General features: G+C 48.4%; 3 protein-coding genes, 5 long non-coding RNA genes and 1 other non-coding gene across 13 annotated transcripts; 6 read left to right on the top strand and 3 right to left on the bottom strand.

The window, feature by feature from the left end:
• Positions 1–6,231: 6,231 nt before the first annotated feature.
• Apcdd1 (APC down-regulated 1) lies at positions 6,232–39,570 on the top strand. The gene is made up of 5 exons (XM_078030441.1): positions 6,232–6,487; positions 19,255–19,438; positions 23,554–24,085; positions 36,731–37,052; positions 38,521–39,570. Exons 1-5 carry the CDS (start codon positions 6,430–6,432, stop codon positions 38,967–38,969), a joined length of 1,545 nt encoding a protein of 514 aa, XP_077886567.1. The 5' UTR covers positions 6,232–6,429; the 3' UTR covers positions 38,970–39,570.
• LOC144369964 (uncharacterized) lies at positions 24,155–31,955 on the top strand. The gene is made up of 2 exons (XR_013429831.1): positions 24,155–25,960; positions 26,117–31,955. It is a non-coding gene; the product is annotated as an uncharacterized LOC144369964 (long non-coding RNA).
• A 14,308-nt stretch (positions 39,571–53,878) lies between the features above and the next one.
• Positions 53,879–59,550, top strand: LOC144369963 (uncharacterized). Its single transcript, XR_013429830.1, has 3 exons — positions 53,879–54,379; positions 55,888–57,191; positions 57,767–59,550. It is a non-coding gene; the product is annotated as an uncharacterized LOC144369963 (long non-coding RNA).
• A 4,139-nt stretch (positions 59,551–63,689) lies between these two features.
• LOC120884606 (uncharacterized) lies at positions 63,690–66,453 on the bottom strand. The gene is made up of 2 exons (XR_013429829.1): positions 65,052–66,453; positions 63,690–64,407 (listed from the first exon to the last, which is right to left on the bottom strand). It is a non-coding gene; the product is annotated as an uncharacterized LOC120884606 (long non-coding RNA).
• Positions 66,454–66,464: 11 nt separating this feature from the next.
• Napg (NSF attachment protein gamma) lies at positions 66,465–87,126 on the top strand. Its single transcript, XM_005334866.5, has 12 exons — positions 66,465–66,625; positions 68,076–68,143; positions 70,127–70,211; positions 70,913–70,930; positions 71,653–71,683; positions 73,926–74,035; positions 74,157–74,223; positions 74,482–74,552; positions 81,420–81,498; positions 83,156–83,235; positions 83,779–83,908; positions 84,850–87,126. The coding sequence occupies exons 1-12, from the start codon at positions 66,570–66,572 to the stop codon at positions 84,991–84,993; spliced, it is 939 nt and encodes a 312-aa protein (XP_005334923.1). The 5' UTR covers positions 66,465–66,569; the 3' UTR covers positions 84,994–87,126.
• A 23,535-nt stretch (positions 87,127–110,661) lies between these two features.
• Piezo2 (piezo type mechanosensitive ion channel component 2) lies at positions 110,662–448,570 on the bottom strand. 4 transcript variants are annotated; one of them, XM_078030440.1, is made up of 55 exons: positions 447,542–448,570; positions 381,141–381,236; positions 323,302–323,427; positions 279,441–279,483; positions 253,241–253,403; positions 243,532–243,736; positions 242,016–242,229; positions 217,869–218,031; positions 214,259–214,378; positions 210,859–210,897; positions 209,842–209,980; positions 209,146–209,294; positions 207,633–207,863; positions 203,442–203,565; positions 202,040–202,302; positions 200,802–200,950; positions 199,187–199,360; positions 196,382–196,423; positions 189,852–190,069; positions 187,444–187,604; positions 184,147–184,323; positions 183,739–183,864; positions 182,082–182,282; positions 181,155–181,359; positions 180,967–181,068; positions 179,879–180,044; positions 175,842–176,085; positions 174,489–174,585; positions 172,860–173,019; positions 169,466–169,555; positions 167,692–167,813; positions 166,622–166,693; positions 162,553–162,659; positions 161,148–161,246; positions 157,167–157,281; positions 152,163–152,222; positions 148,179–148,345; positions 147,000–147,166; positions 141,702–141,869; positions 138,958–139,395; positions 138,084–138,342; positions 135,938–136,120; positions 134,300–134,549; positions 133,298–133,430; positions 132,101–132,248; positions 131,798–132,012; positions 126,094–126,252; positions 125,712–125,859; positions 120,749–120,937; positions 120,378–120,470; positions 118,517–118,689; positions 117,007–117,135; positions 115,513–115,592; positions 112,742–112,925; positions 110,662–112,091 (listed from the first exon to the last, which is right to left on the bottom strand). In XM_078030440.1, the coding sequence occupies exons 1-55, from the start codon at positions 447,603–447,605 to the stop codon at positions 111,839–111,841; spliced, it is 8,562 nt and encodes a 2,853-aa protein (XP_077886566.1). In that variant the 5' UTR covers positions 447,606–448,570; the 3' UTR covers positions 110,662–111,838. The 4 variants fall into 4 exon arrangements, with proteins under 4 accessions (XP_077886566.1, XP_077886563.1, XP_077886564.1 ...); XM_078030437.1 differs by lacking the exon at positions 161,148–161,246; XM_078030438.1 differs by lacking the exons at positions 161,148–161,246; positions 196,382–196,423.
• LOC144369962 (uncharacterized) lies at positions 112,920–117,914 on the top strand. Of its 2 annotated transcripts, none has more exons than XR_013429828.1 (2): positions 112,920–116,344; positions 117,126–117,914. It is a non-coding gene; the product is annotated as an uncharacterized LOC144369962 (long non-coding RNA). The 2 variants fall into 2 exon arrangements; XR_013429827.1 differs by having other exon boundaries at positions 112,920–116,349.
• Positions 257,986–262,464, top strand: LOC144370208 (uncharacterized). The gene is made up of 3 exons (XR_013430103.1): positions 257,986–258,208; positions 258,912–259,117; positions 261,926–262,464. It is a non-coding gene; the product is annotated as an uncharacterized LOC144370208 (long non-coding RNA).
• Trnai-gau (transfer RNA isoleucine (anticodon GAU)) lies at positions 428,053–428,127 on the bottom strand. Its single transcript has one exon. It is a non-coding gene; the product is annotated as a tRNA-Ile (tRNA).
• Positions 448,571–576,716: the final 128,146 nt, after the last annotated feature.

Below are 576,716 nucleotides of genomic sequence, written 5' to 3'. Positions count from 1 at the left end.
TCACCTGGAGAATCAGTCCATGCCAGGAATAGGTCACGGCATTGCCCTTATTCCGACCATATGAAAATCACCATCCAGATACACGTACGCCTCTGACTTTATTTGGAAATCAATATTTCCTCATGTGTTTGGTATGTTGAAAGTGATATGAAACTACAGTTGCATGTGGCAAGTCTGTGGTGCCATGTCGAGGAAGCATACAGTGCTCTTAACTGTACATGATGTGAACAGCTTGGAGGGCACTAGCTTGCTCAGATCCACACCAACATGTGTCAGACCCAGAAAGTCAAGGTCGTACGCTTTGTCTGACATGGGGAAGCCAGTCCAAAATATGGGGAAAAGGGGTGGGAAATTCCATCAAAATGGAAGAGTCATTGGTGGAGTAGGGGAAGGGGCTAGGGTGGAGGGAGGAGGACGGGACAGGGAAGACAGTGGACTGACCCTGATCCAACTCCCCTGTGCACACGTGCGAATGGACCACAGTGAGTCCCAGCATCACGCCTGCCCACCAGACACTAATTTTTAAAATTATATAAGCAAATAGCAGAAATATCAATAGAGGGAGGGAAACTGGGGAGAAGGTGGGGGAGGGAAATATGGGGGACTGAACCAGAAGAAATCATATTCCATGTTCTATGACTACGTCAAAGTGAGTGCTAATGTTCTACAAAACTAAAGAGGGGCTGGGGTTGTGGCTCAGAGGTATAGTGTATGCCTGGCATGCGTGAAGCACTGGGTTTGACCCTCAGTACCACAAAAAATTAAAAAAAATAAGATATTGTGTCCACCTATAACTAAAAAAATAAATATTTAAAAAGAACCAATAAATAAAAAAAAACACAAGAGAATACCTTACCTTCATCACCACGGGAGTACAGTGCATCCTCCTCAGGGTAAGCACCTGTTGATAAAATCTAAATAAGGTGAAGGCAACTCATGGATATTAGGTTATGTCATAATTCATACTGAATTGTGTAGTGAACCCATGATAGCCAATAAAATAATCTTCAAAGACGATGAAAAGCAAGCAAATAACAAGATCAATATTGAGGGTGACCTTACCATGAAGTATTCGGATGGCAGGTTGTCACTTAGATGGTCAGCTGAAGTGAGACCTTTAGTTCCATGTTGTCCCACCATTCGGAGAGTTAAAGGGATGAAATCAATGTGCACGTCTGACATGTGACCAGTTATAACAGGACTAACCTATTACTGACTCATCTTACACAGGGCTCCTCAAAACTTTTTCATTATTGCCCCCAAAGAGACTTTTAAAACACTTTTTTCTCATTATCTTCCTCCCACTAGACTGTAGGTACCTCGGATTCATTTTTCATCAGCACTGTGTTCCTTTGGAGGGCCACAAATCATGGTCATACCTAAGCTTTTTCACACACACCCAGCCATAGAAAAAGTTCCTGCCCCCTGGGGAGCAGCTTCTCCATTGTTGAGGATACATGGTCTGATCTAACTCGTTCTTGTCAGCGAGTTACTTTTTTAGGGTGAACTTGTGTAGTGCTGAACTGTACCTATGCATCTGACTGGGCCCAGCCAGGGTGAGTGCCCTGCCCAAGGTCACACAGCCAAGTTGCTCCTGCCTAGCACTCTGGCTCCTCAGCAGCCGGGCTTGGCTGACTCTATGTCACACACATTGTTGTTTCTCGTGGTGCTGTGGCTGGGGATGCATCCAGGGCCTCGCTGGGCAAGCACTCCACCATGAAGCACATCCCAGCCCCAGCCAGGTCTGAGCATTGCAGCACCTCTGCTCTCCAACGCCAGAGTTCTGTCTTCCTGCGGGAGCCTGTGCACAGTGGCTTAGGGTGGGGCTGGCTTGGAAGGACTCTTTCCTGATGCTCTGGTCTTAGAAGCACCCTTTTGGACCGACTTGAGAAGGGTCCGGGGAGGGGACAGAACTTCCAGCTTCCTTTCTGTTCTCAAAGAGTCACAAACTCCAGTTGAACCTTCAAGCCACTAGTCAGGGCCACCAGCCCCCCCCCCCCAGAAAGCACCCCGGGGGGTCTCAGATCAAATGCTGGGGCCACATCTCCTCTCCTGTGCTGGGTCCTCAGCCTGAGTCTGCTTCCTAAGTAGTCATGGCAGAGGTGTCTGACGGCAGCTGTCACCCTCCTGCACACCGTCTGTGCCCTGCATGGTCACAGGGTGTGTCTGGTGTTGAGCAGCCTCTCTATCCCTGTGGACGGATGGTCAGTGGTGGAGGAAGAACAGCAGGCCCATGAGCACCTCGTTGCTGCTCTCCCGCAGGGAGACTGAAGGGAACTGAAGAGGAGCGTGACGTGCGGCGTTTCGTTTCTTAGGCCCTGAAGGTTGTGCTGTTCAGATGCATCTATTTAATTTAAAGTCTGTTGCACTTAGTGTGTTTAAAAAGTACCACTCTTAGTGTGACCCATTCTCAGGCTTCTGCAGAGGGATGTCCTTATCTCTGCCTCTGAGGAAGATGTGTAGGATTTTTAAAAATGTGTATGTCTTCACCGTGGACCAAAGTCCTGCTGCAGGCAAAGCTGAAGGCCCATCTGGCTCCGGTATGCGGTGGGGTGGAGCAAGGAGTGGGGCAAAGAGGCAACAGATCCCACCTCCAGGTGTCCCAGCTTGTGGGGATTTAACCTATGTCATAGGCCGGCACCGACGTCCAGCATGTCCTGAGCACAGTCCTGTGCCTGCTGACATTCCCAGCCTGAGGCTGCAGAGCCCCTCTCACAGGTTCATCATGAGCACATTTTGGTATTCACATTTATTACTCTGGCCCTTCTTAAACGTACCATTTTCTTCAAGAAAAGAAAAAGCCTCGCACCTCTGAAATTCCAAACGGTTTGCATGATGTTAACTTTTGCAAAGCCTGTGTTAGAAAAGCAAGTGTGGCACAGGGAACCTTGGTCTTCAAACCTCCCAAGGTAACAATGATAATGAGCTTGCTGTGGCTCCACTGATCCATGCTCCCTAAAGATTGTGACATCCTGCTGTGAAAATCAAGCCCAACTGATGGATCCAACCATTCCCTGAAAAGCACATCCAAAAACATTGGCTCCTGGTCACAGTTCCTACGGGAAAAAGCGGTCAGTTCTGACAGAGAACAGGTCATGGCTCAGGGGCCAATCAGCAGTGGCCCGAGGAAAAGACCATGAGGTGATTATGCTGCTGACAGAGCAAATCATGAGAGTTCCCTCCTTTACGCTTTTTCTTCTCCACAACACGACCATTGCATACAGTTCTCTGGGTATCTCACTTGCTTGGGGATGCTGCCAAAGGGTCCTTCCCAGTGGCCCGTCAGGGATTCTCCATTATCACCAGGACAGGACACCCAGGCTCCTGCTCTAGGCTGGTGCCCTCTCCGCTGGTCTGGGGACTTTCTATGCTCGGGGCTCTACATTTTGAGCTGATTTAACAACAGCTTTATCACTTCCCAGCAAGGTCCTCTTCCTGATCCTATGACTCTGAGCATAGACTCACAAATAATCACTCTCAAACAAATCTGTACTATCTATCTATCTATCTATATATCTATTTATATATATCTATATCTATATCTATATATATTTTCAATCTTCTTCTTCAGAAGTGGGTACATTCTAGCAAAAGCAAAAAGGAATATAGTAGCCTGGCCCAGTGGTGCAGCCTGGCCCAGTGGTGCAGTTCAGCTCCTGGGAGGCTGAGGCAGGAGTGTCACTTGAGCCCAGGAGTTCAAGGTCAGCATGGGCAACATAGGTCCCATCTGAAAAGGAAACAAGCAGAAGCCGTACAGAAGGTGAGCCTATGGGGAAGAACTCCTCAGCAGGCAGCAGTCGTCCACAGGACACCCCTGGATGGGCCATGTGCAGAGTCCAGTGTTTATACCTAAGACATCAGGAGGGGAGCGTTCACCGCAAATGGATTCCAAACTGCTGGTCTCATTCCGGCGGTTTACACCACACTGGTGGAACCAGTTGGGAAAACAGAACATTGAAACAACTTGAATGTCAAGAAGGGGCCAAATTACAGCTGGCCCTTGGTTTTATCCTTTCTTATTTATATAACAAAATCAAATAGCTACTGAAGTGAATGTATTAACTACTTGTTCTACTAATGTGTAATGACCTTGACCTTTTTCAGTCACTATCAACAAAGCTGCTTATAGGAAAACACCTGCTCCTCATAGCCTCTTCTGTTGTTTGCTTGATCCAAATATTCCCTGGGACTGAAAGGCATTAAGTGAGAGACAGAACTGCAAAACCTCAACATGACCGAGGGTCCTAGTGTGTGTTCCTTTTTTGGTACGGGCTGGTGTGTGTTCTTGGTGCCAAGGCCCATGTTTTGCCTAAGCAGGCAATGAGTGCTACGTCATTTCCAACTGCCCAACATCTGTGAAGAAGTCAAGTTCTTCATTTAAAATGAAAATCTGACCATCTCTTGAGAGACATTCAAATCCTACATATCACCGTGGCCGCCCACACCAGGCATCCAGGATGAGCATACCCTAACCCTAACCCTAACCCTAACCCTAACCAGAAAGAACAACAGGTTCAGAAAGAGGGAGCCAGGCAAGATTCACTGGAAACACACCCGTGGCTCCAGGGCATCATTCCCAGGGTCTTCTTGAGCCCACACAGGGATGCTGATGTTCATGGTCAACAAACAGTGGTGACACTGACTCTCAGGACACTCTGTAAGCGAGCAGGCGGTATGTGTGGTATGTGTTATAATTCCCCATGTTAATGATGGAAAGAGGAATGATGGTAATACTTACCATCACACCAAAAAAACTCGTGACGAGGTGGGGTGGGGGCGCTGGGAAAGTGGAAACTGTCAAGTGCATCCTCTTGTATTTTACTATCATAATGAAGTCAAGATCCAACTAGTTTTGAAAGTCTAATGCCTAAGGAGTTGAATTATTGCTTTGTTCAAAGGGGCAGAAAACTGTCAGGCATTCATGTAACTTTAGGGAAAACCCTAGCAGGGCTGAGTCAAACAATGCTCTCTACACCCATCTCATGCCTGCTCTTTGTCCCAGGAGAAGAGGTGGACTGACCTTAGCTTAGGAGCCCGTTAAGCTGGCTGGGAGAAGTGAAGGTCTCCTCTGCAGAGGGCTCTCCCAGGTGAAGTAGGGGCTCTGTACCAGCTCTCCAGGGAATTCAGACTTCTGCCTTGAAGTCTCAAAGGCCAAAGGAAAATCACCCTAAAGGAAAAACACCCCTTCCTCAGACCACAGGACACAAATAAGATCATCCTGTTTGTGGTTATTAGATTTGTGGTGGGAGAGGATCCGGGAAGGAGAATAAGGGAGAGTTTCTCTCAGATTTCTCCTGTGTTTCAACAAGTCTTCTGCCTCCTGTGAGGGGGTGGAAAAGATAAAGGGCTCCTGCTGCCGACATCTTGTTCCTCACAGGTCAGGGCCTGCTACAGGGTTCTGTGCTCCCCAGAGTAGCCCAAGTGCTCACTAGCGTTGGGGGCTTGCAGTGAAGGCTGCACAGGCTGCAGAGCAGTTCTGCAGATCCCAACTCCTCTCTAATCTCTCCTCTCTCTCTCTGGCACGTGTGTGTGCAAGAGCACACTCAAGGCCCAGTCTTAGCAGGCCCACTTTGCCCAGCTCCCACTGCAAACCTGCAGCCTGGTGGGCCCTGGACAAAAGTATGGAGATGCTTTCCAAGTGTGAATCCATACCCATGCGGTGGGCCGAGGGTAAAGGGCCTACTTCCTCACTCGCAGAAGGGATGTAGTCCCAAGGCTGTAAGCCCCTCGTGGGAGTGGTTGGGAGGAAGCGCAAATGGAGCGGACAGCTGGGCAGGGGGGAAAGGACGAGGGAAGGAGGGGAGGTGGAGGGAGAGGGGCAGGTAAAGACGGGGCGGGGGAGGAAGGGGCTCAGGAGGGAAAGGATGGGGCAGAAGGAGGAAAGGGAGGAGGAGGAAAAGGAGAAGGAAAGCTAGGGGCGCGTTCAGCCAGAAGGTCCCAAGGGGCCCAGGGAGCAGGGGAGGAGGAGGGGAAGAAGTGGGGAGAGACTGGAAGGAAGAAGGGCGGCGGGAGGAGCCGGCCCGGCGGAGGCGTGGCCAGAGCCCGCCCTCGCCCCGCCCCGCCCCCGCCCCCGAGGCCCCGCCCCGGCCCCGCCCCGCCGTAGCCGCCCTGACGGTGGCGCTGGGGAAATATGAAGAGGCGCGGCGGCGGCGGCCACTGCAGCTCGGGGCGGCGCGTGCGGCGGCCGGGGCGGGACGCGGGGCCGGGCGCGCGGAGGCCGGGGCGGGACGCGGGGAGGCCGCGGCGCGGACGCGGGCCGGGCGCCCACCGGGGCCCGCGGGGCATGGGGCGCCGAGCCCTCGCCTGAGGCCGAGGCCGGCCTGGCGGCCGAGCTAGCCCTGCACGCCCCGCGCCAGCCGGCACCGCGGAGGGGAGCGCAGAGCGCCCGGGGACGGACGCGCCGCGGGCTGAGGCCACGGAGCGCTGGAGATGTCCTGTCCGCGCCGCCTGCTGCTCAGCTACCTGTTCCCGGCCCTCCTGCTGCACGGTGAGTACCGCGGGGAGCCAGCTGCGCCGCGCGGTCTGCACTGCCCCTCGCGGGCCGGGGACAGCTCTGCTCCGCTGCGGCCCCAGGGTCCCTGCCCCGTGCCGGGGCTCCAGAGCTGTGTTGCTGCCTAAGTGTTCTTTCTGGAAAGGCGCAAACGTCGCCCACACCGACGCTTTTATCTCCAGAATCTATTGCTTCGCATCCGAAGGAATACTTTTATCCACTCTCTCGGCTTTTCGGACTGGAGACTGTCACGAAATCGCAGGCTTCGCGATCCTGTTTCCAAAGTGTCAGCGCGCAGGGGCTCTTAGTGCGGTCCAAGCCCTTACTGAAAAGAGAAACCATGATCGCTTAAGGGCAGTACACCTCGCGGTGTCCGTGTGCGGTCCAGGACCTGTGTTTGTGGTCTGCGTGCACTCTGGGCCCTCTCTGGGAAGGTGGGGTGCGGTGGCCTCCGCTGGCCCTCTGGGTGCAGTTCAAGGGCTTCTGGTAGCTAGGATTTAACCTGAAACACAGTTTACTAAGGTTCCAGGGACCTGATGCCCTGCTTCTCTCACTGGATGTGTTCTGTTTGTGCTTCCCGTGCCACATTTTCTCGGGAGTGTCAACCTTTGAATAGAGATCCAGAAATTGCCCTGAGCAATATAACAAATGCATTGGTGTGAAGAAGGTAGGTTTTGTGCAGGTCATTGTTGATATTCATAGTGGCCATTGCAGAACACAGTGTGCCAGAAAGTGTCCTAAGCAACTGTCCCTAACAGCCAGACACCTGACATCTCAAGAGTGACTTCAGGACTGTCCTTACCCTGAACCCACCACAGTCACCCCAGAACTTGCAGCTGCCTCTGGCTTTACAATGCCTTGGAGTCAGCACTGAAAAACTGGGCTGTCGACCCCGGAGGATCAAGGAAAGGGAAGAGAGTTAGTTTAACCCACAAGCTGCTGTGTCTTTCTTTCTTTGTAGTCTTGCCACCAGTGGGAGGCTCCTGTAGCTCCCAGGCCCAGCTAACATGTCTGGTTGGGCCAGACCTGCTGATTGCCAAGGTGTGCTCTGAGCCCCAGCCATCCCCACGCTCTCAGAGTCAGGGTGGAAGCTGGCAGTTCAGAGCAGAAGAGAGAAGGTGTAATTACAGGGTTGGGCTCCTAGGCCCATCTGCTTAGAATTACAGAGCAGTTTTAATCTTTGGCTGAAACATGAAACAAATCAGAGCCAATGAGCAGATCAAACAGCAGCTGCCACACACACAAGAAAAAAAGAGAGACGAATCAGACAAAATTGGCCCCTTTGAAAGACTTGTAGTATCTGTGGAGAAGAAGGTCATGCAAATGAAAATTCAATTCAAATAAGAGAAATTACTTCAAAATTTGGCATGTGCAGAATTCTTTGCAGACAAGCATTGCCTTTTGAACTGCAGAAGAGATCTCAGAGGTGCAGCTCTGTTTCCTCTAAAGAGTTCCTCCCTCCTTGGAAAGGTGGGGATTGTCTATACACTCCTCCCCCTAGGCAACCTGGGATGCAGTAGCTGGCAGACATCAAGAGCCCAAGCATGTCCATATGTCCTCTGGTCTAGGATAGCCCCAATTCTCTTGACTTTGAGATGTGGTGGTTCCTTGGAGTCTGGGTCAGCCTGCCTTGGTGGTGCTGGGAGGGGTCATAGTGGAGCGGGGCAACTGGAAGACGCAGTCTGTGGAGTCTGTGTGTATGCCGAGGGGAAGAATTTAAGATAAAAAAAGGAGGTTTGCAAGTTTAATTGGATGATATGGGTTAACCTGCCAAAAGCATCTACAATTTCAAAATAAATTTGCAGTGACAAAGTTCTCCAGGAGCTTTGGAGATCAATGCAAGAAGTAAACAGAGGGGATAGTAGTTCAATTTATAAATCCTCAGAAAGGTTTATCTTAATTGGCTAGGATGATGTCAAGCACCAGGAAAAAAAAAAATGGATATAGCCTCCTCCCAATTTTTGCTTGATGGAAGTAGTTTTAACAGAAAAAGGGTATTGATCCACCTGACCCCAGGAATGTTTTCGTGGAGCATGTCTTCCTGCTCAACAGAGGGTTTCACAGGCATTTGAGACTTCTGTAGAAGCAAGCTCAATCATTTGTGTCAGTAGACATGTGTCTGTGTGAGGGAAGTCCTGAAATCTTCTTAGAGTGACTTAATGACATTTTCCTGATAAGTAGGCATTTGATTTCTGGAACCATGTGATACCATTTTTCTCTTTATGATAATAACTTTGTTGATGGAAGCAAGTGTTCAATGTTTCTAAATGTACTTGTGACAAACTTTAATACATTTATCTTCACACACACACACAGAGGGTTGCACTGACAAGTCAGGTCAATGAGATGGGAAAGCACACAGAGCCAGGTGAGGACACAGGTGATATCGTCATGTGTGGCATCCAGCCTTTGTTCAGGTTCTTGGCCACATCATTTCAATTCATTGCAAGTCATAAATCACCCCTAAGTTCTGTTGGTGAGTAAATTAGTCTCTGGCAGGACTTGAGCCTAGTGTTTATTTTTGTTCTTTTTTAAAACTGTAAATGTCGGGCAAGACCCAGGTTCAAAATGTGTTGGCATCGAAGTACACACGTCACCTTTGCTCTCCTCATCTTCGGACTCTGAAAACAATTGCATTTCTTAATCCAAATAAAACCCGTTGAGTGTCATGAAAGCATGCAGCTGGGAAATATCCATTATCACTGTTTTCTTTGCTTAGAGGAAAGCTGCGGACGTTCAGATGTCCAGTTCTAAAAGTCAGTCAGCCCCAGAAAGGCAGATTAGCAGGAGGCATCCAGAGTGAGTGAGTAAGTGGTGTTTGAACGCCCAGTGAGGCGCCTCCTCTTGGTTTGGGGGGACCTGACACTGGGCCAGATGTGGAGCATGTCTTGCAGTGCATGACTTTGAAAGGGGACACTGACCTTTGGGGAGGTGGAGACTTCTCCAACAATTCCCCTTCACTCGGGCTTATGCTGTCCAGACTTAAAGACTGAGTGGGTGACCATCAGAATGAGAGGAAACTTTTAAATGGCACAAAATAGAAATCTTTGAAACTCCAGTTTATTGAAGATAGTTTTTGTACCAAGAAAGCCTTCCCCATACCCTTTGCCATCTTTTTCATTAAAAGAAAAGGAAATCTCGGAAAGGAGCCTGACTCATTTGTGCACAAAGGGCTGAAGGCCTCGGGCCCTGCTTCAGACACGGCTCAGGTGGCTCGGGAGCTTACAGTCACTTGCCCTCTTGTCCCCCTCAGAAGAGAAGAGGTCTAGAGAGGTGGGAGCAGTGGCCGTAGTTACCTGCTGTTGAGGGGTGTCTCATGACAACTTGATGCAGTGGGTCAAAGTGAAGAGTAGAGCAGTCTGCTGGCGATAGCCTGGGCACAGGGTGCCCGGTGCCGGCCACAGGGCGGGTCTGCAGCAGGCTTCATGCCTGCAGCCGAGGGCCTTACCAGGGACCCTGGGGAGGCCGTGTTGCCAGGGCTCCTGTGCGTCCCTCCCAGTCAAGACGTCTGTGGACTGCTCATGTCAAGACGTCTGTGGACTGCTCATGTCAAGACGTCTGTGGACTGCTCATTGGGCCCTTGGTTCACTTCGAGTAGATCCTTCTGGAAAGGGAGTGAGAGACAGGTTCTAGGTCAAGGGGCATGGGGTGTCCCACCAGTGTCACGAAGGGCGCTTTGATCATTCCGCTGGCCCCTCGTTCCACACTCACTTGTGAAGACCTGCTAGGTGACACGTGCCAGTGTCACCACTGCCAGGGTGGAAACTGGGAGGGGTGTCCTCTCCCCAAGGACTCCTGCACACACCCAGGGTTAGGAAGAAATGCCCACTGCAGAGCCCCAGCGCCAGAGGACAGCCCCCCTGGGCCACTCTACAAGCTAAAGATCCCACACACGCCTCACCACACACACACGCACACTACGCCACACATGCATACACCACACACATCTCATACACACACCCATACACCACACACACGCACATCCTAAGCCACATACACACACATACCCTATACACACACCCATACACCACACATACACACACCCTACGCCACACACACACACCCCCCATACAACACACGTACACCCGACACCACATACACACACACAACCTATGCCACACAAACACACCCTGTGCCACACACACACACACACCCTACACCACACACACTCAAAGCCACACACACACAAACACACTCTATGCCACACACACATCCATATACCACACACACACACTCTATGCCACACACACACATCTATATACCACACACACACTCTATGCCACACACACACATCCATATACCACACACACATACTCTATGCCACACACACACACACACACACCTTATACCACACACACACCCATATATTACACACCCTCATACACTACCCATACACTTATAACACACACACACACCCCACACCCCATACACCACCCACACACATATACCACACTTACACATACACCATTCACACATGCCATGCACCACCCCCCCACATACACCACACACATACATACACCACACACACACACACACCCCATACACCCCCCCACACAGACTCCCTGTACACACACTCAGCTTTGCAGTCTCTGGTTCGACCCCAGTGCCTAGCCCAGGGACCTTGGCATTGAAAATGATGTCACTGGAAAGTAACTCATCCACTAAAGTTAAATGGAGCCAGGCTTGAAGCTTTGACTTTATTATTTCTCCTAAAAGGAGACCACATTTAGTATGAAGGTATACAGTTGGTAAAAGCAGTTCTCTTAGCTTTTTATTGCAGAAAAAAAATGGAAATGAATATAAGACCTTGGTAAGCACCCACCATGCTCGAGTTGCAGCAGAACCAGCGTGTCTGCATCCACGTCCATTGTGTCCCAGGGGACAGCCCTGGAGCTTGCCCGCCAGGACCCACCTCAAAGCACAGCTTCACGGGGAGGGTGCCTGTTAAATGGCCGGCAAGTTCACGGCCACATAACTACCTGCGCTTCATCTCATCAGCTGCCCTCTACACGTCGGCCAGTTCTGACTTGAGGTGCGCCCGTCACTGCATGGCCCAGGTTTGCAGGCAGACCAGTGAAGGAGGGAACCTGCAGAGCGAATGGGAAGAGAGTCGTTCAACCTCTGCCCATGCAGACACCCGGCACCCATCTGTCATCCTAGCTACCTGCCGTCCCAGGCAGGAGGGAGCAGGCTCCAGGCCAGCCTCCACAACGTAGCCAGACCCTGTCTCAAAGTAAAAACTACAGTGGGCTGGGGTGTAGCCCAGTGGTAGAACACCCCTGGGGGCCATCTCCAGTGTCCCCCAGCAAACACTTTAACCCACAGACAGCCATCAGTATTTGGACTAATGTGATCTTTTGTTCTGTTAAGATGGTTTTTTCTAAAGTATGAGAGTACATACAGAGAGCCCCTCCTGACCTAGATCCAGTTCAGCCCACGTGTGCTTAAGAATTGTTGCTCCCTCCCAAAAAGGTTTAGGTTCTGTACATGTGAAGTCTCCCCGCCAGTCCCGACAGCAGGGGAGTGTCGGGGCCACCTGAAGAGGAGCTGTGCACCCACCTCTAATCCTGAGTACAGAGGTCCTGGACTATACTGCACCTGCAACGCAAGTGGACTTCACCTCTGCTCCCATAGGAAAGGTGCAGCTCTGGGAATGGGCGTCACCCGATGGGGTGAGTGACACCCACCTGTTTGTTGTAATCCTACCCTTCTGCCCTTTTTGACTAGAATGTTCCATGGATTAGCTCCCCACAGGGGAGAATCTGTGGAATTTTCATTTCCTGTCAAGGGTGGTCCTTGCCTAACAGAGACCCCAGCACACAGTAGGCACCTGCAGTGTTGAAGGAAGGCAGGTTGGACTTCTGAAGACGGCAGGCACTGCCCCTCCCGCCCCCACTTTCTTGGAAGGTCCTGCCTGATCTCTCCGTGCCTGGTCTGCTCTCTGAGTGCACCTAGCACCACGTGGTGACTGCAGCAGAACTACCTTCCTCCCCTGAACACTCTGTGTGCGGGATTTGGTGAATTCAAAGGGCCTAAACTGCTTGGTCACTTTTACTTTGGGGCAGTGCTGGGGATTGGACCCCAGGCCTCACTTAGGCCTGTATTCTACTCTGAGCTACAGCCAGCCCCACGTGGACTTCCACTTAGGCAGGCAGCCCTGCGTGGACTGGGGCCAGCCTTCTGCTGCCTTTCATTTAGGAAAATCTGTTTCCTATTTGATGTTGTGGGAATTTTCGTTCTCTGAACAGGAGACAACCGAGACTGTGAGGGTCAACAAGGTCTTTGCATTGTCCTTGGGGAATACCATCGTGGGGTGGCACCTTCCGGGGGAGTAAATCCCCAGTGCACACACATGGGTAGCCTGCGGAGCTCCTGGATTTCGTGGAATGTTCTGGAAGTGGTAATCTTTAAAACTGTGCCCTGGAGCCGGAAGGACTTAATTCGTTTTTAACAGGTGAAGTTTCCTTCCAGAATCTACTTACTTCTCCCATATTCTCCTTTTTAGTTTATATAGAAAATAGAAAGGCACATAGCAGTTGGCCCACCCAGGCCACCTTGAAGACTGACCTCTGACCACTGCTTTCTGACTGACAGTTGATCCTTTGAGGTGCTATTTTCCTAAATTCACCCCCAGGAGAATCTGAGTTGATGGACACACGGTGCTTATCTGCTCAAGTGGCCAGGATATCTAGAATTCTCTTTTAACCAGGAGGTGGATGGTCTTCCTGTGTCGTGAGTGAGGCTGGGGGGCCTCTGTGGCCCAAACAGGGCTGCAACATGCTTGTTGTGATGAACTGTCCCACCTCAGTGTCCTCTGGCCCTGCAGAAGCCGATCGTCAGAAGAGCCAACGGCAGCTGCATGCGACGTACAGCGGTCCACATTTCAAGAGCCAGATATGTGATTGACAACAGTACACACGTAATCCAATTAAGGGGAGGGTTTTTAATTACTGTAGGTGATAAGCACATTTACTACTAGGAATGACAGGTGTCCCAGGCAGGGACGGTCATCATTGTCAGCTGCGGTTGTTTTGTTCTGCCTTGCAAATCACCAGGATGATGGATGTGTGCCACTTAAGATTTGTTAACGTAGGAAGCAGAAGGACTTTCAAAAGTCCCTTTTCAAGAGTAGTGCTGAACCTGCCTGCCTGCTCCCTCCCCTCCTCGGGCCCTCCCTCTTCTTTCAGTTTCCAGAAAATGGTCAGCGCCCTTCAAGACCACATAAAGGGTGGAATGCCATTTGCTGAAAGTCGTCGCATTTCTCATGTACTTGTGCACAAAAGATACCAGACTGAGCCGGTGCAGTAGGCTCCTCGTGGTCTTCCTGCTTCTGATCTGCTTGTCCCTAATCCCTCCAAAAAAAAAAAAAAAAGTAGTCTTTCCAAAACGTCAGTGGCATTCTCCTCCTGCCCTTACAGTGATGAAAGCTGTGGGGTGCCTCTTCAGCTTCCCAGAGGAGCCTCCCTCTGCACGTACGTCCTGCTTGACCATGGCTGCCTGTCCTCTGCCCGCGGGCATCTCTGTCCTTGAGCCTGGTTCTCCCCACGGGCACAGCAGCACCCTCCTGTTGGAGATGGTGTCCTCTGCCCGGACAGCCCTTCCTTCATCCGGGCAGAGACGCCCTCCATAACCCACAGGGAGTTGCAGGGCCTGCTTCCTTCACAAGCCCCTCTGGGGCCTGGACCCTCACCCAGCCCAACCTCCAGGCTATAATGTCCGCAGCTGCCTGCCGTGTGGGGAGCAGTACCCTGACCCGCTGGCCTCCTAACTGTGGGAGTGAACGCTGGGCTTACACCTCCAGGGGATGCGGGAACACAGGCCCCTGGTGGACCAGAAGTCTCAGGTGGTGTCCCTGGAGGGGGCACCAGGGCTGCTCTCAGAGGAAGCCTCGGGTGTCAGGATGCTGCTGTGACGCTTGCTCCTCTGCTCCTGCACGCGTCCTGCCCCATGGTCTCCTGCACTTCCCGTCTCATGACCTCTCCTCACTAGCCTTCCTGCCTTGTGCTCTCTTCTCGCACACTCTGCCTGTCTCCACGTGATCTCCTCTGGCACTCTTTCGCTGTGACACTGTGACGCTGGGACGCAGGATGCAGTGCAGCCTAGGGGCCTCGCCAGAGCTGAGCAGAGGCTGTGGCCACCCGCTGTTCCTCCAAAGCTGGGATCAATCAACCTCATTTTGAAAAACAAGTTACCAAGCCTCAGGTGTTTTGTCAGAGCAGTAGAAAACAGACCAGTGTGAACACCAGCCCGTCCTTCTTCCCCACACTGAATACTGCCCTAGAGTGTGAGCCTGTCACAGCGTCCTTGGTGAGCTGTGACAGCTGTGGGTGTCTCCCTACCTGGCTGCTCACTGAGGCTCCCACTGTACTGACTGCCTCAGGGGCCCCTCAGCCTGGCCCACTCTCAGTTGCTTGGGTATTGGTTGGCAGAAACCCGAACCAGTTCTCCAATGATGGGCAGATTGGGCTTTGTTTCCTCAACCACTGGTTGAAAGGAGGCTGCCTTCCCTGTGTGACTCCAGCCTCAGGAACAACCTGTATATATGCTCACTGCCTCTCTTCTGCCTCTAGGGTCCCCCTTTTCCTCCCGGGACCCCTCCTTCGTCATCTCTACCCTTTTCAACATCTATGTCAGAGAGACTTTGAGAACCTCAAGGTCCAAGAGCTTGCCTTTATTATTCTCTGTGCCTGTAGTCCCTAAAATAGACACAGTAAGAGTTGATGGGCATTCGTTCAGCCAGCAGAACGGACAGGCTCCAGGTCTGGCGCTCGGGGTCCCGCCCCTTCCGCTCCAGGGCCACGGGTGCTTGGTGAAGGCACCTGAGAGCTAGCTGCTCGTCTGTCTTCCCAGCTCAGAGTAAGGCTGACCCTGGGCAACTTTCACCATTATTTTAACTGTCTTCTAGTTAGCAGGGACCTTTTGAGGTTGGCCTAAGAGCCTTGTCACTAACATTGATGGAAATGACACCGCTGTGCTCAGGAGAATCCGGCTCTGGCAGGTGGGTGACATCCCTGCTCATGAGAGACTCGGATACCGACGCCTTGAGGGTTCAGGTGTTGGCAGCTGTTGTGCTGACAGGGGATGGCCAGAGGCAGGACGCCCTTGTTTCCTGCTGAGTTCTTTATGGTGGGATTACAGTGGCCAGGAGGGCGGCCTGTCTTTGCCTGTGGGAACTGGACCCAGACACGCCTTTGGGCACTGGCACTTCCTTCCCATGTGCCTTTGGGCTCCATACCTCTAGTCTGATGGCAGATAGGCTGGTTCTGAGAATCAGGAGCACACCACTGAGTCTGTGTGCGTAGTGTCCCCCCTCACCCGTGGCTCCTGCTCCCCGCCCCGACCACCAGGCCCGTAGTAGAGCATGGTGCCTGTCAGACATCAGTGAAGCCACATTCCATCACGGCCAGAGCGGCTGCCAGGCATGTGCTCTCCTATGGCTCCTTCAGGGACTTAGAATTGAGGGTGCCCAGGAGAGCCAGGCCGTGCTTACACCACTGCCCAGACGCCAAGGGCAAGCAGTGGCCATGGAGCTGCGTGAGAAATCCCCACGTCTCCCTGAATAGATCAAAGGAATGTCAGAGCCACCCCCGGCTGCTGCAGTGACTCACTGCTTCCCAGAACTACTGTTAAAGCCTCGTGTCATCGTTTAAATGCAATTGTTTTTGTCTCTGGTAACAAAATACTGATGCGTCTTAACCATCATTGAAATCGCGGGTTCAGTGAAACCCTCCCTGTGGCAGGTCCAGTTCCCCCGCCCCCCAGCGGCCCCTCCACTGCACCTGTCTTGTTATCTCCATGGAAAACACGTGCAGGTGGCGGAGTTTACCACCACATTTAGAACACAGCCTGGCTGTGGTCACTGATGGCACCTTTACTGAGTGCTTGGGTCCTGTTTCACGTACACCCTTCTCCGACTCCCAGTGCCTTGTGCGTTTAGCTAAAACCTATGTGAAACTCCTCACAGTGTAATCGATCTCACGTGGACCCTCCAACAGCAGGCCGTGTTGCCTTTTGTTCCTTGATTGCTGAACAGGGACATTCAGAAAAGCTTTACTGTCATCAAGAGAATCGCAGCCACGGGACTCGGGGAGGTCCTGTGAGCAGCGTATCTCCGCATCAGATTGAAACCAAATAAGAGGACAATGTGGGGTGGACAGATGGGGGTTGAAGACCAGACAGTGAAGAGCACTCAGTCAGAGGACGCTGTCACTGGTGCCCATGATAGGAGGGCCAGTCGTTCACCAGACTCATCCCTTGCTGACTGCCCCAGAGCCAGAGCTGACCACTGAAGGGCACCGTCATCAGACCTGGGGGAGCTGGTCAAAATGCACATGCTTTGTAAACAGCCTGGCTCTCAAAACAGAAGGAGAAAAATGGCTGGGAAAGTCAACCTGTCTCTTCCCATGGCCTGGGGAGGGATGGTGAGGGCTGCGGGGACACACCAGGAGTGCCCCTCCAGTAGGAGGACCCTCCAACATAGTAACGAGGTCACCAGACAGAGATCTCCCGTTTCTGTAGTTTCCCTCATTCCAGCTCAAGCCAGAGGCAGTGGACTGGGCCAGACAGAGCCAGAGGGGAGACTGCATTAACCTGAGCTACTTAACCCTAACCCTAACAGCATAAACCTAACCCTAACACCTTAACCCTAAAACAAATACCCTAACCCTAACTGCCTAATCCTAATACCCTGACCCTGAAACCCTAACCCTAACCCTAACTCTAACACTAACAACCTAACCCTATCCCCCTAACCCTAACCTAAACACCCCAACCCTAATACAAATACCCTAATCCTAAAAAAAATACCCTAACCCTAACTACATATTCCTAACCCCCTAACCCTAACCATAACCCTAACACCCTAACTCTAATCCTGATTCTAATACCCTAACCCTAACCCCCTAACCCTAACCCCAACCCAGTCATCTGTGTCCAGAATCCCTGGTCACGGTTTACCTGGTGGAGATGCCAGGAGGTGCCATGCCTCCTTGCCATGGGCTCAGGTGAGGTGCCAAAGCAACTGGAATCCTGCTCCTTCCCAAACCAGCACTCACCTGCAGGAAAACCCAGGTCACATGTAGGGACGCTGCTGTCTCGCAGCCGGGACTGTCCACCAAACAGTAGCTCCATCTTTGAGTTTTTCGACCACTTGATAGCAGATACCTGGATATGACAGAAATCTAGAAATTACAGATATCTGGATGTCACCTTCCTGCAGGCCTGTGTGTGTCCTGGTAGATGTTCTTCATGTGGCTGTAAGTCACTGTACTCTGGGTCTCACTTGTGATTTCAGATGGCCCTCGTGAGCCATGGTCTCCATGAGGTCATTCAGGGGTTGGATGAAATCGAAGGATCGCCTCCTCAGGAGCAGTGATCTGATGGGTCGTTTGACTTTATGTAGATTCTGTTGTATTTTCACACATTTGTCTAACTCGTGTCTCTTTCTGTTGACATGGGGTCAAATACATGGCAGGCCCTCCCTGAGACCCATCAATTTGTTGGTCCCTTCAGGAGAGAATCTCAGGGGGACTGGGCTCTCAGCGATGCCCCATTTGTCCCCATTGCTTTCCCCTGGACGTCAGCTGGGGGTGGCTTTGCATGGGTAGATGGTGGCCAACCTAAAATACCGTTGTGAAGATGAACTTATTCCTAGTCGTGCTTTACTCTCCAGAAACAAAATCGTGATCTTCTCGTGATTATCTTGATTACAAAGACTGTGTGGACTGTTCAGTTTTTCTGAGACTGGGTTCTTGTGGAGCTCCGTCTTGGAGGCTGATAGCCCAGTTGGCACAGGACTGGCTCTCCTCTGGGCCCCGTGGCTGTGTCACAGGGCAGTCGGCATGCTGGCAGGAGCACTGGTGAGAGGCGGAGGTCCCATGGCAAGTCAGGAAGTATGAGAGGCTGGGGAGTGGCCAGGCACGTTCTTTTATGACAGCCCCCTTGCGACCGCCATCCAGGGTCCCACTGACTGCACTCATCTCCTGAGGGCAGCACCCGGTGGCCTAAATGCCTGTCCTGGGCCCCGTCTCCTGAAGCTCCCTCCACCTCTCAGCAACACCCCACTGGAAGCCAAGCTTTTGACTCGCAAGCCCTTGGGGACACACTGCACTCAGATCAGAGCAAGGACCTCCAACCAGAGGTGGAGAGAGCTAGAAAATGCACGTGCTGGTGTGAGCAGATGGGGCCACCAAGGGAAGAGATTCCCTGCTGGAAGCTCCAGAGCTGTTCCCCGGCCCCTGGTCCTTCCATCTCCCAGGCTACGTTTCTACCGAGACTGGTGTCCTAGCTCTCTCCTTCCTCATCCACAGGTGGCCTGGCACGTGTCCACCCTTCCCAATGACCCCTTTCTCACGTTTTCCTTCAACCCCATCTCCTCCCCTGGTGGGCTCTGGGACATGTCCATGGCTGTCCTCCACAGCTGTGGTCACTCCCTTGCCTATACCACACAGGTGCTCCCACAGGTGCCTGCCCTTAGTCACCGTTCATAGATGCACGGATTCGAACTCCTGTTTTGCTGGTACCTAGCCAGGTGACCTCAAGCAAAAGCAAGCCCTTGTCCCCATGGACCTCAGTTTTGCCACCTGGGAAGTGGCTCTCAGGGACACTTCCCCTTGGAGGCTGGATCCTGTGGGAGCCAGCAGAGTGGCACACGACAGAGGAAGCCTGCAGCTGCCACTCTCAGCCACTGCCCGCTGCAGGAGGTTGTCCCACACAGTCTTCGAATGCTCCGGGCCCTTCCCTAACTGCCCACCTTTCTTTTCCAGGGCTGGGAGAGGGTTCTGCCCTCCTTCATCCTGATGGCAGAGCCCATCCTCGGACCTTAGAGAAAAGTGCCTGGAGGGCTTTCAAGGAGTCCCAGTGCCATCACATGCTCAGACACCTCCACAATGGCGCGCGGATCACTGTGCAGATGCCACCGACCATCGAGGGCCACTGGGTCTCCACAGGGTGAGAGCTCAAGGGTTGCAGGGGGGGCTGGGGAGGGACCAGAAGACCCTCTGGGCGGTTTCTCTGGTTCTTGGACTCTGTATAGCCTACAGTGTTGTGTGAGTCCTAATGAAGGACCAGGTTAGAAATGATGGTTGGTTAAGAAACAGAGTTAAGTGCTGTAGAAATCCTACGCTGGAGCAGAGATTATATTGTGCTACTTGAACCACAGCCACGAGTGAATAGATCCTTGTTTACTGAACTCCGCAGGACCACTGTACATAAAAAGAATCCATTAGCAAGTGAAATTAAGCGTCTGTGTGTCACCAACCCTGAACATGCCTGGCAAGCTCCTGTGGCCTCTAGGTTCTAGCCATATCCTGGTAACTCAATCTGTGGCTTCAGGGCTCACTAGAGAGCGAGGTGAGAGCTACCTCGGCCAGCCAGCGCGTGATTCTGAGATTCGTTTCCATGCCGTGAGGCTGAGATTTACCCCAGTTTGAGCTCCAGCTTATCTTCGATTAGAGCTTTTAAAAACAGTCTAGAGGCAGATCTGTGATTTTTTTTTTCTGCCCACTAAATTGTTGAGCATTAACTAGACAAACCCTGGGATAGGATCGCTTCTCCCAGTGCTCTGTTCCTGGGGTCGGATAAGTAGCCTCCAGGTCCCGTGGGGAAGGATCAAGTGCATGTCAGAGAAGAGGGAAAAGAAATGTTATACGATGATGAAGATTCAGAATTTTTTTTTCTAAAAATGGGAGTCTCTTAAAGTAAAGGCGTTATAAATTATTTGCATAAGATTCTTAATGCAAGATCGTAACTTTAAAATGGCCATTTATTAGGTGCCTACCATGTGCCAAGCACTATGTTATACTTTCTGTATAAAGCAGTGCACCAAACAGACTTGGTCCCTATCTTCAGGGATTTTACAAATATATGTAAATCTATACGAAGAAGTCCCGTGGCTGAGGGGCACGGAGTATGACAGGTGGCAGGAAAACACCAGGGCTCCCACTTCAGGATCAGGGTGGGGGCCAGAAAGTCCAGCAGAGGTGAGCTGCCTGCAGAGGCTGTGGGAGGGGCTTCAGTCTGGAGGAACTAGCAAAGTCTAGGCTGGAGGCAGAGTGGGCAAGAGGACCCTGCAGCCAGCTGGGTGGAGTGAGCAGGAGAGCACCTGGAGGAGGGTGGAGCCAGCTCCAAAGGCACCTTGCACAGCAGGTCCCTTTTGGGGCATTGGTCTGTTTGAGAAGGGGACTTACTCTGTTGCCCAGGCTGACTGCTGCTACTGGGCTCAAGCCATCCCTCTGCCTGGAATGACAGGAGCGCCCCACGTGCCCCCGTGCAGGTTTCTCACTGGAGAGAACTGGGAAGTTTTCAGCTTCGCCTTTCCTAAAGAGCACTGCAGCTGCTGAGTGGCAACCACACAGGAGCAACAGGGATCGGGGGTGATACTAAAAGACTGTCACTCACTTCTGAGTGGAGAGGGCAGAGGCTCTGGTGAGCAGAGTGACAGGCAATGGAGAATGGGCGGGCCTAGGATGCAGTGAGGAGGAGGGCCTAGGATGCATTGGGCAGGAGGGCCTGGGATGCAGTAGGGAGGAGGGCCTGGGATGCATTGGGCAGGAGGGCCTGGGATGCAGTGGGCAGGAGGGCCTGGGATGCAGTGGGGAGGAGAGCCTGGGATGCAGTGGGGAGGAGGGCCTGGGATGCATTGGGCAGGAGGGTCTGGGATGCAGTGAGCAGGAGGGCCTGGGATGCATTGGGCAGGAGGGCCTGGGATACAGTGGGCAGGAGGGCCTGGGATGCATTGGGCAGGAGGGCCTGGGATGCAGTGGGTAGGAGGGCCTGGGATGCAGTAGGCAGGAGGGCCTGGGATGCAGTGGACAGTAGGGCCTGGGATGCCATGGGGAGGAGGGCCTGGGATGCAGTGGGGAGGAGGGCCTGGGATGCAATGGGGAGGAGGGTCTGGGATGCAGTAGGCAGGAGGGCCTGGGATGCAGTGGACAGTAGGGCCTGGGATGCTGTGGGGAGGAGGCCCTGGGATGCAGTGAGGAGGAGGGTCTGGGATGCAGTGGGCAGGAGGACCTGGGATGCCATGGGGAGGAGGGCCTGGGATGCCATGGGGAGGAGGCCCTGGGATGCAGTGGGCAGGAGGCCCTGGGATGCAGTGGGCAGGAGGGCCTGGGATGCAGTGGAGAGGAGGGTCTGGGATGCCATGGGGAGGAGGGCCTGGGATGCCGTGGGGAGGAAGGCCTGGGTTGCAGAGGGCTGGAGGGACCAGGATGCAGTGGAGAGGAGGACCTGGGATGCATTAGGGAGGAGGGCCCAGGATGCAGTGGACGAAAGCAGTGCTGACAAGACAAATCATCAAGAGGCTCTCCTCAGCCTCCGTGACCTGGGTGCTGCTCACTCTCTCCTCTCTCCTTGGAGGAGAGAGCTGGAGTGTCTCCTCACCCCTGTGGCTTCAGTGACTGGTGCCTGCAGGACCCCTGTGTCTTACATCCATAGGATCTCATTTGACACTAGGTGACAACTTTCTGTTGCCACGGGTACCCCCTGATGTAGCTTTCTCTCTCTCAGGTCTCAGCTGAAGAACTAGCATGTTAGCGGTTCTGAGAAGGCCTGAGTGGCTTGAGGTACCCGTGTTGTGTCAGCTCAGCCCAGAATCTCTGTTCAAGTTGTAGACAGGAGCAGGGACTGAAGGCCAGCTCTGGGAGCTGAGAATCAGGACCAGAAGCCGGGATCTCACAGAAGTTCATGGACAGGCCTGGCCAGTGATTTAAGGAGTTCCTCCTGTTATTTGGCTTTTCATCACTGTGACAAATGCCTGAGAAGACAGCTCTAAGGAGGAAAAATTTATTTTGGCTCATGGTTTCAGAGTTTCAATCCATAGTCTGCTGGCTCCCTTGCTCTGGGCCTGAGGTAGGCAGAGCATCTCCTACCTCAGGGCATGGCCAAAGGGCACTGCTCTGCTCATGGCAGCTGGGAAGAGAAGACAGAAAGGGCTCAGGGGCAAGAAATCCCCTCCCAGGGCCTACCTAGTATCTACTCCCTTCAAGCAGGCCCCACCTCCTCCTGTTTCCACCACCTCCTGAGAGAATCCACTCAAATTATTAACCCATCCAGTGGATCAACCCACCGTTGGGGTCAGAGCCCTCATGATCCAATCACCAGAAGCCACTGTGCACCGCTGCATTAGGGCCCAAGCAGCTTCAACACACCAGTCTCTGGGGGAGGCATTGCATACCCTGGTTCTACACCTCTGCTGCCCTGGGCTGTGCAGCCATGACACTTGGTGGCAGCTGGAGCAGTGCAGAGGCCCAGAGCTGAAACCTCAGACACCTTTGCTGTGGTTGCCAGACTGAGTGTCCTGGTGAGGACCCCAGCCTTTATCTAACGCCCCAGCAAAGGGCACTTCCTCCCTGTCAGCCCACACAAGCCAAAGGGACCCTTGTTCCTGGTGCTGTATTAGCTTCCTTTCCACTTAGTGGCCTCTTCCCCCACCCCCACCCCCCGCTAGAGGGAAATCCCTTTTGAATGGGTGGGAGGGAGGGTGAATTTGTCTGCAATCAGGGACTAGGTTCCCTTTCAAGACAGTGTACATCTTGCCTCTGCCTGCACTAGACACAGTCCCTTAAATGACATTCTGTGAAGTCACCCACTTTTGATCCAGAAAAGGGAATTCCTTTGCTAGGCCTGCTCCGCACTCTTCTTCCTTATCCAGGAGGAAATGTCTCTGTGAATAGGCCCACAGCCAGGACTGAGGAGCCTGGGCTCCCCCGGCCTGTTCCCCAGTGAATACAGACTGGTGCAGTGCTCAGAGCAGTCCCTGGGGCCCTGCTGCCTGGATTCATGCAGTAGCTGGCCACATGTCCTGGCCTGTACCTCCATTTCCCCAGCTGTAAAATGAGGTGATAATCATATGTAACCCCTGGCTGGTGTAAGGATTCAAAGAATTGGACCTGCAGGCTGGCCATGTAGATAACATGTTGTGTGTGCTGCTGCTGGCATGCATCTCTCCCCCTGCCCTGGGCTCCCCACCTCTCCTCCCCTGTCCCTGCCCTGGGCTCCCCACCTCTCCTCCCTTGTCCCTCCCCCTGCCCTGGGCTCACCACCTCTCCTCTTCTCTCCTCCAGCTGCGAGGTGCGGTCGGGGCCAGAGTTCCTCACGAGGTCCTACAGGTTCTACCACAACAACACCTTTCAGGCCTACCAGTTTTACTATGGCAGCAACCGGTGCACAAATCCCACCTATACCCTCATCATCCGCGGCAAGATCCGCCTGCGCCAGGCCTCCTGGATCATCCGCGGAGGCACGGAGGCCGACTACCAGCTGCACAACGTCCAGGTCATCTGCCACACGGACGCGGTGGCCGAGCAGCTCAGCCAGCTGGTGAACCGCACGTGTCCAGGCTTCCTGGCCACCGGGGGCCCCTGGGTGCAGGACGTGGCCTACGACTTGTGGCGGGAGGAGAACGGCTGTGAGTGCACCAGGGCTGTGAACTTCGCCATGCACGAGCTGCAGCTCATCCGCGTGGAGAAGCAGTACCTGCACCAGAACCTGGACCACCTGGTACAGGAGCTCTTCCTTGGGGACATCCACACAGATGCCACCCAGCGGGTGTTCTACCGGCCCTCCAGTTATCAGCCGCCCCTGCAGAATGCCAAGGTAACCCGGCTGGCCGCAGCCCTGCACCTCCTCCTACTAAGCCAAGCAGGTGGCCCTTGGTAAGGGCATTTCACAGGTGCAAAGGGACCTGTGACAGGGAGCGTTCTTCTCAGGGGAGGGACAGACCAAGATGGGACTGCAGGAGAAGAGAGGAGGGCTGGTGGGTGGGAGAGGACAGCCAGGCAGGAGACCTGGGGCTGCCACCCGCTGGCTTTCTGTGACCTGGGGCCTAGGTATGCCTGTTTGAAGTGGTTGGCGGCGTGGGTGACGGTCCTAGAAATTTTCTGGCACTAATGTCCGACAGCGCTCTTCTGTGACTCCCAGAGCAAAGCACAAAGGAGAGGACATCACAGCCACGCTTGGCACAGAGACCAGATGACAGCCGCCAGCCCAGCTCTGGTGGAGGGGGAGGGGCCACAGGAGGAAACAGTGAAAATGACATTTTAGGCGTCACAGAGACCTTCCTGTTACTGCTTTGGGTGTGCACAGTGGCCTTGGGGGTGGATGCTGTTAGGGCCCTCCTGGGCATAGCAGGCAGCCGAAGATGGGGATCAGGTCCCCATGATCTCCCACTTGTGAGTTTCGGTGCTAAGACTTGAGCCCAGACCTCTTTCCTGCAGACGGCCACCTCTTTCCACCTCACCATGTGAAGTGGGAAGTCACTGTGATCCCAAGGGAGGACCGAGCCGGGAGGGCAGGAAACAAGGACCACGGGTGGCTCTCTCTCTTCCCCAGTGACACCGCAGTAATTCTGTGGGATTCACAGGCTCAGAACGGTGGTCAGCATGCAGCTGTCTGTGTCCACGGCCCTAGGAGTGCATGTGCGTGGCAGCAGGAGCAGGTTGAGCAGTCTTGCTGCAGTTCCTGATGTGTCTCCCGGCGGTCCCCCAGGGCTTTGGTGGAGTACTCTAGAGCAGTAGCTGCCACCGCAGACCAGCTGACGTCTGGGATGGCTTATTCACCTGTGACAGTCGTCTTCCTTAGAGGTCTTGTGAGCTTGCGTGTGGCTGGCTGGGGCATCACAGAGGACCTCCTCTACCACATGATGCCCTCTAGTGCCCTTTTCTCTTTTAACCTGTTATCGTGAGTTTGTGTAATGAAAGCGGCCTTGCTTACAATTGTCGCCCCATGGCGGAGGTGCTTCCACTGGGTGCTTCTCAGGGTGTGGCCTGTGTGCAAGTCCCTGCCCTCCCGGGACTTGTGGTGCACCTGCAGGACTCACGGTGCCACCGGGCTTGTCCTGACACAAGAGCCAGTTCTGCTCCCTCTGACCTTAGGATTCCGGGGCACTGCAGAGGTGCCGTGAGAGGGCCCCTCATGCTCCGCTCCCTCATGGCAGGTGTGGGAGTTCCCGGGAGTGCTCAGGGAGGTCTCACAGGGAGGAGCCCAGAGCTCTGCCCCTGTGGCCTGCCATCTCCAGCAAGGGCCTGGCGAGGAGGACCAGGGTAGTGCCTGGGCACGGTGGCCCTGGGCCAGGCGTTGCTGGGCCACCTGGGAAACCATGCAGCTTGTGCTTCAGGCACATTCTGGGACTTTGCGGTTGAAGGTGTGATCTGGAGTCCCCCAGCCACACAGCGCCTCTCCTGGTGTCTCAGCAAGTGGCTGCAGCAGGGCAAGAGGACTCTCATGCCCTCAGCTGGGCTTCTCTGGGTACAGTGCAGCCAGCCCCTGAGAGCTCGGGCGGTAATAGGGACACTGTCAGGGATGAAAGTGGCCCCCAGGTCACCCAGGAGCCCCACCTTGGCCAGCAGCATGCCCCTCCCACTGGCTCCCCCAAGCCCTGTTGAAGACCTGCCAATGGGCAGAGCCCTCTTCGCGCCTGCTTCCTCTCCAGCGGAGTCTCTGGAGCAGCCAGACAGCCAGGACTCGGGAGAGGTGAGGCTGGGGCTGAGTAAGAGGCTGACTTGCCCTGGGGGAGGCGGGGGGTGCCCCATGCCTGACCTCAGGTGCTGCTTGCCCCCGCCCGGGTTCAGGTGGCCCTCCTCTGCAGCATGTCCCCTGTGGGCTCTTTGGTCCCTTGGCTCTCTGTAGAACTGAAGTGTGCAGGAGTGACCCACCGGCCCCGCTTGCCAGGCCTCGGCCCTTCACTTCCTGGAGGTACGGGTGAGTCCTTAGGGAGGTCCTGCAGGTCAGGTCCACATCCCTGATCCCAGAAGCTCCAGGGGAATCCTCCTGGCCACTCCCCGGGTCCAGCTTGGGAGGACCCTTCTCTGTGGCCAGTGTCCCTCACGAAGGGGAGCTAGCGTGCCACCACACTCTGGAGGGCCTCGGAACTGGCATGGCAGTTGTGATGCTGATCTTTATAGAATCTTTATCAACAAAAATGTTGAAGAATGTTCTGTTTTATTTTGTTTGTGATCCTGGGGCCTTGAGCTACGCCCCACAGCCCTAGAGCTGGTAGTTTGGGGTTTTTAAGCCATCGTCTGGATAAATGGCCAAGAAAGTGGACTTTGGCAATGAGAGCTGTCCCTGCCCCAGTCCTCAGCCTCAGTCGACTGGCACTGGTACTGTCTGACCTCTTACAACCCTGCTTTGTCTTTGCTACAAGGTGGTAGGAATATCAGATCCAGTGGGGTTACCCTGTGGGGTACTGTCTGGCCTCTGTCCCCCCGTGTCCATCCGTGGCTGCTGCCGGGGCGTGGATGGTGGTTGACAGGGACATCAAAGTGTCTGCCTGGCCCGACAGGAAAGCACTTCCTTCTGTCTTCTCCCTTCCCCTCTGCGGGGGCTGTTGTGGGGACATTTACCCGGATTCCTAAGAAATGGACTCCGAAGCCTCAGGCCTGATTCCCTGACTCCAGAAATATGAAGGGTGGAAAGAACTTGGGGAACTAGATGTTATCTAGGACGTACTAAGTGACCCAGTAGATAAAGAAAGCTGCAGACTAGCCCTGTGGATGCCACTTGATCAGACCAATGAGAGGAGAGGACAGGAGTCAGGCACAGGAACCGTGACCACCAAGAGGGGGCCAGGAGATGGGGACGGCTGGGCCCGCGTTATTTTCTCACCTTTGCGGTTTGTGCCGTGATCTCCTGTTACCCAAACACCATCACCGCGCAAAACTAAAATTACAGAAAACAAAAAGCACAGCTGGGACTCCGAGGAAGGCAGAGGTCACGCAAGCGCTGGCGGCCTGGCGGGGAAGAGGGCCTGGCCCTGGACTAGCACGGCTGCCCGGCCAGCATGGCCAAGGCCGGTCGGCGTGGCTCTGGGACCTGAAAGGGCCTTTCTTCTCCTGTTGACCCTTGCTGTGTACCTCTTGGCCCGCGGCGTGCTGCGGAGTCCTCAGGAAGTTCTCAGATCCTTCCCAGGAAAGCCACGAGGAAGAGCAGATGGACCTGGCCGTCGGGGTCTGTTTGAGCGCTGGGCCTGGCGAAGGCCCTGTGGGCACTGCTGCAGCAGGTTGTGGGGTTCTGTGGCGCCTGGCCCAGGATAGGAGGAGCCAGGGAGCGTCTCCAAAGACCCACAGCCTGCCAGGAGGGGCCGGAGCTTCCTCCTTGGAACTCTGTGCCTCCCCTAATGGCTGGTCCACAGAGACCTGGCTGAAAATTAGTTTAAATACTAAATTGAGTTCGAAACCACTAGTCTCAGCCCCTGTGGAAACACCAGGTAAAAATAGAAATGTCCAGCCGGCTTGTTTTTCTAAGCCTGATGCAGCTTTGCTGTGAGACTCTGAGTCTTTTGGCAAATAAATTATGTTTGCAGAGATTCAGGTGCAGAGGGTGCTCTCAGGAGGCAACTGGCCACTCTTCATTAAGAAAAACCACGGGGGCCTAAAATAACGCCACGGAAGACGCTGTGCTTGAATAGAGTCAGTGCCCGGCAGCCCCTGCCCCTGCAGAGCCTTCAAGCCCTGCAGTGGGTGGGCGGGTGCAGGTCCATTCCTGCAGCGATAGAATCCAACAGTAATTAACAGCAAATGATTGCCAGGATCTGCAGAAACGCCAGAGCCTCAGGATCAGACTTGTAAGCAAATGAAATTGGTCTTTCTCCAAACCCCTGCACTGGCCCAACGACGGGGTTGTAAATCAAGGGGGCTGTCTGAAAACCAGACGGCTTCCCCTATCCGTGTATCTTAAATATTCTCCCCCTGCAGACTTGCAGCCGCGGGGCTGGGCAGTGGGAGGAGAGCTCTCGGAGGCCGGGCCCCGCCCGAGAAGCTGCAGCACTACACTCCCTGAACCGTCCGCCTGGCTGTCCATCAGCATGGGTTTGCAAGGCCTTTCTCCTGTGGCAGAGCACAGTTGGCCCTGTGACCATCAGTCACCCCTGTGGGCATCAGTTCCAGGACACCACCCAGCACACACCAAACCCGCGGGTGCTCAAATCCCTTAGGTAAAGTGGAGTAGCGTTTGCATGGACCCTACGCAGTCCTCCGTATGCCCTTGATCGTCTCGAGATGACAGGTCCTGTGGTGTGACTGCTAGGTAAAAGTCCTTGTACTGTACGGTTTAGGAAATCATGACAAGAAAAAGGTCTCCATGTTCAGAAGAGGTAGATTTTTGGCAATATTTTGATCCACAGTTGATTGAATCCTCAGATGTAAAACCCACAGATCCAGAGGGATGATTGTGTATGATAAATACCAGTGAACCATGCGACTTCCTGATGTTGGGGACATCAGAGGGACTTTGGGCAGGGGCTCTCTTTGGGTGTGTGCCTGCTGTGCTCCTGGTGGGGGGTGTCCGTGGGGAAGGGGAGGGTCCAGGGTCTTGTAGAAGCTCCCTGGTGCCTTCTCTTCCTGCCTGTGGGGAAGGAAAGGGGTTGCCAAGGGGACAGGAGACTGAAGAGGGGCTAGGGGACCTGAAGGCCATGGGGTCGCACCTGAAGTAACCTTGGGGGCCAGTCCTCTTGCAGGTGAGTCGTGGAGGATGTGCTCCTGGAAGCAGTGCTCAGCTAGCAGCCTGCTGTGTGGGAGGAGAGGGCAGCCGGGTCAGCAGCCCTGACCACAGGGTTGCTCGGGGTTGCAGTGCCTGTGGCGGCTGCGGGGACTTCCAGCTGCGTGGTCATTGCAGATACAGATCATCGTATCCCTTGACTCCTCCGGAGTTTTTGGCAGGCAGACAGGCAGGCAGGGTGGCTCTATGTGAGGAGTTGGACGACCAGGAAAGATTTGTTGTCAGGGACAATGCCAGGGGTAAACATTTCATCCCTTAAAAGGCAAGAACATTGAGAGGACAGGGTGAAACCCCAAGCAGCAGGAAATCGGCCGTTTATAAAGCGTGTTAACTCCTGACTCCTCGGGTGTGAGCTGAGCCAGTGGGGACCGAGGGGGAGGAAGGGGCTAAGCCGGGGGTCCTTGGGATTCGCAGCTCCCTTAACTCTTAAAATTAATTGACTTTGATTATTTAAGTGAATTAAAATACCTAAGGGTAGAAGAAAGAATCAAGTGAAAATGAATACAGATTTTCTTGAGTGATCCATCTGAAAGTCAGGCTCCCGGTGACCAGCTTCTTCCTGTCCTTGTCTCCTCGCTGTCGAGTCCCGCGGGTCTGAGCAGCAAGGGGAGGCCAGATGGGCTTTTGTGGGATTGTCCACGTTTCCTAAAACAGGAAAGGCCTTGTGAGCCCACTTTCTAGATGGCAAGCTTCTCAGAAGACCCATTTCTAGAAGTATCGTGTTGCTCCTGGGGACCCCTGAAGTGTCCCTTCTGAATTCCAGCTTGCAGAGAGTGTTCAGGTGACTTTGGTTCCTCTCCACGTTCAGCAGGCGAGTCGATACACGGTGTCGAAAGTGCTTCTCTGCTGCTATAACAAAATACCTGAGACGGGTGCTTTGTAAGCACAGTGGTTTAGCTAGCTCCTGGTTCTGGAGATCGGGAAGTCCAAAAGCGAGGTGCTGGCACCTGGTGTGGCTCTGTTGCTCAGTCCTAATGTGGCAGGGGCATCACCCGGCCAGACAGAGCACGTGTGCCCGCTGAGGCTCTCTTCATCCTAAGGCCCTGCCTCATGACTCACCTGACCCTACTGACCGCCCAAAGACCCACCTTGACATAGCATGAACATGATTTTGAGGGGACGCATCCAGACTCCGGCCCAAAGGCGACAATCTGACTTCACCCTCCTCTCCTTGTCCTCCTGGCCCAGGCCCCTTCCTAGATGCCTCTAAGAGGCTGTGGGTTGCTTTGCAGGGTCCCCATGACTCTCTCTGAGTTCCCTAGAGCATAGGCCTGCCTCCTAGGGGGTGACCTGCTCCCTGCGTCAGTGCCAGCCCCCTGCAGGAGGTGCCGAGCAGTGCCCAGGCTGGAGGGTTGGCAACCACACAGAGTCCCATCTCCCGGCTCTGGAGGCTGAGCAGGGTGGCAGCGTGGCTGGGTGCTGGTGGGCCTCTACAGGGTGCAGGTGCCTTCTGCAGCCCCTCATTCTGAAGGCACCAGCTCTACGGGTGTGGCTCCACCTTGTGCCCTAGTCACCTCCCGAGGCGGCCCCATTCCACCCATCCTCACTCTGGAGGCCTTTCCTCCTCCTGGGGACCAGGGTTTTAATTTTGAGGGCACTAATGTTTATGGCCCGTGGACAGCCAACCCAGCAGCCTGCACTGAAAGTCACAGTCACAGGGACACGACCCTCTTGGCCCAGCTCTTACCTCCCTCTCCTTCTGAAAGCAGAACCGTCCTGATCCCTTCCGGTGCATGAGGTAGCCCAGGTCCAGGGGTCCTAGAACTCCAGATCTGGAAAATGCCCTCCATGGGGGTCAGCTCCTATGGGAATGAGTGCCGCCCCACAGCTCTCTCTCCACCAGTCAGGCAGGGAGCCCTCCCTGTGTCCAGGTCTGTGTGGCCATCGTTCTGCCCACATCCCAGGAGATATGAGAGAGAACTCCAGTACAGTGGAGAAGACCCTAGAAGGAGGCATGCAAAGGGTCACCAACAGCAGAAAGGCCACCCAACATGACAAACTGCAGCTGCAGGCAGAGCCCTAGATACGGGCCTTCAGCCCCTGCGGCTTCTTTCTGAGAAACAAGAAGGTGTTTTTACCCATGGAGCAAAACCCTGGGAGAGGAAGTTCCCATCACCTGTCCCCCCTTCCCCTGGAACACAGCTTTTAGTCCAGAGATGCTGCTTCTCCAGTTGTGTGCAGCCTGCTTCTGTGGTCCATCTGCTCACCACAGGATCCTCTCGAGCCAGTTCCTCCATTCTGGGGAGATGACGGAGACGAGTGGACCCAGGAGCAGAGGTTGTTGATGGAGAATAGGTGTTGGCAGGAAACTGGAGAGAGCCAGGAGAATCCCCACCCGTCCTCGCCCTGGAGGCCTTTCCAGGGCTGGAGCCTTGGGAGGGACTTCTGTTCTTTGAAGGACCACAGCCTGAGAGGCAGCACAGGGCAGGAGGTGGGACTCAGCCACTTCCAAGACCCAATGGGCATCCCGAGGCTTTTGGCTTATCTGATCCCTTCTTTTCCCTGTGCCTTGTTGCCTTGGCTGGAAGATGTCCCCTGGTCTCTGTGGGAGCCTGGGACTCTTAAAGACAGCATGCATTGGAGCCCCCTGGATCCAGGGTCCTCACTGCAAAGTGCATTCATGTGACCAGGGAGTAGGCAGGATCAGGCCAGCAGAAGAGGCAGACTCCACCCTGCCTGACAACAGCCCTCACCTAGAGGGTGGAAGGTATGGGTTTTGGTTTTAGAATAAGCTTGATTTCTCCTTTTAGAGATTTCTTACGTAGGGATCTTTTTCCTTTTCTCTCCCCGCTTCAAATGAAACTCCCCCGCCTTTTCTGCAATACTGGGCATCAAACCCAGGACCTGAGCATGCTAGGCCAGTGCCCTACCACTGAGCTTCACCCACAGCCACTGCATCAAAGCTTTTTATAGCAGGCGAAAGAATAGCAACTAGGAAGCCCATTCTGACCCTCTGCTTTTAATCTTCAAATACTCTGCGTAGAGAAGCTCTGCCTTTAAATGGCCCTGTCTAGCATCCAGGGGAATGGGATCCTGTAGATGCCAGCTCAGTGAACCTGGGAAAAGACACTTCCCACTGAGAATGGTGTCACAGCATGGATCAAAACCAGAGAGTCATTTCATGAAGCAGATGACATTTCACAGGCAGAGCCGTTCGATCGACACTCTGCAGGCTGTTCTGTTTCCACCTGCCAATCACCAGAGGCTGCTGTTTAAGGAAGGCACGGTACGAAGACACAGGTGTCCGCCTCACGTCTGCTTTCCGGGGATTGTCCTGCAGGTCTCTTTAATTTTTATTTAAGCCAGCGATCAGCCGTACCTGGGCCCTGGCTGACAGCACCCACCAACAGGCCCAAGGAGCCCATCGTCTCTGACATCTTTGGCCCCCCATGGTACCCAAAGGGTCATTCAGAAACTAGCTGTCAGCCAAACCCTCCCCAAGACCAAGAAGCTTAAAAATAAGCCGTGGACTTGACCTTCTTCAAAGAGGATGCACAAGTGGCCAAGAGGCCCACAAGAAGCTGCTCTGCTTCTCGGGGCACCAGGGAAGCAGAATTAGAACCAGCCCGGGGCACAAGTCGCCCCTCAGGGTGGCTCTTAGCACACAACGAGAGTTTCCTCAAAAACACAGCCCTGTGACCGGAGGCCAACTGTGCTGCTTCTGGGGGCAAACGCAAGAAGGTCGAAGGCCAGAAGGCCAGCACTCAGTGCTCAGGGGCCCGGCCTTCTGGCCGCATCTGCAGCCAATGGCTGGAGCTGAGTGGCTGCTGGTCAGCAGACAAAGGGACAACAAGACTTGTCCCCCCTCCCTCCCCTCTCTCCCTCTCCCCCCTCCTCCTCTCTCTCTCCCCTCCCTCCCTTCTCCCTCTCCCCACCTCTCCCCCCTCCTTTTCTCTCTCTCCCCTCCCTCCCTTCTCCCTCTCCCCACCTCTCCCCCCTCCTTTTCTCTCTCTCCCCTCCCTCCCTTCTCCCTCTCCCCACCTCTCCCCCCTCCTTTTCTCTCTCTCCCCTCCCTCCCTTCTCCCTCTCCCCACCTCTCTCCCCTCCTTTTCTCTCTCTCCCCTTCCTCTCCTCTTTCTCTCCCTCCCAGCCTTCCTCCCCCTCTCCCCCTTTCTCTCCTTGTCTCCCTCTCCCCCCCCTCTCCCTCTCTCCTTCTCTCTCCCTAACCCTCCCTCCCTTTCCCCACCTCTCCCTCTCTCTCTCCCCTCTCCCTCTCCCCTCTCTCTAACCTTCCCTCTCTCTTCCCTCCCTTTCCCCCTTCTCTCCCTCCCCCTCCCCTCTCTCTCTCTCCCCTTTCTCTCCCTCTCCCCTCTCTCTTCCCACCTCTCCCTCCCGCTTCTCCCCTTCTCCCTCCCTCTCTCCCTCCCTCACCCCCACTCTATACCTCAGTGGAACATTATTCAGCCTTAAAAAGGAAGGAAATTGTGACACAGGCAATAACCTGGATGAACTTGGAGGATATTGTGCTAATGAAACAAGCCAGTCCCCACCCCCCCACCCCCCCAAAAAAATCTGTGTGTCTGTGTGATCGCATTCATAAGAGATACCCAGAGTAGTCAGATTCAGAGAGATGAGTGGGTAGGGCTGTGGGCTGGGCACAGGCAGTGTTCAGTGGACCAGAGCTTCAACTGGGGAAGGTGCAGAGCTCTAGAGAGGGAGGTGGCCAGGGCTGCCCATCAGTGTGAGCACACTCAGTGCCACTGATTAGGCATTTTTTTACTACAGTGAAACAAAAGGAGCAAAAGGAATTTAGGGAGACCAGCACATACCAGCCAGGTCCTAGTCCCTGTGCACTACCCTGAACTCCCAGACCCAACTGGTGGAAGCCAGGGCTGGTGGCTTTTCTCTGCCACCAACAGAAGCACCATCCATGACCAGCATCCTCTTGAGATGACCGCTGGCCAGCCAGGTTCTCATCTGGAGCTCAGGACCCCTGCCTGTTGCTCTTAAAGCAGAGATCTTCTGAAGCACCAAGTACAGCACTCAGGCGTGGTGCTGTTCTGGACAGCCTGGGTCACAGCTGTGTCCACCACCCCTCTCCTGGACCTTCTCCTGACAGAACCAGAGGCCTTAACCTCACCACTAGCAGCATTGTTTGCAGAGCTAAGATCCCTTCTTCCCTGTCCAGGCGGCCTTCTGAGTCTTCCCTCAGTTGACACTGGTATTTGACGGGAAAACCAAATCTTTCCATGGATTGAGATGCTCATCTTCCAGAATGGCCAGAAACGAAGTAGGCACAGTTGATGTTTTAAACTTCTGAATCACAGATGGAAGACCTAGTTGTGGGGAGTGGCTGGGGTGGTCGGGTGAAGGACAAAGCCGAGGCAGCCCCTGAGGACTGCAGGGACAGAGGCTAGCACGCATTCCTGCTGGCTGTGAGCTCAGAAGGGAGGGCCTGTGGCCCTTGTGGGGGACTTAAACTCAGGGGCCCCGCCCTTCTTGCTCCCACCGAACGTGGCTCCTCTTTCCAGAATGTGGCAGCCCCCACGGGTGATACCTGGCCAGATGCTGGTCCCTGTACACCCTAAATGTCTCTGTGAACAGAACCAGGAGAGGATCCCCCCTGTCCTGTGAGATCTTAGTGAGCTGAGTACAAGTTCTGGGCTGGGTTTCTCTGGCCAGTGAGGGCCTGGGAGCCAGGACAACAGGCAGTTGGTGAGGACTTTGCAGGCCACCGAGATGTCCCTGCCCTGATGGAAGTGCAGGACCCCCGCTGGGCAAGACAGGCATTTCGTTAACCTTCCGTTCTGGACTTTAAATGTCAGAACCTGTCTTTGAAGGTGAACATTTCAGAACTTGCAGCCAATAGTAATTGACTAGGGGAATGCGTAAGGGCAGAGCTCCTCCCTGGCGCTGCTCTCTTAACTCAGTGTCTTTATTCACCTTACGGGCATCTGAAAGTGGCCCAGAATGGGGAGCAGGCCGCTTACCTGGGCTTCACCCCCAAGCAGGTGTCCTGTGTGAGAACCACCTTGGCCTGAAAGTCCTTCTTTCTGGCAGTTATGCAAGTGACCATAATGCACGAAGGAGGAGGTTTAACAAGTGAGAGGCTCTCCCGTGGCCATAGCCATGAAGCCATGGCTGGCCCCTGGCCTGAACGGCCCTGGTGGGCCATACCTGGGGTCTCCCTGTGTCTCACCGTGGCCTGCTGAGGGCAGCTCCCTGCTGAGCTCGGGCTGCACAGCAGTGTGAGTTCTCCCTTGTGTCCTCAGAACCCTCGAGGAGGCCACAGCAACAAAGCACCCAGGCCCAGGGTGCAGCAAGGACTTTGCCTGTGAATATGGTCATCATGGGCCACAGTGCATTAGCAAGGAACACTCCCAACCTGCAGCTCAGCTCACCTGAGGAATGCGGAGTCCCCACTCCTGAGCCCAGAGAGCTGCTGGGTGGGAATGTAGAGGGGACAGCTGGGAACCCCTACCTTGCCCACCCTCTCCAGAACAGCAGCGTCCCCAGTCGTGAGCCACCTTGCTGACTGGGTCTCTGACTCAGGGAGTCAAACGCTGGGCTCAAGCGGACACCTGCTTGGGCTGGAAGATGGGGCTGGGGAGCCAAGGTGCCCGGGAACGGGAGCGGCCTGGTCCCCTGCCCACGGCAGCCCTGATCAGAGGGCAGCATGACTCCAGAGGTCAGTGTTCTGTGAGCCCCGTGGCCCTGGGACTACCCTGTGGGTGCCGCTCCATGTCCAGGGAAGTCAGGCCCTGGCTCGGAGGTGCCCTGGGACTTGGGCCATACCCGCTCTCCTGATGTCCACGCCCTCTTGACGGTTTGAAGGGTGTAGGGATTCCTTACATCCATGATGTGATGTGCAGCCCTGTCCACTCCCAGCCCGGGCTCCCTTCATCTTGCTGACTGGAAACCGCCCAGCAGACCCCACACCTACCCGTCCTCCCCAGGCCTGATGGCCACCATCCACTCCTGCCTCTGAGTTTCACGGCTCCAGGCTCGTCCTTTCCCTTGGCTCGTGTCCTCAAGTCCATCCGTGTGCTAGCAGGTGTCAGCGATATTCAGTGTGAACAGAGGCCCGATTGGTTTCTGTCCGTTTGTGGACGGGGCATTGGTGCACACCTTTTGTTCCTGTGAATGATGCTGTGAACACAGGTATACCAGTTTGCGTCCAGGGTGCCTCGAGCATCCGAGTCCTTGTCCAGGGCCCCTCAGCATCTGAGTCTGCGTTCAAGGCCCCGCAGGCATCTGAATCCTCATCCAGGGCCTCTCAGCCTCCGATTCTGTGTCCAGGGCTCCTCGGGCGTTTGAGTCTGCATCCCAGGAGCCTCGAGGGTACCAGTCCGCATCCAGGGCCCTTCAACATCCGAGTCTGCGTCCAGGGTCCCTTGGGTGTACTAGTCCGCGTCCAGGGCGCTGTTCTCACTTAGTAGCTGTTGGCCAATCTGAGTGGCCGCCTCACTGTTCTGAAGGACTCTGTGCTGTTTCCACCGACAGGACGCAAGGGTTCCAGTTGCCGCGCACCCGCCAGCACTTATGGGTTGTGGATTGGTGATTGTGGCCATCCTTTGTGGTCTGGAAACCTGCTAGGAGCCTAAAGAGAGCCCCTGTCACAGCTGGGCCATTAGGCAGGTCTGCCCACTGGGCGTTGGTACACACCCTCGTCCAGCACACCCGCACCTCTCCTCGGGCACCGCAGCCCGGCTCCAGGTGCCCCTGGGGAGTTCGCGTGATAAGTGACGGGGGGACCCAGCGTGGGGGCTCAGTGGTCTCTGAGACCCGTTGGTTTCTTGCCCACAGAACCATGACCACGCCTGCATCGCCTGTCGGATCATCTACCGGTCGGACGAGCACCACCCTCCCATCCTGCCCCCCAAGGCCGAGCTGACCATCGGACTGCACGGGGAGTGGGTGAGCCAGCGCTGCGAGGTGCGCCCCGAGGTCCTCTTCCTCACCCGCCACTTCATCTTCCACGACAACAACCACACCTGGGAGGGACACTACTACCACTACTCGGACCCCGTGTGCAAGCACCCCACCTTCACCATCTACGCCCGGGGCCGCTACAGCCGCGGCGTGCTCTCCTCCAGGGTCCTGGGCGGCACCGAGTTCGTGTTCAAAGGTAGGCGGCTGCCCGCGCTGTCACCAGGCTTCAGTGGGGCCTCTTGTGCCGGGGATGCTGGGGACAAATCAGAAGGCCACCTTCAAACACCCCGAGCCCCTCCTGCTCGCAGCAGGGCCGGCTGCGGGGTCTGGTCCTGCGGGCTCCAGGGTGGCAGAGGTGCCACCAGGTTGGCAGTTGTGGGTGTGGCCCAAGAGGCTGTCACTGCCAGTGAGACTCAATCTGCGTTTTCTTTTTGCCACCACCTTATGGCCATCCTGAGCTGTCCCCCTGAGAGCCTTGTGCTTGCTTCTATGCTGAGTGGGCAACAAGGAGTGACTGTTAGTGACCCTCGGCTGCTCCAAGTTGTCACCTCCCAGCTAAGCTGGCCCTGCGTGTGAAAGATCATCCTGGGGAAGGTGGGGGGGATGAGCACTGGGGAGTTCAGGCCGGGTACTGTCACCCAACAAGGAGGTCTCAGGATTTAAGTTTGAACCCCTTTGAATATCCAGTGTCAGCTCTGCCTTGTAGTTAAGAGGCACGGCCACCTGGGAGGGCCTCCCTGTGGGTTCTAGAGCTGTTGGCTAACATGCTCTGCCCACCCGGGCCCTGCTAGAGAGAAAGGTTCGCTCCCCCAGCACAGGAGGCGGTGGGCCGGCTGAGAGAAAGCACCCCTCCCCACAGTCCCCTCAGCCCCTGGGTCCCCAACAGGAGCTAGTCCCCTGGGGTAGCCGGCAGAGCCTCGCCACTGGCCAGGGTTTCTGAGCCTGGCCTTCCTGCTCACTCACTTTAGATGCCCGACTTAGGGGCCTGCTGTTAGTTCATGAGATGCTGCGGCTAATACAGACATCTGACGCTTTTAGACATCACAACACTTTTTCATCAAAACAAAATTCCAGCTTTTATTGAATATTCTTGCCTCCCAAACAGACAGCTCAGAAGTCTCCCACACAGGCTGATGCTAAACCCAGAAGCCTGCTCCGCCGCAGACTGGGCTTTGCATTTGCGCCTGAGGGTGGTCTGTTTCCTGGCCACCCCTGCCGGGTGCAGTCACCCTTCAGGATCCACAGGGAGTTGGCTCCAGGACCCCCAAGATTCCCAGATCCGAAGTTGCTCAAGCCCCCCATGTACGGCTGTGTAGCAGCTGTGTGACCTGCAGTCCCCGCATCCTTAATCAGGAGCCTCCCTAGGAGGCTGGTCTTGCCTAAGACAGTGTCAGTGCTGGTCCTTTGGGGAATAGGGAAGAGTCTGCTTTCAGTCAGACCCGGCTCCCCCGCCCCGTCTTGGGACGTGGAAGCCTGGGTGGCCTGGGTGGTTGTCTTCCTGTGACTCCCACTCAGATGACATGGGGACTCTTCCCCCCTGAGAGTGCTTGAGGGAGCTGAGGCTTGGTTGGGATGGAGCGTCCCCAGCATTTGCTGGGTGAGCGCCTACTCCCCCCGCCATGTATTGTCCTTTGGAGTTACACACTCTCCTCTCTCCTCCACAGTGAATCACATGAAGGTCACCCCCATGGATGCCGCCACAGCCTCGCTCCTCAACGTCTTCAACGGGAACGAGTGTGGGGCCGAGGGGTCCTGGCAGGTGGGCATCCAGCAGGACGTGACGCACACCAACGGCTGCGTGGCCCTGGGCATCAAGCTACCTCACACGGAGTACGAGATCTTCAAGATGGAGCAGGATGCCCGGGGGCGCTACCTGCTCTTCAACGGCCAGAGGCCCAGCGACGGGTCCAGTCCTGACAGGCCGGAGAAGAGGGCCACCTCCTACCAGATGCCCCTGGTGCAGTGTGCCTCCTCCTCGCCCCGAGCAGAGGACTCGCCCGAGGACAGTCGCGGCCACCCTTACGGCCGGGCACCGGGAGCTGCAGCCTGGCCGCTGCTGCTTGCCACTCTCGCCACCCTTTGGACTCTTCTGCAGTGGAACGTCCTCAGATAGAAGTTTTTAGAAGGTTTTATTTTTCTAAGCCAGGATTTCTTATCATTTACAGATTTTCTTTTCAAAAAAGGAAAGACATTGATTCTTCTGATGCACTTGAAAGCCTGAGGCCGTGCCCTCTGCCCTCCCTCCCTCCAGCCCTGTGTGGTGACCAGCTGGCTTGAAGTCTCTGCTTTGAACTCCAGCCAGCCAGCTCCCGATTGCCCTCGGGCTCTGCAGACGGCCTGGCTTCAGGCTGGCACGTTGGGAGAGCAGTGGGCAGAGAGAGAGGTCCTCTGGCCCTTGCCCTCCTCCGTGTGGTTGTGTCTCTGAGTTGAGCTTAGAAGAAGCAGCTGTCCAGTTCCCACTCCTGCCCTTTACCACGGCTGCCCCCAGCCTCCTTGAGACAGTTTTTCTCTCTGCATTTTCTGGGCTGGAGAGCTGGTCTGGGACCGCCCTGGAGACCCCGGGTGTTAACGAAGAGGGTGTGGATGTGTACACAGGAGAGCTGCGAGGTTTAGCGAGACGGCTTATACAGCGTTTGTGCAAAAAAGGAGAGTCCACGTGTGTGGGAATGTTGAGTGGGAAAATGTCTGTGATTAAAATTTCTAAGTAATTTAAACCATTTGTACATCAGCATTTTCACTCTGAGAGAGGAGACTTGTCCCATGCTGGTGCCGGTGGCAAGCCGCTTCTTCGTCACCCTCGCCGTGGACGGGGCGGTCGGGATGTGACAGAAGCAGACCTGTGGCTGGACAGACAGGAACAGTGGGTGCAGGGTGCGGGTGCTGTGTTAATTGCCACATGAGCCACAGAGACAGTACCTATTTGTTGCACAGTTTCCTCCTCGTGGGGGACCCCAATCCCGGGCCCATTGCTGGGTGGAGCAGAGGGAGCCCCACTCTGGCATCTCTGCCATCTTTAAAGACAAACTCAGAGAGGCCAAGCTCGGCGCTGCAGCGGCTGGCTCTTCAGAGGGTGCAGCAGGAGTTGCCCGTGCCAGGTGCTGGGTGCCCCTGGGTGTGCAGCCAGGAGCGCGTGCATCCTCCGATCACCGGACAGCCAGCGTGGCTCGTGTTCCTTCCTGCCTTTGCCTGGGCTCTGTCCTGACTGTGAGTTTCAGGGCCACTCATTCTGAGTCTGCTTCCCTCACAGTCGTCAGGAGAGTGGGTGTTCAAGGCTGCCCAGCCCTTGGAGTTATTGCAAATGGTGCTACCTAAACACCAAGTGCTCTTGCACTTAGAGACCAGCACGGGCAGGTGTGAGTGACAGGAAGCTCCGTGGAACTAGGAGCAGATGCCGAGACCCCGGTCCCGGCTTTGGGAGTCGCCCTCATATTTAGAGTGGACTTTGTAAGACGCCGCGGTGTCTGGTGTGTTGTGAGGTACAGAGATGGTATACGGCACCAGAGTGCTTTATATTTAGATTATATTTTAGTTCGTGGTGCATACCCGAGGGGATACATCAAAATGAAAATACTAACTTAATGTCTGCCAAGTTTAATAAATAATGAAGCCAAAACTACTCCCCAAAATGCATTTTATCTGTGGACCTTTTTAATTAATACCGATGCTGTCATTCAGGAATAATAAAACTTCATGGGAGACTGTGCACCCAGCACTTACCCAGTGACAGACGCGTAGCCACTCGGCCCACCGCCGTCACCTACCTTAGCTGTCTGTCCTTAAAAGCCTGCCCCCATACCTACATACCCCCAGGTGCATGAGTGTGTGACAGTCCCAGGTGACGTGGAGTCCCAGGGTCACATCACATGCTGAGGCAGTGTAGGTCAGTGGAGAAGGACCAACATGACTTACCACAAATGCTGACCCCCAGGCTGACACCTGCCACCACACCCCCTCATAAGTTGGGTCTCGCGTGGGTCACGTCACACCAGCACCCGTGGGCATCTCTCACACTAAGCTCCTCCGCACACCCCACAGTGAGCTTCCCAGAACCTTGAAGACATGGGTCCTCTAGACGAGGGCCAGCAACACTGCCTGGAAACCAAGACAGGACCTGAGGAAAGGGATGCCTGCTCCTGGAACATTCTATCTACTCCACACTCTCAGGAGCTGGAGAGTCTCTTGTACTCAGTGGCTGGGAGTTCTCTGTGAGGTTTGGAGAGAGGATAAGAAAGGGAGGCTCTAGCAGACCTGCTGCAACTGGGTGTCTTGACTCGTTGCTGCAGTAGAACACCTGAGTCCGGATATTTTATAAAGAATAGAGGTTTGCTTTGACTCACAGTTCTGGACACCAGGAAGTCCAAGGTCAGGTGGCTTCTCTGGCAAGGGCCCCTACACATGGTGGAAAGCGGAAGGGCCACCTGCTGTGTGTGGGAGAGGCAAGACACGAGGCGGAGCTGGCCCTGTGACAGCCACTCCCATGCTGTCTAGCCCAGGCCCTCCTCCCAAGAGGACAGCATCAATGTGTTCCTGAGGGCTCCCCATGGCCCAGACCCCTCCCAACCCAGCCGATGAGGACTGGGGTCAGACAGCTGTTCTTCGGCAACAGTAAGGTTTGGAGGGAGTCAAGACTTCACCCTCTCCAATCCTCAGTGACCCTGGGCTCCCAGGACGGGCTCCAAGTCCCGGGACCCAGCACAGGCCCCCTACACTGGTGTCCCAGAGCAGCCACTCACATCCTGCCCAGCCTCTGTGACTTCACGTGGCTATCGCAGCAGTCCCCTCGGCGCTCTTGTCCTGTGGCCATGGAGGTGACATGGCATCACCCTACACTAAGGACCCCACTAGACCAGGGACAGTCCAGCATGTCCAGGATAGGGCCTCACACCCCTGATGGAGGGGCTTGAGAGGAAGACCGTGGTTTCCAGTGAGGAGAAGCCCAGCTGGTAATCAGAGGGCCACGCTCTGCTCCACGCCTCTGCAGTACACCCCGAAAACCAGCGGAGCTTCACACCTTGCCGTGTCTGGTTCTGAGACGGCCACCCAACCCCATAAGAGGCCAGGGGCGTGGCAATGGGGTACAGAACCCCACAGTGCCCCTAGTTAGTAAGCAGGACCTCGTCCCCAGAGGAACACGCACCAGAGCCTGGGTGGGTGATGAGTAGGGGCGGTGGGGACAGAGGGGGGACAGAGGGAGCCCAGAGGCCTGCCACCCACACAGGTGTCGCCGGCCCCTTGAGACAGCTGAGCTGCCCTGCACCCAAACCTCCTCACACGGAGGCACCTGCAGAAGAGCAAATGAGGGCATTTGGAGGGTGTTTCCCCTGGTTCCCAGACAGGGGTGCGAGCCTGCTTTTCTTCTGCAAGGGAATCACGTGTGTCACAGAGCCAACTCCTCAAGTCCCTGGGATGACCTGGTATTCCTGGTTTACAGGGCAGACAGTCACCAAGGCAAACTTGGGCCCCTGTTTGGTCACAGTCCCCTTTATCCTTCCCCTGGTGTCTCAATTGGCAGATGCAACACTATCTCGATTTAAAAGACAAAAACAGGAAAGTTATGAGGGCAGTATGGCCTCTGGCTTCCATATTGGCTGAGATGTGAACACAGTGACACACTTGTGCTGTTCCACCCTGCCCAGGAGACCTCACTGAGACCAAGTGGCAGGCCTAACCTTCACCCAGAGCACGGTTATGTCTAAGGCCATCGGCTGGGCGGTGGCTCCGCTGAATCTCACCACAGCGTGACCAGCCCACTCTGTGGCCAGAGCCCCTGAACACCCACTGTGTGGGTGTCCCTGAGCACAGAGAGCCGCAGGGGGCCCCAGGCCTCCAGGCTGTGCTGACCCCCCAGGAGCTCAGTCTTCATCTCCCCGTGCTGGAGGGCAGTGAGCGCTCTGTCCATTGCTAATGAATAAGGAATTATGTGATCCTTGTTATGTCCCAGTGAGTCACTTCCTCTCAAGTGACATTAATAGCAGGGGAGTCCCTCGGGGTGGAAAGCATGCTCTCTGAGGATTCTGGGCCTCTGAGCCCAAGTCTTGTTTCCATAGCTCAGACAGATGCCAGGACACCAAGTCTGGACCCTTCAGAGGACCAAGATGATCACAACCAGGTGTCTCCAAAGACATCTCCCGTCACCCTGTCCTCCTGTCTCCTGAGCACCATGCTCAGGCTCCCCCAGAGGAGCAGTCGGGTCATGCTGGTACCCTGGCATCCACGGGTGGCCACTGAGAAATGAAACAGAGCCGTGTGAAGTCTCAGGCCCAGCATCACAGATATGAAAGAAAACAGTTAAATACTCCCAGGGGCTTGATTGACAGCTCCTGAGAAGAGCACTTCTGAGAGTCCCTGAAGGGAGCCTGCTGTCCCCAGGGCTCCTACTGTGAGTGGGAAAGGCATTGCTGTGGGTGGGGTAAGGCAGGGCAGCAAACCGCAGCCAGGTGGCTCCCTCCACGTAAGTCCAGGGAGGAAGGCTCTGGACACCACGGCCGGCCACTTCAGCCAGCCTTGGAGCTGGCCGGAGCTGGCTGGAAGGGCCGACTGCAAAGAGAGCTCCCTGGACCAAAGAGACTTTGATGAGTGCCTCTTCCTTTCTTTGCCCCAGAATTTGAACCCGGCTTTCTCTGCAACAGCAGGAACAACCGCTTCCTGAAAGCCCATCACTTGTGTGACTTTGTAAGCCGTTCCTGGTGCAGGTTGCTTCATTAGTCTTCACAGCTGCCTGGCGTGGAGTTTGAGATTGTGAATTCCTACTGAAATACCTGGCTACAGTCTGCACCGTGCTTGCTCTGTCGAACCTCTTCATTTTATCTTAAAGGCTTCGCTACTGAGCCCTGCTGACCATGGAGACCCAGGGAAGCGCACAAACTTGGGTCTGGTCCCTGACTGGGGGAGGGAGAAGGGAGGAACTGGCCTTTAACTCTCAGGGTGGGACTCACCAGACCTCGCTCCCTCGATCCAGACTGAGGTAAGCCAAGGGCACCTGCTCTCCTCCAGAAGCCCCCCAGCAGAACCATGGAAGCCCTCTTTGCAACAGTGGACAATTTCAACCCCCAGATTCCCAGGGGGCTTGAGTGACCCTCAGTGTCACGGCCTTCCCAAGAGTGATCTTTCTCAGCCCCAGGTCTCCCGGGCAGTGAGTGCAGGCACCTTGGGGATAGTGTCCTGCACAAAGGCTTCCATTTTAAGAGCAAAGGTTTGGAGACCTAAGGTCCAACAGGGGAGCCTCCATGTGGTCAAGGACCCTCCTTGGAAGCCTGAGGCACGGAGGGGTCCTCTACCGGAGAGTGTTGACTGGGGTGTCTACACCCTCAGGCCACCAGTGTCCTTTAGAGGTTTGTCGAGCCTCTGCTTGTAGCTCAGGGCTTATCGCCCCGTGGGATCAAACCTGGCTTGCCCAGTCCCCCTCCCTCACTCCCTCACTAGGGCTCTCCATCACCTCCCCCGGTGGCTGGACCCATGTCGGATGTTCAGCCATCACTCCACTGTGAGGTGACCTGTGAGCCGGGCCACAGTCTGATCCCGTCAGGTACACAGGCTTCTCCACAACTGGAGGATGAGGCGCTCAGGGGTGAGGCCGAGCTCTGTTTTGCTCTGTCCTTTGATAACGGCCGTCCCCATAGGGGTGGGGTAACGGCTCGTTGTGGCTCTGCCTTGCATCCCCCTGGTGTTAGACGCAGAGCCTCTTTTTGTATTCTTGCTGACCATTCGCACGTCTTCTTGGGAAAACTGTCTATTCAAACACTACCCATTTTGTTAATTGAGTGATTTGCTTTCCTGATTTTGAGTTCCTTATGTATTTTTAATATTAATCTTTTATCAGATACGTGGTTGGTAACCATTTTTTCCCCTTAGGTGGGTTTCCTCTTCGCAGTAGGAATAAATTTAACTAAGCATGTGAATGACTTATACACTAAAAACTCTGCCCAAGGCAGTCCACAGATCTAATACAATCCGTATCAAAGTCCAAATGAAACGCTTCACAGAAATAGGAAAAATAAACCTGAAATTAATATTAAATTAAATGAAGGACCCCGAATACTCAAACAATCCCTGCAAAGAAGATCAAGGCTTGCGGCATCGCTCTGCTTGATCTTGAGAAATATTCCAAAGCTACAATGGTCAGAACAAGGTGGTCCTGGCGTCCAGACAGACACAGAGACCCATGGGACAGACAGCCCAGAAGTAGACCTGGGCATGAGTGGTGAATCGACCTGCTGCAAGCACCCAGAACCACCCTGGGCAAGGAGAGTCCCATCCACAGAGAGTGCTGGGGAAACTGGACATGCACAGGCCACAGGGTAAAGCGAGACCCACCTCAGACTCCCACCCAAGGGCACGCAGACAGGCCAAGGACTCAAATATACGACCTGCAGCCAAGATTCACAAGAGCAACCCGACGCTCCCTGGCCGGTCAGGAGGATGACGCCATGGATGGGACAGCAGAAGCACAGGTGACAACCACAGAAACAGACAGGACAGCAGCAGATTGAGCAGCCGCAGGGCACAGGATGCACAGTCCAGGGAGCAAAGTCCAACACGGGCGGGCGGGGGGGGGGGGGGGAGGGGGGACGGCAGTAGGGTTACGCAAGGAAGCCCCTCAAGAGCCACAAACCAAATAACTCTGTTTCACAAAATGGAAGGCTTGACAGGCGTTCCCTGCGTGACGCCCACCACCTCCGCCTGACAGCTGGCTGTCAGCTTTACCATGGAAACGGCTCATGACGTCACCCGTGGGATTTGTAACCATTTCAAAGGTAGACTTCGTGAAAGATTCGGTCACAGATAAGAAATGGCTCTGATTTCCAAATACGATCCCCCCAGGGCCTAGAGCACAGGTCCCTGGTGGGCCAAGTGTCCGCACAGAACCTCCCTCGAGGCCCTCCAGCCCACCGCCAAATTCAGAGCAGCTTGCCGCTCTGCTTCCTTGTGAGCGCGAAACCAAAAGGCAGGAAACACCCAGGGGCACCAATAACACTTCAGAATCTCCTGCCAACTTGAGGCCGGGTGGACGGGACTGCAGAGCCGGTTCCTTAATACTTTGAAAAATTCCATTGAAATGAGAGATAACAAACTTGAAAGGCAAGAACTTTTTGCATCAATAAATAAAACATCAAAGCGATGACTGAGCCCGAGATCCAAAGAAGCCATGTACATTTTTTTCAGCATAATACAGCAGCGACTATGAAGTCCAGGGCACAGCCCTAGCTTAAAAGCACAGCGAGAGTCTGCCTTTCCGGAGTGGCCCTCCTTTGGGACACTGGGACCCCAAGGCACTGAGCTGTGCCCAGTTTCTCACTTGCACTTTGTCTCTGGTCCTTTTTCCAGACCATAGAGAGCTGATAAGTTGGCTTTTCAGCTTCAGTGCACTTGAAAAAGGCCAGGGTCTTAGAGAAAATGGTAGTGATAAAAGCAATGAGAAACTAAATCGGAAGTCTGGAAGCCCTAGACAATGCGTCAATTTAAGAGCAGAGCATGACGCCTGTCATCAGCCGACCTCCTCGTGGTGTCTGAGAGCCCGAGCGGCACAGACCCTGCCCTGGTGCTGCCTTCTCCTCCTGCTCCTTCCTCGCAGCAGGCTGGGCAGAGTTGCCATCTCCTCCACCTTGCCCCAGATGCCCCGTCTGGCTGCTCTTGCACCTGGAGAAAGAGCGTGAGCTTGGAGCCAGACAGAGTGGTGAGGACTCCTGCCTGCCCACTGCCTGCCTGGCCGCTTTGTGCAAGCCCTCAGCTCAGTGACCTCGCTCAGAGAATGAGAATCAGAATCAAGGGGGACAGGAGCCTTCCCAATAGGCTGGTTCCACCGGCTCCCTAGATTAATGGGCTCCCCTATTTCCCTGAGGAAATGCACTAGCGAAAGCTCCTGGAAGCTCTGATGAGGGGGTTCCCCTGGATGCAGACGCTGGCCCTGCAGTGTTGTGGCACCTGGGAGGGTGTTAGCAAAAAGAGACCTGGGTGTTCACACTAACAGAAAACAAGACAAAGAGGAATAGTACATACTCATAAAGCTCCATCTACACTGAAGATGTTACCACCTTTAACATGTGCTCATGGGAAAACAGAGCTTCAAGATGCACAGCAGGGCACAGTGGTGTGGCTTGTAATCCCAGCTGCCCGGGAGGTGAGGCAGGAGGATCCCGAGTTCAAAGCCAGCCTCAGCAACTTGGTGAGGCCCTAAGCAGCTCAGTGAGACCCTGTCTCTAAATAAAACACAAAAAGGGCTGGGGATGTGGTTCAGTGGTTGAGTGCCCCTGAGTTCAATCCCCGGTACCAAATATATTTATTTATTTATTTATTTATTTATTGCATTTTATATGTATATACATATATATATATATATATTTGCATAATATATATAAACATAATGCAAATTTTGAGAGAACTAAAGCTAAAGGGAGAAATAGGCAGTTCTACAACAGTAAGCAAATATTTCAATACCCCAGCCCTTTTTGTGTTAAGACATTCGTGCTGAGTTGCCCAGGCTGGTCTTGAACATGTGACCCTCCTGCCTCAGCCTACCGTGATTACAGATGTGCACCTCACACCTAGCTTGAATGTGTCCTTGAAGGCAGAGAAGTTTCTAACTTGGAGGAAGTTAGGTTTTCTGGTTTTTCTTTGGTTGCTGGTACTTTTGTTAATGTGAATGAGGAACCATTTGCAGACCCAAGTTCATGAAGATTCACCCCGTAATCCTGTCTAGCATTTTTCTAGGTTTCACTCTTGTGTTTATGTCTTTGATGTATTTTAAGTTGATATTTAATGTGGTGTGAGGTTGAAGTCCAACATCCTCCTTTGACACCCAGGCCATGGTTATCTCAATGCTATTTGTTGAAGACACTGCTCTCTTCCCACTGAATGGTCTTGACTTGATGATAACACATGATCTGTTTCTGCAGTCTTGATTATATTCCATGATCTACACAAATATAATCTCACCTGCACCTTTTTCTATGGCGTATCCTTAGTACCACATTGTTGTGGTTCCTCTAGGCTTCTAGTTAAGTTTTGGAACTGGTAATAGAGTGTTGTCCAACTTTGTCTTCTTACAGTACTATTGTGGCTATCTGGGCTCCCTGCAATTCCATGTGAGATCCATGATTGGCTTTTCCATTTCTGCAAAAAGAAAAAAGGCTATTGGGATATTTGATAGATAATACATTGAATCTGTAAATTGACTTTGGGATTATTGTCATCTTAACAACATTAAATCTTTTAGTCTGAATACAAGATGCCTTTTGTTTATTTTCACCTTCTTTGATTTCTTTAACAATATGTTACCGCTTTTGTGTACCAGTCTTGCACCTTCTTGATGAAGGTTATTCTAAGGCACTTGGTTCTTTTAAAGGCTATTGTAAGTGCCACTTTTTCTTAATTCCCTTACAGCTTATCCACTGCTGGGTTTGCTGATCTGTATGTCTCTGGTCCTGCATCTTGCTGGGTTCATACATTAACTAACAATTTTTATAGGATTCGTTAGTATCTTCTATGTTTGAGATCTTGCCACTTGTGAACACACACAGGTTTCATTTCTTCCCACATAATTTGAATGCCTCATCTTTATTTTTCTCCCTTAATTGCCCTGGACAAAACACCCAGTAAGGTGTCCGACTCCTTGAAATCCAGGAACAAGAAACCTTCATCTAGATGTTAGAGAGAAAGCTTGCCGCACACTTCGCTCTTGGGTGTGAGGTTAGTATGGGGATTTTCAGAATTGCTGTTTGTCATTGGAGGAACTCCCTCCATTTCTGGTTTAGTGAGGTTTTCTTTTTTCCTTTAGTCAGGAAATGGTATTTGGTTTTGTTCAATGCTTCTTTATTAGTTGGTCATTTGGTTGTTTCTTTTCATTGTTGAATGTGGTTATATTGCCGCACCCTTGTAATTCCACTTGGGCATGGTGTATAATCTCTTTCATATGCTGTAAGATTCAGTCTGCTAGTACTTTTTTTCTTGAGGATTTTTGCACCTGTATTTGAAGGAACACTGGGTATGCAGTTTTCTTTTCTTGTAACGTCATTGACTGACTTTGGCATCAGGGTAGAAGGAGTGAAGAGTTCCCTCCTCTTCTGGGTTTTAAGGGAGGTCTGGTCTGGACTCTCTCAGTGTTTGGTAGAGTTCACTGATGCTGTGATTGGGTCCTGGCTGACTCGGCTGGTTTGGGGTTATGACTGGACCTCTTCACTTTCTGTTTAATCAGTTGAGATTCTGTTTCTTCTTGAGTCAGTTGTGGTGGGATTTTATTTTATTTTTAGGAATGTGTTCATTTTACCTAATCTATCTGTTGGGATAGTAACGTACCATATCTTATCTCCATGAGGTTTGAGCTTGGATCTTCTCTCTGTTGATTTATTTTTGAGCAGCCACCTGTGCTTAGGTCACTGTATCTGTCCTCCTGTCCTCTATTTCATCTATCCATGTACTCATCTCTTGTGTTTCTTTATTTCCATTTCTTCTGCCAACTTTGGACATAGCTTGCCCTTCATTTTCCAGTTCCTAGATGTGTCGGGTTAGGTTATTGATTTGGGACCATCCTTTTTTATTGTTATTGTTTTGATATTTTTTTTTGGTACCAGGGATGAACCCAGGGGTGCTCAACCACTGAGCCACATCTTCAGTCCTTTTTTAAATATTTTATTAGAGACAGGGTCTCACTGAGTTGCTTAGGGCATCTCTAAGTTACTGAGACTGGTTTTGACCCAGCAATCCTTCTAGCTCAGCCTCCTGAGCCACTAGGATTACAGGCGTGCACCATGGCACCTGGCCTGTCCTTCTCTTTAAATGCAGCCTTTAACTATGAATTTCCCTCTGAGCACTGCTTTGGCTGCATATCATGTTTTATTGTTTTCATTTGTCTCAACAAATTTTCCTTTTTCCCTTTGAAATTTCTTCTTTGCTACACTGATGTTTAAGAGTGTGTTGTCTAATTTCCACATATTTGTGAGTTTCCCAGTTTTCATTCTGTTAGTGATTTCTAACTTGATTCATTATTGTCAGAGAAGATACTTTGTGTTGTCTGACTTCAGTCTTTGTTGTGTCCTAACATGTGACAGTCCTAAAGACTGTGGCAGTACCCTTGAGAAGAACGTACATCCTGCTGCTCTTGAGGGGTCTCCATAGGTGCCTCTTGGGTCCCGCTGGGTTATAGTGCTTCTCAAGTTCTCTCCTTACTGAACTTTTGCATGGTTTTTCTGCTGTTACTGAAAGTAGGGCATTGAAATATGCACTTATTGTTGTAGAACTGTCTGTTCCTCCCTTCAATTCTCTCAATATTTATGCGATATTTTGAAGTTCTGATGTTCCATAGGCACATTTTAAGGACAATAACATCTTCTGTGTGGATTGAGCTGCATCAGTATATAATGCTCCTCTGTCTCCTGATTTACATGAGTATGAACACCTAGCTCTCTTTTTGTTAAAAATTCCTTGAAATATCTTTTTCCGTCCTTCTTTTTTGAACCTGTTTGTGTCTTTAAAAGCAAGTCTTCTGTAGACAGTAAAATAATTAGCACATTTCTTCATCCATTATGCCAGCTTCTGATTTTAAATTGGAAAGTTTGATTCATTTACATTTAAAGCAATTACCAACAATTAAGGCCTTTCTTCTGATATTTAACATTCATTTCTGATATGTTATGTTTTTATTCCTCAAATTCTTCATTGCTACATTTTTTGTGTTTATAATTTTTTTTTCTAGTGTACCTTTTTATCTGTTTTTCAGTTGTTTCCTTAGTCGTTGTCCTGGGGGTCTACAATGAGCATGTTAGATCTGTTAACAGTTTAGTTTTAATTAATAGCCACACAGCTTCTGAAACTCTGCTTCAATTCTACATTTGCTTCCCCTCTATGCTATCATCATAAAAGTCACATCTTTCACCCCTGGGTGTCTAGTGACAGCTTTATAACGATGTCTTACGTATTTACATTTTAAATTACACAGGAAGGCGAGACCTCAGAGTGGAGACAGTGATGACGGTGACCTTTGTCGTGTTCCTCTTTTCCTCCTGTGGCCTCCAGCTGCTGTGGAAGGGTCTCTGCTGCAGCTCGAGGGCCACACTAGCATTTCAAGGGCAGATGGGTCTCCTGGTGGTGACTCCTCAGCCTGCTTTATTCTTGATTTCTCCTTCATGGGGAAGGATTTTCCTGGTCTATGATTTTGGGTTGACAGTTCTTCCTTTCAGCATGGAAAGTTGCTGACGGCCTCCTGAGGGTCTTCTGCTATGTGCCAGGTCAATGCTCCCTTGCTGTGTGTCACTTCTCTCCTGTGCATCTCTGTGGCTGTCTCTGAGTTTTCTCCTGGAGGACGCCACGGCGCCTGCGGACGGTGCAGATCCGCGGTGCTCAACACGTGTGGGAACGCGGGTGGTCTTTGGCACTCCACCTGTCCATTCCTTCTCTCCCCCTTCAGGGACTCCCGCCATGGCACAGAGGTCTGCTCCGCGTCCCACACAGGTTCCCGTAGGTTGATTTATTTACTCCCTCTTCTTTCGACTTCTCAGATGGGATAATTTTAAATGAAATAACTCCCAGACCACTGATTCTTCTGCCTGTTCAAATCTGCTGTTGAAGTAATCTAGTGAATTTTAAATAGTATTTACTGTACCTTCAGCTTCAGAATTTCTGTTGGTTCCTTTTGGTCATTTCCTTTCTCTTTGTAGCTAGTCTGTGCTGCGAGACGTCATTCTCCTGGTTTCGTTTAGGTCTTTGTTGTTGTTGTTGTTTGTTTCAGCTCTTTGAGCATATTTAAGACAGTTGATCCAGGTCTTTGTCTGGTAAGTCCAATGCCTGGACTTCCTTAGGGACAATTCCTTTACAATGTCCCCCACCCCCAACAGACCTACTTATTTCTTTGCATACCTCATAACTTTTATGCTAAAGGGGCATTTTGAATATTATAAGTATCCTTACAGTCGTTAAGTTCTTCACTCGATTCCTGAGATCTGAGAAGAAGTAAATATGGCAAGTTTTTCCTGCCTTCATCATTGCTTTAATGGAGGGAGGTGGCTGGGGATCCCATGCTGCACTGTGTGACCAAGCTTCAGCCTGAACTTGCCTGGAACTGTTTGCCACTCCTGCTTTGCGCTTCCTAGAACGTCCCCCACTGGTCCCCAAGAGATCCCGGGAGCCCACTGACCCCCTGCTGAAAGCCCATGTTCTGGTCACACCTCTAAATCGAATGTTCTTTACGTATTTTCCTGGTCACTGAAGCAGGGTCTAGTCTGTGAAACCTTGATTGTCTTGAAACGAAATCCGTTCATTCCTCGATCGTGTCTTAAGTGGGGAATCTTCTTTTCTTGTAACAAGTTTCAGGATCTTTACAATATTGTTCTTGAACAACACACTAGGAACTGAGGCTGTTATGTCCCAGACGGCCCAGGTACAGCTGATGGCAAGGGAACGAGGCTCTTAATAGTTAGCAGATCGTTCCTGGTGCCTTTGGGTGACCTGTGTCTTCACAACCAGACCCTATGATAAAGTAGGTCCACTCACGTGCAAGATTGCACTGCACTGCCTGCAAAACACCCCTCCACCAAAGAATGAGAACGGTGTTTCGGCTGCTCTCATGGACTCGGCAAAGCCCCAACATCCTTCTTCATGTCAACAGTCATGCTAAGACGCGGCGTGTACCGGTGAGTCTGGCCTAGCTAGTGTGACCTAAGTCGTCATTCTAAAGTTCTCATATCTGTCTGGTACTCGCCAGTTGTTACAGGACTGACATTACGTAGGTCACTCAGTGTGACTGTGCCCTGCCACTGCCCAAGAAGCAAATAAGCCGCATCAGGACCTCATGTGCACAGGACCCTGGCTCTCCGCCCAGCTTTGCTCTCCATCCAGCCCCTCTCCCACCACGGCAGTGCTCCGGGGCCTCTGTGGCTGGCAGAGGATGTCCAGTGTCACTGGAACACTTCTAGGGACTCTGCAAGTACCTTGCTCCATGTGGGGACACTGCCGTTCTTAAGAGAGTGTCTCGTGCTGGGCAGAGTCAGTCTGTTTCCCCAGCTCTCGTTCTGTCCCAGTCATTCACATGCTCCCTTCGCATGGCAAGCTTCTGAAGAAGTGCTGCTGCTAATGCTGTTCTTCTAGGGGCAAGCTCTCGGCACCGCCTCGTCCCACCTGGGTGGGGTGAACCGCTCGCTGCTCCGTGCTGGCTCTCTCGGCCAAGCCCCAGCTTGATAAACTGACGCTTCTCTGAAATGCTGAGTAAAATATGCATACATGGACCAGCGAAAACCATCTCAGTACTAGTCCTTGCCTGCTGGTTAGTGGACTTTCAGTGTCCCCAAGGTTCATGGGGCAAAGCCTTGGTCCCCAGTATGGAGCTGTGGGGGGAGGGGGAAGCTTCCATGGTGGGGCCTGCAGGTAGGTGTTCCAGTCATTGGGGGTGGGCTCTCCAAGGAGAAGTGGGACCCTGGCCTCCCTCTGTCTGCTTCCCAGCCACCAGGGGAGCAGGCTGGTTCTCTGGTTCTGCCACACTCTTTTGTCGTGACCTGCCGCCACAGGCCCCAAGCCGCAGCTCCAGCTGACAATGAGCTAAAACCTCTAAAACCGTGAGCCCAAATCCACCTTTCCCTGTATAAGTGGATAAACTCAGGTATCTGTTGCAGCAGTGGAAAGCTGGCTAACTCCTTCCCCTCTCCTGGATCAGTGCTGGGGGAGTCAATAAGTGATCCTTTTAAGTCTCAACAATCTCTTTTGGTATTGGAATCCTTAAAGACCGAGAGGCTAAAGTTGTCCCCTGTGTGTTACATAGTGTTAAAAAGGTAAGGCTTCAACCAACCCTCGGTGGAAGAACTTGAGAAGATTCAAAGTTTTTCATAGAGAAATAATTTACATTTGTGTCTATCTGCAAGCTATTCAAAGGCCATGCCTGCTCCACCCCTGGGTGCCTGGCATGGATGGAATGCCTCTCCCTGGATCCACAAAACTGCATGAGGTGCCTGTTCAAATACTTCACCTTTGGCAGGTTCAGTGCTTATCAAAGCTCACAGAAGAGATCTAAGTGCCAGGACAGAACCAGCTCAGCTGCAGGGCAAGATGCAGGGCAGGTCCAGGGAGTCCTTGGAGCCAGGGCCACCGGGTTTCACTCCTGCCAAGGACGAAAGAGCCCTAGCAGCCAGACATCCATAAAGGGGGACATCACCTGGGCTGATAGTGCTTCTACGTAGAGGGAGGGGCAGCTGTTGAGATTTAATTTTGCTTATCTTAGTGCTCATTGCACGCGCTTTTGGACGGGTGCTCTCCCTTCTTGGCTTTGATCTTACTGCATTAGTTTGGAGTGTGTGGTTAAATTACTTGAGTTTTTTTTTAATTTGCAATCAGCTTTTCTTTATTTACTTATTCATACGACACTTTGTTCCAGAAATGATTCAAGACAGCTGATGGAAACACCTACCTCTCAACAAGACCAAACAGAATATAAAAATAGCTGAGTACATCCGGACGGCCAGCATGTGGGGCTCTGAAACTAGGCACAATCTCCATGTGGCCTTGGGAGGCCCGGGATATGCTGTCAAATATGAAACCCAGCAAAAGGTGAGTCGTGTTTAATGCTAGGCTTTCTAGAAGCTGAATGGTAGCATGACTGAAAATATCATGTGATTTAAACAAATTAATTGCTCAGGAAAAAAAAAAAGAGCAAATATTCCTGATAGCAGAGAGATTTCTCCAGGGAGAATCCACTTGTCTATCCCCAGGCCCCGTTTCTGGCCGGGAGTACGGATGACCTTCACCAGCTACCTACTGACCCCTACAGGTTTCTTTGGAAGATGGAGCAGGATACCTGGGTCACATACTGTGGCTCTGCCCCACATTCAGCCCAAGCTCGGTGGCTTGCAGTTAAATGCACAACCCCAGGCACATCTGAGATGAGTCTTTGCCAGTCCCAGGATCTCTAGAAGATAAGACTCTCTGTGATTTGCACATGGGACGCATGTGGTTTTTTATGTGGGATGACTGTTCAGCCCAGGGTGCCTCTCAGGGCTTTGGACTTTCATCCTTCAGTTAAACCTAATTAAGAAAACCAACTGAAGCAACTTCCCATAAAAGTGAGATATTATTATGTGCTAATGAAAGGCAGACTGAAGCCGGTGAGTCTCCTGGGCAACAGTCATTCACCGGAGGCCTCATGCCCATCAAAGGCTTTTAATGACCCTCTCCAGAATTCATGTGATCCCAGGAAGCTGTTATTAGGTGTCAGTAAATGCCCCCAGGGTGCCGTCTGCAAGCAGCATGTCCCCCTGAACAGAGTCTGGACGGTCTCTGTTAGGCCTACTCAGGTTTAATGCTCTAAATTGCTGTATTTCTTTATAGCAATGTCAATTATTGTGTCATCTCCACATGAAAGGGAACTGGTTTTTAAAACGTAGGCAAGGATGTTCTCAGCTGGACTTCTATGGGGAGAGTGGGAGGGGAGCCACAGGCCTTGACCTTGCTGTCCTCTCCCCGAGGGGTCTGCTGCAGCGCCTCTGGGGTCTCCCTCTGCCCTGGGGCTAAGTTGCCCTCTCGCAGAGTGGAGAGCCCCCTCTTCCGGGTTCTTCCTGCCTGGCCACTCTGCCCAACCAGGACCGTGGACCAGACAGGGGGGCTTAGGCCAGGAAGACCTCGCCCTGTGGGTGACATTGGAACACTGGGCTGCCCAGGGTGACAGCTTTGCAGCTGAGAACCCTGTGCTGCACCTCCAAGCTCACCCTCTTCCTTGGGCCCCCCATGGACTTCTCACTGAGAGAGTTCTGAGTCCTTCACCCAGGCCAGTGTCACCTCTGGAATCATCCCCTGCTGTCCCCAAGAGGGGTGTGTGTGTGTGTGTGTGTGCATGGCCTGTTTGTGTCTGTGTGCATGTGAGTGCATGGGCTTGTCTGGGGTCACCTGCAGGAGCGGTCACACCCCACCAAGGCCGGCCCTGGTCCCCTCCGCACCGTCCTCTCCCCGTCCCTGGAGTTGGTTACAATACAAGCATCAACCCAAACACACTCTTTAATCCTGACGAGTCTCCCGTCCTCTGTTCCCTCCTCAAATAAGAATGCCTTCTCTGTTGTCCCCAGATAATCACAATAGCCCACACAAATACTTTCGAAAATGGATCCCCGGAAAGAACGGACTCCAATGTGAAAGTACGCCTTGGCTAAATCCATCTTTTCTGTTTGTTTCTGTGTTACTAATCTTCAGCCGTTGCCACTTTTTCAACATTGGAGATGCCAAAGTGACCTTGGCAAAGACGCCCTTGTCCAGTGGACAACCTGAGCGTCCAGCTTGGAAGGCTCTGTGCTGGTTGCTCAGAGACTCACGTCTGCTCCAGGGCAGGTGGCGTCTGAGCCAGGTCCTCTCCAGGGCTCATTATCAACCGAGAAGCCTCCCTCAGACCCTGCCTGGCCCGCCTGGCCCCAGCGCTGGGGACCCTGCTCCTGCCCCTCCCTCCCTCCCTCGGGCACCCACAATGCAGCCCTAGGTGGGTCGGCCCCATGGGCAGCAGCTCTCATGCTGGTCATTTTAGAAAGTGTTATTCACTGTGCGTCTCTCCTGTTAAAAAGCAACTCCCTCCAGAGACCCCTGTGGATCCCGCCCCTGGCACGTGAAGGCTTTTGGCTGAGAGATCTGGACGAGCAGGTGAACACAGCTGGCCCTCTGTGCCCCCAGCCTGAGAGCCCAGTTTCATCAAGATTCTGTGGACAGAATCCAGGATTCCAGAATATGACAAAATCTGACCAGTGCACAAACAGAGCGCATCAGTAAAAATCAGCCGAACTTCAGCTTCAAAGACCACACTGTGCGTCAGCTCAGAACATTCCGTTTTGTGAAAACGTGTAAGCTGCTATCCGAATATGAATGTCGGTTTAATTTTTGATCTAAAACTACTATTGTCAGAAGCAAGGTTCTTTGTAAATTCTCCTCTGTGCCACAAGAAGGAAACAGAATCAATCCAATATTTCCTAAGAATTGGAAAGGGAATCCTTGCCTCCGGAGAGGAGGGAAGCCCACTGGGGAAACTCCAAACGAGGGTCCCAGCAGCACGTGCCTCGAGCCAGGAAGCTGTGGGTCTCGGCGCCATGAGCATCAAACAGCAAAGAGACTTGGCCAAGCCGCAGAAGACGGTCGTCTTAGAAGCCTACAGGGAGTATCAGAGACATACTCTCGTCCACACTGGAAGCCGGAATGGCTGATGCTCTTCTAAATTACAGCTCCAGCTTTGGACTCCAAAGCCAAAATCGTAAAATTGAAGTCACAAGTGCCACAGCTCGGCACCTGCTCAGGCTGGAGGAGACAGGTGTGCCACTCCCACGTCCTTCACACAGCACCGGGGCTGCGCGTCACCAGGATCCATGCTAATCCCCACAGGTGGGGAGTGAGGGTGAGCCATTGTCAAGGCACAGCCTCTTCTAGAACCTTCCTCAAGCACCACGTCCTCATACTGGGCCTACGTGGCCCCGTGACACACCTGGCACCCGCCAGGTGCTGCCTTGCCATTCCTGTCCTGAGAACGAAGCAGGGTGGGTGGCAGGAACCCGACCAAGGGCAACAAGACCCTCTGGAGAGGAGGCCCATGGGGAGAAGGGAAGTGAGCTGCGGCCTGCACACACTGGGCAGGGCTGTGGCTATGGGAACACTGTGTCTGGTGTCCAAAGGAGAAGTTGAGGACCTGGGGGGGCCGCTGGCACTGAGAGACCGGCAGGGAGACAAGAGAACGCAGAGGAGCAGAGGGCGCCAGGGAAGCCCGGTTCCTGAGTGGGAGTCTGGGGTGTGTCACCATGGCCCTCTGGGAACCCCCAGGGCCAAGTGTCCTCAGGGACAGAGCCAATAGGAAGCACTGGCACAGCGGTCAGGAGCCTGGACCAGCCCTGCTGGGCACTTGTGAGTCCTAGCTGATGTCTCCCCTCTCCCTACCTTTTGTTTTTAGCTTTTCCTTTTATCTTCTTCCTCCAACAGCTCCAGAGGATCAACAGGGGAAGGTAGTCGCCCAGTCCTCTGATTCTGGCTGCTGCTGAGAGTCCCAGGTAGGACCCTGTGGCAGACAGAGGTGTACAAGTGCTCCGGAGAACCCCACCTGCCCTCCAGGCTGCCCCTGTCTGTGGCTACCACTGGTGCTGTGTCCCCACCCCCAGGCCCTGCACCTCCCTGGCACTGCCCTGAACCATCATCCAGGCCAGGCAGGGCAGCGGGCAGGGGCAGGATCCCAGCCAGGTCTCAGCCCTGTGCAACTGGAACGTGGTCTTCTCTCCATGAGGAACGATGGAACCGGAGGGGTATAGCCACACAGGGCCATTTGTGCCTTCAGAAGCTTGTGCCACGGTGGGGCCCATGGATGGATAGAGGCTAGGAGGTCAGAGTAGTTGGCCATCGAGCCAGGAAGGACAAGGTGTGGGGGGCAGTGGACCCACACAGGGGAGACCCAGGAGTCAGCACACTCTCTTTCTTGGGATTCTGAGTTCTGCAAGTCCACTACACTGGGGAGACTATTTCCTGAGGTTACTGTGATTCAAGAAGCCCAAGAGCATCATCAATAGGAGTGTCCCTGAAATACCTATATCCAAAAGGTAAGGCTACCTGGGGCCGTGAGATGGGGTGTGAGGTTCTGGGGCCATGGGGCTCCGGTGGCCTGGCAAGCCGGCCCTCCCACACAGCCTGGCGTCAAGGGCTGCATCTGAGCTCTCCCAGGCCCTGAACTTCACGAGCCCCATGTGGCTGCCTGGGGAGGTTTGCAGGGGAGAAAGCCAAGCCCAGCAGGTGCTGCCCTGTCTGCTCTGTCAGGTCCCTGGAGTGCCCAGAAGCACGTTGTCCCTGAGAGCACACGGGTTTAGTGGCCCTGAGGGCAGCGGCCAACTTAGAGGCTCTCCTGCACCTGACTTGCAGGGACTGGGAAGGATTTGTGATTCTGGAGCCCCTGGACAGCCAGAGGGTCAGCTGTGAGGGTTTCAATGTCCTCCCTGAGCTTAGGGGAGGTTCTGTGCCCACGTTTCTAACAATCTGTCTTGTGGGAAAACAGTAAACACTGCAGTGACAATGACAGCTTCAACTCCGAGCCTCGCCAGTGGCAGCCCGGGGACAGGTGCCTTGGAGGTGTTGTGTGCAAAACTGACACAGACCCTCGTGATGGCCTTTAGTGTGTGCAGGCGGCGGTGTCGCACAGCAGGCCACACCCAGTGGCTTTGGCAGCTGTTTGTCACCATATCTCATGACAGTGAGGAGGGGATTTCAGAGAGCAGGGCCAGAGCCCCACCAGCTTGTCCCGGCCAGGTGGGAGCAGCTGGGAGCTGGGCGTCCTTCTCCCCGCACACCTTCCAGCTCTGGGCTGAGGCTCCCTGCCGCCACCTCATCCTCGGGGAGAGGAGCTGGGCAGGCTCAGGCGTGTGCTCTGTTTCCAGATGGAAAGTAGGAGCACTGTGTCCCGAAGCTGGGACCCGAGAATGGCCCAGCATCACTTCCTCCAGTTTCTGTTGGTGAAACAGCCCCAGAGTCCACCCAGGTCCCAAAGGAACAGATGTGGGCCCACCTCCCAGCCGGAGGAGTGTTGGAGGTGGGGCTGTGACTATGATAAAAGACCCACCGACCAACTTATCAGAAGGAAAGTTCCTGCATGAACACAGGAGTGGTGTGAATATGCCTGCTGTACACCAGAGACGTGAAAAAACATGCTCTGTGTGGGTGATGAGAATTGTGACATATTCCGCTGTCACACAAAGCAAATTAGAATAAAAAAAAATTCTGCAGAGTACCCAATTCAACTGAAAGGAGGAGGGGGGGGAAGAGGAGGAGGGGGGGAAGAGGAGGAGGAGGAGGGGAGGAGGAGGAGGGGGAGGAGGAGGGGGAGGAGGAGGGGGAGGAGGAGGGGGAGGAGAGGGAGGAGGAGGAGGGGGAGGAGAAGGAGGGGAGGAGGAGGGGGAGGAGAGGGAGGAGGAGGAGGGGGAGGAGAAGGAGGGGAGGAGGAGGGGGAGGAGGAGGAGGGGAGGAGGAGGAGGAGGAGAGGGAGGAGGAGGAGGAGGGGAGAGAGGAGGAGGAGGAGGGGAGAGAGGAGGAGGAGGAGGGGAGGAGGAGGAGGGGGAGGAGGAGGGGGAGAGGGAGGAGAGGGAGGAGGGGGAGGGGGAGAGGGAGGAGGAGGAGGAGGGGAGAGAGGAGGAGGAGGAGGGGAGAGAGGAGGAGGAGGAGGGGAGAGAGGAGGAGGAGGAGGGGAGGAGGAGGAGGGGGAGGAGGAGGGGGAGGAGGAGGAGGAGAGGGAGGAGAGGGAGGAGGAGGGGGAGGAGGAGGAGGAGAGGGAGGAGAGGGAGGAGGGGGAGGGGGAGAGGGAGGAGGAGGAGGAGGGGAGAGAGGAGGAGGAAGAGGGGAGACAGGAGGAGGAGGAGGGGAGAGAGGAGGAGGAGGAGGGGAGGAGGAGGAGGGGGAGGAGGAGGGAGAGGAGGAGGAGGAGGAGAGGGAGGTGGGGGAGGAGGAGGAGAGGGAGGAGGGGGAGGAGGAGGAGGAGAGGAAGGAGGGGGAGGGGGAGGAGGGGAGGAGGAGGGGAGGAGGAGGAGGGGAAGGAGGGGGAGGGGGAGGAGGGGAGGAGGAGGGGAGGAGGAGGAGGGGAAGGAGGGGGGAGGAGGGGGAGGAGGGGGAGGGGGAGGGGTATGAGGGGGGAGGAGGAGGGGGAGGAGGGGTAGGAAGGGGGAGGAGGAGGGGGAGGAGGGGTAGGAAGGGGGAGGAGGAGGGGGAGGAGGGGGAGGAGAGGGTTACTTGTGGCTCACAGTTCCCGAGGTTTCCGTATATGGCCCATTGGCCTGTTTCTTTGGCAAAGCAGCGAATCAAGGTGGGAGCCCATCACTGCATCCTGGCCAGAAAGCAAAAGGAGTGGCCGAGGAAGGGGCTGGAGTCCCGCTGACCCTTCAAGGCACACCCCAGTGGCTTCTCTTCCTCCCGGGAGGCCCAGCCTCCACCGCCTCCCAATAGTGCCATGGCTGGGGCCATTCCAAATCCAGACTGTAGCCGCCGCCATGTTTACTCTACCACATTATTACTCTTCCTTCCTGGAGGAAGAAACTGAAGCTCAAAGAACCCAAATAATACGAATATTGCAACCAACACAGCTGAGGTTTGAAAGTATGACTAATCCTAAACCTTTTTCCCCTCCGGGATACAGCCTGGCTCCCAGGACAAGGCTTGTTAGGGGCACAGTTCTCTCCTGACGGGCCCAGGACAGGGCATGCATGGCAGGCCATATTACTCCCTTCTGTGAGCCCTGCTCCAATCAACACACAGACGTGGACTCTAATAAAACTTCTCTTTAGTTCAAGACAGAAAAATGGAGAAATGCAAGTGAATCTAATCATAAATTCAAACGCAAACTCACTACCTGGCTCAGGGTACGTTGACTGCTTTCCCCAGAGGACACAAATATGTTTACAGTATGAAATAAGCTGGGGTCCAATGGGAGCCCTTCGTTATTATTAGATTTCCTCTGGAGAAGGATGTATAAATAAATACACAACCTGCTATTTTAGTATTTTGTTTTTCAGGGAAGAGAACCCCTTTGCAAAAACACATTTAAAAGAAAAAACTTCTCCGTTTCAAGCACTTGTTTATTTTCTTATTTGCCAGGCTAAAACTATCTTCTTTCATCTCTGATTTCGTTGCGGGCTGGGAGAAGAGGGTATTTTTTTTTTCTTATCTTCAAATCTGGACGTTTTCCTTTCTTTTGTGACAATGTTAAGTCGTCCTGGGCTGCCATTCCAAATATGCCCTCCTCCAGCCCTAACTGCGGGTCAAGAGCGCCCCCCAGTGGGCCTGTTGGGAGGCACAGCCGAGGGAGATGGAGTGTGTGAGGGCTGCCCTGGTCATCTGCCCTCAACTGAGGCCCCTTAGTAACTATAGTCACTCAACCTTCTGAAACTAGCACACAGCCCCCAGACTCTGGTGCCCTTCTCAGTCTCTCCTGCACACAGGTGTCTCTATTTGCTCAGCTACCCGAGGGTCCAGAAGAAAAGGACTCCTTGGTGACATTTGCAACCCTGGTGTCTGGTGGCTTTGCAAATTCCAAGTCTGATTAAACACTGCGCAGACCAAGCCTGCCTGTCCAGCTTCCTCATTAATGTGTGTTAATTCTCATTACGCATGTGGAGGGAAGTTGCGAGAAATGTGTTCTGGAAGATTTCCCCCAGGGAATCCATGGGCTGCCTGCTTTGAGGCCAATCTTGACAAAGGAAGTGGCGTTGGTTCATGTGCCAAGTGGCCCAGAGCTCCCTCTGTCCCCTGTGGCCTCATTGGTTCTCAGCCATCTCCTGGAATGGGCCAGGGTGCTCTTGGCCTCACCCTCTTCCTTCAGATCTTTGCTGGGTGTGGGCAGGGTGAGGACAGGGTGCATGGTGGCACCCCCTGTCCTGCTCTCCCCTCCGCCCCTGCACTCTGTACCGCACCCCACCTGTTCCCTGCTCGTGCCCCCACCTCATGCCTCCATCAGCAGGAGGGAGACTCCAGGGGTGCTGGGATCGGCTGTGTGTTCCCAACTTACCCCAGGGCCTGGAGGGCCCTGCACAGAGAGGCTGCTGTGTCTCGGTGAACAGTGTCAACACAGTCACAGTTCTTTGCTCCTGGCAGCTTCAAAGTGTGTGGTTCTTGAGGAATTTTTAATTTGGAAGATAGATGTTATTTTTAAAATGTCACTAATGAACCTAAGCATGAGTAATAGTTCCTGTTGTGTGAATTTCAACTTTGCATAATTCACATTCGCATAAAAGGTAACCACATGAATATAATCTTGAAAGAAGAGGGAATGGTTACAATTAAGGCTGAAGTCCTTTTCACAGGCATATCTATGGGACCTATTTTTACAAAGAGAACATGTGCCACATAGAACTAGGGCTGCTTTTGGTTTTGTTTTTTTAACTTTTTTTTTTTTTTTTTTGGCAGTGGGGATTTAACCCAGGCACTCTCTACCACTGAGCTAAATTCCCAGCCCTTTTTATTTTGAAAGAGCATCTCCCTAAGTTGCTGATGCTGGCCTCAAACTCAAACCCAGTCCTGGGGTGCTGTCCTCAGTCTCTTGGCGGCTTTCCTCGGTTATAGCTAATAAGCGCCCAACTGCATCTTCAATTGTCATGAAAATTTCAAACTATTGTGTTGTAATAGCTGATTTTTTTTCCTTTGGAAGCATTTTGAAAATTTGTAGTTGATCAACACAACTAAATAGAAATGTTACCTAAGTTGCTGTTAATCTACTGTAAAGAGATTGCTCTTAGTCCGTCACAGAGGGCCACATATTGAGTCCTGATTTCTGATTGCAAGTCCTCACCTTCACTGCACTGGCTGAGTGATGTTGGCAAGCTACTTGGCTTCTCTGAGCCTCAGTCTCCTCATTTGTGAAATGGGATAACAGTGTAGGGCTTTCTGACCATAGAAATGAACAGGGAAGCATTCCCCTGGTGAGCAATTCCCCTCACCCCATTTCCTACCCTTAGAATGCCCTGCAGTCTCTCTTAGGATCTAGTAATAGAGCTAATGTACATGCCATGTCTAGCTGGTATGGCAGTGTCCTGCCCTGAGATGCCTCTGTGCTAGAGCCTCATCAGCCTCCACCTTGAAGGCAGGCACATAGCTCCTGGGAATAGAGGAACTTGCTTGCCAGATAACCACAGTGTTTCACTAAACATTGTGCTCCTGGAGCCGCCCTGCCTCACAGTAACTTCAGATAGTGGACCTTCTTGAGAGCTCACAAAGCTCCTGAGTTGCCTATTGTAACTGTGAAATATAACTGCAGAACAAGCACCCTTACTGATACTCTAAACAATAATGTGGTGTGGTACTAATGACCTAATGTGACCTATTGGTAAAAATAAACATGGCCACTTGGACAAAGGGCTGCTCTGCCACCTTCCCTGCCTCTGCACCTTGTCTCTGTGTCGCCCTTTATTATTATTATTTCTTTACATAAGAAAGCACTAACCAGAGTTTCTGGCTCATGGTGTCTGTGTCCTGGGGCCTGCACCCTCAGGTGCCTGGAGGGTGGAGAAGCCCTGAGGTGGGCTCAGGCTGCCCTGGAAGTTATCCTGGGCTCCTGCTAGGCAGGCCCATGCTGAGGGAAGGGGCTGGGCATGTGTGGTGGGCCCAGCTGGTCTTTCTCACACACTCACTCTCTTGCCTTGTTTTTTGAATGCACTTGAAAATAAAAAGAAGTTATCAACAATGTTTCTTGACAGGTTGAAACAGAAGAGGCTGAAGGAAGCATGGAGAATGTCCTCATTGCCTCAAACTGGGGAGGTGGCCTCCAGGAAGTCCCGCCAGGCTTGGGGCCTCTTGTCTCTTCTTCCCTGCTGGATTCTCAGGTCGACATGGCTGGCTCTGCCTGGGTCCACCCTTGCCAGCTGCTGAGAATGAATGGTGAAGAGGGTGCAGGTCGTTCCTCCACGGCTCCCATGGGGGGTGCAGAGGCTGGCTGCTGACAGGCCTGGCCCAAAATGAAGATCCTCTGTGGAAAAGGCCAGACACGGCTTCTCCCACTGCTGGTCACTGTGCTGATCTGCTCAAGGCCTTGCCCTAGACACCTGCTAAGGAGGCATTCAGGCATGCCTGTGCTAGAGCTGCAGCCAGCCAGGAGACCGGGACCACTGAAACACAAATGAGCTCACTGGAGAAGCTGCCAGGTCCTCCAGGAGCCAGGCAGAGGGTGAAGACCCGCAGGGCAGTGAGTGTCAGCACGTGGGAAGCTGGGTTTGAACAAGACCCCAGGCAGCCGAGAGAGAGGCTGCTAGGAAGGTGCTCCAGGACAAAGGGCATGCTTGAGAAATAGCAGGGCCAGTACGGCCAGGGCAGGAGGGGACAGGGCCAAGGCAAGGACAGGGCGGGGCCCATGGGAGGCCTGAGGCAGCTGGGTCTGGGGGCTAGCCTCTGGCTTTTACTCTCATATGACAACTTGAGACTCACTGGAGCCACAAGTGAGTGATCCGGTGTGTTCGGAAAGGGTCAGCTAGTTGCAAAGTTGGAAGACCTGTGAGGATGAGGTGACTCAGGTGACAGGGCAGGGGACTCAGCCCCCGGAGACTTGGGAAGACAGACTCAGCAGGAGGGGTGAAAGGAAGCTGGGGAGGATGGCATGCTGACACCCAAGTGGATGAAACAGGGCAGCAGGCTTGAACAGGGTGTGTCTGAGGTTTCAAACTTCCATGGATCCAAACAATGGCAGCAATGAGTAGGGAGTAAGGAAGGGTCACCAGGGCTGGGAAACAGACTGCACAGGCATCACAGGACGTACCTATGTGAGTATCAAAATCACCATTGATGAGGAATGGTGCCATCTGTATCGCTAGCTGTTCATGAGGAGCAGACCATGCCCTCTCTGTGTTACCCTGTGATGTAGAGAACAACAATTTTCAGGCTGTGCCTAGACCTTTGTGGCTTTGTTTTGTAAAGCCACAGTTTGCCATAAGCTGCTCCATTTTGAGTTTAAGTGCTGAGGTGGAAGGACTCCACACCCTGTCTGAACAAGTAAACAATATCCATATGCCGGGCATAGTCCTAACACAACAACTAATAAATTAATTAATCATGCTAATAAGATGACCACCTGTGGACTTATCAAATCAATCATAAATACAGGGAAGCGTAGGCACAGCACACTCAAATCAGGAAAACCAGACCCACAAGCTTGTCAAAGACACTGGAACACCAAATGATGCACCCCTTCACTCAAGACCCACAAAAGAAGACAGCACACAGCGGCACCCTAACCCTGTCATCCAGTCACTCCTGGTCAAGAGCCTTGCCCAGGAAAATCGCCACAGCAATAAACTTCCAAATCTCTCCTGGGGCTTCAGGAGAAGGTGGTTTCTCCCGCCCATGATCAAGCTAACACCTCCACCAGACACCGAACCTGCAGTCGGGACCCTTGCCTAGAGCACATCCTGGGCTTTCTGCATCCTGAAGTTGTCCATTGGCTGGTTCCTGGTCTTATGGGACACCTACATAGCTGCTCTGGGTCTTCTAACCCCATGCGGTTGCCCTAACCCTTTCTTAGCCTTTCTGTAATCTAGTACACGATTGTGTAAAGTGTTGCGTGTTACAAATATTGGAAACTGAGATTGGAATAAAAGAACCCGATTGGTGGCTTATGACCACCAGGTGACCCATGCCTATTGAGTGAACTGCCACTGGTGAGAGGCGTGGCCGTGAAGGCCGTGAATCTGTTGTTAGGTGACATCTGCACGTGGACAGACACCAATGTGTTTGGTCTGTTAACGACAAACTTGCTCACGACATTATCATTTCTCCAGACCACTGCAAGTGACCCTGACCCTCTCAATTTGAAACACCTGAAGTGAGGGACAGTAGCCAGGGTCACAGCCTGTTCTGCTACTGGCTGACACAGAATTGGCGCTCATGGGCAAACGGGCCACTGAACAAATGCTATTCTAGCTGGGCTACCCACTGCAGTTGGGGAAAACCGCAAGGCCTCCAGCTCTGTAGGGGACCCCAGCATTTTCACCGCACTAGAAGTCAGGCTCCCTGAGGCCCGGAGTGTGTCGGTCGCACCCCGGGTTTTCCGGGGCGTCGAGCAGCGCCCGACACGCCACAGGAGCTCGCTGAACACCCGCGAGTGCGCTCAGGCCCGCCCTGCTGCTGTGCGCCTGCGCGCAACGCCCTTCTGTGGCGGCGGGTTTGAGCTCCGCGGCCGCCGTAGTGCTGGCTGCGCACTGTCCCGGCTGCCCTCGCGGCTCCTCCAGCTCCGGAAGCTGCGGCGTCGCTGTGGGCGTAGGGGATTCGCGCAGTGGAGATGGCGGCTCAGAAGATAAACGAGGGGCTGGAGCACCTGGCCAAGGCGGAGAAGTAGTGAGTGGCCCTCCGTGGGGCCCCGCCGTTCCCGCCCAGCCCGCGGCTCCCGCCCAGGGCGCGGCTAGCGGAGACGCCGCCGGCCAGCGCCGCCCGGGCTCCCGCGGGGACTCCGCGGGGTGGGAGGACGCGGCCTTCCCGGTCGGGAGGGAGGGTCCATCCGTCCGTCCGTCCCAGTGACAGGGGCACGTCTGTCCGCCCGGGTGACAGGAGTTCCTGGGTGGCAGGGGTCCCCGTCTGTCTGGGTGGGAGGAGGCCTTGTGGGTCCATCCGGGTGGCAGGGAGACCTGTCCGTCTGTCGGGGAGAGAGGGCCGTGTCGGTCTGTCCGAGTGGCATTGGGCCCTGTCGGTGTGTCTGGGTGGCAGAGAGCTGTCATCGGTATGTGTGTTTCTGGGTGTGCAGTGGCGTCCCTGGTCTGCACCTCTCGCCTCTCCCCAACGATGACAGCAGACAGTATCCTTGGGATACTGCCACTCAGCGAGAGCTATTGCTCTGACAATCCCTTAGGGTGGGGGCCGGGCTGTGGGTTAACCTTGGGCTGCCCTAGTGAACCCTGTAGTCGCTGGCATGGGCACGCTGCTCGGGGATCCAGAACTGTGCTCCCTGGTCCTTTCCTAAGCTTGTTCCGTCACCTGGTCCTCAAATCCTTTGGGCCCCTTATGCACCCCCTACACTTTGGTTTATCTAGCAACCACCGATAATGAAGGGTCTGCCTTGTGCTCGTGCTAGGTGCTTCACATACATAATTTCACAGTCTGAGATTTCCACAACTTTCCAGATAGAGATTCTTGTTTTGCAGAAGAGGAAACACCTACAGAAAAGCCTCCTAGTGACTTGCCCCAGGGCTGCACAGGTGAAAGAGGCAGAGCCAGTTTTTAAACTGGAAAATTCAAGCATTGCTTCAGGGCAGTGTGTGGGGATGGGGAGTCTGTAGGTGCAGAGGTGGTGGGTCACAGTAGTATCGAATGGCAGTGGGAACCGACCACAAAGTGTAATGAGAGTGGTGTATGTGGAGAGGATCATGATAAAGCTGTTAGCTGTGCTTGGGGAACAGGGAGAGATTTATTCTGCCTGGGGAAACTCCAGGAGGTTTCATAGAGATGGTTTCTGAGCAAGCCTTGGAAAGTAAGAAAGTCTTTAGAAAGCCTTGTGATAATGATTGTGTGCACAGGATGTACTGTGTCCACATGCGTTAAGAAACCCTTCTGTATTTGGGTGTTCTATAGACATTTCAAATACAGGCTCACCATTTTTGCCACAGTGGGAGGTAGAGAGGTGAGGTCTGTTTGTTGTGGTAAATTTGGATGGAGGTGAGCAAGATGGAGGGTTTGTACCTGATGGCCTCCCTTTATTGTTCTTTTCAGTGGTGCGCAAGGTTGTTGTAAGCAGAGTTCTATCTTACAAGTACAGTTGTAAACTTCTGTTTAATGTGTTTTTCTTTCATTCTAGCCTGAAAACTGGTTTTTTAAAATGGAAGCCAGACTATGACAGTGCTGCTTCTGAATATGGAAAAGCAGGTATTGGTGCCTGTCATCCCGTGGCTGCAATGTCCAGTCACCTTGTTTCAGCATATTCTTACTTAGTGCTTCCTATAAGGCTTTAGTAGTTAAAACAAAACAAAACAAAACAAACAACAACAAAAAAAAACCCACACCAAAACAGACCAACTTAACAAGCCATAGTATTTTTTTCTGTTCATGTGTGTTGAGTGCTGAGTTAGGGTCCCAGGCCTGTTCTTCAGGCCTGTTCTTCATGACAGCAGAGGTGGGTAGGGTTGGTGGTACCAGCTGCAGTTTTTTAGCCTTCTTTATATATTCAACTTCAGTTATTTGTATACAGTATTGTGTCCATAGTTTTGCCATGTTTTGCCATATTCCTCTATTATGCTTCCTATTATTGAATAAAGAATTTTCTTTTTAAAGTTTTTTTTTTCTTCTTTTTTTTTTGTAACTTAGCCTCATTGGAAGCGGTCTGCAAGTCGAATTTTTTCCTGTTATGTTTTTTTAATGAGCCTCACTTTGAGATACACTTAATATATTCATGAAGTGTTAAGCTACATACAGACACTAAGATATAAAAAGTCTGAAATATGCAACAGGAATTTGCTAGAAGTTTAGTGATTTTAGTTATGGAATGGTAGGCTGGCTTTCAGCATCTCTGTTACTTTACATATAAATAAAATTTTAAAGTTCCTCAAACACATTTTCATTGCATCTTAGTGATAGCCTGATCACATCTGTGAGCCTGGCATAGAGACCATCTAGGTCAAGTGCTTGTGGGCAAGCTTTGGTTTATCACCAAAGAAGAGAAATCAGATACAAGGAAACTAGCAAGTATACCCTAGAGTTTATTTTTTGTGTAAAATAAAAGCCACCAAATGAGTGTTCAGCTCTTTGCTTTATTCAAAGCTCCAGCTTCATATGAAGTTCATGGACACCTAATGCAGGAGGCTTCTGAAATTGAGGCCAGCCTTCTCTTTGAGGGAGTCTAACAGATTTATTTTTTATGCCCCACACTCTGCTTTCAGAAATAAATCTCAGTCAGATTTTCATGTTCATGTTATGTATTTTGCATAACCCCTTTAACATGAAGGGGTTATGCAAAATATATTTAATCAGTAAAATTTTTAAAATGGAAAATGAGGGATGGGAGTAGTTTCAGGATCTAGTTTTCAGAATTTTATTAAAAAATTTCAAGAGTATTTTTAAGAAATAACAATAAATAACACTTTTCTTAAATCTGTATGCTTTTACTTTGCGAGCAACTCTTGATAAGTTTTTCAACATTTGCTAAATTGCATTTTAGGAACTCTCCTAATTCTTTTGCACTGATGAGTACACTTTTAAAACAGTTGTCAGCATACTTCAGCTCTTTGATCAGTGAGCTGTCTTTTTGAAAGAGACCTAAACACGTATAAAAGATCTTTTAAAACAAACAACAACAACAACAACAAAATATATATATTACATGTATGTTAATATACATGTATATATTACATTAATTAATAGGTCAACATGTAATTATGTATTATACACACACATATTTAGATATTTATTTAAAAATTGTGCCAAAAGGGAAGGTTTATTATAAAACTAATGTGTTTATTAGTATTCCATTTAGATGACTGATTGAGCTATAATGAAAGAGTGTTTTTCTCATGAAGTCTGAGGCTGAAGTAAGGTGCTGTCCTCACAACTGAAGAACAGGCTGTTGTTACCTGGCACCGCTGGGAGCACTGCTGTAGCACTTGATAACATTGTCAGTAGTCAACAAGTTAAAGAAAATGTTTAGAAAATTCTTCTAAAATGTTTATAATTAGAAAAGTTGTAAGGAAATTGCTTTACAATAAAGTATTTACAGGTTTATGAAACTTCCTAAGTATTTGAAATCAGAATATTTAATGATATTTATAAAATGCAGATATTAGTAATAATTTGAGTTTTTTTTTTTTAAATAATGGAAGTAGAAAGTCTTTTTTTTTCTCTCTCTCTCTGTTTCAGCTGTTGCTTTTAAAAATGCCAAACAGTTTGAGCAAGCAAAAGATGCCTGCCTGAGGGAAGCTGTTGCCCATGAAAATAACAGGGCGTATCTTTTTCAGCCTTTAAAAAGGAATTAAACGACTTCGGTGATTTTGACAGAAACTTATTTCCTGTTATAAAATTGCCTCATGTGAAGTAAAATACTTTTAAATTAGGAATTGATGAAAAATTCTGCATTTTTATTCCTCGAAGGAGCATTGTGGTAACGTTTCATTGTAAGATACACTTTTCAGGGATCTTCATTGGAAACTGGTTTTGCTTGATGGCTTTCCTTGTGACAGGGGAGGGAACTCTGTAGGCATGTGCTGATGAGTGAAGCATCTATTATAAAGAAATATCATTGAAAATGCGTAAACTCTTTATACAAATATTTTAAATGCATTTATGGTAAGAGTTGTAAAGTAGTTTAAAACAATAACTGTTCCTAAGGTATTTTTAAATCTACCAATTAAAACATGTTTGTTTTACTTGCAAATTAGAGTCATAATAATTTTGCATTTTGGTAAAATTCTAGGTTAACATATGATAGAAATAGTTTAAAATCTATGGGGTGTTCTGTCAGTGTTTTTGTGAATCATGTAATTTTAGGAGACAGCAGCAGTCATTGTCTTGTTTGTTCTTACCTGTTTGTAGGATTTGTCTTTTGGAGCCAACTGGCAGTGATTTGGTTAACTTTTATATAGGAGGTCCTTGAAACTATTGATTGCCTCTTTTTTCCTTAATTTTGACATTGTTACATCCATTCAGTCTTTTTCATGCTGCCAAGTAAGTAAATTTTCCACATTCTTGTATATTTGCTAATTTTGTTTTAAATGTTGCTATTTTATATAATAGACCAGCAAAGTTTTGCCATGTTATATTGTAAATAGTGATTTATTTTGAATTAATTTAACTAATTTAAATTTTAATAATTAATGCCTTTGCTTCAGTGTTTGACTTGATCTAAAAATGAAGTCACCCCTAACTAAAGGTGTTGAAATGAAATTCAGCATTATATCTTCAAGTTTGTTTTGTTAGCCTATGAAAAAACAAGTGAATTAGGATCCTTTTCCCCTTTCCTGACAGGTTATAGTACCAATGGAAGGCATTGGTTATGTGTGTGTGTGTGTGTGTGTGTGTATTCCTGCTTTTGTGGAGAGTATTTAATGTTTTTTTTTTTAAACTTAGGTTTAAGTTTGATTAAGTTTAACATTTAGCCTCTGATTCAAGCCTTACTTAATTTTGCATCTACAAAATAAAATTTCTGCAACTCAAATGTAAGGCATTATTGCCCCCTGAAAATTAAAAAAAAAAAAAAAAAAGAAGAAGAAGAAGAAAATGATGGTGCAGTGTATGTAACTGTAACCCCCACCTCGAGTGATAGGTCATGCCTCCACCAGGGCCAGCTTCCCTGGAGTCACTTCCCCACCAGCTGTACCTCCCTGCAGAGCTTCTCCTTGCCCTCCTTACACCAAGGTCTCATCAGAGAAACTGTGTTCTCTTTGCAGAGCTTATGAGCAAGCTGGCATGATGCTGAAGGTCAGTAATGTGTCAAACTGTTGTGTGGGTGAAGTGAATCATTCAGAGGGTGTTAAAGTGGAACTTATGTGGAGGTAGAGAAGGTTTCTTACTATAAAGCACAGATGCCAAGTTAAGATTTCCTGTCCAGGATAGCACTAACTGGACCCACAGGGCATGCTTGTGTATCATAAGGTAGGCAGTGTGAAATGCAAGCTGGATGGTCAGGTCCTGAGCTCTGAATTGCTCAGAAAGCAGCAGTGCGGGAAGTCTGCCTACATTGGAGAACTTAAGGACATCTTAATGTAGTAAAAATTTACAAGTATTTGTTTTCTGATTTCTCCTGGGCTATAGAAAGAAGAGATATTTGCTTATTTTATAAATGTCAGTTGGCAACAGAGAGAGCCACAGACTCAGCAGTTGCTGCTTTCACTGATTCTTTTGGGATGAAATATTTTGACCAATGTACATATTTTTGCTGCTTAAAAGCAGGTTAGGAATTAATATCCTGTTGTGGTTGGGCAGGAAGTGTGACTCTCAAGGTATGCCAGGTAGCAAGTGAGGTGAAATGTTTTTCTTTCCAGTTTTATGTGTTTTCAAATATGGTAGAGTTATTTTGAATTATTTAATGTTCTTAAAACTTTGTTTTAAAAACTTACACTTTAATAAAGCTTTTGTTTTCTCTGACGTTTATAGTGTTAACTTACTTATTTTTTTCAGTGAATGCTTGCTGATTCTAGAACATTAGAAACATTGTAAAGAATAAAGAATGTTAATAAAAACTGTTAACATGATTAGTTTAAAGTTTTTTCTACTCTTTGGCCCAGAAACTCCAGTTCTGTGCATCTATTATAAAGAAATATCAAATATTTAGGCCCAAGAATTTTATTGAAAAAATTGGTAATTACGTAGGTTTTTAATAATAGGAAAGTGTTTAAATTATGCTGCTTCCTCATCATAAATTGTTCTTTGGCCATAGAAATAAAGCTTTTCTTACTAAACATGCAACTAGTTGCTATTTGGTGATGGAACTCAGGTTATTAGACTTAGCAACTAGAATTTCTCTTACAGCCACAGCAGCCAGGGACCTGTTGTGACCTCCCATTTGTTTCCCCAAGAACGAGGAAGCTCCCAGGTGGTGGTCTGCAATGTGGGTGCACTGTGCCTGCTGTTAGGGTGTCTTGTCCTGGTGCAGCAGTGGTGGAGCACTGTGTTCTCACAGCACAGCTGTGCTGAGCTGCCCTCTGTGTCCACGCTGTTCAAGCATTGTTTCTGATGTTCAGGTGTCCTTTTAATTCGAGGACTGGAAAGGTGCTACTTTGAAGAAAAGGTTAATGGGTAGGACAACAGATGAGTGAAGATGCTCTCTGGCAGGGTCTTGTGCTTGAATTAAATGTCTTTGGACATCACTGGGCAGCATTAGGAGGCCTGACGTACAGAGTCCACAGTTGATCCTATGGGCTGTCATATCCACCAGTGTGTTGTGTACCTTTTCACTTATCCTCCAGCAAGGCTAAGAGAGTGACAGTTTGTGGACAGAGGCCCTCTGGTTCCGTCATTTTGTTATTGTTAGATTTCATATCCTGCTGCTCTATAGTGGGCAGTAAAGTTGCTAAGTCACATGAGCCACTGAAAACTGGCTACTCGTGGTGAATGGACACAGGGGAATAACTGAAATGGATGTGGTAGCCTGGGCCTCGGGGCAGGAGGAGGGGGCTTGTTCCTCTAACAGGGACAGCTGCTGCCCAGCCCTGGCTTTTTATTGCCATGTGGGACAGCAAACATGCCATTGCCATAGCCTTTAATATTTTTTAAGGAAGCCATAAAAACAAAATTTTTATGAACATATCTGATTTTAAAATACTTCATGGTTCAAATAAAACACACTTGGAAATGAACTATCAGTTTGTGATCTTTGGCATAGGGCTTACTTATAGAGTTACTCAGTAAAAGTTTAAAGAATTGTGATGTCTGGAAAAGAATAGAGAGCAAGTTTTTTTTGTTTCTTCAGTTTGTATAGTTCTTCTGAAAGTCTGTGATGTTTTGATGAACTGAATGTAGAACTTAACTGGTACTTTTCGGCTTGGTTAACTGAAGCTTCATGGGATATAACCACATAAAGACCCTCCATTTCCAATATGCTTATTGTATGTTTTTGAGTCATTTACTCTCATGAAATAGGGATAAGATAACTGAATTTGATGGTTAACTCTGAGTTCCTTCAATGGCTGTTTTCTGACTGTGCTGCGTGCTTTGCCCACAGGAGATGCAGAAGCTTCCAGAGGCAGTCCATCTGATTGAGAAGGCCAGCATGATGTACCTGGAGAACGGCACACCAGACACCGCAGCCATGGCCCTGGAGCGAGCTGGCAAGTGAGTGTGCAGAGCCCTCGTGGGAAACACTGCTCTGCAGAGACTCTTCTGTTTTACTAAAGTCCATTGGAAAACAAATTCTATTTTTCTCATATAAGTCAAATTCTTTTGTCTCACTTAGGCTTATAGAAAATGTAGATCCAGAAAAGGCTGTACAGTTATATCAGCAGACAGCTAACGTGTTTGAAGTAAGTTTGACTTTTATTTTTCATTAATTAGAATGCTTAGATTTATAACATAGGAAAACGAAAATGAACTGGCTGCCATTTAAAGCTTTTCCAAGCCTACAACCAAACTCTGTTCCCTTTCTCTGTTGGAGAGTAGTGAAGTAGACTACCCACTTTGGTACCCTCAGTCCAGTGCTGGTACTTTAGGAAATTGTTATTGAGGGGTAAATTTGTACATCAAAGCCGCCAATCTCCCTTGTCTTTGATATCTGCCTTCAGAATGAGGAGCGCCTCCGGCAGGCTGTTGAACTTTTGGGAAAAGCCTCAAGACTGCTAGTACGAGGACGCAGGTACATCTTTGAAAACTATTCCGTGTCTCTTTGTGCTTTGAATCCACACTTGGGACTGTGCATGATTTAGGGCAAAGACACACCAGACTTCCAAGTAGAAAATCTGACATCTAAGTTATCGTAGGCCCTTTGAATTCAGTCTTAAAAGACCTGTGTTGCTGAAGTGTAATGCCAGGTTTGTCATTCACCGTGCTCTGCATAGCTATGGGGTGGCTCTTGGTCTATTATTTGGTTGTATTTTATGTTTTTCTCTTGAGAAAAAATATGTATATTCCATAAATGACAAAAGTTCCTTAAATGCTAACCCACAAAAGTAGTTTCTTGATTGTCAGGTTGTGTCATTATTTCCTAAACGTAAGACCTGGGGCACAGACCCCTGGAGATGAACAAGGTGTCGGGACAGTTTCCTATCATGTACAAATAATTTCTATGGAGTTTACATTTTGTTTTGTTTTGTTTTATTTGGATCTCACTGTTTTTTTTTTTTTTGTTTGTTTGTTTTTTGTTTTTTGGAATTGCAAGAAGATAAAAACACTATCAGGCTGGGGTTGTGGCTCAGTGGTAGACTACTTGCCTAGCATGGGTGAGGCACTGAGTTCAAGTCTCAGCAGTACATTTAAACAAATAAATTAATTAAATAATTGTCTATTGACCATTAAAAAAAAAGTGTTTTTAATTAAAAAAATAATATCCAGCAAAGCTAGATACTTTTTTTTTTTTTTTTTTTTTTAGGAGTAGTAAGAATTACCTGATGGGAAAGTTGAAGTCATCTGTGTTTTATTATAAGTTGTGAATAATTTTTTTTAGATATACATGAAAATATATGGCTTTATATGACAGTTCCATGAACTTTTAGTGAAGTTGATCAACTTTTTTGATTAAGAACTTACATAAATGCACAGTATTTCTCTTGCCTCTTTTGCTAAGTAGTTATAAGACCACAGAAATGCTATTTTTGTGCCAAGAAATAAATAATCCCTAGTGAAAAATGTGGCTTTTGTAGTTAAATGTGTGAGATGCTCCCGATCGTTTGCTAGAATCTGGACACTGTGGCCACAGACTATTTTGAGGTAATCTATTTAATTAATCACATAGACTGTGATAGACTATGATAAGCTCATGCTTATAGATGACACAGATCCATGTGGTCTCCCTGGCATTTTCTGTTTGCTTGACATATTGCCCAGACTTAGCATGGCAGAGCTGTGCTCACTGAGTCTGTGGGCCAGCGGTCTGGATCCCTGGGGGGTCTGTGCTATGACTTCCACCAGGCTGGAGGCAGGTGTGGCCTTTACCTCATTTGAGGCTCAGGTCCTTCCATGCTCACTGGTTGTTGGCAGGATTCCTTCCCCTGCATCATGTTCCCTGTTCTCTAGTCACCTGTTGACCAGGGACTACTCTGGACTCAAGTCCACCTTCAGTGCCTTGGTTTGTCCCCCATAGACAGTTTGCATTGTGTAGTTTGCTGCTGATCCTTCCTTCAGGCAGGGCCGAGGCCCTCTAGGGCTCACCCAGCAAGCTCAGACCTGCAGACAGACCACTCGCTCTGTTAGCCAGTCAGTCTCACATAACAGGACTGAGGCCCCCTCATATTCAGAGGCCATGTGCACACCCAAGAGGGATCACTCAGGGAATATGTATGAGGAGCAAGAGTCCTGGGGGCCATCATAGTTCACCCCCACCCACGCTAACTTATAAACAAGCCTATTTCCAAAAAGTCATCAATTCAAAATGCGTTTCTCTAGCATTGTGTTATAAGGTACTGGTAGCCAGGTTGTAGCTCACAGAAATTTGGGGTGACTCATATCATGTAGAGCAGTAATGCCAGCATCCAAGCCACTATGTGTATATGCAGTTGTGTTTTTTTCAGTGCATTGTGGTTACACAGAATAGTGGGGTTCATCTTGATATATTCATAGATGTATATAACATAGTTTTCTCCATTTCAGCCTCTTCCCTTCTCCCACATACCCTTCCTCTACTCTGTTGATCTTCCTTCTATTTATTTACTTATTTTTTAATTGATGCTTATAGTTATATATAAAGTTGGAATGCATCGTGGTACATTCATACATGTACCTGATATACTTTGGTCAGTTTCAGTCCCCAGTTTTCTGTCCCTTCCTCTTTTCTCCTTGCTCCCCTGCTCCTACTCTACTGATTCATTCTGTTTTCATGAGAACCCCTTTTATAAATTCCTATAGTGCAAGAATTAAAACCAAGAATCAATAAATGGGATGGATTCAAACTCAAAAGCTTCTTCTCAGCAAAAGGAACAATCAGTGAGGTGAATAGAGTGTCTCAGAATGGGAGCAAATCTTTATCACAAGTATATCAGACAGAGCACTAATCTCTAGGATATATAAAGTACTCAAAAACCTTAACACCAAAAAAAAAAAAAAAAGACCCAATCAATAAATGGGCTAAGGAACTGAACAGACACTTCTCAGAAGAGGATATACAATCAATCAACAAACATATGAAAATTGTTCAACATCTCTAGCAATTAGAGAGATGCAGATCGAAACTTCTCCAAGATTTCATTTCATACCAGTCAGAATGGCAGCTATTAAGAATACAAACAATAAGTGTTGGTGAGAACATGGGGGGAAAGGTACACTCATACACTGCTGGTGGGACTGCAAATTGGTGCAACCAATATGGAAAGCAGAAGGGAGATTCCTTGGAAAACTGGGAATGGAACTACCATGTGACCCAGCTATCCCACTCCTTGGCTTATACCCAAAGGGCTTAACAACAGCATACTACAGGGACACAGCCACATCAATGTTTATAGAGCACAATTCATAATAGCTAAACTGAGGAACCAACCCAGAATCCCTTCAGTAGATGAATAGATAAAGAAACTTTGGCATATATACACAATTGAATATTACTCAGCATTAAAAGAGAATAAAATCATGGCATTTGCAGGTAAATGGATGGAGTTGGAGAAGATATATTTTTTTTAATTTATTTTTTAGTTCTCGGCGGACACAACATATTTGTTGGTATGTGGTGCTGAGGATGGAACCCGGGCCGCACGCATGCCAGGCGAGCGCGCTACTGCTTGAGCCACATTCCCAGCCCTGTTCCTAGTATTTAAATGACTGTCTGTACTGCTTCCCAAAGTGACGTACTGGTTTGTAGTCCCATCAACAGTCTGCCAGTGTACCTTTTCCTGCCACATCCTCACCAGCAGTATTGTTATTTGTGTTCTTGGGGTTGCCATTCTAACTGGAGTAAGATGAAATCTCATTGTAGGCTTGGTTTGCATCTCTCTGATTGCTAAGGGTGTTAAAACATTTTTAAATATATTTGTTGGCTAATTGCATTTTAATCTTTTGAGAAATGTTTTCTTTTGGATCTTTTTCCCATTGATTGATTCTTAAGATATTTTGGTGTTTTGTTTTTTAAGTTATTTATATATTCTGATCACTAATCTCCTGTGGTAAGAGTAGCTAGCAAAGACTTTCTGCCATTCTGTGGGTCCTCTTTTCACAGCCTTGTTTCCTTTGCTGTGCTGAAGCTTTCTAATTTAATGCTGTCCCACCTAGTGGTGTTTGGTTTTATTTCTTGAACTTAAGGAGTCTTATTAAGGAAGTTGGTGCATGTGTCAGGATTGTTGCCCCTGTAGTTTCTCTGAGCAGTTTCACTGTGTGTGGTGTAATTCCTAGATCTCTGACTCACTTTGGGCTGATTTTTGTACGGGGTGAGGACAGGGACTGTTTTCTTCTTCTATGTATGGGTAGCCAGCTTTCACAGCACCATTTGTCAGAAAGGCTATTTTTTTCTTCAACATATGTTTCTGATGTGTTTGTCAAGGATCAGATGACTGTGGATCTGTCTGTGCGTCTTCTCTTCCCACTGGTTTTCACATCTGTCTTTATGCCACCCTGTGCTGTTCTTGTTACTGTGCTCTATGGTACACTTGGAGACCAGGTGTTATGACTGATTCCTCTAGCCTCACTCTTGTTGCTCAGATTGCTCAGCTGTTCTGGGTCTTTTATTCTTCCAGTTCTGTGAAGAATGTCACTGTTAATATGGTCATTTTGATGATATTGATTTACTGTCAAGCCATAAATAAACATGGTAGGTCTTTTCATCTTCTAAGATCGTCTTTAATTTCTTTCTTCAGCAGTGTTCTGTAATTTTCATTGTATGGATCTTGCACCTCCAGATTTTATTCTAAAGTTGAGTTGTTTTTGTGGGGTGTGTTGTTTGTTTCTGTTTTTTTTTTTTTAGGTTATTGAAGATGGGAGGTTTTTTTGTTTTTTCTTTATGTCTCTGCAGATTCATCAGTGGAGAGCAGGAAAGTTATTGATTTATATATGTTGATCTTGTATCCTGCTACTTTGCCGAATATGTTTTAGCTCTGCAAGTCTCCTGGTGGAGTTTTTGGGGTCTCCCAACTATAGAGTCAGGTCATCAGCAAATAGATATCGTTTGACTTCTTTTTCCTAAATAGTATCCCTTTAATTTCCTTTTGTTTGATGTTCTGGGTAGAGTTTTGAGATCTATACTGAGTAGAAGTGGTGAGAGTGGACATCTTTGTCCTGATTTTAAAGGAAATGCTTTCAGTTTTTGTCTTTTCAGAATGACGCTGGCTTTGGGTTTTTCATGTACAACCTTTGTAACATTGAGGTAAATTCCTTCTGCTCCTAGTTTCTCCAGAGTTTTTAACATGAGTGAATTCTGGATTTTGTCAGTGGCTCTTTCTGCATCTATTGAGATGGTCATATGATTCTTGTTCTTGGTCCTATTTAAGTGATGAATTACATTTATTGATTTGCATGAACCAGCATTATTAATTAAATAATTACATTTATTGATATGTTGAACCAGCCATGTGTGCTTCTCTGGGGTGAAACCCACTTGATCAAGGTGTTTTTTTCTAATTATTTTATTAAGGATTTTTCCATCTCTGTTCATCATGGATTTGGGTCTGTAGTTTTCTTTCTTGCTGTGTCTTTGTGTGGTTTTGGTATCAGGCTGATGCTGGCTTTATAGAATTGAGTTTAGAAATGTCTCTTCCTTTTCTAGTTTATGGAATTGTTTGAGGAGGATTCATACTAGTTCTTTGCAGATCTGGTAGATTCTGCTGAGGTTCTGTCTGGCCTCCTGTGCTTTTCTCTGTTTGGAGGCCTTTTATCACTGCTGTCATCTCATTGCTTGGTACTGGTCTGTTTGTTTTTCTGTATCTTGGTTTGGTTTGGGTAAGGTTATATGGAATTTGTCAGTATCTTCTAGTTTGCCTATTTGGTAAGATATAAATTTTCAAAGTATCTCCTAATGATTTCAGAAATGCATCTCTGGTGATCTCCTTTTTTAATCTCTAATTTTGTTGATTTGGGTCTTCTCTTTCATTCTTTTAGTGAGTTTGGCTAGTTATTTATCAGTCTTGTTTCTTTTCTTTTAATATTTATTTTTTAGTTGCAGTTGGACACAATACCTTTATTGTATCTATTCATTTTTATATGGTGCTGAGGATTGAACCCAGGGCCTCACACATGCTAGGTAAGGGCTCTACCACTGAGCCACAACCCCAACCCAATCTCCCAATCTTGTTTATCTTTTCAAAGATCTTTTGTATTTTTAAAATACTCTTATTTCATTAATTTTAGCTCTGATCTTAATTTTTTCCTGTCTTCTACTGATTTTGGAATTAGTTTGTTCCAGTTCTTCTAGGGCCTTGAGATATAGTATTAGATTGTTTATTTGGGAGCTTTCTGTGTTTTTAATGAAGCCACTTTCTATGAGTAACATCTTAATAGTGTCCCAGAGGTTTTGGTATATTGGATCATTATTCTTGTTTGATTCTAGGGCTTTTTAAATATTTCTTCTCTAATTTCTTCAATGATCCATTCATCATTTGAAAGAATATTGTTTAATCTCCGTTTGTTTATGTGATTTCTATAAATTTTCTTACTGTTGATTTCTAATTTCAATCTATTATCTAATAAAATGTATGGAAAATACTGATTTTTTTTTTATTTGCTAAGACTTTTATGCAACTATTTTTTAAAGATGATAAACATGCAGAGAAACAGAGCACATAGTGCAACTTTTTCCATGTGGCATTACTTTACTCTGGGTCACAGCACCTCTTCTCCTTCTGTGTTCTAACAGTGCAACTTCTTGTGCTGTTTGGTTACTGGGTTGTGTCAGCTCCCAAGGCCACGTCGCTGGGCCATGTCCAGACTGTTGGTGGGTTTGAGAGAAATAGGAAGACGGCAGGTGGCGCCAGACATGAGTGAGGTGCTAGTCAGGGAGGCCTGAGATTCAGAGTGTGAAGGAACTTCACAGGGAGATGGGCAGCCAGTCGGGGTGTTATGGAGTTAATGCTGGGGAGTGAGAAAGGGGTGGGAAGATGTTTCAACCAATCCCCTTCCTCTTATCTTTCTACTCTGACCTTGGTGGGATGAAGAAAAGAGAATGGGTGAGGGTAGATAGAAAAGACGAGTGTTGAAGGTGAAAGGTGCAGGGTTTGGCTCACGGGGGCCCGTGGCGTAGCAGGGAGGCCTGGGAGGGAGGAGGGTGCACCCAGGGAAAGGAGTCAGGTGCAGAAGTCGGGGTTTGTCTCATACTGTTCTCGGAGCAGTTGGTGGGATTTGTCAGACACTGATGATGGTCCCTGCCACACTGAGCTGACTCAGTTCCTTTGCCTGGGGTATCAGCTTGATGCCTAGGAGGGGAGAGCAGGCCCTGAGGCCAGGTGAGCAGAGCTGCTGCGAACAGCCTACGGAGCACTTGGTGAAACACCTGTCTTTGTTGTTTCTCTACAGTCTGTGACATCAGATACATCTCGGGTGACCTCTGCTACAGATCACTCAACCCTGCCTTGACATTTCTTCGTTTTGTCTTCAGGTTCGATGAGGCGGCACTGTCTATTCAGAAAGAAAAAAATATTTATAAGGAAATTGAGAATTACCCAACTTGTTATAAGGTATTCTTGAAATGGCTTGTTTTGGGCTTTACATTAGTTAATTTTCCATATTGGTATAAATAAGAATAAGCAAGGGTTCTGTGGATATTTGTGTTTCTGTAAAATAATATTTCATGGGCTATTTCTCTGACCTGTCTTGCTGATTACAACTAAAACTGCCAAATAAAATACAGAAAGCCACCACCCATGGACCCTGAAAGTGAAGAAGAGCAGGTGGAGGGAGTAGCAAGCAGTGTAGGGTTTCTGTTGCCTGTTGGAGTGTTTCCCTGAGAATCCCCGTCACATGGAAGGGCTCAGGCTGCAGCAGCAGAAAGCTCAAGGGAAACCCCTTCCTTCTGGTCAGAGGAGCTGGGAGAGAGGCTCTGCTGTTTCCCTCTTCCCACTGGGCCTGGCTTAAGGTTGAACTCTGGTTATAGAGCTAAGCTGGGATGGTTCAGAGGAGCCAAGAGAGAGCACGGGAAGGGACTCCCCGTACACGCAGCCCACCTTGTCTCAGCTCTGCCTGTGCAGGCAGACCAGAGCAGTGGTGCCCAGTCTAGAACTGCAGGACAGCTTCAGCACTGTCCAGGTCTCCCCTACCCGTGAAGAGCTCATTTGTGGGACAGTCCAGAAGCAGCTGAAGGACAGCAAAGGATCAGAGCTATGACTGGAACTGCTGCCCACCAAAGCCAGTCCCATTAGTAGTCTGAGCTTGAGATGACTGATTGCCTGCTAAAAACATCCGCATTCCTGAGAAATCTGTCAGTCTATGCAGTGTGACCTTCTCAAGCACCCAGGGTACAGTCCAGAATTACTCATCATATAAAACCAGGAAAAAGAGCAGCTTTAAGAAAAGAGAGCTGCACCAACCCTAGCGTGACCCAGCTGGTGGAATTCCCACATACACACTTGGTTACACCTGCTCCACGAAGAAAGGGTGAACATAGTGGGAAGGAATGGAAAAGAGGACCTGTTATTTTTTATTGAAAAAATTTAATATCATAGAAAACTATAGAAATGAAGTAAGTGGGAATTTTAGGATTAAATGAAATACTAGGTGAGCTTAATCTTATAATGGAGATGACAAAAGAAAGACTCATCAGTTTGAAGATAGAACAGTAAAAGAGTGGAGATGGTGAAGACCTGAAAGCACTCTACGGAGAGCTGTTCCCACTCCTGTCAGCCGCGTCCTGGTCTCACCACTCCTTCTGTTGTTGATTCATGTCATTGTTCCTGTTACTTCAAGTTTCCATTCATACTCTTTACAGGTATCTTGTTAAGAATTTCAGAGGGTACTTATAGAGCTATGGGTCCTTCCTCTTCTTTTTGATTCCCTTTTTAAGATCATAGAGATATTTGAAAGACACTCTGTTTCAAGCATGTGCTGATTATGTTCTCAGATTTTATGGTCCCCAGACCTGGGAGCAGGTTGGGAATGGCAGCAGCATCTCAGGCTGGTCTTGGGCCTGCTCAGCACAATCCCTGGGTGGTTTATGCATACATCAGTGTTGGAGAGTTACTGTTGTAGGGTGTCTTTTCTCAGATGTCCTGTAGAAGCTACTGCAAAATTTATACATCTGTATATAAACCCAAACTCTTAAATTCCAAGTGTTTTAAATGCTTCCAGGAAATTAATGAAGTAGTTGTCAATTTGGTCCATGGTTTTCTTTCATTTTAGAAAACAATTGCTCAAGTCTTGGTTCACCTACACAGAAACGACTATGTGGCTGCAGAGAGGTGTGTCAGGGAGAGCTACAGGTAAGGCACAGGCTCACTCCTCTTACCTACAGTGCTGCTATTTCTGTTCCTTAAGCCAGGCTTGCTGCTTGGCCATGAATAGTTTTTTATAAATGGAATAGGAGCACTCAATTTTGGTTTTTAAAGATTTTAGTTTTTCAAGGTGTTTTCTTGCCTGTCGTCCCCCCACACGTCCCCTGTGGGTCTGCATGGAGTGAATGACTTGTCATTTTGTTCTATTCAACTTCAAAGAAATAAGGGACACAACAACAACAACAACAAAAAAAAAAGAAGAAGAAGAAAGGAAAGTGCTCAGATTGTGTGTTGTAAGGTTAGAAGGAGATTCTTGTGCTGGTATCTGCTCAGTAGTAAGGTCTGGGCTCACTGGTTCCTTGAGCAGGCTGTGCCTGTGCCCTGCAGGGTGTGAGCAGCATACTTGTTCCCACCTAGCGGGCACCAGTAGCCTCGCTCACCCTGGTGACAGTCCCGGTGGCTGCAGACTACGGGCTTGTGCTGGTGCGCAGTGCGCCCAGGGAAACTGACGTGTGCCCTGTCTTGCTCTAGCATACCTGGCTTCAGCGGCAGCGAGGACTGTGCCGCCCTAGAGCAGCTGCTGGAGGGCTACGATCAGCAGGACCAGGACCAGGTGTCGGAGGTCTGCAGCTCTCCGCTCTTCAAGTACATGGACAATGACGTGAGTGCCCTGGCCGGCCTGCCCCTGCGCTCCTGGGGGCACCTTGGGAGGCAGCGGTCTCCTGCCTCATCGCACTCAGAGGAGCTGGCCCATGCCATTGCATTTCCCCATAGGTCTGGGGGGTCTGGAGGTCAGCTGCCTGGGTTACGGCCGTTTAATACCCATCTAACCATGTTAACCACATGCACACTTTGTAACCCAGCCTCGCTTCTCACCTTGTCCTTCCATCTGCTGTCCTCTGTCGGTTTCCCAATGTAATAAGCTGCTTTTAGGTGCCCTGTCAGAAGAGGCCCATCATGAAATGGCTCTTGCAGCCCATGAACATCTTTGAGGCCAGCTGTGTGAAGCAGGTTGTTAGTGGGCCATCTCTAAGCCTCAGGGATCTCAGCTATCAAACAGCTGTGAAGAATGCTCCAGTCACTATGGGGACAGCCTCACGTGACGCCTTTCACACACGAGCTGAGGCTATCTGTGGCTTGTTCTTGTTTCCCTTCTTCAGTAGGTTTGTGAGCGCCCATTTATTTGATCTGATAACTTTGGAATTCAATCATTTAAAGACCTTTAATTTTTTAAAAAAATGATACATGTGGAGAAGCCAGTTTTTTCTAGGTAAATTCTTACGTGTGCTTTCATACATTTATAATATTTAACACAGTTTGCCCCCAGCTCACACTCTGATTTATTCAGGCGAGCTGTAATTCATAGGTACTAGGAGGAGTACCTAACTCTGCATGTCCACATTATCTCAGATTTCCAAGTATGACAGGGAGCTGATATTTTTGCAGCTGTCGCATGTTGGTCATGAAACATCTGATGGCAGCATCGTGTACTTTCTATCTCATGGTGTTCTTGGTGTTCTGGAGGGGAGTTAACTGTTGTTGAGACAGCGTATGTCGGGATTCTGGTTCTCCAGCTCTAAGATCATGCTTTGCCATTAACAGTACGCTAAGCTGGGCCTGAGCTTGGTAGTTCCAGGAGGGGGGATCAAGAAGAAAGCGCCAGCAACTCCACAGGCCAAGCCTGACGGCGTCAGCACGGCAGCTGCCGAGGAGGAGGAGGATGAGTATTCAGGAGGACTCTGCTAGCCCTGCATCTGCAGAAGGAGCGGGGAGGAGGAGGAGGATCCCTGGCACGCATGTTCATGGACCTGGGGCTGGCTTGGGGGCACCTGCACTCCAGTGAAGTCAGGATTTTGAATGCTAACAAAGGTGGAATTTTAGTTACCATTTTCCTGAATCAGCTAATTCCCCTGTGAAGCATTGTAAGAGCAAGAATTAGCTGAAACTATACTGTCACACATTAATACAGTTGATTTCAAAATTTTCAAGCTAAATTCTAGACAAATTATCCTAAACCAAAGGAGAAATAGGCATATTATTCTTTCTTGGGTTCTTATAATTTATTGTTAGAACATTTTCTTTGCATTTTATTTAATATTGCTGCTAAAAGTGATGTTTACTGGTAGAAATGATTATTTTGAAACTTCTTTTGTTTTGTTTTGCAGAAGAAATTTTTCTCCCATGATATTAGATATCTTTAATTGTTAAATCTTTTAAGAGACAGGGTTGATACCGAAATGATTTTGAGGCTCACAATATTATTTAGCCCAGTAAAAGATGCATTTAAGCTTTTAAATGTGATTTTACCAAATTCTAAAGGTAGCCTGTTAAAATGATACTGTAAATGTCTCTAGTTCTTTATGAAGTGTGGGTGTTTCTTCCATCAAAAAAGAAAAAAACAATACAGTGTGATTGTCTGTAACCCTACCTGAGTCTTAACCAGGAGCAGCCAGTGGAGACCTTTCTGTGCATTAAGTCAGAGGCCCTGTTTCCATCAGTCTGCACCCATGGCTGCTTCTCTGAAGGGATGATCTCTTGCTCATTTAGAGGTGCCACTCGACCAGCCCTTCCTGACGTGGGAAATGCTGTGTACTGCAAAAATGTGGCTGAGAGAGAAGAGTTGTTCCTGAGTGACACATATTTAAAGCCCAGGGCTGCTGATATTTTCATATTTCATAGTGTTTTACTAAAATATTATTTTTGAAGCATTCCTTTTGCACCCCGGGTGGCTTAGACCCATCTCATAATCTGTTAATTGGAAAGAGGCTAGGAGGAGGAAGAGCAGCAGCAGCAGGGCACACTCCGCAAGCCATGTGCCCAGAGCAGGTTCCTTTCACTCACACCCTGTCCCGGAGGGCACCCCTTGTTTGCTGTAGTGTGCTTAGTGTGGACTTCCCGAAGCACTAGGAGGAGTATCGGAGTGACTGGCCACAGTTCTGGGGAGAGCTCATCTGGAAGAGCACCCTTGGGCAGGTGTGCTCGAGTGGGTACAGGTCAATGTACCCTCTGTTTTGTGGGGCTGACACAGAACACCCATGAATTTCATGCTCATTTTCATTAAGTATTGAGAGTATGAGCAATCAAAATGAAGTTGTGCTAGGCATTTTTATTTAAAGAGAAATCAATGTTTCCAAGGTCCCATTATTGCTGTGTGTACTCTAAAGATGCAGTCAGAAACTTCTGGAGTCCTATATTAATGCTCATTTGAGTGAGTTAGCTGTGTTAGACAGATTGGTGGTACTCAAAGATATTTTAGACCGTCTATCTCCAGACCATATTACTCATTATCCCCTTGCAGGGGGAAATTAATTTGACTTTTCCCTCATACTGAGAACTTGAAGAGAAAGAGGAATGAGTCAGTGGATCCTGTGGCTGCATGCAGCTGGGCTTGGATCAGCATGCAGGGCTTGAGACAGACAGCCCCGGCTGCCCTTAGGAACAGGTGTGCAGGACAGAGAGAGTCTTTGGATGCCAGGGCTGTTCTTCCTGGAATCCAGGGAAGAGCATTGGTTCACTTTTTCTTTCCACCTGCATAAAGCCCTTCATCCTGAAGTGGTCACAAGTGGAAAATTTGGTGTTTACAGTAAACATAATTTCCCCGGCTTCAGCATCCTTGCTCCACCAAATGAGAGTCTGCATGAGATGCTCAGAACCCAGTGTTCAATTTCTGTTAATGCAGTGAGTGAAGTCGGTCTGCAGGATATAGTTAATATATTGAATTTATTTATACATATGCAGAGTATGGTATTTGTGAATGGAATCTGTGCTTTATTCCTATTTTTTCCAGCTCTTTGACGAGTAAAATATTAAATGTGTTATAGAAATACAGATTATTGCTTCTATAGGAAGATAATTATGAAAATAAAATCTGAAACTGTATGTTTATATGCGATTATTTTTTTGTCTGATCATTTTCTTTTCTCTGCGGACACATTCTCTTAATTATTTGAAATAAGTCAGCTATGTTTTATAAGAATAATACTTTCTTTATCTTAAATTATATATTCTGTTCTTTAAGAGTCGGGCATCTTTTGGAAGTTACTTTAAACTATTTGACTTTTTAAAAATGCCATTCAGTTACTGTGACACTCCTGTGTAATCTGCTACCTGGTGAGCTAGAAGACTAATTAACGCATCTTCCAGAAGATGGTTTTCCATAGGGTTAAATGAGGTAAGACCTTGTGATTTAGGAGACTGAGGAAGCTGATGGGATGAGATTGTTTTGCAGTCACGTGTGACTAGCACCACAGTGATCACCATTAGATTCACTTTAAGTAGTTAAATGTGTTGACACTTACTGTGTACATGGAAGGGAAGTGCATCATGGGAGTGGGTGTCTAGGTGCAGGAGGAGTTGGAGTGAGTCGGTGACCAGACAGTGACTCCTAGACAAGGCAGTTGTGTTTCTCTTGGGACCTTGGAGGAGGTGGAAGATGCCACACTGGAAGGGACAAAGAAAAGCCACCCCCGCCCCCCATTGTCTTCATAGGAGTAACAGCCTGTCACTACTTTAATATGATGGGTCCAGCTGAAGTACACGCAGTGCCTTGGGAGAACACAGCACTGAGCAGACATCACTTTTATCAAGGAGCGTGAAGCTCCCTTTGGGTGTGTAGTTTTATCGCCAGGTGACCTTCCTGCACAGAATACCTACATGATTTTTAATTAATATTCAGGAATATTAAATCTCCTTACATAACTGTTTCTGTGTGCAGCTGGTGAATTAAATCCCCACAGAGCTTGAGACTTAAACGTTTTAGATCACTTTTACAGATTCTATATATTTGATTCCCCTCAACTTTCAAGGAACCTTATTTGGGCACTCAAAACTTAACACTCAGAATTCTCCTAAGCATATAACTAACAAAGCTAACAAGTCCAACTTGGACATAGAGTACTCAAATATTGTGGATTCAAACTCTCAGTCACCATCAGGTAGAATAAAAACGGGTTAGTATGTCAAATTCTGTTAAGTGTCTGAATAAACAGACCAGTTTATCAAAATCCTATGAAGTCATTGCTAAAACTAAATTATCACTAAAGTTGACCTCCTTTGTTGATACGAAATGCTTATTTCTTTATCTGTTACCAGTAGGCCATTGAATTCAGCCTCCTCAGGGGACAGGTTCTCTGTGTTGGGCCCAGAGAGTTGAGGATGTGGCCTGGGACTGAAGGTGTGCAGTGGTTCTGTCTGGTGCCCACCTGCAGGTGAGTGCTGGCCTTCTTGCTTTGGTGCTGTGCTGTGTCAGGGGGACATGAGACCCCACCAGGAGTGTGGAGTCTAGGCACAGAGCAGTGGACTGTGACCTTCTGAAGATCCCTCCTGGGGAGAGTCTTCTGTTTGTTGGGTATCCCCTTCTAGCACTTTGTAGTCAGAGTTTGGTGGAAGGAGTCTTCACCTAGAATGAGGTTGAAGTCACCGTCTTTCCCTGCTTGACTGGAAGTGTCCTTGTTACTCCGTTGGTTTTGGCATCTTTTCGTACTTTGTGGGTTTGGGGCCAGACTCCGTAGTCCTATTGATACTCATAATTCAGCAGGCATTACGTGGTCCCGACCAACGTGCAGGGCAGATGGGGGTCTGGGTTGCAGGTCCGGGGAGGGTTTGTAAACTTGGCCAACAGCAGGGCCGTGGTAGGCTGCAGTCATTGCCTCCAGATCTCTGCTTTAAAACCATAGGTCCTTGGGGCTGGGGTTGAACGGTAGCGCTCTCGCCTAGTGCGTGCAAGGCCCTGGGTTCCATGCTCAGCACCACATAAAAATGAATAAATAAAACAAAGGTGTTGTGTCCAACTACAGCTAAGAAATAAATATCAAAAAAAAAAACCCTCAAAAACACAAGTTCATGTTCACTCTTGCTATGTGCCTGTCCCAGGTCAGCTGAGACTCTTCGTGTGACCTCCAATGCCAGGGCAGGATGGGGGCGGTGTGGATCCCATGGCAGGGACTGGAATCTGAGAGGCCTCACACCAGCAGCTGGCTACATGCTTCATGTACTCACCCATCTGTCTTATGGGACCAGACCACCAGTCAGCAGGGACTGTACAGTCCACTGTGTCTGCAGGCACAGAGGTCAGGGGCTGCGGTGGTGAGCGCCCCTTGTCCTCATAGGATTTGCCCTGTTAGTGTGTTCGGGTGTTCACGTGTGTGCCACCCTTGGCTGGCCCTCCACTGTCTCTGTCTCCAGGTTGATGAGCAAATCTAGGTAGTCATTGTCTGCAGAGTTTCAGTGTTAAGGCCCCTGCAGGGGGTGCTGCCTGCACTGGCCTTGCGTTTTCCCTGGGCCAACCTGGGGTCCAGCTTTCAGCCTGATGCTTGAACAGGAGTGAGTGGCCAGGTGCTGAGGGCAGGAGGTGGGTGGCCAGGTGCTGAGAGCAAGAAGTGCTCAGGTGGGGGTGTGGCTGTCGCCCGGGCGGCTGTACGGCCTGCGTGTACCTGCATGGGCACCAGAGCTTCTGTGAAGAGTAGAAGCAGTGTCCCTGTCATCGTTATGATTTCTTCCTCCCTCTCCTTTTTAATGTCTCATATTTAAGGCTTTTTCCTGTCATGTCTCAGCGTTGTTCTGGATCCCAGCCCAGGTAGTCAAGGCCCCTGGTCTGGCCCACAAGGGCGCGGAGCTTCAGCTGCCTGGGGAGTGGGCGTCCTAAGGGGAGGGTTTCAGTGCAGTGTAGCCGTGCAGGTGGCCCCAGGATTGGGACACCATCTGCCTGTTACTCACTAAAGGAGTTTCCATTGCCTTTGAGGATTCAGACCTGGAGTGAGACACCTTTTATCGTAAGTGTTTGAGAATGCAATTTGTTTTTAGTTGACACATGATTGTTCATACACAGCACGGTGTGACTGTCACTCAGACACACATTGTTCCTGTCTCCACTGGTGGATTTTTGTTTTCTGCTTCTGTTGTAGTTGTAGATGGATAGGAAACATTTTTTTGTTTATTTTTATGTGGTGCTGAGGCTCTAGCCCAGGGCCTCGCGCAGTGCGTGCCCCAGCCCAGCGCTCCTCTGTGGGACATGAGCAGCTATTCCTCTTGCCCGGCTGTGCGCACACCCTGGTGTGACGTCCCCATCCTCCTCCTATGGTCAGCTTGTCTCACTGCCCTTTAATAAGTGCACCTAGCCCTGCCATGGAACCCAGAGGAGCAATGCTACAGAGCTGGGGTCCGGGAGACCACCTGCAGGGACGCCCTGGGCCCCTGGCCTCCTCTGACAGCAGCACCGCCTGAGGGCTACTGTGAGCCCTGGTCACAGAGAAGGGCACCTGTGGGAGAGGCAGGAGGCAGTGGGCTCTCCCTGAGTACTACTCAGGGGATGGGGACAGTAGGCTCTGGGGAGGAAGACCATGAATTGCCCCAGTTGGGCCAGCTGTCTTGAGGACTTCAGCATCTCAAACCACAGTAGTTGCCCTTTTACCTCGGCCCTCACCAGGCCTCAGCTGGGCGCCAGGAGCACGCCTGCCTGTCCCAGGCCCACGGGCAACTCACACTTCTGAGGGTTCGGAGGCAGAGCCCGCCCGCACTTTGCTCTCTCTGGGGGGTGCTCGACTGCGGTTTATGTGAGTTCTTTTTCTAGATTCTGGCCATTGGTCATGTCATTAAGGCAGGTGCCCAGGTCTAATGACCCACACTGAGTGGCTAGGAGGGACAGGGGCCTCTTGCTTGGGTGATACCAAAGGACCAGGCAGAGAGCACATGCAAGCTCCAGAGAGAGCTGCGAGGGATAGAGGTGAGTGACACAGGACATCCAGGGACAGAAGGTCCTGAGCAGAGTGAGGAGTGGAAGGGGCCAGGTCAGGACTGTCCCCAGCCCTGTTGCAGGCTCTCCTGGGGCCAGGCAGGCTGGGCCCTTGAGGGACAGTGCGCGGGCAGGGATGGTCTGGTTGGACCTCCTAGTGCCCTCCCGTGTCTGAGGCCTCCCCAGCTCCTGGGCCTGGAGCAGGACTGAGCCCCCTCCTACCAGAAGGCGTGTAGGAGTGGACAGACCTGTGTCCTTTATCTCTGCCTTCCCATTCTTTGGCAGAAGGCATTGTTGGAGAACCGGCTTCTCCAGGACTCAAGGGCCAGAACTTTCCCGCCACCAGGTGGCGCCAAAGGGTCAGTACAGAGCCCTTGGCGGTAGTGGCTGCCCCTGAGCAGGTGCTGTGTTGCTTCCCAGGAGAGACTTAGGGCCGACTGTTGGAGGGTGGATGTGATTTACACACCCACTCAGGTGAGCGCGTGGCAATGTCAGAGTCACAGGTGTGCATGTGCACACACACACACCTCTGCACACACCACTGAGGGCAAACACATGGGTATATTTCCTGCTTTTGCTGCCCGATCTCAGGCTCTGCACTGGTCAGTGCTTCTGGAGTCATTCAGCATCCTGGCCCTTGCCCAGGAAATGCCTATAGTGACCCTCAAGAACTGATGGGCCCAAGATGTCCTCAAATATGCAGAGCAGGGGTAGTGTCCCTTACTGGGGACCACAGGTAGATGTGAGCACACCGTGCACCTCTCCCGTTCCCTCTGCCTTATCTTCTAAATGTGGCAGTATCAATGTGGACTGAGATCTGTGCTACCTACAGGACAGCCAGCAGCCACTGAAGTCCACTAAAGTCACATAAAAATAAAACATTCGCTTTATTTGGTCACATTAGTCACATTGCAGTGCTCACTAGCCCCTTGTGGCTACTGGCCACCATACTGGCCACAGAGCATTTGGATTGCTACACCAGGCTGTGGTTTGGAAGCGACCTGAGTGGCCCCGACAGTCATATGTGGAGACTGACCCCTGCTGAGGTTAGGAGGTGGACACTGGGGCCACCCGGGTTCGCAGGTGGCCTTGGGAGGAGGTTGGGGTGAGATCGGGGTTCAGCTGCAGCCCATGAGCCACGGTGGTGTCCTAAGAGGGAGAGACCAGGATGCTCACAGGGTGCCACTCACAGCCTCAGGACTGCGCAAGAAGCTGCTGCCCAGGCAGCCCTGCCCTCGTGCCTCCGAGCCGCGAACAAGACGGCCTTCCTCAGAGCCCCAGCCTCTGTGCGGCGTCACAGAGGTGTGGGACTGATGGTGGGACTGACCAGGACACCCTGCATCCCACCTCGTCTCTCCTGACCCCATGGACTGGCTGGCCTCGGCCAGGGCTCCCCCTCAGGGTCCCCTGGGGCACAGGGGAGGGAGGATAATGTGGCAGTCAAGGACAAGCTTAACTGGGCAAAAGCCCAGAGGCCTCCCCAGGGCTGTAGTGCCCACGGGGCCTCCCTGCGTGGCTTGGCCTTCCCACGTCACGTCAGCCATGTTCAACAGGCATGTCCCCAGAGCCGTCTTTCCAGGGGACCCAGCCGGAGGTTTGAGGCCAGTGTAACCTAAGCTCAGAGGTCCCCAGGCCACTTTCCCTCACTGTGTCCAATGCGAAGTCCGGCCGGAGTGACCGCCGGGGAGAGGGGTGAGCTGAGGTCGGCATGCAGAACAGCCAGGTCCTCCCCGATGTCCTCCTGGTCATGGCAGCCATGAGAGGACACTGTGGATTCTGTCTTCCAAGATCAGAGGAAGCATCCTTAAGTGTCCCCCACCCCAACACTGAGAGCCTTATGGGACTAAACAGCTCCCACAAGAAGCCCCAAACGCACAGGTGGCATACAGCTCTGGGCTTGGTCTCCCTGGTATCCTTGGAAGGCAGGGTGACTTCTTTTTCCTAGCAGACCTGGGGCTGCCCTTGGGGGTCTCCTGAGGCTGGTCAGGGAGGAAGGACGCTACCTGTTCCTGGGAGGACCTGGCCTGGAGACCAGGGTGGAAATCCAGCCGCAGGGCGGGAGCATGGCCAGGTCGGGAGGGGCCTTCTGCTGCCTCTGGCCATCACTCTGGGGTTCTCCTGGACATCCTGGGATGGTGACCAGGATGTCAATTCCCCTGATCATGACGTTCCTTTGGGTAATTTGGAAAATACAGATGCATTATGATCTTTAAGCCTGAGGCTATGCAGCCCCCAGGTGCCGGTCAGCAGGGCGGTATGGACCACACCAGCACGAGCTAGATGTCTTCCTTTCCTTCTAGAAAGTTCCTCAGGGCAAATCTGAGTTTGGCATCAGAAACAAGCTGACGGGGCTGCGAGTCACGGGCGCTCAGAGGCCTTGACTCACAGGTACAGAGGCCTGGGAGGGCGCAGGTCACCTGCAGAGCCCCTCCCAGGCCTGTGACCAAGCCTGGTTCTCCTAGCCCCTCCTGGCTCCGTCTTCCTCCTGCCTCCACCTTCTGCCTCCCTTGGCCCTCCGCTGCTTCTTACCTCTTCTTCTTTTTTTTTTTGGAAAAAAGAAAGTATATTTAGAATTAGACAGCTGGACTCTGTTTAGATGATCCCAATTCTGTTGGCAACGTTCGCCGTCTTCTGATCTTTCCTTTCCCCCTTCCTTCAGTCTTCCCTCCATTGTTCCCCTTCATCCCTTTTCTGCCTCCTCTATTTCTCCTCATGCTTGTCAGATGACACTCTGGTCCGTGGGAGAAAACTACCAAATGAAAAAACAACCAACCGAAGCAAAATTGGTATTTCTGTACAGCCTCCCACTAATGCTGGTCATCTTTGTGCTTGATCCCTGGGGACAGGGGGGCCCCAGGTACTTTGGGATGCAGCTCTGTCTTCTAGAATAAAGACGAGTGGTGACCTTACGCCAGCCTTCTGGGCCGGGCACCCTGTGACGTGGGGAGAGGTCCCTGCACGACTGACAGCCCTAGCTGGGGGCCAAGGTGGAGAAACGCACAGAGAGCTTCGTCACGGTTGTCTCCTCCTCTTTCACTCCGTGTCACCACATTCAGAGTGCCACCAGTCCACAGAGCTACCCTGCTCCTGTCTGGATCTCGACTGTCCCCAAAGGCCCACATTTTACAGGCGTGGTCCTCAGGGTGGTGCCACTAGGAGATGGTGGGCCCTTTAAGAGGCAGAGCCTTGTGTCAGGTCTTTGGGGGTGTTGAGGTGTGGCCTTAGGGGACTGGGTGCCGGACTTTTCCCTTTCTTGGATTTCCTGGCCACGGTGATGGGACAGGTCTGCCACACAGTTCTGCCCTATGTACCCTGCTGCCAGAGACCCTGGGCAACAGCGCCAACTAATTGTGGACCAGAGCCTTCCAGTTGGAGGGCAGGAGTGACTTTTGTCCCCGTCGATGGTCACCTGGGGCATTTGTTACAGTGATGGCAGCTGACTCCATCGGCCTAGAGTTATCCCAGGGTCACCACCTCCTCCTACAGTGACCCCACGGCCCAGGGCTCCCCCACAGCCGAGTGCCTGGTGCCTTCCACTCATCCGTCCTCATTCATCCTGGAGATGTTGGGGAACCCAGAAGAACTCGAGGAGCCTCAGGTTCCAAGGACATAAGCTGCCTGGTCAGAGAGGCCCCAGGACCCACGCACACCAGACTGAGGCAGAGTGGGCGTTTTGGGGGTAGTGGAGCAGCAGGCTGGGGTCTCCCGGAGAGGAGACCTGAGCTGCTGGAGCACCGGCCTTCCCTGGGGGCCTCCCGTGCAGGTCAGGGACCACTGACCACCTCAAACTACGGCACAGCTCTTTGTGCCCCTGTGCCCCAGCAGACTGTGACACTGGGGACAGCACCATCTCACCACTCGGCTCCCACCCTGTGCCTGGCACACAGCAGGCACTCAGTGTGCGCTGGGAAACGGGCGGATGAGGAGCAAGCGGCAGTGGCCATGGCTTTCACCAGGGGCTTCTGTGGGGCAGGTGGACAGCAGGCCCCAGGGCAGTGGCTGAGCCCTTAGGTCATCTCCGCCTATGACATTAAGCAGCACGTTCCTGATCACTGCACCTGCTGCCCTGGGGCAGCTGTGGGCAGGCAGCGTCCTGCTGGGAGCGTGACAGGGTACCGCAGCACCCTGTCCTAGGCAGCACCCTTCCTACGCAGCACCCTTCCTACGCAGCAACCTGTCCTATGCAGCTCCCCATCCTGGGCAGCACCCCATCCTACATAGCTCCCCGTCCTATGCAGCACCCTGTCCTATGCAGCACCCTAGACGTGTCTTCCCCGGGAGCCTCCTCGCCCTCGCCCCAGGCTGGGCAGAGTCTTGATGAGAGGAAATGGAAGCGCAGCGTCTGCACACTCAGGCCATGAGCCTGTGCCAAGGGTCCCACTGGGATTGTCCTTAGGAAGCAGGGTCTCCTGGGGCCTCGGGGAGCAGAGGTCACCCCGTTAATGCAAATAGCGGGTCCGGGGCAGGGAGGCTGGGCCTGCTGCTGCAGGGCCTGGCTGTCGGGGAGCCAGTGAGGGGTCGACCTCTGGCTCAGGAGGTTGAGGGGACGTCCCCTGGAGGCGTGCTCCATCTTCCACAGGGCTCAGGCACGGCCTGCTCCCCTCCTGTCTGCCTCCGGAGACTCAGGTCTTTCCCGCTGTGTCTGTCTGAGACTCCTCTTTGCTTGTCACTTGTCACCTGTCCCTAGTATCCTGGTGTAGGGTACCACGGCGTCTGTCTGCTCTCTGCTTGGCGGTCACCTGCCTGGGCTGCTTGAGATAGTCTTCTTCCTGAGTCCTTCATCCGCGATTTGGTATCCACCTAGGAAGTCACCTGAGCTTCCTTCAAGTCCTTCCAAATGCTTCTGACCTGGGTGTCACTGCCAGGAGGTCCTTAGTGTCCTTTGCTCACACACTTTCCAACTCCTGTACATGAAGGAATTTTACTTGTGCCCTGTTGACCACGGCAAGTGTTCTGCTGCGAGTCCTCAGGCTCCGGCCGCTTCCTCGCGAGTGTGGGGTATGGCTGACCACCCTGACCTCAACCCTGTCTCCAGCACAGCCATCCTGCCCTCCGGTCAGCCCTCCGTCTTGGACTGGGCTTGCTCTGCTGTGCCAGGGCCGAGTGGCCCTGCGCAGATCATTTGCATGCTGACCCCGTGACTCGCCTTCTCCGCTGTCCTCACAGCGTCCTCCTCCTGGCTGGGGACCCTTCTCCTTCTGAAGTCCCTAGGGCGAGGGCTTGCAGGGTGCCTTTCCTTGTCCTGAACTTGCCTGAGTTTGTCCCCTGGCTGGTGCCTCTGGGACGTGTCCCCCTTTTCTTCCTCTTCGTCCCTTGCCCTATGTTTTCCCCAGTGAGCTGCGGTTTCCTGCAGAGGGTGGGAGCTCACTGGCCTCTCCCCAGACAGAGGGCGATTCTAGGAGAACAGGAGGCCCTGCCTCTCCTGGCTTCTCTCCTGGTCCTAGGAACAGGGTGAAGTGAAGCCCATGGCCACCACACAGAAGCAGAGGTCTGCTCTGTGCTGTGTGTTGGCACAGGGTGGCTGCCCAGTGGTTCCCACGTAGCAGAAGGAGAGTCCAGGAGCCGCGAGACCGCTTGCGCCTCCACCCAGGAGCCAGGAGCCAGGGCTGTGGGCATCGGGGTCCAGGGAGTGGGGCTGCTGGGAACACCCCGACCGGGGAGGCTGGCCAGCTTCATGGGAGCCCAGCCTCCCCCACCCCGGGAGAGACTGTAGTAGAGCAAGAAGCTCTAGCTGGATGGGCCAGAAAAGGAGAGCTTTCATCCCTGACAGAGTGACCATGTTGTTTTTTCCTTTTTGGGATGAGGCTAAAGAAATCGAAATTACGGTTTAGGTTGTGAACAAAGTCTCCAAATGGCTGTGTCAAGTAAAGGGACAAAACCCCTCTCTCTGGCATGCTGGGCCTAGCTCAGGGGCCACGTTTGCTTCTGGGTTGGTCCCGGGCTGCCCTGGTGAAGGAAGGCTGTCTCAGGAAGCGTGTGACATGAGAGCGCCTCTGGGTGACACAGCAGGGCACGTGAGAGCACCTCTGGGTGGCATAGCTGGGGCTCCTGCAGCAGATCCTGGTAAGAAGAGGCTGTCGGGGACGAGGGTGACGGAGAGCTTGTCCTCCCTGCACCAGGCAAGGGAAGGCTCACGGGCCCCCTAGGCTGAGCCTCTGGGCTCTGCAGCCCCCCACCGCCCATCAGCAGGGACACCGCACCCACCACCAAGGGCAGGTGCCAGTGAGGGTGGTGGTTCCGGGGTCAGCAGGGGAGCAGAGCCAGCCCTGGGCACAGGGAGCCTGGGCAGGAGGGCGGCAGGGCAGCTGTGCCTGGCCGTCAGGCAGCCTCAGCTCCTTTGACGCCTTTCTCGGGGCCGACAGGCCGCGTGGGTTACCTCAGTGTCCTCACTCAGGCAGCTCACTGAGGATCGTGGGCACGCGTAGGGAGGACGGCACGGTGATGTCCCAGAGGAGGGTTTGGCTGAGCAGTAGGGGCCTGTGGCCCAGCCGAGTGCAGGCACCCCAAAGACCCTGCAGGAGCAAAGGCCAGCTCCGCACCCAGGGCTCCCCATGCTCCGGCCTCCCCACTGCCCAGCCTCTCCCTGCAGAAGCTGCCGCGGAGGCCAGACCCCGCATTTCCCCTCAAGACTGGGCTTTTGAGTGCTTGAGTTTCCATCTTCAGTTGCAGACTCACGGTGCATAGGAATGGAATCGAGTCTATTTATGGAGCTGTATCCGGAACCCTGTTAGTTCCTCATTAGCTCTGGCAGCTTTCAAGACAGAGGACTTGGAATGTTCCTGTGTACAAAATGAGATTCCCTGCAAACGGAGACAGGGTTTCCCCTCTGCACGGCTCTGTCCCCTTGCTCCTCAGGGAGGACCCCGGCATGTGAACAGAAAGGGCCGGCTGAGCTTCCTGCCTGGCGCTGTCCCCAGGGGAGGCGGGTCTTCCACTGCCAGGTAGGACTGAACTGCACGGGTGATCCTCTGGACTTTCCTGAGGTTGGGAAAACCTTTTTTTCTTTCTCGATCACCAAGAGGTTCTTGACCCTATAGGAAAGCTGGACAGTTTAAAACGTCTCTGCATCTGTTGAAATTCCCATAAAACGATAAATCATAAAAATATATTTTCCTTGTTTCAGCATTTTATTGATGCTTTATGGTTTTCCAGAATGTCACTGAAGACATGTTCCATGTTTCCACAACAGCTCAGCCAGGGACAAAGGACAGGATTCTTCTTTTTTTTTTTTTTTTTTTTTTTTTTTTGGTACTGGGGATCATTCCCAGGGGTGCTCAACCACTGAGCCACATCTCCAGCCCTTTCTTGTAATTTGTATTTTGAGAGAGGGTCTTGCGCTAAGCAGTTGAGGCTGGCCTCAAACTTGCAGTCCTGCAGCCTCTGTCTCTAAGCCGCTGTGTTTGTAGACGAGCACTGAGCACCACTGCACCTGGAGTGGGATCAGGTTCTTGTTGGACGACTTTCCCTAACACCTGGAGATCCCTCTGGCTTCTCTGGGTTCCGTAGTTCTCTGTACTGAATCCTTCCCCCCCTGGCTCCTTAGGTGATTCTACTTTAAGTTTGGCTTCCAGAAGTTTCCCTGTCACACGCCCAGCACAGTCTTACTTGGTGGTCAGCCCATTTCAGACCTTCAGCCTCCTGGACCTAGAAGTTAGCATTTGTCATCAGCTCTGGTGATCACTGAGCCATTCTGTCCTTGAGTGCTGTGTCCCCTTGTCCTCCGGGACTTCTGGGACTGTGTTGACCGCTGGACTTTGTGCCACAGGCTTCTGGGTGTCTCTGTTTCTCCAACCCTGTTGTCCCCCCCACCCCATTGATAGTTTCTATTTATCTGCCTCCAGTTCACTCATTTAAAATTCTGCCTTTATTTGGTTCTGTTGGCCTGCTGTGCTTACAAAAGGAGTCATTTGTAAACCCGTCATGTAAGAATGAGCGCCTGCGATTGTGAATTGATAGGGCGGCCAGCGCCCGCCTCCCTCTGACCTCACTCCAGGTCTGAAGCGGGTGTCGCACTTCATTTGTGAGTGGACTCTGCTGGCCTCCTCCCGCTGCGGGTTCGCCCCGTGTTGTGGGATCTACGTGTCGTCCTTTCTCCCTGTGGTCTCCCAGCCGGTGTCTTCTGTGTGACAGGACACTGCCAACGTCGGCAGGTACGGCTTCCTGCCCTGCCCAGGTTCTGCTGGTTTTCTGGCAGGTCCTCGAGCGTCCTCCAGGCAGACCTGCTGTGGTGACAGTGCCCACCTTTCACACCAGGCTTCCTTGCCTCTGGCTGCTCTGGGTCACCGCCTTCCTGCGTCCTGCAGGGCAGGGGTCCCTGGGGTGTCCAGCTGTGCTATCCAGGACCTGCCCTCGCCCTCGCTGGATTGTCTCCCCAGTTCTGCCAGTTTTGTTAGAGAACCTTTGTCCTCTGAAGGGACTTCCTTTCTGCTCCTGTTTAGAAGACAGCTTTACGAGTCACGAGCAGCGCTGAGTTTTATTGGAGCCTCTCTTCTGCAAACGGCTCTCTGCTCTTACATGAAGTGGGATGGTCCTGGAGTTCCTGGGGGACACCTTTCTGGTCACAGCACACTGTCCCTTTAAGACATACAGGCACTCCGTTTGATGTTCTGTTGCAATCTCTCCATTGATTATAAATAAAATTTCATGATCTTCTTGAGCTGGTTTTGTTCTTTGAAAACAGTTTGGACCATATTAGCCTCATTGTGTGGATTACAGAGCTGACCTTTGTTTTGTATCAGGAATTGTTTGGTGTAAGCAGATCAGGTCTCCGGCCTTGGAAGGGCTCAGTGGTAAAGCTTCACGAAACTGATTTGTTTTCTATTTTGGGGGGAGGGGTTTTGATTATCAGATAAATTTGACTATCTAATAAATGGTGTTATGGTTTAGATAGGAGGTGAGTGTTCAGAGCCAAAATGATTCGATTATGAGAGAACTAACCTAATCGGTGGATTAATCCACTCACATGGATTGACTGGGTGGTGACTGTAGGCAGGTGGGCTGTGGCTGGAGGGGGCGGTGGCGGGGGAACACCTTTGGGGCTTATATTCTCCCTGGTGAATGGAGCTCTCTCTGCTTCCTGGTTCCACATTGTGAGCTGCTTTCCTCCCCCACCCTTCCACCATGGTGCTCTGCCTCACCTGGGCCCTTAGCTATGGAGTCCGCTGACCACGGACTTCACCTGTCCAGATCAACTCTGCTTGTCAGGTCATTGGGTCACAGTGATAAAAAGGCTGACTTGAACAAATGGCCAATGCTCTATTCTGGTTCTACTCTCCAATTTCTTCTTGAGTTGGATATAATGACTTTGATATTCACACAGACATTTTAGGATCTTTTAAAATTTGGTGTAAGATTACACATGTATTGGACATATACTAATTGACAATATTTCTTTATGATTGCTTTTAATTTATGCTTTTCCTTTTTTAAAAAAAAAAACGTTTTTGAGCAGTTAGAGGAGCTCTGTTTTTTATTTTATTATCTTCAAGAATAATCTTGAACTGGGCACGGTGGCACACACCTGTCATCCCAGTGGCTCAGGAGGCTGTGGCAGGAGGATCACAAGTTCAAAGTCAGTCTTAGAAACTTAGTGAGGCCCTAAGCAACTCAGTGAGAACCTGTCTCTTAATAAAGGAATTTAAAAAAACACTTGGCTGGGGATGTGGCTTAGTGGTTATACACCCCTGGGCTCAATCCCAGTTCCAAAAAGTAAGACATAGAAAAAAAGAATAAACTTGACATTAGTGTTACCCTTTGGAGGTTTTGCGCTTCGTGTATTTCTCCTTTGATTATTATTTCTTGCTTTACTGATTCTCTGTTCTACTTCTCTCTCATTTGTATTCTGTCTTGAATTGAGTGCTCAACTTATTGACCTTCAGCCCGAGGGTGAGGACATGCACTTAGGGCCACAGCTGTTCTGACCTTCTACAGACGTGGCTACCGGATGGACCCGGTGTTAGGAGGGGGCTGCAGAGGGGAGCAGGCCTCAATGAGGTCCTAAGGGCTCTGCCTTCAGCAATGGGGTGGGGTCCTCGAGGGAGCTCAAGGGAGCCTGGGGCCCTCTCATGAGAGGCTGAAGGGGAGGCTGACTGCCCAGCTTGGGCAGAAGGCTCTGTCCAGGAGCTGGCTCTGAAGGTGCCTGAGCTCTGGCTTCCAGTTTCCAGAAGGCAGAAGCCGATTTCTGTTGTTTATAAGGTATCCACTCCAGGGGACTTTATTACAGCTGCTCAAACTGACCAAGACATAGATGAGCAGTTCCATTTTTGATGAGTTTAGAATTTTTGCATGCCACTTTTTTAAACTCATGAATTATTTAGGAATTTATATTTTATTACCATAAGTTAAAAATTATTTTTGGTTAGTCATTTGTAATTTAGTTTGATATTGGTTAAAGAACTTGTTAGTCAGGATTGGTTAGAACATGCTTCAATAATAAGCAACCCCCACGTGTCTGCAGTTAAAACAACATTGGCGTCTTACAGGCTCTCACAGGCTGGTGGGGACTGCTAGGGTTGTTGCTTAGAGACCAGGCTGATGGAGCAGTCATCAAATGTTGCCAGAGCCAGGTCAGGGCAAGGGTGGGAGGGTCCCCTGGAACAGGAAGTGCTGCAGGCCAGAACTAGTTTCTGGAGAACTAACCTAATTGGTGGATTAATCCACCGATTAATCCAACGATTGTGGGCCAGGTTGTCACAGTCATACGCAAGGTGCGGTGGAGTGGGAGATGCTCCTACTGTGTGCCTGAAGCAGGGAGGCAGCTTGGGCGAGCTCGTAGGATGACATCAGTTCTAGCTGCCTTTCCCTATGCTGGGGATGGATCAGGGTGTGCATGGGCCAACCCAGCGCTCTACAGCGGGCAGCAGAGCGCAGCCATTCCTGGCCAGTTTCTGCAGTCGTCCCTGTATCTTTGTAGAGTTTATACACTTTCTATCTGCAGGGGGTTGAAATCTATGAATAACCTGCCAGCAGCTCTGACTGGGCTGCTGAGTCTCTCCTGCTTTCCCTGGACTGGCACTGGCTGTGACCTTCCCTCAGGGCCACGCTCTGCTCCCTTGGCCTTCGCCCTGCAGTGGGTGTGGGAAGCAAGTGCTGGGCTCCAGTTTGTGAGGACACAGGCCTGCTCTCTGTCGGAGTGGTCCTGGCCTTGATGGGAGAGTGTGTGAGCTCCCACACTGGCTGTCCTTACTCACCAACAGGACCTGACACTGGTGGTCACCGCATGTGACCATCCGGTCCTTTATGTCCCTGGACGACTGCAGTCATGTCCTTCCTATACTCCGGCGCAGGAGGACGAACCACACCTGCCCTTCCCAAGCCCCACCTCCAGACCTGGATTCCCTCCTGACCATGCTGTCTTCAGAAAAATACAGGCCAACCAAACCGCCAGCAAGACACTGTCCCCCAGCTCTTGGTGGACTTCTGTGGTGCAAATTCTTGTACTGGAAGTTCCCTGTGAAGCTCTCCTTCCCTCAGAGGACGGGCAGCCACTTCTCTCCTCCGCAGAGTGCCTGAGGTCCTGCACCTGCTGGGAGAGAGCCCCCCGGGCCCAGCAGGAAGCAGCTGCTAGTGCAGCAGAAATGCCTGCTCCCTCCCTGGAGATGACCCCAGGTGGCTCTCGGGAGGCTCTGAGAGTCCCCTTTCTTCCTTGGAGTCCTGTGGCTACATTCCCCCTGGTGCCTCTGCGGAGCCACCTAGCTCCAGTGCTCTCTGCCCTGGGCTCTGGCTGGGGCAGGGATGTGGTTAGGCTCCTGGGCAACTGCTGTCCCCAAGGGCCTCTCTTGAGCTTAGCTGGACCCTATCTGCACACAGGCCCTAGAAGGCTTTCCTCCATGTCCCTGCCTCCTGCAAACCCCAGGTCCTCTGAGTGCAGTAGGGGACAGAACCTGCTTGCTCTGACCTGCTCTGACCTGCTCTGACCTGCAGTGGCCTCCAAGAGGTGGGGGGCTGAGGAGCTGCCCCCTGCGGGCTCACTGGGTGCTTGAGGTAGCAGGACCCACAGTTTAACACTGCTGCTGTGGGTCTCCCACCGCATCTCGAGTGTTGTGGGGAGGCCAGGGCCTCCCTGCACATGTGCTGGCGGCCTCCGCAGGGAGGTCAGGCTCCGGGCAGCCCCTGGGCGGGGAGGAGAATGTGCTGGCCGCAGCAGGCCAGCCCTGGCCAAGAAACACAGAGGGAGCTGCCCAGGGCTGGCCACAGCTCCAGGTGCCTGTTTTGTGTGCCGCCTTCCTATGTGGGGATGGAACGCACATACAAAATTGCTGTGATCCAGATGGTACCAAATGCCAGGAGATGACTGAATAGCGAAAGAGCCAGTAGACAAAGGCCACTTGTATTTAGTGAGATTTTTATGTGTCTATTTTCCAGTCTTGGAAATGTATGCATTAATGATTTGGTTTTATTTGGCTTTGGAAAAAGACTTCTTGGTCTCTAACTCTTGAGTCTTCTCTAAAAGGCCAGCAGAACTGTCAGAGTGCACAGGGCTTGGCTTGGTGGGCTCCAGGCTGGTCTCCCCACAGCACCTTCTGCCTTCCACCTGCCCCTCCCCTCACGTCTTCCCTCCTCCCCTCCTCTCCCTTCTTCCCTCCTTCCTCTCCCCCTCCTCCCCTCCCCTCTTCCCTCCTTCCCCTCCTCCTCTTCCCTTCCCCCTCTTTCCTCCTCTCCCACCCCTCTTCCCTTCTCCCTCTCTCCCTCTTCCTTCCTCCTCCCCATCTTCCCCACTCCTCCCTCTCCCTTCCTCCACCCTTTCCCTCTGCCCCTCCCCTCCTCCTTCCCCCCTTCCCTCCTCTTCCTCCTCCCCTCTCCTTCCTCCCCTTCCCTCTTCCTCTTCCCCTCCCCTCTTCCCTCCTCTTCCTCCCTCCCCTCCCCCTCCCCTCCTCTCCCCCTCCCCTCCCTCCCTCCCCTCCCCCTCCCTCCCCTTCCCTCCCCCTCCCCTCCCCCTCTAGCTTGGCTCCCCTGCTGTGCCTCTTGCAGGCCTTCCTTCCCTCCAGGGAGACTAGCAGTTTTTCTTTACAAGGTCCTGGTTTTAGGCAGTGGCAGGATGTTGCAGGAGGCAGCGGAGACTCAGCACCCTGAGCCCATGCCAGGCATGTGACTGGCTGCCCCTGGGGGTGCGGAGTCTGCACCCTTAGCCTCCTTCAGTATCATTCATTATCCAGGCCAACCAGACTCTCCCACATGGGAGCTGGGCTCTGTCCACAGGGTGCCCTTCCTCCGATGTCAAACATCAATGCCCGTCTCTATAAATTTGACCTCCTTGAGCAGAGGCTGATGCAAAGGAAACGGGCAGGTGTCTTCGGTGTCTGGAACTTGAGTTACTCAATGCCATCCACATCCTTGCCTAGGAAGAAGGGGAAGGTCCACTTGGCTGGAAGGAGGCCAGGACCAACATTTATTGAGCCTGGCGCCTTAGGTGAGGAGGGAGGGACAGCCCTTGAGCCTTACGTGGGGAGGGAGGGAGAGTCCCTGAGCCTTAGGTGGGGAGGGAGGGCCCCATAAGCCTTAGGTGGGGAGGGGCTGCGGCATGTGCCAGCCCCTTTCTCTTTTAACGTCCTGTGCATGAGTCATAGTTATTGTTGAATTAAAAAAAAAAAAAGAAAGAAAGAATATGCTTGATCCCACCACTAGGGGGCGGCCCTGGCATGGACGCTCTGGCCTCCAGTGGTGCTCAGGCCTCTGTGGGACCCAGACATAAGGTGCACCAGGGGCCTGTCAAGGCCAGGTGAATCACCCGCCAGCATCTCTGTTTCATCATCTAGGATAGAATTGGGGGGGAAATTAAAGAAATGCCCAAATGCTGTGAGGCTCTCTGGTGGCTGCATATGTGAAGTGCTTAACATAATGATTATTATTTACATGTTTTGACAAAAAAAAGACTGGAGTGTGGTGGAGCTTTCTACCCGCTCTCTGTATTTAGCTGTGCAATATCACCCCATCCCAATAAGTGTAAGTGCAGGTTATAATTTCAGGGCCTACGTTGTGTTCAAACGCTCTCTCAGCGCAGTTTTTCAAGGTTTCTCTCTCTCTCTCTCTCTTTTTTTTTTTTTTTTTTTGTACTAGGAATTGATCCCAGTGGTGCTGGACCATAAGCCACATCCCAGAACTTTTTATTGTTTCTTTAGAGACAGGGTCTCTCTAAGTTGCTTAGGGCCTTACTAAATTGCCGAGGCTGGCCTTGATGGAGCCCAGCCTCCCAGGTTGCTGGGATCGCAATGTGCGCTCCTGCACCCCGGTATGGCTCCTAGACATGGCAGACAACTCTGAAGCCAGCATGCTCAGGGGTTTGCACTTCATTCTGTTCATCTCCTCTGGAGTGCTTCTCGAGTGGACAGTCTGGACCTAAGAGGGGGCACCGCCCTGATGGCACTGGCAGGGGTGCCACGCTGCTTTCCCGAGGGCGTATGGGCGTAGGCCACAGGCAGGACGAGACATCACCGCTCTCTTCTTGGCCACTCCAGAAATCCCAGTCTGATAGGAACGCACCATCTCACCAGTGTTTCCATTTGCATTTCCCCTTTGCCAGTGTCTTCAATTAAATATTGGCCAAAGATCTCACAAGCACTTCAATTAATAAGCCAGGTGCCGTGGTGCGTTTGTAGCCAAGGAAGTGAGGAATCCCCCCCGCCCCACCGCCAGGCCTTCCAACAACAGCTCGGAGCCCACCCCTCACAGTGTTAGGGAAGGCTTGAGGGCCAGCTGTCAGGAGCCCTGATGCAGCACAGTCCTGGGAGAGCCTGGCCTGTCTGCCACTCCCTCTGGCCTCCCTGGGCCACCCCAGACCTCTGTGCTTCCATGGATTCCCTGACTGCAGACTGGCATTCTCAAGAGGGACCTAAAGCACATCAGACACCCACCCAGTCTTGTGGAAGCTGAGCACGGAAGGGCCGAGCTTTGGTGGACTTGTGCCTCCCTCCGTGACCAAATCTCCATTTCCTCCCATCTGCAGCACCTTCTGAAGGGCACAAGTGTCCGGCCTGCTGGTCCTAAGTCCCTCTCACAGGTCATCCAGCTGTTCTCTCTCTGGATGACCTGGGCAGGCCATGCTCTGGCCCTGAATGCCCCATCCCCTGCCCTGGGAGAGGGCCTATCCTTGCCATGATGGCCACGACCCCCTTGGGCTGCCAGACATCCCGTGGGGACTGTGCTCAGCCCCTCCCGCCTCCCTCTGTCTGGAGAGTAGGAAGGGCAGGACGCCTGGGGCAGCCGTGGCCTGGCCTCACGGGTTGGCTGGTGCTGGAACTTCCAGCTGGTCTCTGATGGAAACGGTCCACAGGCTCCAGGTGGACTCAGGCCATGGTGCAAAGGGACCTGGGGCCTCCATCCATTGCAGTGAGCTGCAGGTCATGCTATGGCGTAGTGCCAGCCATCGTGGAGGCCAGGAGTGACCGCTCGGGTACCTCCACTTCACTGGAGGAACAACGCCTGAACCACACCCACCGTGACCCTCGAGCTCTCTGACTTGGGAAAACCCCAAAGGAGCCATCTAATCCCTGGAGAGGTCCCAAAGGGCTTTGTCCTTTCACAGGACCAATGCTAGTACCTAACAAGCAGCACGTTGTGGTTGTAGACTGCAGACTGGACGGAAGCCGCAGGAGCTTTAAGGGTGGGAGGGGGAAAGGCCTCGAAATCAAACAGTCCAAGTGGGAAGGTTTGGGGGGACCAGAAGAGGCAGGTCCAGGGTCCCCGATGGGACCATCCAGGTCCCAGCTCAAGCTGGCCACGTGGTCACATTGTCCTCTCCCTGGAGGGCAGGGCTCTAACTCCAAAGAGCAGAGCTCGTTCATTTCACTTTATAGCTTTTATTTGGAGTAACAGATCCCTGTAGAAATCACGACACGTATTGTTCAGGTACCTGCATTTCTCAAGGAAATCAGACTCCCAACTTGACCAACTCCCTCTGGTTGCAAACCTGAAGTCGACACGCAAATATAAATGCAAAAGGAGGTGTGGTGTACGAGGATAGACAGGGACGAGGCGAGCTCTTCGCAGTGTGTCTTGTTCACATGAGAGTGACCTGTGTGCTAGTCAGATTTCACTGCTGTGGCCAAACGCCTGACACAACAAGGAGGAGGAAAAGGTTGTCTGGCTCACAGTTTCAGAGGTTCATCCATGGTCAGTCCATTGCTCTGACCTGCGGTGAGGCAGAACATTGTGGTGGAAGGGTGTGGCTAAGGAACACAGTTCACCTCATGGTAGCCAGGACACAGAGACAGAGAGAGAGTCTGGAGGAGACAGTCATGGCCAGGAGAGGCCTTCTCACCAAGCACCACGGATCAGGGGCACTCAGGGTTAGGGAACAGCCTGCCCACATCATACGAAGAGAGGCCAGCTGTGGACAGAGAGAGGGACAGGGGTAGGGGAGAGGGGAGGAGAGGAGAACCAGGGACAAGATAGAGTCCCCAAAGGCACACACACAGTGAGCTACTTCCTCTAGCCCTGCCCTACCTGCCTGTGGTCTCTACCACCTTCTAGTCCATTCAGATTGTTAATCCAGCAAATGGATTAATCTATCAAATGAATCATGAGGTCAGAGACCTCACAATTCAATCATTTCTAAAAGTCCTGCCTCTGGACACTCTTTCACTGAAGACCAAGCCTCCGACATGTGAGCTCTTGGGGACATCCTAGATCCAAAGTGTAACCTGGGAAATATCTTCGTCAGGGTTTTAGGTACCCCCTGGTGTGGGCTTGAGGTGACTGGACTTGGGGATCTGGTTCTGTGGTGTGTGGTCCTGAGGCTGGGCACGGGGCTGTGACTGTTGGCTCTGCTGCATGGGGCATCGTGCCAAACCACCAGTCCCCCTGAAGGGCAGACGGGAGGAACGCCTGCCCCTGGGATTTTCTCTGAGCAGTGACGGAGGACTCCACAGACAGCGCCTCGCAGGGCCTGCTCCCATGCCAGCTTCCACAATGGCATCTGCGAGAGTGCAGTAACAGAAGCTGGATTCCACCAGAATCAGGAACAGAGACACTACCGTTCTAGAAGGTAATGGACCCCTTTACTCCTTACCTTTCGGCTACTCCAGGCTGGTGGCCAGCCATCTCAGTGACCTGGCAAAGCGCCCCTCCTGGCATAGTTCAGAGCCAAGTGGTCCAAGCCACAGAGGGACCCTGGGCTTGGCTTCTCCAGTGGGTGGAACACGTGGTGGGGGGTGGTCCTTCCTTGGCAGCTGGCGCTCCGCAGCCCTGGTACTGGCAGTGCAGGTAAGGAGGGCAGGCTGGGGGCAGAGGGGCAGCTCTCTTCTTGATTGCGTCAGAAAAGCCTTTGGAATCCCAAGCCAACTCTGACTGCATGGGGACCTTTTCTATATTCTATTCTACGTGTAAGCATTAGTCTGTGCACGTGAGCTGATTGGTGGATCATCATTCTTGTGAGATTATAAGTAGGGACAACCAGGCCATTCAGCACAAAAGCCAGATTCTGGGGTGAGGTGTGAAATCCTGAACTTCTGCAGAGGATCTTTCCTATCCTGAGGTGTGCCTGGGTTGGCACTGCCCACCTGAGGTCCCTCCCTTCATGCATATTCAGAATACGCTGAGCCTCTGCAGTCACCAGACTCTCTGACCTCAGAGCCCAGCCACAGTGGGCTGCCTCGTCCAGGGTTAAGTCCCCCTGGGCAGGGGATGGCTGGGAGTGAATTGCTGATGTGGGATCTGGATGCCCACAGCATAGCTTGGGACTGCAGAAGGGCAGCACCGCTGCCAGGCTCCTGCCACTGGGCAGTGTACAGCTACTATATCTCCCTGTCTTGGTCCTGCGGATGGAGGAGGCAGACCTGATTATAGAATGAAATCATACAACGTCTCGATGGAGAGCCAAATGTGGGAAGGCTAACCTCCCCTCCCAGCGGCAGCCTCTCTTCGGGAGCCTAACTAACCACGGACCCTATCTCTCGGGTTGTAGATCCTTTCTCTAGGAGTCTCTCTCTTGAAATGTGAACACCCTGTGACAGGCTTTCAAGGCAGACAGGGGCCTGTAGAGGGTCCTTTCTTTTATGCTTTGAAAGTGTCTGGGATCTGCAGGAATGTAGCTCATCACTCAATTGCTAGGCCAATCACCAGCTGTCTAAACTGTAACCTCCTAGGCTCGATTCTTAGAAACACAGCTCACACGAGGCAAACCTAAGTCATCTTGAGTTCCTACTGCCTGTGGTGAAGGCCACTTCGCCACGAAGCATTGTCTTTGTTCGGCGCCTGTGAACTACTTCTCCTAAATTCCCTGTGCAAGGTCCTTGGTCCTGTAGGCCAAGAATTCACACCCACCAGCATTGTGACGGTTAAGAAACGATGTCGAATTTACTGTAAAAGCCCCATGTGACCTCAGCTTGGGGCCAGGACTTCTAGCACTAGCTCATCTGGGTCTGCCGGTGTAGATAACCTGAGTCTCCAACCCTCCAGCGGTGCTTGGTCTCTTGCTGAGCACGATTTCCAGAACACGGCCTTCCTCTCTGACCAGGGTGGCTCCTGGGTCCACTGCCCAGAACGTCCTCATGTGGCTCCTCATCCCTGAGCGCACCTTCTGGAACCCAATCTAGGGCAGCAGGTTGCTGTGGTCAGGGGGCCTCTATGTGGCTGGGTGGGGGCCTTTAATCCTGAGGGTGCTGCTGAAAGCTCAAGGGTCTGGGGGTGGAGGAGGGTGAGGGACCCATTGGCTGGGCTTCCCAGCGGGGCTCTGGCTGCTTCTCATCTCTGTGGTGCCCACCCCAGCGAGTGGCCCTGGAGGGAGGGCTCCCTGCTCAGCAAGGCTGCTCTCAACATTTGCCCTCTGGGCAGGGCACAGCTCACAGGCAGAGGGCTTGAGGCCCCACTCCTTCTCCAGCAATGCAAACAGAAAAAGGAAAAAGAAGAGTAACGCATCGCCTCTGACGCACCGGAGGCTCCTTCTTGAACTAGGGAAATGGTTTCCCCCAGGAATATTTTAATTCAGGCAGCCTTGACCTTTAGTTGTCTTCTCCCGAGAATTTTCCATGTCTACTGTTTTTTGAATGTGTTACATCTACTTTCCAGAAATTCCTTGTTGACTTTTTTTTTTCCTTTTGGTAATTGGGGTTTAACTCTGGGGTACTTAATCACTGGGCCACACCCCAGCCCTTGTTTATATTTTTCTTAGAGACAGGGTCTCACTAAGTTGCTTAGGGCCTTGCTAAGTTGCTGAGGCTGGCTTTGAACTGGCGATCCTCCTGCCTCAGCCTCCTGAGTTGCTGGGATGACAGGCATGTGCCACCGTACCGGGCCACTTGTTGACTTTCCTAAAAGAAAAAACCCACAAGCAGATACGAGAACCTGATTCCTCCAGTTGTCGGGAAATGAGAATGTGACCGACTTCCACTGAGTGGGTTGCATTTAATATCACAATGATCGAAGCCGTGTACCTCCACTGGGAAGAAGCTGCCGGCACTCACAGCATGACAGAGAGATGTCAATCCTCTAGAAAATGGTGGGCAGCACATGAAATCTGCTATTATTTTAAAGCTTCACATCCAATTTCATAGTTTCCTCTGTGCAAATTACTGCTAGCACGTGTTCCTGTTTCATGTACACAGAACACAGGCATGAAAAACCAAACCAAACTTAGGAGAAGCAGTTTCTTATCTCAGTTTTTTTTTTTTAACTCTTTGTATATTCTATTGAAAATAACCACTATTTCATGCAAAAAAAAAAAAAAAAGACAAATAAAAAGTATCTTTAGATGACTTTGCAAGATGTGCTTTATTTTAAGTCAGCCCTGAACCCAAACTACACAGGATCGTGGTTTTGGACACATTCTAACCATTCAATGGTTTTTCTCAGAAACTGTGTTTTAGTATGGAATGCAGACTACACTCAGTCATAGCTTTTCATGCTACATTGTTACTCTGTGGAGAGGATGTATCACCAAGGATGATAATTTAAGAAAAGCCATTTTAATTTCCCCAAGCTTAATATACATATTTCTTTCATAATTATGAACTTAAAAAAACCCGTCTCAGATGTAAAAATGTGAACTGGAATATGTAAACTCTTTGATATGCCTGAAAAACAGGAAGGAAAAAGTCACATACTGGAAAACGGCTGCTCGAATTACTGAAATGGGAGAAGCGTGCTGGGGGCGGAGGAACCGTGGTGACCTCAGGCGTGGCGGAGTCAGAAGTCAGGGTGCTGCCCACCCACTGGGCTGGCCTGCTGGGCGGTGGGGCAGAGACCCTCGGGCTCGCGCATGCCACACTGCGGAGGGCTCTGCTGGACTCGGCAGAGCAGGTGCCCGTGGTTTGTTTTGCTGCTTTGTTTCCTGAGACGTCACTGGTGTTCCACGGGAAGATTTCTTTTCAGTCTTCAGTTAGATAAGGCAGTAAGAGTATGGCTAATGGGATCTTTTTGCTTAGAATGGGGCTTACCCTTCCGCGTCCTTGGGGCCCTGAGTTCCCCTCCCTGCTCCCCGGGAACGAGGCTGGGCCTTCTGCCTCCTGTTTCTCCTGCCCAGCTGCAGTGCTGAGGCTTGCCCAGTCCCCTTGCAGCTGCTGCCCAGCCACACGAGCCCAAGGGGCACGCAGCACCCTGCAGTGCAGGTACAGCCTGGGCACAGTACAGGCACTGGCCTTTCTCTGGGGGGAGGGACCTGGGAGATTCTTCACATGGTCCATCAGAACGCAAGACGTTGCTGACCACAGCCAAATCGCAGCCCTGACCTCAGAGAGGGGACTGCAGACGACCTCTTTAGCAGCGTCTCGCTGGCAAGGTGGCCCGGCGGCAGGAGGAAGTCAGCCCCTTGGGCCGCCCGACAGAAGAGAAGCCACTTCCTAGAACGAGAAACACTTAGCTCTTAGGAGAGTATTGTGCTTTTTTTAAAATCCAAAGGTTCACATTACCCGCAGTCTGGGTCCCACGGTCTCAGTTTGTTTTTTCCCTTGTCCACTTGATCATCGTTTCTGGAGAGCGGTACAGGAATATTAATTTGGCATAGAGGTCTTCTTCTAGTTCCAGTTCCCCTGTCTCTCGGACTAAAAAAATATCCGTACACAACTTCAAGATTCGATCCACATTCGGAAGCTCTTCAAACATGATGGAGTGGGAGATCCCACTGAAGAACTCCCGGACAAATTTCCCAATCACGAGGACGACCGAGGCATACAGTCCCATGATCCTGAAAAAGAAAAGCAACCCCGTGAGGAGCAGCCACGTCAGCAGGTAGCGGTGGTCAGCAGACACGTGACAAGATGTAGTTGGTGGAACATGATAAAGTTGGTAGAAATGCAGTTGGGCTTTATGTCCTTTTTTGAAACTAGCTCCTTTCACTTTACCATTTCCATCTCAGAGATCCTGTTTGTTTAAGGTCTAGGTGGGAAATGATCTCCTGTGAGGCTCATTGGGAAATGGCACACATTTTGCTGTCTTGCAGGGGATGAGCCTTGGGATTTAACCATGAGAAAATAACAAGATGGCTCAAATCTGTTTAAAACTGGGATGTTTTACCAAAAGCTGGAGGCAACCAAAGCAGAAAAGTGGGAACCCTATGCACGATCCCAGATTCAAATGCTAAACGGCATTAAAGTGTGCCACAATAGGAAGGTACAGAGAAAGGGTGCCACATGCCACGGCCACGGGAGTCACACCAGGCACTCTGATCTCTGGGCCTCAGGTTCCCTCCATTTTAAATGAAGGGCCAGCTTGTCCATCTTCTAATACAGCAGCCCTGAAGCTGGGAGTTCTCAGAAGAGAACTAACTCCTAGCCCTGGACCCCATGGGCTAGGAGTTAGGCTCTTCTGATGGCTCTTTGGGAAAGGGACCCTTACCCGTAGCCAGCCAGGAAGCCCAGGCTGGGGGGACTGACTTTGTCATTGAAGACCACCAACTCCAGGGCTTGCGACTCCTGATCATAGATTCTATTTCCTGTCAGGTTGAGAACCCACCACTCGCTGTTGGAGTTAGTTGAATTGTCTCTGGACAGAATGATGGTGATGTTCATGAAATTGCTTTCTGGAAGGGAAGGAAAACAAAATAAAGTCAATGTGAGAGTTTTAAGATTTGATGCACTAACAGTTCTCAGATGGCAAAACTGGGGCACTCTGGGCAGCCTGTGGCTCCAGGATGGGGACCTAGGGACACTTGACAATGTGAGCAGAAAGGAGCAGGTTCTCTTTCTCAGCTAGAGAGGCCAGTCATGGCTCTGTGTGTGGCGGCCTGAGCACAGGGAGATGGGGGACCCACTGCCTAAGCAGGGTGCTGACCACCCCAAATGGCTGAGTGGACACTTAGAAACCTAGATACCAGCTGTGGCTGGAACTGGTGACTCATTCACATCACCAGCATGCACTGACTGCCCCAGGAAGTTAGGGCTGCAAAACTGCATATAGAATTGTTCTTCATCTTATGGGTAAAGACAATGTGCAGGCACAATTTATGATCCTGGGGCAACCACTTTAGGTCCAGCATTGCTAGGTCTGTCTGCTGGGGAGACTGCTGCTGGTTAGTACGATCCGTGGGCACTTCCTCCAATAGATGACTTTGGGCTGAGTTTTGCTCAGTAAGACCTCACTGGGTCGAGAGAGGTGGGGAGAAAGGACGAATGGCAACAGCTCTGCAGAGTTCTGAAGCCCTAACACATGGTCAGTGACTGCTTCTGCTGGGCAGAGGGTGGATGCGAAAGAGCCGTAAAAGACAGGGCCAGCAAGGAGCTGGGAGCCATACTGCACAGATCTCCTTAAAAGGATCCCACCGCTGCCCAGCACAAAGGCGGCTCCACTGAGGGACAGGGTGGTGAGCTGTGCACTCTGTGAGGGTGGGAACTGCAACTGCAAGATTTCACAGAGAGTTTCCAGATCACAGGAGCCCAGGACACATGTGGCAGACAATGTTGGCTGGCTGGCTGGCTGAGTGTGGATGGGTGGATAGGTGGATGAGCAGATAGATAGATGGATAGATGGGAAAATGGATGGATAGATGGGTGGATGGATGGGTGGATGGACAGGTGGATGGAGGAATGGACAGATGGATAGATGGATGGATGGATGGATGGATGGGAGGATGGCTACCTGGACAGAAGGTAAATGGATGATGGATGGATGGATAGATGGATAGACAGATGGACAGATGGGTGGATGGATGGATGGTTGGGTGGGTAGATGGGTGAATGGATGGATGGATGCTTGGGTGGATGGATGGATGAATGAATGGACAGATGGATGAAGGAAGAAGAGTTAGCAATGGCAGGACACTAGAAGAGCCAATGTCCTTATCAAAGAAGATGGTGAACCACTCAGAACACTCAGGAACAGTTGAGAGACAGATACTGGGGAAACAGATTCCAGGTCTGGGTCTAGTTCTACCACATGCTGGCTGCATGGCTTCTCTGATCCTCTGTTTCCTCACGTGTAACTGGTGATGACGGTAGACCTATGCTAAGTATACCTGTGCTGACCTCACTCACAGGCAGAGAAGCCAGCGTCAGGGGTGGAAAGGTAAATAAGGGTGGGGGGCTCAATCATGCAGAAGGGCAGAAAGGGAGGTGGGCCAGGACCTGGGCACAGGAAGGGGCCTGGAAAAACAGAGAGGATACATGTTTCTTGAGCCCAGGGTCCGGGGCAGGGGGCGAGGAGGAGCCTTGCGAAATACAAGGCACACCCCAGGACCTGGAGGAAGCTTTGGGTGCACCCTTGTGGCCTAGATCCACCCTGGAAGTCAGTGGGGGGATCTGCTGCAGAGAGACACGCATACACCTGGAGGCAGAGTCCAGCCTCGGGCTGTTCGCTGGGCCTCAATGCTGCCTCACCTGGGCCCTCCATGTGGAATTCTAACTGCTCACTTCAGCTTTGCCTTCTGGCTAACTACTAGCAGCATGAGCCTGGCCTCAGCACCCAGCACCCCGCCTGGTGCACAGTGAATGACACAGTGGTGACAGTGAACATGTGCACTGTCCACATCTACCAGGTTGATCTGCTGTAGGTAATTAAATCAAGCAAGTCTTCATTATTAAAATGCAGGCAGTCATTCACCATTCAGCACCAGGAGACATCCTGAGAAATCCACTGCAGCAATCATCCAGTGGCCCTAACCAACCTGGACGTGCAACCTGCCACACACCTGGGCTACGTGCACACTGTCAGAAACGTGTCTGCAGTGATTGACGGGTCACGTGGTGCGTGAAGGTCGCCTAATGATAGGTTACACTGGACCCCAGGCCCTAGAGTGCTCCTGGTGCTCACTAGCCATGGGTCAGTGGGGGACTCTTTACTATCCCTGATGGGAGGGGCTGACCTACGTAACGGTGTCCGAGGGAGGCTTATAAAAGATCTGGGCGCTACAGGAAAAGAATGTGCAGGCTGGCCAGTAACTCACTAAACATGGACGTAAGCCAAAGAGGATTTGTATTGGCGACAAGGGAAATGAAGGGTGTGGCTTCTAGGTGCACAAATGATTCCCTGGCCAGCCAGAGTGGACAAGGTTCTGTGGTTCTTACCACACAGGGAAGGACTGTTGGAAAGTAGCTTCATGAAGGCTCAACAGGCAACTGTTAAAGCTAAATAAGAGTCAAATGCAAAGTTCTGGAGCCACCTCTCATTCTTACCAGACAAAAGCTGCTTTATAGGTTTTGAGTTCGAATCACTGGGTGCTTTCACGTAGTATGGGTAGATCCTTTCTATGGTCCTGGGCATCAAGAAAAGGAAAAAAGGTACAACTGAGTTTTAGCTGCTCCACCCCCCTGTAGTTAATTGGCACATATAATTGATTTTTGCTGTTTTTGACCTTGTGTCGACAAACAACAATGAAGTCTTTATGCACTCATATTATGCATCGGCATCAGGATTTATGGGTTTCCATCGTCCCTGGAGCTGAGAGCATCCACCAGGTCCCCTGGACGCTCCTGGGAACTCAGAGCCCAAGACACTTGGAGGCTGGAAAGCGGCTGCCGGCACTTTCCCAGGTCTGCGGCTCCATTCTGAAGCCAGGAGCTCTCCTTCCTGCCATCGTCTTCCAAAGCTAACCTACGATCTTGACCTTGAGTGCTCCTCTGATTTTGAGTTTTAGGATGAGTGAGGGGCGAGGAGACAGTGGTGACTAGCCCCCTCTGCTGCGCCTGCCTCTCTGGGGCTGTGACCCAGGGCATGCAGAGTCCCAGGTCCCACGGGAGACGATGGGAGAGGGCCTGGCGACCTCAGGGGCCCTCAGTGCAGTGGCTGAGGAAGGGAGTCATCGGGGACACTGCCAAGGCCTGCGTTCTGCTGGCCCTTACGCTCGTGGGCAGACACCTGGGGTAGTTCAGCTGCAGACCAAGCTCTTCTCTCTGCCCATTCTCTCTCAGCAGGTGCCTGGCTGAAACGGACTTCTCGCGTCGGGGGAGCAGCTTCATTGACCCCTGGCCTTCTCCGCCCCACCTCCCACCCCATCCAGGCAGCCAGGTGAGGTCAGTGCTCCCTGGGCCTGGTGAGCAGAGAGGGAGGGACAGAGACGCTCAGCCACTTGGAGGTAGCTCCCTGTCGGGGAATCTGGAGGCTGTGTGGACACACAGTGGGCACCCTAGAGCGGGCGGCCACCGAGGCCTGGTCAGCTCAGTGCAGTCCTGGCCCCGCCCCCACGTGGGGCTCCCAAAGGCAGTATCCCTGGAGGTGATGGCAGGACCACGGGCTCATGTCATGTCTGGACAGGTGGACCCCAGAGAGCCTGCTGGAGCTCCCACACCCCCAGATACCCCAGAACCAGCACAAGGCCCAGTAGCTGAGGGAGAGACCCACCCATGGTGATGCTCCGGCCTGGCAGACAGACACTGCGGCTCTGTGGAAGGCTAGCAGGGCAGGGACAGCACTGGCCACGGGCAGGCAGTATCCCTGGAGCCTGCTCCACAAGGCCCTCACATGATGCTCACGACCCTAGGGCACATGGAAAGAACCCAGGGCTGGGATTCAGGCCCTTTAAACTGTCAAAATGGGGCCTCCCAAGAGAAACTGCCTGGTATTCCCAGAGCAGAGAGCCGCCGTCCCGTGTGCATGAGCTTGTCGCAGGATGTTCTGTGTGGCCACGTGCCCCTGATAGAGCTCTCCACCCACAGGGCAGAGACACTTACACTGGGGTTTTTGAGCTCTCTGGGTCGTTGCTAGCGATCATGTTGGCTATGTTCTTCCGTGTGCTGTTCTGAAGAGGAAAAGAGAGCTTATCTGTTGCTATTTCTGCTTTTGCCCCCAGACTCATGTTTCTGTGGAAGAAGAAGAAAAAGAAAGCCCAGTGCCCGTGATTACTCAGAAGTCTGGAGGAGAGACCTAAACACACACTTGATTCTCAGGTTTAGGCAGCTCATCAAGCTTTTGCTAGGTCCCCATCTGTCACCCCAACCCCTCTGTCCACCTCACCTCTGTCCAGCTTGTAGACAGCCCAGTTCATGAGACCTGGGACAGCCAGAATCACAGGAAGGAGGCACAGTCACTGTCTAGAGAGGGACCCTCCTGACACACAGGACTGAGTCTCAAGAAATGTCCTACGTGTTAGATCCACGTTTTACAAAATTCTTCAGTCAGAAGTTTATTTGTAAATTTTCTTTGGTACAAGGAATCGAACCCAGAAAAACTTAACCACTGAGCCACACCTCTAGCCCTTTTTTAAATTTAGAGTCAGGGCCTTGCTAAGTTGCTAAGGCTGGCTTTGAACTTGTGATCCTCTTGCCTCCCAAGCCGCTGGGAGGGAAGGCATGAGCCACTGTGCCCAGCCAGAAGTTTATTTTTAAATTTTTTTTTTTGTTGTTATTTTTCATAGCTCTTCAAAGACCAGCAATTAAAGTTTTGGTAATTACTACAGAATCGGAGGTGAGAAATCGGGGACACTTTAAAGGAGAAAATAAGACTAAAGAAGGAGTGCTGTAAATCCTGCACAGCCACCTTCGTAACTTCTTTCCTGCAAAGTCACTTTGGATTCTAGAAGGCCCTCTGCTTTGTCTGTCAGCATTGTGGTGTCACGGACCCAAATAAACCTGTGACTGTCCTGCATGGGTCTGACTCCAGTCTGCGCTGGACATACCCCTCTAGGTAGCCTGTGGCCTGCTCCAGGGTCTCCAAATCTGTATCCCCAAAGCACCGGATGCAGAACCAGCATGTAAGTCGTGGCTTGTGTGCATGGTGCAAGGGCAGGAGCGGCTGCAGAGGCTGGCTGCCTGCTGCTCCATCTTGGAGACAAGACCTGCCAGGATCTGCCCAGTGCTAGGGGAAACAGGGTTGCCCGCGCTGCCAGGGGCTGTGGCTTCTCCACTGCTAAGACCAAGGGTGGCTCTGTGGCAATCTAACAGTTCACTGGGTGCCCCTTGGTGGCAGTGTGACAGTTCACCGGGGCTGTCTCAGCTTGGAGGCCATCACTCTCTTTCTTGCTCCTTCCTCCTGCCTCTGGCTCACAGAACTCACTGACAGTCTGTCTTGGCAAACTGACGTCAGGGAGAGAACAAGCAAAACCAAAGGGAAGCACAGACATTCTTGAACGGTCAGTGGCACAGAAGGACACAGAGCCAGGCGCCCGTCCACCTCTAGCTCCTCTCCTGCCCAGCCCACCCGAGTCCAGACAGAAGGGAGGATGCATGGAAACACAGTAACTACCTCTGGATACTCCATGAAAACACAACAGAGAAGCTACTACTGAGATCCTTGAGTTCGCTTATCATTTTCTGCTTACTGGGAGGGCTGATGGTCCACAAAGAATTTGAGTTTCCTTCCAGTTCTGCTACTGTTATGTCTTCTTTTTCATAATTTTCCAGAAATTGCATAGCACCCTGTACACCACAAAGGCACAAGCACAAAGAGGTCACGTGCACCATGCTGTGTGAGAAACCGGTCGCTCTTCCTTCTAGCTGCCTCGCGGAAGGGACCCTGCCTGGGAAAGGGACATTCACAAAAGCCCAGGCCAGGGAGTCCTGATGCTCTGGGTCTGCTGACCTCAGGGGTGGGTGGCTCTCAGGCACGTGGCCCAGGCCCAGGGTGGTGTCCCGGCCACAACACAGCTCTGGGATCTTCCCAATTAAACAGGAAATGAAAACCAGATAATTCAGCATTTCTCTCCACTAAGAAAGGAATTCCTCAGTGACGGGGGAGTGCTCCTCTCATGAGGGACAAGATCTCCCCAGGACATCCTGGCCTTGACCTGAGAGCTGCTTGTTGCTTAAGATCATCTTTTTTGGTACTGGGAACTGAACCAGTACCAAAGGCTCGGGGCACTTAACCAACACCCCAGCCCTTTATTCCTGTGTTTTATTTAGAGAAAGGATCACGCTGAGTTGCTGAGGCTGGCTTTGAACTTGGGATCCTCCTGCCTCAGCCTCCTGAGTAGTTGGGATCACAGGTGTGTGCCACCACGCCTGGCTCAAGGTCATTTTTGATAGTGTGCTTGACTAGTGACCATTCTGAACAAGAATAAAGCATCTGTTGGCCTAACCACTTTCTTAATTAAACACACGATCTGTAAAACCAAGTGTGTTGATGGGAATCATGTTGTCGGTATTATTAATAGTGAGGAATACAGAGAAAAGAATGACATCAGTCACAGCTCTGTCCTCAGAACGGGGTCATTGTTTTATGTGGTAGGGGATATATTTCTTATCCTTTTTTGGTTTAGAAAGATAAGAGTCTATATCTTGTTTTAATTTTTGTTTAAACTTGAGAAATCATCATGCCTTTTATAGTCTCTGTGATGATTATTATTTTGTGTTTTTTTTTGGGGGGGGGATACTGCAGATTTGACCACTGAGCCACCTCCCCAGTCCTATTTTGTATTTTATTTAGAGACAGGGTCTCACTGAGTTGCTTAGCACCCCGCTGTTGCTGAGGCTGGCTTTGAACTTACAATCCTCCTGCCTCAGCCTCCCAAGCCACTGGGATTACAGAGATTATTGTTTTATTACAAAGGAAATTGGCTGAAAAATCTTAAGACTACGAAACATATGAATAAAGTAAGAGTGGGAGTCCCCTCTTGCAGCATGGCCACTGGAGTGGACCCAGGTTCACTTAGTACATCTGCCGTAACTTCCTCCATGAGCCTCTGCGTACACAGCTCTCAAATTGCTTCCAGTTTCAATTAACGCAGATGATGCATTCTTAAGCAAGCACCTATGTAAACTCCCCGTGCTCTGAATTACTTTCTTAGGAGAGATTCCCAGGGTAGACCTACTGGTCAAAAGATCAATATACAACACAATTTAAAATGTCAATTTTTTTTAAAAAATGAATCAATTTCTGTGGAGCTTGAATTAACATGTTCTGAATTCAACTTGTGTTTAGGACCACTCATGTCCAATAGCCTAGACACAACTCCCTGGATTCTCAAAGTAGCCAGTGGCCAGGAATCAGCTGTTTATGACAGGGAACCCTGGAAAAGCCGTCCTCTCCCCCACTGTGGGCGGTGGCCAGGTGCAGGGCAGCCCAGGACGAGGGCCTTGGCAGAACCCGCACATGCACATTTACTTACGGTGTCCCTAGAGAAAGTTCTCATAAATTTATTAAACTTCGTCTGGTCCATGACCTTCAGCTGGCTCTGTTGGGCGCTCATGGTAAAGATGGGCTGGAAAACAAAGATGAGAGTTTGCAGTCCTGCCCAGCCCCGCCTGCGTCCTGGGCACAGACTCAGCCATGACGGCCCCAGGGACTGGCTGCAGAGAGCACTTCGCCACCTGATTATTCCCCTGCTCACAACCCCAGCAGAGCTATCCTTTCAGACTGCTGCTCCTTATTTTGTATATGTCACAGTGCTGGGGACATTTGGACTGACAAAACGTCACTAGACATCCCCTCTATGTCCTCCTGAAAGATGGCTCCAGTGGTTGGTGAGACCCAGGTTACCTGATACCCGCCCAGGGTAATTGTGACCGACACATCCAGGGGCTGGTTGATGACCCCAGCGACAGACTTGATCAGAGACATGAAGAGCAGAGGGAACCACACAATGCAGATGAGCAGGACGATGATCATGCCGCCCATGCCGTACTTGACCACCTTCTTCTTCTTCTGGCCCCGGGGCTGCGGGTATCTCTGCAACACAAGAGTTCAGAGGTTGGGCAGATGGCCTGGACCAGGGCGGGAGCTGGGGACTGTGGAGTCAGCCCTGGCTCGTCTCTGCTTCCTGGGGTGGGAACCTTGCAGAGATCACGGCGCCTTGATACTCAGGTAGATTGAGATTCCCACTTAGATCAACTAATTCTTTTTTTCTCTTTGGATGTTTTTTTATCTATGGCCTGTGTTGCACACAGTGATGGGATTTGACGTTTCATATTGGTTCAGGCACATGACGTAACAAGATTATTTGGCCAATACGCCTAACTCTTTTGTTGCAAATGTTAAATCAACACGTAGATATGGAGGTAAAAGTAGTGATGGAAAAGAACCTGCCCTGAGCTCTCTACCTGCTCCCACGTTGGGGCCACTCAGGGCCAACCGTGACCCTTCAAAGGCAGCCATATGATGAATCTAGGGACCAGTAGGTCACAATCCAGTCCCCAGTAGGAGCTCCTAAGAGGTGGGACCTTTGGAGTGACCTGGGTGCTGCCTCCCTGTGTGGACTCACCCCCTTGGGAGCGAGGGCTGTCTTAGGGTTAGCTTCCCTAAGAGCCCTTCCGGCTGGGTCTCTGGCGCATTCCCTGACTTGGGCCTCGTGATGCCCTGCTCGCTCTTGGGACTCTGCCAGCAAGGCCATCACCAGATGTAGCCCTCAAACCCGGTCCAGAATCCTGAGCCCCACACCTCTTCCCTTTACAACCACCCAGTCTGTGGTACTGTGTTATTAGCCACAGAAAACAGACCAAGACAGGTGACACACGACATGGGGTCACCTCACCCTTCACCTGGCCAAGTGACTTACCCTGGGCTCACATTCCCTTGGGAGGAATCCACCACTCCCACAGGTCAAGGGAAGAGGATCCCCTCCCATGGGGAGCACTGTGCTCTGGGCTGCAATCCGGAGGGGCTGGGCACCCGCACAGGACCCTGCTGCAGTGCTGGGTGCTCGGTGACCCTGGGGGAAGCAAGCTCCTGGACTCCTGAGAGCAGGAGGGGGTGCAGGACCACCACTCAGCACACGTGAGGGAGCGTCCTAAAGGATCCTGTGCCAGAGCAGCCGTGGGAGCTCAGAGGGTGGCAGTGGGCAGTGATTCTGCCGACCATAGTTTCCTATTCTTTCCTATTTCTAACTTATAATTTTGAAAGCAAAGCTAGAAGTTAATATGTGAAAGTTGAAAGTTGGAAACATAGTACACATATGTGGCACAGGTATGTGCACGTAATAAGCAGATTTCTCAGGGAGGCAAGTTAGGATAAGCAACCACCGGTCCCAGTCCATCAGCTCTGTCTTCCTGTCCTGAAGAGTTTTGTGAGTTAAAGGAGATTTAGCTTTTATTTGCCAGGGACAGTTTAGGTCTCTCCTGCCTGAGTGGGACCATGTCATCTCTGCTGAAGGCCAATGTTCCAAGACCCCGCCCTGCTCCTGCCCCTCCACCTGCTGGCCCCTCCCGCTGTTCCTGCATGGCCAGGGCAGAGACCCTCCGATCTGTGTTGGGTCCTGTGGCTGCTTTCCACAGGGATGGCCCTCCCTGTCCTGCGTGGCTCAGCTCTTGACCGTGTTTCCGCCTTTCCTGTTTCATTACATTTCTGATTGGCCTCCTGCAGAGTCTTGGGAGGTGCCGGGTGGGACTCACTAGGCAAATAGAGCAGGGCATGGCTGCCTTGTGCGTGCTCAGGCCAGCCTTTGGCCTTCAGGAAGCTGCTCTTGCTTCAGGGTGTGTTGTGCTAATCTTATCACAGAGCTCATATAAAACTAAAGAGGCAATCAACTCAGTGTGGTGAGGACTGAGTGGGTCCAGTTGTGGTCCAGACTGGGGGGCAGTTAGGGAAGACCCCTGAGAAAGAGGGGTCTAATCTGGCACCTGCAGCCTGAGAGGGGGGAGGGCTGCTGCAGACAGCCAGGGAGCAGGCCAAGGCCTCATCTGGGAACCCAGAGAGGAGAAGCGCCAACCCCAGGCCCCTGGACCAGCGGAGGACGGGAGACAAGCCCAGGCAAGAGCAGAAAGAAACAGGCGCAGACACTCCCTGGCACCTGGCACCCCAGGCCACTGCAGGAGCTCACACCTGTGGCGATGCCTTCCCTTCCCCAGGTCCCATCATGACGCCCTGGAGGAGCTCCACCTTGGTCACAGAGTGTCATACACCAGTCTGTGGCCTGGGCTGCATGTGCTGCCTCTGTGGACCGTCAAAGCCTGACTGTGGGGCTGGCCTGGCCTGGCCTCCCTGCATCACCATGCCCAGCAGAGGTCCAGGCACACAGCATCTAGCTAGCAATTCACTTTTTGGTTGATTACACCCAAAAGAAAAAAAGATACATTTCAGTCGTCCTGTGTGCAGGCCCTTGGCCTTGGCTGGTCCTGTCAGTTAACCATACCCTGGACCCTAGGTTGCCTTCGAGCCTGTGTGGCAGCAGGATGCCATGGCAGTGAGGGTGGGGACATCCTGAGCCTGGCCCAGCAGGCTCTGCACCTCCCTCACTGCCCTGGACAGGAGCCAGCGTGAGGGCCATGGGCTCCCCCGGGGGTGTAGCCAACCTGGGAAGTTGTGTTTGAGAAACCCGTGCCCGTGCAGGACAGATTCTGTGGTCCTTGTTCCCTGGACAGCACAGCACAGCATAGCTCTGGTGAGCACTGAGGGTGGGCTAGGTGCTGCGTGTGACCTGGAGATGACTTGGGCGCACAGGGAGAGGCCTGTAGGCTACATGCAAATCCTGAGCCACTGCAGATGAAGAGCTGGACACATGGAGCTCGGATCCCAGATCCTGGAACCAGTCCCTGCAGACACCACCCGGGGACCTCCATACCATCAGAGAGAAAGGTCCTGTGTCGAGAGCCAGACCCTGACTCCAAGCACGTGTGTGAGACCACTAAGTGACCTCCAGCCCCCGCTGGGTCACTGGGTGAATGACCCCAGGCAGATGTCCAGTGAGCCCAGCCAAAATGCTGAGCTGCAGAAGGACAATGGTTGCCGTGTCTGAACCACCAAGAGCTGAGGGAGTTGGTTGGCAGTGAGGAACAAGGACCACAGAATCTGTCCTGCACGGGCACGGGTTTCTCAAACACAACTTCACATCCATCTGCTGAATGACCACCCAGAGCTGAAGTCCTACAGCTCAGACGTGAAATGACCCTGAGGGCCTTCGACTCCAGCGTGGTGGTGCTCAGGGAGGGGTTGAAATGGCTGAGAGACAGGACTTGTGGGGAGACGCAGGTCCTAGACTGTGCCTTGAAGGGACCGTGGGGCCCAGGTCTCTTCTCTTTTACTTTCCAGACACCTCCAGGAGCAGGCCTCCTCTGCCACATGCTCCTGCCATGATAAACTGTGCTGCCAAAGGCCCAAAGCAACCGACAGGGCAGTGGTCCTGGACTGACACCTCCCAAACTGTGAGTGGAGACGAACCTTTCCTATGTGTAAGGATTCATCTCAGGCACTGGGTTACAGCCATGGAAACCTGACGGGTACACAAAGATCTGCTTTCCTCTCTTATTTTCCCATTTGGGAACCATGTAATTCTCCTCCTCCCATGTCCTGGTTCCAGACCCCAAGTCACCTGGAATTGACCCTCCACGTCCTTCTGGTATGACTTGGATGTGGTGTGTCCTCACAAAGCCTTGTGGTGAGGCTTGGTCTCCAGCCTAACAGCACTGAGAGCTAGTGGGGCGTTTATGAGGACCTGGGCACACCAGGGGCCTGCCCTCTCCGGGGGTCAATGTTTTTCTTATGGGAATGGGTTAGTTATTATTGGGGTCCAACCCCTCTTTCCTTTCTTCCACACATGCCTGCCTGCCTTTCTGATTTTCTGCCATGAACAGAGCAGTGTGAAGCTCTCACCAAAAGCCAAGCAGATGCCAGCACCCTCCTGTCCTTCAGAACTATGAACCAAAGCCAACCTCTTTGCTTTATAAAATTACCCAGTCTCAGCTGTTGTGTTTCAGCATTAGGAAAAAGACCAAGGCACTTTGTCATCTCAATTCTTATGCTCCTTGAAAATAAGAACAAGCTGATATGATTTTAAGCACAGAGCCATTCCCTTCAATTCCTCCCCCCTGTAAACCCAGGGGCCACACAGCACTGTCAGTGGAGCCGAAGTCCCCAGAGGAAGCTGCAGCCTGCACTGGAAACCTTTACCTTGGAGGAGACCTTTCCTAAGAGGATATTTTTGAGATCAGACAGACCGACGTTTCCTCCCCTGGCTAACATCAGTGGGTGTTTCCATTGCTATCATGCAAGCACTTCTTTTTCATTTCCTGAACTTTTGAAAAATTCAAAAATAATAGTAATTTTATCTATACTTAAAACTTTAATACTCAATTTAGCAGAATAAGCCAATATTTGCACTTCTGATATTCAACCTTTTCCCTTTTCAGAAAGAAGTTAAATTGTCCTTCCTTCCAAAGAGTGGATGGAAGGTGGGCGTGAGCCCCCGACGTGTGCCCCACCCTTCCCTGCCTGTGCTCCCTCTGCTCCATAGGAGCATTCAGGAGTGACTGGTCCTACAGCCGTCCAGCGCCTCTTCTTTTAAAAACAGACCTGCAAAGTCCTGTGGCCATCGAGGACATCTGGGTGCTATCCCTGACAAGTGGCCCACCCGACTGCGGTGGCAGGGACCAGATGAGCAGGCCCACCTCCCTTGGCTCACCACACCCCCCAGGCCCCAGCTGGTCTTGTAGGCCACCCCTCTGAGGGACGAGGACAGCCAGGCCACCTCTCTGAGGGATGAGGACAGCCATGGTGCCCACATGGCCCTCACCTTCTCCGACTCTCGCCAGCACTTGAGGATGAAGATATGGGCGTAGATGTCCTCCACGCAGATCCAGCTGGACAGGCTCAGCGTGGTGTCTGTCCACACCCAGTCCATCACTGCCCTCAGCTCGGTCAGGAAGGGGACGAGGCGGAACCTGCCAGAAGCTCCTGTTAGAGACCACGTGGGGCCCGCATCCCCCAGTCCACGCAGAGGCTCCTGAGCCTACAACTCTCCTGGGACCCTTGGGAGAGACCCGAGGTGGAGTGCAGTCCTCCCCATGCAGCAGGCCGAGGGCCAGTCGGCACTCCACCCCCGTCCCAGCTGGGACGCTCGGGGTCTTGCACTGCAGCCCTGGCCCCCCAACAACCAGACCACGTGGTGCTCTCACCCCTGGAACAGGAACAGGTTGACGTAGTTGTAGCTCTTGGTGAGGAAGTTCCCCAGCACGCGCGTTGGGTAGCCACAGCGGATCTGGTAGGCAGACAGCCCGAAGTAAACGCACTTCACAAAGTACCACAGCTGGGCCACCAGGTTCTGGCTGAACTTCCTGGAAGGTGAACACGGGGAAGGTGAAGGGAGGAAATAATTTTCTGATACAAAAGACACTCGTTCAGAATGAAAACAAATCAAAAACCAAGAACCTAGCTGGGCGCCCTACCTCTTGCCTATAATTCCAACCGCTCAGGAGGCTGAGGCAGGAGGATGGCAAGTTCAAAGTCAACCTCAGCAACCAAGGGAGGTCCTAAGCAACGTAGCGAGACACTGTCTCAAAATAAAACATAAAAAGGGCCGGGGATGTGGCTCAGTGGTTCAGTGAACCCCGGGGTTCAATCCCTGGTAACAAATAAACAAACAAGGACCTGATTTCTCTGTCAGTTAAAGGCAGCTTTAAGCAATTCTTCATACACAGCAGAGCACTTCAAAGGCAAAAGGTAGGGTAAGAAAACCTAATAGCTTACAAGGTTTCCAGGGAAGGACCCTCGCACCCGCATTGCTCAGTTGTTTAGGTCACAATTAAACTAAATCACTACCAAGTGAGTCTACTAAGGACGTTTCCTTACAATGGGAACCACGCAGCTGGCAGGGGCCAAATTGGAGCTCAGGAAAGAAAAAAAATGTATATTTTTAAAGAACTCCAGGTTTTAAGAAGACCTATAATTTGGAAAATGTAGGAGAAGGATTCTGAGAAGTGAGCCTCATTTTTTTATTTTTTAACCCCACCTCCCTGACACGGTCATGGGTGCACGGGCAGGCCTCCTGGACCGTGGTTCTGGCTGGGCAGAGATGGGGGCCTGCACCTGAGCCCTGGCCAGCCGCATCCACAGGACCTCAGGGTGGGGTCTCCAGGACATTTGGTTGGTGGTTGTCCCTGATGGGCCTCGTGGGCCACTTGTTGCAATCAGGACAAGCTGGGGAGAGGCTTTGCTTCCTGTCAAAAGTGGAAGCCAGCTACTGCTCAGCCCTCTTCCTCTGGGTTTCCCCGCAGAGAGCTGAACGCCACGTGTCCCAGAACTCCCTGAATCCCCTCCACAGTCCTGACTTCCCGAGATGCTGTTAGGGGGTGTGAGGGTGATAAACATGGAACCAGCATCCTCCAAGGCACTGAGTGGACACGGAGGGTGTCTCTTCTCCTCGATGACCTCGGGAGGGGCTTGTAGATGGGACGCATCTGTCCTGACGGCCTCCAGCTGGGCCGCGGGGAGCCTATTTCTTAGTTTAATAAACCCCCGTGAGGGTTGGGGATGGAGTTCAGTGGGAGAGCCTGTGTGCAGCATGTGCGCCGACCTGGGTTCAAGCCCCAGCCTCCCAAACAGTAAGCCAATAGGGAGGAGGGTGAGGACGACGGTGATGACAGAAAGGCAAACAGCCAACGCATCTGCACCTGCTGGTGAGGGAGCCCTGACCAGCTGCTGATTCTCTCTGAGTCTAGTTTCTTCATGTTTAACAAGAAAAATATGCCTTCCTTCCTCTTTGGAAGGAAGGTGGTGGTGAGATTCAAAGGGCTCCCGTCGGGTCCCGTCTTGGTTTCCACGCACAAGCGTGATCCTCCCACGCCACACGCCAAAAGAAACTTAGAGTGTAAACTCAGACTTGGAAGAGCTTCTTTCTTCTGACAGCTTTGTTAGGATATAAGTGGCACAGACGGAAGGATGGGGCTCACTGGGTATCCACATCTGTACAATCGCACGAGGCCCCTCGGCAGCCAGCAGAGGGTTTCCGCGGCACCCAGTGCCCTCACCTCTGAAGCCTTCCGGGCCTTCTGTGCGCCTTCTTCTCTCCTTTCTTCACCCACACGCGGCCACCCCTGCTCTGCGCCCTCTCCCTGCTGGTGGGCTGGAATTCTCTGAACGTGGTGTCCAGGCACACATGGCAACGTCCCTTCTGCCCGGCCTCTTCCTTCAGCAGGATCACTCCGAGAGCCCGCCAGGCTGTCAGGCTGTGTCCTCCCACTCTGCACGCCAGGTGGCTTTCCCTCCCACTGCCCACTGGGCCTCTGGCCTCCTCCCTGATGTTGGTGATCTTGGAAGCTGCTGTGGACACTGGCGTGCGAGTCTGTGTGGACCTAGGTCTGCACTCCACATGGGGGACTGCCAGGTCACAGTGTGGGTGGGTAGGGGACCTCAGAGAGCTCCGAGCCATCTGCAGAGTGGCTGGGTACGCCCATCCTCCCCCAGGTATCTGCTCAGTGGCAACGTGTGGAGGAAGAAAAAACGCATTTTGGATGTTGAAACCGAATACTGGTGGAGTGCAAAATGTCCAGAAACGGTATTAGCGACGGGTGGCAGTGAAGACAGAGGCTCACAGGTCCTGGGACACCCTATGTTAAATATCAGAAACTGAAGACAGACGGGCAGTTCTTCCAGGAGTGGCCACAGGGTGAGGCTCCAGGGTAGCATTCCAGCAGGCCTTGCAAGGTGCTTGGGACCCGTGGCGTAGTGTCCCCTGGGATGTGGGCCAGCATCTACCATGGAAGAAGTAGGTGTGTCTTTCTTACACTCCCCGATAGAGGGTCAATTGTTTTATCTTTTTATTAAATTAATTTTTAAAGAGTTTTGAGATAGTCTCACTTAGTTGCTTAGGCTTCATTAAGTTGCTGAGGCCGGCCTTGAACTTGCGATCCTCCTGCCTCAGCCTTCGGAGCCACTGGGATCATAGGCATGTGCCACCACACCCATGCCCATCAGTTGGTTTATTTTATCTTTTTAAATTTCCCAAGTGTAGTGAACCAAGACTTTCAGAAAATGTAACAAGCAAAAACTTGAGCCAGACAGAGAAAATAAGATCTCATTCTTAAATCGGATTCAATAGAGAACAATGTACTCTGTCTAAGGACTTGCCCTCTGAGTTTCTAACTCTTCCTCTCAATGCCTGAATGTATTTCCTCACATGTCACCGCCTGGCTCTTGCACAGATGGTGGTCACCTACAGACACACCAGAGCCGCTGCAGGACCTTTACCAGAGGCTGGGAGCGGAGAGATGGAGGGCGATGCTTGGCCACAAGTTGTCAAGATATAACCAGAAGGGACAGATGACAAAGCCTGCAGGTGCAGAGGGAGGCAGGGAGGGGCCCCGGAGACACAGTGCTGCTGCTCCATCAGTCATAGGGAGGAGAGGAGGGGCCAGCGGCACAGAGCAGGGGCGGGAGGAAGACAGCGCAGGGGCACCCTGCACACAGTTCAGGGGACAGGATTTAGGAGGCCGATAGTCCACTTTTCATGACCAAGTGTGGTTTAACATCTGTTCGACGATGCAGGAGTAACTGTTTTATGGGTCTACATCACCCCTGTATTTTGCGGGTATTCCAGCTGTATCTGGTTGGAAAGGGTGGCTTCTCGTGCTCTCTTCAAAGCCTGGTGGAGCGAGTGGCAGATAGAACCATGGTCCCCAGAGGCCTGTGCATCCTGATGCCTGAGCCTGTGTTATCCTGCCCAGCCAGGAGGACCACGCCGAGGAGATGAAGACACGGTGCTGGAGCAGCCAAGGGGGAAGCCACATTAAGCCGTGTCCCTGGAGGGGAAGTGGCAGGGAGGTGGCAGGAGCCAGTCTCTGGCCATGGTCTGCTTTTAGGGTTGTGGAATAATTGTACCTTTCCAAGATGCAGAATGCAGAGAGGCTGGGTGGCTCCAAACACTCTGGGAAGGGAGGACAGGGCATCCTATGGGGCAGGGGGCCATGGTGGACAATGCACAGCCACAGCCCCAGAGGCTGGGGTGGGGCCTGGGGTCTCCAGGAGCTGAAGGGCACCGGGAGGCACTCCTCCTGTGAGATCTGTAGAGGAGGGAGGCTGAGTGAGCTACTGAGCTTCTTTCTTCTGTAGAACTAAGAGTTCCTGGAGGCTTGGAAGACCCTGCCTGTGTGACGGTTTTAAACACCAGCAGATCGTCCAAGCTCATCATGGGCCACCTTGGGTGTTGGATGTGGCTTACTTCTCTGACCTCAGAGTCAGAGGTGACCATGTGTTTGTAGAGAAAAATCTACTCATTTTAAAGACAAGCAGTTGGAGTCACAGCCTTGTCACAACGGTTCTCCTCGCTGCACAAAGTCGACTGCCAGCTTCAATCTGCATCACCCTCATGACCAAGCTGCGTGGCCCCTGCTCCATGGGGTACACTGGAGATGTCAGGGCTACGAGGTGTCTTCTGGGTAATAATGCTCTGTTTGTGCAGTTCTACCTGAGGCTCAGGAAGAGCTGTCCTCATTCCTTTGAAAACATTTGCCCAGCCACCATTCACTGTTACAAAGCAGCAGATCTCACACGGCACTGAACACCACAGGCCAGAGCCTGTGGTCTTCCACCTTGCAGCCACCAAGTCCCCCTGCTGGAGCAACGTGGGGACCTCAGCAGCAGCTGCACAGGTTAACTGGAAGCCACAGGGGTGAAGCCATTTCCCGTTGCTTCTATTCCCACTTCCAAAAGCATCATTAGCCAGCCTGGGTGACACGCTGAGGACCCTGAGATGCAGTCACAGTGGTACTGTCCCCTGAGGCCTGCTCCACGGTGCCCTGTGGCTGACGCTGCAAGCCTTCTGGGAGAGCATTCCTTAGAGGCTGGCCATGCCCCTGGGGTGGACATGGCTCCTTGGGCCCCAGGCGGGGGGGCGCCTGCTGGCTTTCATCTGTGAGGCCAGGGTGCTCCTGGGGAAGAGCAGCCTGTTACATGGACCCTTCCCGTGGCGCTCTGTGGGCTGAGCCCTCCAGGACCTGGCAGCTGACATTCTGCTTGGAGCACTCTGCGTAGCTCTCCTGGATGGCCTGAGCCCCCCCTTGGCTCGTGCATTAAGTGCCACCTTTGTCACAAGTACTGACCCTGGTGGAAGGTGGCAGGGACACCTAGACGGCAGTCTGAGAGCAGGACAGGGTCGAGGCAGAGGGAAGAAGGGCACAGCAGAACTGAGGTGCGGGGCCCAGCACAATGGGCTGAAGGCCAGTGTAGGGATGGGCAGTGGCTATCTCAGGCGTCTCCGAAGCCCCTTCCCTTTGCACCAGGCTGCTTGGCACCTCCCTCACCCGACCCCCACCTCATTCTCACCCACGGCCATAGCTGGGCTAGGCAGCAGGGTCTTGGGGCAGTGCCCCTCCCACTTCCCACCCAGTGCCAAGACTCTGCCAGGTGTTTTCCATGCCTCAGGCTATTTCACTCTCCACTGTGGGGTGGGCAGGCACCATCGGCCTCCCAGGGCCAGCGTGCTCTTCAACCAGCTCAACAGCCTCCACTCCTTCCCTCACGCCTCTGATGACCACATCTCCTGCCCTCTGACCTCCTGAGGAGTGCTCCGAGACCATGCTCCAGTTCCCCTCGGCTTCAGGGTGCACAGCCAAACCAGCGCAAGGACCCCACCTGCCCGATGGCTGAGGCCGACATTTACTCTGAGCAACCTGCTTCTGTGGATGTGGATAAAGTATAGTCAAAATATTGTGGAGCTTCCCATTCCCACTGGGGGCTTGCACCACAATTAGCAGACTCCAAACTATGACTTTCACACCCCTGGTGCTACCCTGCCCTCCTCTGCCTGTAGCTGGTGGGCCAGCGCATGGGCCGTGGTGACCTTGTCGCGGAGGATGGGCCACCTGGCCAGCTTCCAAATCTCACCTCTCGGTCACGACAGGGAGGATGAAGAACATCCAGAAGTGAATTCCAAACACAAGAATGACCTGGAAAACGACCTTGCCCAGCACCGTCTTCCGGAGGTAGAGGGCTCGGTCCACCACCATCGTTCCAAACTGAATGAGGACCATCACCAAAAATGGCCCGGGGACCTGGTCTTCCGAGAGTGAAGAGGTGATGTCCGCAGCAGCCGAGTGTTTCTGGGGAAAGACAACAGGTGGCATTTCACAGGATGGAAAGTCACAGCTCACAGTTGGTGGCACACAGAATCCTTTGCCCCCAACCTACCCCAAAGGCCCAGAAACCAAAGACGATGATGATGAAGTCCACGGTGTCGGCCAGGAACATGAGCACATACACGTCGGTCACTGCGCTGTAGTCCGGGTGGATGAGGTCGTAGAAGAACTGCCGGATGGGCACATAGATCTGCAGCGTCCTGCACAACAGAGACCCCACCCCACTGTTCCAGGAGGCCCGGAAGGGACAGGGAGCAGAGACCACCATCATCCCACTCCTCTGCGCTCCCTCTTCTAGCTGGTCCCCTCTGCTACCTGGGCTGGCGGCATCCTGCCCACACAGGAGCAGTGAGCTCTCTGCCAGGCGTGGGCAGCTCTCTCTGCGTGGCCCACGACCTTCTCCTGTTTGGAGCATGTGAGAGGCATGAAGCCCAGGAAAGTGGGGATGGGTTTGTGGCTGTCCACTGACTTGGATGTGCTGCGTGATGCTCTGAAAATTGGTGCAACAGTCAGACCTGGCGCCAGGGTGGGGCTTGCTGCCGGAACACAGGGGGCACGCCGACGGTGGTGCCAGGCCTGCCACCTCTGCACGTTAGGAGCCCCTTCAGTGCAGGGCCCTGTGCCTGCCCTGGCTCCCAGGCACTGCCCAGGCCTCTCCACCTGGCTGGTGCCCTTGCTCTGGCTGGTCTCCCGAGTTCTGCCCTGGGTGCACTGTGCCCTGGCTCTGCCTTCAGTGCGAGGTCACACGCAGGTGCAGCTGGCGTCCTGCTCTTGCTCTTGGGGCCTGTGTTCAGCTGGCCCCTTGCTCGCTTCCAGCCATGGCTGCTTGTGAACACCAACCCCTGCACCCACAGTGGGCAGGAGGGACCTGTGCAGTCTAGAGGACCAGCTGTTCGACACCAACGGTGTTGACCAAGCCACCTCCCCGCAGTGTGTCTCTGCTGCCCCTCCAGCCCTAAGATCACACCCCTCTCTGCACGGCTGGGTGGTATGATTGCGGGCTGCGAGTGGGCACCATGAGCCCTTGAAGTCACCCACTTATTCTTTCTAGATAGAAAAAGCGTGGTACCAGTGCCATGCATGGAAAGGAGCCACTCTCACTGAAAAGACTGCTCGAGCGCGGCCACAGTCATCCATCCCGTGGGAGAGGTTCCTCCTCAGCTCCTGGGCTTCCTGAGTTGCAGGAAGAGAGCACACTGCTCCTGCACTCAAGCCAAGCACGTGCACCCCGCTGTTTTTGGGTACTCACTTTTTGATGGTGAACGCTTTGGCTTTGACGAGCTGCTCCTGAAGCTTCTCCATGTAGAGTTCCCTTTTGCTTTTTTGCTTAATACTCAAAACACTGCTGCCCTTTTGGCTGCTGTTCCGGGTGCTGGTGCTGCCTAGAGATAACAAAGAATGAAAGAAACCACCAATGGAGTGTGAAGAACCGGCTTTGTCTACAGGAGTGTCACAGAAGGCCCCGGAGCCCATGTGCAGGAGGGGTGGCTCCAGCTGTCCTGAGGAAGGGATATGCACAGTTGCCTCATGAACACAACTGGGCAGGTAGGAGCCTGCCCTCTTACCCCTGCTTCCATGCTAAAGAAGATCCATGGGCTTTTATACCTAGTGGTGGCTCTTCCTAGGGAGGCTGTTTAATCTCCGTCCCAGGAGGAAACACATTGGACGGACAGTGGTTATTGTGCCAACTAGAGTCCCAGGTTGTGTTTTTTTTCCAGATGGAAACCCTAACTCATACCCTTTTTCAAATCCTAATTTCTCCAAATGTAAAACAAATATGACCCATCTGCCAGGTGGCTCAGGCTCTGCAGATCATCACACCGAGCTGCAGACATGAGCCCCGGGCACAGAGGCCTGGCTCCCCCAGGAGTGTGTTGCTAAAAGTCCCCATTGAGAGAACACAAATACAACTTCACAACAGGCTGTGGTTCCTGGCTCCCTCCTGGCACCTGGACATGCTCAGAGGCATCTGTATGTACGAGGCACAAACGATCGGGTGCCTGACACGTCCTGGGTATCAGGCAGAGTGCTGGCCCCTGGTCAGTGCTATTTGAAGTCCTTGTTCCTGGGAGGAGTCAGATGCTCTGGGCAATGAGGTCACACGGCTGCGGAGGGGGGGACTTGACCTTGGGCCTGTCTGATTTCAGAGTCCTCTTTTCATATGATGAGGTAGATAGCACCTGAAAAACCCCCACCTAGACCAGAGGAGGATGGGGGATCTCTGCAGCCCCGGCCGCCTCGCAACAGATACCTCTTTTGGACCTATCGGAAGAGAAGCTGGACCCCGGGGAGATCTGGGGGCTGCTGCCGCAGCGTTTCCTCCGGATGGTGGTGGGCTGCTCGGGGAAGGTCACGTGCACGGACTCCACAGAGGCGGCCAGGTTGATGGACTTGAGAGAGTCGGAGGAGTCCCTCCTGCCGTGGCTGAAGGAGGGCTCGTCATCCGACTCCTCCTGGTCGCCACCGTCCACGATGTCGTCTTCGTCCCACAGGCCATGGCACTGAGGAAGCAGGAAAGTGACAACTGAGGTCTCAGCTGCAGGAGGGACGCTGGCTCCCTGTCCTGCAGCACCTGTGCCTCGCGACCAGAAAACCAAGGAGGGTCCAAGAAAGCTCACCAGCTGGACCTGCGGGAGTCCCGGGAGCGGGGCGGCTGTGTGTCCACCACAGGTCTGGCTCGGACACTGAGGGTGGCCAGGGAAGCTTGGCAGGTGAGCAGGTCGAAATGGCAGTCACTCGACTTTCCCCGTGAGCAAAAGGCTCCCCAGAACCCGCCTGTGCTCACAGCAGCATCTGAAGCATCACACACACACACACACACACACACACACACACACACCCCGTCACTGTCACCAGCTCAGCCCCACCAGCCTTTGTTCACCAAACGTCTGCACCTGGAGAAGGTCGCCACCCTCTCCATGAATCTGCCTGGTGGGAGGAGATGCCTGGTTCCCAGGGATGAGTGAAAGCAAAGCTGCTAAGATTCTGCTCAAACCACCTGGTTCAGCCTGGGGCTGTGGTGCAGGCCTGTAATTGCAGCAGCTCGGGAGACTGAGGCAGGACGATTACAAGTTCTAAAGCCAGCCTCAGCAACTTAGTGTGGCACTAAGCATCTTATTTTCTAATAAAAAATAAAAAGGGCTGGGGACGTAGCTCCGTGGTCAAGCACCCCTGGGTACAGCCCCTGGTCCTGGGGGTGATCAGCAATGGCGACCTCATGTGCAGTCTGGCTTCTGCTTCCAGGCAGATTCATGGACTGCAGAGCAGGAGCGAGGAGTGCAGCAGGAGCTGGGGAGCCAGGCTGAGCAGGTGCTGCTAGGGCAGGCCCAGCAGGTGTGCACCTGCCTGTGGGGCGTACCAGGAGCCAGAGCTTCCTCAGCACCTGATCACATGGCCAGTGCTGCTCCTGGTCCCTCCTCCCAGGTCAAGTGGCCGCTCACCAAGGGGAACGTTCTATGACAAGAAACCACCCAACAAAAGCAACACTGCTACAAGGTGGTGGCAGGAGGTGGCCAAGACTGCCCCGGACCAGACCCAGGCCTTCCAACGTCCAGCTGGAATGAGGGGTGACATTTACGGTACGGTATGGGCTTTAAGACACAGCACACTACTCAAGCCAGGCCCACGGCGGGACCAGTTGCGACATGTCCCACCCAGGGTAGGCGTGTGGGGAGAACGTCTCCCAGAGTCATTACAACTTCCCTCACCAACGTCACAGGCTTGGGAAGAAACATCCACGGGTGGACACAACTGCAGCTCGTTCTTACAGAGGAGGACACACGGGCACATCCCCCATGACTGGGCTGCCACTGCCCTGATGCCCAGGTCCCCGGGAACACCGAGGGGCCGCTGTGAGCAGGCTGAGCCCAGCCGAGGACCGGACGCCTACCTTCAGAATGGAGCGATGGAAGAAGAGAGCCAGGAGCTGGATGAGGTCGTACAGAACGTAGCCCTCCTTCTTCTCCACGCCGATGATGTTGGGGGGGTGGTAGGGCTTGTCCTTGTACAGCTCCACGTTCTTGTTCCAGGGGAAGAAGCCGAACTGGAAGAAGTACTTGACTACGATGGCCACCTGCAGGGGGGGAGAGGGCTCAGGACGTTGACCCTTTCAGGGACGGGCATACACAGAGGAAGGGCACCCACATGGTTCCAGTGGCAGGGGTGTGCACGGTCACATGGAGTGTGACCAGGTCAGCCTCACGGCCACTGAGGCTCCCCATCCTGGATTCAGCAAGGCCACCTGATGGCCCACACTGCTGCCCAAACCATTCTTCACCTCCTCCGTGTCTGAGGATCTGGCTCTTACACTGAGTTAGATATTTACAGAATTATTCAGATATTAAAATCTGGTACTTAGGAACTAGTTGAATAGAAACATCTATATCTTTGCATGTTATGCATTGCTTTGGTTTCTAATCCACATGACACAGTTTTTTTTATTAATGATTATTTAAAAACTTTCTGAGTCTGGCTTATTTTGCAACTTTGGTGTATGGTTCTCACCCTCCTTGTGTGTCTGTCACTGAAAAGCAGGACACAACGATTGATCTCTACTTGTCTGTGCCTCCATATGCCTAGCACGGGTCTCAGTGCTCGACACTGGTTCAGACAGTGGAGTGAACGGGAGTCGGCTTCATTTCCCATTCATGTCACTCCTCAGCGTGACAGAAAACAGATAATCCCACTCCACAAGTAGCTCCTAGGGTGAGACCGGGGTCTGACAGACACCCTCAGGGTGGAACGGTCAGAGGTGACCCCTCCCTGAGAAGCCTGGTGAGTGTGGAGAATGAAGCAAGGCTGTGGCACACAGTCAAGGAGTTAGGTCAGCATTGTTAAGGAATTAGGACTTGGGTTATCAATGCTCTAAACTGCATACTTGTGAGACGTTGTTAGGGTTAGATAGGAGGTGTCCCCCAAGAGTTCACGGGTGAGACAAGGCAAGTCTGTCAGGAGGTAAAATGATCAGATGACGAGAGCTGTGACCTGCACAGTGGTTTACTGCCCCCATGGATTAACTGGATGGTGACCGCAGGCAGGTGCAGTGTGGCTAGAGGAGGTGGGTCTCTGGGGACGTGCCTTTGGGGCTCATGTTTTGCATCCCTGGGGAGCAGAGCTCTCTCTTCCTCCTCTCTCCTGTCCTGAGTTGCTCTTCCCACCACTCCCTCCTCCATGAAGCTCTGTGTCACCTCAGGCCCAGAGCCATGCAGCCGGCCAGCCAGGACCTGAACCTCTGAAACCTTGAACCCAAAGGTACTTTTCCTCCTCTACATTGTTCTTGCCAGTTTTTTTTTTTTTTTTTTGGTCACAGCAAGGAAAAGCTGACTAAAATAGATGTCTTACCATATGACCTTGTTTTAATTTGATGGCTGATTACTTGTTAACCTACAAGGTGTCCAAGCTCTGCCCACACTTGAAGAAGCAGTTCTGGGGCTACTGGAAGTGAGAGTCAGGGAGGAAAACCCACCTTCTTCACAAACCCAAGAACACGAGGACGTGGGGCGCGAGGCGGTCTGACATCTTCCTTGTGGCCTCTGTATTTATAGGATGGGGCAGGACGGGAATTGGACAACTGATGGGGCAGACGGCCTCTTGTCCCTCACGCAGAAGGCGAGCATGCTGGCAGCTCACCCTCTCGGCCCCCCGACTGCCGTGTGTTCAGAGGTTTCTGAGGGGTGTGTGGGGATTGGCTTTGGGTATGAAAATGGCAGCGGCACATGCTGCATCCAGCCAGAGCCACTCTGCCTCGCTGCTCAGCGGTGGTCAGTGTCCCTGGGCAGGAGCCGGCAGCAGGCCCTCAGCTTGGTTCTGCTGTGTGTGTGGTTAATGCCACAGGTCTGGAGCCAGCTCCAAGAGCCTCCCTGGCTCTCTCCAGCGGGTACGGTAGCCCCACTGCCCAGTCTTGCCCTCCCTGTTTCCTCGTCTGCTAAGGGGAGGGACACCAGCACCTTCCTTGTGTGAGGAGTGGAAAGACACGCAGCCCTGCCAGTGCTAGGTAACTGTCAGACCATCGTTGTGACCAGTCTACACTGACCTACCTCGGTGTAGACAATGGCCATCATCCAGAACCGTCGGCTGGGCCTGGGCACCGACAGCATGGCCCAGAGGAAGATCAGAATGGGCAGCAAGAGGGTGATCATGGAGGCAGAGACCATGTGGTTGAGGATGATCACGAAGTAGCACACCATTTCTGAGCGGGCCACCAGAGTGTTGTACATGGCGTAGAAGAGCAGCAGGAACCGGGGCTGGCCCACGTAGAACCTCTCGGACTCTTCCAGCTCATCGTCATGGAACATCCTGTTAAAACAAACCACGTGCTCACATCTGTCTCCAGTTTCTCCAAAACACTTAAGTTCATTGAACAGGATCCTTCCTGCAGCGCCCCCCACCCAGCTTCCTGGGGCCTATAGTTTGTTTGGAGAAAACCTAACATAGGTTGAGTAGCCTGTATTTAAAAAGCTCAGGATTGGAAATGTTTGGATTTTGAGGGTTTTTTTTGTCAAATTTTTGGAATATCTACATACAAAATGAGATATTATAAAGTTGGAACCCAATTCTAAATATGAAATTTACTTCTGTGTCATATAATGTCTTATCCATATAGCCTGCAGGTAATTTTGTACAATATTTTAAATAATTTCTGTGCATGAAACAAAGTTTCATGGCATGAAATCAAGCACTTCCCACGTCATGTCAGTGCTCAGAAGTTCTAGATTTCAGAGCATGCTGGATTGATGAGGGATGCTCAGCCTGTAGTAGGCTTTCCACAGCGGGGAACGTCTCTGGGAGGTGTTTGTGGAGGACAAGGTGCAGGGGTCCTGGCATGTGCACTGGCTCTCGGGGTCTAGGAGAGCTTTCCTCCGCACCCAGCCAAGCAGGTGTGGAGCTGGCCTGGGCCTGGGCTGCCCTTACTTGTTCAGCAGCAGCTCGCTGGCCGTCAGCTCATGGGTCAGGGGCGGCAGGATGCTGGACTCCAGCTTGTCGGTGCGGCTGTCATCAGGGCTGACCATCATGTGGTTCTTGCCCCCAGAGTCATCCTGTGAGCCGAAAGACAGGTGCTCGAAGCTCACAGCTTTGCTGTAGGAGGGCGGGGCCTCCACGTCACCCTCATCAGTGGAGAACTGTGGACATTCCTCCTCCTCGGGAGTGAGGCTGGCCTCCTCGGGGCCCAGATCATACTCAGCTTCCTCCTCCTCTTCTTCTTCCTCCTCCTGGGTGTCCCCAGGCTGGAGCTCGAGCTCGGGCTCGGGCACAGGGCCTACCACCTCCTCCTCTGCCTCGGCCTCCACTTCCTCTATGGTTTCCGTGGTCCCCTGGCGTGAGTATAGCATGGTGCACTGCGTGGGCTCACTGTCAGGAGACAGGGGATGGGCGCAGAACCCTGCCTGAGCACCCCACCCCCCCCAGGATCTCTCCACGTGCTCAAGACACCTCAGAACGCCCAAGCAAAAGCATCAAGGCATGTGAGCAGCTCAGACCCCGCCTCCCTGATTCCCCCTGCTCACTTCCCCAGGACCCTGGCACCTGATCCGCTGCACAGGGGTCTCTGGATGCCAAGGAGGATGTGGGCACACATGTCGTTCAGAAGCAGAAGCACGTCATACGGCCCTCGAGGAGCAAAACCCACCTACGCACAGGTTCAGAAACAGCATGGAGACTCAGAGGCACAAGCTCTGGTGCAGACTTCCAAATCAAGACGGCTCGGCACACCTACCGTCAGCGTCTTTGAAGACGAGCAGAAGAGTGTGTGGGGAGGAGAAGCCATGCCGGTTTTGTTGGGGGGGTTTGGACCAAGATGTGTTCTACTCAGTCCTACGAAAGGGACCCACCCAGATCCAAGGGCGATGACTTGATAAATATTGGCTCAACTAAAAAAAGTCACCCTTCTCTGATATTGGCTTTTCCTCCTCGTTTCCCGCTCCTGGGCCTTTCCCTTATCAGTGCGTAGCTCATTCGACTACACTTCCACCAGCCTGCAGCCCACAGCCCTTTCTCACTGAGCTTCTGTTCTGACGTCTGCCATTTTCTCTTGCCACAGTGAGCTCTCTCCCAGCCGTCTGCTGTGCCCAGGGCGTGCTCCTGCTCTCCCTCCAGCACCCCAGCTTCCTTCTCCTACCAGCTCCTCCTCTCCTCTCCTTTTCAGAAGCTGCTCTAGTCATAGAGTCAGTCCCTCCTTTTGCTGCCCTGCACTTTCCTCTCAGATCCTTCTCCCCTAACTCCCCGTAGGGGTGTGCAGGGAGGTTAGAAATGGAAGGAGAGCAGCCACACGTACCATGTGAGTGGCACGCCTTCCATGACTGCCTTCCCCAACAAGGGCAGCTGCCAGAGGGGCCACACTTGTCTGGATATTTGGATGTGCTCCTTGCTGCTCTAGAGACGTACCCTAACTGACCGCCATGCGAGGGCAGGCTGCTTCCTCCAACGCTGAGGAGCTCAAATGCAAAGACTATCTGTTTAGACGTGTCCACGAGTGACGAATGGTCCTGGCACAGCCCTTCCTGGCATCCTGTGACCCAAGAACCCCAAAGTCTGCTCAGGTGCTCAGGCCCCCAGGGCTCTGGCCCTAAAGGACCGCATCAGGTAGAAGGTTCCTGGACTGTCAGGCCCACCAGGATTTTTGCTAAGACTTACCTCAGTTAGATACAGCCTCCTAGGAAGGCCATGACATTGACCCCTCACCCAGGTCTCACTTGCAGTGTGACTGTAAGCCAGTGGAAGCACAGTGGTCTGGGGTCATGTCTGGGCCCGAGGGACTGAGGGCACTCCAGGACTCAAGGGACCAGAAGGCCTGCAGAACTTGCATCTGCAGAGACGTCCCAAGCAGGAAGGCATTGCTGTCAACGCCAGGCCCTGTTCCCTGCTGCACCGTGTCAAGATACAGGGCTGCAGCAAAAGGTGGTGCCTCTCTGATTTGCCCCGCAAGCTGCCAGGGTGAAGTTCATTTTGAACTGGGTTATGTTCATCTCAGGATAAACAAACAGTGGCTGATCTCCCTGCCGACCATTTAAGGCATTTCAAAGAAGGAGTTCTGGGTGCATGCAGATAATTTCATTCCTCAGTGATTATTGTTTTAAGGGCAGGACTTAGTGATGAAACAAGCCAGGAGTAATTTTTTCCAAATAAAACAAATTATAATCTACAAAGGTGATATATTTTACAGCATAATCACATTCTTTCCCAAAGCCAATGGTAAGATGTATTCTGACTTTTATGATAATTATGCAAATAAAACAGATTTATTCTGTATCAACTTAAAATGACCATAGATCCCAGAGTTTTCATATTTTTTCCTGCTGTATGCATTTTTTTTAATCATGAGAAAAATGTTTTCTTCCTACTCCATGAGGATCATATATAAAAGCTCTAAATAGAATGTAGGGAATATGATTATGTCTTTGGAAATGGAAAGTGTGAAATGCTTAAAAAATGCAAGATAATGTGGGCAATCAGGAACGTTAAGAAATTCCTAACAGACAAAAATTAGGGAGCAGTGAGCATCATGGAAAGCTGTCCTGGGACCAGGCTGCCCCTGAGGGCTGGGGCCATGCTCTGTCAGACATGCAAGTTCTTAAAAGAAAGACAAGGTGCATCCGAGGACTCGGGGCCACGCACGGGGGAGGTGACAGACCGGGAGGAAGCATGCACGAGGTGAGCACCTGGATGCTAAACTGCCACTGTCAGCTGACGAGGAGGACATGTCCAAGCTGAGCATTTTACGGAGCCTAGGCCGAGCGCGCTCGCTCGTTTTAGGAACAGCGTCTGGTCCGTCTAAATCATCAAGGGTGGACTGCCTTGAGAACAGCATGGTGGCTTCAGTGTAGCAGCTAGCAGCGCAAACAGTCACAGAAACACAGAGTTAACACGCCAGTGTGCTCCAGGTCCACCCGGCTCACTGGCCCACACACGGCCATGCAGTGACCACACGGACACCAGCACCAACCACCCAGGCAGGGAGGACCTGTCTGGCAGACACGAAACACAGGAGACCCCAGTTAAAAACACATTGGTGGCGAGGAAGTCCCAGGAGCACTCTCTGGAGGGACAGGGAAACGGAACAAAGACAAGTCCCAACAGTTCTTTCAAAGAGCATAATTTACATAATGAAAACTTGGCAATGGAGTTGTTCTTAAAATCAAAGAAAATATATTTTATTTGGAATCGTTATCCTGAGTTCTTTGAGAGGATTGATTAATCTAATTGCATGAGTAGAAATAACTGCTCATACAATTTGCATAGAAGATTTTAATTTTTTTTAAAAAATACAGTCTCCAAAATCAGAGAGAGAAGCTCAGGAACGACATAACCAACTGAATTTTCCACCCTGTTTTCTGAGTGACATTCAGTTCAGCCAAACTAAACGCCTTGGGTGTAAGAGATGTTGGCTTTATATCCACCTGGACACCAACCAACATCAAAATAAAATCAAACGCTACAAAGAAACCAACAAAGGAGTTCCAGCAACACCAGGTCCATTTTGTCTGTTAATGATTCGTTTTGCCTAGTTTTTATTCTGGATCATGCCTGGGCCTGGGTGGAGGCCACTGCTACACTCATCCCTGGTGCCCAATGGGACAGCACTGGGCAGGGCAAAGCAGGGCCTCCACCTGCAGGCACACAGCAAGCTCCTGGGGGGTTTCAGATGATGCTTCCCCCTGCATAGTGGGGGACGCTTGTCAGAATGTTATTAACGTGACTTGCAGGGGTTTAAGGTAATGCTTTAGCTCTGGGAAGGTGGGCGGTACCCCATCTGACAAGTCAGCTGTTCAGAGTCGAGCTTGTGGTTTTACATGTGGATTGGAAGAAAACCATGAGGTTCCAGCCAAGGAAATGTGAACTCCTCAGTGAGGCTTCACGCTGGCCACCTACTGTGTGCTCACATTGAAAACAGGACATCAGAGCAGGAGCCTTGGAGGTGGAAAGGCCACATTGACAGGGCGAGGCCAGGGCCTGAGCACCAGTCTCCACAGGAGGACCCCTCCTGGGGGGGTCACCGGCTGCCCAGCAGAGCCTCCTGGGGATTTGGAGTGGAGTGGACCAGTTACTGTTTGCAAGTTTCAAGGCTGCTGAGGTAGAGACTGGGAGTGTGGCTCAGACAGTGCGACAGGGCAAGTCTGCTGATGCCGGAAAATGGCCTTTCTCTCCTTCCCTTTCTTTAGGCTGAAAATCAAAGTCAAAGTACATTAAAAACTAATGGGGACGGTTGTGGTTTTCTAGCAGATTCTGTATCAATCAACCATTTCAGAACCTGGGAAATATTCTGATACCGTTTGTTAAACAGCAATCAATGAATTTAAATATCTCCTGACTCACTGTATCTGATCATCTGTATAGTTTTATATTTGTGATCTTGGGTGTACTTGATTTAATTATAATCAGACTTTCTTTTTCTTATTTTTTTTCCTCCCATGTTTTTTGATTTGTGATATTTAATGACTTAATTGGGCATATTGCATATTGTTATGCATAGGAATGACGGATGATTATTTTATGGAAGATTTATTTTCAATTTGCTTTCTAGTATTCTTTTTGGTTTCTTTGATTCAGAATTTGGTTGTGAAGCAGTAATTCTCCAGCTAGGCCCATGTATGAGATTTAGGAAGCCTATGAAGCCCTTAAATATCTTATGGAAAAAAAATCTGTATTTGTGGGAATTCTCCCCTTCTGAAGATCATGTGGCTCACGAAGTCCCCAAAACAGTTCATGCTGCTAGTCATGGTAATGATGTGATGATGGGCACAGAGAGCTACTCCATGCATCTCCCCCTCATGGCTGAACTTAGAGGTGGGGGTGAATAGTCTTACGGAACAAGGCAAGAGGGGAGGCCAAGGAATAAAAAGGCAGATGAGTCCACACTGTAAGTCACACCAGAGGAAAGCATGTTTTCTTGAAGAAATGATGCAAGGTGTAATACTCAGATCACAGAACTGCATGCATACAGTTACCTTCTTCACTAAGTGGGAAGAAGTAATTCCAGGTGGGCATGAACATGACTTTCAGTTAAGTTAATCACAGCTTTCTGTGACTTTTTTTTGTTTTGAAATTCCAAAAATGAAAATAAAGTTTTCAATGTTTCAAATACAATACCAAACCCAATCCACATTTCCCACGTGCAGAGGGGCACTGTACAAAGCGGAGGGTGGTAGCATTTATAAGTGCTGAGAAATAATGAATGAAAAAATGAATGAATGAAAGTAATATCATTTGGAAAATGCACATCTAGAGAATCTCAGTATTTCCTTCATAATTATCCTAACTATTTGAGATGTCATTGGTTATGAGTAGGTTTTCTAAAATGTGTGGGCTTGGGGACTTGGGGATCCTGGTTTACCTTCTTTGGGTGCTGTCACCAGGAAGGGAGCATGAGCCAGTGGCCAGCTTGCCAGGCACAGACCTCACCTCCCCACCCCCCTGACACCTGCACCTGTGGCCTATTCTTACTACTGTTCCAGAGCTGGGATCAAACCCGGGGCCTTCAGCATGCTTAGCACACACTCTTCCCTGGTGGCACCCCGGCCAATCTTCTTGTTCATAGAAGAGCTACCATGAGATAAACTGGAACCCATGAGTGCCCAGGAAAATGGGGTAAAGACAGGTTTTACATTTTGGCTTAAAATGAATGAAAGAGAGAACAATCCATTTAATGACATCCATCTAAAGACATAAAGAGACTTCTTGCTATAAGAACAAATTAAGGTTGGCAGCTTCCAAATAGAACAGTTATTTTGGTCTGCAAAAAAATAACAATAAACTACAAAATAATGACTTTGGTCTTAGCAAAGCCCATCTTCCGATGTCTTTTCTAAGACTAAATCCCCCCTTTAGTCTTAGCTCCAGAAGGCACAGGCCCTGCTTGTCCCTCCTCGCCAATGGCAGCGCTGAACAATGTTCTCCCCAGGTGACTCTGGCATTACTAATGGGTCCAGAAACGAGTGGTGGGAAATGTGCATGTGCTCGGGAAGGAAGAGCACCAAGACAGTCTGGATCCTGGGACACATTTCTCTTAACTATTTTTTTTTCCTAGGAATTAAAAAATTCCTAGACAGGATCTCAATTAGGAAACAGTTTGACCTTGAAACCTTGAGAGGTTTCTGTCCTTAACGTTGCTTCTTCTCACAAGAACACTTAATAGCTGAAATATCTGTGACTTTGCAACATATAAAGAATCAAAGATTATTCCCAAATTAAAGGAGAAATACAATCTCATTTGTTTATCCCTGGAAGGACTTCAAAAGAAACAGTATCTATTTTGAGAGGACAGGAAGGGATTATATGTATGCAGTTTTATCAGTAAAATATTATATTTAAATCAATATATGCATGAATATATAGTTTTAACATTAAAATGAGATCTCAGCATAATACTATTCTACACTTGAGTTTTTAACACACACACACATACACACACACACACACACACACACACACACACACACATATATATCTTTCCATTCCAATACATATATCTGGATCAATAGATAATTATTCTGTAGCAGACTAGGCTGGTGTAGAGGCTCAAAAACAGTAAATTAGCCAAAGTTCAAAACAGCACATCAAGTTAAAAAAACAACAAAAATAGTTTAGCCACTTCTGCCCACTTAGGTGGCAATTTTAATTTCCGGATCCCATTTGAGTTTGGTATTGATCAACCATCTCACTCCCTGCACCTACTTATCTGGAAACCCAGTCAGTGTTTGCAAAGGACCAGGGCTTCTCCCTGCCTCAAGCCTCACCATGGTGCAGTGTGGCCAGCCCAGTCCAGAACTGGATGCCAAAGGCAGAGGGCAGGCTTCCTGCTGTTCCACATCAGCAGAGCAGGAAGCTGTGGCCTTGCCTTAGGCTTGGTTGATCCACTTAGGAGATGACCCTTTCTTTATGGTTGTGTCCCAGAACTGAGCCCAGCCTAGAAGAGGTGCTATGGCATGTGTAAGGAGAATAATTAATCCACACATGTCCTCAGTGGTTCTGTTCCTGACCTAGGAAATGACCACAAGATGGACTCGCTGGGCTAGTGAATCACCTAGGTGATGCTGTTTTTCCTCCTAGGACAGAGACTCCTGCTGGGACTCAGGGGCCAGTGTGGCACACTCCTCAGCAGCAACCCAACACTGGGTGCAGAGTCCCCAGGCTCCTAGAGGAGTCACACACTGGCCTGGGATGCAGGGAGAAGCAAGCAGACAGCACAGCGCTGCAGCTCAGAGCTGGGCTCGGGGCTGAACCACACGGCTTGGATCCTGGGACTGCTTTATCATTAAGTTTCCAGCTACATGGCTGAGTGAGTCTCTCAGCCTGCCCTTAACTGAACCTTGTAAAATAGAGATGACATCAGCACGCATCTTGCAGGATCTGAAAAGATAACATGAGGCCACCCAGGAGCAGTGTCCAGTGCTGGCCCGTGGCGGACATGTACTGCACAGCCACTGTTGGACCTGGATCACCTGCCAATCCTGCTGTGGAACAATGCAAGCACTCCTAGCACTCAGGGATGGTGGAAGCTACCAGGATCATTTCTGGAATTTTTATTCTAAGCCCTAAAGTAACAACTGTGAAAGGAAATATCCAGGATAGCAACAGAAGGTAGAAAACCCCAGTATAGAAGACACTCTTGTGGAATGGTCATTCTGAGAGGCAGCAGAGATGCAGTCCCTGGCATAAACCATAATTTGGGGACTGGGAAGGACCAATCTTGCTCACCTCTGGCTTGGAAATACCATTCCTATAAAACACACGAGTGTTTCTTATCCTTTGTGATTGATATCTGTTTTTATCTGGTGTGGTCAGATGAGGACAGTTCTTCTGACATAGCTCTGTGGATGGAGATCACCAGCAGGGATTGGGATACCATGTGAATTTTTTTATTAACTTCCACCTCATTCATTCATTCATTTCTCATATTTGATGACATCTACCTCATCACATTGGCCAAAAGTGAATGCATTGTTCAGAAAGTGAAATACCTGGAGATACTGTCATGGGAATCTAAGCTATCCATCCTGTGGGCTGTCTGGGCTCCCGGGGCTGCTCCAGGCCGCTCATCCAGTGTGTCCAGTCCCGACTCCCTGGACAGGTTCATGATGTGGTTCTGATAGTACATGTGGATGCTCTCCCGCGTCGGGACGTTGCCCTGCAGACAGGGGACAGGCCTCAGTTCTTACGGAAGCACCTGCCCATGAGCCACCTGCCATTTCTCAGCACAGACGACTCTCAGAACACAGGTCAACCTGGAATATGGACTAACGTGATGTAGGCAGGTTGGGATTGATGTCACCTCATGTAGGGTCACTCATGCCACTCAGTAGTACTAGGAATTCTAAACAAGAAATCCCTATAATATATACATAGCTTTGCTAAATCTTATTAACTCTTCCAGAAATGGACATACCTACATGACTACTGTATATTTTATTTCTCTGTACAATATGATAGTTTTTCTAGAAGAAGTTTTGGATCAAACTTTCCATACTAAAACTATAATTCTTTATAGGACACTGCAAAGTCTATAGGCATGTCTATAGGTGAGGGAATCCAGCCCAGTCCAGAGCTGGATGCCAGAGGCAGAGGGCAGGCTCCCTGCTGTTCCACACCAGCAGAGCAGGAAGCTGTGGCCGTGCCTTAGGCTGGATCCACTTAGGATCCATTTTTGAAGGTGCATGTGGTGTTTGACTATTTTAATCCTGAGCAGGGAATAGATTTAAATACAGAAAAGCAAGAATTTATGTAATGACTACCTGGAAAGAAAGGATTTTGTCTTACCTTATTTAGAGTTTTAGATACAGATTGAGAATCACTAGTCTGAAATCTGAAATGCTCAAAAATTAGAAGCTCTGAGTGCAGACATGTTGCCACAGGAGGCAAACTCTATACCTGACCTCAGGTGTTCTGCAATTAAAATGTGTGTGCACTCACAAAGATATGGCACGGAATGAGCTTCAGGTGTGTATGGAATATAAACGCCTTTCATGAGTAGACTTGGGTCCCCGTGCACACGGCATGTCATTGTGTATACACCAACGTTCCCAAATCCAGAAAAACTGGGCATCTGAAACATTCCTGGTTCCCAGCACTTAGAATCGGGCGACATAACCTGTGTGTTGAATTTGAAAGCCCTTTCAGTGTGGAAGAAGCAGAGGGATTACCTTCTTGATCTCCCTGGTCAGCATGCACCTCTCGATCCTCAGGACGGTGGATATGTCAATGTGCTCCCTAGAGATGGAGTTGAGCCAGGTGGTGAAGCTGTCCACCGTTGCCAGGAACAGCACCCAGGTGAACTTCAAGATGTTGAATATCCTTTTGATGATATTATCTGGAGGAAGAAACACAAGATTGCAAGGGAACAGAACCCCATGGCTACCATGCTGTCCTGTGGCACAGTGGGGTTTAACTGGAGCCAGGCCTGGTGTCTGCCCTGCACCCTGGGAAGCAGTGGGACCCCTGATCTTCAATGTGACATGGAGGAGGCCCACAGCCAGGAGGCCACGTGGGGCCTTACACACGTAGGGGCCAAAACAAGGCCAAAGGAGGGTGGAATTTGTAATGTTTGACCAAATATCAGTCAAAATGGGTTCAACTGCAGTTTTCCCTCAAAAAACAAGGAGATTGTTCTAGGATCCTGTGGACAACAGATTGTACAGTGTTCAAGTCAAAAGGGTGCAGCGTTTGCAAAGGGCCTGCACACATCCTCCTGTATGCTCTCAGTCATCTGTAGATGACATGATATCTGATGCAATGCAATTGCCAGGTAAGCAGTTGTCATACTGGGTTTTTTAGGAATAAGGACAAGGAAAAATGTCTGTACATGTTCAGTGTGGATGCAGTTGTTTCCTGAATCTTTCTGATCTGCAGTTGTTCGTGAGAAAAGGAACCCTCATTTATGGAGGGCCCACCCTAACAGGTTTACTAAGGTAGAGACTGCATTCAAAGATGACTCTGTCATTGGCACAGGACTGATAGTCTGTCCAGCTGACCAGGGCTTTGGAGGGCCTTCTGGTTTTCTCCTGTTCTTCACCATTGATTCTTCTCACTGCACGTGCCTTGCAGTTAGACCACAGCAGAACTGTCACTAGACAGCTCAGTGCACAGAGTGAGTCTGTGCCATACCTGGGTCTCCATCATGCTCACACTGCATTGTGCTAACTATGGCTTCTGCAAAGGTGTCACTCATCCCCTGTCAGCAGAAGCCCTGAGGTTCCCCATGTCCTTGTGTCTTTGTCCTTGTCCAGGAACGGGGAGCTGGAGAGCTGCAATGTGGGAGCTGAGCTGACTCCCCTGAGCTCAGGTCGTGGACAGCTGCCCAGGTCCACAGAGGGTTAAGCCTGAGCTCCCTGACATCATGGAAGGCGGAGGAGGTAGCACAGTGGCGACCTCGCCTTTTGGAATATTCATCAGCCTCAGAGAAGAAGGAAATCCTGTCACTGAGACAACATGAGTGAACACTGAGGACGTTATGTCAAACAAAATAAGACAGATGCAGAAAAGCATATGCTGCAGGACCCACACGTGGAACCCACCGAAGCAGAGAGCAACCGGGTGGGCAGGTGCAGGGAAGGAGTGTGTGCAGCTGCAGGTGGAAGCAACGTGGAAGGTCACTGGCTCAGAGGGACCAGGGACTGTACAGCCCTGAGGTGCACCACGAGGATCAGCTAAGGGTGCCGTATTGTATGCTGGGAATCTGCTATGCAGCCCTCTTGAGGTGCCCTTTCCACACACACAGGGTCACTACGGGAGGTGTGGCAGGCTGATTTGCTGGAACATTCACTACCTCACCATGTACATGGAAACTGCATGTTGTGCACCATGAACATACATTCTGACAAGAGAAGAAGAGTGAGCGCGGCCTGCTACCATGTGACCTGCCTGCCCTGCTCACTCAGGTAGACCAGGTCTCCTCAGCCGGTGGCTGCAGGGTTGCTGAGCCCGACCTACTGCGGGCAGGTCTGACATCCATGACCCATTCTTGCTCTCCACTAACCCCTCTCTGCTCCGAAGGCCACAATGTGAGTCAGAGTTGGATTTGTAAAGAAAAAGTACAGCCACTTCTAAAGCAGGTGGCCTAGGAGGAAAGCAGAACTTCTCTCAAAGATTTGCTCTTTTCAAAAGGAGAAGCATCACAGGCAACTTAGCTGTGAACTTCCTGGCTTCTGGACAAAGTCCAGATGGGCCAGCTGGAGACAAAGAAGAGCTCAATAGTTTTATCCAGCAAAAGATGGGGTTTTGGAGGTGCCGGCTGGACCCCAGGAGGGTAGTTGGTGGTCTGGGAAAGAAGTTGGGAGAAAGATCTGGAGAGAAGGTCCTGGGCTGCCCATGTCAGCCAAGCCCCGGAGCAACAGCAGGGCAGAATTGTGATGTCTCACGGTCCCTGTGAAGGTGTTTCCTGCCACCTCTGCCTCCCCTGAACCTCTGCAACCATGTCCCACATCACAATCTGACACAGATAGCGAGGGCCTGCTTGGCTGAGCCAAGATGCACAGGTGGAGAACAGTGGCCACAGAGGCTGAAGGCAGCGACTGCACCACAGAAGGCGTTGCAGCCGAGGGACATCAACCCCTGGGCTATTCTCTCCACTTCCTGTCCTCCCAGGGACTGTCTCCAGCCAGCATGTCACCCACACCAGTGTGGACAGAGCCTCGGGCTGCTCAGTGTAGATTTGAGAGGGAAGGGCCCCTGGAGGTTGAAGGACCCACAAGTGAGCAGCTCCTTATGTTTCTGATGACTTATTTTTTGTCCTAACCACAATTATTTCCTTAGAAGTGGTGAAGAGGAACTGTACTGCTTCACTCTTCTCCCAGTGTGGACCTGATGTTAGAAGTAAGATGGCAGCACTTCAGAGGTGAACAATGCACGCTGGGACGCCCCGTCACTGACGCAGAGTTAGGGTTTAAATTTTACCTGAATTTAACCACCGAGGTGGTAGGGCAGAGGCATTCAGAGCGCAGACTCCGGACCCAGACTCCTTGCTATTGAGCCCTAGCCCTTTGTGGTCGTATAGGCCTGGAGAAGTTAGTGCATCTCACTCTACCTCAGTTTCCTTATCTGTTAAGTGGCAACGAGAGTTTTTGAGGGGGTTGAACCAGTTGATATGGCTACAGGTCTTGGGAAAGGGCCTGGAAAACAAGATAGGTATCTAATGGGTCAGTTACTATTAGCAAACAAAGCTTTCAGGAAAACAGAATATCCGGTTTCATGGATCCAGTTATCTGGAAAAGGAGGGTGTCGGGGGAGGACCATGAAGGTGTGAGGGTGCTGCCTACAAGTCTCACTTAGTGCCAACTGGAGTCTCAGATGGAGTCTGGGAAGCTCAGGGTGGGGCTGTGTGCAAACCTGGAGAAGCTGTTGGGGAACTGTTTTGGTTCTCCTGTTTGCTTCTCACCCTTCCTGGAGAAAACGTCTCCAAATCACGTGCTTGGTAAAACCCAAGCAGATGAGGGTCCTGTCCCTTGGTGCTGTGGCATCTCTAGCAAGTGGCTCCATGGGACCTGGTTTCCCCTTTTACTGTAGGGCCACAGGACCCCAGCTTCTAGAGCACTTTCCACTCCCACATCTGCTCACCTGTCGCTTAATTCCTTCCTTCAGTGCTTCTACAAACAATAAAGAACTGTATATTTCAAAATAGCTAAAAGAATTTTGAATGTTCCCAACACAAAGAAAAGACAAATGTTTGCAGCGATGGATGTGTTACCACCCAAATTCCATCAGCACACAAGGTAGACATGTAGCTAGCTATCACCCTGCACCCATGAAAATGCACAGTTATTATATATCAACTAAAAAGTAAATGTAAAAGATTATGCAAGACAATAAAGACTGATTGCCAGTTCTATTCCTGCCATTAATCTGATGGCTTCCAGGGGACACTGGGATGTGTTCACTAAAACCCTCTCCTGGGCACTTGCACAGAGGACTTTTCAAACAGACACTAACCCAGCATTCCACCCGGCAGCACAAAGGCCAGGGGTGCTTCTGGAGCCGCTGCAGTGGAGATGAGATAAGAGGGACGCTGGTTATTTAGCCGCGGTCCCGAGACAGAGCTGGTGCATTACTTTTCAGGAGCCTTCCATATGTGACTCCTGGGCAGCTCTCATTTCCACACTCCCCAGGGCGCACGCCTGTCTTTAGCCTGTTACCTGGTCCATCAGACTTCTTTTTGACCGGTTCGTCCTCTCGGTCTTCCCATTCCACCGCACCTGTCGAGGTGTGCCACAAAGATGAGTTAGGTGCCTTCGGTAACAAAATGCCAACGCTACTTTTCTAGATTAACAGGAAATGTATAATTCAAGGTAGGGCATTCTGACTATTTTAAGAGTTCCTGGGGAAACATAAGAATTCAATGTTCAAGTTTTTTTAAAAAATCATTTTCTTATTGGTGCAGTAGAGTTACGCATGGCAGTGGGTCTTGGTGTGGCACGTCCCAGCATGGACAACCTGATGGACCTCACCCAGCCCCCTTCGTTCTCCCTCGCTCCCGGCTGCCCTTCCTCTGCTCTGTTCATGGTCTCCCCTCTATTTTCAGGATTCCTTCCCGCCCCCTTTTCCCTCCTTTCTCTCTGGCTTCCACAGAGAGAAACTGCATAGCTCTTGACTTTCTGAGTCTGGTTTACTTCACTCACCCTGATGCTCCAGGGTTCAGATGTTCTTCACTGCGGAGTTAGAATTACATGTACTGGTCAACTCTGGCTGGCTGATATTATTAGAAGACAGCTTATGAGTTGTGCCTGGTCTTTGTATCTTTAATAGTTTGAAAGGTCTGCATAGAGTAATATTTTGTGCATGTAACAATTATGTTAAATTCAAATGTTAATGGGACAGAGCTCAGCCCCTTGGTGTACTTCCTACGGCCACTTTCACTCCACCTGGTAGAGTTGAGCAGCAGCTGAAACCACAGACTGCAAAACCTAAAACATGTACTATCTGCTCCTTCACAGAAAAAGTTTGCCAACTCCAGATGTACACTATGAAATCTTAATTTTTGATTCTTTGGAATGATGTGAACACATTTTGGTTTGCAGTATCTGAATAAGACACCACAAGGTTTCAGTTTGTTTCTTATCCTATAATTTAAGGTTAAAATTGTCAGATCTAACAAGTAAAAATACAGGACACTCAGTTAACTTGAACGTTTGACTTTCAGATGAACAAGAAAAGCTTTTAATATAGGCATATTTCATAAAAATTTGTGCAAATTATACTTAAACTAAACATCATTTATTCCTTAATTAGAAAATTCAAATTTAACTGGGTTTCTTGTGCCTTATCTGGAAGCCCTAAGAGAGCAAATTTGAAAAGATGATATGACTTCTGTTAACCTTTTCAAACTTGCTGTCTGGTCAATCTTATGATCCCACCTCATTTTCTACAGCTGCTTATTTCCTGCTTGGCCAGCAAAGCCAACCTGCTCTTTAGTCTTCAGACAGGACCTTGGGCCTTTGGCCAGGGTGCCACTCTGTGCATGCTGCATCTCTGACTCGCTGGTGCACAAGCGATCCTGTCTCCTCCTGCTCCCCACTGTTTTGTCTGTGCTTATGGTTTCAGTGGGGTTTGCAGTTCCTGGGCCATCAGGATTCCTTTTCCTGCATTTGTCTTTGGGCTGGTTAAGACAGAGGGCGCTAGAGCCCAGGGCCTGGGATGGCCTCTAGACTCACTACTTCCTGAATGGCTGTGTGACCTCAGGCACATTACTTCCCTCTCTGGGACCGTCCCTGCCCATGTGCAAGACAGGCTAACTAAAAGGCCCCTGGGCTGTGGCAAGGAGTCCACAGCCACTGTGAGGAAGCACTGAATAGCACCTGCCCCTCAGGACACACTGTGCTTCCCATGTCCAGAGGGATGTGGAGGGAATGTCACCTTGATCTAGAAAGTGCCCAGTAGAACTTCCTTTGGGGTGTGCGTGTCTTTAGGTCATTGCTGTCTTTGGTTTGCAGGTAAGCAGCACAGCGCCTGCACTTGAAATCATCTTTATGATATGCAGTGCTGAGCCAACGGCAAGATGACCAGGGACACATTCTTGGAACTGGCCAAAAAGTGTCGGAAGAACAAGTGCTTGGGAATAAGAAGGGTAGTGAGGGCAGTTTGCCTCGTTAAATAGTGAAGCTAACTGCATAGCTGCTAGACTCAGAAGCACGTGGCTCAGTGCTTCAGCAGGAGAGTGCAGCAGAACACGGAGCCCCAGTCACACCCGAGGACAAGCAGAGCTCAGTACCCACCCGAGTGGAACTTAACTCCAATAACGAGAAGAGCCACTTCATAAGTAGGGGCAACATAATTATGCATCCATGTGAGAGCTTAAAAATAATTTCTATCTCCTGGAATAACTAAAAATTTAAGATATAAATAAACTGAGTAGGAAATACAGAAAAACATGTGCTTAATTTTGAGGTGAATAGTAGGCACATCAATGTCCTTAAAATTACAATGAGAAATTGAGACACATGACATCAAAAGTTAAAACTGGTTCAGCTACAGCATACTATCACCAAGTCAGACTGTGAGTAATGAGCAAGAAGAACACGTGTGACACACGAGAGAGGACAGTGTGCCTAGCAGTGACACCAGCTGAGAGGAAGGATCCAGCCTCCCAGCAGAGCTATGGGGAATAGCACCGTGTTCACAGCTCAGATCACCTAGAAGACAGGAGACAAGAATGCCCAGGCCCGGCAGCCAGGAAGTTCACTAAACTCAGATGAAAACGAAAGCCATTTCCATTTCTCAGAAAGATGAAGCTGTGGCAAGAGGAAGCCCTTGTACCAGACTTGTAGGAATCCCGGTGCTGAGCCCTCCTGGAAGATGTCTGTTACAATGAAGAGCCACGTCCCTCAGCCCGGTGTCCCCGCTTCTGAGAACTGACTCCTATTGTGTGGGAAACGCACATTCTATCTTTGCTAAATATTTAAAGACACTCACATGTGACTATAGGTCATTTTTTTTGCAAGGACACCTATTACAGCATTGAGCATTATGGCAAAAATCTGGATGCAACCCTACGTCCATTAAGAATGATGCAATTGAATAAATGATGCATATCTGTACTATAGAATCTCTGACAGCCATTAAGAAAAGATGATACAGGTTCATAAATACCTAATTGGAGAAAAGTTCTGGGGATGCTATTAACAACAGTACAGGAGAGACTGGTGGAGCATCAGCTCAGTTTTGAAAAGCCCATAAAGGAGACTTTTGCATGTAACAAAGGGGTAGAAGCAAAGCCAGGGGGTAAGGAGTTGCCCCTTCAGTGCTAGATCCCAAGGGTGGGGCCTGGGCCAATTGTGGCCTGCCTCCCCGCCACTGATTGCTTGGAGTGTATATTGCTTTTGTCTTTTGAAACTAAGTAAAATAACATTAAAGTTGCCAGGACATATCAGGGGGAAGAAAGGTCAAAAAGTAGAGAGGTTTTGCAACTAAAGTTACATTAGAAAATTATACCCCATTTGATTCAAATGTATGATATGTCAAGATCATTGTATTGTCATGAGCAACTAATAAAAAAAAGCAAATATGTTTCTTCTTATTTTTGACTACCTTTTTAATTTTACAAGAAATTTGTAGATACATTTTCTTTGTAAATAATCAAAACAAAACACTTAATCTTGACCATACACTGAGTCTCCACTCTCCCAGAAGTGACCACTGCCACTAGGTACTGAGTGTCCTTCCCAATCTCCCTCTTGCTTGCAGACACCGGCACATTACATGTATCCATTAAAATACCAGGGCGTTGTTTCCTTTGTTTGGTGAATGGTTTCATTACGTGCATGTAGTTTTGCAAAGAGTCTTTTTTCACTTAATAATATGCTGGGGACTGTTCTCCATGCTGATTCAAAGCCATTTGTGTCATTTTAAAATCACTGAACAGTATGATATCGTCTATTGATAACACAAATTCATTCAATTCTTTTTTTAGTTATACATGGACACAGTATATTTATTTTGTTTATTTATTTTTATGTGGTGCTGAGGATGGAACCCAGGGTCTCATACATGCGAGGTGAGCGCTCTAAGGCTGAGCCACAACCCCAGCCCTCAATGTTTCTTTGTATGAACATTTAGAATGTTTCTAAGTTTTTGTTATTAACCCATAGGTTGGATGGATATTCTCAGACGTGAATTTGTGCACATGTACAGACATTCCTTCATCTAAGCCACACACCCACTGGTGCGACTGAGCTGTAGTACAACGTGGACCTTTGAAAATAATAGATTCTGATGTGTGGCCCTTCCAGCACCACTCCAAGCTGGTGCGAGTACATCCCTTCCCACCAACCCCAGAGCTGTGACATGTTTTGTCTCTTGCTGATCAAACAGGTAAAAATAATTTATAAAGCCAGTATGTCTACATATTTAGTTTGTGTTTCTCATATTACTAGTGAGACTTGGCACCTGGGGGGCATTTTTGTTTTCTGGTCTATGAATTATTTTTCATAGCATTTTGTTTATTGGGTTGAACTTTTCTTTTATGCTTTTTAGGCATTCTTAACACATCCCAAACACTAGTCTTCCGTGTGATACGTGTGTGTGTGTGTGTGTGTGTGTGTGTGAGATGAAACTATGATCCTGAGCATGCAGCTTGCACTTCAACTTGGCTTTGGTGTTTCATGATGCTTTTTCTCCTTAGAAATGTGTTTAGGTCCTATGTCTTGGCATAATGTTGAACTGAATGTTGGCAATAAGTTATCTTTCTCTTTTTCCTTACTAACTATTTTTTTCCATATTGTTATTTGTGTATTAGATAATGTTGTCTATTTTTTTTATTCCTGAGTATTATTTAAATATATACCCCACACCTTTATTTTCTGAATCAAATTGCTGAAGGTTCAGTCTTTCTTATTGACTTTTTCCAAGAGCGGCTTTAACTTAACTCTCAGGCCTCCTCTTTTGTTTCTTTTTTGGTTACTTAGTATCACCTAAAATTAGTTTCTTGCCTTCTGTTTTCTTAGGATTGACCTTGCTCTGTCTCCCCTCCCATCTTATGGTATTTGTCTTAACCTGTCACTGTACCCAGCCGTGAGTGCTAAGGGACAAATGAGAGCCTCCTGGAGCTCAGGGGTGTCCTCCCTGCCATCTGCCCCTGCAGGGCCATCTGTTTCAGGGCCCAGGGCCAGGGCGCTGGCCCCAGCTGCTGCCCCTTCCACACTCACCCTCCCCAGAGCCTTTCCGTCTTCGCTTCTGCTCTTCTCTTGCAGACTTTTTCTTCTCTTTCCGCCTCTGGCGAAGGGCTGTTTTAGGGTCAGTAATCCAGGCTTGATAGACAAACTGAAGGGAGAAAGTTCAATTATTTCCTGCCCTTTTAATAATTCGAAATGGGAAGACCAAGGACCTACATAAAGCTTCCTAACTCGGGGAGATCAGCACTATGTTCTAATAGACCTTCACCTCCTTCTAAGTTGCTTAGGGAACTTGCGATAAGTTGATTGGGGCCTTGATAAATTGCTCAGGCTGGCTTGGAACTTGCAATCCTCTTGCCTCAGCTCCCCGAGGGTCTGGGATGACAGGTGTGTGAGATCCGCATGACCTCATCCCTCAGCAGATGACTTTTTAAAAGTAAGACCACCAGACAACCAGACTCCTCTGCCTATGCTGAGCTGGTGGGGGCTGTTCCCATCATCTTGAGATGTAACAGGAAAGCAGATGTTATGGGCACATATTTCATTTGGTGTCACAGAGAATCATGAGATAGACTTTGGGTATGTACAAACAATCATTTCTCCAAGTCCCAATTACCACAGCCATTTGTGACCCTAAATTTCTGAGTCTTCACTACACATAGTAGGAGCATCTGGAAGCCTCACTAAGTGATTCTCCCATCACTTGGAAACTTCTGAGTCGAAAACCAGTGCTTCTCTGTGATCTTACATTGGAGAAATGGTCTTGCCCATTCCAGGCTCCCCCTGGGCATGACAGCTCTTTCCAGCAACTTGAGAAAGGGCCTTGCAAATGGATTAGTATTTTTAGAGGAAAATAAATGATAGCAAGGTCAAACAGTTATTTCAGAATAGCATGGAAGAAAACCTGTGGGACTTTTGGTTGTCTTTTGTCATTTGCATTCAAGAGCTGAAAAAAGTGACATTAACATATTATCCGAGAATCAGGAAAGAGCAATTTTGAACAGCCTCCCACTAAGTCCCCAGAGTCATGCAGAAGAAATGAAAAGAACAACCTGACACACCAAGTCAGCCATCTAGAAACCAGGAAGCCAGGCAGGCATGCTTGACATGCAGCACAAACACGGGTCTCAGGGAAGCTGGGTTTTCCATGGTGATGATTAAGTCAAACAGTTTTGTGGGAGCTCTTATAAACCCAGATAGTTTCATTTTATTCTAGATTATTTTCAGGTTTCTGGAGTCTTTGAAAAACACAGCATAAATAAATCACTGGTATTGTGTTGTCAGGAGAAAATAAAGAGGGACTCAACTTTTCCATATGAGCAGGAAAGGGCCACAGGCTGAGAAAGAACACTTCCTGTTTTCTCAGAGATAGAAATCTAAGTTGGGCAATTAACACAGATGCAAAATATGTATCATTTCTGGGTGACAAAACCCAGGAGGTAGAAAATATTTCCTATTTTTTGGTCAAAAACATATTTAATAAGATGAGAAGATGAAATGGAATTTGAAGGAGGTCAAGGTAAAGGGATTTGCAGTCGGAGGTTCACTGGGTGTGTTGAGTGAGAATTCTGTCAAGGCTGGCTTTCAGGTTTAGTACCAAAAGAAGCAAACTTGCCTCAGCACAACACAGGATGTTTTTAAAAGAATCTGACCTACTAAACATTAAGAAATTTTCAGGTATAAGAGCAATATATAGTGACATTTCCTTTAAAGAAAAAAGTGTTATGACAATATTGTTTTAGATAATGAAAGAATCCCCCAAAGAGAAAATAAATAGGTAACTAGGATTTGTGAGTGTGGCAGGGCCACCAGTTGGAGGAACTCTTTACTCTGTAGAAAAATAAAGAGTTGGGAGGGGAAGATAGGATGAGGGAGGCCAAGGGCAGCGCTGGGCCTCACCCTGTCCCTGCAGCAGGGGCTCTGGCGGAGCTCCGCTGGGGTCCTGCAGTCATGCAAGACATGCCCAGGGTGAGAAGTCAGATTTTGCCAACCGTGTGTGTGTGTGTGTGTGTGTGTGTGTGTGTGTGTGTGTGTGTGTGTGTATTTATTTATTTATTTATTTTGTACTGGGGATTGAGCCCAGGGGCACTCTACCACTGAGCTACACACCTGTATCCCTAGCCCTTTTTTCTTTTTTCTTTTGAGAGAAGGTCTTGCTAAGTTGCTGAACTTGCAATCCTCTTGCCTCAGCCTCCTGAGACGCTGGGACCACAGGCCTGCACCACAATGCCTGGCTCAGGTAAGTCATCTTAATGTGGATGTTGTGACAGTTCCAGAAAGGTCTTGTCAGTTTTGCCTTGGTCTGACTAGTTCAGACAAATGTTGCCAAGAGAGGAAACATTCCAACCCCTCTGGGTGAAGAGATGGAAGGTTCTTCTTGGACTTCCTGATTGTTACTTTGTAGCTGTAAGTGTTTGTCATCAACTGGGCTGGTCTGTCTGGGACTCAGGCACTAACCACACCAACCATCTCTAGAAAACTCCATGGAAACACGCATAAAAGACCTTCAGGCTCAGTGAAAGGCCACCACTGCTGTATGTCCCTGACATTGGCATAAATTTTATCTCATATGACTTTATCTTAAATTCATCATCTATATTGGGGGTAATGGGATTCTTACTACTGAACATTTATTATGCAAAAATGTCTGTGTTCTTTAAAACAGGGAGAGCCTGGTTGCAGTGGATTCCCTTCCCCATGTCTGTGCTTTAATTCAGGTTTATCCAGTACCTTTTTCATTCTGTCTGTAAGAGGATGATTATTTATTTCTGATACCAGATTGAATTCAGGAGTGCTCTACCACTGAGGCACATCCCCAACCCTTTTTATTTTTTACTTTGATACAGGGCCTCACTAAGTTGCTTAGGGCCTTGGTAAGTTGCTGAGACTGGCTTGGAACTTGCAATCCTCTTGCCTCAGCCTCCCGAGCCTCTGGGATGACAGGTGTGCATGACCTCACCCCTCAGAAGATGACTCTTTAAAAATAAGACAGGGGATGTCACATTATAATCTTTCATCTAAATAAATTTTAAATGTGAATCGTGAGACTCAGGATTGCCCTACCTCGGGGAAGCCCTAGGGAAGCAGAGCAGGGGCTGCTGGTGGCCAACTCTGCCTGCTGCACATGCAGAGTGGGAGGGGCTTGCAGGGCTGGACTCCGCAGCTTAGGGGCAGCTGAGTGAATGTGGGCTTCAGGTCCCACAGGACCTGTTGAGCCAGGAGATGCATGTAAGCAAGATCCCAGGTAAAATGCAAGATGCACGGTCATGGTCACTATCCTAACCATGTGCTTCACACCCGAGGAGTATTTAGACCTAAAAGGTTTAGGTCCTGTCCTTGATTGAGTTTGAGAGGAAGAATGTTCTAGAAAATACCTGCATTGTCATTTGCTAGTTGTGGTTTCCAATAGTGCAGGGACTTCAGCACATGCAGCTGAGTCACTCTGTGGTGTGTTAGAACTTTAAACAGTGTACCTAAACCACAGATCCCACAAGGGCGAGAAACTACGGGACCATGTGGGACTGAGCAGCTGGGACAGGTGCACCAAGAGTAGAAACCAGACCACAGACTCCGTCTAAGAAGACGGAGACGAAAAGGAGGCAGAAAAGGCGATGGAGGCGAGTGAGTCTTTTATCAGCTTGTGCAGAATTTTACCAGCTTTCTGAGAAACATCATCACAGGTTTGACTCATTGTAACAGATGCATGCAACCAGATGTGACCCTTATAAAAACCAGATGTGACTTACGCAGAACCATGAGGAGGGCAGAACGTACATGTGTCTGCATTTTCCCTTTCTATTTTTCAATAGTCTCAGCTTAAAAATAAGAAATCAAACAACAAGAAATCTGGCTTCTAAGCACTCTTTTTGGAAAAGTTGTCCGAGTGTTTTACATCTGTACAATTCCTTCCTTGTACGATCTATAGAACAGAGAGAATGCAGACAGGGGGTGTGTTTGACTAAAGTTCTACTGAGCAGAGAGTCACACACTACATGTCAGTAAAACATGAAATACCTTTGCAGCTCTGATTAAATACTGAAGAATAGTTTTGGGAAGTTTAATGACAGACTTGGGCAAGGCTAAAATGGCTGACGCAAACTTCCCAATAGCTCTCTACAAAGAAGGACAAAGTAAGAGTCGTTAGTAGGGAAAACAAAACTAGTGGTTAATATTATGAAGGCGAGAAGAACTAGTAGTTAAAATACGAAGGTGAAAAAAAACTGGTAGTTAATATATGAAGGCGAACAAGTTTGTCTCTACCATTAAGATCAACGAGGTTACAATGTGCCAACCGTGGAAACTAGAATAAAATGTGCTCTGCTGGTAAGTGAGGAATAAAGAAAGCCATCCATCACTGCACATAATTCATCAGACAAGGTGAAGATGTCTCATGTCCCCTCCTGCACTGCTTGATGGGTGACAGCTAGAATGCAAGTCATTAGAAGGAAATAAGCAGTCAAGTCGTTAGTACTTGGTGAGCCAGCTGCACACACACACACACACACACACACACACACACACACACAAACTCAGTCACCAAAAAGCCCACACAGGGCAACAGAGCCAGAGAGACAGCATCCAACCAGGGTGTCTCCATGAATAACTTAGTTCCGCAGTGTCATCGGGAAGACAGGGTGGATTGTGCCTGTCAGCTTGAGGAGGCCTGGCCAGCCAGCTGACAATGACCTCATCGTAGGGCCCTCATGCATGCAGCATGGAGACGGATCTGGGTGCCTTGCACTGTCAGAAACGGGAAATGATGGTGTCATTGAGTGGTTCACTGGTACATGCGATGCACACGGGATTTCATCCTGAGTCGACTGCAGGGACACAGCCTCATCTTTAACAAGACTTGATGACACATTCACCCCTAGCTTTCGGGCTGCTGAGTGCCTGCTGGGAACCAGGGAGTGGGTCTGAACCAGAGATGGTTAAGCTGAAGACAGGACTGTGCCAGAGGTTGTGGCTGTCCTTACAGGGCACCCCCCAATCTTGAGCAGTACAGACAAAACAGATCTGAAATCTGAAGCAGCATTTACATGATCCTTTGATTCAAAACAGAGCCAGCACTCTACTTTCATAATCAACTATTTCATACTTTGAAGTATAACTCCATTCAAGCAATCCAAAGCAAAGCCAAAGAAATCTTCATCTCTTGCAACAACCACAAAAATAAAGTTCACCCAGTGAAGCTTTATTTTTGTGTAAAGCATGAGGGGATGCATTGACGGAGGGGATGACGGCCTGACAGAACCTGCTCTCCTCGGGCAGCCACTGTGGCTTTGCCCAGAAGCATGAAGAGGAGATGCTCAGAGCTCCGGCAGGAGCTCAGCAGAAGTTCAGGCCTGCGATGGAGCCTGTTAATCGGAAAAACTCTCCAAATGGCAGGGGACACGACCCCTCCCAGCCCCAGACTTACCTGGAATGCTGATTTGCGAGGTGGCCCCTCATCTTCCTTCTTCAACTCCTCCTCTTCCTCTTCTTCACTATCCGTTTCAAACAAGTAATAATCTCCACTCCTGACCACTAAGCAAAATAAAATAGTCACTTATTTCCTGAATGAAACACGAGACTGCTGGGGGCTTACTAATAAAATGCCCCTAAAAATATACAGATGGCCCATAGAAGGACCGCAGCAAGAGACGTTGGCAGAGGAGAAACTGAGATGAAGAGAACCAACTTCAGGCTAACGCTGCTACGTGATGTTGGCAGGGTGGGGTCCACGGAGCCTGAGGCCTTGTCTACACCACCCAGAGACCCGGCCTCTACAGGGCTGATCCGGTGTTTTCTCCCCTCTTGATTGTAAAATTTATACCGTTAACTCAGATCAACTCTGCAGCAACCGATTCTGTTACTGAAATAACTGAGAATACTGTTTTGCAATTCAGCAATATCGGTGGTTCAGACAAGGCCGGAGGGAAGTGGAGGGTCTGGCCCGGGCTGTTCCAGGGAGGCCAGAGGGGACGGCTCAGCACCCAGACCAGCGCAGCCAGCCTTCCGCTTCACTTCACACCGTGCAGACCTGGCTTCTCCACATGGACACACGAGACACAACATACATGACGAGACATTTCAAACAGTTAAACAACATACATGGCCGTGGGGGTGATGGGGGGGCAACACCGAGAACAGAAGGAAACACGAGGACAATGACAGTGATAGCAGTGACACTGCTTGGGCTGCTTCTAACATAGCAGCCCAGTCCACACGGGTCATGCCGCCAGCCTCTGGTCCACAGGCAGCTCCCGGGACGTAATGAGGCTCAGGAGAGTGCTAGGGACCAGAAGGCACAGGCACAGATAGTAACGGAGCGCCCCTGCCTTGTCTTTTACTTTCCCTGCAAAATCACAACACCTGGGTTAAGAGTTGGGAGCAGAGAAAATGTCCAGAGATTTTAAGAAATTCAATTCTTCTATCATTTTGATAAGTTTTGAGTTTATCAGAGAAAAGAGACCCAGCATATACATTTTGGATGCTACACGAACTGTACCATCATTGCAGGGAAACATATCTGCTGGGGTTTGCAGATGCAGGGTCTCTTTTCCGTAACATCTTGATGTCTGAGTTGACTTTTGGACTTAGGCATTGTAGTAATGGAAAACCTTGGCTTGTTTTCAAATCAGTTGCTTGGATATCACTCAACATGGTCAAAACTCAAGTAATTTTGCCCATGATTTCAGACGAATCTGAAGCCTCCATTCATGAAGACGTAGAATGAACAAATTGGGCCTTATATCCTTGAACAGAAGCACTGATTTGTTGATTTTATTTTGAAGAAAAAAACCAGGCCCAGAGTACTGGGTCCAGGCCTGAGGGAATAAATGCAATACAACATAAGGTAAGAAAAAGCAAGAACAAACCAAAGTTACAGCATTACGTTGGACAGTGAGGAGGACCGTGAAGAAATGCATCTACAGAAGCCCAGAGTCACAGGGACTCTGCATCGCACGGTCATGTGGGAAAACACAGTCTCACAAGAAGGAGCATTTCACCCTCATTACAAGTTCCGAAATCAACAGTGTTCAATCATACCTCCTGCAACTGTCATGCACACTGGTGAGCCCAACGGTTATTATCTCAAGCACTATATTTTAATTTTATAATTAGAAAATAATTTGTTATGTGAGTGAGTAGAATTAGCACATTAAAAACAAAGAAATGCTTTTGAGGACTTTTAAAACTGTAATTAAATGGAAGTTAGGAAAATAACAAGAGGAGTCTTTCTCCAGTGGTGCCTCCTAGTAATGGAAGGAAAGCTCTCAGGTGGACCAGAGTTCAGATGAAGATCCAGCTCCACACTGTCCCCGCAGGCTCTGTGGATGTTGAATATATTGCTGAGCTAGTGTGAAACCAGCTTTTTAAATCCTGCCATTGTATCCTCAGACACTTGGCCCTCATGGTGAGGTATTCATCGATGAAGCGAGGCTCAGTATTCACTCAGGCAGTGCTGAGACGGGCTGCACACGCAGCACCCACGGGAAGGTATCATTGAACAGCAATAATGCAGCCCATGTGTGCACATGGTATGGACATGGGAGAAGTGGCACCTTCGACCACACCAAGGCCTGCTGCCAATGTCACACAAACAGCAAGGCCATATTACATGTCACGGATTCACATGTGGCATTCTACTGCACACATTCTTATCCTTGACATTGCTAAGACAGCTCTCTTAGAAAGCCCAATCACTTGACAGATCAAAATAAGGCCTTTAATAAAATTCTTCCAGATTTAACAATAAGTTCTGAAACGTATCCAAGACTACAAAATAAACTACCCATGCTCTTCCTTGCATGCCTCTCAGGCTTGGAAAGAAAAACAGATCTCATAGAAAAAACTTAACACTGCTGTCGGAATGTGATTCCAAACCAAGAGCGACTCACGGTCCTGCGTTATTGCACCATCAGGTAGTGTAACCAGGCACACTTAGTGAATACCAGTGTTCAGGAATGTTGCATAATGAGGGTGAAATGGGTCAGAAAAGCCTAACTTCAGTAACCTTCACAGGAAGCTCTTCATATCATTCACAACTGGTAAGATGATCATCAAAGACCACATCCAGTTCCTCTGGAAGGGCGACACTGAGGTGGGAAAAGGAAAGACACCCACAGTGACTGCAGTGGGAACTGGTCCCAGTGGGGTCTGACATTCACGTGACACAATATGACATGGACAGGTCTCTGCACTGGCAAAGGCCCTTTGAGGACAGAGAGGTCGCACGGTTGACTTGTGACTTGACAGGAGTAGGCAACTGCACATAGCATCGCTTGGTCCTCGGCAGGGCTCACGTGCCAAAGGACAATCCACCGAGAGTCACACTGGACTTTTGCTTGAACATTTCTCTTTGGATTTGAGCAGACAAATTGAATAAAACTCTTTATAAATCAATTTTTTTTTGGTCCAAAATGCTAAATTCAATATTGGGGATAAAATTCAATTGCATCCAGAAATACTGAGCCAATTTCATGAAACTAGTTTTCCGAGTTTTGGAGAATTTCCTCTGGAGTGAGAGAGGCCAACATCAGATCATCATGATGCTAAGCAATAGGTCGGGGAAGGTTCTGGTTTAGTTAGTTTTGTAATGATTCTGAAGATGCCCCTCCTGGGTCCCGCCCTGCTCTGTGAGGCATTTTGAGCTTGGGGATATTCCTTGTCTGACAGTTTTGGAGATGTGTCTCCATAAGCTATAACCAGGAAAGGCATCCCGACTCATTTTCAGAATACTAATCATTCCATATTCTAACATACCAAAGGAGGGCCAGATGCATGACAATGACATTGGCCAATGGTGACAGTTTCCTTGATAAGCAGAACAAAGACAACCCATAGGTCTCATGGCTGCTTCTTCACTGTCATGGTCAACAGGGAGGTGCGGAATGCTCTGCCTGGCCACCAAGCTCTGATTTTCTGATGTCTGCTGTCAGCTGGTCACTGGGGCCAGCTGGCTGTCCACTGGGCTACACTTTGGGCATGGGAGACCACAGAGCAGTTTCAGAGCCATTTTGAGATGGGGAAGGAGGCAGAGTGAGAAAGTCCTGCCTCAGCTTCGTGTTTAACGTGTTGCCACAGCCTTACTGCAGAGGAAATCAAAGCTTGGGAGAGGGGAGGGGAGGGCCCTGGCATCCATGCTGAGCACCTTACAAAGAGGGTCCCAGAGCCTTGGGGCCCAAGTCAGGATCCAAGGAGGAGCCTAAACTCACTTTAACCAGGGGTTTTAGCCAGAAAGCAAATATTGGCAGAGCTGCAGCCCCAGAGCTGGCCTGTTGGCCACCCGCTCAGCTTTCTGCAGAGACGCGGACACTGAGCTGGCTCCAGAGGAGCTCTCGCAGGGCCCCAGGCCCATGGACACGGCAGCTTTCCTGCCTGACCCCCTATGAAGTCACAAGGGCAAACCGTGCAAGGGACACACAGGTCATGGGGAGCCTGAATTCTGGTCAAGGATATAAGGGTGAGACTTGGTGAGACTGAAAGAGGATCGAGAAACCTACTGGAAGCATGATCGACCCAAGGCCGCCACCACTGCTTTTTTTTGCCCTTGGCTTTCTGTTTGTCTGCTTCTCCTAAAATGAAATATGTCCAGATATTAATTCTTAGAAAGTGAGCAAGCACATTTGAAAACCACGCTTTAACAATGCAATGTCAAACCTAGACAGACTGCCCAAGCCCATCAGAGTCAGGAAAAGGAACCACACTGAACCCGACAAGGAAACGTGCTAACAGGCCCCTCTGCACTGGCTTCTTCTAACCCGGTGCCACGTTTCCACATCTCCCTAGTAACTGAGTGCCTAGCAAGGAATTTTAAAAGGAGAAGGGATTATCTGTTAAAATGCACTGAGTTTTTCATTAAATCAACAGAAAAGAAGCCTCGCTGAACTTTTACAGAAACATTTAGAGGCAAATAGTTTCTAAAAACAGATAAATTACAATAAACAAACACTTTTCTTGTGATTAATTTAATGTGTTGATCAGAAAATATAAATTTACTGGTGATGAATAGACACTAGGTACTGGAAAGATTTCAATATGTGTTATTTCTCTATTCCTTTCAAATAGCAAAGCATGCAAGCCCCTCTAAACAGACCTTTAAAACTTTAACTGGCTACAATAATTCTATGATTAGATATAACAAATATATATTTCACACTGTTTTACTGAAATACATAATAACTGATATTTTAACTATCAATATTCAGATGCCAAATAAAATCATAGGCAGGCATGTTTAATACTCATATAAAACTTATAGAAATGAAAGGTAGCATATTTAACTATCTTCCCTACAGGCACAAATTAAGCAAAATCACACCAATTTCCTTCACGGGCAGATGTCTGTGAGACAGCGTTAGGCTTAGTGTTTATTTGAGACATCTTGCCCAAGAATGAAGTCATTCATTCATTAAATGAGTGTTTTAGGAAATAAATAAATGTACCCACTCACAAAGGGAGGGTAAGACTTGCTGACGCAGGTAGAGCAGCAGCAGAGCCAGCGTACAGCCCCACCCGAACCAAGCTACTGCCCAGCACCTCAGAAGGGAGTGGGAGGACCCCGTGAACGTACTTTCATCGTCCTCTTCCGGGGGGTTCTGGACGTCCTGGCCTTCCCCAGCCTCCTGCGTCAAGCTCAGCATCCTCTCCTTACCCTTTTTGTACTTCTGCTGTCTGGCCTTGATGCGGTCCATCCTAGGAAATAAACCAGAGTTGGCGATGCCAGGGCCACCTTTGGGGACTGTGGACTCCACTGCCAGGCGTACTTCTAAAATCATGGATGGCAGGGCCAATTCACTTTGAAATCCTCAATGGTGAAACAATTGCTTCTCAGATGAAGCATCTCCCTGCTCTTTATATAATCTCCACGCTACTCTGCCCTCCACAGTGGCTCGACTTGAGAACCGGATCAGTGATTGCTGTGCTGGGTTTGGCCTGCAGGCCACAGTATGCGTTCACACCTGGTGTCACAGCCAGTCTGAACAAAATGCACTCTAAGGTGTAAGTCCTTTATACCCCTAAATTTGGCATTCTTCTTCTTCTTCTACATTTTTTTTTTTTGTACCAGGGATTGAACCCAGGGGTGCTTAACCAGTGAGCCACATCCCTGTCCCCCCTTTTTATTTTATGTTCTATTTAGAGACAGGGTTTTGCTGAGTTGCTTAGGGCCTTGTTGAGGCTGGCCTTGGATTTGTGATCCTCGTGTCATAGACTCCTGAGTCACTGGGATGACAGGTACGCACCACTGCGCCTGGCCAACTTTTGCATTCTTAAACAGAAAAATTCAGCAGTAATCACAACTCAGGCCTCCTGGGACATGAGAAGCACATCCTAATGTGGGTCCAAATTGTCATTCCTCTGGATCCGTGTTGGTGGGCCAGAAACAATGCTAACACAGTTGTGACACGGTGCACTGGTATTAGGTGTTTACGTATAACTTACATCTTTGTGCAAATGTCCAGGACATGGACCCATCTAGTTAATACCAGGAAGCACTTCTGCTGAGGGTGGAGAAAGCTTGGAAATGAAGTCAGAAGGGAATGAAGCTGCTCCTGAAAACTCGGGAAACTTTACTGGGGACTGAGAGAGATCTCCATTTTCTTGGCAAAGTGTCAGCCCTTGGGGACCTCAGGCTCTTGAAAAGTCTACTCATGCCATCTTTAACTCCACTGCCATCAGCTTTCACACCTTACCCCTGACGCTATAAGGTCCATTCCCTGCTAAGAATTACGCTCAGCAAATTCTTTTCAATAATTCCCAAATCTCCCGAGAGGAGCCAGTCTATGCCATGACCCAGCCACAATGGCACAGTGGGAAGGCTCTGGACTGGACATGGGCCGAGATGAACTGCACTCCTCAGGCTGCCTGTGCCCCGTGGGGCTCTCAGTCTTTCAGAACCAGAGCTTCTTTCTGGATTACATGATTTCAAGATGCTTCCAGAGCTGACCCCACGTTTATCCCCTTGACCTGAGATGCAAGGAGCCTTTTCTGTCTCATTCATGAACTACTTTAGTCTCTACAAAAATCCAGGAAGGTGGGCCTGTGAGATGTAGCTTAGGGGCAGGAACCTGAGGCTCAGAGACCTGCAGAGCTTCTCCAGGTCCTCCGGGAAGCACCTGAGCTAGGAACTGCTCGTGTCTTTCTCAGGATGGCCCCTGCCACCATTCTGGAACTCTCTTCTTTAGGCTAGGAGGCTCTCGCGACTGCTCTGACTCAGTAAACACACGGGAAGTTGCGAACTGTCACACACACAGACTTTCCAAGGCTCTGAGGCCTCCAAGGGCTGAGAGCTAAATATGGTCCCACAGATCAGAAGAAGGAAGAGAAGGAGAGTGAAAGCCTCTTACTGTCTCTTCAGCTGGTCCATGGACCTCTTCTCCTCCTCGATCCTTGCCTTTACAGCCTTGACAATCGTGGCCTGGAAAAGTTCGGCTCCCCTAAGGGAAAATTGGAAACACGGAGCCGCTTAGTAGCTGGCCTTCCCTTGAGAACCATCATGGATGGGCAGGAAACGTGGCTTCCCTGTGCTGGTGACACTGAAGCTTCCTGGTGGCAGTGGGAGTCACCAACCCCTCTGGAGCAGCCTCCCAGGGGAGGAAGTGGGCTGCATGCCCTCACAAGGTGCCACTCTCCCGTGTTTCCTACTGGGCCTTGGCAGAGTTGGCCACGAGGAAAGGGTTTGCAAAGATGGCGGGGTTTCCACTCAGCCAGCAGGAAAGCCCAGGGGTGCAAGTGGAGCAGAGGTCCTCTCCACCATGGGGCCTCCAGCCTCTGGCTGCTCATCCTCTTCCTCCTCTCCTCTGCCCCCCTTCTTCCTCCCTTCTCCAGCCAGCTGAAGTGTCCCTATAAATCTCGGCCTCTCAACATCCTCAACTCTGACTGCTGTCACCTGCTTGGGAAACCCAAGTCCAGGGACTGTGTTGGGCGGGGGGCAGCCCTCAGCTGCTGAACACAGCCCACCCGAGGGCACACTTCTCTGGGCCCCTGCTCCCTGGAAATCCCTCCTCTTCTCTACAGCACTGTTTTTCAGCTCAATTCCGAATTCTGCCAAGTGGTCTTCACTGCTAGTGATGACATCGCTTCCTAGAGAGACCATCCTCAGGTGGCATTATGTAGCTCAGCGCCCGGCCACCCCTCCTTTCCCATGTGCCGCCTTCCTGCCTGTGGCCCGCCCTGTGCTCTGGCTCTTCCTGCCTCTGCCTCAGTTCCCACTCCTCCCCCTGCACTCTGGCCTTCCCCACCACTGCTGGTCACCAGCAGGCAAGTGACATCGAGGCTCGCTAGTCCTGAAAAATGAAAAAGAATCCTAGTCACCCCACGCCTCGCTGTGCACACTCAGGCCGTCCCTCCCCGTGGCTGAACTTCCCTCTGGAGCCTCCTGGGGCTGCCACCTGCACTGTCCCCTCCAGCTCCTGCTCTCTCCAGGCTGCAGCACGGGGTGGGAGCTGTCATAGCAGGCCCTGCATGCCACCACCCTGCCGAAGGGCTCTCCTGCTCCCCCAGCTGCCTGCCACCACGTGGCTGTTGGTTCAGGGTCTGTGTCCTTCCCCATCCACACTGAAGCCCCGCGTGCTAGAGGCCTTGGTGTTGGGAGTGGGGCCTTTGGGAGGGGACAGGTCGTGATCAGCATGAAAGCTCCGGTGAAGAGGCCCAGGTGGCCTCCAGCTCTTCCCTCCCCCATGGAGGACACAGTGAGGAGGGGCTGTCCACGCAGAACAGGCCTTCCCCGGCTTCGAATCTGCTGGCACCTCCGTCCTGGACATCCCAGCCTCTGGAACTATGAGAAACAGGCTCCTGTTGTTTGTGAGCCACCTTGGATTGGAACTTGTGTCATGGTGGCCTGGGCTGCGACAAAGCCAGGCACATGTGGGCAGCGGCTGGGTCACCTGTCTTTGTCCTTTCTAGCCTGTAAGCTCTGTGAGAGTTGGGGCCCACCTCCTGTCCTCATAACAGGGCAGGCAGTGAACCAAAGAAGGCTTGTGGGAGTGAATGAACATGCGTGTGTTCTCTGGAAACTGCCTTGGGAGTTCAACGTCCATCAATCAGAGCAGGACTTCCTGTGTGAGCACAGGTATGCTCTGAACAAAGCCATCACTCCTACTGCACCCAGGGGACATGCTGTCCAAATAATTGTGACAACAATTGGAAAAAGACATTGGCTTTCTATAATGTCTGGGACTTCTAAGGACCATATATTTTGGGGAGGGTGATAAAGAAAAAAAGTATTTGCCTGCAAAATTACCAGCTGCTCTGTACAAATGAGGTCACCTCTGACTGAGACACTGTCCTCTGCTACAGAAATGATGTCCAGCATATTAGAAAACAATTGTGCTGGTCAACTGCAGGACTTGTACTGTTCCCCTAGGTGGTGCGGGACACAGGCTACTGGGAGAAAGTGCGGCTTCCTAGATTTCTTTTCCTACAAGGAAGACAGTCAGGTGGCAAAGGCCAGGGTTGCTGCATGTGTATGGACTTTTGAAATCAATGTTTTATTTCTCCTGGAAGGGAAAGGAAACAAGGCTCCAGGGAAATGGGTAGCATAGACACAGACGCACGAGCTTAAGCCATATGCGAATGGTAAATGAGGGTGATGTCACATTCCACAGCCTGATGTCTGCTGGATGGTGAGCACCAAGGATCCCGTGGGATCTGGGGAGGGTCAGCACCTGTGAGATGAGCCCAGCATTGGGGTCACACAGGAGCACTGACCCTCCTGCCAGGATGGCTTGCAGGCCCTTCCTAGTGCTCCGCCCAGTCTGCTTCCCGAGCCTGTAGATCAGGGGCAACACTTGCAAGAGAAGAAATGGTGGCATGCAAATCCTGCCAGCAGCCCAGAGAAGAAAATCAGTGGGCAGGAAGAGACCAGAGGGAAGGAGGGGGCCGGAAGGACACCTCAGAGGACTCAGAACAAGCGAGGCTACTGGCTACACTATTCCCTTGCAGTTGTGGAGGGAATCCACTCTTCTCTACGATGGCTGTTAATTTCCCTTCCCACCAACAGGGCACTGGGTCCCTTCTCGCCCACCCTCCCTGGCATTTACGTTTTGAGGAGAGCTATTCTGAGTGGCTGGGGTGACCCACACTGGGGTTCTGATCGACATTTCCCTGATGACACTCTTGCTGAGAGGCGCCTCATGCACTCCCTGGCCACTTGTATCTTCTTTCTTTCTCTGTTTTAAGGTGCTGGGACCCCCCCCATCCCCACCCAGGGCCCGTGCACAACAGGCACATGCTCACCACTGAGATGTACTCTCAGCCCCCATTTGCATATTTTCTTTTAAAAAAATGCCTATTTAGATCAGTTGTCTATTTTGTGAGTTTTTTTGTTGTTGTTAAGCTTGTTGACTTCCTTCTCCACTAACGATCTGCTACATCATAGATGATAGTCATGGTTTTCTCTGTTTTCGAGAGTTTCTTCTTAAAGAAGAGGTAGGGAGGGGAAAGACAGAGGCTCAGAACCAGCACTGGCCCTGCCCCAGGGAGGGTGTGTGGCAGGCTTCAGTCAGCCCAGGCCCCTCTGAGCTTCTGCAGGGCCCAACTCCTGGGAAGTGTCACTCTCATCAGACTCCGAGTTTCTACACCATGTGGGTCTTAACAGCCTGGGCTAGATTTTCCTTGCTTTCCTGGAGAGGATGTCTCAGTTTCTGTGGTTTCTCCGAGCAGGCTCAGACAGAAAGCAGGTGGGTGCTACTCAGCACACTTTCTAGGAGAGCAGCCACGTGCTTCCGTGGCCGGACCCACCTGGAAGCCAGGATCTGGGAAGCTTTGATGTCGGCCACGACGTGCAGGAAGTAGTAGCTCATGAACACGCGTCTCTGCAGCAGGAGGAAGGCAAAGCAGATGCTGTCCCAGATGATCCCGGCCTCCCCGCTGGGCAGTCTGCAGGAGGCGTCATCCTCGGCTGTGTGACAAGAGGAAAACCCGCTGGAGCCGACTTCCCTCCCACAGTCACCCTGTGGCCTGCCTGAGTGCAGGGATCACAGAGGCCCAAGAGCAGGGTTCTCATGTGCTACTTACAGATGACCCATTACAAATGACGCGCACACTTCAAATCTAGCATCAGCGTGAAATCATTGGGCTATGACACAGGGTCTCTTGACCTTCGGCAGAGAGGCCTCTGTGCCTGTCTCTCCCTTAGGGACCCCCAACGAGGGCCATGGGGTACTCCCCGTGTGCAGTGACAGATGAAACGCTCTGTTCAACAAAACACAGCTGTCCTACCGCAGGCTCTGTGGGGTGACACCATGCCAAGGGACACGGATGGTCTTTAGAGGAGGTGGAGTGAGCAGCCCCCTGGATCCTCAGTCAAAGGCCATCCCTCGTGGTACTCAACTGCAAAGTGCAGCCTGAGCCACCAGCCACGGTGCGGGAGGCTTGGATACAAGCGGCCCCCATCCTGGCCCACAGAAGACCCCCATGTTGTCATGGTCTGAGCTTGATCAATATAGATTATAAATTATAGAGTATAGGTTATGGAATATTAATAAGTAGGATAATAGGAATATGTGATAAGTATTATAGAATAAATAATGTTAAGCTGTTTCTAAGATGCTACAGATTGTTTTTCTGTACTTCATATGCCCACAAATGTGCTTGAATCCAGGATGCTGTCTGTTTTGCTCTGCTGACTGCTTTCTTAGCCCTGGCATCCTGTTGCTTGCCTGCACCTATGTTTTTGAGGATGTGGTTTTTCCCCTTATAAACCCCACAGAACTCGGATACTGGTCCTAGCAAAGACAATTCGGGTCCTGCAGGGAGCAGTCCCAGCTGACTAAATAGAAGACCTTCTAATTTGGACAAAATTCAGACGGAGAGTGTTTCCTGAGTGATTAGCCCACAACCATGTGACACAGCCCTGCCTGGGCTCTGTTGCAAGGGGCAGGGTGGTGGGGACAGCATGTCCCTTAGTCCGTGTGCAGGTCTAGTTCCAGAAATCCCAGGGACCTCCCAATGGTTTGCATTTACAGATCCCTGAACTTCTTGAGGAGAGAAAGTTCTGGAAGTCTCATCACCTTGAGACCCCTGAGTCTAACCAGAGCAACTCCAGTTTTGGGTGGGCCCTAGAGTCCTTCCCTATCATAGGTAGCTCAGAGGAGTCCAGGGAGTCACAATAGCACTGCACCCAATCTCCAGACCTGCTGGGTGGGCAGTGTCTAGGAAGTGACCCAAGGTGCCTGGAGCGAAGGCACCTCATGCCATGGCCCTCAGGTCCACAGCGCGCTCCCTTTCCATTGCTTCCACCCGAGGCACCATCGACCTCCACCTTGGACTCTTCTCTTTGTGTGCTTGGGCCCAGTTTCTAAGTCAGAGCAGTCCTGCTCCACGTCCCTCCTTTCTGACGTCCACTACACATGGGCCTCTTGTACTTACGCATGGTGTAGCCCTTGACGGTGCAGGCCAGGCTGAAGGCCTGGATCAACCAGCAACTCTTCTTCACCAACGTTCCAATGTATCCACACGCGCCTATCTGAAAAACAGACAGAGGCAGGGTCTGAAACTGCACCCTGAAAACAAGCTGGGGTCTCGTGACCCCAACAGGTGCAAGAACTCACAAGGGCCTGGTGCCAGAGATCAAGATGGCGCACGTGGGACCCAGTCTCAGACACCACGGGACCCTGCACTGGCAGCTCCTGGAGCCCTGGAAGTCCCCGGGCAAATCAGACCCACGCACACAGCCAGGGTCTTCGGAGCAGCGCTGCTGCATGTGGAAGCACCTCTTGTTGAGAGGAGACCTGGGCTATGGGGGGAATAAGCCAAGCCCTATTATTGTGAATGGGTGCACTCTGGGCCCCTGTTTTGATTCTGTGTTCCCAGGAGCCATCCCAGACACAGCTGCAGGAACAGGCCATCCACCCTCACCCACAGGAGCTGCAGCCAAGGACCCCACCAGGTGGACAGGAGAGCGAGCCGGTGCTGTTCCTCGGTCCGTCCACATGGTTTAGCCAGGCCCTAATCAGAGGCTGCCCTAGGCTGCACTCTCTCCCAGGTCTCTCCATTTCTGGCACGCGGGATTTCTTGCATCCTGCCTCCATTCCACCTTATTCCCCACGCCACACAGAGAATTATGCTCATTTCATTTCACTTTACACCTCTACAGTTCTTTGCGAGTAAGAGAGTTGTATTTTTGTGAATATGATATGACTGAAAAACTTCAACAAACTGGGCATGGTGGTGCACTCCTGTAATTGCAGGGACTCAGGAGGCTGAGGCAGGAGGATTGCAAGTTTGAGGTCAGCCTCTGCAACTTAGTGGGACCCTAACTTAGTGAGAACCTGCCTCAAAATAAAAGAAAAGGAGAAGAGAAAGAGCAGGGAATGGAACTCAGAGGTAGAGCCAACCCTGGGTTTAATCCCTAGTACCGCAAACACCAAAACCAATTCACAGCTTCCCGTGGAGCCACCAAAGGCCCCTTCAAGCACATACTGTGAGTGATAAGATGGTTCCTCAGAAGGGATGGCACTTAAGTTAATAAAACACATTCTAGAATTTTTCCAGTGAATACAACCCTTTCATCATATGACCTTGAAACCGTGGAAAAGAGCAAAATGTGTTCTGCTGAATTTGGCAACGCACAGTCATAATGGTCCTGGGGATCCTGAATTGGCAGCATCTTGTTTGGGGCTTTTGAGAGCTGTAGGAGAGGCTCGGGGCTCCTGATAACCACCGAGTGCTGATCCACTCTCACGTGGAAGCCGCATCTGTGCTGTGTTGGGAGGCACTTACCGACAGTATATTCTTCATGGTGATCACAAAAACGTTGTAGGCTATCAGCCAGTCCCAGTAGCGCAGGATGCTCTTGATGGGTTTCAGTAGCAAATCGCCCCCGAAGAGCAGGAAGTAGAAACAGGCCACCAGGTAACCCATACAAAATATGCTGATCCTGGTTGTCCCAGTAATGAAGATGATTGTCAGCACGAACCAGAAGAGGTAGCTGAAGATGATGACCTTGGACATGTCCAAGTAGGATCTGGAAAGAACCAAAGGACACGGGGCAACAGGAGAGCAGACGGGCACAGAGCGGGGAGTTTCTGTTTGAAGAAGGGAAAGAACTCAGCCCCATGGGTTGCCCACGAGAGCCGTTTCAGAGCCCGCCAGCGGCTCTGGCTCCACCTTTCCTTCTCGTGGGGGCACTCTCCCGCAATCAGCGCCACCATAACTGCACCTGCTACCACCATCATCGTGTGGATCACGTTTCTCACACACAGCCATGTTCTCGGCCTACCACTTGGTGTTCAAAATGCCACTGTTTTTCCATGGAAGGGATGGATCATGGTATGGCAACAGAAATTGTAACGCAGATACCAAATCAATTCTAAAACTTAGCGTTTCTTGCTAGAATATCTTGGCTGGCAAGAAACAAATGAACATGCATTCCTTTTCCTGAGCTAGAAATTAGCAGAAGAAACAAACCCATAAACATACGAAGATTTTACTAGAAATGAAAAGGTCTCCATAGAGATGGGGACTAGTTCTGATACAGACACTGCCAGATGGGACCCTGGGCTTTTTAGCACTCTGCCTTTGGACGTCCCGGGCTGAGTCAGGGTTCCTTTTGGGGGGCCTATCCCTCCACAATGGCCTTCTTGATGGAAGGGGAGAATAGCCTCTGCCAGAGTCATAGCTGACAGGAACACTCCCTGCAGGCCGAGGCCACCCATGATTGTTTGGTCACAGCTTTTGGTCTTGGGTGGTTTTGCTGTGGATGCGTCTCTACCCAGATTTGGGGAGAAGCAAAGCAAAACGAGTTCTGGATTAGTTCTTTGATTAACGGGTTGTTATTTTGCAGGGTGTCAATAAACCATCTCTTAATAAAACATGAACTGTACTTGACCTGTCCAGTGTTATTAGGGAAGGAGCATTTTTTTCAGATGTGTGAACTTTTAGCCTTTATGTTTTGCAGAGTAAAACACTTAAAATGTTTTTGTGAATTTTTTTTTAATCTAAAATATATTTCACCCCCCTTGACTTTCTAAGCAAAGGAGAGCAGATAATAAGCCAGTGTTTCTCAGTGAGCCAGGACCTCTGGGGTGGAGTCAGTGACACACAGAGCTCCCAGTCCCTACTGAAGCCCATATGGGGGACTTCCCTGGACCTGGGATGGAGCACCCTGAGTGCACGTGGGGGCTGTGCGGGGCCTTCACAGGTGCATCCCTGGCCAGGAGCCTCCCAGTGTCACAGTGCGGAGCTGGTGGAGAAAATGTGGGAAACACCAGCAGATGAGGATCCTCCAGGTCCTAGAGAGAACTGATTTGAGTCCTGGTGACAGGTGGCAGGGTCCAGAGGGCGTTCCCTGTCAGAGCACAGAGAGAGGAAGTGTGGAGCCACTCAAACCTGAGGGCGGGCTGGAGGAGGGCTGCACCCCTTACATCCGCACCTGCTCAGGGCTTCCCACAAGGCCACCTGCTATGGGGCCCCTTATGTCACTACCACGGGACGTGACTGTTCACTTCCCACCATAGGGGTGTGTGCCTGTCACTTTCTGCTATTCCTAACTGATAAACAGATCTAAAAACTTGAAACAATCTAATTTTCAAAATAAGATTCAGCCTTAAAAACCAGTGATGGGTAGAGGCTTCTGCCTGGGTTGGTCTTTAGGGGAGCTCTGCTGCTGCGCTGAAGAACTTACTCCCTTTGCGCTGGGGGGGAGGGTGTGTGCTGGGGCCACCTTTCTCTCACATCAAGAGAAGAGGCGAGACTGGGAACCCTGCCTGAGACCAGTGTTCATACGGCACGTCACTCAGAAAGGCCATCTTCAAGCCAATTTGCTTGTTGGGTATTTACTCAGTGCGCACTGAGCTTCTGACAGAGCCAGAGCACACTTGGTGCAGGGCTGGGCTGATGGGCCAGATCCTTGTGCTCTGGTCCCTGGGCCTCAGCTCTACCTGGCGGTCTTCTCATCTGCAAATGGGGTGATATCACCTGCACACAGGTGGCCTTTGGGTGGCAATGGCTCCACACACAGAAAGCACCTGGAACAGAGCCTGGCTCTTTGAAAGCACAGGATAACTCTTAAAGTGACCCTATCCCTCGTAGTGCCAAAGCCATAGGGCGGGATGGGCACACGAGTGAACAGGTGAGAAGGGGACTCACCCCTCAGAAGGGGGCAGAGTGGGTGGGGTAACAGCACCAGGTTAGAGGGCGGTCGCGCTGTTTAAACAGGACTCTCCTGGCTGTGACTGCAGGAGCCCCTCCCGGTCCCCTCACCACGGAAGGAGCCAGCTGCCACCCTGTGAGACTCCAAGGCCAGGCAGTTGGTCCACAGCCTCTCACCAGCTGTGCTGGCTCCTGGGTGGCTCTGAGCCCTCAAGGGTGGAAAGAGCTGCGTGTGGAGGCTGAGCCGGCGTGCCTCCAAGAAGGGGAGGCCAGGCAGGGCCAAAGGGACCAGGGAGAAGCAAAGCCAGCAACACAGCCTGGGAGACAACCAGCTCTCAACACCAGGCCCAGGTGTCCCTGATGGGGAAGATGGTGGAGGTCAGCAAAGGTGCTGTGGAGCAGAGGACGGGGATGGGAGGGAGGAGGGCACAGTGGGGGGCACTGGACGGAGGACTTTGTGCATCCATGAGCATGTGTAAGTGGGCCCTACCATCACGGTGGCCAAGGCGGGCCCCACTGTCACATGTGACTAAAATGCACTAGTTAAATAAGTCACACCCACCTTACAAGAGGCTCTAACGGGAGCCCAGGCCGAGACACAGGAGAGCGAGAGGAGAGCAGCAGCACAGGCGGCTCCAGACCCTCACTCCTCAGGGCCCAGAACACACAGGAGGTGAGGGACCCGAGGGACAGGGGCGGGGGAGGGCGGAGGGTGAGGAGGGGTGTGGACAGGGAGGAGGGATAGAGGATGAGCAGACAGAACAGGGACGAGGAGGAGGGACAGGGATGAGGAAGGGGGCAAGATGATGGCAATGAGGAAGGGGAGCGAAGACGAGGAGGAGGGACGAAGGATACAGGAGGTACGAAAATGGAGAGGAGGGAGGGACAGGTGAGGATGAGTGATGGGCCACAGGGAGGAGGGAGGGAGATGAAGGGGGACCAGGGATGAGAGGGGACCGGGGATGGGAGGGGATGGGGGATGAGGGGGGATTGGGAGGGGATGGAGGATGAGGGGGGATGGAGGATGAGGAGGGGATAAAGGTGAGGGGGGATGGAGAGAGGAGATGAGGAGGATGGAGGATGAGGAAAATGTGGGATGAGGGGGGATGGGGAATGAGGAGGGATGGAGGATGAGGAGGAGGGATGAGAAATGAGGGGACATGGAGGAGGAGATGGGGAAGGAGGAGGAGATGGGGAATGAGGAAGGGATGGAAGATGAGGAGGGGGATGGGAGATGAGGAGGGGATGGGGGATGGAGGGGGATGGGGATGAGGAGGAGGGGTGGGGATGAGGGGGCATGGAGAGCGGGAGGTGATGGGGATGAGGAGAGGGATGAGGAGGAGGGGTGGGGATGAGGAAGAGGGATGGGATGAGAAGGGGTGGCAGAGGATGCTGGGGAGTTGGGGTGAAGGTCTGAAGGTGAGGAGGTTTTTCTGGAGAGCTGCTACAGGGTATGATTGACATGAGTCGGCTTCGTATGATGAGGAGGAAAGCGGAGGCCACAGAAGGAGGCCAACACTGATGGTAGCCTCAGTATGGAGGCTCCCATTCATAGCTTTGGGGTCTGTAGTTCAGCAGATCTCCTCCCCAGCCCAGCAGAGGGAGGAGGGGAGAGTGGGCCACGCGAGGTGCCCAGGACGGAGCTGCTGGGTGGCACTCAGCCTCACCTGCAGTGGATGAAGTCTGGCACGGGGTTGTGCTGGCTGAAGGAGGCCGCATCCAGGTTCATGCAGATCTCCACGTTGTCCCCGGCCATGATCCGCACGGCAGCTTTATTCTCATCCTCAAAGATCTGCCGCTGCAGGGAGGCGCACAGGAGCAGCATGAAGTCGTCTGCAGGACAAGGGCGACACTGGCACCTGCTCTCTTCTGGGCTCCCTCGGGCAGCACAGTCACCCCCGAGTGAGCCGGGCCCCAAAGCGTTCCGTAAAAGCCATCCTGGACCCCAAGGCCAGGCCAAGGGCATCTGCAGCATGGGGAGCTGTGAGAGGGCGGTCTGGGTTTCGCCTGCACGGCGGGCAGTGAGGGTGCTGGGCTAGGGAGCGTCCTTCCTGGCCTGGGTCTCCACCTGTGTCCAGGAAGCTGGAGCTGTTGCCCTGCTGACCTCCTCACCTGTTGTGGGTGCAGACATCCTGTTCTATTTGACCTTGTCCTCTCTCTGCATTTGTAACCCAAGGCCATTCCCAGCCAGGCACCAGAGAGAGGGGGAGGGCAGAGAGCGTGTGGGCAGAGGGGATGTGAGCCTGGCAGGCTGCAGCCCTGCTGAGCCCCTCATTTTAAACCTGAGTATGTGGGGGCAGCTGCCACTCCAGAGCCACTCCCTGCCATCCCGGGTGGCGCAGCGTCTCTAGCCCTGGGCTCACCAGCCCATGAGATGGCCCTGACAAGGTACCCAGTGACCCCAAGTCTGGGAGGTAGGTATCCTCCTCACTGTCACAGCCCTGCTCTATTTGGGTCTGTCTGTAGTGGCAGCTGGGAACCCTTCCCGGCCCCAGGCTCCCTCCCTGAACTGTCTTGTGAAAGGCGGGCGTGCAGGTGTGTGAGGGTGTCTCGGGGTGAGAGGACTCCAGTGAACACAGAATCTCCAATGTTGACTTGTTAATTCTGCAAATGCAACAGAGCGAGGAAGAGCCATTCCTGACTGGTGATAGGGTTATAAGGTCCAGCGGAAGACCAGCGGTCCTGGGCACCCTGTGAGGACTGAGGAGCCCATGTAAACCCAGCTGCTGATGTCTCAGGGCCCTGAGACACTCACAGACGAGAAACACTGGGTTCGGCCGCACGATGAAATCCGGGAAGTACAGCCACTTGATGATGTTGTCGTTGAAGTCGGCGCCCTTGAACCTCCATGGGTAATCTGCAGGGAGGGCCACAGGCAGAATCAGTCTCTTGCACTGGTCTACCAAGTGCCCTTGGGCGAAGCCGCCTGGGGAGTGCCCTCACCTCGGCAGGGGGCAGGCGGGATGCCAATGCAGATGAAGTACTGGAAGGTGATGATGCAGGCCAGGAAGCAGCAGTACTTGGGCCAGACCTCCGCGATGGCCTTTCTTCTGCGTCGGTACAGGACAGCAATGAGCCAGCAGGCGTGAATCATGGCATAGAAATCCATTCGCTGGCCGATCACGTTCACTGACATTAGGAAACAGGTCTGCGTAAGGGTGACAAGAGGTGAAAACACATGGGGTTTGCAGGGAAGGGGAGCACATCAGGAACCACACCTGCGTGGGTCCCCGCATCTTGCTCTTTTGAAAGCCTTTTAGCCTGAAGGCAGATCCACAGGTTACCTCCAAAGGAGCACCTGACTGAGTCACTGTCATGAGACCCACTTCAAACTGGAGAGGACGCAGGCAGACAGTGGTAATGACTTCATGATACAGCACCCCTGCAAATTCACCCTATTAAATAAAGGGCAGGAACTACCAGCACAACTTCAGGTTAAAACAGCTCCCTGGAGCTGCAGGTTATACTCTGAATGCTCGAAAGCAAAGATGGTTGAGAATATTTTACTCTTTACAAGTAACTAATGTGAGGACTAGACTGTGACTTAATGATGAGGCCCTTGCCCAGAACATACAGGTCCTGGGTTCCAACCCCAGCACAAAGCTGGCGGGAGAACTAATAAGACAACGGATGTTCATGCACCCAGATGGCTCTTGAGATCCCAAGAGGCCAAGTGCCTGGCTGCAGAGTAAGGGGCATTGGTCCCCAGACTTGGGAAATGCCACTGCATCAATAGAGCACTCTCTGTGGACCTGAGGAGTCAGTCTGCATGGGCCGGAGTGTGGAATAGCTCCAGTGGCCAACGGGCCTGAGATGGCTATTTATATGTTTGTGTAAAGAGAAATAAAACACATTGGCAAGAAAACTCACCTCCAGGCCAAACTTGTAGAAGAAGTAGTTTATGAAATATTTGGCACAGTTAATAAGTCCATCATCCAGATGCATTCTTGTGATGTCATGAAAGATAGTTTTGGACACAGGGGCAGTAAGGTTGTTTCGACCCCGATAGTACTCCTGATGGCGGTAAATGGTAACTTCGAAGGCCAGAATGGCCAACATCAGGAGGTTATTCTACAAAGAATAAGCAAGAACGTACAGCTGTTTGCCAAGGGCTTTATGAGTTTCAGCTTGAGCCATTCCTATAATGTCACTGCTCTTGATTCGTAATGTCTAAAGCACAGTGTTTTACAAAACCCCACCTTTATGACTCCTACTGCACTCAAGGCTCATTCTGTCGTCTTATTTACTATGGTGTTGTCTCCACTGTGGAAATGGGGCTAATCTCCATGGCAACAGGACTCAGAATCTCTGGACACGAGGCAGTGGCTGTGCTCCTAATCCTGGAGAAGTGCTCCACACCGGGGGTACCTGGCCCCGGGGGGTTGCTGGCAACCAGAGGGGCCAACAGTGCAGACACATCCTGGGAAACACATTGCGCCAGCCACAGGGGACACCTTTACCACCTCTGACGTCTGACTGGAGTGGGCAGTGAATTGAGAAGCATGCTCACAACGGAGCAGTAGTGTGAAAACAGCAGGAGTGGTGAGAAGAGCCCACGTGGGTCCCCACACTGCTCTAACCACCCTTTTCAAGTATCGATTTGTCTTATCCTTTTCACAGCCACTGGGGGCTGAGACCATTCCCAAAGGTATCTACTGTATTAGGAAAACTAGCAGCTACTCACAGAAGACAAAGGTCTAGGGCCTTTGAGGTCCAGACATGGAGCAGAAAGGTCTTACTTCTAAGGGCTCTGTCCACGCAGTACAGACAGGGCTGCTTAGATTATCCACCAAGGTCAAATGTGAAGCATGGAAGGTATAATGTTTTCATCTCTTTGCAACTAAAGTTCTTTTTTTGCAAAGGTAATGCTTTATTCTTTCTAAATGTAGTAAATGGTCTTTATTAAAAATCACAGGGAAACACCTGGGAATGGTGGCACATGCCTATAATCCCAGTGGCTTGGGAGACTGAAGCAGGAGGATCAAAAGTTCAAAGTCAGCCTCAGCAACTGAGTGAGACCCAGTCTCAAAATAAAAAGGTCTAGGGATATGGCACAGAGGTTAAGCACCCTAGGTTCAATTCCTGGTAAATAATAATAATTATAAGGAGAAACATAATTTAGACAGCAAAAGTTTCTTGTAAAATAACATCTCCTTCTCAGAAATTATCACTATTGACAATTTGATATATTGTATCCCATATTTTTCTTTGCACAGTGTTTTAAGACTTGCTTTTTTAAAATTGGACAACGTATTTTGGACGTTTCAGTTCTGAGAACCCAGTGACCTTGCTCTTGGAATGTGACAAGGCACTTGGTGAATGTATGCGGCACACTGTATTCAGTCAAGCTCAGACTGCTGGCCAGCTTCTCTTTGGTGCAATAATGATCTGTCACAGGAATTTGTTGCAAGCATGATTCCAAATGCCACATGAGAAGAGGAGGTTCTATCTAATGGAATACTAACGGTCTCGAGGGGAAGGATTCCAAACTGTGCTGAGCTCTAAGTAGGAACAAAAGTGCCCTTACCCTCAGGTAGACAAGCAAGGGAGAAGACTTCCTCAGGCCAACCCACTCAGTGGGGTCAATAGGCGCACTGTAGAGGAGGGACTTGTTCAGGTCCTGCAGGGGTATGTTGGTTTGGTTTTCATTGGGCTGAAAAAAATGAAAATGGAGTGAAAAATGGCTCTCCAGATTGGGTGAGTTCAGGTGTCCTCCTTCAGCTTGGACCAAAGGGACAGGGGTGGGATAGGGAGGGAAAGGCCCAGTGTGAGGGGGAGGTCCCCGCTGGAGGGAGGCAGAGGTCCAGCACAGAGGGCAGGACAGACAGGGCCTGGATGGGGTGACTCACAGGCTGGACAGAATGAGCGTGTGGCAGCTGGCCCTCCAACTGCCTTGCTTCCCTGAAGGGCAGTGGGACCCCTCCCCCTGGCTCACCAAGGAGCAGTTAACAGAGAAGCTCTCGGGCTTGATGGTTTGCAGCTGGTACAGCATCTTGCAGACGATGATCACACAGGTCCAGACGGTGCAGATGCTGGAAGCCACACGGCGGAGCTTGGCATAAGGCAGAGCGAAAGCCCAAGAAATCAAAAACACATAGTTGAACAGAGACACCTGCAGACATGGAATCAGAAATGGAGACAGGAACACACAACATGACGTGACATCCACAAGCACAATGACCCGACCTCTGACCTGCAAGGGGGGTTGAGGTCTGAGCACGTGCAAGGCATTGCCTCTGTGCTGGGCACTAGGGGAGTGAGCCCAGGGCCCAAGGACACTGTGTCTTCTGTGGAAGACAGACGAGGAACAAGGTGATGCCAGTGTAGGGCAATGATGGCTGAGCTGAAGATGTGAACAGGCTCTTGCCTGAGGCCCAGGAGGCATCCTGGCTCCAGAGTAGAGATGTGGGAATGGCTGAGCCAGGCTGGAAAGCTGAGGAGGAGTGGAGGAGCATGGTGGGGCAGGTAGCCACAGACAACCGGGAGCTGGGAGTCAGCAGTGTGAGAGGCAGGGAGTGTGGGGAGGATGAGGGGCCGCCATGAGCCAAGGGTTGGGGATCCTTTCAGAACTGTGTAATGGCACGTGGCCCATCCTGCAGGAAACAGCCACACCACTCCCTGGAGGGCATCACTCTGGGGAATCTGAAGCTCATCCGGCATCTTACTTAGAGAAATGTAAGTGAGGGATGGAGGGCACATGATGGGCATTAGACAAGAGGCCAGAGACCAGCTCTCCTGCTGCTGCGGTCACCCAGGAGGAAAAGGGCCATGGATTCATGATGGAAATAGAGTTAACTGGGTTTGATGGTTGGTGGCATGGTGGTGGTGGGCTGGGGGGCTTCAGAGAAGGGAGTGTGAAAGAAGACTCCTGGGTTCTTCACGGGAGCCCACATGATGACAGGAAGTGCTAAAAGGGGGTCAGTGTTGGGGAGGACATGAGTTCCACGTGAACACGCGGACCTTGGGACGCCAGCGAGTTTACCCCTCAGAGCATCGTCCCCACTTTTAGCAACTCTCCGTGAACAGAACAGGAGCATCACCATCTTATTCAGCCACGGGCCACACGCATCTATGCTGGACGTCATTCAAATAACGTGTGGGATGTTTCATGTCATTAGGTGAAAACGGCAGCATGCATACTGCTGGTAAAGTGAATGTGCACAAAGTGCTGAGCTCTATGAGCTGGGGAGGGCAGTCTACCTAGTTGGCTGACAAAACCATAAAGTGACACGTGAAGACTACATCACGGTGTTGACGATTCTGCATGTTGTCCCCAGCTATTCTTGCACTTAACTATTTCCACTGTCTAAGGCCAGGGGCCTCTCTGTGTACTCAGAGCAAAAATACTGGACTAGGAAGGGCTGCCTTTCAGAATTCATTGAGGAGGAAAGAAATTGTCCTGTGGAAGTGCTCTGTAAACCATGAAGTGCTCATAACATACTAAATACGACATCTTATCAAAGTATTTTGATTAGCTAACTGACCGCCCCTCCCTTAGTGGTCAGCAAGGGCCCTGTCAATTTGGATGTTAAAAAGCAAATCCTATTAGAGATATCTACTGAAGATAGACACAGGGCCCCCCAGGCACAGGAGAGTGTGGCTCACACAACACTGGGAAATGAAGTCTCTTTGCTATTTCTTTGAATATGCACTGAAGGCATTGAGGATAAAACAGGACAAATGATTTACACAGAACTTTTGATATTCTGATGATGGGTAAAGGGAAGAAGGGATCTTAACAAATCCTACCCAGGTTCAAGGTTATGCTTCCCATGGAGCTTCCTGCCCTGGAGAAGCACAGGAAGCAGTGGGAAGTCCATATGGAGCTGGGGCAGTGCAGCTTGCTGAGGCCGCGCCAGGCTGGCTGGGCGATACAGGAGCACAGGCAGAGGCAGCTAACCCAGGTGGGGAGACGGCCCCGGAGGAGTCGGGCCCCCACTGGGAAGCGTAAGCAGGTGTGGGCAGAGGGGTCCCAGGTACAGGGCCCCCCAGGTGCAGGAGAGTGTGGCTGGCACAATCCAGAAGAACCAAGTGGCTCTCTGCCAGGGAAGTGAGACCCGAAGCCTTCCAGCAGGTGCCCTGGGGTACCCGGAAGGACAATGTTGAAGTCACCTGGTCATGTCCCCCCGAGGGCAGGGGACATGACCAGGTGACTGCAAGGATGGGAGTGAGCCGTGCCAAGGTCTGGCACAGAGCACTGCCAGGGTGCTAGTCACACTCTGGGAAGACCAGCTGGCTGCAGGATGGGAGGCCCACGGGATGCAGAAGAGGGAGGGGCAAGCAGAAATCGGCTGGAGTTCCTGAAGGAGGAATGAGGTTCAGGGTGAACTCGGTTTCAGGGACATTCACAGAAGAGGCTTTGGGGGCACAAAAAGCAAGCCGCATCCAACTGCCCTGTGGGCCTGAGAGTCTGGAGTCCAGGGAGAGTGCTGAGCTGAGACAGGGACTGGAGGGGCATGGTCCGCAGCTGGCAGCTGGCCCAGGAGCACACAGGAAGTTGTGGGTCAGACCCCGCAGCTCAGATCAAGTGTCACCCTTAGTGACCTGCACATGACCACCGGTGTTGTGGTCATCCTCTTTCCCTGCGGTTTAGCTTTTCAAGGATTATAGGTGGAGGTCCCTGACTTAATTTTTAGAGGACAAATTGAATTCTAACCAACTCAAAAATACTCCAGGGAAATTAGAAGTATGCAAAAAGTATTTGTTAAATAAATGCAAGGAGAGCCAGTTTGTCCACCGTCAATAGGAAATGACTGTCGGTGGAACAGTGACTCTTTTTTATGGACACCAAACGGAGGGCAGGAGAAGTGTGCAGTTGGAAAGTGCAACTCGTCTCCAAAAATGCAACAACCAACAAGGTGCGCTCTATGAAGGATTTTACTTCAGAACCAATAACATGAGCCAAAATGTTATCGTTTTCCTCAGAGAGAACTGAGGGAAGCAGAGTCCCACATGCAGAAGAGCAGCCCACTCTCACACTTGGCAACAAAAAAACAGGCGAAAACAAGCAGCCCTGGGACTATGACCAGTCAACTGGAAACTAAGCCCTGGCCCTTCTCTCTGTGGCTTCCCCCTCCTCATGGCCACTGAGTGGATTGCTCTGCATGTCAAAGGCATCCTTTCAGAGCCAGATCCCTAATGTAGTGGACACCAGTTAAAAACATGGCAGACAGCTGGACAAGGAGTGACCCCTGTGACTGTTTGATGTGACGCCCCAGCAACGTTCACTTACCTCTTTCACAGAAACCCAGATGATGTAGGAGGACACGATCTTGATGATGTGCAGCTCCAGGATCCACCACGTGAACACCTGCAGCTTGTGAAAGTGCTCCAGGGACTTCAGGAAGAGCACCGTGAGGCGGTCGATCACCAGGTGCCACTTGTTCCGCAGGTCTGCAGGACAGAGCAAGGCGGCCTTTGTCATTAATCAAGGGTATCTGTGACCTCCAGATGAGGACAAGGAGCTGTGAAGTCACCACAGGGGATGAGTTCTAAGAACAGCCAAGTGTGGAGCAAGGGTGGTCCACGAGCCCCCAGGCATGTTGACCACACAGATATCCTAACCTAGGATTCTAGGGACGATGCTGCCTTATCCACCTTCTAACTAAGTGGGTGTAGAGAAGAATTTTGACCTTATTTACTCTCTCTGTGTGTCTCTCTTGGGTACTGGGGATTGAACCCAGCCTCAACCACAGAGCCACATCCCCAGCCCTTTTTATATTTCCTTTAGACACAGGGTCTCGATTAGTTGCACAGGGCCTCACTAAGTTGCTGAGGCTGTCCTTGAACTCATGACCCTCCTGCCTTAGCCTCCGGAGTCGCTGAGACTGCAATCATTCACCACCGTGCCTGGCAGCCTTATTTACTCTTAAGGTTAAGATGTAAGCTGAGGATTTGAGGTGACCTGAGCTACCTGTAAGTTACGATTTTGTTTTGTCAAAATGGTGCTCCCATAAGCAACTTATAAATGAGCGGATAAAACTGTCCATTCTCCCTGGAAGAACAGGTCAGAGGTCTGCCTCAGCAGGACCAGCCGCTCCTCACCAGAAGGAACAGCAAACCCAGGATCAGGACCAGCCACTCCACAGTTTGGCGGTAATCCTGTGCTGTGATCAGCCAGATCAGTCATTGCGTTCTTGCCAGCTGTGCACAACCCAGGGGTCCCGCTGCTGTCTAGAGGACTGTACTGAAAGCCACCACAGGACTATCTTGTACTGTCACATTTATGTCACACATTACATTGTCATGTTTGTACCAAGGCCACTGTCTAGGCAGAGGATGGGCCCTCACCTGGCACAGGGAGTTGGGACGGTGTCTGTCCTGGGACAGTTAAGTGAGGTTTCATCCCTGTGGAACATGCTTAACGTACAGGGTAACTCAGATGGTGGTCAGTAGGAAGGACTGAGTAGTGAGTGGACATGATCTGGAGGAGTGGACAGCATGAGGGCATGGAGGCACAAAGCAAGTTCGACTTTTGGTGAGATCCATCAGTAAAGCTCAATCCCAGCTTGGAGCTTGGGTCCTCAGGCCTGCTCTGGAGGAGCTGGGATTTCCCTCTGCACTAAGGCTGTGTGTGGCTCAGGACATGGCTCAAGAAAGGACTGAGCTTCTCTGGTCCTCACTGTGGGTCTCCTGTGCTGAGTGGGGAAGGGGACCAGCTTTGGGGGGGCACTTACTTTTGAGAGGGATCTTCTTTCTCATGCTGCTTATTTATTTATGATGATACCAGGGATTGAGCCCAGGGGTGCTGCACTTCTGGGCTACATTCCCAGCTCTTCGTATTTTTTATTTAGAGCTAGTCTTGCCAGGTTGCTGAGGCTGGCCTTGAACTTGCAACCTCCTGCCTCAGTCTCCTGACTTGCTGATATTACAGGTGTGCGCCACAATGCCTGTTCCTTGTTCTAGTTTTAAATTTTCTACTTTTGTAAAGCAGAGTTGACCAGCAAAGACAAAAGCAATATTCTACTGTCCTGTCCCAGCACAGCATACCACCCCCAGAACTCAGTGCTCTGGGGTCCCCCGCGCTCTCTGGGCACTGCTGCACAGGCCGAACTCTCAACCTTGGATGTTTCTGTGGGAAAACATTTTCTGAGCCCATGGCCATTCGCTTCTCACCATCCCCTGTTAAAACAGCGTTTCAAGTCTAGGACAAAAAGCGGGGAAAGAGGGAGGACTCCAGAGTAATGAAGGTGGCGGACACACCTCTGGGGGTGGGCTTGTGAGTGGGTGTTTCTCACCTTCTCTGTTCCTCATGTCTTGAGCATGTCAGCAGAACTAGAAACACATTCTTAATGGGAATCCTCGGAATGATTCCCCTGGGGACGCGTCTGCAATGGCGATGTCCAGGACTCCAGAGGCCCTGAACAGGGAGCTGTTCTGTCTGAGGCTTTCTGCCTGAGCCGTAGCAGACACCCCGCTCCTGCCCTCAACAGAAGCTCTGCTTGTGGCTCAGGCGACCACAGCTGGCCCTTAGCATTCTTCAATTCAGAGAGATTCAAAAGAAATGACTGGAGCAGGATATTACCATGATAGCATACCCCCCAAAATGAAATCTTCAACTTTCAATCCCCAGAGCAGGTCACACTGAGCTGTGGGGTCAGTGCTCGTCCCCTGGTCCGAGCAGCTGCTGGTAGTGGTTACCTGACATCTCTTCCTCCTCCTCCGACTCCTCCTCTTCGTCTTCTCCCTCCTCGGGCTCCTCGCTGCCCTCCCCAAGCTCGCCCTTCTCAGCCTTTCCAGGGCTGCCCTCTGTCTTCTCATCTACGAGTTCGGCCAGTTTCTTCCCCTCGGGCCTCTCCAGGCTGGCGGTCAGGTGCATCATGGCAAGGTCTGGGAGGCTTCCCTCGGGGTGGGCCAACCTGTGGGCAGAGAGCAGCTGCGTCAGGAGAGGAAGGCGTGCAGGGCCGGTGTGAGTGAGGGGCAAGTCAAAGAGAGGCCCACGGGAGAGTCGGTGCATGAGCAGAGGCCTGGCAATGTGGTGCCTGTATCTTGCCACTGGTTGGCCTAGGTTAGCCTTTCTTATTCAGTTCTGGTGGTTGGTCAGGAATGAGAGCTATCGACACCTAAACTTGACATTGTTCCCAGAGGAGCAAATGGTCAGAGTTTAGGACGGAGAGGCATGAAATGTGTCGTGGGAGCAAGCATTTCATGGCCTCACAGGGGGACTTACTCATTTTGGTGGATTGGTAATTTTTTCTTGATGCTGCTCAAAGTAATTGAAATAGAAAGGAAAAAAAGGAGATGAGAACAGAGGAGTTATAAGGAAGTCAGAGATCACACGTCATGCCACATTTCACCCGCATTGCATTCCTGAGCGCTGGGCAGCTGCGGCCTGAGGCCAGGTGCATTCAGGCTGTGTGGGCAGCGAGCTCTCGCTAGGGACCTGGGCTTGCCAACTGACCCGAGAGTGGTCAGCTCTGTAAAGGAGGGTCCGTGTAGACCACTAAGGCAGAGTGTACCCTGCTCTCTGAGCAACTCAACCGACCATCTTGCAGGAACCACATCAGTGACAGGTTAGGTTAGTTTTCTCCACCTCTTACAGGACGTGTGCTCAGTGCACCTTGGCAGGGATGAGCCCACTCCACCAGCGTCTGAAGCCACGTGCTTCAGATGCTTTCAGGAGTTCTGGGGTCTGCATTGCTCAGGCTGAAGGTTGCAGACATAAGCTGTGCATGGGCAGCTGGCAGGGAGGAAGGCAGGGAGCTTCCAGCCACCTGGGCACTGTGGCTGATTCCACAGTGGACACACCTGCCTTGTGTTCTGTGTTCTCAACACAGAGTCTCTCTGTTGCCCAGGATGTCCCTGAACTCCTGGATTCCAGTGTGCCTCCTACCTCAGCTTCCTGAGTAGCTGGACTACAGGTCTGTGCCATGGTGCCTGACCTCCTGCTCTTTTTTAAAAAGCATAATGTGTATTAATATTCAAATGGATGCCTTAAAGAGCCCACTCCCTTGTGGACAATACAGTCCATCCTAGGGAAAAGCCTAGTGGAAATCATAGTGATCTTCATTTGCAATAATTAATGCATGAATTTCAGCCTGATCATAAGAGAACAGACAATTTAAAAAGCTTTACCCACATAATTGTACACTCTGAAAAAAAATTATTTAGCCTTTCTGAAATTCAGTAAATTTTCTATAAAAATGAGTCGATTCAGCTGGGTAAAGTCTTAAGCTGTTTCAAGCCACAGTTTCATATTTGAAAGCATGCCTGTCATTTAGGGGAGCCACTTGTAACGAGTTGGCATTGTTCTTAGTCTTTCAAGACAGTCATCACTCAAAAGCATCCCTTTCCCAGTGGGGTCAAGTGGTTCATGACAATATGCCGGAAGCAAGTGGATCACCAATGCCCAAGGAGCCTGGCACAGGGCTCCACTCTGGGAGCAGGAACTCTGCCCACATGTCGCTCCCGAATCTTCTTAAGCCACTAACTGATCCCTTCATCTTCTTGAAAGTCCACTACTCTTGGAATTGCAACTCCATTTCTTTGACACTAGGGTAGCACTTGGAACCTCTGGGTGCACACTGCTGCCCCAGCTTGACAGTTCTGTGTTTTGAACGTGCTTGGGTGTGGAAGCAGTAGCCCCAAGGAGAGTGCCCATGTCCCTATGTACAGCTCTCTTCTGCATTGGGAAGACACCTCTTACTATAACAAGGAACTTGATGTTGGTTAGTGGGGACATGTGCCCCCATTGAGTGTGTCAGATGCCTGCCACCATTGCAAGCTGATGAGCAGATGCCTTTCTAACCCTGGAGTGAGTCCCCAGCCACCAGGCCATCCTACAGCTGCTTCTATGGCTCTTTAAATCAAATGCTTTGTATTTCCTCCACACAAAGAGTTCATTCTATCTCAATTAGCAACGTGCCCAGACTGCCACATCACAGGCAGTCAACACTGAGTACGGACGGCTGAGCGACGGAGTCGAGGGAGACACTGGGCTGAGCCTATAGGGAGCAGCCCTTGGAGACACCATCATCTACGAGACTTGCTTCTGGAAACTGGTGGTAATTTGCATAAGGTCTGGGACTGGACAGAACTGGGGACAGAGGAGACCTGGGGCCAACCTGACACCGAGCCCCACTCCCCAGGCAGCCTAGCCTCTGGATTTACAATGGCTGGCAGAACAAAGCAGAGGGGACCCATGTGCCAGCTACCATTTGGAGCCATCTGAGCAATCAGATGACTTATGAGTCAGATGACACTGCAAAACTACTTAGCCTGTTTCTCCAGTCTCAGTCTTCAGGTCCGTAAAGTGGAAATGACTGTGTCTGCTTCATAGAACTTTTGGAAAATTAAAGCAGTTTCCATAAGTGCTGAACACACTGCTTACATATACAGGAAGGATTTTAAAGCAAGGAACCATCTTCTACAGGCAGATTTCATACATTAGGTTTCACAACCATGTCATAAGTCTGTCCTGATGAAAAGGCAGAATTCAAAGTGCACCTGGCTGAGCCTCATCAACCAGGACAGGGAAGATGCACCCGTGGACGGCAGTTCTGTCGTCGGCACGTTCCGTCACAGAACTCGGGTATGCCAAAAAGGCCATTCAGAAGAAAACCAGCTAGGATTTCTTCCTGGGAACCTGTCTCCAAGCATTCCCTGGCCTTGTGCACTCTGCTCTGTGTACAACTTCGCTGTGCGTGCAGTGAGGGCTTCGGAGCCAAGGGCTGGGCTGCAGACACCCACCTCAGAGGCTCAGTCAGCTGCAGTTTGCTGGAGCCAAAAGTCATCCTCATGCTTCTGAAAAGACTGGGTGCCACAAATCAGTCGTTTTGTTCCTCTAGCAAATAAAAAAAAAAAGATCTCGACTTTTTCAAAAACTATAGTAAAAGGCACACTCTCACGAAGACACATTCGCTGGAACTTCATGCCACAGAACTTACAACACTTGCGATTTTTTTTACTGATCATCTTGTGCAAATTATTTGATGATCAGATGAAGGATTTTTCCTTTGGGACTCCAAAGAGACACAGTGAAAGCTCATGGGATTCTGAAGAAGCTCTGTTCTCTACCTCCTTAAATCAAATGCTTTGTGTTTCTTCCACACAAAGAGTTCATTCTATCTCCTTAGAGTTTCTTTATTTTTACAGATATTTTATTTCCTTGCTTTATTATGATTCAGGTTGAGCTCTCAATACTTGTGGTTCTCTATTTTTGTGTCAGGAAAGCCAAGGGACCTGTCAGTCTGTCCATGCACGCGTTCCTGTCCATCCTCAGGGCATGCTTCCTTATCTGCGCCTACATCGTTTCATCCTAAGTGTGTGCTGGGAACTCTCTCTGGGAAGCTAGAGATGCAGTCCTGCACCCTGAGCTCCCCTGCAAAGCAGACTCCTTGTGCTTGGTGCACAGTGGGACTCTTTCAATGCTGGGCAAGACATTTATACCCTGGAGACATGCTCTCTTTGAAACAGAAGAAACAAATTATGTAACACAGAGTGATGAAGACATTTAATTATTGACTTGACTTGGAAACAACTACATATTAAGCCAGTCTCCACTAAGAAAAATGGAAATTCTGCCATCATAAAATCTCCATATTTAAACTCTCATTCATTTTTTCAATAGTTCTACTTTGGAACATGTGAAGTGCAAATTGTAATTACCCATTCCATTAGATGATTAGAGAAAAGGAGATATCTTGTGTTAGGTGCAGGACAGGCTGAATAAGCTGTCTGCAGGGCATGCCAAACAAAGTTAGCTGCAGGATGACCTGGCCACTCAAACCCTCTGTCTGGTTCTTTATCACCTGTTTGCTTCAAGCCCAAACGCCCAAGCCCCCCCGCTCAAGGCTGAACACTCAAACTCCTCCCCCCACCCCGCTCAAGGCTGAACTCTTAACCCCCCTTGTGCCAACAAAGCAGCTTGCAGACCCAGAGACCCCATTAAAATTTGGCTATAAAAACTCCCTCTTGTGGGGCCCCTCTCTCTTGCACTCTCTCTCTCTCTCTCTCTCTCTCTCTCTCTCTCTCTCTCTCTCTTGCTCTTGTTCTTGTTCTCTCCCTCTCCATCTCTCCTCTCCTCTTTTCATTCCTCTTTCTCCTGTCTCTCTCTTTCTTCTCTTTTGCATTGCTGCAATAAAGCTCTCTTGGTTGCTCCGAGTGTTGTGGTCACTTTCCTTTCATCTTGCAAATTCATTATGTTTATAATGCCTGTAACATTTAAAATAGAATATATTGTTTGGCATAAAGTATTTTCTAGAACTCACAATCACTTTTAGAAGATTGTATTCACATAAAAGCAATTGATTTATGAATTTAATACCACATATCAAACATATATGGTAGTGTTTCCTCCAAAAAAAATATCAACTAAGCAAGACTGGATATGATAGTCTCAACCTCTGTAAACATCAGTGCAATGGACCTTAATCCTGTTAAAATATTCTATTTCACACTGTTTACTAAATCAATTGGAATTTCCCTACAATTAAAAAAAAAAGCTGCTTTATTATAACCTCATCACTATGAACTGCTGTTCTCAACACCCTCTCCTACCTCACATCTTGTAAGGTGACCTGTAGATTTTAATCAACCTATGGAGAATTGTAGGTAAACCTCCTCTTTAAATTCAGAATTAACATTAATAAGCAAACTTTTCTCTATGTAAAACAAACAATCTTGAGCATAAAGAAATCAATTTTGAGGGAAAGACAGCTCATTCACGATCCTCTCCTGGGGAGGAGCTGTGGAAGGTGAGCACCCTGGGCACACACCACAGAAGCACCTGGTGCCCCATGGGAACAGGCTTCTCAGATCCTGTTCCTCTGGGGTCTGGCACTACCTGCCTGGGTGGCTCTGAACCTTCACACCTCTGAGGGCCATAGTAAGCGCCCTGGCCTTGGGATGTGGACTGCAGGCCGGAGTGACTAGTGTGGTCAAAGCCACACCAGCTGCTGCCCAGGGAGACCTCAGAGCAGTTCCGGGTCTTCCCTCACGCAGCCAACGCCCATTGCCCAAGGCAAACACCAAGTGCTTTATGAGAACCAGGGAGAGGCAGGGAGGTGGCCCTTTGTGTGGAAGGGCGGGCTGGGCAAGTTGCTGGAGAGGTCTAACTGGAGCCTGCGCCTCCTCCTGCAGTCAGCTAAACCCCTCGGTTGACTCAGAGGCTTCTGGCATCCACCAGCTCCCTTCCCTCCTCGCTCTGCAGGGACCTCTCCTTTTACACTGCCTTCTGGACGTGTCACCTCCGATACCTTGTTCTTTGGTTGTCTGCCCAGGAGAAAAGTGAATGGAAAATGAACAAGTGTTTGGAGAGTTGTCGTGTGTTAACTGGGCTTCTTTTAAAATGCATGTTTCCATCAAGGACACAACTGGTATTATGAGAGGGAACAATTCAAGTCACCTATTAACAATGGCAGAATGGTTGGAGTCAGCCAGACCCACAGGCCTTCCCTGTGCTGGGTGGCACTGTGAGGACAGAGCACTCTTTGGCTTGTGTGCACTGCCTGCTTGACCTCCCCAGGGATGGGGCATCTCAAATGGGGCTGAGTCCCAGGGCCATCTCTGCACTGCTGCCGGATGTGGACACACTGTGAAATCCTCGTCAAGACTGATCTTGATCTTTTAAAGTAGAGGTTTGTTTTAAAAATTGATATTTTAAAAATCATGTGTTGTTTCTGAATATTTGCATTTCTTTCAGGAAACATCTAGGGAGCATCAGCTGATGGGTAAGGGCCTAGAGTCCAGGGCACGGGGTATTGTTGCTGAGTGGTCAGGGCGCCGTGCAGGGGCAGGGGAGCTCGTGCCTTTAGCCAGGGAGGTAGGGCAAGCAGGCGGTGGAGGACTGGAGCCAGTCAGGAGAGCAGCAGTGACCTCACAGGAAGGGCATGGGTCTGGCAGCAGGTTTGGCATCGACAGGAGGGTGTGTGGAGGAGCCGTTCTTCAGCTGCGCTCTCGACCGTGTGGCCAGGAGAGAGAAAAACTCAGCCTTGAACGCGGTCTACCAAGAGCAAACCTGGGTTGAGCCAGGATGAGACACTGAGCGCCAGCTGAAGACCCCGAGGACCCCCACGTGCTGGGAGTCACCCTTGGGGAGGAGCGCCACACGCTGGCGCGAGCGTACCTGGCAGCCCCTCCACCACCTGACCACAGCACTTCTCATTTACAAAGCGGTGAAGAGTTCAACACAGCAAGAAAGTCTGAAAGACAGAAAACACAGGAGTACCCACCTATTGATGATGAGATACACGCGCCCATTGACTTTGGCGTGACTGTGGCGAGAGGCAGAAGCACAGGATGCAGAAGGAGAGAGAGAGAAAGAGAGAGAGAGACATTAGGCAGAGCAGCATGAGGGCTCTCCTGGCCTCCTGGCCACAGTGCCATCGCCTGCAAGGGTTGGCGTCAGGAAGGACAGTATGAGCAGCAAGAGTGGCAGCAGCACTGCCAGACACACAGGAGTAGTGCTGAGGACACAGTGGCCCTGGCCACTCCACCGCCCGCCTCATACACCCGGGAGGACCATCCCTCAGACTTCTCAAGACAGCTGGTCAAAGGAAAGATGAAAGATGAAAATTTGCTCCTTTCCCAGAGTTAAAAGAGTCCTATTAGGTAACCACAGTCAACGTATTTTCTCTAAGATCTTCTAAAATTTAGGTTCAAAAAAGACATTGCTTTGTTTCTATGTGCAAGACAATATTTTCCAACATGAATCATGGATATGTTGCAGTGACACAAGAGTAATGGGTCTCTAAGGAACTTTACTAAACTGTTACCGGTTACACATTATGTAATCAGCATATCATGGCTTCGATATAACATCATATTATTGTCGATAGACAAGTGAAAAGACATTCCAGAGGTTCCTCAGTTAGAGTTGATAATAGTTTCTTCTTGTGTACATCATAAAACCGTTTTCAGAAAGCTAACTTTGTAAAGTCTGTGAGGCTAAAGAAAACAAATTCAGCTTTGTACACACACACACACACACACACACACAGGTGGAGATGGTTAGTTGGATTTTTGATAGAAACAACACTGTTGTGATCAATTTCATGACTGCCAGGGGTTGGTTATTCACAACTTGTGGGCCATGTTTTTTTTTTTTTTTTTGGTAAAGCATCCAGAGAGGTGAGAGTATAGAACAAGGCTTGAATCCTGACTCTACAAACAATTCTGTTTCTCTACCACTTTAATTTTAATTAAAATTGTTCAGGATTTGGGGACAGAAATACTTTAAGGTAAAAATTATTAGTGAGAAAAATACTGCAATATAAAAGAGTTGCTAAAATATTATATATATATAATATTCAAAATTAACTTTTGGGGGCTTTTCTATTGAACTCTGCATGAAACCCCCAAACACCACCTGGAGTGAGTTCCTTAATTTCCCTAAGGCCCTTTTCCCACAGCCCTGAGAGTGAAATCCCATGAGCTGCAGTTTCAGGGCTGTGTTTATACACCCTCTTCTCGTTCGCCCAGTTTTCTTGTACAATTCACTGGTGAGGGGACACTCAGGGTGAGGCCAAGCCATGAGGATGGGAAGTAGGATGGGGTGATGGTCCTTGAGGTCTGCTGTCCCTCTTGTCCTGTGAGAAGGGCAGGAGCTGGGAGGCTGAGGCCAAGGACACAAGGGGCAGTGGCCCCCAAAGCTGCGTAGTGGAGCCCAGTGCACACAGGGACAGGAAGCTCAGTGCAGCACTCAGTTCTCACTTGCGACCTGAATGAGCAAGAACACGGAGGAGCCACGTTGTCCTCTGCAAAGCCATGCTCCTGAAATCTTGCTGAAAATCTGGAAGAAGGTGGCCCATGTCTCCATGTGACCAGGCAACAGAAGACCAAGGCACATGGCAATGGTAAGGCAAGAAGAGCCCTGCAGTCTGGGGGGCTTTGATGAGAAGCAAGCGCTCATGAGAGGGATGTAAAGCATTTAGAGGAAAAAAAATCTAAGCAGGTGACCAGCAAAGACCGACGATGACATCTCTTCCACAATCATGCAAATCTGCCAAAAAGGTTTTCTTAATTATTGGAAGTGATTTTTGAAAACAAGTGGCCTTACAATTACATAAAGCCAGTACATAGCTGGAGTTGAATATCTAATGCTGGTTTCACCCATAGTTATCACATCTATGTCAAAAAATTGTCCCGCTATCATTTCTCTAATTATTGACAGCTGTTAGTCTTTTACACGAGTACTCTTTACAAATTTTAAAACTTAGTGTGATTTTTTCCTGTCAGCAAGACTACCTATGGGGTCCCCAAACTTCTAATAACACTTTATTTTTCCTAGTGTCTTATTATCACTAAAGGAAGTAAGTACACAGCACACAGGGATTCTGAGCCCCTGACCCTGCTCATGAGGTGGGAGATGGTGCAGGGCACATTGGCAGGCGAGACCTCTTGGCCTTCCTGGTTGGTAGTGACTGACATGCTGGCGGTCATCTGGAACACCCTCAGAATGAAACTAAGTAAATCTTAGTTCAAACTAAGCAAATTAGGAAAGCAAATCTACTGATCATAAGGGTTATATCATATTTTCATCATTTCATTCCAGTTCCTGTTAGAAAGTGTTGGAAGGTTAGAATTTCCTGAGAATAGAATGAAATCCTACTTCATTTGCTCCTGGGGTTGGTATACTCTTTTTTTTTTTTTGAACCAGGAATTGAATCCAAGGGCACTTAACCACCAAGCCACATCCTCATCCTCAGCCTCCTGAGCGGCCGTGATAACGGACCTGCGCCAGGGCCGGCTCTGTGTACTCCCACTCAGACAGAACCTTTCTCCCTTCGAGCTCGGCAAGTGTTTTCTAGGGAACTGAATCATGGGCCACACTGGAGCCCCCGAGGAAAAACACCATTAGCGTCCATCAGATGGATGCTTGTCATTTTCCTGTGGCGGGATGGTGGCTTCCACAGACCTTGGTAAGTGTGCCCCGACGACCATTGTAAAGCGCTGACCATCGCTGGAAGGGAGAGCTGCAGCCCCGGTGGGTCCCGGGGCTGCCGAGGGACGAGGGCAGCATCTCCCTGGCGGCTCACCTGTAGATGGTGTTGTCCTCCTTCCTGGGGATGGACTTGAGGTCTGTGAGTTCTAGGAAGCGGTCGTGGAAGTAGTGGAGGTGCAGAATGCACACCAGCAGGAAGGAGGTGGGGATGAAGATGCGCGTGAACAGTTCTGCCACAGTGAACTGCTTCAGGCCCAGATCCTCTAGCCTGGAAGGGACAGGGCAAGAGCAGGAACCTTCTTAGCAGCGAGGACACCGTCTTCTCCTCAGCCACACTAGTCTGTCTCTCTCACCACTGGCCTCACCCCTCTCCCACACAGTCCACCAGTCCCACCCGCCAGGCTTCACCATGGTCCACACAACCTGGACGGGGCCATCTTCCTTAGTTCAGCCTCAGTCCCTCCTGAATGGATCCTTTGGTACCTCTGGACACCTGAAGTATCTCCAGCACTCAGCTTTGAGTCTCCTCTCTACCTGTACCTTCCCCTGGTGATTCACCTAGTCCCTGGGTTTGTACACCAGCTGCACGCCCAGGATCAAGTGTCCACCGTGGCATGGCCTTCTCCTGGGTCCTCTCCTACCCAATCTCTACGGCAGCATGTCTGCTCATGGGTATTTCACATTGGAGGTTTTCAAAACTGTTCTTTGTCTTCCTCTTCTTTGTGTGAAGCCGTTCTCCACCTCCCTGACCCCCATTCATGGTCTTCCGTGGACCAGTAAGTGGCCTAACAGTGGACCCTGCATGAAATCCACAAGTCGGAAGTCTTTGATTCTCTCCTTCACGTCACAGCCTTGGCGTCTGCTTCAGCCTCCTCTGTACTTCCCAAATCTGCCTTTTTTGCTATCTGTCTTTGCTACCTTAGATTCCAGGAGGACCATGGTCACTTCTCCCAGGACCACGGCTACTGCCTGTGAACTGTCTTATTTCTATTTGCATTGCACTTTCTGTCAGTCAAGGATCTTTCAAGACTTAAAAAAAAAAATTCCAATAAGAGGAAGATAGCAGCCACCTGCCCTGAGCCACCAGCTCCTCCCCTCCCATTCCTCCTGGCTCCTGCAGGGACCTTCCTTCCCCTCTCTGAAGGCCCCAGGCCAGCCCTCTTCCCCCTCAGGGCCTTTGCCAGGAGTGCTCGGCCCCCAGACCCAGCTCAGTCCTCCTGAGAAGGTGGCTCTGATCAGCATCAGGGTCAGACGGACACAGTGAGGCAGGCGGGGCCTCTCCACTGCGGCTCCTCTCCACTCAGGGTCCCCTCCCTGGGCCTGCTGTCCCCTTCACACACTCATCATCCCCCACCTTTCACCAGCTGGGGAGGAGCTCACACCCACTGCAAGGTTTTCATTTGTCCTGCTAGAATAGATGCTGCCCGGGTGAGAGGGCCCTTCTGGCTCCCTGCTGCATCTCCAGGCCCAGGGCCCCTGGCAGAGGGGGCCCTGGAGGAGCCTTGGTGAACACACCCTGAGCATGCCCGTCTAGCCCCGTGGGGAGCCTTTCCTTTCAGAGCTCCTCCTTGCCACTTAGGACACAGTGACGGCATCACGTTTTTGCCAAAATCTTCCCTAAAGTTTTTTTTTTTTTTTGAACAATATGCATTCAAATCACCGCCCTCTCCCGGTCACTTCCACATCCCACTGTCACCCAGATCACTTACTTTTCTTTTTTCAATCCGGTCATGTTTTGCCACAGGCCTGGGAAGTTTTCAAATTGATATGTGTATATAAAGATAAGCACCAGCATAGTGTAAATAACCACGGACATCCAAAAATATTTTAGAATTTTCCTCCACCATTCATAGTGCACCTGGGAATCAGATATGGAAAAGCAAAGGAGATGAAGAGCAGTTAGAGGAAAACCCACAAAAGTATTTGGTTTCTTTAGGACAAATGATCATAGACAAAAAAAGGGTCTGAAAATACAGTTCCTTCATTTTTAGTTCTTTCACATTTTGTTTCTTATTTCAGTTGGTGGATCCGGGGGAGAAGCTCCGAGCCCTGTTCTACTGGCCCTGCGGCCTTCGGGTAAGTGTCTGGACCCAGCTGGGCTTTGTCTCCTCCTCTGAAGTCTGCGTCCTGTGGGGTGGTTATGGAGATGGAGTGGACAAGAGGCCTGTGATTCCCAGCAGCCTGTCATATGTCTCGGAGGCACTAGGGAAAGGCAACTGCTGCTCAGAGGTCTGCTCAGAGTACACATGTCACAGCCCCAGGGAGAAGCTGGCTCTCTCGTCTAAGCTGTGGGTAGTCTTAAAGACATCTGTAGTGTATTGTCAAAGTATTTAAAAGTTCATTAGTTCAGGCGAGACATTTTTATCTCCATGTGTGACACATTCTTGATTATTGTTTGGTTTATTTGCTATGGGCCTGAAAGAATACTATACCGTTACCCCCGTTCTCTCACTGGGTTCCCTTCTAACCCCAGTTAAAGCTAGGTTTGTGGAGAGGCAAGCTCATCACAGTGTGATCCTTTATAAATGTTAATGAAACACAGAAGCCTGTGAGGGAGTATGCACATGTACGCACATCTACACACCCACACACCTGTGGTTTTCTTAAACCAAAGCCTGAGATGCAAGCAAACTAGGAAATCCTCCGTTATTTAAAATTGTCTAGACATTGTTCTTAAATTTCTAAATAATCAGGTTTTTTATATCAAGAATTTTTGAAAAAGTTATAAACATTTTTTTCTGACATTTTAAGAATCTAAAAATTTTAAAAAGAAAACCAGTCGATAATTGTGCTTCCCCACTTCAGGAATCTCGGGATGCGGTGTTTGATTTCAGCCAGGACTTGTGTGATCTGTTTGTGGGCTTATAGCAAGCAAGAGCTCTACAAGGAGGCTCATCTCTTCCGGGGATGGGTATGGGAACGGAGGTCAAGCAAGCCATCCACCCACCTGGTACAAGGCCACACAGAACAGGAACAGCACCATGTAGATGATTTTGTACATGACGATTTTGCCCTCGAAGCTGACGAAGAAGAACATGCCACCACACACGTAGATCCAGTACTTGATGAACATGGCCACCACCAGGTTGCCCAGCACCTTCATGATGTCTTGGTCCTCATCCTCGTCCTCCTGCTCCTCCTCCTGTGCTTCCTCCTCCTCCTCCTTCTCTTTGGGCTCTCCTTCCACCTGTATGTCTTGAAGGTCCTCGTCTGAACGGCAGAACACGACATCATTATCCTTCACTGGTTATCTGACCAGCACCTCACTTTGGCCGTGTGACATTCATGGGACATAGGAGCATGCAATTTATGAGTTACTATATGATTTAGACTGTTCTGTTATTTAATCATTTAAATAACCTAAAATTTAAGAGTTGAAGCCAAATATGATCGATTTAAATTAGATTTACAGAACGATTATAGTTTCAGTCTAAAGCAATTTTATGTATTGGAATTAAGAACACTTCATCTTGCTTTAAAATACTGTAAGATACAGGATTCATATCTGGGTTAGCAAGGATACCTACATTTGAGTAATTTATTCAAACAACCAGTAACTCAGAGTGCAATCAGACCCATGGTTGATCTCAAATGAACCATTTACCAAAATCAACTGGTTGATCATTGTGCTCATCACACATTGGAACTCATATAGCAAGATTTGAGCCTGGTAGACAGACTTATTGCTGGAAAACACCTCGATGATTAGGGCTAATTATATAAACATGGCAGCTGGCCTGTTTCCTGGCGGTGCCTGGGTTAAGGTGCAGCCCAGCTGCTGTGAATGCTAACAGCTGGGGTTGGTCCAGAGCTCTGAGGGCAAGTCCTTCCCAGTTACCTACACAGCAGGCCCCAAACCACAGGGATACTAAAAGAAGCTGTGCTCTTCCCCCCACCCCTCACTCCCTCCTTTTCATTTACTTGGTAGGGTATTATTTTCAGAAAAGAATTTAGACAATGCCAGTTCGTTTCTAGGTTCCATTTTCATTAAAGATGAGTGAGTCCTTGGAGAAACCATGCAATTTGGGGGACCCTTAGTTTCTTCTGTGGGGAATCACTTTGGGGAGATCCAAATGAACAGTTTTTAAAAGGCCTCTGTGAACTCTTTGAAAGTTACACATTATAATGTTGTATTTATTGATTCAAGTTCAAATCTGGCTTCCATTAATCAGGGTTTGTTTTGGTAATGGCTTTATTGAGATGTAATTCACATACCATGCAATTCAGCCTTTTAAAGTGTATCACTCAAGGACTGGGTGTAGCTCAGTGTGTAATTTCCGACACATTTGGGGCTCTTTATAACGCTGAGCTCAAGAAGTTGCGGTCACACCCTGTCCACACAAATTTACCTTTCTCTTCATTTTCCTGACTTCCAATTTTGACTTCAGACAGGAGAGCTTCCTTTTCCTGAAGAGCTTTCTGCTCTGTGAGGTGCTGCCTCAGCAGGAGCCAAAAGGTGATAGTGAACAGAATCTGGGACCAGGGAAAAAGCACAACAAGAGTTAAGCACAAATCTGCAGCCTAAACACACTTCTGCAAATACACCGTTTTCCGCACTGTCCCAGTGGGAGCATGACAAATAACCACCATGGGTGAGATGGTCAAGGTGCCCTTGGGTTTGACAGAGCTGCTGCTGCTCTGCAGTGGGGACTCTTAGGCAGGTGTCCAGGGCCAGCAGAATTCTTCAGCACTGTGTGGCCCTGGGAGGAGAAGAGCCAACGAAGGCATGGCCACCTGGCAGGACAGCAGCGCCAGCACCTGGGTCCCTCCCGGGGCTTGTCCTGGAGTGTCTGCCTGACTGTAAGGATGCTGCCAAGTGAGGGGAGGGTCACTTCTCCTGTGACACCCCTTTGACCCCCACAGTGATCCTTAAGAATGCTGCAGATGGGAAAAGAAAGTTCACCCCGGAAAACACGCCCCTGATTACTACCACTCCCTCTGGTGCTGAAGCAAGAGGGGACCCCTGCGCCCACACTACCTATCAGCATTTTCCTGAGCACTGAGGGAAAAGGTGACCCGTGCCTCACTCTTAGGAAATCTGGAACTTGGTTCCTGGTAGGGTTTGTTTTGGTAATGGCTTTATTGAGATGTAATTCACAAACCACACAATTCACCCACTTAAAGTGTATCACTCAAGGACTGGGGTGTGGCTCAGTGTGTAATTCAGTGGGTTTTGGTGCAGTCATAAGGTTGTGACTCTGTTACCACTGTCGTAATTGATTTAATATATATATATATAAAATCAATAATATAATAATAATTATTATTATTTTTTGACACTGGGGATCAAACCCAGTGCCTCACTCATGCTACACAAGCACTCACCACTGAGCCATCCCTCCAGCCTGAAAACTGTTCAATCTCCTCAAAAAGAAGCACCCGAAGAGGGACCTCCTCTTCTTCCTGTGACTCTAGTCAACCAGGGATTTCCTTTTTGCTGTATGGATTGGCCCAGCCTGGACATTTTAAGTCAAGGCCTTGTGTAGCCACCTCTCAGCAGTGTAGGTGTACTCCTGTTGTGGCTCGCACGGCCCTGCGTTCCTCCTCCTTACTCCACACTGCTCCATGCACAGGCGCACACTCTGCACGCATACGTGTGGGCTGACAGGCACGTGGGCACTTTGTTTCATAGCTGCGATGGCGAATGCTGCCTGACCACTCAGGCCTGGGTTTCTGTGCACCTGTGTCTTCCATTCCCCCGGGTGAGGGCCTTGCTGGTCTCATGGTGATTCTGTGTTTGACTTTTTAAGGAACAATGACTGCTGAACGTTTTCCAGGTGCTGCACCAACTTACATTCCCACCAGCAGCGCACACATCCCAACGACCTCAGTCACACCTGTTGTCTTTTATTATGGCCTTCCTGGTGGCTGGGAGTGATAGCTCTCATCGTAAGCTTTTTTGTTTGTTTGTTTGTTTTTTACATAAGAAGGCTTTATTTGCAGGGGAACAGGAATTTAACCAAAGGGCCCAGATCCCATGTCATCAACAGCCTCCTCAGACTCCTCCTCGTCTCTCCTCTCCTTTGCTGCAGCAGGAGCTGCTGAGCCAGGGGCGGCACGAACAGCCGCAGCCACACCACTCTGCGGGTACACGGCAGGTTTGCCAGTACCAGGCTAGGACAGTGTTTTTCCATGCAGCTCACTGATGACCTTGCTGAGCAGGCCATCATCCACCTTGAGGCCCATGCTGTCCAGGATCTTCTGATGTCCTTGGTGCAAGGGGAGGAGGTGCCCCTGAGGGTGGCCAGCGGATAGGAGTGACAAAGTGCATGTCAGCGGTGGTGGACTGGCCTCCCGTGTGCAGCCTCGGTGTGGCAGGGAGCCTCATCGTAAGCTTTTAATAAATATTTGCCAAAGAAATTAAAGAATTAAAAAGGCAAATGAACAAGTCATAGCTTTGTGAATATAATAGAACCCCTAAATCACACACAATTTTTTTTTTTTTGGATGCTGGGGATGGATTTTCACTTAGGGTAACTGCCCATTTCACTCTCCGTGGGGCGTTCACATGAACAGGCAGCAGGAAGTCCTGCTGAGCATGACCAGGACCCTAGGAAGTCAAGAGCCAGACCACCTGCGATTCTGAAAACCTGGCATGAAAATCCTGGAGGGCGCCAGGAGTTGACCACGGCAATAAACAGAAAGGAATCTGCTTCTGTCACCTGTGTTCAGAGAGGTCAGCAGCAATGAGGCCAGGTGGGGCACCTGTCTGGGGAAAGCATCCTGGAGGCCAGGCTTTAGAAGTGGGGTCAATGCCATCTGGGGGCCAGGAAGAGACAGGCTCCAGGATGCTGCAGACCATGCCATCTGTCTGGGAGCCTGCAGAGCTTCTAGGATGGAGGCCTGATCCTTCCTTTCTCTCCTTACCCAACCCTGACTCACCAGCACTCTGTAAAGTGTGCTTAGAAAAGTATTTGGAAGACATCATTATGTTGGAGGGTCAATGAGCCTGTGTCATTAATGTCTTTGACAAAAATCTTGCTCTTTTCCCCCCCTTTTTTTTTTTAAAAACCCCCAGTTGCATTAAAATATAAATACAGATCCTAGCTTCCAGGAATTAGTGTTTTTTAAAAAATTATTAACAAATTTAATCACCAAATAACATTTCCCTTCAAAGAATTGTTAATTCTAATTAGCCAGGAGGGAGCTCAGCTAGGGAGTTGGTGCTGTCTGTTGTCTTTGAGAGTCCGAATCAGGTTGTGATGAATTCACACAGTCAGTGAAGGGAACGTCTGGCCCACACACAGGAGATGTTGTCTTGCCTCTCCTGCGGGCTTGCACCTGTTAGGAAATTTTTCTTTTACACAATAGCCTTTTGTCAAAAACTGTCACAGGATCAATCTCTGCCCAGTCCAGTCAGCCCCTGTCTACAGCCAGCTGGGATTGGATAGGGGGTGTCTGGTGACCTTCACGTGGTTGCTCCCCCAGAAGGTGAAGTTCATGGGCGTTACCTCAGCCCTCTCCAGAGACACAGATTTTCCTCATCTTGTGGAGAGCAACCTTCAAGGCTCATGGAATGTCCAGACCTGATTGATTTTACTACCTCAAGATACAGGCATCAACCAGAGATGTGTATGGCACCTGAGAGAACGATCAAGGCTTGCGTCGGTGAAAAATGTCCCTTTATTGAGGCAGCTCTGCATATTTATAGAGCCGGGGGTGGTCTGACAGTTGGCATGAGGTGCTTTTTGATTGGTGGGTAAGGATCAGGTGAGCTAGCAGGGCTAGTCTGATTGGTGGGTAAGGATCAGGTGAGCCAGTAGGGCTAGTCTGATTGGTGGGTAAGATCAGGTGAGCCAGCAGGGCTAGTCTGATTGGTGGGTAAGGATCATGTGAGCCAGCAGGGCTCATCATTGGACGGCTCTTCTTGGGAGATGAGGAAGTTAGTCTTTGCAGCCAGGGCGACTCCCAACAGCACCTACCATTTTGTTAACAAAAAAAGATTATAAATGGGGTCTCCCAACCTTCTGAAATAAAAACTATTGAGACAGCCAGTGAAAATAAATGAGCCAGGAAGAGATTATGAATGTTCTGACCACAGGTGAAGGCAAATCAGTAGAGGAAAAAAAAGCAAGTGTCATATTTAATTTTGCTACTAAGAATGTGTTTTAGCACAGGATTGGAGTAAACACATTGTTAATAATAAATGCTTAACTAAAATAGCAATGTGCTAATCAGTCAATTTTACAAATTAATAATCAATCCAAGAAAATCCTCTAGCCCCTTGAGATATTTTATATTGTATTTTTCTGTTTCACATTGTATGTTCCTATTTTCATATCTAATTACTATCATATGCTAAAAATAGCTTATACTCTAATTTTTCTCTGAGTAGAAAGTGCTAATATTAATAAGCTAACAGCATGGTGTACTACATGCTAAATTACAGCAGCCTCTAAGCAATGTAAACTATTTCTCACAGGTTCGTGTCTGTTAATTTCTGCAAAGGAGTGAATATCTGGAGCCTAGTGTTATAAGGTTTGCTCATGTGATGATTGTGATCAGCACGGTTCTGTTTTCTTGATTTTCCATTCACTTACCTTTGATGCAAGCTCTCCTGGCTCTTTCTTTTCTAGAAACCCCGGGACCTTTTTGATTTCTGGAAGTTCAAAGCTCCATATGTACTGCAGCACCAACAGCAGGTTCGCGTAGACAACCATGAAGGGTGAGCTGATCATGGCGTACTTCCTCCTGTTGCGGATCATCCACAGGGCGCAGGACCAGATGAGCAGCACGAAGGTCAGCCAGCTGTGGTAGGTGATGCTCCAGGCCTGGGGAGAAGGGAGGTACCACGTGAGCGCAGTAGAGCACATAGCGGACTGAGGGGGAGAGGCCCGCCTAGGCTCAGGCTCAGAGTGGAGGCCAGGGAGAGGTGCTGCGAGGGTCCTGCCCCAGAACCTCCAAGGCAGAGTCAGAGGCCCTGCATGGTGCCAGCGTGCTCCCTCTGCCACCAACCAACCTCTTCATTTTCACCCTATTTTGCAGAGTCACAAACAACTGTAATGAGCTATCTAAAACTGTTAGTAAAAATGCATGATTAAAATTAAATTAAAATTTATTAAAATCACGTTAGTAAGTGACAACTACAATGGTCTGAATTATTTTCCTGAAAATATTATTCTTATGCAAGAGCGTTCGCCAAAGATCAGGTGACAGCTGCCGTGTTTGTACTCTATGCACACTGAGTGAATTTGTATTCAGTAGTGTGTTTGAAGCTTCACACTCACACACACACACACACACACACACACACACACACACACACACACCGTGCCAAGCAGATAGAATGTTGCCATTTTTGTATGATACAGGAAAATTATCTTTAAGATAGGAGGGTCACAAGTTTGAGGCCAGCTTCAGTAATTTGGTGAGACTCTAAACAACTTAGTAAGACCCTGTCTCAAAATAAGAAATAAAAAGTGCTGTGGATGTGGCTCAGAGGTAAAGAGCCCTGCCATTAAATCACCAGTACCAAAAAAAAAAAAAAAAAAAAAGAAAAGAAATAAAAAGAAAGGAAGGAAAGAAAGGAAGAGTCTTGGCCTTTCAATGCCCAGGCAGTTCACTCCGGGTTTCCATAGTTAGGAAGAAGAACCCTGTTGTGCTGTTTACCATGCTGAGTTCCAGGGCAGTTGGGCTGTTCGGCCTCTGCTTTATAATTCCTTAGTCAACACGTGACTCATCTCATGGGCTCCTTGGGCCTCTGCCTCCACCTGTGATCTGGAAGTCACAGAAGCCAGGCTCTTTCACCCAGCAACACTGTGCTGCACTCAGACAGAACAGGCGCTAAGGACCCTGGCACCTGGAGGAGGCTCTTGAGGCCCTGGGAGTGGGGGGACCTGCAGCCCAGGCGGAGTGGAGCCTTCCCTGGGCCAAGGAAAGACTTACCTCCAGCTAGAGAGGGTATTCATATTAAGGAAGGGCTGAGAGAGTTGAAAAGGACACAGTTTTGCAGTCTACAGTATAAAAATCCCGTGAAAAATGAACGCGGCCGACACTGTCAACCCGGCACTGGGAAGACTGAGCCCAGCCTCTGGCGGTGCCACTCACACGCACCATCATGGCGATGAGGGCGCAGATGTAGCTCTGCTTCATGATGAACTGGAACACGGAGACCATGGCGTGGACCTTGACACTCCTCTTCTCCTCCTGGCTCCTTTCCTCCTCAAATTCTTCTTTCTCATCCTCTTCTTCCTCTTTCTTCTCTAGATGAACAAACGCGTTACGTAACTCTCGATGCCAACGCCCGACATCTCTTGTGAGTGTCCCCAGGGATGGCACTCCTGTGGCACGTACGGCCTTTAAGGGAGACTCGAGGGGTCGTTCCCAACTAACATTCCGTCAGCCCTGCTTGGCCAGGGCCAAGGCACCCAGCACCCAGCACTCGGAGGGAAGACCATCTCCACAAGTAGCCAGTAGCTACACAGCAGGACTTGGACACAGCCCCCCAGGGGAGCCTCCAGCAAGATGGCAGCCCCTCACTGCAGGCTCAGGAGCAACCCAGGTGCAGGAACCAGCCCCTCACCCCGGACCCTGACCCAGACAGGGGTCCGACTGCAACACTAAATGTGCTACATCATGAAGCAAATGTCCTTCCTCTTTGTTTAAGTTAACTGGGCTGCACATAAATAGGCTACCGCAGGGGACTTCTGTCAGCAAGAAGAGGAGGCACAGACCCTTGAAAACTCAGGGACCACCTGCACGCCCGTGCACAACCCTGAATGAGACATGCGCCCTGTGTGGCTGGTTTACCTGTCGAGTCCTCAGAGGGCTCCCACCGGTACTGGGGGGTGGAGTACAGGTCGGTCTTGGCGGGGCCATTCTCTAAGGGCAGGCTGGGGTGGATGGTGTGGTAGTCCACAGGGTTGCCGTTCACCGTCACAAGCAGGCCCTGCGGGGAGCATGGGGAAGGACACCTGTGACCACAGGGTGGGTTGCAGTGTAGACCTACTTCCTCCCACCCATCCTCCATGCACAACCCCCAGTGACAAGCTGACTGAAAGCCGGGTGCCACGGTCAATGACACGTATTTTAGCAGGAGGAGTCAGGTACCATCTCTCCAAACCTGATCTCAGAGTGACCAGGTGAAATGCACACCTGATCTCGTGGCACGCCTGTGAACCGTGCGATGCACGCCTTGTTCTCAGGATAGACTGCAACTGTCCAGGGGGCCTTCCTGGTCTGGGCTGACCTCTTCAGGTTCAGCTCTTGCCACTGCCCACCTCCCAGCCACCCCTGGTTGTGTGGTCCTTCATGCCTTCCCTGCCCAGCCCAGAGAGTGGGTCCTACCCACTCTCCACACAGCTCTGCACAGGGCAACTGCAAAAGTCCTTCTGCACCCAGGTGAGATGCTCCCTTCTGGGCTCTCTGCCCAACTGCAAGGCTGAAATTCACTAAGTGCCAACACTGGGATTTTCCCCATCTGTCCCTGTGGCATTAAAAGTTCTGAGATAAACATATAAATACATGTATGTGTATCTCTGAACATGTAAGTCTTCCTTTTTAAAATTATTTAATAATTAGTAGAGCTACAGAACAAAATCCTTAAAACACAACCCCAAAAGCAAGGCTTTAAAAAAGTCTAAATATATTTTGTATTAATATATTCAATCTCATGAGTCAACATTTCACAGCAACAAATCAGATATAATTTCTGCAAGAAAAAAATTAAAAGCATACGGAGGTTTCATGAAAGGAGGTCATTTCATTTGTCACTTTTAAATCACTCACACACACACACAAAAAGGGTAATTCTAAAGAGGTACTAACATCAGATGGTTTGTAGTCGTCTTGGGTCATGGATAAAAGCTGCAAAAAGCAAAGCAGGACAGCACGTTAGCAGGTGAGCAGAAGCTGACCGCGTCCACAAGGCCCCACACCCGCTCTCCAGCCCGCTGAGTGCTAGTGTGCGTGGAAACTGCCATGTGAGTACAAAGGGCCACTGCCCGAGCTGGACACTGCTCATCATGACCATTTTGCAGCATCTGAAGTTTGCTTAGGACCCTGACCACAAACAGCCAACTGTGAATGTGCATGCACTTTCAAGTGTTTCAAGTGTTCTGTTCTAATAGAATACACTGCTTAGGTTAAGCTCTGGAACCCCCTGGGACATCTGCAGAATCCTGAAACTATTTGCTTTCCAAGAAACGCAAGTTTCTTACTACAATAAATTAGATAGATGTCCACTGAGATTTGAGATTACTTGGGGTTTATAAATTGTCAACAAGGAAATCATCGTGATATGACTGATCTTTTAACTGCACTAGTGCTGGGTGACTGGGGCTTCCCCAAACAACATATAGCACGGCGATGAGGTGGTTAGGTTTTGGAGTCAAGACTCCTCTACAGTCTTGGAAAGCTCGAGGGTAGGGGGACATTATGTGGCGTCTGCCACCATCTCACACTAGAAATTCAAACTGAGGCATGTAAAAAAAAATGTTTATTTATCAATTCAATAAAAATTGAAAAGCCCATTATATTTTATGAAAATTGCTCAAATAGCTTTTAGACACTATTTTTATTCTAGAAGCCCATATACTGAAAAGACTGTCACTGTTCTGTACTTTGACACATCTCTTCCACGTCTGGTTCACAGAGGGCCGCTGGGTTTCTGCCTGTGCTTCTGCTTTTGTTCTTGTGTGCTGTGTTGCTTGGATTAGAATATCAAGGAAAGCTGGCCTCACAGAGCAGGTGGGTGGAAGAGCAAGGAGCATTTAATAGTCTCTGCAGATAATGAGGAGGAGTCCTCTCCCAAGCAACGAGACTCAGCCAGTGGTAGTTTCCTGAGGTCCTCACAGCATGGGCCTGGAATTACAGTGGAGTATCCTTCCCTCTGCTGTGAGGGCCCGCGGCAACGGCTGCACCAGAATGGCTTCCTGCCCCTGCCTGGTGCTGCCAGCCACAGGGACACCAGCTCCACCAAGTACTGACCCGGTTGAGTGACATTTGAAGAGCACATTAAATATTTAAATAACATTGAGATACTGTGTAACATTTCAAAAACACGTGTGTTCAAAAGCCATTTCAAAAAGGACTCTTACAAAAAGTCCTTAAATGTAGCGTTTTCAAAGTCTCATTGGTAGATACAAGTTTTCCAAAATTTGATTTTTTTTTTACTCAAATGTTGAAGTTTTACAATTGGCAATAAGCTCTGCCAGTTATTTGCCTTGAAGTGTCCCGCCTGCTTCATTTACTTGCAAAGTAGTTATCTGCCAAATATCTGGGTCTGACCAAGCAGGTCTATCCATCACTGCCCCGTGGAGCGGGAGGTGTGCTCTGGGGACAGCTGTCACAGTGCGTCGGCTGGCCTGTGCTTTCCCTCTGTCAGTTATTAGATGGTTTGTGGCACATCATGCAGAAGGCCTATTTTGTCACAGAGAAAGACGTGTGCTTCAAGCTGGAAACTGAACAAAATTATCATGGTCCTTCGTTACCTGACAAAGGTGCATACCCCAGAAGCACACGGTGAGGCCTTTGCTTGCTGTGTGAGTGTGTGAAGGGTTAATCTCACAAACTAGCTGCCCTGTTCGGGGTGTCGCTCCTGCCTGTTCATGATGTCACTGAGCACAGCAGACATCCCCAGCACAATGGTGTGACCTAGCACCCAGGAGCGTTCTGATAGTCTGTGCAGACAGTGAGGAGGACTCCCCTCGGGTGCAAGCCCAGATTCAGCCAGTGGTAGTTTCCTGAGGGTCACAGAAAATGCGCAGCTAAAATGTGGTGTGAAAGACAAAATGTGGGAAGGATGCTGGTTCTGCAGGACCGGGTGCTGCCTGGTGGCCACAAGCCGAGGGGCGCCAGGCCCAGGACTCCACGGGCGTCCCCTGGGGGACAAGCCCGCACACTGAGGCTGCACCAACTGACTTGGTCTTACAAGAGTGCTGGTGCACACTGCGTGAGCAGTGCCAGGCCATGACCCACAGCCTTGTCTCGGGGACAGAGTGTCGGTCATCACAGTCTCTCAGGGTCACAGTGCTATCTGTGGACCGTCAGTGCCGGGGACATGATGATGTGCCATGTGGCTGGAACTCACTCCTCTGGCTCATCAAGGACACTCAAGCACATGGTTGGCCTTGGGGCCTGATGGATGGCCGCCGTGTGGGCGGGTCTGTGCAGGCCCTGGCTGTGCCCTGGCAGGGCAGTCTCACCCCTGCTTTTGTATCCCCAGGCAAAGCTCCTCATTGTAGCCAGAACTGGCGTTCCATGCCCTTGAGGACTCCTCCCAGGGCTCAGCGTCCCCAGAGGCTGGGTCCTCACGCTGGAAGTGGGGACCGTCCTCTGTCTCTGTCCATTGTTTAGTGGGATGGACAAGATAATCTGGCACAACCAGAGAATAGCGTCCCTGAAAACCCCCAGATGTTTTATGCCTGCCCCACAGTGCGGTCAGTCCTCCCGGCTCCTCCTGTCCTCCCGGCCTCTCAGCACAGGACAGGCACGCTGACAGCAGGCCCAGGGTCTTAGGGAAACCCACCTGCCACCATATACCAGAGCCCCTCCTCTTCTGGCATGCTAGGAAGCAAAATGCTGACCCCATCAAGAATGATAAAGGACCTGTCTCCACAGCACTGCAAACGGGTGTCAGAGCAAGCCGACAGGGCACTGATGGAGTTCAAATGGCCAGTCAACGAGCAAAGGCGTCTGAATTACGTAGCCGTCTGTCACGGGCGTTCTGGGGGCTACCCCTGTGACCCACTTTTCCTTGTCCATACACACAGCTGCCTCAAAGAAGGGAGAGGTGTTCACCACACATGCAGGGAGCTTTGGGTCTTCTCCGGGAGGTTCTTGAGTGACAACTGTGGCCGGCTACTCCGGGGAGGGAAATTATTTGCAAAGACGTATTCCAACACTGAAACTTTCAATCTCCAATGCCACAGTGTCCTTCCTTACTTTTTGTTTTTTGTTTTCTTACTTTTTGTTTTTTAATCTCATAAACTAGGAGCATTAAAAATTAGGAGCATTCTTTCTTTGTAGAATTGAAGCAGTCAGAGATGTGGTGCTTTCATGGGGTCTAACCGGACCCAGGTGTGGAGTGCTGGTCCCTGTCTGAATTCAGCTCTGCCTCCAAGTCCTCTGACTCAGGCTGTTTCTAGGAGCAACCTGAGCTGACATCTGCTATGTGAGGTTCTCATTCAGCAACAGAATGCACACAGGAGACAAGGCCCAAGCTCACCTTCCTCTCGTCGGTTGGGTACTGGGCTGCGTACCACAGGTTCCGCTTCCTCTCCGCAGTTCTCTGGTTGGAGCTGCAAACCAGGGATCTGTCCTCCTCCTTGGTCTTCTCGTCCTGCACCTGAAACAGTCACAGAGACAGATCTGCCTCTGTTATGGTGTGGATGTGAGGTGTCCCCAAAAGCTCACGGGATGAGACATGCAAGAAGGTTCAGAGGAGAACCGATTGGGGTGCTAGAGCATTAAACCCAACCAGTGAATTAATCCCTTGATAGGGATTAACGGGGTGGTAGCTGAAGCAGTGGGGTGTGGCTGAAGGTGGGAACTGGGGCGTGGCTTTGGGGTATCTATTTGTGTCTGGCAAGTGGAGTCTCTGCTTCCTGATCATCATGTGAGCTGCTTCCCTCTGCTGCACTCTCCTGCCACGATGATGTCCTGTTTAACCTTGAGTCCTGAGGAGTGGAGCCTGCTGCCTATGGACTGAGACCTCTGAAACTGTGAGCCCCCAAATAAATTTTTTGTCCCCTAAAATTGTTCTGGTCAAATCTTTTAGTAGCAACAGCAAAAAAGCTTAGACAGAAGCAGATCTGGGTAGCCTGCTTTGTATCTTTGCCCCACGTGATTATTTTTCAAAGTTAGTGTATACTCTATAGGATTTGATCAACACACTCTTAAAAATCACAAAAATGCTCTCCGGTACTCGACAAGAATGTCAAAGTGAAATGGTCCCTGATTCCCACGAAGCCGCACGTCCCACGACATTTCCCGGCGTAAGCACTGATGGCTTCCCAGTGTGGACCTGCATTGCACTAGAAATAGCCGTGCTCCGGGGCCGAGCCTTCACGAGAGGGCAGGGCTGCTGCCAGCACAGGAACCTGTCCCTAAGATGGTGTTGACAAAGGCAGGTCCTGCTGACGCTCACAGGTGGCGTCAAGCAGGAGCATACCTAGTGCCACAGGAGCACACCTGTGGCCCTGCCTGATGAGGCGCCCGCTGGCCCTGTTAATGGTGGTGCACAGGACGGAGTCAGTGTGAGCAGACAGCCGGTGCTTTGGTATGTTTTCCCAACAAAGGCGTCCCCACAGAGGGGACATTAGCACATCACCAACCCTGGAGTGGGGAGTGTGGACATAGCCTTACTGCCCGACATGGGGTTCCAGTGCGCCAGGCAGAGCAATTGAGTGGAGCATCCCCGCTCCCCGGCCTGGAAGAGCTTTGTGCAGGCAGTGCCTGGCTTGGGCAATTCTGCTGCACAGCTCAGGGGCTTCCCAAGGGGGCTGAGACGGGCACCAGCAGGGATGGGGCTGTACCATGTGTTGCGTGCCTTAGGCTAACAGTGGGTACCCAACCACCACTGGTTTCATTGTGTGACAGTGTCCAACAGATATTCAGCACTACATACAACGGGCTTGTAACAGGTGATTTTGCCCAGCTCCAGGCTAACCTGCGGGTTCTGGCATGTCTAGATTGGCTGGGTCCTGTAGGGTGCTCACAGGTGGCAGGCACCTAACAGCTTCTCTGACTCCATGGCATGTCAGTTTGTGAGGCCTCCTGGGGGCAACCCTGTGGCAAGTGCAGGGGCACTGGACACATGACTCCCAAGGTCTGCTTCTCTCCCACCCCCAAACACATCTGACGGGCCTTTACCTGGGCACGCACTTCTGGTGGCTGGCATTTTCCACAAGGTATGCCAGGTCATCTGGAACTCTGATATTGTCAGAGCCTGCGCTTGGACACTGCCCAGTGAGAAAGGCCTTCCTTGGCCACTGCGTGTACTGACCACCTGGAATGTGGACGCTAGCTTAAGCCCTCTACTCTGTACCCTCCAGGCACGGAGGCTTGGTCACTGCCATTGCCTGTGCACGGCGGCGGGCTTCTCTCCCAGCACTCTCTGCCCCTCGTTCCCAACAGCCCAGAGTAGCAACAGCAGAACAAGAGCAGACCTTCGCCCTGTACTGCGTCCTCCAGAGACTGCAGGACCACAGGGAAAGCTGCCGGCGCTGGAGCTCAGAATCACTCCAACACCTTCATTTCCGTAATGTGCAAGGAGTTCCCGTGGGTCATGTGAGTGCCCATCCTGCATCTGGACTTCTTCTGTACGTGTTCTTGGTTCTGGACATACACACGTACATATCCACATGCTTGTGCGATAAATGAACACAAAATTTTCATGGGTTTTACTGGCACAAATTTTAGAAGAGAATTGAAAAAACTGCAACAAGAGTGACCTCACTCCCTCTGACCCTGCGAGAGTTTTCTCACTGTGTGTGTCGGTCATCAGTCCCTAAAGGTAGAGTGATCTGTGAGAAGCTTGCTGACAGGATGGTCCGTGTGACCCTGCCCATGGCTCCCCCACAACCCTGTACCTGTCCAAAAGTGGAGAAGAGGCACCACACAGGAGGGCAGACAGATCACTGCATCCACAGACATGCAGCTCGCCCTGTGCCACCGACCCTCTCTGATACAGATACCCTTCCCTTCTGGACAGCTGGAAGAACGCAGGGTCCCTGTGAGTATAGGCCTGGCCCTCGTGGCCCTTGCGTGCTAGGCTCTGGCTCTAGGTGGAATGCAGAGGGAAGTATTTGTTGACTGACAGATGGAATGCATGTGCGGACCTTCCAGTCTGGGTGTGAAGACAGGGGTCAGGAAAGCAGAAACCTGCTTGGGCCTCAGGACAGAAAAGATCCAGAAGGCCAGACGGGAGGGGGACCTGGGCTCAGCCAGGTTGGCTCAGCAGTTGTGGCTTGATGGGCGCCCCCTGCAGGTGGTGAGGAGAAGGCACGACACCCTCACCTCCAGGGCCTGTCTCCTGCAGGAGCCAATAGGCTGGCTGCCTCACATGAGCCTCTCACAGCCCTTTAGGGAAAGAGAGGAGGACAGAAACCTTTTATTGCTGAAAAAAAAAAAAAAAGAGAGAAGCCATGCAAGCTGCAGTCCTCCCCTTGAAATCCCACAGGATATAAGCTAGTTCTCAATCATGCAGAAAGGTAGGGTCCTGTGCACCTGACTGCAGGACAGGCATGGGCCCCCCAACTAGACCACCTCCACAGCACCCTCAGAGGACAAGAGCTCTTGAGAAGAAGGGAGCCCCAACCACTGTGAGCGCGGGGCATGCGGTCTTGAAGACCTCAGCGTGGCCGAGAGCACTGGCTGGGACTGGACTTGCACCGTCAGTGTGTGATCTCAGCCTCATTTTCCTCAGCTGTGAAATGGCACAATGCTTACTTTCCAGAGCAGGTGGTGGGCCCAGCTAGCACTGCCTGATGCTAGTACCTGCTCGGTGACAATGAGCACCCTCACCCAGGTGTAGCAGCACTGTGCTCTCAGCAAAGGAAGCTAGTCTCCACTCTGGTAGTATTCTTGTTCGCTTACCACTCTTTGCAGAATTGATCACTATAACTAACACACTGGCGCCATGCTGGGATATGTTACTGATCAGTCGGGGACAGCAGGAATGGACATGTTGGGATACAATACTGATCAGTCAGAGACAGCAGGAATGGCCGTGTTGGGATACAGTACTGATCTGTTGGGGATAGCAGGAATGAGCCGTTCAGCCTGCGGGCTCCAGGTCCCTAAGTGGACAAGAGCAGGAAACCTTTGGTCCTTACGAGGGGTTCTTGCAACCAGATGCGGATCAGCGTGGCCAGCGTGTAGTACATCACCAACAGCAGGATGGGGTTGGCGTGGTGGTACCAGGATAGCTCTGGGTTTACTACGATCTTCCAGGTACTGGAACAGTCCGTCTGGATTACTGATTTGATACCAAACAACCTGTTTAAAAACAAAAACAGTCACTTGAAAGCTGCAGAAAACTGTGTGTCCTTGACACAGGTCAACTCCTGCCGGTCTGGGTGCAGGACTGCACTGTTGCCCAGTAAGGTGTAGACGTGTCTGATGGGAGCTCATCATGAACCTCCTGAAATCCTGCCCGTGTATGCACAGACTGGATGCCAGCATCAGCTGGATGACCTTCACGTTGGTTCGAAAATCTGGCTATTACTGACCCTCACACGTCTTTTAGAATTTCACCTATTAATGGTTGACCAGCCCTATTAAAACTTGGCACTGTTGAAAGGCCAAGTGTGTGGTAAGAGGTTACTAAGTCCGACCACATGAGCAGATGACTTGTTTCTGGCTGGATTCAGCATTAGCTAGTCAGCTAGTGTTGATGTTATGAAGCAAATATTGAAACTGGATGTGGTCCTACAGTTCAGCAGTGAAAGTCAAATGTTACGTAGTAGAATTTCTGTAAGATGTATTTCTGTCCAATTTCATTTATGGGTTATTTGAATTTTTTCAAAGCTTGTAATTAATCATTTTCTTTGAAAGATGACTTTATGTGGCTTATTAAATTTTGAAATAGTTGATTTATTTATTTTTGCAGTACTGGAGATAGAACCCAAGAGGCTTTACCACTGGGCTACATCCTCAGCCCTTTGTATTTCTATTTAGATAAAGGGTCTCACTAAATTTTCCCGGCTGGCCTTGAACTTGTTATCCTCCTGTATCAGCCTCCTGAGTTGCTGGGATTACCTTGAACTTGTTATCCTCCTGCATCAGCCTCCTGAGTTGCTGGGATTACAGGTGTGCACCACCATGCCCAGCTTCAAATGGTTTATTTTTTAATGCTGATTTCTACTATGTAATCAAAATGTCTCTGGTTATATGATGAGAAAATGTGTAAAATATAATTTCTTTAGAAATTAATTTTGATGTACAGTTTTTCTAAGAGATGTTATTAAAAGCATAAACTTTTACAAGATAAATGTGTTTCTATTGTTTACATTTGTTATAATTAAACCTCCTTTAATTTTTACCTTGCATTCTGCGTTCAGTTACAAGACCTTCAAAGACTGCCTTTCAGCTTTAAAACTTCTCAGCACTCTCTGTTCCCTGTCGCAATGTGAGTGCAGCACTGCTTTGTTGGGCACACATTTTAAAGCGAGATAAACAGAAATTTAACTTTCTTCAATTTTATCAGAAAAAAATTAATTGCACTAGTACTTGGTTTTATTGTAGGTCTCTTTTCTGACATCCAGGAAGATTTTATGTAGGTAGCATTTGAAAGAAAGAAATGCATTGAAATGTTACCCCAAACTCCACAGTAAGTACATGTTAATCAAAAGCAAAATAAAATACATGTTGAAAAAGGAAAATTCCTGAGTCCACATAGAAGAGTGGAACGTCCCCAAATATTTTCCAACCCTATGTTTGTGTAAATTTCTGTATAAAGTACTCAGGAAGGAAAGATCTTACAATTCTTCCTGATGAGCTGGTTACCCCTTTTGAGCTAATTTAAGTGGAAGATTTTAGCTACCAAATCCCCACACCTGGCACATCAACGAGAAATGACCTCATTTAATCTCGACGAGAAATGACCTCATTTAATCTCGACTTTAAAATACCTGTTTTGCCCCATTAGAAATTTAACAGCAACTTTCCAAAGCTTCGGGTAAATGAATTCATGCGTCACATCAACATCTCACACCTGAGCAATGAGCAATGCTCTTGTAACTTCCTGTCCCTTTCCACACACACCCTGCAGAATGAGACTCATATCTGTGCTACCAGGTATGGACCTCAGCTGCAGCAGGAGCTACAGATGGCAGCTGTTGACTCCTGCAAGGAATCTGTTTCCAAGCAGAGAATGTGAACACTGTAAGGCCAGGGAATTCTCTTTCCTTCTTAAAAGACACTGGATATTGTAGAAAGGATTCCTATGGCAGATGGGAAATCTGTACTCGAGGGGTCACATCCTTGTGGCTCTGCAATTCTGGCACCTTCTGCAGTATCTAACTTTGATTAAATTTTCTAAGCCAGGATTGCATCTGGATGCTGACAGTGCAAAGAAAGTGGTTCCCCAGCACCTGTCCTGGGGACAGGCGGGCCCCCGCACTGCAAGGATGCGGAGTCAGCTCCTCCGACAGGTGTCAGGAAGCCTCCCCTGTGGGGTTGGGGACAGGCAATGGGAAAAGCAGCCTGAAAGAATATGGATGGGGGGGGCAGTTGGTCCAAAAAGGTTAGATGAGGAGATGAGAAAGAAATTTGAAAGCCTTGGAGAGATTTTTCCAGGTAATGGGGCTGGGCTGGGGAGAGAGTGGGGAACTGAACTTGGTGAGATCAAAGTCTGTGTTACTGTTAAAGTGTCACTGAATGTCGTCAGCTCCATTCTATCTGAAAATACTCACATGGCTGCGAGGGTCTTCACAGCATCCTGGGCTAGCATTTAAACTGACTGAACGGAAGCACAGTCAGCCTCTCATATCTCTGCTTTCTGTATCCACGAATTCAACCGAACACACATCAAAAACGTTTGGAAAAATATTTTGTTTGCATTGCACACATGCTGACATTTTTACTTGTCATTATTCCCTAAACAATATAGTGTAGCCATTATCTGTACAGCATTCACTTTGTGTTAGACACTACTAGTAGTCCAGAGATGGCATAGCCATTTAAAATAAGGAACAAGCACCCATGGTTTGGGGTACCCATGGTGGGGGCGGGGCGGGTCCTGGAAACAACTCCACATAGCACTAAGGGATGACTTTGTCTTTAAAGTTTGTCCATCATGAAAAGCACTTAAAAACAATGATCTCAAATCTCTCTATAAGCGTCTCTTTGCCTGAGAAAAGATGGCAAAGCTACAGGATAGTGAATTCCCAACTGCTTATTTGGAAACAAAGCTTTTCTGCTCCTCTGGGAGATCTCTTACTTATCTCTCTTCCAAGCCTGGCTGTGTTGACTGTGTTTATGGGCACGTGTGTTAAGTGACTTGCCTGTTGGTGAAATCTAACAGGATCGAGGATGGAGGGTGTAAGAATTTGGACTTTTTTGAGAAGATGTTATGCTAACTACTGAAGATTCGGCCAACCCTACTGTTCCCCACAGTGGCTGAAGGCAGCTCCTGGGACACTCATTTCCTGGGGGAGACGGATGGGAGCCGTGGGGCAGGCCCACTTTGGTGGACCGCCTGCCTTTCTCTGCTGTCTCCCGATAGGTTGGGATTCCTTTCCACGGAAGGGGCTGCACTTCTCTTCTGGAAAAGCTCCAAGCCAAGCACATTCTCCCAGTCTCTGGTTTCTGTCCAGTCCTAGGGTGACCTTGCCAGAGTTCCCTCATGAGGCCCTGTGTGTGTGTGTGTGCTGGCTTCCTGTTCCTAAGCCTCCTCCTCCACGGCCTGGAGAGTCACCCCAAGTCCCAGTGAGTGCTCCCAAGGCCTTTGGCACTCAGGTGTCATCTTTTCCCAGATGTAAATCCGAGCTACACTGAACTATCCAGGTTTACCATACAATCCTTTTTCATTCTTTAAAGTATATTTTGGGTCATGTATGGTACATGTTTATCTTTGTTCTCTGCTGGCTGCATACAAGAATCTTGAATTCTATTTTCTGAATGAATCAACAACAACAAAAAAGTATATAGTTAAACATAATACTCTTTCTTCCTTTTTTTGTGGGGGTGGGGATGGATCCAGCACTCTCTCAGTGATGCAGGGCCTTCAAGGAGTCTGCGCCCCACAAAGTGCTGGCTTTCCCCTTTCCTCTGCCTCTGAGCACACATGGCGTCTGGCATCCCGTGGTGACTGAACTACGGGACATTTGTGCTACTCACACAGTTGGCAGATTTACAAAGCCTGCACCTGTGCTCAGGTTCCTCCCCGACTCCGTCTGCTGGGCTCTAGAAACACAGGAACCCAGACCTATGCAAGCAACATGTAATACCGAAACGGACACCACACGGTAAAAATAAGTTTAACTGTGGCAAAATGCATGTAAATTAAAACTGACCACTGTAACCAAGTATACTTTTAAGTATCTGACGTATGTATCCAGATCTCTCTCTTCATATATGTCACATAAATTGTCTAGAGAAAAACAAGTATATACCTAGATCAACCACACACAAAGTTTCAAGGCATATTTTAAATATTGTTTAACGTTTAGAATACTTTTATATTTATGGAAAAGTTGAAAATATAATCACAAAATCCCCTGTGCTCAGTGTCCCCTACTGTTGTCATCTTACTTTAGTATGGCACATTTGACAGAACAAACACACCAATCACAATACGTCATTTTTAACCACAGTCCATACTTGATTCAGATTTCCTTAGGTCTTATTTAATCCCCTTAGTTCATCTCAGAATTCCATTCCAAGGAACTGCACTGTTTAATCACCATGCACAGCGCTTATTTGTTGGCTGATTGACTTTTACCACTATGGATGCCTGGGTATGGACTTTACACCTTGGGCTTTTCTCCAATACTGCTTTATTATTTGGTCGTTCAGACTGTTCCAGCTATGACATTGGGAGCTCTCTCTGTTTGCTACTATGCTCATGTGAGAAGCCCCATCGTTTTGCTATTTTCTGGCTCTAGGAAACGTTCCAGGCTCATTCTGTAGATTCCCTGAACAAGCCCTAGGGTCGGCCTCCTTCCAATGGGTACCAGTGGAAGATGGTATTTAGAAACCAAGAGCTGGGCTGTCAGGGTGCTCAGTGTTGCTGGGGCCCACTGTTGCTTCTAAGTCCTCTGCTGAATGTGCAAGGCAGTACCTGTGCATATACACATATCTGAACATTTTCTGTGTCTCCTCCTGTAGTTGATGTTAAGAGATCATGGGATCATACTTAGGACTACAACTCCATCACCATCACGTTGTTCTAGCCTTCCCCTTTCTTATCTGTAGCCTTCCTCTGACATAGTGAGGAATCTGCCACCCCCATTGGCCACCTGCTTAATTATTTGTTCAATTTCACATACATAGATAGTGCTTTTATAATTGTCACCCTGTACATCATGGGGAATTTTTTTTTTTTTTTTTACCAACTAAAGCCCAGAGCTTATATATAGCACTTTTTATTATTAGATTTGCAACCACCAGTCATTTCCAAAGCTACCTAAGTGCACGCTTTTCTCCCTACCCACTTCAGTGAGACTGTATCACACTCTTGTGGTACAACCAGATTCCTTCATCACAGTCTACATTACATCCTGGGGTCTCAACGTCCCGATTGGTTGTTTAATTTGCAAATAGAAAGGGTTATTCTTTTTGCTATAAAGCTCAATAAGATTGGATTAGTATCACACGTCCACCACTACAAGAACATACAGAATAATTTCACCTCCCTAAAAAATGTCCTGCACCTTGCATGTTCAACCATCTGTCACCCTCCCCCAAGCTTCCAGCAACCTCTGTTTACCTTCCCTGCAGTCCTGCCTCCTGCAGCATGTCCTACAAATGCAGTCACACAATATGCAGTCTCTCTAGACTGGCTTTTGCATGTAGCTATCTGCATTTAGGGTAAACTTTCCTAACCTCTCTCTGATCTATGCAGATGTACCCATCATTGTGTAAGCACCAAGAAGAACGTATGAAGGACAGCTGTCATTGGTCTCAGCTATCTCTGTGGACAGAAATTGAATCAAGAATAGAAATAACTGAAAAAAGGAAATTTTCAGTTTTGTTTTCTTTTTTCCCCTCCTAATGACTTAGACTTTTTTTTTAATGAGCATGCATTATCCTTGAAATTTTAAGAATTATTTTACAAAATATATCATTTTCTGCCCGCATTGTTTTCCTTCTTTGTTCATATCCTTGAATGTGCCCTAGGTCTTAATTTCTACTGTAGATACAAAGATATTTTTTATGAAAAGCTTTCATGAAACATACAGAACAGACCTAGCATTTCTTTTTGTCATGCATTTGGCCTGTGTTTTATTTTATTTATTATTAAGGGGGTACCAGCAATTGAACCTAGGAGCACTTAACCACTGAGCAACACCCCCAGTCAAATTTTATTTTTTAAATTTCAGACGGGGTCTTGCTAAGTTGCTTAGGTTCTCACTAAGTTGCTGAGGCTGGCTTTGACCCCCCAAGCTGTTGGGATTCATTCATTCATTCATTCATTCTTTTTTTAATGAACACCAGCCCTAGTTTCTCTGCTGAGGCCAACATTTGCTTCTTTTCCTCTCTTTCTCTGCTATTCCTCCACTTCCCCCTTTCATCTCACTCCTTCCTGAAGCTCACTGGCATTTGGCAGCCAATAGGCAATATTCAAGGCTCACAAAGACAGCTCCTTGGAAGAACTGCCCTAAGAACTGACAGCATGTGACTGCTCCAGCTCTGTGGAAGGGCAGGAGAGCTGGCATCGCCTGCAACCATTTCCACCATGGATCTTCTAGCAGTTAGGGATAAAATGAACTCTGGCCCTGGACAAGACTACCATCACCTGCCCCTGTCTTCTTGCTTCCCTTCGAAAGCTCCGATCCTACTTACACTTAGGAAACTAGCTAAGCTTAACATGCTTCTTGATGTATATCATCAGTTGAAAAAGAGAAAAACCTTTAACTTCTATTTTACTATTTTTTCTTTGACAGTGTCCAATGGACAATGAATGTCTAGTAAAAACCTACCAATGTAAAACATCATGAAACAGTAAATCACATGGATGGAAGTTGCTTCCAGATTACTATTTATTTATTTTTTTTTAGTAGTAGATGGACAGAATGCTTTTATTTGTTTATTTTTATGTGGTGCTAAGGATCGAACCCAGGGCCTCACACATGCTAGGCAAGGGCTCTGCCACTGAGCTGCAGCCTCAGCCCCCAGATTACATTTTTAACAGAGATTTTATAATCAAAACACAGAATGGAAGAATCAGACATTGCTCCCCCTGTCAAGTGTGGGGTTGACCAAGGCTGGCAGACACTCTGACCAACATGGCAAGTTCAGTTACTGCAAAGCCAGCAGTGCAGGTAGGCACAAATGCCACCTCACTTCTAAATGCAGTAGTGCAAAGCAGGATGCGGAAAGGTCATTGATAGATTGATGCCTCTGTCTTCCTAAAGTAGTAATGATAATGGGAATCTCCTCACACCTTCCCAATTAGAGTCACTGGAGTTGGGATGCCACTTAATAAACTGCACAGTGATGACAGAATTCTTCAAAATGAGAAGCCAAGCTGCTGCCTGTTTGAATTCCTACTCCTACAGAACGGTTAGAGGTGTGGGTGTGTCCCACCTGTCAATCAGGGAGTGAGCATCCCCTGGCACTGCTTCTAAATGACCTTGCAAACACCAGACCAGAGAGTAAAGCCGACCTCAGGGGCCAGGTGGACGGAGAACCACGGTGAAGTGCCCAGGGAGAATCCTAGGCCGCAGCACGGTGAACTGCACATGCTGGTTCCTCTCACCAGCAAACCCACGCCCATGTTGCCACCACAGAGGTGACATACAGGTCATGCACCCAGAGAAACCCCTGGGGTCTGCACATCTGCAGAACCACCACACTCTTGCATTTCCTGCCCTTGCTGTCTAAGGCCCAGAGTGCCCCATCCCAGGAGTGCCCACAGGCCTGTCCTCAGTGTCCACTCGAGCCGCCTCAGGCTGTGTGCTCATGGAAGCTGCATTAAGGACCCAGAGGCAGGAGTGCACGGCAGCTCGAGTTTGGAGGCCACTAAAGAGTATCACTCGTCTATCTGGCCTTCAGTGGTCCAGCCCCACCTCCTGCCCTCCTGCTTCCCCCATGTCAGGCTCTGATCAGTGTCCCCAAGACCTTGCTCAGAGCCACCACCACAGCTCCCTGCTCTCCCTCCCGCAGCCTCACTCCTGCTCCCTGTCACTGCCCTCCATGCCACTTCCCACAGCACATCTTGTCCCCGTGGGTCTCCCCTCTACCTCTGCTCCCCGGGTAGACCCAGAGGAGGGCACGCCCTGGCGCTGTGTGGCGGCTCCAACTGTCATCTCAGCTCCTCCTCCACACACCTGTCTCCTGCCCGCGGTGTTGATAAAATGCGTCCCCATCTCCCAGGGCCCTTCAGTGCTCCCTGAGAAGCCTGGGCCTAGCAAAGCTGGTGGTAAGCACACTGCTGGCCACAGAGGTGAAAACACCCGCCTCAGCCCCGGGCATCTCTCTTCAGAACTGCGGGGAGGGAGAGTGCCGGAAGGGAAGGGCCACCATGTGCAGAAAGTTCCCGGGAGAAGCAAGGCAGGCATTTTATTTATTTTATTGAGGTCACACAAGTTACTCTCTGAGACCAAGAGGTAGTGCCATTACTGTGCTGATTTGGGAGATAAGGATATTCATGCCCAGGGAGGCTGAGTCCTTTGCCCAGGGTCCAGAGCTCCTAGTCAGAGGCTGAACAGTGTTTAAACACAGACCACATCAGCCTGAGGGAGGTGGGAGGGGAAGGCAAGAACTGAGAAAGTAGATACTACCACTATTCAATGGTTGGAACAAACAGGAAGGGATTCCCTGGGGGACTTACAACTCAGAAATCCATCAGCCTTTACCGACTAGGGCTCCCAATGCCCAGGGTGAGTGTGGTGAGGGGCTGGAGGACAGGACGAGAAGTGGACGTCGCAGTCTGAGAATATGAAGAAGGGAGCCCTGACGGGTGTTTGTCATCAGATGTAAATAAAGCAGATCTTCCTACGGAGACAGAACCTTCCAGATGTCTGTTCTCTATTTTTCTAGCATTCTTTATACCTTCATTTCAATAGCATATGTGCACAACACTCTGCTGGCAATGTGCCCATGAGCACTCGCAGGCTCCCGGTGCAACTCCTTGCCAAGTTCTTATGGGGCCGCTGACGTTCCCAGCAGTTCTCATTCACATGTGGGTCCCCCGGGCCAAATCCCAGCAAACGCTCCATCACCAAGACCCCACCCGTGCCAACTTTGATATTCACTTCCTTTGTGGGAAACCTCTGCTTGCTCTGATCGCGTAATGTCAGCTCAGGGGCTGACATAACACGAGTTCTAGAAAGACATTGTCATCTGTGCTCCGAGCTTCTTCCCATGGGGATAGAAGACATCTTTGATGCCGCGAGCAGATGGGGACAGCTGCCCTGGCTCCTGGAGGTGCTAACAAGATCCCACAGGGTGGATCCCAGAGGATGGATCCCACAAGATCCCAGACAACATGCTCTCCAGAACCACTTCCGTCCTCTCCAAACTAGAGTTCTGAGCGATGCTAACTCTTCCTCTGTCACTGGTGGTTTTAGCACGAAATCTTCATAGACAGTGGTGAGGAAAGCTACTCCTGAGCTGTCGGCACCCCACCCTAGCCACAGGCTGGCTCGTCTCAAGGCCTGCAGGCCTATTTCAAATCATAAATGTTTCTGAGCTGAGAAGGATCCTGGCCATCACTGCACTCCATCTCCACCTAACCCCTCCCCAAGTCACATTCGACCTTAAAGAAATGGGAACTGGAGGCCTGGTCACACGAGAACTGTTGATTGTCAACCCATTTTAAATTCCACCTCTTTGTTGCTAATCGTTAGATTAAGGTGATGAGCTACATGATATCACATTAATAAAGTAATATCACCAAACAGGCACAGGATAGCTGCCCAAGAAGCTGTGGGTAATAACTCCCAACCCCAGTGCTGCTAGGCCTATGAAGTGCAACATCAGTACGGCTTGTGCAGGCCACAGCTTAGCACCGGCAAGCAAGAGTGTACAAACGTCCTCCCTAAGACCAAGTACAACCACCCTCTCCTAAGAGTGAACCAAAGAGACCCATAAGATTCAGCACCAGCTGGGGGTAGGGAGGGTGGGCAGAGCTGAAGTCTTCCTGTGATTCGCCAAGAGAAGCAGAGCTCTTGACCTTGGCAGTGTGGGGAGGGGAAGGCTGGGCCTCCTGCTGCCCTTTCAGCCAGGCACACTGTCACCGGCTCTGCGGCTCTGCGGGCGTGAGCACTGCTACCCACGCATGGCCTGCAGGTTAGTTTCTTATGTTAAACAAAGAAGTGAGTTGTGCAGAGTGACTCAAAGGCTCCCCTTGCCTAGAAGGAGGTGACATGGGAGGCTGGCGTGCACTCGTGGACAGACCCAGACCAACGTGCAGCTGAGGTCTGGGGAGGTGGGACATCAGCAGCCCTCAATAGCCTAAGGGGAGAGTCTGGGATTCAGTGACCCTGGACAGAAGGCCCTGCTAGGGGAGGTTATGGTTTGATATTAAGCTGCCCCAGAAGCTCCTGTGTTGGAAGCCTCCCCGACTGAGCAGAGGTGGGCTTAGAGAGGACTGGGCCACCAGGGCTCTGACCTCCTTAGTGGACTGACCCACTGATGGATTCGTAGCTCATTGGGCGTTGGGAAGCAGTGGTAACCCCGGGAGTTTGGGCTGATGGAAGGCGTGGGTCACTGGGGGCATGTCATTGAGGGTCTGTTTTGTCCCCAGCCTCCCTCTCTCTCTCTCTGACTTCCTCCCTGTCGCTCTGTTTCCTGGCTGCCATGAGGTAGCAGCTCTGCTCCTCCACATGCTCCCTGCCATGATTCTCCGCCTCACCACAAGCCCAGAAACCACGGAGCAAAGCGACCTTGGACTGAAATCTCTGCAACTGTGAGCCCAAATCAATCTCTCCTCCTTGAAGTTGATTTTTGTCAGGTATTTTGTCACAGTGTGGAAAGTTGATAGGGAAAACAGAATTTCCTAAGGATTCTTTCCAAATAGCCTCCCTCATCATTTGGATTCAGTTGTCTTCAGTGGCTGCCGTGTCTTGGAATTACTGGGAGGAGGGGCCAGGGGTAAGAAGCAGGGAGGACTGTCCACTACCAGCACCAGGAGGAGGCCTTTCTAAGGGAGCTTGGGGACCACTGGGAGAGGGTGTCAAAACCTCTTCCAATCCAAAATGCTAGAGTACCATCAAAAAGCCTAAAATCTAAGTGCCGGTGGGTGCCACAGCATCAATTTCTGTCTGTGAATGAAATCAAGGGCTCACTGTGGGAAAGGAGGGAGCGGTCAGACCTCCACGGAAGCCAGCTGGGTTTCCAGTGTCCCGGGACACTTCCTCAACGTCCCGTCCGACAAGCGCTTCTGGGAGAGCAAGACTGAAGCTACCCTTGAGGGCTCTTCCCAGCAAGAGAGCTGCTGTCTCTCAAGGCACCCCACCCTGCGAGCCCAAGTCTGCCTTTTCTGTAAGAGCGGGGCTACCTGGGCGGCCCGTGTCCCCCTCCCCACCTCTCTGCATGACATCACATGGAAAACACAGCCAAAGTTTAGCTAGTCCTTTTCATTAGTTTCTTACTTAGCCCTTAAACACAGTTCCTGCCAGACCCGTGGACACTGGACGTGTGAGAAAACAGTAAGCTGACACATTTCACACCACATTGCTTTTTCAGGCTTGGAACACTTTTGCAAAAAGTCCCCTGGGCTCTGCATTATGGCTTTGAAGTTTGGGGGGCACACACATGTCTTAACTATTTGCCAGTTTTCTGTAATTGGGCTTTATGCTGCGTCGGCTGCATGTGCTCTACCACGGAACTATACCCCAGTGACAGCAGAGTACTCAACCAGCGAGATTCACCCCGGAGTACCAGGGCAGCTGTAATAGACTTGTAATACTCAAACACAATTCACCATGAACAGATTAGAAAACAATGGTGTTCTCAATATTCATTTCAAAAGTATGTGACAAAAAAATCTATAATCTGAGAATTTTTATCAACCTGATTGAGATTATCTGAAAAACCTACTACAATCTGAGAGGGAGAACAAGACAAGGATCCTCATCTTGACCCCTTCAACTCAACATGGAATACGATCCTGCAGCAAGTTTGATAAGACCAGAAAAAGAAAGAAAAGGTACCCTGTTTGAAAAGGTACCCTGTCTTTATTTGTATGTTATGGGGTCTATGCAGAAAACCTATTGGAATCTAAGGAAAAATCTTATAGAACCAACACAACTGTTCAGCAAGGTGCCAGGATACAAGATAAATGTACAAAATAGTTGTATTTCATGTACTAGCAATAACTTGTCAGAAAATGAGATAAAAATTACCATTCATAACGGCATTAACACTATGAACTACTCAATGAACAACTAAGACAGGAATGTGAAAGGTCTGTGCTCTAAGAATTAAAAACAAAACAAATAAACAAAAACACTGCTGAAAGAAATGTGGGAGAATATCAAAATTTGGAGAGCTGTACCATGCTCGTGTACCAGAAGACTTAATGCCATCCTAGTATTTCTACAGAATCAATGCAATCTCAATCATCCCAATCAAAACCTCAGCAGGCTTTATTATAAAACTGACCAAGTGATCTAAATTGTATATGAAACATAAAAGACTTACAATAGTCTAAATGACTATGAATTTTAAAAAATGACATATTAAATAAATTTTGACATCAAGATTGTGATACAAAATGAACAGTCCCTATTTAAACTCAACCATACATAAATGGACACCTTATTTATAAGAAAGTATAGAGTCAATAACAGTGATAAAGAACAGCCTGTTCTAAAAGTGACTCCAGAACAACTGGACAAATTCATAAATAAAGAAAGTCCAGAAAAAAAAAATCCCATACACCTGTAGTCAGTGATTCAGGAGGCTGAGGCAGGAGGATTGCAAGTTTGAGGCCAGCCTCAGCAACATAGTGAGACCCTATCTTAAAATAAAAAATAAAAAGGGCTGAGGGTATGGCTCAGTGGTGAAGCACCCTTAGGTTCCATCTTTAGTACAAAAAAAAAAATTCCCAAGTAAAATACAAATACCATCCCCCACCAAAACTATAAAATTTCTAGGAAACATATGGAAAATAATTTGAGATTGGCATTTGACAAAGATTCCTAAACTACTACACCAAAGCATGATTCAGAAAACAAATAGAGTAGACCTCATCAAAACTAAAAACTTTGCTCTAGAGCAGATACAATTAGCAGACTCATATTTCACAGAATGGGGAAATATTGGCACAACTGTATATCCAACAAACGACAGCATCCTGGTTATCTAAACAACTCTCAAAATAGTACCCAGGAAACAAAACAAGAAAAAAGTAGGTAGAATATTTTAACAGACTTCACTTGGAAATAGAAATATAAAATCAGCTCATGAAGATTCTCAGCCTCATTAATCATCAGGAAATGCAAATTGAGATCACAGTGAATTGGCAGGACCTTCCTATTAGAACGCCCAGAATTAAAGGACCAACCAGACCATGTGAAAGTGAGATCAGAGAAGGAAACGCTCCCACCCCAACTTGAGCAATCTCAGTCATCTCCTGCCACGCCCCCCAAAGCACCTGCTGTGTGATTCTAGAACATTCAAAGGAGTCTGGTCACAGAAAGCAGGTCAGTGGTAGCCCTGGTGTGGATGCAGTGGCAGGAAGGACAGGGGCATGGTTATGTCGGAGCAGGAGCAAATATTTGCACAGAATGGTATGTTCATCATGTGGATTGGGGTGATAGCTTCATGGGACTATTTGGGTCAAAACTTATCAAATTGTGCACTTAAATATGTGTAGCGGATTGCATATCAGTTAGACCTCATAAAGCTGTTAGGGAAAGCAGGATGCTAATGACTGGGAAGTTTATGAAGACATTTCCCAAAGTCTCAGAACAGAAACCCTCCTTTCTCCAGGAAAAAGGTAGAGCAGGACAGTTCCTGTGTTCAAAGCCGATCCCTCACCCCTGAGCCACCGCGGCTTGGAACTCACATGCAGCCACAGCAGTTTCTTCCTTGCAACATTCTGAACTTGAGCCATCCACAGAGGGTTGGGCCAAGGGACTCCAGTGTATTTATTCTTACAACACTTCACAGCGCAGCCAATTGGCTCATCTACAATAGAACTGGAGAACTAATGAGGTGCTGCTGTGATCAATTAAAATCCAGAACACAGACAAGGATCCAAACTCCAACAAACAAGCCGATCACGCTCTCCAGTGAAAAGTTGATGGCTAGTAGTCATTTGTCCTAAAAGGCCCTTTCTCCAATGATCTACGTAGATTTAGTTGTTCATACTCTGTTATCTTAACTTGAGATGTAGTCAATGGTACTACCACAAGAAATTCTATCATTGCTAATCTACTATTCGTGTTGAATGTTGAAAGAACCTCAGCGTACCACCCAGACACTGTTTGTGGTACGTCCATTAACATCTATCATTTGGAGCAAATTTAGAAAAAAATGTACTGTGAACGGTGATGAATCTTTCATCCCCTTCACATTTTGAAAGCTTGTCTTCTTAGCAAACATTCACTGGAGCCTGTAGCAAGCTAGACACGGCAACATGCTGAGGAAACACAAAGATAAATTAGATGCAGTTCTGGACCTCAAGACCCCAGGAGACTCCTCTAGCAGTGGTAGGTGCCAGATGCCCTTCAAAAAGATTAGCTCAGTCCACATGCACTAGGCCTGCCTGTAAGTTGCCTCCTGACGCCATTGCTGTAAGGCCCTTCATCCGGGCTCCAATTACTGACCTCTGCACCTTATGTTGGAAAATGCAAAGGTCCATTCCTTCAAGTCACTTGGAACCAGGTGGGATGAGGAGGGATTCTGAACATTCTAGAAAGGCAGTGGAAGCAGATTAGCACAGGACACACTATGTCAGGAAAGCAGTTATGCTCCATGTAGCCAGCAAAGGCACAAGGTGACGAACAAGACTTGGGTTTAGACCTTGTTTCCATCATTCAGTAAACATGCTGCTTGACCTTCATAAGTTTCAGTTTTGCCTTTGAAGAATGGGCTTGAAAAGCACCATGCGGCACCTCCCTCATAGAATTTGGAGAATTTAATAAGAAGTAAAATGTGCCAGAAAAGTGCCTCAGGTAAAGTAACTGACCTAGAAACCAAAGTAACTTATAATTCAAGTAACAAGCATCTAAAATCATATTCCCTGAAACCAAAACTCATGTTTGAATTAGAGTTTAAGAAAGTGATAAGACTATTCTCACATGTTGTAATTCAAGCACTAATCAAATGCTGAAAACCTAATTAATTATTAGGACAACTTATTTAATCAGTTTAAAATTTATTTGACAAGCACCTCTTTGCAGTTCTTATTATTTGCAGACACTGTTTTACAAATATTAACCCTTTAATGTTGATGATAAACTTATGGAAAAGGTATTGTTACTATCCTTATCCTCATTTATGTGTGTGCATTCAAAATACATACAACTTCAACTTAATTTTGTTTAAGGAATATGTTTTGCCTCATAGGAAGAATACCAAGGACAGAAATTAAGTAGTGCTAATCTTTTCCAGAAGCCAGACAAATTTTGTACATCAGTAGTACAACAACAGTATTGAGACTTTTCAGAGAAAATGAGGTTAGAGTTATTGTGTTGGTTCAGAGTTTACTAAACTACTAGCTGCCACATAAATTGGGAATCAGCCCATAATATATTATTTACTAGCCTTCACATCTAAACATTTATTAAATTAAAAAAATCATATGTATATATTTTACATATGCACAAAAAAGAAAAAAAATGGTAGAAGAAAAATGGAGCTAATATTTCTTGACTGCCTTCTAACGACCAGGCACTGGTCTGACCCTTGAGCACTGAAGATGCACCTCCCACACACTGTAGCAGGCCCAGAGCCCATGTTCAAGAACAGCCTCCAAACTAAGAAACGTTGCCTATGGTCTCAATAATAAGACCAGGCTTCTGAACTGTTAGCTGCAGGGCAGGCTGAACAAATGTTAGCAGGAGGGTGGGCTGGACACTCAACCCCCACCCATCTGGTGTAACGGAAACCCACATCTGGCCCTTGCCTGGTCTGCCTGAAGGTAGAAGATGACATCCTTAGCAACTACTATATAATCCAATCACTGTATGCCTATAAGGCAGCTTGCAGACCCAGAGACTCCATTAGATTTTGGCTATAAAAAACTCTCTCCTGCCGGATCTCTCTCTCTCTTTCTCTTTTTCTCTTTCTCCCTCTCTTTTTTCTCTTCCTTCCCTGTCAATCAGACACTGCCTCAATAAAGATCTCTTGGTTGCTCCAAGTGTTGTGGTCACTTTTCTTTCATGAACAACATACTGCATGTGAACTGAAATCTCTAATTTCTTTAAAATTAAGAGCTACTTATTACTTAATTCTATTTATTTTAAGCCCTGGAGAATGTCATGTACCAAAGGTCACATAATAACCAGGTCAATTCTTCTGTGAGTTTCTCTCCTTCCAACCAAGGTCTTGCCTCAGCCCAAACTGCTGAATGCATAGTTTAATTTCTTAACGTCATTCAACGTGGGACCTTTTTTCCTGTGGTGTGACACCATCCCTCCCTCAGGGACCTTAAAAGAAGACCTTTTGCTACTTCCTGTTGCCATTTCCTGAGCTGCTTTCCTCCACACAAAGTTCTGTGTCACCGAGGGTCCAGAGCCATAAAACCAGTCTAATGTGAACTGAACCTCTGAAACCTGCTGGGAACCTATGGGGACACCACGTGTCCACAGGGTAGAGACCATTGCTGAACTAAACTCAGCCAAAGGACAGCACACCTTGCTCTACACACACATTAATGACACTCAAACATCAACTAAATTTTAATACAAAAATCAGAAAAGACAAAACCCCAAACTTAGAACTAGACCCAAGTAGGAATGACTAGGTGTGAGCCCTCGGGTCCCCCTCATGGACTACAGCAAAAACAGAAAGAATTAGCACAAGGGCTGGGATACCACACCTGCCAGGGGTCTCAATCTAGATTTCTCTAGGACATGTTGGCAAGAGAAGGCTGTGACCCCAAAAGGCCAACACTTAAGAGTGGCAGAGGAATTCCTCCCAACTGATGCATCAAACCCAACACAGGGATATAAGAAACTTGAAAAAACAAGGTAACATGACACCTCCTAAAGTTCATAATTGACCAGCAAATGGCCCCAAACATACTGAAGCGAATGAAATGCAAATAAAGAATGCAAAAGAATGATTATAAAAGTGATCAATGAATTCCAAGAGAACACAGAAAAACAACTGAATGAATTACGGAAGTCAGTACATGATATGAATGATAAATTTTAAAAAGAGATAGAAAAAGAACCAGACAGAAATCTTGGAACTGAAAGACACCATAAATCAAATAAAAAGTTCAGTTGAAAGTCTTTCTAATAGAGCAGACCAAGATGAAGACAGAGTCTCAGAGCTGGAAGATACATTGGCTGGCCTTGAACATCCAAACAGAGCTACAGAAAATAAGTAATCATGATCAGAATACACAAGAACCCCGAGACATTTATTTATTTATTTTTTTAAGAGAGAGTGAGAGAGGAGAGAGAGAGAGAGAGAGAGAGAGAATTTTTAATATTTATTTTTAGTTCTCGGCGGACACAAAATCTTTGTTGGTATGTGGTGCTGAGGATCGAACCCGGGCCGCACGCATGCCAGGCGAGCACGCTACCACTTGAGCCACATCCCCAGCCCCGAAGAACCCCGAGGCATTTAGAGACCAAATTTGTTAATCATTGGAATTAAAAAGGGTAATAGAATGAATAGCCATTTCAGGGAAATAATAAAAGAAAAATTTCCACACCCTGAGAATGAGATGGACATCTAGATTCAGGAGGCATTCAGAACCCCAAATAGATGAGATCATTAAAGAACTTCTCCATGACACATCAAATGCCTGACATACTTAACAATGACAGAATTTTAAAAGCCTCAAGAGAAAAACATCAGGCCACATCTAGAGTCAAGCCAAGCAGATTCAGTTCCAATTCCTCACTACAATCTCTAAAAGCCAGGAGGGGTTATAATAATGTGTTCCAAGTCCTGAAAGAAAATAACTGTTAACTAAGAGTGCTATATTCAGCACAGCTACCTTTCAAAATATAATATGAAATAAAAACCTTCCAAAATACTCAGAAACTAAAAAAATTCATGACTACTAAGCCAGCACTACAGATCTTAAAGCAATACACACAAAAGAAGTAAAAAACAAACCCCAAAGCTCACAAATGAACAAGTCTAATTTGAAGAGTAGCTCAGCAAATGAGGAATAGGAGCAAATTATACATGACAAATAAATAAAAATGGCAGGAATTAATAAACATCTTTATAATAACATTGAAGGTAAATAGTCTCAACTCCCCAATTAAAAGACATAAGCTGGCAGAATAGATTAAAAAACCAAATCCAACTCTATGTTGTTTTCAGGAGACTTACCATTTGGGAAAAGACAGCCATAGGCTGAAAGTGCAAGAATAAAAACTGACATAGTATGTAAACGGAGGCCCCAAACAAGCAGGGGTAGCTACTCTCATATGTGACAAGCAGATTTCATATCAAAATGAATCAGATGAAACAAAGAAGGAGAAAAGTGTTGGGGAGTGCTATTGGCCAAATTATATTGTTACATTGTGCACATGTACAAATATATAACAGCAAATCCCAGGATTACTTACAACTACAATACACCAATTAAAAATGTGGAAAAATAGAAGTTAACACACACACACACACACACACACACACACACACACAAAACCACATTTTTACTTTCCCTGGCAGGTTGAAGATTTACTACAGACCCTGCTGGTGCTATGGGCTCTAATAAACTCCTTTGTCTGAAGGTCGATTCTACTCTGTGCCTGTTTGGAGTCCCTGTCTCTCTCCCTTTCTGAATACAATAGGGAAAAAACTATTCGTTAACTTTCTACACAAATAAATAAATTTAAAACCATCACTTTTATGAGGCCAAAGCTAAATATTTGCCAATACTGCCATGTTGGGGCCATGGCTATCTATACTTCAGCCTTGTTTAAATCCTAGCTGAACTTGACATTCAGTTATGGTGGACATGGTCCACAGTGTGGCAGTGGGAGTCAGTGGGTGTCCACAAATGGACCCTGGTCTTTGTGGACTGCAGTCTTCCATACTTTTTAAACTGTGGACCATCAGCAGTTCAGGAAAAAATAGATTTTACATTGTTTTCATCTCAAGGAGCTAAACTACAAGAGTTCTAGGAAATGGAGACAGAAAACAACCTCGAACAGGTAATCCTGGGAGCCCTTTGTGCACGCAGCTTGCTAAATCCTGAGAGGACCAAGCCCAACAGGCCTTCACAGCCCTGAGCACCAGGACCTCCTGAAGTGGACACACATGTGAACTATGAACTGGGGCAGCAAGTGTGCAGAGGGCAATTTCTACAAGGTAACTCCTGTTCTTCACAGAAGGAACAGGGAAGGTTCCAGAAGGAAGTGCCTGGGCTTGGTTTTGAGGGAAACGTAGAGGCCAGAGAGATGTGTGAGCAGAAGAGGACACTTCCTGTGAAGGAAGGAACAGCTTTATGTGCTCAGGGATCTACAGGTGATGGGTGATAAGGCTAGAATCAACTGTCAGAACTGCAGAATCAAGGGTGGATAGTAAACATCCCAGCTGAATGCAACAGGGGAAATGATACCTTTTTGTTAGCAACCCACGCTGCGGCTGCCAAGCACCTCAGCAGCCTACGTTGCTCTGTTCAACACAGCACGTCCACTCCCGGCCAGGCGTGGTTTCCATTCCTAGTTTATAAGTCAGCAAACTGAGGCATGGAGTATGGTAAATAAGGGTTTGGCAGGTGTGCTCCACCTGGGCAGCAAACAGGGCAAGGGGTGAGATTCCCAAGCTCCAGAGAATGTGCTCTGGAGCAAAAGATGATCCTCTTGATAGCAGACCCACAGACGGGAGGGGTGGGAACATGAGGTTAAAGGAATTCTTCTATAAAGTGGGCCCACTGTGCTGGCCCCCACATGCTTTCTTTTCCAAGAAGCAATCTACCTACAGCCTATCTGGCTTAAGTGGACAGGCTCTGACTCATTTCTTAGCAAACTACCTGTTATCTGCCAGAGAAATGCAGGCCCAAAATAATGTTGGTAAGAGGAACCCTGAAGGGGAGACTTTTGTGACCCCCTTCCACAGACCAGATCTTGGAACTCAGGGAGATAAGGATAATTTCTCCTAACAATAAAATCTGCAAGAATTTAAGGTTGATAATCCAATCAGAACCTGTCAGCATGAGCCAAAGGGACCTAGAATTGGCATGGCAGTGGGGACTTGAAAGTCCGTCATTCTGCTGTCAGTCAAAGGTCAAGAGGTAGACCTGGAAACTTCTCTGGGATCCCCAATAAAACCACAGTGTCAGGAGAGGCCCACTGTCCCTCTCGTCTCTTTAATAAACTCATTCCTGTTACTCTGAGTGACATGTCTAAAATCTTTCTGGCTTGATAGCAAGAATCAGGGTTAGAGGGGGCCTTCATGCTGCCCCAGCTTCCTGGAAAGTCCCAGCCCTGTAACCCTCTCGGCATCCTCTTATGACAGGAAGTCATTTGACTCCTGATGGCAGTGAGCTCTCTCTTAGCCCTGGACCCTGTAGAATGAGCCACACAGTCTGATCCACCAAGGGCCACTCTAGGTCCTACTGAGAACAAGAGGTGGTCTCCCTGAGAAGCGGAGGGAGGCCTTTCCGCTGAGAGGCCTCAGCCGGTGGAGGCAGGAAGTCTGATTTCCAACACTGAGATCCAGGCTGACCTTCTGGAAGGTGAGGAGGGGAGGACCAGTCCCTCTTCTGGATCACTATCCCCTGCAAAGGACCTCTGTGGTCAGAAGCCCCAGTTTCTTCTGAACCTAAGGCCGGGTGTCACAGCTGGGTAGGACGCCCCACTGCACTGGGGGATCTTGGATCCACACCATGGCACGTCTGCCCCCAAGTGATCACAGTCGTGCATATGTCCAGGTGGACGCAGGGGTCTGGGTGTCTGAGTTCTGTGTCTGTGTCAATCCATCAAGGTATCTTTCAGCTCCTTTTCCCCACCTTTCAGGTGAGTGAATTGGTAGGAGCCTCTAGGCTAGTTAGTCACTTGTCATTCAGAATCTTTTCAAAATGAAAACCAGAGTTTGCTCACCAACTTGTCACCTACCAACTTTATAAATTAAGTCATGTTATGCATGAACCACTTCCAGGGCCACCTAGTCACAAAGGGGAAGGTGGGTGTTAACTTGGGTTAATTTACATGCTTTAGCATTAAAATGACAGGTTTACAGGCCCCCTTCCTGCCCCTCCTCCCCTACAGCCCCCAGGCCTCCACGTGCAATTCTGGCCAAAGAGTATCCAATTTATTCTTTCTGTGGAGTTTCTGCTTACTAAACCCCAGGCCCCTCAGTGAGAGGGGCACTCTGTAACAGTGTCCACTTGATGCTTTCAGTCAGCCCTTGCTGCTCTGCCACTGCAACTTATTTTTTAAATGGACCTGCTTCTTTCTCTTCCTCTCTCCCTGTTCCTCCCTAATCTCTCCCCTGTTCTAAAGGCGGCTGTGTCCAGGAGCTGGGTGTGCGTACTGCACCTCTCTGGTTACAAGGCTGTGACCAGTTCCCAGGAAGATGACTTGTATCTATTTGTTTCTCCTAGTCTTCAGCTTGTCTTCTTCCAACTCAGACATGGGGGCTATTGCCCTAGTAAAAATCTATTGTTTTAAAGATGCTAATTACCAAGATTTAAAAGAATCAAATGCAACATCCAGGTCAATGGGATGGTGAGGTATCTAACAGTTTACATACTGCATCATGTAGCTCAAAGTTTCCATATCCTGGTAAGCAATCTAATGTCTAAGGACTTACTCTAGAGGTGATAGTAATTAATCTCTTAAATTGTTAAAGGGATCATCTAAAACTATATTCAGTAAATCACAACCTGGAGTTTGTAACAATTCAAGTGAAAAACAAATGTGGCCAATTATTACACTATAAGAGTTGTTGTTATCCACCCACAGCATGGCAATCTGCGGTTCTGGCCCAAGCCTGGCCCCTGCCGGTTTTGGTAAAGGTTATAAAGCTAAAAATGGCTGGAAAAATCTAAAGAAAAGTTTCATTTCATGAAATGTGCAAAGAACATGACATTCAAATTTCAGTGCTTATAAGCAAAGTTTTAATGGAACACGGACCTGCTAGTTGTTTCTTTTTTTTTTTTTTTGGCACTGGGGATTGAACTCAGGGCATGTGACCACTGAGCAACATCCCCAGCCCTATTTTATATTTTATTTAGAGACAGGGTCTCACTGAGTTGCTTAGTGCCTCACTGAGTTGCTTAGTGCCTCGCTGAGTTGCTGAGGCTGGCTTTGAACTTGCAATCTATGTGCCTCAGCCTCCTGAGCGCCCAGCAGCACCATGTCTGGCACCTGCTTGTTCTTTTAAACCTCTTGTCTGTCTTTCCTTCCTTTTCCTTCTCCCCTCCCTTCCCCTCCTTCATTTGGTGCTATTCACAGTGGCTAATTAAAACCAAACGAACAAACAATGGAAATGTTTTTTGGATGAAAACCAGGGCAGGGCCTCTAACTACTCCCCTGAGAGGTGCCAGCCCCACACCTCCAACTGCTCTCTAGGAGGACAAGATCCAGGGAATAGCACTAGACACTCCAGAGGATTCAGACATGGAGTGTCTCCCTCCCGCCCTCCCTCCCTCCCTCTCTTTCTTTCTTGGTTTAAACCAGAGACACTCTACCACTGAACTATGTCCCTGACCCTTTTTATTTTTTTATTTTGAGACAAGTCTCATCAGGTTGCTTAGAGCCTTGCTAAGTTGCTGAGGCTGGCCTTGAACTTGTGATCCTCCTGCTACAGTGTCCTGGTAGCTGGGATAGCAGGCATGTGCCGACACCCATCTCTGTTACATCTTGTCTGGGCTGCTTTCCTACTATGACCACCTCCTGAAAGCCTAAAATACAAACTCACCCTTTCCAGCAGAAGTTTGCCAGACCTACTAGAGCTTTTACAAGGTGGTCGTAGTTCCTGTTCTCAGCCACTAGGTGGAAGAAGAGCTCCTTAACTAGCAGGAAGAATGAAACCCAAACTGGCTGCTATCCAGAGGATACTTAGGCTCCCAGTTAAGTCATCCCCAAAGTCAGCCCTTTCAACAGTGCAGAACTGTTTTTCAACATGTATACAATAAACCAGAAACTAAAGAAGCTCAAGGATCCATTAGTACAGAACTAAATTCTGTACTGAAATCAGACATTTATTTATTCCTGCCTGCCAAAAATAAATATCACATACCTGCCTCATGAAGAGACTCTGCAAGGGCCCTCTGTGGCCTGCTCCTATCACCTGGGGGACTGTGACATAATCGATTGTGCGACCTGGATTTAGAGCTAGCTGTGCCTGTGTCCTGGGCACTAACTTTAATTTTAACTGAGTTTAAGTGATTTTAGGATTTGATTGATGCCTGTTAGCAGCACTGTTCAGGTACAGCATCAGGACCCTCCATCCCTAAGTGCCCACCAGCTCCCACAGCAATGGCATGCACTCTGTGCTCATAATACCGTCACTGCCATCACACACCTGAAACGTGGGCAGTAACTCCCAGCTTGTCCTCTAACACCCACCCAAGGTCCACCCCCAGCCCACAATGCCTTGAGGCTTGATGTCCTAGGATATGAGAGATGAGCATCCCTCCTGTCTGTGGGGTCTTTATCTCTCCTCTCCTCTCCTCCTGCTCTCTCCACACACCTTTCTGTGCCGAGGCTGACTTTTGAAGACACCAGACCACTCCCCTGGGGCACCCACAGGCTGGGTTCTCTGACTGGTTTTTATGGTGGAGCCACTGGAACTGTTTCCCTCCTTTGCATGCCTGTGCTGTCGCGTGGGGTCTGAAGGCTGGGGCCGCGGGTGCTGGGGACCCACGTTCTGCACCACCCTGGAGATGGGAGAGCCATGGCTCTCTTGTCTTTAGTAATGTTGGTCTTTATCAACTGGCAGCCAAAGTGCTGACTGTGTTCATCAATTGTGATTTTTTCCTTTGCAATTAGCAAGCAAGCAGCAATGTCACCCTGAGTCATTGTGCGAGCACCTGCCATCCCAGCACTGTATTGTCCAATAAAATTAAAGCGCCTGACTGTTTCTGCACCCCATCAAATCTCTGCTTGACACACCAGTCGGCCTCATTCGGAAGAACCCTTAGAAATTCACAGAGCCCAACCACCATCACAGGGTGGACAGGGTGCTCTCTCCCATAGGTTCCCAGCAGTGCCTCTCACCTTGCATAGTAGTCATTGGGTGGAACGGCTTCTTGAAAGAACTGGAACTGATATAAATAAAGTCCAATCAGGTGCCCAGCAGTGAAAATCGCCAGCAGGACACAGAGGCAGCTGAACAGCAACGGGTCGAACGTCCGGCACCAGGACCACCAGGTGCACAGACCCAGAAATACAAAGAAATAGACAGCCGAGGTCAAAGACGGCAGCATCATACCTGGGGAGAGGAAGACGGTCAGGAACAGCAGGGCTGGAGAGCACAGTGGGGCAGCAAACCCTCTTTCCCTTCCCCTGCCCTTAGCCAGGGACCCGATTTAGAGAGGTTACTCATGCTTAATTAACATAACCAGAAGAGGTGCTCTATTTACCATGAAGAGATCACCCTCAAGGGGTAGTTTTTAAAAGCAGGGAAAGACCAGAGGATGGAGAAGACCTCCCTGCAGCATTTCAGGCCAGTGAGCATCTTCTTCACACCAACAGAATTAACCTGCATATTTACTTGCTTGCTTCTCTGTTCCCATTGTTTCCAAATGTTGGGGGCACTCATGTCTGTCCATCCAACTTTCCCAACACCATTTTATTTGCTTTATTGTTAAGTTAACTAAGATCTGACCTCTGGTGGCAGCTCACGTCTCACTAAAACTTGGTCCAGCCACCAGGATTTGGAGTTTCTTGTCCGTAAGGGGGGCGGGGAAGACCAGGCAGCTGTGTTCAACACAATTTATTGGGCATTGTGAAAGGAGTGCTCACTAAGGTGCTGGATTTGATTTTTTTTTTTGAGAAACTCTACTTTCTTTTTCTATCTTTTTTTTTCCCTACTAAAACTTAAGTACTCCATTTTCGACGTTCCCTCTGGAAAGTGTGGGTGCAGGCACTGTGGCAAGCTCCCTGGGCTGGTGGGTGGGATGGGAGGAGGGAGAAGACGGAGATAACATCATCATGGAATAAGCCCGCTACGGCCAAAATTGAAAGGAAGTGAGTCTCTTCTGGAAGATTACCATCTAGCTTCCGAAGAAAAATAGTGTATCCTGAGAGTTAAATTAAGATTTCAAATGACTCCGTCCAGAGACATGCGAGGAGGCACAAGGGTGGCTGCCGGGGTCCCCTCAGATGGTCAGGGCAGCAGATCACCCTCAGAGCAAGAGGAATGGTGTTATTCTGACCTCCACCCAGAAAATGAGGTCACTCAGATATGGAAAAGGGTATTAACAGGGCTATTAACGGGTGTATTGTCGGGACCCCTCACAAGGTCAGGACCAGAACCACAGAGAACACAACTTTCTCCTGTGGCCCGTCCGCATGCTGGGTTCCCAGGCCTGACAGTTATTAGTGTCGACTGGCTCCTGCGACACCTGCCTCCACCCGCAATGCACCGCCTCCTCCCGCAATGCACCGCCTCCTCCCGCAATGCACCGCCTCCTCCCGCAATGCACCGCCTCCTCCCGCAATGCACCGCCTCCTCCCGCAACGCACCGCCTCCTCCACAGCGCCCTGGGCAGCGCAGTCAGGACTCACTCACCGGAGGACCCCAGCAGCACGGTGACTACGACCTTGCCGGCGGTGGTTATCATGTTGCCGATGAACTCCTTGAGTTTGGAGGCCACAGAGGCCACCCTGCGGAACATCTTCAGCTTGGCGCTTTCCTCCAGCTCGCCCTCCGCGCCGTCCCCGTCTGCGTCCGCGTCCATCAGGGCATCTTCTGAGTCCGCCTTTTCCCCAGCAGCCTAAAGAAATGACACAGAAGCTGTTGCAGGCCAGGCCAGATGCCGAGAGGCTCCTGCTGCAAGGGGCAGTGAGTGAGGTCATTTCCCAAGTCGGCAACACCGCGCGCGTCACCCGGTGGCCCAGGCATGGTGGTGACCCATGCCACTGTGGCCTTTCCTGAGGAGGTGAGCGGAAAGATCGCCAGCAGGACCCAGGGGCAGCTGAACAGCAATGATGCTCCATCAGGTCCCCAGACAGGCTCTGCCAATGCTGCTCACTGGGTGTGCCCTCGGGGTGCTCCAGGGTTGAGCAGGCCACCTACCCTTCACACCAGAGGTGGCCCCCCAGGGCTCAGGGCGTCCCTTCACTTTCTGAAGTCCACGTCCGTTGGCTATTTCGGGACTTCCGGGGCGTGGGCTCGGGCTACTTGGCTAAGTGCACAGTTGCCCCTCTCTTGAGACCAACTCCCGGATCTACCCTGGACAATTGAGCCCCTCAGGAAACACTCCCTCCAGAACACACAGGTGCTCTTTCCACTGGGGATGCAAACCCGGTTTGCTTGTCTTATTTTAAAAGATAAAATAGGTTTTTTTTTCCTCATCCATACAAGACTCATACACACAGCCATCACCCTGAGACCAGAGGACTCTGAGATCATGAGACTATTTGCATTTGTCTCTAGGTCGACAGACTTCACAGCTTTGGCTGGGCCAGGCGCTCTGAGCTAGTCAGCTCCAGGTCAGCCGTGAAAAGCAGAGCCTGGCCTTTCCAGTCCCAGGGTCATGGTCCTGTGTCCTGATGATGCTGGTGAGGGGGCCGTCTGTCTGCCTGAGCTCACTGGGGTCGGGGAGGTAGGATAGGACTGCTGCCAAGCTGGAGGAAGTTGAGGCCTCAAGGACACAGAGATGGAGGCCAGGGAAGAGAGACAGCCCCTCTCTACACCCACACGTACACATGCACATGCACATGCACACGCATGTGCATCCACCCACCCATAGCAGGGCTGTGTGGGCCCCTCGAGCCCCTGGGCATGGAGGACCCTGCTCTGCCATCACAGCGTGAGGCCAGTCCTAGGGCTGTGCAGCCACACCCTCAGCTGAGTGCAGATCGGACATGGGAAACAGTCATGTCTGTGCTAGATGCACGCAGACACTTCCCTGTCGTCATTCCCTAAACGACGAAGCACCACAGATCTTTACATGGCATTTGTATATACTTTTTGAGGCAAAAAGAATGTCTCATGCTTCCAACGTTTTTATCCACACAATGCCCGGTGTGTCCGAATCACTCTAGTAAAAGACACAGCAGGGACTGTGTGGCCACGTAAATGATGAGCAATCTAAATATCTCCAGTAAGGAATCAAATAGGGAAGGACTGACGGAAAGGGTGGCTCCATTAGATCTGAGATCAGGGAGACTCTCTTAGAGGAGGTGACATGTCACGAGGTCAAGTCCCAGGAAAGAGCACTCTGGGCAGAGGGAAGAGCTGGCCCGAGGCTCTGGGATGTGCTCAGAGGGAAGGCAGGTGGTCTGGCCATGCCCTCTTCTGCACCCTTAAAGGACTGCCATCAGGTGTTCAGCCTTCCGGTTCTCAGAGGATGAACTTGTCCTCTACTTTACTGAGGGAAGATTACCAAACTGCCTCAAGCCCATCAAAAAGCTTTCCTGAGGCCTGTCTGCAAGCCATGCAGTCTGCCTTCCTCCTGTAGCAATGCAAGCTGCAAGTGCTCCAGCAAACTTGACTGGATTTCACCTGCTCGGGACAGCAGGAAGAGGAATGGCTCAGCCACTCCTCCTGTGTCCCGCTTCACAACACACTCCATTTCTCTCTGATGACCCCCATCAACAAACAAACATGTTTCACTATCTAATCTTAGAGGAGAACCAGCCTTTGCCTCCCAAAGGGAATCTCTTCAAAAAGTTTAAGACCCTATTCCAGTTCCCCATGCAATTCTGATGTGCATGCACTTGAGCTGCTGGGGAATAAGCAGAGGGGAGACAGAGCTGGCAGCCCATGGCTGTGGTCAGGGGAGGAGGGAAGGGTGTGTCTGTGGCACAGGTGTTAGAGGTCCAGTCGGCAGGAGTAGCAGTGACTCTGCCATGGGGGTCAGAGAGACGGGCGGGGGGACAAAGGTTGTTCCTATGCTTGTCTTTATTGGTGGCAGAGGATGGGGAAGCAGGCTGGAGGCTTGGAGGCAACACCCCAGATCCCTCCAGGTGCTCTGATGGCAGAGTCCAGCAGGCATTCAGAGCAGCAGCTGGCAGCATTTGGGGCAGCAGGCACTGCAGAGGCCTGTTTGGGACTCCCTGGAGGGTGAGTGGGTCTTATGTGGGGCTCTGATAGTCCCTGAGGACAGAGATGGTCACCTCTCTGCTGCTGCCCGCCTGCAGCCCCTCCCTTGGCCTCAGCATCAAGGCAGGGACCCCTGGGGAACAGAACCCAGTGGTTCTCCTTGCTTGCCCACACGCCGTGGCTGGTATCCTTGATTAGCTGCAGGCCCAGCCTCAGGCCCCTTCCTGTCGGCCTACTCCAGCTCCTGGAGGACAGGAAGACCAGGGTCCTCCTCCAGCACAGCCCTTGAGGCCACCTCAGTTCACCCTGGCACAGGCGGGCATCCGCGGCCTACCCTCCTTACTCTCAGTGAGTGGGCACGAAAACCATCCATCCAGGAAGGAGCTCGGCCCATGCCTTTACACTGCACTGAAGGAGGGGATGGCCGTGAGGCCTGCCTGGGACACAGAAATGCACCGGTGACGATCGTGACAGATGACTTACTATTCAATTATGCAATGGCTGCGGATGTAGATTAAATCAAATGGCAATGTGCTCCGGCAGCCTTTCCGAGCTTGTACAAACGGCTCCCCTGACCTCACCAGGAAGGACAGCTGCTGGCTGTCATAAACACACTGCTGCACGTGAGGCCCTGCAGCATTTTACACCAGAACCCCTGGGGCCCTCGGCTGGTAATGCTTTCTGAGTAAGGGAGGTGGGGTGGGCTGCAAACCCACTGGCCGGGCTGGCAGGGCTGGCTCCTGAGAGGCAGGCTTGTCCCCTTGGTCATCTGCTGCAGCCTAGGCAGGGCCAGCAGGGCAGGGCTCCCTCTGGATTGTTTACCAACAGGCAGAGTCCAGCTTGCACCTGGCCTGGGAGCTGAGAGAGCTGCAGTTGTAAACAGCCCCCCAGCCCCTGGTTCCGGGGTGTCTGGGCGAAGACAAAGTGAGCCCTCCAGGGCATAACAAGCCACTGAAACGTCCCACGGAATCACTGTCCATGTTAAAACCTAAGGCGCATTCAAAGACATTTTAGTCCTTTACCTCCCTCTTTAAAAGATGCTGATTCCCACAGGAAATCCTGACACCTACAAGGAGGGACCCAGGGAGCTGAGGCCAAGTGAAGTGAACCAGGCTGGGAAGACAGACCCGCTTCCACGCCCACGGGGCCTGAACCTGCAAGAGCAGGGCCAAGGCAGAGCTGGGCTTCGGGGTGGGGGTGGGTGGCAAGGGGCCAGGGTCAGGTGCAGGGACGGCTCTGTTGACCTCCCGCAGGGTCTGCTGACCAGGTGAAGAGCAGGTGCTCTCCCAGATCGGTGAAAGGGATTTTAAATGCTCACAACACAGAGAAATAGCAGGCATTCGAGGAAATCAATGTGCTGAGGACCCTGAGTTGGTCATTCTACGTGTCTACAGGAACCCAAACAGCACAGTGCACCATGAATACGCAACTAGTGTCTGTCCATTCAAATACAGCAAAGAACTGAGGTGATTGTGAACGGTAGCAGCCTCAGAATCACCCATGCCCTGAATTCACCCTCAGAATTTCTGATTTAGTAAGTCCAAGGTTGAACCTGGCAGCCTGACCTCCTGGTGGTCCCCAGATGATCCTCAGGGTTTATTCCAACCCAGACTGAAGGCGTGGTCCCACAGGCAGCTTCTGTCTTCTCTGTGTGGAGCTGATTAGAAGCCCTGGGACTGGGCTGTGGTGGGTGGGCAGCCTCCTGGGGTGAGAGGTGTCTAGTTCTTGTCTTGGTGCACAGAACATGGTACCCCACAGAGCTGTAGCCTCCACACGTGGAGCCCCTACATGTGGTAGGCACTGGCGCTGGGGTGTGGCTTCAGCACTGGGTCCCACTGGGGTGGCGCAATGCCAAGGTATTCTGCTGGAGTCACATCTCTGCAGACCCCTTTCTTTGGAAAAGATATTGAGGACATTTCTCTTTGGAAACTTGTTGGGGTCCAGTCAAGCTCAGACCTCAGACCAGAGCTTTTGGGCAATGGAATCTTGTTCCTATTATTTTTGGTGAGGAAATCAGTTTTTAAAACACTTCCACAGGAATTTATTGAAGTCACACCCAGGAGTCTGAAGTCCGAGGCAAAGGGAGTGTGTTTCTGCAGTGTCACTAGTTTTTCATGCAGTGTGCCTTGTGACATGTTGACAACTGATCTTACAGAGAGCCTGAGGCAGGGAGCAAACATGCTGTAAGGGACAAGCTTTGTCTCCAGCATCCCCTAGAGGTGAGAAGGCAAAGGAGGAAGTGGACTGGTGTGGGCTATCCCGAATGTCACCAAGCCTAATGTGAGGGCTTAGGAAGACTGGCTTCAGGAAGATTGTTCTCCAAAATCACAATAGCAATTTAAAGCGCTCCCAGGGAGCGTGTGGATGTGTGGGTTCCCACCGCCCGGAGGGCAATGGGCTTAACAACAGGCTGGGGGCCAGGAACCAGGCAGGACAGCACAGGGGACCTGGCAGTGCCAGCACAAATGGCCTCTCCCTGGGCTTGTTCTGGCCCTGTGCGGGAACGTCTAAAAACTCCCCAGTTAGGTGGCCAAGTAAGAAGGCACCTGTCCTTAGGAGTCATCTGAACATCATGTGAGAAGCAAATGAACAGCAAAGGAGACCAGCCAAGTGACAGTGACCATTCACGTTAAAGGGGTTTTGCTTTGAGATTTAAAAAGAAAATCACCTAATAGAAAAGCATAAAACCAAAGCAGCATTCACACATGCACACACATGCACACACAATGCACACATGCACACACGCACATGCATGCAAACATGCACATACACACACACACATTCGCCCATAATGTGCAGACACACAAAAATGCACACAGACATACACATGCACACATGCACCCACATGAACACACAATGCGCACACATGGACATGAGCACACACTACATATAATGCACACACATGCACACACATACAGACAGTGCACACACATGCACAGACTCATACACACTGTACACACAATGCACACACATGCACACATAATACATACACATGCACACATGAATATGAGCACACACATGCACACTCATGGTGTGCTAGCCCTGTGCTACCATTTCTTTCCTAGGAAACAGCTAAATTTGACTCTTCTAGACAACATGCCTGGTACTTGCTCTAGGAGTGGGGAGCACAAGACTGGCTGGTGCTCCAAAGCTTCCTGAAAGACACAGGACCCATGGGATTACTTGTGATGGATCAAGATGCAAAGAAAACCAACCTCTCTAAGTCTCTGTTATGAAGGTGTCAAAGGGGGCTGGGGATGTGGCTCCGTGGTGGAGTCTTTGCCTGGACCCTCAAGCCCCAGCAACGCAATACAAACAAACAAAAAGTCCCAAGACAACAATGACAAACTGAGGTGAAAGGTTGAGCAGAGCAGGGATCAGCAGCAGCCTGACTGCCTTCCCCATCCATCCCGCCATCCAGCACCTGCTCCCGAGCCCGGCTCTGCTCCAGGCCCAGTGCTGGGTCCAAGGGGAAGACAAAGAATTCTTCATGGCACATCCATTGCTCAGGGATGCCAGTATATTAGCTTTATAAAATGCAAATGTCAGGTCCTTAGCCCACCTGACTGCAGGAATTTTGGATGCCCTGTTCCAATCATTCCTAAGATGGATGGGATTATTAACTGATAAGGAAGAAAAATATTATTGGTAAGCAAAGCAAAGCAAAAAGGAGAAAAGAAAAAAACAAACAAAGACCACATGATCCCCCCCCAAAACAACAACAAAACACCAAAACCAAAAACTAACTGCTGTTAGATATTTAGACCAACTGGTGCACAGTAGGACCTCAGAGAAAAGGAACGGAGTAAGTTAAAAGTATCCTTATGTAACAAGCACCTCTTCTTCAGGCCCAGTGAGGACAGACTGGCCCGGGGGTGGTTTGGTGGCTTCACTCTGGCTCCATGGAGACTTCTGGGGTTGGGGACACTCACCCCTGCAGCCGTGCTGCCCGAGGCTTGCCCTCCTGTGCTGCCTTTGGTTTTCTGCATGGACTGCCCTGTGCACCCATGACATTCAGTCAGTGCCCAAAGAGTGCACAGGCACCACCAGGCTCGTGGTCCTCAGGATCCTGCCATATCCTGGGCTACAACAGAGGTCCAGACAGGCAGAGCCTTGCCCTCCTGGAGCCTGTGGCCACTGAGGGAAACCAGAAATGAGTAACAGAGCAACTCAGGCGAGCACTACAGGCTGTGATCACGAACACGCAGGACCTACCCAGGAAGCCCACTTTGGAAGGTGGCTGGGGCAGGCCTCATGGGGGAGGGAAGAGGGGGAGGAAGGGTCCTGTCTGCATGGTCGGGGAGGGAGAGGGCAAGACATGGGCAGGCCCTGCAAAGCCATGTTGGGATCAGGAGCCTGCGTTTTATTCTGGTTTAGTGGAAATCCAAAGAAATATCTTCTCCATGATTTCATCCTCAGCTTTATAGGAACAGCTGCTGTGTGTCGTCTCCACGGATGGGGTGAGAACAGAAGCTGCAGCGGGACCCCCATCTGGAGGTTCTTCTGGGTCTAGTTGAGAGCTGGTGGCTGCTGGCGGCAACTATGGCAGTGGGGACCCTGAGTGCAGACAGCACTTGGAGGTGGAGACAAAGGATTTGCTGATGTGATGGACAAGGGGCCCGGGGAAGCCAGGGTTATATCAGGTGTCTGGCTCTGGTGACTGGGTAGACAGGGCTCATGTTAACCTTGATGGGGTCATTGGTGGGCAGAATGTTAACACCTTAAGAGAGCAAATCCACAGAGACCCATGAGTCTTCCTCGGGGATTAGTTGCTACTTTAATGGATGCTGCACTTGAGAAGAATTCTCCCTGGCACCAGGAGATGGACTTAGCCATTTCTCCATCGAGATAAATGAAAGAAGCAGCAATGCCAGCAAACACTAGTCTTTTGGTATCCTCAAAACCCAAACATTCTGGAGAGCAAAAGCCAAGATTTATAAGCAGCAGGAAGTACGTTGGGCCCTTCAAAAATAAAATAAATTCAGCTGCAGATTTTGGCTGTGTGATCCTGTTCCTTTCAGACTGAAGCCCAGATTGCCAAAGTAAGAAATCTTTCCTTGTAGACTGAACTTGGAGGCTTCACCCACCACCCTCTTCCTCCTGGGATCCCTGCGGATGGAAGATGCTAAGAGAATGGACCTTAATATGTTAAATCAACCAAGAAGGGAAACAACCTGACCATCACGTTTAGCATTTTCAAAGCCTGGAATGAGATACTTAGAGAATTTATATCATTATCTTTAAATTACAGAGTTCACGATTTGTAAGGCTTAGAAACTTATACGAATTTCAGATGGCACAGAGCTCCCACTAGTCTAAACACGAAAAGGAAGTGTCCTGGAGAAAGAGGCATGATTTTAGAACTGGTGCCCGTGATCACACTTTCCCAGCTGTCAGACCCTGACCATCAGACACAGGCTCTTTTCATGAGAACCTCCGCCGTCTGTTCACGTTTATCTGTCACGAGTGGCGAGAAGGGGTTCTCTGGGAGAGAAACACAAACACACTATCCAACATAAGTGTCTAGAATTCTGAGAGGACCCTGGCTTTGAAATTGCTCCCCCTCAAGCTGGAGAAGGGCGTGGAAGGGAGGAAGAAGCAACTTATGAGCAGGCACCCAGGCATCGCGTGGATTTTATGTTTACTTTGTACTCACGACTGCTATGTGATGCATCACTACTAATTCCTTGGGGGTTTTGTTTTGTTTTGTTTTGTTTGGTGCAGGGGATTTATCCCTAGGCCTCGTGCATGCTAAGCGCATGCTCACCTCTGAGCTGCGTCTCTGACCTATTAACTCAATCTAGTGAAGAGTGTGGACAGTCTTCCCAACCACACAGCGTTCGCTTCCATCTCTGACTTCAAAGTCCACCCAGTTGTCAGTAGTTATCCTCTACCTCCGTCCACAATAAGAGGATAATTGAAAAACAGTCTCACCTTATAAATAATAATGATGTAAATGTCATGAGCTTACAAAACTTGAGCTAATTAATGGGTTTCCATCCACAACACATGGGACAAATTTTGGTAATGATTATTTAAGCAGTATCTTTTCAAAACTCTAAATATCATAAAATAAAACTAGGATATGAATTAGAATATGAAAGCAGATACTCAAAATTTAAATTCCCTGTCGTAAAACTGTGAGGTGAACAAGAAGAAAAATAATGTCCACAGTTTTATCTGTTTTCAGGGCTGTAGCCTCGAATGCAAAACGCTGCTAGCAGCAGCTCGGCTGACACTGTTTCCTGCACCCTGTGCCCTTCTTGCCTTTGAAGGGGGAACGGGACGCGCGGTGTGAAGGCACATCTCCCACCGCAGGGCGCTGGGGCGACAGCTGCATTCTGGTCGGCCTCCTTTGAGGCACAGAGGTGACCATTCTCAACATTAGTAAGTCCAGCTTTACAAGTTCAACTGAAAACATTTGGTAGCTGTATCTTGGGTCAAATGTCCAAATCAAATATATTTGAGTGACTTTTAAATTCGTAAATCTCGTCTTTCCGTTACTAAATGAATGACTTTTGACATTGATGCCACCTGAACCTGCAGAGCCGAGGCAGTCATCAGGAGCGCCTGCTGGAGCAGGTCAGGGGACAGCACGAGAGGTGGCTGACAGACTCCTGCACACCTCCTGGTCCGGGAGCAACCCCCCAGCCCTGGGCACTAGCTGAGCACTTACAGTTCATTCTTTATCTCTACCTTATCTTTTTTTTCAATTCCCATGCTTCTCTAAACTTATCTTTTCTCCCCTCCAGAATGTTTTAAAATAATTTGACCAACATGCTGCGTCAACATAACTGTCTTGGAGGGTAAGGTGCGAAGTTTCCCCTCAAGGAGGAGTGAATCTTTTCCTCCCGAAACTACCCGTGTTACTGCTTCTCCAGACACCAAGACCTTCAGACCCAGCAGCTCATAACATGTGGACCCAATGCAGCTCCATGAGGTTACCATCTGCCTTAGCGTCAGATGGCAGCTGGGGGTCTCGAGCTGGCCTTACCCATTGAGCTCCTCAGCAAGGGTGAGCACTCACATCCCCACCTGTCTCCATGTGGCTCAGCTATGGAAGACAGGTGTGCCCAGCGGGCCACCCAGGTGGCTTTGTGAGGGACTGTAAGGGCTTTGTCACGTGCTCTGTCAGTCACTGGGCTCTGCACAGGGAGTTATCACAGTGCCACGACTATCAAGGGGCAAGGCCCTGGGGCCCAGGAAGGAAGACACACATAGTCAGATTTACCAGTTCTTCATTTTCAAACTCCAGGTTATATTGTGCTGCTTCTTCTGTCACTGGTTTCTGTACGATGTTTCTGCAGACGAGCCAGATAGTCAGGCTGGCGATGAACATCCCGATGTCAGGCACGAACACGCGGATCCCATTGCCAGCGTCGGCTCCCTTCAAGCTAGGGAGGGAAGAAAGGGAGGAAGTTTAGTCGTTTCCTTATTTGTATGGTTGACCATCTTACAATACATCCCAGTACTCTCAATGATTCAAGATAAAACATGCTGTTTCTGCCTAGGAGGTATCAGAAGGCTTTTCATTGATCTCAGGATCTTATACAAATCTAAGGTTCAGGGGTAGTCCAGCATTTTACAGGAGTTTCAGAAATACTTTGGAGAACTCTAAGCAATGATCACTTCTAAAACATGCTAATGAACATATTTTAGTAAATAAACCACATATCCGGTCCAAATGCAGCTGTCTGCAATTTGGCTAAAGCAGTTAAAAACTGAAGATATATTGGCAGCTAGAAGGTATTTTATTATAAATGTAGGTGAAAGCTAGACGAGAAAGCAGAGGAAATGTCAACACTCTTTTCAGGTCTGGGACCTCTTCATTATTTTGCATACTGGGTTGATCTGTCTCCCATTCAGTTCCACAGAAATTGATCCACCCAGTTTCTTCTCTGATGTTAGGAGGAGAAATGCTGAACCGAGAATTGGAAGACTGGGGTTGTGGCCAGTGGACACTGAGTGTCTGTCTGCCTTCCTTGCGCCGTCCAGTGAAATAAGTCACCAGCTCATGCCTTTAAGAGAGGTGAATGCTTACGTATGCAAAGCGAATATGGAAAGTCACAGCAAAATATGACATGCATTTCCACCGACACCAAGGCGTTGAGAAGAGCAGTATTACTGACCTTCAGATCACTTTCAGACTTGGCATCTGCTGTTATGAGATCTGGAAACAAATGTGGAGCAGTGGGCTGCACCAGGCAGAGGGCAAGGAGGGGCCTCCACTGGACGGGGAGGAGGGCTCCAAGGGAAGGAAATCCAGACGCTGCCTGTGACCCGAGGCTTCTGTGACCCTAGGCATGTCCTGGCACAGAGGCCCAACAGGCACCACCTCCACCCAACTATGCTGGCAGAGCTCCCCGTGCTGTGAGCATGGGTCCCCAGAACTCACAGCCACGGCCCGCGACAGGCCAGCCAGCTCCCTGCAGCTGTGCTCCTCCATCACCCACAGGGCTGCCACTGTCCTGAGCCACTGGGCACCCAGCACTGACAGGCCTGCAGGGCTAGCAGCACAGTGCTCACTGCTAAACGTGGAGAGTGGTTGCTGACATTTCCTCTGTTCACCCATGAAATAGGAAATAAACCCTGGCAAGGAAAAGCCAGTGAAGTAGCTGGTGATATGAGGGGAAGTCCTGCAGCCTTGGTCTGCAGAGTGAGCTCACAGCAGGGAAGACACAGGCCGGGCTGAGGTCTGTGCCAGTGACGGAGCTTCTGGGGGTGAGAGGAGCGCAACCTCCCAGAGACTCAAGTCTCTGGAGAAGTGTTTACCAGAGGTAAGACTTGTCCAGGGACAGGAAGGAAGAGCCAGGGACATTCATCAGGTTGGGTGTATACATACGCAGTGGGCGGGGCTTGGTCCCAGGACCCATCCTCCGACACCTGGGTCCCTCTCACAATGGCACAGGTTCCGTGTGACCTGTGTGCATCCTCCTGTGTGCCGTATGTTATCTCCAGACTGCTTATGTCACCTGATCCAGTGTCAACGTCACATGCACCCCTGCCGTCCTGTGTCGTCAGGGCATGATACCATGACAACAAGACTTGCACATGCTCAGAACATTCGCAGCTGTTTCCCAGGAGTTTACCGTCTGTGAGTGGTGGATCTGCAGATGCAGAACCTAGATAGCAGCTGACTGTGCATATCCCTATTCACCCTGTGACTGTGCACAGCATCCTTTGATGTTGTGTGTGTTGTACACTGTGATGACCCTCATCGAGAATACCATTATCATCGTTCACATCTTGGTAAAGAATGTTGATACTTTTTGGAACATGAGCCCTTCTTGTGTACCCAGAGCTTTGCACACAAATCAGCCACCGCCACACTCAGCTGGGTGGAGTTGTCCCCTCTCCGCACCTGAAGCGGCCCAGGCTCTAAGAGTCCCACAGACGGAGGACACAACTGCCCTGCCTGCAGGCTAGTGAGGCCTTCTCCTCTAGACCAGCTGCTCCCCACCTCCAGGCTGCCCACGTGCCTTGCTCAGAGGGAACAAAACCAAGTGCATCCTTGTTGTTTTGGAAGGGGTTTCACTGGTGTTTCCCCAGCATTTTTGCATCCAGGGGGGTTGTCTTGCACCAGTATGCTCAGGGTCAGAGTCCTCGCCCCACAGACTGCAGGACACAACAGTCCAGATCTAACTCAACGAAGGGCTTTCTGGTCTAGCGTCTCCTAGAAATCAATCTTCAGGACAGTCCAGCTGGCTGCTTGAATAAAAGAGGGGCTCTGCACAGTCTCGCAAAGCTCCATTTCTACAGATGGCTCCAAGCGCTTCATAAATAAACACCATGTATCAGTTTTTTTTTTAATAGCAAATTCCTTTCATTTGAGACAAGAGTTAAGAGGATCCAATTCAGAAAGCTTCATCCAAACTGAATTCATAATAATGAAATCTGATGATGGATTATGTCATAGGAAGAATGCAGACATTCATTATGCACCTTTAAAGTCGGCCTAAGGTGATCTCGCAGAGCAAATGAATTGCAGTCATTAGAATGAGATGGAAAGGGGGGGGGTCAAGGAAAGAGACTAGAGAACACAGGCCAGGCTCTGGCTGACCCTGTGGGGCTGAAGTGAGAGGCCCCTGGTGCTGCTCCCCTGGGTTTTTGGCATAGACTTTCATACCTTTCATGGAAAACAAGTTGACCAGACTTCGAAAAAGGCACCTGCCAAGCCAAGGTTGGTAGGGGGTTCTGAGAGAAAGGTCCCAGGGCTCCAGCTGTGGCCTTGGCAGCTTCCCGCACCACATCTCAGCTGCAGACGCCTAGCCTGGCCTTCCCCTCCCCGCCTGCCGATTGCATTGAGCTCCCGATTTATAGGCAATGGCTTTAAATAACTGTCTCTGCTTTGTGCTTCTTGATCCCCAAAGAGACATTTCACAGCGCACAAATGTTAAGGAGTAAATGAAGTTAGTTGCAAAAGCAACCATTCCACCCGCTGTGCCAGAGTTCAGCTCCCAGGCCCAGGGCTGGCTCGGATTCCCATTTGGAATGGAGTCTGTCAGCTGCGGAGGCGCAAAACTATGAACTGGGCTTGCTGAGTTCACCAAGCAGGGCGTCGGTAACACTGCCTCGCAGAAGAGTGTAACGAAAGTGATGCAGACTACACAGGCCATAGTCTAAGTGATGTGTCATCCAGAGGCCACATCAACAAAGTTTCCTTCTCTGTTGTTTAGACCAAGATTTAATAAAGCACCTTCTTCAGAATGTTAGTCCTCAGAAGTGCTGAGCATTAAAACAAAACCAAAAAAATCTTTGGTCAAATAGGTGTTAGAAACTCACAGTGCATGCGATCATACTAAAAGGCTTGAGCATCCCTGGGTCTAGCAATTCAGTTGGATTTATTTACACTTCTGTTTCCCAAACTTATTTGACCAAGATGTTTGTGTAAAGGACAGGTCATCTGCTGAATCCACTGGCCTCTCCTTTCCACACCTTCTCCACGCCCTGGTACCGATTTTGTGACCATGACAAAATTCACCAAGGGACAGCCATGATGGCCCTCTTTGCTCTGAACGCCTCTCAGAAATATTCTCTTCTTGCTTATCAAAAACAACGAGACAAAGGCAGCGGCCCAACACTTCTCTGCCTTGATGAGTTCAATTGTTTGAGGTTCTGCCTGTGAGAACGTGCAGCACGTGCCTTCCTGAGCCCAGCTTGTCTCATTCAGAGTAGTGTTCTCCAGTTCCATCCATGGGGTCACACAGGTTAGGATTTGCATCTTTTCCAAGACTGAATAGTATTCCGTTGTGCCTGGACACACCGTCACCTTCTCTTCCCTCCACTGAGGGACTGGGTTGACTCCCTGTCCTGCTGGGCTGAACAGAGCCACAGGGCATGGCCTTTTCCTTGCTTACTTTATCCCAGTCTACAGAAGGTATTTCACTCATTTCTCCCTCAACTAGCACAATTCCTGTAGATCTTTGTTCGAAATCCCCAACTATTTTATGCATAGCCAAGGAGCCGACTCCATCATAACCTTCAGGAAAGCGGAGCACATTCTGGAGCAGCTTCCTCCCAAAGGAAAGACAGCATCGGCCACTCTGCTCCCTGTGACAGCAGGCTCTGGGGAGGTGGGGTCACTAGGACAACACTACCAACAGCCAGACATCTCCCCCTTCCTCCACCCTGGCCATCCACACATCCCGGATGGTGCCTCTGGCTTGCATTGAAAAGCTTGAGAAAAATGAATTTCAATTAATTTTGCTGAAAAGAAAATAAGCTCCCCAGTGAGTAGCTGCAGGAGAGGGCTGCAAGTACGCTCTTCATAAACGCTGAGTCTGCAGACGGCAGGGAGTTTTCTGGATCACTACTAGAAGGTAACAAAGAAATCAGCATGGACTTTGGACTAGAAGTCCCCCCTCCCCTGACGGAGCCCCATGGTTCAGTCTTTGCTTCTGGCCTTGACCTCTGAGGAAGCAGTTTTTCCTTGCACAGGCTCTCAGCCTGGCCTCTGCACTCTTGCACAAGGCTCACAGGCAGCGCTGTGTCCCCTTCAGTGCCACATGCCACACTCATGATTCAGACCTTCCTCTCTACTCGGTGAGCTGGTGTTGCTGGCCTTCTCTGCTGGAGGCAACGTTTCCTGGTTGTATTTGCATCTTGTAGAGACTTGTAGAGACTGTCAAACCGCCTCCTACCACCCTTCAGGGACAACTGCTGACTAATTACCATGAGATAGCCGCCCAGTGGTGATCGGGTAAGGCCACCATTATTGACTGTGTTGGGCTGCAAGGGGACACTTCCCCTTGCCTCCAATTAATCAATTACTTATCTAATCACAATCAATGTGGATCCCTGAATCCCTGTTTTGTGGGGTTGTGTTTCGAACTCATTGCTGTTTATTCTGATGCTCGAGTTGCCCTCTAATAACGAGAGCCCCTTGAGGCGACTTCCGTCACCACGGAGCACACTCGACCCCTTCAGCAAATTTTCAGGCCCTTCTCAGATCCCAGCCCTTGTCCTCTCTGGGCCCTGTTTCTCAAAGAATCCCTGCTTTCCCAGAGCCGAGTGAGGTGCTCGGGGCTGGCACTGAGGTCCAGGCACCTGCAGTGGGCACTGCTACCAGGCCACCACTGTCTGCAGGGCTTATGGCTGCAGACAAGGGGACGCACCTGTACGTGTCTCCATAGATGCAAATGCACATTTACAGCTGTTCCCACATCTTTCTGTGTCTGTGTGTTTTAAAGACCTCATGTATTCATTCTGACACTTCAGCTTCAGTTTAATGTCTTGGGAGTCTTTCTCGCCTCTGCCTTCCATGTTCATGAGTCTCTGTTCTGGTAGTGGGAAACCTGGCTCCTGTGATCTTTCATGTATTTAGTGATATCAGTTATCTGTTTAATGCAGCAAATTTTCAAACCACCACAGCTGCCTCATCCACCATCCTTTCCCACCTGCAGGAGCCATTCTCACACCCGAACCCTTCAGTGATACCTTCCTGCAGCACCACCTCAGCAACCAGCTTCCATGGGGCCGCGCACGCTGCACCCACACTTGATGGGAAAGGAAGAAAAGTGGAAAGACAGGAGAGAAGGGAAGGGTCTTTATGAATTTCTGCAAGAGGAAGCCTGAACAGAGAAGACGGGAGAGATGAGAACACATGCAGGTATGCACAGGAGCTATCATCCATGATGTACGAGGGTCCCCAAGTCCTATCAGCTCTCCCTCACTGACCTGTTTACTGAGTGCAGAACCACTGAGCAGAGTGTTCAAAGAGAAGGAGAACAGCAGTAGATTAATCTGCACCAGTCAACAGAAGTAGGAGGGTTGTGATGAAATTAGATGGAAACATTTTTGGTTTTGATGATGAAACTATTTTAAGGCTTTGGACCAAAGATTTGATCCTCTAAAGTATAAAATGTGACAATAACATCTTTGCAGATTTGAAGACTTATATGCACCTTTTTTTTTTTTTTTTTGAGATGGCAGTTAAAGATATACAGAATGGTCATCTGTGTTTTAGAGGAAACTTCTAAGCTCTGGGTGGGTGCTGTAGGATCCTGGCCCAGCCTGGTTCTGAGCTAGAAGTGGGCAGAGTCTCCTTGGAGGGACGTCAGAGCAGTGAGCAGCAGGGCTGTCTCAGGTCTCTGTAGGTCTCAGCACACCAGGACTCAGTGACCACCAACCCAGAGGTGTGGGCAGGCTCCTTCCTCCTCAGTCCCTCCACTGCATGCCAGCCCTGCCCTGAGACCTGGCCTGGGGTGAAGGCTTGCCCACTGCCCCACAGAAGTGGTAGCCATCCCCAGGAAGAGCTTTCTGAGGTCTCATCTCAACTCAGGGTGGCCAGGGAGTCTCCCTCATCCCCGGAGACTTCACTCCCAGCACTGCCCACAGGGGGCAGCCCAGTGCTGGATTACATTCTTAGCCACTCTGATCCCCCTGATCCACTTGGAGTCCCACCAAGCTCTTAATGTGAGTCTTGAACTGGCTGCAAACACTCGTGAAGGACTGCAGAAGCGGGTAGTGAACTCTGCTGAACTACAGCCCACACTGTGGACGTGGGAGAATTACTCCATTTTGGCGGAGGACACAGTGTCCAAGAGGAGGTGGCCTGCTGGATCCAAAGCATGAGGATTAGGAATCTAACCCACAGCACAGGTTTCTGAGATGGAGCAGCTTCAATGTGCCCATGAGGCTCAGTCTACAAATGTCCTGAAACAACAGCATCGTCACCTTTGTGGGGAAGGGTATGTTGCAGGAGGCTTCAATAGGAATAGACTTCATTTGCCTTCTTTCTTACAGCGCCCCCTGCTGGGCATTACCCTCCCAGCCCATGAATCGGTCATGACCAATTCACTACAAAATAAATTGAGGGTGCCCCAATCAGCATTTCATTTTTTTCTAAAATTTAGTAGAAAAAAAGTGGAAAAAAATGTCAGTGTGTAGCACATGATAAGAGAAATGTTTTTTTGAAATTTTGTGACTAAGTTTGTGCCGTACTGGATCATGACATAAAAGATATTTCTTAGTGTAGTCATAGTAAAATAAACCATTCTCTGGCAAAACTCTTCTGTTTAAAGCAGGTAGGGAATTTGTGTAGGGCCAAGATGCAGATACTACAAATCCTGTGCCCGACCTCCTGGAGCCAAGTGTACCTCCAGGTCTGCACATCCCCCATGTCAGGATGGCACATGCTGCAGACCTGACATAATACCAGGAGGCAGCACACGGGCAGCGGCCCTATCACACACTCCTTTGGAGTTATGCTGCACACTGGCCGACGTGGCCTCCTCCTGCTACTGGGTGACTCAGGTCAGGTCGGGTTTGCCATGGACAGCAAGGCTAAATGTTGGGTTTTCAGAGCATTTCCATCTGGAGGCAGCAGAAGAGGGCTCTCAGTGCCTGCACTGAATCCCTTATATCAATCAACGGGTGATAAGCCGTAAGGAAAGATCACAAGGCTTCCAGAAATAAAATGTTAAAAGAATCACCAAATTTTTACTGTCTAAAGATGAAAAAGGTTGCATACATTCTTTGCTGGAGAGATTGTAAGGGACACAGCATCTCTGGGCCTTGTCATGCAACATAACATAGAAAAACTAAAGATGAAACCACCTCAGGACCCCGCAACGTCACATGGGTGCACGTCCAAAGGAAGCAGAATCGGATGCCAGGAGGTGTCTGCACTCTACGTTCTTACAGCACCTTCCAAAGTGGCCGAGCCAGGACATCAGCCCAGCTCTCACCACGGTGGAGGATGAAGGAAACTTCATGGGCAGAAACATGGAACTGCATGCCGGCATCAAAAAGAAAGAAATCCTATTATTGGCAGAAGCAGTGTGGGTGAGCCTGAAGGACACTAAGTTAAGTGACATGGACCAGTATAGAAAGACAAATCCTGCGTGACCTCACGCCTGTGGAATCCCAATGCCCATCTCCTGGGGTGAGCAGGACAGTGGCTGCAGGGGTAGGGCCGCTGGTGGCATCAGGGTTCAGGCAGACAGGAGCACTCTGCTGCTCCGTTCATGGTGCAGTGGCCACAGCTCAGCACTGAGCAGGGTGACCACAGCCACAGAACTCTTGGTTTTCAAAATAGCCAGATAGAGAGGGTGTTTTGATATAAAGAAGTAATGAATGTTTGCAGTATGGATCACCAGAGTTGATGACTACATAACCCAAACAGGAATCAACACAGCACAGCTGATTTCTGTAATTATGTGTCAAAAAGGAAAGGGACTGGGGAGCAGCTCAGGGGTACAGAGCTTGTCTGATATGTGCAAGGCCCTGTTTTCAATCCCCAGCACTGCAAAAACCAAAAATTAAAAAAAAAACATAAATAAGTAAAAGGTGCACTCTATATTAAGCAAATCCAAGAAACAAAAAATATAAAATTGTGAAGCATAAATTATAGTGTGAGGCTTCACACCACAAATTGAATGGCTGAAAATATCATTAAATGTACTTTCCCATGCAGGTGAAACGTGGTTTGGGTTTAAGGGAGTCTTCAGCAAGCATTTAGAGGAAAGCAAGACTGATTGACTGGCAGATGGGCTGGAAGTGGAACAGCCTGTGAAGAGACCTCTGGATTGAGGGGCAAATGTGTGACGTCCACTCTGAGACCTGTGCACAAACGTTCACGGCAGCTTCCTTCAGTCACCCAACAGAGGGCAGCCCCACCATCCACCACTGACCACAGGTGACTGTCAAGGACACGATGTGATACTGCTGCAATCCAAGGGAATTAGGCATGGCCGCATGTGGCTCCGTGGACACCTCTAAATGGCCCTGCTATTTGAGAGAGGCCAGGCACAGAGGGGCACTGAAGCCACAGTTCCATCATGGGCAATCTGAAAACGCCAAAGCCACAGTGGTGGCTGCTAGTGGTGGGGAGGGAGGAGACTTGGGGGTGAAAAACATTCTGTGCGTCCTGATTGTGGTGGTGGTCACGTGACCATGTGTTTGTCTAACCTGAACTCCAAGTGGCCCTTTAGTAGATGTAAATTCAACCAGACAGAGAAAGAGAGAGAGAGAGGAGAGGAGAGGAGGAGAGGGGTGGGGAGGAGGAGGGAGAGGAAAAAGAGAAGGAGAGGAAAGAGGAGGGCGGGAGAAGACAGACACCGAGACACCGAGGTGAGGTGGGATGCCTCTGAGCTAAGGCAGCACAAGATGGATAAAGACACAGCCAGGCACAGTGCCGTCCTACCAGCTCGGGAGGTTGGAGGATTGCAAATGTAAAGCCAGGCTCAAGAACTTAGCAACTTAGCAAGACCCTGTCTCTAGATAAAATATAAAAAGGCTGGGGATGTGGCTCCGTGGTGAAGAACTCCTGGGTTCAATCCCTGGCATCAAAACAAAATTTAAAAATAATAATAAAAAAATAAAGTCACAGGAGCAGCCAGGAGGAAGAGAGAGAGAAGCCCCAAATCTGAAATATAAATGAAGAAGCAACAGCAGCCCCAACCTAACAAGTGTCGGATACCAAATGGAACATGGTGAACCAGCTGCATCTGCAGCTACATAACTGCTGAAAGTAACGGGATGCGGGGCCCATGGCGGGGTGGCTTCACGACCTCTCTGCATGCAGAAATCCTGCCCGTGGGTCCCCTCCCGCCTTCGCTGAGCATTTCAACAGAAGCTGCTTTGCTGGCTGCTTCTCCCCGGGGATTTCCCTACCAGAAAATTTTATGGCAAGGATAAAATTAACAATGCGAGGTCCACAGGAAACTGTTTCTTTTTGCAAATCTTTTTGCTTGAAATTCTGGGAAATTATGTTTTAATAGTTCAAGACCTATTATGAAATCTCTGATTTATGGGATTAGGGCTAGGTCATCGAGAGCCTTTCTCCTAAACAAAGATTTGTTAATTTCATAAGTAAAAAAAATCAAGATCCCCAGCGTGAGTCGGAGCTCCTGTGATCTGTGCTGGCACCTGCGCACAGTGTGGGTTTCCATCCTATTTGCAGGACACAGGCCCTGCCTCAGCCTGGCCAGACGCAGGGATGCTCAGGCGGTCAGCCAGGCCCCTCCTGTCCTCACTCCTGTCACTGTCCCTGCAGTGCCCTCCCTTGGCTCATCTAACACTAGCTCTCTGGGTTCACTGAGATGACCGTAGCTCCTGCAGCCTCCTGCCTCAGGTCCCCTGTTCAGTCCAGACCCGGGGCCTCTGGGCGTGGCTCCTGACAGCTTACACTCACGCGTGCACATGGACATAGGCGTGTCTGAGAACAGGGGGGCAGTTCAGATGAGACCGTGGTTATGCTTCCTGTCCCTCTTCAAGCCAATCTCAATGCTGGCTTGAGAGCCTTATTTAACAAATACCTCGTAATCGAATTGTATGGGAAATCATCACTTATCACAGCTGATCAACTTGGTGGGGCTGAGTGCCAGCAGTGACTGTTTCCACCGCAGTGAATTCCTCATTTTAGCATGCAACCCGACAGGCACTTCCATTCAACATTCTCCAGGTGTCTGCTGAGGGCCAGGCACTATTCTGCCCCCGCCCCCCGCCTCTTGATACACAGACGTGTTAAGGTTCTTTGGCTTTGGATCTCATAGTCCCTCCTCTCTTTCCCAAGAAGACAATCTCTAGGAGAAACAAGCTTGGCCACACTTCTATGAGGCCACTGCTTTCTGAGATACCTCTGTTGGCTATCCATGGTCCTCAGAGAACATGCACCCTCACGGTGCTTACGTGCCCTGGGCTGCAGGCTCTTCCTGGATTCCTTGGTAGAGAAAGGCAAGGACCATGTGGGGCCGCTCAGCAATCACCCAGAACCAGAGGCCTGCACAGGTGTTAGGGGTGCCTCTGCTGGTGGGATGCAGGTGTCGCCACCTCCACGCTGATGTGGGACTGGTCACGAGGGTGCCTACCGCAGAGGAGCAGGGTACAAGCAGGAATGGGTACCCTTCCCTCTGATCCACAGGTTTATATCTGCCCTTGGCAGCAAATGGAATTGGTTTTGTTGGTAGTGTTATTGTTTTTCTTTCCCTAAAAGTTAACACAGGGTACAATGTATGGGTGACTCAGAAAACATTCTAGCATTCCTAAGAGCCACAAATCCCAGCAGGAATGGGTGGGCCAAACAGAGCAGCTTCAATGCTGTCTGCCACTGCATGGAAGTTAACACCCATTTTCTGGAAAGCACTGGTGGCCACCCAACAACCTGGGTCAGAGCCCAAGCATTCCGTTTCAGATTTCCAAGGGTGAGGGTTTCCTATGCCCCCTGGGCTGCGGTCCACATCCATTAGTGTTCTAATGCAAAAACACCAGCAAATGCACTTAAATTGCACCCAGTGCAATATGGGATTCGATTATCTATGTGGATTTCTAAATAAACACATTTAACTGGTTAGAACAGAGTGCAGGGAAGTTTCCAAACCCAAACATTTCTCATGACAACCAAGTGAAAACAATTTCCTCTCTGTTTAGGGTAAGCAGGTCAATAGCAGGCCTCAGGAGGAAGCCACTGGAAGCCCAGTCTGAGGCGTCTCAGATTCTGTCCTGTTCATGTTACTTGCTCCTGAATAACAAGTCAGGGGAAAGATTATTTACTGCTGGGGTGGACACAGTGGTGCAGGGTCACTGCCCTTGGCAGCGTCTGCTGGCACTGCCTGTCTCCAGCTCCTCCAACGGGAGCAGGTAGCTGCTGGTTGTTCTGTCATCATCTACTGTGACCGGTAGAGCTGGGGATGTGGTGTGCTGTCCAGTGTCATCTGCTTCTCTGTCATGGCCTGCCACACAACCTTGGCAGGACAAGATGTCTGAACATCTCAGAATAAGGCAACCCACCCAGAATTCACTGAGGCAACAGAATGAAGAAAGGTTGAGCATCCCTAATCTGAAAACCCCAAGTCTTAAATGCTCCGAAATCTGAAATCCTTTGAGCACCAACAGGCAGATACAAGTAGAAAATTCTACACCGTGAAACATGGCTCCATGCATAAAATCATTTAAAATGTTGTATAAAATTAGTTTCAGGTTTTGTGTCTACAGAGCATAAATGAATGGTATGTTTAGATTGTGTCCTGGCTCCATGATACTTCATTATATATGTGCAAATATTCCAAAATTGGACCATTCTGAAAGCTGAAATATGGTCCCAAGAATTTTGGATTATGGATCCTCATCCTGTACTAATCCCCAAATCCTAAAATCCCTGGAGAAAAAAAAACAAAAATGCTGAACACCACTGTAGATGTGACTGCTGCTATTTTTCTATTAAACTAATGTCCATGGCTTTTTAAGTTTCTCATGCAAGGTGAGCGCTCTACCACTGACCTACATTCCCAAGTGCACACAGATGACTTCTGAAATCACCCCCTCAGGCTGAAGGGCAAGTACACTCTGCACCACCAGCCAATTGTAACTCTTTCACATGATCCTTCTGACATGGGAGTGACAGCCCTTTCATGTGGTGGGTTAGCTGCTCCTTCCTCTTCCATAGGAGTGATTACTTAGCCTTAATAAAACAATTTGCTATGGAAGATAGTGAGGCTGATTGAAACTCTGAGAATCATTCTTAGTGACACTGTTAAAAACATCATTTTGTTGTCAAATTCTGGCTTACAAACTATGAAATGGAGTGCGATGAATGTTTATTTTCTACCTTTTCTGCAGAAGGCCCTGGACTCAGAGCAGGGCCTGGATAGAGCACACGGCCATATACGGATGCTTATGACAGATACAAGTTGTACTTAAGAAAAAAAAAAGTATACCGTAAAAATACAGTTTTAGTAACAATAATTTACACACAGAAAATCAGGACAGGAAGGTTCCAGAAAGGCTTCAAGGGTGAGGTGACACGGCAGGCATCCACCAGATGGAGAGAGGTTGCGGCAATGAAGCGTGAATCAAAGGCTCAGGGGAAAGGGGCTGAAAGGTGGGCGGTGAGTCAGACCCCCCAATATGAGGAAGCTTGACGTGTGCCAAAGGAATAGTGGGGATCACAGGTGGGGAGGTCCTGGGTGTTATGTTGGAGACCTCTAATTAATTCAGAAGGCAGGGGAAAGTTTGCAACAGACCTGCACCTGACCTCTGAGAGTCCTTGGGGGTCTGCAGGATTAGCAGAGGGGAGGGGCACTGGCTTCTGCCAAAGGAGTCACTGAACCCCATGAATCAACATTTACATATTACCTGCAGGAATGGCACAGGATCACAATTTCATTACTTCAAATAGTTTGTGTGAATGTCAGAAGGGTGTGTGTGTGTGTGTGTGTGTGTGTATATAGAGGTAGAATGGGGCAGGGGAGCAACTGTTTGCACTTTGCTTATCCCAGGATCCAATGAAAAACTCAGTGCCTATAAGGTCCCCATAGGAGAAGCTGCCACTTTATCTGAGCAAAAATGTCTTCGTTCCTAGCTGTGTCATTGGCTGAGCTATCGAAAGGGCATTTTATGGTAATTTGAGCTATGACAGACGTAATTTCAGACTTGTAGGTTGGATGCGGAAGAAATAAGAGATAAGAACCCTTTGAGCTTGTGAGTATTAGCCCATAAACGCAATCCTTCCAAACACCCTGGGGCAGAGCTTGGACATCCATGCTCCTCTTCTACCTCACCAGCATGGTGTCCTGTCTCCCATTGGTCACCCATACCCAGGCATGTGGTCTTTCATTCATATGTCAGGCAGTCCTTCTGCTCATGTCACTGGTGAGTTTAAAGTGCTCATGCGACACCTCTGATCTGTAGGAACAAGGTGTCCAGCTGAGGTTCAGCTTTGACCTCAAAAAGGCACAGTTCTCTGCACAGCCAATCACTGCTACTTATTAACTTAGAGGCTACTTACATTAGTCATAATGACCCAATGAGACGAGGACAAAGACAGCAGATCAGAAGATATCTTCTCCAACCGTGTTTTGAAAGAGAAGATTTAGTGAAGGATGACATACTTTTGTCTAGAAGAAAACCATCCTTTCACCAACTACTTATTAAGTGATGTCACTACTTAAATAAGTGAAGGTGAAGCTCATTGCTTTCTAAGTCGGAAGCCAAAGTCCTGGGTTAAGTTCTCAACAGGCTAAAAGTGTAAATTGTCTACTTCTGATACACAAATACACACATTCTATGTTAAATGTGTGTGCCTTTATTAATTCTGTGGATTTTGATCTGTATTTCAAGTGTACACATAATATTTTGGCAGAGCCAAGTGAACAGCAAATTCGATCAAATGCATGAGAATATTTAATGAAAGTGATTATATAAAAATATGACATATTATCACATGCATGCAAATTAGTGAGGGGGATCTAGCTGCCTCCTGATTGTGTGGGAGCTATGGGCACTTAAGTGCTTGAGCAAGAGAGAGCGAGACCTTGTTCTCTCGTGGTGTGGACTGGCCATCTCACAACAGTCGGGTAGACAGAGTCTGGAGGATTCTGGTCAAGTTGCAGGTGTGTCCTGGCAATCAGGACATCATTGGACTGAAGAGAAAGCCACTCATCTGGTCTTTGTCACATCAAGTCCTCTCTCAGGGAGCTAAGGTGACTTCTGACCATGGCATCCTAGCAGGACATTTGCATCTCCATTCTGGATGGTGGGCTCCCAACAGGCGAGGCTGAGCATGATCACAGAGGTCACAGTCCCGTGGGGAAGAAAGCTTCTGCTGCTTCCTCCACCTGGGCATGTTCTTCTGCCTGAAGGCTCTTCATTTCCGCCTAAAATCCTTTTAACTGATTGCTCTTGTCAACCATTTGCAAGGAATCATTGTTCCCTCAACCTGCGCTAATACAATATCACATTGATACTTAGCAAACACTTGCCTCTTTCCTTCCTTCCTTTCCGTACTAAAGATTGGAACTAGGGGTGCTCTACCTCTGAGCTATGTCTCCAGCCGTTTTTATTTTTTATTTTGAGACAGGGTCCTGCTAAGTTGCTGAGGCTGGCCTGGAACTTGAGACCCACCTGCCTCAGCCTCCAGAGTCTCTGCAATTCCACACTGCACTTAGGTTTTTTTTTTTCCCCTCCCAGTGCTGAGGATTGATCCCTGGGCTTGGCACATGCCAGGCAAGTCCTCTACCACTGAGCTAAGTTCCCAGTCCTTGACTCTTTATTTAATAATGAGTTTTTGAAAATAAGATGAAAGTAAGAGAAAGAACATGTTTGTTAAAAACAGACAAGCCCCCTTTAAAGTGGAACTGAACTAGTGATTCCCATGGAAACTCAGCAATGTCCAGGGATGCTCGCGGGACAAAGAGTCGGTCCCATCCATATGTCAAGGCAGAGGACCCCTCCTGTGGCTTGTTTTATAGGAAGAGAACAGCCACAGAATCACCACAGACTCTCCAGCCCAGGAGCCCTCTCTGAGTCTCCGGGCTTGACTTAGCCTTCTAAGGAGCAGATTCTGCACTGTGAGCATCTGGGAAAAACTGTGATGCCTGTGTGTGTGTGTGTGTGTGTGTGTGTGTGTGTGTGTGTGTGTGCAGCACCAGCTCCCCCTCCCCACCACACACACTCAGCAGGAGACGCTGAGCAAAGACAGTAGAGTTATTTCTGACAACCGATACTCATTCTGACCCAAAGCAAGAAAACAGCCTGGATCATGGGTTCCCATTCAAATCTCCCGCCCACCTCTTCTGAGCTTTGTGGCCACCAGGCACAGATGCCCTGTGCATGGCTTCTATGTCCACAAGTGCGGTGGTGCTAGCAGGGGGGTTTAAGGAGGAGAAAGAATACACAATAGAGTCCCAAGTGCTTGGTCACATGTTGTCATCACTACTAGTGTTGACAAGCTTAGTGTTAAATGGTGGCAAAACAAATTCATTTGTAACACAATTTCATCTAAGTAAATTCATCAAATACAAAGTCAGATCTGGACTTTGAACAGATACCGATTAAAACATTCACATTTCAGGTCTCCTGTTTAATTTCTCTGTGCCTCAGTACAGCCACATGCAAAAGAAGGGGAGACCCTCTCAGGGTCTCTGGACTCTCCAGCTGTAGGAAGCTAAGGCCCAGGCTCCAATCAGTGCCCATCTGCTTCCAGAGAATTCAGGGGAGGCAGCATTGGACATTTGGAGATTTCATCACTTGAGCAAGAAGTGCATTGATATTTCCATCTTAAGCGTGGCTCTTGAACTGGGACTCATGGACAGTGTTGATTCTGCACCCTGAACCTGCACGCAGAGTCCTCTGCCTGTGTGCAGCAGAGCTCGGTTCTGGAGGGCAGGTCTGACTCTCTTCATCAGCTTCTCTAGGCACCTGCCATATTGTTTCTCATTACCCCTAGAAATCAGACACCAAGGGTTTCTAAAAGTTCATAAAAAGTGATAAGTGGTGGTTCAAATAATATAGACACTAATAGTGTTATTTTGTCCCCTCATAGAATTAAGTCCATGGAGAGATAAAACTGAAATCCAAACTGCTGGGTTTCCTATGAGTTAGGATAATTTAGCACAAACACCCCAGTCCCTGTTCTCCAAAGTACAGAAGCTGAGAGTGGGGTGGGGTGTGGGTGGGGAGTCTGGGGAGTGCTGCAGAAGTATTGAAGGAGGCCAGGGAGGAGAGGAGCCCCACCCCCCCCGAGGGTGTTGCTATGGGTTGTTACTGCAGAGCTCCTGGGAAGTTTTGGCAGAACCCCATGGAACACGCCTTGGGTTGTCCAGGGCGTGCCCAAGTCCACCCAATTCTCTGGCTCACTGGGAGCAACAGGGCTCTAATCTCAAGCCCTTCCAGGCCAACCTGCATGTGGACGAAGCAGGGCCCTGAGAGGCTGGAGAAAACCCTGGGGACACCCTCTCTCTTGCCACGTGAGGTCTCCTCCTCATGCTCCTGCCGTGTTGTGACACAGCCAGGGGCCCCTCACCAGATGTCTGGACTTTCTAGTCACCAGAGCTGTGAACCAAATAAAACTCTTCCGCATACATTACCTAGCATTCAGTATTCTGTTATGACAACAGAAAACAGACTCAGATGCGTGTCTTCAATCTCTCCTGCTGCTACCAAGGTTAGAGTGAAACTTGGTGGCATTGCCTTTAAGGGTACTTCCTGGGCAGGCACTTCCCATGCATCCCCTGAAGTGAAGCATCCTCCGACGACTTTCCCTCCAACCCTCCCCAACTGTGAGCGGACTTCACTCCACCTCCCTGTGCTCACACGTCACTGACCAGCGCCGCCTCTCTGCCTTCCACTTCTGTCATACATGTATAAAGGGACCTGGCACAACAAACACTGTCAAGCCATTAAGTGGCAGCACGTAACTCGCGGTACCGTATTCTGTGTTGACATAGAGCTCTCTTGGGTAAGACCAAGACCATGGCTGCTCACTACCCAGCACCCAGCAAGTCTCTGGTCCTCTGGCCAACAAATGTTGGTCAAGGTGAAGTGTGACAGACACCAGCACAGTGGACTGCTGGTGAGCAAGGGTGGGGTCCCATCACCTGGGCTCATGTTTCGCCTTTGACACTTTAACTAGCTGCATGACCTTCAGTACGATGCTTAGCCTCCTGGAGTTTACTCTTTGGTAATGTGGGAAAGATCTCCTGTGTGGGCTGCGTTACTACCCTCCTGGTCACTCTCCTTTCCTGGGGCTACGTTACACCCCCTGGGATGTTCCTCATTGGCCCCTTTGAGGGGAGCAGCCTTCCACGCCCACAGACCCTGGACTGGGCTGTGCAAGCCCCTTGGGAGGCTCACAGCAGGAATGGCACATGTCACGCCGACAAACACTAAGTGCCATCGCTTGGCTTGGCACAACAAAGGCAGGAGCCAAAGAAGAGTCCAGCAGCCGGGGTCCCAGGATGAAGACGACACTTGAAGAAGAGCCACCATTGATCCATAGCCTCTGTGATACGAGCAGGAAATGAGCCTGCGTCCTGCAAGTCACTGAGATATGGGTCGCCCAGTATCACCCAGCAGGACCTGACCAGAACGCTGTGCAGAGTCAGCGAGTCCTGTGGGGAGGCCACTCAACAGAGAGGTCAGTACAGGAAGCTGAGCTCCTTTCCCTGTTATGTTCATCCACACCCCCATAACCAGCCCCAGAGTGGGTAGGAGTAGAGGTTTAAGCTGTTCCACTAGATGAACAAATTAATATGTTGGACACACATTTAAACATTAAAATATAGAAACATTTTTTTCTTCTAGTTGTTTCTCGGTTGTAAACTATGTTGGCAAATTTTATGTTACAGTCTTGAAATAGGTTGCTAAACTGTCCAAGCATATTGATTTACCTCCTGTCTGAAAGAACCTAGACGTTCATCTTCCAGAAGCCACCACGAGACAGGATTGGCCTGTAACGGAGGAAGCTGAGTCCTGCCCGGGTGTAGGGCACTGCCGTTCCACGCGACCTCGGTGAGGGCATGCGCTGGACTCCCACCTCTGCACACTTCTCAGAGAGGCAAGAGGACGCCGTGTCTGTCTTGGTACAAACAAGTGCTCAGAGCATTCACTGGACTCCTCAACTCAGGCCTCCATCCAGAACCTTCAGAAACAAACGGCAGTGGCGCGGGGGAACAAGCTTCACTTTTTTCACGGAGACTGATTTTATTGTTCCCCCTCGTTTCTTGGGGTAAGCTATCACAGAGAACAGCACGTGAAAACCTTGGGATTCGCTTTTGGGTTATTTCTCAACATTTTTATCTGACATTACCTAAAGAAATAACATCCATCTCTCTAACCCAGTTGGTGAGTTATGAAGCTAGAGAACAAAAATATTAAAATTTGGCCTTAAGTTTTCCAAGGAATCTATTCATTCTCTAAAGGGAAGGATAATAAATAGTAACTAAAATTTATTGAGAAGGGCAAATTCCATGAGACTGGGGGGGTGAGCCAACAGAGCACAACACACTAATATCTACGTGAAATGTCATTTATCAACAGCGAGCGCCTCTCATCCACCAGCGGCTGGGCCAGCACTGGAGGCTGCCAGGAGGCCACCTTGCTCTCCTGCTGAGACACGGGGAGCTCTGTGAGGTATGTGCTGGCCACAAACACATCAGTTGCTCGACTCTGAAGGCAGAGGAGATTCTGGGAAGTCAGAAGAGAGAATGCAGGCTAGTGGCCAGGGGCCTAGAGCAGGTTCTGAGGGGAGCTGGGGTGGGCCCAAAAGACAGAAGGCTCCTGAAGGAATGGAAAACCCATGAACCAGGTGCAGTCCTCAGCTCCGCTTCCCAATATCAAAGCATGGGAGGCCGTCTGTGGGACGGAGGGAAGGTTTGCCAGCTCATAGTCACGCAGGTTCAAGGTCAGAGGCCAGGTGGCCCTCTTTGTTTGGCCTCTTGCGAGGGCCTGCCTGTGGGCAGCGTCGATCACAGTGGACGGCAATGGGGGGAGTGCGTGCAGGGCTCACATCGCAAGAAGGAAGCCAGAGAGAGACAGGGGCCTGGCTCGGGCGTCGGTTATAACTGGACTGTGCAGAATGACCTTGACCCTTCTCTTAGGACCTCACAGCCCCACAAAGTTCCACTGTCTCTCAACGTGGCCACCCTGGGGACCAAGCCTCCTGCACCTGGACCTTTGGGAGCCGTTCAGACCACTGCACTGGATAAGGATGGGCATGCCCAGCTGCCTGGCCACCCTGCAGCAGTCAGAGCCTCTCTCGGCCCTCCGTCTCATCGTTTAACTGTACCTGAGTGGATGGGAGGCCAGGGGCCTCCCCTCGGTTCACGGATGTGGTTCCTCCCAAGTGCAGTTCTGGATCTGATCCGGTTGTGATAAGGGGAGTGAGTGGCCATCACTGGGCTCCGGTGTGGACTTGGCAGCCTAAAGGACCTGGAGAGGGTCCCTCCTTGTTGACAGAGTTCAGCAGGAGGCCTGACGAGACAGAATGGAGCTGCACCTGCCTTCTGTTCCTCTCAGGAGCGAGCAGCCCCATCTGCGGCTGTGACCCTTCCCTCCGCCAGGCTGCTGTGAGCTGCTGGTGAAAAGGACCAGCCCTTTTCTTTCTTGGCTTTGGCGGAAACCCACTGCTTCCTAAGCTCCTGCCACTCAGGTGCTGGGTGTCAACATCATGAGCCACTCGTCCCCTCCACCCACCCATAATGGCCAGTATGTGGGGCACCTGGGCAGTGGTCAGTTTCATGCTAACAGCCTGAGGACTTCGCGGACCCCAGGAAAAAGTTTCCATAAAGTATGTGCAGTATCGAGCAGAGGTGTGAGGAGGGGACGAGAGGAGGTGACAAGCAGGGCTGGTGGCCCAGGAGCAAGCGGTTGTGAAGGTCACCAGACGGTGTCACTCAGAGGGGGTGTCTCCACAGGTGAGACACAGCAGACCCAACAGCACGCTGTGGAAGCCTGGGGTCTCCCAGATAGACGAAGCAAGGCTTCTGAATTATGTCTGCACCGGGAAAAAGTCCTGGAGTCCGTGTGCTTTGTTCAACAGGCTATCTGCAGCATGATTCGTGATTTAAAATGTTCTTTGACAGGGCAAGATATTTCATTCCACAATTCAAGTAGATCATCAAATAAAATCACATATAATCAGGTGAATAATGTAATTTGAAGGGCTGTACTGATGACATACATTTATTGAGAATAATTTCTTTGCTTCTTTAGTAGAAAATGGGCACAAGATCAGTAAGAGATTGTTATTTTTGACCCAGGCAGAAACAGGATCTCTTACCAAGCAGGAACTCTAATTTCTGCTGGCAGGTTATGTGCTTGGGACTAATTACTTGCTGAAATACGCAGCCTTGGAAAGAAAAACCCATGTTCAGACCTGGCTCAGAGTTTATGGTGGTAGACATTACCATTACTAGCGCTTTCTAACATTTCTGCTTTTCGTCCCTCTCTGGGCCCTTGGCAGAGGGGCACCTGTCAACTGTGCATGGCAGTCAAGTGCTACTCCCAGGTAGAGGCATTTACAACCCTGGTGCGCCTGGCCAGGCTCCCTTCGCAGGCCCAGGCCAACTCAGAAGCGTCATATTGAAACAAGGGGGTCCCAGGGACAGAAGCTGACCATGGACCCCATGTGGACATGCTGCTGGTCTCGCTTCCACATTTGCAGGAGCGAGAAAGAAGCATCTGCTGCATTGAGTCACTGAAAATTGGGGCCATTTTGGTTTCAAAGCCACCTCAGCTAGCAACTCCTTGGTAGGACAGCAGAGGAAAAGTGAATTTACAAAGCCCCGCCCACCGGGCCCACCTCGGCACTGGCCGAGATGACTGTGATCTGGAAACGTGCACCATCCAAGCTCAGGAAGTCTGCCAGGGAAAGGGAGCTTTCTGAAAGAGGCCCCAATATGCTAGGCACCGCGTAGGCCTCCAGTTGAAACCAAGCGCTCCTGCCCTGTGGCTGAGGGTGCTGCAGGGCCGGGGTGGGGGACCTGCTGGACAGAACACAGACCCAGGTCCTGACACTGACTTCCAGGGCACAGTACGCTTCCCCAGTGAAGTCCTACTGCAGAGTCCTGGTGCCCCACAGTGGGAGAAGCCACTGTGTGCAGGGTGGAGGTGACTTCAGATAGGGGCGGTGCCTCAGGTGGCAGTGGGTTTCCAGAGAGGAAATGGCTGCACACAGCTCCCAGGACGATCCAGCACCTCCCCTGCAGGGCTATGCAAGAGGTGGGCAGGCAGGTGGCACCCTGTGCTCCACCCAGGATGCCCATGTTCCTGCTCCTGGTGAAGCTCTAGCCAACTCAGTCACGTCTTTCCCTCTCCATGTCCTCACTCAGGTACGCTGTGACAAGCAGGCAGGGGGGAAGACTTCAAAGGACACAGTGAGGAAGGCTCAATACCTCTTATGTCTGCTCTGAAGAACCAGGTGCTCTTTAAAGGTAGAATTGGAATGTTCTCTAAGACCAAGACCAGCTGACCCGAGCAGTGAAGAGCAGAGCCCTAGCTGACAGCCCAGCTGGCACATGCTTTGCTGCTGCAAATGGACAAGCCCCCAAAGACCAGTGTCTGCTCTGTATTTTGAGACACTTGATGCAAAGAAGAGAACTCTGTCTGCTCTTAAGTGACAAAACGCAGGAGGACATAGTAGACCACATTTAACACTCAGGATGACACCGAGTACCCTCAATGGAGCTGTCGTGTGAGCACTGCACAAGATGACAGAGACCACCGTTCAACAACAGACTCCTGGACTATGCCCCTTAGCAATTTAGTTTACGCAGCTATTGGGGAGCATTCACATTTTAGGGAAGCACTCTAAGATGGAGATTGTACTCTCTGGCTTTGTGCAAAGTAGTCCTAAAATGAGAAGAGTCAGTAACTGGTGACTTGAGGCTGTGTCCCCAGAGCTACAGGAAAAGTAAAACACAAAACGAAAAAAGACCTCAGTTCAAGAACTCTACGCGGTGTGTGTAGAAAGCTTAGCCTTTGTAACCAGGATGTGCACACAGGTCAACACGAGGGACGGTGCCCATGTAGGAAGCCCTACTTGTTCTTCCGAATCTTTGTGCCTGTGAGACCATAGTCCATGGTGAGCATCAACAGATGATGGCCAGCACCCAAGCCCTGCGGTTGCCCGTTTGTGTTCATCCAGTTTTCTTGGATGAATACAAACCCCATGGCCGCTTTCTGCACCAACACAACGTTGGTAGGTTGCAGAGACTCAAGTGGCCTGCAGGGCTGGAAAGCTATCCTCTGTTCCCTATGGCAGAACTTTGGCGACTCCTCGTCTGTGGGTTATTGTAAGGATGAAAATGATTCAGCACTGTGCTTGGCACATGGGAGCTCTTTTAATAAGACTGATATGCTGAAAATCAAATGTGGTTTCAATGGTCGAATCCTGTGGATCCTGAACCATTTTACAAGAAGCTCTTGTTCAAAGTGCTTCGTTTAGGAGAAAGCCAAGAGTCTCCACCTGCTCTTGATGGAAAAATGGCCACAGACAAATGTAGCTTGAAAGGGCTCTGGGGCACTACTAGTCATCCATCAGGCTGGCAAAGCTCCTGAGTCCACAGCATGCTCTGCCACTCCTGGGCACTGCTGCTGGGAGTCACAGGCACAGTGGCACAGGCCTGTGATCCCAGCTACTGGGAAGGCTCAGACAGGAGGACCGCAGGTTTGAGGCCAGCCTCAGCAACTTAGCAAGGCCTGTCTCAAAATGTTATATGCTTAAATGTAACAAAATCCAAAGGAGCTATATGAACTAGACCACTGGTCAAGTACATCAGTGCTGTTTCCTGAGGAGACAGCCCTCGTCAGTGGAATGCTTCAAGCAAGCCATTCCTGGTGCAGGGTCTCACAGTACACGAACCTGCAATCCATTGACTTATGAGGAGATGTCACATGAGCTGTTTAAATTTCTTGGATATAAAACGGGATGTTGCAAAGTTAAATGCTCCCTGAAACAAGAGGGAGAAAGAAATGAGTAAGAAGCCTCATCTATTGCAGAGTCGGGACTGGTGGGAAGAAAGACCTGGGGTCTCCTGGGTCTCTCTGCATCACCTGTACCCACATGGTTCGTGTCCCTGAGACTATTAGCAAAGTGGATGCTGAATCAGATCCCGGATTTGCAGGAGGGTGGCTGGACCACTCTCCCCGCTGCATGAGCTCACAGAGCATGGCCACCTGCAGGCTAGAGAAGGCAGACCACCCGCATACCCTGAGGTGGGACTCACCACTAGTGCAAGTCACAAGGAGGGGACTGCCTGTGACACGCCTTCCTCACACTGGAGGCTGCCCTGCACCTGCTGTGAGCTCACATCAAAAGCTGATACCGTGACCACCAGGGAAGGGAGGCCAGAGCCCAGGGGGAGATGGTGCTGATGTTCCCTAACAGACTTCGTGACATACTATGGCCTGGAGCCATGTCAAGGTCACATATTCAAAATGACACTAACCACGAGGAACAGTCTGTTGAAACTAAACGGAATTACATATAAAATTTCAGATACGGTCACACAAAGAGAAGAAAACAATTTCAAACTACGGTGGTTCTCTGCCTTCTGTTGGCACATTCTGAACAGGACGCCCATTGGGCCAGCGGCCAGCTTTCAAAACCTCCTCCAGCCACCTTGGCGTTAGTGGGGACATTAGTATGATTTTGAAAAGATATAAAACGAAACGAGGGAATTTTATTAAGAGTGAAGATTTTTCAGTGGCAAAGAGTGAAAAAGGTAGCTTCAGAGAGGTTGAAAATTCTGCAAGGCCACGTTTGCACTGGGAACACTGTGTGAGCTCAGGATTTAGTCTTCTTCAAAAATATATTTCCCAGCTCCATCTGTCGGCAAGGCCCAGAAAGGACGGCTCCCAGTCGTGACGTCCATCCCTGGTGTCTAGAGAGTGGTTTCAAAATACCACCCCCCAGCAGGGAAGGCTGGGCTCCAGGAGGGGCCCTGATCACAGGTCCACAGCGGAGGGTGGAGGAGACGGGAAGAGCCAGCTGTGCCAGGACCCAGGACCTCGAGGACCAGGAGGACCAGGAGGACCAGAGGGTCTGTGCCAAAGGGCAGGAAGTCACGAGTCCCTTCCCAGGCTGCAAGTGGAACCCTCAAAAGTCCCACAACAGAGAGGTTAGACACCCGCCCCCCACAAAGGGCAGCACAGAGGTCGAGTCCTGGCACCAGATTCTACAAGACAATGGGCCAGGCTCCTCCAAGCTTATGACTTAAAGAAAAGCAAGACAAAGGGATTGGTGGGGGCAGGGGACCGCTGATCAAATAAGGAGGCTTAAAGGAGGTCCTAATGAGGAGGGACGTGTGGCTTCTGGTGGCCTGCAGATTCAAACCAAGGAAAAGGACATTTTCAACATGATGGGGAAATGTAAATATCAACTGGGTCTTTTTCGCCTGTTTCTAGTGCTGGGGATGAGCTGGCCTCGGGTCTGCAGGGCAAGCTTCTGCCACTGGGCTGCTTCAGTGCTGTGGCCAGGGACTGGGCTGAAGTTGTACTAGGGCTGGTTGTACTGCTGCGGATGACAGTGGGCTAGGGCTCAGGGAGAAAATGCCTGTTGTTCTCACCTACAGAGGAAAGGGTGGCGTGAGGTTCGACGCTAGGTGTGGATGTACGACCTCCACTGTCTCTCTCTATTTCTGTGTGTGTTTGAAATTCCTCATCACATGACGAAGAATCGAGAGAGAGAGATTTCACACTGGAATGAAGCTGGACCTGTTTTCCCCTCATCAATTTTTTTTTTTTTCGGTACCAGAAATCAAATCCAAGGGCATTCAGCCACTGAACCACATCCCCAGCCCTTTCTTATTTTTTGAGACAAGAGACTCGCTCAGTTGCCTCAGCCTCCCAGGTCACTGGGATTGCAGGTGTGTGTCACCACGCCCGGTACAACCCCCTGGGATCTGGTCATGCAGAGTCAACCTCTGTTGACACCCTGAACTAGTGACAAGAGCTGGAGGGAGACCAGGTCATGATGGTGCCGGTGAGAGAGGGAGCGTGTAGGGACATGAGTAAATCCTGGAATCACTTACTCAGGGGCAAAGGACTGCTGTCAGAGGTGACTGACTCTTCTGTTGCCCGTACAGAGACGACGCAGTTTTTACTATTTTATTTTGACCACTCTGTGAACTTGAACATCCCCAAAAAAGAACATTTTCAATACAGTGAAAACAACTAGTGAATATATACTTTTAGAGTAAAATAAAATTACAACTACTTTTCTCTCTTTTAATAGCTGCATCCCATTGAAAGCTCAGTGTTAAGACCCTAAATCCCAAAGGGAAGTGCTGCCTGCCACCTGCCACTCGACCCCCAGGAGGGGGTTTGGGACCTGTCCCGGCCCCACCTCCACATCTTTGATGTTATAATGACTCCATATTCTTTCTTTTGGGGACTCTGGTGTAGGAACACTTGTAGCTGCACAAGGTGTGACTCAGCATTGAACTTGGAGCTGACAGGAACTGCTTTCATAACTAGGAGAAGAGCAAGGCTTGCTGTCAGCCACTCCCAGTTAACCTTGATTTCCACTCTGCGTGCTGGGGTGGTTTATAGAGCAAAGCTCTGACTGTGCAAAGGCACTGAGGCTCCCAGAGGCAAGGCAATGTTGTGCCAAACAGTGGCGGCAACACAACTGACTTATATTCAAAAGACCTCTTGGAATAAAACAGGACAAGACAAGCAGCAGGAGGTGGAGACGTGCTGACCCGGCTTACCTTTCAAAGCCGATCTGCCGAAACGTCTTTTCCCACGTTGAGCCTGCAACAGAGGAAACAAGGTCAGTGCCCTGCTCACTGGCTCTGTCCTGCTGTGGCACGCTCTTGCTGGGCGCTTGCTTTGGCACCTACATGGAATGACCTGGTTTCACTCCACAACCCAACTCTGCCGATGGCCTTAGTATATTTTTGTTTCCCTCAATTTATTTAGTGTTTGATTGACAATATTGACCATATTATAGGCAACAGTGTGATGTATCCACATATATATATGCATCATGTAAAGATCAAATCAGAATAATGAGCATATTCATCACGGAAATATTTCTCACTTTTTTTTTTTTGCGGTAAGAACTTTCAAAGCCCTCACTTTCGGCTATTTTGAAATTTACCGTAAGTTAATGTTAGTTAGAATCAGCCCACTGTGCAAAATGACATCAGAATTTATTTCTTCTATCAAACTATGATTCTGTGCCCTTGACAGCTCTCTCTCCATCCCGCCCTCCCCTCCGCCCTCCCAGTTGCTTCTTCTTCCAAGAGATCAGATTTTCTAGATTCCACAAATGGAGAAGACACAGAAATGGACAAAGGAGAAAGATCAAACACAGTCATCCGCCAAACACCCAAGGATGCCCAGCTCAGGTCGGGTGAGTAAGCCTCTCTTGCGAAAACCCCAGTGCACTGTGCACCAAGCACTCCAACCCTCGGCCTGCCATCCGTGGTGCATATTCCCCTCCAGGTGACACCCTCAAGTCCAACCCACGCACCACACCTTCCTCTTACCAGGGCTGCACCCGGGGACCGGCATTTTCATTCTTTAAATTTTAAACTGTTTTTAATGGTCAAAAATGTAAAAACGCTATCCAGATCATGTGAGGAGTAATAAATCCAAATCACAAGAGCAAAGAACACCTGGGTATAAACAATTGCCACAATTTTTCCATTCCTCCATAAGTGACAGGCACATAATAATTTTCCAGGTAGTCGATAGACAGAGAAGCACTAATTTTTTATCAAAGAACATTTTAATAAAAATGTTTCATGTTCACATGTTAAGGATTTGGGCTAATTCGAGGGCTTTACATTTTCCTGAGGCCTAGCCAGTGGCAAAACTATTTTGATTTCAGCAACTATTATTCTAACAGATTGTGCATGTTACCCTAAATTCATAAGTTGTGCGCGTTGATTGATCATCAGAGCAAATCATCACTGCCTTTCTGTGGACGATAATTCTGCTAGCAGGAAGTGGAAGATTCCGGCTTAAGCCTTCAGAGGTAGCTAAGAAGTGACCCTGCTTCTTTTCTGAAATCAGAAACACTGGGCAAGTGTTTGGGTGCCTCTCTTAACTCTACCTCAAGTGCTCCATCTTCTGGTAGCCACGCAGACACCCTCAGACATGGGCTCCTGGGAAAGCAGGAGCTTATACAGGGGGGGTGGCCCCAGGCAGCCTGAAGTAGCCCCAGGAAAGATGCAAGCAGTCACAGCGAGCTGGAGTTTTACCCCAGGGTTTGGGTCCCTATGAGTTGGTCACGTTGGAGTGTTTCAAATCACCTTTCTAATAAAAGGACAAAATTTCATATATGCATTACACACACACACACACCAAATTTAAAGCAGAGTTGGCTTATTTTCTTGGATGATGTCATTCTTCCAGCTGAATTCCAATATGTTTTTCTGAGTAGGAATTAAAGACACAGACTTTGAACTCACCAGCCCAGGAATTTTTTTTTTTTTTTTTTGGCCTCTGGCCCAGAGAAGCAGGTCCCCTATGAACATCTTGTGTCTGGTGAGCTTTATGCTAAGCCATCAAAAGTCCCTATTTCAAGGATTCTTGCTCCTAAAATCCTAGCCATCAAGACAGATAACTTGTCAGGCAAAAGCCACGTTGTATTCAAGGCCGCTGGGCTCTCTCTGCTCCAAAGTAAGGAGCAGGAGAGGAGAGTCTCCCATCAGGGCAGAACCAGATGCTGACCTCAGGCCAGGCGAAGCCCGGGGAGGCTGCGGGGAGGGATGGGATGAGGGAGGAAGTCTAGATGCCACGTCTTTAGACCCTAGCTTCTGCAGGGAAACAGGCACCTTTTAAACTGCTCTGTGTTTCCATTGCTTTCCTGGATCTTCTCATATTCTCCAATTCCATTTAAATTTTAAGAAAACTCTTTTCTTAGCAGATTCAATGTATTATCAATATGAAATTCAAAAATAAATGATCCTGCTACACTGTTATATATTTGCTATTTGATGTTTTGAACATGGAGCCTTGATTAAGAAATAGGCCTTACGTTCCTGGGGCGGATAAATGGGAATTGTTCAGACAGGAAGCACACGGTCTTGGTGCAAGGCTTAGAGGCAACTTGGTGAAGCCCCTCAGCCAGGCCCAGTGTAGATGGGAGAGCGACCCCTGCGGGCACCCGAGCCTCTTGCACAGCGACAGGCTGCTTTCTGCACACACCTTCCTAGCTTCCCCAGGTGCCAGGGGCATATTAAAACCTGCCTTCAGCCCTTAAACCCACAGTGCCCCAGAGCTGTAGACTTTTATGTCCTGGGTCAGCGCCGCCTCACGATGAAATGAGAGACAGGCTGTAAATGGAACAGACGTATCCAGATCCTTTGGCACCAAGAGTATTTTTGGCAGCTCATTACGGACTTGCTGGGGAATTCTTTAAAGCCATTAACTGTGCTCCACGTGGTAAGGTAATACCACTCTCCTTTGCCAAAGCAGCCCGACTCTCGGAGGAAAAGCGGAGAAAACAAAAGTGGCTGGCAGACTGCCTGGACCGGACACTCGAAGAGAGATTTACCACGCCCTGCACCCGCACGCGCTTCCCGCTTCAAGCAGCACCGCTTCCCGTGGTCAACTGCCATCTGAACCCTAAATGGAAAACCTCTGGAACAAAGAAAGACTGGGAAGCTCGGGCTCACTCTCATCACAGCATATGGCTACAATTGCTCTGTTTCATTATTAATGATCGCTAATTACTGAGCCCGACTGGCAGGTGAGACCCTGCACACGCCTGCATGTTGAGGATCGAGGCGTATCCAGGGCTGGGCGGTCCCTGGTTTCAGGCAGGCCCCACCGTTGGGAAGAGCCTGCTGTCCCTGCAGAGGGGTGAGGGGTCTGTGGTGAGGAGCAGGATGCATGGAGGGAGACTCCTGCGGTGCTCAGAGATGCTTCCTCCTCCTGTCCTGGGCGAAGAGCTGGAAACCACGAGCTAGGAGTCTTCGCTTCCCAAACCGGCTGCACAAGGCAGGAGGAAGAAGACACTGTGCAGCACCAGTCCCCACCCTCAGAACTGACGGGGGTCCATCTCCAGACCGAGTGCCACTCAGCTGGCCGAGCAGGTTTTAGTGCCTGGTCTCACATGTCCTGGGCACCAACACCTTTAACACCCACAACTCCCACAGGGGCTGACCCGCCAGCACACGCGGCCTTATCTCCCTGAAAGGATCTATCGGCAATGCCCCCCTCTAAGTGTGAACAAAGCTCTGTCGTTCTTTTCTCTCTCCTCCTTTCTCTCTATCATCTATCAATCTATCATCTATCAATCTATCTATCATCTTTCACATATGTGTCTATTATCTGTCATCTATTATTTACCTATTTCTCTATCATCTGTCATCCTTCATCTGTCTACATGTCTATCATCTGTTATTGATAATCTATCATCAATTATCTACCTACCTACCCCACCTACCTATCATCTATCCACTGAAGAAGTCAGCCAGCGTTGCTAACCCTGGTTCGAAATCAGGGCTCTGGTGTGAGAATCTCAGAAAGCACTGAATGTGGACCATGAAAGTCAGAGCAATGCCTTGAGATCCACATGTTGGATGCTGGTAGTGGTAGCATTCTTGGTAACTTGTAGCCACTTTGAAAGTCAAGAGAATGGACATTTCCCCCAAAGCAGCATAACGATGAAAACAGGTATGCTTATTAGTCCCCTACAGACTGCTAACTTCATATATATTAGCTAATTTAACCTTCTCAAATACTCTGTGGAATCCATACCATCATTCCACCTCCTTTTCAAGTGAGCAAACAGGGCCGGTAGGTGAGGAACTGCAGGGCCCCTTTCCTTGACCCCCTTGCTTACTCTCCTGCCATATGCTGGCTGCTGCCTTCTTCCTCCTGCTTTGTCTGGGGGGTGTCCTCTGCAGTTCATGTGTGGGAAATTTAATCCCTCAATTCACGTGCTGATGCCTTTTGGAGGGGGCTTTGGGGATAAAGAGGATTGAATGAGGACATCGTGGTGGGCCTCCATGATGAAAGAGAAGGAGACCAAAGCTAGCACGCCTGCTCTGTCTCACCACTCTGCTCTGCCCTCAGCCAACATTCCAGTGCAACAAGAAAGCCCTCACCAGCTGCCAGCACCATGCTCCTGGACATCCGGGCTTCTAGAGCCAAGGGCGAAATGAACCTTGATTCTTTGTAAATTACCCAACCTGTGACATTCCATTATAGCAACAGAAAACAGACTAAGACACCTTCCTTCTTCATTTTCCTATCATTTGTCTTCCACCCCCATCTGGTTATAATATGGAATTAAAAAAAATTATTCCCCAAAGTGTTGTATGTCTGCTTATTAATTTTAGAGGTATGTGAGAGCCATGGTTGATGCTACCTGTCATCAATCCCTTTTTCATATCAGCTTTCATCTAGTTTTTAAACTTCAGTCAGCTTTGTTTAACATGCTATATGCACAGCAGGAGTGCAATCAGCACAAATAAATGTACCCAGATGAAAGGTCGTGTGTGCAGTGACACCTTTGCAGAGGGTTGATTATTTTTTATTTCTTTTGATTTTTCTGCAGTGGTGGTTTAAGCCAAAGGGCTCTGCTTGTTACTCAGATGTGAATTCTAGCAAGAGTTCTGTGGCTGGCCTCCTGTGGTTCCCTAGACAAGCTTCCCTTGTGTCTCTCCACTTCCTGAACATAACACTGAGAGACTTTCAGCAAGTTCTTTTCAGTCTGCAGTCTTAGTTTTTCCAAAGTGTTATCAGTGGGAAAGCAAATTCTCTGTCTTCGTGTTCTGAATTGGCCATGTGCCTCATTCTCCTGTTTCCTCCCTGACTGGGGCATGAGGCACGCTGTCAATCAGTGCACTGCTCAGCTTCAACCACAGAAGAGAAATCATCTGCTTTTTCCTGGAGGAAAAACGTCATGGTAAACTGGGGTCAAGTGAGGCATAGATTTGCATCTAATTGGACAGTCACCACCAGGTGTGTCTTGATCACTACAGACACTGGAACTTGGACATGTGCTGCTACTTTCTCAAAACAGTCTGCAGAAGAGGACTAATGATCCACAAAAGTGGTGGGGCATGCCGGCATATTCCTATAAAAGTGCAATACTTTCATATGACACAGGGGCTACCTGGCAGCTAAACATGTAGCCTGGCACAGGAATTGGTGACGGAACTCTCAAATATCAGGAAATCACACCGCGTGTAAATTTTCTGCCAGAAACTTTGTTGACATCATTTTTAATTCTTAAAAGGGAAAGATTTTCATATGCAATGAAAGGAGCCAACATTTTACCAGGCCATGCACATTGGATATAACATGGAATTGTGAGAAAAATAGATCGTTTCGCTCAGTTTACCACTTCACTAGGCAAATGTTCAGATGACCTTGTGTTGAACTTTAGCTCAAATCTACTGAACTCCAGCAATGGCTGTTCTCATGGGTGACGTGAGCCAAGTCATGCCACTTTCTTAGCCAATGAGCAATCTCAGCATCGTGGGCTAAATGCTGAGCTATACAAAATTTTCATATTTCCCAGGTGAGATTTTTCATTAATGGATTAAAAGTAAGAGTAAAAGATAGAGATAGGCAAAAATCCTAATGTCTCTTAATTAATAGTTCTCACATCAAACACAGATTATTTTTAAAAGCATCATTTCTTTCCTTCTTTCCTTCCTCTTTTTCTCCCTCCCTCCTTCCCTTCCTCCTTTCCTTCCTTCCTTTCTGACAGGGATTGAACCCAGGGGCACTTAACCACTGAGTTGCATTCCCAGATCTTTCTTATTTTTTGAGTCATGATCTTATTAAGTTGCTTAGGGCCTCTCTAAGTTGCTGAGGCTGGCTTTGAACTTGCAATCCTCCTGCCTCAGGCTCCTGAGCTGCTGGTCTTACAGATATGTGCCACTGTGCCCGGCTAAAAGCATCATTTTCATTCCCACTATATTCTTACTTTGTAATGTCCTTCTCCTCTGTCTGGTCACTAACATCTACATGAACTCTCTGTAGTGGGGGCATGTGGTCCTAAATCACCACAAAACAGGAAAATAACAGAAATAGTTTTGCACAGATGTCCACATACCAAGACATTCACATTTTTATGCACATAAAAACAGGAATCATGTCCGGTTTGAGTCCTGCTTTGATTACTCAATAATACACAAAGTAACTCTTAGGATGTAGAGAGTGACCTTAATGTATATCCCTACAGTATTTCAAAATTTAACCAAATAAAACTGCTAATTAATAAATAAGACATATTTACAAAAGAACTGACGGACACCTGTGGTGCATATATTTGAGTTGTCCAATATGGCTTTAGGGTAAGTCAACAGAAGCAGAATTATTGTGTCATCACGTATGGATATATGAAATTTTTATTGATAGTATCAAATTCTATCCCCCAAATTCATTCAATACCTGCACTTGATTGAGTTGAGCTCTGTGAGTCCTTTTTTGTCTTTTACAAACCTTTTACTTTAACTTTTATCATAATTAACCACGGAGCCAGGTCTGGTGGCAGGTCTAGCAAGCCTACTCAGAGCCACTGGCCCACGCCCTGCCACCTGCCCATCACATTTGTCTTTCTCCTACAGCTTGCTAAAATGCTGGAAGAATTGGGGTTACTGTCTGCACCAAAGACACTTGTCCTTTGGGCTTACAGTTTCAAGCCCTGATTATTTCATTTTCCTGAAGCGAACTGAAGAATGTCTATGCTAGGAATTAATTCCCATCTCTTAGATTTTCAGTTCACTTGTTGCCCCAACAGGTGGGAATGGAGATGTATTTCTTGGATCCTCATGAGGCCTTGCATGTCCACTTACTTGAGTCCAGAGGTTCTGAGTGAGGGTCATGCTGTCACCCCAGTTGGCCAGTCAGCCTGACAAGGTCCTCGCTCCTCTCTCTGCCCTGGGTGGAGACTGGGACACTCTAGTCACAAACATGTACCCTTCAGCTCCCCATCTCTGCACGGAAGATGCTGCAGCCCCTCACCATTTTTTCTTTTGAAAAAAACCTTTGATTGACTCTTTGACAAAACTTAAACCTTAATCAATTCCCTCATTACATCATTGATTTTTTACAATAGACTGAATCTGACCGGCAGGTTGTGATGTGTCAGACACCCCCTAAAGTAGCTGCATACACACTGGAGAACCAACATGGGACACACAGAGCAAAGCTGGTTCCAAGGGCCTGGGTGGAACTTCCTGGAGCCGCTCAAGCTCACTGGCCCGTGAGAGGCTCACGGCAGTGTTCTGTGCACGCGGCTCCCGGGGCAGCGAGCGGCCCTCCAGCCTCACAGGGGCAGCAGCTGCACTGCATTCTTTGCCCACCGTGACTCCCTGACTCAGAACCCCTTGACTCAAGTAAGTGGACATGCACTGGGTCACCGGGAGAGCTGTGCCTTGTCCACAGGTGCCTCGCTCTGAGGGGGCCAGAATCCCTAGGGACAGGAATCAGAAAGGCCCCTGTGGGGGCCAGGGAAGCAGTCAGGGTGGAGCCCTTGCTCAGCAGGCCTGAGCCAGGTTCCATCCCAGCCCTGCAAACACCTAGATCAGTGAACGTTCCAGTGGGGTTGTGGGAAAGACAGCCTAAGAGCAGGCTGGGAACTAAGCCGTGTCACAAACGGGGACAGGAAGGCCAGGCTTCTCTGTTAAAAGGCCAGGCCAAGCTAAGATGGGGAGGGACAAGGAGCAGGGGAAGTTGAGAGGGATAGCTAGAAGCATTCGGGACCAAGGACAGTGTGGCCCTGGGCTAAGACACATGGGAATCCTTATAGCTACGGGAAAGAGAGCAGCTGAGCAGAGGACGAGGACAGGGCCAGGAGGACACTGCAGGATGCCTCAGTTGCAGAGGGACAGGGCCACTCTAAGCACGAGTGGAGGAGTGGCCCTGGCCAGGCAGGGTACTCTGAGGAGGAGGATCATGGTGGCACTGTGCAATGCATATGGGTGGCAGGGGTTGGTGGGGTAGGTCTAAGTTGTTCCTGCAAAGTGAGGAGGCACAGGTGCGTGGGGCGGCGTGCTGGCTGACTGCCGTGTGGGTGGACGTGATCACACATGCTCCACAGGTGCATCATGCTACTCAGAGAACTAGGGACAGGTAGGCACCAAGACCCACAAGACAAGCCATCTGTTCTAGGCAGTGCAGAAAATGCTTGAGCATGTGGCCATGTCCATTGTTATCAAGAATACATCTTTATTGTGCAAATCTGTAACAATGGGCTGCCCCTGAACTGGCCTTGCCATCTGCTCCAAAACCTGCTTTAAAAAATGCTCCTCGGACATGCATGTGTTTGCCTCGGCCTCCTTCTCCTAACGGGAATGCCTTCTGCATTTCCAGAAACTCTGGGTCTGGTCAGTCCCCAGCCAGAGGCATAAGAGCTTCCTGGGTTTGGTGAGCATTGCCTTTGTCCAGGTTGTGGCTTTGGGTGGACTCTGGACCTGTGTCCTGCTGCTGCACTGTCTACAGTGGCTCTGGGGTCGAGTGGGATGTCTGAGGCGCTCACAGAGCTCCCACTTGCTCCAACTCATGTGGACTTCACGAAATGACTTGAGGTAAGGATGTAGCATGTCACAGGCAACTTGCTTCACAAGTGCAAGTCACTAAGGAGTGTGAATCAGTCACCTCGGATGTGCTCTTGGGAATATGGGCAGGTCTCATTCTGACAGGTCCTGCACAGCCATGACCATGGCCCAACCTGGAGGAAAGGCCTGGGCCTGGGCGGAATCTGCAGCAAGGGCCTCAGGAGCTGGCCATCTCCAGCCACAAGATCTCCGTGAGTTGGCATCCTATCCACACGCACTTATCTCTGGGTCAATGCATTGGCTTTTATCACTCCTCTCATGGGTTCATGATGGCCTAAAACATGAGTGGCTTGCATCTGGGATGCTCACCTCCCTCTCCTTCAGGGTGTCACTATTCTCTCAAAACCACACGTGAAGTCCCAGGAATTCCAGAAGGGCAGACAGCAAGGATTCAGCTTTTGCAGCAAAACAAATTTGGCTTTGAACCTCCATCCTACCACTTGCCATGAGTCCGCTGCCATGGTCAGTCAAGGCAGCTCTGGAGGTGGGTCGAGACCTTTTTTGCATGACTACAAGAGGAGCAGGTAAGCAGAGCATGTGTGCAGGGCTGGCACGAGGCAGGTGGTGGATGACGGCAGCCACGGCTCCCGGAGGGTCTTGGGTGGTGGGCGAGGGATGATGCCGAGACGTGAGCAGCACGCAGAAGCCTCAGGATGCCCATTGTGCAAACCCAACGCAGCTCCCTCGCCATCCCTTGGCCCTGCACACCCACACACACATGCACACGCACACACGCTTAGCTGAGAAATACATCTACATGTATAGCAGAGGACTTGGCATCCATTCTGATCTGACTTTGCCACATCATTATGTTTTTGTGGTTCCAGTTGATCCACATCGTATTCCAGACCTTTCCTTTCTGTATGGATTTGCCAAAACTCTCCTAAAATTTTCTTGGGAAATGCACAGAAAGTCTAGCCAGGTCCAATGCATAAAAATCTTCATTCAGCTGGGCATGAGGGCACACGTCTGTAATCCTAGTGACATGGGAGGCTGAGGCAGGGGGATCACAAGTTCGAGGCGAGCCTCAGCAGATTAGTGAGACCTAAATAAAAATAAAAGGGGCTTGGGATGTGGCTCAGGGGTAAGTTACACCTGGGTTCCGTCTCCAGTTCCAAAAATACAATTAAATAAAAAACAAAACAATCGAAGCCCACTTCGTTTCCTTCATTAAGTCCTTCATGAAGGGCTTACCAACCTTATGAAAGTATTCAGATGGGTGCTTATGAGGTCATCCTTAAGCTTACACAGGCGAACATGAGCCAGTGTGGGAGGTCCCGGCTTCTGTAGAAGCCAAAGACCTTCCATGCTGGTCTTGAAGCTGTCATCTTTGTGCCCTGGACGGTAGGATGTAAGGGCAGGCACCCGGGAGGGGAGGGGAGTGGAGGGACTTCCTGGGGCACAGCCCACTTCAGAGCTGCCTGTGTGAAGGACACCCATGCTCTCTGCTGTACTTAAGGCCCCAGGGACAAAGGGGAGTGATGTGTTTGTCACCTGGGTCACACATCCAGGAGGAAGGCAAGCCGCAGGTTTCCTGGATGTCCTTCCTCTGTTTCCCCTCTTCTCTCTAGGGACCGGCAGCCACTTTTGCAAGTACGGTATTGTTATTTGTTCTGCCTTTCGATCCTATCCAAAGTCAAGATCTCTCTTTCTTTCCTTCCTTCTTTTTCTTTTCTGTACTTTTTTTTAGCAAATACCCCTTTGAAAACTTGAGCCACTGAACAACAACAACAACAACAAAAAGCATCGGCAAGGCTGACTCACACAGAGACTCCAGTGGGGTCAGCCACACGGGGGCATTTCCAGGTCCATTTGGAGGAGAGGGGGCCCACAGAGCAGAACACACTGGGGAGCGCTCCTGGGCTCCCACCGCAGGCCACTGGAGAGGCGCTGGTGCCCCACAGCTCCGTGACAGCCAGGCTTTTGCTTCAGAATTGTGCTTTTTACTGATAAATATTGTGAACATTACATCCACACATAAGAATGTCTGACTAACCTCTTGGCACACAGCAGGGTCTCTGAGTTTTAAATCTGAACCGGTTGACAAGCCATCAATATGCCTCAAAAACGCAGCACATATCCAACTTTTAGAAAGTCTGTGTCTGTATAGAGTCTTTCAGATCCGAGGCGTGAGGAAGGGGAGGCTGCCCGGGGCTGAAGGCAGCACTCTGGACTCTGTGCTCTCCAGCAGAGAGCTCACAGCCAGACCCACCCCGTCTGCCCCTCGGGCCCTCTGGGGCTGGTAACCACAGCAGGCTCTGCTGGCTTTATTTACACTCTGTGTGCTTTAGGAGATATAAAAACTGGATTTTTAGGGGGATAAGTGCTTATGAAGAAGGCAGGAGAGCAAAGCCCAAGAACTTTGAGGTGGATTAAGGTATGGCGTCTGGGGAAGACCCAGGGTCCACCCTCACAGGAGCACCACACACCGGCGCTGCGGCCACAACTGCATTCCAGATGCGACCCTGCACAGGAGCCTGAGAGGCGGCTCACCCTCAGGCCCTCAGGAAGGAGAGGCAAATCCTCAGGCTCTGGGACTAACAACCTCCCAGGTCTCCACATTGGAGAAAGGGAAAGGGCAACCCAGAGAGAAAAGTCAAAGGAAGACTTGTGGATCCGATTCAGGGGCGCAGCACAGTGTGAGAGAGCGTCAGCGGGCCCCAGCCCTGTCCCCGTGTCCACAGGCAGCCAGGCCCTCTGGAAAATGATCCGTCGACACACCACGGTTCCTTCCCCAGCGGCCGCTCGGTTCCACCCAGAGCTACTCAGTGCCCTTTTGAAAGAGGGAGCCAGAGTTTCATTTCATTTTTATGATCCTGACTTCTCAAGGCTATAAATAAAACAAATGAAAAAGGTCTGTTGTAAATGAGTAAATGTCATAAATACGAATGAAATGGTTTCGCCTGAACGCCCTCGCATCCCAAGTGCACACAGGTCCAGGAGATTCTTCTGGATCCCGCATTATAATGGCCCAAGTTCTCTGTGTTGATTAGCAACCTAAGGAGATGGGTGGCCGCCCTCCTTAAAGCACTCTCTCTCCCTCAGCTCACTGCCAGCCTGTCTCTCCCAGGTGTGACCCTCTGCACACTAACGCCTGGAACTGCCCAGGACACTCTGGGAGGAACGGTGCGGGGGGGATGCAAGTCTACTCTTGGAGCACCTCAAACCTAAACGTCCCTGTCTTCTGGGTGCAAAAGCCCTTCGCCTTTGTCCCCGTCTGTCTAATGGTTTCATCGGATGCATTAGCGGGAAGAGGAGGAAAGCCTCTTGGTTTGTCTTTATGCTGACTCAGAGAGATTTATGGTCCTTTGCTGAAGCCCTGGCCAGCTGCAGGCTCCCAGCTGCTGTGGAAAAGGTGGCCAGGCCTCAGACTCTGTGCGCTGAGCATGAGCCACAGCTGTGATACAAATCAGTCACAGTCGCTTGTTTATGCAACGACTGGGATATCCCAGCCCACTGCCCTTCTGAAAGTGCTGGACACAGTGTGAGCCAACCGTGGGTGCTCGCAGATAACACTGGGACGCCGGGGCCTGTGAGCATGGTGTGTTCGGAGTGTGTGTGCAGTAGGTGTGTCTGCACGTGTGCTTGCATGTGTGTGGCGTGTGTGTGGTGGGTTAGGCCCAAGGGCCATAGCAAAGAGCCCCTGATCCTGAGCGCCCAGAGGGCTGACTCCCCCCTCCTCACCTGCTCCAGGAGGATACTCTCCCGCCCCCGGGTCTGATGACCCATCTCCAGCTGTTCCCAGTCACTTGTTTCTGTAAGTCCAGCTCCTTAACTTCCTTCTTTACTGTTTATGTTTCACTTACGAAGTAGTTTACAGGGCTGGGGATGTGGCTCAGTGCATGGCATTTCCCTAGCGTGTATGAGGCCCCAGCACTGCACACAAACAAACAAATAAATAAATCGAGGGCGGTCAGCCAAAATTTTTTAAAAATGTAAGGTTTGGGGATGTGGCTCAGAGGTGAAGCATGTGCAAGGCCCTGGGTTCAGCCCACTTTAAAATAAGTATCTCAGTGCCAATTAAATAAACAAGTGATAACATAAGTAGACATTTACCACGTGGCAGGCACTAACCTAAGGCTTTATAAATATTAACATATTTTATTTAATCATCATGTCTGTTCTATAAGAATAGTAGGGACTAGTATGACGGCCATTTTATAGATGCGGGAACTAAAACCACAGAGAGGTTAACTAACTTGCCTGGGACACACAGCATTCCAAGGCAGACCATCTGGTTCTAACGTCTGCCCGCTGACCACACCATGGGACAGTGTTGCTCCCCTTTTCAGGAATGTCGATTTTTGATTCTGAGAGTACCATGGGAGGATTCCTGGTTTTCTTCCTTGGCACAGGATGCCTGGGGACTTCAGGAAATGTCCCCTCATGCCACACAGACTTGTGAATACAAATGTGTGCTTTCCTGGGGGGAAGCCTGACCTGTGTCCCTTGCCATGCATGGGGTGGGGCTTGGGGGGACAGTGTGGTCACTGCTTTCAAATCTCCATGCTGCTGTCCAGAGGGCACCGTAGCCTGGAGGTGACGAGGCAGGTCTGATTCCTTTTAAAGAACAGCTCCCTGAGGAACAGGATCCACGACACACGTTCCGTGACCCGAGAAAGGCCCGGTGCTGGGAACAGGCCGGCGGCAGCAGCCTTGGTCCTGTGCTGGGCAGCCCACCGCCTGGGCCGCCCTCCCAGCCCGCAGGGACGTGGAAGGAAGCTCCAGGTCCCGGAACTCTCATTCTACCTGTGACTTCTGAGGAAAGATCTGCCAGGGGCTGATGATGGGAAGCAACTGATTTAAAATGGGGTCCTTAAATCTCCCCCTGCACCCCCAGGGAGACACCTGGGAAGGCTGTGGAGAGGGACTCAGAGCAGAGAAGCAGTGCTCTGTGAGCCACGGTGGGGCCAGCCCGCGGCTCCCCAGCAGTTTCTAGAGCTCGGGATGCTGCCTCTTAGGGCCTGAGCCCTCTCCTTGGGGCCTCGCCTCGCTTTCTACTGGAACAGTTTTGGCCTCAGAGTTCTGAAACGGCAAGGTCTGGATTCTTTTTTTTTTTTTTTCCTTCTGTAATGCAAACTTTACAGCTCATAAACCCTCATTGGATTTATAAAGGTGCAGCTTGCTTTGGAATGTCTCCTGGAGTCTGGACTCGCCCAGATTGCTTTTTAACACACTCCTCAAAAAATTAAGAAAAGAAAAGGAAAAGGAAAAGGAAGGCTCAGAAAACCAGAGGAGAGGCCTTTCTGATCAGCCAGGCTGCGGCCAGCCTGTGCAACCCAGATGACGATCTTGCTCATCCCTGTCCCTTCACTTCTGGTGACCTGTTGGTCCGCTAATTCCCCTGGAAGGTTAAAAGGCCTGGAGCAAACTTGTAAAAGCTCTGTCAAGACTAAAAGCCTGCGGCTAGAGTTTTTGAGCCCAAGTGCCAGAAACAGAGGTTATCACCGTGGGGCAGGCCATCCAAAATACTCAGCCCCGTGGAATACATCACTGCTAGAGGTGAGAAGAAAACAAATAATGGCGGGTGCAGCGCACGCCTGAAATCCCAGCCACTCAGGAGGCTGAGACAGGAGGATGGCACGTTCAAGGCCAGCCTGGATAATTTAGCGAGGCCCTGTCTCAAAATATAATTAACAAGAGCTGGGGGATGTGGCTCAGTGCTGCTGGGTTCAATGAAAGGAAGGAAGGAAGGAGGGAGGGAAGGGAGGGAGGAAGAGGGAAAATAAAAATCCCGCAAGCTGTGTTTTCCCAAGTTCCGCTCTGAAGACCAAATTGAGAGGCTGTACACATGAGAGCCAAGGAGCATTCCCACCTTGGTGCATCTGGCCTGGCAAGACCCCACGAGGAAAGCAGGGCTCCCTAGTTTCGTGCCGTGGAGTGAGCTGCCATTCAGTTCCCAGCTTCCTCCTTCCTCCCATGCCCTCTCCCTGAAAGCCCTAGTGGTCTGGAAAGTTCCTAAACTCATGTAGAATTTTTTTCTTCCCATCTGCTCTGTTTTCTCCATAATGCCGACTCTGGACAGACAACCCAGCTCACTGCCATCGAGAGAAATGAATATTTAGTTTATGAAGAGTAAATTATTTACTAGGAAATCACATGTGAGGACCAGGAGATGGCTCACACATTAAACACAGCCCCTTAAAATGCCCTCCCGGAGCCAGGAGCCGGTCTGTGCATGAAGGCAAGGTCGCCTCCCGTCTGCCGAGTGCTTCACAGGCCAGAAGCGTCCTTGCACAGCGAGCTGGGGAGGCCCGAAGGATGGTTTCTGACTGTGAGCCTTGCATCTCAGGGAGGCATCCTGCCTGCATGGAGACAGCTCTGTGGAGTGGCCTGTGCCGGCAGGGATCTTCACAAGTGCCGAGCCCTCGTGGCTGGTGGTGAGCTTCGCACAGAGAGGACGTGGCCCGAGAAGGTCCCACTGTGGTGAGGGCTTTGCAGGTTACTGAGAGCCCCCCTGTGTTCTTCTCCCTAGGTACAGGGCCACCTTACCATAATGCTGTCCCTATGCTCCCTGCAACAGGCAAGTTGAAAACAGACGTGCAGTCAAGAGTCACACTGGGTTTCCATAAGCTTAGATTTTTTCCTTCATTCCTCTCATTTCTCTAGTGTTCCAACTTTTAAATTCTGAGAACTTCTTTCCAGGTCCTTAATCCTGCAGAGCTACCTGTCGATTCTTCTAGGCACTTTATACACTCTAGATGGCCCCTCATTCCTCCTCTACCCAGACATCTAGCCAGGTTCTGCCCACATTCTCAAAGGCTCTGCCCTGGCTTGCACTTACCCAGGAAAATGGTCAATGAAGCCGCGCTAACGTCGTCCTTTAACATCTGCTTTGATCCCGTGGGTCGAGACACAAATTGTGGGTTTTAGGGAGCAGAACAGAGAGGAGAGGAATGGCCTTCAGCCAGCAGCTGTGCAGGTAACAAAGTAATTCATGTCTTGCTTCTAATAACCAAACCATCTGCCATCTCACATGGCATGGAGAGGTTGCATGTAAATGGGCTGCACCAAAACGGGAGCAAAGAATCAATGGAAAAACAAAAAGGGCATTAAGTTTTGGATCAGAAGATGTGTCATTAAGTCTCCATTTAGCCCACAGACTGTGAGGTGGCTGTGCGCAGCCTTCTCGTCTGTGTGATGGGCTTGCTGGTCCAGACTGCTTCTGGCGGGTCTCAGCACAAACTGAAAGAGCAGCGAGAAGGGAGATTTGCAAAGAGCAAAGAGCTACAGACATAACACGAAAAAAGTTAATATATGGGCATCTAATAGGTATGAACAGGAGAAATATCTGACCACAAGCAAACACCTATTTTAAGCACCAACTTCTGCCAAAAACCCAAGGCTAGACAGAGGAAGGAAAGACTCGGAAGCCCTGCAGTCTCCTCAAGACGTCTCCCCAGGAAGTCAGCAAAGATTTCGTATTTTTAGCTCTTAGTTTTAATTAGCCTTGAACCCTTCTAGAAAAATGCTAAAAATTGACTACTTAGACTTCACCCGTCATCTATCAAGCATATTGTTCTAATGGTGACGATAAACATGTTGATTCTTCATGACCAGAAAAAAAAGCATATCCAATGAATTTATGAAGTCACTTATTTTGAACCACGAAGATGATTTTTTCAAAAACAAATTTCCCAGACATGAAAGTGATGAGTAGTAGTGGTCAGTCACATTTCAAAGCTGAATTCTGAGCACGTTCTGCGAGAAGACTCTGCAGACTGGGAGGTGTCCTGGGCCTTCTGTTATAGGTCGCCCCAAGGACAGATCCTGGGCCACCATCTGGTTCACGGACATGTGTGCATCCTGTCAAAGGCTGAGCTGGGCAGGCAGCGAGGACGGCAGAGGAACCCATAGCACGTGCTATTAGGGGACATGTGTGCCACAGATCGACACAGGGGAGCCGAGCAGGGATGTGTGTGGCATGGGGATCCACACAAGGGAGCCTGCGGGGATGTGTGTGCCACAGGGGTCCACGCAGGGGAGCTGAGCAGGGACGTGTGTGCCACAGGGGTCCACAGAGGGGAGCTGTGAAGTGGGTACTTCAGCAAGGGTGGTGCCAGATGTGTCCTAGCTGTCACCAGGGACAGTCAGCTGCCCCATGGGAAACACACCCCAAGGGGCCGGCCAGCCCTTCCTAGTCCAGAGGCGGCCACGCTTTGGCTTTCTTCATCTGTGACTGACATGGGGTCTGCTGTTTATTAACATCAGTGTGCCCTGTGCCCGGGTGACGTTCGGCATGGATCTGAGTGCACGGAAGAGTCTGGCAGGGACAGGCAATGGGAGGCCAGCGAGCTCTTGCCCTGACGGGCTGCTCGCTGTTGGCTGGGTAAGCTGTTCTGAAATGGTGCTGGTCCAGCCCCCGGACTCACAGCACAGGTGCAGACGTGGACACAGACATACCTGATCCTGCCCACAGAGTCCCTGCGTGTCCTCTGTGAGCGTTTCATGCGGCTGTACCCCAAGTTCCTTAGCAGACAAGGGCCGGGGCCTGCTGGATGCTGCGTGTCTAAAGGAATTCAGACGGACCTGTGCTTGCATTGCTGCCCAGGAGAAAGGCTACAGAGAGGACACACAGGGCTTGAGTTCGCCTCTAAATATCCAGGACTGCAGGTATTGGCATCAAATCAGTATTGACATCAGAGTCACCATTATAGGTCAGGAGCCATTTTACCTAGAGGTTCCAAAGTTTGGGTTCTGAGGCAAAACTGCTTAACTTAACCGCTAACCCAAGCCTGCTAAACGGTCAGCCCCCCGCAGTTTTGACTCCTAAGGAGCTTACGAGGTTCCTCCTGCGGGCGATAAAGCTGCTCTGTGAGTGCCACAGGTGCTCTCCTCCGAGGGACAGCCTTGTTGGAATACCTCCTGTTACAGACAATAAATCTCTGGCGTGGGATTCCGGTGTGTGGCGTGGTCCTTGGACTTTGCGTGGACTCTGAGTGTGTCCTTTCAGTAGGTGCTTACTAAAAAGATCCTAGTCGCTGTACATGACCAAAGTTACCTGGATCCATTTACAGCATTCACAACTGATCTAGAAACGTCAATTGTCTCACAATTAAAATACCAAAATGCAGTTATGACCAAGGAGGTACCTTAAACAATGATCCCATCTGAAAATTTTTTTTAAATACAAAAATGTTCGGTACAATGTTTTTTTTTTAAACATTTAAATTCATCAATGACTTAAAAACAAAGTAGGAAAATCTGGGAAGTCAAAAAATAAGCGTATTCCAGAAGTGTCTGCCCTGATCTAACAAAGCTAGACAACCATCCCGAACCCTGTGAGGTGATTATTGCCCTGGCCCCCACCGGAGGCAGGATGCCCTATGCAGACAGCGGAATAAAACTGGGACCCTGAACGGCTCCTTCCCATCCTGCAAATTTCAACTGTGGGGCTGCAGATGTGGTCCTGGGGCAGAGTGCTTGCTGAGCCGGCAAGAGACCCTGGATTTGATCCTTAGGGTCACTAAATAAGTAAACAAATCAATACATTTTAACTTGAAGGAATCTCACACAGAAGGAAACGGCAAGGTCCCTCATCCACCTGTACCAAGAAGGGAGAGGAAAACGTCTTTCTCAGGAATTTGCATCCAGACAAGTTGCCTGAATTCTCCAACCCAACACAGCCTGGAAAGCTTCCAGCTGCGAGTCTGTTTTAGGATGGTATTAGGCTGGCAGTGCCCCCAGGTCTCTGATAGAAGCAAAAGCTTCTTGTTCACTCAGAAAAGAACACCCCGGCACACAGAGCCTCACGGTTCCTTTACGGCAAACATCCCAGGAATAAAAGGTGGAGGTGCAAATACGAAACACCCCCAACCCAAAGTTACCCGACTAAGACCACAAGGCACTCCTCAGAGCTGAGGGACTAGGAGACAGGGGGGACAATAAATTTAGATAAACAAAAGCGAAGACTGAAAACGTAAACAGAGAGAAAGAGACTCAAATGACAAACAAAAGCGTTTTTAAAAGAACCAAAGGAAAACATTTTTGAAGGAGATGAAAATATAAATATTTAAAACAAACACTCGGCAGATGCGGCAATCGTCTATTTGGACAGATAGAGAAGGGGATTAGGGAGGGAAAGCTCAAAAGAAGTCACCCCACATACAACAGAAAGGACAGAGTTCCAGATCAGGAGGAAAAACAACAACAAAGACACTGTATTCAAAGAGACAGTGTGCCTACACTTTCCCAGATTTGACTAAAGATGACAGTTCCTATGAGACAGTCCAATAAATCACAAGGATGAATAAAAAGGAATTTACAGTGAAAGTAAAGAACACTGCAAAGAAAATGAGCCTGGCCTGGTGACCCACACCCGTGATGCCACCTACTTGGGAGGCTGAGACAGGAGGACCTCAAGTTTGAGGTCAACCTAGGCAATTTAGTAAGAACCGGACTCAAAGTAAAAAATGAAAGGGCTGGGGATGTAGTGCAGTGGTAGAGCACCCCTGGGTTTCATCCTCAGAACTGCAAAAAATAAATCTTAAAATCAATCTAAGAGAAAAAGGAGATTTCCTGAAAAACAAAACAGAACAATTGAGCCCAAAGACAACATTAAAAGCAAGATTAGGTGAATATTGTTCATCTTCAGATCTTTAGGAGATTCCACTTCCAACCAAGATGGCGCTCTGGATCCCATATTTACCCGCCTGTCTAAGACAGACAAAAACAGAAAATCCATCAAAGACTAATGTATGGAATGAAGACTTTTCAAAACACTGGATTTCAGGCAACAAAGGACAGTGGTCCCCAAAAGAAAAAAAAATGTGAAGCCAACCCAAGAGCTGCTCCCAGATTCCTGTCAGGAGGGGGCCCAGGTGCAGTGCAGGGAGGGGAGGGGAGAGGGGCAGAGCCCAGGTGCTACCCAAGTACAGGACACGGGGTGCAGAGTCCAGGGAGACCAAGGGAGCTCAGTGCACAGGGGGGAGCTGGGAGAGAAGAGAGGGGGAGACTTGCCGAAGGCCCCAGCACCGTGCTCTCACCGACAAGCGCAGAGACCATCTGAACCTCAGGAGGAAGCCCTCTGAAGAGAGTGGAGGGACCAGAAGTACTGCCTCCCACCAGACACGCTGAGGGTCCTGCCTCGGCTGTGGGAAGACGTGCTGCTCTGGTTTTCAAAACCACACCCCAAAGAGGAAGGCTCTTCTTTCCAGAACAGAGCTCAAGGTTCCATATAGGAATACAAAGAATGCCCAGTGCACAACAAGGTAGAATTCACAAGGCAGGCATCCGACTAAAAGTGACAAGATATAATGAATATGTAACAGGGAATCCCACCATTATCTACAACTATAGGGCACCAATAAACATGAAAAAAAATGAAGAAGAAGAGGGAGAAAGACCAGATCAACACTCTCCCCATCTCTTGTCATGTGGCAAGAGGGCCATCACCAGATGTGAGCCCTGAACCTCCAGAACCATGGGCTAAAATAAATCTCTTTGCCTTCTTAAAAAAAATGACCAGATATATAAAGAAGTAGAATACCACTATCCAAAATGAGTAAAAAAAAAAAAAAAGCAAATACAATCATCCCAGAGGTGCAACGGATGTTCCAATTAGCAAACGACAAACTCCAGAGTCATTATATTTCTTTTTTTTCTTCTTCTTCTTGTTTTTTTTTTTTTTTGTATCTGGGAATGAACCCAGGTGCGCTGTACCACTGAGCCACATCCCCAGCCCTTTTATATTTTATTTTCAAATAGGATCTTGCTAAGTTGCTTACAGCCTCACTATATTTCTGAGGCTGGCTTTGAACTCACGCTCCTCCTGCCTCAGCCTCCTGAGGTGCTGGGATTGCAGGTGTGAGCCACCATGCCCAGCTTCATAATTCCATTTCATATGTTTGAAGATATAAAAAAGATATGCACAGAAGATATAAAAACACAACTATAATGACTAAGATGAAAAATAAGCTGACTTGTTATTAGCAGCAGGTCAGAGTTTGCAGAAGAAAAACCTAGCGTATGTGAGGACATAGCACCAGAGACTAACCAAAGCAACACAGAGAGAAAAAGCGATCATTAAAAATGCAAGGAACACCCTAGGTGTGAGGAGCCTAAGCTGGCACAGTGGGCATGTAACTGGACCCTGAAATAATGGCCAAGCACATTCTCAATCCCATGAAAGTATAAACACAAGAGAATCTCAAGGCACTCTGGGAAGGAGAAAGACGATAAAAGTCAGTGGATGGCACACGGTATTTAAATGCTCCAAATCATGAAGAACAGAAATCTTAAAAGCAACTAGATTAAAAATCCATGTTACCTAGAGAGAAGAGGGCAGGAAAGGCTTCAGATAGTCTGAGCGAGATGATCAGATGACAAATCGAGAAGACAGTCAAACGCTGTTTTTAAGATACTGAGAGAGAAATAATAAAAACCTGCCACTTTCAATTCTGCATCCTGCAAAAACATCTTCCAGAAATGAAAGGGATACTCCCTAGGGAGGCTAACGTCCATCCCCATCTTTCGGCAACAAAGCAGGGTGTGCTGGGCTTCCCTTTCTCCCCTCCCTGGTGTTGGCAAGTTGCTGAGCTTCACAGTAAGTGAAGTGGGTTAGTATCCCAGGAGGCAGACCCTGGTCAGTAAAAGGAGAACAGAACAAACCCAATGTTTTGCATAATGGAAAAAAGAGTTTTAGCTAAAAACCCAGGAATTGGGATGAAAATGATCCTTAAAAATACTTATTCCTACAGAAGGTTTGTTATTTCTTGATTAGAACAAGTGCTTGAAGACTTGGTGTGTGTAGGTAGGAGGCAATTTGGGACAGACAAGAAGTGCTCTCTGGAGTGCTCGGGGGTACCGTGCACAGACTGAAGGTCCCAAAGGGGGAAAATTTCAAGAAGTAGCTATAAAAGCATGGTTGATTCTTTTGCTAAACCACCACATCATTTCTTAATAACAATCATCAATCCATAATGTTCTCTTTTGACTAATGCCTTTAGAGAACTTATCTACATTATTTTTTATAACATGTGCATTACAGAAATACCAAATATGCAAATAAACGACATGCTTCCCTTGGACACATGTGGATGCACTCTGTCCCTTCCTGAGGTACGTGTGAGGGTGTCCTGCTTGCTTATAAAGTCAGCCTTGTGTAAAGAGGGTGCTTCTGTGGAATCATCTACCTGCTCCAGGAGACAGAGGAAGTGTGTCCGTGCCGGTGCACAGCCAGAAGTCCTTAAAAGAAGGTGGGGTATGAGGACTCGGAGTGTTCCCACAGAGATGCCCCTTTAGGGGTTAGTAGAAATGGTTGTTATATTTATTCTGAGATAAAATTTCCCAGGAAGTAATTGGAGAAATTTGGAATTTTTTAATTGGCATTTGATTAAGAGATAGGAAGCATATTTCTCGTCTCCTGCTGGTTGGCAGCAGACTCAGTCAGCCCTGGGGCAGGATGTGAGTGACGTGCACGTCACAGAGGAGTGCCACAGCCCCACAACAAGCTCCCCTGAGCAACCTCCAAGACCCAGAGCAAGTGCACCTGGTGGAAAGAAGAGGCTAGCGCTAAACTAGTCCTGCTGCTTCTCCTGCTCTTTTCTAGGGACCTTCCCAGGTGTGTTCTCTAATCCAGGGGTGACAGAGGAGCTCTGAGAACCCCAGTTCCCACACTCCCGAGTCCAGGAGCAGAGGTGGAGAAGCAGCCAACCATTTTGGCCTCCATGCAGCAGCTTGGCACCAAGAGCTTTTATTCCATCTGGATTGAAAAATATGACCTCAGGAAAGTGTGGACTGGGCTGCGACACCAGCCACAGCTGGCAGGAGAAGACTGCATTCCTGCTGCGCGTCACGGCCAAGGTAAGCAGAGCACCCCGGAGCAGGAGGGGCTGCTTCTCCCAGAGTCTCAGGAGGCCTATCTCCAAGGACAGGACCGGAGGGGACTGGGTCAGCTGACTGTAGGCTCCACAGAGCCTCCAAAGTGACTGTCACTGATAAGGACGCAGGCAGCCGGGAGGAGGCTTCCTCTGGACCAGAGTGCTCTCCAGCGGCGCCCTCAAGAGACAGCCAGGTATTCTCCAGATTCCCCGGGAACCCTGAGGAGGAGGGGGAGACAGGACTGATGGCTTTCTATTGAATCTCAGAAAGAAAAGGAAAAACAAACTCTGCGTCCCACAATTCATCAGCCAGGGGATGAACCCAATTTAAGTTGCTAGGAGACTCTCACCACGTTGGCCTCACCCCAGTTATTTAAACGAGGAGTTACAGTGTCACCCCAGCCTGGCGCCTAGCAAGATGAAGTCACTTTTTTTTTTCTGTTGCAAATTAGTGAGGTTCCTATAGTGAGAGTGGAGAGTACACCAGTCACCTTGTCACTTAAGGAGTGTCCGCATCTACTGTGTTCTGGCCACCATGCTCAAAGTGGAAAGCTAGGGAGAGAGACACTTCTTTGAAGCAGTTCACATCTCGGAGGAAGGGACAGCAGAAAGCAGCACACATCTGAACCGTCGTATGGAACACAGGGAGGAACAGAAGGGAACTCACCCTGGCAACAGCTAACTCAGGACCTCTTTCCCTTTGGGCGGGGATCCCTAACTGAGTGAATATCACTTCCGTCTTGGCTGTCTTTTCTGGTGGGCAGTTAGCTGTATCTTAATGGGCAACTAGATACAACCACATCAGAATCTTGATGACATCTTTCTGAACCACAGAGACGCGGAGGCAATGGCCTAGTGGACATTCCTGTAGGGGGGACAGGGGGCCCTACATAGGGGCCACAGTCACTTCCATGTCAGGATTCCAAGCATGAATCCTGGACAGGCATCCCCCCGCCCTTTCTTCCTATCAAATCTGAGCTTCCTCATGTGGATCTTGGATGTTTTATTTCTTTGCGGTGCTGGGGATGGAACCCAGGGCCTCCTACTGGGCAAGTGCTTTACTACCGTGCCACATCCTGGTTGGCACGTGGCTCTGTACAGCGCCGTGGTATCTCCGCCCAGTGGGTGGGCCACTCTCTCCTTTCCTTCACATGGAATTGGTTAATTAAACTTCCTAATTTTACACCCCAGGCCCTCCGCTAATCTTCCTCTGCAGTCTCAGCCCAGGTGGTCACCCTCACACACACACATACACCCCTGCACAGGCATGCACACATGAGTTCACACTGCTGTCAGAATGATCTTTCTAAAACATGATTTGCTCCTGTTCCTACCTCTGCTTAAAAGCCTCAGTTGCCACACTCCACCTGCAGGCTAAATCCTAAACTTCTCTAAGTGATACCCAGCACTGCTGGTGTCCTGCTTCCCCCCTCCCCATAGCACCCTGGACCCCGCTGCAGAGCACTGCAATCATCCTTTGGGGACCCCTTCACTTACCTCTTATTTATCCCACATCCTCATCTCAGGGCACTGTGGTATCCACTCTTATCTGAGACCAGGACTCACAGACCAGGACTCTCACTCCTCTGATCCTGGAGGCTCACTGCCTCCCTCCCTCCTCCCTCACTCCTTCCTTCCTCCTCCACCCCTCCTTCCTTTCTCCTTTCTTTCCAAGACACGTACAGTGGTGATCCCATGTTTTGCATTTGTATTTTCCTAATGATTAATGATGCTATGCATCTTTTCATATGGACTGACCATCTGTATATCTTCTTTTGCAAACTATTTAACATTTTTGCCCATTTTTTTAAAAAAAATTGAGACATATCTGTTCTTAGCATTGAATTTTAGGAGCTCTTCATGTATTCTGGACACAATTCCCTTTTCAGACATGTGGCTGGTGAGTATTTTCTTCCCATTTGTGGCCTTTGTATGAACTTGACAGGGCATTTTGAAGAGCAGAAGTTCTTAACTATTTTTTTTTTTTTTGGCAGCAGGGACTAAACCCAAGAGTGCTTAAATGCGGAGCGACATTCCAAGCCCCTTTTTAAAAAAATGTATTTTGAGACAGGCTTGAGTTGCTTAGGGCCTCACTGAGTTGCTAAGGCTGTTTTTGAACTTGTGCTCCACCTGCCTCAGCCTCCTGAGCCATTGGAATGACAGGCATGTGCCACCACGCCTGGCCAGACATTCTTGATTTTGATGAAGTCCAATTTGTTGTTTCCTCCTATGGGCATGCATTTGATGTATTTAAGGAACCTTTGCCTTTGCCAGACCCAAGATCATAAGGATTTCATTCTACATTTTTGTAGGAGTTTTATGGCTTTAACCTTTCTATGTAGGCCCATGGCCCATTTTGAGCTACATTTTTTATATAGTAGGAAGTAGAAATTGAAGTTCTTTTTTTTAAAAAAAAATATGGATGCTTAATTGTTCCTGTATCATTTGTGGAAAACTCTTTTCTTTCTCTACAAAATTGCACTTACATCTGTGTTGAAAATCCACCGACTCTGTATGTGGGAGTGTTTCTGAGCCCTCTTGTCTTTCACCAGTCCCATTAACTGGAGTCCTGTAGCCCTGTAATGCTCTGGTCACCTCCTATTCACTTGCTGGAGAGGGAGGGGTCCCCTCTCCTACACGCTGCAAGGTACTGGACACACACACACAGCACTGGGCAGGTCTGATAGGTGGCAGTTCATTACCCGAATACACTCTTGGCTTCCTGGCCCCTCACTCCTCAGCATCTACAGGGAAACCTGAGGTCTGAAGAGCGAGCTCTGTGCCCGAGTGACTGTACCGCAGATCCACTGCCCTGGGGACAGTGGTGGCTGACACAAGCCACAGAAGGGCTCAGGAACAGCCGAGGCTCAGAGGACTCAAAACAACACTGTATTATTCAGCGAGGTGATACCCGGGTGCTGTCTGTATGAAAAGGAAAGACTTATTTAGCTCACAGTCTTGGGGGATCAAGGTCCAAGACTGGGCAGCCCACCGAGTGGCCCTCTGGTGAGGGCAGAGAATGGAAGGAAGCACATCACAATGGGAACACAGGTAGGACCAAATGGTCCTACAGTGTCCCCAGGAGCAGAGAGAAACGTGATCAGGACCCGGCTTGCTCTTTGGATACCAAAAGCCAGGGCTTGTATGAGAGCTATCAAAGAGGTCCCCTTGAGCCCCTTCATGTCCCTGGTGACGGAAGCACCTCTCACTTGTCCCCAGTTGCCAACAGCATGACTCTGGAAACCAGGCTTTTAATCCAATAGTCGCTGAGGGCCCCCAACGTGTAGGTACCACAGCAGACACCAAATCGTCCATGGGAGCAGAGCCCTCAAGTGCGGCGGCCATGACCTCTGTTTCTCTTGTCGGATCGGCTCCCGATAACGTCTCCCTTTCTCTCTCCTGGAGAGCACAAACTTCATTAGACTGAATATATTTTCTAGGTCCATTAAAATGAAAAGAAAGGAGAGAAGACGGGACGGGAAGGGAAGAGGAGGTGAGGGAGGGCCAAGGGATGCTGGAGGCTTCCTGACCTGAAGAACTTGGAGGACACATTCTTCCTTCCATTGCATTTGAAGTGGTGTTGGAACATGCAGGTTTAATAGCGCTAAGTTACACCCAGAGCAGTGCAAGGATCGACACCCACAGACCACAGGCAGAGAGCAGGCTCTGTGGGAGGAAGGACGATGGCCCCAGCACGTGGCCCAGTCTTTCTCTGAGCCTCGGTGGAAGTCATTTAGTTTTGCCTGGTGGCTCTTCTCTTGCTAAACACCATGTAGTGTCATGGTCTAGATGTGAGGCATCCCCCAAAAGCTCCTGTGTGAGACACTGCAAGAAGGGTCACAGGTGAACTGACTGGGTGGTGAGAGATCTAGCCTAACAGGGCACTAGGCCATCTGGATGGACTAACGGGGTGGTCACTGTAGGCAGGTGGGGTGAGAAAGAACACACGTCTCCAGGAGGGAGTGCCTGCATTTGAGTGTTTTCCTTCAGCCTGCTTGACCCTGAGCTCTCCAACCAACCTCCCAGAGGGCATGCGCCCAAAGAGAAGCAGGCTGTGCTCCGACAGGAGCAGTGAGGGCGGAAGATCTCTGGGAGGGCAGGGCAACGAGGGATGAGGATCTCTGCTCTGGTTTTCATGTGTGCACTCTTGGTGTCTTCGTGGTCTCCCCATGTCAAGTTCCACTCTGGCTGGCCTGAGCATGTCCTTTCTTCCTTGCTGGATTCATTTTTCTTTGTAGTCACTACCACTATGATATTATAAAGTTACTTGTTTATGCTTTTTCAATGCCACAGAATATTCGCTCTTTGAGAGCAAGGATCTGTGTTGCTGTTTTAAAGCTGCCATTCCCCAGCATGGGGAATGGTGTGCACCACGCCATCAGTGAAAAGCAGGTAACTGTCAAGAGACGACTGGATAGGCCCGAGTGACGCCTCCACGGCCGTTTGACATCTCTAGGGAGGAAGGGCTTCTCTCTGCTTGAATTTGGTTTTCATCATCACATCATGGAATTCATAGATGAGGCTTTGACCGACTTGGCTACCTGAGAATGAGTTTTCTTCTGATGAGTCTTATCGTGATTCAGTACTATGACTCTCAAACCAGTCTCAACAACCTAACAATAATAATAATGCTCTTAAGTTGCACATTACATAATCAACCCACAAAACCAGTGGCCTTTTATACGCTAACAACTATCTGTCACAGAAATTGAGAAAAGAATTGCATTTAAAATAGCATCAAAAATAAAATAGTTAGGAGTAAATTTAATTGAGTAGGGAAAAGATCTGTACACTGAAAGCTACAAAAAATTGATGAAGTAAAATGAAGAACAATGTATTCCAACAAAAAAAAAATTGGAAGATATACCGTATTCATGGATTCGAAGAATTACTTTTCTTAAAATGTCATATTACCCAAAACAATCTTCAGATTCAGAGAAATCTCTATCAAAATTCCCCTGCCATTTTCACAAAAATGGATAAAGTAATCCTAAAATTCATATGGAGCCACTAAAGATCCCTAAGAACTAAAAATATCTTGAGTTAAAGGAACAATGCTGGAGATATCACACTACACAATTTCAAAACCACGGGGTATTATAAAGCTCCTGAAACCCACCCAGCATGGTACTGCATGAGAGCAGACATCACCACCAAAGGGTCAGAGTTGACTTCAGATAAAGATGGAAAGCAGGCCGCAGGGCAAGGGTGACCTCTTCCTTAAATGATGCCGAGAAAACTAGAAATCCCCATGCAGAAGAACGAAACTGGACCCTTATCTCATCACTTACAAAAATCAACTTACAATGGCTAAAACACTTGAATGTAAGTACTGAGACTGTAAAGCTGCTAGAAGTAAACAGAGGAAGAAAAGCTCAGTCCATTGGTCTAGCCCGTGACTTCCTGGATAAGACTCAAGAAACACTGAGCATCCCAAGCAAAAACAGACCACGAGGATTGCATCAAAGTAAAAGGCTTTCACACAGCAAGGGGGTGCATCGAGGAAGGGCAGGCACGGATGGGGAGGGAGCGCTGCACACATCTGAGAAGCGCTAGTATCCCAAACACATACGGAGCTCAACTCCACAGCAAGAAGATAAGTAGCTGATTTAAAACTGGGCAAAGAAATTAGACAGATATTTCCCAGAAGTGATAGAAGTGGCCAACAGACTTAGAAAAAAATGCTTCACATCTTAAATCATCAGGGGAATGCAAATTAAAACCACAATGAGATGATACTTAACTGACTAAATGGCTATTATCTCAATGATGAGTGAGTCAGTGCTGGAGAGGACAGGGAGAAAAGGGAACCCTGGTATCCGCTGTGCGGGAATGCAAGTTAGTACAACCATTTCAGAAAATAGTATGCAAGATCCCCCCCAAAACGAAACAGAACTTCTACAGGGCTCAGCAAATCCACTGCTGACGGAAGTGTGGTCTGCATTCTGTGGAATACTGCCCAGCCTTAAAGAAGACACTGTGTCACCTGAGACAAACAGGTGGGTCTGTAGGACACTGTGTAAGTGACATAAGCCAGACCCACACAGATACTAGGTGATCTTGTTTTCATGTGGAATTTTAAACAGTTGATCCCACAGAAACAGGTTTTGAGGTCACAATGATCTAAAGGAAGACTCTTCAATAATAACTTAATTTTGAGTTACTTATTTAGATTGAGAGAAATGTCACAGGTTCAAATTCATTAACATATCAAAAGATCACACATAGAAGGAAATCCATGACAGAGGAAGCTGTCATAGGATGTCATCAGTACATCCAACCAGACATAGAGGATTAATTCTTCATACTGACCACGAGACTCTGCCTCTCCCTTCTCAGCTTCTGGACACCACCTGGGCCACTCACCACCTGCTGGGAAGCATCCAATCAGCTGCCACCCACCCTTCACTTCGTGAGTTACTGAGTTGCCCTGAGTTACTGTGAGTTGCCCAAGGCCAAAGGGAAGAAGGTTCTCAGCTACACAGAAATCTCTGATTTATATTTCATCTCGACTACAGAAAGCATCTTCATTTCTTTAAATCAAAATATTAATTTGCTGCACCTTGAATGGAGTCAACTAAATGACAAAATTTTAATTTCATCACAAAGTATATTTTATATTAGTAATTTTTTGTTGCACTCTAGATACTTAGAATGATAAAGAAATAAAGAGAATGCTCTCATGTCAAATACAGTTTCCTAAACAACCTAATATGGCCATATTTCTAGTTTCAGGGAATCAAGCTTATTTTGTATATTTTTAAGATCCCTAAAATCATAAAACTGAAGTAAATCAGACTTTAAAAAAATAATTTGATATATACTAGTTGTGCATATAATTGTACAGTATAATAACTGTACAGTATAATAATTTAGTACATGTATATAATTGTACAGTATAATAATATAGCACATGTATATAATGAGTAATGATCAAATCCAGTAAGTCAAGCTTTGGATCCCTCTCAGGATACTAGTGACCATAAGGCTTGAGCTTGCTCTGACAGCCAGACGCAGACTTCTGTGTCCTCAATTTCTACAAACTTTTAAAGAAGCATTTACAGTCAGACTCTACACGGAAGGAGCAGTTCTCTAAACGTTGTTGTTTTTGTACTCTTGTCTTCCTTCAAACTCTAAAAGGTATTTAAATATGAAGGGTGCCACTTTCAACCCTAAAAAGCATCATTTATAGATGTAGTCCATAGTAACCCTTGAAGTGACATCGAAAATCAATAGAGTAGCAGCCTTTATGCTCCAGTGGCCATGGAGATTTTTTTCCCCCCCTAAATTTACGGTAAGCATCTATTTTTACTTGATTGATCTTTATGAATCAACTGTATGTTTGGGGTTTTCTTTCCTGTCTTGGCTACTCAGAAGAGAAAAAGTCCCCCAACCCTCACTTAAAATGTATGTCCTAGATTTTTCCAAAAATATTAGAAGCCCTGGGAAGATGTCCTGGTGCAACCCTTGCACCCAGGACTCTCAGTCACCTTGGAAAAGCTATATAATGGCTGTGTCTCTATTCTCTTAATCCTGGAATAAAGAAGATGGGATCCATCATCTGGAATGTTCCATTTGGTGGAAGAGTCCATTATTCTGAGGACACAGAGATGTCAAAATGAGCCAGCTTATATATAATAAAACCTCAGGAGAGACCCACGAGAGTGCTGCCATCAGCTGTCATCTGCATCAGCAAGGGTAAAGGCAATGTGAACTTCTGTGTCTACACACAGGAAAAAGAGTTCAGTGGAGACACACTGTTTCCTGAGTGTCAGAGGCCAGTCTCCTCCAAGCTTAAATGTAAAGTCGGTATTGCCAGGCAGCTGTTATGTCTAAGAAGAGAAATATTTAAACACCAAAGAAATGGACACAAGGGTTTTCCCTATGGATCCATTAAAGAAAACATCTCACAACTAAACATGAGCATGGAAGAACCCTGGTTTTCCCTGGAGGGGGTGTGTAAATTCAGGTGAATGGCTGCATTGTTTAGGCTATTTATAAAGACTTTCAGAAAACTTACCTGATTATCAAAATGTGCACTTTTTTGTTGTTTCTTATAAGAATCTAGACCTAAAGACTACAATCGACTTATTTAGCAAGACAGCAAACTCTTTACATTATAGGATTATCCTAATCCCCCAAATTGCAATGGAATTGTAATTATTTCCAGATGCTCTCTAAACAATGCAGGAAGCTGTCAGCCACAGGCTAAGGTGCTGTGGGTAAGAGGCAGGATCACTGCATGAGCTGTCTCCCTCTGCCAGCCTGCAGCCCCTCTCTGGAAATCACACCCTTCCAGACCTTTATACTGACATTGAGAAAGTCCTTCCCCAACTTTCTCAATTTCCCCCCAGCATCCTTTGGACAAATCAGAGCCGCTGTGTTCAGGAGCTTCACGCTGGCTCTGTCTAGGATTGGGTCTCAGGTCACTTTTCACCAAGTCTTTGCAGTTATGATAGTTTCTCTGTCAATATTTCCATCACTTATGGTGATTTTTGCAGAGCCAGACTTTTTTTTTTTTTTTTTGCTTTATTTAGCTGTGCCACGTTTCCCCTTTCTGCTACTTTTCCTTTTACCAAGTACACATTTGTCCACAAGCTCTAAGTAGTCAGCCTGAGATACCACCTCACTTCTTCTTGGATTTGTAACTTCATCCCCATGAGTCATCTGTCATCCAACCTCTTTACGTGGAAGGCCATGGTTGCCAAGCCCTGTGCAGCTGTTGCATTTAAGAGTCAGGCTGGCAATATACGGAGTTGCTCTCCCCTGGGTGCACATTGATAGCTACTGGCTGTAGCAACAGTAAAGCTCCATTCAATCAGGAAACACGTACACCCTTATCAGTTTACGAACTCTCAAAGATTAGAATTGGCTGTGCGGCTATAAACATTCTCAGAAACATTCTTCCAGTTAAGATTGAATACAAGTGTCCTTAGAAAGAATCAGTTTATCATGACATATGAGATAGCTCTAAAGAGTAGTAATTATTCTCTGGACTAAAAGCAACATTTGTGTATTCTTGCTAGGTCTAATTTTAGGAGCTCACCTATACACATTGCATTTAAAGGCAAGACATTGATCAGGGGCAGAGCATTTGGAAACTGCAGAACACAGCGTCCCATATCCATGCACTATGCTAGATAGCAATACGGAAAATCATAATTTCTTATTGCCTTTATCTTCTGTTTCTCCCCAGTACCGGCAACACAGTGATTCCCCCTTATTCACAGTCTCATTTTCCATCATTTTAGTTACCTACAGTCACCTGCCACCTGAAATACTAAATGGCAGATTCCAGAAATAACCAATTTATAATGTCAAATTATATACTGTTTTGAGTAATGGAATCTGCCACCATCCTAAACTGACCCTCCCAGGTCAGGGGTCATCCCTTGTCCTCACAGTATTCACTACCCACCAGTGGTTGCTTAGTAGCTGTCTTAGTCACCAGGGTGACTGTCATGGTATCACAGTGCTTGTGTCCAAAGAACCCTTATTGGACTTAATGATGGGCCCCAAATGCAAGAGTAGTGTTGTTGGCCATTTTATTATAGACTACTATTATGCTTGTTATATTTTTATTAGTTTTTTGCTAATCTCCTATTGCACCAACTGTATAAATTAAACTTTATCATGGGTATGTATTATAGGGAGAAAAAGCCTAGAAAATATCGAGTTTAGCACCAACCAAGTTTCTAAGCATCCACGGAAGGTCTCAGAACATATCCCTGCCAATGAGGCAGTTACTGTATGTTTTTATACTCACGTAGGCAGAATGAGTGATTAAAAATATACCCATAAATTGAAGGCAATCTGGGTCTGGAAATACATGGTGTAACGTTACCTTACCAGAGCTATCGGTTTTTGGTTTGTTGTTGAGATGCACGCATAGTTCATGGCTTACTCTGAACCAAGGGTGACTGAGCTCGCCAGCAGGTCCCAATCTGGATGTTCTCATCTGCATCTGGAGTGCCCCAGTGCCTCTATTTGCTGCTCAAATTTCCAGGCTTATGCAGAATTTTCTCAAAGTAGAACCTCAAGTTTCGCAATAAAAGGAAATGTAAGGGCGACTGTATAAAGCAAGCAAAGTGGGAGGCAAAGGAGATGTTTTTGAGAGAGAGGCTCTACAAGGAGCCCAGGACACCAGCACACTGCCAGACCTCAGAGAAGGCTGCTGCGTGAACGAGCAGAGCTCACTCTACTGGCATCAAAGGAAGAAGGATTTCATCAATGATGGTGGGAAAAACTAATCAACAGGTGTTTTTTTTTTTAAATGTACTCTTGAAAGTCTCTATGCAAATGAACTCCAGATGAATTAAAAGTTGTGGATATTTTAAGTTATAAAAACCAGTAAGAAGTAGGGTATGATATGAATCAACTCTGAAGGTTTATGGCCTTGAAGCAACAAAAGAACTACAGATTACAACAGGAATAATGGGGAAAACCCTATGTAATGGAAGTAAACAGAAAAATAATTCTTAAATCAGCTTCATGAATATACATACAGAGGGTAATATGAGCAATCACATGAGCAAATCTTCCACAAAATAAAGACAAAATATTAAATGTATGAAAAGTTGTTTGCCTTCGGTAATCATCATTTTTAAAAGCACTGCTGAACTATTTTAAATCTACTGAATTAGCAAAAGTGCTTTACTCATATCGCTGATGAGGTTTCCATGAATATGGTGCACTTTTATCTCTTCCTTTTGTTGAAGTGAAATTCACATATCACACATGCTATGGCCTGGCTCTGGAATGTTCCTGAGTGCTCATGTGCTGAAGGCTTGGTCCCCAGTGCAGCAGTGTCCAGGGCTTTTGGAAAGTGATTGGGTCACCAGGGCTCTGAGCTCATCAGTAGGTCAACCCATCACAGCTGAATGCATTCCTGGGAGGCCATGGAAACTGTGGGAGGTGGGACCTACCTGGAGTGGGTAGGTCACTGGAGCTGCGCCCTTGGGAATCACCTTCCTCTTTTCTCTTTCTGTACCTCTGCTTGAGAGCATCTCTGCTCTACTGTGTCCTCTCTGCCATTCTGCCTCACTGAAAGACCAAAGCAAGGAAGCCATAAGATGAAATAAATCTTTCCTCCTTCACGTTGCTTCTCTCAGGCATTTTGTCTCTGTGATGAACAGCTGGCTAACACAGTACAACTATTCACATGAAAGTGAACGAGTCAGTGGCTTCTGGGGTGTTCATGATGCTGTGGAACCTAGATCCTCTATCTAGGTCCTCTATCTAGATCCACATCGTTTTCATCACTGTAGAAAAACACCACACACCTGTTAAGTAGTCACCCCCACTCCTCTCACCCCACACCCCTGGCAATAATGATCTGCTTTCCGCCTCTATGGATTGACCCATTCTGGATATTCCGTCTAAACGGAGTCAGCCAGTGTGTGGACTTCTGTATCTGTCCTCCTCACTCAGCATGATGGTTTTCAAGTTCAACCATATTGCCGCGTTTGTCACTAGTTCATTTCTTCTTATGAATGAATGATATTCGGTGTATGTACATGCTAAATTTTGTTTATTCGCTCACTTCATGGTGGATATTTGGGTTGTTTCTATCTTTGGCTATTTTGTGTAATGTTGCTACAAATGCTTGTGAGCAAGTGTCTGTCTGAACCCGTTTCCCACTCTTTGGGGGAACAGTTGGGAGTGGAGCTGGCATATCACATGGTGGTTCCCTATTTGACGTGCTGACAGCAGGCTGACAACTTATACTTGTTGCAGAGTGGGTGGCCTAGGTCCTCCACATTGTCACCAACACTTATTGTTTGTTTTTAAATTCAGCCATCCTAGTTAGTTGTTAGTCCTTAGGTCCCTGAGGACTAGCAGGTGGAGCATTCTTTACATATGTTTAGGCCACTTGTGTTCAGAGCCTGCCGCAGTCTGGCTGGGCACAATTCAGGAGCCACTTGTCAAAAGAAACTAACTTTATTTTTAGAACTACAAACGCCAAACAAAACAGCTCCTCAGGAAAAAACCCTCAGAGCCCAACTGCCACCACTGGCTTCCACAAACCTCTCACCCCCACACCAGCCTCTCCACCTCCCACAATCCTCCTGCTCTTGAGACCGATTGGCTGGGTTGTGTGGGCGGAGCCAAAGAAGTCCCCCAATGAGCAGCTCCGTGGAGGAGCCAATCAGCTAGATGTTGCTGGGGCCGCTGTGAGCCAATCATCAGCTGGCAGTCTGAAGGGCAGGGAAACAGCCCAATGAACATCACCGCAGAGGAGCCAATCAGCTAGATGTTGCTGGGGCCGCTGTGAGCCAATCATCAGCCGGCAGCTGGAAGTTTGCTGGCAGCTGGAAGTTTGCTGGGGCCCCTTTGGCTGTGGCTCTCAACAAGAGCCTATGTTTTCTATATATGAATCCGCATATTAACTCCTAATATCTACAACGGTTTCATAGGTAAGTGTGAAGAGTAGCTGAACTGCCTTCTAGGACTCTATGACAACACTCAGCCCACGGATGCATCCATCATGCCCCTGACAGGTCCTTCCACCATGACCTTGAGATGTCCTCCCACTGTTCCCCTGAGATATCCTTCCACCTTGCCCCTCAGATGTCCTCCCACCAACCCCCTCAGATTCCCTTGCACTGTTCCCGAGATGTCCTTCCGTCAGGCCCCTGTGATGTCCGCCCACCATGCCCCTGAGATGTCCTCCCACTGTGCCCCTGAGATGTCCTTCCATTGTGCCCAAGATGTCCTCCCACGATGCCCCTGAGATGTCCTTCACCAGGCCATACGGTGGAGGCATACAGTTACAGTTCCGTTGCCTCCCTCTCGCCCTGATCTTGCGTCCAGCCCACACCACACAGACTTGCCTTATTGCTATTATTGTAAATAATTGACACCAGAAATGCTGTATCAGGAAACCAAGGTTAAGCCCATTGTTGTTTAAGCAAACAGAATCAATCCTGAATCATTTTAGATTTCCTGCTCTGGGATCGATTATCTGTGGGCCTGGGGGCAGGGGCCGATGAGCATAAGCAGCCCTAATGTGACTGTTGCCCACTTGGCCGCTCCTTCCCGTCTCTGATGTTATTCATGAGAGCCCTGCTATAGCTCCCCCACCCCAGGTCTCTGTTCTTCCCCTTCCCTCCTTGTTACATCTAACTCCAGCTTTCTCTTACACTTTCTCTCCTGATCCCCAGACTGTGTGAGGAGAAGCAGAGAACCAGCCCCTCTGAGCTCTCCTCCCATCCACTTGCCCCTGACCTGTGCACACAGCTGTGCAGGGCTACGCCGGGCATCCTGAAAGCTACCACCCAATTTGCTCTTCCTTTTGTGTTTTTAATCTAATAACAACTTAACTCTTCTTCTGCTGCTCATCCTCTTTACCTGCAAGTGGGTAAAATATCAAGGATGTTGCAAGGCTATCATACAGAATTGAGATATTGTAAATAAAATATGCCTGGTACATAATGGGCCATTATACAGTGGAGCTGTTACTGATTTAGAACAAAACTTAGAACCAAAAAGATGCTTAGCACACCCACACACACATGCAACAGAGAGGCACACATGCTTACAGATGCTTATAGACATACATAAGCACACACATATGCTCGTAGGTATACATGCACACAGACACACACACACACACACTGCAGCACAGGCACACACCTGCACACACACACAAAGCTGGCTGAGGTGAGGGAAAGCAAAGGAGACAGGTAGCTGGAATGTTGTGCCTGTGCCAGCAGCTCTGGAACTGTCCCCTCCTCAGGGCAGAGGCACAGTGAGCATGGCTGTGGAGGGAGGCCCTGCACCAGCCAGCACCATCAGAACCCCGAGTCAGAGCTTCTCCCCTTCAGAGCAAGACCAACAGGATCTCATGGAAACAGGCCTGGTGTGTTAGATGAGAAAGATCTGTGTGGATCAACACTGGGATGGTTAGGGCCAGCAAGAAGGGCAGTTCCAGAACAAGGACAGTCAACTTCCTTTTTAACACACCTGAGAAGAGGCTTGTGTGTGACGACATTGACAGACAGCTGTGCAGAGAAAGGCCAAACCACACCTCACAGCTGCGGAAGCAGCCTTGGGTTCCAGGACCTCAGGGGTTAACGCCTGAGGAGGTGGATCTCTACTCACCAGAAATTGTCCAGCTTGTCACTGTCGTCAATGGGCATCAGTCTCCAATTTTCTCAGGATTTGTAATGCAGGTCCAGCCAGCTGCGGACCCGATTGTGGACAGAGGCTATGGCTGGACCCCCATGAAGGGAGGAGGTGGGAGTGGGCTCAAGGAGGGCTGGGTACAGGCATTCAGCTCCTCAGCCACACAGTATGGAATGTCCCTGCTGCTCATGCTTAGTGGCAAGATATTCTTAAAGGCAATGTCATGACGGTAAATCGTAGCAAAGGCTTCCAACCATGAACACTTCAGCGAGAGTGAGCACGTCAGATCAACTACGCTTTCACCCAGCACGACTCCAAAATGTGCATATCCTAATCTTGCTTCTTCCTCTAAACTTAAGTGACCAAAGTGCAACTTCTCCATAACCCCATGAGGCCACAGACTGGGATGGAGAGAAGATCGACTACGGGGTACAGCAGAACTCTGGCTGTGCCACCCTGTGGTCTCATGAGAGCTGCCACCTGCTTCTAGGACTCGATTTCTCCAACAGTCGGGTGCCAGTGAAAGTCGTTACTCCGTAAGACAAATAGACAGGCTCAAGCGAGTTCTAGGGATACGGTGTTGGGAAATGACCGTCAGGTTCTTCCCTGTCCAGTGCTCCACCCTCTGCCTCTTTTCCCAAATTCTACAGAAGAGAGAGGGTCAGAGCAGGGAGCCATGCCTGTATCACACATTGCTCCGGGTTGGAAGGTACCGGGTGCATGATGGGTTTTCAGGTGGACGAGAGCATGAGGACAGGGCCATGAGGGACTCGAAGTCCAGGCACAGAGCAGGCGCACTGGGAGTTCCCGAGGGTGGGAGGCAGAACTTCCTGGAAGGAGGACCTGGGGACACAGGTCCTGACACCACCTCCCAACTGGGGCCATGCAGCCCCATTCTGGAGACTCCAACCCCGTGGCGCCCAGGGTACAACCCAGACATGACAGAATTAGTGAGACACTGAGACAAAATTGCCATTGACAAAGTTTGGGTACCATGGAAGCGCCTTAATTTTCTGATTTAATTGACATAACAGGGCATTATTTGGTTCTGTTCCTAGGACCTCATGGACCTGTGGGATCTTGGATGAGGAGTACAGCTTCTCTGGCGATAGCAACAGCAGCCTGTACTTACTGGGCACCTAGGGACGGTTCCCAGGGACCGGACAGTACCCATTCCCCCCTTCATATCAGCCTGAGATGGCAACCTTGTCTTCACTTCACAGTGGAGGAAACAGGAGTGGCTAGCCCGAGCACCTATAATGCTGTTTACTCATGTGTAAGTAGTATTTAAAAATCCTCATGGAAATACTTCCCATCATAAATGATATCCTACTTGGAAAATGCTGTACGAAGTGAATGTTCCCATGTGAATGTCACTCCAAGACATCCCCATGCCTTGGACTACGGGTTTCTCATCTCAGGAGGCACTCCCCTCCATGAGGCACACCCCCCCTCTGCCTCTTACCTGTCCGTGTCTGGCTTTTGGCTGTAAAAACTGCTTGCATTCATTATTCCAAGAACACCAGCTCTACCAAATGTTGTGAGGCACAAGAGCTCTCCTTCAGCGCTGATTCCAAGCCCCGTCTGCAGATCTGCCTTCGACTGGAGTGCCCCCCGCCCCTGCCTGATGGCAGAGCACCAGACATGAGGGTCCCTGGGGGGTGGGAGGAGAAGCAGCACTTTCGGCTAATTCCTCTTATGCATGTGATTGGAAGGCACCTGTGGCCCACCTCCTCCCAGACCACCTCAGTTAACACAAGGTGGCACTGTGCTGTCCTGACCTTGCCCAGATGGCCCGAGGCAGAACCACAACTCGGTACAGAGTTTTGTTTTTGTTGTTATTTTTTAAAATTGTCTTATTGAGGGGCAGTAACTGTTTTCAGGAAGCTCACTCCTGGAGAGCAAAAGCCTGTCCATGGTGCCTGAATCAGGAAGGAGTGACACAGAGGGCAGAGCCAAGGGGCACGCAGTGTGCTCACAGAGGTTTTATTCAGTCACAAGAAAAATGAGATTATGCCATGGGCAGGAAAATGGCTGGAGCTCGAGACCATCATGTTAAGAGCTAAGCCAGACTCAAAAGGGCCAGGGTCACATGTCGCCCCTCATATGTGGGAGACACAGAGGAAAAGGGGAAAGGAAGGTGGGAGGGGGCGGGGATGTCGTGGAATCAAAAGGACATCAGTGGGATAAAGGCACGGGGGTGGGGCAGATACCAGAGAGTGACACTGGCCAAGTTACACTGTCATACTGTGAGTATGAACCAACCGGAAACACCACGTCCCACCATTAGGTGCACCAATAACATAAGGAAAATGAAAAAAATCAAACGGGAATCCTGCCAGGTCAGCGCTCAGATGGCAGCTCAGATGGCAGCTCAGACGCGCTCTGGCTTCTGCTCCTCGGGCCCCTGAGACTGCTTCTCCCCTCCTACACCCCACATCAAGGCCGTGCGCACGCCGAGCTCTGCATGTGTACACAACAGGATTCCTGGGAGGAGGGATTGCAGATGGCACAGCCCACGGGCACGGCGGGGCTGGCAGCCCAGCCTCCGCAGGAGTAAAATGACTCCCGTCGCGGTGGAGGAGCCTGGGGGGAGAAGCTGTCCCTCGCCTCTCAGCTGCTGCCCACACGGCCCTGCCCACCCTGAGACTGGTTGATAATGTGAAATGAGGCAGAGCAGGGCATCCTTGATAAAGACGAGTAGAGGCATCTGCAGTGAGGAGAAAAGGAGGAATTGGAAAAGGAATATCACGATTTCTGGGTCTTACAGTTAGTAAATGTCCTATAAACAGCGATTAAAAGTAGCTGTTATCATCAGAAGTTTCCCTAAGATAGCTCTGAACCCCAACGTTTCTTTCCATCAATAGCGTTCTTCAGCAAAGCCCAGGCACCCAGACTGACCTGGAAATCTCTCTAACACGGCCACACATCCACCCCAGTCAGACAAACTACTCCTATGTAATCTGTAATGACATAATTGAAACCAGGTTTACATTTATTTAAGTAGCCTCGCTGTGATGGAATGAAAATATTTTAGTTAGCGGCACAACACGTCTGAGCAGAATTTACAGCGGTCTCCCCTGCCCCGTGGATTCCTCACTTGCCTATAAGAACTCCATTTTGAAAACGAACGAGAGAGGGAGAGAGAGAGAGAGAGGGCTGGTGTTGAGTTTCAGTTCTGCACAATGACACCTTTAACAACCTGCCAGCCAGTCAAAACCTAAATAGAGCATCTGAAAAAGTCTTTACTACTGCCAGTTAATACTCAGAGGCTCTGGGGACAGGAACGTCCAGTGACTCAATATTTGTAAATGCTACTGTTGTCCCTCCAACACATGTCGGACGCTCCTGGGAGAGGCGGGGGCTTTGGCCATGAGGAGGGCGAGGGTCTGAGGTTTAAATAGGAAAGTAGTCACTAAGAAAACAAAATAAAACATAAAAATGAGCACCCGGTGGCCTGGCCCAACTGCCCGCTCTGAACACCCTGGATCATACACAACCCCAGGAGGACCCACAACACCAGGAAGACCCACAACACCAGGAAGACCCACAACACCCGGAGGACCCACAACACCAGGAGGCCCCACAACATCAGGAAGACCCACAACACCCGGAGGACCCACAACACCAGGAGGACCCACAACATCAGGAAGACCCACAACACCAGGAGGACCCACAACACCAGGTGGACCCACAACACCAGGAGGACCCACAACACCAGGAAGACCCACAACACCAGGAGGACCCACAACACCAGGTGGACCCACAACACCCGGAGGACCCACAACACCAGGAGGACCCACAACATCAGGAAGACCCACAACACCAGGAGGACCCACAACACTAGGAGGACCCACAACATCAGGAAGACCCACAACACCAGGAGGTCCCACAACACCAGGAGGACCCACAACACCTGGAGGACCCACAACACCAGGAGGACCCACAACATCAGGAAGACCCACAACACCAGGAGGACCCACAACACCAGGTGGACTCACAACACCAGGTGGGCCCACAACACCAGGTGGACTCACAACACCAGGAGGACCCACAACACCCGGAGGACCCACAACACCAGGACCAGGGCAGCTGCGCTCTTCTTCATTTAGATTTGTTCCTTTGTGTCTGCAGACACCAGCAAAGCTGAACAGCAACCCGGGGCACCAGAAGAACAGTGTGTGTGACATCAGTGTGTGTTCACAACCAGGAGGGTCGGATGTCACTGCAGCTGCTGGAGAGACAACGCACGCAGAGCGCCTTAGAGGGAAGTCAGCGGGTGGAAGGCCGCGGTTTCCACTGCCCGCCTGGCGGTGAGCAGGAGTTGACACAACTTGGTCATTACAGACGCTCCGGGCTGAAAACCCAGTCTGTGTGAATCTTGGCCACCACACGGGTTGGCAAAGCTCTGGAGCTGGTTTGTCCTTCTCTCTTATCCTTTTTCAAGAATGTGTTAATGTTAATGCTGCACATGAAACGGAACACACAGCGCACCGCGGCGGGCCAGCACGAGCACCCACGCTGCTGGTTCAGAGGAACCCGTGATGGCCATGAACTCACCTTCACGGGCTCCGGCTCCCTTTGAGCCCAGCCTGACCTCGCCTGCCTATTGATCATCATCAGAAACACTGGCACTTGGAATGGGAACTTGGGCACTGATGGAAACGGGCTTGGGCGGGAATTTAACTTTGTAGGAACAGAGCTTGCCGTCACAACGCCCATTCCGCTGGCTTTGGTGAGCCAGGAGCGTTTTCACTGGGGATAAGAAGAGAAAGAAAGGGAGGCGACGTTAGGTTGTGACATGTGAGGTACACTGCAGGAAGAACGAGAGCGGCACTGCCGGAGCCACGGGCATTATGGCGCACTGAGAAGACACGGCACTCAGGAAGGGTGTGCAGGAGCACCTGAGGCCCCACGCTCGGGCTGGCAGGGGTCTGGGCACAGGCCTGCCAGAGGCCAGCCCTTCCTACCCTGCCCCACCTGAGACTCTGACACCTGAGGTCCCATCTGAGCATCTATGTGTTCTGATCCTTGTTCAGAAGGAGGACAAAACAGAAGAGATGGCTGTATGTCTGCGTGAGCCTGTCTCTACCTTAGGGAAGAGAACACAGAGAGTACTGCTACAAACCAGAGAAGGGGGCTTGTTCTAACACTCCATTCTGCAATTTTACTTTGTTCTTTGCAGAATTGTGGTAAACCCTTACTGTAGACAAAAATGTCTAGACTCCCTGAGGCAGTAGAGATGGTGAGTTACACTTGCTAGGCTGGACACTCTCCAGTGATCCTTCCACATCACTCAGCAATCTGAACTTATGCAGAAAGGAGAGAGAGATATTAATCAACTCAGTTTTTAAACTCTTATAAGTTGATAAGCAAAGTATTCTGTGCTAAAATACCTCTGGTGATGAAGAACTCATTATTCTTGAAAAACTCTTTTGTTTGGATAACACTGTGGTTATAAAGTATGCCCTTAGTGTCCCAGAGTAGCTCACTGTGAAATGTGCTAATGATATTTGATTACGAAGCACTATAAAATATTGTTGCTAAATTTCTATGTTAAGAGTGAAGCTAGCAAATATAATCAATGCTTTTTATCACTATAATCTAGCTCAAATGCCATGACTTAAACTCTGTTTTATCAAGACCTCAGTGATAGAATGATATTTGGCTTTTATCCAACATTAAACCACATGTTAACAAGTGAATATTACTCAATCATAAAAAAGGAAGTGTGTACTGATACATGCTATTTCATGGATGAGCCTTGAAAAGGTTATGCTAAAGAAAAGAAGCCAGACACAAAGGCCATAGATTGTATTCATTTAGACAGAATGTCCAGCCTAGGTAATAAAGACAGAGAGGAGATGAGCGGTAGCCTGGGGTGGCTGGGAAGGAAATGGAGAGAGACTACTCCTGGATCTGGGTTTTGAGTGTGTGAATACTACATCCAAACCTAGCGCTGTGGGCAGTTGTCGTCTTGAATAGACCAAACCCCACTGAATTCTATCTTTAAACGGGTGAATTTTACGGCATGCGAATTACACGGCAATTTTAAGAACAAGGGCCAGACCTGCAGTTATAGGACTGAAATAAAAAGTCACCGTGGGAGGCGCTGCCACCCGAGGGACTCCGGACTCAGCACAACAGCCAAAATGCACACCACCGCAGCTCTGCGTCCGCCTAACACCCACGCGGCGAGGAATGAACACAGGTCCTAGTAGAGGGTCCCGGGCTGTGTTTACCTTAATGCTCCCCGACCCGTGAGAAGTTTCCACCTTTTTATTTTACAGGGAGGGTGTGTCGACTGCATCTCAGCTGTACTTGTACTTATGAAAGTTCAGGGAATTTCAAAGCCACAAACGGGTCCTTCAGGGAGAAGCTGGCACGGTGAGCTGCTATTGCGGTCTACTTCCAGCTCCCTGCGGCTCCCTGCGGCTCCTGGGGGCCTAACTGGAAACCCATGACTCTGCTCAGGCACCTGGGAGGCTCCTGTTCCTCTCCGGTGACAGTCCCCCGTCCTGTAAGAACCAAAGCCTGGTTTGGGGAAAACACTCTCAGAACAAAGCACAAACACGCTGACTTTTTTCAGATGACAAGTTCAAAATGTTACAGGTGTAGAACATCTTACTTCCCTGTGAATGCCCCTGAGAACGCCGGTATCAGGCCACATTTCCCCCCCAAAAGAGAAAAGAGGCCTTAGGTGATGGTTCCGAACACGATGGATGTCACCGTCACATAACCTACGTGCTGTATTCAACCTCGAGTTCTTGTTTGGTGGCCAGGGATTGTGCCTATCTCTTCCTACTGTCGACTCCAAGGACTGCGCGTGAATCTTGATTTTTTAGGTTACGCTCCATGATGAGGCCTCACACCCCGGGAGGAACCCAGAGACTCATTAACTCCGCCTCCTCGGGATCCCACCCTCTACTGCAGGGCTTCTTAGACGTGCTCACACTGCACTGGGCTGCAAAGTGACCAAAGCGCACTCAGAACCTCACAATAAAACTACTGTGCCGACGTCCCCGTGGGCAGTGACGCACAGGGTCACCAACCACCCACACCGCAGAGGGAAGGGGCCCTGGGACACTCACAGTTGTATCCAGGCGTGATGTGGTGCTGGGCTTCCAAGCTGGCCAGGGTGATGTGGAAGATGATGTGCAGCAGCAGGAAGGACAGGCTCAGGAAGCACAGCGACTTCAGCAGCCGCCCCGTGTGTCCTGGGGGTGAAAGCAGAGGCTGTGAGGGACTGAGACCAACACCGCTCTGCTTCTCCAAGGGGTCCAGAGAACGTGTCCCAGTACCACCCGGGGGGAGGCTGGCCCACCAGTGCAGGCATGCAATGATCCCGACCTTAATTATTAGTCAATAGCCAAAATCCACCCTGCATAACATCACACAGTCAACCTCATGTGCATTAAAAACTCAATGTAATAGAAAAATGTCTTCTTACGCATTCTATGACATGTTATATGGCATTTTTTTTTTTTAGAGAGAGAGAGAGAATTTTAACATTTATTTTTTAGTTTTCGGCGGGCACAACATCTTTGTTTGTATGTGGCGCTGAGGATCGAACCCAGGCCGCACGCATGCCAGGCGAGCGCACTACGGCTTGAGCCACATCCCCAGCCCCAATATATGGCATTTTTATAGTGGAACCGCAAAAAGGTTCTGGCCCAGAAAATTGTACAAAAAAATTTCTGTCAGACTTGAAGGAGAAGGTAATCTGTATTTTATAAAAGTAGTTGTAGAGAATAGAAAAAGAAAGAAGATAGTCTGAAACATTTTGTAGTTAGGGTAAGTTTAATTTCAATAAAATAAGGCTGGAAGAGAAAACTATGAATCAATTTTACTTGTGAACATAGACCTAAACTATTAAAAAGATTTATTAAGTAGCTGAAATAGCACAGTAAAAAAAAAGAATATATCATAATCAACTAGACTTTATTGCCGAAAACCCAGGGTGGTTTGACATTAATGGATCTGTAAGGGGATTCACATAGCAGTGGGCTGATGTCACAACTTTCTTCATGGACACAAAAGAAACACTTCTGAAAATTCAAAATGAATTCATGGTTAAAAAGTTGAGAATAGGAACAGAAAGAAGCTTTCTTAAAGGACTGAGCCCATGGCTAAAGCAAGCATGCTCTTTCTGATACAAGTTTAGGCGGGGTCTCGCTAATGTCAGAGATAAGGACACTCAACAATGTCACCACCAATTATCATACCGCTGGGTGTTCCAATAATACCGTAAAACTAAGACAAAGACTGAAGAATCTTATTAGCCAGAAACATTCACAGATAATATGATCAAGGAAAATAATTTTCAGAGGATATCATTATCAATATAGAGCATTGAACTGAATCCACAGACCAACTATTAGAACAAATGTAAGAATTCAGGAAATGACTGAGATACAAGACCATCTTGCAAAAACCAGCATCCCTCCCCACAGTGCAGTAACCAGATAGACACCGAGGCACAACTTGGTTGGCAATCAGAACTCTGCCACGGTCTGGTCAGGTGTCAGGCTGGGCCGCTGCGCACAGTTATCCAATCAAACACTCGTCAGGGGGCTGCTTGGAGTTTTCTGGTGTCACCACAGTCCATGGCCCACTGATTTTAACAAAGGGAGATCGTCTGCCACCTTCCGGGCAGGCCTGGCTCAATCTGCTGGAAGGTCTGAAACCAGGGAGGGGAGTGAGAGAAGGCAACCGAGGGCAGGAGAGGAGCTCAGCTCGCCCCCTGGAGATTGGTCTGTCTGGGATCTTCCCTTCCTGACGGCCTGCCCTGTCTGCTGTGGACCTTCTTGGCCAGTCCACAGTCAGTCCTGCAAACCCCGACATAAAAGTCCTCAACCAAAAAGCTATGCAAAGAAGCATTCAAGTCACATCTGCATGTATTTCCTATTGTACTGCAACTCTCTCTGAAACTTGATTAATAAAAATACACACAGTTTAAAGACTTTTATGGATAAAAGAGAATCAATGAAGAAATATGTTAATTATGAATGGGATGATTTATGGCAAAGATGTCAATTTTCCCCAACTTTGGTCTACAAATTCAATACAATTTCAAACAGCATGCAATAAGAAACTTCTATGTCTTCACCGAATACATTTCAAAATACCTAGAAGGGATGTTCTGAGGATAGCAACAAACATTTAAAAATACATTTAGGATTAAAGCTCTACGAGTCGCTATGCTAATTTTGAAATATTAAGAAATAAGGTCAAAAGTGGGCAAAGCTGGTGCATGCAAACAGACATTAAGGTATGTTATAAACCTATGAATTGAAACAAAATAAAGGAATAAAACAGAAAAATAGTCAAGTGCAATATCATACATGGCTAAAGTAAAACCCAACTTATTTAAATTAACTTGGCAAATGTCAAAGTTGACCCTACAAATTAAGAGAAAAAGGATAGGAATGACATCAGTGATGTGACGGGGTCAGAGGCCCCAGCTCTCACCTCCCCACAGAAGCACCAATTTTGGCAACCACCATGGATGAGAGTACTTTTGTGGGAGCCCCAGAGACTAGTTGAGTTACACCATCTCAATGGGAAAAAAAAGTCCCAGAGTGAGCGCCCTGAAGAAGGCAAACTGAAAGGAGCGGTTTCCTTTATCCACAGAATCTCTCCCCAGAGTGGCTCAGCGTGGCGCTGGGGGGCCTGATTGCACTGCAGTTTCTACTCCTGGGCCAAGTGAGAATGATGACATGAGCACCCAATTTCCCAGTCTTGCATATGCTGCCCAGGAGGCCCACTGTCTTATCCCACCCAGAACACAGAAGGAAGGGAGAAGCATGGATGGGTTGCCAGGAGACAGTAAAGAGCAGGAAGAAGAGCGTGCGTGATTCTCAAGAGCATCACAACCCTGGAGCCCGCTGACAGATTCCACCAAGAGACCCATCACTGACCCTTGCAGGATGAGTCACCCAAAGACCTCCACAGCCCACTGCTGCAACCACACCTTGGATCCCTCCTCCTGCGGACAACGTCTCACACATCCTTGTGCATGGGCTTGCTGAGCTCTTGCAGAGAGTATAGAGACTGCAGCAGTAAACACAGACCCTAGTAACTGGCTGGGCTTTACAGGTTAGCACTTTGTTAGGGACCTACCCTAGAAAAAATAAGAGGTTGTCTCTCAGCACCAAGCATGGCTTTACTGATATGGGAGGCACAGGAACCCAAGAAAAGAAGTGACAAGAGGGGAGCAGCAGGTCTACCCACAGAAAAAAATTGAGAGAACCCTCTACCCTCACGGAATCTCAAATCAGGCTTACTGGTGAAGCGTTTTCTCTTCTGAAGAGAAAAGACTGGAGAAGGGCAAGTGCCAAAAAGGCTGAAAGGAGCACAAAGAATCAAGTAAACATGACACCACCAAAAGAAAAAACCGAAGCCCATCTACGTGAGAAAGCCCATATACAGGCTGAGCCCATATACATGAAAAGCCACAAATCTCCTGGCAAAGATTCAAAATAATCACCTTGCAATTCAGTGAGCTATAAGAAAATACAATCAGCTTAGATGAAATCAGGAAAGCTGTACATGAGACGTTCAGTAAAAAAAGGTAGGACCAGAAAAAAGGAATCGAGCAGAAGAGTATAAAGCCTGAAGTGAAAAATTCAATAGAAAGCGTCAACAGCAGACTGGGCCAACCAGAAGAGTCAGAGAGCTTGCAGATGGATTATTTGATATTATCCAGTAGAGGAAGGAACAAAACTTAAAAACAATGAAAAGGAGGTGAAAATAGGTTGTGGCAGTCATGGGACACCAGCAAGTGACCATTAGACACATTATAATGTCCAGAAAGGAACAGAATGAGAAAGGGGCAGAAGGTTAACCCCAAGGAACAATGGCAGAAAAGCCACCTCATCTGAAGAGTCCGATAGACATCAGGGCCCAAGAGGCCTAAAGAACTCCAACGAGTAAGGAGGTCTTCACAGAGACACACTATAATCAAAGTTTCAAAGGCCAAAAACAAAAACAAAAATTTAAATGAGCAAAAGAAAAAAAAAGTCATCACCTACCAGAGCCTCTCCAGATGACTGTGAGTGCTTCTCAGCAGGCCTGAGAGAGTGGGAGATGTATTCAAAATGCTATGAAAAGACTTTCAGCCCAACCAGGCCACCCATGGACGCTGTCCTTCAGAAATGACAGGCAGGTGCTGGAGGGCCTCGGCACCACCGGACCAGCCTTATGAGAAATGCTGAAGGGAGGACATGAAATGAAAAGACACCGAAGAGCCACGTGAAGGGCTCTGAAGACATGAAGCTCACCGATTAAGGCAAGAATATGGTCAAAGTCAGAATATTCTTAAGGCTGCAATGGTGCCATGTTGATTACGTGGAACTCCAATGTAAAAGTTGAAATATGAAATCATTAAAAACTATCATCACAATAATTTATTTGTAGTTATGAATTTTAAAAATGTGAATTGTGACATCAATAACATGAAATATGAGAGAATCAAAGTGTAGTTTTTACGTGTGACTGAAATAAAGTCGCTATCAAATTACGTAGATTATTATAACTAGAAGCTGTTTCATGTAAGTTTCATGGTAATCATTAAACCCAACCTTACAAGATGCACAAAAGGTAAAATGAATCAAAGCCCACCACTATAAAAAAAATCACATCACGAAGGGAGAGAATAAGAGAAGAAGAAAGAGCAAAGAGACTAGAGAGAGAGGAGAATGAACAAAATGCCAATTGTTGGTCCTGACCTATCAATATTTTTTTAATGTAAATGAATTAAATTATCCTGTTAAAAGATTGAGGATGATGAAATAAATTTAATAACAAGATCCAACTGTATGTGTACCAAAAAATTCAGCTTTCAGGACACATACAGGCTGAAAATGAAGTTGAAAAGGGTAACTGAAGGAGAGCAGGGAGGGCTATTCTCTTACCAAAGTGAACTAAGTCAGAAAGCTCTCACAAGAGACAAAGATGGTCATTTTATGAAGCTGAAGCATTCAATTCATAGGAAGAATAGAATAATTTTGCACATACACGCACATGACCTCAGAGCACCCAGGTATGCCTGTTAGCGGAGATGGATGGAGAGGTAGATGGCAGTATAATCACAGTAGGGTCCTGCACAGTCCAGTTCACCATGGCCACACCTTACAGACAGAAAAGCCAACAGCATGGGTCTGAGCAGCTCGGCGGGCGCTCCACTGACCCCAGGCACACACAGAATGTTCTCCAGGACAGATGGCAGGCGAGGCCACAAAGTGAGTCTGATCCAATCTCCTCACCCTGAACTCACGTCTTTCTGACCACAGTGGATGGAACTGGAAACCAACGACGGGAAGAAAATGGAACAATCCAAAACAGGGCGAAATTTAGCAGCACATGTGTGAAAATCACGGAATCAGAGAAGAAACCAAAAGAGAAATAAAAATACCTGGAGACTAGTGAAAATTAGTACACCATGAGCACAGTACGTCCAGGGGTACAGGATCCAGAGTGTCCCCAAGGTCCCTGTGTGGGTGGCACGGCCCAGGTTGGTGGAGCTACTGGGAGGGGGTGGGTGGAGGATGTGGGCCACGGTGGTGCATCTTGTCCTTGGCCCCGTCCCCCAGACCTCTCTCTCTCTGCTTCCTGGCTGCCACGAGGTGAGCAGAAAGAAACCCTTAACAATTTCCTAGCAGACCACATTCCACAGCACACCAAAGGGGACACCTGCCACGGTCCCGTAGGTTTATTCTTGGTTGCAGGGAGGGCTCAACACACAGAAATCTGTAAATGTAAAATACCCCATTACCAAAATGAAGGACAAAAAAAATCATACAATCATGTCAATAGATACAGAAAAGTTGTTTGACAAAAATCAACATCATTTTAAGCTTAAAAACTCTCAACAGATGAGGTACAGAAGGAATGCACCCCAATACAATAAAGACCATGTCTTACAAACCCACAGGGAATATCCTACCCAGTGGCTAAGAGCTGGAAGATTTCCTCTCAGATCAGGAAAAGGCCAAGAATGGACACTCTTGCCACTGCTGTTCAAAGAGTTCCGAAATCCTTGCAAGAGGGAAAAATAAAAGGCACCCAAATTGGAGAAGTGTTAAATTGTTCCTATTGAAGTTAATTATTTTAATACATAGAAAATCCTAAAGACTCCACACAAAAAAAACAACTGTTAGAATTAATTTAAAAATTCAGCAAAGTTGCAAGATACAAAATCAACATGCAAATATCAGTTGTGTTTCTATAAACTGATAATGAACTATCTGTAAAATAAAAAAAAAAACCCTCACATTTACAATAGCACTTAAAAGAAAGGAATACTCAGGCACAGATTTAACCAAGGAGGTGAAAGGTCTGTGCCCTGAAAACTGGAAAACACCAATGAAAGGGGTGAAAAGAGAGGCAAGCAGGTGGGAACACACCCCATGCCCACGGACTGGAACTAATGTTGTTAAAATGTTCATACCACTCAAAACTGCTATGGTCCCAAAACAATCCCCCTCTCAAAATACCGATGTGGTTTATTCACAGAAATGGAACAAAAAATTGTTCAAAAATTTGTTTGGAACCACAAAAGATCCCAGATATCTAAGAACTATTGAGCGAGAATCACCAAGTTGGAGGCATCACACTTCCTGATTCCAAATGTATTATAAATTTACAGCAATTAAAATAGAAGGTACGAAGACCCACGGGACAGAAGAAAGAGCCCAGAAGTCAACCCACACATACATGGTCAATAAACCCTTCCTGAGGGCTCCGAGAAGACCCAGTAGGGAAAGGAGACATCCTTAACAAGCGGTATTGGAAAAACTGGATACCCGCCGTCAAACAGTGAAAATGGCCCCCTGTCTCCCACCTTGTAAAAAATACCAACTCAAAGTAGAATGAATGCCTGAAACTGCAAACATCTAGAAGAAAAGCTAGGCAAAAGGTTCCTTTACATTAGTATTGGCAATGATTTTTTTAAAAAAAATGTGGTACAGAAAACAAAGCAAAAAATAACTGGGATTACATTATGGAAAAGTTTTTGCACACCAAAATGAGAAGGTCACCTATGGAATGGGAGGATACACTTGCATGCTATCAGTCTGCTAAAGGGTTAACATCCAAAATATATGAACCTGACCTGACTTTCCTATGTATATATATATGAGTATCCCACAAGGAATCTCACTGTCCTGCACATCTACAAGACTGGGTCCTAATTAGAATAACATATACCCTAGGTCAGTATAAATATGTCAAAATAGTCTCTACTGTCATGTAGAACCAAAAAGAACAAATAAAAACACAAAATATATGATGAACCATAAAACTAAATAATAAAAAACAAAAAAAAACCATAATAAGAAATGGGCAGAGGATCTGGGCAAGGGTTCTTTTCTCCAAAGAACATATAAAAAGAGCCATCAGGTATTTGGCGAGCTGCTCAGTATCACCAGTCATTGGGGAAATGCAAATCCAAACCTCAACTGAGCTATCACTTCTGCCATGGTCTGAATGTCTCCACCTAGAATTCCTGAGTGACAACTTAATTGCCATCGTGATGGTCTGAAGAGGGAGGACCTCGGGAAGGGCTTCAGTGGTGACAGAAGAGCCCCCTGGATGGGATTAGGGCTCTCACCAAGGGCTTTGGGGGTGAGGGGTTGTGCCCTTGTCCCTTCTGCCATGTGAGGAGACAGAGCTGTGCCCCTCTGCAGGAGGCCAGCACAGGCACCACACCGTGATGGAGCAGAGACAGGGCCTGTACCAGACACCAGCGCTGCCAGGCCTCCTCCTGGGATGTCTCAGACTCCAGAACTGCGAGAAACGGACTTCTCTTCCTTACACGTTCTGTGGTCTGTTAGTGCAGCACAGGCGGACGAAGGCAGCCTCAGGACAACAGCCTCACCATGGCTACTGCTGAACATCAGGTAGTCAGTGTTGGTGAGGACTTGGGGAAAAGGAAACGCACACTATGTGCGGAAATGTAATTTGGTTTAGCCATTGCGGAGGATTGTGTGAAGGTTTATAACAAATTAAAATAGTTCTATGCTATATGGTCCAGCAATCCCACTTCTGCATGCATGTCCAAAAGAATTAAATTGGGATCTCCGAGACTTATCTGCATGCCCATGCTAACTGCAGCAGGATGAAAAACACCAAGATATGGAAACAATTTAAATGCCCATTGAGGTATGTGAATGGATGTAAAAATTCGTGGTATAAACTAACAATACAATGGAACAGCATCTGCCATTTGCTTTGATGTAGATGGGCCTGTAGAGTAATACGTTGAGCAAAACAAGCCAGAGGCAGGAGGACAAGGGCTGCCTGACCTGACTTGTACATGGAATCTAAAGTCCCACTCGTTGACACAGAGAGTGGCCAGGTGGCTGCCAGGGGCTGGGGTTTTGGGGAAGTGTTAATGTTAGATGATGGTTGAAGGGTAAAGTCACACATGATAAAGGAGTTTTGGAGAAGTTCTGCTCAATCAAGGATGAATTTTATGCTAAGTATTATTGTCAAAACCAAAACTCACTAATAATAGAAAGGGGTGGAGGAGCCTCATGTCTGAGTTTGGTGGTGCTGATGGTTCTGCAGCTCCTTGAGATGTGTACATCAGGCAGCCACAGGTAAATGGTGCATGAATACAGTGGTTCTTAATATAATATAGTGGTTCTTAGCCAGATAAAAACTGGCTATAATAGAGAAAAAAAGTAATGCTAGTTCCTTGCCATACACAAAGGTGATCTTCAGACAAATAAAGACCTAAGCATGAACAATAAAATTCTAGAGCCAATAAATGAACACATGAAGTAATAACTTCATGACTTTGGAGCAGGGTTTGTTTTCTAAAATAATGCTAAAAAACCAAGCTATAGGAAAAAGAAAAGATAGTTTTAACTGCATTATGTTGGAAATTTCACAAATGCCAACATAAATAAAATGGACAGACAAATGATTAAGACATCTGAAATGTATATTAGATTCACAGAACAGATAAAGAATCCCTGTATATCCACATTGGGCAAAACATTTAAATAAGCATCTTGCCAGAGAAGATCAGAGTAGGGAATCCGCTAATAGGGAGAAGCTAAAAGCCACTGTAACACAAATGAGCTAAGATATAAATGATCAGACATCTCATACCCACTTGATCAGGAAACGTTATAAAATGCCATAGCCCTGAGTTTCTGTGAGGGAACCTCACCCAGGTGTTAGTTTGAATTAGTTCAGGCTTTCTAGAAGTCATTACTTAAGAATACCTGACCCTCTGACCCAGCACACTACTCAACAACCTGTAATCCCAGCTCTGTGGGAGGCTGAGGCAGGAGGATTGCCATTTTGAGGGTAAAGTCACACACACCCACACCCACCTGCCCCCCACCCCATTCATCTGCTGTAGTTTTTATTGCTTTTACTAGAAAGAAGTAAGTATGAACACACAGAAAGACATTTTCTCAAGATCAGTGAAGTAATGTCTCATTGTGTGCTATAAACAAGGAGGTTTTACTTGTCTAAACCCTTAGAATAACATTTCTCAAAGGCAAAGGAACACACACACACACACACACACACACACACAGCCACACACACGTACACATACTAATCAAGGTGAAATTCACACAGCAAATTGGGTGGCACCCATGTATTCACCAATATACTCCCAGTGTTGAGCCACTGCTGCCTCTGCCAATTTCCAAAGCTCCTTATCCTAAGGCACCTGGTGTGAAGTTACTCTCCATCCCCCACCCAGCCCCAGCAGCCACACACCAGCTCTCCAACTCCATGGAGGTCCCACACACCTGTAGCCACACAGCAAAGGGCCTTTTTTGAGTGGCTTCTTAGATAGAACATACTGCTTTCAAGCCATGCATCTGCAGACTGCATCAATACTGCATGGTCTTTATGGCTGAGTATTATTCTACTGCACGTATGGAAATTTGCTCATCCACCCATCTACAGATGGACATTGGGCTTCGTACCTACACTGCTGTTCCAAACACACACATACACATGCTTGCTGGAGTGCCAGCCAACAATTATTTTATGTAGATATCTAGGATGGAATTGCTGCTTCATATGCAATTATGTACTTGGCTTTTAGAGGAACTGCCAAATTGTTTTCCACAGCAGATGTGCTCTTATACATTTTTTGGGCAGCCATGTACAAGGGTTCCAATTTCTCAACATCTCTGTCAACATTTGTTATTTTCTATTTATTATCATTTTTGCTATAGCTATCCTAATGGGTATCAAGAGAAAAATCTGTTGTAGCTTTGATTTGCATTTCCCTAATGATTAATAATGTGCTTATTGTCCATTTTCATATTTTCTTCTAGAAAGAAATTGTCTTATTGATCTGTTTCTATCTCCATGACAATGGCACACAATTTTGAATACCGTAGTTTTGAAGTGAGTTTTAAAATGAGGAAGAATGTGTCTTACAACTCTGGTGTTCCAAAATACCAATTTTGCTATTTGAAATCCCTTATAATTCCATATCAACTGAAGGATCAGTTTTTTTAATTTATGCAAAAGGTCTATTTGCATTTTAACAGTGGTTATACTGTGTCTGTAGATTATTTCAAGTGGAAGTGACATCTTAACAATACTAAGCCTTCCAATCCATAAGCACAGGGTTTCTTTCCATGTACTTAGAACCTCAGTTACATTCAACATTTTCAACACACAAGTCCTTCACCACTTGGGTCCAATTTATTCACAGATATTTCTTTATTTGATTACTATAGATTATTCATTATCAGTGTACAGAAACACAACCGATTTTGTGTGTTGACTTTTACTGAGACGTTGCTGAATTTATTATTTCTAGAAGTATTTGTGTGAATTTTTTGGGGAATTTTCTATATATAAGTACACACCATCTGCAAACAAGGGTATGTTTGTTTTTGTTTTTTTGTTTTTTCGGTTTTTTGATTTTTTCCTAGTTTGATGGTCTTTCATTTTTTTCTGGCCTAATTTTCCTGGCCAGAAATTCTGATACAACACTGAACAGAAACGAAAAAAGTAGCCATATTAGATTGCTAACACTGCCATAATAAAATATCACAAGCTGGGGGCCTTAACTAACAGATCTTCATTTTCCCACATTTCTGGAGGCTATAGGTCTAAGGTCAGAGTGGCACAAGTGGGTTCAGGTTTAAAGGGACCTCTTCTTGGCTTGCAGGTGACACTTCTTGCTGCCTCTTCACATATTCTCTCTTCTGCACCCATCCCCAGCATCTCCGTGTGTCCCAATGTCCTCTGACAAGGAGATCTGCTAGCCTTCATTAGGAACCATCCTAATCACCTTCTTTTATTTTAATTATCTCTTTGAAGTATCTCCAAGCATAATTATCTCTTTGAGATACTCCAGCATCTCAGAATGTGATTTACATTATGAGATGCTGGCGTAAGGGCTTCAACATATATATTTTGGGGATGCTGTGGTTTGAATCTTGAATGTATCACCAGGTCCTGTTTTAAAAACTTGATCCTCATGGTTGTTGCCCTGCTGGAAGTTGGTGGAACTGTAAAGAGGTTGGGCCTAGGGTAGGCGGTCTTTAGGTGATTAGATGCATGCTCTTGTGGCAGATAATGGGACCCAAGACCCTTCTTCTCCCTTGAGTTTCCTCCTGGCCATGAGGTGAGCAGTTTTATTCAGCCAAAGCCTCCAACCATCATGTGCTGGCTTGTCACAAGCCACAAAGAACAGAGCCAACTGATCATGGGCTATAACCTTCAAAATTATGAATGAACCTTATCTTTTTACGAGTTGACTATCTGGGGTATTTGTTTTAGCAACAGGAAGCTGATTAACGTGGGGAACATAATTCAGCCCATAACATAACGGTGCCCTCTAGATTCTCAAAATTCATGTACCTCTTAAGTGAAAAATAATTTAGACCTTTCCCAAAGCCAAAAAGTTTGGACCATTCAAGCATCAAATCCAAGTCCAACGTCTTATCTAAATACAATCTGAATCAAATGTGAGTTGTTAAAAATCAAATCAGATGTGTTGTTAAAATGGATGCCTTTAAGTTTTCACAGAGATTACCTTGAGTACTGGATAGGAGGGGGACTAGTGAGAGCAGAAGCACAGAGCTGACCGCTTGCAACTCTGCCTTAGCCTTCACTTCCTGCTTTCACTGAGCCTAGCAAGAAAAGAAAAATGAAAGCTTGGGGGTTCTATCAGGCCTGTTCTGAGTGCAGATCCACTTCTGGGAAAGTAAGTGACCAGGACACTTTTCAGTGCCATAATTTCTCAAAGAAATCTTCTCTTCAGTTTTCCCTCCTAGGATTTTAAGATGCCATTGTTTATCTCAGTTGTGATTTTTCTTTTGCTCTGAGCAGTTGTGAGTTGTTCATTTGATTTATGAGTTAGATGTCACAAAGTCAATAAATGTGCATCAATCTTCCAGGCTGCCGCCAGATGCGGCAATAAAGACAAATGCTGTTCTTTGTGAATCAAGTCCTCTCTGCTCTGGAACCAAAGTGGGAATGAGGGGTGTTGTCTTTAAGACCTCTGTGTGAATGAGCACGAAGAAAAGACAAACACCAATGTCGAATATTTGCATGCTGTTTTAAAATGTCTTGATGATTTGTTTCTTGATTCATTATTCTCTTGATTGCTGCAAATGTTGGACAGTCTGAAGAGTTCTTAAAATTTTGATCCTGACTGTTTTTGCTTGATTTTTAGATGTTCTCTGAGAGGGTCAGCACTTGGAGGAGTGTATGTATTAAGCCACTTGCACTGATGTCCATTTTCAATTGCCAAACATTTCTTATTCTCAGCTCTTTTTTCCCTTATCCTGTGTACCTGGGCCTGAGGTGAGGTAGACACCCTGTGGGAAAGGCATGGCAGAGGAAAGCCACTGCATTCATGGCAGTCATAGGAGGGAGAGAGAAAAAGGGGGCGGGGGGAGTACACATTGTGTGGGGGTATTGTATTGTGTGCTATGTATTTTAATTTCTTTTTTTTAAGAGAGAGAGAGAGAATTTTTAATATTTATTTTTCGGTGGATACAACATCTTTGTTTGTATGTGGTGCTGAGGATCAAACCCAGGCCGCACGCATGCCAGACGAGCGCACTACCACTTGAGCCAATGTATTTTAATTTCAAAGTACATATATACCTGCCTGTGATGAGCCACAGTCTCAGGGGTGTGGCGATGACCCCAATGCTCCTTTATATGCCTCTGGGGTGAGGCTCTGGGCCCTGAAGAACGTGAAGCTGGAGGCAGGGGCTCCTCTGTATAATTCTTCATGCATGACCCTCAGCTGATGTTGGACAGAACCAACAGTGGGGGAAAGACAAAGGCCATGCCATTTGGGGTGCCAGATAGTGGAGTGTAGCAGAATGAAACCCTTCTCCAAGTCGAAGTTCTTGTTTTGCTAAGGGAATCTCAGGAGAGCCCTGTGCAGGAGCCACTGGGAGCTAATTGCTAGAAAAATGCCGCCCCCCAACCCCAGCCACACTCCAGGGACTAAGTTTTATTTCTCTCATTCCTTACCATTTGTAGGTCCCTTGGTGCAAAATTTGGTGAACTGGCTTAATAAATAACAAGAGATCTGAGGACTCCTTGTTGGCCTGATGTAAAGCGTTCTTGCCGACAGCATTGAGGGCAGCTCACAGAGACCACCTGTCGTCATCTGTGTGGTTTTCTTTAGTGGACATTTAGTGGGGTCTCCCTAGTACAAGGCATTGTTTGAGAAGTGTCTCGAGAGGTAAGGCCAGGTGCCCATGCTCAGGGAGCGTGCGGGCTGCTCACTTTAGGAAATGCCCAAAGCGGTTATCTGGAACACCCTGAACAGGCCTCTGCTGACCGAACTGCGTCGTGTCAGCTGCAGTGAGAGATGTCAGGGGACACGTGGGCAGTGTGCACCATGGGTGTTAGGATAACTGAGGTTCTCGAGACGGACCCTTAACTTCAGAGCTCCTTCAGAAGAGCTCCCCCGTTCTGGTTTTGACAATTCCATCAACAGAGCAGATTTTTCACGTGTCTCCTTGGAATATTCTGCATTCTCTCCCTTTCACTCTGTCTAAGCCAACTCCCTATATGAACCTTCAACCACACTTCTCATATTCCAAATCATCCACAAAAATGAAGAAGGCTTTTTATTCCCACATGGCTGCTCCCGGAGAGGAGTGAGTTGCTGGGCCATCCTTAGAGGACCGACGTGGAGGCAGCTAGTCTGAGCAGCTGGTGAAATCCCAGCATCAGAGGAGGAGCAGGGCTGGGTCTCCAGTCTGGAAACTTCCAGGCTGTACCTGGTAAGTACCCACCAGTTCCTCTCTTTCTGTTCCTGTCTGAAGTCTCAGGATTTCCACCCAGAGGGAATGAAGGAGCGCGGGGTGGGCTCCAGCTGCCGGCTCTCCCCGATGTCACTCTCCACAGTCAGACGCGCAGTGAGCCAATGTGGCCACTGCTCAGCTCCTCCCACAGGTAGAGGGCTGGGAATCAACAGGGGACCAGGCAGGAAGTGTCTGTAATGAAGCGATGACCCTAGCCAGGGAGTTTCTGCAACAAAGTTTTCTGCAGAGGGTCCCATGCCCCTGCCCTAACCTTCTTTGGCCGTTGTAGAAAAAAACATGGAAACCATCAGTTGTTTAGGGTCAGAGTTGCAGAAATCACAACATTGTTTGCTAAAAAAAATAAAACAAAAGCGATGAGAGGGAGCCTGCTGACCCTCTTCCCGCGGCCCTGTGGCTTGTTCATAGAGTTGGCACGAAGCCCTAACTCAGGGTTCCACGTACACATGAGAGCGCTTCTCCGGCCTCTGGTGGCCCACACCTCACAGCCTGGAACCCCAGTGCATTGCTCAGCTGCCTTGAGGCAGCCGGCTTGCAAGGCCAAGGCAGGGGCACTTGATAGGGGCGTGCCCACGTTTCTCCCCACTTGCCCACCCGGGAGCTCACAGAGAGCCTGGAGAGCTCTGGCCACGGCGGGGGAGCAGGCGGCCATTGTCTCACGTCCAGAGGGCAGAAGTAGGACGGGTCCATCCTGCCAGGACGCTCCACCTCCACCTCCACACTGGATGTCTACACCAGCCTGCTCCCCACCAGCCCGCCCCCGGGGTCCGTGAGAGAAGTGTGAGGAAAGCCATTTTACTAGGGTGCATGAGAGAGGATTATCCAGGTCGGTCTGTTTCCATAGCTTGGTTTTTTGGTGCTAGGGGAAATTTTAGATGCACTGGCACAGGGCTCGGTGTATAGTTGTACCTTAATGTCTTTTTCTTTCTCCATTAACAAAACATTACCACAAAACAGCTGCCTCATGGTGTCTAGAATCAAGCACATCTGTACTAGTTGAGTTTGATTTTCGACCTGACTTTCTTCTGGCAGCGAGGGCCTGAGTGAGCCCTGTGACTGGCTGTGAAGCGCCCTGTGGGTGCGCCCATGTACCCTCCTGTGCACAGCCCCGTGCGGATGAGTCGGCACCGGTGCCTTTGTTGGGTCGCCATGAACAGAGAATGGCTCTCAGATCTAGTGGGGCCAGCGGAAGGCCTGGTGGGAACTTTCTTGAATTTCGAAAGCACAGCCTCTTTGCTTGTTTGTATCTATAAAACTTTGCTTTCAAGCTTCCTTCTTCCACTAGAAAGGGATCAGCAACAGCAGCCTCAGGGTCAAATCTGCCTTTACCCTGGATTGTGTCCTTCCCCACCCTGCTGTGGTGCTGGGGTGGAGCGCAGGGTGCTCACAGTTGACCCACACCCCAGCCATTCTCATTTTTTGAGACAGGTCTCCCCAGATTGCCCAGGCTGGACTCCAGCTTGTGATCCTCTCAAACTATCCTTCCAGGTAGCTGGGACTAGATGTGTGTGCCACCATGTCTGGCTCCACTGATGCTTTTGTCTGACCTGACAGCTAATTTAAATGGTTGAAAAATGTCAAGAGAAAAATATAGTTTCATGGCATAATGAAAACTACCTGAAGGATAAATATATGTGCTTAATTTTTTTTTTATAGGATCACAGCTGTTTGTTAGATTTCTGTCATTACACAATACCCGAGGTAATTATAAAATAGAGAAAAAAGGTTCATTATGGTTCCTGGATCTTTGGGGAACACTACGTACAACATAGTAGCAGTTATGAATGGAGCTGGAAAAGGCAGCTCTGAGTAAAGATGATAGAGACACAAATCCCTGCTTCTGCCACGTGGAAAAGGTGCAGACACAACACACAGTAAACTGCAGCCACCGACGTGAAGGGAGGGTCACAGGGACACTCAGTGAACTACAGCTACCCTGGCGAAGGGAGGATAACAGCAATTGTGATGTTTACTGTCCCACAGCAGTGGCAGCTTTATCGGGGCCAAAGTAGACGTACAGCAGAATGCGTTCACATTTTCCCCTGCGGCAGGTGACTGGCTGCTTCACAGAGCCCTGCAGGCAGGAGTAGCCATTCCTGCAGATGTGTGGCTAGCAGGAAGTATGGACTTCTAGCCCCCTAGCAGCTGCTAAGAAACCACAGCCCTTGTCCTATGAATAGAGTCTGCCAGGAGCCACAGGGTACTGCTGAGCCTCCAACTGCATGGTGGAAGCTGTCCCCACCTTTAGGACATGTATGCACGGTCCAGGGACAACCTATGTCTCTGAGAAGATGATGTGGTGGTTCTGTGGTGCACCAGGCTGCTACCCACCCCTAACCCCCTCCACAACCACCTCACTATTCCTCAGGTTCTGCAGGTAATTGACTGATAATTGCTCACAACTGTGTTCCTCCCACTTGATTGTCTTGTTTTTTTATTTTTAGTTGCAGATGGACACGATATCTTTACTTATTTATTTTCATGTGGTGCTGAGGATCAAACCCAGTGCCTCACATGTGTGAGGCAAGTGCTTCGCCACTGAGCTACACCCCCTCCCCTACCCCGTGATTGTCTTTAGTGTAGAAATTTGCCTTGCCTAAGTCACACCCCTGCCTGGGGACAGCTCACCTCCAAAGTCCAGGGTGCAGTGTGGTACGTTTCAGAGCTCAGCCCACCTGCCTCAGCTTTAGACAACTCCAAAGGGTTGTTTGGATGCCGAGACTCCCCGGACTCAGTTGAGGGTGCACTGTCACCCCACAGCGTCACCGTCAGTGTATCCTTGGCTCCCTCCTCCTTTCGTTTGTCTTCCCCCCACTTGGGTTCTGTTCAACATCTTCTGAGGCTCAGGCATGAAGAACTACCCAGAGGACTCCCTGCGTCCAGCTTCACCTTCTTCAGCGTCCAGAGCTTCTCCCCAGGGCTGTGTCAAGGCGCTCTGGGGCCATCACCGCACACCTGAGACTTGTCAGAGGCAGGTGCGTGTAGTAACTGCTTGGGTGCCTGTGGCTGTCACATCTTCATCAAGCTTGTCCACAGGTATACGCTTGATGTCAGGAGATGACAGCTTCATGGTTCCAGGGCTGGGACTCCTTGTGCTCTCCTGTTCTTCCCTCAGGGAACACGTCCCAGGTTCCTATGACTAACTGCCTCATGACCACTGTGTTTATTCTCGCTAACCCTGGGCTTTCCTTTCGTGCCTGGGAAGCCAGGCCAGGCAGCTGTTAGCTAGCTAGGCCTTCTGTTTGTCATCTGTGCTCAGGAGCAACAGTGGGGTGACTCATCTGCAGAGGGAGTCTGCACTCAAGGCATTGATCATCTAGACTTCTCCCTCCATGAGATTTTAGGAAATGAGTCGTTTTTTTTCTCCATTGCTATAATAATATCTAAGAAATTGGCGAGAAGACAATTCAACCTCTCCTTTTTGATTCTACATGCCTCTGGCCTTGCATCCAGGCTGCTGTGGGAAGGGCAGCCACGTCCACAAATCCCTCCATCCCACCACCTTCAAGTTCATGTCTTCCTTTCTTTTTTTCCCTCCCTTCTTTCTCTCTTCCTTGTCTGCCTGCCTTCCTTCTTTCCCCCTTCCTTTGCACTTTAACATTAATGTGTACCCCTTTAAGTCTAATTTATTACTTGACTTTTGAGTTCTTAGAATAAAAATCCTTCTGTAATAATCTAAAAACTAATCTTAAAATATCTTTCTTTTAATTACATTTCCTATGATTTTTCTTTTTTTAAATGAGGACCTTTACTCTTTAGAAGATAAATATACCTTTGAAGATTTAATAAGTTTCCTTGAAAACGATAATTCCCCAAATTTAGCCAAAACACTCATTTGAGAGGAAAATCAATACGTGTAACTTCTATAAGGTTATATTTGGCTTACATAAATGCTTTCAAACACATGTCTGGGGTAAAACATAGGCTAAGTAGAGCAAAACACACAGACGTTCAGTGTGCAATTTCATGAGTGCACCTGGGAAGCCACCCTGAGGACCAAGACATGGAGCACAGACGTGACTTAGAATGTCTACCATGCTGCTTTTTACCAACTCCCAGTCCCCTAACAGAGACTTAAGAATTACAATGCACTCTGGAGAGCATCAGAGTTAAGCTTCAGAAAGTCTAAGATGAAGAGAAAAACATGTCAAAGGTGCTCAAGAAACGCATCTGAAGTGGAAACAGGGTCAAGAAGCACGACTGACCTCGTCAAGAACTATGAACGCTAGAAGACACTGGAACAGCAGGGCAGAGAGCTGACGGCAGGAGCTCAAAAGACCTCAACCGAAAACCCTATCCCTTCAAATCATCCTTCAAAGAAGGTAAACAAGGCAACAAAAACCAAATACAATGCGGCCACAGAGCCACCCTATGAGGAAGAAGTTCTTCAAAAGGGAAAACCACTCTGTTGGGCAGCTCCAACTACAGGGAGGGATGTGGAGCTCAGAGAGGACAAGAGTGGATACACAAATGAATGCAGAACCCCCAGCCTTTCTTAAGTCCCACTGGCTTCCTGCTGCCTGGGGTGGGCATGTTGCTTCCTCACTGACAGGTGCTCTGTGTGTTTGACAAAGAGGAAATACAGTTAGGCCCAGTGGCACATCCCTCAAGTCCCAGTGACCCTGGAGGCTGAGGCAAGAGGATGGCAAGTTAGAAGCCAGCCTCGGAAATTTGGTCTCAATTATAAAACAAAAAGGGCTGGAGATAGAGCTCCATGGTTAAGCAGTTACCCGCCACATCCACTCAGAAGAAACAGGCCATACAGGATGAGACTCTTTGTCTAGATGTGCTCAGGACCAGAAGTAAAATACATTTCAGAGTTTTCAGATTTGGGTATATTTGCACCAACTTGATAGTTGAGCAAACCTCATCTGAAAATCCACCCGAATCCATAACTTGGTGAACATCACATCAGAGTAGGGACGCTGGACCTGTATATGTAAATCTATGGATACACAAAAACCTGGAGCTCCTTTTGCCAAGTTTTCTCACTGATCACTTGGTGGGCAGTAACTCCTTGAATTTGAAAAGTCTCCTTAAAAAAGGAAACTGTTTGTTAGCCAAGCTGGCAAGATTTTTGCCTTCAGAGTCTGCAATCTGCATCCCAGCAATAGCAGTGACCTTCTGCCACTCACCCAAGGTGCTCTCCTCTGTGCTGAAGAGGCCAAACTCACCACAGCCCCAATTTCTGCCCAACCAGGAAAGAGCGAAGCAAACCCCAAACACGTGCCCTTTGCTTGCTTCAACTTAACAGCTATGACTCAGCTGGGGGGCAGCCTCACTTCCTGGCCATCTGCCCATTTCATGGCCCAGTGACACTTTCCCAAGTCCTGACAAGCAAGCCAGGTACGTCATCTTTGGCTCTTCACCAGGTCCTACTCTTTAGTGAACTGGCCTCTGCAACACATTTGGCTTTTGGCCCTGGGTAACAGATGCCTCTGGACCTCTAGCCTTGATCATCTAGATTCTAAATGGCCTGGGATTCCATTCTTGCACATCTCTCAATAACTTCGTCATCCATTGTACCACCTGCTGACCGTATCCTGTATGCCAGAATTACGTGGGGCACTATGGTGACAAAGGTCACAACCCACGGTCCCCACACTGGAGGGACTCACAGTTCAGCATGAGGGACAGCTACTTGGTAAGATAGGTGTTTTACTGGCTCCGTGACAATGTGTATTGTTCTATGGCAGTAAGAATGACTAAATATTTTAGAGTCTTTCTGCCATCTGTAATAATCTTCCAACTGATTAATTCAGTAGGGAACTGGGCACATAACCTTTTCATACAATGAGGCTTTGCTAAGTTCTTATATTATTCCTTGCACCATGTTAAAGAATGAATTCTGCCACTTAATCACTAAGGTGGTTTTGTCCAAGTCCTCCAGAGTCTCTGGGACTCACTCTCTCACTACATATAACTGCAGAATGTTTCACAGTAGAAATCATGGTTCTTGACATGTAGCTGCTGTTTAACTGGGCAGTGTAACCCAAGGGTTCTTATGAAACAACTTTTGGCTGATTGCTGAGGCTCTGAAGAGCTCAGGGCATTGGCAACCTTGTTAATTACAGCTGCTCGTGGTTTTTCAAATGCAAGATGTCCTGACGTCGGCCCCAGAAGCTCTGATTTCATTGCTCTGGGTGGGCTGGGGCACAAGTGTGTTGTACAAAGCTCTCTGGGCAGCTACGTGGTGAGCCAGGGCTGAGGACCACTGTGGTGGAGGGGCCCCACATCTGTATAAGAGCAGCAATGTCTTTCCTCTCATCGAAGAGTCAAATAGGTCTTTATTTTACTCTTTAAATAGAATAATAAAATATATAGGGCATCCTAAAAATAAGTATGTTACAGGATGAATTGTGTCCCCTGAAATGTTCATATGCCGAAGTCCTAATGCCCAGGACTTCAGAAGAGGACTCCATTTGGAGACTGAGACTTTGAAGAGGTAATTAATCTAACTAGAGGTCCTGTGTGTATGTGTCACTGGAGTCCTTAAAGGAAGAAGCGATTAGGAAGGATCTGACCAGAGGGCAGGCTATGTGAAGACCCAGGGAGAAGATGGCCATGTACAAGGCAAGGAGAGGTCACAGGAGAAACCAGCTCTGCAGACACCTGGACCTCAGACCCTCAGCCTCCAAAACTGTGAGAACAGAAATGCCTATTGTCTAAGCCACCCAGCTCACGGTCTTTAGTGCCAGCACCCAAGCAAATGAACACAGATAAAAACACTGTGTGAAAGGAGTTTGAAGGAACTTCTGAATTCCAGGCTATTCTTTATCAACAGACTCTTAATCAAAGGCACGTTCAAAAGTTCTGGAGTAGCTTCAGTTCCTATGGACTGCATGCCTACTGGGTACTGGCACTCTCTGGATGCTATGCCTAGTCCCTGTCCTTGAGTCACACATAAACCAGAGGGCAAGAGGACTGTAGAGCAGAATCACACTATGCTTTGGTTTCCAAAGCTGTAGAGTCAAGCCATTCGAAATGCTGCCTGCCTATTCCACAGGATCCCTGCAAGATGACCTCATGCATGCAGAATGGTCTGGGAAGTGCAGGGCACTGACCTATTCTGCCCTTTGAGGTAACTGCCCTGAGGATGGGGCCCACATCTGTTCTGTGTATCTCAGAGAAGCGCTTGGCCTTAAGAGGAAACTCAAATGTTTATTAAAAGAATTCTCCTAATGTATTATCACCTTCCTAGTGAACCAACAAACGGCTGAAATGTTAGGATCATTTTTTAATGCACCAAAGTGTATGCTCCTTCAACATCTGTTCACTGCAGATTTACAATGTACAAGGCACCCAGCTATGCAGTGTGAGGACACAGATGGGGCAGGGCCCCAGGTTGTCATGCTTGGTCCTTTAGGCATAGCAAGGGGAGCCTCCTGTATTGCAGTGGTGTGAGGGCTGGGGCCTTTCAAGTCACTTCTGTTTCTTTTTGATCTTCCAATTTTCAGGTTAAATCTTTTATTTCTTCATTCACCTGTTAGACCAGGATTTGTTTCCACTGGATCTTTATTTCCCACTTTCCCTAATTTTAAGAAAAGTTTCTGATTTCATTATGTTTCAGAGAAGTCAAATGCAATGGAAATAAGGTTATAAATATCAGAACCAAATCAGTCTGTCCTTGTAACTAAAATCCACGGCATCTCAGTCTGGCTGCTTTGTCTCACATCATCAGGAAGAACTAACTGCAGGCCAATTCTTTTCCCTTCATAGCATATTTAAACTTAGATGCACCAACCTGTTTCCTTTCCATAGCTAATAAAATCCTTGTTACTGCATTTTACTTTCACATTCTCCTACATCATAGGATCCAATTCCTATTTTAAATCAGATACCATACTTTGCAGCAATCACTCAGACATTCATTTCCCAGCACTCGGACACTGCACCTTGATGAGTCTCGCAGTCTGGAGAGGCGGCTCCAAGCCTTAGGGGAACAGTGCAGCAGAATGAGCCTGTAGCTGCCCTGCACTTCTAGCTCCCAAGGAAAGTTGATATTTTCCACAATCCTTGCTGTATTGGGGTTTTACCAAAAAAGGAAAACATGATCCATTACCAACGCTCTTTATTGTTCTTCTCTTTGCAAAGAGAAACAATTGAGCTGGCAAGCTGTCCCCTGTCCTTGAAGGTAAAATACTCTCAAGGGCACAGGAACCTGTGTGATTGTTCCTGCGGGCTTCCGGAACTTGTTATCAGCATCCTCTGTGAGCTCCCGAAGAGCTCCTTTATGATATCCGGGCATCGGCCAAAGCACTGATGCACTGTGTCTACCGTGCAGGGTGTCTTTCCCTCAGTGCACACTTTCATGAACTAGAGGAAAGGATTTAAAATAAGAAACAGGAACAGTCTGTGGGTGCCAAGCCCACGGGGCTCCTGCAGCAGTTCTGTCCTCGCTGACCCCTGTCTAATCGCCACAAAGACTGTGAGAAGCCCAGGATGGTTCTCAAGATTCTAACAACTGCTAATTAATAGTGGAATAGAGGGAAAACCTGTGTGGGCAACTTAAGCACAAATATTTGATCTCCCTTGTGACTTAAGTTGATTTTTTAACACATTTATTATATAAGAATATGTGAATGAAACATCTTTAATCCTGAAAAAAGGCAGGCACAAACCCCTGGAATATGTGATTTGCATTGGCAATGACTATCAAGGCATGCTTTTAAGACATTAAGCTATTCATATATTCTAAAATTTTCAGATTAAACCTTTTCCTCTTCATTTGTGTAACTCCCAGAACCTCTGAGTACGTTACCTTACATGGAAGGAAGGATGATGAAGATGGGAGATGGGGACATGGTCTGGATTATGCGGGTGGGCTGCTAAAATCTCAGGGTACTTAGGAAAGAAAGAGGGGAGGAGGACAGAAGTGGCATTGAGATGAAGGAGACTATCTGCCACTGGCCTTGAAGGTGGGAGGTGCAGGAGCCCAGCAGACCAAGAGCTTCCTCAAGCTGCAAATGATGCACCAGTGGGTTCCACCAGGCTGCAGTGAGGAAGAGCTGGAGGGACTCTAGCTCACACCCCAACTGATGGAGCATCATCCTAAGCCACTAACTCTGTGATGGTTTGTTCTAGTAGAACAGGAAATGCACACAATAAGGATTTACCAGCTCCCGATCTTGATCTTGGTCTTGATCTTATCATTCTGTGATGTTTAGTCACTAATTCAAGGTCACTGACAAATCAGAAAAATATGCATTTTTAAATAATTTGGGAGGTTGCGAGTAGAACAGATCCCCCACCAATCCTCCAGTGGCATCCCCCAGTGGTCAGCAAATGCCATCAGTACTGCCAGTGGGAGGGAAGGACACACATCCTTACTTGCTCTTCTGAGAAGCTGTAGTCCTACTTGGAAGAACCAGAGGCAAAGGATATGCGACCTCTGATTTATAAGGAAGCTGACAGTCTCCCTGGGGTCTGATGTGGGACCTTATCAGAAGCCGACTGACCCTTCTAAGTGGTGCTCTGGGAAACTCAAACTCGCAGACACGTCAGAGTGAGCTGGGGTGGTGCCGGAGAGAGGCCGTTCCAGTTCTCAAATGTGTCACTCCTCCTTCAACAGAGATCACTCAAAAGCAAGGTTCCCGGATCCTTTATAGAAACAATACAAATCAGCTCATGTGACTTGAGGGACACTGCAAGCAGGCTCAAGACAACAAGAGGAAGGAAAAGATGGAGCTCATTGGGTCACTGAGACCCAATGGATGCAGCCCACTGAGCACTGAGGCCCTGAGCACCATTGCTTGCCACAGGGGTCGGGCTGAGGGACAGGGACCAGGGCCCCACTCCAGAGATCACAGGCTGAGTAGGTGTCCGGACTGGCCCTGCCTGTGTCCTCCTCCTCTGAGCATCACCAGACCTTCCCAGTTTCACGAGAAAGCCAGAGAATATGCTCTGGCAACGAAGGAGGTGATTTAGTTCTGATTTTTTTTAGCATGATCACATTAGCATAATCCCCTTTGCCCTATAAAATAGCATTTCACTAGTTTGGGGGATTAGGAAAAGGAAGAATAAAAGATTCTACCTGAAAATCATATAACATGTGAATAACTCTGTTTTGGGAGCAGGGTGGATGAGGCCAAGTCAAAGGAGGGGCTGCCCCATCGTGTTCCTTGGGTGGTTCGCACCAGGGGCGGGGGGTGTGGCGACACAATTCTTATGTCCCTCAGCAAGAATGGGACAGATTCTCATAGCCCTGGTATTTATAGTCAAGCTCTGTTTATTTGTGTAGCATTCTATGGGAGACTCAAATTTCTTGTGGAAAAAACAAAACAAAACGCAGACACACAAAACTTGAAGGCTGACAGCTTCAATCAGAATTGATCCCATGTGTACGTGTTTGACTTTAGATTTTAAATGTTGAAAATGGAAAATGTCTAGCTATTTTTGTAACGCTTCTTTGTTTCAATCACAATCTCTATAGTCAGAAGTCAAGTGTACTTCAGTAAGAAATAGCATGGGGCAATTCTGGCTGTAGTACCTCCATCCCCAAAACCCTGGCCACAGTCAAGTTTTTCCAGAAACCCCCACCATATTTGTAACATATAAGCTGCTCTTCTTGTCAGAAAGATTTTTACAAAGAATATCAGCAGGATTTCTGCAAGCCTCCTCTTCTTGTAAAGACTAGGTTTTCATACAAAAGGTGTGACAGAGTCTATCTCAAGCTTGTTGCTGTACAAAAGATACTACCCCTGTTTACTTGGTAAACACTTGTAACCTCTGTCTAGCCTAAGAATATGGGACGAAGAGTAACTGTTAAGTTTCCACCCACTTGTGTGTAACCAACTACCCCAATAAGTACAAATCTAAAGAAATTTCCAGCCTTGGGGTCCAGAGATTTTTAGGCATTAGCCCCTCTAGACTGCCATGGCTTAGATCAACCTACTTCCTGAAAATTCCTCAGTGTCCAGCCTCCTCTGTCCCCTTCATGGGGACAGCTTCGCCTCTCCTATCATCCTCCCAGACATTTTCCTCTTTCCCCATCATTCTTGTGGACCCAGCAACAACTCAATCTTCTTTTTATTAACCTTTGTTCATGCAAATGCCATCAGTAGTGCGAGTGGTGGGCGGATGAGCCCTTGCTTGCTCTTCTGGAAGTTGTAATCCCCCATGGAAAGAAACAGAGGCAGAGAGTGGCTCAAGTGGAGAGCCCGAAGGGTGGTGTACGCAGGCAGCCGCAGGAGACGGGCGGAACGGGGAGGAGGAGGAGGAGGCAAGGGCGAAGCCAGGCACAGACGGGTTGAAGCAGCAAAGCCGCTGTGAGGATGCAGGAGAGACCCGGTGCCCAGGCCGACTGGAGGGTAATGAGAAGATCAGGAAGCAAACTAGGCCAGAGCAGACTATCCGGTCACCCAGAGAAAGGGAAGTGTGGGGAAACCCAGGACAGTGTGGGGCCGGGAGGGTGTGGGGCCAGCTCTTGACACACAGGAGCCCACCGAACGAAGGAGCCAATAGGCATGTGCGACTGGCTTCTCACCTGGGCAAGGGGCAGTCAAGCTGAAGGGACCCGAGGCTGTGACTGGGAAGCGAGATGAGGGAAAGCAAAGCCAGGGTGTGCAAGAGCAGACACAGGTGCTGGGGAGTCGTGCTCAGGGTGAGAGCAGCACCAGAGGACCAGAGGACGGGTCGCTTCCCTGGAGCACCTCCTGTGGCTCCTGTCCACATGCAGGTGGGCTGCACGTCCCGCCCAGCGCTTCCCGGTGCTGTCAGAGGAAGCAGCTGACCCCTCTTCTGTGCTCCCTGCGGCCTCATTGCTGCTGTCTGGTGTGGACGCCTTTTCCTGCTGGTGTTGGAACGTGGGGTGGCAGAGAGTCGTGCTATGTTGGACAAACGTCCCCTACCGGCCCACGCGGAAGGCTTGGTCCCCAGTTTCTGGCTACGAGGACGGAGTGGAGCCCTATGGGGTGGGGTGCAGTGGGAGCTCTTAGCTCATCAGGGTGTGGCCCCCAGGGGATTGTGGGGTCCCAGCCCCTTCCTCTCTCTGGCTTCCTGGGGGCTGTCAGTGAGCAGTTTCCTCCACACCTGCTCCCACCATGATGAGCTGCCTCCAACAGGCCCAAAGCACAGAGCAGACCCACACCTGTAGAGGGGGGGCGAGGACTGGCACCTCCAAAGCTGTGAGCCCAGAGAGACCTGTCCTCTTCCAGTCGAGTGTCACTGCGTTTTGTCTCAGTGATCAAAGCCAGCGTACACCACCGACAAGGTAAAAGAAAGCTCAGGGTAGGCCAGGAGGTGTCTGGGATGGAAGCACCCAGTGTACCAGGCAGGGAGTCCATCCCAGGAGGGTGGCCGATGGCCTTCAGTCATCTGAAAGGCTTTCCAGGCCAGGGAGGGAGACTCAACCTGGAGATTGTTTTTAAAGGACGTAACTGGGCAAGTTACTGAATCACCAAAAGATGTGGTTTTGTCCCCTCAGTCAAAACTTCTAAATGCCAAAATTGAATGGGTTGCAGTGTGTTCTTGGGCTCCTGGAAGTGTTTAAGTGGAATGTGAATGATCTCCTGGTGGAGACAACTGCGAGAAACTGAAGCGTAGGGAGCTCAAGGAATGAGCTCTAATGTCCCCTCCAATTTTCAAAATCTGATATTTTTAACACTCTGAAGAAACGCAAACGATCCTCCCCATGACGTATTTTATGACAAGTAATAAGCACAATCATTACGGAAGGCTGAATGCTTTCCCACGGACAGGTGTGCTATCACTCATCACAGCATCCTGTGAGGTGCTGTCCATCTGTCACCCAGGGTGGAGAGCTTGCTACCACACTCCACTCATTGTCCTGTGCGGGTCTGTCCAGTTGTACTGCAGAATGGCTGTGGAGCTGGGAGGAGAGCACCATGCTACAGACGGGCACGCTCCTCCTCAGGGCCTTGCCTGGCGGTCTTTCCATCCTCAGGCGGAGGTCCCCTCCTCTGAGCTCAGGTATCGTCACACCTGCTCAGGCACGGCCTTGGCTTCCCACGGCTGGGTCCTAACAGCCTATAAGCTCTGTGTGTCAAGACAACAGGAACTTGTGGCCGCTGCTCCCGAGGCTCTGGGTCAGCACTGCCGGCCTCTGCAGGCCGCTCCCTGAGGGCTTTGCTCTGCTTCCTGCTCTCTTGGCTTGGGGGTGGCTGGGGCCCTCAGAGGCCCTCAGCTTACAGAGGGTGGCTCCCTCTTTGCCTCAGCGATCATGGTCCACACAGGCGTGTGCATCGCTGTTCTGTCCTCGTTTGAAGACGCGGTCTGATTGGACTAAGGGCCCACCTCCTGCTGAAGGACTTTACCCTAACCTCATCACATCTGCAAAGATCCTGTCAAATCAGGGCACATTCTAAGGTACCAGGATTGAGGACTGCAGTGTATCTTGCTGAGGGACACAGTTCAACCCACAGCAGGGATCCCAAACATCACGTGTCTAACATAAATCTTTCCATTCAATCTCTAAACACTAGCTCATGTATTTTCTTCACTTCCATAAATGTCACTGTAGCCCATTTGACAATGTGGAGGGATCCTTCATCTTTCCTGTGTCCTCCATAGCCCACCTCCAATCTATCAGCGAAGTCTGGGGGTCCATGTCCTCGGTGCACACTGCATCCCTCCCTCTCCGTCTTCACTGGGACTTCCTGTGACAACAGATGCCAGTCTCCAGCATGGCACCGGACCATGGGAGACAGCAGCCCTCACACCATCTCCATGTCCCAGCTGTCCTTCCTTACCAGGAACTCTGCTTACCAACGCAGAGAGGGCTTCCAAAGACATGAATGTCCTCACGGAACCCCCTGTGTAAACCGAGAACCAAAAACGAAATTAAAATTCCCTTCCAAGTTCTCCAAGGCCAGCACTTCCAGCCTGACCTCACGCCTCTCCTCCCTTTCCAACTCGCCTACCATCTCATCCTGCTCCCCAGTGTCCCTTCAGATGGCTGGGACAGGTGACCCTTTCCCACTTCCTGAGGGCTTCTGTACTTCCTGTATGGTAGACCTGCTCCCCAGTTCTCAGCATGGCTGACTGTCCTTCCTCTTCTGTGTTTCAGCCTGAAGGACTCCTTCTCAGAGAGGCCTTCTGGGCTCACCCCCCCAGGAAGCCTGTTGTGATTTCTCAGGGCTGGACACGTGAGAGAGCTGTGAATGCTGACCTCTGAAAGGCTCTGAGCGGCTGGGACTGTTTGTTACACGGCACAGATGACTCTCACACTGACCTCACTGTGTGTGTTTTCTTCACGGCACTTGCTACGATCTGCAATGGAACGATTTCCTTCCTTGCTGCCTTGTCTACTAGAGCTTCCAGGGAGTAATTCCACGCAGCCAGGAGGCATCCCAGGACTGGACCTCCTGACCCTGACCCTGGGCCTCGCATTTACACAGAGCACTTCCGCCAAAAACGGACAAATCTCTCTGGGGCTGGTTTTATCATTTTTCATTTGAACCAGTAAGTATTTCCTTTTCTAAAAAAATGCCTTTTGTGAAACACATTAGAAACATCAATTCCCTAATTTTGAAAGTTTGGGATTTAGAGAGAACGGTTTAAAGAGAACAAAGCAAGACAAAACACAACTGTTTCCTCTGCAGGAAAAGGCGATGTGGCAGAGACCACTTTTTAAAAAGATGTGGTTGTGGCTTTTAATTACGTTTTATGCAGTCCTGCCGTTTTCAGCACTTGACCTTGGCCTCCTCTGCCTGAAGGGCTCCATTAACATCCCAGAGTCGCAGCTCTGAGGTTCCGATGCTTTTGCCGCTCCTCAGTCTTCACCAGATGACTTCTGCAGCAACGTTCTGCTTGGCTTAAGGAAAACTGGCACTTGGGGTACAATTATTTCCCATCACTAGATCAAGTCAAAAATGCAAAATAAGTCCCTTCTGATTTGCACATGTGCAGAATGGTCATTTTCCTGTCCCCACTCAGAACTGATGAATCCCTGTATCTTTCTAGAAAAAAAAAAAAAAAAAAAAACTCTTGAACTCTTTGGATTGTGGACAAGAACGTGGTGAGGAACCGTTGTCTAAACTGCCTGGGAACCGCAGAGCAGAGTTTTGAGAATATTAAAATCACAAGTCTCCAGCCGCTGGCTGACCGCTAAATAGAAGTCAGCCTGGGGGGGGGGCGGGGCAAAGGGACACCTGGCGTTTCCCAAAGAGAGCTCTTTTCTCTTCAAAGCACTTCTCCAGCCTCATCGTAAACCCTGTCTGGAACGTGAGGCCTGGCAGGCAGCTCTCAGAAAGCTGGAGACTCTCTTCCCGAGGAAGCTGACCCCATGACTCTGTCTCCTGTCTTACACCTCTGCCCCTGCCCCTGGGAGTCACCCTCTCACCAGCACAGGGCCACGTCCCTCCTCTACAGTGTTAGGCACAGGCATAGAGGACAGGGCCAGTCCTCCTCTGACACCAGTCACCTGACCAGGCCATCTGACCAGCACAGGGCCACGTCCCTCCTCTACAGTGCAGGGCGCAGGCACAAAGGACAGGGCCAGTCCTCTGGGAAGAACTCCCAGCTGGCTTCTCGGGGGTGCTGTATGTGACACTCTGTCTTCCTGCCTCCTCGTCCCCTCCACTCTGGAAAAAACACTTTCTAGTCCTTTCTGGGAAAGTGCGGTGCAGCCTGGTGCCCAGTGACCTGAGTGGCCTCCCCTTCCCATGCTCACCATGCTCCTGTGCATGCTCCTCCTCGTGACATCCGTCGGTGTCGTCGGTGTGTGTTGGCACTGCAGGCTGAGCTCCCAGCAGGCCCTGAGGCTCAGCCTGGCGGCTCTCAGGCTCCACCAGAATGGAACCTGATGGGGCTCCGGAAGGCCCCTCCCTGGTCCCCCTCACAGCACACTGCTGTGCATAAATGTGAGCCCTCCCGCTTGCCATCCAGGTCTCCAGGGCACCTTCTGTCCAGTGTGTGCACACGAACCGTAAGACACCAGGGTCATCCTAGACCCTGGGGACTACTGCTGAAAACCAGGGAGAGCACCCAGCCCTGGCACACTCCACCCTTCTAACTCTCCACAGGAGGGTCCTGGTACTGGCATTTCTTTTAATTCTTTTAAAAATTGTATGTATATATGTATGTATGTATGTACGTATGTATTTGGAGAGTACCAGCGATTGAACCCAGGGATGCTTAATCACTGAGCTACACTCCGAGTTCTTATATTTTATTTAGAGACAGGGTCTCAATGAGTTGCTCAGGGCCTCGCTAATTACCAGAGGCTGGCTTTGTGCTAGCGATCCTCCTGCCTCAGCTTCCTGAGCTGTTGGGATTATAGGTATGCACCACCATGCCTGGCTAATTTTTTAAAATTTTTGGTTTTAATTGTACATATTTATGGAGCACCAGGTCATAGTTCCATACTTGTTATACATTGTGTCATGAAGAAATAAATTTAGCTTCATTTATCATTTCTTTGTGATAAGAATATTTACCACAAATAGCTCTCTTTTAACTATTTTGAAATATTCTATAGAATATTGTAAACTATAGTCACACTACTGTACAATAGAACACCAGAAACTTTTTCTGTCTAAATTTGTAGGCATTGACCAATTTTTCCATGTGTTTGTCAGCTTTCTGCTATTTAACAAAATGCCTGAGAAAAATTAACTTATAAAAAGAAAAGATTTATTTGTGCTCACAGTTTTGTAGGTTCCAGTTCAAAAGTGGGCAGACCCATCACCTTGGGGCTCTGGTGGGAGTGCCAAATGGAGGTCCCACAATCCCTTTAGACACAGCTCTGCCCAAGAATGTCTTCTAAACCAAAACATGAAATGTTTTGTTTGCTCAAATCACTCTCATCGTCTAAGCATAGATGAGCAAACAAAAGCAGGTGGCAATGGGGTGTGAACAGACCTCCAAGTACAGGTAAAACTTGGAGAAGGGAAAGAGAGGAGAGAATGAAGGAACAGAGAACTCAATGGTGAACCACAAGCTCTGGGCTCTGAGCTCCAGTCTAGATATGACTGGGCTCTGTCAAATCAATGTGTCCATCAAGAAGTGCATCAATCAGCCCCCAGTGCTGCAGGGACTGCCTGGTCAGAGCCAGCAGTGCACCCTGGGAGCTTCGGGAGCAAGGTACAAGAGGTTAAAGGAAAAAAAAATCAAATTGACAATGAAACAGGAAATAGAATCATTTAAAATTTAATTTTTGAGATGATTCAGACTTTGCATGAGAGCCATACCTAACAGTCATCTGGAATGATCCTCAACTTCAGGTTTTATTTGTAGGATTTTCTTTTCTTTCTTTTTTTTTTTTTTAAACTGGAGAAAATTTAATTTAAAAAACTTTCTTAGGTAATGGGTTGATGGACAAATGGGAGTGCGGTGGGGTTTCAGTTCCATTCGGGGTCTTCTTTCACAATTATACTGTACAAATAGATGTAAAAATCATTAACGTTAACTGAAAATAGCCATTCTCTGTAACTGCAGGACTCGCAGTGATCTTGATGCATCATTGAGAGCTGCAGTTCAATGCTGGAATTTCAGTTTATGGCTGGCTAAATGGCTTTTACATTTGAGAGTTTGAGTTTTATTATTTAAGAGTAGAGTAGACTTAAATATAATCATTAAATATACTCGAGACAGTTTTTACTAGAGTGGACATTTTTGAAAAATTCTTGAAAATCTGTATCTGAGAATGATCCTACAGGACAGAAAGAAGTACTAATTTGGTTGCTCCTGCGTAACAAGCTGCATGTCCCCAGAATCAGATGAGCATAGCTCAGGACACCAGCAGTTATGTGTACCCACACAAGCTGACAGTCCCTTATCCAAAGGGCTTGGACACTTGTGATTTTTGAATATTTGCATGTAGGTAATGAGGTATCATGGTTACGGACACAAGTCTAATCCCAAATTCATTGATGTTTTATATCTACCTTGCACACACAGCATGATGGTAATTTTATACAATTTTAAAAATAGTTTTGTGCATGAAACAGCTTCATGGTATGGGATTTCCCATTTGTGGGACTCAGTGTGCAAAATGTTTCCCCATTTGGCCCATCTCAGACTTCCGACTAAATCTAGATGCTTGTGTCCATGTCTATGGGTAGTGGCGAGACACACTGCAAGTTCTAGAAGTTGTCATTCATACTCTGCTCCAGAAGAAATGATAGTCAGAAATGTAGGCATTCTGTACAGGGCCACATCACCCGGTGGACCCAGGCTTCTAGCACCATGTGCCTTCTGGTGACTGTCCTGGAAATCTCAATTACTGCCTGGGATTAAGGACTGGATACATCAAAACTCTGCAGTTTTAGGGAAGTACATTTCCCCACTTGCTCTGACCAGCTCTGCATAACACACAGATACCCAGAGCTGGCCATGGAGCTGAGCCACATCCATTTTGTTCTTCCTTGTGCTTGGGATTCTATCAGAATACCTCCCCCTCGTCAGCAAATATTCATCAAGTGCCCTTGTGCCAAAGAACATGTTTGATGTCATGGAAACAGACTAGAGGGATGTGTTAGAAGGACAGCACCCACGATTTTACCTTGCCTCTAAGGCTTCACAGGTGCAACCTGCACCCCAAGTCACTTAAGCGAGAACCGAGAGAATGTAAGTTAGCCGTAAAATTTCAGTTAACTTGTAATAGCATCAAATGACCTGGAAATTGCATTAATTTTTCACAGTCACAGTTAAAATTTGTTGTAGGCCTTCCTCATATTTAAAAGTGTGTCTGGACTTGGCTCACCTGACAGCCCCCTTTGGAGCACTCCCTGCCAACTCACACACAGGAATCCAACAGGCGCTGGCTTCCCTGCCACGCGAACTGCTCCAGCCCCACTTCACAGTTCAGTCGGTGCACAGCACACCAGGGTGACACCCGAGGCCACGGCTCAGTCCCTCCCAAGCACTCCCTGCCACATTCCACATCAGATCCACCCAAAATCTTACTGGATTTTCCTCCAAAATGGATTTTGAAAGTACGCCCTTTCCTCAGTCCTGGCCCCCACTCTGCTGCTCCCAGCCCCTGCCCCACCTCCCCCGCCACTCCGGCCTCCAAGGAATCATTTCAACAAGCGAGTCAGACCCCCATTCCCCTGCGTACAGACCATTGGCCATGCCCCGTTACACCCAGAGCCAAGGCTGAAATCCATTAAAGAAATGATATCCTGGAGTGTGTGGCAACATGGTGGCCCTGGAGGAAGGACACAGGGCCTGCCATGCACCTTTCTGTGCCTCCCGTCTAGGCCCTGGCTGGCAGGGTGGGTCTCTCCCTTCTTCAGAGAGGCCTTGCTGGCCCCTGGAAGGTAGACCCTACCTCACGGCATCCTTCTCCATGCCATCCCAGGCACTCTCCTCGTCACCTGTGTCCCCGCTAGGCCACCACCTCTGTGGGTTTCTCTGAGCCAGGCTACTTCACTTGGAGACTTTCTTATCTATTCTGAAACTCGTGGCATGACTCATCCCTTCGAGGGACGTGAGGAGGCCCTTCTCTACGTGTGACGTTCAGTTTCAGTGCTTCTCATGCTGTGGTCTTTCTGCAGAATGTGGAATCACGGACCACCTCCTGCATTCCAGCCACGGAGCCAACCCCTGCCGCCATCGGGGCCTACACACTGAAGTAAGCCGGGCAGACACTGAGCACTCTGGCCAAGTCCACGGGATCCTGGGAATGGACAGCACCACCGCGTCCACTCCTCAGGAGGAGACCTTCTAATCTCAAAAACGCCACAATGAGGGGAGAGCATCCAGGAACGTTCGGAGAGCGGCGCTGGCTCGTATCATCAGACTCCACCAGTCTGCGTTAGCTGTGGGCCACACGTCACAGACTGTCTGACGGGTCTGGTGCTCCCGATCCTGCCCACTCCGGCTTGCCAGGCTCAGTCCTGGGTCGGTTACTGGGAGGACTGGTGGCGGTCAGCAAGCTCGGCATCCACTTGCCCTGTTTGATTTCTGTCCCGGCATCTAAAGACAAAATTCGTCAGCTGATCTGTGCTGAGTGAAGCAGAGGAAGCGGGAGTGTCCTTGGGTAGCTGTGGTGAGGACGTGGCTCCCCGGGCACAGGCCATACCGACCTCTTTTGGATTCCTGGCGAGACCCAGTCCAGGCTCTGGCTTGCTCCGATGACTTCCCGAGTGGGAGGGAAAGTCTATAAAAGCTGGCTCTTAGAAAGCAAGGATTCACATAGTAATCACTTTTTTATTGACTTGGTTTAGCTCCAGTCACTCTGCAAAACACGTTTGTACTTCAGCAAGATTCCAGAAGCAATCTCAAGTGCACTGCACGGTGATGAATTCTTGCTTCTGTGACTTTTTTCCATCGGCCCCTCAGGACCTGGTGCAAGCTTGCATTGTCTCCAACGAAACGAACTCCATACACCATGACTTGAAAACCAGACTCTACTCTTAATTCTGACATTTCATATCACAAAAACACAATTGGTGAGTACTTGATGGAATGTTTTTGTTTGGGCCCAGTAATTTTTTTAAAAAAAAATAGCTGAATTTTACAATGCTGGAACCTAGACCATTGTGATATTTTTTTAACGATCTTTACAGAGGTGATATTTGAATTGTGCCATTTTTATGTTTTTCGATTTATCCAGGAGACACGGTCACGATATTTAACCACCGTCTAACACAGTGACTCAACTCTTCCAGCTGGACCATAAGCAGGCCTCGGGAGCTTCCAGAGGAGCCAGGGCAGCCCTTTAGCTACTGCACCTAAGTGGGCTCTAGGTCCTGGAGTGGGGAGAGCTGGACATCTGGTGAGGAGTGTGGGTGCTGCCTTGGGCGATGGCTAGTCGTCAGTGTCTGGCAACCCTGCTGCTGCACAGGTGACCGTGGCCCAAGCCCTCCCCCTCACCATCTCACCATCACATTTCCAAGACAGAAGATTCCCTCCTCTTTGACCCTCTCCCTCTCACTGCCCCCCAACACACAGGTGCCTGCCCACCTCCCTACAGCTGACCCCAGTGTGATGGGAAAGACAGAAATAAGGTCAGGAGCTGGCATTGCTGCCATACGCCAAAGTGTGTGTGTGGCAAACTTGACATCAATTATCTTCTTTAATTTGAGCAAGAAACGTAGGAAGTGGACGCCTCTGTGGATGGCAGAAAGTGAAGCCCCAGAGGAGCACAGCAGAATGCCTCATGTCCACTGCTGATCCGCAGTTCCCACAGGACAGAGGGTCGTGTTTGCAACAAATGAAGCCCACTGGTCTCTTAACTGGGCGGCAGAGGATTCTGCAGAGGGCTCAGTGACCTCAGCTCAGCCACGGGCCCTCATTGCTGTCCTGCAGACAGAGCTAGTGGCATCTCCCATCTCTCCCACCTCACCTGGGAGTGAAGACACGCAGGATTCCAGCTGCCCTCTCACACTGTGGAGCCGCTCTTGGACTGTCCTTCCTCGGGCATGATATTAGCCACTCTGCTGGCTCATGGCTGGAGAGTGGGAATGCCCATGACCCTGGTCTTCAGGGCACAGGTGTCAACAGGCCCTTCTGGAATGACTTTGAAATAGAAAGGATGGGTTTGTGTGCATTCAAAAAGCCAGTGTGTCCTAAGTGCTAAGACAAATGTCTTCCAGTTTTAAAATGTTAGAAGTTACAGAAGCAGAAAAGTAGCCCTGGACGTGAGTGTGTGTGCGTGTGTGAATGTGTACACACAAGCATACTCTTCCAAACTCCTCCTCCTAAATGCTTTGGAAGTTGGCTATATGAGAGCTCTTTAAGGAACCCACTCTTAGCCCAGGGTGGCTGAGAATGGAGATGTGGGTGGTTCACAGGGAGACAGGGCAATGGCTGAGGCCCCACAGCACTGGTCCAGGTCCAGGAGAACACGGAGTAGGTGTGGCTGGCTCCACCTACCATTCTTGGCAGTCAAGCACACCTTGAGGGACACTGCACCCCGCTATTTCCTTTCAACTGGTTGCGGGTAACCAGTGGAGGGAAAGTCGCGGCTAGGACCGTGGGACCCTCTCTGAGCCCCACCTTGTGCATCCCTAAATCTCTTTTCCACCCAGCAGGGGCACCGCCCTTACCTTCAGTCACACACGAGGAAGGTGAGGCTTACAGGCACAAAGCGACTCCCCAAAACCCCAGGGCTCCCCGGTGGAGGAGGCAGGATTGAGTCCAAGTTCACTAATTCCCCAGTCCAGGTGCCAGGCCACCAGGACTTAGGGCAGGACTCTGGCTAATGGCACAGGGCCTCTCCCCCCGTGGCAGGAAGGCCTCCCCATCCATCCACCCAGAGGACACGGATGGTGCATGGCTCCCCTCTGACCTGCGTCTGCATGTGCGTGCGGTTGCTGTCAAAGTCAGCCTAACGTTGACTTAGTGGAAGAGACACTTGGCCATGGTTACGACAGCATGGCCTCCAAGGCGTGCCGAAGGAGCGCTTTCCATCAAACCAGGGCTCCTGGGAACTGTTTCTGATGTCTAAAATGTCAAATAACTGTGTTTCACCGAAAAAAAACATCCAGCCTCAAGACGAACGTGTGCGGGAGTCAGACACGCAGAGCACGTGCTGGGAGCGAGACGCTCTCTGTCCCGTGAACCAGCCAGACCGGGAGCGTAGACACGGATGTGCAGTCGCTCTCGGAGGAAGTCAAAATTTGATTTAAAGTTGGCATGCAACCTAGCAGGCTCGGGGTGCTCAGCATAATTAGGTACAGAGTCACTGGCTGCCCAGAAAGCACACAAGCTGGCCAAGACGCGAGCTTTCCCGACTCTTACCAAAAACCTGATCTGCAGGCTTCACGGGGCGGGTTATAACTCAACACTTGAAAACTTAAACAAGCTGACACTGTGCCCAGTTGAAGCTGACGGGAGAAAAACTACTCGTAATTTTATTTGGACATTTTTAAAAAATCTGAAAGCTGTTACCAAGGTTGTTTTTTTAGAGACCCATTTTCCCCCAGTGCTGTGTGTGCAAATTCCCCAGGGATCCTGGTACTGGTTCCTGTCTTTATTCACTTTCCAGTAAGTTCATATTCCCCTCTTCCTGAAACACCGAAGTCAAAACTTTTACTTTACTCCGTTCTGACTGAAAGAGCAGCAACGTGATTTTCTCTATTGTAAGCCAGGGCAGGTGAGGCGGGATGTGGGGCGCACACCTATAATCCTAGCCACTTGGGAGGCCAAGGCAGGAGGATCGCAAGTTCAAGAGTCAATCCCTGGATTCAATCCTCAGTACAAAGAAACAAAACAAAAATTGGCTGAGGAGGAGTGAAGGCCATTTATTAAATGCACCATTTTTAGGATTATTTCCACTTAGTATTACTTTCACTGCTGGCTTATTAGTGGAACTAAAACAAAATTATAGACTTCTTTGTGCTTCAAAAAAAATTATCCCTTTATTGAATGTTGAGCACATTTTAAAATTATGCATCCTGTGTTCACCACACTGCAACTTACCAACTGCTGGCAGGTTCCGTCACCAACATGAGAAATGAGCTGGGAGGTGACTCAAGGCCTTCTTTGCCCTGAAGAGCATGGCAGAAGCTACTCTAGTTCCAGTGCATGGTACGCCAATTAGAAAACAAACAGTGTATCCCGAGTGTTTGCATGGGGGTGGCTGAGGCTCACAATGACAGGCACTGCTAAGAGCGGGTCCCAGCAGCCTGCCAGCAGGAAGCTCAGAGAAGGGGATTTACAGACTCATTGTCAGGGAATAGAAAAGCATATCAGAGACCACTCATAGGAACAGGAAATAGTCTGACCCTGCAAAATCTCCAGAGGCCTGGAGGTAAGATTATGATGAAATCAGAATCCTACAAAACCACTTATCTGTAGGGGTAAGTGAAGTGGACGCTTTCCTACTCTTCTTTAAGGACAGCACAAAAGAATTTGGCTTGGAATAATACATTATTTCAGGATCATATCATTCACACAGAAATTACATTATCTAGGGCTGGGATTTGAGTGCTTGCCTAGCACGCGTGATCCCCAGCACCACATAACACACACACACACACACACACACAAAAACTAAATAAAAAAAAAAGGTATTGTGTCCATCTACAATTAAAAATATTTTTAAAAAAGAAAATACATCATCTAGCATCATACATGCCCCTACACACGAGGGTAACTTCACAATACTCTATATTCTTTCAGTAGTGACTTCCCCTTGTGAAATCTTTAATCCCACCCTCTGATCCTCATCCCCATAATCATCCTCACTACAGAATAATAATAATAAAAAAAGGAGCACTGTGTTTTTGCTATTAAGTCAGTTGTGGCATTAGAAGCTACTTTTCTTTTTATAAATTTTATTTTCATTAAGCTGTATTGTACTAGTCTCTTTTCACAACAACAACAATTTTTAAAAAATCTTTTTTTTTTTTTTGCACTATTCAAATTCCAAGCAGGATCGTTTAAGATTATCTTGCAGCTCAAGAGGCTGAGGCAGGAAGATTAGGAATTCAAAGCCAGCCTCAGCAACTTAGTGAGGCCCTCTGCAAATTAGAAAGACCCTGTCTCTAAATAAAATATAAAAAAAGGGCTGGGATGTGGCTCGGTGGTCAAGCACCCCTGGGTTCGATACCCAGTACCCCGACCCCAAGAAAAGTGAAAAAAGATTATCTTGTATATGTATTTATTCTCCAAGAACATGAATGAGAAAAAGCGCATGGGGCTTAGTCCACAGCTTCCCGAGAGGCCAGAGCTGGGGAGCTGTTAGGGACAGAATGGCTCCCCCTGGTGGAAGCAGAATTATTTCTCTTGGCAAAATTAGGTGGCCCAGACATCAGGATGCTTACTACAAAGGCAGCGTCCAAGGCAGCTGGGAAACTAGGAAGGAGTCTACAGCCAGAATCACAGTTCTGTCTTCCGATTAAACGACTCTAACCACTGCACAGCACTCTCTGGGGTAGCTTGCCATGGGGAGCTGAACAGCGAAGTGCACACAAAAAAAGATTAAAAAAATTCAGAGTTCAGAGAAGCTGTCTTCCGCCACGAAGTAAAGTGCAACAAGACTCCCAGGCCCCCACATCTCTTTGCAGGCCCCAAGGAGGACAGTGGAACAGCCAGCACAGGAGCTGGGCAAGTCTGCAGATGGGAGCAGGGACCTGCAGCAGGATTTCAAAGCAGAACGGCCCTCTAGAATCCATCCTGTGTTCCAGACAGCCACTGTCATTGTTTTCAAAGGTCAGTGGGTTTTAAACTAAATAGTTGGAACTGGAGGAAATGGGGATATTAGTCATTGTTTACTTTACCATATTATCTCCCCACATCTGTGGTCTTTTGGTGTTTAGACTAAATTTCTTCCTTATTTTTCTGCTGTGTCAATTGTTTGGGCCTTTTTAATGTGAGAAAGCGTCACTGTTATTGTTTTAAGATTGCTCTTTAAAAATGCAATTACTATACTAATCTAGAGGGCAGAGTAAAACATTCTGAAAGGAACAAACTCCTTGCTGTTTCTCCACCTAATTCTCTACAAGTGCCATCCATAAAAGTCAATGTCCACGTTTGTGTAAAATCCAGCTCCACCAACAATTGCGCAAGGACCGAGCAGAGAGAGCGATGGTGTCTCTGCGCCCAGTACATCCTGTGCCCTGGACAGCTCGAGAGCCACTTTCCCCAAGCTCCTGGCTGTCCAGCGTCTTCAGCCACTGTGTCTATTCCTCACTGCTCGCTGAAGGCCACCACCTCTCTCCAGGAAAGATGCTGCTCTGTGGAGCAGATTTCGCCATCTCCCCCCTCGAAGTTATAAATGTGCTTCTATTCAGGCCACCAAGGGAAAGCCCACTCCTGACAGTGGGAGATGCTCAGAAGCCTGCCCTTCGGAGACAGGGGCCCAGAGGATGGACTGGGTCTCGGCCCAGCATCGTCCCCCCAGGTTGAGGAGGAGTCTGGATGGCCCAGTCACGCAGGGTCAGCCTCCCACACACGCACGCCTGCTCCCTGGCCATGGGCACTTGGGACAGCCAGTCCCGCTGAGCCTGTTGTGGCCGAGTTTCAACAGCAGTGTGGGACAGGAAGTTTTGCTGTTTCACCAACTAAAGTGTCCCAAGTGTCCCCGGAGGGCAGGTCCACACCAGCACTGGTGCTCAGCACCTCGCCTGCAGGACAGGGCCACCTGGGAGGAAGCTGCCTGAGGCCCCTCGCTCAGGTGGGACCAAGGGGAGGAGGGCTCAGTCGGAGGCAGGACACTGGACCCAGCAGTCCTGGCCCTTCCATCTGAGTGCCCCGGAGCAGGCTGCCTGACCGAGGGTCCATTCCGATGAGGAAGCAGGAAAGGGGATACCAGGAATAAAACCCACAGCTCACTGAGGACTCTGGGAAATGTCCATCAGCACCTGCAGCTGAGAGAGCAACGCGGGCCCCCACCCACCTCCTGGGCTGCACGGGATCGATGGTTAAGTGAGTCCCAGGAGTGCTTCTTCCAAGAAGACCACAGGCGACTCACAGCTGTAGTTTTATTTGTACACTGGCTCTGATCCCCAAAACACTTTATAGAAAAAAAAAGTTTGGGCTTAAAAGGGAGTTACTCCAGATACAGGTTTAACCAGCTAAATATACTCCTATGGTCCTCAGACATCCAGGGTCTGGTTGGCAATCCTATGTGCAGAGCAGTTGGTGGAACAGACCAGTGATCTGCATCACACTGAAGAGTTCATGAAATCTTATCTTCTGAGGCCCACGGATAAGGATGTGGTGGAGAAGGAGGAATCTCTTCCCTCTAAACACACACCACATACGCACGCGCACACACACACAGAGGAGAGTACACATCTATGATTACTGAGGTTACCAGCGTAGCAGATAGACCTGGGACATGCAGTTAAATTAAAATTTTAAATAAAAAACGAATAATTTAATGTTTCAGTGTAAACATGTCCCATAGAACGTGGGACATAACTACACTAAGAAATGACTTATTTATTTGATGTTCAAATTTGGACACACTGTATTTCATTTGGCAATCATAATTATTAGAGGCACATATGTGGAATGCAATACATATGATTTATAGGTCATCTCTGGAGATTTTTCTTTTTCTCCATGTGTAGGAAAGAAAAAAGTAGAATAAGTGAAAGAGAGAGAGAGAACAGATTACAGGCTTATCAAGAACCGAGTGTAGGAGATCATGAAATTCATCGTCATAAAGCACCTCCTTCCTAACCACATGTGTGCACACGCACGCGTGTGTGAACTTCCTGAAACAGGAAGCTCACTGATGTTTTGGAAACTACTGCTGTAAGTGAAAATGATGGATGTTAGTTCTGACATGCTCCAAGATTCCTGCTAGCATTTCTTTCCTGCATCTCCACACTTTAGAATCTAAAACTGGGACACAGAAATTTAGGAGAAAAGTGATCTGTGTGAGCTTTCCAACTTGCCAGCTAGCTGCACGACAGCGGAGAGATAACCCCAGCTGATGCCCCCACCCATAAGGTGGAACATGGTGACACCTATCTCAGGATATTGTCCTGTGTCCTAAGAAATGAAGTAGAGCACCTTCCCGAAGTGTGAGAACAAACTTTGTCGTTCATAAATTAATAATCAAAGCATTGAAAATAAAAGTGCATGTGCAAGTTTCCTTCGTACCCCTCTCTCTGCCACACCTGTCAGATAATACACATCCAACAGCATGGTGCCTCTAGACGTAGACCTGGGTCTAAAGTTTCAAGTTCCAGACTTTATAACAAAAGAACCTCATAAAAGACCCTGATACTTGCAAATGCAACCAGAGAGCCAGACTGATGCCAGTCCCACAGCTTGTGTGGCATGGTCTCTGTGGCATGTTCTGCAACACTGTTCTGAACACCCCCCCGTGTGCTCCCAGGGGGATGTAAGCTCAGGCTCCTGAAGGCCTCGAGCTACATCTTCCTGGCAATACTTTCAATCGCTTTTTTTGCTGTTTTTGCTTAAAGATGCCTAAGTTAATATATACAGGGGGTTCGATAACATTGGACTCGTGGTCAACAGCACTATTATTCAGGCCTGAAAAACTGGGTGCATCTGGTCCTTGGGAAGGATAGACAGCACTTTTAAGCTGAAATCACACACACACACAGCGGGCAGGCAGATGTGGGAGGCGTGGCAGAGAAGAGCCTGTGAAGAGGACACACTTGATGCAGAGCTGGAGCAGGAAGGCAGGGAGCCGTCCCCCTCGCAGTCCACTGGGGACACAGGCATCAGGTGACTCACGTTCACCGGTTCTGTCCATGGGCAGGTGACCCTGGAAACTTAGCAGGGAGACAAATCCACAACACTGATGGTGAGTGACGATTAACTAGACTTCATCACATATTCTAAGATCCGGCTCCTACTTCAGGGTCACCAAAGAGACCATGAGTTTCTGGATGACAGGGACTATCTCTGAGTTTCTCAGCATTGTGTCACCAGCTCCTGCAGAGGGTTTGTGAATCCGTAGGCGCCTTTTGAGGAACAGGGTTCGAGGAATGAATGGATTAAGTACGATAACATGTCCCTATCTGCTACAGCTGGTAACACTCACCGTCCCTCTATCCCACTGCTTGGTGTGGGTCCATCTTCCCGTAACAGCTTCCTTGTGAGCGCACGGGGAAGTTCTGCCAGGTGTCACACAGATAGTCACAAATCGGCAACACTCTACCCACAATATTTTAAAATTTCCCAGGTAACCACTTGTCAACCCCTCCTTCCTTCCAACTCTGTTCCCTTGTGTCCTAACACAAAGCCCAGCCCAGCCCAGCTGTCAGGAGCCAGTCTCCTGCTTCCAGCCCATACGGAGCCTTTGTAAAAGCTCCAGCTATTGAATATTTGATGCTGGCACAGGGGTGAGCCACAGCAGCCGTTCTGCTAGGTGGAGACTGGTCGGCACCTGCTTGCTGCTTGCAACTCGCTCTGAGGGGGACAGCATGGTGGGCTGTCTGTCCATCTGCAGGCTGGACAGACAGCATAGCGCTCCTCCTTGGCTGTGCCTCTCTAATAAGAGAGCCGTTGAGCGAGCCGGTGATGAATAAATAATCAGCCCTCACCTGTCGCAGGATCACAGAGCCAGGGCGTGACAGGGCGGTCCCTGTGCCCTTGGCTCTGCTCAGCCTGTGATCTGCTCCTGCCCCCTGTGAGCAACTTCCTCTGCTGGTTCCAGCCTTGAACTCTGAGCAGCCTGCTCTGCCCTCCTAACTCTCCATGTGTGAGAAAGCAGTGACGGACCACGTCCCCTAGGTAGTCACACACAGAAAGGTCACTCCAGGGGGGCCTCAGTGGGCCAGGCCTCCCCACCGACTTCCACACTGCCTCCTGCAGTGGTGACCCCATCACAGTGCTGCAGGAGGGGCTGAGCCGAAGAGAATCACGCGGGACAGTGGGCAGGGTCACCTGGGGAGACAGGGTCATCCTCAGAAAATCATGCCCTGCTCCAAGCCTCCGGTTAGAAAACTGCAGAAGCAGGGCCACGGCCAGCGCACCACGGGACTCCATGGCGTTCTAGCTCACAAGAGGCTGGACTAGAGAGTTTGTTTGGGTCCGTGAAACAGAGGCCAGAATCCAGCCTTCACTCAGCCACTTGCCAGGGACATGGTGGAGCATGTGACCTGTCAGCCACAGTCCCCTCCTGGGTGCTCCTCACTCCACCCCTCTCTCACACAGCAGTCCTTGCTCTCTGAGGGTGGATGCTCGCCCCTCAGAGCTGTTGATGGCCAGCTCTGGTCATGAAAACAGGCCTCACGGTGGAGACCTGCGAGAGCATGACTTTTGGTCGGGCATTCACGTGGTGGGACGGGAAGAGGGAGGGCTGCAGGGTCGGACAGAGGCAGAGGTCAGTGCTGCACGGCGCAGCAGAGTGTTGCCAATGGCAAGCCCCGGTGCAGGGACAGTCCTACAGAGTTGTCCTGAAGCCTGGCGATGGGGCGGGTCCTTCACATGTGTGCCGTGACCACTCATGGAAACGGAAGCCACACCCACCACCAGGTCGAGCCGGATCCTTCAGGCTGGGACACCACCGTAGCTATGAGCCCTCAGTCACCGTAGCTCCAGCCAGAGGAGAGTAGTGCCCTGGCCCTAAGGAAGGTCCACTGCAGGGACCTGGGCAGAGCGCCCACTACAGTGAGGGCTAGGCATCCTCACTGTCCGCCAGAAGACGCCTCTGCAGCTGTTGTGCCACCTTAAACGCAGTTTCCATTGTGTAGATGCCATTTGACTTAAGGAACGGCGACACCATGGTGAAAAGGTGCCATTCCATGGCACCCATAGCACAAGGGTCATCCTGTGAGGCTGACGAGGGCAGCCAGTTGCAGGGGGAGAGGAAGGGCATCTTGAGAAGCCGAAACTCACGGAGGAGGCTGCACACATGCTCACACACTCCAGCCCTCCCTCTGCACCATCAGGGCTCTGGAAAGGCCAACCTGACCCCCTCGGTGGCACCTACTGGCGCTGGGGTGGGTGAATGCTGTAGTTTTGATAAATGTCCCTCAAAGGCCCATGAGTTCAAGGCTTCGTTCCCAGCCCATAGTACTACTGTGAGGTGGTCAAACCCTTAAGAGGAGGGGCCTGGTGGGAGTAGGTTAAATCACTGGGGTGTAACTTGAAGGGGACACTGGGACCCCAGCCCCTTCCTCTCCCTCTTGGACTGCTGGCACCACGAGAGGAGCAGTCTCCAGGGCCATGCACTCCCTCCATGATGTGCTGCCTCACCACAGGCCCCAAAGCAGTGCAGCCAGCCAACCATGGCCTGAAACCTCTGCTACTCCACGCTCAAATAACCTCTTCTTTGTAAATTGATTTTCTCAGGTACTTTGTGATTTTCCTGTGGGTTAGAAGTTGCCCAGTGGTTGCAGCCAGAGTGTACTTAGAGGAGATGACTGCAGTGATGGGGAGCTGACTAACATGTCCCCAAGGAGCGCAGCACAGGCTACTGCCACCACCGTCACCTGCAACTTCTCCAAACTCTCAGGTCACCAAGCACCAGCAAGCTGAAGGGCAGAGAGTGAGCTTAGGCAAAGCTAGTTTAAAAACTAAATGAAGAAAGGGAGGAAGGAGACAGAACTCAATGGTAAACCGTAGGATGGAAAGGAATAGCTCATGGTGGCTCTAGTGCCATAGTGTCTGCTTGCCCACTTGAGACCCTCAGGAGCACATTCGGGGAGCCAAGGAACGGACGCGTGGCTCTAACCAGCACCCTGTGTGCAGGTGACTGTCCTTCTTCCTAAAGATGAAGACTTCCTAAGGGCAGGTTACAGCATGCCGACTGTCCCCCTGTGTTCCAGCGCATGGAGATGACACGCCTAATCTCCTTGTTGTTTCCACTCTGTTTTTCATATTAAGAGAGTAGAATGAGGGACGCACCCTTAGATAACTGAATTATTCACAGCAGAAGCACTCCTTCGGTGCATCGATTTTGAAAGCTTGTGACCTTCAGGAATAAGTCGGTAATCACTGTGTGCATCTCCGTTCCTTCTCCGTAAAATAGAACCAATGCTCATACGGAGCTCAAAAGGTGCGTGTGTGGGTCAGGACTTGCTGTGTGGATGCTTGAGGTAGTGGCCCGGCCTCTAGCAAGCTCTGTTTCCTGTTTATTCTTCTTATAATTAACAATCAGCAACGTGGAGTTTAATGTAGGTTTTTGTCTTAAAGGGGTTTTCATATAAATCTGAGCAAATGCAATGGGGTGTGTTTAAGAAAAACAAATGACATAAAACCCAATCTAGCTAATGAATGAACCCATCAGAAGTTAGTCTGGCCCAGCCTCGGAGGCAAGCCAGTTTCAAAACTGAAATAAATTGACTCCAAAAAGTATGTAAGCCAATTAACTGCAGCTGAACATTGGTAGAGGCAAAATAAAATTTAAAAGTCAGAGAGCTCTAGAGCTCATTCCACGTCTACGGAGCTCAGGTCACAGGCCCCATGAGGTACCTAGGGACGGCAGACGGGTCACTGTTCGCCCAGAAGGGTGCCCAGCACTCAACAGACAAGGAAACGAGGGCTGGGAATTTAAGGAACTTGCCAAGACTGGCTGGCAGAGCTGGATCCAGACTGGGAGGACAGAGGCCTGTCCAGTTTACCTCCGTGTGTTCGACTGCTGGAATCCAGGCCTGACAGGGCAGATGCCAGGATGTATTTGCCAAGTGGATACATAAAAGCAGCATCATTCGAAGAACCAATATCAGACTGATGAACTGCCACACAAGACAATGTTTAAATAAGAGATGGAGTTTAAATTAGAGGTGAGGCTTATTGTGGCCACAAAAAAAAAAAAAACAACCGGGGGGACTTTTGAAATCTTCTTTGTATAGTAACGTGGCCTGATGTCCTCTGAAGTCCTTGGCCTGCTAAATTTATGTTGCCTGAAATTCCCTCTGTCTGCCTAAAGTATTCCATATGCCAAATTTAAAACAATAACAGAATATTATATATGTGCCATCCCCAAAAAGAACAGATAGAATAACCCCAAATTCCTATTGATTTGTTAAAAAAATTCAGGCAGCAAAATTATTTTTGTTGACATTGCTTTTGGTGGTAGCTGATGTTGATAATGAAGCACTTACCTAATAATCTGCTCAATTAAATATTTTCTTGCCTTTTGTTTTATTACAACATAGTAAAACACTGCAATAATATGCCTAATGGTTTAAAGACTGCTTTTAACAGAAACCAGATGCAAGCAGTTTTAAATATCTGCTACTATTTCCTTTCTGACGTCTAAACACGGCTTTACAAATGACAGACCTCTTTGCCTCTTTGAGTAGGCAAATTGAACATCATTTATCTTTCCTAGGGTGCCTTTTGTGACTCAGGTTAAAAGTGTCCAGGGTCAGAAGCTCAGAAAGAGGCCCCTTTGGTGTTTATGTCACATGCACACACAAACACATACATACACATATGCACCAGAATGGCCCTCACACTTGTGGATCCTCTCCATCCACCTGCAGACTCAGTCTTCATGTGCAGTATGAAGTTTTTTGAAATTGTTTTTTATAATAACAGCAGCTCCCTCAAAAATGCGTTGGGAGAATTAAATAGACTACTTACAAGCTTAGTGAAACTTCCCCTTAAGGTAAGACTCTTATTCAGAGCTATGCAGAATAAAATATGCTTTTCTTTTCTTTCGTCTTAGGGTAACTTTGGCAACACTTCACAAACTTTAACTTGGCCTGCTAAATGTCCCACCTGCTCACAATTGTCACCAAAGTGCAATGATGTCCCTCCTTTCCCATCCCTTCCTGATTCTCTTTAAATGTTGGCAGAGATCTCAACAAACTGCATAAATATGTATATAGGTACACACACGAATATAATCTGTAATAAGTTTAGAATGCAAATGCAAAACAAATACATCCAGGGAATTGCTACATTGACCCAAAGAACAAAGCAAACCTTATTAGTGGGGAAAGGTTATTTACTCCTTTCAAAGCAGGAGGTGGAAGAGGCCACCTATTGAACATGCTTGCAGGGAAGGCCTGTGAAGGCTGGCGCTACAGCAGTCCTGTTGCAGTTCCCTTGCAATCCCGCTGGCTGCAGCAAAGAGCTGGGCTCAGCACCCAACTTCACCTACTCCATGGGAACTGGCCGCCATTGCTGAGTAGGGAAGACAAGAAGGACTCACCGAGGCACAAGTCCGCCCCTGGCATCTACCACTGGACCCTGTGTTCTGGCCCGTTCCAGGGCTGTCTGAGCTCAGAGAACATTCACAACTAAGGATTTCACAGTGTCTGAGTTCTTGGACAGGAAGGAGAAATGATCACACACCCTAGACAGTGGCCGGCACTGTGCCCCTTGGCATTGTGTGTGTGTGTGTGTGTGACACAAACATCTCACACACGAACAGATTAGACAGTGATGGTGCTGAGCTTTCCTTGCCGCACAGCGATGGCTAATGTGACCTGGACACGCCTGCAACTTTAGCCTGAGAGCACACACACTGACAATGACAACTTGCTGCAAGTACCTAGCAAGTGGACAGAGCGACTTCCAGAGAGTAGGAGATGCCACACTGCATGCCACACTGGGACTGCGGCCCCCTCCTGGGACTGCGGTGCTCCACTGACAACACCAGAACTGTCGTCTATGAACCAGGAGCCCAGGGGAGTTCAGGGAGCCCGTGGACACTACCCACTGGAAAGGGACTCTGGACTTTGACTTACAGAATCAAAGACTAAGAATTTGTGGTCGGGTGCCCCAGCTCTGCCAGGATGAGGTGACCACGGGAAACAGGGATCCAGACTGCCCCAAACGGAGCAGGCTCACCATCGTGGTTCCAGGCCTGGCCAGCAGAAGAGCACGGTGGAGGGAGGCCTCGCAGCAGCGCCAGCCACAGGGGCCGCTCCTCCCTTAACTTCACCGAGAGGTTTCTCACCCCAGAAAGGAGCTTCTGCGTTGGCAATGGTAGTCCCTTTCTTCTAATGCCAGCGTCAGTGTGTGGGGAGTCCTAGGACAGTGCCGGGCACCAAGGCCATGGCTGAGAAGCTGGCTACTTTCATTTTACCAACTTCCTCAGTCAAAGCACCTGTCCCGAGAGCCCCCAGGGGCACGGCTCGGCTTTGTGCTTCAGGTTCCGGGGTGACCCCTGTGAAGCCATACTCCTCAGAACACTGCCTGCCCACCAGGGGCCTCCTTCAGAACAAGGTGCAGAATCACATGCACCCACAGCGGACGTGTGCCATCCTGGAAGGGGACATGCCTGGTCCTCAGGTACCTGCTGTGCATAGCAGTCAGTCCGCTCCCATACAAATCCCCCTGAACCTCATTCATGAAGATGATCGACACCCAGACACTGTGCTGTCAACTTCTTGTAATTTAGTTATTTTTTTCCCAAATTGGCACGACTAACCCAATCACCAGTTTTCCCTCCCCATCGAGCTTGACTCCCAGTGCTGTACGAATCAGACCCTCCTTACAAGCACGCAGCTGCGCCAGGAGCCTGGTCAAGAAAAATCTGAAGACCACTGGGAAGAAAGCTGGAACCAGTTCCGAGAAGTAACAGTGTCACTGGAATAAGAAGGAGACTTCCAGGATCATATACTGTAGAAGCCGCCACTCAACAGGGTGCTCCAGATCCCATGTGGGCAAGGGGACAGACGAGCAGAGAGCACGTCCCCGTCACCTCCTCACCCTGCACCAAACACAGTGTTTTTGAAGATCAGTCTCAATATTTGTTGAAAGGAGCAACCAGTCACACTGTGGAGTGCTTTCCACATAAGACACACGCACACCATCAGTCTCTTTCAACACAGTAAAACACCTCCTCCACTGTGCTTGTGTGCTCTCTGACCCTGTCCCCAGAGCTTGGTGATCTATCAGCCAACAAATATTTACCAAAGTCCCAGGTTTGCTTCCTTGCTTGAAGAACCCCAGCTGAGTAGCTCTGTTCAGGGCATGTGTCAGAATAGCCCAGGGGGCACCAGCATGACCCTCACACTTGTGGATCCTGGGGCTAGCTCTCCATCCACCTGCAAACTCAGTATGAGGTTTTTTGAAATTGTTTTTTTATAATAAAAGCAGCTCCCTCAAAAGTGTGTTGTGAGAATTAAGTTAATGCATGTAAATAATAATAGATACTAATATATACTTAGCACATTAGTAGCTCAGTTAACCTAAATGTTATTTCGAGAAATTAGAGACATTATTCTCTCTAGGAGCAGCACACTAAAGAACCTTGGAAATAACCTAATTATCTGTCAATATTTAGAAATCACCAGTCCAATCCTTCAGTGAAGACTAGCTATGGGGGCTGGGGTTGTGGCTCAAGTGGTAATGCGCTTGCCTGCCATGTGTGGGGCGCTGGGTTTGATCCTCAGCATCACATAAAAAATAAATAAAATAAAGATGTTGTGTCCACCGAAAACTGAAAAATAAATATTAAAAAATTCTCTCTCTCTCTCTCTCTCTCTCTCTCTCTCTCTCTCTCTCTCTCTCTCTCTCTCCCTCTCTCTCTCTCTCTCTCTTAAAAAAAAAAAGACTAGCTATGGTCATGAACAAAAGAGAAAGATTTTTAAACTGAGGCTCCCTGTGACATTTAAGATAAAGTTATGTTCTAAAACAGTAACAATATTATCAGCCAGTATTTACTGAACACTTACTGTGGCCTTCTTCCAGAGCCACACCTGTTTTAATACTCCATCCAAAGAAAATGTGAACACTTCTGCTACATTGACCAATTGAAGAAAAATGTTCGGTATTAGCATAAAGAACTTAATACCTAATTAATCTGCAATACACAGGCCTCCTGAAGCTAACGATAGACTAGTCAAATAAATTCAATGGAGGACAGATTCAGCCCTAATGCAGACTTCATTGTTTGTGAACAGGAAAGTGCTCAATTCCTTGGCTACATTATTGCAGGTTCAGATGAAATGCCCCTCATAGCAGTCTGGGTTTCTTCAGCTGCTCCTGATTCTCCAAGCCCAGTTCTGCAGCTGGAGCAGCAGGGCACCTGGCCTGCTCCACCTTCCGCTTCTGTCCGCAGAGCACTGGGGGTCTCCAAGGGGACATCTCCTCTGTGAAGACTGAGGGGAGCACAGGACGAAAGCCATGCTCACAGACACCTCTAGGTCTCGACACTCTGGAAATACCTTCATCCCTTCATCCTACAGGTGTTGACAGAGTGGCTCCTCTACCCAGGCGCTGTTCTAGGACCTGGAAATCCCAGAGCAAACAGAGCAGCGATCACTTGCCATCTTGAGCCTCACGGTAGCCGGAAGGACACCAGATGAACGCATTAAATTGAAGCTCTGGCTCCGTTTCAGGTGAGTCCCTAAGAGGCTGAGGGCTCAAGCCTTTATGCCGAGCATCCCCTCCTCCAGTGAACACCATGGCAAAGGATGTGATTTTCAACCTGTGGCTCCCCATCCAGTGGCTATGCGAGAATCCATGCTGCAGAAGCAAGGAGAACTGGTATGGAGGGAAGAATCCCACCCTCAGGTTGTCAGTGAATGCCCCTGTGGGCATGCCGATAGGTAAATGATGCTGAGAAGCCAAGGCTGAGAAGCAAGGTGGGCTGCGTGGACCTGGCTGCAGAGGGGAGGGCTTGCTGGGTGGAGAACAGGCACTCTGACCATCCAAGACCACTTTTTGTTGCTATCACAAAGTACCTGAAACCAGATAATTTACCAAAAAAATAAAAAATAAATTTAAAAAATCACAAAAGTTTATTTGCCTCACAGTTCTGAATACTTGGAAGTCCAAGAGCATGCGCCGCATCTGCTCAGCATCTGGAAGATGCAAGAGGACATGGTGGACAGCATCGCATGGCAAGTCAGAGCTAGCGGGCCACTTCAGATCTCTGTCCCTGTTCTCAAGAAGCCACTAGTGGGGCTCCACTTTATGACCTCATCTAGTTCCAATCACCTCCCTGGGCCCCACCTCCAAGTGCCATCAATATATGCATTGGGGGTCATATTTGCAACACATGAACTTTAAGGGGAGACATATTTAAAACTGTAGCACTGATGGCAGATGAAAGGTGCCCACTCCTCATGCTGTGTGTGTGTATGATAGGGAGAGAGAGAGAGAGAGAGAGAACCCGCCCTACAGAGCTGGCTACAACTCCCTGTTCCCACAAGGAACCACGGGAAAGGTGTTCAGCTCTGCACCAAGGAAGGCAAAGAGAGTAAGATCCAACCAGGACTCCCTACTGCCACCTGCCACCTGCCACATCCAGGGAGACACAGCCCAGTCAGGGCAGAGGCAGGAGCCAAGCAGGCCAGGGACAGGGACAGGAGCTATGCAGAGAGGATCCCCAGGGGCCCTGTGCCCTTTTCAGATTCCCACAGACAAGAGCACACAATGGAAAGAAGCTTCGGTTGTAAAGAAACTTCCTGGTTTTCATTCTTGCACAGTCTGACCTGAGGCAGACAGGGACACTAGAGGATCCAAGGACAGGTGTCCCTCGAAGGGTCAGCTGACAAGCTCTGTGGGCTGCTTAGATTTTTCACCCAGGGAAGAGTCAGCCCCTTGGGGAAGGTGGACAGGACAAACCAAGGGGCAAAGGAGGACAGCTGTGTGGCCAGCGCCTTCAGGTCCAGCACCTGTGGTGGCCTGGTGGCTCCAATAGTTCCAGGTATGTCCAGGTTTTGAGGGAAACACAACTGGTTCACAGCAAGAAACGTGGAGGTGGAAGAGGACGGGACAACTTTAGTTAGAAAGGTAAGGGCAGCCGTCTCTGTGGAGGCGACCCTGGCGAAGAGTCTGACTGGGAGAAGAGGCCCTCCACTCAAATCTGGGGAAGAATATTCCAGGCGGAGGGAGCTGCAAAGCTGCAGCCTGAGTCCATTGTGCTGCTCTCCTAGGATGCCTGCTCACGTAGAAGGAACAGAGCTTCGTTCTTACACTTCTGTAGGCTGAGAGGCCACGGGCTGGGGTCTGGCCAGGGCCTAGGTGCTGTGTGCATCACAACATGGCGGAGGGCACTCAGGAGCCGAGATGAAAACTGGTCCGAGCTCTCCCTTTTTCAGAAGGCTATGCCTGTGATAATGGCCTGAGTCCATTTATGGGGTGGCCCCTCCTCTGCCGGTCACCTCTCAATACTTCATGCTGGCAATTAAATTCCAACCTGGGTTTCCAAGAGGCACTGGAACCTCAGGAGTGTTAACCTACTCAATGCATTCACCCCCTGATGGGGATTAGCTGGGTGGGAACTGTAGGCAGGAGGGTGTGGCTGGGGGAGGAGGGCCCCTGGAGCATGGCTTTGGTTTATTTTTTGTCCTTGGTGAGCAGAGCTCTCTCTCTCCGGCTTCCTGGTGCCACATTCCCAGAGGCTTTCCTCCTCACACTTCCACGGTGATGTTCTGCCTCACCTCCAGACCCAAGGGTCTGTCTATGGACTGAGACCTCTGAAACTGTGAGCTCCCAAATAAACTTGTCATGTTCTCATTGTTCTCGGCAGGTCTTGTGGTCACAGCAGTGTAAAAGCTGACTAAAATACTAGAGTTCTCTGCACATCTCAGCCCTCCTTAAATAAATTCTATGAGGCTTGTTGAGGCTCCAAACAATTTTTTTTGGTACCCTAACTTTTTTTTCTGGTGTTAAGGGTCTAATTGGGGCCTCGTGCTGCCAGTCAAGTGCTTTAACCAATGAGCTACACCACAGCCCCACCATAATTTTGTAAAACAAAACTTGTAGAGTTTAGCATGACTACCTGCTGTCACCCTCCTCCTTCAGCACTGCAGGACAAGGTCTCATTCCAATCAGTTTAGTCACAGGATGGGGAAGCACCATTACTACTCAGATATTTTCATCCTGCGGATGACACTATCATCATGAATTCAGCAAAGTAGAAGGATATGAAATCAACACCCATAAATCAAAGGCATTTCTGTACATCAGTGACAAATCCTCTGAAAGGGAAACGAGGAAAACTACCCCATTTACAATAGCCTCAAAATAAATAAATGAATAAAATACTTGGGAATCAGCTTAACGAAAGAGGTGAAAGACCACTACAATGAAAACTACAGAACCCTAAAGAAAGAAATCAATGAAGACTTTAGAAGATGGAAAGATCCACCTTGCTCTTAGATGGGTAGAATTAATATTGTCAAAAGCACTATACAGATTTAATGCAATTCCAAACAAAATCCCAATGGCATTCCTTATAGAAATAGAAAAAGCAGTCATGAAATTCATCTGGAAAAATAAGAGACCTAGAATAGTCAAAACAATTCTTAACAAGAAGAGTGAAGCAGGTGGCATCACTGTACCAAATTTTAAACTATACTACAGAGCAATAATAACAAAAACAGCATGGTATTGGCACCAAAATAGACTGGTAGACCAAAGGTACAGAATAGAGGACACAGAGACTAACCCACAAAATTACAATTATATTTGACAAAGGCACCAAAAACATACATTGGAGAAAAGATAGCCTCTTCAACAAATGGTGCCGGGAAAACTGGAAATCCATATACAACAAAATGAAATTAAACCCCTCTCTCTCACCTTGTACAAAACTCAATCTCAAAGTAGATCAAGGACCTAGGAATTAAACCAGAGACCCTGCGTCTCATAGAAGAAAAAATAGGCCCAAATCTCCATCATGTCAAATTAGGCCCCAGCTGCCTTAATAAGACTCCTATAGCACAAGAATTAAAATCAAGAGCCAATAAACTTATTGTATTCAAACTTAAAAGTTTCTTCTCAGCAAAAGAAACAATTGAGGTGATTAGAGAGCCTACATCTTGGGAGCAAATTTTTACCACACACACATCAGATAGAGCATTAATCTCTAGGGTATATAAAGAACTCAAAAAGCTAAACACCAAAAAAACCCAATCAATAAATGGGCCAAGGACATGAACAGACATTTCTCAGAAGATGACATACAATCAATTAACAAATATATGAAAAAATTTTCATCATCTCTAGCAATTAGAGAAATGCAAATCAAAACTACTCTAAGATTTCATCTCACTCCAGTCAGAATGGCAATATTATGAAGACAAACAACAATAAGTGTTGGCAAGGATGTGGGAGAAAAGGTACACTCATACACTGCTGGTGGGACTGCAAATTGGTGCAGCCAATATGGAAAGCAGTATGGAGATTCCTTGGGAAACTGGGAATGGAAACACCATTTGACTCACCTATCCCTCTCCTCAGTCTATGCCCCAAAGACCTAAAAGCAGCATAAAAAGGGACACAGCCACATCGATGTTTATAGCAGCACAATTCACAATAGCTAAACTGTGGAACCAACCTAGACGCCCTTCAGTAGATGAATGGATAAAGAAACTGTGCTATATATTACACTATGGAATATTACTCAGCATTAAAAGAGAATAAAATCTAAGAGAATAAAATCATGGTGTTTGCAGGTAAATGGATGGAGTTGGAGAAGATAATGCTAAGTGAAGTTAGCCAATCCCAAAAAAACCAAATGCCAAATGTTTTCTCTGATATACGGAGGCTGATTCATAGTGGGGTAGGGAGGGGGAGCATGGGAGGAATAGACAAACTCTAGATAGGACAGAGGGGTGGGAGGGGAAGGGAGGGGGTATGGGGTTAGAAATAATGGTGAAATGAGATGGACATCATCATCCAAAGTACATTTATGAAGACATGAGTGGTGTGAATATACTTTGTATACAACCAGAGATATGAAAAATTGTTCTCTATATGTGTAATATGACTTTTAATGCATTTCATTGTCATTTATAACAAATTGGAATTTAAAAAAATTTGAAAAAAGCCAACTCATTCCCGATGAGGGTCAGGGTGAACTTGAAACATTTTCATTTTGTTTTGGTGGAAAATTTTAAATCAAAGGTAGATGTATTTTTCAGCTCCCTCCCTCCAAGTGTCATTTACAAGTGTGCTAAATGGCATTATCTTGCACTTGAGTGTTGATACTGTTGTAAACGTAGATTTACTGGTTGGAGATGCCTTATTATAAAATAAGCAAATATAGGCAAAAAGAAATATGGCTTAAACCACAGTGGTGGGGAGAGTAGGATTTTCCCTTTGGTAGTACCCAAGGACTGCATCACCCTGTGAGTGAGGACACTAACATTCCTCGCATGCTGGGCACCTCTATGGATATACTTAGGGGGGAAAATAGTCGCACAAGAAAAACACGCATTTGACCAAACGGAGGGTGAAAGGTGGAGAAGCAGCAGCACTCCTGCGCACCACACACCTGGCTGCCAGCACAGAAGGGCCTGCCTTAGTGCAGCGCCAGCCAAGGTGATTCTGCTCCTGAGCCAGTTCAAGTTCACCTGCTGATTCCAGCGCAGGCTGTCTGGAGCAGGGACTCAGGGCTTGTGGAGAGCCCTTTCCACCTGCCAACGTACGTGCGCATCGACCTGTGTGAGACGGAGTGAGACGAGGCCAAGGCTGAGGACAGCCGGACCTGGGTCTCCCTGAAAAGCCGCACGGCTTCCACCAGCTCACAGTCACCTGCTCAGGTCGACTCCAGGGAGGACCCGCTGTGCCAGCAATGTCTCGCCCATGCCTCAAAGCACAGAGTTTAGATGGACAGACCGTGAGTCCTGCATGTCGAGAATAACCAGGCGACATCCCTTGCTAGAGTTGGAAGCACATCAGGAGGTCACATGGAGGCACCGTCACACCTCCTGGAGCTGGAGTGGAGGAAAGAGGAAACAAGCCACAGGATGCTGCTTCCAAGCACTAACTGGAGAGGCACTGGTGGCTGCCATCTCCAGTGTCCCCTCCCCTGCTACTACGTGAGCACTGACAGATAGCTGCACGCCTACCTGTGCTTTACCTTGCAACAGACCTTGGCACACTTCATTAAGGCAGGATATTTCCTTACATGGTGTTTTGCTCTTCGTGGGTATGTTGCCCCTACAGCCTTCCTGATAGTCATTAGTGCCCCTGGACTAAAACAGATGGCACTTCTGCCACTGCTGCTCCTTCAGGGCTGTTGCTTTGGGGAAAGGAAGACTCAGGGGCTGTCCCCTACATATGGAGGGGGAAATCCCAGTGCCTGAGCTCAGACAGAACCGTGAAAGGATATGTTGATTAAAAAGTGACAGTTTAATTCAACACCTTCAAGTCCTTGTTTTCGAAGCTCTGTATCATTTGAGTGTCATGAAATCTTGCTTTGAGAAATGAGCTCTGAGCCATGAAGCAGGAGCTGCTCGTGTGTTCAAACCTTGTCCTTGAGGTTAGAATCCATTCTGTTTATGTTAGACAATTTAGAAATGAGGCTGTGGTGTGTGGGGTCCCACAGACAGGGTATCTATGGTTCAATAAAGATTTGCAAAAACACGTTTCTCCAGCTTGTCTGAACTTTGCATATTAAGTAGTTAAATAACATGAAAGAGTTATTTTTTAAGTTCCTTGAGATAGGACAATACCATGGTATCTGCAGTTATAATCACCAGGAAGAATGCTTATAATATGCTTCATAAATTTACTAATGGGATGAGAATGGGAAGGTATTTGCTGTTCTGGATGCACCATGGGCTGCACTCATCTCCTGAGCCCCGGTCACTAAGGGGATCGCCCGTGGCTTCTCCATGCCACTCTGTAGGTTGCGCAGAGCCAGCTTTCCTTCCTTCGCGTCCACACGCAGCCATCCTGCTTGCCCATGGAGTTTGGTACGGCCCTTATTTCTTACAATGGTGATGTGTTAAAAAACAACTAATCAGATCAATTAAATGCGATTTCATTTTTATACTTGCGGGAGCCCTTCAATTAAATAAATTATAAACCAGACTGTGTTTCCTAATTAGAGGCCAGAAAATGCAGTTCCTGTTCCATGCCTGATTCTTGTGGAGCAATGAGAAGAATGCTAAAGCTTTGCTGGAATGTGCTTAGACACCAGACCCAGCTCAGACCGCCCTTGCTGTATGTCGTCAAGACAGATTTAAGAAATCTCAACAGATGCATGATCAAGGTACAAGTGTAACCAGGCTTCTTACTCAGTTCTCCCACAGAATGGCTCAGCAAAGTCAGACATTGCTGTGTCTCTTCCGGTTACCATGTTCTCCCAGCAATATGCAAATGCACAAGCCAATGTGGGCCAGCCATCTGCCTTGTTTTATTGACAATACTTTAACTAACCAAAACATTCCAGAAGCACTGCCAAGCCTACCAATGAAGACCCAGTAGGGAACTTACACCAGGAGAATAGTTGTGCAGGTGGCACAAGCACATATCACAGTGTGCATCCAGCGGTGCCCGGTGCAGCCATCGTCACAAGGCTGGACCCCACTCCCTGGCAGACCACCCTGCTGCACAGGTGGAAGCTTCCCCAGGGAATAAAGACAAACCCAGCAAGCCCAGCAAATGCACTGGGGCCCCGTAACTGTGGCCCAGAATAACACAGTGTCTCTTACCTTGCATTGTTGCTTTTGTTGGTTCCGAAAACAGAGGAATGAGCAAGAGGTAGATCAGGTAGACAAACGACAGCCCGTTGTATCGGAATGCACACGCTGCAGTTGGGAAGAGAGAAGAGGGAGAACGTCGTTACCAAGTAGGTCAACAGAAGCCAGCATGCACAACAGTGTGGTGACAGCATCAGCTGCCACTGGAGGGAACAATACCACTTCCTATGTGGACATGTTAATCCCATTGCAATAAATGAGTATTTATTCCATGTTCATCACTATGTCAAATATATGTGAAACAGAATTAAAATACATGGTCCCAGGTCTTCAAATCTAACCTGAAAGCATAAATGTTTAAAGAGACACTATTAAAAATAATAATCACTACAATAATTTGTTGAGATATACATAATATGAAAAGATGTGCATCTGACATAAAAACCGAACAGTGTAGTCTTTGATATGCAATTGACATTGTTATCAGCTTCAAAAAGCTTGTTATAACTGTGTTTTATGTTCACCTAATCACGACCATTAAACAAAAACCAACAGTCGATTCACAAAGGATAGAAATTTAAAAAGTAGGGTGGGTGGTAGTGGCGCACGACTGTAATCCCAGAGGCTCATGAGGCAGAGGCAGGAGGATCGGGAGTCCAAGGCCAACCTCAGCAACAGTGAGGCACTAAGCAACTCTGTGAGGCCTCATCTCTAAAGAAATTACAAAACAGAGCTGGAGATGTGGCTTAGTGAATAAGTGCCCCTGATTTCAACTCCTGCCCAGCCACCCCCCTCAAAAAAAAAAAAAAAAAAAAGAAAAGAAAATTAAAACATGCAACTGGAGAAAAATCATCAAATGAAAAGAAGGTGGCAAGAGAGGAAGAAAGGAACCAAAGAAGGACCAAGCAACTGGAAGAGAGGGGACAGAACTGCAGCAGGGAGTCCTCAGCTAGGGACAACCACCACCTCCGATGCAAATGCACTATGTTCTCCACTCCAAAGACGCAGAGAGGACACGGGAATGGAAAAACAAACCCACTAGGTGCTGCCTGCAAAAGATTTTCTCTACATTTAAGAAGACACAGGAAGTGAGAGTGAAGGGTAGAAAAAGATATCCCAAGCAAATGGAAATGAAAAGAGAACAGAGTAACTACACTTAGATGAGACAAAACAGACTTAAAGACAAAAACTACACAGGGGACCAAACACAGGACTACACAGTGCTGAAGGGTCGACTCACCAAGGGGATAGAACCGTTGCAAATGCATATACACACTCAACCCCAGAGCACTAAGTGTAGGAAGGAAGAATTACAGACATGAAGGAAAAGATGGACTACAGGGTTGAGTGCAAGTTTGAGGCCAGCCTCGGCAACTTACTGAGACCCTGTCTCAAAAAGTAGAAAGGGCTAGTGATGTGACTCAGGATAGAGGGCCCCTGTTGTTAGTCCCCCTAGAAGAGATGGACTACTGAATAGAAAGGGATTGAGAACCCTTTCAGACAGAGTCGACGTGAACATCAGACTTCAATTAAATTTTAGACAAAATGAACCCAGGACACACATACAGAACATTCCCTCCAACATTCCCTCAACTGCACATGAAAGGTTCTTCAGGTCAGAACGTAGGTGATGCTGCTAAGGAAGTTTTTAAAAATTGAAGAATGTGGGCTGGGGATGTGGCTCAAGCGGTAGTGCACTCGCCTGGCATGCGTGCGGCCTGGGTTCGATCCTCAGCACCATATACAAACAAAGATATTGTGTCCGCCAAGAATTAAAAAATAAATATTAAAAAAAATAAAAAATAAATAAAAAATAAAAAATAAAAATTGAAGAATGTGGAAATTCACATCAAAAATCTTTACTGAGCACACTCCCATGGAAACTAGAAATCAATAACAAGAGCAATTTTTGAAAATTTCATAAATACATGGAAATTTTAAAAAAAAAACATGCTCCAAGTCAACCAATGAGTCAAAAAAAAAAGAGATTCCAAGGGATATTTAAAAATTATATTGAGACAAATGAAAATGGACAAAAATATACCAAAACTTTGGGATGCAGCAAGAGCAATCCTAGGAGAGAAGTTGATACTGGTAAGTACCTACACAAAAAAAATTCTCAAATAATACAATTCTACCCCTCAAGGAACTAAAATGGAAGAACAAATTACATCCAAAGGTAGTAGAAGGAAGGAATTGATTAGGATGATAGCAGAAACACATGAAATAGAAACTAGAAAAACAAGAAAAAAATCAATGAAACTAACTGTTGGTTTTTTGAGAAAATAACTAAAATTGATAAATCTTTGACTAAGAAAACCAGAGAGAAGACTCAAAAGATAAACAGAAATGAAAGAGATGTTATCACCAATAACACAGAAATACAAGGAACCATGAGACTACTATAAACAGTTACATGCCAAAAAAAAAATTGGTCCATCTAGAAGCAATGAAAAATTCCTGGACACATGTAACCTAACAAGATGGGATCAGGAAGAAATAAAAACATATGAACAGATCAAAAATTAATAAGACTGAATGAGTAGTAAAAGTTTCTCATCAAAGGAAATTCCAGGACCTGACCACTTTGCTCTTTGATTCTAAAAAAAAGCTTTTATGAGTGCATTATAATTACACACAACAGTGGCAATCATGGTACCGTATTTGTACATGCACATAATGCAACTTGATCAATCCCATTCCCAGTACCTTCCTTCCCTTTCCTTCTCCTCCTCCCTTCCCCAATCCAGTTACTCTACTGATCTCCCTTCTATTATTGTTCTTATTATGATTTTAGTTAGAACACTATAATTATATATAAGCAGTATGTATTGCAGTATATCCATACATGAACATAGCATAATTTGTTTACCAAACATTTAAAAAGAACTAATATCAATCCTTTTCAAAAGCTCCTAAAAAAACTGAAGATGAAAAAATACTTCAAAACTCATTTTTTTGAGGCTGGCATACCAATGTCAGAAAGGAAAACCAAAGGAAAATAATTGTTAAATTACAGGCTAATGTTGCTTATGAACTTAGATGAGGAAGTGATTGACAGTACAAGGAAAATGAATTCAAAACTACATTAAAAAAATAATAATTCACAAAAACAAGTAGGCTCTACCCAAGTGATGCCAGGATGGATTAACACACACAAATTCAAAAATGTGATGCACCAGATCAGCAGAATGAATGACGAAACCATATGATTTTCTCAAAGATGCAGAAAATTTATTTGACAAAATGCAACATCCTTTCATGATAAAATTAGGAATAGAAGGATTGAACCTCAAGACAAGAAAGGATTAACAAACTCACAGCTAACAGCACATTCATCCGTGAAAAGTTGAAAGCCTCTTCTCCAAATCAAGAACAAGACAAGTAGGATTGCTTGCCATTTCTATTAAACAGAATCCTGGAAGTCCTAGTTAGAGCAATTAGGCAAGAGAAGGACATAAAAGACATGTACGTTGGAAAGGAAGCAGTAAACTGTTTCTGATTGCAGATATATGGTCTTTATTCAGAAAACCCTAAAGATTCCACCAAAAACCAAAAAAACACTAGAATTAATCTTAACAATTCAGGTTCAGCATATCAATGAACATACAGAAATAGAAATATTTCTATAAAAATGATAAACTATATAAAATGAAATCAATAAAATAAACTTATTTGTGATATCTACAAAAATACTTAGTAATAAATTGAATCAAGGGGGTAGAAAACATGCATACTGAATTCTAAAGAAATATTGATAAAAGAAGTTGATGAAGTCATGAAAATGGAATGATATACCATGTTCATGGATTTGAAGAATCGATACTGTTAAGTTGTACATACTACTGAAGATGACCTGCAGATTCAATGCAATCCCTATCAAAATCCCAATGGCATTCTTTTTCACAGAAATAGAAATAATCCTAATATTTATATGAAACCACGAAAAAGCCCGAGTAACCAAAGTGAACTTGACAAAGAATGAAACTGAAGGAATCATGTTCCCAGACTTCAAGACATGCCACAACTATAGCATCAGAGCAGTATGGTACACATTCCCCACCAAAGGGACAGAATAGAGCCCAGAAATAAATTCCACACATACTTGATTTCAGATAAAGGTGCCAAGAACGTAAACTGGAGGAAAGACCATCTCTTCAGTAAGTTAGGCTGGGAAAACTGGACATCCACACATAAAAGAGCAAAACCAAGCCCTGTCTCACAGCCCCTCCAGGGGCCCATCTTCTCCTGCAGTTTCACTTACCCATGGTCAAACACAAACTGAAAATATACAAAGGGGAATTCCAGAGATGATCCCTAAGTGTTGAGGTGACATCACTCTCCACAGCAGGATAAAGTCTCACGCCACCCAGCACCGCCCACTCGGGACATGAATCCCCTTGTTGCGTACGTCACCAGCTCCTAGGCCCAGCAGCCACCTGCTGTCAGACTGATGGCCATGCACTGGGTGTCCCGGGGCTTCTCTGAAAGTACGACACCACCCCTGGGTCCAAACCTCCACTGGGTTCTGGAGACATCTCCTTATAGAGAAGGGAGGGCTCTGTACTAAAGCCAGCCTAAGTGGGGAAGCCACCAGAAGATGGCAGGCTCAAGCTCCACAGCATTGGTCTGGGGGAGAATATCAAGGAGACGACGACCCTAAAAGCACAGGCAACCAGGGCAAAAATAAACAAGTGGAATTAGGTCAAGCCAAAACGCTTCTGCACCGTAAAGGAAGTAATCAACAGGGTGAAATGACAAGATGCAGGAAGGGTGAGTGAGGAGATAGTCTACACAACCTTCGTCTTTGTGAACTGTACATCTGTGAGTGACTACTATCCAAAATGTAAAAGAAACTCAAACCACTCAATAGTTAAGAACAAAATTAAAAATTGGTAAAGGACCCAAATAGAAATTTCTCTCAAGACTATAAATAAATAAATGTCCAACATTCATGAAAAAAAATGCCAACTTTGCTAATCATCAGAGACATGCAAACTGAAACCAAAATATCCCTTTACGTGTATCAAATGGCTATTATAAACAAGAAAAAAGATGATAAGTTTTGGGGAGTACATAGGAAAAAAAGGAAATCTTTGTACCCTGTTGGTGCAAATGTGAATGAGTATAGCCACTACGGAAAACACCGTGGAGGTTCCACAGGAAACTAAAAAGACATGACTATGGGCTGGGGTTGTGGCTCAGCGGTAGAGCACTTGCCTGCACGCGGGAGGCACTGGGTTCTATCCCCAACACCACATTAAAAATAAATAAACAAAATAAAGGTATAAAAAATATTTTTTAAAAAAGACACGACTATGATTCAGCAATTCCAGTACCAGGCATACACTGAAATGAAGCAAACCAATATGTCCAAGAGACACAAGTGCTCTGAAGCTCAACAAGCAGCATCCACTGTGGTCAAGGCAGGGAACCAGCCTAGGTGCCCACCAAGAGAAGAACAGATTCAGCAATGGCGTCTGTGCATACAGTGGCACATGGTTTAGTGTTCAAAGTGAGGGGAACTGTGTCATTTGGGACAATGTGGGTGACTTTGGAGAACATCATGTGAAGTGAACTAATCCAGGCCAGAAAGACTAACAGTGCCCATTCCCACTCGTCCCTTACTTCTATATGCTCAAATCACTAAACTTTTTCAACTTATAGAAGTAAAGGGCAGAACGCTGGATCCCAGGGACTAGGGAGGTGGAGGATGAGATGTTGGCCAAAGAATACAAAGCCCAGTCAGGAAGAATGCATCCAAAAGTTCTGATTTACAACACAGTGACAACATGTACCAACAATGTGTTTTGAAAATTGTTCAGAGAGTAGAATTTGTCCTCACCCCCAAAGAGATCGGGAGATAATGCAAGTATTATTAATTCAACTGAACAATTCCATAACGTCTACCTGTTTTAAAACAGCATGTTTTGTGTGACAAGCTTATGTAACTGTACTTGTCAATTAAAAATAAAATTAAACTTACTAAAATCCAAACATGAAGGCAAAACTAAAATAAATGAATTGAAGATAGGCCACAATTAAGTTCTGAATTAAACCAGGGAGATTAAAATCCCTACTGAAACGCAGAGAACAAGGGGTCGGGGGCGGGTTTGAGACAGTCATCAGCAGCCGCTAGTGGAAAGGGCGAGGCTAGAGAGCTGGAAAGAGAAGGAAGAGATTTCCAAATGCTATTGTTAGGGCCTTGCAAAAACCACCGGGCTGTCCAGGGACAGCACTCCAGCTCAGGGTCCTCCCAGCCAGGATTTGGTCTGGGGGAGAATATCATGGAGACTTTGAATCAGGTCAGCCGGCTCCTGGCCTGTGATCCTGCCACTGCATACCCTACCCGACTGGAGGACGGATCTTCAGAGGTGTGCCCAGCTGGGCACTTTACACCTCTCCCCATTTCCTCATCAGCAGAGTGGACATTACAACTGTCTCTAACTGGTAGATTTACTGTAAGGGACAAGTGTAAGAAGACACCTGGCTCAGGGTCTTGTATGTAGAAATGCTCAGAAACATGGGGAATATTCCCAGTGGTCCCCACTCAACAGGGCAAAGGAAGCCTCCAGCATTCCTCGTGCAGACACCCACCAAAGCGGCTCACAAACATGAATGCATTAGATGAACAGAGGAGTGGCAGCGTCTGTGCGGTGGAGACCAGGGAACAGATGGGGAATGCTGGCGTTGGGGAGGCTGTGGAGGGAAGGGGGTGCCATGTGGGTGCGTCCAACTGCAGCACCACTGACCATTTCTCCTCAGGAGGCGACAATAGAAGGGCTAGTCTGGCGATCACTGAGCAGCAGGAGAGCTGGGCAGGAAAGCTCAGGTGTGGCCATGGCGGGTTATGAATGAGGACGAAGTAGATAGAACAACGGGCTCTCCTGTCACTAACCGTGGGAGGAGACAGGAGCCTCCTACAGAACCAGCAAGGCTGCCAGGCCAGGCCAGGCCAGGCCTTAGTCCACAGGGGACACGCGGAGGTGAAGGGGGTGGCAGTGGTCCACACCATCCTGGAACCCTGTTTGGGAACAGCCAGCAGACAGTGTGCTCAACACTGCTGCTTGTGACCTCAGAGGACGAGGACCGAGCCCTGGGCAGCGAGGGTGGTGGAGGTGGAAGGAAGGATGAGCTCCCGAAGGCGAGAGCAGCAGACAGAAGCGACTCGGGTGCCGCTGTGGCCACTGCTGCGGTGCTCACAGGGTGAGGGCGGCCGGAAGACACAGGGACGAAGGAGCAGAGCTGCAGCATGGTCGCAGACAGCTGTGCGGAGATACGGGAAGGCCCAATCCCTGCAGGAGGAAGGGGTCCATGCATTGGAGAGACCAGCTGGCCAAGGTCGTCAGCACCGCCATCCTCGCAGCCTGTGCAGAAAGGACTCTGCCCGGAGGAAAGAAGAATGCCCAAGTGTGGAGTAGGAACAGCACCACCAGAACCAGGGAGACGGAACCCAGAAGACCCCTGGGGACAGCTCAGCAGAAGGAGCTGGGACAGTGGCCGGGCCTGGGTGCTCTCGGCCACAGAGCTCTGGGAGACCTGGGCGTGCCACTGGGAAGCACGTGGGGATGAGGACGGGAACCCAGAAGGGGAGACCAGACCAGGAAGCCCCGAGGCTGAGCCAGAATCTGTACAATGCAACACAGCGCAGGAGCCCAGGCCCCCAGGAGGACAGCGGTCCTGCCTGAGTGGCTTGCAGCAAAAGCAGCAGATGAGGTGAAGTGAGGAAGGGGGCGAGGGGCGGGGGGCAGGGCATCCAGGGGAGTTTTCCATCCCAAAGGGTCAAGCACGTGTCTGTAGCTTTCTATACCATCCCTGAGACCCAGACCCTCAGCAGATCCGAGACAGGAAAAGACCTAGGTGAAAAGATCAGGGCACATGTTTGAATTGTCTTTCTTGTCATTATTTCCCTTTCTGCTGGTTTCTCACCCAGAATGGAAGTTTCTCCTGCAACACTCCAAATACTCGGGTCACTCCTTCCACCTGTGGACCCTGTGCTGGCTGCTGGGGTCGGGCGTGGGAGTCGTGGGAGAGCAAAATGGAAGTGTGCATAGCCCCCCCACCCCACCTTCCGGACTGACCTCCTGGTGAGGACACAAGGAAGAAGGATCAGCTGGTAAGACCCAGACTGTGTCGGAAGGTCAGAGCCAGGGCCACAAGAAGTGGGCCAGGAAAGGGGGCTGGGCTTGGGTGGAGGTGGCGGCAGCCAGGGGAAGGAGGAAAGGTTTATTTTGGCTTATGGTTTGAGAGTTCTCAGTCCATGGGTGCCTGGCCCTGTTGCTTCTGGCCTCGGTGGCACAGTGTGTCACAGAAGGAGGCGGGGCTGGAGGAGGCCTGTTCCCTTCAGGGCTCCAGGAAACAGAGAGAAGTGGAGGCCAGTATCCCCATGTCCCCTTCAAGGGCCGCGCCTCCAGTGACCTAAATTCCTCCCCTGAGGCCCCACCTCCTAAGGGTTCCAACCCCCCAACAGCAGCACGGACTGGTGACCACACTCTCAACACTTGGCCTTGGACCCCAGCTATTGCAATGCCTCGAAGAAAATGCAGGTTGTCAAGACACGTGGCACAAACCCCCAGAACTCGAGAACTACTTTTCTTTGCTATTGTCCCAGATGTTCATTTAAAAAAAAAAAAAAATGTTACTATGTATCACGAAGTCAAAAAACCTAATTCTGGGTAAAGAGAAAAATAAAATCACTTGCATGATTCCAAGTGAAGAGTACCCACAGGGCCCCTACCTGTGCCTCCACCTTTGTGATGGCTCACCTGGTGCTTACAAGGCAAGCCTCCACCTGTGCTCTTCTTACTATCAGCTCAAGTTACATACAGTCCCCATTTTACAGAGAACCTGCTATTCTCTTTACACCTGTGAAGAGGGGCCAAGGAGGCATTCCGGTGAGGCTAGAGCCCAGCAGACCAGTTCTTGAGCTGTCACCAGGCCTATGACCTCTGCTCCCCAGAATGTGCTCCTGCCTCTCTCTCTGACTGAACTCAGGCCCATGGCCCCAAGCCCCTTTATGCCCCCGTGCCTCCATACAGGGCCTTCCCTAACACAAACCAGTCCTGTGAAGCTGTATATCCCTTCATGGCGGAACAACAGGTACAGAGAAAATATCCTGTGACTAATTTTACAGGTGGCAGAGAGATGCCCGTCTTCAGTCTCCCACATCACGACCTTCAGTTACCATTATTGACAGCAAAGTCCAAGGAGCTTAAGGAGAGGGTGAGGATGACCCAGGAGGGGGCCTACTCTAAAATGGGCCTTGGCACCCCCTCCTCCTGGTGTTTGGCCCTGTGTGATCCCTCCTCTTGATTGAGGGCTGGATCTAGTGACTCACTTCTAATGAGCAGAACAAGGTGAGGATACTGCGGTACCATGCTGAGGTGCAGCAGGTTGTGCTTCTGTGCCGGGCCCTGTCTCCTTCTTTCCTCCTCTTTCTGAAGTAACCTGCTGTCACGTGGTGGACTATCCTGTTGGGAGGCACACAACAGGAGGAACGGGTGTTCCAGCCAACAGCCAGCCTCACCAGGCAACAGTCAGTCTCACCAGCCAATAGCCACACATGCCACTTGGAACAGGTCCTCCTGTGGCTGTGCCCTGACGTGTGAGCCAGACCCAGCCGGGTCGCGCCTGGTATCCTGATTCCCAGGAATGCCAAGATGCCCTTCGCTGTTCTAAGCTGCTACCTGCTCAGCTCATTTGTATGCAGCAACAGATGACTAATTCCCAAACTGAAAAAATAAGCCACTTCCCAAACCACTAACTCATTTACTATTTGTCTGAAATAATCCCATTTGACTGATGACAGAAATCAAACTGCTAAACTTTCGGCTTTGCGTGTGCGAAGCTGCTACTCAGAAGTCATCCAAGCTTATGAGGGCATGAAATGACATATCTAAGTGAGCTATCTCCATCTAGGGCAAAATATGTCTTTGAACTTGGCAATACAGCACATCCAAGCTAGAAGAGCCATAGAAGGTAAACCCTCCTCTGTCAAGCGGGGTGCTGCCTGGGTCCAGGACCTGGAGGAAAGGATACTGCACACTCATTGCTGTTCATGACGAGCTGCCACATCCCTGTGCACAGCAGGCCCGACACCCTCCGCCCCAGGAGGCCATCAGCCAGGCTCACTTCCATAAGCCCCTCAAGAACACTGCTGCTGTGGGAGGAATAAATACCCAGACCTAGTTGGTCAAAGAAAGAGATGATTTGCTTTAGCTGAAGCAGGTGTTGTGGTGGCCACTCTTCTCAGCTGGTTTTAACCATCCAAAATCACAGGGAAGCTTCTCTAGAAGGATGATAATAACTGACAATGAGTTCTCAAAGGCCCCGGCCAGGCCCACAGAGCTCACAACTGCAACCCGAGGTCCCATGTGGATGGAGTGCCTTTAACTTCAAACTCCCCTCATTCACGAATTTTATTTTCTAAGGACAAAACCTGGCCCATGGTTTTGGAAAAGCTCCACAAGTGAGAAAAACAATTGGTCAACTCACAATTTATCCCCATATAAAAGGGGACATCTCTTGCAAATATGGAATTGTTAAGAGGGACACGTGACATTTCTAAAAACATCCGTGTTGTGGGACGTGTGTGGCAGTGTTCCTGTGCTGCAGTGGGATCTCAGAGACTGCACACCCTCAGGCAGCCTGTGGTGGCAGTTCAGGAGAGCATCTGAGATTGCTGTGGAATCCTTCACCTGGTGTCCTTCCTGCGCCTGCAGCCCTTCTGCAAGGCCAGGCAGCATCTCGCCCTTGAACATTCAGACCTTCCCATCTCCACTAAGTGCACTCCAAATGCTCTGTTTTGCTCCACGGAGCTTTGTTTATTTCAACAGTTGCCAGAGCAGTGACAGATACATATGACTCAGAAGAAGTATCCTCCGCACCAAGTGACAAAGTAGCTGTCAATTGAGGGATCCTAGAATTTTTTTTTGTTTGTTTAAATTTTTAAGACGTTTCCTTCTGCGCTCTGAAGCAATCAATTGGTTTTTCAAAGAATGACCTCTTAAAATTCTGGTTATTTTATAAATTTCTAAGAGGGAGAGAGGGAAACAGCTGGGAAGTATTTATAATGGAGCAGGAAATAAATTAAACAATCGTAGATTTTTTTCCTAGGGAAGTAAAATATCAAAGAAATGAGAGACAGGAAAAAGGCAGTTACATCACCTGATTCATTGTCTATTTGTGTGGAATTCTTCCTCCCATTACATACTCCTGGGCTTTCTTTCTCCTCGTTAGCTCTGTAAATGTCTCAAAGACTGATGCTTTGACCCAGCGACAGCCAGACCGGAGCACTCTCTTCCTGTCTCTCTCTCTCTGGCCTCTCACCCACCCACTGGAGGTCATCCACATGCTTCCTTCAGACCACAGCAGCCATTGTTGTCTCCAGAGACAGGACACCAGTCTCTCTGCACCACACAGAAGAGCAAGCAACTGCTCACACGCCTTTCCCATGGGTCATCCAGTGAACCAAGCAACTGCACTCTCTCTCCATGCACACCAGAAGAAAACCCAAATACCATGACACAGGACTAATAAAAATATGTTTCAAAAAAGAAAATATACCCTCACATTAAGAGATACTCCCTGTTTCACCCTACATCTTTATCCTGAGCTGTATGAAAACTGACTTTGTTGCAACAGTGTGTATAAACTAATCAGTCATGCATGTTTTTTACTTCAAGAAAAAGGAACATCATATTGTGCATTAATGTCATTAAAGAACTTGGTTCAAAGAATGTCATTTAGGGTGAAACCTCAAGGAAAATATGATGTTTACAGGGTAATAGATTATAATAACTTAAAGTCAAATTACATTATAAAATCATAACCTCTACTTACTTAGTAAAAACATAAACCAATTTAAAAAGAAAAAAAAAGATGAAACATTTTATGTGCAATGGGGAAAAAGCATTTGGTCTGAATTTTCTGCTTTTTCCAAACAACTTGAGAGGCTATCTGGTAAAAAGTGACTTGGAATAGATAGGCACTATCTATTTGATTTTGTTTTTGATTTTGTTGGCCATGAGTTTAAAAATCCATTGCCTTTTTAGTAAGAATGAAAAGGCAGGGTTCTGCTTTCCAGTTTAACATGGATAGAGACATCAAGTGTCAGTACCACTATCTCATGTTTCTAAACTCGTCCTGATGGTTGAACAGTTTGCAGAAAGTGTACAGAAAGAAAAATGGTGCTCTCTCCTCCTTGAAAAATATCTTTTCATATGTTAAATGCAAATGTACTCATAAAAGTTATTGCATTAAAACTCAAATCCTTATACTCACTCAGCCGTGTTCATGCTACATTATTGATCTAGGAGAAGAGCACAATGGATTATCTCTCATGACTGCAAATGGAGAAAGAAAGCTTTTATGCTGATATATAATTTCTTAAACTATCTGAAAAATTAATTAGGAATGTGATGGGCTGGGAATGTAGATCAGTGATAGAGCACATGCTTAGCATGCAGAGGCCCCAGGTTCAATCCCAGTACAAAAGAAAGAAAGAAGAAACAAAGGAAGAGGAAGAGGGAGGGAAGGAAGGGAAGGAAGAAGGAAGGAAACCTCATCCCAATATAGAGGCCTGCTTTCTAAGTCTGCAGTTCCTGGGCCTACAAAAACAAAACTTGTTCTCTTCCCACTGCGATGAGTAGGTTTGGTCAGTGAGAGCAACAGGTAAGAACAGGTCAAACATCAAAACTGTTTACTGACCCATCATCTTGGCGATCTGTCAGGATTTGCAGACAGAGAGACTTGAAAATTAATACCTTGCTGGGTTGACTAGGTCTGCGTTTGTTGACAGGTAAATTACTAGTCAGACTTTGTGTACACACTCATTCTCATGTGAAGAAGGTAACTGTCATCTAAGTCTTAATTAACTGTTATAGAATTCAACAATTAAGAAAAGCTGTAGATCACCCTCTCTCTCTAGAGGTCCCCTGGAGCAGAATGCAAAAGACCCTATTTTAGTTTAATTATTCATTATTCATGGCAATTAAGCCATAACCTATGAAGAGCTATTGCTCATTAAGAATTTATATACTCGTTGTATACTCCACCTTCTTTTGAGAAGTGTCTGTTCAGTTCTTCAGACCCTTTTCAACAGGCTTGTGTGCTGGCTGGGCTGCGGCTGTTAGAGTTCCTACACCTTCTGGAGAGCACTCCCTTCTCAGGTGGAAGTTTGCAGGCGTTTCTTCCCTCTGAAACTTGTCTGAGGATTCTGCTGAGTGTTTCCTTGGCTGGGGAGATGCTTTTTAGCTTCCTATAACCCCACATATTTATTTCACTGTTATTGATGGAGTCTTTGGGGTCCTCTAGAAAAGTACCACCTGTGCCAACGTCTTGAAGTGTCCCTAGGCATTTAGGCCTATGCTTCTAGGTGCACATTTGGATCCAGGGTCTACTTTGAGTTGATTCTCACGTGTGGTGAGAGGGAGGATCTAGGGCCATTCTTCTGCACATGTGTAGACAATTTTGCCAGCATCATTTATGATTAAAAAGAGAAGTGCTTATTTTCTGCCGATTTGGTTATTACCCCTTGTATGCATATATCAAGTCACCATATCTTATTAGAAAAGATGTTCAAAGGATTTAAAGCCTATTCTCCTCAGTAAAAATATTATTTTTGCAGTAAGCTGGCTACTTATCATGCTTAGTTTTATACCAACTTTTTCATTCCCAGTTTCCCCCATTTTTGATTTTTCATTAATGTGGGCTTTATTAACTGTCTCATTTTAAATTAACCCTACTCTTCTATAACCTTCCCAATACACATAGCTGCTAGTACCTGACACATTCCCCGCAGGTAGATTTGCATGTCAAGAGTTCTTGAGATACCTCCTAGTGCTCAGGACCCTGGGAAGATGACAGCTGTCCCCATTCGGCCACTGCTTCTGCAGATTTCTTAAGGTCACCTGTTCTCTGTGGAATGTCTAACTTTATAGGCTCCGACACTTCAGATTCGCAATGTCACCTCTCCGTTTCTCTTAATATCATTATTAACCTATTGGGTGGAGTAGCTGGACTGCATAATTCCATACATCAAAATCAGCTGAACAGCAGCAAGTTCATATCGTCCAACCTAAAATGAACTGGGATGGCCTAACTGGACCATGTTAGAAAGTAGAGATTAAATGTCATTTTCATTTTCATAAACAAGAAGTATCCTTGACCCATCAGTCCCCTAGAGTTCAAACGCCTCCACATGCCCATCCCTAAACATGTGGAGAAGGCCATGGAAAGAGATGGCCAGCAAAGCCCAGAATACACACCATCACATGAGTGTGGCTTTTCAGTAATAGGGTTAACTGACTGCCTGCCACAGTTTCCTTCTTTCAAAAACTTAGTAAAAGCCGATACTCTGTAGGCTTTATGATGTTTCATATTGTTCTTGGCAGTATTCCATGTGCACATCAACATGAAAAGAAATCAGTTCCACAGCTATGAGGACGTATTTCTTGCATCTTCTGCACATGATATCACCCAACTCTGCATCCTATTTAACAGCTCACAGGGCTGAAACATACTGAAATTGCAGATTTTGTCTTGATATATCTGCTGTGACGTCCTGCCTGCTTCCTCCTGAGAGCATCCTCTTCCCTGATAGAAGTGGGACAATCGCTATGGCTTTGAACCACTTTTGTTGCTGGTAAGGTGATCTTACCTTGGACCACATGGAGCAGAAGCAGCCTCCAGCCAGCATAAAACCCTGACCACCAGAACAGCTTCCAGAACAGCAAGGAGCTAGAGAGGAGAGGGCCTCACTCAAGTCAGCCGCCTTCGCCAGATCTCTTTGATTGTGCTCTACCTACCTGGTGTCCATGGATTTAGTCAACACTGCAGTCTGTCAAGCCGGGGATGAGTAAGGAGAAGAGGACTCCTTCAGTGAACATCGTCTAGAGACACCCTGCAGCTTGCCAGCCATGCACCTCCCCTGCCCAGGCTGCCTCTGCCTTCTCCTCTTATTACCTTTCCAATTCACACCACACCCACCCACATGAGAAACTTAGGGTAGCTGAAGAATTGCTGGTGGGATGCTCTATGCAGAGGATTTGAGAAGCCATGCCAGTAAGGTTTCTGGATCATTGCAGGTGTGTTCCTCAGCTCATAGGCCTGGACTTTGACTGACTGGATGCTAGATAAAGAAGCATTAGGTCTTCTAGATGTCCAAGCCCAGATGGTCTTTTGCTTTCCCTGGCCCACTGTTTAGGCCCTGCATTTGCTAAATGATACACAATGTTCCAGGACTTTCCCCTGTGTTCCCCAAAGTAAGCCTGCTCTGGTGTCACAGTCCACCCTCCAAAATGCACACACCATCAAGCAACTCAGCTAGATGGTTTCCATGGATACTATGCAGGGGTGGCAGCAACTGTTCCCTCTCATACACAGAAAGACCTCTAAGAACACATCAGCTGTCTTTGCTGGCCACGTGACAAATTTTCCTCGGGGAAGGGAAGTTGTAGCACCCTGCCACTCTTGGCTTACACTTGAAGAATCAAGCAACAATGCACCCTCTTAAGTGCATCCCCAATTCAAGCCAAATCCCCAACTAGCTGTGCCCAAACGTGTGAACCACCAGGCCCTGGCCACTCTGGAGCAGGGGCTGCTTCCTGTTTATTGCTCTACTCCAGTCCTGACTCCAACTTCTGGACATAGTCAACATGCAGTAAATATTTACTTAAAGAAGAAATAAATAATTCCCTGCCTCTTTCTTTGCCAACCTGCAATGTCCTCTAATCAACAGTGCGTCCAGGAAAAAAAAAAAAAAAAAAGCCCACATGCCTGGCAGTAAGGAACAGTTCCCGAGGGCTGCTGTTCAGCGGGAGTCTGCCAGGCACAGCACAATGCTGCACACGAGGCTGCACACAAGGCAACCCTGGAACATGCGCAATATGGCAGGTGAGATAAACCACAGACTCAGACATGCTGTGACTGGTCAAAGAGGTCCACTTAGAAGACACTGAGGCTCAGGAGGACACACAGGCAGCCCAGTGTCCAGGGGGCACTGCAGTGAAGCCCACTCAGGTTGGCGCCACAATCCCCACTTATTTATTTATTTATTCTAATGAGTTATACATGACAGTAGGATGCATTTTGACACATTGTACACAAATGGAGCACAGCTTCTCTTTCCTCTGGCTGAACATGGTGCAGAGTCACACCGATAGTGTAATCATACCTGTAATAATAGGGTGATAATGTCTCTCATCCCACAGTCCTTCCCATCCCCACAGCCCCTCCCCTGACCTCACTCCCCTCTGCACAATCCAAAGTCCCTTCATTCTTCCCCACCTCCTCCCCATTATGGATGGATTAGCATCCGCCTATCAAAGAAAATCAGAATCCCCACTTTGAACCGCTGCACCTCAGTTACACACAGAAAAGATCTCTAAGAATGCAGCAGACATAACTTCAGTTGCTTCAGGGAAGAGGGAAAACTGAGGATTTTTACTTTAACAAATGGAAGTTTTTTTAGGATGACTATATGGATGTTGTATTTAAAGATAAAATCAAATCTAAGAGAGATCATGTCTCTCACCACTTAACACCATGGTGTTTGGGCTTTATTGCTGCTGTGAGCTCATCACACACAGCATGGGGGTGCATCATCAAGAAACATGCCAACTTCAAGCCCTGTAAGAGAGCAGGACTTGGTCACCGTGCGCCTTCAAAGAACCTAGTGTAGCAGCTCGCATATGACCAGCACAGATGACTGGGGAGAACTTGAGAGGGAACCAAGGTATGAGGTCCTACTGCCTCAGGGGGTCAGCAGAGCCAGGCCAACATGTCCAGTCAATGGAGCAAATGTCCCTCAGCTTCAACAAATGTGTTACCCTGCAACATTAAATTGGCTACCATGGCAACATGGCTGCTACAACATTGAAAAGGAATGAGATGAAAATGTGAAAAAAATAGTATCTAGGTGAGGGCTAGGGGTGTGGCTCAGTGGTAGAGCACATTGATAGCATGCGAGCCTGATCCCCAGCACCACAAAAATCATCACATCACCATCATCTCCATCACCGTCATCACCATCACCACAGCATCAGCATATCATAATCCCCATTGTCACAATCAACATCACCATCACCATCAGCATCAGTATCATCATCTCCATCACCATCACCATCATTATCAGCATATCATAATCCTCATCATCACCATCACCATCATCATCACCACTATCATCATCACCATCACCATCACCATCACCATCATCACATCATCATCCCATAGTCATCATCATGATCCCCATTGTCACATCATCATCACCATCACCATCAGCATCAGTATTATCATCTCCATCATTATCACCATCATTATCAGCATATCATAATCCTCATCATCATCATGACCATCATCATCACCACCATCATCATCATCATCACCATCATCACATCATCACCACCACTGTCACCATGACCATCATCACCACCATCACCATCATCATCCCATAGTCATCATCATCATCCCCATTGTCACCATCACCATCAACACCACAGTCACCATCACCATCATCGCCTCCATCACCATCATCATCCCATAGTCATCATCACCATCATCATCATGTGTACATGATATCTCCCAATTCAGTATGTGGGAAGAGACAAGGAGCAAGAGAGCTGCTGCCATCGTGTGTCTCTGCACAGAGAAGTTAAGCTCTGGAGCTCCCCTGGGAAGAAGAAGGGCGTGAGAAGCTCAAACAGGGAATAACCATATTTTGGCAAATTATTCAATGCAAACTCTGTGTCTCCACCTGAAGCTCTTGGGGCTTTGGTCAGCTCTGAGGGTGCAAGACATTCATGAGCCACATATACCTACGGAAAGTGGGAACGTCCATTCTCAAAGGGCCATCTTCAGCAAACACCCAGCCTCAAGCAGGAGCCCCACTGGCAGCCACCAAGGGATAATCAAAATTTTATCCCAGTAGGTCTGTGGTGAGCAAGTCCAAGCTCAGGGCTTCATGATTGTTTTTAGCCTTGCTGCAGGCTGGTACAATCAGAACTGCTTGAAACTAATGCACGGGATACCTTGATGGCCTCCCTGACCTCTGAGCCATGCTGGGGCCACTTCTCAGCCAGAGGGGCTGAGCTCCTACTCAGACAGTATTAAGGCCAAGGTGTCTAGGGCCAGGCTCCGGTGCCTCCCATGGGGGTAGGAAATAGACTGCTCTGCGGAAAGAGGCCAGAGCACAGCACTGAGAAGCACAAAGGCTTCTCGACTGGCCACTGGGAGCAGACACACCCTCCTCCTGGCTCCGGCTCTTTCTGCCTTTTCTCCTCTAGTTAAAAATAGGGCTGGAACTTTTTCAAAAATAAACATTAGTGATTTGGGTAATTTGTATCCAACTGCTTCATCAGTAAGAATTAATATATAGGAAATCTAGTGAGATTTAATATTAACCACTTCATTAGAAGGGACATGGAGGAAAATATATATCTCACAGATTCTAATTATCTTCTACAAATTGCCATTCTTCTACTCTTTCTTGGAGAGTTCTTGGTTCACATAGGTATTTGGATCAGCTCCACTTTTCAGAGAGAACATTTAGCTTTTGGTTTGGGGGGATTGGCTTACTTCACTTAGCATTATATTCTCCAACTCCCTCCATTTACCTGCAAATGCCATGATTTTATTGTCTTTTAATGTTGAGTAATATTCATTGTGTATATACGCCACAGTTTATTTATCCATTGAAGGGGTATCCAGGTTGCTTCCACAGTTTAGCTATTGTGAATTGAACTGCTATGAACATTGATGTGGCTGCATTGCTATAGTAAGCTAATTTTAAGTCCTTTGAGTATAGACAGAAGAATGGGATAGCTGGGTCAAATGGTGGTTCCATTCCAAGTTTTCTAAGGAATCTCCATACTACTTTCCAGAGTGGTTGCACCAATTTGCAGTCCCACCAGCAATGTATGAGTGTGCCTTTCCCCCCACATCCTTGTCAACATTTATTGTTATCTGTATTCTTAATGATTGCCATTCTGACTAGCATAAGATGAAATCTTAGAGTCATTTTGATTTGCATTTCTCTAATTATTAGAGATGTTGAATATTTTTTTTCATATATTTGTTGACTGAATGTATATCTTCTTTTGAGAAGTGTCTGTTCAGCTCCTTAGCCCATTTATTGATTGAATTGTTTGGAAATCAACAAAAGGGGTGAAAGACCTCTACAATGAAAACTACAGAACACTAAAGAAAGAAATTGAAGAAGACTTTAGAAGATGGAAAGATCTCCCTTCATGCTCTTGGACAGACAAAATTAATATTGTCAAAATGGCCATACTACCCAAAGCATTATATCGATTCAATGCAATTCCAATTAAAATCCCATCATAATTCCTTATAAAAATAGAAAAAGCAATCATGAAATTTATTTGGAAAAATAAGAGACCCAGAATAGCCAAAGCAATCCTTAGTAAGAAGACTGAAGCAGGAGGCATCACAATACCAGATCTTAAACTATACAACAAAGCTATAGTAACAAAAGGGCACGTTATTCACACCAAAATAGACATGTAGCCTATTGGTTTGTCTTTAAACTATGAATTGATGATATGCTCCTGTCTCAGCAGGTGACACAGCCCATCTCCTAGCCTGCTTTCTTCCTGAGCACCCTCTTCCTCTTTCTGTTAAAGGCTGCAATTTCCTGGACATTACACTATTTGTTGGCACCCACACACACAAAATGCTACTTTGGGAAGAAAGGAAGAGAAAAAGCAGAGGGAAGGTGTACTTTCCTCAGTGGCAGCCCTAATGGTGCACAGAGGCCTCTGATGCCTGTGGACTGCCAAGGGCAGACTACCAACCATGCCCCTTCTCCCTGCACCAACACAGTGCCTGGGATAGTGAGTTGTCCACAAGTCCACAGTGCACTAAACTGATTTGATATGACCTACAAAAAGCAATATCTATAACGGTGTACACAGATTTTCCAAAATTGGTCAATAATGGGAAATATGAAAATTAGTTTCATAAACAAATCAATGTGAAGTTGACTTTTTAAAAACACTTTCATGTTTCTTCTAGTAAATGGAAATTCAGCATGGAAGTCTTAATATGAAGCTAATACAACTAAGTAAGTAGGAAAACACATAAGAGGAAAATTAGGTATTATTATAAAATATCCGCTCAATGAAAGTCAGTTTACGCATTTGCCATTAGGTGTTCTGAAGGAAACGTTATGTAGGAAAAAGTACTATTATGTGTGGTAATGGATCCCTGCTTCTCTAGTCAAACTTTCTCACTATAAAATAAAATGAGGCAAGTAAATAATTTAGCTTCTTTTTTAATGGGAATAGGAGAAAGAGCTAAAAAAAAATGTTACATTTAAGAGGGACAGGCCTTTAATTTCAAAACTGTCCCTGACTATCCAAGCTTTTCTTAAGGCCCTAGAGTAAGTCTTCTGTTTTAGATGAAAATGTGCACCCAGTGTACTCTCTAGCATGACGGGAAACTGAGCAAATCCTCCTGCGTGGTCCCAAATTCACACGCTGAGCTTTCCTGGCGACAGTCCTGGGTGGAGCCCCTGGGAGGTGAGGAGGTCATGCGTTGGATCCCTCACAAATGGCATTTGTGCCCCCACAGAAGAGGCCCTGAGGCTGCCTCCTTCCACCACCTGAAGACTCAGTGAGAAGCTGCATCTGTGAACCAGGGAATGGGCTGTTGCTGGACGCGGAAACTTTGGGGCCTGGAAGGTGGACTTCCCAGTCAGAAGTGTGCAAAATAAGCCTCTGCTATTTGTGAGTTGCTCGGTCCATAAAATTTCATCATAGCAGCCTGAGCAGGCAGCACCCCACCTACAGTGTCACATTCAGCCCCGGGCGGTCGGGGTTGGGGCTGTCAATGCAGACCAGTGGAGCTCCGCTGCAGGCAGCATGGCACCCACCCGGGCACCGACCCAGGCCCGGCCCTTGTCTCCTTCTCTGCAACCTGAGTAGATTCATCTGACTCCCGATGACACGAGTATGTCTCTTCTGCACATAAATAAGAGTGTGGTGCGACTCCTGGGGAGCTCCCACCTCAGGGAGCACCTCTGGGCCTGGCTCCTCGGTGGACAGGGACCATTCTGTTTCCCACTCGGTCTGCATGCCCGCCTCTGGACACCCAGGGCACACTGTGTTCTGTCCTTTCCTCCTCACTCTTTTCACAGCCTTTCATCAAGGGCACATAAAACTCTCCTCCCAGTTTCCATCTGCATGAAGTTTCCACGCTCCTCCAAGGGAAGCCAATTGGGCATCTGGATCACAGCCGTGCCCTGGCCCCCGCCAGTCACCGTGTGCACCTGGGCCTGCAGGCACTGCCCTCTGCTCCCATCCCACTTCCTTGGCTTGTTTTTGGCCTTCGTAATAAGACGTACAGCTTCCTGTGTTTCTTCACAGTTCCACTCAGATGGCTCCTTCTGGAAGTCGTCACCTGGATGCTGGGTGCTCAGGGAGGCACCTCCACTACAAGCACTCAGCACCCGAGAGACCAGGTCCCACTCTTCCGACAACTGTGAGCCCCCAGAGGCAGGCACCTGTGCTGTCCACTCCTGAGTCCCCAGGGACTTGACCCAGAAGAGACCAGGGAGGAGAGCATGGAGGTAGGCTGCCAGTCCACAGCACAGCAGAGGCCTCCCGTTTCCATACTCTTCTAGAAACTTTGATTGAGGAAACACAGATAACGAAGTGCTATAGCACATGTCCTGAGATAGAAAATTCTATGGCTTTCTGCTCACTGGGCTTCCCTATGAATCCATCCTTCCCCTCTGCAGTGAGTGGGGCAGGGCTATTCCTGGGAGAACTCCTTAAGGCCCTGAGTTCTCTAGCAGCACTATACTGGTGGGTTTTGCTGTGTTCTAATTTAAAATTCTTTTATCCCTGGCACAATTGACTATCAGTTGCTCTCTTTATCAATCGCACCAATTCTTAGCTCCAAGTGAGGAAGACCATGGCATTCGGGTCCTGCAGAACATAGATGTGCTCTCAAACTGGTGACTGAAGGTTGCTACTCTTTGGTTTGATTGGGAAAAGCCACAAGAACAGTAGTGAGAGACAGGCTTTCAACAGGGGTGCCAATAAGGACCTACCTCCTGCCACAAGCCATTGGCCACACCCGTGAGGAGACTGGAGCACATGAGCACCTCGGTGTGGTGCCTCAGTGTGGCCAGCCTCCTGGTCATACAACTGTGGCAGGTGGTCTAGAGAAGCAAATGGGAGCCGTCTAACCCCGTGACTAGACCTGGGTACTGAGAAAAGGAAGCTTAGAGACATGGACTCTCATGGGAATCAGCCAGGTAACAACACTGATGACACTCAGTCACCACACTGTCCCAGTGCCCTGCTGGTCTGTCAGGTACAACAGCTGTTCATCTGCCCAGTATCAGTGGCGGATGCATTGGTGCACATCCTCCTCACTGGCCAGAGGCCCTTCCGACTGGCCACGTGTCAGAATCTTCTGGAGGGCATCCCCAGCTACTGAATCCAAATCCCCAGAAGCAGCACTCAAGAACATGTTCTTCCAAAGAATTCCAGGCAATTTAGGTGTGTATAATGATAAATAATACTTCATTCACACTAATTGGCCTTGACAGTTGGGTGCTTAGTAGGATGTGCTGAGAATTTACCTCATGAGACTAACAACCTATGGTGCAGTTGAGCTAAAACTGGAGGCACAGTGTGTGATCAGACCTTGTCAACAGAAAACACACAAATGAGTTCACTGACTTCAAGAAATCATCCACTTCACCCAGAGCTGGGATCAAGTGGTGCTGATGAAGCCAGATTTAAAGACAGGTAGTTAATGTAGTTAGGTAAATCGGGTCTAAAATCCAGTAAAATTGAAAATGAAGGCCTTGTTGAGAATGGAGCCCGGGAAAGCAGAGCAGCACTTGGGAAATTGAAATGTTAATGTTCCCAAGGCCCAGAGCCCATTCTAAAGAATGTTAATGGAGCAGCTCCCAGCAAACAGGGAGGTGCTAATCAGAAGCAGCGGGGGGCCCTTCCTGCCCAGATTACTCCTCCCCTCACCTTTTGGGTCTCCCCACCTACATTCTATCACTGCAAGAAAACAGAACAAAAGACTGGAACGCTGACAGAAATGCGGGAAATCTGAAAGTAAACCTTAGCTATAAAAGAGGGAAGACCTCCCCCTTCCACAGATTCCACCTCTTAGGTCCCCTTCTTCCTCCAGGGAGAAGTCTTTTCTGCTGTCCTTAATAAAGCTTCAACTTTCCACTCTAACCTTGCCTCAGGGTGCTTCTCTGGTGTTATACCTCAGCATTGGGGAAGCAAGGACTTGTCACTGGTAAACAGCAGTAACACGGATGGGGCCTCTGGAGCCTCTGACAGCCTGCTGAGCCTCCCAGCTGCTTTCCTGCCCCAGCATTCTGGAAGGAGTAGGAAAAGGGCGTGCAGGCAGTCCTCACTCCCAGCTCTTGAAGTGTGTCCCTAAAGACAAGATTCAGCAGCCGGGTCTCAGAGTAAGAGAATGGAAACCATTGCTCTCCGAGGAAAAGCCACCAGCCTACATTTCTGAGCACTCACTGTGTGTTAGGTGAGGGCTAAACCCACAGACTCCGTCCCAGGACTTCCTGGATGAGCTCCTGGTTCCTTGAGCCAAGAGCAGGAGAGGGTGGAAGAGAAGAGCACGTCTCTTCGGATGTTCTGTCGGACCCAGGCTTGCTCTGCCGGAAGCCCTCCAGAGTTGAACAAGGGCTTTCCCTGCTGGGTCTGCAGGGTCTGAGGAGGAGATGGATCTCTTCCAACTCTGTCCAGTGGGCAGTTCCTGTCCCCGCCCTTCACACAGCCTCCACTCGGGCTCTGACACAAATCCAGACGGTTTCGAGTTCTAGGAAGAGAACCTATTGGTCTTATGAGTTATGTTCTCAAAAGGGACAATAAAATCATGGCAAATGATGTCAAAAAAAATTCCAGTCCCTCTTCTCACTGTGGGGAAGGAAGTACCCAAGAGTTTAATTAGAAATTCTGGTGTGGGCCTCAAGGTGCTGACCAGCTGGGCCACACCCTGCCTAGGAGAGGGACTTGGTGGGGAAGCAGGAAGCCTGCTGGCCCTCCTGATGCTGAGTCTGTGGGTCAGCCTCCGGTGCAGAGCATCTCACCAAGGTCCTTCTTCACTATTGATTCCGCACCACGGAGCATCTGTAGCACCGTCCCTTCCTGGAACAGAAGCAGCAGTCCCCTCTGACCTTTGGTGGGTTGGCTGCCAAATCCACTGTATCAGATTAAATACCCAGGAAGAAGGGAGGGGTAGGGAGGGAGGAAGGAAGGGAAAAAGGCAAAAAAAAAAAAAAAAAACCAAAAACACTGAGGGGTTGAGGTGCAGCTCAGCAGTAGAGCATGCATAGGCCCTGGGTTTGATCCACAGCAATAAACAAACAAATAATGGTTAGACTTGGCTTTAAACTAGGAGGTGGAAGTGAAGGAGAGACCGCTCATTGCAGGACGCACCAAATCTGACACAGCTTAATGGCTGTATAAAATCCACTGGCCAGACTAACTGAAGGCTGCAGAAACCTATTTTCGACCTGAAGAGGTGGGGGAGTCAGAGGAGAGGAAGAGGGCAAGGAAGTCAATTACTTCTAGGCAAACTGCCCGGTAAGAGGCAAAAAATAGATGCGCAACCATTTTATCTTCCCAATCAGAGTTTCATAAACACATCCCCCACTTCCTTTAACTGGAGGTGTGGGGCACTTTGCTCTTAAACAACCAAAAAGCTGGTCTCTGTACATTTGCATAGAAAAGATAAACTTGGGAAGTTAAGATTGCCAAGCATGGGGCCTCCGGGCTAGCTCTGAGAGTGTGCAGAGAAGCATCCTCTACCGAATCTGTAAGGATGCTAGAGGAAAACTACAGTATCGGAGGGTATTGAGCACAGGCATCAATAAGGGATTTTATACGGGAAAGTCATTCCAAGATAAGTTATTTAACGAACAAGTCATGAACTGCTCTGGTTCTGGTAGCACAGGAAGGTAACTCTCCCGAGTGACAGGGACACCAAGAAGGGAGCTTGAGCTGGCCCAGGTGAGCGCTGCAGAAGGCTGCCTTTTTGCTCCTGGCGCCCTTGCTGGTCGCGGAGACCTCCTCTCTGGGATGAAGTCCTGTAGCAGTGGGCTCCTGACTCCACCCGCTGAATCAGGGATGAGTAAGGGCACCCCAGCTCCAAAGGCAGCAGCCCCAGCTCAAGACCCTAGCAAGTCCCACTTCTCAGAGGCACCACTCAGCCACCAAAGAGGGAGGAGCTGCTCTTTCCTTCTGAGCCTCCTAAAATAGAGTACCCTGGGGTTCCTGGTGCTGGTCCAGGAAACAGTCGTCCCAGGAAAGGACCCTGGAGGGTCCTTGAAGCAAAGCTGACTTTCATTCCAAGAGGTGGTTGGAAAGGCACCTTTGGAAAGGCACCTTTGGAAAGGCTGCCTGGAAGCCTGACCACAGGAAGAGGTTTGAGGGTGGAGATGAATGGAGTGCGTTCTGGTCCCAGATCAAGAGCACATCATCGCAGGCACTATTTATAAAATCAAAACTTGGAAATGACTGTAGGAAGATGGTTAAAGACATTAAGGAAAGTCCGCGTTGAGGCCAGTGCACTGGTAATCAGGCTGATGGAGAGTATATACCAAGAGATTGTCTCATACACACATCAAATTATAAAAACCTGCAGCATATGACTCGATTTTGTTAAGATCTGCATTTGGGGTAAAATTGGGAGTTCATAACCCACTTCAATCTAATGTATGAAATATGATATGTCAAGAGCTTTGTAATGTTGTGAACAACCAATAAAAAAATAAAAAATTAAAAAAAAAAGATAAAAAAAAGATATCTAAATATCCATTTGATAAGAGCTATAATAAGGAGACAAAAAAAAAAAAAAAAAGCCCAGCAGCAGTAGTCACCTCACTTCTCATTTTAACACAGAAACAACTGATTTGTATTATATATTTATGAATTTGGGTCTGTTTTTATATTCTCTAGAATTGACATCCTTATCTTTGTAACCAAGAAGAGAAATAATTTTTTAAATTATGTTTTTTTTAATTCTCATGAAAAAAAAAACTTATATACATTAAAAATGTAAATGGATGGCACTAGAGCAGATTATGCTTAGTGAAGCTAGCCAATCCCTAAAAAACAAATACCAAATGTCTTCTTTGATATAATGAGAGCAACTAAGAACAGAGCAGGGAGGAAGAGCAGGAAGAAAAGATTAACATTAAACAGAGGCATGAGATGGGAGGGAAAGGGAGAGAAAAGGCAAATTGCATGGAAATGGAGGGAGACCCTCATTGCTATACAAAATTACATATAAGAGGTTGTGAGGGGAATGGGAAAATAAACAAGGAGAGAAATGAATTACAGTAGATGGGGTAAAGAGAGAAGATGGGAGGGGAGGGGAGGGGGGATAGTAGAGGATAGGAAAGGCAGCAGAATACAACAGTTACTAATAGGGCATTATGTAAAATTGTGGATGTGTAACCGATGTGATTCTGCAATCTGTATATGGGGTAAAAATGGGAGTTCATAACCCACTTGAATCTAATGTATGAAATATGATATGTCAAGAGCTTTGTAATGTCTTGAACAACCAATAAAAAAAAAAAAAACTCCCTGGAAGAGGAAAGTTACCCCAAGTCTTAAAGGAGAGGGGGAGATACAGAGGTTGAATAAAATACAGATGTCCATTGAATTTGAATGTCAGATAAACAATAAATTACTTTTTAATATGAAAAAAATGTATTTACCCCACCAAGAATAAATTGGGCAAGGCAATCTGCACAAAATTTTGACAAAATCTGAACTATCAGCTTCACAGCACCTGGAGAGTGGTTCATAACGAGGTTTGGGCCTCGCCCATTAGTATACCCGCCTCTTCACTGGGGCTGGAGCTGAGAGCGCCATGGCACGGACCTTCTCTGCCCGCTTTGACACCCACTGTGACCATGTCCCCATCCTCTGAGCAAGTAGCAGAGCTCACATCTTCTCCAGTCTTTCCTGTCAAATCCTGTTCTCAGAGAACCTGGCTCCACATGGGTCAATGGACCTCCCCCCCCCCAGGCTGAGCAACCCCCAGGGCTTACAGAATGGCAGGCCTGGGAGCCAGAGCCTCATGGTTTCCAGAAGAGACTGCAGCAGAGAATGGTTTTGAAATTTGAATGACAAATGGCCACTCCAGGGCTTTGGGAAGACAAACCACTGCAGGTCTAGCAGCTCTGCCTACCCTGGTGATGCACTGAGGCAGACCCACAGGTGGACGGCCAGGCAGCCTAGCGAACACACTGTCACTTTCTCTGCATTAGAAGTAACCCTCATTTCTGAAAACAGTGTCATCCTGAGTAAGGCAGGGCCCCATCTAGAACCCAGTCAACAGCCCCCATCACCCTGCTTGACTCGTGTGAGTTTCCCACATCTAGAATCATTCCACAAGTCAGGTGTGGTGGCACACACCTGCAGGACCCAGCTCCTCCAGAGGCTAAGGCAGGAGGACCACTTGAACCCAGGAGTTTGGAGTGATTACCTCACAAAAGAAAAAAAAAGAAAGAAGAGAGAAAGAGAGAGAAGAAAAAATAAATCTGTATCAGCCTTCACTCCGGACTAAGTACGGTGAAGGTAAGCAGTGAGTGTCTCCCGTCCACCCCACACCCTCAGCTGCTGGCACACAGATGCTCAATAAGGAGATATTAAGTGACTGAATATCAAATGTACAGCCATCTAAGTCTACTAACTTTCATGGCTGAAACAATTCAAACTTTTAATAATTTCATTAACTCCTTTATAGGCCAACTTCCACAGACCTCCAGTGGTTTTTCTTCCCAAAGCCCTGGAGTGGCCATTTGTCTTTCAAATTTCACAACTGGAAGCCGAGGCTAAGTGACTTTCACAGTGTCACACAGAAAGAGAGCAGCTTTGGGAAGACTTGAACTCAGGCCTTGCTCTGCAAATCAATGAACTTTTCGCTCTCTTACAGCTGCCTAAGTGGCAAAGCAACGTTTTTCTCTTAAAGACATAGTGCCAACATCCAGCTTTGGGGCCATAGGTGCACGTAGCAGCCACTTGCCAGCAGCTCTCCCCAAGGCCAAGGATGTCACCTGCAGGCACTCAGGAGCTCTGCCACTCACCTCTGAAGCCAGGCACCAAAGACCTCCACTTGCACCCAACCCTTCCCGCCCAGCTCCAGCCCTCCTCCAGGTTCCTGCAATCAAGTGAACCAATGCCTGGTGAATTTTTCTGTACAGATTCTAGACCGGAAAGAAAACCAGGAGCTGGATGAAGAGCTGATTATTCTACATAAATTATAAAATATCTCTAAACATTGCTTGGAATCATTTTCCAGCTCTCGTAAAAATGTCTCTTCTTTGTAAACATTAGTCTGCAAATTTAGAAGCACTTAATAAAAGGCCCAGGGAAGCGCCACAGGGCTGTCCGGACTGGCGGCCATCTAGGGAGCCCTGTCAACTCTTCCTGCAGACCTGAAAGTCACCGATGGAAGGGGCGATTGTGTCCAGAAGTTGTGGTGTGCTCAGAGGGGACACCTGGTGCCCGCCCTGATCCGACCTAGCCTTCCTTCTAGAAGCGAGGACTTGGACACCTGGCAGGGGGAGGTGACTCACGCCCTCCAGTGCTGGACCAGCACCCAGGCCGCATCAGCTCTGCCCTCCAGATCTCAGGCTGCCTCGCCTTCCCCTCTTATTTAATTCAGTATGTGGCCAAGGACATTCCTGAGCAGTATGAGAATCATAACAAACTCACAGAAAACCAGTGAAAATTATTTTATTCAGACTAAGCAAGAATCAGAAGGGAGTGAGAAATACGCAGAGCCTGCCGTGTGGTTTGTAAGAAGAACCTCAACACGAACCCCCTGCATAGGACTCTTGGATCCTAAATCGGATCAGCAACCAATTTGGAAGCTTTCGTCAAAATAGCCTTGGAATCGCTGTGGATTAGGGGAGAAACAGCAATGAATTGGTGTCCCCTTCCAAAAATAATACCCAGGCCCAGCTGGTTAGCAAGGCCTGAGTTTATTTGTAGTCATTTGAAGCAGAAGACTATAAATTAAATTCAGATGCCATGGGGAGGAAAATCACTCCTTCCCAGTCCAGCACTGGAACCCCTGTCTTGTGTGGGTGCTGAGGGACAGGTCACAGGAGCCCTGGGCCTTTACTCAGTGTCCCTCTGTCCAGAAGGAATCGACGAGCAAACTCACTGTCCTGAAATGGCTCACCCCTCTCAGGCAGCCAACTCAGGTCCCTTACTTTCATCCCCAAGGTGGTTGAGTTCCCGCCAGGCTCAGGGCCTTCCACGCTGGGGTGCATGGCTGATTGACAGGACCCCAGGTGATGAAGCCATGAGAGGCCCACACTCCCTGGTCAGACCAAGAGGACCACCAAAGGGACCCTACTGTCCACATGCATGAGGTTCCATGACTGCTACCAAACACCTCACGGCTGGCATCTGCAATATTCGTTTGGCTCTGAATGGTGAGCCCCATCCAAAGTCAACACGCTTACCAAGCTGAGGACCAGAACAGGATGCAGGAGCCTGGTCCTGGGTTCCACACCTGGTCTGCCATCTGAGAGCTCGTGGAGACAAACGCTCCACTGTTCCTAGGCTTCAGTTTCCTCACTGATAAAAATAAGAAGCTTTACTAAGCAATCTCTGCAGCATTCCCGGTTCTCTGCAAAGATTTCCAAGAGAAACAGGAAATGATCAATCTTTGAATTTTTTTATGGTTTATTTCCTGCCTTTTGTCCTCATATTACACACACACACACACACACACACACACACACACACACACACACACATATCTGTCTCCAGTCCTTCAAATGAGATGTGTCTGAAGCTAGGGAAGAGGAAGACTTTTAAGATGGAAGAAGGGGCAGTGAGTCACCTACCCAGCGCAGGAAGACCAAAATGATCTAAATAGCATCATTCTTCTGCATTTCCTGCTGCCTGCTGATAGCAAACTTGGAGAAACATGGGATTCTGGTGGTGCTTTTGGAGCCCTGTGGTCTCACCTGCAGAAGAGAGCTGGCAGGGGATTTCGCTTGCTTTGTTAAGAAAGAATCAATTGCCTAAAGCCAATGGAATGGTTTCTGCCCACTTTAAGACAATCAGATGAAAATAGTCAACTAGCTGAGTGTGTTCCCAGGCTGAGATCTCCATTCTCTGCAAACAAGTTGTCAGCAAATACCCTCCACCAGACCGCACGCCTCCAGCTGAGAATCACTTAAAGGTGCCTGGAGAAAAAGTCAAGGAAGACCACTTCATGGAACCTGAGACCTGGTCAAGCTCATCCTTTTTAAGAATTTTCCGTAGCCAAGCTGAGAGGCTGCAGCAGAGCTAGAGTGGGGTGTAAAGCCAGATGCAAGCACTGTCCATCCTCTCACAGAAAAGAAAAGAGGGAGCCAGTCCCAGAGAGAGGGAGATCAAGTCCAGAATTTAGTATGGAGCAAGGTGGTGAACTGGGAACCTCTGGCCAGAGATGCAGACTCAGCCAGAACCAGTCTACAGTGTGGAAAGGGCAGAGGCTGGCGAGGAGTCTGCCCATTTCCACCACCCAAAGGAGTCCCCACCACCTGGTGGCCCCCTTCTGCATGCTAGCTTGATTCGGAGTCCCCCTCAGGAATTTTCCCACAGCTGGATTTTCACCCACGAACACTCTTGCTTACCCACCGGCAAGACCACTTGGAAGTTAAGCACACGGAATAGCACTCTGTGGTCGGTGGACATTCCAAAGCAGAGAGAGGCCACAGGGCTCCTTTCTGAAGACTTCCATTGACTTGAGCATTTACGGATAAAGTGGGAAGCGGAAGCATCCGTGGGGCCAACCCCTTCACCCAAATGAGTGTACAGTAGGCTGTGGGGTGCTCTGCAGGGAAGATGTGGTCATTTTGACTTGGAAGAGATTTTTTACCATTATTCAAAGAGTGAGGTTTTTAATTGAATCCATCCATCGCCCTGAATCCACAATCACTTGATTCTTTTGCTAAAATAATTGGTTTCAACAATTTGCTCCATTTGATTTTTTTTCCTTCCTTTTGAATGCTTTTTTAAAAAGAAATGGAATTAATTGTCACCAAAGTGCTCATGGAATAGAGTCAAAAGTCATTGAAACTAAAGCAGTGACTGAGACGGTCCAGCCTCCTGGGACCCGGCCACTCCATGGTGAACACGGGGCCGGCAGTGTTTCCGGAGCCTGCGCGCCCTCTCAGAGTGGCGACTGGCGCCGTCAGTGGCGTTTCTTTCTAAGTAACAATGCCCCCTTGGGTTCTCAGGGTCCTGCTTGCCACCTTTTCACTCCCATAATGCTTCCACAGGTGCCTTGGGAGCCACAGGGTCACACAGAGGAGAGCCAAGAAGATCACTAAGTCAGGACGAGCCGTTTTCGAGAACGTTTGGGGACATGGTCAGAGCTGGGTTGGGACCCTTCACAGGCCTCCCAGGGCTCCCAGGGCTCAGTGGAGTCACCACCCTGGATCAGGCCACCCCACTCAAGCCACTTTGGGCCCCTCTGGATGAGACAGCCCAAGCACTGACTCTCCCCGCTGATCCCCAGGAACATTCCTGGAGACTTCCAAACCCACTCTAGGATCCAGGGCTCAACTGACAATCCAGAGGCCCTGGGATCAGCCGACACAGGGTCCCACTCTCTCTGGGATGCACACTTAGCAGTGCAGTACCAGAAACAGGGGTCCTGAAGTCGCAGGACCACGAGAAAATGTCTGCTTTAGCAAATCCCTTCTTTTAGATACTGTTTTATACAAAAGACCATCGAACATAAGACACAACATTAATTTTCAATTCTGTTGTTGAAATTCTTAAATAAAAAAAAAATTGACGTTTTCCAAGAAATTCTATTTCTCATGAGTTAACTTGGCAGAAACAAATATATAAACAAAAATGATGTTCACTGTTTAATCTTCACAAAGAATTTCCTAAATACGTAAGATAAAGTAGCTTGGTCATATTTGACCACTGCTAAACACATAAATGCTACATTGACACAGCCCTCAGGAAAGCACCCGTCCACACCACCTGACAGAAGGCCTCTGGGGCTCTGGAGATACCTGAAGGACACCACCTGTCACACTTGGCATCCTAGGTCTAGGCTGTCACATTTGATACCATACCCTCGCTTGTGATATGAGTATGTCAACATTTCTGGATGTTATTGACCTTTAAACCTCTAATGACGTACCTGTTGATGAAGCAAGAAATGGGAGCATTGATCATAATCCCAGAAATCCTGGGACCCTTCTTGGAATCTGTAAGATCAAGCATTCAGCAAAGGTCTTGGGCTTAATTCTGTATCTCCCATTCTTGCCTTTGAGAGGCTGCAGTGGTAACAAACATAGAGACTTGACAGAAATCACCTTTCTGAACTAAGCAGAGTGAGGATTCAGCTGTCATTGCCCAGGGTGGAGCACACACCAAGTCTGGGGTGTAGCCAAAATGTGATCTGAAGCCAGGCAAGACGGCACGTACCGGCCAGGGACTGGCCAGTCTTCCCTGCCTGGGATGAAAGCCCAGGCAGGCCCAGTGACCCTCTGGATTCACAATAAGCTACCTCGTGCCAGCTCAGAAACCACAGGAGTGACCTCCTGACAATAACCACAGTGCTGACCTTGAGGAAGGTCACGTCTCACCCTCCCTCCACTGTGGCAGGACAGTGCCAGGGGGCCGTCCTCGATCTGTCTCCTCTTTCCCTCTCCCTCCTGAGTGACTAAGAGCTGCAGGCCCTCTGGGGACAGAGGACAGGATGGGAACCACAGAAAGGGAGAACCAGAGGTTCTGGAACCACCAAGCCAACTGGTTTGTCTCTGCCTAGAGGATGTCAGAAATCCACGCTGACCTGGGGTCGGTGGGGGGGTGTCTCCCCCTCCCACTGGGCCTCCACTGGTCCCACCCCAGGGTGAAGCCCTCTTACAGCGGCTCCTCCTGGCTGCCCTCGGCCCTCACAAGGGCCAACCCCACAGCCCCCACGTTGGGCTCTCACTGCCGCCACCTGGTCTCTGTGGGCAGGACTCCCACAGGTCAGCCTGTGCCCCAGGAGGTCACCTCTGCCTCATGTTCATGTCATTACTTCCAGGCCCAGATCCCCTCTCTTGGCCTCCAGTGCCAGGCAGAACCCTCGGGGGAGAAAACTGCTGGGCACTCTGTCTCCTCATCCTAAGGCACCATGGGCTTTGTGGGTGGCTTAGAAGGCCCTGTGGCTCGAGGCAGGTGGCTGGGTCTCAGCACTGCTTTCCCCGGGAGTCCTCCACGCCACCTCCCTCCACACCACCAACTCTCCCATTCTCCACGCTCAGGGCCCCGAGTCACAGAAACCATCTCTGGATCGTGCATTCAGAGGACTTGCACTTGCTACCTGATGTCTTTCTGCAGCCACCTCGGTCAAAGCTAGGATGATGAGAAACCCATTTCAACACTGGGATCTCCTACTGTCCACCCCTGTGAGTGAAGACATGAAGCCAGCAGCTACAAGCAAGCCCCAAATATTTAAAAAGTAAATAAAAATCACCTAGCCTCTCCTTTTAAAATATTTTTCTAGTTGTAGACGGACACAATACCTTTATTTTATTTATTAACTTTTGTGGTGCTGAGGATTGAACCCAGCGCCTCACTCTTGCAAGGCGAGTGCTACCACTGAGCCACAACCCCAGCCCCCTAGCATCTCTTTCTAAATGAAGGCCACAAGCTTTCGAAATCTGTTGGCGCCCTTGTTTGATCTCTGCATTTCTGCTTGGTGTTCTTTCCAGACCAGGGGCACAAAGGGTGAAGAGGATGGGCCTCCCGCTGCCTGCCCCTGACCCTGGCTGAGGGAGCTGGTGAGGTGGGAAGACGCCAGTTGCTGAGAAAGGGTAACAGGAAGGGATCTCGCCTTCCTTCCACTTGCAATACTGGAAGCTGTATGTTCAGTTAACGCAGCGTCAATTACTAAGTTCGCAGCTTGTGGAACACACTGTCCTGTGCCCAGCATCACAGAGTTGAAGGATCATCTCACGACCTCCTGCAGGAAGAGTTCTCCTTTCTGCTCATGCACCTCCCTTCTTCTGGAAGCAACTGCCTTCTACATGGGGGGGAGCTCCCCTCTTGTCCTCCCCAAAGTTTCTCCCTAGTGACTGTCCCAATCCTGTATGCCCGCCCCCAGCCAAGGATGCTCCACCCGGGGTGGACACCTGATCCGCAGAAGGCCCACGAGAATCCTTCCAGGGGTGCGGGGGTGGGGGCAGCAGCAGTCCTGGAAGAGCCCTGCTCCAGATAGGGTAATGGGGAGAGCTCTTCCCACGGAGGCAGCAGGGACAAGGAAAGTCAAAGGACATTTCTGTGGCATTGGAATTCTTGGCTCTAACTGCACTGATGCCAACGGTATGTCTGACTTTCCTGCAGCCACACGAATATTCTAGAACTTCCTTCTCTGTCTAAACTAGTCTGTGTTAGAGAGCGGTGACTTGGAGCCAATAGTGCCCTGGTGGACTTGTGTGTGACAAAATAAGCCCTATGTGCTTATTCCAAACAGAGTCAGAGGCAGGTTCAGTAATATATGTAATGATGTAACCACTCCATAGACATCTAGAACATTCTCATCGAGCTGGAAGTGGAATCAAGATTCATCAAAAGAAGCAGTGAGGAAAAGGTCACTTGATACGGTGACTTACAAACTGGACCTGGAGCTCACATCTCTAAGAGGCCACTTATCAGGGGTGGGGTGGGAAGCCACAGTCAAGCCTCATTGGCTGAGGAGCATCTCCACTCCAGAACCACCCAGTGGGGCGGAACCAGGCAGGGCCCTTCACCTCTGCGCCTCATTTATGACAGGGGGGTTTCTGTGGAGACCCGCCAAGGTAACTGCCAGTTCTTCTTAGTCCCCAAAATACCTGCTGAGGGAATTCTCTTACCTCAAACAGCCATTTTCTGAGAGCAGCAACTGGCAACATTTCTGTTTAATAAAAAAAGAAACTCTACACATAAACATGTGACTGAGAGGAAGCCTGGCAGGAGTCAGGGGTCCGTCCCCCTCAGGGAGGAGACCCCCTGCCTGGGCTCTGCTCCTCCTGCAGCAGGCTGCCCTGAGCAGGCCTGTCAGGACAAGAGCTCCAGGAGCAAGTCCCCGTGCAGGCGGGGAAGCTCACGTGGGTGAGTTGTGCATGTGGCCCCTGCCACAGCCCCTCCTCCAGCCCTCGAAGTGCAGGAGGACCACCGGTGACACTATGATGAATCCACCACTGTGACCCTCCATCAAATCGCCTCAACGTGGAAGGGCCTGAAAAGCCTCCAGCTCAACTTCCCACCTAAGTCCCACCAGACTCCTCCAACACGAGGCAACCACAGACCCCGGGAGGACCTTCTAGCAGGGAGCAGTTCATGTGGAAGACGGGCCTCCCTTACTGACCCCCTTTCTCATAGCCACTCCCATCAAGCCCCGTGGGTTCTGGGAGCCCGCACACGTCTGCCACGACCCCAGTCTTCTCCCCGTGCAGGCCATCGTCTTCCCACGGCTGCTCCAGACTGGTGTCCCACTCTCCACGCTCTCACGCCCCCTTTGCCTCTGTTCCCAGAAATGGCTGTGGTGGAAAGTCCCACGGGCACCTGTCCTCTGGTCTCAGAAACACCCAGGGCGAGGCGGGAGAGCGTCTCTCACACACTGGAGTATTTCATCTGCCACTTTGTTGGTGGCTGTTCTAGGAGGTTGTGCGTCTCCCAGCCACAGCTATGGTCCCCAGGCAGCCCTCACGGTACAGGACAATCGCCTACCCCCAAAACACTGGGGGAAGACTTGCCCTTCTCACTTGCTTGGCCAATCATGAGAGCAGCAAAAGCTTGCAGCACTGCTGTGTGGACGGCCACCTTCTCTTCTCCCTCTGCTGTGAGGCCACTGTGCCCAGTACCAGGCTGCCCCTCAGCCCACCTACCACCAAGAGTGCTGCTGCAGAGAGCAAGCAAGAAGCCAGTCCTGCTGCACATGGCCGGCTGGGGTGGCCCGCTGGGTGCTCCGTCAAATGGCATCTCCTCCCTCTGAGGACCTCTGTTCTCTGTCATGGTTCATGTTTCAGAGACCACACTCCTAGGTGGAACCGGGGGTGGCTAATGAGGTCCCTCCCCAGGCACAGTGATTGGCACTGGGGTCCCAGGAAGAGAACTTTAGGACCCTCACGGGGAGTGAATAGGAAAGACAGATATTTTTCACGGAATCCCGCATTCATCTGCCTAGAACTGCCACTCACTGCCATCTAGCACAAAAACAGCTTGACAAAGAATGACAAGGACAAAGAAAAGAGGACCAGAAATGGAGAAGGCCATGAGATGTGGCCCCTGGGCCTCGCCACAGTGGGGGAAGTACCAGTGCACTGCCTACTGTCTTGAATCAAGACCTGGTTTTGTTTCTGAAACTTGCAACCCAAACCAGTCATGGGTCAGACCACAACAAGCCAGAATCGAGCTGCGTGTGCTGTTTGACGGCCAGCGTCTGGACTGGAAGGGAATGTGACGGTCTCTGTCCTACCCTGCACACAGCAGCTGAACCGGTCTCAGCTGATGACAGCGTGTCCGCTGCCACACGTGTCCACAGATGTCTAATCACGACACATGTCCACGTTTGCCCTGCAGCCCAGTTTACCTCGTCTTTCCTGCTCGTGATGATTTCTGAAAGCTCCAGGTGGGAGGTGTTGACAGGATCCCCCTTCATCATGTAACTGCCACCTTCTACACAGTGCCGAGTCCACCAGGACCACAGAGGTCGGAAGCAGCTAGGGAACAGTGTCCTGGGCCGCCTGAACAGGGGAGCATCCCGCTGGATGCCAGAGCTTCTGGAGGACTGGCCAGAAATCCCCATGACTGACAGAAATGAGGCAGCAAGATGTAGGCGGGACCCGCGGCCGACAGCCAGCAGCACCTTGGGATGAAGCCTCCCTCTAGGAAGAGTCAGCTGGAAGAATCCACGGCCCCAGGGACGACACTCAGTGCAGAACAACCTAGTGTCTTCTGTGGGGTACCTGACTGATGTAGGTCATCCTAAGGGTTCATGAAAAGCACAAAAACCTTCTATTTACCTGAGATGCTTAAGTTTATTTTTTTGGCACATGGCAAGAAAAGTCATTCCTGAACAAAATTTTAAAATTTCTTTTGGTGATTGTGCTTAACCACATCAGAAAGGCTACCTTTAGCCCAAATCTCCTGTGGCAACAGACCTATTTCTGTGGCAACAGTCCTACTCCTCATGAGCACTCGGGGACTGTCCTCCTGTACTGTGAGTGTTCAGTACAAAGAAGGTGGCACCCAGGAAATGCTTCAGAGAGAGACACTGCTTCCCCGGGAGACACCACCTGTTCATCCTCCCTGAAACGTCTTTGGGGAGAAGCGGCCTAGGAGTGGATCTGTTGGGAGCAGCTTTTAAACACTTGCATTACTGCCCTGGGGCTTGCGGTGGCTCCCTAGGGACTGGACACAGTAAAGGAAACTCAGCCCGGGGCATCCAAAATCCTGAGGATGGGGACCACTGTGCGGGATATCAGTTAACAGAGACACTGGGGAGGACCGCCCATGTGCTTTTCCTCCCAGCTCAGTATGGTGGCTCTGTGCAACCTGGTGGCCGTGGGGGAGGGGGCATGTGGGGTGAAAAGCCATCTCAACTCTGCCACAGAGAAGGCCTTTCCAGGGTGAGAAAAGCTGTGCATCCCCCCACCCTACCCCCCCCACCCCCCACCCCCCCACCCCCCCGCCGGCGCCTGTGGGGCCACTGTGAGAATCTGGGGCTCAGCGGGCGAGCGTCACGCCCTGAGGATGGCCCTTCTTGCTGCACCCAAGGGCTTGCCCTGGGCTTCCTGTCTGTGCCAAATACAGCAGAAGGCATCACGGGATCACTGGCCCTGGGAACTCTGGGGGAAGGCAGTGAACTGAGAACAACCTGAGAATGTTGAAGTATTTGAATAAAACAAATATGACAATCTAACACTCAAAAGAATATGTTCCTGCTTCTCTCCAAGTAAAGTGTGCACCCGTTTCACAAACGTCTGTAACGTTTTATGTGAAGTGTCGTGTGGGCCAGTTGTTGATTTTGCTCACAGCCACCCTCACGCCAGGGCCCTTCAGAACGCTCAGCACCGGGGAGACACGAGCTTGGGGCTGCAGAGCTCAAGCACTGGCCCTGCCCGAAGGCTCAGCAGCACTTCATTAGGATCCCCGTGGTGTCCCCTCAGGTACAGATGAATCCTCAGATGAGGTCACAGGAGGATGAGAGCAGCTGGTGCTGTCATTTAGTTGTGAGGACCAACACTGACACCAAAGCAGAGGGCAGCAGAGGACTTCCTTAGAGCTGCTGCGAGAAGTGGGAGCTCAGATGCACACATGTGGCGTGTCAGTGTGCACTGGGGACTTGGACCTCGACCTAAAGGGGTGCGGGTCCGGGAGGAATCAGCCAGCGGGTTGCCCAATGTCAGAATGCAGAGGTGTTCTCACTCACTCACATATTAAATGACTACAGGACTGGATACAAGACTCAGGGCCACTTTGTGCCACGTAAATGACCTACGGGAAGTTCTCATGGAATCTCTGTGTCCAATGAACAGCATCAAGGTGCTCTGGATTTCTTCAAGGAAAAATAAGAAACAAATAAATGTGCCTCAAGTAAACATCACCATAGTTTGATTCTAAAAAACAGTCAGAATCCACCTGCAAAATTTCCAAGGGAAAGCCTCACGGTCCAACAGCTGAGCAGAAGAGCGGGTGAGCAAAAAGCACCAGAGTAGAACCCACATTTTGTCTTCAAGTCCACAGCACATTCTCACCAGAAGGCCTCCTCTGTTATCCGCAGTCATTTGCAGGAACCAGCCCCAACACCAAAATCTCTGATGCACATACCCCACGAACATTTTCCTGTGCACTTTAAATCACCTCAAAATGACCTATAATACCTATCACCTACTGTAAATGCCAAGTATAGTACCTAGTACTATAATGCCTAGTACATTGTAAATGCCTCATACTTAATGCCTAGTACATCATACCTAGTACTATAGTACCCAGTACGATGTAAATGCCTAATATGTAACACCTAGTACATTAATACCTAGTGTCTCAGACCTAGTACTATAATACCTAGTACAATGTAAATGCCTAGTACATAATACCTATTACTATAATACCTACTACAATTTAAATGCTTAGTACATAATATTGAATACATAATACCTGATACCTACCTAATACCTAGTACTACAATACCTAGTACTACAATATCTAGTATAATGTAACTATCTAGTACTTAATACCAAGTACTATATACCTAGTACAATGTAACTATCTTAATGCCAAGTACAATGTAAATGTCCAGTACATAATACCTAGTATATAATCCATAGTACATAATTCCCAGTAAATAATACCTAGTGCAATGCAAATGCCTAGTGTATAATCCCTAGCATAAAACTCCTAGTACATACATAATCCATAGTACATAACATCTAGTACTTTAATACCTAGTACATAATACCCTAATACCTAGTACATAAACCTAGTTCTATAATACCCAGTACATAATACTAGTACTATAATGCCTACTACCATATGCCTACTACATGATACCTAAAACATGATGCCTAACACTATCGTATCTAGCACAATGTAAATGCTATGGGAATAGCGATACTGTGTTGTTTGGGGATAATGATAAGAAAAATGCCTGCACCTATCCAGTACAGACACGATTTTTTCCAGACTTTTGATCTGTGGCTGGTTAGGCCCCATGGCTGCAGAACCCTCAGGTACAGAGGGCTGATGATGCGTTATATCTGACTTTATTCCCATGCCCACTCTGTAATGCTAAGTGAAGTTAGCCAATCCCAAAAAACCAAATGCCGAATGTTTTCTCTGATACAAGGAGGCTGATTCATAGTGGGGTAGGGAGGAGGAGCATGGGAGGAATAGACAAACTCTAGATAAGGCAGAGGGGTGGGAGTAGAAGGGAGGGGGCAGGGGATTAGAAATGATGATGGATGTGATGGTCATCATTATCCAAAGTACATGTACGAAGACACAAATTAGTGTGAATATAGTTTGTACACAACCAGAGATGTGAAAATTTGTGCTCTATATGTGTAATAAGAATTGTAATACATGCCGCTGTCATATGTAAAAAAAATAAATAAAATCTGAGATAAACCACTAAAAAAAGAAATCCCTTTATTTAAACAACAAAATAAAGAGCCCTCATTGCTTTGCTAAGACTCAACCCCCATGACATTCTAGCTCCTGGGGCTTTTAAGAGGGTGCTGGGGAGTTAAATTTTAGTGGTCCTCTCATTCACCCTGCGTAGTTGTCTGGATCTTTCTTCAAATAAAACAGGGCTCACGGCAATGGTGGGATGAAAGTGCTCCACTGTTTGCCAGAGATGCAGGGAGTTGGGGTGGGGTGGAGATAGGCTCAAGAGATCTGTCCCTTGGCCTCGTCACAGAGCCCAGCAGGTCTGACACAGCACCCTGCTGTCCCTTCTGACCCAGCCTGGCCCTGGGTGCCTGCCCTGGACTCCTGCAGCGGCTCCCCTCTAGGTGACCACAGGCAGCTCTGGCCCACTCACACATTTTCTTTGGAGCACTCAGTCTCGGCCAGAACAGGGTTTTAAATTTGAATTAGTTGCCAAGACCCACAAAGCCCAGGAGAGGCCGGCTGTTTGTGGTCCTCTGGTGCTGCTGCCCCTGGCTTTCAAGGCCTTCGCTATGCCCCAGGTCAGGCTTCGGCCCCCGAGTCCTCTCCGTGGGTCTGAGTCAGAGTGACACAGGAGGCCCTGGGCTGACTCAGGAGGGAGGGAGGCCTAGTGGCTGCCAGAGCAGCTGCAAACAACACCTGGACATACAGGTCAGAAGACAAACATGGAGGTCTCGGAGGCCCCGTTCCCCTGGGCCGTGCCTGCTTCAGCCATGGCCACTTCAGGCTCATGAGCCCTGAGACTGCAGAGCTGCCCAGAGATGAGCTTCTGAGAGGAGCTGTGAGCAGCACCTGCACCAGGCGCCTCCGCCAGCGACCGCTACCATCCCAGAGTCTTCCTGGACATTGCAGCTTGCTCTTCTGCAGTGGTGCGGACCCACAGACCCTATGCTAGAACACTCTGTGCTTGGAACCCATAAGGTAGCTGTTATCTCCTGACCAAGCCCTGCACTGTCATGAGAAGATGTCTTATAAAAGTCGTAGATTTCTGTTTCTCTTGAAAAAAAAAAAAGTCTTTCAAAAAAATTATAACATCTGGTAAAATCAGGCTCCCACACCTCATGGCAATGACTGACAGACACTTTTGGAGAAGGATGCATCCTCCAGGGACCAGTGGCCCCACATGTGTGACACTAGGCCTCTCTAGATCACAGCCACCTGCGCTGTCTGCAACCCCAGAGGCACCTGAACCTTTGGGTGTCATCTGCTTCTTGTCCTGCCAACCCCGCTGCCTCCCTCCTGCTCACGGATGACATGGGATCACATGTGCTGGACCCTCACGAGGCTTCCAGAAGTGCAGCAGTGGATCCCAGGGGACATGCAGTCTACCCCGAGCACCCAAAGTCACGTCCCTGAGGCCTCGCCTGTGTCATCACCAGCTCATGAGAAGCAGCTTCAAGTATTATTTTTATGACAAAACAACTAGGATAAAGTCGACGAAAAATGTGTCTCTCAGAAGATTAAATACAAAAACTCATTGAAATCGGTATCTGGGGCAGTCCTCCTCCGTGGTTCTTGTGTAAGAAAAGCTGAGCCTGAAAGTTTGTGTCCTAAGCGGGTTGTGGCAGGGAACTCCATGACTGAGGCAAACATCGAGTCCCCTTGGGTGAATCTCTGGGACAACACCCATTTGTGTATATGTTCACATTGAAGTATACTATCAGAATAGAATAGTCTAGATATTTAGTATCTTCAGGATCCACCATCTGGATATTGGATCAGAAAGGGTCAAGGTTGCTTTCTGAACTCTGAGTAATTGAGGTTGTTTTCGTTCATTTGGGTTTTGGGTATCAGGAAGATAGTTTAAAATCGATTAAAACAGCTGTCAGAAATTACCACCGTGGTGGATTAGAGAGAAGCTGATCTGTCCATCAAGGAAAGGCCCAGGCACAACTTCCTGAGAGCAACCCTCAGAACGCACAGAGGCCGGCCACGCTGAAGTAGGTGTCACCAGCAAGACATGCTCCAGTGACCTCCTTTAATCATAGGGCACCCCTGAGATTCCCATCTCCAAACTTCACAAGGTCCCCTGGAGGTCACCAGGGTCATGGTGCTTGACCCTGCTGCAGCTCTCAGAGCCACATGACACGGCATGTTAGTGACAGCCGCACAGGAGAGTCACAAGTCCTGGAATCAGCCTTTGCCAAATTAGGTACAGAAAAGAACCTAAAATAAATTTTGAAAAATGATGCGCAGAGTGTTTTACTTTCTTTTATGAAAGGCCCCACGCCCTGGAGTCCAGAGGAGAGGTGGGTGCTGTCTGCCTTCAGCTGACAGCCCACAGCCGAAGACAGCGCCCTACAGAGAAGGAGCGGCTGCACCTCTAGGTGCACACCCTGCAGGCTTGGGCCACCATGTGTGAACTGCTGACATGAACCGGCTGATTCACACAATGCAGAAGTAGACCTTTGCCAGGAGGGACAATGCTGGTCTTCACCTGAACCCTAAGCTCTGTTGATGGAGACCCTCTTCTTCCCCTACCTCATCCCCAGATGAATCCGTGTCTTCAGGAAACAGGTGTTGGCAAAGAATCCCCTCCCCACTTCCCCACGTGGCCCAGGTGGGACTCCAGACACAGCCTGCTTACCTAAGAGGAGGCCAGGTGCAAGCCCTCCATGTTCCCAGCCTTTGTTTCGTGAATTTATAGCTGCACTGCTGGACCAAGTGGTCAGGATGCCCACTAATGAAATGGATTAATGGACCTCATGTTTTATTTGACAACAGGAACCACTCAACCTTCATCAAATAGGTCATCCTCTCAGCACATTCTCCTGAGAAGGGAGGCCCTCCTGGCCACACCCCAACCTGCTTCCAAGGCAGGATGAGGAGGAAAGCCAGGTGCAGAGGTGCCCACGCCTATGCCCGGATGTTCTCGGCGTGTGCCTGACAACACAACCCTTTCAGACAGAACTATTAGCATTGTCCTTTTCAATATTTATCAGACCATCCCCCGACTATGATGAAATATTCATGGGGTTTCAGAAGCTACAGCAAAGCCAAGGCCAGGACACCCTGGGTAATGTACGTGGAGCCTCCAACATTAATGTAACGGATGCACCGGGTGATCAAAGACCTTCCAGATTGATAATCTTCAAAAACTATGTGACCAGCCTAGTTTCATTACACAGCTTAGAATAGAACCTTAAAAATGTTGACGAAGGGAGATGCTATATCAAATAAATGCTCCCTTCAAAGTGTTTAGCCCAGCACACAAGGTCCTCAGGAAACTCCCTCCCAGGTGACTGTCAAGCTTCTCTGTTAGGACTCTAGCTATGTCACAGTGGGGCTCTTTATATAACCACAAGAGAGAGGCTCACACAACTACATGCAGTGATACAGGGTTTTTTCAAACTACCAGAAAAAAAATGAGATCATGTGGGAATCACCTTCTGATCCCCCAACACTGGATGCCAAACCTAACAGTTCTCATGAGAAATCCAGACTGCAGCCTCACAACACTCAAAATGCCCCCTTCCTGGGTGAATTCCTCTGCACACCTCCCATTTGGAAACCCCCAAAGAGAGGACCCCTTCAGGCAGCTTGTCACCACCTGCGTGGATGTCTCCAGGGGCCGGCACTCTGTACCAGGCCACTCGGGAGGCACTGCACATACGGCTGGCCTGGGTACAGCTGTCCTTGGGTCAGGAAGGAACCACCATACGATTGGCCAGATATGGCTGTGGAATTGGTCTTCACCTGGGCCTCAAATAATCTATGCAGGAAAACATCCTGTGGTTCCTTTCAGGAAGCAATTCATGGGTTCATTTCTAGGATGAAGGGTCTCTCATTCCTGCCTTCCTTCTCACCCATTAGTCCCAGGCAGGTAGGAAAGCAAGCACAAGCTGCCCCTCCCAGTGCTCACTTGTCTGGTTCCCCCAAGCCCTGAACCCCACTCGGTACTGCTGACCTTCTTAGGATAGAAGTCATCCACTTAAAGATTCCTCTGCTCTCACCCACCACCTTGTGTGGTTGGTCTGTTTATATGCACCTTGCCTTCTTCCTGAAAGGACTCAGGAAGCCTAGATGTGAGTACATTTTCAACATCATAAACAAGAATGGCTGGACACCAAACAGAAAACACTGCAGGTGGCCACAAGTTTACTCAGCACAGAGGAACAAAGATCAGAATCATTACCATTCATCAAAAGTTCTTGAGGAAGAGTAAGCAAAGGGAAAAGAAAGGTAGAGGAAAAAAAAACCCAAATACTATGCCAAAGTTTGGCTCACTTACAGTAGATGACCCACACATTCAGCAGAAACCTAACTCACACCTTCAGAAGATTTTTAAAAAACAAGAGCACAGTTATTCGTAACACTCAATTGAGAACAAAGTACTGACCAACATCTCACTTCAATAGAAGTGCCAGTGTCACAGTAAAGTCTATTTTATTTTAGATGAAATGATCAGCCACCTAAAGATCAAAGCTATGTCTTTTTTCTTTACGTGAGTCGCAACTGGGCTGAGGACATAGCTCAGTGGGACAGCACTGGCCTAGCATGTGCGAGGCCCAGGTTGATTTCCTGTACTGCAAAACAAACACACACCTCTATTAGCCATAACAGCCGTCAGTATGGAGTAATGAGCACCTGGGTCCAGTGGTCACAGCACTGGTGTGTGACTCCATGGGCACCTGCAAGCCTTGATATGGCTCCTCTGAGTCACCTCTTCTTCTATTTGGATATAATTTGACACAAATGCTTCATTTCTTATCCTTTTTGTCATTTATCACCATATGGGTAGGCACACTATTTAGATATCATCTAATCCTAATGAGAACCTATGATACGATTATTATTCTTATTTCCATATCAAGAAACTGAAGACAAGGGCTGAGGTTGTAGCTCAGAGGTAGAACGCTTGCCTAGCATGCATGGGGCACTGGGTTCGATCTTCAGCACCACATAAAAACAAAACAGAGATATTGTGTCCACCTATAACTAAAAAATAAATATTAAAAAAAAATGAAGACAGAGAAGAGACTCAGAGTGGTGGGAACCCTGCTGTGGATCATAAAATAGTCAACTGGAGCCTGAGATCTGCCTGACTCCAAAACACGTGCTCTCCAGGCCTCTCTGCTTTTCCACCTCGTAAATGGGTCTAGGAACACACAATGACTTCTACAAAGTCTCCCTGAGACAGTATGTCTGCATCCCATATCTCTCCACCCATCTAACAGATTATTATATCATAACATACATAAGCATCATAAACACAAATGCCATGTACATGACTAACGAATTCAGACCACTAATTCACAAATGGGGTGCTCAGACATGCATGTTTCAATTGCTCAGGAGAATGGGAATTTTCTTTTGTCCGAAAACTGTGCATAATCCAGATGCTTCCATGCTGTAACTCAGTCTGCACCATCCAAGTAGGTCCAAGCAGTGCTGAAACTTGGGGACCTTGCTACAGACAGACCAAAACAACATTTGGTAAGAAAAAAAACACTGTCTGTGGCTGTCTGTGTCGAATTCAATTACAGCAGTTAGTTATTCTTAACAAATTCCCTAAGAAAGGAAATAATTAATGGCATATCAGTATTAAAAGATCTGGGGCTGGGTTTGTGGCTCAGTGATAGAGCACTTGCCTAGCACATGTGAGGCAATGGGTTCCATCCTCAGCACCACATATAAAAATAAATAAAATAAAGTTATCCCCCCAAAATTTTTTTAAATATTAAAAGAGCCAAAATAAATCTGGAGTAAAATGGATTTATTCTAGAATACACTATTAAAATTAATTTTTATAAATGCACAGGAAAAAGAACATATGGTTGAAACATTTCAGAAAATTTAATCCTCCTAAATACATGAAACAAAAATAACTGAGAATGCCATTTCAAATTGACTAAGTCAAATTTACTGAGTCTAAACAAGAGCTTAGACGACTCAAAGTGTTTGCTTATAACATTGGATACATGAATCCCTGGCTGGGTTCCTGATATCTCTGACTCCTAGACTCCTTCCTCATCAAACTGATATCCACTACACACTTCAGAACTAAAAATTTTCTAACTAGTGTAAAGATGCTTTAAATTGAACACTTATAAGGATGAGGAGTTTATTAAACTTTTCTATGCCTTTATGTGGAGATTTACTTTGTGAGCAATTTTATAAAAACTTTACTAAATATTTTCACTTTGACTGAGCCAAAGTGTTGGAATCCCCAGCAGTGAAGTCACACTCATACGCAGAGGGTCGAGTAGAAAACTATGTCATACTGTAACAACAGAGGAAGATCCGTTCTGATGATAAATATTATACTTATGATTTTTTAAAATTTAACATAATGTAAACAATGAGCTTTGTGTGATAACGGTGTATCAATGTAGGCTCACTAGTTCTAAACAAATGTACACCTCTGTTCACCTGTGTGCACCCCTGAGTCCCAGGGGAGCTATGTGTAAGAATAGGGTCACATGAGAGTTCTGTGCCTATGCCTTCATTTTGCTGTGATCCTAAAACTGCTTCTAAAAGATAAAGTATATTTAAGGAGAAATAAGTTCCATGTATAGTTATAAAAACCAGACCACCTTGGCCCATTGGTTGGGGAAGGAGAGAATTCCGGAGGAGGGACTTCCTGTTGGGGTCCGGGAGAATGGCCGCGTGAATTGGTCGGCAATCTTCCCAGGAGCGTATGGGGCATTGGCGGCAGTTTCAAAAATAAAGTTTGTTCCTGCTTGAGTGGCTCATGATTTTGTGCCCAGCCAGACTGCAGCAATTGGTGGCCCGTATGGGGATCCAACCCATGATCTTGGCGTTATCAGCACCAAGCTCTAACCAACTGAGCTAACCGGGCCAAGGTGGACAGCAGGAGTCCAATATCCATATGAATGCAGATCTTAACATAATCATATCATCTCAATGGCTTGCTGGCGTCACCTTTCAACCGAAAATGCCATGCATCATATTACTTGGCTGTGGCTCTTAGCACCCAACCTTGAAGCCAGCAGGGCTGGGTGGGCTAGAAGGCACATTCCTAGCCAATGCCAGCAGGTGCTGAGACTCCTGGCTCAGAATGGAGACACACCATCTCCTAGGCCTCCGCTGGCTCTCTGCTTGTAAATGAAGCAACGAAATTCTGTGGATACAATGGATACGGTGGCGATCAAGATAAAATGGGGTTTGTGTTTGGTTTTTTCCTTCCCCATGTATCTGAAAAAGACAGCGAGTGGCAGCAACAGGTTTTCACATATCACAAATTATCACCAAGAGTGAAAAAAAAAAAAAAGCTTGAGGGGCTTCAAAGCCATCAGAGAAGCTCAAAGAAACTCACTGGCTGGTTCTGTCAATTCAAGGCCGAAAGTACTGCTCAGGTCACTCAGCACCTGGAGCAGTTAGAGTGACTGAGCCAAAGTGTTGGAACCCTCAACAGTGAGGGCACACTCAGAAACCCAGAACCACTAAGACAGGTCCCTCCCCTCCTTTTATTCATCTGCCACTCTCTAGAGATGATGCTTTACAGGTTAGTCAGCTGTTTCCTCTGGAGCATTTAAGAGCTTTGAAGTTTTGGGACATCTGACTGGACAATGACATTTCAATAAGTATTCATCAAAACATGGAATTCAGAAATAAATGCTCACATTCTAAGTGTGTGAGATAATCAAGTCAATATGCTCATGCATTATAATACTTATGAATTAAGTTTCATAAGTGATTATTAACACTAAAATAGCCCACAAAAAGTTACTTTTAAAATTTTTCAAAAGAACAAAAATCCTTGTTTAGATTTATCTCTGTCCCTTCAAAATCTTTTTTAATTCAAGAAAGTAGAGCTTTAAATTAATTAAGTGAAAATACTTGAAATATCCAATATATCTAAAACAGGGAAATATCGATAAGCATGGGAATGAGCTCATGGTAATGGTACACAGCCATTGAAATTAGAACTCCAAAGCCCACTTAGCAAGATAGAAGTAGTATTATGAGATAATACAAACAGAGAAGTGTGCAAATTTTACATAAGTATTGAATTGCATGTTTTGTGCAAAAATCTATGAATACAGAGGATATCACATGTAGCCCTAAGTGTTCAAAATACTGCAAGAGTATAGTATGCTAAAAAAAATACATATGTATATGTTGTTTTTCTGAAATTCAAATTTATCTGGGAATCTTTTATTTTTTTCTGGAAACCATGATATTAGACAAAATTCTTGCACTAAAACATAAGCATTCCAAATACTTCAAGTGCTGTATTTAATTAAGTTTGTGTTCCAGTAAAGTATATGAATAACCATCACAGCCATTAAAAAGAAGCTGTATGCTTCAGTTTGATAAATACAAATACCTATGTGCATTTTGAGAAGAAACTTCAAGGATCAACAGATATTTCACTTTTGTGTTAGTTTAGGATGAAAATCTCAGGTCTAATTTCAGGAGGAAATATCAATAACTGAAAGGAAAGCTATTTCTACAACTTAAAGCTGAATAATAGACACAACAGTAGGCTTGAGAAAGTACTTTATAAAATGAGTCTCCATGTTAACTGTAGTTTTCCAACATTCACCATAAAGATTTTTTAAAAATAATTTTTTTTAAAGAGAGAGAGAGAGAGAGAGAGAGAGAGAGAGAGAGAGAGAGAGAGAATTTTATTTTATTTTATTTTATTTTTAGTTCTCGGCAGACACAACATCTTTGTTGGTATGTGGTGCTGAGGATTGAACCCGGGCCGCACGCATGCCAGGCGAGCGCGCTACCGCTTGAGCCACATCCCCAGCCCTTAAATAATTTTAAAAGTGAAAATATGCCCAATGTTGTCAGTGCCTAGCCTGGCAGATTCCACGTGGTATTTGATTTTGGAAGTTTCTTAAGAATAGTGGCCCCCTGAGAGTCTCCTGAGCCTCTGAGACACTAACAGGAGATGTACTTAAGACCCCTGAGTACAAGGCTTGTTTGGCTTGTCCCTTGGGTGCTCATAAATAAATTTGCAAATTCCCTTTGCTACCCAGTGACTCTGAATTGAAAGTCCTTTTTGCTGTAGAGCAAAATATGATTCCTGAAGTTAAAGGAACTCTAGTTAAATGCCAAGGAGATCTTCAAATTGGAAAAACTTCAAAATTCACCCTGGGATAGACACTGACAACCTAAGCTGCAGGAAAGAATGGACATGGATGAAGTGTCATGAGCCATGATTTCACGGAGCACTTCAGGAAAAAAAAAAAATGACACTGTCACCCAAGGGCACTATAAAAAGTTGTTCCAGGATACAGGCTTTACTATCTGAACCATAAATAACCACCACTAAGGGTTTGTCTGATTGGCTGATAAACACTCACTCAATTCTTTAGGAACTCCCAACTTCACAGCCCCCAAACCATCAACAGAATAGTCACAGCATTCCTGAAATTAAGATGCAACTAGTGGCATTAACTACAGCTTTACCTGACCATGATACTGACCATGTGCTGACTTATATAAATGCAACATGCAAGAATGATTTTGTTGAGAACGTTTTCCCCAGCTAGGCATGGTGGCCCACCCCTGTAATCCCAATGACTTGGGAGGCTGAGGCAGAAGTGTCCCAAGTTCAAGGCCAGCCCCAGCAACTTAGCAAGTCCCTGCCTCAAAATAGAAAAAAAAAAAAAAAATGGGGATGTAGCTCGGTGATAAAGCACCCTTGGGTGCAATTTCTAGTATGCCTCCCCCCCCAAAAAAAAGTTTTCCCTAAATTTTACTTATTACTACATCAGTAAATCTTAAAGTTCCCAAATTGAGATGGACAGAAAATTTGCTTTTGAATGTTTGCATATGGGATAAAAATGTGGTATTGACTTGAAAGATACAAGCAGCATTTTTAAAAGGTTGGGGTTGCCAGGTGTGGTGGTGCACACCTGCAATTCCAGTGACTTAGGAGGTTGAGGCATGAGGATCCCAAGTTCGAGGCCAGCCTCAGCAACTTAACCATGCCCTAGCAACTTAGCAAGAACCTGTCTCACAATACAAAATAAAAAGGGCCGGGATGGGAACTTGGCTCAGTGGTTAAGTGCCCCTGGGTTTAATCCCCAGTACCAAAATAAAAAAATTTTAAAAATTAAAGGCTGGGTTTGAGGAGCTGTTGAGCAGAGGGGGTTCTGAGGTGTCATCTTTACCAGGAGCATCAAGGGGTCTGACAGGGCTGTGCAGCAGGTGCCTCTGCCTCCCTGGATGGAATTCCTCTAGGATGTTCGTGTTCCAGGGCAGCTGCTGCGGAGCCAAAGGACACAGTGGCTGCATTGAAAGATCAGCATCCTGGCTTCTAACCCTCTGACTGACAACACTGCGCTTCCTGTTTGTTTACTAGTTAGATGGCTGAAACTTTATGTTGTCGGCATGCATGTGACAATTTTTATATTTCCTTCAGTCCTTGCAAATTCTTGACACAGTCCACAGCAGGGACATTATTTTTACCTTGGTTAGGGTCACTGCCTCTCCGTGTACTTGTGTAAATGACTTCTTGGGGTGCTATTGTCATGTAAATAGGCATAGCTGAAGCCCAGCTAGAGTGAAGATCTAGCCCATCCCAGGGTGCATCTCCCTCTCCAGTGCTTTACCAGGAGGGCCAGAGATGCCTGTGCTGTCCCAGGCCAGACCTTCCTGCACACCTGCTTCTTTTCTTATCCCACTGGAGGACTGACTGAGATGCCAGGAGACAGGACTCTGAGATGTGCTAGCACCCTTCCCTTCCCAGTAGCCCTGAGGAGAACAGGTTCTTCCAAACGGCATCAGGCCATTAGACAACACAGGAAGGCACAATCGATTGCACCTGACCTGTGGGGCGCATTTAAATGCCACCCCAGTGCCAAATGTTTGAGAACAAAATAATGTTAAAAGAAAGTAAAAGGAGGGGGAAGAAACAAAAAGTATGAGAAATTTCGCACAAGCCCTGATTTTACTGTAAAATAATTTCTTAAGGATAAATAACTAAAAAACATACATTGTTTAATTATGAGTTTTGCAATGAATGAGTTGGTCAAATAAAAATCATCGATCCATCAGATCAGGTTAATCATACCAAGAATAGCTACGAGCCTGTACAAAGAACATACAGTTCAAGTAATATCTTGGTTGTGATCACAGGCAGTTAGACTCAAGGCAAGAATTTCCAATTGTCTATCTTGAGAATATATGGAATATAGAAAAGCCACCCTGGGAGACACCTGTGTCCTGTAGTTACATAGTTGCAGTTTGTTGGTAGAATCTCTAAAAGGTGATAAATTGGTTGGCAGGATGAAGTTGGAATAATCGACAATTTCGCTGAATTATAATAATGCTAAAAGGGGGGGAAAGAATAGTTCTTTGTGTGAAGGGAAAAAAAAAACAGAACAATATTTGTATTTGATTAAAAATAAAACCAGGTTTTTGTGATTCCATTTAGAAAGCATCAATTTTGTCTTTGCCTAATTATTCTTCAAAAGATCCATGACTTATGACTTGCTCTGCTAACAGCTGCTTTGACCCCTATAGGTTACATTAGCACAGTGAAATGTTACCCAGCAGCCAGCCGGGTTGAGAGCAGAGACAAGCCACAAAACTGGGTTCTTCAGCATCAAGGCAAACTTGGCTCACTTGCATGTAGCCCAATGCTCTGTTACAAATACATTTAAATGTTACCTCCTGTGAAGGCCAGCCACAGCACAGGGGGTAAAGGATGTGAGTGGCAACTCTTCAAAGCAGCTTTCCTCTCTATAGCTTAAATGTACTAGGCTACTGGACTCAGAGTTTCTTACAGCAAATAAACAATTGTGTAAATACAAAAGCAATGAAAAATCAATCGCCACTTGGAATTAGTGACTACTGGATGCTTCATGATCTTGTAGTGGATTTCGTTTCCAAAGACAATCTTGAGAGGTCAGTTTACCTCTGTATCATCACTTTAACGGTTACCCTCAGGATAATCAAATTGAACCCAACGGCACCAATCAACACTACATAGAGCCCCAAATGCCCTCAACAAAGTGGTTACCTCGAAGTCCAAGTGCCAATCAGCACTCCAGAACCATCCATGGTTACAATGACGACAGAGATGGCCTACCAGAGAAGATCAATAGGCCACTGCCCTCTGTTACACTTCACATATGTCACAAAGCACCTGCAAGGTCATATCTCCACGAGCCATGTGCCAGCTGAAGAGAAGTCTCTTCATTGAAAAATATTTGCCACAAAGTAGGTTCTCCTTGAAAAGATACGTTTTGTTGACTTACATCTTGGCTAAATCATCTGCAGTGCATTCCTCACCTCCCAAGGGAAGCTGGGCATGTCCACACTTCAACAGGATGAATGCATCCCCCCTTCCTGACCCCAGGTCTCAGGGGGCACCTGCTGTGCACACAGCACCTCACCTTGCCAAAGCAATGGGCCAGGGCGTGTCCGAGTCAGCAAAAAAACAACTGATTCCACCCCCACTGCCTGAAAGACGCTGATCCAAGGACTTAAGGCCTTGAGAATAAAATTTTTTAAAAAGAAAGCACCAAAGTTTCATCAATATATGGAAATCCTAGTTATCTAAATCTATAGACACATTTTCATAATCTTAGAAACAGGATTCTGAGGATGTGAGAGTCGAATGCCTGACTACGTCTGGCCATGTGGCTGTTCCTAGAGAGTCTGTAGCTTTGTAACCTGTGGTCAGAGAGAATATGTGTTTCCTCTTCCTAAATGTACATTTTAAAAAGTTCAAATATATGCCAATTAAATCCCATCCAGTTTGAACAAATCACCTTGTGAGGAAATATAAAATTATATTAAAAATATAAAACTCATATCAACTCTATTTTCCACTAATCAATAAAGTTGATGGAGTGTTTTTTCACTTTCACATATCTGAAGAATTCACTCTGTTCATTAGCTGCTTGCATTCCCCGACATTCCCAATTACCTCTTGGTCAGACTTTCATTGGAATTCCAAAAAGTTTTACAGGTTAAAGTCTTCCCTGATCCCACAGGTAGGCCAGCAGTGGACATGATCTCTAGCCCAGACTCAAATCCAGCAATGAGTGGGCATCTTTGCACCTGTTCTCATGACCAAAATACCACTGACTTCAACCTCCCTTTAATCTGCAGGTAAGTCCTCCTTGTTCTGTTCCCAGGAAGCCTAGCTATGATGTCCACTGAACATGTAAGCACCATCACAAGTTCATGCACCAAACCAAAGGTCTTCTTCCCATCTCACGCAGGCATTTGCAAACCCTCAGTAGACAGATATTATTAAGGTCCAACTTCTGGCGGTCTCACTATAAACAATTAGCCAGGGAATCTTTCTGTAGCCTTCTCCTTAGCAGGTGCAAATGATAATGAATGCCATCACTAAGAATTCTATCGACAAATGTTATCTAAAAAGCAAAACGCTTCCTCTAAATACAGACTCAAAGACAACTATTCACACCCACTGCTGCCATCTCTAGTTTAGACCTGTCATATTATATAGGAAACAAACCAAAGTTTTGAAAAAATTCAAAGTAACTATTTACAATAAGAGGCTTCTAGTTTTAAAAAAAAATGAGGTGCAACTTGTTAGTAACAATAGTGAGCAAGGATGTCTCCTAGACCTTGGCCTTGAATACAGCAAGGTTTCTGCATAAGATGCTTGGATGACATTTCCTTCATCTGGAAACAGCATGAAGGGTCTTTCTAACAAACTGAGAGCTTAATTTTATGAAATCCTTAGACATTAGACAAAAATGATAAATCTTAGCCATTTAATGCCCTGAGAATTAAAGTTAATCAATATATATATATATATATTTTTTTAAAGTAAGCATCATATTTTAACAATATTTTGGGATAAACATGCCTGAATTACCAAACTATTCTAAGAAAATGTCATTTACCGTAACATCTCTAAAGTAACTCACTCCTAAGAAACTCAAAGTAGTGAAAATTAAGTCCAACAAATCACAAAAGTTTATTGTGGGTTAAGACGGCATAATCATTTATTATGTCAGGCCACGGAAACCCAAGAGCACTGTACAACTGAAAAAAGAATCCAAACATGCTGTTGAAAATGCCCGCAGGGAACGCAGAAGAGCACACATCTCCTCTGAAGAAATGTGCAGAACGTTCAGCACCTGGACCCCGAAGAGCTGAAACTGATGGTTTCCTAAAAGCGGAGAGTTGTCCAAGAGGAGGCCCTTCTAGGACCCTGGTAGGGGCACCCTTGGACCCAGGAGAAGCTGAATTTTGCACAGGATTCAAACTCCTGGGTGAGCCTTGGAGAGAAAAGGACATGGTCCTCTCTGCTGGTGGAGTCTGAGAAAACCTGGGAGACCCAGGGCCCTTTGCCTGCCCCTCAGAGTAAATGGCACATACCCTGCTCTAAGCATTGTTCTGAGCATGGTCAGACATACACAGTCAGAGCTTATTTTCTAAAAGATCACTCTTGCAGAAATGAAGAAAATGGGTGGGAAGATCCAGATTGGGAGCATTTACAAATACCAATACTTGAGAAAAGCACTTGTGTTGCTAAAAGTATACTAGATGAAAATTGAGTATCTGATGTCTAGGTTCTAGTCCACCACCTTTCTGATAACTGACCCATCAAATAAATAAATGTCACTTAATTTTTCTGAATTTCTGTTGTTGTTGTGAGAAATCTATTTCTTCATTCCACCCTTACCGTGTAAATTCAAGAGTAGTTTCTGTTCTGCAGAGCATTTGCAGCTATTAAATGAGACACCCACCCACCCCATATATACACACACTAATATAGTATGTGCATACCCCCCATCTGCCAGGCATCTAAGAGGGGATGCAGTATCCTACAAATCAAGAAAACCACAATCCTAGCCCTCTTGAACTTACCATGCAAAAAACATGTGAACATGTTATAATCTGCAACATGCCCAACAAATAAAGGGCATTGTCTTTAAGTCCTCAGTGTTGTTACAGAATTCACAAAGCTGAATACGGCCTTTCAGCAACTTTAAAACCCAGCTCTGTCTCAAGATGCTTGAGGGAGGAAATGAGCCACTGCTGTCACAGCACAGTTGAGGGGGGGACTCTGTTCAGCTGACAAAACGCCTGTGTAACACTGAAGACGGCGCACTTCATAAAGCTGTTGAATTGTTTCCTCAATCTGTCTGAGGAAATCAAGACGCACTCCATTGTAAATGAAGGACAAACCTTCAGGGAAGAGCGTATTTATAAAGTCCTGCTGTAACCATAATGAACGAGAGAGAGAGAGAGAGAGAGAGAGAGAGAGAGAGAGAGAGTCAGTCTTCAAAGTCAGGATTGAGAAGCTCTGTGCCAGAAAGAGACTCTGGCCCAAGACAGGACATTATAGCTCTGGCTGAAGTAATTTCGTACTCTCTCTTTGAACAGTGCCAATTTTTCCAGAGTGTTTAGATGTCCCTGCCAACCTTGGCTTTCATCGACTTGATTGCATGAAGTGGCTAGGCATGTCCAAGATAAGGCAAGAGAAATATAGGAGAGCCATTCCATCACCGATTCATGGGCTTCCAGGGCAGTTACACTGTGGAGGAAATATAGCCACAGGAAGACCAACAGACAAGAGGCACATAGCTAGGGTGGCGTCCAAGTCTGTGTAGTGACTGTAGCTATTCCCCAACGACAATCACCTTCAGCCAATAGGTACTCCTGGGTCTAAATCAGAGCTCTTTTATTGCTTTTTAAAATTTGGTGCTGGAGATAGAGCCCAGGCCCTTGTGCATGCCAGGCAAGTGCTCTACCACTCACACCTGCAGCCCCCAGACTGATGTTAAATCTAGCAGCCAACTGGTTAGGACATCAGGGCTAGATGGAGACCAGTCCGCTCCTTCATTCTGTGTCCACCAAAGGCCAACAGCACAGAGAACTGGCCCAAACAACTCCATGCACAGTTTGCTTTAAAGATTGTCCCCTATTTAAACATATTACCAGAAGTATCAACATATTTTTTTTTAATTTTTTCGGTCACAGTTTTGTTTGCTGATCATTTCTGAAAGTGGGTTTTGATGGCAAGGGGTGGCCTCTAACTGGTCCAGCAGGACTCCCCTCCATCTTCTCGTCCTCAATTCAGGACACACCTCATTGCATTGCTCCAGACTGATTCTCAGCTTACTGTGCCCTGGGCCTGGGAAAGAGCCACTGTTGGCTCACCAGGAGCTCTTCCTCCCTCTGCAAAGACCAGTTTCTCCACCACCTCCGAGATCATTCAAAGTACTGAAGGACAGAAGGCAGAGACCTGATAGACACCATCTGCAATTTTCCATTCAGACTTCAGTGGAGACCCTGGGCTACCTTAAGTCTAAAAGGAATCTCAGAAGCAGAGACCAAGCCTTACACATTTTTTTGCATTGTCAGAGTCTAGCCATACTGATTGACCAAAATTGATGGATGAAGCAATAAAAGATCACCATCACAATAATTTTTATATTAACTGCTTAATAAATGCTACCTAGTGTTTAACAACGTGTTAAGGGCATTAATTTTTATTTTTATATTTTTGTGGTGCTGAGAATCAAACCTAGGACCTTATGCTTTCTACCACTGAGCTTCTCCCCTGGCCCCAGATCAATTTCGGTTAGCCTCCCCAGTGATCCTATAAGGTAGGCAATATTATTCCCTCTGTTTTACAGATGGGTAACTGAGACTTAATTGAATGGAGGAATGAAAGAACATGGCAGTTGGGTGGTCATTTAAGGCCAGTGCTGAGTGTGCGCCTGCTTCCCGTGGGCCAGGCCCCACCTGAGATACTCAGGGCAGAGCCGGAAGATAGCAGGCAACAGGTTCTTCTCTTCCGGGCTCAGATGCTTCCGTCTTAGGAAATCAGAGGGAACGGGAGTCAGAAAGTGATAAATAAGCATGCACTGACATGAAAGAAGTGAGACAGAACCAGCATGGGGGAGAAGGGCAGAAGCAGGGCCGTGAGTGAGCAGGGTGGCCTGGGTGGTGTGCAAGCACAGCCCTGAGTGGGCCATGTGCAAGCTGAGGTCCAGGGAAAGACTGCTCATCAGATCAAGGAGCGAGTACATGAGCGCCATAGGAGGGAGCAGGAGTCCAGCAGTGGGACGGGGAAGCACACCTCAAACTGACTCAGAGAGATTCACAACTGCAGCAGACACAAGCCTCTGACCAGTCCTGCTGTGCAGAACATCTGATTTATTTAGCTGGCACTTCTCGCAAATACCTAATCATGTAAGTTTCTTAATCTCTCGCTGACACAAAATGCTGACTTAAGACATTGAAAGTCTTCGCAAAATAAAAATGTTTCCCAATAGGAATTGCATCATACATTCAAAGAGCCCATGAACAATGACTTGGTGGGGAATGGAGAACACAAAATCCTTTAGGGCCTCAGCTCCGAGCTGCAGACTCCAGGGTACCTCCTCAACCACTCTTTAAATCCCTCTCCTTATATTGTTTAATTTTGAAGGAGAAAGAAAAAAACAAGGCATGCAAAACAAAGCCTTTTTCTTCTGTTTCTATTAGGAACCAAGATAGGAATAGTGCCAACGACTGACCCAGGAGTCTGAAGACGGGAACTACAGAGATACCTGGAGACCTTCACAATAAGATTTGTAAAATTCCATATATACCTAAAAAATAAATATTAAAAAAATTTAAAAAGGTCAAATTCCCCTTGAGCAATAGCCAGAAAAGAAGCCTAGAAAGCATCAATGCCTACAAAGACAGAGAGCAATCAAGAAACAGACCTGGGTTTCCACTGGTCTTCGGAGTAAAGAACAGCCTGTTTTAAGATAGCAAAGGAGGGGCACGCGTATTGTCTTAGGTGACTGCATGAATTTTGACAGATTCTGGAAAATGCACATGGATCCCATGAGAGGAGCAGGAAAAACTTGACCAAAACCAGACAGAGGATGATTTTTAAAAACAGACTGAAAGAAACAATCAGCAGTGGACTATCCAAGCCACACCTCAAAAGTGTTCTAGTAAAGAGCATGCTCTCCTTGCATGTTCAAATCTATGGAACATCACAGTGTGGCTCCTGTTACTCAAGTAGCCCAGACAGGTTGCCTGAGCAGCACACTGCTCTGCCCTGGGAAGATCAGCGTTACATTTGAAATTTGCATTCTAGGAAGAGAGTTAACACCTGAGAAGGAACATATTGGAACAAATGACCAATCCATACCATAAGCTAAGATCATATCTGCAATAATTTGTTCCCTTCTGAATAATTTGGGGGAAGATATGCCTTTATTTTCTAGAAATAATTGCTAAAAATATTCTTTTATACGATTTTAAGACATGCCTTTGAGGACTACCTGGCATCCTTTACAGTAGCCCCAGGTGAGAGACTGGCATAACATGCAGGGGGTTCTAACGTGGGAGAACAGCCCAGAGTTGTCTGAGCTGAATCCAGAAAACGAGCTGGTGGTCCGGCAGTACCCCTAGGGATGGACACTGCAGTGAGCCCTAAAGAGATGCACAAGCAAAGCCCAGAAGGCTTTGAAACTACTGCTGAAGGTGGTTTGTGGCTGTTAATGAAAAATTCTAGGTAGTTGGAGGCTTCTGGAAAACACTGGCTCACAAGACACAAATCCCACTGAATGACTCTCGCTCTTCCCAAAGCCTTGTAACCTGACTCTAGCCCTCTCTCCTGGCTGAAGATGGATGATCAAAGGCCTGGAGCCACAGCAAGCCTGTCTGGCATGCAGGTAGCAGGCCTGGCTTTAGCAGAGAACATTCCGGTGCTTACCAGCGAGACTGACCCCAGGACCAACATAAGTCAGAATTAGCCTGGTGCGTGTGAACCAGCTCTGATTTTTAGTCTGAAAGAGGAGGAGGAGGGTGGAGGGCTTTGAATGCTGGAAGCTCACACTCTGTAGCTGGTGCTGAGGCCCTGCAGCACATGGGGTCTCCCCTGGGACTCCTTTCTATGGGCATCTAAGGATTCTGAGCAGCCTCCCCTTTCTTTCATGAATAATGGAATTATCTAGCTAAGTTCGCCCAAGGTCTACAATGTCATTGTAATGTCATGCTGATTAAATTCAGTGTATTACTCAAAATTTATTTTCCTGACTCAAATCTTATTTAGATAACTCTGTGTTTCTACAAGACCATGCAGCCTCAGCTACCCAACACTGTGGCTTGGTTGTCTTCACAGGCATGACTGAGCACAAGCTGGGCACTCCAAGTCCTTTACTTCTGCAGAGACCAAATGCAATCATGCCTCTTGTTGCTCCTGTTGCTGCCACTGGCGAGGTGAGGTATCATCCCCGTCTGAACGCAGAGCAGGTGAGGGAAGAGCTGCAAAGCCTGGACCAGAATGTCTGTCCCCATGACCAGCTCTGTGTGACATCTGCACTCCCACAGCTAATGGGATAAAAAGCTATTTTACTTAGCAGTCCCTCACCTTCCTTTGAAGCAAGTCTTTAGCCACATAAGTTGGATGGGTATTAGAGACTAGAAAAGTTAGATGTAAAAATGCTGGCTATGAAATGGTGGTTTGTGGTCGTACCTTTCTCACATTAAAAAATGCGTGTGCAGAAATAACCCTGTTAAACCATGAAAGTATTTCTTAGCTTTGAACATCTCATTCTATAGATGATGTCATTGAAGAATGGAGAGTTTCCGTGACTTGGCAGAGTAATGAGTGTATTATAAACAGGATCCAGACTTTCTCACTAGACCTGCAGACCAGGGTCCTTCCCAGATTCTTCACTGCCTGTATTTCTAACAAGGGTCCATGTTCCTGCAGCAGTGCCAAGCCCAACACAGCTGGCACACAGGTACAGTGGAGGACAGAGAAGGGAAGGGTGTGACAACTCAATGTGCACACTCCATGGCACTCTGGTTCTGAATCGCCATCTTGTTAAGGCTCTGTGTTCTTCCTCCTTTACTGAATCTGTGGCCAAAACTGCTGACCTAGAGGATTTGACCACAAGAGAAAACAGATCGATTTGTGTGGTTCCAGAAGAGCTGAAAACATTTTAAAAAATAATATGCACTTCAAGGATGATGCTCCGGTCAAACTTTACATTGTCAAATGGGTTTTTTCCTTCTCTCCTCACTGCAAAGCAAGTAAAATGCATTAATTGCAATACTGATAAAATGCTCATTTATGAAAGTCAGGGAGAGTGTTACACGCTGTTATGAATTTTATATTCAAAGACTTAGAAACCAACAGCTATAGGAAGGTAGACCTTAACTCTAGGTTCAAATTTCTGAGATATTCAAGAGAAAGAAATTTAGCCAATGAATATTTTAATTAATCAATTGGAAAATATGTGTCCAGTGCTCAACCCTTATACAGTAATCAGGCACAATAGAAAAACCTACAATTCAAAACTGGTATTTTTTTCAAATGGCTGCTCTATGTTAGGAAGTCATTTAATGATGGGGATAGCAACAAGAAGCCCCTTATACAGAGTTCCTGAACTTGCAGACACAGAGAAGGGAAGAACTAAGAAGAGGATTTTGTAAGGAGTGTGAACAAAGCACCCTATTGCTAGGCAAGGGAAATTAAGATGTCACAGTTGTCACATTATTTCAAAGATAAAAATGAGCAACGGCACAGAGACCTTCCAATGTGTCTGACTGTGGGGAGGGAACAAGACAGGGTCATCCTCAGCCTTCAACAGTGTCTCAAAGCACCACTTACACTGACTGTGACTCTGAACTCTCTGCCCATGGGAAGGGGCTGCTCTTGATAGACAGGCCCTCAAACTAGCCCATAAATTAGACCCAACTAACATAATTGCTTAGCATCAGACTGCAAGAATAAAAGCTGCTATTTATTGCACACTAGCACACATTAGCTAGTTAGCACACTCATGCAACTCCCAAGTTGCAGCCTTACATAGTGGAAAGAAGGGTCCTTCCTGCATTTGCTTCCTGCATCCTTCAGCTTGATATGGACCTAATGTCAGGCTGCCTTGAGCGTGTCCTGCAAGATGGCAGAGCCAGGACTACATCCCTGGGGTGTCTCCTGGAGGAGGGCAAGCGCACCAACTTGACTGCCTACACCTTCACTTCATGTTGGTCTTATCTGCCTCGTGCCCTGAGGAACGCATATTGACAAGAGAACTCAGGAACACAAGACCCACCTCTGCTTGGAACCATTTGTCAGTAAAAGGAAAGAGCCCATCTGCTGCCAAGACAGGAATACCAGCTGGTAGGCCACTGGCCCGGTGGTGGGCCTAAGGAGAAAGACAACAGGGGACTGCCTGCTTTGAATGAGGTTCAGGCTGAAAAGCACTCAAGCCCTCAAAGAAGCCCAGGTCCCTTCGCTGAAGAAATTTCTGGAGAGATCAGAGCACAGGAAAGCACCCTGGGCTTCACACACAGCAAAGGTAGAAAGGAGCCAAGAAGGAGGCCGAGACTCTCCCTGCTCTGGGACCCAGAGGGGAAGCTGCGGCTCCCTGGTGGGCCAAGAAGAAAGAGCAGAATGAACCTAGAGGGACGGCTCTGAAGGCGGCTCCTGGTTGGAAAGGGCCTGCCCTTGAGGGCAGGGGCATGGACAGGCTCCTGGCAAACGTGCAGGTGAAGGTGTCGAAAATGGTTTGTCCACTCCACTCAGAAGGCCTGAGCGGGCAGAGGAGGCTGCAGGGGATACAGTGTGCTTTGGGTTGTCCCCATTGAACCTGAAGTGGGCTGTGGAGCTCAGAGTTGGAAAACTATGAGGGGGGCAATCATCTCAGACTGGGTCACAAAACCATTAACTTTCTAAGAAATCAGTCTTTGAAAAATCTTCACCCTCAGATAACTAGTGGAATGATACCAGAAGGCCCAAATACTAACTGGCAGAAACAATACAGACCAGATCTGCTTCTGCTTTAACAAAATGTTTTTAATATTTGCAAATTCACATACAAGAGTCTAAACACGTTCATCATAATAATATCCTGGTTTCATGCTGAATAGTGTGCAAAGAATTCAAAAAAGCAGGTCATAATCAGAAAACTTCTGCATGCTATACATGTCAAATCCATTCAGCTATTTCCATCCTTTCAGTTATTTTTGAGAGTGGGACATAGTATCTACTTCTACAAGGCCGAGAAGGTGTGGCTAAAAGCAAAGTTACTTTAAATGCTTTCCAGGGATCCTTCAGCAGCTGGAACCACTGAGCAAGGTGGCAGCAGCAAGCCAGACTAACACTGATCAAGAAAAATCCATGCTGATTAGATTCAAATTAGCTTCATTTGTGAGCCTTGAACTGTGTTTAAGTGGGACTTCAAAATTACATCTGGAAGCCAGGTGCAGTGGCGCACCTCTGAATTCCCAGCAGCTCTGAAGGCTGAGGCGGAGGATCATGAATTCAAAGCCTGGCTCAGCAACTAAGCGAGACCCCTGTCTCAAAATAAAAAATAAAAAATGTTGGGGATGTGGCTCAGTGGTGAAGTGCCCCTGGGTTCCATCCCTGGTATAAAAAGAAGAAGACGGAGAAGGAGAAGGAGAAGAAGAAGAAGAAGATATCTGCTACATAGAGAAAATAAATATACTATAGAAAGAAATTGTGTTTAGAGAGCTAGACCTAGACATATTTCAAAAGTGACCACATATTTTTACTATGATTTTAATGCAGCTATTTCCAAAGGGAATTTTAAAGAATATTCCTGGAATTGCAATATTTTCCAAGTATAATTTTTTCCTGGGAACACTGTAGCCTATGCAGCCCTTTATTTCTCTGCTCTTTCCTAACCTCTCACCCTCCATTTAGGGGGAGCAGGAGCTGGGGTGGGGAGCTACCTAGGTCTCTGTCCTCTGTTCTCCCTTGGTACTGTCCAAGTCCAGTGTCCTCCCTTCTCTTCCCTCCCTGAATGTGAGTACACTGGCTCTTCTGAACAAGACCTTGGGGGACTCCAAGCAACCCTAGGCAAGATGGAATAAACCGGTTGAAGCCAGTGATCAAAATATCCCTAGTCCCTCCTAACCTTGGAACAAACTCAGTCATGTACTTAAAGATGGGTGGGAAAACAATTGTGTAAAAAGAAATTTGTAAAGTGCTCAACAAAGACCATTTACTGCTATCATTATGAAAGACTGCATGATATTACAGAAGGTTTTTGCCATTTTCATATATTATGCATAAGGAAAACTCTGAGGGCCACCAAGAAGTCACAGGTCTTTTGGAGATATTCAAATCTGTGGTGGCTATAGATATAGGCACATCTGTCAGCACATGTTCATTTTGGATGATGAACACCACATTCTGTTATGGTTTTGTTTGCTTTTAACACTCAAGAATCAGATAACACCTGCATAGAAGAGCCCTGGTATCACTTATCACTGCCCTTTCGTTTCTTTCACAGGGGGGAAAAAAAATTAGCAACAGATTAAACACAAGACAATTGGTTCTCACCCCCATCATTAGGTGAAGACATGAGGGCGGAGGCTTCCACATCAGTGCTACAGAAATGGGGGTTTAAAGGGAAGCCAGCCGCAGGATTCTGCCAGGGCTTGACTTTGAAGGCTGCCTTGCCCAAGGTCAAAATAGATGGGAAAGGTGTGAGATCTATTCTAACGGCAAGCAGATTGCTGCACTCCCTGCCCAGGATGTTAAGAAAGCTGCATGCTTGATTTAGCAGCCCCCTGAGAGTAGATAGATCAGAAAACCCTTCAATAACCTTGAGATCTCCACTTCCTCAAGAAGAGAATCAAGGTGGCAGCCACCACCCTGTTGAAGCTCAGCCATTGGAAGGCACCATTAGCCTTCCAGGTGTGGGTTGTCTTCCAGACAGCAGCGAAAGTCCAGCGGAGATTTAGGGCCGCATCCCCTGATGCTCTCCTCCTCCGCCTTCCTGGGGCAGCCAGCCCCTGCTCTCCCTGAACCCACGCCTTGCAGGCTCCCGGGGAAACCACAGGCTCTAGGCTGAGCTGGGGACACCACTAGGCTCCACACCACACACACTCAAAACATCCCCACACACTCCCACTCGTAACATCTCACACACAAAAAACAACACACCACATATCCATAGCATCTCTCACACACTCCTAACACTCCACACACATGCTCACACACACAGACTCACACACTTATACTCAAACACAAGCTCACTCAAATGCACACACACATACACTCTTACACTCATACATACACAAGAACACACGCCCTCCCACAGAGAAATGTGAGCAAGCAGGAAGGAGCAGACCATGTTAAGGCTGCAACATCCCCTGGGCTGACTCTGTGGTCCAGGAAACAGAGGGGGCGGGGCTACTATCCTGGCGCCTGGGAGCCCTGCTTCTCCCAAGAAACCCCGGGGCTCAAGGTGGACTCACATCTAAAGCCCACAGCCTGCGGGCTCAGGCAGGCAGGAGGTGACTCTTCCATGGTGGGTGGGTGCCATGGAAGAGGCGGGATGAGGCAAGAGGCCAGGAGGAGGATGACCCCAGACCGCGGGCAGCAGCCCCTGTTCTGCCTCCCCTGGGGGCTCTGGAAGCTCTGGGGCCTCCGCCCAGGGCTTTGCACCGCCCACTCTGTGCCAGAGCAACAATCCTGGTAAAGGGCCTCTCGCAGTGGAAAACCCCAGGTTAGTCAGTATAATTAGGCTCCAGCCTCCCAGACTAGGGACAAGCAAGATGTCCAATAGGAGCCAATGCTTAGGGAGAGGTCACAGGCAATCAACGGGTCATTCCTGCTGTCATTTGACAGAATGGACCGAACTGGCTACAGATGACCATGTCTTATTCTTCTAACAGTCACAGAACCCAGCAAGTGCCCAGGGAGAGGGAGGAGGGGAACAAGAAGGAGATGGTGGGTCAGACAGGGGAGGGAGCAGCTTCTGACCCCAGAGCCACTCCTGAGGACCCCTTCTGGTCAGCACTGGCCACAAGTCCGCCCTCTCTCTAAAAGCCACTCCTTAACTCAAGCACTAGCTTCCAATCAGCAAATACGAAATGTGCCGGGCACTCTGCCAGGCTCCAGATGCAGAGGTGACTGCCAAACAGAGACACCCACTGTGCTGAAAGTGCCTAGAGAACCTTTCCCAAACCAACCTCCAAGTCAGTTTCGCTGAAGATGAGCTCCTCCTGTATGTGAGTTTGTTGACAACAAAGATCCCTGGAAAATGGTCCTGCCTTGAAACTTGAAATGCAGTTTTGAGGATGAGGCCAGCAAACCCCATAGGAGTCCCTCCTGCTGCCCAAGCTGGCTTTTCCATGGAGGGTTCTCCTTCTCAAGTCTCCCACACACTTTGCTATCTAAAGGTGTTAATTAGTACTCCACTACAATATCCTGTTGATGGCTTGCATTGGGTTTCATACTCTTGAACAAAGAAAACATTTAACACAGGTGTGATTTCGAGTCATTAACCTCTGGCAAGGGACACAAAGGTGGCCTTTTGTGCAAAGACCACCCTCTCTTTGTAAACACAATTGCTACTTGGTAAAGTGTTCTATTCTCTAGCTCTGGAGTGGGAAGAGGAAAAGCCAAGCACAGTCCCATGGCCCCATGATCAGTCTTAGGAGTGGGATTCGGCATAACATGCAGGATTTGAGAAGAAATTCAGAAACTCCCTCATTACTAGACGCTGGCTGGTCCTTAGACCAACGCCTACATCCTTTCAACACCCTGCCAGCCTGTAGAATAGTGAGGCACTCCTCTGGGCATCCCTGAGGCTCTCGGTGGCCGGGGTCTTCACCCCGACAGTCCCAAGGAGTTCCAAGGCTACTTCCAACCCTCTAAGTGCCCGGAGAGGGAGGGCAGGACTAGATAGGTTCTCAGCCTCAGCATCCAACACTTCCCTTGTAAAAGGGGCTTTCCCGGTGCCTACTCCCTGTTTTTCTTTTAAAAAACAAACAAACAAACAAACTCCATTGGATCTTTTACTTCTCCCTACAGGGTGGCTGGGATATGGGGTAGGGGAGAGATGGCCCCTGGTGGTCTGGATGGAGCACCCTGTGCTGCCTGTCCCAGGACATCCTGGAGGAGGGGGCCTCAGGTCTAAGCTCAGGTTCCTACCGCGGGGGGTCACTGCCGCCTTCCAGGCGACTTGCATCCTCTGTGCACAGGCAGTACTCTGCTTATTAAAAAAATAAAATAAAATCCACGCGTGGCTAAATTCAACACAACGGTCTCCAGCACCTGCAGCAGATCTCTGTTACCAGGACCCTGCAGCTGGATGTTGAAGGGAGACACCGATCCTTTGCCCCAGATCGGGAAGTGAGAGAGACTTACTGTGACACTGGGACAGCGCGGCTGTCGCTGTTGCCACCTGGCCCACGCTTCGGGAATCGAATTCGGGAGCACTAGTGCCCTAAACTTTGCTAGGAAGTCCCCACTAGGAAGCCCTCCTCACAGTCCCCGAGTAACCTTGGGGAGCCCACTAGACTCACCTACTGCCAGGCAGATGGGCAGCAGCAGCCTGAAGACCAGCCCGCACACCACTTCCGAGGCCATCTCGTCGGTTCGGCGACTCCGAGCGCAGGGGCGAGGCTCGAGGGTCCCTAGGGCTGGGACGCCAGGCCCATGCCCGCCTAGGGCCTCCTACCAGCAGCAAGCTGCCCAGGCATCGCCTCTGCGCTGGCCTCCGGGCTTTCCGCCCCGAGGGCGCGCTCAACGCGCTCTCAGCTGCCCCTCGCCCGCAGGGCTCTGGGCAGCCGCTCACCAGGCTCTTGGCAGCCACCTAGCCAGGCGCCCGACCCTCTGCGGCCGGCCCATTAAGTGTAGAACTCAGGTTCCGGTGGCGGCGGCCTCTTCAGGGGCAGCTGGGCGGGGGCCCTGGAGGAGGACACTTTGGGAGAGTCCTAGGGGCCTGGAACAGTGCGGAAAGGGGGCGAAGAGGGAGTGCAGTCTTCTGGCCGGGCTCCCGGGGCGTCGCTCAGGGGAGGCCGGGGAGCCTTTTGCGCAGAACCTTTCTGAAGCCAACGAGTCTCTACTGCCCGGCTCCGGCCCCTCTGCCCACGCAGGCTGCCGCGCGCCGCCCTGCGCCTGGCTCTCGAAGCTGCCCCGCGGACCCCGAGTCGCGTCCTACAGCCCGCGGCCTCAAGCAGCAGGCTGTGGATCCCGGGTGGTGGTGCAGCTCAGCCTCTGCGCCCCCCAGCTTCGGGCCAGAGAGACCGAGGTGGGCGCAGCCAGGCGCACAGGACCATTCCGGACACCGCTGGGCTCCAGTTATCTGTCCGCCGGTGGCGCTGCGAGTCCCTCCCGCACTTGAAGGAATCGTGTGAGCTCGGGCAGGAAAGCGCAAAACGGGTAGATCAGATGCCAATTCCCTCCTCCACTGTCTCAATTTTAAAAAGAAAACTCAAACGTCGTCTGGATGCCCAGCGCGCCCCCCGCCCGCCGCGGTGCAGCCTCGCCCTAGCCGCGGCGCAGCCAGGGCTCCCCGGCGGGCGCACACTTCTCCACCTTCAATGAAACTTTGGAAGCCCTCACTCGGGGACGGGCGTGTCCTCCCGCCAATGGGAAGGCGGCTCGGGGCTGGCCCGCCAGGACCGCCCCTGAGCGACTCTTGAAGCAGGCGCAGTACACCCGCGCAAAGGGCGAACTCCATCTGCACCCGGCGGCGCGCAGAGAAAGGCCTGGCCTTGCCAACCAGGTGGGCTTCGCTCGTTGGCTCACCCCTTCTTCCGCGCCGCGAGTTGCTACTGGCTTCGCACAGACTCCTATCTCTGCGTGCACTGTGTTTCTAGTTGCGAACCGAGGCATCCTGTACACACGGAGCGCCTGGAGCTTGCCCAAACCCAGGAATCACTCAATGCCAGAGGAACAAAGCACAAGCCCTGCAGGAGAGTAGCCAGAGGCTTGATTAACCCTGTGGGCAGTCAGTGCTGATGAGCGCACTAGTAACTATCCACCTGCGTTGACAAGAAGAATAAGGCTGGACTTCCAGAAGCTTTGTCCGTATCTAACCAAAGAAGTTTCAACTCTGAACGGGGTCTGACCAATCCTAGCTAGCCTTTCTCCAGAATGCACAGAAAAACTCCCATGTGCATCCACTTTGTATATCTTGGAGAACTCTTTTTTTCTCTTAGGCTTTGTTTCTTGCTGGTCCTAGCTCTAGAGGAGAGTATGTTGGCACCTAGAATATTCCAAAAACCTCCCTTTGCTTATTTGCGAAACAACATCTAGAGAAATCAGCTGAAGCTGCGAGATTCGAATTTGTCCCTTCCCTGGTGTTAAGATTATCCAAGAGTTAGGTATCTGCTGGGGCCAATGGGAATCCCAGGACCAGGAGGCAGAGGATCTTAGGATTTGTAGAGAGGACCAGGGAGAACTGGCATTTCCATCCAGGGAGTGGTGGGAGCATTTAACCTCCATTCAGGACTTGCACCTGGGATTACATTGGTTGGAGAGGAGGGATCCGTCGATCCATGAAAAAAGCATGCAAACCATGGTTTTGTCCTGACTCCTTAACCATAACAACTACCTGTGTGGGTACTGATTTTTTGACATAAAGTAAGCATGTGGTTTGAATTCAGATGCCCTCCCAAGTTCTCTGGGAGCTACAGTGCACTTTGTAATGTGATCCATTACCTTTTCTCCCTCCCTCCCTTCCTCCCTCCCTTCCTTCCTCCCTCCCTCCCTTCCTTCCTTCCTTCCTTCCTTCCTTCCTTCCTTCCTTCCTTCCTTCCTTCCTTCCTTCCTTCCTTCCTTTCATAAAGACTCAAGATAGTTTAAATCTTGTGGAGATACCCTGAAACTTAGTCCACCTATGTGTGCTGCCACTTTCAGGAAACTTAAGGCTGTAGCACTGAGTTCGATCCTTAGCACCACATAAAAATAAACAAATAAAATAAAGGCATGCATGCTGCCATCTACAAAAAAAAAAAAAAAAAAACCACCAAACACATTTTTTTAAAAAAAAAAAAAAGAAACTTAAATAGCCTCTAAACCCAAACTTATCATAAGTCTAATAGCGGGATCAGAGAAGAGGACAGAGCTTTAAATTAGCAGCAAATTACTGAATGTGAGTAAGAAATATTTATTTTACAGAGCGCTGACATAAATACATCGCTAATTTTGAGGTTCAGAGCTTGTGCTTGCCCCCCCTCCTTCCTTCTCTCTGATATAATTCATTTTGGGGTCCTAACTAAAAGGTGAAGAAACACTCCTCAGTTTTAAATAATACTGTGTTGTTAATTGACTGTTGTTTTCTCTGAATATCTTCCATGTTCTTACCAGGTTTAACGACTGCCCAGAGTTTTTCAAAAGTTACCATTCTGGAGGCCTAGTGAGGAGACACAACCGTCCCAGCAAACAGGGCACCTGACCAAGCATCCTCTCTGCTTGCCCTGTCTCATGCCTACCAAGCTAGCCCTTCAGTTCCAGAGATGTCAAGAGCTCCATCCCAGTTTTGAGACTTCCAGTGCTTACTCTCCAAGGAACTTCAGGTGTCTGGACAATATTTAATACAAAGTGTTCAATCCCAGCCACATGTTGCTGTCACCTGGGGAGTTTTTGAAAATCCAAATGCTCCTACTCCACACTCCCAGGAATCCTGACTTCACTGGTCTGGTCTGGGGTCCCACACCTATATTTTTTTAAGGCTCTCATGTGATTCTCAGGTATGCTGCCAGGGTAGAGAACCAGAGTCCTCTTTCACACATTAGAACTCAGAAAACATTCCCCTGGATTTCAATACCAACATCCACATGGCCGGACCAAATCCAGCCTTCTGGTTTCCATACCAGATTGACTGGAGCACACCAGTCATTAGCCAGTGGCATTGTTTTTTATTTATCTTTTTATTGGTGCGTTACAGTGGTGCAAGTGGCGGGCTATGCCACTACATAGTAGTTCATGAACACAATGTAACAACATAATTTGACCAATATCCCTCCCCATTGCTTCCCCCTCCCTCCATCTCTCCCACACCCTGGTCTCTGTCTTCTATTCTGATCGTCCTTCAGTGGTGTTGTGTTTAAAACTGCTATTTTCTCCTCTGTCTCGCCTACCTTGAAGGGCAGGACTGATGTCTCCACAGGTCCGTCTTGAAGGACCCCACTGGCCCACCAGGGTTCTGATAACAGTGTTCAGGAGCTCTGCTTGCTCTGCAAACTTATCCCCAATCTGAGCATGATGGGAATGAATTCTGAAAGAGCTAGAGAATGCTCTGGTGAGAAGACAAAGTGCCTGCAACGCTCAGCCACATGAGTACACATTTTGATTGGGTGAATACCTGCTGTTTGGGATAAGTGTCCCCCAAGGCTTATTTGGGGGTACACTTATAGACACTTAAAGATGGTTTCCCCATCCCATAGGACTCTAGAAATATTGTGGGAGCTTCAACAGTTGGCCATGGGGAGAATGCCATTGAATTCACACCAAGCCCTGAGTTGAACTGCCTTCCTCCGCCATGTTCTGCAGCTTTGCCTTCACAGACTCAAAGCAGCAAGACTATTGCTCATGGACTAAACCCTCCAAAACTGTGAGCCAAAATAAACCCTTTTTCTTTTTAAGTTGAGTTCTCTTAATTATTTATTACATTAACAGAAAGCTGACTTACATGACCACCAGCTTAGCATAGAGAATGAATTAAATACCAGTTACTCCATGTCTCTCTGAATCTACACTGTCAAATGATGACTTCTTTGCATCATTACTGACTAGTGCCTCATTTTTTTCATCTAGAAATGGAAGAAATAATCAAACCTATCTAATATGGAGTGCTAACTGATGAAAACCATATATACAGTCCTTAGAGAAATGCCTGGCACATAGCGATTTTTCAGCAAATACTGGCTGCTATTATTACTATAATAATTACTATGACTACTATCATTGTTATTGGAAAACAAGATCTGGTTCTACATTTTTGAAACTGATCTGCTGAAGCTTTACCTGCTGTGACACTTCAAGAAGGATACACTGGCCCCTCAGGTATGTTCAGAAACTGGTCTAGAGGAGTGGTGGACATTTTCCCAAGTGTTGAAGTCTTTGGCTGCAAGGAATGTGGCGCTTCATGCCTGGTGCAAGTTGCATTGCACCTATTATCTTTTGCCTTTTCTGAACTTGCTTTAGTGCTGCACTGATTGACGACGTTATTCAGAAATGCCATCTTTGTCCCATATGCTAATTTTCTCTATCCAGCTCAATAAGGCAATACAGAGCTAATAATCTTTTTCAGTCCCATATCATCTTTAGTCCCATTATCCTCAATTATCCTCTCAGATACTCTGAGATCTTCTTTTGAGAGATCTCAGGGATGGATATTTCCCAAATGGCAACCTTACAAAGCAGTGTCTCCCACAGGGAACATAAAGCTTGTCAACCTGGCATTTTCTTCCCCCAGTGAGATCTGCCAAGATCCATGGGCGCCATCCAGCCTGTGGAGACTGTGGGCCTCTTGCCAGCTCAGGGAGGGTGCCATCCAGCACTGGCAACATGTCTGCCTTAGTATGTACTAATAGAACATTTTAGATACATTCATTTCCACGTTCCATCTATACTCAGTTTTATTTATGTTCTAAGGCACATTTACTTGGAAATCAGTTTTGTTACGGTCCACATGGTTTGGAGATTTTATTCTTAAGAGAATCTAAATGGAAGCTAAATGGAAGCCTTTCCTTTTGCTGACAAAGTTGGTCTTCCATACCTGTGAGCTCCACACCAATGAATTCAACCAATTCCAGATCAAAAGTGCTAAAACAACAAATCTCATCCATACTAAACATATTCAGACTTCTTTACTTGTCATTTTCCCTGAACAATACAGTAGAGTCATATACAATGTTTATATTGTATTCGGTATCATAAATAATCTAGAGATGATTTAAAGTGTTCAGGAGGATGTGCATAGGTTAAATGCAAATACTGTCCTGTTTTCTATAAGAAACTTGAGCATCCACAGATTTTTGGCATGTATGTAGGGTGGGAGTGGTGGTCCTGGAAACAATCACCCATAGCTACCAAGAGATAACTATCTATTCTATGATTGTAATTTTTGAATGTATCAATTTAAGATATACAGCAGTAGTATTTACAAGATCCCCAAAATGTAAGGACTTAGACAACTTTTGATAATTTGCAAGATGCCCCTCATTATATTTCTGCTAAAGTGGTTATTCTTACACAATATTTGCCAGAGTAATTGACAATGAAAAATCACATCCTGCTGGCTCTACATTAGATTTATACTGTGGCTTTAACTATAACATATGTGTTACAATATGGATCAGAAATCTGAAGCGGACCACTGATTTCATGTCTGCTGTTTAAGAATTTTGAAAAGTCAGCTAACGGATGTGTATTCACTGATGTGTATGGTGTATGGGAAGATACTTCCCAACTGGATTGTAGACTTTGAGGACATGGACAAGATTTCATTTATAAGGTAGATCACAAAGCAAAATGTTGATTTCAAATGAATTGTATTGTATTTATGTTTCCAACACATACACACAAACACGCACACGCATTCATAACTTGATAAGAAATGACACCTATAAAAATAAAGGAACATGTAAAATTTTATGTGTTGTTTTAAGGTAAATGCATGGAGGAAGAGATAGTGAATCTGTGGGGAGGCTGCTCTGTTGAAGATCTGATTGCCTTGGGCACTGCAGGCACCCAGGTGGCAACAGTAAAGTATGGAAACCACTATTCATTATTTATAACCAACATCACGGCAGATTTTTATCTTGGGGTTTTCTATCTGCTTTCTGTGTATTTGCTCCTGAAACCTTTGAAGAGGTTGCTGGTTTTAACATGATTTTGTCCAGAGAGGCTATCAAATTCTGGAAAGAGGTTTGCAGAAGGGAACTGGAATTGGGGGAATAATTTTGCAGTGAAATGTAGTAATAATTCAAAGCAAGTTACTAAACAAAAAAATATAGCAATATTTTCCTTTACCTGTAACCAATGAAATACGAAAAATAGACTTTTCTGTCTTCTTAGATATTTATTTATTAATAAACACACATTTCAGATTAATTAAAATGCCAGTAAGTCACACCACCAGGATTTCTTCCATGATCATGGCAATGTTAATGTATTAGTAAGTCTAGGTGATTTTCCTGTATTGGTCTTCTCAAGGGATTTCAGATGTGTATAAGCACATGAGTGTGTATGAGGTGGGGAATTATCTATTCCTAGCTGTTCACATTAGCCAATAACTAGGACCAGTGGATCAGAATCCACAGCTGCAGGCAGCTAGTGTCTGGCTTGGTTCATTTTCCTGCAGTGCCACCTTTTGGCTAAAAGTGTATTTAAAAATATGCAAGTACTCTCAGCAGGAAGCCTGCAATCCAGCACAATCCACAAACATCCGAGGCAGCCAATGACAGGCCGAGAGGCTCAGAAATACAGCAAGGGGGTGGAACCAACACAGAGCTGCCCTTGTAAAGTGGCCATTCACCAGGAAAGTCAGACTGTTTGCATCAGTGTAAATAATTAAGTAAATAGGAAGTTGTGCAAAGAACTATAAAGAAGCATTAAACATCACAGAAGAGTGATAAAAGTTAATCTGAGCTCCTCCAGGGAACTAGAGGGAGACAAATCCCTTGGGAAGATAGTGCTTCCAGAGAGGATGTCGATTCCAGGGAATGTCAGCTCCAGGAGGTCCAAGGCTTCTCCAGTGCTATATCCCCAGTAAGACAGGATGGGGCCTGTAGCAACCATTGTCTAATATTATAGTTGAGTAAGTAAGTCAGTCAGTCTAGGTGGGAAGGAATATCATTTCCAGCAAGAACAGGCAGCATCCTGGAAGCAGCAGAGGACATGGCCTGGTAAAGAATGTCCAGATTCCATCAGCTGTGATCCTGTGCATCTTAATTTGTTGGATGATACAGTTTCTATGTGTTGCCTGTTTTCTTTTCTACCACTTATTAAGCCCAAGCAGAATACTCGACAGAGGCAGGCATATTACAGGAATAAGGACAGCTGCCACGGGAGTTTACCTGCCCCTCTTGCCATGGTATTCCATCTTTGCAATGCTGCTGGTCACTGCAGAGACATGAGAAGCAGAGACCACTTACAGAAAGTCAAGCGACTGGGGTCACTTCAGCTGGAGCAACTTCTTGCTGATGTGATGCTAAATAAGAACCTTCAGCTGTCTGCGTTTTGTGTTCTTTTACCACTGTAGCATTATCTGTGTTTAGTTACTTTCTTTTAAGCCTCCTTGAGCAACTCCCATTTGGGCCTAGAGTGGTTTTTACGTTGTCCCTTTACTTGTGCAGAAGGAAAGCAGTGTGGTTCTGAGTGAATGCTCTGCCACTCTCTCCAAACACACGACAGCCGTTGATGAGGCTCTTGACTAAGAAGTCCGACACTTCTTCTCCAAGGCCAGTGTCTGGCTTGCTGGATGATGATATAAACATCATAGGGTATTCCAAGATTCTTTTAGGTCCTTCAAATAAGTGTTTTGCTTGTTTGTATTGGGATGTGTGCAAATGGCCCCTCTTACTAAAATAAACATAAGGCATCAGTCTCCTTTCCCCAAGTCTGCAGAAGGACTTCCCAGGTCAGAATCCCTGGGTTGAAAGGGGTCCCCAAGCCCTTTTTGCCTGTATTGCACTGTGGCATGGCCCTAGGGTCATGTCCCCCATTTGTCATCTAGGGAGAATGCCCTTTCTTAAATTCCACTAACACAGTTGAGCAAACTAAGCATTTCAAAAAACAATGTGCAACAAATTTAAAGGTAAATGTGTCTTTCAAAATCTAACTCTCAAAACAGGATGACTTTTTGAGATGCCCCAAGATAGTTGTTCTCCCACCTAGGATGAGTCCAGGGCCAGCTACAGTTCGTGGGCCCCAGTGCAAAAGGAAAACATTGGCTCCTTGATCAAAATGCAGGAACTAAAATGAAGCTATAAGCCACAAAATAGAAAACTTTTCCCTTTGTGTCATGGACCGTCTATCTGTCCCTGTCTGTCTCTCTCCTATCAAATTGCCTTACCATTTTTATTTGCCATTTGTTGTTGTTCTGGGTAATGAAAAAATAACAATACTTAAATTATTAGCATAAATTTAACCATAAATCTTTATATGCTCCAAATCTAGTTTTAAGTGCAAACACAAGAACTTTTAACTCAGGCAAAATTGTTGAAGTACAGTTTCTATTTTGTGGCTTGTACATTCATGTGTGTTGCGTTCTCAGCAAAATGGTTGAAACCCTGCATGAAACTAACTCAATAGTTTTTATTTTACTTCTTGACTCACTACTTTCTACTGATATTCTGCCTTTGATTTACTGATGAATGAGAAGCAACTGAAATGGAAAGGGACTATGGGTGTCCTTCCCCTCTTTCCTTCCACAGTCATTGTTTTCCCCACAAGTGGCTAACACTGGACACAGGTAAGGCAGGCTATGATAGGGTTCTTCACTCCTTTGTGGTCCTTAGGAACCCACTGCCTTCTTTCTACATTTGAAGAGATTTCTGGTTCAAAGGGACAAGTTTGTGTCCTGAGACTGGGCTGCCACTGCTCCTCCATCTTACTCGGTCGTTGGTAACCTGTTTACCCTCAACTCCCAAGCATCATGGGTCCACTGGAGTTCTGAAAGCTTGCACATCTGGAATGCCACATGGTCATGCAGCTTCAAGGAGTACCTATTGCAGTATCACTTCTGCTGTTGCACATGCTCTATTGTCCTGTGGACTTATCTTGCAAAACATTAGTTCAAAGATCATTTTTAAAACGTTTTTATTGACATACATAAATACAATGGTGTCAATAAAGTGCAGTGACATTTGATGTATAGCAGTGTCCTTAAAGTGTATATTTAAAGGAGGTCCCTCATCACTTAGCTCATTTTTGAAGTTCATATGAAGGATCTGGCATTGCTTTAGGTACTCACTCTCATAGCATCATGTAAGTGAAACTCATCCGTGTTGACGTGTGCACCACGGGTCTTGCTTTCTTATTGCTTTGTAATGTTATTCCATTCTGTAAAAACTTAAAAAAAAAGTAATTTATTTTCTCCTGCTGATGGCCCTTTAGAGTGTTTCCAGTTTGGGACTCTAAGGAACACAGTGTGATCTTTAAGGAGAACTGAAAAAAAGTGTCACAAGTGGCTAAAGGGACTAAAATTCACAACTGCAATCTGATAGCTGGGTCGACCACCAGCTAAACTTTGCCGCTCTCTCCTGGGAAAGTTCCTGTCCCCAGCTGCCAAGATAAAGGCCTGGGAAGATGTCATTTTCCTGTTGAGACCTGACCAATGAGGTACCACCTTCAGCCCTATGTAAATACCTGCCAATCAGGAATGAGGAACACAGGAGGCAGTGAGGGCAGAGGGCGGGGCCAAGGGCTGCAGGTGCATAAAGGAGCCTGTGGCTGGAGGGAAGCAGGAAAGGTGGATTAGAGAGGAAGGGTGACGTGCATAGGCACAGAGCAGTAAGGGAAGGGAATCAGTGAGGGCAAAAATAACTCCCACAGGAGGGAAGCCCTCTGGGCGTGGGCAGGGCCACTGGCTCCTGTGAAGCCGCCCTGTGGTAGCCCTGCCAAGCGGGACTCGCCCTTCCCTGGGGTCACACTGCCTGCTGGCCACCGTTCAGTGGCTGGGGCGAAGTACAGGAGCATGGAGAAGGAGGGGGCCTCCATCTCGGTGACCCCCGAGTCCTGAACCTCTATAACCTGAGGAAACAGGCAAAGAGATCTCCCCACCAAAGTCACAGCCCTCCACCAAAGGACCTCACAGATACAGAAGTGGATGACATTCCAGAGGAATATTATGAAAATCTGAGTATTAAAATGTTCAATGAACCAAAAGAAGATCCAAGGAGTGAATTACGAGAGCAAATAGAAATATGGGATAGAAACCAATTGGAATTCCTGGAAAGGAAAGACCCAATGGATCAAATTAAAACTTCACTTAAAAGCATCTGCAACAGATTTGACAGCATAGAAGATAAACCTTCAGTATTAGAAGACAGAACCTCAGGCTTTGAAAACAGGAGACATGAATTTGAGTACACAGAATACAATTAAGTGGAAAAACAATAGAACAGATCAGAACATACAGCAACTCTGCCACAACATGCAGAGACCAAACCTGAGAATCACTGCCCAAGAAGAGAATATGGAGATACAGGCAAAAGGCATAAAGAACATTTTCGGTGAGATAGTTATAGAAAAATTTTTCCATTTCAGAACTGAAATAAACATTTGCATACAGTAGGACTCCCTATTGACTTAACCAGAAAAGAATTACAAGACACATCATAATCAAAATGTCTAACAGAAATAAAGAAAGAATGTTAAAATCTGAAAGAGAGAAATATCAGGTCACATTTAGAAGCAAACCCATAAGGCTCACTTCTGATTTCTCTGCTCAGACCCTAAAATCAAGGAGTGCCTGGAATGAGATATGCCAGCCAAGATTATTATGCCCATCAAAGCTCAGTTTCAAATTCAAGAGGGAAATAAAAACTGTCCATGACAAGAATAGACTGAAAGAGTTCATGACCACCAAGCCTGCAATACGAGGAATACTCCAAGATAAACTGCACACAGAGGAACCCAAACACAAATCCCAAGTCTCCCAAATAGAGCAAGACCAAAAGAAGAGTGGTCCACTAAATGAGTAAGACAGTATTAAATATAGCAAACGATTCAAAATGGCAGGAATGCACAGACACATGTCTGTACTGATGTGGAATGTTAATGGACTCAACTCCCCAATCAAAAGACATGGGTTAAATCAAAAACAAGATCTGACTATGTGCTGTTTACAAGAGACTCATAGGCAAAGACACCAACTGGCTAAAGGTAAAAGGATGCGAAAAAGTATTCTTCATAAACTGACTCCAAAAACAAGGAGGAGTAACTGTTCTCCTACCTGACAAAGCAGATTTCAAATAAAAATTAATCAGAAGAGACAAAGAAAGCCATTAATCCCAGTAAAGAAAATGATTCAATAAGAAGATATAATGATAGTAAATATATATGCCCCAAATGTCAGTGCACAGAATTACATTTAAAAAATACTAGTTGATATTAACTCCCATATAGACCCTAATACAATAATATTGGATAATTTCAGCACACCCCTATCGCCAATAGACAGGGCATCAAAGCACAAATCAATGAAGATGAATCCAAGCTAAATAATACTGTAAGTCAAAGGGACCTAACAGATATCCACAGAATATTTAACCCCAACACAGCTCTATTTACATTCTCAGAAGCTCATGGAACTTTTTCCAAAATAGACCACATTCTAGGACAGAATGTAAATCTTAGCAAATACAAAAGATCTGATATAACCCCATCCTATCAGATCATAATGAAATGAAAGGAACTCAACAGCAATAAAAATATAAACACATGAAGATTTAACAATATTCTTTTAAATGAAGAATGGATCAAAGAAGAAATGAGAGAAGAATTCAAGAAATTCTTAGAAACAGATGAAAACAATAATATATCAAAATTTTGGGGACAGTATGAAAAAAAATTTAATAAAATCTATTGCTTTAAGTGCTTACATCAAGAAAATAGATTCCAAATAAGTAAGGTAATGCTCCACCTCAACACTTTTAGAAAGAAAGAACAAACTAACCTGAAATTCAATAGAAGACAGGAAATAAAAACTGATCAGAGCCAAAATTAACAAAGTTGATAATAAAAAGCAATACACAGGATCCAAGCAACTCAGAGTTGGTGCTTCAAAAAGATAAATAAGGTTGATAAACTGCTTGCCAAACTAATTAAAGAGAGGAGACCCAATCAACAAAATTAGAGATGAAAAAGGAGATATCACCACAGACACTCCTGAAATCCAGAGGATAACTTGAAAACTGTTTTGAAAATTTATACTCTGATAAACTGCAAAATCACTGACAAATTTTTACACACATATGACCTGCCCCAAATGATCCAGGAATATACAGGAAACTTAAACAAATCAATATCAAGTAATGAAATTGAAACAGCAATTAAAAGCCTATCAACAACAAAATCCCATGACCTGTTGGATTTCTCAACTGAATTCTACCAGATCTTTAAAGAAGAACTATTCCCAGTCCTTCTCAAATTATTCCATGAAATGGAAAGAGAGGGAACACTCCTAAATACATTCTATGAAGCTAGTATCACCGGGATACTAAAACCAAACAAAGACACATCTAGGAAAGAAAACTATAGACCAATATCCCTAATAAACATAGATGCAAAAATTCTTAATCAAATATTAGCAAATAACATTAAAAACATTAAGAATATATTACATCATGACCAAGTGGGCTTGATCCCCAGGAATGCAAGGTAGGTTTGACATTCACAAGTCAATAAATGTAATTCACCACAGAAATAGAACTAAGAATAAAAAATATATGAAAATCTCAATAGATAAAGAAAAATCCTTTGATAAAATACAGCAATCATTCATGGTAAAAACCTGCAGAAACTAGGGCTAGAAGGAACTTACCTCAACATTATAAAGCCTACTTATTACAAACCCAAAGCCAATTTCATACTGAGTAGAGGAAAAAAAATGAAAGCTTATTCTCTGAAGTCAAGAACAAGACAAGGATTTCTACTATTACCAATTATATGCATTACAGTTCTTAAAACTCTAACCAAAGCAATCAGGCAAGAAAAGAAAATTAAAGTGATACAAATAGGAAAAGAAGTCAGACTGTCAGTGTTTGCTGATGACATTATCCTATATTTAGAAGACCTAAGAAATTCCATGAAGACTTCTAGAGCTAATAAATGAATTTAGTAAAGTAGCAGGATATAAGAATCAACATTCATACATCAATAGCTTCCCTATACTCCAAAGGCAATTCAGCTGAAAAAAAAAAATAAGGAAAACATCCCTTTCACAATAACCTCAAAAAATTTGGGAATTAATCTAACCAAGGAGGTGATAGATCCCCTCAGTGAAAAATGTAGAACACCGGAAGAAAGAAATTAAAATGACCTCAGGGGCTGGGGTTATGGCTCAGTGGTAGAGCGCTTGCCTTGCACACTAGGTTTGATCCTCAGCACCACATAAAAATAAATAAATAAAATAAAGGTATTGTTTTCATCTACAACTAAAGAAAAATTTTAAAAAAAGAAGACCTCAGAAGATGGAAAGACCTCCCATGTTCATGGATAGGCAGAAATAATATTGTTAAAATGGCCATATCATTAAAAGAATAATACAGATTCAACACAATTCTCCATCAAAATATCAATGACATTCTTCTCAGAACTAGAAAAAAAAATGGTCCTTAAATTCACTTGGAAAAATAAGAGACCCAGAATTTTTTCAAAATGAGCCTAAATACTATGTATAATTATAATACTCTAATCAAAATAGGTAAACAAAATATAAAACATAGTATAACAGATTATAAATGTTGCTATGAAGGAAATTTACATTAAATAAAAGATAAAAATTCTTAAAAATGGTCTCCAAACTTGTTTGCATCACATAGATTCAAAAAATATTTTTGTGCATGTGCTTCAATGTGAGTAATTATATATTACCAAGTTACAAGTTATACATAGATAGTATGCCTTTTATCTATATGAGGAAACAGTTATATGTATATTATGTCTTATATGCATTGGGGTGTGTGTGTGTGTGTGTGTATGTGTGTATAAACTATCATCAACTAATAAACTCACTGAAAACTTAGGGCAAGGATCATCATTAATGAGTCATATTTCAAAAACTTCTTAATAATGTTGAATTTTTGTTGAATTCTTATGAGAGCTGATGAAATTATAGTGGCTTCATTGAGCAAAAATGAATGTTTCTCACCTGCCCAGTGTTCAGATGGGCATCCTTGACTTGAGCAGCTGTACCTCCAGCATCTCAAACCACCGTGGGTTTGTGTATCTGTAACTTTCACATCCACTGATTCAAGCAAACATGAACTGAAACCATTTGGAAAAAAAATGTATTCATACTAAACACATACTAACATCTTGTCACTGAATTCTTTTATGGGGTGGGTTACCAGGAATTGAACGTGGGGCACCCGATCACTGATCTACATTCCCAGCCTTATTTTGCATTTTATTAGAGACAGGGTCTCTCTGAGTTACTTAGTGCCATGCTTTTCTCTGAGGCTGGCTTTGAACTCACGATCCTCCTGCCTCAGCCTTCTGAGCCACTGGGATTGCAGGGGTGCGCCACAGCACCTGGCTTTGTCACTGAATTTTAACAAATTTGTAATGGCTATGTACACACCTTTTACATGGATTAGGTGCAGTAAGTAATCTAGAGAAGTTTGACATGTGCAGGCGGATGTGTATAGCTCATGTGAAAACACTAAGTCATTTCATACAGGAACTGGAGCATCCAGGGATTTGGTGGGCTGAGGATGTGTGTGCCTTGATGTTGACCCCTGGAGGGAACTGAGGGATGCCTGTCCTTTGGTCTTTTCTTCCCGTCCGTGTGAGCCACTGACTTTCTTCTTCATCATGACTTCCACGTGCAAGACGGATCTGCCCCTAGCCCCACATCTTTTTTTCAGGGCTGGAAGAGGACAAGGGAGTGGTGTATTCATCGAGAACTTAGTGTGCTCCAGGTACATTTTGAGAAGCAGACTTTAGGTTAAAAGGTTATCTTCTTTCCTCCTTGCTTCCAAACTACTTTTCTTCTCATTCCCAACTAAGGTGACACCTGGAGGTTGACAATTTGGTCCAGGTCTCACAGAACTCAGCCCAGCCGGCAGGTGGGCAGACCCCTAAAGGAGTCCTTTCTACTCACCTGCAGGACAGCAGGCATGATGTGTTTCCAACAGGAACTGACCACATTCTGTAGGGCTTGGGCCAAGCTCAGCACCCACGTCCCGGCTGAACCTGACCCTTGAGAGCTACACGGCATCTGCCCCCATGTCCCTTTTCTGCAGCAGTGTTTACCAACACACCTGTGCAGCTGGAATGACTCCACAAAGTCATTCAGCCTCACCGACTTCCTTCTAGATCCTCCTCACAATGAGAGCAGTGACATCAGTAAGCCATTTCTCCCCCTCCGCCCCGGAACCCTGAGAACGTGGGCATCTGCAGGTCTACTGTCAGGTCCCAGTTGTTGGTGCGCTCAGAAACTGTGTGACCTAAGCAGCTTACCTACAACCTGTTTGTTTCCCTTAAAATAACGAAGGAGAAGTGTGACCACCGAGTACTGATGAGGAACAAGGATCTGGCCACCTGTAAAGAAAGGGACTTCAGGAAAGAAAGCCACAGCATCATCTTTTTCCCAGAAGTGTGAAAGTTAAGCAGAATGTAGCTGTGATAACGACAATACCTTGCATTTATCTGGTTCCTGTCTCCTAAGAGCTCAAAGTGCTTCTCAGACATTATCTCATTAGTTTGCAAATCATTCCTGGGAGTTGTAGGAATGAAGCCAGACAGAAGTTTCTAGCTTACCACTTCACTGTGAGCCAAAGGTTGAAATGTCCTCTCCTGGAAAGCCAGCACATCTTGCGTGCAAACGTCAATTGTCACTCAAACCCCAGATGCGGAGTATCAAAGTCCAGATTCTAGGTATCTTTAGTATAGTCTACCTTTCAGGTGAGTTATTGTAAGAAAAATCTTCCTCTTTTCCTTCTTAACCAATGAAAGTCTTTATACAGTTTTACTCTCAGGAATGAAATGGGCAACCAGTGAAGTTCAAAGCTATTCCTGGCTTTTGTGTGCATAAATGTGAACTTCTCACACCCACCACTGACATGGGGATGCCTGGGGTGTGCCTGCACATTGAGAGGTAGGTTATAAAATTACCATAAAGCCAACAAAGTCAGAGGTAGGCAACGTCACCTTTAATACATAAAATTAGACACAAGCCAACATGCGTTGACCATCCCAAATGAATACATCATCAGATCCAAAGGAAGAACATGCCAGTCAAAAAGAAAAACGTGGAAAGGGAGAAGCCATATTTTCCAGGGACAGAACAAACCCTGAGCAGCTGGAAAGGAGGTGAGATGCACGCACTGCCCATATTGGGTCCCATGAGCAAGGCCACTCCAAGAGAAAAACCTCTCTTGTCCATTGTCCCTATACCTAAGGGCAATGTGGTAGACATGCGGGCCCTGGATGTAGTGTCTGGGAAGTGTGAGCATCTGGTGGGGCCAGCCTGCCAGAGGAAATGCAAGTCAAGAATAGTGAGGGCTGGCTGCCTGGGGCTCCCTAGAAGCAGGGTCTGAGTGGGGGTGATTGCACAGTGACGGCTGAGGGAGGCTCCCAGGAGAAGAGGGATCAGGAAGCAAGTGGACGGGGAAGAAAGCTAGTGAGGGTGGGCGGGCTTCGGCGTCTTTCTTGGTCAGTCATTGACATGAGCTACCTGGAATAAGTCAGGGGCTCCTAACTCCCTAGAGAGGAGGCCCTTCTTCATGCAAGGGCCATACTCTGAGGAGGGCAGGCACCACTGGGCTGCAGTTCTCTAAGCACATCAGGGGTGGAGGTGAGCCAGCCGGAACAGGGACACGCTGGCCTTCTGCTCTGCTCAGTGACCAGGTAGCAGGAAGCACCAAGGCCTCTCCCAGGACATACATTTTGGAAGACTTTCTTTCTTCTCATTAAAACACCTTCCCCCCACTTCTACTAAACCTTTACACAACCCACCAATAAAATAACTAATAAGCAAAACAAAATAAATGAATCAACCATCCAACAAGACGTTTAATAGAATCTACCAGGTTTCCTCGATTCTCAAAGTACAATGGCTGGACAAGTCCTCCTCCTTCTCTCCCCCAGCCCATATCCTACCTTCAACTTACCCACCAATTCTTCTGAGCACTCACCACATGTTAGGCACTGTCTCCGGCTCTGGGCACCCAGTGATGAATGGCAGAGACGTGTTCCAATCCCCACAAGTGGTGCAGTGTGGGAATCTCCACTCTCCAGCACAATATTCCAGGACCCACTGCAGGAAATGCTGGGTCACTAAACTGTTCTCCCCACATGTGCTGAAAGTCCTCTTGGCAGGTCTCCATGCCCACGTTGGATAGGTCTTCCATGGTGTCTGCACAGACCCTCTGGAAAGAGTGAGACGCCATGTTGGGCCATTCTGGTTGGATGTGTGGCAGCTAATCCTGCTAGATGAGGTGGCCTGAATGTGGCTTGGCGTCCCCTTCCAGGGTAGTCACCATCCTGACCAACAAGAGCAAGCATTAGTTTCTCATATTTGTGTGTGTGTGTGTGTGTGTGTGTGTGTGTGTGTTAAAAAGAACTAGATGTGGACATTGATATTGATTGAATGCCTTGGACATGTGGCTATATCACTAGACAAATGGTCTTGATTTCCCTCCTCCTGAAAACAGAGTTATTTCCTTCCTCTTCCTCTTCTTCTTCCCCTCCTCTTTTTCTCCTCTTCCTCCTTCCCCCCCTTCTTTAGACACGTAGTTTCTTTCCCCAGAAAGCTCCTTTTTCTGGTAGTCCTCTCATTCTTTAATCTTACCCTGGGTAATCTCGTGAAATAATCTTTCTGTAACTACCCGACTCCCCTAACTACTCTTTTGCTTCATAGCACTTAGTACTATTTATTTTAAACCATTTACAATAGTTAAATATCTGAGGCTGTGTAAGGAAGAGAGGTTCTTGCAGCTCACAGTTTTGGAGGCTGGGAGTACGCACAGTGTGTTGGCTCTGGTGAGGGACACCTGTCTGTATATCTGAGGGAGGTTTTACAATGCTATGTGTGCAGAAGGAGGAGAGCATATGCAAGAGAGGGGGTGGAGAACTATGCTGTCCCTTCAAGAGGCAGCACCCTCAATGACCGCACCCCTGCCCACCACTCAGCACCACCAGGCTGGGGGCCCCCCTTCTAGCACAGGAGCCTCGGAGAAACTCACTTGAAGCATGTTCAAGCACTATTTTAAGTTTGACTTATGTGTGTGTCCATTCATGTCTGTCACACCAGGCTTGGTGGCCCCATTCATAGCACCAAGTTGTGGGGACCATGTGGGCAGCTGAGACTCACTGTCAGTGACACCTTAGAACAGGCCTCTCAAAAGCAAGGAGATGATTGCAAATGGGGAGAGAAGACAAAGGGGATGGATTTAGTCTTATAATCCACAAAGAAGAAATAACACTTATTGGAACTCCCCTCAAAAAACCTTCCTGCCCAAAAGACATTTCTCATCTGGTAAATCACTCTAGACTCCAATTAGGAGGATGTCTGCCAAGGAGAAAGCAGAAAAGAGAGAATTTGCTCACTCTAAAATCGTTAAATCCTGTGCTTCAGTGGGCTATTCTGTCTTCACAAAAGACTTCCTCATACTTAAGTATCTTAGAAAGCAGAGTTTAGACTCTTGATTGGAGGGGCAGTATGGGTGGATTTTAAAAACACAGGTAGACATGAAACAGAGTCCTTGGAGAAGGGCTTACCCTCTCACCTGCTCTAGTAAACATGTCTGACTTCACCTTCTCCCAGCAAACCCACCAGGGCTGTAGCCGCAGAGTGGGCTAATGGCCAGCATCGACTACGGAGAAGTTCAAGGCCATGTGAAGAGGGGGCCCCCACAGGACTGACCAGGAGGGGAGTGTGCGGCAGAGATGGCCCCTCTGGTTTGTCCTTCCCCTTTGTAAGCCTGTGCCATAATTCTTCTTGGGTCCCTACACTGAACCCAGGAAGCTCTCAGAAATTCCAGGCTGGTTAAAATGCCCAGATTGCAGTGGGAGGGACAAGGCAGGAGGGAGTCAAGAGTCCCCTGCAGAAGCATGGATGTTGTAAGTAGCACTATTTATGCCTTTTTAAACTTATTCCTTGCTCTCTACTAACAACGCAGGAACTGAGCCTGGTGAGGTAGAAAAATAAGAAGACAAAATATTTGAGCAAAGAAATTCCCAGATATCATGGCCTCCCCTGCACCAGGCTGATGAACACAGATTCTTATCTCCATTTAGTGTGGAGAGAGAGAGGAATTTCTGTTGCCAGTCCCAGCCTTGGTTGATATCAATGATGTCTCTGCAGCTATCCTCACACCCTAAGTGGCAACAAGGGAGTCTCTTCCAATGCTGACCACAGGGTGATAAGAGCAGCGCCACTGATCAGCACCAGGTGCAGAATCTGCAGAGAGCTGTAGTACATCCTAACTCATTCACATCGTAAACTCCACTCCACAAACACCACCACCCCACCTTACAGATCACAGGAGAAGCCAGATAAGGGAGGGGGAAATGTCCCAAGTCTCACATGCATTAAGGAGGATCAGTGGCACCTGAACTAAGATCTACGTAATTTAAAACCCGTGATGTCTTTGCTGTGCAAGCCAGACCCATGAGCCTGAGACGTCCCTGTTGCTCATCAAGCCTGTGACGATCTGCTGCCTTGTACATTTGACTTCTTTGTTTGGGCGTGCAGTAGGACAGTACTTCCTGGCAGCAGAGTGGGGTCATGCAACTTTTTCTGTATCACTTCCGGAAAGAACTTAAAGAAGATTATCCTGACATGAGATCCAGCCAAAGGCAACCATGAGAAAATGACAGACCCACATTCCTAAAAAAATACAGATGCAAAAGTCCTCATTAAAATTCCATAAAACTGAGTCTATCTAACAGGATACTGAAAGGATTATATGACATGACCAAGTGGAATTGATCCCATGAACGCAAGGTCAGCTCAGCATACACAAAACAATCCACGTGGGTACTGAATGAAATAAAGGACAAAAAAACACTCGATCATATTAATAGGTGCAAAGAAGCCATTTGACAGTCCAGCAGCCTTTCATGACAGAAATACTCAAAAAGCAAAAGGAGAAAGACACTTCTCTGCTTACTAAGCTGCTCTATGAAAATGCTACAAGTGACATTACGCTTTCTTAAGGTCAGGAGAAAAAACACAAGGATTTGGGGGTCTCACCACAAGTGCTGCTTTCTAGGCTTATTCTACTCTCCTTTCTGTATTTGATGGCCGATGTGTGTCACAGCTGCCTTATATGCAGCATTCGCTTGGAGATTACAGCCAAGGTAATGAAGGAAGAAAAAGATATGAAGGACCACAGGAAGAAAGAAAACTCTGTATTGCAGATGATGTGAGCTTATATGCAGAACATCCAAAGGAGTACATTAAGAAATTATGAGAACTAGTCAGTTAGTACCAGATCTATATGTAAAAATAAGACAACTGTATTTTTATACACTAGACATGAAGAGAATGCAAATAAATTTAAGAATAAACAATGTCATTTATAATAGCATGTCAAAGAACATAGTGCTTAGGAAAAAAAAATTAACAAAAGACATGTTGAATTTATAATCTGAAAACTTACAATGTCATGGAAAGATTAAAGAAGACCCAAAGTCACCCAGTGTTCAAAGGGTAGATGCCTTCACATTGTTAAATGGCAGTGTTCCCCAAATTGAATTACTGCTTTAGCAAATTGTTATCATTAATCCAGCTGCCCTTGTTGCTGAAATTGACAAAATAATCCCAAAATTCAAATAGAAATGCCAGGGACCTGGAGTAGCCAAACAATCTTGAAAAAGAAGAGCAAATTTGGAGAGCTCACACTCCCCAGCATGACTCCCCAGCACTGGCCTGCAGTAGCTGCCAGAGTGGACTCACTCACTGGACGGTTCTTTATTGGGACAGGGACAGCCCATAGATCAGTGCACTCAATCAGAAAGCCCAGAGATCAAACCTTACATTTAGAGTCAATTGATTATAATTATTGACAAAATGTCAATAATTACAATCAATAGGGAAAAGAATAATCTTTTCAACAAACGATGGAAAAATAGCAGTATGTCAACATGCAGAAAATGAAGCAAGACCCTTGCCTCACACCACATACAGAAATTAGCTCAGAACAGACCACAGCTGAAACATCAAAGCCTAACTCTTGCAAGAAACATGAACGTGAACATTTGTGGTATTAGATGTGGTGACAACTTCCTAGAATGAAACAAAAAACTAAATTTGTTTTTTAAAAAAAGGTACATTAGAGTTTCTTAAAATTAAGAAAAATATTCATTTTTAAAAGACCATATTCAAGAAAGTGAAAAGAGTACTCACAGAAAATAATTTCAAATCATATATCTGATAAGATGCGTGTATACAGAATGGATAAAGATTTCTGGGCTGGGGATGTGGCTCAAGCGGTAGCGCTCTCGCCTGGCATGCGTGCGGCCCGGGTTCGATCCTCAGCACCACATATAAACAAAGATGTTGTGTCCGTCGAGAACTAAAAAAAAAATAAATAAATATTAAAAAATTCTCTCTCTCTCTCTCTCTCTCCCATTCTCTCTAAAAAAAAAAAAGATTTCTTACAACTCAATAATCACAAAAACATATAGCCAAATTGAAAAAACGGCATCAGATCTTAATAAACATTTTTTTTCCAAAGAAGATATCGTCAGTAAGCACATGAGAAAATTATCAACATGATTTGGAAAGTGTAATTCAAAACCACAATGAGATACCACTTCACACCCCATAGGATGGCTACATTTAAAAAGAGGGACTGTAACAAACATGGAGATGGTGTGAAGAAACATGAGCTCTTGCTCATCACTGCTGGGAAAGGGTTGCAGTAGCTGTTTTGGAAAACTGTCTGGCACTCCCTTACATTAAGCAGAGGGTTACTTAAGATCCAGCAATTTCACTTTGAGGTACATGTCCAAGAGGACAGAAAGCCTACCTCCACACAGAAACTTGTACGTGAGTATTCATGGCAGCAGTAAATAGTCCATAATATCTGCAGTGTTCTCACCTGGTGGGAAGCCATCCATGTATCCATCACTTTATGTCTAGAAAAGCCAAATGACAAATATTCGTGCAATGAGATGTCACCCAACCATAAAAGAATGAGGTACTGATACCTGCTTCATGGTGAATGAACCTGAAAAACACCAGATGGATTGTGCCAAATATGTGTGACTCTGCTTCATGAAATGTTCAGCAAGGGCCAATCCACAGAGTCAAAACAGAACAGTGGAGTCCGACAGCTGGGATGAGGGATGAACGAGAACTGATTCCAAATGTGTGATAGTGTTTCTTTTGGTGAAATGTTCTAAAATTGGATGACAGTGGCCATTGCCCAACCATGTGGATTCACTCAAAACTGTTAAATTCCACACTACAAAAGAGGTGAATTTTATGAAATGTAAATCATATATCAATTTTTAAAAATTTAATTAACTCTTTAAAGCAAACAAACTGCGTTCTGGCTTATACCACATATATAAAATTAAATTATGAGAGCAACAATACAAATAAGAGGAAAAAATGAAAATGTACGACTGTAAGATTTTCTTGTTGGGTGTTTTCGACAGCTTTTCATTATTGTGGCCAAAACACCAGTCAAGAACAATTCAGAGGAGGAAGCATTTATTTGGTTCATAACTTCAGAAGTACAGTCCATGGCCAGCCAACTCCATTGCTCTAGGTCCAAGCGGAAGCAGAACATCATGGTGGAAGGGTATGGTGGAGGGAAGCCGTTGGCACCAGGAAGCAGAGTGAGAGGGAGCTCCGCTCACCAGAGACAAAATATAAACCCCAAAGGCCTCCCCCAGTGATCACTCCTCCAGGCACGCCCTATCTGGTACAGTTACCACCCAGTTAATTCCTACCAGTGGGTGGATTGATTAGGTCACAGCTCTCATAATCTAATCATTTCACCTCTGAAATGTCCGATACATGAGGTTTTGGGGGACACCTCCTATATAGACCATAAAATTATACAAGAATAGTATAATAATATTTAAAGGTGAGCTTTGGTGAGTTAAAAACTCATATTATAACCCAGCATGTTCCAATAGAAAATAAAACATAAACATCTAGCTAATTTGTCAGGATTGGGTAAAAAATTAAATCTTAAAAATGCATTACATTTTAAAAAAAATACTCAAGAAAAGTAGAAAAGAGAACAGACAACAAGATGGTAAATTTTAAACTCAGCTATATGGATGATTCAATGAAATGTAAATGGTTTCTGAATTTTCATTATGAAGCAAGTATTGTCAGACTGAACAAAAAAAAATGAGACCCACATACTATTTATATGTAGTGTATTTTAAATAAGAAGACTCATAGAGGTTAAAAGTAAACAGACATAAAAATAGACCATAAAAACATCATTTAGAAGAAAGTATCAAGCAGATTAGAAATCAGAATAAGAAATATCACCAAGGATCAGGAGGAACATTTATTTACAATTAAAGAACAGTACAACAAGAAAACTCAAGGCATTGTAGAACAGGGGATTCATTGACAATTATAGAAGATTCTAAACAACAAGTGCAGAATTCACATTTTTTTTTTCAAATTCTCATGTAACAACCACATAGATTATGCTGTGAATCATAAAATAGGACCTGATTGATTCAAATAGATTGAAATTACTTAGAGCATATTTTCTGATCCTAGCCAATTACATTAAGAATCATAACAGGAAGACATCTGGAAAGATCCCCCAAATAGTTGGAAATAAACACAATCCTAAATGATTCACGAAGCAAAGAAGGCACCATAAAGAAAAACCTTTAGTCAATGAGGTAGAAGAATATTTGAAAACATTTACAAAGAATAAGGACGATTTCAATTTTCTAGTAAAGGGGTGGTGTTTGTAATTAAAAACCTCCACATGGTTTGCAGGATTATTTCTTAATTGCAGAATGGTTTTGTAGTTGAAAACCTATTAGTGTAATTCACCATATTAGAGTAATTGAGAAAAACACGCAGAACTATCTTGAGGCATGCAAGAGTAGTGTTTGGGAGAAGTCAGCTTGGTCGAGTCAGGGGGCAGCCTGCTCTGGAGCATGCTCTGTGTGGAAGTCGCCCCCACCCCAGGCAAGCAGGGCTACAGTCACAGAGGTGACGGGGGATTTTATAAAGATGGAAATTTGAGGGACCAATTGGAGGAGGTGGCTCTATTCACAGAGGTCAGGGAAGGCACCACCAGCTCTTCTTGCTCATTGGAGACGTGAGATGCCTTCATTAGTAGGCCCACACCCAGGTAAGTCCTCCACATGTTCAGCCACTGGGCCAAATCCAAGGTAGGTCCTCTACACGCTCAGCCACTGGGCCCACCCCAAGGTAGGTCCTCCACATGCTCAGCCACTGGGCCCACCCCAAGGTAGGTCCTCTACACGCTCAGCCCCGACTTTTCTGCACAGGTGGCTGGGCTCTACTTCCCACAGGGGATCTCAGGGGCAGGAACCTGTGATTCCGGCTGGTCCCCGAGCAGAGAGCCAGGCCCTGCCATTCTGCAGTCCTCTCCTTCACCATATGTGGGTGCCCATCCTAGAGACCGGTGAGGATGTGACCGTTTTTAACTTCCCATGCCTTTTCTGTCTTTGTGCTTCTTGATTTGGTTTTGGCTGCTGGAATGAGGAGAGAATACTGCACAGCTGGGGGGAAATAAATGAATGAGGAAGGCTTTTAAGTACTAATAGGAAAAAATCTCACGTTACTAAATGAAACACACCAGGAGCAGAAATGCCACGCAATGGTGCTTTCCTCTGTATGGAAGTTGCTCATCACGTACAAGTAGTAACCAAAGTGACTCACAGGGAACAAAGGCGAGGGCCTGTCGGAGCATGCTCTGTGTGGAAGTCGCCCCCACTCCAGGCAAGCAGAGGTGACGGGAGATTTTACAGAGAAGGTGGAAATTTGAGGGACCAGTTGGAGGAGGTGGCTCCATCCACAGAGGTCAGGGAAGGCACCACCAGCTCTTCTGTCTCCTTGGAGATGTGAGATGCCTTCATTAGTAGGCCGAGGGGGGAAGACAGGTAGAGGCGGAAGAGGATTTGATACAGTTTGGGTTTTTAACCCATATAAGGTTATGAGAATAAGTTTCAATAGATAAAGATTATTAACGTTTTCATTTCAGAATGATATTAAGATTATATTCTAATAAACAATGAAGGAGTTCAGCTTAACAATGAACAAAAGCACAGGACTGTTAATAATCACATAGAGTAATTAACGTGTGTTTGTACTTGCTTATTTATGTTTAAGAAAATGCAGATGAATAACAGAAAGGCAAGGACAACAGGTACTTATGAGTTTTGGAAAGAATGGTTGGAGATCATAGGATGGGTGTGAGAATCCTCTAAGAGGACATTTTATATGATTTTGAAATGTAAATGGGGGGCTGGGGATGTGGCTCAAGCGGTAGCGCATGCGTGCGGCCCGGGTTCGATCCTCAGCACCACATACAAATAAAGATGTTGTGTCCACCGAAAACTAAAAAATAAATATTAAAATTCTCTCTCTCTCTCTCTCTCTCTCTCTCTCTCTCTCTCTCTCAATCTCTCTCTCTTTAAAAAAAAGAAATGTAAATGGAACATGAAAAACGTTTTATTATTTTTAAAAATGAAGTTACATGAAGAGGAAAAAAAATCCTGAAACTGAACATTGATGAACTTAATTCCAGATAAAATTGCCATAGACACAGAGGAAATAATTATTATAAAAATCTTTAAACACAGTCCCCCCGTACTGTACCTCCTTTGTGAGAATATAGTTAGTAGGTTATAGTTAGTAGCAACACTGGTATTACAATCTTGAAATTAATGATTATTGTAGGTTTACATAATAAGAAGAAATATGAATGTTAAGAAAGTTCTAGTGTAAGATAAAAAGGGAAATTCAATATAAAATAAAATGATTTAAGACACGTCATAATGCCAGACTTGACTTGGACACATCGATGGTTACCTTGTGATTTTAAAAACCCTCATGTGGGCTCTCCACTGATCGGGTCCAGCAGCAGCGATGCCTGAAGGGCAGTCAGCATCCCTCCACCCATCACCTCTCCAAGAACCATGTCCCACTGCAAGGAACCCAGATCAGAGGACTGGGAGCCCCTGGGTTGCAGGTGGGAAGTACTGGGGAGCTTAGGTACCTTATTCTAGGAAGGAAGGCTCAGAGGTTTGCAGGGGGACAGCCACACGGCCTGGAGACAGCGTGGAGGGACCTGCCCTGGCCGCCTTGGGGATCTGGAACACTAATAAGAATAATAACAATTATGAATTTTAACACATAAAATGTAACACTTTATTAAATGGACAAGATTCTCATATTCTCATAGGCTTCGCAGAGCTGCGAGACCCGTGCACGCTTCTGTGCCAGCATAACTCATGCACCTGCTGCTTGGCTTTTGTGATTACAGAGTTATGATATTTAACACCATATTTTTCCAATTTTGTAATTGTATTATATTATTTGGTAGCGAGGAGGGAAAGTAGCAGAGTGTTTTCTCTTCCCCCTTTTCCCTAAGAAAAGACAAAACTCCAATAGCAGTGAAAGCACTAATATCATGAACACATTATCATATGACATTACCATGAACATGGAAATCCAGGTGAGCACAGAAAGCAGGCTTGCAGGCTTGGAAGTCCCCCTGGGCAGTGGTCACTCATTCTGCATCACCGTGTCCCTCCTCCACTTTCCCCTCCCTTTCTTCCCAATTTGTAGCTCTCAATGCCTAATGGAAGAAAAAGTAGGGCCAAACTAGAGATCTTGCTCAAAATAAAAAATAAAGGAGGGCTGGAGACGTGGCTCAGTGGGTAAGCACCCCTGGGCTCAATCCCCAGAACCAAAAATTAAAATAAAATAAATTCCAAAAGGGCTCATTGAGCTCTCAGTGTTCAAATTCAGACTCTCAGCTGAGTCTTTTTACTATTTCCAGTTGTTAGTGCATAATAATTGTACAACATAATGGATTCGCTGCAAAATTTCGTAGGCACACATGATGCGTTTGGATCTCATCGATCCACTGCAAGCACCTTTTAAGATGAAAACAGGGCCAAAAAGAGTGAGAGAAGCCGTCCCAAGAGACAATGGTGAGAGAGAGAAATGTTCGTGGGAGGCCTGGGAGGAGCAAGGCTCGGGTTGTGGGGCCTCTCTCCGTCCCACAGAAGGACACCTAGGTTGGCTCCACAGATTAGCTATTGTGAATTATGCTGCTGTAAACATTGATGTGGCTGTGTCCCTGTAGTATGCTGTTTTTAAGTCTTTTGGGTATAGACCAAGGAGATGGACACCATTTAGTTTCATTTTGTTGCATATAGCTTTCCAGTTTTCCCAGCACCATTTGTTGAAGAGGCTATCTTTTCTCCAATGCATGTTCTTGGCACCTTTGTCTAATAAAAGATAATTGTAACTTTGTGGGTTAGTCTCTGTGTCCTCTATTCTGTACCATTGGTCTACCAGTCTGTTTTGGTGCCCATACCATGCTGTTTTGTTACTATTGCTCTGCAGTATAGTTTAAGGTCTGGTATAGTGATGCCACCTGCTTCACTCTTCTTGCTAAGGATTGCTTCAGCTATCCTGGGTCTCTTATTTTTCCAGATAAATTTAATGAATGCTTTTTATATTTCTGTGAGAAATGATATTGGGATTTTGATTGGAATTGCACTAAATCTGTGTAGTACTTTTGGTAGTATGGTCGTTTTGACAATATTAGTTCTCCCTATCTAAGAACAAGGGAGATCTTTCTATCATCTAAAGTCTTTTTAAATTTCTTTCTTGTGTTATGTAGTTTTCATTGTGGAGGTCTTTCACCTCTTTTACTGATTCCCAAGTTTTTTTGTTTGTTTGTTTTTGAGGCTATTCTAAATGGGGTGGTTTTTCTATTTTCTCTCTCAGAGGATTTGTCACTGAGATACAGAAATGCCTTTGATTTATGGGTGTTGATTTTATATCCTGCTACTTTGCTGAATTCATTTATTAGTTCTAGAAGTTTTCTGGTGGACTTTTTTGGGTCTTCTATATATATAATTATATTGTTGGAATATAATAGTGCTAACTTGAGTTCTTCTTTTCATAACCATATCTCTTTAATTTCTTTGGTCTAATTGCTCTGGCTAGAGTTTCAAGAACTATGTTAAATAGAAGTGGTGAAAGAGGGCATCCTTGTCTTGTTCCAGTTTTTAGAGGGAATGCCTTCAATTTTTCTCCATTTAGAATGATGTTGATTTGGGGCTTAGCCTAGATAACCTTTATGATGTTGAGATATATTCCTGTTACCCCTAGTTTTTCTAGTGTTTTGAACATAAAGGGATGTCATATTTTGTCACATGCTTTTTTCTGCATCTATTGAGACGATCATATGATTCTTTAGGTCTATTGGTGTGATGAATTACATTTATTGATTTCCATATGTTGAACCAAACTTGCTTCCCTGGGATGATCATGGAGCACTATCTTTTTGACATGTTTTTGTATTCAGTTTGCCAGAATTTTATGGAGAATTTTTGCATCTATGTCCATTAGAGATATTGGTCTGAAATTTCTTTCTTTGATGTGTCTTTGTCTGGTTTTGGAATCAGAGTGATATTGGCCTCATAGAATGAGTTTAGAAATGTTCCCTCTTTTTCTATTTCATGAAATAATTCGAGGAGTATTGGTATTAGTTATTCTTTGAAGGTCCTGTAGAATTCAGCTGTGTATCCATCTGATCCTGGGCTTTTTTTTTTTTAAAAAAAACATTTATTGTTATACAAATCCAATTTCCTCTTGGTTGGTAGGCTTCTGATGGTGTCTTCTGTTTTAGTGCTTGAAATTGATCTGTTTAACTTGTATGTATCATCCTGATTCAGTTTGGGCAAATCACGTGACTCAAGAAATTTGTGGATACCTTTGATGTTTTCTATTTTATTGGAGTACAAATTTTCAAAATAATTTCTAATTATTTTCCGTATTTTGTAGCGTCTGTTGTGATATTTCCTTTTTCATTTATGGATGTTAGTAATTTGAGTTTTCTTTCTCCTTTTCTTTATTAGTATGACTAAGGGTTTATCAACTTTATTTATTTTTTCAAAGAACCAAATTTTGTTTTGTCAATTTTTTCAATTGTTTCTTTTGTTTCAATTTCATTGATTCCAGCTCTGATTTTAATTATTTCCTGTCTTCTGCTGCTTTTGGTGTTGATTTGTTCTTTTTCCAGGGCTTTGAGGTGTAATGTTAAGTCATTTATTTGGTGACTTTTTCTTCTTTTAAGGAATGAACTCCAATGAACTTTCCTCTTAGTACTGCCTTCATAGTGTCCCAGAGATTTTGATACATTGTATCTATGTTCTCATTCACCTCTAAGAATTTTTAAATCTCTTCTTTGATGTTTTTTGCAACCCATTGTTCATTCAATAGCATATTATTTAGTCTACTTTGAGTTCTTCTTTTCCTATCCATATTACTTTAATTTTTTTAGAGTAGCTTTTATTTTTTATTTTTTATATTTTATCATTGATTTCTAATTTCACTCCATTATGATCTGATACAATGCAGGCTAGTATCTTTTTTTTTGCATTTGCTAAGAATAGCTTTGTGGCATAACACATGGTCTATTTTAGAGAAAGATCTATGTGCTGCTGAGAAAAAAAGTGTATTCACTTGTTGAGGGATGAAATAGTCTATATATGTCAGTTATGTCTAAGTTATTGATTATGTTATTGAATTCTATAGTTTCTTTGGTCAGCTTTTGTTTGTAAGATCTATCCCGTAGTGAAAGAGATATGTTAAAGTCACCCAGAATTATTGTGTTGTGGTCTGTATGACTCTAGAACTTGAGAAGTGTTTGTTTGATCCTCCATTGTTTGGGATGGAGATATATATATATATATATATATATAACTATATATATATAAAAAACTATATATATAACTATATATATATATATATATAGTTATATAGTTATAATTGCTATGTCTTGTTGGTATATGGTTCCCTTGAGCAGCATGTAAAGTCCTTCTTTTTCCCTTTTATTAACTTTAGCTTGAAGTCTACTTTATTTGATATGAGGACAGAAACACTTGCTTGTTTCCACAATCCATGTGAGTGGTATGATTTTTTCCCAACCCTTCACCTTCAGTCAATAGATGTCTTTTCCTATGAAATGAGTCTCCTGGAGGCAGCATATTGTTTGGTCTTTTTAAAAAAATCCATCTATGTCTTTTGATTGGTGAGTTGAGGCCATTAACACTCAGGGTTATTATTGAGACATGATTTGTATTCCTAGTCATTTTTGTTTAGTTTTCGTATTTACCTTGACTTGGTTTCTCCTTTGATTGGCTTTTCCTTTAGAGTAATCCCTCCCTCTACTGATTTGCATTGCTGTTTTCCATTGCCTCTTCGTAGAATATTTAGCAGAGGATGTTCTGTAGTGTAGGCTTTCTGGCTGTAAATTCATTTAACTTTTGTTTTTCATGTAAGGTTTTTATTTTATCATCAAATATAAAGCTTAGTTTTGCTGGATATAAAATTCTTGGTTGGCATCCATTTTCTTACAGAGCTTGATTTATGTTGTTCCAGGATCTTCTAGCTTTCAGGGTTTGGGTTGAAAAATCTGCAGCAATCCAAGTAGGATTCTCTCTTGTGGATTTTAAAATTCTCTCCTTGTTCTGTTTGCTAGGCATTTTCCTTATAATGTGACTTGGTGTGGACCTGTTGTGATTTTGAACATTTGGTGTCCTGTAAGCCTCTTGTATTTGGTTTTTCAATTCATTCTTCATGTTTGGGAAAATTTCTGACATTATTTCATTGAATACATTGCTCATTCCTTCGGTTTGGAACTGTATGCCTTCCTCTGTTCCAATAACTCTTAAGTTTGGTCTTTTTATGTTATCCCATATTTCTTGAGTGTTCTGCTCATGATTTCTTACCATCTTCACTGTGGGATCTATATTCTTTTAAAGAGTATATATTTTGTCTTCATTGTCTGAGGTCCTTTCTTCCAAATGGTCTAATCTGTTGGTGATGCTTTCTATTGAGCTTTTAATTTGGTTTATTGTTTCTTTCATTTCAGGATTTCTGTTTGTTTGTTTGTTTTTTAGAATTTCTATCTCCTTATTGAAGTAATCTTTTGCTTTCTGTATTTGCTTATGTAGCTCTTTATCAAAATGATCTTTTGCTGCCTGTATTTGCTGTCTTATATCATCCTTTAATTCACAGAACATTTTGATTATGTACATACTGAACTCCTTCTCTGCCATTTCTTCTGCTGTGATAGCCATGGATTTTAATAATGCAGTATATTGATTTGTTTGGGGGCACTTTCTTCCCTTGTTTTTTCATGTTGTTCCTGTGTCTTCCCCTCTAGCACTGTGCATCCAAGGCATTACCACTTTTACCCTATAGGCTGATAGTGTCCCTGCAGGGTTCCAATACCTCTCCTCTGAAGTGAAGGACAATGTTAACAGATCCCAATACAGACATTATACAGCCTTAAACCAAAGAGTTGCTATTAAGACATTTATAGTTTGGTCACAATATACAGAAATGAGGAGTCCAATTATTATCTACAATATGAACACTAGGTTTGCAAAAGGGTCTACAGTTTCTGATGGTGGACAAGTAACTGGGGTGAGGTGTAGGACGAGATTTTGAGGGGTTAGGAGGTGAGGATATAGAGTTATTAGATCTTAGGAAGTGTGGAAGAGGAATCTAAAGAAGATGGTCAGTAGCAGGAGAAGAGAGAGGAAGTGATTTTGGGTAGACAAGAGGGAAGACAGTGGAATACATAAAACAAACACATGTAAATGTTAAGAAAAACAAAAATGTAAAAATAGGAGATAAATAATATACACCACAAGTGTAACACCCTATTCCGACATCCCAGGCCTCAGTAGCCTAATTCATGCAAAGTACTTGGTTTCACAGGTGTTGGGGATGTGAGGGTGGGAGACTTGAGAGGGAGAAAAAAGAAAAAAAATTCTCGAAGGTAGAAACAAGGATCGTTTTGGTTGGAGTTCAGTGTCTTTCCTGCTTCCCTTCTCATCCCAGTAGGTGGGTTGTCTGTTGTTTGCTGGTGTCTCCACCCTCAGGATGGTGAAGGTTACTGGGGTGGGAGGGTTGATCTTGGGTGCAGGGCACCTGAAAGTGGAGTATGGTACTAGCTGGTCCCCAGTGGGAAACTGCACCCCCAGGATCTCCTGTGATGTGGGCACCTGGCCTTATCTCCTTATATCGCCTTTAGACCTCACAGTTCCTGGTCTCTAATTTAGTCTCTAAACTGTATCTCACTCACCCCCTCCCTTTCTACTTCCTAATTGGGGACTTTCTCTCTGTAGGTCTGGTGGGTTGTACTCTGGGGGCTGCACACCTCTCTTGGAGAACTGTTTTGCATTGGGCAGTCACTGTGCAGAGTTAGTGGCTGCAGAAGAGAGGAGGGAGTTGGGGACTATCTGTATCTGCCCAGCTGGTGTTCCAAGCTGGGAGTTGCCCCAACTAAAGATGGCGTCGAAGGTGTCCAAAGATGGAGATGGCTGCTTTCAGCAATGGAGTGTCAGGTCAGTGGCGGGGGGGGGGGGGCAGTGGTGGTGTTGGGTGACCTGTTTAGAGATGCTGTCAGTTGTCTCTGGATCCAGTGTGGAGGTGTTGGTGGGGCTGTCTACTGGTTCATTTCCTTCTGATAAGTAACCTGTCCTGAAGTCGCTGGGCCAGGGTGTAGTTCCACTGGTCGGGCTTTGAGGCACCTCCACACCACTCAGTGTGCATGCTGTTGAGCCACAGTGCCATGCATGACACCGTAGATACTGCAGTGTGAGGCCAAGCCCTCTTGCCTTCCTCCCCCCTCAAGGCCCTGGATACACACAGAGGCCATAGAGAGAGTAGCCCTAGGAAGATGGACATGAAGAAATATCTAAAGTATATTAAGGTTATTTGCATAGTACAGAAAGCCACATTATCACCCTTTTCCCCCTGTTCTTGTCCCTAAAAAAATCACACAGTACATCAAATGCAAAACCAAAGTCACACTCTGGTCATGTTAGAACAAAGAAGAGGTTCAGGGCTCTGAAACGCTGTTCCCACCATGCAAGCCTTTGAGACCTTGAGGGGCAGCGAGGGAACACAGGCTCCTTCATAACTTCTTCCACCTGTGAAAGCAGCTCATGATTTACAAGCTGGCCCCAGTTAGCAAGCGCCTCCTAATCCAGAATGGTCATTATGAAGTGTCTCCTGGCGAGTCTATTCCTCAGGCTGTGCCACTTGGTAAATTCCATGATGACCTGGCAAAGCCTCTCTCCTCCCTCCAGGACTCTCCAGATCACCATTTGAAGCGATGCCACATGACTCAGACCATCCGTGGTCCCATGGCTCCTGCAAAACACATCAGAAGGCAATGCAAAGTCCAGCACAGCTCGAGAGAGCCATGCAGTTACAAGTCGTCTTCCTTGGAACTCGGACCTGAAATAACCTCTTCAGTGTCCGGGTCAGGCAGTTCCCCTGGAGCGTCCAACAGGCAGTACAGCCTGGAAACGGAGAACTGGACAGCCCCCAAGAAGGACTGAAGGGGTGCCAAGTGAGCAAGCCCGCAGAGCCACAGGCAGACCTGCCCCTTCCTCCAGGCCTGCAGCCTCGGTGACACCTACAGAGTCCTTTCCATTGACACCTGCAGCTGGGTAATGGAGGCAGGTGCCTTCCTGTGAGCTTGGCGTGGAGCTCACTATCCATTCACAGCGGCCTCTTTCTCGCTGTCCCCCTACTCAGTTCCAGGCTCCTTCAGCAGAGGACAGTGTCCTGTGCCTGCCAGGTACCACAACATAGTAGGGTGCTCAGCACCTAGCAGGCACTCAACAGAGTGGTCAAATGAATGGACGTGAATGGAGGAGGAGGGAGGGCTTCGAGGTACTTCTGGAGTGTGGACACTGAAAAGCATCCTGTGGGGGCACTTCTTGTGGCCAGAATCATGCTTGTGTTGTTCCATTTAATCATAACAGTGCCCATTGTCCCAGCGGGCAGAGGAGGCTTTTCCAAGACAGGGGTCACAGCCATGCCACAGCCATGCACAGGGAGTGGCAGAATCGTGACTCTCTGGAACCCAGACCCCCTGGCCCGTCCACCGGAAACACATGAGAGCAAATGTCGAGGGGTAACACATGCCAGAGCCCTTCCCACTGACTTCCGCAAGGCTGCAGTGGGTCTGATACTCATCAGGGGGGGACCAAGAGGAGGGGAAGTCTACCCAAGAGGCCAAGGCCAAGGAGCGGGACACAGAGAAACCTCGAAGTCAGTGGAGACAACGGGGGCCTCCTCGGGCAGCAGAAGCAGATCTGTCCCTGGTGGCCGGCTGTGTCCTGCGCTGGCCGATTGTAGCCACAGTCCGGCTGACTGGGAGCTGAAGGGCCATCCAGAGAGGGAGGGCAGCCGGGCCCCAGCTGTGACTCTGGTTCTCTAGCAACAAGGTGCAGTGGGCTGGGTCCTGGAGACAGGCATAGAGAGGATTTCAGTTAAAATTGGGAAGAGAGATGGGCGGCTGTGAGGCTGGAGGGCCCAGAGTGAAAGACGGAGCCGCTGGGTGAGGAGGGCGCAGGAGTCTTGGGGTGGAAGTAAGGTGACTGGCAGCAAGACCTCGGTGAGGAGGGTTAACTCCACATCAGATTTTTCCTGCGACTTCTCACAAAGGAGTTGGTGAAGGTCCAGGGGCCCTGGGGAGCTGTCCCAGCCCACCTCATTCTTACTGCAGAGAATCCCTGGGGACATGGTGGTCCAGGAGCTGGGGCTTCTTGGTCCTCCACCCTCCCCTGGGATTCTGATGAGTCTGTAGAAACCAGGGCAAGTGCAGGGACAATGGAACTGAGCCTGCTGGGAGTGCCACGGGCAGCGGCCCAGGCTGGGCTCTGGGGAGGAGGATGAGGGCAGGAACCACCACCATCCTTGTGGCACGGTGGCCAGGGAGCTGGCCGAACCTGTCTCATGACAAGCTTTTAAATTTACAGAGCGTGAGAGAATGTTTGCTTAGGATTCGGGAAAGTGAGAAAGAGACCTGGGTCGGTTGGTGGGCCCTCCCAGAGGTAGGAGGGTCTTTTGTGGGTCTCCAGGGCCTCAGCCCCTTGCAGGAGCCACTGGCCCCAGCACAGAGGCCCGCTCAGGAGAGGAGAACTTCCCAGTGCCCCGTAGCTCCTGGGCACCTGGGACGCGTTTGGTCTCTTCCCAGCACTCCCCTGTGGACAAGCACCCGAAGGGATGCCCAGCTGAAGTCAGAGTCGTGGGGTAGAGTACAGCCATGCAGCTGGGGGTGGGCACTGCCCGGGGGTGCCAGCCCTGATGGGTATCTACAGGAGAGGCCCTCGGGTGGCTCTGGCCCAGCACTGGCCTCCAGAGAGACAACGGAGCAGGATTGTGCTGGGACGTCCGAGGTGCTGCTGAGAGAGAGGTCCTGAGGGCCTCGGGGGGCCTTGGGATGCAGGACAAGGGTGGCAGTGGAGCCGGGAGAGTTGACACAGGGGAGGAGAGAGGTGAACGCGTTTCCCTCAGAACTGCCACTGCTTATGTTTTCTCTTGGAGACCTCCTTTCTGTCCCTGTAGCCCACAGTTCTGAAGAGAAGTGCAGCTCACCTGCAGGACAAAGTCCGCCTGCCGCTGCACCTGTGTGTTGTTGAAGAACAAGTGGCCACAAAGAGCCCCGGAAAGCCTGGAAGGCACCAGATGGCCATGGGCTTTGCCGACCAGAAAGTCACTGATCAACACAGAAGGAATTGCTGCTCAGCCCTGCGAGGCAGGGGTCAGATGTGGGTGCTGGAACCTCCAGCTGGTGACCTGACTGGGTGTGAGAGCCCGTGACACCATGATTGATGGTGAACCCACCAGGTTCACAGCTGCCCTGGGTTTGCTGGGAGCGCTGCACCTCCAAGCCCAAAGTCCGGCTGGGAAGGTGGGCGAGGCTGGCGGTCCCGATACCCCCGTGGTGGGCTCCCTGGCCCCGGGGCCCACAGAGTGTAGCCACAGCTAGGTGCTCTTCCTTCCTCTGGAGATCACTTTACATTTCAGAAATAGAAGTAAGTCAAAGGTTCCAAACCTCAGGTTCATTTTTCATCAAGATTTGCTCAATTTTGGAAAAGCAGTTTCATTTTTAAGAAAGTCTTTCTCAATTTCATTCACCAATTCGTATTAAAATACAGGAGTGATTGAACAGGGATGTCACTGAATTTCAAGACATTTATAAATACGTGCTTTACTTCGAAGAAAAAATAAGTCGGCAAAGGTCTTCCCTGAGCTTGTACAGAGGTCAGCAATCCACGGGTGCCACCGTCCTCTGGAGAATCATCTACCTGGAGCCTCTCAGAGAGGCCAACCAGCAGAATGATGTGTGTTCCAAAGGTTTAGTGATATTTCAGTTATTGTGATATTTCAGTTCAGGATAGCAAGAGATGGGTGTCAGTTATATCAATGTTAGGCCAACTCCTTTATTGTCCTCGAAGCCATTACACATGAAATTATAGCACCTTTGAATCTCACCACAATTTAAAACGGTAAACATCTAGCAAATGGCCGCAGGTTCCAACATTGGATATTAGGGGGGAAATAAACACCCCCAGCTCCTCAGCTCACAGCCTCGGGACCTGGGCCTGAGGGACAGATGTTTGAAAGGCTTCTCTCCCCGCACAGGGCCTCCATCTGTGGGCTCCTTGGGCTGGGAGCTTCAAGCTGGGCCTGGACTGGAGGGACCAGGGGCTGGGGGTGCTGGAGGCGGAAGCCTCTTGTCTCCACCCCCCGCCACCCCACCCGCCGAGCCTGCCCTCCCGGCAGGAGCCTGGTGAGCCTTTCGCTGAAGCACTGGCTCTTAAGTTAGAAGTGCATGTGCTTCTCCTCCCTGCACTCAGCAATTAATTTATTATTTGTAATTATCTATCCGGTGCCTTTTGTTCCCATTAGACTCTCAGCTTGAGGAGGGCCAGGACCCTCCCTGCCTGTTCTCTGCTGACCACTGGCACAGATCCTTTTCCATACTGTCCACTTGGTTAATAAAATGTATGAAAAAAGAAAAAAATGAATCGATGGGTACAATGGAGTCTTAAGAGGAATTTGTCAATTTTATTCTGGCATTGGAAAATTTACTCTCAGGGCCTATTGTTATTTTATATTAGAAGGAACAAGATTTGGAGTGCTTCGTATATGCTTCATGCAATTCTCTCTTTCATAGGCACCCCTCTCAGAGACCCCCATATAACACTGGGTGACAAAGGAGGCTGGACATTCAAAGAATGTATTTAAGATCCCAAATATCAGGATGCCTGTCAAGCACCCACTCCGAACCAGGCTGCATTGATCTGCAGGGACCCCAGCTCAAGAGGCCTTCCTTCAAAGGACTGCTGAGGAGTGTTGCCAGTTCTCAGAAGTCAGCACCTCGCAGGGGTTTTCTGCTTACCAATCTCAGTCTTGCAGAGCTGTTGCTCATTTCTTGTTGGGAAAGGCTGGGCTTTCATCCAACCTGTTCCACTAACCACCTTCATCTACTCAGACCAGGGTGCTTTGCAAGGAGAGTCTGCCTTGGAGACAAAACCAGTGCAAGCAAAGGGAGTCTCCCCGAGGCCTGGCTCATGGAGACTCTGGTCTGCAGGGTCAGGGTCAGGACCACGCTTCATCCCACTCCTGCTGCACGTTCTGCACAAGTGTCTAGTCGAATTCAGTTATATTCTGGCATCAGTTCAGAGCCTGTTAAACACAAGCCCAGGTGGAGGATGTGTGTTCTGAGAACAATCTCCAACCATTTGGAAATGGGAGTTATGTTGTAGAGTAATCTCCTGCAGATCTTTAAACCACAGCTCCAGGTAAGAAATGCATTTGCCTTTCAGACTACACATACAGAACAAAACTGTAGCAACTGATGTGTATCCTTGCTCTATGGGATGTGGTTACTTGCTAACATTTTCTATTCCATTAGATGGAATTTTTCAGATGTGAGTCATTAACGGATGGAGCCCTCTGGAGCTGGAGGCAATGGCAGACGGCTCTGTGCTTACTGAGCAGAATTCTCCTCCTGACCCCTCATCACACATCATACCTTCACTGCTACTCTCTCCCCGTGCCATTGAACCCACGCACATTACTGGAAATGACTCAGGCAAACATTCTGATCAGCTGCCATTCAAGCCAATACTGTGGTATGAGACCCAGCACACCTAGGTGAGGGCTTAGCTTTCTCTTATCTTTTAATAGAGCTTTACAAACAGGGACTGGTTGGTGAGTTTCAGTTCACAGTTCATGTCATGTGTGAATCAATGCATAATACAAAAGAGAATGGGTTAGGTGATTGGGAAGAATATCAGATGTGACATGAAATTCAGTTGTAGTTGTCCCTCAGAACTATAGGGGATTGGTCCCAGGTCCTATTGTGGCTACCACAATCCACAGATGCTCAAGTCTCTTTCATAGAATGACAAAATATTTGCATAGAATATATGTATATACTCCTATAGACTTAAGTTGTCTCTAGCTTACTTGTAATTCCTACTAGAGTGTGTGTAAATATCAGTTATACTGTATTGTTCAGGGAACAGTGGCAAGACGAAAAGTCTGTGCGTGTTCATCACAGTTGAGATTTGGGTAAAATATTTTCCATTCATAGTTAGTGTAATCTGTGGATGATGAATCCATGGATGAGGAGGGTCGACTGTACTTATATTTCTAAGATCTCTGAGTCTTTGTATACTTAAAAGGACAAGAATTGGGACTAGGAGGGTGATAGGAAAACATGTTAAAATAATGCAATGACTCGTCCCCGTGGACCAAGGACACCTTGAATGCTGAAGCTCAGGGAGCACCTGGCTCATGGTCCTTCAGTTCAGGACATGGCAGCGGAGCACTCCATGTGTCTGGAGGATACTTTATAAACTAGTAAGTGTCGGACTCCTGAGGAATGGTTATGAAACTCTTGAAACTGCAGAAAGGATGTTTAAAATTTCATTAGGTGATAGATGGTAGGACTTTTGAGACTCAGGAAATGTGTGACTTGAAGTCAATCAGACTATGAAATCACTTTGCGTTAGTCTCTGATCCTGCTCTTTGACTCACAGGCATGAGTTAGTTTTTGGCCACATTTTAGTCTCTGCCAAATATTCTTGATCCCAATTGTTCAGAGACAGATATGCAATACTTAACTGACAGACTGTTAGATCCACTTTAGCCTTTTTAAGGAGAACAATAATGGAATTAATAAACATTGATACAATTTTTAGGGCTATGCAGCCACACAACCAGCTAAAGAGAGCTTTAATTCTAGGATGCGAGGGGTCTTGTACACAACCCTGAACAGCATGCGCACAACTGAGAACAAAGTAGGTGTTTAAAAATTAACAGTTAATTGATCACTTTTGAAAGGTTCATTGTCGAGCTTTTGGTCTTAAGAATGATTGAAAGATGAGCTGGGGGCAAAGTTCAGTATACAGCACTTGCCTGGATATAGAGACCCTCGTTTCCATCCCTAGCACAGAAAAAAAAAAAAAGACTAAAAGAAATTCAGATAATAAATGGCAAGAGAGGATGTTAATATGGTTTTCACTAAAAACTAGCAAACGCTAAAACATCTCAGCAATTCAGGTTATTAATCACCACACTGGAACTTTCCAGAAACATTCTAAATGGAAAGTAGGAAGGACATATTTCTACATCAAGTTGCCAAATTAAAAAGACCTTTGATAGTATATCAAAGCAAAAATCATTATATGACTTTTTATTTGCACTGTTTTCATAAAGAAATCCATCTAGAAGTGCTATATAGTCAAAAAGTTAGTTTAAAACAGAGTATGATGCATTTGATTAATTTTGGACTAAAATGCTGTTGTATAAAAAAGAACCGCTTCCTTAGCTATAAAAATGATAAACTTCAGTAGGAAAGTTCCACAATTTCCACATAAATCTGTGATGGGTCAGAGTGAACTAATGAAATGAAAAGAAAGTAACCGAGCTGAAGCCTATGATCAGGACTCATCATTTCTAACATAATTCATAATTTAGTTCCGAGGAAATGTGGGCCCAGAACACTGGACAATGCTTAATCCTCTGTGATGCTGTGTATAAATTTTTACACGTGGCAAAAAGGATCAGCAAAACAAAACAAAAACACTGATCTGCTTTGAATGATTGATGCAGGCTACTTGCTATGGAAATTACCTCTCTAGACCTGACTTAGAACAACAGATTTAATCAAGGTGATTAGTAAACTCATCACCTCACATACTTTTTATGTATAAAAAAATCCACATTGTGTTCCCAAAATATGTACAATTATGTTTTTCAACTTAAAAACATTTAAAAATAAGTGGGTTTAAAGTTAAATGTTTACTGCCTTCTTATATAAAAAATGAAGGTATAATTTGTCCCTTACCCAGCTTTCTTTAAACCATAAATTCATAGGGTCTGCCTTCCCAAAAGTCTCCATCCAACTTTTGGATTATGATTCTAAGCATTTGGAAAACCATTCATTTTCATTATTGGCTAAAAGGTTTCAAGAGATCCAATAAGCTGGGTCATCATTTTGGAAGTCATACAGTAAAAGAAAAGTTAACCACAAAATGCAAACTTGCTTTTAAGTTCAGAGGGCAGTTTATAAAGGTTACTCTTCTACTTACTGCAAATTGAATCACACAAAAGTCAATACATAAAAATATATTGCCCTTGTTCGATAAGAGTTTCTCAGTCCATGCCAACGTTTTACACAGACCTCTGCAACGTCAGCAAATCCACACAGAGTTCAGATCTGTGGAGCCTTCAATTCACTTTTGGTCGTGGGGCAAGGAGAATTATCACAGTGATGTGACAGCCCAAACTCTCAGTCATCTAAGAAATGCTCCGCTGCCTTGGCAGCAAGCAGAGAGATGGGTGCGCTGTGAGGAACACTTCAGGTGGCTAGCTGCTGGTTTGCTCATTTGTTTTCTTCCCTGATGAGAATATCTTACATGTACAATATTGTGGGAAGCAGTATTAAAATATTTATTATTCTTTGTTGTCCAAAAAGTTAATATAATCCCATAATTGGTTTATACTAAGATTTATAGGAAATCCTGAGTTTAATAGCTATTAAGGATAATAATTGGGGATAAAGCTCCAAAGAGTGGAATTAGACCCCTGATAGAAGAGACCAGATAGACGCCTCGCCTGATAGAAGAGACCAGAGAGACCCCTCACCTCGTCCTCCATGTGAGATTAAAGCAAAAGCATGACATTTCATGAACCAGAAAACAAGCCCTCATCAGACCTGGATCTGCTAGTTCCTGGATCCTGGACTTCTCGGGCTCCAGAATCGTGAGAAGTGAATTTCTGTTGTTTATAAGCCACTTGGTTTATGGTACTTTGTTGTAGCAACCCAAACAGACTAAGACTTCCATAACGTGGGTCTGGCTTGAGTGCTTACTCAGTGTTGGGTACTATTTTGTGAACTCCCCACGTATCTTATCAGCTATTACAAGAGCTTTATGAGGTAGATGTCAGCATTATTCCTGTGGTATCTGTATGAGAACCCAGGCTCACTGGGAGCCGAGCTAGGTGGCAATGCATCGGGTAGGCATTTCAGATGCTCCAAGACACGGTTTGGCCAGCAGGTCATGCACTCATTCACCAAATATTTCATCAATCAACAAATATGTCTTGAGCACACACTCTGCCAGGCACCATTCCAGGTAAAAATGATGTAGCACTGATCAGAACAAGATGGTGTGCGAGCTCTCAAAGGGAGTATGATGATCAGCAGTGAACGGTACGTCCAACAAATGTCCCTGGGGGCTGGTCACTTGCCCCTGGAAGCCAGGCGCTAACCGAGCATTGGAGCCTGTGAAATCTGGCATATGCAGTCCAGACTGTGCCAGGACGGCATCTCTGGGTCATCCCATCCAGGGCATCTGATACACAGAGTGAGGCATCCACCGCTCACCATATGGAGCCGCTCTGTTTTCATGAAACAAATATAGTCAACATGAAAACTGAAATTTTATCAGCCTTAAAACTTCACTTTATTGCTCCTTGGACATGAGAAGGGAAATAGGGTCAGGAAAAAAAAAAAGACTATATATACAGTTGAGAGAATCAAGATAAATTACTATTGTAATGTTCAAAATGTAGTAGATCTCTTACTGTTGGACTAGGTTCCAGCTTCTGACCAGAAAGGACACTGTCTGGGGGGAGCAGAGCCACGTAGGTCAGACCGGATGTCAACTGGCAGTTGCTGGCTCTGCTCTTGCAGCTTCAGCCAGGATGACAGAGAACTTTGGCTGGTGGAGTTTCTGCCTGTCATCATAGTTCATAAGTGAAAAAAGTTGGGGGCTTAAAAAATGTCACAGTACGGTCATATTTATTATATCAACTTTTATTCCAAAATCATTTGTGGTAACTAAATGTCATCATTTTAAGGATTTAGTAAGAAAATCCCGTGAACATAATTTTAGTGGATTCTCTGAAAGGGGCTTGAACTCCCTCCCCCAACCCCCCTAAAGCGCCACAAATCCTCAGAAGGGTTTAGCTTTTAAGAACGCACTTAGAATCCTTTCTCGGTTTGTGCACCATGAATCACCGTGGCATGCCACCACGCAACTCTGTTTTCACGGACTTTACTCATTTTAAAGATCCTGTTTTGATGGATTAGCAGGAGGAAGAGCCTCTTTCTAATGAATAAATCACGAACAGTGTGGGCCCACGCATCTGAAGGTAGGAAGGAGCCGTGGTGGATATCAGTGTCCCCCTCTCTTAACCAAAGTCCAGAGGATAACATAAACAGCCTTTCAAATGAGAAAAGCGCCTTAGTGACAGGGGAGTGGTGTCTGCTCAGCAGCTTTGGGCTTTCCCCAAATAAGCCACGTGATTCCAGGCATGTGGACCCTCCGCCACCGCAGCAGCAGGGCCTCGTCTGCCACAGGATCCTTCCACCATGGAAAGGAAACCTTTGTCTTGTTGGCAGCTACCTTTCTCCCTTAGAACTCAACCTGCAAGGTCTGACTTGTGCTTTGCCACATGCTCACACACCGCCACACACAAGGCCTCACGGTTGCTCTGGATACCCAAAAAAGTCAAGCAAGAGAGTGAAAAGATGAGGTCGTCCCAGCTCCTGCTGCAGGCCTCAGGCTGCCGAAGACACCCTTGTCATCCAGAGAGTGGACTCTGCAGAAAGTCCTGGGTGTGAGAAAGTGCCACTGAAATGTTTGCCCTGGGGAGATAATTATAGAAGGAGGAGGTACTGCTTCTCTTGCCTGCTTCGGAAATGAAGGAAATCACATTGTAATGAAGTTATAAAGGTACAAAGAAGGAGGCTTTGAGTGCCAGGACTCTAAAGCTCCACTTCCATGGCCCCAGAAGACCAGAGGGAGTCTGCCAGCCCTCATCCTCTGCCTGGGGCTAAGGCAAGGGCAGCATGGTGGTCCGTCCGTCCTTGGTTGGTCTCCTGGTATTGGGGATGACCCAGGGCCTCACCGAGCCTCCTGTTATTTAACAAAGACGGCAGAGCAACCGGGTAAAGCCCGGCCTTGGCAGAGCCTGGGTTCCTGCAGTGCCTGTCTGTGAGTTTCTCTGGCCTCCTAATACCCGCGTTGTAGAAAGGGGTGGCCCTTATCTGTGAGTGCCACGGAGATGGGCGTCTCCTTCAGGCTTACCATACGGAACAGGTGCATGGTCATAGATTATATGTAAATACGTTTCTTTCATTAACATGTATGTGCAATGATTTCTGATGGGTAAAATGATATCTGTGTTTTTTAAAACATCGTTTTGTGAAGTTCATTCTACATCTAGGTTTAGGGTGGTAACAACCCCTGAACCTGAAAAGCTGTAATGGAGATGGTATTGCAGACCGTCCACTCTGACTGGAAACGGAGAATGGCTGGCTGGGAACCCTGTGTGTGGAAGGCTGTCCCCAAGGTAGCCGCCCCGTCCCCATCTGGCCCTCACTGTCAGCACTCAGACACGCTGATAGCCCTCTCCACGGAGGGCCACTGCAAGCTCCGTAGTGTCCTTCACCCCACTTGGACATGGGGGCCAGATGCACTATGAGGTCCCCAGGCATCTCTGTCCCTAAGGAAACCTGGGACAAAACCAGAAGATCCAGTGAAGGCTGCATGCGCCTGTGCCTCCGTCCTGCCTGCTTTTCTAGAGGGCTGCTCTGCCCGACACCCACTGCTCATTCCTGCCGTGCTCCCCTGGAGCTGGAAACCAACTCCCTTAGGATGTCTTCTTCAGAAGACGCCCTTCTAAACCACATTCCTTATCTCCTGCGTCTGCAGTACAGAGGTCTAGAGTATCAGCCGCCGTTTCTCTGCCTGTGCAGAGGCCAGGGCTAGTTCACTGTCCAGTAGAAGTTAAGGCTTGCTTGAGCTCATGAGGTTTGGTGTGTGCTCCAGGAAGACAGACTGTCTTGATGGGTATTTCACTGTGCTTTAATGTGTGTGTCTGCCCTCGGGTGGAGCCTTGTTCCACTGGAGCCAACCCAATGCTGTTGGTTTGGGCCGTGATCTAAGGCGAGGCCTGTTAGAGAAAAGTTCTTCTTTTCCTTTGTCTTAGGACATCTTTGTTTCCCTTCATTGATGTATGTGTTCATCTGATGTTACTATAACAAAATACTTGAAACTGTGTTTACAACAACAAGAGGTGTGTGTAGCTCACAGTTTGGGAAGCTGAAAGTCCAAGATTGGTGGCCCCTTCTGTTTGGCCTCAGGTGCAGGTCCTCTTGGCTAGGTGACTACATGGTGTGGAAGTGGGAAGGACAGAGGCCGCACACAGAAGGGTAGGTAGACTTGCTCCATGATCCAGTCTTGTGAGAACAAGCTTACCTTCCTAGGCCTGCGGGAATTCCTGCAAGGGAGGCACCCCACGGCCTCACGGCCTTCCAGCAGGCCCCACCCATTGAGGTCCCACCCCCACACCATCACCCTGGGACCAAGCCTCCAGCAGGCGGACCTCTGAGGGTCGACTCCAGCACGTACTCTCAGCACTGGAAATGCTGCTGCTACTGCTTCTGGCCTCTGTGGTCTCTGGCGAGCCCCGTCTCTAGTGGACGTGGTCTCCCCTACAGGTAACATGCCATTCTCTGGCTTCTTGTGGAAGTTTTCTGGGTCAATTTTAATTTTCGCGTGAACTTCTCTGTGTCCTGTTGTGGCTGCCCCAGCTTTTTGAATCTACAGGTCACCTACAGTTTATACTTTCCCTGAATCTGCAGGTCACCTACAGTTTATGCTCTCCCTGAATCTGCAGGTCACCTACAGTTTATGCTCTCCCTGAATCTGCAGGTCACCTACAGTTTATGCTCTCCCTGAATCTGCAGGTCCCCCAAATTTTATACTTTCCCTGAGTCCGCAGGTCACTTATAGTTTATACTTTCCCTGAGTCCACAGGTCACTTATAGTTTATACTTTCCCTCAATCTGCAGGCCACCTACAGTTTATACTTTCCCTGAATCTGTAGGTCACCTAAATTTTATACTTTCCCTGAGTCCACAGGTCACTTATAGTTTATACTTTCCCTCAATCTGCAGGCCACCTATAGTTTATACTTCCCTGAATCCGCAGGTCACCTATAGTTTATACTTTCCCTGAATCTGCAGGTCACTTATAGTTTATATTTTCCCTGAATCCGCAGGTCACCTACAGTTTATACTTCCCTGAATCCACAGGTCACCTATAGTTTATGCTTTCCCTGAATCTGCAGGTCACCTATAGTTTATACTTCCCTGAATCCACAGGTCACCTATAGTTTATACTTTCCCTGAGTCCGCAGGTCACCTATAGTTTATATTTTCCCTGAATCTGCAGGTCACCTATAGTTTATACTTTCCCTGAATCTGCAGGCCACCTATAGTTTATAATTCCCTGAATCCTCAGGTCACCTATAGTTTATACTTTTCCTGAATCTTCAGGTCACCTATAGTTTATATTTTCCCTGAATCTGCAGGTCACCTATAGTTTATACTTCCCTGAATCCACAGGTCACCTATAGTTTATACTTTCCCTGAATCTGCAGGTCACCTATAGTTTATATTTTCCCTGAATCCGCAGGTCACCTATAGTTTATACTTCCCTGAATCTGCAGGTCACCTATAGTTTATACTTTCCCTGAGTCCGCAGGTCACCTATAGTTTATACTTTCCCTGAATCTTCAGGTCACCTATAGTTTATACTTTCCCTGAATCTGCAGGCCACCTATAGTTTATACTTTCCCTGAATCTGCAGGCCACCTATAGTTTATAATTCCCTGAATCCTCAGGTCACCTATAGTTTATACTTTCCCTGAATCTTCAGGTCACCTATAGTTTATATTTTCCCTGAATCTGCAGGTCACCTATAGTTTATACTTCCCTGAATCCGCAGGTCACCTATAGTTTATACTTTCCCTGAATCTGCAGGTCACCTATAGTTTATATTTTCCCTGAATCCGCAAGTCACCTATAGTTTATACTTCCCTGAATCCGCAGGTCACCTATAGTTTATACTTTCCCTGAATCTGCAGGTCACCTATAGTTTATATTTTCCCTGAATCCGCAGGTCACCTATAGTTCATCCTTTTGGCCTAATTTGGAAGTTTCCTGCCATTACTTATTTCGATGGGTTCCCAGCCTTGTATTCTTGGTCTTGCCTTCTGGAATTCAGCCTGTCTGACTTCTGTTAGGCCTTGTGTTACTGCCCACAGATACCTGGAAGCCTCTAATTTTTTTCTGTTTTCTCCCTCTTGTTTGACAGTAAATCACACATTGATCTGTCCTCAAGTTCTGGACTATCTTCTGCCATCTCCAGTGAACTTTAAAACTCATCCGGTAGGCTGCGGCTGTTGTTACCTTCTGGGTATTGTATTTCCCACTTAATTGATTTCCACTGGGTTCTTTCATAGCTTGTATTTCTTTGCTGATATTTTTTGTTTTTAATTGCTTATGGAAACATTTTTGTAGCTGCTGTATTAAACTCATTTTCAGGTAATTCTAATATCTGATTGTTACTATTGTGATTTTTTTAAAAATCCAGGCTTTTTAAAGAGATGTTGAGATTTTCGTTATTTTTTTTTTAAACAAACGTTTTTCCATTGTGTGCTGGACTTTCCCAACTTTTTCCTGGGAGACCTAGATCCTGTTGGATGCTTCCTCTTCTGGCATGCCTTTCCTCTGTCGGGTTGAGCCAGTTGCTTTGAGCGATAACTTGGCTTTCAGGGGTGTCCTTGCGGTATGTCCCCTCAGCTGTCCCTCCCTGGCCTCATGAGGCCCCCATTCCATCCCTGCAGGTTCTTCCTGCAGAGAAAGAATGCCCTTCCCTGGCCTGTTCCTCTGGGAGGGTGCAGGATGCCAGTGGAGAGAGCAGCCCTCTAGGCTGCTCGGGGCTGGCAGGACCCAATCCTGCTGCTGCCACCCCAGGGTCAGCTGATGTCTGTGCAGCTGGAGGAGAAGGACTTCTATCTGGGCCACTTTTTGCTCCTGGGGCAGGAGGGGTGTGCTGGGAAGCCGGCTTCCTATGCCCTGGCTCACGGATGCTGGGCCTGGCTCCCTGGCTATCCTTCTTCTGCTGGGGAAGGGCCAGGAGAGGCCGTCCAGCGATGCCGCCCTTTCCTGGCCATTTGGCTGGAGAAAGCAGGCTTTTTAGTTTTTCCCTCTGCCTATTGGTAACCCTGAGCTGGAGTCCTCTCCAGCACCTAGTCAGGGATATTTGGGGATAAAAGAAAACCCAGGGGACAGACTGCCATGGCTTCCTGCAGTTTTCCACTCAGGTCCTGGCAGAGGGGTGACTCCTGACCTGTGTGAGCGTGGGTGCTGCACCACGTGGACGGCCGCTTCCTGGAATCGCACACTTGGATTGTCCTAGTCCACTCTGGGGTTTCCTCCTGTCATTAGTGCCCTCGGCTGGGGACTTGAAGGGACCCTCTGGAGACCTGCAGAGCACCAGCGGAGGCTGTGGCCCGACACTCAGAATGACCAATGCATTCAGCAGCAGAATGGACACCAGCTGTGCCATGTGAGATTCCCGTGTTTATACTCGGATCCGGTCGTTGCTTAGAGTCAGCCATTCTGCTCCTGTGTACCTACCTGAGAAGGATACTGGCACATGTGCACAAAACCTCTGCCCAAGCTAGTGTCACAAGGACCTTGTTCTCTGTCTTTTCTTAAAGGTTTTAGCTTTAGGCTCTAGTGTCGAGGTCTATCGTTCATTGGAGTTAATATTTGTTTTAGGGTGTGGGTTTTAAATTACACTTTTTTTGCATATAGACACTCAATTATTTCATCAATGTTTATGAAATAAAGTTATTATTTTTCTCTCAAATTGCATTTGTGCCTTTGATAAAAAATAAATTGACAGCACATCTATATATATATGAATATACATGAATGTATATATATGAATATATATATACATATATATATATATTTCAAGAGTCTGTATTGAAGTAGACCAGGTGTCCCCACCCCAAAGACCCCTGCCATTGTTAAGCTTCTCTTTTTGTCAGAAAGAAGACATTTTACAAAAAACATCAACAGAATGTCAGTGGGATTTCCGCAGAGAGTACTGTGGTTTGAAGCTTCTTCTTACTTGTAGGTGCCAGATTTCCAGACAAAAGATGTGGTAGTCTGTCTCAAAGAGAGCTTGTTGCTATGCAGAAGATACTACCTCTGTTTACTTGGTTAAAACATGTAAAACCTCTGTCTAGCCTAAGAATATGGGACCGAGAGTAACTGTTAAGTTCCCACCCTCTGACATGGAACCACCTCACTGAGTATAAAGTCTAAAGATAATTTCCAGACTCAGGGTCCAGAGATTTTTAGGCTTAGCCCCTTTGGATCACAGCAGCTAAAATAAACCTGCTTCCTGAAAATTCCTCAGTGTCCAGCCTCATCTGTCCTACATCAATATTCTGTGTCACGAATCTATCACATACTGAATTGATTACTGTAGCTTTGAAATGAGATCAGAAGTCAGTAAATCGAAATCTTGAATTCCTTACTTCTTTTACATTTGTTTGTTTATCTTAGATATTTTTCCTCTTCAAATAAATTTTAAAATTAGGCCTTTAAAAAATTTTTTTATTTACAGACAGGGTTTTGCTAAGTTGCTTAGGGCTTCGGTTGCCAAGGTTGGCTTTGAGCTCTATATCTTCCTGCCTCAAGCTCCAGAGCCACTGGGATTACAGGCTTGCACCACGGCTCCCAGTAAGCTCTTTATTTTTTTTAAATTTGTTCTAATTAGTTACACATGACAGTAGAATGCACTTTGACACATACCTAAGTGGAGCATAACTTCTCATTCTTCTGGTTGTACACGATGTAGAATCCCACTGGTCAAGTAGTCATATACGTACACAGAGTAATAATGTCCATTCATTCTACTCTCCTTCTTCCCCCCACGCCCCCCCACCTCATCCAAAATAACTGTTCTTCCACGGTGCCCCCCACCTGAGTGTGAATTGGCATCTGCATATCAGAGAAAACATTCGCCTTTGGTTTTTTAGGATTAGCTTATTTCACTTAGCATATTACTATCCAGCTCCAAAATCAGCCTTCTTATTACTACAAATATGGATTTTGTGACTCTGGCAAAAATTACATTGAATTTATAGACGGATATGAAAATAACTCACATTTTTAATCACATCGAATCTTGATCATCAAACTTGTAGATCTTCACATATATCTATGTCTTTAGTTTTTCTCAATGTTTTCTGGTGTTTAATGAGTAAGTCTTGGAAATATTTTTCAGGTTAATTTCCACGTATCTCATTCTTTAATGTTATGCACTATCATGTTACAAATGGTTGAATTCTATTCACTAAGATCTTGATAGATTTCTGCTTGCATTTTTGTTTAGGAGGGACATTTATCTATAGATGTCCTCTGTTTCTATACCTTGGGTTGGTGTTTGAATGAAAGTAAAGCCAGCCTCGTGGCATGAGCTGGGAAATATCCTCTAAGTTTCTGTTTTCTGGAGGGATGTGTTGATCCTTGCTGTTATTTCTCCCTCCAGTGCATGGCAGTTAGTGAGGACAGCGGAGCCGGGCTTTCTTTTCGACTGCATTATTAAACGAATGGCATTCACTCTTCAGTTTCTTCTTCAGCCAGCTGTGTTGGTGTGCCCTTTCAAGGGCTGTCCCTCTCCTCGTTGCTGACCTGCTGTCAGGAAGCTGTCTGGAAGTCTCCCTTGTTGCTCCTCCACACCTGCATAATCACGTCAGTTCCTCTCATTCCCGATTCAGCCAGGCTTTGGGTGCTCTCCTTTTCCTTCCAGTCTGAATAGATGTCCATTTTCATTCGATTCAAAATGCTTTCTATTTTCTTCCCCACCCCCACCCTTCTTTCCATGAGCTACTTAAATTTCCAAATATTGGGGGATTTTCCAGTATTTTTCTGTTGCTGACCTTTAAATTATTTTCACTGTGGACAGAGAACTTATTTTGTATGGCTTGGATCCTTTTGAACTGGGGGGATTTACTTCATGGCTCAGAACCTGGTTAACGCTGGTAAGCATGCTGCGTGGGCCTCTGAGCGCTCCCTGACACCCCGTGAGTTACGATGTGCTCCTCCCTGGGGCACCAGGGACAGAAGATGTTCCACCTGGTGCAGGCTCCAGCTTCCTTTCCTCAGGGGGCTCTTTCCCCAGGCTGACTCATCTCCTCACTTGCATGCAGTGATCGGCAGTTAGCACACAGGCACAGCCCTCCATCGCCAGGCAGGCTCTTGCTGTTTCTCAGTCTGGACCTCGTTTCTCTAGATAGTTCCTCTCTGAAGCCTAGCTGTTCCTCTCTCCACAAGACCCCCCTTCCCCAAGTGCACCCTCTCTGCTCAGCCACCAAGCCTAGTTAGCAATGGCTGGCTCCACACCTACGTCCACCTTCCACAGCTACAAGTGCCCCTTGGTACCGTGGGCATTGGTTCCAGGCCCCCTGGCCAATGCAAACCCCTGCAGACGCTGAAGCCCTGGTAGGAACTGGTGAGGCATTTGTGTAGCCTCCACACACTTTCCCATCACCTTACATCATCCCAGATTCTCCACATTACCTAATGCAATGTGAATATTTGTTACACTGTATTGTTCAGGAAATAATGAATAAGGAGGAAGTCTGTACATAGGCTGAGGTGGTTTTTGTCAAATATTTTCAACCACTGGTTGGTCAAATCGATGGACCTGGAAGCCAAGGATACGGAGGCTTGACGGTTGTTCAGGATGAAATAAATGAAGAAAATCCAACTCACAGAGAGAGATGTTATATTTAGGAAGATAAGTGATTATTTTAATCAATGTTCCAGATTATGGTAGGCATTCTTATTTGACAGCACACCCAATCTTGACGGTCATTTCACAGAGTTCGGCTACACTGCAGGATCTGCAGCCGTATCGGAGGGACGTTCTTGCTGCGTCAACTTCTCAGCTCTGCTTGCAGATGAGCAGACCCCTCAGCCAGGCCCAGGAGGCTGCAACGTGCTTTCAGTGTTGGGAAAACATGGATTCCGAGGTTCCTACGGGTCTCGTGAATGTGGATCCGTCTCATTGAACAATATTAAAATTTGCAGTTGCTACTTTACTACAAACCTCACCATAAATTCTTTAAAAATGGGAGGTGGTCAGACTTACAGGAGCTCTTAAAAGTTTTCACAAAATCTAACATTCACTTGAAAGTTTTTAATTTGGGCATTGGCAATAAATGCCTTCCGTTACTTTCTTTAAACGGACAGACTCACTACCTATCTCGAGGAAATTTTTGGCTGAAACTCAAGTCTGAGTCACTGATGTCTGTTACTAGCGGTTGCCTTGATGTTCACCGCAGCCATCGCACGGGAGCGTCTGCAGATAGCAGAAACGGACATACGTCAGGGCTAAAATGCAATATGGTCACGTGGGCGAGCAGTTCTGTCCATGGTGGGCTTAAGTCAAACAGGCGTCTTTTTAGAACCGCCTGTGCCGCGGGAATCGCAGTGACTCACACAGTTCTGCCATGGCCTTGAGACTGTTATTCAGAGCTTAGCACTTTTTATTTCCCTTTTAAAAAAAACATGTGAACATGGTGAAAAGTGCATATGGCATTTCATTCTGGGTATGGAAGTGGTTTTGACCTCACAAATCCCTTGAAAACGTCGGAGAAACCCTAGGAAAACCAAATGTGATTACACTGTGTCACCTCCCAGAGGCCCCTCTCCTGAGCAGGTGGACCCGGCTCCCCTTCCTGCCCTGCCCAGCACCTCTGGGTCTCCTGTCTGCTCTGGTGGGGCTGTGGGTGGGGGAGCGCCGGCAGCAGCCCTGTCTCTCTGCAGCCCAGTCCCTCTGTGGCCTTCCCTTTAGCGCCCGTGTTGGTCCAGGTCCCACGGGATCCAGCTTCAGAGCTCAAGTCTTATTCTTTTTCAGAATTCCACACTCTGTTGCCAGAAGCCAGTGAAGCCAGTCCAGGCAGAGTTTTCTCTCTCTTCATCCTGAGGCAAAAGACACAAAGGAAAGGCATCCAGACAAAGGGCTCCATGCTGCTGGAATCCTCTGGCAGGACTTACCCTGGAGCTGGAAGTGTGACCCAGCTGGCGACTACCGCCACATCCCAGCCTCATGTGCATCAGGGTCACTCCTCCGTCTGGCCAGATGGAAAGGAGGGGGGTGACTTTTCCTTGGGGAAAATATAGATGTCCTTCGAAAGTTTAGTGCTGGATACAAGTAAGTTCAGCTAAAAAATATCTTAGCACTCATATCTAATTTATTTAATTATTTCAAATAAATTGTATTAACAAAATAATCATCTGCAAGCTAACGTTTTCATTACTAGGTTTTGAACCAGTGTCCCCAGTTTTCATTACCAGTTGGAAAAAACCTGACCTTTCCACCAGGAACTCACTGTGCTGGCCACTGCCCGGCAGTCCTACCCCTTTCCAAGTGGTCTGTATCTGATTGAGGAAAGGAGCCTTGGGCCAAGCAATGGACCTAACACACAGGCATCTTTCTCGTGGAGACATTTTAGAGGTCGCAGAATCCAGGAGAGTTTCACTGTGATTGTGATTTTTGGTCAGATGCTGACGTCCCAGGAGGCAATCTGGTTCTGTGATTCAGAGTTAGCATGTCACGAGAGTGTTACTCCAAATGTCCCAGACGAGGTCTCCCAGACCTTTAGATAATTACCTAGGGAGATCTTAAATTTTGGGAGACAAGACTAGTAAAAGTGGTCCAACAGAATGGAGCTGACGGTGCTGCTTGGGAAATCTGGACTCTCCGCTGAAGGTCACTTGGAAAACGTCAAGTGTGTTGTGAACAGCAGGCCTAATGTGAGAGCATCTTTTATTAACAGCCTTTTGAGCCAATATATAAACTATTGTGAAATTACGAAAATAAGAGGTTGTGAGGGGAATGGGATAATAAACAAGGAGGGAAATGAATTACAGTAGATGGGGTAGAGAGAGAAGATGGGAGTGGAGGGGAGGGGGGGGATAGTAGAGGATAGAAAAGGTAGCAGAATACAACAGTCACTAATATGGCAGTAGGTAAAAATGTGGATGTGTAACCGATGCGATTCTGCAATCTGTATTTGGGGTAAAAATGGGAGTTCATAACCCACTTGATTCTAATGTATGAAATACGATATGTCAAGAGCTTTGTAATGTTGTGAACAGCCAATAAAAAAAATAAAACCCACAAATTTTACAACAACAAAAAAAGAAAATGCAAAACTTTTATATTATATATGCATATTTAAAAAACCTGTCTGTGCCCATTTAAAAGAGCCGTAAGCTATATTTTTAAAATTCCTTAGAGACTTCTGTTTCCCTGAAAACTTGAAAGGAAGATTCAGAGACCCTATAAGCCCTGTCTCCACAGGTGCTTCTAGGCAGCATTGCAGAAGGTAGAGGGCAGCCTGCTGGGAGTAGGGAAGGAGGGTAGTTGTGAATCCTGGCTGGCCCTTTACTGGCTGTCCACCATGGGCCTTTAGCGGCTTCCAGAGGCCGCCATTCCTTGGCTTATGGCCCCTTCTATATTCAGAGCCAAGGATAGCAGACTGTGTTGCTCTCCTGCTTTGGATTTTCCTGATCTCCTCTGCCACATCTGTCTGACAGATGTTTTGACCTCTGTGCTTTTACACTTTTGTGCCACCAAATTCTTCCTTTTCTTCTTCCTTATTGTGTACATTGGAGATTTGCCCAAAGTCTCCAGCTTCTGAATCTTAGGGATCTTCAGAGAGCTCACACTTGGTGGTACTGGGGTCCAAGAGGTCGCCCCCCCAGAGCCCTCCCTCCCACCCACCCCCGGCAGCAACACCCTCACCAGCCGCCATCACATAGAGGGATGAGACACAGGGTCTGTTTTATAGCAGATGTTGAATTAAAACCAAAAGGCCAGTTCATCAAGAGCACACCACAATCCTCAGTGTTTATGTACCTAACACTAGAGCTTCAAAATACAAGAAGCAGTCACTCATATCTGCAAGGACAAATGGACAGATCCACAGTCGTCTGCCCCCTGATGGGAAAACTGATGGAACAAACAGGTAGAAATCAGTCTGCATGGAGAAGACTTAGACAACACCATCAATCAGCCTGGCCCAGTTGGCATTGTGGATCCCTCTGGCCAAGGAGAGCTGAATGCACATTCTTTTCAAGCACACAAGAACCTCAGGACCTTTACCAAGACAAACGATGGTTTGTGTTGTGAAATAAGTCTCAGTGAAACCAGATCAACAGATCCAAGCTATGCAAAGAATACTCAGGGCCCATAATGGGATTGAGTAAAAAAATCAATGACAGAAAGATCTCTGTAAAACCTCCAAATTGGGTAAATGAAACGATACCCTTGTAAATGAGTCAAGGGTCAAAGAAGAAACCAAAAGAACAACTTGAAAATATTTTGAACCAAAAGAAGTTGAAAATGCAAGACGCCTTCGCTCGTGGGGAGTGGCAAAGCAGCATATGGGCAGATTATGGTGTCAGGAAGGGTGGAGGTCTCAAATGAGTGACCCCAACTTCCACTTGAAGAAAGCAAAAAAAAAAAAAAAAAAGAAATTCAAATTAGGTCCAAATAGTAAAAAAAGGAAGTGATCATGTGGCATGTGGAATATGATGCTCTAAAGTCCCTGCTGCTTGGTTCGCGCACCCTGTATAAAACTCTCCTCTTGAATGTGGGAAGGATCTCTGAGTATGACAGGATGTCACCTGAAAAATTGTCCTGCCATTTTTATGCAGCAGCAGGAGTTTGTCAAGGGTGATTAGGATCTGAGCCAACCAACGGGAAGTTCATCAAGAGGAAGATCGCCCTGTGTGGGCCTGGCTTTCTCGGGTGAGCCCCTACAAGATGCTGACATATTGGAAAGCTGCTCCTGTTAGCCTGGAAGAAGAAAGCAAGCAGCCATGAGCCACCAGGGAGACAGGTGGAATCCAGGACCTGAGTGACCTGCCAATAGCCACCAGGAAAACGGGACCACGGCTGCAAGAAACTGAATTCTGTCAACCACCCGAAAGTTTAGATCTGGCTTCCGATGGGCTCCCGACCCAGAGAACACCTGGGTTCCAGCCCCGTGAGACCCTGAGCACAGAAACCCCCAGAAGGTACCTCTGTGATGTTAAGCTAGTAACTTTGAGGTAACTTGCTGTGCAGCAATAGAAAACTAATATAGATGAAAAATGAAGAAGAAATAAATAGAAAACAACAAAAATATAAGGTAATTAAAATCAGAAGTTAATGTGATAAAAAAGGTGAAATAAATCAATAAGCTTTAATTCATTATTCATAAATAAATGGAGGAAATGCAAATTCCCATTATCTGTAGTCAGAGTGATATTATCACTTCAGATTCTACTATTAGTAAAAGAATAAGAACAGTAGCATTAAGAGAAAGTAAGGAGATATTCTGAACAAATATATGCCAGTACAGTTAAAAAAATCATACAAAATGGACAAATTCCTTGCAGGCCCAATCTTTCCAAAGATGATATTTACTCAACAAGAATACATAACATGAATATCTATGTCTGTCTATCTATCCATCTATCTACAAAAATTTGAACTGAAAACATTTCACAATGAAATAAATAGGGACGGATGTATAAACAACCAACCACTTAAAATACTGAAGGTCTAATTTTACAGAAGTATTTCAGAAAATTGAAAAGTAAGGAGTGTTTCCAAGTTTTCATATGAAGCCAGCATTCCTATGATATCAAAACAAACAAACACATTTTCCCCAAGAGGAAATAAAAACCAGTATCTCCTAGGTACATAGATTAAAATTTCTAAAAAATATTCCAGAAAATTAAATTTTATCTATATAAAATGATAATACAGCACAATTAAATGGGATTTATCTCAGGAATGCAAGTTTGGTTTAATATCTGAAAATCAAGCGAAATAATTCTCCCTATTAACAAACTAAAAAATAAAAGCCACATTATTCATTCAATATATGCATAAAAAAGCATTTGAAAAATTCTAATATCTATTTCTGATGCACACTTTCAGCAAACTAGAAATCAAAGTGAATTGCCTCAAATTGATCAAAGGAACCTATGAAAAACCCAGAGTGAATGTCATGCATGAGGGTAAAAGACTGGATGACTTTCTCCTAAGTTGTCTGCTTACATCGTTTTATTCCACATTTCACTAGAGAGTCTAGCCAGTGCAATTGGACAAGAAAAAGAAATGAAAAGCTTTCTATCCCTCTGTCTACCATAGCCGTGACATCTTCATAAATCTGTCCCTTTCATGATATAAGGTAGATAGAAAATCGATTCTTCATACTTCCATGTGTATGAACAGCTCCAGGCAGGGGATGGCATGGGATCAGGAGCATATCTTATGTCTAGAAAGACCTTATCAGAAGCCTCTCTCAATCCACCCTCATCATTAATAGTTAATATTGGGTAATAGACATTGGAAAAGAGAATAAGGCAGGTTTATCTCCTTATCTTAAGTCACTTATTCAAGTCACATGCCTTTTACTCAATGAGGGAAGGAGTGGAACAAATATAAGACATTAATCACAATGTTCATGTGCACTGGAAGTTATGGGCTCATCTCTGCCTTTCTGCGTCTCTTCTGAGGAGCTAGACTAGAAATCTAGGGTGGATGACAATAATGAGATCATGATTTCCAGTGTGGCCATGCAGACAGTGAGGAGTCATAGACTGTTAGAGGAGTAAGAAAACTTCTTGTCATCACCTGCTGGAAGTCCAGCTGGGCAAGTGGTAAGGAAAACATAAGCTCCTGTTTGGTGGAGCTTCCTGTCTGGTTCGAGGAATGAAGGAAGTGTCCATGTGGGAGGGCATACGAGGTGGGCCTTTGTGGGTCAGCATTTGTGGGGCCATGGGACTTAGGACCCTTCACGAGTCCAAGGTGGCAGGAGTACAGCTGTGGTGACAGTAGGTGTAGACTACGTTTGAGGGCCACACAAGTCTTACCCACCAAAGCAAAGGACATTTGTGAAAAGCCGGTGGAAAAGGAGACCCGGAAGGCCACCCGTGAGATGCTGCACTGGGCCTCAGGCATCAGAATCGAGAGCTCACACTTTGTGGTGGAAATTCAGTTCCACGAAACCAGTGAACGATTCAGAGCAGGAGCGTGAAGAGCTGAAGATGGAACCTTTAGGATCTGACCCCGCAGTGAGCATCACTGCTGACAGGTAATCGAGAGGCTGGAGTTGGAAGACGTGATTCATGATAGCGTTGGAAAGAGAAGAACAGATGCAATAGACGTCATTAAAAGTGTCATCATCATGTCACCACAGGGCTCGACTGTTGGATTTCAGAGGCAGGGAACACAGGTGAGTCAGAGGGACCAGGGTTCCAGGTCTGGATTCCTGGAGGGACACCGGACTCTTCACGGTGAGTTGGGAGCAGCTGGCCTGGGAAGAACCCTGAGGAGCTTCATTATGTGTGTGCTGATTCCATCCCGCAATGGACTAATGACAGCCAAGGGTCAGAAGCTAGCTGCTCACAGACCTTGACTTCCAGCCACGGCAGGTGTCAGGGCTCCACCCGGGAGAAGCCCAGCTGCAGCCTTTAGGGACAGGCAGCCGCTTCTCTATTTTAAAAAGCATCTTGGTGACTTTGATGCATAGGATGTTGGCAGCCACAGACCAAGCGCTCATCATCTTTGGCAGGACACTTCTGCAGGGAGCGTCTGCGTGACCAATCACACTCACACGCAGAGCTCAGACTAATTCTTTTCTATTTCATGTCAAAAGTCCATTAGTAGATTCCACTGCAGCCATTTCCTCATCCCAGAGAGCACACGAGGGCCGTTTTAAGGCCTATCGTGTTTCTACACCTTCAACGCTTTTAAAAACCACAGTATTGCAATTTACTTCTGTGCTGCAAACACTGTTATGAACAATTCAAGCTCGTTGTTTTAACTTGTCTAAACAGTGTACATCGACAGTTGTCGTTACCAGATTTTTAAGGATGGACAGAAATCTATCCTCCATGGTCCCAGGACACCACTAATTTGAAGTGAAGAGATCTGAACCACCCAGCGCCACTGCCGGGGTTTTCCGCAGCCTGTTCCAGGTGCTGTTTCCCTACACACCCTTCTGTTCAGCCCGGCTGTTGTCTGGATGTGGAGGGAAGGCCTGTGTGTCCAAGGCTTGGACCCAGCCTGGGTTAGGGTTAGGGCTAGGGGGTTAGCGGGGATAGGGGTAGGTTAGGGTTAGGGAGATGGCAAAACCTTTAAGAGGTGGGACCTTGAGGTAGGAAGCGGGGCCTCTGGGATGTGCCCTGGAAGCGGGTTTTTGACCCGGTCCCTCCTGTCACTCTCATTTTCCACCGATCATGAGGTGAGCAGGTTCTCCGGCCATGTTGTACCTCCACCTACCCAGAGCTTTTGGGCAAATGGTGATGGACAGAAACCTCTGAAATCATGTGTCTTTCCTCTCATAAGTTGATTTTCTCAGGTATTGTGCCACAGTGATGAGTAGCTAACACAATTAGAAGAGAGATTTTTGCAAAGGAAAATGTGTCCCTGTGAATGTTCCCGATCTCACTTTTGCCAACAGTAACTCTGTTTCTAACACAAAGAGCAATTATAACACAAAAATGGAATTCTAGTAAGAATCTCCTGGAAAACAGATAAAAGACTGTATCAGGGTAGGTCAGGAAAATCAACAATTGAGTCTTAAAGATCAGGAACCTGGTAGGAACAAGGGCTCTGTGCTCTCACAGGAAGACTACTTGGGAAGCGATAAGAACATTCAAGAAGCCAAAGTTTGATAATTTGATGCAAGTGAGGGTATGGGAAATCTGAAATTTTGATCCGTGGGCAGCTAGGGTGTAACTGGACACAGGTACAGGGAGTTTGGTGGTTTCTGTTTATATCAAACTATCCAGACCCCAACCCAGAAATGGCTGTTGGCTTGTGCTCCATTGGTGTAAACAGATACATAAGCTGGGGCTGGCCGTGCTGCAGATCACAGTGGGGTGGATGAACAAGGAGTCCCATCATGGGAATTGTGGGGTGGATTTTGTTTGAATAGAGAAAGAAAGTAGCTGGTTGGGGTGTGTCTCAGGGGCAGAGGCCTTGCCTGGCCTCAGCAAGCCCCTGGGTTCAGTTCCCAACACCACACACATCCCTAAAGAGATAAAGAGCAGACCATCGACTGGGACCGTGGGTGCACTAAGCATGTGCCCTGTAACTGAGCTACACACAGAGCCCCAGGATATAGTTGGTAATTTGACAATAATAAAGTAAAAAACTGTGAAATTATGCAGTCTTTTCTGGAGTGTCCTCTACTTACACAGGGATGGCAGAAGGTGGGGACTGTGTTCTGTGGTGACCGCGGGTGAGTGGGGAGAATTTGAAGTGGTGGCCCGAGGAAATGTGGGCCTGGCGTGCCAGGCTGAGGCCTGGTATCAAAGTGGATGCTTTGCTGTTTCTGAGTAAATCGATTATTAATAATTCAAAACAGCATCGATTATGGGCTGTATCTGCTGCATGCACACGTCTGACAGGAGGGTGCTTCTGATGCACCAAGGGCAACTCTGTAGAGCCCGCTCCCCTCTGCCTCGGCATCTCCTTTCCCCTTATAAATTCTACGTATTGCCCTCAGCAGATGATGGGGGCAGAGAGCCCTTGTGGCTCCTCAGTGGCACAAGCTAAATTAGAAGTGAGTTCTGAGGTCAGGAGAATTGCAGCCCTGTGGCTTCTTGTGTCCCCTTCAGATGATGCTTCCTGCATTAGTCCTGTGTGGTGACATGCCAAAGGCCAGCTCACCTGGGCTAACGCACCCCACTCGCCTCAGCTGCTGGAGGCACACACGCTCCTTAGCAGGAAAGCAGGGACCGACTCCCGCCTCCATTCTCAGGCTCCCCAGGCCAACGCAGCCAGACCCACACACATTCCTGAGCTCTGCGCTGGGCAGCTGGACGGAGGGCTGTGACTCCGACATTTGGCAGTCATGTGATAGGCCCTTCGACTAAGTCACCCTGTGATCCCCAAACTGGATCCCTCGCTCCAAAAGAAAATGCCCATGTTAAGATAGGAATTCAGGAGAAGTGTTTTTCTAAATCCACGAAATCGGGAGTCAGGCTTCCACACCTCCCACCACATGCACAGGATTATAAAGCAAATGTACATCAGTGGGGAGACTGCGCCAAGGCACAGTGCAGCCCACCATTTGTACAATAAATACGTGCAATTTTGGTTAAAAAAAGGCCCCATTCAATTTTATGCAGCTTTATATTGGGGAACGCTGTAAAGCCTACTGACATAATCCCAATGGAAGAAGGTTAAAGATCACAAAACCCCCTTGATGAGGTCCTGGCTCTGTGAGCCAAGTGTGACTCTGATGTCCCTCAGATAGCAATATCTACTGTCCCCACTATATTCCCTTGGGGACAGGACACCAGCAGAAATGGCGCCGTTACCATCTCAGAGGTCGCCAGGAGGTGCTGAGGGGCAGCCCTGTCATCGCAGCACAGTGAGATGTGGAACTGCAGGACCTGCAGACAGGTTGACGGTTCAGATCCTGGTTCACCAAGAAAGAAGGGCAGGACTTCAGGTGAGTCCCCTCGTCTCCAGCACGGAGAGGAGACCCTCACATCCTCACGGCTGTCATGAGGATTGAGCAGGTTGTGCGTAAAGAACACCTACAACAGTCCTGAGCTTGTCGTAAGTGAGATGTCAGCACTGGCTGCCACCACGTTCCAGGTGGCATGGGACAAGCTCGTGGGTACTTGTGGGATCCTGTAAAATCCTGGGACAGGCAGGAAGTCGGCTCCATCTTGCACAGATGAGAAGCTGGATCTCAGAGTACTGTGAAAGCCTTACAGTCAGTCATTCGGTGAGTGAGAAAGACTTGCCGGGGTAAACCAAACCCATGGGAATACCCCCTCTCTGCAGAGCTTCCACAGCCCTTCCAGCCAAGAGGCACCCTAGGACCAGGTCCCAATTCTTAGGTCAGTGCCCCTGAGGGGACAGTTGGCACATTTTGCTATCATTCATGTCAAGGGATTGATTACAAAATCTTGCTACCCCTAATCCCTTTTTGAGTTCATCTATCTAGGAGTACATTTTAGAAGTAGCATTTGTCTGGTCCACCTTCACACACCCTTAGGAAACTTCCAGCCCCATAAAATTCATTTGAGTGTGTCTGGCAGTCCTGAGAGTATATGATGTGACCTCACTCACAATGTCTCCTGTCACTTGATGAGTGACCTGTGTTCTGCAGAAGGTGCCACCAGTGGCTTCCATGGCCCTCGTCCCCATTTGTACGGCCTCAGCAGAGGCTGGGTGGCCCTGCTGCTCAGGCTGCTGGCCCGTCTCCCCACCTGCCCTTTGCCCAGTGCAGGGCATGACCTGAACCTGGCTCAGGCTGGGACCTGCTTCGAATGCAGGAAATCCGGAATGTAATTCCTTCTCAGTCAACGCATCAATTCTTCATTAGCCATAAAATGTTAATGTACAACCTTCAAAAATGGGAAATCCAGGGGTCTCAGGCAAATGCGAAATGAGCATGCGTCATCAAAGGTTTTATTTCTCATTAATGAAAGAGGGAGTCAGTGAGATGCCATGGACCATCTGAAAAGCACTTGAAAAGCCACAGCATTTATAGGAGGATAGGGGTCCTTCTTAGACACAAAACTGGTTAATGCCTTAAAGGGCCACCAAGGGACAATTACTCCAATAAAGCACAGAATCTCTCCTGTCAACCAGGACAGAAAAGGTAAAAAAAAAAAAAAAAAAAAAAAAAAGAAAAAAGAAAAAGAAAAAATTTTATCTTACCTTTTAAGAATTCTAAGATAAATTTATCATCTCAGCAGAGAAAAAGCCAAGTTCATGTTTGTAGGGCACGTCACATCAGAGAAATAGAAAGCTATGATAGAGAAAAGGGAACCTAACTTGCAGACTGATGCTCACTTCCTGGTCTTGGGGCCACACATGGCTAAGATAGCGTCTAGCGATCAGCCAGAAGGTGTTACCGTGGGTTGTGACGAAAAATCGGACCACCTCTAGGAGAGGCTCGGAACCCTTCCGTCCTCGTGGACAGCTCATGTCTCCCATGGCGGCCTGTAGAATGGGTGTACATGTGAACTCTCCCCATCCTGCTGACCTTTATCCTGATTGGCTCCTGTACATTATATCAGCTGTGTGTACTTCCCCAAAGAACGAGCTCCTGCCTTGACTGGTCTCCCTGAGCATCTGATTGTCCTCCTGCGAGGGAGGGCTGGGTGCGGGCGGTCAGTTGGCCCTCTCCTTTCCTGGCTTGTCCTAGTCGGGGCGTGCTCTCCCCATCTCTCCCGCAGGTCAGGAGGGAATGAGGGCTAAAAAGCCCGACACATGTTTTAATATAAAAATATTTGGCAGTAAGTTTCACAAGATTTTTCCCTTTCCTACAAATAAATGCATCAAAAATGACACTGTGGCTGTGACTCAGTGGTAGAGCACCTGCCTGGCATGTGTAAGGCCCTGGGTTCAATTATCAGCACTGCATATAAATAAATCAAAGGTCCATCAACAAATTTAAAATACATTTTTAAAAAGTTACATCTTTTTTTTAAAAAATGAGCCAACTTTTTACAAAATTGTGATGTCTTTGATTGAACCATTGAGATTTGACTTGAAGCACAAGAAAATTATCCTTCTGCAAATCATTTACAACTGTCTATATCCACTCAGATCTCGTTTTTCTAAACAAAATTTTATGTTCTGAAAAGCCAAGCAAGGCTCAGCTACTCTGCTTTCTCGATAACCTGAGAAACAAGAGGAGGTTCACATCATGATGGAGGCTAAGCTGAGGTTCAGATTACAGACGGAGGCCACACTGAGGTTCAAGCCACAGATGGTGGGTACACTGAGGTTCAGGCCACAGACAGAGGCCATGCTGAGGTTCACTTTGGGGACTGAGGCCACACTGAAGCAGTCTCACTTGACTCTGGTAAGCCTGCCTGGGGTCCTGTGAGCCTCTGAGAGCTGAAGGGTAGGTTTTCAAAGAGCAGCATTAGACTTGGGTGCAAAGGTAAGAATGTATGGGCAGGATGTAGCTCAGATGGTAGAGCACCCACCTCGTATGCACAAGGCTCCAGGTTAGATCCCCACCACCACCAATGTATATGTCATAGTGGCACACCAAAATGTGACCTCAGTGAAGAGGGAACCTGTGTGCATGATGAACACTGAAAGAACATGCTAGAACCATGCTGTTTACAGAAGGATAAGAACGCTTAGCTAGAAAATAATCATAATTATTAATCGTGAAGCTGTCTGTTCTATTGGCAGAAACTATCTATATAGATCCACAGTTCTACAAGTTCACATGGACTTTGGCGAAGCCCGGGGCATTTAACAGCTGTAGGATTCTGCACTGTGGACATCACGGGAGTCAGCCCTGGGAGACCTCAGGCCAGGATTGAAAGTTCACACACTTGGTTTTTAAAAACATTTTTTTTTTCTAGCTTGGACGAATTTTCTGATTGTGTCAGGGACGTGAGAGAACCACAGCTTAGTGAGAATTCATTGAGCTTTATGAAGACAGGAGGACCTGGAGTTTTGTACAGCCCTGTGCAAGCATCGAGTAGTCTCAGGTCCTGGGGAACCGATTGTGAGGCACTGAAGTTCTTGTCCCCGCTCTCAGCCTTTCTTCTCCTGCTCTGCTTGGATCCCCCTGTTTGCATGGTCTCCATTCCCACACCACACATGGCTTCCAAGAACCAGCAGCAATCACACATGCATGTACGCGTGCACACACACATGCACACACACACCCATGCACACACACATGAGCGTAAGACGCACGCACGCATACACACATGCGCACACATACACACACCCACACATGCACACATTCACCTTATTTTCATCCTATTGATTCTGGAGAACACAGAGGTAGGTATATAATGACACCAAATGCTTAAACACAATCCCAAGAATTTTAAAATCTAAAGATCAGAAAAGTGTCAAGAAAGCAGCTGTAAAAGTGGCTTCACTTAATCCGGGGATGGCACTGCAGGGTCTTGCAGTCATGGGGTCCACCCACTGTTGGTGGTTGTCCCGTGTCTGTCTCGGTCCCCTCCCCCTTCCTCTGTAGTTTTCTACAGGGCTGAGAACCTTGGTGGCCAAAGCCCCTGACACAACGCTCACTCGCAGAAGCCACTGTACTTATAAGTGGTTTTTAAAAATATAAATAAGTAGACAAACAGGCAAATGAATAAGCAAACGCTTTTCCAAAGTCAATGCAGTGAAATAAAATATTGCATTGAAAGAAAAAAAAATTGAATTTCAGGCTCCTAAATGACAGAAAAAGGTTAAAAATGGCAGACGGCTGCTCTTCAGAATGCCTGTTGAGGTTTCTCATCTAACAACTTGAATTCATATTCTCGTTCTTTTCAAGTCATATTATAATAGGCACATAAACTTACGTTGTCCAATGCCTAGATTTTGAAATCCACTGTAAAAAGCTTCGTGAGTCTCAACTTAGATGGACATTTTTTTGTCCTTCTAAGTGTGTGGGGTTCCGTGTTGTTTCTAGTTCTAAAAGAAAATCGGCAGCAACTGGCTACATGTAGCTGTCAAAATTAAAATGATGAGATTCTGATATGAAATGTTTCACGTACTTCATAAGCACAAGGTTTTAGTTGTTGAATAATAATAAAACAACTCTGTTCTACCGTTTAAATACAGAAGCTGCTCATGTGTTGAGATATATGAGAAAAAAAATCACAGAAAGAAATCAAAAAGTAACGTCTATTTTAAAATAAAAGAATTTAAAGAAAACAGGCTTTCACAGTTTACCCCACCATCAAGGAGACAAGACTCATCTTAAATGTTGGGCACATCACACGTCCTTCTTTCAGGAAGGAAAGGGCATCGAGTCTCATTGCTCTACCATAAAACATCAGGCTCCATGTGACCAGGGACCCTGGAGGCTCAGGTCAAGGCCCGCATCTTGATGCAGATAGACCTGAAGCTGACTTGGCTGCAACCTGAGGGTGGCTCAGGAGATTTTCCAGTTGCTCTAATGTTTTTCTAAGCAAAACCTAGTTTTTAGGTACCCTACCGAGGGAAAAACTAACTCTAAAATGATTCCACAGCCTAATCCTGATACAAAGTCATTTTAATACACAATTAGAACAAACAATTCTACCCTAAAAATGTTTTAGTGGGGCTGAATGTTGTCACGAATCACCTCAGTGAAGGTGAAGAAGAGCAGAGCCCCTGGGGTCTCTCCTCCCTGGACACGGGCAGGCTCCTCCAGGGCCTGGCTCCCTGTCCACACCCTTTCCTCCCACCCAGCAGGGCCTCAATGGGCTTGGGGATGAGATGAGCACTAGGTACTGAGACAATGGAGGGGACCCATGGCGTGTGTCCTGTGGTCCAGGTAATGGCTTCCATGTCCCTCCCACATCTGTGACCCATCTAACAGTGAAGAACAAGAAGCAGGACGGTCAGGCACCTGCTTGGAGGTCAGCAGGTGGGACCTGGCACAGGGACAGCTTGTCTGGAGCGACTGGTGGGCCCCCGGGTCCATCTCCACCAGGGCATCACTGAGGCCCACCTGTGGCCAGAGGTGCCCTCTGCACAGCTTTGGGCAGCAGGGCTGGAGGTTCTGAGAGCCCTGATCTGTCTGCCCTGGTCCAGGGCTTCCCACTGGCCTGTTCCTTGGACGGTGTGTGCTCTCCTGCCTGTGGTCAGCGACTGGAGACGCCCTCAGACAGAGTGGAGCTCCTGCCAAGTTCTGGGAGAGTCCAGGAGGCCAGGAGGGTCTCCCAGGGCCCAGACACGGCCAGCGTGACTCACATGGTGCGTCTGCCTCTAGATCCACCCCGGGTTCCCAACACCTAGTCCTGCTCTTTCCTCCCGCCCTGCCCTCCAGCTCTGGCTCCGCAGGGTGGTCCCAGTTCTGCTGGGATGTGCATGTTTTCCTAATGTGGGTTAGGTTCATATTAATTTTTTAAATCCATAAAATAATAATTTACTGTTTGTGGCTTGAGGCATCAAATAACTTTATTAAATAAAAAATAATTTTGGACTCTTCTTTATCATCAACTAAGATACTAAGTTGATTTCAGTTCTGGCAAATTCCATGACCTTATTATGAAGTGGGCACCCCCTTTCTCCACGGAAAAGCCCTCTTCACCATGGCTGATTTTGGGACTGTCAGCAAAAGAGTCTCTGCAAAAGAGTCCAATGTAGATAAACTTCCTATTTTCATGTCACCCTGTTTACTTGGCCACTGGCCGAGAAGATATCAGCACTCCAGGTGCTGAGCACCCCCTTACTAGTTTTCACAAACGTATCCAATGTAGTACTTTGAAGAAATGTGCAAACAAGACCTCTGGCCTTGAGCCGGGCTTCACAGAGATGTCTACATTTTGAGATTGTTACAATTGGGCCCCAAGGTAACAGCTGGCAGGGGGAGGAAAGGAAGGGGAGAAGAAGCTCTCCCCTTCTCAGGTGTTGTCCTTGAAGAGTTAACTTGCCCAGAACAGTGAAAGAAAAAGCTGCTTTTATGTGAACTTCTGCAGACTATGAACTTCTGAGCCCCTCCCCTTACATGCTGGGTATAAAACTCAGAGAATTGATTGATTACAGCAAAGGCTGTACCTTCTGAACCTGGCTGCAGCCAAATAAAACTGTTTCCTGCTATCTTCGGTGCCTTGCTTTGTTTGTCCCTACAACAATTATGGAAAAGGCATGATAAAGCAAGATGCTCTTGTGAGTCCCAAAGCATACCAATGGCTGTAGATTCCTGTTGTTTGTGTGCTCCTTTTTTAACCCATGAACTGTTTCATCTGACACACAGGTACCTAATATCCGTACACTAACATATATACTATTGGCTACAATTATATTCCACAAGTGAGTTTCTGAAACAAAATTCTCAGCAGGAAGAAGGATGTGTTTCAGTCTGCCATCGAATGTTGCGGAGGATCTCTCTGAAGTGCCCAGAAACTGTATGGACAAAGGAAACCAGGACTGGCGCCTTAAAGCAGGCCAGGACCAAGGGCCCAGGCCAGGACCCAGCGGTCCTAAAAGGGGAGAGAGGTGGCCTGGGGCGGGTTGCGGAAGAGCTGACTTGCAAAGGCAGGAAGGAGCGAGGCAGCGAGAAGGGACACAGGAAGGAGCCAGCGAAGGATCCGCCAGCTCTCACGGCTGGCGGATCCTTCGCCGATTCTGTGCCCCATGGGTCCTTCCCCCCATGATGCGCACCTGTTCAGCGTGAGGGCAGAATAAAGGTGCCACACGGCTTTATGGCGTCGGTGGGCAACCCCTGTGTGTTAAGGTCACTCAAACTGACAGCCCCGTGGGGTGGATGAGCTGTTTTCTACGTGCCGATGGCCCCAGTTACCCTGAACACTGGCAGAGTCTTGCAATCAGCGTGGTTTTCCTCTGAGTGAGCGAGGAGATCAGTGAAGTCACTGCCAAGCTTCACGCTCACGGTCTTCGTTCCTCTAACGGACCCCATAATTTTACTTGCAGGTTGTATCCAATTGAAATACGTGAAGCGTGATCTCAGAAAATTGTCCCTACAGTATTGGTGTCATCCATATCATTTAATAGAGAAGGTACATTTCTGAAAACAGACCTTGAGTCTAAGCATAAATGATAATGGAACTTTCTAATAAAACAACCAGCGAAGGAGGGTTTAGCTGGCTAAGCAGCGGGTCACAGCATTTGGTTACGTCACAAAACTTCCGATGACAACGTTGAACTAAACGGGCGGGCGTCCCTGCAGCCGTGAGTGACCATTTTAGCCCCCACGTTGCATGACTCAGGGCTGATGGGTCTTGGAGCATGGAAGGGCCCAGAGCCTCGCCCCAGGCCTTATGCAGTCCCCACAGGAGAGCTCCCCTGGCTGTGCTCCCACCCTCCAGGGTCACTGATCCAGACACACCCTCCCACAGGACAGGCCCCTCCCTATTGCCACAGCTCTGCTCTGGTGCAGCGGTCCCGAGGTCCTGAGTGGTGTGCAGTGCTCCACCCAGGCAGTGGGTCCGGTGAAGTGCTGTCTCTCCTGCCCAGCGGCAGGGCTGGGTGTGGTCACCCCTGGGCTTCAGGTGGGGAATCTGCCCTCCCCAAGGGTGGGTAGGAGCCGCCAGGGCATCTAGTCTCCCAACCTTCAGAAGACAGGGCCCTTTCTCCCCGTTGGAACTGGACTCTGGTGCGCACACCACACACACAACTGGAAAAGGCTCCTCTCTTACCCAGCAAAGACTCCGGCTAAAGAACCAGCTACGTCGGATTTTCTGGGAAATACTCACTAAATCAAGAGCAGAGAAGAGCCAAAAGGGCAAAAGCTTTCATAGGGGTTGGGGAGGGATGGGGGGAGCTACATGCAGCGAACTCTCTTACCAGATGGTCTGATGCACAATGTCTGACCATCAACTCTCTTACCATCATGAACGGTCTGATGCAGAATGGACGATCGTCAAGCAGCTGACAACATACCATCTGAGTAGACTGGAAATTTTACTTTGGTTTAGCACCATTAAATTTTCCACTGGGGAGTGGTCATGAACAGCCAAAAGGAGTTCAGAAGGGAAGAGGAAAAATGAACCACTCACTGAAAAAGTGGTAGGTTCCAGGCAAGGGAGGATCCAGGAGAAGGAGCATCCGGCCAGGTGGCGCACAGTCCCTGTGTGGTAGCTCAGAGGCCAAGGCTCCTGCTTTCAGCTGTTGTTTTGGGGGAACGGAGGGACATTTCACACAGAGCAGAGGCCTTAGTAGGAAGGAATATGAAGTAAATTGGGAGCAGTAGCTATACCAGAACTTGGCACAGCATGAAATAACCATCAGAGGTGTTGAATCTTACACAGAAAACACTGGAGGGACCAGGGGTGGCTGAGTTCAGAAATGGTGCTGACATTGAACGGGATGCAGTATGACTACTGGACTTCGGAGCTCAGACGAACACAGGGTTCCCACGGGGCCGTTCAGAAAGTCAGCAATTATGTTGAAATCGTACAGACTCCAACAGAGCGATCCCGGAAAATCTCCACTTACTCGGAGGTTAGCGACAACCTTCCCCCAAATCCATGGGTCAAAGAAGAAGCCTCAAGGGGAAGTAGAAAATACTTGAACTGAATAAAATTTCCAAAACTTGTGGGACGTAGGTAAAGCAGTGCCTGGGGAAGGTTATGGCACTTGACAGTTTCAGGAGAAAAGAAAGAAAGATTTCAAACTCACATCTTAAACTTCTGCCTCAAGAAGCCAGAAGAAGAAGAGGGAGAAAACACTCCAAAACTCACAGGAAAAAAAAAAAGAATCTTCTCAATGTTATAATAATACAAATAAGATCATGAATGAAATTGAAAACAGAAAAACTGAAAAAAAATCCTTAATTCTTGAAAGATTAATAAAGTCGATAAGCTTCTGGTCAGAGTTACAAATAAAGAAAGAAATGGAACAAACGACTACTATCAACAAGTGAAGAGGGCATGTCAGGAGAAACTCACAGGCATAAGAACGGGGTACTGGCTGGGGTACGGCTCAGTACTGGAGTGCTGGCCTAGCATGTGCGAGGTCCTGGGTTAGATCCCCAGCACTGCCCCCCCCAAAATATATTAACTGGTATGGTTTAGATATTGGGTGTCCCCCAAAAGCCCATGTGTGAGACAATGAAAGAAATTTCAGAGGTGAACTGAGAGCCTCAACCTAATCAATGAGCTAATCCACTTGAACGGATTAACCTGGAGGTAGCTGTAGGCAGGTACGGTGTGGCCGACGAGGTGGGTCCCTGCAGCTGTGCCTTTGAGGTGTCTATTTGGTCCCTGCTGAGTGGAGCGCTCTCTCTGGTTCCTGTGCCATGTCCTTAGACACTTTCCTCCGCCCACACACTTCTGCCTTGATGCTGCCTCCCTGGGGCCCAGAAATATGGAGCTGGCCATCTGTGGAGTCAGGCCTCTGAAACTGAGTCCCTAATAAACTTTTCCTCCTCTAAAATTGTTCTTGACCCCGGGGGAGGGGGCTGGTAAAACACTGACAGCAACTATCTACAAGGAATTTCACATCTAGGGGAAAGGAGCCATTTCCGAGAAGGTAGGAAAAAGTAAACAAGGAACACAGTAAAGTTCGCCCAGGATGAAATAGACAACCTGACTAGTCTTGTACCTGCCAATCAAGTTTGCAGCCAAAAATCCTTAGGAAAAAGAAGACTCTAGATGGAAATCATTGCAGGAGTACCAAGCATTTAAAGAGATAACACCACCAATCCTGTCCCAATTGCTTTAAAAAGAAAAGAGAAAGGAATATTTTATTCAGTTAAAATGATTTCTGATTTCTCTGGAGACCTCCTCTTTGACACAAGTTTCCTGAAGGAGTGTCCTTCAACTACAAGTATTTGGGGAGTTTCCAGTTATCCTTGTGATAGAGGTCATACGATTTTAACATAGCTGTTAAATTCTGGAATAGATGCTGTGAGAACACACATTGGTGTTGTGATTGTGTGTTTGTGTATTTACAAAATTAGTACTCTCCGTACTTCATAAATTTTATGTGCCCTTGAAGGGCCACCGTGAAGACTTTGAGTTTGCTCTTGGTGACTTGGTAAGCTGAGCGTTTTGACCCTGGAGTGGCACCTATTATAAAGATCACTCATTGACCCATAGTTCTGGGGCTGGGAAGTCCAGTATCAAGGGGCCAGAACGTGACAAGGGCCTTCCTGCTCCATCCTAACAGGGTGGAGGAGAAATAGGGAGAGAGAGGACAAACTCATCCTTCTACAATGGCATCAATACCTCATGGCCTTGTCACCTAGTAGTACTGTAAAAGTGGCAGCTGCATTTTGTCACAGGTCTGGAAGGGGCCAATGTTCAACCCACAGCAGGAACAATATAGAAAAGTTTTAGGGAACAGAGTTCATATCAGCACATCATTAGTGCGGCTCCATTGTGTCAGAGGAACGCCGTGGCCGGGCCCCACTCAGGTGACTTCACAGGATTCACGGCCAGCATGGTCTACCAGATGCCAGCCGGGGGCCGGTGTTAGCAGGAATTCATTCCCCACCCCAGAAAGGGATTCCATCTGATGTCAGTCCGTCAGCAGCACGTGTGTGGCAGATCAACAATTTGGGCGTGGGATATTTCTAGAAATGGTTGGGTGTGGTGGCACACGCCTATAATCTCAGCGATTTGGGAGGCTGGGGCAGAAGGATCGCAAGTTCAAAACCAGCCTCAGAAAGTTAGTGAAGACGTGAGCAACTTAGCGAGACCCTGTCTTGAAATAAAAAGTAAAAAGGACTGGGGATGTGGCTCAGTGGTTAAGTCCCCTGGGTTCAATCCACAGTACCCAACCCCCCAAAAGGAACCAGGGGATACCCTGGCTAGAGAGAAGCATCTGTGAAGTGGGCCATTGAACTGGAGGGAAGAAGCTCAAACACCGGGTTGTAGCCTTAATGAAGGAGAGCTCTTTCTGAGCAAAATGAAGCCAACGGCGAAGAAGTCAGCCTTCAGAAATTGATTTAAAGGTTTGATAAGCGTCCCAGATCTGCAGGAAGCTGGCAGACACACTCTTAATTAGCCACGTCTCTTCTGCCAAGAAAAGGGTGCCAAGTCAAGCTACCATGTGACAATGCCAGCTCTTTACCCAGCTGCTCCCTCTTTACCAAAGCTAAAGAATTGGTGCAGATGATTATTGCAGACTCCTTGGTATCAAAATCACAGGCTTGTCCTCGAGTAAAGAACTGCATAACTGAACTAAAAAGTCATTTCTGAAATTAGAATGTACTTCTTTTTGTTTTTTAAGGGATGGAATTTATGGACAATAAACTAACAAAAAAAATCTAGATCTTTATTTAGGATACAGAAAGCCACTCGTAATCAAACACAGCTTCTTCCCTTTCCCTCCTCACTTTCCTCAAGAAAAATGCATGCAAACACCTCCATCCATTCTGGCTGCCCCTAGAAAATCCCTGAGGCTGGGCAGCGTGTGTAGGGGAAGAAGTCATTTCGGTGGGTTCTGAGGCTGCAGGCCCCAGTCAAGGTGCCGGGGTGTTGGGAGAGGACCCACCCTCTCGGGGGATGTCTTTCTTGGTGTCTGTGCGTGGCAGCGGAGCTGGGAGGGCCACATGCTCTCTGAAGACTCTGAAGTGCACAGATCCTATTCATTAGGGTGAAGCCCTCATTACTTAATCACCCCAAGTCCCATCTCATAGTCTATTGCAATGGCCATTAAGTGTCAAAATGAATTTTGGAGGGACTCGAACGTTCAAAGCATCCAAGAAGCATGAGCACACACACACATACACATGTCCTCCCTATATTATGTGATACTTTCATCAAAAGTGTGAACTATTTGGCTGAACAGAGCTGTACAGCAAGAAGTTGATGCCTGTGTACTTCAAGGATGCCTCGTATTTTCCCTATTTTTACTCGTATAAATACAGTCCCAGATAAGCTGAGAGGAGACACCCAGGTTAGAGGGTGTCGGGGGCGGGGGGGGGGCTCCCACGGCACCCAGGTTAGAGGGCACTGCCCCCTAGTTGGGGAAACATCCCTGCCCCCTGCCAGGGATCTAAGAACAATGACGGCTGGAAAGAATCCAAATCCATAGGGTGCTTCTCTTCTATCAGGACAGACTGTCCCCTGCTGGGCCCTCAACACGGCTGCTGTCCTTGCCTGTGCCTGTTTCATGGCCGTCCCAGGGTGTGGAGCAGAAGGCACCCTCACTGCTGGGAACTGGGAAGACAGCCGAGACCTGCACGTGTCTGAGTAACTCATGTAACTGATTGAAAAGCATCTGGTGAAACTTCAGATCCAATCCTGAGCATTGAGCTTAGTGAGTGGCTCACACCTTGGCTGACTTTTCCGGGAAACTTGTGCCCGAGGTCCCAGGTCCTTCATGGTAAACACATACCCCTTCCCTGCGGAGGTCCTGGACTCTCCGTGCACTGCCTCCAGCCCAGCCTTGGGTGGCTCTGGTGAGTCATCGGCCATTTCCACGGTGGATCAGCCTAGCGGTGCTCATGGAAATACCGTGGCCAGCATCTCATCCCAAAAGCTGGGCCGCAGACCTTTCTAATATTTGTGACTAATCATCTCCAGCTGCTGGAGCGTGAGCTTCACAGGAGTACTCCTCACGCCCTGCAGGCACAGGACTCATTGCTCCTAGGGGCTCCACAGAGTTGGAAGGAAAATCAAGCAGGCAGCAAGCCAACCTCCACTCACGGGACAGAAGTGAGGCGCAGAGGCAACGAGTCACATGTCCAAGACCAAACTTCTGGTTAGTGGTGGATGCAGGGCACACTCTGAGCTGGAGGGTGTGTGTGGTGCTGTTCTCCAAGATTTCTCTACGTCTTAAAGGGATCCTGGAGAATCAAACCCGCCCTCGGTGTGCCTTACAAGGGAGTGTGTGTGCATGTGTGTGTGTGCATGAGTGTGTGTGCCTGGGTGGTGTGGTGTGTATGTGCACCTGCATGCGGTGTGTGTGCATGTGTATGTACATGCACCTGCATGGAGTGGGTGGGAGTGTGCATGTGTGTGCATATGTGTGTGTGCTCATGTGTGTATGTGCCTGTATGTGGTAGGTGTGTGTGTGTGCACGTGTGTGTGCCTGTGCACAGTGGCTGGGCGTGAGGAAGGCTGGGATGGAAGAGAGGAAGGAAACATGGAGAAACAAATCAAGGTAACCTTCAAAGGCCATCTCGGCCAGTGGGCTCGTGTCCTCTCAAACCATCCCATACCATCATCTCCACATCTCAGCTCTTCACCTCCACATCTCAGCCCTTCATCTCCACATCTCAGCCCTTCATCTCCACATCTCAGCCCTTCACCTCCACATCTCAGCCCTTCATCTCCACATCTCAGCCCTTCACCTCCACATCTCAGCCCTTCATCTCCACATCTCAGCCCTTCATCTCCACATCTCTGCTCCTTCCTCTCCACATCTCAGCACCATCATGTTCACATCTCAGCCCTTTATCTCCACATCTCTGCCCTTCATCTCCACATCTCTGCACCTTCATCTTCACATCTCAGTACCATCATCTCCACATCTCAGCACCATTATCTCCACATCTCAGCCCTTCATCCCCACATCTCAGCCCTTCATCCCCACATCTCAGCCCTTCATCCCCACATCTCAGCCCTTCATCTCCCCATCTCAGCCCTTCATCTCCACATCTCAGCCCTTTATCTCCACATCTCTGCCCTTCATCTCCACATCTCTGCACCTTCATCTTCACATCTCAGTACCATCATCTCCACATCTCAGCACCATTATCTCCACATCTCAGCCCTTCATCCCCACATCTCAGCCCTTCATCCCCACATCTCAGCCCTTCATCCCCACATCTCAGCCCTTCATCTCCCCATCTCAGCCCTTCATCTCCACATCTCAGCCCTTCATCTCCACATCTCAGCCCTTCATCCCCACATCTCAGCCCTTCATCCCCACATCTCAGCCCTTCATCTCCACATCTCAGCCCTTCATCCCCACATCTCAGCCCTTCATCCCCACATCTCAGCCCTTCATCTCCACATCTCAGCCCTTCATCTCCACATCTCAGCCCTTCATCTCCACGTCTCAGCCCTTCATCCCCACATCTCAGCCCTTCATCCCCACATCTCAGCCCTTCATCTCCACATCTCAGCCCTTCATCTCCACGTCTCAGCCCTTCATCTCCACGTCTCAGCCCATCATCCCCACGTCTCAGCCCTTCATCTCCACATCTCAGTCCTTCATCTCCACGTCTCAGCCCTTCATCTCCACATCAGCCCTTCATCTCCATCTCTCAGCCCTTCACCTCCACAACTCAGTCCTTCATCCCCACGTCTCAGCCCTTCATCTCCACATCTCAGCCCTCCATCTCCACATCTCAACCCTTCATCTCCACATCTCAGCCCTCCATCTCCACATCTCATCCCATCTTCTCCACATCTCAGCACCTTCGTCTCCAAATCTCAGCACCTTCATATTCATATCTCAGCACCTGTATCTCCACATCTCAGCTCTTCATCTCCACATCTCAGCCCTTTGTCTCCCCACCTCAGCACCGTTGTCTCCACATCGCAGCATCATTTGAGACAAAAAGCACCTTCACAAATTTTCCTCACTTAGACCCTTGAGAACCGCATGCCAGACTACATGGTAAAATAAGCCGCTCTCTCCACCGTGGTGCTCTCAGATTTATCTGGACTCCTGGTGATCCTGCAGAAGTGGCTGTTCCCTGATCCCCTCCCAGCAGGTGAGGGCGAGAGGTAACCCACAGTGGCTTTGAGTAGAGTGTGCTGGGTAAGGCGTCGTATGAAAAGGCCACAGGCTTTCAACTGTGTCCTTATTTTTAATATGGCAGAGTGAAGAAGACAAAGTGGGTTTCATCCCAAGTTCATAACAGCCCTCTTACCTGTGGAGCCTCTTGGTGGCCGTCACCACTTCCAGTGTCATGCCAGAACCATCATGTCTGGGAGCCACTGCTTCACATCTCTAGGAGGAACATCAGCTTCTGGAACAATGGCCCCACGTCCAGGAAGTGACCCATGTCCAGAAGCACCGCCTGGCGGACAGCAGCACTGAGTGCTCTTAGGTGTGGTGTCCTTGGGTTTAGGTTTGCAGGAATGGAGCCTGGATTTAAGCGGTTCTGCTGCTCAGCCTGGGGGAGGCCTGGATCTGCTGTGGAATATTTGCAACTTGGGAGGCCATTTCCTCTGTGATATCAATTCACAGGTAGCTCAGTGAACTCCTACGACGAGGCAAATTAACCCCAAAGCATAACCAAGTGATAAAGGGGCCTGCAAGCTGGCATCACTGCCTAAACCACCACCTTGAGTTGTCATTGGCCTGGCTGTTGGTGAGGGCAAGCAGGTGTCTTCAAGGTACCCTCTGTCCAAACCACCGGTCTTGTGCTGCTTGGACACTGTAACAAAACAGCTCTTCTAGGGTCACGCCGGCCACACCCCCTCTGCTTCCCCTCAACACTCTGATGTTGCCATAGTGACCACTTTACCTGCAGCAGCAGCCCAGGGCAATATGGAATGTGTGTGTGTGTGTGTGTGTGTGTGTGTATGTGTGTCTTAGTCCACTTCCCCTTAAAATGTCAGAGATGTAATAAAAGCAACCATAAATCTCTGCTGCAATGTGAAGAGGTAGTTAGATGCACACCACTTACAGGAACTTATAGGAAAAAATTAGTATGCACCAAAGAGATGCCTGAGAGTGATTTGAGATGGAATCCAAGGAGGACAGAAACCACAACAGGAGGGCTTTTCATCGGCAGTTAGATGGGAATTTGATTTCTACAAAGTAGAAGCAAACAAGAAACAGAGCAGGGCGTCTTTGGGGAGATAGAGGCTCCCAGAGAGGAGATCTGGAGCGGACGGCTGCTTTCCACTTAGGGTAAGCTGCCCGTCCCTGTGAAGACGCACTGGTGGGGAGAAGGGCGTGCTCTGGAAGAGTCCAGTTTTTCTCCTTTAGTATAAGACACATCAACAATCTATTTCCCAACGGCTGCTTCTGTTCACGGCTGCACTGCGGAGGGTCCGTCCAAGTCTGCACCAGCCCTCTCCAAACTCTCAGCTCTTCCCTTCACGCATTTCAATATTTCATTATTCTCTTGAAAGAGGGAAGAGCCCTAATTTCTTGTGTATGTTCCAATTTAATCAATCTGCTATGGCAATTTTCTATTCTATTGGTGGGGATTTTTTGTTTGTTTTTTCCTGCCAAGAATGCTGAGGAGGGCTTTGGAGGTGGCTTTTCTCCAGTGGCCCTCACAGAGAGTTCTGATGGTAGCAGTGGTCTAGGTGACTTGAAGGCCATCTTTGTGAAGCCCTTGGGCCCACGCAGATGTTCAAGGGGTGACCCTGTGACACCTGGAGGCTGAACACTCCTCCCCCTGACATGTAACACGCCGGTTTATGGACAGGCCTCCTGTGAGGTTCACTTCCGCCCAGCAGGCCGCAGCGCCGGTCTCCCTCCTTCAGTCACCCTGATTCTTCACCCCCGTGTCCCCAAACCCCACCCCTGGGAGGTGGACTTGGCACTCAGTCTCCGGCTCCGTGTCCAGCTGCCTTGTGAATGAAGTCTCCTTGGCAAACTCTCGGCTGCAGAGACGGGCACACCGCACTGCAGACCAAGCGGCCCGGCTGGGTGAGAGCCTTCTTCCCGCTTCAGTCGTGGTTAGCAACACCAGAGGGACACGTGGTGCCTGAGCTGGGACATGGAGTTAGGCTTGGGGACACGAAGGACATTCCAGGAGGAAGGACCTAGGGGCAGCTGAGGAGGGCACCCCAAACCCCCTTGATGTGTTTTCCATCACAGAGTCGGTTCCTCCCGCTGCGCTATTTTACTGAGAAGCTGGCCACATCCACATGGAAGGAGGCGTTTTGAGAAAGAAGTCCCCAGGCCCGGATCCCGCAGCTCACCCTGGGGAGGAGGGGCTGGTGCTGCAGCTCTGCCCATGGGTGCCCTTGTTTCCACACCGGATGCCAGTTCGCCTGGGCTGCCCCTCCTGTGTTGACGCTACCGTTTATCTGTTCTAATCCCTCTTTCCTGGGCACACTTACAGAGTAAACTTGGTCCCAGTGAAAGGTTTTCCACCAGAGCCAGATGCAAGCTGAACTTTCCCAGAACCCCGTTACTTTAATAATTCAGCTCATCGGAGAGCACCACTGCGCTGCGAGCACTCAGGTCCTGGTTTGTTCCCGAGTGGGTGGGTTGCTTCTCTGTTCTCTGCAATCACAGGCAGGGAGGGACGGCTGCTGGGCCCTGATCTGCAGTAACATCCCTGAACCCAGAGAAGCTGGCCAGGCCCCAGGCAGCGGTGTGGGGGGTCCCAGAGAAGGACATCAGCAGACCTCAGTCCCCGAGAGCCACATGAAGCCCCCCGGCTGGAGGTGAGAGCTCCTAGTTCCCGAGGCTGAGTGGTGGCTGAGAACACGGTCCCTGGTGCCTTCAGAGACACCACGGTTTCTTCATCTCTGAAATGGGCAGAATCACACAGAAATGCATGACTTTCAGAATAAAATAAAACTTTAAAAAATGAACAGTCGTGAAAATACCCTGAAAACACAAGTAGCCACACACCGTCTGATCCTCATCAGTGACTGTTAACAGCTGTCCCTCACGCCCCCGGCCTGGACGCTCCAGAGCTCCTGGGCTTCTTCTCAGCCCAGCCTGCCTCCCCTGCAGCCCTGCGCAGCCCTGTGTCCTGCCACCCGCCCTGCCTCGGCTTCCCCAAGCTCCGCTGGCACCTGTTCAGGGCAACAAGGCCAGAGGCCTCGTGGGCAGGTGGCGGCGGAGCTCCCCGGGGCACCACCAGGAGGAGGGGTGTGCACACTGCCCTGCTGGGGAGACAAGTCCACCCCCCCGACTCCCTGCCTGAACTTTTCAATAACTGAACTGCACCCAATTTTGCAACTAGAACATGATAAAAACTGACAGGAGGTATTTGGACACGTGCCTCAATTTCTTCCTTCACCCTGCGGCTCTTCTGCCCTGAATAACCTCATCTCTGTTTCCAAAGTTCCAGAGAAGTTTTGCCAATCCCTAGCTAAGCACAGACTCCAACCATGTTCGAAAGACCCGCGTGGCGGATTAAGTCACAGGTTGAGGGCAGCTGTGAAAGTCGCCTGTGGCTCAGTCACGAGTACCTCTGTGCAGCAAGGGCTGTGCCAGCTTCTCTTGCTGGGCTTAGTACCAGAACCCCAGAGAACGTTGCATTGAGCACCCAGCTCATGCAGAGACCTGACTGTGCTGTGAATGAGCACGTGGCTTTCCTAGTTGGTGAATTGGAGATTACAATTAAACACTGACCTTGAAGGTTGTTTGGAAGATTAGACTAATGAATATAAATGGCAATCAGCTAGGTAGTGAGATGCATCAGAATCCAGCCAAGGGGCTGGGGTGCAGCTCAGTGGGAGGGCTTGTCCTTGACATACCCAGGCCTTGGGCTCCTTCCAAGCACCTCCCCAGTATCCAGGGAAGCACTAGGGGTTTTATAAGGTGAGCTGCCTCATGCATAACCTCACAACAGAGATGCGCTGTCATCAGCTGGAGCCAAAGCTCTACAGAGAGCCTGGTCATGGAGTGTGGATTCAACCCAAGACTTCACCACCAGGCTCCTTTGACCATTGCTGTCTTCAGACTCAAAATAGCAGCTCAATTCACAATAGCTAAGCTGGGGAACCAACCTACATGCCCATCAACAGATAAATGGATAAAGTAAATGTAGTATGTATACACAATGGAATACTACTCGGCTATAAAGAAGAATAGAATTATGGTACTTGCCGGTAAATGGACAGAACTGGAGACTATCATGCTCAGTGAAATATGCCTGTCCCCCCAAAACAAAGACCAAATGTTTTCTTGGATATACAAATGCTAATTCACAATAAGGGTTGGGGAAGAATAAAAGTTCTTTGGATTAGACAAAGGGGAATGAAGGGAAGGGCTGGGGATGTGAGTAGGAAAGACAGTGGAATGAATGGGACATCACTTTCCTGTGTTCACATATGAATACCAGTGTGACTCCACGTCGAGTACAACCGCAAGAATGGGAAGCTGAACTCTATATATGTATGATATGTCACAATAGATTCTACTGTTGGGCTGGAGGTTTAGCTGAGTGCTAGAGCACTTATCCCGCACACGTGAGGCACTGGGTTCAATTCTCAGCACTGCATATAGATAAGTAAATAAAGGTCCATCAACAACCCATAAAAAATTTTTAAAAATAGATTCTACTGTCATGTATATATAAAGGGAAAAAATTTAAAAAAAAACATATCCTGCAACAATAAATCTTTCCATGCTATTAAGTCAGTTCGATAGAATTTGTGTGAAACTTGCAAAGCAAATGTACTTGGGCAGGGTTGCAAGCCTGTTTCCCCAAACTTAGTTTGTTGGGCCTCAGGACAGGAGGGCAGGGCGGTGGCAGGGAAGGAGATAAAGGGTGATCCTGGGCCCTAAGAGAGGGCGATCCGCCCTAACATTCGTGAGGACCCCATGGGATTTAAAAGGTCCCTGGAGTAGGATCCTCGTCCAGTGAGTGCGACAGACAGAGGAAGGCTGCAGAGGCAGTCCTGCTGGCTAAGGGACAACCAGAACCACATGCACTGTGCACGGGGGAGGGGAGCTGGAGAAGGGCAGGGGTTCTGTGGGGACCGTGACCCATGAGCGGCTTGTGAAGATGGGCCCACTGGAGTCCTACCCGACGTGTCCACCAAGCAGGGGGAGCAGCATGTGAAGACCAAAAGGCAAAAGCAAATCAGAGAAATCACATTCAGAGGCTCCGAAAGGCTCCCCGGGGATGAAGGGCAATAGAAAATGCGGCAGGAATGTCGCGGCAGAATCTTAGGGCAGGTCTTGGCTGTGGGGCCGAATCTGATGGACTCTTCAAGGCTTGAAGGGTTGACAGGTTTGGACTTGTGCCTGGGAAAAAGTCTCAGAAGCCTCTAGAGAGACGAGCACGGGAAGCACAGGCACGCTGGGGCATCTCCACGGGCACCAGCTGAGCGGCAGCTCCCGGGGCATTGGAAGAGAGAGGAGCTGGACAGTAGGAGTAAAGGAGAGAGGCGCAGACCTGAGTACCTTGGGGGTACTGAGCCCTTGGGGGAAGGCCTGGGCATCCTCCCGGGAAAAGAAACATCAGACAGCAAGAACCTCTTCTTCCTGGACTTCAGCAGAGAAGCAGGGTTGTAGGGCAGGTGCCATCTTGGGAGGCACCAGGTCCCATCATGGCACCAGCTGGGCCCTTCAGAGGGGACAGCCAACACAGTGGAAAGACACACTTCCCCGGGAGGAGGCTGGAGCAGCACCCGGAGGCAGAAACTGTACTAAATGCAGAGCAGACAAAGGGACCAGGCCAAAGATCCTCAGGTAGGACCATGGAGAGGCGCATCCCAGAAACCCACAGGCAGGAGCTGGGAACAGACGTGGGGCTGGGGGCGTGGAAGAAGGCAGGAGTGTGGGCGGGCCAGTCACTGTGGAGTGGCAAGAGGAAGGCCGAGGAGGAGAGACTTCTAGGTCATCAAAGCTGTCAGGAAGGAAGGGTGCATTTCATAGTCTCTCTTCCTGCACTAACTTAAGGAGAAAAGAGCCCACACCAGAGAACCCAAAGCACACTGTCGCTCCGACGAACCCCTCCGGGGACCGGGCATCACGCTGAATGTCAGACGTAACTCAAATAAGAGCACGGGGACATAGAGTTGTGAATCAAACGAACGAGCCAAGTCATCCTGTTTTTCTATTTACCTCTTTTCTCCTATAAAAGTAGCTTACTTTGTGAAATAGGTGTCCATTTATGTTTTCATGTCATAACTGTATTTTAAACCCATCTCTTGGCTTCATTATTAAAATACTGAAAGAATTGTCTTTGGTTTTGCATTTTTTTCCTTATTCTTTGGGAACTGGTGACTTATGCCTTTGAAGTTTGAATAAACTGAAAAAGTATTTAAAAAATTGGCAATTTGTCTGAAACAAGAGTGTGTTAAGAAGAAGAAGAAGAAGAAGAAGAAGAAGAAGAAGAAGAAGAAGAAGAAGAAGAAGAAGAAAAGAGATTCCTCAGAGACTTTTTAATACTATTGAGTATTTAGTAATGAAGTGGGCACCCCCTTTCTCCATATAAAAGCCCTCTTCACTGTGGCTGATTTTAAGACTGTCAGCAAAAGAGTCTCTGCAAAAGAGTCCACTGTAGATAAACTTCCTATTTTCATGTCACCCTGTTTTACTTGGCCACTGGCCGAGAAGATATGAGCACTCCAGGTGCTGAGCACCCCCTTACTAGTTTTCACAAACGTATCCAGTATAGTACTTTGAAGAAATGTGCAAACAAGGCCTCTGTCCTTGAGCTGGGCTTCACAGAGATGTCTACATTTAGAAGATATGTTTCCAACTGGGCTCCATGGTAACAGCTGGCAGGGGGAGGAAAGGAAGGGGAGAAGAAGCTCTCCCCTTCTCAGTGTTGTCCTTGAAGAGTTAACTTGCCCAGAACAGTGAAAGAAAAAGTTGCTTTTATGTGAACTTCTGCAGACTGTGAACTTCTGAGCCCCTCCCCTTACATGCTGGGTATAAAACTCTGAAACTCCCTGAACTTGGGGATCAGGGATTAATTGATTAGAGCAAAAGCTGTGCCCTCTGAACCTGGCTGCAGCCAAATAAAACTGTTTCCTGCTATCTTCGGTGCCTTGCTTCGTTTGTCCCCACAACAGTAAGAAAAACATTCAAAAATAACCAACATCTGAGGAGCCCTGGACCTGCAGACCTAGAGCTGAATTCCTAAGGAGGAGGCTAACTTCACCGAGGTGCTGCTCCACCTTGCTCCAGGCTGTGGGGCTGGAGCCCAGACCCTTGGATGTGAAATGCTGATGAAGGTCTGGTGGGCTGTTCACAGCAGGGAACCTGCTCTCTGCTCCTTCCTATGCCAAGGAGTGCTGCAGCCAGCTCTGCGGGTGACCTGCTGCGGGTGACCTGCTGGGTGACAGGCTTGGACCTCTGCCTCCAGCTTCCCACTCAGCCAAGGTCACGTCTGGGGAAAAGCACAGGTTTCTGCTTTGGAGGTGGAAACCCAGGTTCAGGAGGCTCAGAAAGACACGCTACAGAGACAGATGGACAGGCCTGTTGGGTGGCTTGGGACCTTCGGGACCTCCTGGTCTGGCTGGCTCAGGGCAGCCTGCAGGTGACCAGGCGTGGTTTCTGTTCTCATGGGCTGCACTGTTCCCTTCTCATAGACGGCCCTCCATCAGTACAGTTCAGTCTGATTCTGACGTCCAGAGGTGTTCCGTGTTGGTTCCAGTGATGCTCATTTAACTAACATCGTTCCACATTCACTTTAACATTACCAACTTTTTTCATGTTTTTTATGTCTTTTTCTGAATATTATTTTTGGTTGTTGATATGTGGTGCTGAAATTCAAACTCAGTGCCTCACACATGCTAGGCAAGTACACTATGGCTGAGCCACAGCTTTATCTCACTTTTGTAACAACTTGATGAGGCAGGCAGGCCAGGCTCCCTAACTCCAACAACCTGCCAGGAACCTGAGGAACAGGGCTGCGACACCTCGACCCCGGCCACACAGCTGCATGGGTGACCCTGGGACCGCAGGGAAGACCGGTGAGTTGCCACAATTGCACTCACACATGGCCTCCCACCCAGGCTCTGTACAGCTTAGGACTGAGACTTGAAAACAGAAAGAATCTTGTGAAGTAAAACAGAGCATCTGCCAGCCTAGGAACAAAGATGCAGAATCTCAAGTCAAAAAATCAAAGAGTCTGACCTCAAAGATGAAGTCGAAGGCCATTGTGTGAGTCAGCTTTCCAGCCCTGTAACAAATACCTGGGGCAGTCAACTGATAAAGAGAAAAGGTTGGGAAGTTCCTGTCCATCCCTGGTTGACCCTGTTGGTAGAGGCAGAGCATCACAGCAGGAGCATGTGATGAAACAAAACCACCAAGCAGCTGAGGAGAGGGAGACCAAGGGGCTGGGCCATTCTCCCCTTCCAGGTCACACCTCCAATGACTCAGAAGCCTCCCGCTAGGCCCCACCCCTTAAAGGCTCCAGCAGCTCTCAGGGCCCCCTGAGGACTGATCCTTTGACAGGTGGGTTTTGGAGGTACCGCAACAGATGGTGAGGGACTGTCGTCTGTAAGCAGAGTCTGTGTCCAAGAGGGTTGGGTCCGAGTAGAGAAAACGCATCTGCCGGTGTTTGCTCCAGTGCGGTTCTGTTCGTGGCTTCTCTCCTCCAGGTGTTGGCAAGTCTTTCTGTAGTGGTAAGTGCCTGGCAGGTCAGACAGTGGCAGAGGTCTTCTGCATCCGACTCTGCTCTCTACATACAGGCTTGATTTACAAAACAGGCGTTGGGCTGGTTGTCCCTGACCACACGGGGCACAGCCTTCCTCAGATCACCCGTTCCTGCTTTCCCACACTCGCCCCGCGCTTCTTCCTCCCCCAGAACCCGGGACGGGAGCCTGGAAGGTCAGCAGGGCTGTCCAGCTTCCCAGGGGCCCAACGTCGCACAGCAGCGGCTTTGAGAGGCGAGTCTCCTCCTGAAACTTAACCTCTCAGGGCTTTTCCTACAAATGATTCTATTTCATCAGGGGGAAAAATGATCTTAATTACCTAGGATCGGAGATTTGAAAGCAGGCAAGTCTCCCTGGTCTCAGCCATGTCCCCGTTCCTACATCCAACTGCCTGTTTCAGGGACACCCAAAGTCTATGCCACTGCTCTCCTGTGAGGCCATGAAGAGCGGAGCGTATTTGTTGAGGACATCTAGGCTGGTGCCGATGTCCCTCTCACCTACAAAGAGCCTGAAGAGGCGACCTGGGCTCCGCTGGGGCTGTTTGGCTTTGTGACTCCACAACTCCCTCTTTCCGCTACTTTCCGCTGTTTCACGTGGTGGCATTTGACAGACTTCCGTTTCTTAAATCTCATAATGAGAACAATGTAAATATTCCTTGGCAGAAAATGGGAATCCAGTGTCAGCAGCAGTCTTGAAGTGGAGAATCTGACATTCCTGAACTCTGTCTTAGGGCGGCTTATTTGGCCAGATGCAAGCAATCAAGCTCTGGAGCTCAGGAAGAAAAGCTCAAAGACGGAGTTCTCAGAAGTTTAGAAATTGCTTAGGGTATCAGCTTCCGCTGTTTGTGGCTGAGAATTTAAACTCCTTAAGAGAAATACAAACTTGCCTCCATTCATTGAATCCATATTTGAGAAGTTTCTATTTACTTTACTTTTTTTTTTATCTCCTCGAGTGGGTCTCTGGTTAATATCAAATGTTGCTTTGGAATGTTTTGCAAGGATAAGACTTTTTTTTTTAAAGAACAGTCTACGCTAAACCATAACATCATTAAATCAGGCATTTTATCTCCAGTGAGTAATAGATTCACACAATTAAAAAAAATCCTAAAGTAAAGCATTGGTCCTGATTTAAACCTTGTAAAAATAAAGAAATAAATTTGTGGGAATGTGCCTGGTTTTATAAAAGATAGGGAGGGCATGTCTTATCATTCAATCTTACAACTTAATTTTTAAGGAATTGAAATGTTAGAATATTTTTTTAAAGACTTAGTTATTAAATAATGTTCGGTTTTCTTCAAGGACCTGATGACAAGCCATGCCTCAGAATTTTCTTCAGGTGCAATCCTGTTACTGAGGGCCCTGCAGCATTCCTTTCCTGTGTGTATGGACTCGTCCCTGTATATGAACGTCCAAACGCTGTCAGATCAACAGGGAGTCACCCATGTCACACCCGGACAAAGGATGGGGGACGGGGATGAAGGACAGGCTCCCAGGCAAGACTTGCCTGGTAACAGGAGCCATCACAAGGAAGGGGAGCAGCACATGGACAGCTACTGTGGCCCTTCAAGGAGGGGCCAAGCCAAGAGGTGGTCCCCACACAGGAGGGCCCAGACCAGGGAAGGCCAAGGGCTGGCACCAGAAGCCAGCTCTACCTGGTCCCAGGTCCCTGGGCTGCCATCATGAGGCACACCACCTGGCCACAAGCCACCAAGGAATGCCATTGCACACAGCTTCAATCTCACAGTTGGATTTGATGCTTTGGAGCTTAATGGCTCCTCTCTCCCATCCAGAAATTTCCACACCAACCTGACGTGGGCTTCCCATCTCTCCACTGCTTTTGCCAGAGAGAACATTATTCCTGTTCTAGGAACACGCTTCCCGCGGGGCTCCGGCTTCCACGTTTTCACTGTGGGAATGTGCCTGCTTCTATAAAAGATAGGGCATATCTTACAATTCAATCTTACGAGTTAATTTTTTCACAGCCAGGACTTGACCAGCGAGCGCACGCTGATCCTTGGTGGAACCCCACAGGCTGCCCGTCCCCGACTGTCCCCAGGAAGCTTCTCACCACTCGGGCTGCCCACACATGTTGCACAAGGAGCCGTTGGTTTTGGAGATCCTGGTTACCACAGAAACAAGCTGACCCCTAGTTCAGGGGAGCCTGGAATCGTCCAATATTATATTTATGCCAACTACATCAGCTGGACCGGTGTTCAGCAGCTCTGTTGAAGCATGAGTGACATACAAAAAAACAAACAAATTCAGCACACGCAGTTTAAGGAGTTTGGATACGTGCAACAGACGCACCTCCACCCTTTGTACGATTGTGGGGGAGTCAGGGTTGTGTGGCAAGAGCACTTGGCACCAGGTCTGCCCTCTTGGTGAGTTTTTGGGTGCGTCCTACAGTGCTCGTGGTTGGGGCCTGGCTTTGGGCTGAGGACCTGGGGCACTAGCTGTTTGCGCATCCCCATGGCTGAACACACCTCCAGCCACACTCCCCATGTCCCCTCCCTCCTCTGCTGGGGATTTGGGTCACAAACAACAGAAGTCCCCCTTCTAGAGGCTCTTAAAGGAGAGACATCACTGCACAGAGCAGAAGCCTGGGAGGCGCTGTCTTCCAGCCGCCCCCGGGATGGGCCATTCTTTTCCTCCCACACTGAGCCCCCTCCTCGGGCTGGTCCCTCCTGGCTACAAGATGGTGCTAGCAAGTCCATGTGCTGAGCCTGGGGTGGTCAGAATGGCCACGGGTAGGACCCTCTTGTAGAGTGGAGACTATGACGGTTGACTTGGGTATTGACCTGACTTGGAGAAAGGGTATGTCCCAGGCTGCTGGCCTGGGGGCTCCCTGAAGGTGTGGGCTCCATCCAGCAGCTGGGGGCCAGGATGCATTAACCCTGGGAAAGAGGCAAAGAGGAAAGTCTCTCTCTCTCTCTCTCTCTCTCTCTCTCTCTCTCTCTCTCTCTCCTCTCCCGCTCTGTCTCTCTCTCCCTCCCTCTCTCTCCCTCTCCTTCTCTCTCCCTCTCTCCCTCCCTCTCCCTCCCTCCCTCTCTCTCCCTCTCCTTCTTTCTCTCCCTCTCCTTTTCTCTGTCCCTCCCTCCCTTTCCCTCTCCCTCTCTTTCCCTCTCCCTCCCTTTCTCCCTCTCCTTCTCTCTGTCCCTCCCTCCCTCTCCCTCCCTCTCTCTCTCCCTCCCTCTCTCTCTCCCTCCCTCTCTCTCTCCCTCCCTCTCTCTCCCTCCCTCTCTCTCTCTCCTTCTTTCTCTCCCTCTCCCCCTCTCTCTCACTCTCCTTCTCTCTGTCCCTCTCTCCCTCCCCCCTCTCTCCCTCCCTCTCTCTCTCCCTCCTTCTTTCTCTCCCTCTCCCCCTCCCTCTTACTCTCTCTCCCTCTCCTTCTCTCTGTCCCTCCCTCCCTCCCCCCTCTCTCCCCCCTCTCTCCCTCCCTCTCTCTATCCGCCCCCCTCTCTTTCTCTTCTCCTCTCCCTATCCCCCGCCTCTCTCCCCCTCCCTCTCCCTCTGGGCAGGTGTGCTCCCCATGGCTGTCCTTGGACATCAGACCCTGCGTGTGTCTGCAGTCTGGGGACCCAGGAGGGCACCAATACTCCTCCAATGGCTCCAGGTCTTCACCGGGGCCTGGGTGGCATCATCGTCTCCCATACTTGAACTGGGGGCCCCTGGCTCTCTACCCTGCAGCATCTGTAATCGCATGAGCCCATCTGGTAGGTCCGCTTCTGCCCACAGGCAATCTGCTGCCCCTGCCCTCTGGAGAGCGGTGACCTAGGGCTTACGTCCATCACTCCCCATTCACTAGGACATCATCTCGCGCCCAGAGCAACGCTGGCACAGGAGAGAATGTCACAGAGTGCCACCGAATCCATGAGGGTTTGCCCCTAGGCTCTGGTGTTCCCGGACTCCTGGGAGCACTAGCAACCAACACCTAAAGAACTCTGTAGCCAGAGGACATAAGACAAGAGCAGGGACTTCCACAATCACCAGGCCACCTACAGGTACTCACCAGGCACCCACAGGTACTCACCAAGCACCCACAGGTATTCACTAGGCACCCACAGGTAGTCACCAGGCCACACACAGATACTCACGTGGCCACACACAGGTACTCACCAGGCACCCACAGGTACTCACCAGGCACCCACAGGTACTCACCAGGCCATACACAGGTACTCACCAGGCACCCACAGGTACTCACCAGGCACCCACACGTATTCACTAGGCACCCACAGGTATTCACTAGGCACCCACAGGTAGTCACCAGGCCACACACAGGTACTTACCAGGCACCCACAGGTACTTACCAGGCACCCACAGGTACTCACCAGGCACCCACAGGTACTCACCAGGCACCCACAGGTATTCACCAGGCACCCACAAGTACTCACCAGGTCACGCACAGATACTCATCTGGCCACACACAGGTACTCACCAGGTACCCACAGGTACTTACCAGGCACCCACAGGTACTCACCAGGCCACACACAGGTACTCACCAGGCACCCACAGGTACTTACCAGGCACCCACAGGTACTCACCAGGCAACCACAGTTTCTCACCAGGCCTTGCACAGGTATACACCAGGCCACACATAGGTATTCACCAGGCACCCACAGGTACTCACCAGGCCACACACAGGTACTCGCCTGGCCATGTACAGTTACTCACCAGGCCACACACAGATACTCACCTGGCCATGCATAAGTACTCACCAGGCACCCACAGGTACTTACCAGGTACCCACAGGTACTCACCAGGCCACGCATAAGTACTCACCAGGCACCCACAGGTACTTACCAGGCACCCACAGGTACTCACCAGGCCACCCACAGTTTCTCACCAGGCCTCGCACAGGTACACACCAGGCCACACATAGGTATTCACCAGGCACCCACAGGTACTCACAGGCCACATACAGGTACTCACCAGGCCACACACAGGTACTCACGGAGCTTTCCAGAAACAAAGGAGAAAAGAGATAAAACCACCCATTTGACGCAGACCTTGGTGTATAGAGACTTAGTCTAATTGGTTAAATCTCTGAACCAGAAGTTCCCCCACTCTCCTGGGTGACGCTATTTAACTTCCAGATGGTGGCCCGCTGCTGTCAGGTTTGCTCAGCCCTGTGCATCTGAACAGATGACAGATGACTATGGACACACACCACCGAGTCCTGCTTGTGACTGTGCTGGCACGCACTTCCTGAAGCTCATGTGCAGACTAACTCCAAAGTCACACCAAGGTTTTCTGACAGGGACTCTTTGGCCTTCTCCAGGGTCTTTCATAGTCCCTTAAACAGGATGGAAGGTGTGGCCGGGGAAACTTTTCCTTTGACTCAGAGACTCCTAGTACCACATTCCTGCAGGATAATAACCTGCTGAGCCAACAAGTCCACTCAGACCTCGAGACTGCATGTGACAATCTTGCTTTCTGTCCGCTGAGCTGGTGCTGAAACCGTCCGCGCCTCCTGCTCCTACCAACATCACTGACGCGGGCTCCAAGGTGGCGTTCAGATGACCTCCCTGCCCCGGGCAAGGCAGCAAGGGAAACAGCCGAGAGGGAGCAGGTGAAATGGTTCTGCGCTCCCAAGAACAACTGGACACTACTTTCCAACAGGGGAATTTGGGATTTTCGCTTGAATTTTAATGCAGTTCATCCTTCATTGGCCAACGGGTAGCTGTCATGCACTGATCAAAACCATTTCTAATGTGTAGGGACACCTTCCCTGTAGCTTTTGCGTCTCTACACATCTTACCTGTAAAATCATAGATCACAGAATCAGTGACTGTTTTGTGTTTTTGGTTTTGTTCAGCTTATTCTGAACTCCTTTTTAAGAATGTTTTCACTCCTGGAAGTCAGAGGAGTGTTCTCCTCCAGAGCAATGAGCACTCACAACCACTGCCCGGCACCCAGGACACGGGTCCTGTCCTGTAATGCAAACCATAGTGTGTGCGGGGGTGCCACCCGACCCTCTGGTTGTCACCCTGGGCAGGGGGATCGGAGCTCAGGAAACGTGCGGGAACTGTCGGTCCTCTGCTTGTTACTCTTGCTAGGAGTGATAAAGTCCTCTGCTGAACAGCGTCCAGGAAGCCGGTGACCGGCTGAGTAGCCGCTCACAAACAGGGTACAGCCTGAGCCATTTCACAGTTCTTCAGACACAGTGCTCCTCAGTCAGGGAGCCAAGGTGGTAATGGGTCATTACGTGTCCTTGTCCTTTCCCAACAAAACACCCTCTCCTTTAGCCTTCAGTGACGATAATCGTGGGAACTGTCATGTTTTGTATTTGTTTTTTTCTTTTTTCCTTGACTCCTAGAAATCTCAACAGTGAATTGTCAATTGAAATCACCATGTGAATGTCGGCTTGGTGATAATCGTCTTTCATTTGTCGTACGTCATCCTACATTAATAGAGTGTAGGTCATAAAAGTCCGTTTTATTTTGAAAAGCACTAACGAATAAACAACCCAGAGTGTGGCAAATCTGGACTGTTATAGGGCCAGCCTTGGTTTAATAGGTTTAATAGCTATTTTATTGAAAAAAAATCTGACACCATGTCACAGTGATCTCCCGCAGACAGAAAGTCAGCGCTGCCGGGTCTGTAGTCAGCCCACGTGTGGGGTCTGGGAAGAGCCTTCAATGGCAGCAGCATCCGGAGCTCCTGAAGTCAGGGGGCCACTGCAGGCTCAGAAATGTGGGCTTGTGTGGCTCCTCCCCTGAGGGAAGGGCTGGCCACGGTCAGGCATCGCCCCTGGGTGTGGGAATGACCAGGACTCTCACTGGAGGCAAAGGGCCCCACCTGACCCAGCAAGGCCACGTGACCCAGCAAACACTCCAGCAGGTCCTGAGCAGGGCTCTCTGCAAATGGAGCCCATGACCAGGGTCCAGAGCCTGTGGCTTACTGGACAAGTCCTGCTCAGGGGACCCTGTGAGCAGGGAGAGAAGCAAGAGAGGCAGGAACAGGGTCAGGAGAGTGTGCTTCCTGGAGAAAGTTCACCGTTGCCGGGTTCTTGGTGGGGAGCTGGGCACTTGACTCCCAGAGGCCTGCTGCTGGCCTTGTGGGGAGAAGCAGGACACACCACCCAGCATCAGCATACCCATTAGACAGCAGTGAGCCATTAGGGACCGACACCCACAGCAGATGTGCCGCAGCCCGGCTGCAGCAAAATAGCCGGGGGGTGACTGAATAACTTGTGTGCATTGATACAGCAGGAGTGGAAGCCGTTTATTGTAGGACAACAGAGCTATTTATACATTTTGCACAGCTTATCTTAATTAGCATAAACTAGATACATCAGTCAACCAATAAGGAATCTCCACACTTAATAGCTCGCTTTTGTTACTTCTCAAACCACTCCCTCTGACATTTTGCCAGGCACCATCCAGACTTGTTTAGGAACTCTAACATTCCCCTGGCAAAATACCAGGTGTTATTTTGACTTATCTTAACAAGATGGGAGTGGGCAGCACCTAGGAAAGGAGCAGGGCCAGCAGTGTCCATCTTAATTGCGATGATGGTGTGGGGTCAGCCTACATGGATCAGTGGGGTGCAGGCCTGCACAGAACCTGTGGTGCCCTACTGGACGGGACGCCATGGAGCTGCAGGGACCTTGTGGTGTCCTATTGCAGATCACTGCAAAGCTCTGTGTGGACAGTTTGTGGACCCTGTGGCGCCTCTGTCTATGAGTGGTCTGTTTAAGGCTTAACATCAATTAGCACTTTATTCCATTTTACGTTTTTTTCAACCCTGGAATTCTAGCTGGCTGAAGTTGTGCTTTGTGTGTTTCCATTTCCTTTCCAAAGGAACAAGTGTCCCCTGGTCGTCAGGCCCTTTCCTGAGGCAGGTGATGTGGTTCACTGCTGAGCAGGGAGAGGTGAAAACCACCCGTCCACATTTCCTCCTGCTTGAGAAGAAACGTTGAGAAACGAAATCGCCTGGCCACAAATTCAAGAAGAGCAGAGCAGCAGCAGGTTGAGCTTCTTGACCACCCAAATTAACGTCTGTTTTAATTTTTGTCTATAAAGCCACCACCGCCACGTCTCTAGGGATGTTGTGTCTTCTCAGTCACCACGTCACTAATCCTCTAGGGACACTCAGCCCTTGATTTGCACACACAGAGACCCCTCGAGTCCCACGGGTGTCTCCATTTGCATGTCACAGGTCAAAAGCGCCATGTGAACAGCAGTTGAGATTGAGCACCAAACCACACAAGGGAAGACTTGTGCCCAGACATTTTGAGACGAGAGAACCTCAGATGAGTCCCAGGGGACTGAGTTCCCTGTGAGAAGAAATCATTCCCAGAGCATTAGGAAAAGCTCCTCATCAACTAATAGTAAGTGCCTTTTAAACGCCCACTGGATATTTTCTACCAGAGAAACAACACAGCCTAGGAGCAGAGAGGCGGGCCAGAGCAAGGTCCCAGGTACGTACAGCAGATCATCTCTCTCCGTAGCAGATGTAGAACCACATGGGCCAGGCACACAGGGGACAATGAGGAAATCCCAGGTGACCTGGAGATAACGATGGTTGCAAGATGTGGAAGTGTTTGGTTTCTGGCTGCAGGTTGGTGTAACACCCACTATGCCTTTTGGGTGTCCCCGTTCTGTCCTTGACTGTGTGACTCCTCCCAGAAGAGGTGAACCACCATGCAGAGGAGGATGAGCACCTGCTTCCTGAGGATGGAAGATGAGTGGCCCGTCCAGAGAATCCAACGTGTCTTGTAAAGTCCTTTCTTCCTCTATTCCTGCATTTTCCATAAAGAGACACTTAATCGTGTTATCATAAAATGCTACAAATGGAAATGTGGGGAGCTGGAGGAGGATTTAGCAAGGGTCAAATCCAGTCTAGGATCAGGAAAGAGAGCAGTGGTAAGGAATGGCCCAAGCCCAGGTCAGAGGCTGGATGGAAGGGAACTACACGTGGGCAGAGGAGTTCTGCAAAGTCCCTGCGGGAAATTGAGAAGCTAAAAACAAGTCCCTGGGGTAGGTGGAGACAGGAGAAGGGTCATCAGGAAGCAGGAAATGGAGCAGTCATGTCAGTCTTTGAAGGGTCTTATCCTTAGAGTGAAAAGAAAAGAGAGAGTTGTAAGCAGGGGGCAGACACCTGTGTCAGCCAGTGCCCCATCACTGTGACAAAGCACCTGAAGGAAGAAGTTTGGAGGACAGAAAGGTTTGTTTTGGCTCAAGTTTTGGTGCATGCTGGCTGAACCTTGCTGCCTTTGGGCTGTGGTGAGGCAGAACATCATGGCAGGATCATACAGAAGAGGAAGTTGCTCATCTCATGGTGGAAGGAGACAGAGAAGGGGAAGGGCACTTAGCAATCTCCAGTATTAAAAAAAAAAAAGAGTCCTGTGTCACCTGCTCTGCCCTCTTTGCCCTGTGAGGACATTGTGAAGGGGCCACCGGTCACCCCTCACTAGGCCTTCCCTGCAGCACCCCAGTGTCAGGCTGGCGAGCCTTCAAGCTATGAGAAGCAAGAATCTGCTCTCGAGCTACCCAGGCTGTGACAGTTGGGGTGGCAGTGCTTGGCCCGAGATGTGCTGGCAGTGGCTTGCTGAGGGGGACGGATGACCACAGGCCTGGACCTGGTGGCTGTCAGTGCTCTCTGAGAGGCGCTGTGCTTCCCAGGCCGTGCGGCAGGAGAGCTGGCCATTCTCATGGCTCCTAATCAGACGCGTGCTTCTCTCCATCTAAAAATGGCTTCGGGTCAGCTTCTCCTGGCAGGGCCCAGGGGTCACGCTGTGCCACAAGCCCGCCCGGCAGGGCACGCCCTTGCTGCGGGGCTCAGGTCAGCCTCCCGGGCTCCGGATGTGCGCCCACAACATTCTATTTTCTACATCAAACAGATCCTCACCAAGAAACCACAGAGTGAAGAACATCCTCGAGAGACCAGGCATGTGGGCAGCTCTCGCTCCTCACAGGAGGCGCGCTTGCGGGTGAGGGAAGTCATCGTTTCATTTTGGGGTCAGCCTCCATAGATCTCTCTTCCATTTGAAATGCGCAAAGTGTAGCCGCTACACAGATGTTCGCAGATGTGCATAAACTCACACGACAGCGGGTTCTGTTCCCATCCATATGCGGGTAGACCATCAGCTGGGTCTCAAAGCCCACCCTCAGGGGGCAGCCCTGCTCTCAGCGGCTCCCACCCTCCCCGGGGGGCCTCCGCTTCCTGCCCTGACACCAGGCCCGCCGCCACGGGTACACAGAGTGGCCACACAGTCATGGAGCCGGGAGCAGACAGGACGTCCAGTCGTGGAAGTCCAGAGGCCGTCCCTGCCCCTGCCGGTGCCCAGGCAGCAGAGGGCCCTGCTCACTTCTCCGGGGAGGTGGGGCCGTGCTCTGTGAGGGAGTCCTGGCTCAGCTGCAGCCCTGGTGGCTTGCAGTGAGGTGACTGTCCCCATTATGGGTGGAAACCATGTAAAACTCACATTCTAGGTTGTGTACCTGGACTGTGACCCCCTCGGCCCCCTCCAGCCCACACCGCAGCCTGAGGCCTCAATATTTGGCCCAAAGATTGGGATTACAAACCTCAAAGAAACCTCCATCAAACCTGGCTTGACCCTAAAGTCTCTTTCCCTGTGTTGACTCAGCCCGGCTTTAAAGCCAGCAGGCCTGCCGCAGGCTCATCGGGAATCCTTTCCCTTCTGGTTAGGTTCTGGATAACTTCCGTCATATCTGCTTCAAAAAAAGAAAAAGATAACTTGGAGATTTAAATTGAGCAAGCTCATTAGAACTGCAAAGAACTGCAGTCCTTCTCAAGGCTACAGTGACTAATTATGGACAATCTAGCCATGTATCCCGACAGACCCCCTGGAGAATATTCACAGAAATCCTCCCACCAAGTTTATTTTAGGGCTTAGCACTGCAATTTGCTAAATGTTCTCCCTCAGTTTCTGCAGAAAAGACCATGGTCCCTTTAAAGTGAATATGCTAGTACTTTCTACATGTTGCATTTGTAAAAAAGCTCATGTGTGCGTGTGTGTTCTGCACATGTGCAGCGTTTCCACACAACATGCAAGAGGGCTGCGAACAGACATGCAGAGTTAAGGCTGCTTGGGGGGCAGTTGGCTGGGCCATGAATGAGTGCATTGTAGCTGCTGCAGAAGCCCCCTGTGGGTATTGTTCCCTATAAATGTAATTCAGGAAATTCACATAAAGGCTTCTCCAAAGTAACAGTTGACATGTCTTTGTCTAACAGAGGGTCCCAAGACCTGACGTGGTCCTCCCAGCACCAGGCAGGGATGCTGCATAAACCCACATGTTGGCTCCTGGCTCATTCCAGGAGGGTGGGAGAGGAGGAGGCTCTATTTGTTTTCCTTTCCTGATATTTATCATAGCGCCAGGTGCCTGTAGGCAGAAGGTGCTGGTGGTTGGACAAACAGAGCCTGGGCCACAGGAATGCACATGCTGCCTGCCCCCTGATGAGCCTGGGAGTGACAAAGAGAGAGGAGTCCACCCTAGGGGCCTGGTGCACTGGGGCGGCTTTCTGTCCCTCTGGCGCTGGGAGCTGGCACCTGGGTTGAGCTGCCTTGAAATGTGCATCGAGGGGATAAAGGAAGGAGTGACATGGTGGCAGGGTTAGATATCACAGCCCCCAGGACAGACCAGGAGCAAGGACAGGGGGGTAGAGGGACTGGGGATGCTGAGGCAGAGGGCTCTCCAAGGGAGGGCAGGACCTGGGGGCTTCTCCATGTGTCTGGTGGCTGATATAAAGGCCCCTCTGTGCACTTCCTGTGTCACTTGGCGGTGCAGAAGAACCAGCAGCCCATCCCTCTCTGTTTTCCTGAGACCTTGGTCCTCATCAGGACCTTTGTGGCCTTTGAACCTGAGTTTTGCACCCAGGGACCAGGCTGCCAACCCACAGGTGACTCCTAGACCTAATGAGAGATGGCAAGGCGCATCCCTGGAGGGAGGGGTGAGTCCTGGCTGTGCACAGCTTTACCTGCCGCCTTCATCCGTTTCCACAGGCCCGCGGTGGAAGGACCAAGCCTGACGTCAGGGGTGTGGATGTGAAGAACTGTGCTTGGGATGGGTGGAGTGGTGGGGTTGATGGGATCCCACGCAGACCTGCCGCTTTTCCTCACTGCACTTACTACCCATTGGGCATGCGGCAAAGCCCTCCACGCCTGCGTCCTTCCCCTGGACGGACTCCCAGGAAGTCAGCCTCCGTCTTCAGGGCCTCCCTCAGAAAGGCAAGGGAGCCCCTCAGGCTTGCTGGGTTTTAAACTGTGTGCGGTACTCAGCCTCACGCCAGCCAGCCTTGGAAAGGGCAGCACTGCCCGTGCAGGAGGACCCAGTGGACCCGATACGGTCCACACTGAATCCTGGTTTGTTGGCAAAAGCGAGTCCTGTATGTATTCCTTGTGAATAAATGGCCAGGGGTGAGTCCACTGCTAGAAAAATAAACCTGCTCCGAATCCCAGCTGGCCGTGGCTGTGGACAGAGAGGACGGGCTATATGGAGCAGAACGAGATGGGATCACACACTTTGAAGTAAGATCTTCAGATCGCTGCCGCTTCCGCTTCCTGGCTTACCCCGCGTGGCTCTGCGGATGGGCCTGGAGGAAGGTCTTGGTCCCACTGTCCTTGGTTATCCTCTCTGCCCCGAGACCCACGGCCTAAAGCAAGCAGGACAGTTATAGATTCAGAACAGGCTCTGGCTGGACACGGGGCCTGCTGCCTGCTGGCCGCCTGGAGCATGTGCCAGAGCCCCGAGCTGTGCGGTGGACCTCCACCATCCCTGTGGCTGAGCCTTCAAAGCCAGAACTCCCCGCAAGCCCTCTGCGGAAGGGAACAGTTTCCCTCATTTCACTTCTGTCAGGAATACTCCTCCCTGGCACACAGATTTTAGCCTGATTTAATTCTTCAAAGTTAATTTTATTTGTTCAGGTTCACAAAAGCCTTAAAACAAAACGTTCCCTGACAAATGGTGCATTTGATGGACGCCATACCCAGTCTTGGGCAAAGGAGCTCTGGAAGGGTGGTTGGCAGGAGTCGAGTAGAGACGAGGCTTAGCCTAGAGGAGCCTCTTCTAGCTCAGAATTCTAAGCATTTTTTCCTGAGTGACTTTCCTTCTAAGACGTCTCTTGGTGTGAGGACAAGGGTGCTCGGAGTGGTCCTGAGGGTTGTGGCCACTGATTACAAGGCAGAAATCATTGTCACTTTGACGTACATGAAGGATAACCCCAGGCTGATGGCCAGGGACCACCTTCTGCCAAAGGGGGGCCCTCCTTCTGTGGATGACACCCGGGCAGCAGGAAGACTGGCAAGGAATGGCACAGATCCTCCCTGTCACCCTTCGGCCCAGGAGGGATTCAACCACAGACCTCACAGTGCGGCCAGCATGCACGTGGGCAGCCTCAGCCCAGATCTCTGTGGCCAGCGTCCTCTGAGAACAGGGTCTGTAGAATCCAGAAGTTGACGGACAGTTCTCCAGGCACTGGCTGTGGACCTTTCTCACGATGCTGCTCTGGTTGGTAGAGAAAGACAGTGGCTAAGGCTCAGGGCAGAGCATTGAGGGGGTGGAGAGGCGACGTGAGACCTGATCCTCTCTGAAGCTGAGGCGGCTTCCGAGAACCTGCACGTGGCACCTGTCTCCAAAGACCGAGTGACAGGGCTGCTGTGAGCAGAGCCATACCTGCCTGGGAAACACCGGAGTTCACCATGACCAGACACAGAGGCACCAACCAGCTCCTCCAGGGAGGATGAGCTCATGGTGCCAGAGACAGAGGCTCAGCTCTGGCCCGGCACCCGCTGCCCCATCTCCAGGGAACGTCCTTGCCTTCATGCTGGGGACCTGACTGCGGATGGGCCCTCCTGTGCGGTGGGTGCTGCTCTGGGACCGCAGCCCAGGAGGCACAAACCTCAGGAGGCACAACCTCTGTGACTTCTGCAACCACATGGGGTGAGGACCAAGAGAAAGTCCTGGGGACAAACAGGAGGGCTCTGACCCCAGGTGGTGATGGAGAGAGCCAGCCCTCACTGGGAGGGGTCTGCAGGCCCAGAGGCAGCACCAGAAACACGGCCAACCAGGGCATGGCTAGTAGCCGTGCAGGAGAGCAGACCTCATCTGGAGGAGCAGAGACGATTCCTAAACCATATACCATTAGTATTCCCAGGAAATACAAAAGGTCACAAAATCAGTAAACTAAAAACAGAAGGGCACTCAAATACTCAAACCTGGAGTTCCCTCCTCTGCCCGAAGGCAGTTTTGGAAGGAAGGACACAGCCTGCCACCTTTCCGTAAAGTCTTGTAAATAGATGTACAAACCTTAAAGATCAAGAGCGTTTGAGTGTAACCCAGGGCGTCCAGGAAGAAGACCTGCACAAACCAAGAGAATGTTAGGTTCCAAGGAAAACCCCAGAGGGAAAGAAGGAGACGAAGAGAACCTGTGGACAACTCAGTTGACCACGGATCTGGGTGTGCCCCTCCCCTGGAGACAACAGGGGGAAAGGCAGACGTCTCAGAAACTGGAAACTGACACAGAGACAGAGACGGAGAGAGAGAGCGGTCAACGTGAGACTTAATATCATGTGGCTAAAGTTCTCACTGTTCCTCTGCAAGATGCACTTGGAGAAATCTCTCCTGGCATGCTGTCAAGGGGAAAAGCAATAGAGAAGCAGAAGGAAAAATTTAAAAAGAGCATTATGCCCAAAAGTCCATACGTGTCCAATACCTACCTGAGACGGCTTCCAAAAACAAAGAGGGAAAGCGACTTGGGAAGGAAGGAGCGTCCCTGAGGTGAAAGAAGGTCTGACCTTGGATTTGAACAAATCTGTGGAATGCCAGAAAGGAAGCTGGAAGGAGACAGCTATGTTATTCCTGGATTTTTACTAAAGAAAATTCTTAAAGCTTTTGTCATAGAAAAAACAAGCTTCGTACTTTGATCTACATTGTGGGATTCTGGGTCTGAGGCAAGATAACCACCGTGCATGAGGGTAAACATGTATTTCCAGTCACAGAAAGACTCTGAAAATTCAGCATTCACGTATCCTACCTGAAAGCAAAATCACTAATGATAAACTCAAATAAAACAATAAGAAATGAATTGATAATGAGAAACCCTTGGGCCACGTGAGTCTGTGATGAGCCAAGTCTCCACCAACACAGATTTAATTTTTATGGTGAAAACTGTGAATGGCTTACATTCATTAACCAAATGAGACGGAGACTCATGCACAACATATTTTGTGTCACTTAATCAAAAATTTGTTTTCCGAAATTAAGATGAAAGTTGAAGCTGGGTGTGGTGGCTCACGCCTGTAATCCCAGCAACTCCGGAGGCTGAGGCAGGAGGCTCACAAGTTCCAGGAAAGATTAGGCACCTTCTGAGACCCTGTCTCAACCCATTTTTAAAAAGGGCTGTGATGTAGCTCAGTAGTGAAGTGACAGGGATTCAGTCCCCAGTAACAGAAAAGAAGAAAGAGTGATAAAAGATGAAGGTGGAAAATAAAATGACGAACACAGAAAGCAGATGACTTTTTAAGTGAGGGATTAAATAAAGGGTGCTGTTGCTTGTTCAAGTCGCAAGCTTAATTTATTAGCTATAGAATACAACTTTAACCAAAATTCCAGCATCATTTACATAAAATGTTAAATCATTTTAAAGTCATGTTGCATGCATGTGAGTAGAAATTTGGCAAAAATTAGCCAAGATGTATTTTATGTAGAAATGGAATGAGAGTCATGCTGTCAAATCATATAAAATAATTATTATAATGAAAAGGGTTCAGAATTGAAACAAGAATTGAAGAAAGACGATCCAACAGACTGAAACCCAGAATAATGTCAGCATTTCACCAAATCATTGTGGGATATTATAAATTAAAAGTGTTTTTAGTTTGGGGGGGGGAAGAACATTTCAATTGCTACATCAAAAAGAAATTCTAGATGCATTAAATAGCTACATGTGGAAAATAAAACTGTAAAGACCCTGTCATAAAAGATTGAAGAATATCTAAACAATCATGAAGTGGAAAAGCCTTTTCTAAAGAAGCTGTGAAACCCAGAAACCTGAAGAGAAGGGATTTGACTATAATAATATTTAAAGATTTTATGTTAAAAAAAAAAATGTCGAGAACAGACATCCCTGTCTTGCTCCTGACCCCAGGGAAGTTTTTTAGATGCTGTTTGGCACAGTCAGGCTGCTGTGCTGCTCAGATCTGCTATTTCCTGTTGATCTCATGCACAGTAGTGCTACCTGCTGTTTGCACAGTCATGCTACCTGCTGTTGATGCTCAAGTCCTTGTTCCTGCTACCTTGTCCATTGTCCCCTCAGTCCTACTTCCTGTGCTTGAGGCTCTGAGGTTTGGTGTGTGGACCTTTACCTCGTTACACATCTTTCTTCTCTGGCAACCGGACCTATTTTTCCTAATATTAGGATGACCCGTCCAGCTCTGTTGGTGGTCAACTGCATGGTGTCTCTTTCCCTCACATGCATTTTAACCTACTTGTGTCTTTGAATCTAAAGTGTGCCTCTTGTATACACATAGATGGATAAATATAGCATATTTATATCATTTTTTTGGCCCAATCTTCTTTGAATTGGAGAGTTTCATCCATTTTCACTTAATACAAGTACTGACCAGGTAGGACTTACGTCTGCCATTTACTAGTTTTCTCTAAGACTCACGTCTTTTTCGTTCCTCATTCCTTCAATATTGTCTTCTTTTATGATAAGTGAATATTTTATAAACTACTATCTTAATCCCTTAGTCATTTCACTCTCTCTTTTGGAGCATTTTCTTCGTGGAAATTCTGAGGATTACCATTACTGTTTTTATAATAATCTAGTTTGGATTAATACCAATTATTTCAATAGTGTTTAAAAAACCTCTTGTTACTGTGTGGCTTTGTCTCTTCGACGCTCTGTGCTGTTAATTCCCAGCCACATCTCTGGGCACTGTGTGGCCACCCCCTTAGGTCCAGGCTGGTCGCAGTGAGCAGTGGCCTTTAATCTGGTAGGACATATTATGCAGGTACAGTAACTGCGCTTATCTTTCCCAACCCTGCTCCTCTCAGGTGGGGCCCTCTGGGTCACCCGCCCTGCTCCGCCCTCCCGCCAGGGGAGCCTCACCTCCCGCTGGCCCACTAGCCTTGAGTGGCGACAGACACTTATGGTTTTGGTTCCCTGGCCTTAGTTGGAAGTGGTTTTCTTTTCAGAATTATTGTGGCTGTAGATGAAAACATTTTCTATCATTACTATAATAGTCTATGGTTGTTTCCTACTTCTTTTTGTGACGTCCTCTTGGCCACCCAGCTCCTTCGCCGGGGGTATCCTGTAGCCCTGCCCTTCCCTCTCTGAGCACCCCTTCTTTCTGTGCCAGTTCCTCCCCCATCAGTGCATCTTGTTACTGTGGAAACCACCCACGGCTCCTCCCAAGGAAAAGGGCCTGCAGCTCACCATTCGGAAGGTTCCAGGCCCCGTACAGAGCGCCCCCTGATGGCAGAGGACTGAGGTGGTGACGCAGGGGACCACAGGGCCAGAGAAGGGACTGAGTGTGTGTGTGTGTGTGTGTGTGTGTGTGTGTGTGAGAAAGAGAGAGAGAGAGAGAGAGAGGGACTGTGTGTGTGTGTAACAGGGACTGTGTATGTGTGAGACAGGGACTGTGTGTGAGAAAGGGACTGTGAGTGTGAGAGAGAGAGGGACTGTGAGTGTGAGAGAGAGAGGGACTGTGAGTGCGTACGTATGTTGTGTGTGAGACAGAGACTGTGTGTGTGTGAGAGAGAGGGACTGTGTGTGTGTGAGAGAGAGGGACTGTGAGTGTGTATATGTGTTGTGTGTGAGACAGGGACTGTGTGTGTGAGACAGGGACCTTGTGTGTGTGTGTGTGTGTATGTGTGTGTGACAGGGACTGTGTGTGTATGACAAGGACGCTGTGACCCTGTGTGTGTGCACACGCGCATGTGCTCCTCCTCTGGTGTGTCCTTCCCACAGTCTCCAGGGTAACCTCAGGGCTCCACCCTGGTGACCCTTGCAACCCTCACCACCACCCAGGGTTGGAGTACGTCTCCCCCTTCTTCGTGCCTCTCGCTGGGGTTAAATTCCAACACTGGGGCCCTCCAGGGACACACTCCAACACACCCAAACCAAGCACCACCCTTTTCTGTTTTTTCTCTACGACATAATCTAATAGTTCGTTGGCCGAGAGATTCCTTCTCAGGATCGGGAAACCAGACCTTTGACTTGCTGCACCTGTTATGGTGATCTCGCGTGTTGGTGGCTTCATAACATAGTAACACATTCCTGAGAAACATACTTAGATGCATGAAGAAATCTTTGAGTTCACTCTTCTAGAATGTGACTCATGATTTTGAAATCTATGTTTACATATGAATTTAGTCTTTAGTTTTCTGTTCTAATCACATTCTTATGAGAATTTAGAAAGCATGAATTGGGTCCGTGTCCACGGTTATCTATCCTTTGGCATAATTTATATCTCAGAGGCATTATCTGTTTTTTGAAGATTTCAAGTTGCCAACCAGGAAAACCAGCTTTATGTGTAAGTCACTGACCCCTCGGCAAGGAAGGCATCTAAAGGCCGGATCTGAGAAGGACAAAACACCACTTACAAATTCCTTGTGCAAAAACGCATAATCCAGTCCTAGTCATGGTACACCTCTCTCTCCTTCTCTGGGATTTGAAGACTAGCACCACCTAAAAGGAGCCTGTGCCCTCCAGCTCCCAAACCCAGATCTCCAAAGGCAAGTTCTAGCAGCCCCATGACATCTCATGAGCCACTTATCAAGAAGAAACGAACTTTATTTTCAGAACACACATAACAACACAACACACAGCTCTTCAGGAATTCTCTCAGAGCTCATCTGCCACCATGGGCTTCCCACAAGCCTCTCAACCCCCACCACTCCTCCTGCTCTTGAGGCCGATTGGCTGGGTTGCGTGGGCGGAGCCAAAAAAGTCCCCCAATGAGCAGCTCCGTGGTCTGAAAGGGCAGGGAAACAGCCCAATGAGCATCACCGCAGAGGAGCCAATCAGCTGGCAGCTAGAAGTTTGCTGGGGCCCCTGTGAGCCAATCATCAGCTGGCAGCTGGAGTTTGCTGGGGCCCCTTTGCTGTGGCTCTCAAGAACTACGGCCTTTTCCCTACTCACAGCAAACATAAGTGAAATAATTGCAGAAGCAACCAACATAAACTAAGACCATTTTCCCAGGTAGTAGCCATTGCATTAATCATTAAGTCGCATGTAAAATGATTTATTTACCAGCATAGCACAGGGAAGGGATTTAAACTCCATAGTGATTCAGAATCAGAGAATAGCACAAACACGTGTCCTCGGCACAAAGGGAAAGCCCAGGACAGGATGTGGATCAGAAGAAGTGTTTCCTGGCTGGGGCTGTAGCTCAGTGGTAGAGAACCCACCTCACACGTGTGAGGCACTGGGTTCCATCTTCAGCACCACTATAGAAATAAATAAAGATGTTGCGTCCAACTACAACTAAAAAAATATATATATATATTTTTTTTTTAAAGAAGTATTTCCCCTTCAGCCTACTGGCCCCATTAAATTCTTAGTAAGAAAATATAAAGAGGTCATTCTAATCTGAAAACTTACATGAAAGAATTTGTGAATCTCAATAATGACCAAAACTACTAAAAAGTTGGGGACACTCAGGCTTGTCAGTTATTAGTGTTAAAAGGAATTTTCACATTGTATACATCCATAAGACAAGGATCCTAATGAGAATAAGATATACTCCTCCAGGTTTGTACAAATATGTCAAAATCGACTCTGCTGTCATGTACACCGAAAAGAACAAATTTGAAACACAGGGTGAGAGAGTCCTCAATGCTGGGGAGTAATTAATTAATTAATTAAGAGGACACAATGCTCATGAGCTATTAATGCCACAGTCTAGTGTTCATCTGTTTGCTGTTACCACAGGGGATCATAATGAAAAAAAAATTACTCCTGGAGAATCTTTAACCAAGTTTAAGAACAAAACCCAGGGGGTTACGGAATAAAAACAACCACATGGAAAAAAATGCCTAGTTTTACAGCTTGAGCAACTGGGCAAGGAGAGCTGTAAGCCAGCAGAGCCTGAGTGGGGGAGACGGGAAGAAGACAGAGAGGAGCAGCACAGGTCAGGAGAGGAACCACACGTTGGGCTGAGCTGCCCACAGGAAATTAAAGATGAGAGGTCAGAGACAGCTGGTCAGGCAAATTTAGAATGTTCTAGAAAATGGGAGTCATAAACATATAAACAGTATTAAGTGATGGGAGCCCATGTGGACAGACCCAAGGCCAAGCCCCAAGTTTCCCTGCAGGGTCCACGTGCACAGCCATCGGCACCCTTGGGAGCACTGGTTTCAGGGTCCGCCAAGACACCCACTCAAAACAGGCACTTGAAAACGTTTAGTGGAAGGGCCATTTACCAGTGTGTGATCAGGGTCAGCAGCAACGAGGTGGTGGGGCACCCAAGGTCACGCAGACACTGTCAGCTGGGCCGCAGAGCCAGCAGCAGAAGGTGGTGGCCATCGGCGCCCAGCAAGACCTGTCTCCGGAGGAGGACGTCCTACTAAGAGTGACTCCTGGCCTCCCCAGCCCTGTGCGGGGCCCTCCTCCTCCCATGTCTCCTACTGACCCAGACTGGTGGAAATCAGCACATGAGGCATGGCCGAGGTGGACCTACAGCCAGATTCCCAGGGCACAGGGCAGGGAACGGAGGGGCCGCTGAGAATGTCCAGCCCGCGTCAACACCACCAACAGCTGGGATGGACCCGTGGACGTGGTCTCTGTGCACTTTTGGATCCCACCAACCCCGCAGTCCCACGTCACTCAGACTTTGTCCTTCACGTGGCAAACTTGCAAAGTGGACCTGTGACCTAGGCCAGCCTTGCCTGTACCCCCAGACCTGTCAGGCAGTGCTTGGAGCAAATCAGGGCATCTTGTTGTGTTCCCCATTCTTTTTTAAATAAAATGATTGGAAGAATGGAGGCGAAAGCACAGATAATATGGATATGAAGCACATATCTTATAATTTTATCTTGCTGAAACAAAATGGAAAATATGCTAATTAGAAGGCAATTTTAAGTTTTAAACAGAACATGCATGTGAAGAAAAAGCATAGAATGATTTAAATGAGATGCAGGAAAATAATACCAATAATACATATCTACAGAGCAAGGCGTGATGAAGGATTTTGAAATAATTTTGGATTTTTCAACCAATTCCTTTCCCAATGTCACTTGAACTCCAGACGTAATTTCAAGAAGGCACTGTCCCTGGAGCTCAGTAGAACTGGCCTTCTCATCTCGAGGAAGTTTCCAGAGCCCTCTGCAGGTGCTCCTTGCTCACATAGGCTGGAGCGTGTATGTTGGCCAACAGAGCTTTCCACGGTGGTGGAGAGCTCCACATCTGTGGGTCCTGCTCGGTAGCCGCCAGCCACACGTGGCTTGGGACACTTGGATTGTGACTAGTGCAAGTGAGAGGGTGAGTTTCATGTCACTCATGTTGCTGATGTAAGTGGTCACGTGAAGGCCACCACAGCGTCCAGAGGAGTCCACAGGTGGGAGAATCACCCCAGGCCTGCTCGTGTTGCACACCTGCGTGCTGCACAGGCACACAGACAGAGGAGACCAGGCCTGCTCGTGTTGCACACCCGCATGCTGCACAGGCACACACACACGCACAGAGGAGACTAGACAAGGCCTGACCATGACCACCTGGAGACACTGCTCACCATTTCCCAAGTCCTTATTGAACTCCTGCCCTCTGACCGACAAGGCCCAGTGAACAGGCAACACACACCATCCTGACCCCAGCGCTGTGCCCTCTGCCCTCCTGAGCACAGCCTACTGGGGCCAAGAGTGACAGAGTGCTGTTCCTCAGCTCCATGTGTGGAGGAACGGTGGTGATGGGAGAGCCGTGGGCAGAGGCCGGGCCTCCTCTGGGAAGGCAGCCTCCTGGGCCATGGCTCCTGGAGGCACAGATCCTGGCTTGCTGGGGCGGCCCTGGCTGCCGTCTGCTGTGGGCTCTAAGTGAACACCCTGTCTCTGCACCCGCCCCAATGTGGCCTGTGGAGCACGTTCCTGGCTGAGCCAAGCCCCTGGGGTCTCTCCTCCCTGGACACGGGCAGGCTCCTCCAGGGCCTGGCTCCCTGTCCACACCCTTTCATCCCACCCAGCAGGGCCTCAAGGGGCTTGGGGACGAGATGAGCACTAGGTGCTGAGACAATGGAGGGGACCCTGGTGTGTGTCCTGTGGTCCAGGTAATGGCTTCCATGTCCCTCCCACATCTGTGACCCATCTAACAGTGAAGAACAAGAAGCGGGACGGTCAGGCACCTGCTTGGAGGTCAGCAGGTGGGACCTGGCACAGGGACAGCTTGTCTGGAGCGACTCGTGGGCCCCCGGGTCCATCTCCACCAGGGCATCACTGAGGCCCACCTGTGGCCAGAGGTGCCCTCTGCACAGCTTTGGGCAGCAGGGCTGGAGGTTCTGAGAGCCCTGATCTGTCTGCCCTGGTCCAGGGCTTCCCACTGGCCTATTCCTCGGACAGTGTGTGCTCTCCTGCCTGTGGTCAGGGACTGGAGACTCCCTCAGACAGAGTGGAGCTCCTGCCAAGTTCTGGGAGAGTCCAGGAGGCCAGGAGGGTCTCCCAGGGCCCAGACACGGCCAGCATGACTCACAGGGCACGTCTTTCTCTAGATCCAACCCAGGGTCCCTGTCCTGCTCTCCCCTCCCGCCCTGCCCTCCTACAGGGCTGCTCTCCTGCTGGGCTCCTGCTGGTGTCCAGGGTCCTACCACAGAATGCAGGGCTTATTTTTTAAGGTTGTTCTTTGACCTCAAAGCTAACTTACGTTGAAGTACCCACCTGTGGCTGTGTGCACCGTGCAAGGGAGGGAACTTGACGGTTCCTCTGTGACGTCCATGCCCGTCCTGGGGAATCTAGTATCTTTACATGAAGAAGTCCACAAGAAGTCATCTTGCTCAGGTATACGGCTCCATGCCACCCTGTCCGTTCTGGCACTTAAAACTCGCCCCAGCTTTGCGACCCAACACAGCGAGGTTTGTTGAAGTCACTGCCCCTGTTGGTTTCAGAGGTTGCATTGGAACCTGGAGATGCCAGATCTATGTCCCCACATCCCCACATTGCCATGAAGCAGAGCAGTTAAGACAGCAGCCTTGAAGTCAGGCGGTGCCGGTGGTCCAATGTCCATTTCTTGCTTCTGACCTTGGGTTCGTCACGTGGACTCTCAAGGGAAGATGACAGAAGTGACTCCATCACATGTTATATATGCTAACGTCACATATGCTAATCGTCACATATGCCCGTGCATTTCGTGGCACGATGTCATGGGCAGAGCTACATGATATGATTGGCTCTTATTTCTGCAAACTCATCTCACATCATTCACCTTGGTCACTGTCACAGTGTCCCAGAGACCTCTGCCCAGGAGCTCTTCTCCATCCCCCTGTGGTGGCAGTTGGGATGACGGGGTGACCTCATATTTTGAGTAAACCCCAGTAAGGGGACTGAAAACCTCTGGTCCATGTAGTGAGTTCACAAATAATTCTGATTTGGGGCTTGTTTGGTTTTCCTGCCTCAGTAGTGACCGAGGGACAGAGGGATGGCCAGCTGAAGACGAGGGATTTCCTGATCAGTCCTGAGAACACGGTGAACTGAGCCACAAGGCCAGAGGCCACTGGAGCCCTGAACAGTGTCCAGGGTTCCCTGGGATCCTGTGGTCACAGAGTCCCAGGGTCACGCCCAGATTTCAAGTTCTTCCCCTGGGAGCCACCCCAGAAGCGAGGAAGGGCAACCATCCTGGGAAGGCCGGTCTTCTCTGTCCTCTGCCCCAACATCCAAAGATTCAAGTGCATAGTTTAAAAAACTATGGGGGGGCTGGGGATGTGGCTCAAGCGGTAGCGCACTCGCCTGGCATGCGTGCACCTGGGTTCGATCCTCAGCACCACATACAAACAAAGATGTTATGTCCGCCGAGAACTAAAATAAATAAATATTTAAAAAACTAATTCTCTCTCTCTCTCTCTGTCTCTCTCTCTCTCTCTCTCTCTCTTAAAAAAATTTAGGCCTCGTTTCTGTTCTGTCAAATATCAGACATTTCCAATATTTTATATTGATTCCACTAATTTATCAGAGGAGTGCATCACACCTAGCAGGTGTGTGTTCATAATGGGATAAATTAATCTCTTGACTATTACACTAGATTCTGGGGAGTTGCTGACTGCTCTTGGGAAAGCTGAGGACATTTTTCATATGAGGGTTTCCTAAACTCCAGGCAGGTTTTACAGGATCCACGTGTCGGGTTGTCATGAGGAGGGGTGCAAGGACCGAATGGCCTCCCCCACCTCAGATGCCCCCCCCCCATTTGTGGCTCAGGGGACAGTGCACGCTGGCCGAGTGGCCTGGCATGGGCACAAAGCAGCTCAGGCTAGCATCCCAACATTCTCCTCTGTCAGTGTAACAAGGATCGGTTGGTCCAGCAGCAGTCTGGTGGGCTGCAGGAGCCACAGATTTTGAAACCCTTGCCAGTCGAGAGCAAGATGAAGTCTGCAACCTGCAGGCTGCAGGAGGACCATGAGCCTCCATCAAACTCAACACCAAAGCAGCTTCTGGGTGCAGGTGTGAGGAGGGACTGAGGAGGACCACAGGGCCAGAGCCCTAGACGCAGGAGGACCAAGGGTGTTGCTCCTGCAAAGTGCTCCATCCCTTTCTCACGCTGGGGCTGTGACTGCAAAGGAGAGATCCTGGGCTGTGCTGGGAGCTGGGCTCTCAGCATGGAGAGATCCTTGGAGGCTGGGCCTGGGGCAGGCATGGGCTGCTGTGGGGACAGAGTGGCTAGTGACCACGCCGTGAGGAAAGCTTCTCAGGTGCAGCTTAAACATCAGCTGACTGAGTCTTAAACTCACCACTCACTGTGTGTGGTCCCAGGCACTCACCGAGACAGAAACAGCACTCCAAGGCACATGGCAGGTGAGCCTCAGGCGAAGCCCAGGCCCCCAGGGATGGATCAGCATACCGACTACCCGTTTCTCACGGCACCTTCATGGAACAAATGTCCTGGGGCCCAGAAGCCGCCACCAGATGCATGGTCACTGTGCTGACCAAAGGCAAGCTCCCGACACTCCACCTGTGCCCTCCCAGGAGCCAGGAGGAGCCTGAGGAGCAGGTGTGGTAAGGGCAGTGGAGAGACTCAAGGGCATCGTCCAGACGCAGAGAGGAACAAAATCATGGCATCTTAGGGAAACAGGTGGACCTGCGCCCGACTCAGACAAGTATGGGCGCTTCCTCCCATGTGGAACTGGAGAAAAGGCAAGATGGCAGGAGAGTAGAAGGGGGACTTAGGAGGGGACAGGGAGGGGACAGGGGCCATGGCATGAGGGTGGCAAGAGGGTGTCAGAGGGTGACTACAATCAAAGTACCTCATCTGCACTGTGGGGTCGTCATGGGAACAGTCTTTCATGGATACAGCCAATAAATAAACAGATATTGCAGCTGTGGAACAGATAAAGGTGTCCCTAGCAACAGGAAGAAGGTGGCATCCTGGAAACAAGCCCAAGCATCTGAAGGAATCTGGGGACACACAGGATCACCGACACCTTGCTGTAGGTGGCTTGCATACTTTAGTCCTCGTGGCTTGGGACGTGGAGCAGCTCTGGAAGCCACAATCGTGTGAGACTCTAAGAGGCTGGGGTGCATCGTGTCCAACCTTAGAAATGTGAAGTTGGGCCGCAACTGTGAACAAGGAATCAGGATGCATTCTGCTGTCATCTAATCCTAATTAGAGTAAACGAATAGAGAGGCCCGGTGGGGGGAATACATTGTGCCTGTGGTACAGACGTAGGTCTTTGGGGGCCAGGGTGGACTGTGGTAGACGGCACATCATCCCCTAAATATGTCCAGGTCCCCATCTCCTACCCTATGGATGCACCACTCTATGTGGTGAATTGGAATTCAGGTGTGATTAGTTTGAGGACTAGAGCAAGGAAGCTCATTTGGATTGCACTGGGGGTGGGGGTCCAGTAGAAAGAACAGAGGCTGTTGGTGGCAGTGTGGGTCAGGAGAGGGACAGAGACAACGGGGCATGGAGATGCTGCCTGAGGCTCTGGAGACAGAGGAGGGCCCTGAGCCAAGGAAGAGCGTGGCCCCTGGAGCTGGAGAAGCCAGACATGGTTCCCTCCTGGAGCCTGGGCAGCCCTGCCCACCTTGACCTGGGAACCTCTGATTTCAAAACAAAAATAAAATCAATCTGTGCCGTTTTCAGCCAATGCGGTTTGCGGTAGCTTGCTACAGCAGCCGAAGGAAATTCATACAGCAGTGTTCAGAAACGTGGCACAAGTTTCATTTCAGCTCCTGCCCTTCTTACTCTGGAGAGAACCGGGAAGTGGCATTGGAGTCCAGAATGAGCGCTGCAGTGGACACAGCAGGGTGGTTCACACACCCAGGAGGAGAACCAGGCTGCGCAGTCCAGTGGAGGGCAGGTTCTGCCAGCCGCAGCTGGTTTTCTTGAAGCAAGGACATTTCTAGGTGGCAGAGCGAGGCCACCTCCGTCCCTCGGAGTGCTAGCAGAGCAGCCACGGCCCTCCTTGTGCAGAGAGCACTGACAGTTTGGGTCATCTCTGGTTCAACGAGTGATACTGAGCGCAGCTCCTAGCCGCGGCTGCCTGTCCACTCCATGTCTACCTGAGTCCCTCAGTCTTCTGAGGCTGACTGCTGCACACCAGCTGGCATCTTCCCGCCACTGTGCCATCTGAACTGGCACCGCTTCTGAGACGTGCGCCCAGGTAGTTAGTTGTTCCAGGGGCTCTGGCCTTCTTCTCAAAGTGCCCATGCCTGACCCAACTTGATGGCTGCTGCTCGTTCGCCACTAACTACCCACCTTGGTGTAGTCGGGAGGCCGTTGGCACCAGCAGGATTCTGCCTGTGGGCACAGCACCCAGGGGTGAGTGATGGGTGAGCCCCGAGGGCTGCCACCACCCACGGGTGCATCCTGGTCTGAAAGGCAGGAAGTCTGCAGCTGCGTCCTGCTGATCCTAGTGAATCTGGACCATTGTGTTTATTACACTTTCACTTGGTCAAAATAATAATAAAAAACCAGGTTGCAGTCTCCAGCTGTGACCTTCACGGGCGTGCTGACCCGGCTGGGCTGCAGGCCTGTGCCGTGCTGTAGAGGTCCAGCAGGAGGATTGTCACCCCTGGGGACAAAGGGGCCCTGACCCTCTCTCCATCTGTCTCATGGCATCGGTGGACCTGCAGGGTTCACTTTATGGGCCATAAGGGACCATTTTCAGCCCTTTATTACAGATGGAAATCAACATGCCAGAGACTAGTAAATCCCACTGACTCTTCTCAGATGATCAAGGAGGAAAACTTATGGCTCTTTTCCAAAAATGTTAAAGCAGTAATTTTTCTTCTACTAGGAAATATTTGGTTGGCCTAGATTCAATGAAATGGCCTTCACTCTTTGAAAAGAAAACAAGGTTGAACTTGGATGTCGAGTATTTGTGGTGCCTTTCATTATGTAAACGACCATTTGGCACCAATGGTTACAAGCTCAGTCTCTGGGTTTAATTGAGAAGAGAGGATGTCTGCGGTGAATACCTTTGTGAGCACACACACAGCATAAATGTACTCCATTATTGTCTGATGCAAGGTCACGGGAGCAGAGTTCTAGTTCAACCCTTCCTACCTCAGAGATGTGCTAGAGTGCAGACTGACGAAAATCAAAGACCCCCAACCAGGCTTCTTATCCACTTAACAAGGTTCTCCTCCGTGGCAGCTGGAAATGAATTTAACGATGACTTGTTATCCTAACAGTGCATGGGCTCCCTAACCTACAAGCTCTCCCTCTGAGAGTAAAATGAACTCGATTTTACCTGCACCTACTAATGACAAGGAGGAAATTCTTGGAAGGCTGCATTTCATTTATCTATTTTTAATATTTTTATTAGTCATTTATGGATATTTATTTATTTATTTATTTATTTATTTATTTATTTATTTATTTATTTATATGCGGTGCTGAGGACTGAACACAGTGCCTCACACATGCTAGGCAAGCGCTCTACCACTGAACCACAGACCTAGCCCTGGAGGCCTGCATTTTAAATACAGAATGGGCTTATGGGATCCTCAGTGAAAACCAGGGTCGTTTTGGATCATTGGGGTGTTAAAATGATAGCTGATTTTTCTATGAAAGTGTTCAGTATTCAAAAGCAGAGGGAAACCTGAGCAGCTGTCATAGGAACACCATGCGAGAAATCGTGCAGGTGTGCACCCCGAAGTGTGCCTGTGTGTGTGTGTGTGTGCAGGTGTTTACGGGAAGGGAGAGATTTTAAAATGCTCTTGCTGTAAAATTAAGCCTTGTATCTCTGATGGCAAAGTCATGATGCTTTGTAAAATCGTCATTATGAAGCTACTCCTGGCTCAGATTATTGACACACCCTTGGCCTTTGACCCCCAAATTTCACTCTGGCCAGAATTTAATAATTCTTACCCATAAGATTAGTAGCGTCTTCAAATTAAAAAGAGTTTGTGCCATTTAGTGTAATCAAGATGAAGTGAGAGTCGGATGAGCAAGTGCTGGATCTGCTTTGTAAAGACACCATGTCTGTTTTCCAGAAGAGAATTGTTGGGCTGCCCGTCCTCCACATTGCTGAGGGCACGGCTTGCCCCATGACAGCCACGCTTCTCCTTGAGTGCTATCATACTCTGCCATAGTTCTCAAATGTTTTTCTAAAACTGCAGTCTCTAAATACACACCACATGTCAGGGGTTCAATTGGCAAGTGTTTCATATAATGCCTTGTTCCTTAGAAAATAACACAGCAAAATGTAAGTGAAGCATCTGATCAGGTCTTTTGTCCATTTTTTTTAAACTGTCTCAACCTGTTGAATCTTAGAAGATCTTTGCATGTTGGATGGTGGTGATTGCTGGTCACCTGGTTTTGGGTACTGGGGATTGAACCCAAGGTCTTGTACATATTAAGCACCTATTCTGTCGCTGAGCCACACTCCCAGATAGAGAACCGCTCTTCATCAAGTCTCTCTTGCAAAAATTTTCACCTGGTGTTGGTTTACTCTCTTACACTCTTGGTAAAACTTTTGCAGAGTAAATGTTCTGAATGTTAATGAGGCTCAGCTTCTCAGTGATTTCTTTCGTGGACTGTGCCTTCCGAGTATTTTTCCAGTCTTTGCCATATCATCTAGCTATCCTCCCCTGTCACTTGCTGAGAGTTTCGTGGGTTTGTGTCTATAGGTGGGGCCATGGTCCATTTTGAGTTGGTTTCCGTGGAGCTGCGTGGTTGATGCAGACCCTGTGCGTGGCCAGTCGACCTTTTCTTCATTGTGTTATCTTTGCGTTTTGTTGAGATCAGCAACAGCTTGACTGTAGGTCTGTTTGGGGCTCTCTGTGCGGCTCCGATGACATGTGTCCTACTCTCTGGTCAGCACCACACTGTCGATTGCTGTGACTCTGGAGCAGGTTAAACTCAAGTGGCTTCAGTCCCCACCTCTGTCCTCTCCTTGCATCTTCAGTTGGTTGTTCTGTGTCTATGACCTCTCCATGGATACTGTAGAATATTTGTTCAATATATACCAATAACTTCCTGGGATTTGGGGGGAGGGGGTGATGACCTCATTGAATTTATAGAAAAACTTAGTAAGAACTGACTCCTAACGATGGTATTGGCCCTTCGAAAACACGGACTGTCTCCCCACTTATTTAGTTTTTTGATTTCTTGCATCAGAGTTTTGTGGTTTTCCTCATACATATCTTATGAATATTTTGTTACATTCGTCCATAAATATTTCATTGGGGGGATGATAATGTAAATAGTGTCATGTTTTTGATTTCAGAGTCAATTTGTTCATTGCTGTAGACAGGACAATGATTGACCGTTTTAATATATTTTTAGTAGTGTGTTTTGTTGCACACAGTATTTGGGTTTATTTTGACAAAATCATATATGCATAAAATTTGGTTTCAAGCCCCTTTTCCTTCCCCTGCCCCCCTACTCCCCCTCCTCTGCTCCACTGATCTTCCTTTTACTCCTTTACTTATTTATTTTTAGTGATATTTTTTACATAAACAAGTGAAATTCCCCTTCGCACTGGTCTTATGCATACGACAGGGTTTTGTTGAATCCATTCCATATTTCCTCCCCTTTCCCCCCTCCCTCTGGTTCTCCGCCATCTTTCCTGTCTCTCTGTGGCATCTTGTCCCCTCCCTAATCACTCTCTTTCCCTTACTTGGCTCCAGCTTCCGTACGTGAAAGAAAATATTCAACCCTTGCCTTCCTGAGTCCGGCTAATTTCTCTCCGCATGATCTTCCCATTTCAATTCATTTTCTGGCAAATGCCATAATTTCATGCTCCTCTGTAGCTGAGTAAAACTCCATTGTATATATACATACACCATGTTTTTTCCATCTGTTCATCCACTGACAGGCATTTGGGTTGGTTCTATGGTTCTGCTATTGTGAATTGTGCTTCTATAAACATTGAAGTGGCTCTATCACTACAGCATGCTGATTTTAGTGGGGGTCTTTTTTTTTTTTATAAATACAAAGGAGTGGGATAGCTGGGCCTTAGGGGGATTCCATTCTTCGATTTTTGAGGAGCCTCCATCTGGCTTCCAGAATGATATTATTAATTTGCAGTCCCACCAACAATGTATGAGCATCGTCTTCCCCACATCCTCTCCAACATTTGTTATCATTTGTGTTTTTGATAATTGCCATTCTGACAAGAGTGAGATGAAATGTTACTGTTGTTTGGATTTATATCTCCTTGACTACTAGAGATATTGAACATTGCTTCATATACATTTCTTCTTTAGTTCCTTTGCCCGTTTATTTGTTGGAGTATTGGGGTTCTTGGCGTTGAGTTTTTCAGTCCCTGACATATCCCGGATATCAGTCCCGTCAGAGGACTAGCTGCAAAGATCTTCTCCAGCCCTGACAGTTCTCCCTTCATGCTCTTAATCAGTTCCTTTGCTGGGCAGAAGATTTTCATTTTGATGGCTGATTGCTGATTTTATTTCTTGAGCTTTAGGGGTCTGGTTGAGGAAGTCAGCGCCTGCGCCTACAGGATGGAGTGTTACCCTCTGTTTTCTTCTAGCATTTGCAAGGTTTCTGGTCTAATTCCTAGGTCTTTGGTCCAGTTTGATTTGACCTTTGTGTGGGGGAAAAGGAAGCTAGTTTCATTCTTCTCCATGTGAGTATGCAGTTTCCCCAGCACCTTTTGTTAAAATGCCTGTCTGTACTGCAACATATATTTTCGTCACCTTTGTCAAGGATCAGATGACTGTAAGTACGTGGCTTTGTCTCTGTGCCTTATGTGCCGTCCCATGGTCTTCCTATCTGCCCTGTGGCCAACACCAGGCTGTCTTTGCTACTGTGTCTCTGTGGCATAATCTGAGGTCTAGTATTGGGATGCCTCCTGCGACACTCTTCTTGCCCAGGATTGCTTTGGCTATTCTAGGTCTCTGAATCTTCCAAATGAATTTTAGGTGGTTGTCTTTCTAGTTCTGTAAAGAATGTCACTGGTATTTTATGGGGATTGAATTGAATTTATATATTGCTTTAGGTAGTATGACCATTTTGACATTATGATTTCTGCCTATTCAAGAACATGGGAGGTCTTCTTCAATTTCTTTCTTTTGTGTTCTATAGTTTTCACTGTAGAGATTTTTCACCTCCTTGATTAGATTAATTCCCAAGAATTTTTTTTGAGGTTATTATGAAAGAAATGGTTTTCCTAATTTCTTTCTCAGAAGAATAACTGTTGGAGTATAGGAAAGCTATTGATGTATGAGTATTGATCCCCTTAGCTGTGCAATTGTGTAAGAGAAGGGCAAGGAATCCCCTTGGCCAAGCAGGCTGTAATGGAGAGGGGCAGGGGATCCCCTTGGCTGAGCAGGTGTATAGGAGAGGGGAGGGAATCCTTTTGGCTGAACAGGCTGTATAGGAGAGGGCAGAGGATCTTTTTGAATGAACAGGCTGTATAGGAGAGGGGCAGGGGATCCCTTTGGCTGAGCAGTCTGTGTTAGTGAGGGGCAGGGGATCCCCTGGGCTGAACAGGTTGTATAGGAGACTGGCAGGGGATCCCCTTGGCTGAGCAGGCTGTATCGGAGAGAGGCAGATGATCCCCTTGGTCAAGCAGGCTTTATAGGGGAGGGGCAGGGGATCCCCTGGGCTGAGCAGGCTGTATAGGGAGGGCAGGGGATCCCCTTGGCTGAGTATGCTGTGGAAGAGAGGTGCAGGGGTCTTCTTGGTTGATCAGGCTGTATAGGGGAGGACAGGGCATCCCCTTGGCTGAGCAGGCTTTCTAGGAGAGGGGAGAAGATCCCCTTGGTTGAGTAGGCTGTATAGGAGAGGGCAGGGGATCCCCTTGTCTGAGCAGGCTGTATAGGTGAGGGGGGGGCATCTCCTTGGCTGACCAGTCTGTATAGGAGATTTCTGGGGATCCCCTTGGCTAAGCAGGCTGTATAGGAGAGGGCCAGGGAATCCTCTTGGCTGTGCAGGTCATATTGGATAGGGGCAGGGAACCCCGTTGGCTGAGCTGGCTGTATAGGAGAGGGCCAGGGAATCCCCTTGGCTGTGCAGGCCATATTGGATAGGGGCAGGGGATCCCCTTGGCTGTGCAGGCCATATTGGATAGGGGCAGGGAATCCCGTTGGCTGAGCTGGCTGTATAGGAGAGCGCAGGGATCCCCTTGGCTGTGCAGGCCGTATTATATAGGGACAGGGGATCCCCTTGGCTGAGCAGGGTGTATAGGAGAAAGGCAGGGGATCCCTTGGGTGAGTAAACTGTATAGGGGAGGAGCAGGGGATCCCCTTGGCTCAACAGACTGTATAGGAGAGGGGCAGGGGATCTTTTTGGCTGTACAGGCTTATAGGAGAGGGGCAGGGTATCCCCTTGTATGAGCAGGCTGTATAGGAGAGGGACAGTGGATCCCCTGGGCTGAGCTGGCTGTATAGGAGAGGGGCAGAGGATCCCCTTGGCTGACCAAGTTGTATAGGAGCGGGGCAGAGGATCTTGTTGGCTGACCTGACTGTATAGGAGAGGGTAGGGGATCCCCTGGGCTGAGCAGGCTGTATAGGAGAGGAGCAGCAAACAACCTTGCCCTGTATATTTTCTAAGAAATCTGGGCAGTGTTATGAAAGTAATTAAAATCTTTGTGGCTTTTGGTTACTTGACACCATCAAGCTAACAATCTGCTCACCCATATGTTCCTAATCCTTCCATCAAACATTCATTTTTTCACCAAGTGGTTTCTGGTTTCTTTTAATGAAGTGCAGAGCTCTGTGAGTGCTTAGCACAGAACACAGGGCAATGCAGACACCAAGAATTAATGGTCGTCGAGGAAGGTCAGAGCTTGCTCTATTCCCCGCACCTCAGGGTTCCAAGCGATGAAAACTTTCTTTGTTAGTGTTCCAGCAAGATTACTGTGGGGCTCATCCTTGCTTCTACCATTTCAGGTTAACCCTGTGGCCCAGAAGCTACTGGGCCCAGCAGTGCCCTGCTCTGCCTTGGAAGAATCTCTGTGATAGGGAAGTGGCATGGGACCATGGCCTCATCCAACCCCCACATCCTTAGGGAAAGGAAAGCGTATTTTTATCCAGAGACTGGCTGGCAGAGAGTGGCCATTAATGCCACGGTGGTCCATTTCTTTGATGCACATTCTGATGCTATCTGATGATCACCAGATGTTCTGTGTTCTGTAAATCTAAAACATGATCCCTGAGTAGGAGGTCTGATGGCCAGCGGTCCTCTTGTCCCTTTTTTTTCTGGGAAAGCTGACTCTCACATTAATATCTTAATAATTTAGGTGCAGTTTTTTTGTTTTTTTTTTTTTTTTTAGAATTTAGAAGCTGTGCAAAGAGAAAGAAAACAAAGACAAATTTGCAGAGGCCAAGCTTCAAGATCAGTTTTCCTCCCGTAAAGCTGCCCAGCTGTGGTGCACTTTCCCACATTTCCCAGAGTCCTGCAATGGCCGTTTTTGACAACCGTCCAGTTTCATGATTACTTTTTGTGGAGAAAATTTGTCACTTTGTTTACTCCACCACACCTGAAGTTCAACATCAGCTTCTGAAGTTTTAAACCATGGAGATTTGGTGGGTCCTGACTGAGATGGCAGGTGTGTATGTATCTCCGTCAAAACTGTAAGGAGCAATCTAAAGGGAATTCCGGACATGCAGAACACTGTCACGGGAGTGAAGAGGTCCCGTGACAGATGGCTTCACCAGTTGAGTGGACACAGCAAGGGAAGCGGTGTTTGAAGATATTCCAATAGAAACTTCCAAATTAGCATATAAAGAGGAAAAAATGAACAAGAAGAGAAAGATCAAGTAACTGAACATGCATGCACCTAACTACAAAGCATCAAACATGAAAAACACCTGATGAAACTCAAGGGGAAATATATAAACCCGTTATTATAATATCAGACTTCAACACCCCTCTATTAACACTGGACAGGTTCACCATGCAGAAAATTACTAGAGATGAAATGGCCCACGCCAATGCCACACAGAGTTCCTCAAGTTGAGATGAAGGCTTCTAGATAACAACATCAAGTGTGTGTGAAATTATGCCACTGTAAAGGTGGGAATATGGTGAAATTTAAAATGTTCTTATACTGGAATAGTGATGTGTAAATTGCTTTCCATTTTAGTATAAATGTTCAAAGACAATAACATTAAAATATCTCACTTCAGGCTGAGATTGTGGCTGAGAGGGAGAGCGTTCACCTCACATTCATGGGGGGGCACTGGGTTCCATCCTCAGCACCACATAGAAAACAAAATAAAGATATTGTGTCCACCTATAATTTAAAATAATATTTTAAAAACCTCATTTCGATAATTTATTGAAGAATTCACAGTGTAGAAAAGATGCAAATTATAATTTCAATAACAAAAGCTAAAGTAGGAGAGATTTAGAGTTTGTGTGCATTTAATTCCTGTAATTTGAATTTTTATCACATGCTTATTTCACCTTCCTTCCCAAACGGTATTTTTGCTGGGTATAGAATTCTGGCGGAAAGTTTTTCACTGTGACCGTTTGAAAGATGTTTCCCACTATTGTCTGTCCCTTGGGGTTCCTGAAGAGAAATTGGGGTCATTTGAATTATCTATCTCTTATATAAACTTTTGGGGTACTGTTTTCCAGATTATCTTCAATTTTGAGCAATTTGACCATAAAAAAATAAAAGGAGAGGGAAAATAAGACACGTACCTGTCATATTAATTGGTTTTTATGTTTTAATTTTCCTTCAAAAATCTGCCTGTGGTTGCTTCTCTCTTAGTGACAGATAACTGACTTTTGTATTTTGATCGGAAGTTTAGTTTTATCAATGGGAGAAGGCGGCAGCGGTGAGCTTATTTTATCCTAGCTGGATCAATCACTTTTAAAAGTCATTACAAGGAAGACAAATGTATTTTTAAATTAACTTATGTTTTCCATTATTTTGAATGAATTCAAAATTTTATATCCAATATGATATATCCCTTATATCTGAGTAATTTCTTTAATTTTATTTTGAAGCCCAGGTCTACTAATAGTCAATTCTCTCAACTTCTTTGTTATTGGTTCTTTGTAGTTAACCATGGCATCAGAATCCATTTTGACATAACCACACAAGCATGGAGTACACCTTTTCCTAGTTAGGACCCCATTCTTCTGGATGTACATGGTGGTGAGATTCACTGTGTGGGGTTCACATGTGTACATGGGAGAACTATGTCAGATGCACTCATTGTCTTTCCTCTGCCCCTCCCCTCCCTTCTCTCCAGTCCCCATTGCCTAGTCTACTGCATTTCTACTCTGCCCCTCACCCCTCAGCATTTATCTAGAAAATCTTTCTCCCACTTTCATTTTTGAAAGACTCTTTCTCTGACCATGAATTTCTGCATTAACACTGTTTCCTCTTACCATGTTAAACAGGTCAGTTTCTGATAAGAAACCTGATGTACCTCTTAATTTGTGTTGCTATGTGTAACGTGTCATTTTTCTCTGGTTGCCAGGACCATTCTCTTTTCCTTTGGAAAACTCTATGAGTTTTGGAAATGCATAATGTCACGTGTCCACCATTGTAGTGTCGTACCAAATCGATCTGCTGCCCTGGGGATGCTCTCTGCACCACCTGTCCTCACCCCCACCCTCCAATCCCCACAGCCCCGAATCCCTCGCTGTTTCTGTGGCTCGGCCTCTTCCAGAGAGCAGGAAGTTGGAACTACACTGCTGCAGCCTTTTCAGACCTGCAAGTTCCACTCGGCACCCACAGGGCCAGGGCTCTGCTACATCCAAGAGTGGCTTAAGGGCTCTCTTCTTCTTATCATCAATCATACTGAATTATACAAATATGTAAATGGTTTTTTGTTCTTGCACAAAAGTACATCTTGATTCTTTGCAGTTTGAGACGATAATGAATGAAGCTGCTGTAAACATTCCTGTGTAAACAACATCGACTCATTTGGCTATCAATGATGTCACAATCACATGGGCTCAGGTAGGGTGAGCATACAGGAAAGGACCTTATCATGTGACAGGCTGGGGACATGGTGTGCTCACCCTAGGGGGAGCACATGGGGCAGCTCATTACGTGGCAGGGTTAGGAGATGGTGATCCTATGACTTTTGGTAAAGCGTGCTTATGATAGGTAAGCTTAAGTTTGTGGTATGGTGGGCAAGTGCTATGTGCCCAAAAGTTGTTGTACACTTGTAGTATGGCATATGGCAGTTACATGAATACAGTAAGCATGTGATGTGTCACACATATGATGAAGTGAGCTTATGAGACATTGCACATATGACTCAGTGAGCGTATGATATGCTAAGCATGTGATATGGTGAGCCTGTGATATGGTAAGCATGTGATATGGTGAGCCTGTGATATGGTAAGCATGTGATATGATGAGCCTGTGATATGATACACTTATGCTTACTTTGCAAGGAATTTCCTAGCTGCCTTCACAGTGGCCTTGCCACCTGATGTTGCTACAGGCAACCATGCCAACATTTGGCATTGTGCGACTGTGCACTGTGGTTCAAGCCCAGAGTTTCCATATTGATTTTCTGTCTGGAAGATCTGTCCATTATTGAGAGTGGGGCTGAAGTCCCTAGTGTCACTGTACTTCACCTTTTCCCCTCCGTGCTATTAACACTGGTATTATATATTCATATGCCCCAAGGTTGGACACACAGGCATCTGGAATTGTCCTGCCCTCTGGGTGAATGGACCCCTTATCATCACAACATGGCCTGTTAGTCTCTCCAGCTAGTTTGCTGTGTGCAGAACCGGCCCTCAGCTTCAGTTCCCAGCCCTGCAGCTTCAGTTCCCGTCACGTGAAACACCCTTCTCCGTGGCTTCACTCTCCACCTCATGTCCTCCAAGGTCCTTTGTAAGGTGCACATAGCTGGACCTTGTTATTTGATCCATTTGGCTGCTGAGTCTTTTGTCTGGAATTTTAACCTGTTTACATTCAGAGCAATAATGGATAGGGTAGGACATACTACTGCCAATGTGCCATTTTCTGTTTTTTAGTTTCTTTCTTGCTCTCTTGCTGTGACCCTCTCTGACACCAGAATCAGTTTAAACATCACAGCGAAACAGATATCAGAAGGATATCTGTAATCAGGCTGGGAAAGCCCAGAATACGTGGCTGTGTGCCACTTACAGTGAGTGTCCTTCCTACCACCACCAGATGGTGGGCTTCTTAGGGAGCAGCTGTGCACCTTCAGAGGGGGACCCTCAAAGTCCATGGAGGGACTGCCTAGGTCCATGTCACAAACCATAAAAGCCTTGTTGGCTTTGGTCGATACACGTTTGGTTTCCATCTGGAGTTTGAAATTTCAGTATTACCAACAATGTGTGTGTCTGTATATGTGAATATACACATATGTTATGTCGTGTGGTGTTTTTTAACATCCAGATTATTTTGCCAAAATTAATTTATAAAAGAACACTAATTGGCTTACGGAAAAAAGAAGTGCTTATATAAATTAGCTATTCTCTCACAAAAATAAGAGCTGGCCCGTGGCTTTTCATCTTCACGTGATGTGCAAGATTTTTGGTAAAAAAATAACATTGTTGTCTTAGAGAAAAATAGACTCACTTTCAGAATTGTCAGCATTGAATACAATGCAGACACACCACTTTGATTCTGCCTGGGTTTACCATTCAAATAAGCTTTTGTTACCGCTCCTGGATGTTAAAATTATAAAAATTGTCAAATCAACCCAAAAATAAGATTAAAGTATGTAAGTGACTGTGACTTTCTACATATCAAGCAGAGCAAAAAGAATGGTGCTTGTTTTCATAGGCTTTTGAATTTTAAGTCCTTGCTTCACACTCACATGTTATAAAAATAATAAACAGAAAATAATTGAGATAACAATGAGCTTTGAACAGTCTCATCAAATTTCCACGAGACAGGGTGTGGGTGTAGCAATCCTGGACTCCTCAGCCAGAGCCCCAAATCAGGGGGTACCAACCAACCAGGTAAATGGGAAAGGTAATGGAGAAAAGCCTTTAATCACCACGGCTGTGCTGGCAGGACAAAGGAACCTGTGTCTCCAACGCCATCTTGGGGGTTCTAACATGCACTCCCAGATTTCAGAGTCGGGGCCTGGTTACATGCAGGCAAGCAGTCTTAGCCACACTGGGTCATTGTCCCAGGATGGGTGACTGTGGAGAAAGGGGCTGTTGCCTGTTTCAACTCATCACGAGATGTTTATGGATTAGCCCTGTTGTTCCTAGAATCCAAGGCGACTGATTCAAAGCAAAGGACAAACATGCCAAAGGCAGGCAGAGAGGCCAACTTTTTATCCTGCTTTTAGTCGCCCACTGGACGCTGCAGGCCGAGCACAGTCCTGGTTAAAGTCCTCAGGATGGAGCACTTGCCCGGCATGGTATGAGGCCTGCGTTCCATGCAGCACCATCCAAACCAATTTTCTTTTCATGAGTAATCCCCACATAATGGTTAAGAGTAAATTAATTAAATAGATGTGGGTGGGATAAGTGTTTATGAATGAGATTTTCAACAATAATCATGTTTTAGAAGGTGCCTACTTATAATTTCCCAGCTCCATTTGGTGATTTACAGCCTTGAAGTTAAGCTTCAGTTAAATGGTGGATATTGGAATATCTAGATGATGTCTAAATAAGAAAAGATACTGAAGTATTAATTTCTAAAAATGAGTTTAAGGCTATCCACTTTGGACTTATGACAGAGGAGCTAAAGTATTCAGGTTTATTTGAAAATGTCCTATGCCACATTGAAAAACTGTATTATGAAGAAGCACATATTTTAGAACTCATTATGTGATGTGCTTTGTCAACTTATCAATCTTCACATTGCTGGTGGGGTACACAGTTCATAATTGCTTACTTCCTAGATTTCATTAGAAGTTACTAATAAGGTTGATGTGAAGTTAAGAATTCTAATCAATACATTATAAAACCACTAGAAATAAGAAAAACAAGAAAGTAGAATTTTGTTTGTTTGGTAAGGAAAGTTATAACATAAAAGGCAGTGTTTTATTGTTGAAAAAAAGAAATAAGAGGACTTTTTCCTACCTTGGAGGTCATTCTAAGGTGGAAAAAGAGTGGGGAGAGAGGACTCTCAGCGGCCAGTTGGCTAAAACTGAATGGATTTATGGTGAGAGTTTAAAGATGAACATTAATATTAAGAGTAAACTGGTGTGAAATTAGAATTTAGAATTTTCTTTGCTAAAGTAAATTTGCTTGGATAATTACTCTGTTCATGATAAGAGATTGTCAAAAGTTTTTCTTTACCTTTTGAGAGATCCACCCAGAAAAAACGATTGTGTTTTATCAGCATGATTTCTCATACTTTATATTGTCATCATCAGATTCCAAAAACTGAGTCTCCTTTATTAAAAATAGTAAGGTGTGCTCTTAGTTTTCTTTTTTTAAAAAAACAATTTTGTAACTTTTGTCTTTGCCGTTGAAGTCACCTTGGGTCAAACGGGTAACTCAGTGACCGCAGGGCTGTTGTGGTCCTATTTAATCACGTGTTTTAAACCTTTTGACATTTTCTTCCCCGAATCAAATTCTAAATAAAATCATTTTGGCCTTTAGCTGACTGGGATTTTCCAGAGGGTCCCTAGAAAATTTCAAAAGAATTTGTTCTTTCCCCTAAGAACAGAGAGCTGTTGAATAGTTGGCTTGTGGGATTTGTCACAGGCTGCCTTATCAGGTGAGGAGGCCCTTGCTCTCCCTTCTGCTGTTAACCCAGTGAAAGCTGGGCCTGCACACAGCCCGCATGATTCCCTGAAGCAGGAAGTGCTGACACTGTTTTCCAAGCCTCCGCCATCCCCTGAGGACTGTCTGAAAGCAGGCTTTGGAGAGGGGCCATGCAGAGCTGCCCACTCACTGGCTCAGGAGCTTCCGACATCCCAAGCTCCAAATCCTCAGGCGGAATGTGATAACTCCACATCAAAAGGAAAAAGTGACCTGGGAGGAGGCAGGCTGGCCATCTATTCCTGCACAAAGGAACCCAAAATGTCCCCTTCCCTCCATCCAGTCAACAACCCTCGACCTTCCTATAAGTCTTCCACTTCCAACCCCCAGGAAGAAGCTTTGAGCTCATTTCTCCACAGATCCTGGCCTCCTTGCCAAACAATCTTGCAATAAAGAGGTTTTGGGGGGTTGTTTTGGGGTTTTTTTCTGGGGGGGGGGTGCACCAACTTGTGCACCAACTGGGTTCTATGCACATTGGCCAGCAAGCCCTTGTTCGGTATCATAAGTGTTTCAGAAACAGTGACATTCCCATAATCTGACCTGTCCAGTTAAAATGTTATTCAATTAATTGCATTATTAATTGCTTTATGATGATCTCTCATCAGACCTTTAACCAGGGCCATTCTGAGTCTTCTTTCATTGACAATTATTGCTTTAATCTGATGCCTTCCTAAAAATTTTGCAAGCAGCCATGATCAGAAAATGCTGTCTCTAAGGAAATTTATGGAGAAGGCTCTGATGGGTGCAGTTTCGGGTAACTCTGAGATCACACCCCTGGCCAGGGCGGGGATTTCCAGGACTCTAAAGAAAAAAAAAAAATGGATGAGTCCATAAAACTGCTAATCCAAGACTTAGCAAAAATAAGAATTGATTACACCAGTCTGAGTAAGCTAGTGGAGATGTTGCAATACTGAAGACTTCATGTTTGAAACATTGCTATTTTTTAATGTGTTTGCACATTTAAGGGAAATTTTTCTCTTTTATCTGAAGCAACTTCTAACCTAAAAGAACTGTGGAAGGCTTCACCTTTGTAAGCAAAGCTGACACGGCTGTGGTCTTCTGCCGCCTGGTCTCTTCAGAGAACAAAGACGCTGGTGTCTTGCTGGACAGCAATCCACAACCCACACAGCTCCCTGACGGCCTGTTCTTCCTGTAACAGCCAGCAACTGGAACCGTTGCTTCCGTCACCAAGACCGACAGAAGGTTGTATTGGAGAGTGATGTTCCCAGCCGGGTATGACAGGAGCGTTACTCGGTGAGGCCCACTGACCCAGGAAGCAGGCCTGAGGCCCAGCCTGCAGGGTTCCCGGCCCAACAGCTGAGCAAGGAAGCTCACTTTCTGCGAGGCCCAGGCACTTGGGACACCGGAGGGACCTCAAGAGGGCGGAGAGTCTTATGGTAAGCCCTTGTCTTGAGAAGGTTTTAAGGTCCAATCTGAAGTTCCTTATTAAGAGTCTTGACAAAGTAAACTCAAAAAGAACTAAATGGTTGTTAGGGTTTGGAAGTGAGGTGTCCTCCAAAACTTTCTGAGGTGGATTGACTAGATCATGAGAGAACTAACCTAATCCAGTGGATTAGTCCACTGGTATAGATTAACTGGGTGGTAACTGTGCCCAGATAGGGCGTGCTGGAGGAGGTGGGCACTGGGGCGGTGCCTTTGGGGTTTACATTCTGTCCCTGGCGAGCACAGCTCTCTCTCTGCTTTCTGATTGGTAGGTCCAGAACTGTTCTCCTCCACACATCCTGCCGCCATGATGTTCTGCCTCACGTGGGGCCTAGGCTGTGGAGTCAGCCGACCATCTCTTCCTCCTCTACATTGCTGTTGCCAGGTCTTCTGGTGACAGTGACTCCCAGTGCTCAGTCACCACTCTATCCACACGATAGGCATAATGCTTTCTCCCATCCGCTCAGGTTTCTCAAAAGTTTGTTGAGTACATTTTCATTTCATTAATTTCTGCTTTTATTCTTTTCTAGTCTCCTTGTCTTAAAATCAGTCATTTTTTCCCCTCTTTCAAAATTATTGAGTTTGATTCTCAAACCATTAGTTCTTTATTACTTCTTTTCCTTTAGAAAACAGTTGTTAAGCCAAGAACTGTGAAGATCAAGGCGTTGTCCCGTGGGGTGGAGGGCACAGCCAGCGTCTTGGCAGAGTCCACTCCAGTCCTGCCCTCGTGATGGAATGGGGATTTGGAGGTGACCAGAAATAGGCGGAAGAGCCACACCTGCTACTGGTGTGAGGGCTGGAGGGGGGGGGGGTCCTTCTCTCCCAGGGAACATCCACAATGCCTCAGGGGAGTGAGGAAATGGGTGTTCAATCCAAGGCTCCCCCTTCCTCCTGTGAACAGCAGGAAGCAAGCTAGACCACGGGGACAGCAGGGTGATTCTGTCTCTCTGGTTTCCCAGGAACTCGACCTTTGTCCCTGCCAGGAAATGGGGGACTTTTGTTATCTTTTGGGTGGGAGTGAATTGGCTCCAACTTGAAGGAGCTAATACAGCAGTTATAATAACCAGGGATGTGGGGAGTGAGATACGGTGACCACAAAGGAAAAGGGCTGCCACCTCACCATACTCCGCTGGTGGCTCAGGGGCCGGGACTGTGCAGAAACCAGAGAAAGCCAGCAGAGGTGTCCTCGCCCAGGCGTGCATTCCAGGCGTGCATTCCAAGGCCATGGATTTCTGTCTGTTGGCTGATTTAAGGGTAGTCCACAAGTATTGCCCTGGAATTTAAATGTTCTTCTAAATATATTCTAATTTCTGTTATGATTCCTTCCTTCCCCTCTCTCTCCCTTTATCCTTCTCTCTCTAACCCTTCTCTCTCTATACACACACACTTACACACACATATATTTATATTTGAAATATTTTTTAAGTGTGCCTCTCAGTCTCCAGACATGTTGGGGAGACACAGATCTCTTTGGCTCTCCATTTTATCGTTAATTTGAAATTGCAGGTGTGTGGCTGAATGCACTGAGCAGCAGGGGACCTGGTTCTCTGGTTGGGATTTGCTGAGTCTAGTCCAGTCCGCAGTGTGCTGTTCCACGTGCCTTGTTCTTTGTTTACTGTGGCTCAGGACAGCCACGCCCAGTGCAGCACCTTGGCAGGAGCGTCTGTCCTACCTTCCACTCACCTTCTCCACGGCAGTCCCTGAAACTCCCGAAGGTGACTCGGACTTTCCCCACCTTCTCCCCAGCCCTGACCACATTCCAGAGCTGCCCTCTGCCCCTGGGGGAAGGAACATCCTGGCCTCTGTGGGCACAGAAGCTGCCAGGCTGCAGCTCTCCACCCAGTACCTCTCTCAGACCCTCCTTTGCATGGTCTTTTGCAAACCTCAGCTGAAAGATGCTCACCTCCCTTTTACTTTGGTGCTTCACTTCCTATCATCTTACTTTTTTGCTGGAACCAGAAGTCCTAACAAGAACAATCAGAGGAGGAAAGGCTCACCTTGGCTCACAGTCTCAGAGGCCCTAGTCCATGGTTGGCCAACTCCATAGCTCTGGGCCCAAGATGAGGCAGAACATCACGGTGGAAGGGTCTGGGGAGGAGAGCAGCTGGGCACATGGCACCAGGAATCAGAGAGAGCTCCTCTCACCAAGAACAAATTGTGACAAAGGCACACTCTGCTCCCAGGGCCCTCCGCCTCCAGCTACCACCCAGTTAGTCCATTAAGTGGACTGAATCACTGATTAGGTCAAGACTCTCACGACCCCATCATTTCACTCTAAACCTTCTTGCGTTGTCTCACATGAGCTTTTGGGGGACCCCTCCCATCCAAACCGTAACATTTATAAAGTCAACCACTGTGACCCACAATTTTTTTAATTAAATAAGTCTATATGCTTTTCTGTTGTTAATCTGCCTTTTGTAGAGGAACCTCAGCCGTGATCCTAGTGATGAGTCAGAAGAAATCCCCTACAACAGTAATAAATATAAGATAAAATTTGTCATTGTAGCTGTCTTCATGTGCACAATTCAGTGATGCCAACAGGTTTTGGATTCCAGTTGCTAGTGGCAGGCTTCGGCGTCTGCTGAGTCAGAGTCTCACGGTGCTCAGATCTGTTATTGACTTTTTCTGCTGCTGCTTCTACCTGTTACTGACTGGAGCACAAATCCTACTGTTGTAATGTCATAATTCTCTCCTTACAGTTTGTTGGTTTTGAATCACGTACTGTGACACTAGGTTGTAAGAGCCACAGTTATTCTACCTTCCCAGGAAATTTTCATTTCTTGAGATAGGGATTTAGGATAAAGAGAGGGAAACGCTGAATCCTAAAGGAAACACCCACAGGCCATTGATACGTAGAAAGCTTAGTTGTAAATCTTGAGCAATTTCCCTTGCCCATACCCTTGCCCATGCCCTTGCCCATGCCCTTGCCCATGCCCTTGCCCATGTCCTTGCCCATGCCCTTGTCCATGCCCTTGCCCATGTCCTTGCCCATGCCCTTGGCCATGTCCTTGCCCATGTCCTTGCCCATGTCCTTGCCCATGCCCTTGCCTATCTCCTTGTCCATGTCCTTGTCCATTCTGTGGCCATGTCCTTGCCCATACCTTTGCCCATGTCCTTGCCCATGTCTTTTCCCATACCCTTGTCCATGTCCTTGCCCATACTCTTGCCCATGTCCTTGTCCATGTCCTTGCCCATGTCCTTTCCCA

This window comes from Ictidomys tridecemlineatus, chromosome 13, assembly GCF_052094955.1.
Source record: "Ictidomys tridecemlineatus isolate mIctTri1 chromosome 13, mIctTri1.hap1, whole genome shotgun sequence".
In the NCBI taxonomy this organism is placed as follows: Eukaryota; Metazoa; Chordata; class Mammalia; order Rodentia; family Sciuridae; genus Ictidomys; species Ictidomys tridecemlineatus.
This window is presented reverse-complemented; position numbering and strand designations above follow the sequence as displayed.

What these genes read in the sequence shown, in the direction of transcription:
- Napg (XM_005334866.5), top strand. Translation starts at nt 66,570, where the DNA reads ATGGCGGCTCAGAAGATAAACGAGGGGCTGGAGCACCTGGCCAAGGCG. An exon ending in CTGGCCAAGGCGGAGAAGTA is followed by an intron (nt 66,626 to 68,075) that starts GTGAGTGGCCCT and finishes CTTTCATTCTAG; the next exon opens with CCTGAAAACTGGTTTTTTAA. An exon ending in AGACAGCTAACGTGTTTGAA is followed by an intron (nt 74,224 to 74,481) that starts GTAAGTTTGACT and finishes ATCTGCCTTCAG; the next exon opens with AATGAGGAGCGCCTCCGGCA.
- Apcdd1 (XM_078030441.1), top strand. Translation starts at nt 6,430, where the DNA reads ATGTCCTGTCCGCGCCGCCTGCTGCTCAGCTACCTGTTCCCGGCCCTC. An exon ending in GGCCACTGGGTCTCCACAGG is followed by an intron (nt 19,439 to 23,553) that starts GTGAGAGCTCAA and finishes TCTCTCCTCCAG; the next exon opens with CTGCGAGGTGCGGTCGGGGC. An exon ending in CACCGAGTTCGTGTTCAAAG is followed by an intron (nt 37,053 to 38,520) that starts GTAGGCGGCTGC and finishes TCTCCTCCACAG; the next exon opens with TGAATCACATGAAGGTCACC.
- Piezo2 (XM_078030440.1), bottom strand. Translation starts at nt 447,605, where the DNA reads ATGGCCTCGGAAGTGGTGTGCGGGCTGGTCTTCAGGCTGCTGCTGCCC. An exon ending in ACGACTACAAACCATCTGAT is followed by an intron (nt 209,981 to 210,858) that starts GTTAGTACCTCT and finishes TGCTCCCCGCAG; the next exon opens with GGCCTGCTTGTGACGGTGAA. An exon ending in GCGCCCTCATCGCCATGATG is followed by an intron (nt 207,864 to 209,145) that starts GTGCGTGTGAGT and finishes CCTTCTCCCCAG; the next exon opens with GCCTGGAGCATCACCTACCA.